The following is a 576,716-nucleotide window of genomic DNA, read 5'->3' as shown; positions in this document are numbered from 1 at the left end:
TCACTATTTACAACATTTATTAACTGTCCCCTCCTAGATATTTAAACTCAATAAACTCATTTTTCTGCCTATTCCATTGATGAAGTACTGCAGGTGTTTAAAATAGTTCTTGACTATAGAATGTACTCAATTAACATTGAAAACACATTCATCAACAAAGCATTATTATTAAACTAAAAATACATTGTTATATAAGATATACTGTACTTTCCATTATGCTATTTATGTTTTTGTAGTATTTGCAATAAAATTTAAAGTAACTTTAGAATTAATACACCTTCATAATGATTATAACCGTGTGAAATTGTAAAAGATACAAATTTGAGACAACTAAATAAATAATAAAATGTCTGATTAGCCTGGCAAGCTCCCCATGGTGTACTTGATATGCCAAAAACAGTAACAGTGATGGGTCTCATTCCCCTGGCCCTGAAAGAGCCTCCATTGCAGCACATTGGGAAGGACGAGTAAGGAGAGGCTGCTAAAATCTCAAGGCTAGGACAGATGGAGACGTTACTGGTGCCTGTTCGAGCAAATCGATGAATAACCAGATGAGAGTGATACAGTGGTGATTAGTAAGTAAAATCTGAATACTAAAAGCAAATGCAAATAAAAATGCATAATTATTTTTCCCTGTTGAAATTAAAGGAAGATATATGCATATATATCCATCTCTTTAAATATCGAGGTAAAACAGCTTCCATCCCTTAGGAACACACTTCAACTAGTGTCTGGATCCACACTTCAGAAATTTTCACTAGAATTATAAAGATGCAATAAATTTATTTCCTCGTATAAACACCAAATGCAGCTGACTATTCCAACTACCAAGCAAATTTAGGAGAAACTGTGGCTGAGAACAATGCTGTGGAATCCTCTTCACTGATTACTAGTCACTGTTTCTCTTGACAGCATGTATGTCTATCTAGCCATATAAAATGCACATTTATTTGTTTTGCCACATCTTAAGCAGATTGCCTGTGATGCAGCTCACATTCTGATGTAATGCTTATGCAACTATTGCTTTTTGGGGGTCACACCCATTGATGCTCAGGGGTTACTCCTGGACATGCACTCAGGAACTATTCCTGGAGGTTCTTGGGGACCATATGGGATGCTTGAGATTGAACCTGGGTCGGCGCATGCAAGGCAAACGCCCTACCCGCTGTACTATTGCTCCAGCCCCACTTATGCAATTATTAAACTATTTTCTTTCTCTTACTTTGTTTGAAAAGTTTTCTGACTGGCAGGAGATTTTTATTAGTTATATTTATTCACCAACTACTCTTGGAGTTTTATTGCTTTCCCATTGCAAGATGATATTTCAGGAGGAGAATCCACAGGTTTGAAAGAATGGCCAGGGTATGGGTATGGTTGTTTGAAAGAAAAATAGACAGAGCTCAGAGAGAAGCTAGGGTAGCTCTCTCGGTGTGGGATAAATCCAGGGATGAAAAAATCAGCAATGAAAAGCAATCCTTGGGAAAAAGAAGATGGGTGGCATCACCTTCCACAACTACAAACTGTACTACAAAGCAGTAGTAATTAAAACAGCACGGTATGGGCTAGAAACAGACCCTCAGACCAATGGAACAGAGTTGAATATTCTGTCACAGACTCTCAAATATATTATCACTTAATCTTTGACAAAGAAAGAAGAAATGTGAAGTGGAACAAGGAAACCTCTTCAGCAGATGGTGCTGGGAAAACTGGACAGCTACCTGAAAAAAAAAAAAAGAACTCTGACCTCTGTCTAATGCCAGGCACAAAAATCAGATCAAAGTGGATTAAAGATCTCAATATCGGACCTGAATCCATAAGGTACCTGGAGGAAAATGTAGGCAGAACCCTTCATGACATTGAAGCTAAAAGCATCTTTAAGGATGAAACACCACTGATCAAGTAAGTGAAAACAAATATAAACAAATGGGACTGCATTGAACTAAGAAGCTTCTGTATCTCAAAAGAAACAAAATACAGAGAGAGCCCACAAAATGGGAAAGAAAATTACTCAATACCCATCTGATAAGGGAGTAATATCCAGGATATACAAGACACTAGTAGAATTGTACAAGAAAAAAACCTCCAACCCCATCAAAAAATGGGGAGAAGAAATGAACAGAAGTTTACTAAAAAGAGAAGTACAAATGGCCAAAAGGCACATGAAAAAATGCTCTACATTGCTAATCGTCAAAGAGAAGATTATAGCAATGAGATATCATCTCACACCACAGAGACTGGCACACATTCAAAAGAACAAAAGCAACCAGTGTTGGTGTGGATGTGGGGAAAAAGGGACGCTCTTTCACTGTTGGTGGGAATGTTGACTGGTCCAGCCTTTTTGGAAAACAATATGGGCATTCTTTCTAAAACTAGAAATTGAGCTTCCATATGAACCTGCAATACCACTTCTGGGAAAATATCCCAAGAGGGCAAAAAAACACAGTAGAAATGACATCTACACCTGTATATTCATTGCAGCACTGTTCACAATAGCCAGAATCTGGAAACAACCTGAGTGCCCGAGAACAGATGACTGGTTAAAGAAACTTAGATACATCTACACAGTGGAATATTATGCAGCTGTTAGAAAAGATGACGTAATGAAACTTGGTTATAAGTGGATGGACATGGAAAGTATCATGCTAAGTGAAATGAGTCAGAAAGAGAGGGACAGACATAGAATGACTGCACTCATTTGTGGAATATGAAATTGTAAGATAACATTTGTTTGTCCTTTCTGCCTTGCCTTGCCACAGGGAGCTTAGGTTTATTGGGTTACTCCCATCACAGTGCTCCCATTCCTTTGTGTTTACTTGTAACCTCTTTCTTTGTGCTCCATTAACTTGTAAATATTGCTCTTCTCTTCTCCTTAAGTCCTTTGCATAGTTAATTCAGAGAAATGTCCATTTTGTATAGTCATAGAAGATTAATGCTATGCTTTTATAACTTGGGAGTTAATTCACTCAATGATATTCACCCCTGGGCATCTGTTCTCTTGACTTAAGCCTCAGTTACCCTTAGTTCCTAGCACCCCAGAAGCAGGGTCCCAACGCGTACTGGATACCCAGGGCAAGGAAGGGTTTTAAAAGTGATAAGAACAAACAAGCTGCACTGTATTAAATCAGCAAAGTTTATGATCACGAACAATAGAGTGCTAGAATGGTCTATCAGTCTGGTTTCAAAAGTGGCTTTTTGCCTCATTGAGGAATGAAAACGATAAGGGTCAAACTCTCTTCCTAAAGCTGGAGTCTGTCCAGCTTCGTGCTGAGTGCTTGAGGGGATGGCACAGGCTCCCTGCGTGGCATCTGATTCAGTTCACTGGACACTCCTAGGTGATATGCATAGCAGGTATCCTTGAGAGACACAGGAATAAACTCAAATGTTCATGATTTAAGAAGATCTTTCATAAAACTATAATTTAGAGTGGTGTCTTCTTCATTCTAGTTTCTTGAGTGAGAACTTTTAGGAAAATGCTACTCCTAGGTCCCAGTTTATATACTTTGAGTTGAGAAATACTGGCAACATTACTGTGCAGACCCTAAGGGTTTCCTTCAACCATGAGGGGTCTGTGCTCTCATCAGATGCCTTAGCTGTTAGTTTATCTGTTTGTGTTTTACCACATTTCCTAATAACATTTGATTGAATTTAGATTGTAGAAAGAGACTAGTACTGTGAGAAAAGAATGCAAAAGCAGGATCTGTTATTTTTATTGCTTTGTACTTTCGATAGCACAGTGGTTGGGCTTTTGCCTTTCATGCGGCCGGCCGACCTGAGTTCGATTCCTCTGCCCCTCTCGGAGAGCCCGGCAAGCTACTGAGAGTATGGAGCCCAAACGGCAGAGCCTGGCAAGCTACTGGTGCGTATTGGATATGCCAAAAACAGTAACAATAAGTCTCTCAATGAGAGACGTTACTGGTGCCGGCTCAAACAAATCAATGAGCAATGGGATGACAGTGACAGTGTACTTTAAAATGTTAAGATTGAATATATGTCGGGGCTGGAGAGATAGCACAGAGGGTAGGGCGTTTGCCTTGCACGCGGCCAACCCAGGTTCGATTCCCAGCATCCCATATGGTCCCCCGAGCACCGCCAGGAGTAATTCCTGAGTGCAAAGCCAGGAGTAACTCCTGAGCATTGCCGGGTGTGACGCCCCCCAAAAAAAGGAAAAAAAAATTTGAATATATGTCTATATTAGCAATAATCCTACAATTGTATTTAAGAAAGAACAAAAATGCAGTCTTGTTCATTTGCTATGACATTTATCAATAGGAGACTGATTTGCTTTCTGCTATTTTGCCATCTGAAGAAAAAAAGTGAGAGAAATGATATCATTAGTAACAGACAAGCAATCCAATAAAAAGTACATCTTGATGGCACCACTTGTGTGTGCTGAGGGATGTGTTCGCTGAATTACTGCTGAGCCCTCAAGGACCCAGGCCTGCCAGCAGAGCACACAGATGAACCGTCAAAATTTTGGTGAGGGGCCCGAGCGATAGTACAGTGGGGAGGGCGGTTGCTTTGCACGCGGTCGACCTGGGTTGGATCCCTGGCATCCCATATAGTCCCCCACTAGGAGTAACTCCTGAGAGCAAAGCCAGGAGGAACCCCTGAGCATCTCCAGTGTGACCCCCCCAAAAAATTATTATGTGAAAAGATTTGTTTCTTCTGAGAAAAAAATGTCTAAATAAACTAAATTTAGTCAATTTGAATAAAATTACTACAATTTTTAACAGTTAGATACCAAAATTCATGCATATATAACTTTCAGGTGATTTAAAAGTTATTATTGTGTACTTTTTCATGTTTGAATAAATAACAAGAAATTTGCAAGCTAGTCAAATTAGTATAGCTGATTCAAAAACTCCCTGTAATAGTGTCATTTACTTTTAAAGGCTAATTTACATTAAAAAATAATTTAAGTTTATGTAAAGTTAAAGACACAAAAAATACTTTATCAAGTACATCAAACATTAGTGTTTAGAATTTTCTCCAAAACTATATGAAATATATTGTACTTAAAAATGGCTATAGAATTTTGCAAAAAGTTGGATATAGGAAACATTCAAGGAAACAGGCCTAAGTTAAAGCAAATAGCAAACAAAGTTAAAAATTAAAGTATTTGCTGGGTCAAATGGGAGCTCAATTTCTAATTTTTTGAGAATCATCCATATGGTTTTCCAAAAGGACTGAACAAATTGGCATTCCCACCAGCAGTGAAGAAGAGTCCCTTTCTCCCCACATCCGTGCCAACACCGGTCACTTTTAATATACCCCGGAGAGGCAAAAAGGTATAGTAGAAATGACATTTGCATTTCTATGTTCATTGCAGCACTGTTTACAATAGCCACAATCTGGAAAAAACCAGAGTGCTCAAAAACAGATGACTGGTTAAAGAAACTTTGGTAAATCTACACAATGAAATACTATGCAGCTGTTAGAAAACATGAAGTCATGAAATTTGCATGTAAGTGGATCAACATGGAAAGTATCATGTTGAGTGAAATGAGTCAGAAAGAAAGAGACAGACATAGAAAGATTGCACTCATATGTGGATTATAAAGTAGCAGAGAGGTACCAGCTAGCAATGATGCAACTTCTGGCAGAAATCCCTCTGGACTTAGTTACTAAAATACTAAAATACAGAAATCCAGAACCTTGCAGCCACTATTGTGGCCACATGACCTCATATCTCTTCATTCTCAGCAATGGAAAACAAATTATCAAATACTTCCTTTCCAGCAGGTCCGACTCGGATTGGGGTGGGGGGAACTCCAAACAATAATAGTGAGTTTTTTGTTTGTATATAATCAAAGTAAAGAGAAAGTAAAGTGAAATTTATCAGCTACACAGGCAGGGTGGGGGGCTGGGGCACTGGGGGGTGGGGGAAGGTATACTGTGATTCTTGGTGGTAGAATATGTGCACTGGTGAGGGATGGGTGTTCGAGCATTATGTAACTGAGACTTAAGCCTGAAAGCTTTGTTACTTCCCACATGGTGATTCAATAGAAAAAAAAGCAGAAAAAAATTAAAGTATTTGCTATGAAGTCTGATAAATTTACAAAAACTGAATTGTGTGTGGTTTCACATAGATATACATGCATGTGCGCTTGACAGGCATGCGTGTATGTGCACAAACACACACACACATACACACACACACACTTTTTTTTTTTTTTTTTTGCTTTTTGGGTCACACCCAGCGATGCTCAGGGGTTACTCCTGGCTCTGCACTCAGGAATTACTCCTGGCGGTGCTTGGGGGACCATATGGGATGCCGGGGATCGAACCCGGGTCGGCCGCGTGCAAGGCAAACGCCCTACCCGCTGTGCTATCGCTCCAGCCCCCCACACACACACACTTTTAACCAAAGGCCAAGAAGTGGTTCACAGACACTGACTACAGATGCATAATATAAAAATATGAATATCATATTTATATCAATTTAAGTTAAAATGTAAAATATTATAATATATTGTCTATATTTAATGTATTTAATGTGCGGGACCTGGGGACGAGATCTCCAAGGCTGCTCGGATCGGGACTGGGCCTCTTCCACCCAGATTCTCCCCTTTTCCAGTAGCTAGGCAGTCACACCCAGAAACTGCCCCCAGTGCCATGTAATCCCATCAACGGCCAACATCCAGGGACTATAAAACCAAGCTCCCGGAAGACATCTAGTAGCCTTGTTCTCCCTCTTGGGGAACCTGACAAGCTACCGAGAGTCTATTGCCTGCTCGGGAGAGACTGGCAAGCTCCCTATAGCATATTCATATCCCAAAAAAACAGTAACAGATCTATACATACCCCTCGGAGAGCCCAGCAAGCTACCGAGGGTATCCCGCCCTCGAGACAGAGTCTGGCAAGCTACCCGTGGCTTATTCTATATGCCAAAAACAGTAACGATAGGTCTCATTCTCCTGGCCCTGAAAGAGCCTCCAATCGTTGGGAAAGATGAGTAAGGAGAGGCTGCTAAAATATCAGGGCTGAGTGTAATAGAGACGTTACTGGCGCCTGCTCGAGTAAATCGACGAACAACAGGATGACAGTGATACAGTGATTTAATGTATTAATTTAACATATTAACATAAACTTAATATAAAATTAAGAAGAAAAATTGTACAAAAACATTTATTTCCAGGTAATTAGCTGGAAAATCCCACCCCAAACTTAGATAAATGATATCAAACATCATCTTCAGATTCTTTTACAACAAATAGAAACACTCCAAAAGTGTGTGAACCTTACCCGGCTTAAACTTAAGCAGTGTTAGATATGAGAAGAATCAGTGGGCGGGAGTGTAGCTCTGCCCAGAAGGCCTCAGCACGAGCACTGCAGGGTCCCACAGCACAGCAGGGCCAACTCCAACCTAGGAGCAATCCCCAAAGGCTACCGAAGGGGCCCCAAACAAACAAAATATATACAATGCTACAAGTCAATTGTTTCTCAAAAAAGCTAGAAGAGAATTGTTTTCCTAAAGCAGGCTTACATTACACCTTTATTCTCAAAGCAAAGATTGATCTCTAAAAATATTTACCTGATCTTCGTCTGAAAAGTTGAGTCTTTCCATCTATTAAAAAAAGTAAAAATAATTAGTGGTTTCACATAGTCCTTTGTAGTATATTTCAAGACAATAAAAATAATGTTTTATTTACAAAAAATAAACATAAGCCTTCAACTTTTATATCTAATAATTATGGTATTTAAATGTCAATTTATCATTTTGGAACATTTCTACATAATAATATTCATCTATATCGTATGTAGATTTAATTCACTTACCTAAAATCAACATTTTATATATCAATTTATTCTTAAAAAATTAAGATAAATTCCAAGGCCAAATATATTCAGCCCACAAATGAATATTAGCCAGTGAGTTGCCTTTTATACATTATACAAATATTTTTTTAATTACCAGTTTTAACTATACTATCTAGTCAAAATTTTGCCTGATTTTATTTTCCCTTAACAATTCCTGCTTTGTGTATTCATTAGCAATTAAATAGTTGAGAAAGAAGAGACAAACAATAGACTTTACTGAGATAGAATATCCTGGGGAAATTAAGAGTTGACTTTAAATACGTACAGCTTGTATCATTGAGTTTTTGTCCATCTAAACAGAGATCTTTCATTCTCTTTCTTTCTGTACAACTAATGGTTAATTAAACAACGCAAAGTTTTAATCCAATTGATTATATAATGCCTTCTCAATAATTATCTTCTCCAACTTCTAGTTTTCTGGTTAGTTTTTAACCTGCTACAAACATGAAGTTTTCTGAGTTTGGGCCAGAAACCTTAATGCTAAGGGCAGTAAAAACTCATTTTAGTGAGTCATCAGGAATTTCTACAAAAAAGATAAAATCCATGCATAGCGATCATTTCCCACTGAAAACTTACTATTGAACATATAAAATGTGTGATTTTGTTAATAAATCATAATTCTATAAAAATTCTATTGAGTACTTATGGATATCTAGGAATTTACTTTGGAAACAATCTCTGATGATCTGAATAGATTTTAACAAACACTCTAACAATGCAATTTTTATGATATGCTACTTAAAAATGCTTTTAAAATAATGTTTTTGTGTTGTACTACTTAAGATATACACAAAGGAAAAATAGAGGTAAGCAATATTTTTCATGCAAAGAATATAACAAAGTGCTACATAGGATGACAAAAGTCACCATAATTTAAAGTAGTAGTTTTCAAATGGTATGTAAGATGTTCTCCAGATGGATGGATTAAGAAAAAATCACTTCTATTACATCTGTGTATTATTGTTTCTCTACCATTTTCAGAAACAGAAACTAAGAATAAGAAATACTGTTTTTTCAAAAGATCATTTTAATTTTGGTTAATATTAATTAACAAATTAATGATATTTTTACCTCTCAATTGATTTCAGGTATAAATTGATTTTCTGAAATATCCAGAAATATTTTTTTTTTGCTTTTTGGGTCACACCTGGCGATGCACAGGGGTTATTCCTGGCTCTGCACTCAAGAATTACTCCTGGCGGTGCTCAGGGGACCATATGGGACGCTGGGAATCAAACCCGGGTTGGCTGCATGCAAGGCAAACGCCCTACCTGCTGTGCTATTGCTCCAGCCCCCAGAACTTTTTTTTTTTTGCTTTTTGGGTCACACCCAGCGATGCTCAGGGGTTACTCCTGGCTTTTGCACTCAGGAATTACTCCTGGCGATGCTTGGGGGACCATATGGGATGCCGGGGATCGAACCCGGGTCGGCCGTGTGCAAGGCAAACGCCCTACCCGCTGTGCTATCGCTCAGGCCCCCCCAGAAATATTTTTAAATGAATGTATTCCCTCCAATTTTTCTTTTGGTGATGAACCAGTTTTTTATTTGGTGATACTGTCATGATTTAAGAAAGCTAAAATTACCACTTTGGGTCTTTAGTCTTAATGTGGATGAAAATTTAAGATAAAGTTGTCAAAGAATAAACTGTGATGAAAGTGAGTAATAAATAATAATATTCTATGCATCTCTAGTACCTTGTTTATCAATACATATGAGAGAAAGATAGGTGACAGACAAGTAAAGAGAGATAGAAAGATGATAGATATCAATATAGGGCTTGTTAAAAATGAAACAATTCCAAATAGGAAAGAAATCTATTAGCTACCCTGCTTTCAATTGTAGAAAACATGTCCCAGAGAGAAAATGCTTAGAGGACACTGAATATTAAATAAGCCATGGTCCATAAGGGTTCTCCTAATGACTCCCTTACCTTTGCAGAAGATGCAAAGAATCACAGCCACGTACAAAAAGCTTAACTTCATGGTGAGGATTTGGGACCTAGATTTAGATACCAGTCATCCTGGAGAATCAGATCCACATAGAGCCTGTGGAGGGGAATTTTTATACTCGCTCACACCACTATCTCCTTTCATGGGTTAGGTGTGGTCAGCTTACTGATGACAGAGCAAAGATAAATATTGCAGTATGCCAAAGATGAAACCCACTTGAGTCAGTTTGGTGTCTTAATTCTATGACATCTTCCATCCTGGACCAGGTCCATCTCACACCAAGTCCAGATCTCTCTTGCCGCCCTGTGCAAATAGCAAGGATGGGAACTAAAAGCCCTAGGATTGAAAAACCAAATATGCAATGATACACATTCATCTATAGCCCATCAATCATCACAAAAGTCTTAATACCTCAAGAAACTCAAACACTGTGATTAAATATTGTAATTGTTTTTCCCTTGGCAACAAATTTTATTTTAAACATTAACCTACCTTGGAACAAAGAACACTTTACACACTGATACATTAATACGCATTTTCTTAGAGAAAGATGCAACTATCACATAGGTATAATTTTAGATTTATGTATAGAAGTCCTGAGACATAGAAATGCACCATGATTCTAGCAATAGCTATACTATCTTAATAATACATATTTTAACCTGAACCCTAAAATCAGTTACATAAATAGAAGACATATAAAAATTGTTTGTACAAAAATGGAATTATGTAGAAAATGTCACATATGCATATACATATGCAACTATAGGGGAATGAAGGGAGAAAGTTCAAGTTAAGGCCTAAGAGAAGAAAGTCTGTTCTGTGCTGATCTGGAGTAAGGAGGGTTAGCAATTCGTGGTATCCTTTGTGCCGATTATACCTAAAAATTTGAAAGCCCAACTCCAGTACTGTTGGTGCCAGGGATTGTATCCAGTGGATTCAAACATGTGAAGTATATGCTGTATTTGCAAACTATGGTTCTGGGCACAAGGTCCAGAATTTTGATGATGCCATCTATTCTTGTCTACTCCTTATTTCAAACCAAGGCCAAAATCTAGTGTCTGTAGGATAACATTGGTTTGTGCTTTCTCCTCTGCCAAAAGGAGCTTAGGCTCACTGAGTAATACCCATCCCAGTGCTCCTGAAGCACTCCCACTCCCTCAGATTACATCTTCAACTACTCCTTTGTGCTTTGCTTCCCCTGTTAATCACTCATTTCCCCTAATCAGACTCTGTGATTTATAAGGTCAGATCCTCCGAAGGATCTGAATTAACAGATCCTGTGATGAGGGGGTTGAAGAACGTGAGCAAACATTCCATGCTTTTCTCCTTAATACAAAATTGCAAGTTTTGTAATTTTGCATTTGTAAGTGAAATATTCCTTTTCCCTTTCCCTTATGGCCTTTCACGTAGTTTACTTAGTTTACTTTAGAGCAGTGTCCTTTTTGTATAGATACAGGAAGACAGTTAATGCTATGCTTTTGTAATGGGAGTTAATTGACTCCAAACAGTATTTACTCCTGGGCATCTCTCATATTTTCTCTACTTAAGCCTCAGTTGCTCTTAGTTCCTAGCACCCCAAAGGCAGGGTCCCAATGACGGGACTGGATGGACCCAGGGCAAGCTGTAAGGTGCCCTGGCATCGAAACGGGACAGGTTAAGTGCCATAAACATAATGAGAGCATGATCATGGATGAATTCTGTCATGACCCAAAGAGAAGTGACCGGACAAGGACCCTTCTGGGGTTAGGAAGGACTAATCTGGCCTGAGTATTGTAGTCTGGGATCTATGCCTCCAGGAGAGCCACCCTCTAAGCTAAATGTATCTCTTACGGTGTCTATGCAAAATGACCAGAAAGATTATTAAGAAGTAAATTTAACGTGGCTGTTTAAGTGGTTATGGACTAAGGAAAGAAGAAGTATGTCCTTAGATGAAATTCTGCCCTTGAGCAGATCTCCTATCAGAATGAGATCTCTGTCTCAGAGAGCTTCCCAGGAAGGAAGGGCTTTCATATGTTCATTGTGCTACCTCAACTATGTGTAATTTCTACCCCAAACTCTCTGTGATAGTTCTCTGTAAGTAGGTTGTGGAGTGGGCTGGAGGAGGAGGAATATGGGCAGAGAGTGAGACTGGAAGGAGGCAGAGGAAGAATAAATGGCAATTGACCACCAAACAGCCTGGCCCCATTTTCTCCTTCTTTCATCCATTGCCATCGACCATCCGAGGTGGGAAAACAGCCTGGCCACTGAACACATGTGGAGAGAGAGCCCACATATTTATTTATTTCATGATTATACAAATATCACTGGATCACTGTCATCTTGCTGTTCATTCATTTGCTTGAGCGGGTGCCAGTAATGTCTTCATTTGTCCCTGTCATGTGCTAGTGTAGCCAAATGGCATCTGCTCACTCCAGGAACATGAAGAGCATGTTGTTGTTACTTTTTTTGGCATATCAAATACGTCACAGGTAGCTTGTCAAGCTCTGCCATGCGGGGGAAAAAATAAATAAATAAAAATAAAAATAAAAATAAAGAGGTCACACGCTCCAGGAAAAAATGTGTCGCTCTCTTCCAGGAGCTTTGTTTTATAGTCTCTGGATCTTGGCCATTGATGAGATTATACAGTGCCAGGGGGAGTTTTTGGGTGTGACCGCCAAGCTACTGGAAGACAGGGGATCTGGGTGGAGGAGGACCAGTCCCAACCTGAGCGGACTTGGAGATCTCAGCCACGGGTCCCACATACCTGGGTTCCTCTGTTGGTTCCTTCATGGGTGAGGCTTGTCCAAGCGTGTAGAGAGTGGCCTTGAGCATGGCTGTGGCTGGGTTCTGGAGGTTTTTAACTGCCAGGCTCTGCCTGGGGTGGGGAGGGAAACTCAACCCAACCCCTCCGAGGGGGCCCTGGTGAAGACAGCCTGGCATGGGGGCAGAAGATTCTGTGTCGCTCTCTTCCGGGAGTTTTGTTTTATAGTTCCTGGATCTTGGCCATTGACGAGATTTCACAGTGTCAGGGGGAGTTTGTGGGTGTGACTGCCAAACTACTGGAAAACAGGGGATCTGGGTAGAAGAGGCCCATTCCTGATCCGAGCAGGCTTGGAGATTACACAAGTGTCAGACATAAATCAGACCTCCAGGAGAGCAGAAGAATTCCAGGGAGGAGGGGGTGAAGAATGTGAGCAGATATCCCTTCCTTTTCCCTTTATCCACTCATTTCTTGATTTTTATAAAGGAAACAATGTGTCTGACTTCTCGCAGGCCTCAGCAGAGGGCTACATCCTGATGGTATGGGTGTAACAACCCTACTAATTCTCCCTCATGTACTTGCTCATTTGAAGAGAAAACAGAATTCAATAGATATAATTTTTTTCTTTTGGTTTTTGGACCACACCCTGCAGTGCTCAGAGATTGCTCCTGGCTGTGTGCTCAGGGATGACTCTTGCCTGTGCTCAGAAGTCCATATGGGATGCCAGGGATTGAACCCAGGCTGGCTGCATGCAAGACAAATGCCCTATCCATTATACTATCTCTCTGGACAGATATAAATATTTAAAGTGCCTTTTCCTAATTGAGGTAATGTGTTGAAGGCCTTGTATTTTTGAAGTTGAGATTTTCTATAGAGGACAAGAATTTGTATAGTGGGCAACAACAGACACAATTTCACAGAGAAAACATTGAATCCTAGTGTGGAGGAGGAGGACATAAACAAGTCATGTTCTAAAACCAAGCTCTGAAAGTTTTGGCAACCTTCTCAAGTGAAGACTGTACCTTGGGGACTTTTCTTCAATATGAAAAATGATATACATCAATATTCCCATTTGAATATTCCCATTTGGGAATTATAACTCACATTAACACTGCCCTACACGACAGTCTCTTTTCTTTTTTGACTTCATTGTGAAGATTTGGTCCTAGAGAGCTCCATTTCTAGCACAGCTATTGCAGCATAAGCTTGAGAGTGGGCTCAGAGATGTGTAGGAGGTCGGAGAGGAGGAGAGTATTTAGGAGCTGATAGGAGTGAGTTTTGGCTCTGGGAGACCGGAACTGTTTCCACACACATGCCCATTGTTTCCTCCCTCAGAGTCGTTTTGGCCCAAGGTTTCCTTGAAACTTTTAGATGGTGGGGGAAAGTAGCACTTTAATATCAAAATTAATTGTATTTTAATTTGTATCTTAGTTATTTTTTTATGTTGATGCCGTTGCTGATTCTCCCACTGGGGCATTTTCTCAGCACGGTAAGGCTTTGCTCCCAGCGGCAGTCACCTCGGCCCCGCTCCATCTCACCAGCAGCACCCTCTCAGAGCCCCCCTTCCTGTTGCCATCGCACTCACAATCTGCAGTTCATTTCCTCTTGAACTTATGCTTTTTCTCTGTCTTCAGTACCATAAGTAGCTTCAATTAAGGCATTGATGTTGTTCATTATTGAGTCTCAGCACATAGAAAAGTGCAACTCAATAAATACTGAATGATTTAATAAATAGTTCTATTTGGCTGTAAAATAAAGTTTACATTACAAAGATCACATTAAATAATAATAGCAACAACAAAAGTCATAAATACATTTTTCTACTGCAGATTGAGATTTAATTCATTGATATTTAATTCAAGATAGATAGAATGGGCATACTCACTAAGGCTAGGAAACACTGGTAGATTAGAGCAGGCAGTCGCCATTTGGATCCTCTAGCCCAGATTCATCAGTTATGATAAGGAACCTGCTTTGCCAGCTGTGCTATTTGGTCTTGTTTTACCAGCTTTCCCATGAGTGAAAAAGTCAATTTTAATGTGTCCTAAAGCCTTTGAGTTTCAATATTAATAATCATAGATAAAATTTGGTTTATAATGGAATTGGGGGATTCTGATAAAATGTGAGTATAATATATTATATTTATGCCTTTTCTTTTTTTCTTTTTGCTTTTTAGTTCACACCCGGCGATGCACAGAGGTCACTCCTGACTCTTCACTCAGGAATTACCCCTGGTGGTGCTCAGGGGACCATATGGGATGCTGGGAATCAAACCCGGGTTGGCTGCATACAAGGCAAACGCCCTACCCACTGTGATATCACTTCAGCCCCTATTTATGCCTTTTCTATAAGTTTTTGGTAACCCTTCTCAGGGACCCAGGAGAGCTCAGTGTCAGTGCCCCTAGATTGGTGTGAGGCTACAGGTACAATCCCCGGTGCAGAATGTAACCCAGACACTTGTAACTATGACCCACAGTGCCACAACCAAGTGTATGCAACCCCTCGTTGTTGCAACAATAACAAATTGAAGGAAAGTAGAAAATAATTTTTAATATTTTTCATGATGAAGTGGCTAAATCAACAATCATGAGTTACAACTGTTGTTTCATTCTGGCATCTCTTAGCCTCTTCAACACTTTGTAGAACATCACTGCACTGCTATTCATTTTCATCTTCTAAAATTTCAAAATATCTGTGAATGGTATTCATGATGAGAGAAAAAACATTTTATAGGAAAATAATTTTAACAATTTAGAAAATATTAGATAGGATTCTCCAAAAGAAAATTGTTGTTTTTTTCCTAAAGATACAGATTCCAGATTCCTTTGCTTTAGAAATTCTTATTTGTGGTCTGGAGTGACAGTACAGTGGATAGGGTACTTGCCTTGCACACAGATGACTGGGGTATGATCCCCTGATGCCCCCAGGAGTAATCCCTGAGCACAGAGCCAGTAGTGATCTGAGCATTGTTGGGTATGATCCAAAACCCAGAAAAGATATTCCTGTTAGCTTTTTCTTTTTCCACAAGGAAATCAAATACTTAACTGTTCTGCCATAGTAAATCAAATGGATAACCCACTTCATAATGCAAAGATATACACTACATAAAAACTGTCCACAGCTAAAAAGCATATCCATCAAAAAGAACAATGTTTCCTTCTTGGTTTAAAGGATGTGGTTTAAGTGTCTGTGCAATTAGTGGTAGGGTGCCGGAGGAAAGGTCAGCAGGTGGAAGAACAATGCCACCACCCTCAATGCTGGCCAGGTGGTTTGTTGTTTTAATAAAGTTCTACCAGAAGGAAGCACAGAAAATCTTAAACAATATCTATTTGGATTGCGAAACAAGAAGTTTTATACACACACACGATACCTAATATATTGGAAATATAATGGAAAGCAGCTACAAATTAAATTTTTATAAGAGTCATGCCAAAGATTTAAGTCCGTTTGGTTTTTTTTTCTTTTTTTTTGCTTTTTGGGTCACACCCGGTGATGCACAGGGGTCACTCCTGGCTCTGCACTCAGGAATTACCCCTGGCGGTGTTCAGGGGACCATATAGGATGCTGGGAATTGAACCCAGGTTGGCCGCGTGCAAGGCAAACACACTACCCACTGTGCTATCACTCCAGTCCAAAAGATTTAAGTCTGAATAAAAGTAAAATTTAAAAATTGGATGAAATTTTATTTCAATTGACATAATTATTTTTAACAACACCCAACATTAGATACATAATCATTTTATACAGTTAATTATACTTCCAGAACTCAGCAACAGCCATGCTCAAGGCCACTCTCCACATGTTCGGATGAGCCTCACGCATGAAGGGACCAGCAGAGGAACCCAGGTGTGTGGGACCAGGGGCTGAGAGCTCCAAGCCTGCTCGGATTGGGACTGAGCCTTCTCCATCCAGACCCATTTCCCAGTAGCTTGGCAGCCACACTCACAAACTGCCCCCGGCACCATGTAATCCCACCAATGGCCAACATCCAGAGACTATAAGGCCAAGCTTCCAGAAGCACACGGCTGCAAAGCGGCCGCGCAACATCTAACAGCCTGTTCTCCTTCTTGGAGAACCTGACAAGCTACCAAGAGTCTATTGCCCACACGGGAGAGCCTTGCAAGCTCCCCATGGCTTATTCATATCCCAAATACAGTAAAAGACATATACATACTTTCCCAACTAAACTCAGCATGATACTCTTCCAACCCATCCATGCTGAAAATTGCATGACTTTTTCTTTTATCATAGTTGAGTAGAATTATACTGTGTATGTATATCACAGTTTCTTTATCTAATAATTTGTTCTTGGACATTTGTGTTATTTCTAGATTTGGGCTATTGTGAATAGTGCTGCAATAAACAAAGGCGAAAAAAATGTGTGTTTGAAATAGAGTTTTTAGGCCTTTGAATAGATACCACAAAGTGATATTATTGGGCCATATGGAAGCTCAATTCCTGGTGTTTTGAGACATGTCGATTGTTTTCAAAGAGACTGGGATGCTCAACATTCCCACCATCAGTGGATGAGGGTTCCATTTTTCCCCATATCCACACCAACACTATATCACCTCCAATTTGACTTCCCCAAATTCTACTAGTGTTTAGTGGGAAGAAACTGATAATGCTGGTGCACACTTTAGGATGGCGATTTTTCAGAGAGAACAAGAATGCTGTCAGGTTCTGAGCAGGATGGGAGAGTGGCAATTACATTGCCATAGTGTGGAGTTCCAACTGAACCTGCAGGCGGAATGGGAATGCTGGCTTCTCTCCACGGAGAGGTGTTAGACAGCTCTGGTCTTTAGGATCACCTTCTACCTCTTTTGTATCACTGAGGGATTTTTAGGTTCAAGCTCAAGTCCTATCTCCGGATATCACACTGTTGTTTTTCCTGAAAGACTACCCAGTTATTTTGTTGTTGTTTGACTTTTTTCAGCTTGAATCAACCTTCCTCTCCACAAACTCATTCTCAAAGGCTCATGCTGGAGACTGTCCAACCACTTTGTCTGCTGCATTCAGCCCAGATACCTGCAGTGAGTTGTGGGGTCTCTGCTATCTCCTCCATTCTGACCCCTCATGTCATCTGTACATACCAGATACAGAGAACTTTTCTGAGACCACCAGCTGCCACGTCCCAAAGGCGAAAACCCATTTCCTCTGGACAAGACTACCTCAGGTAGACATATGCAGATTACCGGAAATTCAGGACAGAGGATACCTAGGGGAGAGCAATCTCTGCATATATTCCCCATGACTAGGAAGAAAATTGATCTCTTGTGTCTGTCTCCCCAAGAAAGTTGAGATGCCAGAAAATTCTATGTGCCTAGAAGTATATGAAGGAACAACGGAGATGGCATCAAATTAAAGCTTCTGAACTCAGGAAGGTGGTATGGTGAGATAACACTGTAGCCCTAAAATACACGAACAATTACATTCTATTCCAATGTTACTCGTTAAATTCTAAACTAAAATAAATAAATAAAATGAAGCAGTTAGTAAGTATCCAGATGCTGAACTACTACTACCAACAATGGTACAGGGCCTGGGAAACTTCCCAGAATGGAGAAAATTTTCTTCAGTTGTATGATAAAATTTTTTTCTGTTAGTTGGCAAATCTTTGTGAAAAGATATTGATGCAGGTGACTGATGTGAAGTGGGACGAAGAGGGAGACGGCAGCCTTCAGAGGGAGTCTACCCCTTTCCTCTTTACCTCTGTTGCCCAAGAAGTGCCTGGAGAATCTGGGACTGATGACAGTCTGTGCCAAGCCCCACACCGTGCAGTTCTCATGTCTCTGCACTCAGCCCAGATACCTGCAGTGAGCTGTGGAGTCTGCCATCTCCTCCACTCTGTCCCCTCACGTCACTTCTGAACACGGATGCTTCCCGGAGCCTTCCGTTTGGTATCTCTTACCACGAGTATCCCTGGTGCAAGCATTTTCCCCACATAACGGATTGGTTGGGAGGTAATTGATCCTTAACAAATAAAACAACTAAAATTCTGGAGAGATAGAATGGTGGATAGGGTCATGCCTTGCACCACTGTGTGTGGCCCCAAAACCAAAATATCAATAAGCTGAGTTTTTGTTAAAATGATTGATCCATACATGGTTGACAGTGATTATTATAGATTTCAGTAGTTTTAAAATTAAAATATTTTCTCAAATAATGTTTTTGTTAAGATAAATCTTTGTTTTTTTTAACTTTTTTATTGAATCATTGCGAGATAGACCCTTCCAAAAGCTGTTCATGATTGGATTTCAGTCATACAGTTTCCAGTACTCATCCCTACACCAGTGCACATTTCCCAGCACCAATGTCCCTGGGTTCCCTCCCATCACCTCCCAACCCCCCCAGCCTGCCTCTGTGGCAGGGGCGCTCTCTCTCTCTCTCTCTCTCTCTCTCTCTCTCTCTCTCTCTCTCTCTCTCTCTCTCTCTCTCTCTTTTGGGCATTGTGGTTTGCAATATTGATGCTGAAAGGTTATCAAGAATACCCCTTACCTACTTTTTACCCTCAGATCTTGACCAGCAGGGTCATTCCCAGCTATTATTGTCATACTGGTTTTTTATCTTACCTACACTCAGCCCCACACCACTTGCGGTTAGTTCCAACCACTGACCAGTCCTCGTAACCCCAGTTTTCCCTAGCCATGGATATGATTCTTCATTATATGTCATAATCACAATATCACAATATCCCGTTAATCACCGATTTCTCGGGCAGGCTCAGTAACATCTCATTTCGTCCTTTCCCTGAGATCTTAGAAGTCTATCTCCACTCGACCCTCCCAATGATGTCGCACTGGGGGCTCTTTCAGGGTCTGGGGAATGAGACCCAACTTGTTACTGAATTTTGCATATGAATACACCATGGGGGGCAGGAAACTCTCAGAAGATTGCCATTTCTCCCAGAGGGAGAAGTAGGCTAAAGATATCGCTTCTGAGAGCTTGCTTTTAAGTCTCTCTCTGGATGTTGGCCGTTGATGGGATTCCACACACCTGGCTTCCTCTGCCGGTACCTTCATGCATGAGGCCTGTCCGAACGTGTAGCGAGGATAATATACACACATATATATTATATACCACAAATGAATGCAGTCATTCTATACCTGTCCCTTTCCTTCTGACTCATTTCACTCAGCATGATACTCTCCAAGTCCATTCATTTATAGCCAAATTTCATGACTTCATTTTTCCTGACAGCTGCATAGTATTCCATTGTGTAAATGTGCCATAGTTTCTTTATCCATTTCTCTGTTCTTGGGCACTCAGGTGGTTTCCAGATTCTGGCTATTGTGAATAGTGCTGCAATGAACATAGGAGTGCAGATGGTGTTTCTGCTGTGTGCTTTTGGGCACACAGGATATATTCCCAGAAATGGTATTGCTGGGTAAAATGGGAGCTCAATTTCTAGTTTTTTGAGAAACGTCTATATTGTTTTTCAGAAAGGCTGGACCAGTTGTCATTCCCACCAAGAATGAAGGAGAGTCCCTTCCTCCCCACATCCACACCAACACTGACTGATTGCTTTTGTTCTTTTGGATGTGTGTCAGTCTCTGTGACATGAGATGATTATCTTGTTGTTTTGATCTGCATCTCTCTGATAATTAGTGATGAAAAGCATTTTTTCATGTGCATTTTGGCCATTTGAATTTCTTCTTTGAGAAAGTTTCTATTCATTTCATCACCCCATTTTCTTATGGGGTTGACTGTTTTTTTCTTGTATAATTCTACTAGTGTCTCATGTATATCTTTGATATTAACCCCTTATCAGAAGGGTATTGGGTGAGTATCTTTTCCCATTCCATAGGCTGACATTGTATCCTGGTCATTGTTTCTTTTGAGGTGCAGAAGCTTCTTAGTTTAATGTAGTCCCATTTGTTTATCTTTGCTTTGACTTGCTTGGTCAGTGGTGTTTCATCTTTGAAGATACCTTTGGCTTCAATATCGTGGAATTTGTTTACCTTCGTTTCCACTTGCTTGGTCAGTGGTGTTTCATCTTTGACAATACCCTTAGCTTCAATATTGTGGAGGGTTATGACAATCTTTTAAGATAACTCTTTGTTTTGATAATAACTAAGCAGTTCAATTTAGGGTTCTAGTGAGAAAAAATTGTCTTTCTTTTATTAGTCAGGTGTTTTAAGTTAATTTGTTTTATTACTTAAGAACAAATAAGTTCACTGAAGTAAACTTTCATGAGGACTTGAAGACAGAACACATAATATCCATCAGGTTTTATACTAAAACCCTGACAACTGCACTCTATACAATTAAATCAACAAAATTCTTTTTCAGTGTTTTTTTAAAATTAAACTTTATTTTTATTAAAACCACCATGAGGGACTGGAGCAATAATACAGCAGGTAGGTGTTTGCCTTGCAAGCAGCCAACATGGGTTCAATTCCCAGCATCCCATATGGTACTACAAGCACCGCCAGGGGTAATTCCTGGGTGCAAAGCCAGGAGCAACCCCTGTGCATCACCGGGTGTGACCCAAAAAGCAAAACCAAAAGCAAAACCTCCATGATTTACAAAGTTTTTCATTATATAGCTGTTTCAGGCATTTAGTGTTCCAACACCACCAGTGTGACCTTCCCGTCACCAATGTTCCCATTCCCCCACCCCCAACCTGCCCCCTTAGGTACCTAACAAATTTACTTTATATTACTTGTTTCACATCCAACCCCATCAGAAAATGGGGTGAAGAAATGAACAGAAACTTTACCAAGGAAGAGATACAAATGGCCAAAAGGCACATGAAAAAGTGCTCTACATAACTAATCATCAGGGAGATGCAGATCAAAACAACCATGAGATACCACCTCACACCACAGAGACTAGCACACATCCAAAAGAACAAAAGCAACCGCTGTTGGAGAGGATGTGGGGAGAAAGGGACCCTTCTACACTGCTGGTGGGAATGCCGACTGGTTCAGCCCTTTTGGAAAACAATATGGACGATTCTCAAAAAATTAGATATTGAGCTCCCATTTGATCCAGCAATACCACTGCTGGGAATATATCCCAGAGAAGCTAAAAAGTATAGTCGAAATGACATCTGCACTTATATGTTCATTGGAGCACTGTTTACAATAGCCAGAATCTGGAAAAAACCCGAGTGCCCTAGAACAGATGACTGGTTGAAGAAACTTTGGTACATCTATACAATGGAATACTATGCAGCTGTTAGAAAAAAGAAGGTCATGAATTTTGTATATAATTGGATCGGCATGGAAAGTATCATGCTAAGTGAAATAAGTCAGAAAGAGAAAGACAGACATAGAAAGATTGCACTCATCTGTGGAATATAGAATAACAGAGTAGGAGACTAACACCCAAGAATAGAAGAATAGTAGAAATAAGTACCAGGAGGTTGACTCCATAGCTTGGAAGCTGGCCTCACATTCTGGGGAGAGGGCAACTCAGAGAAGGCATTACCAAGTATAATGCAGTTGGAGGCCATGCGGGGGAAGGGTGATGCGGGCTGAATGTGTACTAGAGACTGAACACAGTGGCCACTCAACACCTCTATTGCGAACCACAACACCTAATGAGAGAGAGAGAACAAAAAGAAATGTCCTGCCACAGTGGCAGGGTGGGGTGGGGGGAGATGGGATTGGGGAGGGTAGGAGGGATGTTGGGTGTACCGGTGGTGGAGAATGGGCACTGGTGAAGGGATGGGTTCTCAAAATTTGTATGGGGGAAACATGAGCGCGAAAATGTATAAATCTGTAACTGTACCCCCATGGTGATTCACTAATTAAAAATAAATAAATTATATTACTTGTTTCAACATAACTTAAGAAATGGCAATTTGGGGCTGGAGTGATAGCACAGCAGGTAGGGCGTTTGCCCTGCACATTGCCAACCCAATTCCCAGTTCAATCCCCAGCATCCCATATGGTCCCCCGAGCACTGAGCACTGCCAGGAGTAATTCCTGAGTGCAGAGCCACGAGTAACCCCTGAACATCGCCAAAGTGACCCAAAAAGCAAAAAAAAAAAGGTAGAGCATCTGCCTTGTACGTGGCAGACTTGGGTTTGATTCCTCTGCCCCTCTCAGAGAGCCTCGCAAGCTACCGAGAGTATCCCGCCCACATGGCAGAGCCTGGAAAGCTACCTGTGGCATATTCGATATGCCAAAAATAGTAACAAGTCTCACAATGAAGATGTTACTAGTGCCTACTCGAGCAAATTGATGAGCAACAGGATAGCAGTGATACAGTGAAATAAGAAAATAAAACACTTTAATACAATATAATAAAATGCTTTACATTTACATTAGTAACTTTTCAGCTCTGGAATCTAAGCTATACTTAATTAAATTTTATTTTATATTTGGATCTCATTATGGTAATAATCAGGCCTTACCTGGCATCAATAAAATTTTTTAAGAAATTCTGTGTTAATATATTTTGGAGTTTACATAAAATAGATAAAGCCTACTTATGTAAATTTTCCCCTACATTTTCTATAAACACTATGGTTTACAAACTTGTTCATGATTTATTAGAGGCATTCAATATTCAACATCAATCCCACCACCATTGTCATCTTCCCTCCACCATTATCTCTAATTTTCCCAACCACCCTTCAAGACTACCTCTGTAACAGGCCCACAGTAATTTATTTTATATTTCTTATTATCAATAAATTGCTAACAGAATGATCAAAAAATATTTCTTTAGAAGAAAATTAGTGTAAATTATTCTATCTCACACAAAGATAAAACATGGAGGCATTAAGTCCTTGTATGAGGGATTACTAAAAATGTTACAGGTTAAGCCTTCTGTGTTACTATTTGGTAAGATAAGATTGGTTGCTTTCTATGTTATATGCCATCCAACCTGCTGTGCTACCTCTGAATTATCACTGTTGCAGAGTTTGGAGATGTCATGTGGCCGCAAAGGCAGCTGCACACTTCAGGAAATCCAGACTTTTTAACTGGATTATATAGCTGGAATTAAATTTGTAATTGGGTAGAAGCTTTGGGGTATGGAGATGACTGCCTGGGTTTTAGAAATACAGAGAGCTGGGGCAGGTAGCCCATCCCAACCTGGAGAAAGCCTGGAGATTTAAGTCTACAAAGACCTGCATATCCGAATTTTCAACAGGTTAATTTCTGGGTGAGGCTTGGTCCTGAGACAATGGAGTCTGACCAAACGCATGGCAGCAATTTTTCAGGGTGGGAGCAAGCAGTTGGCAGGGGCTCTGGGCAGGCACTGAGCTGAACTGCCCCCTTCCAGGTGCTCCAGATATCTCAGCTTGAGCAGATGTCTGAGAAAATTTTTCACGGCAAGTTGATCTCTTTCAAGATTTATTTATAAGTCTCTGAAGCATAGTTGGTAGGTGAACTTACATGGCACTGGAGGAGGTTCATTGGCATGACTGAAATGAACAAAATTCTTAAGAGGAAAACTTTAATTAACAGATCCTGTAGTGGAAAGCCCAAAGAAATTAATAGGATTTGTTTTTAATGAATTGCAAACCTATATGTGAAAAATGAACCACTGACACACACACACACACACACACACACACACACACAAAAGCAGAAATTTGCAAGCATGTTTTTAAAATGTTTTTTATTCCATTAAAATACCATGTTCGTTTACATATTTACCCATGATTTTCTTTGGTTAAAATATAAATAAATACAAAGTCACAATGATAAATATCACAGGAACACAGATTACACTATTTGACATTCCCCCCAACATTGGGCCCAATATGGGTCCCACCCACCCCAGTTCACCAGGAACCATGGAGCAAAAACTGCTTCTTGAAGGAAAGGAAAGTCAGTCCAAACATCAGCATAGGCATTTCAGATCCACTGCCTTTCCTTGCAAAAAAGAATTTTAGCCTAGGTAAAAGCTAATCTGGGTTTTGTCACAGGGAAACCCTTGCTCTGCTGATCTGCTTCTTGCTCTATTGATCTGTTTGGGTTTTTTGTTTTTGTTTTTGGTTGGTTGGTTGGTTAGTTTTCTTTCTTTCTTTTTTTTTTTGCAAAACATATTAAAACCTAGTTCTCTTTAAGAAGTAGATAATCTTTCAGAGTTAAGAATTTTATTCCTCTTGGGGCTGGAGCGATAGCACAGCGGGTAGGGCGTTTGCCTTGCACGCGGCCGACCCGGGTTCGAATCCCAGCATCCCATATGGTCCCCTGAGCACTGCCAGGAGTAATTCCTGAGTGTAGAACCAGGAGTAACCCCTGTGCATCGCCTGGTGTGACCCAAAAAGCAAAAAAAAAAAAAAAAAAAAAAAAAAAAGAATTTTATTCCTCTTGATATAAAATTTAAAGTCTGGACACAAAGGCTTTTTCCACTTGGGGCGCCCCAGAGGGGGCCAAGTGAGAACCCTCCCCACCCCAAGGACCCAGCCCCGGAAGCCAACCTCCACTACCCAACTGCTGCCACGCTCCAGGCCGCTTTCCACTCGCTAGGGCAAAGCCTCACGCATGAGTGAACATATTCCCAGACACATCATAAGACACTCCCTACCCATTTTCCATAAAATCATAGAGGGAAATATATATGTATGTCTCTCGGAGAGACTGGCAAGCTACCTAGAGTATCCCACCTGCATGGCAGAGCCTGGCAAGCTCCCCGTGGCGTATTCAATATGCCAAAAACAGTAACAATAACAGGTCTCAATCCCTGACTCTGAAAGAGCCTCCAATCATTGGGAAAGACAAATAAGGAGAGGCTGCTAAAATCTCAGGGCTGGGACGATATTACTTGCGCCCGCTCGAGTAAATCGATGAACAACAGGATGACAGTGATACAGTGATACAGTGGATATAAAAAATGTTACTCAGTTCTGAGAATGTTAAATGGACTGATGGATTTGCTGAAAATGTTCCTTAAAACAGAAATTACATTCCAATTGTTACCCAGGTAGTTGTGCCCAATATTCCTGTTATAGGAAGGCATTTAGCAACTTAAGTATAATCCAGGAAACAATGCGCAGGCGCCGACTAGCGATCTGAACTAGTGATCTGCTTCACACGTGGCCCCACGGCCGAGGTAGGAGCTGCAGAAATCTATAATCCCAAAATGAGATTTGTATCCAAAAAATATAGGAATTTCATAGTCACAAATTTTGGGGGAAAGGTGAGTAGCATTGAAATAGACAGATTCAGAAAAAGAAGATAGGGTTCTGGCCTTTAACTAAAAATCCAAATAAAAATTGAAAATTATCTCTGTAAAATTAGACATTGTATTCACAGCAATCATACAAATTTCAAGGTATCTGAATTCAGGGAGAGTTACAAAATAGGCAGAAAAAGTAGGCTGACTTTGCTGCATTGAGGCTTGCTAGCAGCTTCTTTTCCATCAACACTCTTCATGGACTTCCTTTTTAGTTGGTATGAATGCTTGTGATATACATAATTGCACTTGCAACAAAGAAACTCATGTCCAAAAGAAGCCTATTTTCAAGGATGTATAATATCTGCTCCTAAAAGCAATCTATGAAGAATTTTATGACAGGGAAACATTCCTAATATACTAATTCTACTTTACAGAATATCTAGAAAGTAAGCAATTTAGTCTTGTTTTAGCACAACACTTAAAATAGAACATAGTTTTCTTTCATTATGAGTAACAAACTTTTATAAATTTTAGCATAAATACTGCAAGTCATTTTAAAATTTTTTCATTATTTAATCTACAAAATTAGGATATATAGAAAATATAACATTATATTTTAAATTGTTCTTTTAAGATATACTTTCACTGGTAAATTTTATACATTTATATTTAAAATAAAACGTACAAACATTCCTTCATATACAAATGAGTTATTTCAAAGAGTGAAAGTACCTTTTTCATATGTAAGCAAACAATTTTAAATAAATATTTACAAGGGGAGATAGTAATTTTCCAGTCCAAAGTAAAGAATTTCCTCTTCCCTCTTATTCAACAGGTATTCTTTTCATTTTTTCAGCTAATTCTTTTCTCACCTCAATATGTTTTTCTAAATTTTGCACTTCATGTGGAAGATTGATGTCCCAAACAGACAAGCAAGATTGTAACTCTAGAAGAATAAAAAAGGAAAATTATATTCAAAGATCTGCCATAGTGAACTTCAATATTATTAATTTATATTTATTTGTCATATATACAGTCCAAAATGACTGGCATTAAGTAAATTACATTTGAAAATGTTTAAAATACATTTTAGAATCTAAGTATTAAGTTTTTAAAAGTATATGGGGGCTGGAGAGACAGAACAGCAGGGAGGGCGCTTGCCTTTCACACAGCCAACCTGGTTTCAATCAGCACCCCATATGGTCCCCTGAGCACTGCCAAGAGTAATCCCTGAGCACAGAGCCAAGAGTAAGCCCTAAGCACAGCCAGGTGTATCCTCAAGACAAAAACACAGAAAAATTAAAGGAATATGAACCTGTAATAACCTAAGATTCCATCATGGTGAAAGGAATATGCTTTTTCAAACAAAGACAGACCTCACCTGAATGTAGGAAATTTGTGAGAAAAAAATAAGCACATTTAATTAAGACTTGGGATAGTTTTCACTTTATAGTGACTGACATATTCTTTTTCTGAAAAAGACAAATATCACTCCGTTATCACCAAAACTTGATTTTGAAACTTTATGTCCAAACTGTTTTAACTGTAAATATGCTTGAATGTGCTTACAATGCTACCACCTGTGAGATATTTATTATAAACACAAGACAAGTTACAATATGTGGTGTCACTGAATTATGTTTGTAATATCATATCCTATTAAAAATTACCTTTTTTGTAGAGCATACCTTTGGTACTTGTCTGGGTATATCCCAAAACCAGCATGACATTTTTAAGGCTTCCTTTACCCCCAAAATAAAAGGAGTTTTCTGTTAAAACAATACAATAAATTAAACTAAAATAAGTACATATTTTAACACAAGTTTTTTTCAACTTTATACAAATTATACTTTTTGTTATATATATGCAAAGTCATTACTCAATTCACAAAATTAGGATTTATATAGAAAATATAACACTACATCTATTTTTTTAAATGAATCACTGAGAGGTACAGTTACAGACTTACAAACTTTAGTGCTTATGTTTCAGCCATACAATGATCGAGTACCCATCCCTTCACCAGTGCCCATTCTCAACCACCAATGTTTCCAGTATCCCTCCCAACCCCCCCACCCGCCCCCACCCCGCCTCTGTGGCAGGCATTCCCTTTTACTCTCTCTCTCCTTTAGGGTGTTGTGGTCTGTGATGCAAGTATTAAGTGGTCATCATGTTCAGTCTATAGTCAACTTTCAGCATGCATCTCCCATCCCAAGCGGGCCCTCCAAGCACCCTTTACTTGGTTGTCCCTTCTCTATCTGAGCTGCCTTTTCCCCCAGCATGTGAGGCCGGCTTCCAAGCCATGAAGCAGACCTCCTGGTCCTTATCTCTACTATCCTTTGGTGTTAGTCTCCCATTCTGTTACTTTATATGCCACAAATGAGTAGCACTATATCTTAAATTGTTCTTTAAAAATATACTTTCACTGGTAACATTCCTATATTTATATTAAAATAAAAATATAAATATTCCTTCATATGCAAATGAGCTATTTCAAAGAATGCAAGTACCCTTTTCATATATAAACACTGTAAAATAAATAAGCACCATTTATTATTAAAATTTTATTCTTTAAAATTAATAAGACACATGTACCTCCCTGAAGAATTCATCTAGGGGGTCAAAGAGATCGTATAATGGTTAAGGCACCTGCCTTGCTCATGCCAACCCGGGTTTGATCCCAAGCACCCCAGATGGTCTCCTGAGCCCTGTCAGAAGAGATTCCTGAGCACAGAGACAGGTGTAATCCCAGGGTTTGTCCAAGTCAGTTTAATAGAAAAGTAAAAACAAGAAAAGACCTAGAAGATAGAGCTAAATATCCTGATTTGTCACTATTTGTCAGCTGTGCAGTTCTGTGTATACTGTTCTAAGAGAACAGATTTATTTATAGAGTGAAAAACCAAATAGCATTCTTTAACAGGAGTGGGAAACATAGGCTGATCAAAATCAGCATTTGTTTTAATTTCTTTGGTACAAAACTAAAAGTGCCTCAATGTTATGCATTTCTCATTTGGGGAAAAATATTTTAAAAAGTGAGCCCCCACTATTCAGCATCTGGTGGAATAACCTGCTCCCCTAGGGGCTGAGCACCCCTGCATCCACCAGTCTCAACTGAACCCGGATCACTAGACACCTCAGGGCACACTGGAAAGGGAAGAGAAGTAAAAAGTGCAAGGCACAGCCACCTCACCCACAGCTCCCCCCATAAAAAAAGAAAGAAAAAAAGAAAATGAGCAGGAAGATAATGGAGGGAAGCAGACACTCTGGAGGAAATAGGGTTTTAGCACATTTTTGCACAAGAAACCCTGCTGTTGGCGGCAATTGGACAGGACGGAGCACCCGTGGCAATGGAATTCCTAGAAGTAATAAAACCAATAGGGTCAAGGCTACAAACACAGGAACCACGGGCTGATAAGACCCTCATCTGGCACCAGTAAAGACCCACAGAAGGCTGGACCCCCCTCAGACAGAAACCCCAGCAGGAACAAAAGGCCAGGGAAAGAATTTCAAAGAGGACCATTGGCCACTCCCAACTCCACCCCCTGGAACAACCTCCTTAGCAACGGACTTTTATATAGGTAGAAGCCCCACAAGGGGGCAAGTTGGAAAAACCTATAAAAGCCACCTTGAACAAAGGAAGTGCACACCATGCTGCCCAAGTCCATGTGCTGCTTGTACCCACATGTGTCCCCCGCATCCCCCCTCTTGAGATGTGGACTTTCATGCTTCCATATCTAATGCTGGGGTGGTGTAGGGCTCTCTCCGCCCTAGGAGAAGCCTGTGTTCTCCCTTGAGCGTGTTACTCTACTCTCTCCCACTTTTTCTCCCTCTTACCCCTTCCCAAACTCTCCAAATAAAATCTGTTTTTACTTCACTGCTTATCTACTCCTGACATTTTTTTCTGTGAGACAGGACAAAGTAGCTGAACCCCCTGGGTAAGGCTGGGAATAACTTTCCTTCCCTGCAAAGAGCAATTCCTCGCTCCCACTTGAACCTGTGGCCCCCGAGAAACTGGGTGGTAGGGAGCAACCCCTGGGCTCAGAAGACCAAGTGGACATCAGGTGTGGCCACTTCATGGGGCTGGGGGGGGCTCTGGTCCATGCCATGCAGTGGCTCATCACAGACTTTATCAGTCCTGCCTTCCCAGTCGCCCCGGGGTGACAGAGGTGGATGGGGAGGTGACTGTCTCCTCCTCTCCACCTCACATGAGCCACCCGTGGGGGCCACCAACTTCACTACCATTAATGGCATGATACCTCGAACAAAATCCATTTTATAAAAATGCTCGGGTTGAAAACCGCGTACCAAAAGTGGACTATAGACCGGACAGGATGGCCACTCGGTACCTCTATTGCAAACTACAACACCCAACAGGAGAGAGAACAAAAGGGAAGGCCCTGCCCAGAGGCAGGGTGGGGAGGTGGGGGTTGGGGTGGGGGTGGTGGGAGGGACACTGGGATCATTGGTGGAGGAGAATGGGCCCTGGTGGAGGGATGTAAACCAAATACAAACATGAAAGTCATAAGTTTGTAACTGTACCTCATGGTGATTCACTAATAAAATTTTTTAAAGTGAAAAAAAAAAGGTTAGAAAAATGCCCAAATTGAGCTGAGACCATAACAGGATCAAACGGAAAGAAACTTGCCTAACTGTGCCATCGTCATGCCCCGCACAGAGTCACTCAGGCTGTGAACTACGCACAGCACGCGGCGAGTTGCGAGGTCCAGGAGCAAGAGTGCGCCCCCGCCCGTGCCTATCCAGAGCGCCGTGTTCTTCTGCAGGCAGAGACTCTTCACACGCCCGGCGTAGGACAGTCTGGGCGTGGGTTCTGCGTTCACTTTCACCGCCTCCTCCCTAGCACCAGAGCCTCAGTGTTAATGAGTCTTTATCAACTAAGAACGATTAGGCGTGTGCCTCTACACAGGAACACATATAGCTACAGGTCACATTTTAAATTGCAAATACATGACACCATATATTATGTATCATTAAGATTTTATAAAGCTATTTTTGCTACATACAGAATGCTAACGAGCCAATTTTCTACCTGAATCACAAACTTTTATAAAAGATTATACTTAAATTCAAGAAATTATGAAATAGATACAATTTTTAGGAAAATTGCATTCAATCTAGCAACAAAAAATTTTTCCATGTTCAAAGAAAAAAAAAGTTAGTCCAAATAATATCCCACAAAGTCTGAAAGTTGCAAAAACATTAAACTACATGTAAATGAAAGAAAATTAAACTACATTTTACATGCAAAATTTTATCAATAAACAACTAAAAATTTCCCCAAACCAACAATTGATAATAAAAATCAATTAAGATCTCATGTTATATTCTTTCCATAATTAAAAAAATTAAATATGAATTTACTTTAAAAAGTGTACACAGTCTATCAGTTGGCAGAGTTTTTCCGTTTTCTTATCCCACACCTCCACAAATGGACTGTTTTTCTTGGCAACATAGAGAGCCGAGTCCACTGCCACTGCTATGATGTTGGCATCACTGAAGGCTGCGTAGGGAAACCTGGGGACAGTGAAAGAAAGAATTCCACCTTATTCATTCTTTGTTCATGCCAACATGTCATGTAACTCAGCGAATTCTTAACATATGTAAAAGATTAAAATAATTTTGAAAGAGAAAACAACTAGAGTGTTGGCAATTATGTCCTATAGTCCTCTAACCATTCTGAATTGTGTTAACTTCTATAAGAATATCTCTAACTATAAATAAATGTATCTCTAATTTCATAATTTTGAAATGTTTGCTATTGCTAAATTATTGTAAAATTATATCTGTGATAATCAACTGAAATATGTTGTTATGGGGACTGAGACATTTTTACCTAGTAATATAAAACATGAAATGTCAAAATAAATCTTAGTAATGGCTTTAAATATGAAAGAACAGATATTGTTGCATCATACAAGTCATGTAAATTATGAGAAAAAACCCTATGTATTCATCCAAGCATAAAAGAAAGTAAATTGTCATTTTCCCTCTTATCAAATAAAGGAAAATCATACTTTTAATCATCTACATTCTAGCATTTCAAAATTTACACATTTTTCAAGGAAATCAGCTGCCATACATCTACATGGCAAGCTCTGGTTTACTTTTGAAGAACCACTTAAATTTCAGCTACTCTGGAATTCCTTCCTGATATACTGAAATAGTATATTTACTATTATATTTATAGTATATTATGGTATATTTACTATAATAGTATATTCTCTTTCCTCACTGCTATAGTTGGAACACTGTATCCTTAGTGAACATTAAGTTTTAACTATCGGTATGTCCCTGACACTAGGTGGAAACGTCTAGTGTCACGAGCACAAGAACCATGTCTTCTACACAGCCATATTCAGTGAAGAGTCACTATAGTTAATTAGCTGTCTGGGAGACAAGAGAGAGTGTGCATGAATTATAGGGAGATGGTAGATAAAGATAGGTGACAGATGAATGACAGATGAGAGATAGAGAAATTGATGGTTAATGGATGGACGTACCTATCTAGAAACAAGATAATAAAGTAGGTAGCTAGTCAAGTATATGGAGAAAAGGATGGGTGAATGAAGAATTAACAAGAAAAATGGGTATTAGGAAAGAATAAAATAGTTTAAATTAAGATTTAATCATGTAGATGGCGTTTAAACACCACAGGATTTACCACAAGAACTGCAACGCTGTTTAGGACACCTGAGGGCAGGAAAGCTTTGTCCTTATATCTTTTATATTTATGACAAGAGATCATGGTGTAGACTCAGAGCCTCTGTCCTGCAAGTCATTTCTCTCTGGGGCCTCACTGGATTTAACAGAAGGTTGTTAAAGTTTTCCATAAAATATCGTTGCCCATTTTCTTTGATTCTCAGTGGAAATCTTATACTATAAATCTCAATGTTTTTTAAAAAAGAAATTGAAGTTTACAAATTGTTAAATAACTTCCTCAAGGATACAAAACTCAAATGCCTGGACTAGGACTCAAAGCAGAGGCCATGCCTCTTTCACTAAACATTAGGCTCTGAGTATCACATACCAACAAGGAGGTATGAAGCAACCTCTGAAAGGTCACTTTCTGTGCGGTTCAGAGAAATGAGAAGTTTCCCTTCTGTCTGGTGGGACAATTCCGGGGGAAGGTGAGAGCACCTTAAGACTGGTTAGTAGAATCCAGGGAAATAGGAGATCCTTTTTAAGAAGAGCTCAAGTATTTCCAAAGTCAAGAAGGTAGGTCCTAATCTTTTTTGGGACATGAATGATTTTGCCTGGGAATTCTCTCTAGAGAGCATCTCATATTCATATCACATGTAATTTTGGGGGATTTGGGGGATGCCCTATATCTGATGACATGCTCCATAAAAATAAAGAAAGGAAGTCTCCTCCTTAAGTATTTTCAGGGTTAGATGATTTGAGAGTAAAGGTTTCAGAATGAAAATGAATTCATCACATATTTACCACACACTGTCAAATAAACTACAAACACGACAGACACATTATTCTCATCTATCAGAACCTCAGACCCAAAGCAGCGTATCTGAGAATCACCTGAATGATGAAGAAACCATTCTTTCCTGGCCCACTCTGAGTTTAATTCATTTGGCTTACCTGGTCTAAAGTGTGTCCCTGACTTGAGGCCAATGACCTAGGGCTTTCTGATGTGCAGCCAGTTGTAAGAATCAATAGGTCTAGCATCACTAAGAAAATGGTTTTGAAAATACATTTTTTTAAAAAAAGTATGGAAGTCAGAGATGCAAAGAAAAGCAAATTCAAGTTGCCTGATCTACAAATATAGGACAGCATCTGCTCTGGGTCAGGGTCCCAGGATGGAACCAGGCAAAGAGGAGTTTCTACTGAAAATGCTGGGAGAGAGGAGGCAGCCGGTCCTGATAGCTGAGCTGAGTTCTGTTTGGCCTGAGCACAGTGGGAAAGGAGGCTACAAGGATGGACAAAGAGGTTTAAGAAGACTCAACAGGATGGCCTGCTGGACAAGATGCAGAACAGGGCCAGAGCGACAGCCAGCAGGGAGGGCGTTTGCCTTGCACATGGCTGACCTGATTCAATCCCTGGCATCCCTATGGTCCCCCAAGCACCAGGAGTAATTCCTGAGTGCAGAACTAGGGGTAACCCCTGAGCATCGCTGGGTGTGACCCAAAAAAAAAACAAGATGCAGAACAGTGGCATCATTTTATGATCTAGAACAGTCCTCTGTCTGCAGCAGTGGGATTGTAAAGGTGCCAAATAGGCACCAAAGAAACGGACTGTTGTATGACCAAGACGAAGCTCAAGAGTGGGGACAGGGAGCAGTGTCAGGACCACAGTCAGTAGGAGCAGAATCAGTGGGGACAGAAATGGACAGGACCAAGGTTGCTCCCACTTGTTGAGGTTTGGGCAGCTGGATGGAACCCAGTTCCGCCTCTGGAATAAGGATCTATGGCCCCAGCTAACAGCAGTGATGGCAGAGAGAACTGACTGGAGGCCAACCAAGTACAGGCACTATGGCAAGGATTCCTTCTCTCAGGCTCTCGCTCAGTCTTCCCAGCAGCCCTCTGGGAAAGTGCATCACACGCCTAGGAAAGACAAAGACTCGGCAGTGCCTTCCTGAGCTCACAGTGTACAAGCCAAAGCCAGTGTCTAGTTCTTCACCTGCACTACTTCTCTCTGAGGATTGTGAGCAATAACAGCCACTACATGATCTGGTCAAAATATCACTGTCACTGTCACTGTCACCCCATTGCTCATCAATTTGTTCCAGCGGGCACCAGTAACGTCTCTCATTGTGAGACTTATTGTTACTGTGTTTGGCATATCCAATACATCACGGGTAGCTTTCCAGGCTCTCTGAGAGGGGTGGAGGAATCGAACACGGGTCGGCCGCGTGAAAGGCGAATGCCCTACCACTGTGCTACCACTCCAGCCTGGTTGAGCTGGTCAAAATATAACCTTAAAAATTAAAACAGAAAATTGGAACAAATTTTTTACATTTTTTTTACTCTGACTTGACTGTTCTTACTAATTTTGTTGTAGGAAGGGTATGTATATATCTATATACATATATATAGATATATACACACACACACAACTATCAAATTTAGAAAGGAGTTTATTGCTAAGGCCTATTTTTACTATCATCAATACCTAATCATCTAAAAATGTCTATCTAAAACCCATAGACTCACTAAAATACTGAGTGGACTGCCTGTCAAAAGCATGTATAATTTGACACAGAAATTAAAATATTTAAAAATTGTATTGGCAAATACTAGAAATGCTACAAAAGGTTTTCATATTTTACCCCAATGTTATTAGGCCAGATCATTTTTTTAATAATATACCTTCACTTTCTAGAATTTTCTAAAATGTACCTTTAATGCTATAATATAAAAATATATTATCCATTTTAAAAGGTATTAGGGTAATTAATAGCATTATTGACATGAGTATATTAATTGTACAGGAAAAATGGCTCACAGTTGACTTGTTCTCGTCTCGATGAGTTTCTGAATATTGAAATCATTGGAAAGGGAAAAAATCTTGGTGCCACATCCTCCCCACAACACGTCTTTCTCAGAAGAACTCACAGACTCACTCACGCACATCAATGGTGTGTTGGCATCCCCTACATTCACCACCTTCAAAGGGTCAGCTCCTTGACACTTTGGAAAAAGAGAAAACATTTGGCAAACTGAGTTGCTGTAGGATGAAATAGCAAAATATGCATTTTCTAAAAACTAGTTTCCACTTAAATAGTTAAGAGGTACTGGAATAAAATTTAGGATACAGCTTTCAAAGTATTTATAAAAATAAGATTCAACTGAAGTAGAATCCAAAATACTAACCTTATGAACAATCTCTACTTCATGAGAAAATTACAAAGAAACTAACCTACCAATCATGCTCACTTCTCTCCCGCTATCATTCTTTGATAACACTGGGAATGACTAATGACTAATAGGATGTTAAATTAACAGGTGGAATAATAGGTAAAATAATGGAAAGAGAAATAAGAGCTATGATAATAGAAAATCTTCCTTTTCCCAACTTTAAATTATACTATAAAGCTATTATAATCAAGACAGTGTGATATTGGAATAAGAAAAGACTCTCTTATCAAAGGAATAGAATTGAGAGTCCAAAGACAGATCCTCTGGTACATGAGTAACTAAACTTGACACAGGAGGAAAGAATCTGATTGGAGCAAGGAAATCTTCCACAAATGGTGCTGGGAAAACTGGTCAGTCACATGTGAAAAAAAGTTAACATAGACTCCTATCTCACACAATGCACAAAAGCCAACACCAAGTATATTAAAGAGCTCAATATTGGACTGTCACTGTCATCCTGTTGCTCATCAATTTGCTCAAGCAGGTACCAGTAACATCTCCATCGTGAGACTTATTACTGGTTTTGGCATATCAAATATGCACGGGTAGCTTGCCAGGCACTACCATGTGGGTGGGATACTCTTGGTAGCATGGCAGGCTCTCTGAGAGGGATGGAGGAATTGAACCCGGGTCAGTCGTGTGCACAGCACATGCCCTACCCACGTGTGCTATCCCTCTCTCCAGCCCCAATATTGGACCTAAATTTATAAATTATATTGAGGGCTGGAGTAATAGTATGGTGGGTAGTGCCTTTGCCTTATACATAGCTGACCTAGTTTTGATCCTCAGCACCACATATGGTTACCAAAGCCTGCCAAGAGTGATCTCTAGCACAGAGGTAGGAGTATTCCCTGAGCACCACAGGGTTTGTCCCAAGAACAAAACAATAAAAAGAGAGAGAAAGAATTATATTGAGGAAAGCCTAGGCAGAATTCATCATGACAATGAATTTAAAGGTATCTTCAGAGATTGAATGCAATTGGCAAAAAACAAAGATAAAAATAAAAAGAGACTACATCAAATTAAGACTCTTCTGCACTGCAAACAAAACAATGACCAGAATAAAAAGATACCCCACATACTGGGAGAAAATATTTGACCATCACTCAAAAAACAAAGGGTTAATGTCAAAGGTATATAAAGTACTTGTAAAACAAGAAAAAATACCCCATAAAAATCTAGGAAGAGATGAACAGAAACCTCATCAAGATAGCATACAGACATACAGATGGCCAATATATATAAGTAAATATGCTCTGGATATCTGATAATCAAAGAAGTGAAAATTAAAACAATGAGATATAAATTCATATCTGTAGGACTTGAGACATGAGACACCCATGGAAGAGACCAAAACAAACAGTGTTGACATGGATGTGGCCACAAAAAGCACCCTCATCCATTGCTGGCATTAAAGTCAACAGGATCAAATATTTTGGAAAACTCTATGAACACTTCTCAAAAAACTGAGAATTGAGCTGCCATATGACCCAGCAATTCCACTTCTTGGTAGCTAATGCTACTTCAAAAAAAACTCTACTTTGAAGTGATATTTGCACATCTATATTCATTACAACATTATTCACAATAGCCAAAATCTAGTCTCCCAGAACAAATGACAGATTTTTTAAAATGATGGCATATATATATGTATATATATTATGATATATGTATCATATATCTACACACAATGGAATACTACTCAGCTTTATAAAAAGATTAAATCATATCATCCATTCATGTAATGTAATGGATCTGAAGACTATAATGCTGTGTTAAGTTAGCCAGAAGGAGAAGGACAAGTACATAATGAGTTCTCTTATGTGAGTAATGGAATAACAAATAGCCAACAGAAAAAGGCAACAGAATCTTAGGATTGGCCTATAAAGCTGAGCTTACCATTATGAGGCCATGGAGGTCTGGTTGGTTGAGGTGGGGAAACACTCTGGGGTGTTGGAACATTGTATGCAGAAAACCCTATAGTTAACTTATTATAAATTATGGTGCCTAGATTTTTAAAATGTTTTTAATAAGAAAATAAACACTTCAATAATAAACGAGAATCAGAAGAACAGTAAGTTAAATTTGATATTCAAAGATAAATTAAGAATTTGTGGCAAGCCAGACTTAAAACTAGTTTCCTTTTTTTCCCCCAAAAAACAATTTGTAAAAACTTATCTAATTAACTTACATAACTGTCACTGTCACTGTCATCCCATTGTTCAGTGATTTGCTTGAGTGGGCACCAGTAACATCTCCAAGTGAGACTTGTTGTTACCGTTTCTGGCATATCAAATATGCCACGGGTAGCTTGCCCGGCTTTACCGTGCGGGCAGGATACTCTTGGTAGCTTGCCGGGCTCTCAGAGAGCGACAGAGGAATTGAACCCAGGTTGGCTGCGTGCAAGGCAAATGCCCTACCCGCTGTGCTATGGCTCCTGCCTTCACTTATATACCAAGTAATTAATGTTCCAAGTTCTATAACTCAAATCTCACTGATCATTTTGACCTTAGTTAAATCAAATCTCAATGACACAATCAGTATTTGCAGAGTGTATATTATGTACAAGACATGAATCTTACAGAGCAGTGTTTATGACCCTTGCTTTGGGAACCTTACAACCATGTAGGGGAAGAGCAATGAATACAGATGAAACAAATCAAAGACTTTGGTGTAGGTTGCACTGAACACTCACCTTAACCATTATATCTTCAAAAATTGCCAACTTTCCATCAGCAGTCCCCACCAAAAGAAAATTCTGTTGTTTTCTAATAGGAAAAATGTCAAAGCATTTACTAAAAGAATGCATAATTCGACAAAAATGCTTCAATTTCCCCTCTAGCTTGACTAATTGCTTTCTTCCTGACCCACCTTCCTTACACCATTTTCTTTATAAAACCTATTATGGACAACCTTTTCTCTGCCGTTTGAGAGGTGAATTTTCCAGTCTCTTTTCAGTTTTACAAACAGGAATGTCTTCATAATTCCTTTGTCATTCCTTTGTCAAGGACCTGGGTGACACCACTTTGTAATGTTACCATCAAGAAAGAGGGACTCCCAGGGCCAAGGAAATGTTCAGGTGTCAGAGCACACTTCTTAGACCTTGGACCCTAATTTTGATCCCTGGCACAAGGTCCCCAGAGCAATACTAGGCATGACCCAGTGACCCACTAAATTTCACCAGATTGGCCCTGCATAGCCGGGCCCCTTTAACACAGCATCTTCAGGCCCAAGCATTGAACCATCTGGTCTGGTTGGCCAAGAATCACTGGAAGAGCTCCCTCCCTGGGAAGGACCCCTTGAGTATAAGTTGGATGGCCGAAAAAATGGTGGGGGAGAGGAGAGGAGAGGGTAGGAGAGAGGAGAGAGGAGGGTATGAGAGAGTCTGCTGTCTCCTTGTCTAAACGGGAGTCTTCAGTTAGTGAAAACTAGCAAAATCAGATAGCCTGACCACATCAACATTCTCCCTATCCAAAACCCAGGAAAATTTCTCCTGTCAGATCACCAAGCACTTAAACACTTTCCACTGTTAATTCTAGCAGAGTTAGCCAAATCTATCCCCTCTAATGCAACATTTTTTTTTTTGGCCTTTTAGGTCCTACCTTGGCAATGCTCAGGGGTTATCCCTGGTATGCACTCAGAAATTATTCCTGGCATTGGGGTACCATTTGGGGTACTGGGGACTGAACCCAGATCAGCCACATTCGAGACATACCCCCCTACCCACTGGACTCTCGCTGTGGCCCCAAATGCAAAATTTTTTAATTCAGTCTTGTCAACATAATATCATATAAAAAATGACAATACACCAAATAATTTCAACTCCATATCTGCCAGTGAAATTTATATTTCAGCTGCTTGAAACTTGTAATTTCTATTCTCCTATTTATTTCACATTAGCAACTCAAACCAGAGAAGACTACGGTATGTTTTCTTAATAGCTACTGAAAATCACTCTGTCCCAAATAGCAAAGCAACAAACCATAGTTCATACTGGAATTCTTGCATCTAGACAAATTCCTATGCAATAAGAGCCCATTGGCTGTTAGTATTAAAATCTCTTTCATTATTAGCAACTTAATAATTCATATATTGCATGTTTCCTGATTTGGGAGCTTATTGGTATGTTTTAGACTGGCACATAACAGACTATTTATAGACATGAATTCAAGCAAAAGCCTGTGAAATGATTGACCTGTTTCATAACTGCTTCCATTTCATCAATACATAGGAAATCACAAATGTCTGTGACTACTCACAATTCCCAGTAGTATATGCATACAATGAAAATACATGGAAGTGATGTTATATGAGGGGGTAGAATTTGCTCACAGTTTAGTCGTATAAAAGGTATGCCACTTCTCCCTGGGTAAAGGGCATTGCTATACCTTTGCTTGGAAAAGGAGTTGCAATACAAGCAAGTGACAGAATCAGACATCCATTGAAGAGTGTGTCTCTTCTTCCTGTCCTGGTCATTGATGGCCAGGAGCATGCCAGACTGGGTTCCACACACAATCCAAATTTCCTTTTCAGCAGGAAGATGTACCACGGCCAGACACAGTATTCGGCTATCAGTTACTTCCTCAGACAAAGCACACAAGGAACGTGACTCCAGCTTCAGGGACAGAATTTGAACAAAATGGAATATTGCTTATATATAATTAAATCTGTTTTGCTTGCTTGCTTTTCATTTAAAAGTGATGCTTATTTTAAATTTCTTTATTTTAATTAAAGAACCATTATTTACCAAGTTATTGATACTTGAGTTTTAGACATACACTATTTTTACATCAATCCCACCACCATGTCAACTTCCATCCACCAACATTCCCATACTCCATCCACTCTCCCTTCTACCCGGCCTGCCACTTTGGCAGGCACATTACAAAGTTTCGTGGCTGTAACATAGATCTGATGTTTTAAGTGTTGTTGAGTCTGTGCTTTGGATGTATAACTATACTGATCTCCCACATCATCAGCATAACTGAATTTCATGTCCCCTGTGCCCATTACTTCCCTTTCTCATTGTCTTCCTCCACCACCTCTTGATTTCTTTCTCTATCCTCCCTAGGCTCTGGGGTCAAGGGTGGTCTGGGCAACCTCTCTTTTTATATTACATTTGTTCATCCAGTTATTCTTATGCTACCACAGATAAGTGAGATCATCCTGTTTGTCTTTCTACTTTTGGTTTATTTCACTCAACATGTTATCTTCTGGTTCCAATCCAGTTTTAGAAAATTGCATGATTTCATCATTGCTTGCAGTTATATAGTATGCCACTGTGTATATATGCCACACCTTCATTATCCACTCATCTATCATTGAGCACCTAGGTGGATTCCATATCTTAGCTATTGTACTAAGTACAGAAATGAATAAAGATGTGCATAGTCGCATAGTCCTTTTGAAAGACTTTCTCGGGGGCTGGAGCAATAGTACAGCGGGTAGGGAGTTTGCCTTGCATATGGCCAATCCAGGTTTGATCCCTAGCATCCCATATGGTCCCCTGAGCGCTGCCAGGAGTAATTCCTGAGTGTAGATTCAGGACTAAGCCCTGTGCATCACCAGGTGTGACCCAAAAAAGCAAAAAAAAAAGTTTCTCTATACTGGGGGTAGAAAAAAAGTTTCTCTATACTGGCCAAAAGTGGAACTGCTGGGTCATATAGCAGCTCAATTATAAACTTACTAAGGATCCTCCATACTGTCTTCCACAAGAGCTGAACCAGACAGCATTCCCACCAGCAGTGGATGGGAGTTCCTTTTTCACTGCATACCCATCTGTATAGATTGTCCCACTATTTTTGATATATGGCCTTCTCACTGGTGTGAGATGATATCTCACTGTCAACTGGATTTCCCTAATGAAAAGTGATGGTAGAAACTTTTAATGTGCCTTTTGGCCATCTTCCTATCTTCCTCTGCGAAATGTCTGTGGTTTCCTCTCCCCATTTTCTGACCCATTGATCAGAAAGCCTATCTTTATTCCAGAACCATGCATTTTTGATCACTGTAGTATCATAATACAGTGATTTAAAGTTATCATGGAATAGATCTCCCATGTCTTTTGTTGATTCCTAGATACTTGATGTTTCTGGATTTTAAAGGGGATAAACTCCTTGATAGCTTTCTCCTCTGATTCATTCTTTGTATATAAGAATGCTACCAATATTTGTGCATTGACTTGGCAGCCAGCCACTTTGTTGTATTGGTATATTGATTCTAGAAGCTTTTTTTTTTTTGTGGACTCTTTCGGGTCTTGTATATACAATGTGTATCTTATGTCATCTGAAAATAGTGATAATTTGACTTCTTTTCCAGCATTAGCCAAAACTTCTGTGTTGAATAAAAGTGGAGGAAGTGGACATCCTTCCCTGTACCTGTTCTCAGAGGGAATACTTTCAGTTTTTCACCATTAAGAATTATACTGGCTATGGGTTTGTTACAAATGGCCAATACAATCTTGAAGAAGGCTCCTCCCACCCCTATTTTGTTGAGGTTTTTATCATGAATGATGGATACTGTCAGAAGCTTTCTCTGCATCGATTTGATATGATCATATTTCCTTTTATTAATGTAATGTATTATTTTAATTGGCTTTTTTGTGTTTAACCATCCTTGCATCTCTGGGATGAATCCCACTTGATCAGGGTATATGATGTTTTTGATATGTTTTTGGATTCTGTTAGTTAAGATTTTGTTAAGAATTTTTGCATCGATATTCATCAGGAGATTGGTCTGAAATTTTCTTTTCTGAAAGTGTTTCTGTCTGCTTTGGGTACTACAATAATGTTAGCTTCATATACGGTGTTAGGACTTCTGTGTCTTCAATGTTTTGGAAGAGCTTAAGGAGTAAAGACAGTAAATCTCTGAAGGTTTGATAGAATTCACTAGTAAACATATCTGGACTGGGACTTTTGTTCTTGGGGAGATTTTTTAATTAATGTTTTCATTTCCTTACTTGTGACTGGCCTCTTTAGACTTGCTACTTTCTCCTCATTCAGCTTTGGGAGATTACATGACTCTAAGAACCAATCCACTTCTAGGCTCTCCACCTTAAGAGCATAAAGTTGTTCATAGTAACATCTCATTATATTTTTAATTTCTGAAGGATCCATTGTAATTTATCACCTTTTATCTCTTGCCCGCACGCCTGGCTGTCTTCCCCGGGGCCCCTTGGAGCAGATGGGCTCCAGCTTCCCTCCCCACCCGGAGCAGAGCTCCCAGCGGCCGAAGACTACTGGAACCTAGCTACAGCCATGCTCGAGGCCCCTCTCCACATGTTCCGACAGGCCTCATGCCTGAAGGTACCGGCAGAGGAACCCAGGTGTGTGTAATCCCATCAATGGCCAACATCCAGAGAGAGATTTAAAAGCAAGCTCTCAGAAGCACGTGGCCACTTTGCGGCCATGCAATATCTTGCAGCCTACTTCTCCCTCTGGGAGAAACTGGCAAGCTTCTGAAAGTTTCCTGCCCACATGGGACAACCTTGCAAGCTTCCCATGGTGTATTCATATGCTAAATCCAGTAACTAGCTGGATCTCATTCCCCTGACCCTGAAAGAGCCCCCAGTACGACATTGTTGGGAGGGCCAAGTCGAGATAGACTTCTAAGATCTCAGGGAAAGGACAAAATGAGAAGTTACGGAGCCCGCTTGAGAAATCGATGATTAATGGGATTTTGTGATTTCGTGACATCTACTGATTTATTTGAACACCTCTCTTTTTCCCCCTCATGTATCTAACTAAAGGTTTATCTATCCTGTTTATTTTTTTTGAAGAATGAACTGTTAGTCTCATTGGTTCTTTGAATTACTTTCTTAGTTCCTTTTTTGTTGACTTTTGCTCTCTTCTTTTACTATTTCCCTCCTTTTACTAATTTTTGGGTTGACTTACTTTCCTGCTCCAGATTTTAGAGATGTGTTTAGGTTGTTAATATGGGTTTTTAACTCTAAAACTGTATTTATCCTATAAGTTTAAGTGTGTTTCTTGTAGGCAGCATGTGGATACATTTTCTTCCCTGATCCAACCAGCTACTCTATGTCTTTTTATAAGAGAGATTAGTCCTTTGGCATTTAGAGAGATTAATGATATAAAGGGTTGTGTTGCCATTTTTGTGTATGTGTGTGTGTAATCAAGTTGCTTTTGCAAATCTATCTGTTTTTATAGGTGGGCTCTCAGTAATTTTTGCAGTACTGGTTTAGTTGTTGCAAATGCTGCCAGTTGATTTTAATTTTCATCAGTAAGTTAACAGACAACCGTGCCAATCTAAAATGTATCTGAAACTAAATTAAAAATTGAAAATAATGCTGTATCTAGATGTTATTCTTAAGGTTACACAATCAATCCTCGAGTTATTTTGATGGAATGGGAAATAAATACTAACATCTAGACACAACATTTATTTTAGAATGCAACAACCAAAATATGAAGTTACTTTGAAGTCTACACATTTTTTTTTACATTTGCCAGTATGATCTGCTGATTTTTCCATCTGTAGTTCTCCTGTCACATGCCTGCCCACTGCACACAGTTTGGCTGCCCTCCTGCTGGCTGCACCAACAGCTGTGCTCTCTCTTCCCACCACAGGGGCAAGGTGCCCCTAGAAACACACTCTGCAGGGCCTCCTCTGGCGTCCTCCCAGAGAGGATCCTCTCTCCTCAGTCTCTCACACCAGATTCTGCTGGGCTGTTTCTAGGGTTCCTAACACAGAAACTCTAACATTATGATTTAAAACAAAACAGGCTACTTCTTTCCATGGGCAGGCCTTTGTTCTGGTGGAAATTGCGGGCGTGACATTTCTGCAAGCTCTGACGGACTCTTCCTTGGAAACTGTGGAATATGTCCCACCAGTGATTTTTCTGCAGAATCTCTGATTTAGAGTGTCAGGACTTACCTCAGAAGCGTGTCCTTCTCTGTTTAAGTCCAGAAACAAGAGCTGACCTTTGTCACCATGTCCACAGCCCAGCCAAACACTGGGGTGCTTGCTGCTGTGGTTTGTAGCAACCATGCACTCAACAAGAAGGTTGTTAGGGATCACTACATGTTTCATCAGACAGATTAACTCAGCTGAATTCAAGGTGTCAAAGACCTGAAAATATGCAAATAAAAAGCATACATGAAGTAAGCATGAGTCTATAAGTTGGTCACATCAAAATAGCTAATATAGAATTTCACCAAGAAAAATACAAACTGGCTAAGCTGCAGCCCAATTGAGCAGGAGATCAAGAGTATAAAGAGAAGATAAAATTACATTTAAAAATAACACAGAGGGTTTCTGAAGCCACTCCCCGCCCGCCCTGTGCACCCCGTCTCCCGAACCGGGTTTGTAACTGCGCACGTCCTTCAGGTACGAGAACCATCCCTCGGCCATGCCCTCCCGCCCCCCACTTCCCGCTGCCGTCTGCGTCCCCCGAGTTTCTGAAGCCACTCCCCGCCCGCCCTGTGCACCCCGTCTCCCGAACCGGCTTTGTAACTGCGCACGTCCTTCAGGTACGAGAACCATCCCTCGGCCACGCCCTCCCGTCCCCCCCCCTCAACAGGAAGACACTGGGCGTGTGGCCTGTGTCTTAGTGGGCGTGGTCTCAAAGTGGGCGTGGCCTACTGTCGGAGCGGCCGCAGTTATTCTTTGCTACCTCAGCTCAATCGGTACTGTGTATTTCTTTGAAAATTCACTTTTGCGATCTCAAACACTTACGCAAAATAGCCATTAGCTTAGGCTGACGCTATAAAAGCTATCAGTGAATAAGGGAAGTTTCGCACAATCGGAGCCCCTTCTTCCCACAAAAAGGAAGAGGAATAAATAACTACAAGGTTCCAACTCTATACTTCCGTGACAATATGAAGAAGCAGCGAAAATCCCCTCTGCGAAGAGAGGGGGAAGAAAAGATACCAGAAACCTCAACAGGGGCTTCTCACATCTACGACCTCTCAGATAAACAATTCAGAGAGGAAATCTGGAGGAGAGTCGACCTACTCCAAGCAAATATGGAACAGACATCCAATAAATTAAGGGAGGAGATGAATGAAGCGCTGGAACGGTCTACCAAGAAAATCCAGGAAGAAATGAGAGCAGAAATGAGAGCAGAAATTTCAAACCTTCGAACGGAAGTCTCACAAATAAAGGAATCGGTAGATGAAATAAAAATCTCACTAGATGCCCTCAACAGTAGAATGACTAGAGCCGAAGACAGAATCAGTGATCTGGAATATGAGCTGCAGAAAGCTTATAGACAACAACAAATCATGGCCAAAGACCTCAAAATGGCTATAGAGCGAATCAGAGCCCTGGGGGATGACTTCAAGAGGAACAACATAAGAATCATTGGAGTACCAGAACCGCAGGGAAGCAACCCCAATGAAAAAAACACAGTCAAAGATATCATTGCTAAGAAATTCCCAGAGCTGGAGAAGGCAGGCATCCAGATACAAGGAGTCCGAAGAGTACCAGCAAAAAGAGACCCAAATAAAAAGACCCCAAGTCATATCATAGTCAGAATGACGGATACCATGGATAGAGACACAATTCTGCAAGCAGCAAGGTCAAGGAAGGAAATCACATACAAAGGAGCACCCCTCAGATTTACAGCCGATCTGTCAGAAGAAACCCTCCGAGCCCAAAGACAATGGTGGGACATAGTGAAAAAACTCAACGAAATGAATGCCTCACCAAGAATACTTTATCCGGCTAAACTCTCACTCAAACTCAAAGGAACCATACACTATTTCTCGGATAAACAACAGCTCAGGAACTTCATAGACTCAAAACCAATCTTGAAAGAAGGTCTAAAGGGGCTACTGTAAGACAAGGAGGAGCCCCATAAGAACAACAAATCCCACAGAAAGATGACACAAAACCACATCACAATAATCTCTCTCAATGTCAATGGCCTAAATGCACCTATCAAGAGACACAGAGTGGCAAAATGGATCCGGAAATTAAACCCAACATTCTGTTGCCTGCAAGAAACACACCTGAACAAACAGAGTAAACACAGACTCAAAGTCAAAGGATGGAAAACAATCCTGCAAGCAAACAACCCCCTTAAAAAAGCTGGAGTGGCCATCCTGGTATCCGACAACATAGATTTCAGGATGAAAAAGATCAAAAGGGACAGCGAAGGTCATTTTCTGTTTATCAAGGGATATGTACAACAGGAAGAAATCACACTCTTAAACGTATACGCTCCTAACGAACGACCGGTTAAATATTTAAAACAACTCCTAACAGACTTCAAAGAGGACATCACTAACAGCACAATTGTAGTCGGAGACTTCAATTCGGCCTTATCGCCTCTAGATAGATCCACAAGAACAAAACTCAACAAGGAAACACTGACTCTGAAAGAAGAAATTGAAGAGAGAGGCCTAATGGACCTATACAGGGCCTTACACCCCAAAAAGAAAGAATACACATTCTTTTCCAGTGCACACGGAACATTTTCTAAAATAGACCATGTACTGGGCCCCAGAACATACCTCAATAGAATCGGAAAAATAGAAATTGTACCAACCATCTTTTCAGACCACGATGCGCTGAAGATAGAAGCTAACCACTCACAAATACGGAAAATCAAATCAAACACCTGGAAATTAAACAATTCAATGTTGAACAATGAGTGAGTCAGGAAGGAAATCAAGGAAGAAATCAAAAGATACTTAGAAACAAATGAGAATGAAGACACGAGCTACCAAAACCTATGGGACGCAGCTAAAGCCGTGTTAAGGGGAAAATTTATAGCTCTCCAAGCATTTCTCAGGAAGGAAGAAAGGACCCACATAGATAGCTTGACTTCACGACTCAAGACCTTAGAAAAGGACCAGAAAAGGGACTCCAAACCAGACCGAAGGAAAGAAATAATAAAAATTAGAGCAGAAATTAATGACATCGAAACCAAAAAAAACAATCCGAAAGATCAATGAAACAAAGAGTTGGTTCTTTGAGAAAATAAATAAGATTGATAAACCGCTAGCAAGACTCACAAAGAAAGAAAGAGAGAAAACTCTAATAAATCGAATCAGAAATGAAAAGGGGGACATCATAACAGAAACCAGTGAGATTCAAAAGATCATTAGAGACTACTTTGAAGGTCTTTACGCCACAAAAAAGGAGAACCTAAAAGAAATGGATGGATTCCTTGATTCCTACAATCTCCCAACACTGAAGAAAGAAGACCTGGAATACCTGAATAGACCCATCAATGTTAAGAAAATTGAAACTGTAATCAAAAACCTCCCCAAAAACAAAAGCCCAGGCCCAGATGGTTTCACTGGCGAATTCTTCCAAACATTTAAAGAAGACCTATTGCCTGTTTTCCTCAAACTTTTCCAGGAAATTGAAAAAACAGGAACTCTCCCAAACAGTTTCTATGAAGCACATATCTCCCTAATACCAAAAGCAAACAAAGACACCACTAAGAAAGAAAATTACAGACCAATTTCCCTGATGAACACCGATGCGAAAATCCTCAACAAAATACTAGCAAATAGGATTCAACAACTCATCAAAAAGGTCATACATCACGACCAAGTGGGATTCATCCCAGGGATGCAAGGATGGTTTAACATTCGGAAATCAATCAACATAATCCAGCATATCAACAAAAGTAAAGATAAAAACCATATGATCATATCAATAGATGCAGAGAAAGCATTTGACAAGATCCAACATCCTTTCATGATGAAAACCCTCGCCAAAATGGGGTTTGGAGGAACTTTCCTCAAGATAGTCGAAGCCATCTATCACAAGCCTACGGCAAGCATTATCCTCAATGGGGAAAAACTAAGGGCCTTTCCTCTGAGATCAGGCACAAGACAAGGATGCCCACTCTCACCACTCCTCTTCAATATAGTACTGGAAGTACTTGCGATAGCTATTAGACAAGAAAAAGAGATTAAGGGCATCCAGATAGGAAAGGAAGAAATCAAACTCTCACTATTTGCAGACGACATGATACTATATCTAGAGAAGCCTAAAGCCTCTACTAAGAAACTCTTAGAAACAATAGACTTATACAGTAAAGTTGCAGGCTACAAAATCAATACCCAAAAATCCATGGCCTTCATATATGCAAACAATGAGGCAGAGGAAAGGGACATGAAAAAAGCAATCCCATTCACAATCGTGCCCCAGAAAATCAAGTACCTCGGAATCAGCTTAACCAAGGAAGTAAAAGACCTTTACAAAGAAAACTACAAAACGCTACTCCATGAAATCAAAGAGGACGTGAGGAAATGGAAACATATACCCTGCTCGTGGATAGGGAGAATCAATGTTGTCAAAATGGCAATACTCCCTAAAGCATTATACAGATTCAACGCGGTCCCTATAAGTATATCCATGACATTCTTCAAAGAAATGGATCAAGCAATCCTAAAATTCATATGGAATAACAAACGTCCAAGGATAGCTAAAACAATTCTTGGGAAAAAGACAATGGGAGGCATCACCCTCCCCAACCTCAAACTTTACTACAAAGCAGTAACAATTAAAACAGCATGGTACTGGAACAAAGGCAGAGCTGTAGACCAATGGAACAGGGTGGAATATCCCTACACACAACCCCAAATGTATGATCATCTAATCTTTGATAAGGGAGCAAGAGATGTGAAGTGGAGCAAGGAAAGCCTCTTTAACAAATGGTGCTGGCACAACTGGACAACCACATGCAAAAAAATGGGTTTAGACCTAGACCTGACACCATGCACAAAAGTCAGATCAAAATGGATTAAAGACCTCAACATTAGACCACAAACCATAAGGTACATTGAAGACAAGGTCGGCAAAACCCTCCACGATATTGAAGATAAAGGCATCTTCAAAGGTGACACGGAACTAAGCAATCTAGTAAAAACAGAGATCAACAAATGGGACTACATTAAACTAAAAAGCTTCTGCACCGCAAAAGATACAGTGACCATAATACAAAGACTATCCACAGAATGGGAAAGGATATTTATACAATACCCATCAGATAAGGGGTTGATATCAATGGTATATAAAGCACTGGTTGAACTCTACAAGAAGAAAACATCCAACCCCATCAAAAAATGGGGCAAAGAAATGAACAGAAACTTTACCAAGGAAGAAATACAAATGGCCAAAAGGCACATGAAAAAGTGCTCTACATCACTAATCATCAGAGAGATGCAGATCAAAACAACCACGAGATACCACCTCACACCACAGAGACTAGCACACATCCAAAAGAACAAAAGCAACCGCTGTTGGAGAGGATGTGGGGAGAAAGGGACCCTTCTTCACTGCTGGTGGGAATGCCGACTGGTTCAGCCCTTCTGGAAAACAATTTGAACGATTCTCAAAAAATTAGATATTGAATTCCCATTTGACCCAGCAATACCACTGCTGGGAATATATCCCAGAGAGGCAAAAAAGTACAATCGAAACGACATCTGCACATGTATGTTCATCGCAGCACTGTTTACAATAGCCAGAATCTGGAAAAAACCCGAATGCCCCAGAACGGATGACTGGTTGAGGAAACTTTGGTACATCTATACAATGGAATACTATGCAGCTGTTAGAAAAAAGGAGGTCAAGAATTTTGTAGTTAAGTGGATCGGCATGAAAAGTTTCATGCTGAGTGAAATGAGTCAGAAAGAGAGAGACAGACATAGAAAGATTGCACTCATCTATGGTATATAGAATAACAGAGTGGGAGACCAACACCCAAGAACTGTAGAAATAAGTACCAGGACGTTGACTCCATGGCTTCGAGGCCTCACGTTCTGGGGAAAGGGCAACTCAGAGAAGCGATCACCAACTATATTGTAGTCGAAGGCCATGTGGGGGAAGGGAGTTGCGGGCTGAATGAGGGCTAGAGACTGAGCACAGTGGCCACTCAACACCTTTATTGCAAACCACAACAGCTAATTAGAGAGAGAGAACAGAAGGGAATGCCCTGCCACAGTGGCAGGGTGGGGTGGGGGGGAGATGGGATTGGGGAGGGTGGGAGGGATGCTGGGTTTACTGGTGGTGGAGAATGGGCACTGGTGAAGGGATGGGTTCCCGAACTTTGTATGAGGGAAGTATAAGCACAAAAGTGTATAAATCTGTAACTGTACCCTCACGGTGATTCTCTAATTAAAAATAAATAAATTAAAAATAATAACACAGAGACACACAGACGAATGCTGGACCCCAGCAACTTGCAGCAGAGATGGCCCTGGACTTTGCAAAAGGCCTCCTCCGCTGGGCTGCTTCAGACAGGGGTGGGTGCTGTCCCTCCGCCTGCCCCCAAGAGCTCCAGTGGTGGCCATTTTCTAGAAGCCAGGAAGAAGCACCAGGTACGAGTCATGGTGACGGCAAATCCCAAGTCTTTCGGGACAGGGGAGGAGTGGGCCTTTCTTCCCCCCACTCTCATGGGATGCTGAGATGATGTCAATGTGACATCTGCCCACTGTACACTTAAGCTCCCATGTGGCCACGATCCAGAGACACACAGACGAATGCCAGACCCCAGCAACTTGCTTCAGTGATTTCTTCAGACCCTAATTATTAAAATCTTAGAATTCCTAGCTGCAGGGACAGAATTGTAATGAAATTAGATAGTCATGTGGTTGCATGATTTTATGAACATACTAAATGGGAGCTGGAGCGATAGCACAGCGGGTAGGACGTTTGCTTTGTACACCGCCAACCCAGATTCGATTCCTCTGTCCCTCTTGGAGAGCCTGGCAAGCTACCGAGAGTATCCTGCCCACACGGCAGAGCCTGGCAAGCTATTCAATATGCCAAAAACAGTAACAACAAGTCTCACAATGGAGATGTTACTGGTGCCCACTCAAGCACATCAATGAGCAATGGATGACAGTGATACAGTGATAGAATTCCTACAGTGCGCGGCTGCTCTTGCAGCTGCACGACATTATATAGTATCCATAACAAGCAATACAAAACACATTGTCTAGCATTGCATTTTCGGCAGGTATGAGGGATGGTAGGACTAGTCTTGAAATATGGAAGGTAAAAAGAAGAAAGAAAGAAATATCGAAGGTAACTAAAGTAAAGAAAAAATATTTTGTAAATTATCTGCCACACAGGGGAGGGTGGGAGGGATGCTGGGTTTACTGGTGGTGGAGAATGGGCACTGGTGAAGGGATGGGTTCCCGAACTTTGTATGAGGGAAGCATAAGCACAAAAGTGTATAAATCTGTAAATGTGCCCTCCTGGTGATTCACGAATTAAAAATAAATAAATTTAAAAAAAAGTTTAAGCTTGGTTTTGGTGCTTAAATTCTTTTTCAGGAAATAGCACTTCATTTTGTTTTATTTGGTTTTTGGGCCACACCCAGCAATGCACAGGGGTTACTCCTAGTTCTGCACTCAGAAATTACTCCTGGTGGTGCTTGAGGGACACTAATGGAATTCTGAGGGTTGAACCCGGGTCATCTGCATACAAGGCAAGCACTCTCCCTGCTGTATTATCTCTAGCCCCAGGAAATAACATTTTAATCTGGATCCAGTTTTGCTTTTCCAATCAGATAGCATATTTAATCTCATCTATGGAATATTGAGGTGTGGAATGGGGTGGGGGAATCTGCGGATTTTGGTGGTGGAAAGTATGCACTGGTGAAGAGATGGGTGTTTGATGACCATATGATCAAAGTTCAAACATGAGACTTTTGTTACTGTACCCCACGGTGAATTAATAAAAAATAAATAACATAAACTTTGCATGAGCAAAGATGCACGTTTAGTAGATTTTGTAACTTGAAAACAAAGCCTCAAAGGTCATCTCTTAACAGAACTGCAGCAGCTGGAAGCTATGTCCAAGCACTTCCCAAGGCAAGATCACGTGTGACAGGCATGGGGACAGCAGGAAGTAGACCTGTCTTAGCTGAAGGGGATGAAGCTGATCTCTATATATTTTAAAATCTATTTCAAAATCTTGATCCCATTTAAAACAATAAGAATTGTTGTTTTTTGATATGGTAGAAGAAATTTTCAGACAAACCTTCTGGTTTAAAACCAATATAAAATCTACGGAAACTGTTTATCTTAAAGTCTTTGCAAATATCAAAGATTCCATAACATTGTAAGGAATTACTGGGTCAAATGCTTACTGAATGACAGAACCCAAAGGTGTCTGCTGTGCCCTAATACCATGTTTACTCTGAAGGCATCTGTCCCCTTGAAGAAAATGGGTGTTGAAAAAAATTGGCCCATGAGAAAGAAACTAGAATCAGGAGTCTGGCTAAATGAAGCTTTCTGTTCAGTAAAGGGCCTGATGGGAACCGTCAGGCTAGGGAACCCAGAGAGCTGCCAACACAGAGAAAACCAGGCACTGAGACAATACTACTGTCCACACCAAACAGTGCCTTTGACTTTGCAGACAAAAGACACAGGAAACAAAAGACCCTAAACAACGTTGCTTTATAAGCCAACCCTCCAGAAGCTTAGTAGGCCACAAGCCCATCCCATAGGTGATTCCCTAAGCTCGGAATAGAATTTAAAGCAATTTTCAGCAAGTAACAGAAAAAGATATGCAAGACCTATAGGCAGAGCTATAGAACTTCATTTAGAAAGACTGAAGTAAATGCACATTCAAAACTAGAAAACTTAGCAGTAGCACCAGTCCAAAGCACAACAACAAAAACAGAAAAGCTGACAAAGTGATCCTAAAAGTTATGTAAAAAATTAGGCTCAAGAATAGCTAAATCATTCCTAGAGAAGAAAATACATGAGCAGAGACTATTATCAAGTTTTACAAATTTACAGAGTGGAGTCAGAGAAAGAAGAGAGACTATAGCCAGTGGAAGAGAATTGATTCTGGCTTTGTGAGTATGACTTAAACCGGTGATGGGAATGGAAGAAAGGTGAGAGAAAGGAAGAAAATATTCCATAGATGAGATTAAATATGCTATCTGATTGGAAAAGCAAAACTGGATCCAGATTAAAATGTTATTTCCTGGGGCTAGAGATAATACAGCAGGGAGAGTGCTTGCCTTGTATGCAGATGACCCGGGTTCAACCCTCAGAATTCCATTAGTGTCCCTCAAGCACCACCAGGAGTAATTTCTGAGTGCAGAACTAGGAGTAACCCCTGTGCATTGCTGGGTGTGGCCCAAAAACCAAATAAAACAAAATGAAGTGCTATTTCCTGAAAAAGAATTTAAGCACCAAAACCAAGCTTAAACTTTTTTTTTTAATTTATTTATTTTTAATTCGTGAATCACCAGGAGGGCACATTTACAGATTTATACACTTTTGTGCTTATGCTTCCCTCATACAAAGTTCGGGAACCCATCCCTTCACCAGTGCCCATTCTCCACCACCAGTAAACCCAGCATCCCTCCCACCCTCCCCGATCCCATCTCCCCCGACCCCACCCTGCCACTGTGGCAGGGCATTCCCTTCTGTTCTCTCTCTCTAATTAGCTGTTGTGGTTTGCAATAAAGGTGTTGAGTGGCCACTGTGCTCAGTCTCTAGCCCTCATTCAGCCCGCAACTCCCTTCCCCCATATGGCCTTCGACTACATTATAGTTGGTGATCCCTTCTCTGAGTTGCCCTTTCCCCAGAATGTGAGGCCAGCCTCCAAGCCATGGAGTCAACCTCCTAGTACTTATTTCTACAATTCTTGGGTGTTAGTCTCCCACTCTGTTATTCTATATACCATAGATGAGTGCAATCTTTCTATGTCTGTCTCTCTCTTTCTGACTCATTTCACTCAGCATGAAACTTTTCATGCCCATCCACTTAAATACAAAATTCTTGACCTCCTTTTTTCTGACAGCTGCATAGTATTCCATTGTATAGATGTACCAAAGTTTCCTCAGCCAGTCATCCGTTCTAGGGCATTAGGGTTTTTTCCAGATTCTGGCTATTGTAAATAGTGCTGCGATGAACATACATGTGCAGATGTTGTTTCGATTATACTTTTTTGCCTCTCTGGGATATATTCCCAGCAGTGGTATTGCTGGGTCAAATGGGAGCTCAACCTCTAATTTTTTGAGAGTCGTCCATATTGTTTTCCAGAAGGGCTGAACCAGTCAGCATTCCCACCAGCAGTGTAGAAGGGTCCCTTTCTCCCCACATCCTCTCCAACAGCGGTTGCTTTTGTTCTTTTTGGATGTGTGCTAGTCTCTGTGGTGTGAGGTGGTATCTCGTGGTTGTTTTGATCTGCATCTCTCTGATGATTAGTGATGTAGAGCACTTTTTCATGTGCCTTTTGGCCATTCGTATTTCTTCCTTGGTAAAGTTTCTGTTCATTTCTTTGCCCCATTTTTTGATGGGGTTGGATGTTTTCTTCTTGTAGAGTTCAACCAATGCTTTATATACCATTGATATCAACCCCTTATCTGATGGGTATTGTATAAATATCCTTTCCCATTCTGTGGATAGTCTTTGTATTATGGTCACTGTATCTTTTGCGGTGCAGAAGCTTTTTAGTTTAATGTAGTCCCATTTGTTGATCTCTGTTTTTACTAGATTGCTTAGTTCCGTGTCACCTTTGAAGATACCTTTATCTTCAATATCGTGGAGGGTTTTGCCGACCTTGTCTTCAATGTACCTTATGGTTTGTGGTCTAATGTTGAGGTCTTTAATTCATTTTGATCTGACTTTTGTGCATGGTGTCAGGTCAAGGTCTAAGCCCATTTTTTTGCATGTGGTTGTCCAGTTGTTCCAGCACCATTTGTTGAAGAGACTTTCCTTGTTCCACTTCACATCTCTCGCTCCCTTATCAAAGATTAGATGATCATACATTTGGGGTTGTGTGTAGGGATATTCCACCCTGTTCCATTGGTCTACAGCTCTGCCTTTGTTCCAGTACCATGCTGTTTTAATTGTTACTGCTTTGTAGTAGAGTTTGAGGTTGGGGAGGGTGATGCCTCCCATCATCTTTTTCCCAAGAATTGTTTTAAGCTTAAACTTTTTAAAGAAACTATAGGTATATTTTTGTGTGTGTGGCTCTTAAAAAGACTTTAAGAAGCCTTTTTCAAAGTAATAAAAGTAAAAAAAGGACTGCTACATTGATTTGCATTAAAATTAATAACTTTATTTACCATAAGGTACCCTACAGGAAATTAAAAAGCATATCACAAATTGCAAAATAAAAGTTATGGTAAATACAGCCAACAAAAATGACTATATAATATATAAATCATCTTTTTTTCTGATTTCAATTGTATACAAATAACTCAACAGTAAAAAATGGGCAAACAATATTTATTTCCTAGAAAACACTGTAGGACCAACACGCAGAATGACATGCGTCATCCTTTTCAGTAATTAGGGAAGTGCAAATCAATGCACAAAACTAAACTCATATAAAACAATAAAAAAGCAATATTTAGAGAAAAATTTCAGAAAGCCATATGAAATTTCTTTCTTATTTTAAAACTCCACAATTCATCTTGTATATATTCACAAAGCAATTCTCATATAATCTGTACCACAATTACTTGTACAACCAGAATCACAGACACAGTTTATAACAATGAAGAACTGGAAACATACAGATACCCATCCCATATATAAATTTATATATAATCACTTGTATCACTTGTCATCCCGTTGATCTTCGATTTGCTCGATCGGGTGCCAGTATCGTCTCCATTTGTCCCTGTCGCGTGCTAGTGCAGCCCAATGATATTTGCTTGCTCCAGACACATGAAGAGCCTCAAATCGTTCATCCAGGGATTTGATGAAGAAATCTGACCATCTAGTTGATGAGCGGCCATGAGGTCTTCTGACGTCCCGTGGAATCCAGTTGGTAACAGCTCTAGTCCAGCAGTTGTCTGTGAATCACATTACATGACCGCCCCTCTGATTTTTGATGCCTTGGCAAATGAGAAAGTGACTCCGGATTGCTTCTCTCACTTGGGTGAGACATAATACTCCTAGCATAGCTCTTTCAATTCCTCTATGGGATACCCTAGTGGCGTTCTCATCCTGTTTGCATAGGGCCCAGGTCTCTGAGGCATATGTTAGTGCAGGAAAAATGGTGGAATCAAAAAGATGTGCCCAGAGTCAGAGGTTCTTTGTTCTCTTAACCACTTCTTTGACACTCATGAAGGCATTCCACGCTGCTCTCTTCCTCCTGCGCACTTCTGGCACCAAGTCGTTCCTCATGTTAATTTCTCAACCCAGGTATACATAGCTGCTGCATTTAGAGATGTTCGTTCCATTGAGAGCAAATGGAGCTTCAGGGACCAGTTCGTTTTTCATGAACATCGTCTTGTTAAAATTCAGCTGCAATCCGACCTTTCCATACTCATGGTTGAAGTCAGCCAGCATTCGTGCCACTTGGCTAATGTTTGGTGTTATGAGAACGATGTCATCAGCAAAGCGGAGGTGGTGTAGTTGTCGACCGTCTATCTCCACTCCCATTCCTTCCCATGCCAGTCGTCACATGATGTTCTAGAGGATGGCACTGAAGAGTTTCAGTGAAATGGTACTGTCCTGCCTCACCCCTCTATATCAATGATCTTCCATTCTTCCTTGTAGAATGGTGAGATCCTGGTGGTGAATCCACAATAGAGCTCGCAGAGGATGTTGATATACTGAGTTTGAATGCCCTGTTTGGCTAGGGCTTTGATGACCACCTCAGTCTCAACAGAATCGAAGGCCTTCTTTAAGTCGATGAACGTTAGACAGAGCGGCATCTTGAACTCTCGCGAAACTTCAATGAGTTTGGTCACTGTGTGGATATGGTCTATCATGCTGAATCCCCTTCGGAACCCAGCTTGCTCGCATGGTTGTCCTTCATCTAGTGTTCTGCCTATTCTATTCAGGATGACATGAGTGAACAACTTGTAGACGACTGACAGCAGGCAGATTGGGCGATAGTTGCCAATGTCATGGATGTCTCCCTTCTTGTACAACAGAACAGTCCTACTGGTTTTTCCACTGAGACGGAACCTTGCATTCAGACAGGTAGCATGTGATGAGTCGAGCCAGTGTATTGATGAGTACTGGTGGCAGATTCTTCAGGTGTTCGGGTGTGACCTTGTCCGGACCAGGTACTGTACGTGTCTTTACCAACGAAATGGCGTGTCGGATTTCAGAAGGGAGGATGTTGGGAACGACATATCCATCCTGCAGAATTTGGTACGTGGGCAGGTGGACATGGCTGTCAAAGAGATCTGAGTAGAAGTTGTGAATAATCCTCTCCATTGCCTTTCTGGAAGATGTGATAGATCCATCGGGACGTCGGAGGGCAGTCAGCTTGGTCTTGTAGTTGGCGAAGGACAGGCGAGCATTGCGAATACTTTTCCCGGCTTCTGCTGCACTGGCCAACACTGCTGCTCTTCTCTCTTTGAGGTCTTCCTTTATCGCATCTCTGCACAGCTTTGTGAGCTCGGACGTCAGCTTGTGGTTGCCTGAGGCTCGCGCCAAATCATGTTGATGAATGAGCTCGAGAGTTTCCTAAGACTGGTGTCTGTGGCTTTCTCACTCTCGGCATTCTTTGCACAGTCATGGAGGTGCTGAACCAGTTGATCGTATTCCTCATCAATGTTGTCAAGGACAGCATCGCAGATGCGATCCAGAGCAGCCACGCATGACACGGCCGGCCTCTCTGCTCCTTAAAGACTATGATCCAGGAGGTCTATTAACTCATTTTGGCACCCAGAGACTTATAGAAATGCATCTAGACTATGAGCTGAGCTACGACTACAAGCTGCTCGGGGAGGAGGAAGGATTCTCTCTCCCAATGCTTTCTTTCTACGGGCGGGGATGATAGCGGCGACTGGAGCAGCAGTGCCCACGTGGCATATGCCATATTCTAAGACTCACAACCCAGAGGTACTTGCTTGTCGTGACGTGGCACGCAAGAGATCATGGGATGGGCGTGTTACAGGCATGCCCTCGGCCCAGATGAGATCTAGAGCAGCCACACACGACATGGCTGGGCCCTCTGTTCCTTAAAGACTACGATCCAGGAGGTCTACTAACCCATTTTGGCACCCAGAGACTTATAGAAATGCATCTAGACTGTAAACTGAGCTAAAACAAAAGAAATCCAAAACTGCGCGGCCGCTATTGCGGCCACACAAGCTCCTATAATCTTCATTCTCAGCAATGGAAAACAAACTATCAAATGAAGCCTTTTCAGCAGGTTTGATTGTTGGAGGAAAATTCCAAATAATAATAATCAGTTCTCTGTTGAAATATTGAATGTATCCAAAGTATAGAGAGAATAAAGTGAAGATCATTGGACACTCAGGTGCGGGGGTGGTGGGAGGGGGTATATTGGGGTTCTTGGTGGGGAACAGGTGCACTGGTGAAGGGATGGGGGTTTGATTATTATATGACTGAGACTTAAACCTGAAAGCTTTGTAACTTTTGTCATGGTGATTCAATAAAAAAAAAAAGGACGACATCTTCCCACGTTGCTACAATAGTGCCAAAAAGCTTCCAGTTGGTGGTCATTCTGGGAGTTGCCTTCTTAGATTTAAATTTTGAAGTCTTTTCTCCCCGCTCTGTGAAGAAGAATTTTGCACGACAGAGACAGTGGTTCAATCCCGTTTGGAACTTTGGGACAACAGCGATATTGATCAGGCAAAACCGTCAATTGAATATGATGTGGTCAATTTCATTGTGGAACTGTCCACCGGGAGACTCCAATGTCCAGCGTTTAGATTCAGCCTTCTGGAACTGTAAGTTACCATGGATGGTCTTGGTCAACATGAATTCAGACAGTCTCTCACCCTGATTGTTCCATTCTAGGCCATTTGTCCCAATGTGGAGTTCTTCGGGCGACCTTCCTGGAACTATCTTGGCATTAAAATCACCAATAGTGATCTTGTAGAAGGTGTGGTCTTCTTTATGGAACGTCTCCAGTTCCATGTAGAACATCTCAATTTCTTCTTCATCGTAGTTGGAAGTTGGTGCGTAGATGACGAAGATAGAAACTGCAGGCAGTGAGCCACATCTATTCAAGTGTAATCGTCCAATTCGGGTTGTTAGGCATTCGAACGAATCGATGCTCATAACCAAGTTCGTGTTGACAAGGACATCAACGCCACTGATGCCTCTGTTGTCATATGTTCCAAGGAACAATTCTTCTCCAATGTCAAAAATGGCATGATGTGATTGATGTCTTCCTGTTTCAGTCAGACCAATGATGTCGTACTTAATCTTCTGCGCTTGCACCATCAGGTCCTCGATGGATGCTTCTGATGCCAGCATATGTGCGTTCAAAGTACAGACAATCATTTTGGTCTTTCTTCGTTTTGGCAGTCTAGTTCGTCCCCGAGATTTTTTCAGCCTCTCCTTGCTCATCTTTCTTAATGCTGCTGTATTGGGGGCTCTTTCGGTGACAGGTGAATGAGGCCAATTGTTGTTACTGTTGTTGGCATATTGAATACACCATGGGTAGCTTGCTAGGCTCTGCCGTGTGGGCGGGATACTCTCGGTAGCTTGCCAGGCTCTCCGAGAGGGATGAAAGCTTTTAGGGCAGCCTTCAATCGCCCTTAGAGTTGTTCCCATGGTTCACACCAAATTTAAACCTATCAAATATGGTGCGGGAATAATGGGTATTAAGACACTTATATATAATACTTATGTGGATTATGAATACAGGAAAACCAAAACCATAATGAAGAACAAACAGTGATCACTGCAGGTGTCAGGAAAGTGGCTGTCTTTAGAGAAAGGAGGTGTGAGGTGTGGGCTGGAAGCTGCAAGCTCTTTCTTATGCAAGAGCGATAGGGAGGAATTAGGACATTGATTTTTTAACCAGTGTGTGCATGTATTCATCTGTTTAAGCTCAAATACTTGAAAATTATATATGAGTGCATTAGGATGTTGTTCTGTATAAGACGATGATAAATTTTGACTATAAGGACTCCTGTGAATCTGAGGGTGTCTCAGCAGTGCCTCAAGTGTCTGCAACAAGAATGGAGTGATGGAGATGAGAACTCAGTGGTCCCCCAGTATCTGCTATGCAAGAATCTGAGGACAGTGCTGCCCACACAAACTGCTCCACTGCCAAGAACCCAGCACCACAGTGGAGTGTGACCCACACAATGCAAGTCTGTGGGCACCACAGACCAGAGATACCCTAACATCACAAGTACAATCACTGTCTGTAGCACTGCCATCCCATTGCTCATTGATTTTGCTCGAGCACCAATAATGTCTCCATTGTGAGACTTGTTATTACTGTTTTTGGCACATCGAATATGCCATGGGTAGCTTGCCAGGCTCTGCCGTGCGAGTGGGATACTCTCCGTAGCTTGCCAGGCTCTCCAAGAGAGAGACAGAGGAATCAAACCTGGGCCGGCCATTTGCAAGGCAACTATCCTACCTGCTGTGCTATCGCTCCAGCCCAAGTATAATCAAATAAATTAAAAAAATAAGAAAGACAGGGGCTGGAGCAATAGCAAGGGCATTTGCCTTGCACGCGGCCAAACTGGGTTCAATTCCCAGCATTCCATATGGTCCCCAAGCACTGCCAGGAGTGATTCCTGAGTGCATGAACCAGAAGTAACCCCTGTGCATCGCTGAGTGTGACCAAAAAAAGCAAAATAAATAGATAAATAAATAAATAAGAAAAATAGGATGAAAAAGAATACCTGAGCAGAAGTAGGCCTTTCTTGGGGATTTTCCTTCAAACACTTTTTAATTAACTTCTCAACCATAGGCCATGGGGCACAACCATATTCTTTAACTGGATCTAAAACATAAAAAAGAAGCATGCTAGAACATCAAACATACCGAAACAAAGGCTTTACTTCCTTTCCATACATATGAGGTGCAAATACTGCAAAAAACCCCACATTTATCACTACATTTTACATGTGTTATGAATCTACTTACCACAAACTCAAAGCAAATGTTATTAGTTTCATCTCCACTAAAAAACCTTTTTTTATAGTATAAAGGTAGGCACAAAGGGCCAGAGAGATAGTACAGAAGTAGGGCACTGCCTTGCCTGTAGCCATCCTGGTTCTTTTCCTAGAACTGGATATGGTCCCTTGAGCATCACTAGGAGTTATCCCTGAGCACAGAGCAGGGAGTAAGCCCTGAGAACCACGAGGTGTGGATCCCAAACAAAAAGGATAGAGTAATTGTTAATATAGGAGACTTTCATTCCACATCTGCATTTCAATACCCTCTGAAAAAGTTTGTTTACAGATGACTGGATAAAAATAACTATGATACATCTACACAATGGAATACTATGTAGCTGTTAGGAAAAATGAAGTCATGAAATTTGTTTATAAATGGATGGACATGGAGGGTAACATGCTGAGTAAAATGAGTCAGAAGAAGAAGGACAGATATAGAATCACTGCAGTCATTGTGGGATATAAAAAAAGAGTATGAGACTAATTAATGTACAAGGCCAGGGAACCAAGGGCCAGGAAGACTGGTCAATGGTGGAAGCTCACCACAAGTTTGTTGGGGGGGAAGGGCAGTTAAGATAAGGGACAAGTATGACAATAATAGCTGGAAATAACCACTCTAGACAAGAACTAAGTGTTGAAAGTAGGTAAAGGGATATACATGATGACCTTTCAGTATCTGTATTGCACGCCATAATGCCCAGAAGGAGAGAGAGAAGAGAGGAAAGGAGGGGAGGGGAGAGGAGGGGAGGAGAGGGGAGAGGAGGGGAGGGGAGGGGAGGGGAGGGGAGGGGAAAGAGAAGAGTGCCTCCCATAGAGATGGGGGGGCGTGAGGGAAATTTGGGACATTGGTGTGGGAAATGTACACTGGTGAAGGGATAGGTGTTAGAACATTGTATGACTGAAACCCAATCACGAACAACTTTGTACACAGTGAGATACACAGTGAGATAACTGTGTATCTCACTGTGATTCAGTTTAAAAAAATTTTAAAAAACAATAATAATAAAGAAAAAAGAGGAAGTTTGTCCACATAATAATTAGACTTCCATGGAAATAGTTTTCATTACAATATTCAAAATAGGCAGGGCTTATGTATCTTAGCCCAGTTGTTCTGTTGTAAGATTCATGTCATTCTTCTGATTGGTGTAGAGAACTGGAAACATTCATAGGAAACTAACTGACTGGACAAGGAAGATTGTGGGAATTTGATCCCCTAACAAAAATATAAACCCAGGGATGTGAGAGGCCCCTAAATTAGACAAAGACTCGCAAATGTCTGTAAATAATTCTCTTTGTTGATTAAGACAATAAATATGGAATGTGTTCTTTAGTAGGAAGCTTGCCCCAGGTAAGGGGGTGGAGAGGATAAGTCAGGGAAGGGAATACTGTGGTGGAAGAGAAAAGTGCCTGCTCTAGAGGCAGGCTGGAAGGGTGGGAGAAAACTGGGACACTGGTGGAGGGAAGTGGACACTGGTGAAGAAATTAGTGTTGGAACACTGTATGCCTGAAGCTTGTTAATAAATAACTTTGTAAGTCTGTAGTTCACAGTGATTAAAAATTAAATCTTTTTTTCAAGTGTAAGAGAACTGGAGAGGAGCTGAAGCAATATCACAGTTTTTAGGGCATTTGTCTTCCACGCAGCCCACCCAGGTTGGAGTCCCAGCATCTCATATGGTTACCCAAGCACCACCAGGAGTAATTCATGACAATACACAGGGAAACTCATGACAATACAGGTCTATGTAGGAAAGAAGAAAAAGATAAAATCAACAACCTAAATGCACACCTTAAATGTCTGGAGACCCAACAACAAATAAATCCAAAAACTAGACGAAGAAAAGATATAATAAAAATTAGAGAAGAAATCAACAACATAGAAACCAAGAAAGCAATACAAGAATCAACGAAACCAGGAATTCATTTTTTGAAAGAATAAACAAGATAGACAAACCATTGGCTAGACCTATGAGGAAATACACTGTATCAGAAATGTTACTGTTCGAGCGGGCACCAGCAACATCTCTCATTGAGAGACTTATTGTTACTGTATTTGGCATACCCAATACACGCGGGTAGCTTGCCAGGCTCTGCCGCATGGGCTCGATACTCTTGGTAGCTTGCCGGGCTCTCCGAGAGGGGCGGAGGAATCGAACTCGGGTTGGCCGCATGAAAGGCGGGAGGGGGCGGGAGGTATAATGGGGTGGTTGGTGATGGAATATGGGCACGAGTGAAGGGAAGGGTGTTTGAGTATTGTATAACTAATATAATCCTGAGAACTATGTAACCCTCCACATGGTGATTCAATAAAATTTAAATTAAAAAAAAGAATAAAAGTCCTGGCCCAGATGAGATTACAGAAGAGTTTAATCAAACTTTCAGAGAAGATATACTGTCATTAATCCTTAAGCTTTTTCAACATATCAAAAACATAAGAGTTTAATAATCCTTAACACTTTCTATGAAACTAAAGTTACACTGATACAAAAACTGACAGGGTCACTTCACTTCACTTGTCCTCTCGTTGATCTTCAATTTGCTTGAGCGGGTGCCAGTAACGTCTCCAAATCAGGGATGCTGTCTTGTTTGCCAAGGCGTCAAAAATCAGATGGGCTGGACATGTAATGTGATTCTGAGATGACCGCTAGACTAGAGCTGTTACCAACTGGATTCCATGGGACGTCAAATGACCATGTGGCCGCACACGAAGGAGATGGTCAGACTTCTTCGTCAAAACCCTGAATGAACAGCTTGAGGCTCTTCCTGTTCCTGGAGCGAGCAGATATCACTGGGCTACACTAGCATGCAACAGGGACGAATGGAGACGTTACTGGTGCCCACTCGAGCAAATTGAAGATCAACGGGATGACAAGTGATACAAGTGATTAATCCCTTATCAGATGGGTATTGGGTAAATATTCTTTCCCATTCTGTGGGCTCTCTCTGTATTTTGGTCACTGTTTCTTTTGAAATGCAGAATCTTCTTAGTTTGATGTAGTCCTGTCTCTCCCGCCACCCGAGTTCGGTAACCTCCAGCCGCTTCCCCCACCCCGGGGAGCCAAGATGGTTGGTCTCACTTGCAGTTTATTCCAATCTTTCCTCTATACACTCTCCTCTGGAACTCTCCCTCTGCCCCCTCATACAGCTACCTTAAATCTCCCCGTCCCCCAGCAGCCTGGGGCTTATCTAAAGGTGTGGTTACAATCCATAGGGGGTATAGTTCTATCTCTTAGGGGAATGCCTTCACTAGGACAGAATCTCTCTTTCAGCAGGAAGACCCACCCAAGGGCAGAGTCCCATGAATGTGTTTCTCTTCTCCTCAGCCAGCAAACATATAAGAATTCATAATATTAATCATTTTGTATGGACACAATAAGAGATGCATTAAAGCTTATAGAATTGCTCTCCTGGGGCCATCTCAATCTCAGACTACAGTGCTCAGGCCAGATCAGTCTTTCCTATCCCTGGCAGGGTCCCAGTCTCATAATTACTATTGGATCATGACAGCATTTGTCTATGATCAAGCTCTTAACTTATAGTTAAGAATTAGGCACTTTGGCCAGGCCCATCTCGATGCCAGGGTAGCACATAACTCACCGCTTGCCCTGGATCCTTCCCGTCCCACGTCGGGGACCCTACTTTGGGGTGCTAGGAACTGAGGGCAACTGAGGCTTAAGTGGAGAAAGCAGATGCCCAGAAGGGAATAATATTCGAGGCCAATTAAGTCTTAAGTTATAAAAACATAATATTGTCTTCTTGTGTCTATACAAAAAAGACATAGCTTTAAAGTAAATTATTCAAAAGGCATAAAGAGGAGAGAAAGGCAATGTTATAATATTCAGTGTCCTAGAAAGTTCTGACCTTACCAATTAACAGAGTTTGATTAAGGGAAGAGCAGATAAACTGATAGAAATGGTTACAGATAAACAAAGGAATTGGAGTGACTCGGGAGCACTTTGATGGGTGTGACTGATAAACCTAAGCTCCTAGTGGCAAGGGGGAAAGGACAAACCAATGATATCCAACAGTCCTATTTGTTTGTTCCCACTTGCTTGGTCCATGGTGTTTCATCCTTAAGGCTGCTTTTAGCTTCAATATCATCTTAATGATGAAAAGCTTAAAGCATTCCCACTGAGTTAACACAAAACATGAAGACATACGTTATCCCCACTCGTATTCAATACTGTATTAGAAATCCTAGCAACAGCAACCAGGCAAGGAAAAGAAACCAAAGGGGTCCAAACTGGAAAAGAGTTAGTCAAATTATCTCCATTTGCAGATGACATGATGATATACATTGAAGCTCTTAAAAAATAAAAAAATTTAAAAACCCTCCTAGAAACAATAAACCAATACAGCAAAGTCACCAGCTACACAGTCGATACACAAAAATTGGTTACATTCCTATATGCAAGTAAAGAATCATACGGCAAACAGATCAAAGATTCTATCCTTTTAAAAATAGAGTCCAAAAGCAAGAAGTACCTAGGAATTTACTTAACAAACGAGGTGAGAGACCTAAACCACAAAAACCTCAAAACACTCAAGAAAGAAAGTGAAAATCTTAGGAAATGGATAAACATTCCAAGGTCATGGGTTAAAAACATCAATATTATCAAAATGACCATCTTACCTAAACTACTGTACAGATTCAATGCAATCCCTAACCAAATTCAGACAACACTCTACAAGGGCTTAAGTCAGTCAATTATAAAGGTTTCATGGACATTCCTTGAAGCTGAAAACTCTGGGGTACCCTCAGGAGGAGAGTGGGCCAAATACTTCCCCAGTCAAAGCTCTGGCAGCTGCAATCACACCTCACCACAGCAGCCACGAGGTATCAACTCCAACATTTCCTGAATAGTCTCTTCAGAGAATATTGTAACTGATTGCAGGTGCTTGGTGCCCAGGCTGAGAAATCTGGTGGGTTTTGGAATTAGGGTGGGCAGCCTCCCCAGAACTCCCCACACTTCCAGAAGCCCTAGAAGCCACACCCACCTCCCACAGCCACCACCTTGTCAACTCATTGGCCCAGACCAGAGATCCTGAAGTCTCTGGACCAAATGACTGCACACTTGGCCACATAAAACCTCCTAATTCCTCAATACTAAAAATCTAGCAGAAGCATATCAAATTAGATGGGAAAATAACATAGGAGCTGACTAAACTTAACAAACAAAAACAATAATACATGGCTCAACTAGCAACAAACAGCTTAATAAGTTCTTAGACAAGGACCTAATAACCTGCGATCAGAAATAACAATTTTCACATACATTAATTTATATACTTATTGATTTTAATATTGAACCTTTGTTTTGTAATCCATTTTAATTCTAGAATTATATCAACAATTGTGGCTTTTTTCAAATTAAAATAAAAAATAATAAATATAAAATATTTTCCTAAATAAAAATAAAAATAAAGCTTGCATAGAATCACAAAAGACACCACAGAGTCAAACTCATAGTGAAAAACAAGACACTGGAAGGTATCTCACTACCGAACTTGAAATCTATACTATGAAGCCATAATCGAAACAGTGTTGTACTGGAACAAAGACTCTCTAACCAATGGGTCAGAATAGAATATCTTAGAATAAACCCCTATAGGCTCTCTCTTTCAGGTTAGTGGACCGAAACGGGCGCCATCTCCTCTGCGCCTGCACCTCCCCCCTCCCCCCCCCCCGCGCCGTCTCCTTTCAGACCCTGACTGCCACCCTGCCTGAGCACCGCCCATCTAGCCCCTTGCCACCCTCCAGCACTGCCACACAGGTTCGCTCCCTCTTGCCGAGGTGAACTTGAAGGTCCCTCTTCCATACCACTACAACAATATGAAGAAACAGCGCAAATCCCTGCCACAAGGAGAGGACGATGAAAGGAGTCCAGATGCCTCAGTTGACGTTTCCTACAAACTTGAGCTCTCCAATAAAGAATTCAGGGGTGAAATCCTGAAGATGTTCAACGAACTCAAAGGAAAGATTGACAAGTTAAAGGAGGACCTGACAGAAATGATACAACAGACAGCTGAGAAATTATGGGAAGAAATGAGAGTAGAAATAAAAAACCTACAAAAGGAAATGTCACAAATAAAGGATTCGGTGGATGAATCAAAAAACTCAGTGGGTGCCCTCAACAACAGAATGACTACAGCAGAAGACAGAATCAGTGAGCTTGAAGATGAGCTGCAGGCATCCTACAGGCAACAACAATCAATGAGGAGAGACCTTAAAATAGCTCTAGGGAGAATCAGAGTCCTAGGGGATGATTTCAAGAGGAACAACATTAGAATCATCGGAGTACCAGAAGGCCAGGGAACCAACACCAATGAAAAAGCCACAATCAAAAAAAAATCATTGCTGAAAAGTTCCCAGAGTTGGAGAATACAGACATCCAGATTCAAGGAGCCAGAAGGGTGCCAGCTAAAAGAGACCCTAACAGAAAAACTCCAAGACATATCACAGTTAGGGTGATGGACGTAATGGATAAAGACACAATACTGCAAGCAGCAAGGTCGAAGAAGGAAATCACATTCAAAGGAGCACCCTTTAGATTCACAGCAGACCTATCGGAGGAAACCCTCCAAGCCCAAAGGCAGTGATGGGATATAGTGAAAAAACTCAATGAAATGAACGCTTCACCAAGAATACTTTATCCGGCCAAACTCTCATTCAAACTCGAAGGAATGATATACTATTTTGCACATAAACAACAACTCAGGAACTTCATAGACTCTAAACCAAACCTAAAAGGAGGACTAAAGGGGCTACTGTAAGAAAAACCCCTACAAGCACAACAAACCCTTACAGAAAGATGGCACAAAACCCCATGACAATAATCTCTCTCAATGTCAATGGTCTTAATTCACCAATTAAGAGATACAGACTGGCAAAATGGATTCAGAGACTGAACCCAACATTCTGCTGCCTGCAAGAAACACATCTGAATAGCCAGAACAAATACAGACTCAAAGTCAAAGGATGTAAAACAATCCTGCAAGCAACCAACTCCCTCAAAAAAGCTGGGGTGGCTTTACTAGTATCGGACAACATAGACTTCAGGTTGAAAAAGATTAGAAGGGATAGTGAAGGCCATTTTTTTATTAATCAAGGGATATGTACAGCAGGAAGAAATCACACTCCTAAACGTGTACGCATCCAATGAGAGACCAGCTAAATGCCTACAACAGCTGCTAACAGACCTTAAGAAGGACATTGTGAGCAACACAATAGTAGTTGGAGATTTCAACACCGCCCTATCACCTCTGGACCGATCAAGAAGATTAAAACTCACTAAGGAAATAATGGCTTTGAAGGAAGAAATAGAAGAGAGGGGGCTAATAGATCTACACAGGGCTTTATATCCCAAAAAAAAGGAATACATATTCTTTTCCAGTGCACATGGAACATTTTCCAGAATAGATCATGTGCTGGGCCACACAACATACCTCAACAGAATCAACAAGATAGACATTGTACCAGCTATCTTTTCAGACCATGATGCACTGAAGATAGAAGTTAATCATGGACAGATGCAGAAAACCAAATAAAACACCTGGAAATTAAATAATAAACCCCTCTATATATGGTCAGCTAATTTTTAAAAAAGGAGCTGAGAGCATGACATGAAATAAAGATAGAATCTTCAAAAATTATGTTGGGAGAATTGGATAACCACATGCAATTAGCTAAACCTTGATCCATATCTCACACCTTACACAAAAACCAACTCTAAGTGTATAAAAGACTTGGAAATCAGACATGAATCTATAGAGTATATGTAGGGAACTATGGGCAGAACGCTCTAAGGCCTAGCCTTCAAAGGAGTCTGCAGCAATATGATACTTAGGGAACTATGGGCAGAATGCTCTAAGGCCTAGCCTTCAAAGGAGTCTGCAGCAATATGATACTTAGGGAACTATGGGCAGAATGCTCTAAGGCCTAGCCTTCAAAGGAGTCTGCAGCAATATGATACTTAGGGAACTATGGGCAGAATGCTCTAAGGCCTAGCCTTCAAAGGAGTCTGCAGCAATATGATACTTAGGGAACTATGGGCAGAATGCTCTAAGGCCTAGCCTTCAAAGGAGTCTGCAGCAATATGATACCAAAGGCAAAGGCTACAGAATCAAAACTAAACAAATGGGACTAAAAGGTTTCTGTATGGCAAAAGAATCATGAGCTAAATCTAAAAGACAGCTGAGTGCAAGAAAATATTTGCATTAAACACACCAGATAGGGCTGGAGAGATAGCACAGCGGGTAGGGCGTTTGCCTTGCACGCGGCCGACCCGGGTTCAAATCCCAGCATCCCATATGGTCCCCTGAGCATGGCCAGGGGTAATTCCTGAGTGCAGAGCCAGGAGTAACCCCTGTGCATCGCCAGGTGTGACCCAAAAAGAAAAAAAAAACACCAGATACTGGGTTGATGTCCAGGATATATAGAGTACACTCACAAAGATCAACAACAAAAAAACTCTAAAAACCCCATCTAAAAATAGAGAGAGGAAATGAAGAGAAACTTCTCTGAGGAAGACAGCAGATGGACAACAGCACATGAAAAAGTGCTCACCACCACTTATTGTTAGGGAAATCCAAATCAAGATGACAATGAGGCAGCATGTGACACCAGTGAGGGTGGCACAAATCAAAAATACTGGGAACAATCTCTGCTGGCAGGGATGTGGTGAAAAAGGAACTCTTCTCCACTGCTGGTGGGACTGCTGTCTGATCAAAGCCCTGTGGAAAAACAGTACGGTGGGTACTCAGTAAACTCAGAATTGAGTTCCGATTTGATCCAGATTCCTACTTTTACGTGTCTGTCTCTGGGACATAAAAATATTCATTCAAAAGGAAGTATGTGCACCATTTTTAATTGCAGCAGTCAGTACAATAGTTAAGACTTGGAAGCAATCTAGATGTCCAATAACAGATCATGAAGATATGGTATATATACACAATGGAATACTACACAGCTAATAAGAAATGATGATCATACAATTTTTAGCAACAAGGATGCAACTGGAAGACATCATATTAAGTGAAATAAGCCAGAAGAAGAAGAAACACAGAGTGATATCATTGATACGTGGCATTTAGAATAACTAGATGAGGGAATGCAGTATTTTGGGGGGAATGCCCAGATCAACCTTGGCTTCAGAGTATGGGGCAGAGAAGGAAAGAAAGAGTGGAGGGGATGGAGAAAAAAGACATGAGAAGCAATGAAGGCCAGGTCAGAGGACTAAGGTACAAATGTGGAGTTAAGGAAAGAGAGAGCCAAATATCCAAACCACAGAGTCAACAACACTGAAATCAAGAGACCCAAACACTAACAACTAAACTTAGAAAGTTGCTTGAAATAACTGGAGTGTGGAAGTGGATATGGCAGTTGTGGTGGAGGGAAGTTGATACTAGTGGTGGGACTGATGTTGTAATACTGTATGTCTAAAACACAATTATGAATAAGTTTGTAAATCAAAAATTTAAAAATAAAAAACGTATGAAAGTAAAAGTGTAAAACTGGCAGCATTAACACACAAAAAGGAAATGAAACAATGTAGATACTCCCATTATGCTATCACAATAAAGTAATGGATCCAGACAGTAATCATCTACGGTTGGTAAAGTCACGAAAACAGAGACCAACAGACAAGTTGTGCCTTCTGAGGCAAGTATACTCACCCAAAGTTGGCTTCGAACTAGATTTAGCCTCTAATTCTAAATAGCAAGTCACAGCATTCCTTTGGAACAAAGAAACTTAATAACGTCACACACCCACCCCCTTACAGGAATGCAGTCATCACAAGTTTCAAACTACACCATACACCCTATGTGCAGTCCTAGGAGAGACCAGTGCCTAGCTATTAGTGGGCTATCATAAAAGAAGGTGCTTATACTAGAATATCAATCATCTCAATGCTTCTCTCTTCAAGAAAGTTTTATTCTATGGCATGCTCCTGTGAGCACTACAACCAGAATGCTCATGAGCATCACAAAAGAGTGTGGACAGCCCCCACCTCTGGGCCAGGCACGTGTTCAAGCACCACAGTTAAAACAGAGGACAACCCTCAGGGAACACCTTGGCCAAGAAGCAAGAGCCACAGCCGGAGTGAGACCCCTTGTGCACAGGACAGCTGAACCATGAGAGCACCAAAGCTGGTGGTCTGGCATGCAACTCCCAGTTATCACAACAACAACAGGAAGGAGAAAGGGAGGATGAGGGTAAGAAGATATTGGCAACACAAAGGGGGTAGGCACACATCATATCTACATTCAATCACGTGCTACTCATCCATCTCAGCATGGTCTGGCAGCAAGCACCCTACGGACTAGTATTCCGTGGGTTTGGTTTAGGTTTGGGGGCCACGCCTGGCAATGCTCAGGGCTTAGTCCTGGCTCTGTGCTTAGAATGGTCCGGGTGGTGCTCAGAGATCACATGTGAGGTAGGACTGGAACCAGTGTAAGCACACACAAGGCAGATGCCTTACCTCCTGGCCCTGGACGTGCATTTTAAACAGGACTGCTCTACAGGGTGTGGATCAACTTCTTCAATAAATACAAAGGGGGGAAATCAAAAGGCCAAGAGGCATATCTAAAAATGCTTGAGAAACATAACAACCAAATACAAAATATAAATGTTATTTAAATCCTGGACTGGAGCAATAGCACAATGGGTAGGGTGTTTGCCTTGCACACGGCCTACCTGGGTTCGATTCCTCCATCCCTCTCGGAGACCCTGGAAAGCTACCGAGAGTATCCTGCCCGCTCAGCAGAGCCTGGCAAGCTCCCCGTGGCATATTCGATATGCCAAAAACAGTAACAAGTCTCACAATGGACACATTACTGGTGCCCGCTTGAGCAAATAGATGAATAACGGGACAACAGGGCTACAGTGCAGTGCTATTTGAATCCTGATTTAAATAAAGTACAAGTGAATAAACAAAAGTCATAATCTAATTGGGAGGATTTAAATGCTCACTAGGTATTTAATAGCACTAAAATATTAACACTTATTTTAAATACAAACAAGTATAAGGCAACTTTTAAATGATATCTGATTTTACTAAATATTAATTACTCATTCTTATTAACATTTTCTATTAGAAACTGTAAGATTTCAAACTACTATTCTCACATGTAAATTGTCTCAAAAACAATGAACACACTTAAGCTAATGAACACACAGAACAGTTCTAACAGAAATTTGCTTTCCTGGGAATTCATAATATAATGCCAAATATATCCATATTAACTTGAGATAGTTTTTAAAATCCTAAAGCTCTTACAATTTAATGAAATCATTTTTAAAATCCCAAAGTTGTTATATTTCTTTTGTGATTTTTATTAACATGTCCCAGGATTTAGGAATATTCGTGTAGCAGCCACAAAGGTAGTACCGGGCTTGAGGTGCTTGCCGTGCATGCTTCTGGCCTGGGTCAGCCTGACAGCAAGTATTCCTGAGCACTTGCAGGTGGATTCCTCGAGGGCCCCCCAGCACCGTGGCACTTGCCCAGGTATGTAGCACTGGGCCCAAGCAGCATCATACAGTCAGGCCCTCACACAGCAGAATTATTGTTCAATCAAAATAACCACTATTGATATTCCCCCAAAAAACCCAATACTATGTACCAGCTGTGAAATGAACTGAGTGTACAATTGCAACAGATTATTTGGGTGTGTGAAGCTGAGAACATCAAAAGTGGTTTTATTGTTAAACTTTAAAGATAAAGTCAAACTCACCAGGTAATTTTCCTTGTATTGCCAATTCATCAAACTCGTTGGGGAACTTTAGACCCTCTGCTATTCGACTTCCGGTTGTTAAAATGTCATACAATAATAAGCCGAATGAGTAAACATCAGCCTGCTGGTTATAAATGACATTTCCTCTGGCAACCTCTGGTGCGCGAAAACCTGAGAGAGAGCAGATGCATTCCCGGACGTGCCCAGAAGCAGGGCCCCAGCTCCCGGGCACTGCAGAGGACAGGAGGTTCTGCCACCATATTACTTTAAAAATCTTTGGGGTACAGTGGGATGGGGAGACAGCTCAAAAGGCCGGAGTCCATGCAAGGAGCCCTGAGCTCACAGCAGCCTAGTCCACGCCCTCGACCCCACGGCAGCACCAGGTGTCACTCTGCTGGGCCCCAGAACTGACCACCCAGGCACTGACCTATCAGGATCACAGAGTTGGACCAAGTGTCCCCAAGAGCAGTCCCAGGGCCCCATGAGCACTGTTGGGGAGATCCCTCTAAAAATAAAATTAAGTCATAATTTTTGGGTTTTCAAAGCTCTTTGGGAATTCAGTTATGAAAATCGTTTATGAACATTAACCTTAGAGAACACAAGGTTGAAAACCGCAACTGTTTCCACAACGGCTCTCAGTTCCCACATGATAGGTTGGTGAGCTGAGTATCCCATCACCCACCTGGGGTGCCCTCCGAAGTTTTTATGCCCATCCGGCAGCAATACTGAGCAACCCCGTAGTCTGCGATCTTTGCAATGACAGCTGCATTAGGGTACAGGGTGAAGAGCAGGACATTGTGGGGCTTCAGGTCCCGGTATATGATCATGGCTGAGTGGAGGTATCTGTCCGAAAGCAACAGGATTGTTTGTTAGACTGAACCCATATCACGAAATTCTTAGAGTAATCTCCCCAACAGCGTACATGCATTATGAAAAGCACCAAGAAGGTACTCGATCATTGTATGACTGAAACACAAGCGCGAAAGTTTGTAAGTTTGTAATTGTACCTTACTAATAAAAAATTTAAAAAAAAAAAGGCAAAGCACTAAGAAGCTTTCTGCTGAACAGACTCTCCAAGCTAAGGGACGATATAGAAAGAGGCAAACATGCAAGTTCAACCCGGCAAACAGGCTGTTATGGAAACAGCCAGCTGGTGGTGGGGTAAGAACATGCCTCTTCTGACAGGCTAAGACTACAGACCACCTTCCTGAAAACAGGCTTCAGAGGAAGGCTCAGATCCCTCCACAATTACTCAAGTTTTTTAACTAACATATTTTTATTCAATCACTGTGAGATGCACAGTTACAAAGTTACTCACGATTGAGTTTCAGTCATACAATGTTCCAACCCCTGTGCCTTTACCAGAATGCATTTCCCATCAACAGCTCCCACAGCCCGCCTCTGTGGCAGACACCATCTCTCTCTCTCTCTCCCTCTGCCCCCCTCCCTCTCCCCTGCCTTTTTTTGGGGGGCATTATGGTTTGCAATACAAGTACTGAAAGGTTATCATGTGTATCCCTTTGCCTATTTTCAGCACTCATGTCTTGTCCACAGTGATCCAGTGATCATTCCCAACTGTCATTGTCACAACTGTATCCTTACTGCCCTCCACCCCCACACACACTTGTGGCAAGCTTCCAACCACTGACCAGTTCTTCTGAGCTCTATTTATTCAAGTTTTTAGTTTCAAATGTGCATTGAAAATAAAATGGAGAGGATTTTGTTGTAAAATTACATTTGTTAATTTTTATATTCTAAAAGCCATACAGAAGTTTATGTCCATTTTTAAAATTCTCTGTATTCTTTTTTTTTTCTTTTTGGGTCACACCCAGCGATGCACAGACAGGGGTTACTCCTGGCTCATGCACTCAGGAATTACTCCCGGCAGTGCTCGGAGGACCATATGGGATGCTGGGAATCAAACCCGGGTTGGTCACGTACAAGGCAAATGCCCTACCCACTGTACTATTGCTCTAGCCCCTCTCTGTATTCTTTTTATATGTACATTTCTTTTGATGGCAATGATTTTTGTTTTTGTTCTTTTTTGGGGGCCACACAATGGTACTCAGGGCTTACTTTTGGCTCTGTGCTCAGGAATTACTTCTGATGGTGCTCTGAAGACCATGTGTTGTGCGGAGAAGCAAACCAGAGTCAGCAATAAGGAAGGCAAATGCCTTAACTCTAAACTATCTCTTTGGTACATTTTTGGAAAATATTTTGTACTTTTTGAAAAATAATAAATAAAACTATAGCTATTTTTCTAACTTAATAGTGTTCCATGTTTGAAGATGCGATTATTTTAAATTCAATTTTATTATAAGTATGGTTAAGAAAGAATATTTTGTATGGAGAGTTGGAATAAACAAAGCAGCCAGCATTTTGCAAAAGGTATTTTTGAGTGATATTAAAAGCTTTACTTATGGTTGACCTTGTAGATAGAGAATAAAAAACAAGGTAAAATAAGAAACAAGATAAAGTTTTCCTTTCAACCCAGTCTTGTCTGTAGTAGAAACCTACGGCATAGGTGCCTTCACAAATGCCCCCACTGCCTCCTCACGTGCCCACAGAGCCCAGGTTCTGCCCACCCACCCCACAGGCTCTGTGTTCTCCAGGTGGCCTCCCTTGAAAAGAGTCACTGCGGGGTTTGGGGCTTGCGATAGAAACATCTGAATTTGGTGGTCGGAAGGTATGATGGTGGTGGGATTGGTGTCTGAGTATTAAAAGTAATCAAATATTGTGAACTAACTTATAAAATAAAAAATTAAAATAAAATAAAAAGGAGTCACTGAAGGTGAATTTAAATCCATTGTGTACTTTCAGCTTTGAGGTTTGGTTTGTACCATGTCAATATCTGTTCCATTCCCTAGAGGCAAGGACTACCAGAGGGGTGAGGAGCAAAGGGTCAGCCATGCACTAGATTCCTGTCGCCTGAGTGTCAAAGGCAGGAGTCAGTGAACTGCATCGACCCTGACTCCCGTGCCAGGCAGCTGTGTGCTCCACACTAGGCCCATTCATGCCACTATACAAAATTTTGGCTGAAAAATAAGACAAACGTACTAATGAAGTTGACCTTAACAGAAAGTAATGGGCTTGAAAAAGAAATTTGCTAAGGGCTTACTGTGAGTCCATTAGCCACTTTTGCCCTACTGAAGAGAAAAGCTGGGAGATTAAGAAGAAGAACCTCAAAGCCAGGTAAGGCAGCATTGAATCACATCCAATTCCTTCATAATGCATACCTCTTTCATAATGTTTGTAGAAAACTTCTCCTCAAAGGTTAAGCAAAATAGTTAAACTTAATTTGAAATAATGTCAGTGAGAAGGAAAACTGCCTGGGTTAGTTACTGCATTTGATTATACAATTTAATCTGAAAAATGTATTTCAATAGCCTCCAAAAGAATAGAAAATATTTGACAGATTAGCAAGTACCTATCTGGTCTTACTGAGAATGACAGCTATAATTTATATATAAGGTGACAATGAACACTGTCAAATACTCTGAAAATGAACTGATTTTAATAAGTCTCTCTAATTATCGTCACCTTCAGGGTTAATAAGAAACCTTGTTCTTTAAGCTCATAAGAGGGATCCTGCAACAGTGAATCTGTTCACTGAGCAGGTATGGAGGAGCACCAGTGAAGCTGAGAGGAGGGGCGCAGAGCCGGCTGACATCTCTGATCTCGGCCTCCCGTCCCGGGAGAGCCTCGAGGGGGTGCTCAGAGATGGAACAGGTGCTGGACAGCAGCGGGCCATCCAAGGAGCAGTGCGGGTGACAGTGGAAGTCAGGGCGGAAAGGGACTGCCCGTCCACAGGCAGCCTGAAGAGACGGCACTGTAGAGAGAATGCCCATTCTCCTCGCTGCTGCGACGGCTCCCACTGAGGCACATTTGAGAAGACAACCCTTCGGGTGAACTTTGAAATTCCCATGTGCGGGCAGATCAAATGCTGCTCAAATCTACTCAGTGCTTATGGTATAAAATCCACAATATTTCTTAATATGATGCTGAGAAAAAAACATCAGGCAAATCACAGGGGGGAAATACTAACGCTTCATCAGAAAATGCTATATTTGTCCTGAACAGTAAGGTTTCAGAGAACTGAAACAAGTTATTTCAGAGATGATGTCTTTCAAACAGGGGTGAACAACAACAACAACAAAAACAGCAATTTTCATTTCACAGATGAGCAACTTGGGGCCTACACTGGAATAAATAAGAAGCAGGGCCTGGAGTTAATCAAATGAAGGGAAGTGGTCCGAACAGCTTCCCCACTCCCCTTGTTTCCTGGGCCACAGCTGGTGGTGCTTAGGGCTTACTGCTGGCTCTGCACTCAGGGATCCCTCCTGGCTGGGCTCAAGAGATCATAAGTGGTGACAGGGGTCAAACCTGGGTCACCCGTATTCAAGGCAAGCGCCCCACCTACTGAACTATTACTCTGGTCCTAAACAGATTTGAAATAAACAAAACTGTGTTTTTATTTTAGAAGCCACACCCAAAGGTGCTCTGGGCTTACTCCTGACTCTGTGCTCAGGGATTATGCCCGGCAGGGCTCGGGGAAGCATATGTACTGCCAGGGCTGCCAAGTCAGCCATGGGCAAGACAAGAGTCCGGCCTGCTGTATTGCCTCTCCAGCCTGTATGCTTCACGTGAACTAAACTGATGCGATTCCCCCCAATGTTCAAAAGCAGATATGCCAACCCAAATTCAAATCTCTGCCTTTCAGGTTTCATTTAATAAGCTGTATATTTCCAACTGCTTCTGTATTCATTCAGGAAGGAAATCTACTCGCTGGGTAGGCTCCAAACATTGCTAACATGATCTGTGTGAGAAAGGCAACAGAGTCCCTCCAGAAAATGGGCACACAGGCTAAGTGCCCACTGTCCTTCCCTCCTCCAGCAACCTAATTTCACAGGGCAGCTCATGGGGCAGGGTGAAAGGTCTTGCTAGCACATCACCTGGAACCTCTGGTCAACATGTCATTCTTCAAAAGGAAAACAACTCCAGGCAATGGTGAGAGAGCAGGCAGAGCAGGACAGGACCCTTGGCCTGGACCTTTGGGCCAGAGCTAAGCCTCTCCACCACCTCGGTCACATGCGTGGAACCTTACAGAGGCTCAGCAATGCAGGGTCCAGACTGGGGAGAGAAGCCAGGCCTCACTCCATGGGAGGTGTCTTGGGTGAGGGGCAGCACAGCCCAAGGGCTGCTGCCCTGCTGGGAGGGCTCAGCTCGAGCAGGTAGGAGCGGGCACAGGGGTGGGCCACACTGTGGGGCTCTGCAGGGCTGAGTGGAGAGCTCTGTTGAAGTCCCAGAGCAGGGAGGGTGCCCTGAGGAAGAGGACCACCCCCGAGTGGGGCAACAGTCTCCCCAGAGCCCCACCTGCATGCATGACTGCCACGTTGATAGACTGGAGAAAGGACCAGACAGAAGCAACAGAAACAAGGAACAAAGGGGAAATCTTCCCCTCCCATCTCCAGGGACTGAGGTTCTGCAGCTGCTCCCACCGCAGGGGTGAAGCGTAAGGACGCCTGCACCCACACAACCATTTGCCCGTTCGCCTCACAGGAAGATTTCCTTATTGCAACCATCCCCATACCAAGCCTCCCTGCCACTGTGACAGCCCCCACATGTTTAGGGCAGGCAGACCAAAGTGGGGATAAGCTCTGAGGTCTGAGTTCAATCCAGACCTACTCCTACTAGCTATGAGTTCACAGCTCGCAGAGTCTTAGCAGAGCAGGCCACTTGAACAGGAGCTGGTGCTTTTCACCCTGATTGGGGTATGTTCCTGGGACACAATGTTAGTGGGTGGTGCTGTTCCCAGAGCCTGAGATAAGTTCAGAACCACAGCGGTCCTTATACAGCGGCAAGACACTCAGGAGTTACCTCAAGCCATCAGCCACATGCAGGGCAACCCTGTGCTGCAGGGTCCTGGTGAGGCCGGTTGCATCCTGCTGCAGCAGGCGGTCCAGGGAGCCCCTGGAGGCCAATTCCATCACCAGCATGCGTGGACGGATCCCAGCTGCCAGCAGAGATATGAGGCTGGGGTGGTGGAGATGGCACAGCACCACCAGCTCCTGCAAAAATTGAGAGTCGTTTCAGGGAAAGTTGATCCATCCCCAAATTCCCTTCCTAAAGGTACCCACAAAGCCACCACTGCTCTGAGGAGACAGGGTTCAGAAAAATACCTCCTTTCCTTACAGAACTTTTGCATTTCCCATATTTTCAGGAAAAAGCATCAGGTTCTGAAACTCCACTTTGTTTCGGTTTTAAATTCTACTATGCTTTCTTGCACTGCTTTTAGCAGAATTTATAGTGAAAGGTCAGCACACACTGGTTCCACTAATGGGTTAAATCAACTTTGCCACATGACCATAAGGGCCAGCATCTGAACATCCACTGCTCATCCACCACCACTGGCCCTGAGCCTCCACCTTCACTGACTGGATGAAGGCCAGAAGTCTGCTGAGGACCAACCCTTCTCTTCATATTAGCATAGCCATGAAACTTATTCATTATTCAGAGAAGTGATTTACTGGGGCTGGAAATATAGTATAGCAATTAAGCACTTGCCTAGCATATGGCAAACTGAGTTTGATCCCAGGATCCCGTATTGTCCTCCAAGCCCCACCAGGAGTGATTCCTGAGCACAGACCCAGGAGTAAGCTCTGAGCATAACCAGGTATTGGACCAAAAAAGGAAAAAAATTATTGAAACGATGTGACTTTTAACATTTAATTTATTTAGATTAACATTCCAGAACATATTTTTAGTTAAGCCAAAAAAAATTAAGATAAGTGAATTGAAATTTCTGGTTGAATTATGGATTAAGATGACAGAAGTCATACTTTATTTAGATCTCTCCTCTCACCTTGACCTCTCCTCATTCCTGTAGTCAAGAAGGACTAATAGAGATGAATCCATACAAATACTGTAACAGAGCGGGCAATGGGGGACTAATTTGGACGTACTTAAGGGACTTACTTTTCCTGAGATAGTGGACACTGAAATCTCGAGGAGCCCACTGACTTCCCATAACCTTGGTCAGGGCAGGAATATGCAGAGTAGCATATTCTTACTGCAAAAATTATAAGATTTCAACCCTCTGCACCTAAAGACTCTGATTCCAGAGGCCTAACCCATTTTGGCATCCAGAGCAGCTTCTTACAGCAATGCATTGGGACTGTGAACTGGGCTATGCAATTTCTGGCAGAATTTTCCCTGGACTTTATAGAGAAATCCAAAACTTAACATCGCTTAATTGTCAGCAATGTGAAATGATTCCTTTTTAGCAGGTCTGACTTTGGGTGGAAACTCCAAACAATAACTGAGTTTTTTTGTTGAAATATTGAAGGTAATCAAAGTAGCAGCTATTTCCTTAGACTTTTAACTAAGCAATAGCCCCACGCCGGCCGAGAAAGAGAAAATATTCCTCTTTCCTGGTTGTTTCCCATTTTCGAGGAGAAACGAGGCGTGGCATCCACCATACTATGAGATGCGGGAAGGGGAGGAGGAGAAAAAAAAAAGGAAAAGGGAAAAGAAAAAAAGAGTTATGTACTTGGAGCAGTGGGGCTACATATCTCTTCATTCTAAGCAATGGAAAACTAATTATCAAATGCTTCCTTGGTAGTAGGGCTCTCTTTCTTGAGAGGAAACTCCAACAACAATAGTGAGTTTTGTGTTGAAATATGGAATGCAATCAAGGTAAAGAGAAAATGAAGTGAAATTCATCAATTATGCAGTTGGGGGTGGGGCAGGCAGGGGCGGGAGGTATACTGGGGTTTTTGGTGGTGGAATATGTGCACTGGTGAAGGGATGGGTGTTTGAATATTGTATAACTGAGACATAAGCCTGAGAACTTTGTAACTTTCCACATGGTGACTCAATAAAAAAAATTGTAAGATTTCTCAGATATAGATCTAAGAAAATTAGCACACATACTGTCCAGAAGCTTTGTTTGTTGAAAATAACTGGTGAGCTAACTCAGTGTAAGAAAAATCTTTGCTTAGCCAATAAATTGTACCATGCTCTTTTCCCATGGGGCCTGGTATGTAAGAGCTACAGAGAGCAGGCGTCCTTCCAGGTGGTGTAGCAGTTCCTGGCGTGTACAGGCTATTCTGAAGAGCATGGAGACAGTTCTTTAAAGACATTCCTCTATGTCTCGTGCTGGCCCAATCACAGGCTTCACACAGGGAAGCTCCAGGATGCAGTAGCAGGGTACACACTGACCAAGTCTTCATGTCCGTCCACACCAAAGTGCAGAACAGGGAACCTGAGGCTCTGCCCTGGGCCAAATCCAAGTTCCCTGGCTGCCAGAATCCACACCTTTGAGACATGGGGCTTTATTAAGACAATACAGAGGAGTTTGAGGACACGGGGGCTAGAAAGTGGTTCGGCCCAAATGGCTGTAAGGGTCAAACATGTCCAAATCATGGGCCTCTAGGCACTGTACTCCTGAAGCCTCAGAGCTGTCACCCCTCCCCCCCACACACCCCAGTCCTTGTTCCCCACTGCATACCACTATAAATCTTTTCCTTAACCCAAAAAAGAATCAAGAACTGTCTCATGGGATATTATGTGTGAACTCTGGTTCTTTAACAATCTAAGACCACAAAAATGGTAATGTCTCTCTTTCAATACTTCCTATACATAACTCTGACTCCTGAAACAAGAATTTTCAGAACACAGTTTTTCTGAAAATTTTTTCTAGGAGATAAAGACACAAACATTTTATTCTATTAAACATTAAAAAATGTAGATTTCATTATTAAACTCAAGGACACTCTGCATGAAATGTGGCCAATATTTGCAGCATCACAAATACATTCAAAACTAAAGTTCAGGGGACTTAAGATATACAATTTAATGTAATAAAATAATATAGTTCTTACTTGTCTTAACAGTCTAAGTGATGTATGCTTATTAAAAATCTTCACTGCCACTTCTTCTCCTTCATAGGTTGCTCGATAAACTGATCCAAAACTACCATCACCTTTTGTAAAGAAAGCACCACACAGTTAATCTGTACAAGCAGAAATGCTACAGAATCATCCACTGTCCCTGTGCTGTAGACCCAGAAGAAACCTGATGCTTATTCCTGAATCAGTCAGGCTCCTCCTTCTCCAGCCCTCACCCAGAGGCGCATCTCTAGTTGTCCTTGGTCTCTCTGCGTTATGGATATGGCTCTGTCAGTTCGTCTCCTCCGACTGAGGCCACATCTTTCCCTGGATGTGTGATATCTGGTCTTCACTCCAGCGTCTGTTCCCTCCTAGGTTCCATTTTGCAACTCTGACTTGGGGCTTCCAATCTACACTGCCTCAAATCTTAATTACACTTCATCAAAAGTCACTACTTCCACATACATTATTATTCTACCTCCTATTCACCTGATAAAAACAAAGCACAATTCTTTTTGGGGGTCCATCTAGAGCCAAGCCCAAGGGCAGTACACCTGAGAGTATTATGGCAGCTCAGCCCACAGTACTCTAGCAGGCACTCGTCACTCCCATCTGGTGCCCAGACGGAGTCTCCCACTCATCCTGCCACGCCTGACATGGATTTCCTGACAGCTATACAACTGAAGTGCCCTCTCATATTGAAAACAGATTATTCTGTATTGACCACTGTCCTCAAAAATCCCTTTACACAGGTGTTGGAAAATTTGTGACTGAAACACAATCATGAACAACTTTGTAACTGTGTAAAACACAAAAATTAAATTAAAAAAAAATCCCTTTACAGTTCTCTTCCAGATCTCTCCCCATAGGAGTCTGACATCCACTAAAAAACTGCTTAAAACATGTCTGGGTCTGCCTTCAAGGGCTCGAAGCTAAGTCCTGAGAGAAGCTGGCCATGAAAATTTTTTTTCTTTTATTTTCCAGGTAACAGTCGGTAATAAACAACTGAGGGTGAGAGTGACTGTTTCACACACCCAGATTATCCAGCATTTCCCTACACCTTCCATCTCAGGCCCCCAGGCCCTTGTTCCTCCGTTGTCGCTGTTGTGCTAGCCCACCCCTCATGTCCATCCCCACATTGTGCACAGTGAACTGCAGGTACAGGATACACAGAGCCCGAGGACAGCCACGGCCAACCCATGAGCTATTGTTCTCCTCTGACACATAGTGAATCTCTGTACAATATTTGGGTTTCTCATAGAATTTCCCTGAAGATGCTACCTGGTGGATATCTATGAATATAACTTATAGAAAAATCAAAAAGGAAATACAGTGTTAAATTCTGGTATTTCTAAAAAGCAAAAAAGGTGCCTCTAAGGGCTGGAGAGAGAGCGCACACAGTTTAAGGTACTTGTCTTTGCTTATAGCAACCCTGATTTGATCTCTAGCACCAAATGGTCCGCCTCTAGAAGTGCTACCGACTTGGCCCCTAGCATGCGCCAGGAGTAGTGCCTGACACAAAGGAGGGGAGGGGACGGGAGGAGAGGAGGGGAGGGGAGAGGGGAAGGGAAAGGGAGAGGAGGGGGGGTGGGGAGGGGAGGGAAAGGAAGAAACGAGAAATGAAAGAAGGAAAGGAGGGAGGGATATTGGGGATCTAGGCTTCAAAAATAAAAGCCTCTTCAGCCTAGATATTTTGTGTTTGATATTTCTGCATCTGTACTATTATTTTCAAAAGTACTATAATAAGTACATTTAAATATACATTATTTTGTTCAGAGTTGTGTATTAGAGAGACAAAAATGACAGATTTTTATGTCATATTTTTACCAGAGTGTAAACACATTTAAAATTTTATTTGTAAACTATCAGTTTTGTATTCTCTCATCCCTTCCATCCAACACTCAAAAAAATAATTAACCTTTAAAACCAGTCCATGGCAAATACTATTGGTTCTGGGGAAAAAAATGCCATTTACAGAAACCAAGAAGCTCAAGGGTCAGAGCAGGGTATGTGCACGCTGCGGGGAGATTAGGGCAGGGAACAGGGGAGTGGACCTCCACTTGCCTCTGGGCAGTTATCCATAATGACGGAAAAGGGGGGTGTGCAGGAAGAGAAACACACCACTAGGAGACACACACAGTTCCCAGCAGGAGCCGCAGACCTAGACTTTGTTGAAGTCCTTCTGTATCGGAGAGTCACTGCCCATTAGAAGAAAGTGTAGACTGCCACTGTTTCTGTGACAAGGTGGAAACTAAAAGTGGCCCGAAGGTGCCTCCCAGCCCAGCAATTCATGACCAGGAGCACTTTCTACTGAAGCTCTCTGGAAAAGAGTGACCTAGTCCTAAGACACAGACAATCCCATGCAGGTGCCTCTCCAGCAGGCTTAGCATGGATTTATTGCGACATCAGAGCATGCTCTGTTAGTGATACTTACTGCTGTCTGGGAGGGACAGTTCAGAGGCCTGAAACTTATTCCTGCCCAAAGGAAGACCAGACATCCCAGAGGGTCTGGGCCAAGACACAGACCAGGATATGCTGTGTTCCCAGCCCACCCAACCTTTGAACTTTTGCAAATACTTTCAATGGTCACACCTGGAGGGCTGGGGTTGGTGGGAGATGCTAGACTGTTTGGTGGACAGAGACCAGTGCTGTTAAGCACCCTAAATAGCACAGAACATGACTCCCACCCCACCACCAAGAATTATCCACCCATATTGACACTAGATCCCAGGTTTGGAAATTCATTGTCTATATTTTATTTATTTATTATCTATTTATTTTAAAATAAGCGTGGAATCTATGGGCTTATGAAACAAAATTCCTCCAAACTGGAGGAATGGAGAAGTGACATGAACATTTTCCTAAAGACACAATTAGTTTTCCTATATACACAATTAAGATGAAACTCAAGCACTTTAAAATTAACTCTGTAAACACTATTTCTATAGACATTACGCAGCTTGATTTTATAAATCTGAAATCCATCTTGAATGAAATAGGGGTATTTTAGGAGTTGTGTCTGGTGAGACTCCTCTACAGAGAACAGATTCTGAGCCTAGCCTGCACAGACTTGCTAATTAAGCCTGTTGTGAGATTTAGGCTCAGAGATGAAAGTTCAGCTGTTTGCCTAAGGCACTATCACTAACAGCTCTAATTACTTAGAGTGCCAAAACAGTCAGTCATGTTCAAGGTAAATTTCCAACAGGAAAAGAATCAAGGCACAAAGCAATTCATTTGCCTCTTGGTGCCATGGCCCAATTTTGGACATTTTTTTGGCTAATAATGATTTAACAGAATTATTTTAGGCATTTTTGCTGTAGAAACTTAAATTTTATGTAGACACTCATAACAAATGTTCCACAAACTTAAGTTTGTGGATTGTCTGCAAATATTTTACATTAAATGAGCCCAGTGACTCTCAGGACTTTGCGGAACCCAAGAATGTCACCAATAAAAGCCTCTGAGTTTTTGTCCCCAAGTCCATTTTTAAAATAGCTATTTTATGAGAATTCAGAATTGTCTTGAAAACTGCAGTGCAGTTAGTAGGGCACTTGCCTGCCTTGATGCGGCCATCCCAATGCAGCACCACATATGAGTCCACTAAGCACTGCCAGGAGTGATCCCTGAATGCAGGGCCAGAAAAAAGCCTGGGAGTGGCCCCAAGCCAGAAACAACAACACTGCTACTGTGACCACAGAGAGATGGCTCCTCTTTCACCTGTAGTCCTGTTGAGACTAAAATCGTGCATTCTTAGCTGCAAACTTCCTTCTCTGATTCCACTGCCCAGCATTTAGGGCAAATGGGAGACATGTCTCATGGACACGGGTGTGCCCATCGCAGCCCTCTCCTCACATGCGTCAGACTCAAGTACGGTGTGGAAAGGAAATCGCTATCTGTATCAGGGCAGGACATCAAGCTATGTCACTCTGAAGGAGAAGCATTCGCACAAGAATATGGAGACACTAACAGCTATGACAATATAATGACTGCATTTGAATCCTTATAAAGCATAAAGAAATACTTCACCCTAACATTTGTCTTCAACCCAACAAAAATAGTTACCTAAGAGATATTCTGGAGCTTGTTCAAATTCAAGTTCATCATTATTCAACATAATATTTCTTGGCAGGTCAGCCAAAATCAAGTCAGGGGCTATCTGAGATATTGGAATGGTGAGCTTCGGGTGGTCTGGGTTTATGAGAAGGTCTCCTGAGAAGCACATAAATAAACCTTTTTAAAAATAAATGATCAATGATGTACACAAAGTTGTGTTTTTGACTAATAAAATTAATGACAAATTTTCTATATTTCTAATTCACCTTCTAGGTACCTGAACAATAGTATCATCCTCTACAAACACTGAAAACATGTAAAAGTTTCAATTAGTATTTCTCTGGAATTAAAGAAAATTCATTTAGGTTCATCCATCAGAATTAGAATTCGGAACAGCCTCTGCAAGCTGATGTGTGATGGATGATTCTGCTGTCCAGGCACATCCAGGCACATGTCCTGTGTGCAATAAGGACGTGGTTCCCAGGCATCAGCTAGTCAAGTCCTTGTACCATTTCTCTGAGGCAGCCTGGCTGGTCTCCTTTCTCACAGGTGAGGTTAATGCAGCTAAGTCAGTTTCCAAACTCTTAAAGCATGACTTTTCTGAATCTAGAGATTAGTACTGCTAATAAGTATAATTTTTAGTATTTAACTGGTAATATATATAATTATTTTCTGAACTGTTATGATAATTAAAGCAGTTAGCTTCAGACTAGTTCCTTGAAAGGGAGAATACTTTTATGTGGCAGGAGTCACTTAAACCAAATCCAAAGGGCACCACAAAACACCTATAAGTAGTCCCTACACACACCTTGTTCAGCCTTCTTCATCAAGTCATCCAGCAGTATTTTTTGATGCTCTTCACCATCATTAAAACTATATAATGCCCATTTCTTCAACAAAGTTTCTCCTTCACCACAAATATCAATCTCCAGCAACCCAGGAAACCATTCTTCCATAAGGGAGTCAATGTGGTCCACAACTTGACCCAAGAGCACACAGCCTGCACAACCCAAAGGAGAGTCATCAGTACCTTGTTTAAGCAGGTGCTGCTGCAAGCAGGGAAGGAAACCACAAAGCCATGCTGAAGATTTTTCTCATGGCCTTACCTTTTCTACACGAAGGAACAGTGATTTTTAAGAAGCTCTCGGGGTGATTGTCAAAGGCTTCGGAGCCCACGAGGCAATAAGCTTCAGGAGACCAATTCAAGTAGACGCCTTGTCGCCAGTACATTCTGTTTGGGCGAAGAGCTCGCTCTGGGAGAAGGTTAAGTGGATCAAAATATATCATTTATGTGTTCAAAAAAGTGAATAAGGCGCTCTCTCACCACGTGCATTCCGTGGCCAGGAGCCGCGTCCCCACCCCAGCCTGCAGCCACCGCCAACAGACGCATGAAGGAGAGAACAGGGCCACCAGGCTGGCTGGTGATCGGTCGTCGTTTATTCCGATCTTGGCCCCGCAGTTTATTCCATTCTCCTCATGCGCCTGTTCCAGTCTCACTGAGCACCCAGTTCCAGTCTCCCACTGCTCCTCATTCCCGTCTCCTCCTTTCCCCTGCTACTCTCCTCTCGCCCAGTCTCGCTGCCTTCGGCAAGAGCCCAACCTCCAGAGCTGGGGGTCGCAACGACACCTAGGTCAGACTGCACAACCACGTGTGTGTAAAGCCCTTCCTTCTGGGAAAGCTCTTCTAAGACAAAGATCTCTCCTGCCAGGAGACCTGCCCAAGGGCGGAATAGTTCATCTAAGGACATACTCCTCCTTTCCTTAGTCCATAAACAATCATCTTAGATTCGCTTCCTAATAAGCGTCCTAGTCATTTTGTATGTACACAGTAAGAGATACATTAAGCTTATAGGGTGGCTCTCCTGGGGACACCTCGCTATAGACCCCAGACTATAGTCCTCAGGCAAGATTGTTCCTTCCTAACCCCAGAAGGGTCCTTGTCCAGTCACTTCTCTTTGGGTCATGACAGAATTTGTCCACGACCGTGTTCTTAACTTATTACGAGTTTTATGGCAGTCGGCCTGTCCGTTTTGATGCCAGGGTAGCTTATAGCTTGCCCTGAGTCCATCCAGTCCCTTCATGGGGACCCTGCTTTGGGGGTGCTGGGAACTAAGGGCAACTGAGGCTTAAGTTGAGAACTATAACAGATGCCCAGGAGTAAATATTATTTAGAGTCAATTAACTCCCAAGTTACAAAAGCGTAGCATTAACTGTCTTCCTGTGTCTATACGGAATGGGCATTGCTCAAAAGTAAACTGCAAAGGACATAGCATAAAAGAGAAAAGCAATATTTTACTTACAAATATGAACTCCAGAGTCCTTATAAGGATCTGACCTGACCTTGCAAGTCACAGGGTCTGATTTGGGGATATGGGTGATTCACAGATAGGGGAAGTAGAGCACAGAGGAGAGGTTAAAGATAAACAGGGGGGAATGGGAGTGCCTCAGGAGCACTGTGAATGGAGTAAAACAATAAACCTAAGCTCCCGGCAACCAGGGAGAAATGACAAACCAATGTTATCCTACAATCATTGACTAACTATCAATCATACCACTTCTTTCTGATGAAACAACTGCACTCACCCTGAGCACAGGCTCTGAGAGAAACAAAGAAATGCTTGCTTTGATACAATGTATTGGAGTCGTTGGTGAAAAGGGTCCTTACCCTGAGGTACTACTTGCAATATTAACCATTTTACCCATAATTTTCAATAAAAGAAATAAAATGCCCCACCAATAAATTAAGATAGGTTTGGGGTTTATAGTGTTAGGTAATTTAATATGTTTAAGAAAGAAAAAATTATAAATAAATTTTCATAACTTTTAAGAAGAAGTTGGTGAAATGTGTACCTCCTGAGCTGTTTAATGCAATATGTTTACTGATATGTTGATGAATTGCCTCTAAGACAAAGGCTTTTATTCCAGTACTCAGTAACACTTGTAGCACTGTAGCACTGTATCCATTTGTTCACTGATTTGCTCGAGTGGGCACCAGTAATGTCTCCATTGTGAAACTTGTTGTTACTGTTTCTTGCATATCGAATATGCCAACAGGGAGCTTGCCAGGCTCTGCCGTGCGGGTGGGATACTCTCAGTAGCTTGCCGGGCTCTCCAAGAGGGATGGAGGAATCGAATCCGGGTTGGCCATGTGCAAGGCAAACTCCCTACCCGCTGTGCTATCGCTCTAGCCCTTGTGTAACAGTAATTTTTTTAAATGATACTTTCTCTTTAATGCATTAAGGAATCTTTAGAAGGACACACTAACATTATAAATACTTGGTTTTTTACTGTAAATTCTCAGATATCTTACTGCCTGTGCCAAAAGTCAGATGGTCTGAATCTGAGTGAAACACTCCAATTTGCATCGCCATTTACAATTTGTGCTTATTTATTCTTCTGTCTGAGGGTATGCACATGCATGCATGTGTTTAAACCAAGAACTTCTAGTAATATCGCCTTTCAGAAAGCTTACTTTTAGGCTAAAATGGTTGGGAAAGCAAGATACTTTCACTTGTAAATGTGTCTAAGAGAGGGACGAATAGACTTTGAAGAACTGAGAAGTTTCTTCTTGACAACACAGTTTATATGTATATATATATATTAGTTTTTGGCCAATGTGAGGTTTTTAGGGGGTTACCTAAACATTTTAACAGTTTCCTTATCAGTTGCCTTACAACTGATAATATTTTCTGGTTATCATTTTACCAGTAAGGCAAATTCTTGGAATGGACAAATTAATTTTAATATGTATCCCCCACCCCTACAACTTTCCCTGAATACTATCATTAAATACATACCTCTTCCTGAAAGCATGTAAGGTGAAATTTCTAGTAATCGATTGATTAATCTTGACCAAAATCCCATTGGGAAATAAGGCATTTCATAGAGCCGAATGATAATTTCAGAGTTCTCACAATGGGGAAGCTCAATCACTGGTCTGTGATCAGAGAGACTAGACGAAGAAATAGCACAGTCATACATTTCACACCTGCTGACCAAAGAACTTCAACACACGAAATCAGTGAATTCTAGGTAAGTACTTGAAATGCAAATTTTCGTAATGTTCTTTGCTTCTGTCAAAAACTCAATGATTCAAATGCATATTCAGGTGTAGCAGACACGGAATATTTTTAATAATATTATACAAAAATAATATTAATAAGAGTAAGTAAATACAGTTATGCTAAGTAAGTATGAAGATAATAATAAGACTGGAAAAAATACACATCATAGAAAAAACCTACATCTTTTTTTAGAACTGGCTGCCATCATTAATCAACACAGTAAGTCTTTTTCAATGTTCAATTACAATTCCACATTTTCCAAAGCAAAACAAAGTTCTATACTACAGGGTTAGAACTTTGGTCTCTGCTGTGATGCCACCTCTCCTCAGATCACCAAGCACTCCCACAAATTAATGGAGACAGCACCACCATTGTTTACATGCAGCCTTCCCTGCATAACTCTCAGCACTGTAGAGAAGACACACACCCTAAAATTATAAATATTAATCATATACAAATCTTATGTAAATATCAGCACCATGTAAAAATTATATACGCTACATATTTTTATTAAAATAAAATTAATCATTATATATTAATAGTCAATGGCAAACCAGATAGTTATCATACATATAAAACGTAATTTACTGGTTTTAAGCTATCAAATTCAATGTTTATTTTAAAAGTGAACAGTGTGGGACTGGAGCAATAACACAGTGGGTAGGGCATTTGCCTTGCACATGGCTAACCCGGGTCTGATTCCCAGCATCCCATATGCTCCCCTAGGCACCGCCAGGAGTAATTCCTGAGTACAGAGCCAGGAGTAACCCTTGAGCATCGCTGATGTGACCCAAAAAGAAAAAAAAAGTGAACAGTGTATGTTCACTGAAATTTTACACCCAAAATCTTTTAAAAAGTAGTACATCTGCTACAGAACAAAGTTATTTTGACAACCAAAACAACATATAATTATTTTACAGAATTTTCTTAGGGTAAACTTTAAATTTTTATTTACCTGCTTGGAACCAGCAAATTATCCTCTCCTATTGGCAAGGCAATCTGGAATTTCTCTAGGAGTTTAAAGTATTGCGACATGTAGTTCTTCGGAAATCTCTTCTTCTTTGAAAGAAACCTTTCCACATCTCTACGTGAAATAATTCCTTTGGGGTGCTTTGGGCAACCTTCTACCACTTTCACTGTCAAAATCTGTAAGATTTATTAAGCTTATAAATAATCACCCAAATTTCTTTTTCTGTTGTTGTTGGTTTTGGGGTCACACCCAGTAGTGCTCATGAATCACACTCCTAGCAGGGTTTGGAAAACCATATCCAGTGTCAGGGATCAAACCTGAGTTAGAGGTGAGCAAAGAAAATACCTTATCCACTGTTCTCTCTCTCTGGTCCCAAAAACCAGAACCTGTTTCCCAGAAGTCTGTAGTTAAAAGTACTCTAAGTAGTATCGTCACTTAGTGAAATGATCCCAAAAAATGTCAATACTGTTAAATACAATGCATGAGTAATTTTTCTGGCAACCATGCAGCCATAAAACCCAGTGGGGCAACCACATCCTCCCCCCAAAAAAAACATTTATTGAACTAAAGAAATTAATTCAGATCAGAAATTCATGAGACCTGTCATCAATGAACCTCACGTTTTCCCTATCTCCAAAGAACAAACAGATCCAATAGCTCATGTCCCTGTTGCAGCCTCATCAATAATGCATGCCTAGGGGTCAAAGTGATAGTACATCGTGTAAGGTGCTTTCACTGCACGTGGTCAACCTGGGTTTGATCCCTAGCACCCCACCAAGGTCCCCACCAGGAGTGGTCTCTGAATACTGAGCAAGGAGTAAACCCTGAGCACTGCCAGGTGTGACCTCAAAATAAAATAAAATGAAAAAACAAAAATAATATACATGTAGGGAAATCACTTTCCAGACCTCACATTTGCCATGGTCACAAGGAGTGCCCACTTAAGCAAAAGTTCAGACAGCACACTCCTGCGATTCTCAGACACGGCTCTACAAGGCACATATTTGAGTCAAAGTAGAGGCCTGAGATGAGGCTATGGAGACTTATTTCATGAGCCATTCCGAGGATTCAGAGATTTCCTCTGAGCTCTGGTCACTGTCAAAGGAGTTAGAAGTGAGAGCCTGTTCAAACCCAGGCTTCCCTGACTGAGAGACTATCACATGTGAAATTCACTTCCATGAGTGCATCATAGTGTCTGATTCTAAGATTCTCAGGAGCATGGATGAAGAGAGATGTGGGGTCATAAGGGCATGAAAAAACAAAGTTGTGGTGATTTTGTACCCGTGGAACATAGGACAATTTCCTGGTAGACTTTCACGATATAGGTGACAAGATGCTACTGATATGTATAGGTGGAGGTCTAAGATGCTACTCAGCAGTTTACAATGCACCACTCAAAAGCAAACAACCACACTGAGAAAACCAACTCAGTGCTGTCTTGAGACAACGCTGGAAGGCAGTAGTCACAACTAACCAGACTCAACTCAGCAGCACTGGAGTATCATTGGGGGAATAATGCATGTTCCATAATAAACATACATGGAGGAAAGGAGGGCAAGAGCATGTCATGCAAAGCTCTCAGAACCTGTTTGGAGCCCACCAAACAATGGGCTCCCACCAACATTCCCACCAACAGCAAAGCCCCACTAGTGTATAGACACTTTTCAAGCCTCTTTTCTTTGATCTGTATTTTCCCCAAGATTGTCATGCAGCTCTGACTCATTTTATTTAGCAGAGTACAGAAATCTTCAGGACAAAGAATAGATGAGGGACCTCACCTGAATTGCAGAGAGAAACTGTCCAGAGTGAGACTGGTCCATAGTCAACAGACTCCAAGAGCCTCTGGTGAGAGGGGGACACTGATGGTGAACTAGAGGGTTCCACCTCTGTACTACCACAGCAACATGAAGGAACAGTGCAGATCCCCATCAGGAGGAGTGGATGAAGAAAAGATCCCTGAAGTCTCAACAGGGAGTATGTATTTACAATCTTTCAGATAAAGAATTCAGAGATGAAATGTTGAGGATGTTCAATGAACTCAAAGAACCGGTGGAACAGGCATCTAGTAAATTAAAGGAGGACATGAAAGAAACAATGGAACATACAGCCAATAAAATACAGTAATTAATGACAGTAGAAACAAGAAAGCTACAAACAGAAGTGTCACTAATAATTCAGTAGATGAAATAAAAAAATACTCAGTGGGTGCCCTCAACAGTAGAATGACAACAGCCGAAGACAGAATCAGTGAGCTTGACGATAAGCTGCAGAAAGCATACAGGGAACAACAATGGGGAAAGACCTCAAAATAGCTCTAGCAAGAACCAGAGACCTAGAGGATGAACTCAAGAGGAACAACATAAGAATCACTGGAGTACAAGAAGTACAGGGAGGCAACCCCAATGAAGTAGCAACAGTTAAAGATATCATTGCTAAGAAGTTCCCAGAGCTGAAAAATGCAGGCATCCAGATCCAAGGAGCCTTGAAAGGTATCAGCTAAAAGAGACCCTAATAATAAACTCCAAGACATATCATAATCAGAATGATAGATACCACAGATAGAGACAAAATACATCAAGCAGCAAGGTCAAAGAGGAAAATCACATACAAAGGAACACCCGTTAGATTTACAGCAGACTTATCAGAAGAAACTATCTGAGCCCAAAGACAATGGTAATGAAAAACTCAATGAAATGGACACCTCACCAAGAATACTTTATCTGGTTAAACTCTCACTCAAACTTGAAGGAATAATACACCATTTCATGGATAAACAACAGCTCAGGAACTTCATCGATTCAAAACAAACCTTAAAAGAAGGACTAAAGGGGTGACTGTAAGACAAGAAAAACCCATATAACAAACCTCTACAGAAAGATGGAACAAAACCCCATGACAATAATCTCCCTCAATGTCAATGGTCTAAATGCACCAATTAGGAGACACAGAGTGGAAAATGGATTAAAATATTGAATCCAACATTCTGCTGCCTACAAGAAACACATCTAAACAGTCAGAGCAAACACAGACTCAAAGTCAAAGGATGGAAAACAATCCTTCAATACTGCCCCATATTCTCTCTACTTTTGGACATTATGGCTTGCAACACAGACACTGAGAGGTCATCACGTTAGGTCCATTATCTACTTTCAGCATGCATCTCCCATCCCAGCTGGTTCCTCCAGCCATCATTTTCTTAGTGATCCCTTCTCTATTCCATCTGCCTTCTCCCCTCTGCTCATGAAGCAGTATTCCAGCTATGGGGCAATCCCCCTGGCCCTTATATCTACTGTCCTTGGGTGTCAGCCTCATGTGATGCTACTCTACACTCCACAAATGAGTGCAGTCCCTCTATGTCTGCCCCTCTCCTTCTGACTCATTTCACTTAGCATGATACTCTCTATGTCTATCCATTTATAAAGAAATTTCATGACTTCACCTCTCCTAAGAGCTGCATAGTACTCCATTGTATAGATGTACCAAAGTTTCTTTAACCAGTCATCTGTTTTATGTCACTCGGGTTGTTTCCATATTTTGGCTGTTGTGAACAGTGCTGCAATGAATATATAGGTACAGATGTCATTTCTACTGTACTCTTTTGCATCCTCGGGATATATTCCCAGAAGTGGTATTGCAGGGTCATATGGAAGCTCAATTTCTAGTTTTTGAAGGACTGTCTATATTGTTTTCCAGATTGTTCAGAAAGGCTGAACCAGTCGGTATTCCCACCAACAGTGAAGGAGCATTCCTTTTACCCCACATCCACACCAGCACTGGTTGCTTTTGTTCTATTGAATGTGTGCCAGTCTCTGTGGAGTGAGATGATATCTCATTGTTGTTTTGATTTGCATCTCCCTGATGACTAGGGATTTGGAGCATTTTTTCATGTGCCTTTGGGCCATTTGTATTTCTTTTTTGAGGAAACTTCTGTTCATTTCTTCTCCCCATTTTTTGATGGGGTTGGAGGTTTTTTCTTATACAATTCTATAAGTGTCTTGTATATCCTTGATATTAATCCCTTATCAGATGGGTATTGGGTAAATATTCTTTCCCATTCTGTGGGTTCTTTCTGTATTTTGGTCACTGTTTCTTTTGAAGTGCAGAAGCTTCTTAGTTTGATGTAGTCCCATTTGTTTATGTTTGCTTCCACTTGCATGGTCAGTGCTGTTTCATCCTTAAAGATGCTTTTAGCTTCAATGTCATAGAGAGTTCTGCCTACGAACCTTATAGATTCATGTCTGATATTGAGGTCTTTAACCTACTTTGATCTGACTTTTGTGCCTGGCATTAGACAGAGGTCAGAGTTCACTTTTTTGCAGGTAGCTATCCAGTTTTCCCAGCATCACTTGTTGAAGAGGCTTTCCTTGTTCCACTTTGCATTTCTTGCTCCTTTGTGTATGACTGAGACTTAAACCTGAAAGCTTTGTAACTTTTCTCATTGTGATTCAATAAAAAAAATTAATTTAATTTAAAAATTAAAAAAAAAGAGGACATGTGGAAATGGAAACACATGCCCTGCTCATGGGCTGGGAGAATTAACATTATCAAAATGGCAATACTCCCCAAAGCATTATACAGATTAAATGTTATCTCTATAAGAGTATCCATGTCATTCTTCAAAGAAATTGATCAAATACTTCTGAAATTCATATGGAACAACATGCCCCCATGAATAGCTAAAGCAATTCTTGGGGGAAAAAAAAGATGAGAGGCATTACCTTCCCCAACCTCAAACTGTACTACAAAGTGGTAATGATTAAAACAGCATGGTGCTGGAACAAAGACATAGCTGCAGACCAATGGAATAGGGTTGAATATCCTTACACGTGCACGGCAGAGCTTGGCAAGTTCCCTGTGGCATATTCAATATGCCAAAAACAGTAACAATAATGGATCTCATTCCCCTGACCCTGAAAGAGCCTCCAATACAGCACAATTGGGAAGGACGAGTAAGGAGAGGCTACTAAAATTTCAGGGCTAGGAAGAATGGAGAGGTTACTGGTGCCCGCTCGAGCAAATCGATGAACACTGGGATGACAGTGACAGTGATCCTTACACACAACATGAAATATTTGATCACCTAATCTATGATAAGGGAGCAAGAAATATAAAGTGGAGCAAGGAAAGCCTCTTTAACAAGTGGTGTTGGCAAAACTTGACAGCTACATGCAATAAAATGGGGTCAGATGTCTACCTAACACCATGCACAAAAGTCAGATCAAAACGGATTAAAGACCTCAACATCAGACTAGAAGCCATAAGGTACATTGAAGAAAAACTCAGCAAAACCCTCAATGACATGGAAGCTAAAGGTATCTTCAAAGATGAAAAGCCACTGATCAAACAAGTGGAAACAGATAAACAAATGGAACTATCTTAAACTAAGAAGCTTCTGCACCTCCCAAAGAACAGTGACCAGAATACAGACAGTCTACAGAATGGGAAAGGATATTCACCCTACTCTTCTGATAAGGGGTTAATATCAAGGATATGCAAGGCACTGGTTGAACTCTACAAGAAGAAAGCATCTAATCCCATCAGAAAATGGGGCAATGTCATAGTGGCAGGGTGGGGAGGGGGAAGACTGCTGGGGAGGGGGGGAGGGATGTTGGGTTTATTGGTGGTGGAGAATGGGCACTGGTGAAGGGATGGGTTATCGAACTTTGTATGGGGGAAACATGAGCACAAAGATGTATGGATCTGTAACTGTACCCTCACGATGACTCTCTAATTAAAAATAAACTAATAACAAAATAAAAAAATTAAAAAAAAATTTAAAAAAAAGAAAAAGAAAATGGGGCAATGAAATGAACAGAAACTTTCTCAAAGAAGAAATCAGAATGGCCAAAAGGCAAATGAAAAAATGTTCTTCACCACTAATCATCAGGGAGATGCAGATAAAAACAACAATGAGATGTTATCTCATACCCCAAGAGTCTGGTCCACATCCAAAAGAACAAAAGTAGCCAGTGTTGGCATAGATGTCGGGAGAAGAGGACTCTCCTTCACTGCTGGTGGGAATGCCAACTGACTCAGCCTTTTTGGAAAACAATATGGACGTTTCTCAAAAACCTAGAAATTGAGCTCCCATTTGACCCAGCAAAAAAATGCAGTAGAAATGACTTCTGCACTTGTATGTTTATTGTAGCACTATTAACAATAGCCAGAATCTGGAAAACATCAGAGTGCCCAAGAATAGATGACTGGTTAAAGAAACTTTGGCACATCTACACAATGGAATACTTTGCAGCTATTAGAAAAGATGAAATCATAAAATTTTCATATAAGTGAAGTGACATGGAGAGTATCGTGCTAAGTGAAATGAGTCAGAGAGAGAAGGACAAACATCGAATGACTGTACTCATCTGTGGAATATAAAGTAACATAATGAGAGACTACCACCCAAGTATAGTAGAGATAAAGGCCAGGAGGATCGCTCCATGGCTTGAAAGCCAGCCTCACATGCTGGAGGAAAAGGCAGCTGGGATTAGAGAAGGGACCACTCAGTAAATGATGCTTGGAGGACTCACTTGAGATAGGAGATGTGTAGGATAACATGGGGTTTGTCCTTTTAGCCTTGCCTTAGGGAACATAGTTTACCTTAAAGCAATGTCCTTTCTGTATGGACACAGGAAGACAATATTGTGCTTGTAACTTGGGAGTTAACTGACTCCAATAATATTTACTCCTGAGCATCTGCTTTCTCAACTCAGTTGCCTTTAGTTCCTAACATCCCAAAAACAGGGTCCCAACGAGGGACAGGACAGGACGGATCCAGGGCAAGCGGTGAGTTATGTGCTACCCTGGCATTGAAATGGGCCAGGCCAAAGCGCCACAATACTCAACTATAAGTTGAGGGCATGATCATGGACAATGCTGTCATGATCCAAAAGTAACGATGAGATTAGGATCCTGCTGGGGTTAGGAAGATTAACCTGGCTTGAGGACTGTGGTCTGGAGATGTCCTCAGGAAAAACCAAACTTTATACCTCTTACTGTGCTCATACAGAATGACATTGCTAGAAATATTAGAAGTAGATTTACTATAACTATTTAAGTAGATTACTAGCTCACACCCTGACACACCCTTGTTTGGAATCACATCCTTGAGTGGATCTCTTTAGATGAGATTTCCTTAGATGAGATTTTGTTAATCTCCTCAAGAAATGGTCTTACCCTTCTTTGTTGATTTGTTGATGTTAAACCCACCTTTGTGCTACCGCCCTATGTAATTTGCTATATGAACTGAGACTGTGGGGCACTGAGAGAAGACAGAAGAGACAGAAGAAGACAGAAGGAGACAGAAGGAGACAGAGGAAGAAGGAGACAGAGGAAGAAGGAGACAGAGAGACAGAGAGACAGAGACCGGGAGAGAAGCAGAGAGAGAGAACGAAATAAACTGATCAAGCAACCAGTTTGGCCTTCTTCCTTCCTTCGCCTGCCTCATCATCACCATCAACCTCCCCCGGGGTGGGGAAGCAGCGTGAGACTACGGAATGTGGGCAGCGAGAGAGATAGAGCCCCGCTGGTCCCTTTCTCTTTTGTGTTTTTACACAGAGATTTGTGCTTAAAGTGGACTATGGACCAAACATGATGGCCACTTAGTACCTATATTGCAAACCGTAACACCCAAAAGGAGAGAGAATAAAAAAGAACGTGCCTGCCATAGAGGAAGGAGGGGGGATGAGGGTGGGCAGGAGGGATACTGGGAACATTGGTGGTGGAGAATGGGCACTGGTGGAGGGATGGGTACTCGATCACTGTATGACTGAAACACAATCCCCAAAGTATGTAAGTCTGTAATTCTATCTCATGGTGATTCATTAAAAAATAATTAAAAAAAAAAAAAACATCTGAGGGAGCAGTGGCTGTATACCTGCCTTCTGTTAGCTCCCAGGGTACAGAAGCCCTAGCTCAGAGGTCTGGTCAATGTGCTCCAAATAGAATCCCCAAGAACTCCGAGTGTAACCAGCTCCCCTCCTCAAGGGTACCCCAAGCCTCCAGAAAGTAAGTCACCAACCTGGGACATGACTTTGCAAAGCCACCTGGGTTCCACAAAGTATAAGTCACTTAGCTGCAGTGCAGGATCTTGGAAGTGAAGCAGGACCCCTGTAGGAAGAAAACACAGTGAAATATGGAATCAAGACTATACGGTGAGAGCTTAGAGAGATCTTGTACCACCAGCTCATTCTTCATAAGAAGGTCAAAAACCTCAGCACCAAGTTCCCAAGACCTAAAAATCTCAATATCATACAGAAGAGGTTTTGGACTCCGTAAAAGGGTTGTAAGCATTTTGAGATAGTGCTTTGCAGATCATATATTTAGAAATTCATCATCATCTTTTTGATAAATATACACTACAAAAATCACAATTATTTCAAATGCAGCTTAAAAAAAAACAGAATCCCAGGAAACTTCTGGTTTAAAATTAGAGAGGGAAAGAGCAAATCATGATCCACATGACAAATATTTTTCACTTACTGACAGTTAATTAAGTCCTGCTATTCCGCTCACTGGTTGCTGGGGGGTCCTGATCAGAACAGAATTAGCACTGAGGGTGGCTAGGGGGGTTTACCTTGGGATCACACTGGCCATGACTGAGGCCGCAGAGGAGAGCTGCCAGCCCCATCCCTTCAGCCCAGTCAGACCCCAGCAGTCGCCCTCTGATGCAAAGGGGAAGTCAGGGCTGCCCAACCCCACCACCCCCACCCCAGACTGCCAGGCACTGAGTACTGTCCAGTTCTGCAGCCCACTTATGCTCCACCATCAGGACATTTGATTCAACATTCACACACAAAAGGCTCCAAAAGGAAGGCAGGGACCCACGAGAAGCTTTGGCGATGTTTTGTTAACTTCGGGATGGAAATTCTCCACAAAGAGCAGGTACCGTCATACAGATGACTACAGCTGAGCTCTGCAGAAGCAGGGAACATACCTGACTCGTTGAGGAAGTGAACTGCATGTGGGAGCTCCTGCTCATCCAGCTGTAGCTGGTTTTCTCTCACCAGCTGTAACAAGCGCTTCCGGCCAATTACAGGAAATTCAACTGGCACATTTTTACGCTCTGATAATATGATTTTCTCAAGTTCCACATAGCAGTCTGGAATCAGCTGCCCAACCACAGGCTGATCTCGGATCTATGTGATGACATATAACAAGCTGTTAAATACACTTACTTGTGTTTGTCAACTGCATGGTAAATCTGTACTAATTGTGTTTTCAAAAAGAAGTATATTGGGCCAAAGAGATGGCCCAAGGAACTGAGCACATGTCTTGCATTCAGGAGATCTAGGTTTGCTCCTGCGCCACTTGGCCCCAGAGCACTGCCAGGAATGACCCCAAGCACAGAAGCAGGGGCAGGCCCTCCGCGAGCACTGCCATGTACAGTCTAGAAGCAAATACAAAGGGCAGAGGATTCCTGCTTCAGGAGACCCCTCCCAAAATCAGGGGGTCTCCCTGCCATCTTTTCCCTTCCTCTCCCTTCTATTAATTTTTTTTCTGAATTCAGGATAAAAAAGGGATTATACAACTCAGAAGTGTACTTTAATAAAATTAAAATATGATGTAAAGTTGAGTTTTGAGGAATAATTAGAGGTGAAGTTAAAATTAAAATATAGAAACACAGAAGTCAATTAAGCAAGAACTACAAGTAAAGCAGAAGGAAGACATTCACTCTGCTTTTCAGGAAGTCCATGGCAAAGTCCCAGACATGTCTGTCTCTAACTATAAACAATAATTTTTTGAGCCCTAAAATATTACACTGAAATGTAGTGAACATGCTAGTAGAAAAATCACAAAGAATTGCTAGAGATTTGGGATTTATTAGACACAAATCCCCAATCTTTATAATCTTATATTAGTTGCATGTGCCTATCAGCATTAAATACTGGAGACACACATGAAATCTTAGCCAAGCTCTGCTACTTCATGGAAACATAAATATGCGAAAGTAAGTAATCGTCTAAATACCAAAGTTCATAACCTGTAGGATGATTCTGGATCTGTTACACTTAAAATCTAACCAAAACACTATCTGATGGATATATAGAATTTAAAATTTTTAATAGGATCTTAAGATGACAGCTTTTAGAATCCAAATCTTTTTTCCCTTGAAAATTTAATTTTAAACAGAAATATGATTCCAACAACGGCAACTGAAATGCCTTTGAAAACCACCAGGTGGCAAACTTGTCTCATTTTTCAATCTATAAATATGTTGAATTTTCTTTTTACCTAACAATAATTAACAAAATTTGTGCACATATAATTCAACTTGTTCCCTCCCTATTTTCAACTAGAACCAGATTTATCATCATTACCATTGCCTCCAAAATAATCACTAGAATGACACTTCATGCATTCCTTGCCCCAGAAAATCAAGCTGAAACCCCACTAACTCCACTTTTGATTTCTTCTCTATTATTCATACATCAAGATAGGACTTCAGTTGAACTTTATTTTATTTTGTTTTATTTTTATTTTATTTTATTTTATTTTGCTTTTTGGGTCACACCCAGTGATGCTCAGGGGTTACTCCTGGCTTTGCACTCAGGAATTACTCCTGGCAGTGCTTGGGGGACTGCCAGGGGATGCCGGGGATCGAACCCGGGTCGGCCGCGTGCAAGGCAAACGCCCTTCCCGCTGTGCTATCGCTCCGGCCCCTGAACTTTATTTTAAACCCAAAGAGAAACCCCACATATAAAAGTAAATAAGGACTATTTGCTTATCTAAAGACATCAAGCCACAGAACTATGTGACCTATAGTGCAGGGGCACGGGCCAGCACAGCCGCTAGCACACTCCTGGTTGGCACTGAGCCCAGGCTTATTCTGCTCCTCTGTGTAGACTCCTGCCAGGCTACCAGATGCACACATGTATATATGTGCGTGCATCGCACACACACACAGACACACACACACACACACAGACACACACACCACACACACTGTATTCTGTGTTATTAGGGTATGCACAGACACCCATAGTTAAGGGTGAGCCCAAGAAAGAGTGAAAGATGGCAGTGAAAAGGTAGAAAGAGTCCCAAACATGTTAATAAACTCTCTGAATACAGTCTAAGCACTGCTCTCAGCTCACCCAGGAGGTGGGTTCTGCAGAGGACCCACTCAGTGGGTTTGCAAACCGATGTGCCAAAAAAAAAAAAAAAAGTCCCGTCATTAGCAATGTGAACTTTGATTGAAAGAATCCTGGTGTTTCTCAGAGCACTTGTCTTCTTCATTGTGTGCCCATGTCGAAGTGTAGAATGGGGTTCTCACAGGGCAGAGGTGAGCCTGGGGTTGAGGAAAGCAGCGTCTCTCAGCTGGAGGCCAAAGGAGCCAAGGGCCACAGGAGAAAACTGCAGATGGGACGAGCAGCATGAGACTTGGGGACAAGTGACAGGACAGGGGTCAGTGTGAAGCAATGGTCAGAAAAGGACTGAGAAACAGCAATTAAAGTACCAAAGTCCAGTTTGATGAAGCCGCCACTTGATCCATAAACTGCTTCCACAAATTTAAGTAACAAACTCATTCTCAAAAAAGTCTCTTTGAAAACAAGACATAAACTGACAACAGTTATAGAAGGAAAAAGGTTCAGTTACATAGAATATTTCCTGAGATGTAAATTTCAAAATCTATTTCTTAAAAGTTGCATCACACTGTAATCATTTTCAAACTAGGAAAATGTGCAAATAAGTGTTGTCTTATAGAAAAGAATCGCCATAGATCTGCCATCAGTAAAAAACTATTTATTTTTAAAACTATGATGAATGCATGGAAAGACACAAATAAGATTATTTTCTCCTTGAGCACCTCAAAGACTGGTTCATTTGTAAATGCTCTTTAGATTCTGGATAGGAGTGTATCTTAGAAGTGGAATGAAATCAGGCTGATCAGGTACAGTACATCATAGCCAAGGAGACTATATAATTTAATATCCCAAGTGGAATGCTTTTGAAAATGCAGTGGGACTCTATTAATGCTTTGTCTGTCTGGGCAAAACAGGACCGGAGCTACAAGCACAGCCTTGATCATTAGCTAATAAGCTAAGCAAACGGAATGAGGAAGCCATGGATAACTTTGCTGGCCACACTGAACTATTAGGGGCATTCTGTTGTTGTTGTTCCATGAGGTCTATAACGTGTTCTCTGTAAAACTCAGAGAAGATTTATTTATCCTGTAGGAACCATAAATAAGTGTTCTTACTGGTAACCAATTTATGTGTGCTTTATGAACCCTGTAAATTATATTTGCTGTACCAGGAAAGAACTTGCCTAAACTGAAAACCTGTTTACCCACCACTGTAAACAACATTAGCAATCTGGGCAAGAAAAGCATAAGACAGGCACTGCAAAGAAAGAAGCAGACATCAACAAGAACAGAGTGAGCAAACATGGCCACTCTCCACAGGCTCAGACAAGACTCACCCCTGAGTGAATTTGCAGAAAAACTCAGGTCTGAGGGACCTGTGACTGAAACCTCCAAGCTTGCTCTGAGCAGGAATGGGCCTCCTCCCCGCAGCTCCACTCCCACCAACTGTACCCGCATTGCACCTGCCCACCCACTCCCGCGCCATATAATCTCATCAGTGGCCTCTCCCGTGAGCGAACCTGCTGTATAACAGTATTCTAAATTTTAGGGTTCCTGAAGCACAAGGCCACATTTGAGGCCCAGCAGCCTCTCCTACTCTACACCACTGATGTACCAAGAGTAGCACGCAACATTCGTTTGGGCTTAACAACATGCTAGTCATCTCTCATACAAGCGCTTAGTGGCTCCAGGATGAAATACAACCGTCTTCCCACACTTTCCTCTAAGGAAACTTTATTGGGCCATTTGTAGTGGATTATTCATGACAAGCAATTCAAAAGTAATTGTTTCAGGTCTGCTTGGGGGGCACAGTTTGGGATTTGGGGTGGAAACATTCTAAATATTGTGCTGGGAAGGTACAATGGTGGTGGAATTGGTGTTTGAATACTAAATGTAATGAATTATTGTGAACAACTTTATAAAAATAAAATTAAATTTATTAAAAAGAAGTGATCAGAACAGAAGACCCGCAGGTCACCATCATTCTTACCACCAAAGGGCCTGGAGAGTTGGGGATCAACTACCAGAAATATTTCCTTCATTGCTCCTAGGACCCTCTAGCTAATGTATTCCCTTCTTAAGAATTGGACATAAAGCCTGCATAAATGATTTTCAACATATTTTATGTTGAAAATAGCTTAATTGTGCTCTGTTTATTAAAAGCTCTCACTTTTAAGAATTACCTGCTTCTCAGAAGTCTGACAAGCCAGGAACTGCATGTCTAGTTAGCATACTGCACCTCTCCACCCGCCACCAACACAGCACAGTACCTTGAAGTTCAAGCTCTCATTTATGATGGTTTTCCGAAGTTTCACCAAAGCGTCAGATTCCTCAGTGGCATTCACAAAGTGGTAATCCCGTATTGTTGGGAACCCTCGCTTGTTCAGGAGCTCTTTGGTGATTTTACTTATGCACGCTTTGCGCTGCTTCTCATCAGAAACATCCAAATGTGTGCCCACGAGTATTACAGGGGATGACGAGGCTCGAGCCTGTGGGAAAAAACATCTCAGCTTGCTTTGAAACCAAGTGTTTCACTCAGCCCATACCCAGTCTGAGACCCACCCAGCAGAAGTAAAGAAATTAGAAATTTCAGATAGTAGAAAGAAACCATCTTTCCTTCTTAAAATGGAAAAAGTCGAACCCTATGGGATTTTAAAAGTCATTTCGTGCCCCTTTATGACCCCTTGATTACCACTTTTCTGGCAGAGTATCAACTCAAGCAGTGTATTTTTCCCCTTCTCCTAACCCTGAAAAGGGTTCTTGTCAAAGTGTGCCTTAGATTACTAAGTATAATAAGCTTTAGTAGGCTCCCGAACTATATCGGTGACATAATATGTATTACATTTTGCGATCCTTATCTAAAAATTATTCCCTGAATTCATTTCAAACTCATTAACTTAACCCAAAGTCTACAGAGGGGAAAAAACCACACAGGCACACTTCACTACCATAGTGATAAGTACTTGTTGTAGCAAGCTATAATCAAGTAAAAAAAAAATTAGCACCAAGGATGCAGCTCAGTAGAACAGTATCTATAGTATTTCTTACCCTAAAGGCAATATTCCCATTCTTAGGGTAAAACACATTTTTTACTTTTACATGTTTATTTACATGCTCCCCTTATATCTTCCTTAGCTCTCTTCACCCTTACTAAATTTTACATTTGTAGGATTAATCTATATCATGTAACTCTTAAGATGTAATAGCATAGATTTATTCATAATATTAACTTTTAAATCTGTAACAATATATCATTTTGAAAAAATTTTACTTTTTCAACTTATCATTGATTAAGTTTTATTTTATTGAAGGGCAAGGGATTAAGCCCAGGTCCTTACACATGCAATGCAGCCCTAACTCTGCTACAGAACTACTTTAGCATGGTAGAAAGGCAGAGGTAGGATAAATCAGAAAACTGCACAGGTCTTACAATAAAATTAGAATGTTTATTTATTTATTTATTTATTTGCTTTTTGGGTCACACCTGGCAATGTACAGGGTTTACTCCTGGCTCTGCACTCAGGAATCACTCCTGGCGGTGCTCAGGGGACCATATAGGATGCTGGGAATTGAACCTGGGTCAGCCTCGTGCAAGGCAAACGCCCTACCTGCTGTGCTATTGCTCCAGCCCCCAAAATTAGAATTTTTTATTCCAAAACATTATTGAAATTTTATTTCAGATAGAGTAAGTAGTTTTGTTTGTTTGTTTTTTAATAGGAAGATCCAAATAATTGGATTATTTTGGGGGGGTTAAAAAATACAAATAATTGGATTTTATTTGGGGGTTTAAAATACACCAACGGTACCGGATGGTGGGGGGCTGGTGGTAATAATTGTTTTCTTTATTTTAAAATTTGGGGGTCGTCCTTCCCTCTCGGAGAGCCCGACAAGCTACTAAGAGTATCCCGCCCACACGGCAGAGCCTGGCAAGCTACCCATGGCATATTCAATATGCCAAAACCAGTAACAACAAGTCTCACAATGGAGACATTACTGGTGCTGCTCAGCAAACTGATGAACAATGGGACGACAGTGCTACAATAGTGCATTGATTAATAATTTTGTGGAATTACAGGAGATTAGCTCCACTTGCCTGTATGTGTATGTGTCACCACCTCCACAATGAGACACAGAGAGAGAGATCCCATATGTAAGGTTGTTGTTTTTTTTTTTTTTAAGCATAGCAAGGGAACAAAAAATGGTCAAAGTCATTAAAACTAAGGATTTTGTCTACAGAACTGAGATCACCTGGGGGCAGGAAGGCGGGGGAAGGCGTTTGGGATGGAGGAGGAAAGTGGGCACTCTGGTGACAGGGTGGTGTTGGAATGATGTATGCATGAAAAGTATGATGAACAGTTCTGTAAATACTGGTACTTCAATAAAAATGGTTTAAATATCACTGTCACTGTAGCACTGTCATCCCATTGTTCATCTATTTGCTTGAGTGGCCACCAGTAACGCCTCCATTGTGAGACTTGTTACTGTTTTTGGCATATCGAATACACCTCGGGTGGCTTGCCGGGCTCTGCCATGCAGGTGGGATACTCTTGATAGCTTGCCAGGCTCTCCGAGAGGGATGGAAGAATCGAACCCAGGTTGGCTACGTGCAAGGCAAATGCCCTACCCGCTGTGCTACCACTCCAGTCCCTGGCTAATTCTAGTATGAATTATTTTTCAGAAGAGATTTCAATTAAGGGTCAGAGATGTGATCATTTGTCTAGCCATGCTATACCCATGTGAAACCCTGAATTAAATCCTCAGCACACAACACCCCTTGAGAAAAAATAAATAAATAAATAAATAAATTGTCTTTAAACAGCCAGGAGAAACATGAGCCAATTTCCTATCACACCACATGTCTTCTTGATAGTCCCCCTTTACGGCCAAGCACACAGCTGTCATGCATGCACAGGACCCAGTCATCAATCCCAAGCACTGCAGGGCCTTTCATACACACAGGGTACAGCCCTGTTGTACCTAACAGCACTGAGGACCCCCAAAATATAACCCCAAATATATTGCCACCATCAAAGTTCCTGAAGTTTGAACTTCCATCTGTCTCACAACTTGTATCTTTTTTCAATGCTATTAAAGCTCTGGGCCTTCTTGGTATGGAGCCGGGCAGCTCCCTACAAACCCCAGCAGCCACACCCACATCCCTTGGCTGGCAACGGGTAAGCTCAACAGCCCATTCTACAGATCCCGGCGTCCCAGGGACACACAGCCACATGTTCCTCCACATCCCACACTACTGACAACTCGAATTAGATGGAAAAGCAGCACAGAAGGCAGCGAATCTCAATAAACAAAGGTAATAGAGAGAAGGTTCGTCTAGCAATGAGTAAACTCTCGGACAAAAACCCCATGGTAAGATGTAACATTTTTCAAACTTTTCTTTTATCTGAGAAGTATTTCTTTGGTAATTCCATTAGCCACTTAGTTGTAATGAACAATATAACATAAATTATTGTGTGTCTACTATGGAGGCGGCTTGGAGAGTGAATGGAAAACTGGGGACAATGATGGAAGGAAGGTCACCAATGGTGGGAGGAACGTGGTGGGATTGATGCTGGAACACCAATGCTCATAACAACTGTGTTATGATGATCAAATTTTGCTAATGCTCATAAGTGTATCATGCAACAACTTTATAAACCATGATGTTTAAATAAAGTTTAAAAAATGAAAAAATGATTTTAATATTTCATGAAGGGCTGAGGAGATGGTACACTGATCTAAGTGTATGCTTTGCATACAGGAGCTCTGGGTTTGGTCCCAACTAGTATATGGTCCCCTGAGCACTACCAGGAGTGACCTCAGAGCAGAGATGGGAGCAGCCTCTGAGGACTACAGGGTATGGCCAAAAAAACAATCAAACAAGACGCTAAAACTAGTTGCAGGTACTTCTTAAAGCAACTGTACCCCAAATTCACAGTCCATGCACTACTCGACAAGAATGGTTTTCTAGGTTCACTGGGCTAGGACCGGTCACCTTTATATTGAAGAGCCATGGCTTCATGGCATCCACTTCGGCCTGCCCTTTGCTGAGGTCATACACAGCCAGGTACAGGGCCCTCTGCGTCATAAAGTGAGGATGCGTGCTGTAGAACTCCTCTCGACCTACAAAAACAGAGATTTTTCTCACTGTCCTACATAGAAAACAATCCATTCTCCAAAAACAGTTGGGGCAGGGGAGCTGTATGATTGACTATTTAGCATGCAAATAAGAAGCAATGAACTCCTGTTGTTCAGGAGACTCCTAGGGTTTCCACCAGGAACTGAAAACTTCAAGTTTATCATCACAGTGGTGTGTGCACACGTGTGCTTACAGTGTGCAAGACCAGGTCCTCACGCATGTGAGCCACATCCCTGGGCCGGGACTGAAAACCTCTGCAAATGTCAGGCGGTTGGCTTCAGCTGACACCCCTGGTCCCCTCACCACCCTCCATTAGTAACCTGCAGACCAGGACAAAATGGGAAGGTGAAATGGCTTTACATAACTGCACAGGATGCACTGCTGTCTTGCAGTACTGAAACAGAAAACTCAGTTTTAAAAAACTCCATTCTCAATAACATGCAACTGTGAAATAGACTCAAGTGAGAAAGTACCTGCAAAATCCCACACATTTAGAACCAGGTCTTTCTTCCCCTTGCCCCTTATCTGGACAGGCCAGTCCTTCACATCGATGCCAACAGTTGCACCCTGCACCCCAAGGTCAGATTTCTTCATTTTCATTAACTGCTGCAATAAAGTGGTTTTGCCACTGCCAGTATTCCCCACAATCATAAGCTTCATTCTGTTGTAGGGCACAGCCTTTTTTAATCGCTGTTGAAGAAACCTGAGATTTGAAAGTCAGAAACAGAACAAAACTCTTAACAATGAATGTAAGTGAGTTCTGATGCACTGAATTCTATCAAATACCAAACTGTTGTAGCATATAGCACACACAGCTCACATAAACCGAGCTGGTATGAAGTCCCTGTTCAGTACACTGTGCATGCGGGTATCTTGCTAGTGATGTCGGTAGCGTTGATAATGACTGATAACATCATCAACTATAATGACATGCTGCTACCAGAGATAATCAAATTGTGCTTGATACTAATTATAATGATGTATAATTATATTTCTTCAAGTAATACTGCAGAGCCTGGCAAGCTACCAAGAGTATTCCACCCGACAGCAGAGCCTGGCAAGCTACCCGTGGCATATTCAATATGCCAAAAACAGTAACAAGTCTCACAATGGAGACGTTACTGGTACCCACTCGAGCAAATCGATGAACAACTAGAAGACAGTGCTACAGTGCTACAAGTAATACAAATGAAATACAAATACTAATTATTACAAAGTATAAAATTCTACAAGCCCATAATGCATAGTAAGTTGCATACCATTATCTAACTCTTAAAAGTGAGGCCATATTGGAGATGTTACATCGTGTGCATATTTTGAGTGTATTTATATATGGCGTGTATGATGTTTACATTCATATCACACTAAACAACTTATAAATAAGAACAAATAAATAACTGTGCTACCAGATGTTACTGTGTTTCTATTCCAAGCAACTTTAATGTGAACATAACTGAAACTCATTAAAAATGACATAGATAATTACTGAGAACCACCTTGAAAATCGTAGATTTTAAATGTTCTCAAAGTAGAATATTTTTCTCTAAAATTTTAGAGAAACAAACTAAATCCTAAGTGAGTTTTAGGACATACTGAGTGATCCATTTGCCTAACTAATAGGACTGGAACCATCACTCCTAATGAGACAACAAAAGGTACACTTTCTCTTGATCACTTTGAAAACTTTGAAAAGTAAGATCTGACTAATCAGACCTTATATCTATTTTTATTGAAGTCAGTCATTTCTCACATACAAGTTTCCATCACTAATAAAATCAATGGTCCAAATTATACTTGTTAAGAATTTACCACTATTGGGCTGGAGCAAATAGCACAACGGGTAGGGCATTTGCCTTGCACTCGGCCTACCCGAGTTCGATTCCCAGCTTCCCATATGGTCCCCTGAGCACTGCCAGGGGTAATTCCTGAGTGCATGAGCCAGGAGTAACCCCTGTGCAACGCCGGTGTGACCCAAAAAGCAAAAAAATAAATAAATAAATAAAGAATTTACCACTATCTGAAAAAAAATTCTTAAAATAATTGATGTCTATACTCTAACCTATGTTTTCTAAAAAATATTAAGTCCATATTAAATATTTAGTTACATAGTGGTTCGATACATAAAAATTATTTTTTTTAATTATCATATAACTATCTGTAGTTTCAGGAATAAGTCATGGAGGGAAATTAAGTTGGATAAGAGGTAAGCATGCCTATCATCAATGGTGGAAAACATCTGTTTAAATTAAGTAAATGGAAAACAGAAAACCAAATTTTTTACAAAAAGAGACAAAAAAGTAAAATATAAATTTACACAAACAGAGGTTTAAAGGAAAGTAGATGTCTATTATTGCTAATCAATACCTAGTCCCTTTCGGGGGGCACACCTATTAACTGTATTGCCATACTGGACTGGGTGGGGTCAGCATAGGGGACACTCTGGGCAGGGCAGGGTGAGATGCCAGGACCAACACCCAAGGGCCTGCATTGCTAGGTACTATGGTCAAACCAAGGGAACATGGAAAGGTGATGATCAAGATAAAATCAGTATGATCATTACAGACAAAAGCAACTCTGAACAATGGTGAGATGGCCTTGGGCTTCTTACGGGCACTCACCAAGAACAAAGGGTGGAGTAGTCTTATCAAAGACTTATCAAAGACTTCTGGATTTTGTGAAGTGTGACAACCAGACACAATGATACCTGGAAAGTTGTGGTGGTTTCAAAAATGATCTGGGTGGAAGGTTAGTCATCCTAACAGGTAAAATCAAAGCTGGTCATTTTCAATTACTTAAATAACAATAATGCTCTTAGATAATTCAGACATGCTCTCTGCTCTAGAAACATACCTTAAAAATAGTTTGAGATTATATAACGGGTATTGAAAGATTTAATAGATAAGCTTATTCCTTTGCATTTATTTCTACTGCCAGGAACAGTAGACTGAGAAGGCATTCTCACAATCTCAGAGAAAAGTAAAAGGCAATAGTGCATCGTACATTAATGCTAAGTGATTTTCCTAAATTGCATCAATCTATACATCAAAGTCACAGAGAATAAATCTTAAACTCACTTAATAAATACAAATGTAAATAAAATGATCAAACCTTATGATGTCTTTGGCTTTATACCCTATATGTTTAAAATCAAAATTAAGACGGAGTTCATCCAAAGGTAGGTCCCATATCTTGCTTAGTTTCCCCATTTCATTAGGAAATGATCTCAGTTCCACATTGTGACTAACATCGAGAGATGTCAGGTTTTCCAGACAGCCAATCTCAGGAGGAATCTTAATGAGATAAAAGAGAGAAATCCTGCTGGTGAGAAGGAAGAAGCATGTGTGTCTCGGAAGTTGGGCCCAGGATTGAGCACTATGCCCGCGGCATAGTCCCCATGCCAAGGCCAAGTGAAGGTGCAGCAGAGCTCAGGAGCTGGGCTCCATCTCCTCAATGAGGTGCTCACTGGTACCCTCAGCACCAGATCCAATGAGGGATGCACAGCCTGACCTGAGGAGGCCCTGACAGACCTTCTCCTCTCCATACAGCAGAGACAACACTGGTTTGCTGGCCAATATGGGAAATAAAAAATTAAAAAGTTCTCTGAGATAGATAAATGAATAATTTGGGGTTTATAAAAGAAGCAACAGAGTTAAGCAAGGTACGAGGGATTAAACCCACCAGGAGAGACAATGGGGGAGGGGTCTGTAATTTAAGAGTGCAGTCAAGTCAGCAGGAAGCATGGTTCATTCACATGGCACAGACCTAGGTTCTATCCTGGAAACCCCATACGATCCCTCAAGCACCACCAGGAGTAATCCCTGAGCACTGCTGGGTGTGGCCCCAAAACAAAAGCAAAGAAATGCAAAGAATAGAACACAGCAGCAATTTTGTGATCAACACAGTTAAAACATGACACATAGTCCTAATTGAACACTTGAGGGTACTTGAGAGAGGGGTTTGGGCCATTCCCTGGGTTGCTCAGGGGATCTCTGTGGCTCTGTGCTCAGAAGTGAGCCCTGGCAGTGTTTGTGGTGCCAGGAGTTCAGTGAGGGATGCAAGGCAAATGCTTTACCTCCTATACTGTCCCTCTAGAGAACAGATGCTTTTAAAGGAAATCAAGTGAAGTTAATATACTCATTTACCTCTGGATAAGACAGTTTTTCAAAATTGACACATATCAAATAAAGGATTTGGTGGCCATGCTAAGGGGCATACTCCCAGCTCAGAACTTGGACGCCCTCCTGGAGGCACTCAAGGGTGGTGTGGCACCAGGGACTGACTCAAGCCTGCTGTGTCAAGGCATGTGCTCCAGTCCACTGAGCGCTCTCTCTCTCTCTCTCTCTCTCTCCTCTCTTCTCTCTCTCCCTCCCTCCCCCTCTCTCCTCTCTCCTTCTCCCTCTCTCTTTCCCTCTCCCCCTCTCCCTCTTTCTCTCTCCCCCTCTATCCATCTCTCCCTCTCCCTCTCAAATTAAAAAGTGAGGTGATAAAAATTATCAAAACAATATGCTATTTTTGTGGAAAATAATTTTAACCAATAAACAGATGTGGTCTTACCTCTTTCAGCTTATTGTGAGAAAGATGTAGTTTCTCCATTCTTGACCACATGGATGCCTTTTCGCTCAAGTCCAAAATGCTGATCTGATTGTTATTAAACAAGAGCTCCCTTAAATTTAAGGACTTCCAGTGAGCAGGACTGGGGAGGCACTGGATGGCATTGCTGCTCATGTCCAAGCACCGCAAGCTAAAGTAGTGTCAGATCAAGAGAAAAAGCAAATGAGTCTTTCCAAATACAGAGGGAAAGGTTACAAGTGACTTTTGTTGAAGTGAAAGGTGCCTGAGCTATGTGTCATGAACACTGATACTCAGAACCTCTGACCTCAGGAGGCTAGAGAGGGCGTCACAGGCATCAGCCAACCTAACCAGGAGTTGCCACCTCCTGCCAGTACTCTCAGAGGATAATGCTCCGGAGGACAAATGCTCATTGTTACTCTGACGCTTTTGTTGGCAGTCAAGTCTGGAGACATGATTTTGGTGTACATGTTAGGGACACGTCAGTGAGAAATACTATATATCTTTTTAAGAACAATACTTAAAAAACAAAAGTGAGGGCTAATTTCCCTGCTTCAAAAAGTCTGTCTCAAGAGTTTTACAAATGTTCACAGTGCAAGATAAATAAGACTTAACAGAAGCAACAGTGCACCCAGCATCCGGCTTCCCTTCAGGGTACAGACGTGCAGGCCCCACTATGCTCTGGAGTTGGTTGGTACTCTGTGGGCATGTCACTCAGTTGTCCCATACTGAGCGTAAGACCTGCATCTTCACTGCAGGCCTGGGAAGCAGAGAACCACCTGCCACCTGTAAGTGTGCGTGAGAGTTGGAAAATGAAGCCCCCAGAGGCCAAGGTCTACTCTGACTGCACACTGTCTACCAGGAGCACATTCAAAATAGGGGGCGTGCGTCTCAGTTCACCTGCTGCGCCGCCTGCCAGGAAAGATGCAGACCTTTGTAATGACATTTCTGTTCTCATTTAAATGGTTTTACTGTACTTGGGAAATTCATGGAGATAAGAAAGCTAATTTGACTATATACTAAGGTGGCATTTTTTTGACAAACAACATGAGACAACACAGTGAATCACCAAGCTGCTCAAAAGTTGTGCTTCTCTACTGGAAACACCCACATGCCCGTGGACCAAGGTGTGGACAGAGATGTGCTGCCCACAGAATGGGAACCCGCCTACTATGCAGAGGGACCTGCCATTTGACAGGACACAGTGGATGTTGGGAACTGTAAGTCAGGTTAGGGACAAACACCACATGGGCTCATTCCCAGGGAGCAGAGAGAGAAATCAAACAAAGAGATGAAATAAATAAGATGATCAGAAATGTTTGGACCATGAAACCAATTAGTTGTTACAGAAGGGGAAGAAGAACATGGGAAGGAGTGAGGGCAGGGCCGGAGGCTGGGGCACAACTGGGGCGTAGTGGGGGTGTTCAGTGATGCACACATGCAATGTATGTTCTTGTGAGATTTCAATTCAAAGTTTTACTGAGGTAGAAAACAACAATGTTTATAAAACGTGACTGTACGGAGCCAGGGAAACAGCTCGAAGGCTGGAGCCTGTGCTTGGCGTGCAGGGGGCTGCCAGGCACCAGAGTGAGCCCTGAGTACTGGCGGGACAGGGCCCTGAGTGCCTCTGGGTGTGGCCTAAAGACCAAGGAAAATTTTATGATCACATGGAAGTGACACAAAATTGAGTATATCTCTTAGTTTCAACTGCACCCTCACTCCTGAAACAAAAGCCTAAGTTTAGAGGAATGTGCAAAACTGCTGGAAATGGGGCTGGAGCCACAGCACAGTGGGTAGGGCATTTGCCTTGCACGCAGAAGACCCGAGTTCGATTCCCAGCATCCCATATGGTCCCCTGAGCACCACCAGGAGTAATTCCTGAGTGCAGAGCCAGGAGTAACCCCTGAGCATCGCCAGGTGTGACCTGAAAAGAAAGGGAAAAAAACACTGCTGGAAATGCAGGTCTGAAGATGTATCGATAGTACAGTTAAGGGCTGGGTGATATTTTTAGTTCTGATATGCATCTTGTAACCAATTTTCATAAGTATCCATCTGGCTTTCATACTCACTTTCAGGAATAAATTAGGTTAAAACACAGGACCACCTGTAGGCAGCAGTGGTCTGACCTGGAATCACCAGCATTTAATAAGTGTGACTTGAGGAAATCCCTCATCTGCCTGAGGACTACATCTCATGATAAGAGGCCCACACAGCACCCTGCTTCCCTGGGAGCATCAGGGAGAGATCAAGGGACCCCACTTCTGAGCGGGTCTTCCATGCCTGACACTTACTGCCATCAGATGTAGAAGAGCTGATCTGGTCTGGCTGACCAGTCTGTGATTATCACTTTCCTAAAAATGTCTTCATCTGTGCAAAACACTTATAGATTTGGTTTATTACAAATAGAATAGTATTTAAGGTGACAAAAATTTTGAAATCTTAATGAAATTAACCAAACATACTCAAATAGCTACTAACAAATAGTTCTAATCTTTACAAAAATATCATTCAAACATGAGTAATATTTGAGTAAATTCAACAGTATCTGAGCAACAGTATGAGCTTCTGAGAGAAAAAAAATTTTCTAAATGAAAGCAGTAGCAGGTACAAGTACCTACATGGGCCTATCCCCCCACTGGGAGTCAAGCAGGCACAGACCAGTTATCAGGCTGACTGGTCTTACACAAGACTTATCTTGTGCCTAATTCAACCACATTTCTGCATGTTCTGTTCCAACTTGTATTGCTTTTGGTGGGGGAGGAGGGCAGTGGGAGCTTTGTTTGGGGGCCACACCTGGCAATGCTCAGATGTTACTCCCGACTCTGCACTCAGGAATGACTCCTAGCAGTGCTCAGGGGAACATATGTAGTACCGAGGATGGAACCTGGGTCAGCCGCATGCAAAGATAGCACCTACCACCTTACTATCCTTCCAGCCTATCAGCTGGTATGGCTATAAAGCTAAAAATAACAAACTTACTGTGGAAGATTTAAAATTGCTTCTGGAACATGTGTAAATCTGTTTTGAGATAATTTCAGGCTTGTCATGGAAGAAGGTAAAAAGGGCATATCAGCTGAAAGAAAATTAAAATGAGAGAACCATAAATAGTTTTACTATATTTCCATTAGATTCTTAATATTATAGTTAACAATGCCTTATTGTTTATTTTCATTTTCATTCTCATGTGGTTTCTTCAACCGACTTTGAAAATCAGGGCCTAACTAAGTATCCTTAACACTTCCCACCAAATATTAAAATGATGGGGAGCTAAGGACCACCAAGACCTCCAGGGACCCTAAGGGGGCTCCGGGGCTGCACTTGGCAATTCTCCGAGTACCATGTGGTATTGGGGATAGGACCAGGGTTGGGTACACGCAAGACCAGCACCTTAACCCCATGGACCGCATGGTCCTTGACCACACTCAGAGCAGTCCCTGAGCACCCAGCAGGGTGTAGCCCTGAGCACTACAGGAATATACACACATATGGATCATATTCAGTCTAGAAATGTTTCAAGGGCCAAAGTACTCCAGGGCATCTAGAGACTAGCTCCCTAAGAAACAGAAAGGCACGTGTTCTACCTCACCCGTTTCCAAAATAGGTGGAGCAAAATAAGCCAGTCAAAATGACTTGCCACTGAGCCACTAAGAGTCTTGGGGGTCAGATGCGACGTGAGACAGGTGTTGACAGTATCCAACACCTGAGCTTCCTTTTGTAGGGAGCATTTGTGAAGTATGGTGCGCCCCTGATGTCATCACGGAAAAGCCCACCTCAAGACTGCTGAGTTGTGCACTTGGAGCAAAGAGATCTTGAACATGGTTCCACTCAGGCTTCCAGGAGGGGTCGGTTGATTTGCCCCTGAACAGGTGCCCAGCACCTGGGAACCTCAGGTTTCCTGCCTCACTTGAAGGTAGTAAGGGCTGCTGTTTTTCCCTAAGATGAGACCCCAAATTGGGCTCAGCGTCCGTGGGGACGAGCCACACGCATGGTGCAGACCCATCACTATGGACTCTGAAGGACCCTCAGGGCAGCCCAGCCTCCTCCTTCCAACAGGCACTCAGAGTACGGTGTCTGTGCCCCCTCTGACCTCTGGGGCATCTGGTCACCCCTATGGCTAGACGTGTTCTGCAGGGACACTCATCTCTGGTCTCAGCCCCACTCGAGGGAGGAATCTCCCAGAAGGCAGTGTGTGCGGGACACCTGGAGCCCTGGCCAATGTGCAGTGACACAGACCCGCACCCGCACCACCAGGGGTGCCATGCTGCCACAGACCTCCCCTCTGCACCTCAATCCCATCCAGGCCCCCGCCACTATCTCACTGACTCCTTCTAGAATGCCATGTGCTCCGTGACCCATGAGCATGTGTTTCCACCCTGTTTGAGGGATTAACGGTCCATTTATTTTTATCACCAAGATGCCAGCTTTATCTCTGAACTCCAATCTATTTTAAGGAAAATATCACCTTCGGACGAGCCTCACGCATGAAGAAACCGGCAGAGGAACCCAGGTGTGTGGGACCCGGGGCCGAGATCTCCAAGGCTGCTAGCATTGGGACTGGGCCTTTCCACTCAGATCCAGACTACAAAACCCAGACTATAAAATCAAGCTCCCGATGCGGCTCCGTGACATCTAGAAGCCTAGTTCTCCCTCTTGGAGAACCTGACAAGCTACCGAGAGTCTATTGCCCACACGGGAGAGCCTGGGAAAGCTCCCTGTGGCGCATTCATATCCCAAATACAGTAAAAGATATATACATACCTCTCAGAGAGCCCGGCAAGCTATCGAGAGTATCCCGCCCACACGGCAATGCCTGGCAAGCTACCCGTGGTGTGTTCGATATGCCAAAAGCAGTAACGATAGGTCTCATTCCCCTGACCCTGAAAGAGCCTCCAATCATTGAGAAAGACGAGTAAGGAGAGACTGCTAAAATCTCAGGGCTGAGTATAATAGAGACATTACTGGTGCCCACTCGAGTAAATCGATGAACAACGGGATGACAGTGATACAGTGATCACCTTCAAGTCTCCACCTAAAATGTTCATCTCTGTAAACTTGCAAATGCTGTCCAGGAGCAGAGTCCCCGGGCACTTACCAAGGAAATTCATCCGGGCACTAAAGCTCTCCACTTTAGGGCAGGCCTCCAGGAAGTCTTCTGGCAGTGCGGAGATGAAGTTTTTACTAAGGTTCAAGACCTTTAGTTCCTTTAGACTCAAGTGGGAACACAGCCCTGATATTTTATTTCTAGTCAGAGCAGACAAAACAAAGACTAAGTTGTAGACATGAAACTGCTTTAAAGAAATAATGGAAACAATTTGCCTTCAAAGGAGCATATCAGAGCAGATATTCTTAAGTTACTGCCACGATCTGGGAATGGCGTCTGCTCTGCCACCTCACTGACCACCGGCCCTCCTCCCTCAGAAGCAGCCTCGGTGCATTCTGCCCCCGTAACAGCGCCCAGAGCTGGGAGAGGGGATGGCTACTAACCCTTCCACAACCAGCTGCTCCAGGTTCTCAGCAGCAGTGTCCAGGTGCTCAGGGAGAGAAGTCAGCTGGTTGTACGACAGGTTCAGCTGTCTCAGGCTGGGACACTTCCATGCAGGCTCCAGAGCCACCGAGGGGCCGATGTCATTGCGCGAGATGTCAAGAGTGGCCACACACTTCATCTTCAGCAAGTAGGAGGGGAACGAGGCAAACCTGTTACTGTGCAGGTCCAAATGTGTCAGACACTTTAGCATCTGGAAAGATGGGAATTTAAATGTCAGAATGAAGTGGGTAGTTAAGAATATTACATTATCTAGTATTCCTGCCTTCCTTAGTGCTGGTACCGAAACACATGAATAAGTTTTTGGAAAAAAAAAAAAAACAACTAAAAACAGAATCCACAGGAGTACACTCATGTGTACACAGGAGCACAGATCCAGCACACTGACTGACTGGTCAATCTCTGCCACTCAATGGAGTGGCCAGTCTTCGCAGCGTGGCTCAGAGAGCCCAGAGGAGGTGCATACCGGTCTTCCTGAATGCCCTCCTGTGTCTGACCCTGTCAGGCCCTCTCTGGCTCCTCCTGCTTTAGCTGAGCAGCAGGTGTGTCCCAAGGTGTCGGTCTGAGCAGCTAACAGGGAGAGGGAGACAGTTCCTGCCCTCAGGAGTTGGCAACTTCATGAGGACTGTACAGCCAGGACCACCTCTAACTGGGCAAGCAACTGTGGTGGTGTGGACCAGGTGGGACCAGGCCAAGGAGGAGAGCAGAGCTGCACGGAGACATCACACTGCTCGGGTGACACAGAGGCACTGGGGATGTGGTGGGCGGTGGAGTTCCCTCCCCACATATGCAAGTGCAAGGAGAGGACAGCACTGATGCCGACTTAATCATGCTTCTGTCTCAAAATTACTATGAATTTTATAGGTTATAAAAGGAAAAATATATCTGCAATAAAGCTGGATATAATCCTTTATTACATTTTCAGTTCAGTCTGAAATGGAGTTAAATAAACACTTGAGGGGCTGGAGCGATAGCACAGCGGGTAGGGCGTTTGCCTTGCATGCGGCCGACCCGGGTTCTAATCCCAGCATCCCATAGGGTCCCCTGAGCACCGCCAGGGGTAATTCCTAAGTGAAGAGCCAGGAATAACCCCTGTGCATTGTCAGGTGTGACCCAAAAACCAAAATAATAATAATAATAATAATAAATAAATAAACACTTGAATTAAAATCATTTTTCTGGGGCCGGAGCGATAGTACAGTGGACAGGGCATTTGCCTTGCACGCAGCTGACCTGAATTCAATACCTGGCATCCATATGGTCCCCCAAGCATGCCAGGAGTAATTTCTGAGTGCAAAGTTAAGAGTAACCCCTGAGAATCGCTGGGTGTGACCCAAAAAGCAAATAAATAAATAAATAAAGTAAAATTATTTTGTTGTTGGTACATCTTCCTTGACTTCTCACCTAAAGTTCATAAAAGTGATGAATAAAGTTAATATTCAAAGAACTAGTATATCAGCAATCAGCAGACTTATATCTTAACTCTTACGAAGGGAATTTTAAGCAAAAAGAAAGAAAAATTTTAAACTACATTAATTCAAAACTCAAAGGAAAGCTTTTGTGATGATTGAGTCTTCACATTTTGCAGATGAGAGAGTAAAATGTCCTTGTCACAAAGCCGGCAGTTAAGCCAGAGCAGCGCCACCAAATCAGACTGCACATCTTGTTCTCCTCATTCACTTAACCCTAGGGCCAGCCAGAGAAAAGTGTCTAACATCTGTCTAACACAGACAAGCTCTCCACCCTCACTGTCTCCACCACACCAGAGGGATGGGGTTATAACCCAGCAACACAAGAGAGCCCTCTCTGCAAGCATCTCCATGTGCGAGTCGGTGGCACACACAGAGCCTGGCATGCTGTCACCTCGCACAGCTGGGGAGGGAAGCCTGTGAGCGCGTTCTGGTGCAGCTCCAGCCTCTGCAGGTGCTCCAGCTGGCTGAGGAGCCCACACTTCTGGCTGAGGGCGTCGATGTCTCTCAACTCGTTTGCTGAAAGGTCTAGTGATGTGATATACTCTCTCTCCGAAACCAGAGAAGAAGTGCTGTCGGAAGGTCTTGTGTTGGGCTGAAGCTTCGATGACCCTTTTGTCAAAAACAGACATGAAAATGTAAGAACTCCTCTCACCCAGCAAGTGGCTGCCGACCACCCACTCGCACCAAGCTCCCTTCCGGTGGAAACTCAGCAGCAAAGCAAACGGCAGAGGCACATCCCAGGAGCAAAACCACCGAGAAAAGCAACTCGCAATCAGAGAGCAGAGGGACTGGACAGCAGCTGAGGGGGCTGGAGTGGGTGCACACATGCATCAGGGAAGCAAGAGGAAGGAAACAAGTGTCTTCTGCCACACTGTAAAGGGTCAAAGTTCTAGTCTCCAGTTGTATCTCATTATTCTAGAGTGTGGAAATACACTGGGAACATACCATTTGATGGTAATAAAAGAGGAAATAGAAAATTAGACACAAGAAAATCAGACAATGAGAGGAAATGGAACAAAGTGCCACTATACACTACTCAAAACACCATTTACTTAGGTTATTTTGAAATACTTACTGAGTGAATCATCTGAAGATACTATTTTTCTTTTTCGCTTAAGTAAATTTTCATGATTCAAAATGGGTTCCTATTTTAAAAAAAGACATCTATAATAAAATCAATGTCCATTTTATGAATAGAATATTATTTTCTTGGGGTGGAGAAATAGATTTTTTTCTTGGGGTGGAGAAATACATTATTTTCTTGGGGTGAATAAAGAGTACAGCAGGTGTCTGACCCAGATTTGATAGCTAGCACCCCATGTGACATCCTGAGCCCCCCAGGAGTGATCTTTGAGCACAGAGCCAGAAGTAAGCTCTAAACACTAGCTGAATTAACCAAAAAAAAAAAACCAAATTTTTTTAATCATTTTCCCTAGAAATTACTATAAGATCTAGAGTGTCAATTCTCATGGTATTGTAAGGGGCAGGGTGACACCAAGGGTTTCCAAGATTCCAGCTATAATCACAACTTCAGTTCCCCAGAGAAGTTGGTAACACACACACACACACACACACACACACACACACACACACACACAGTGGAAGTTCACTGACCAATGAACTGGAATGCCTTTGTAGGTTTGGTGAGCAACGCTGCAAGGCAGGGTCTCGATAAAATTCTCCCACACTGATTGAATTTGTCTTTTTTTTCATAAGAAATGAGCCTCCACTTCCTATTTTTAAATCATAAAGGCAAATGAGAAATATTAACTCAATCACAAGATGAGGGATCATAAGTTTAATCAAAATTAAACATTTTCATTCATGAATATTGCCCAGTTCCTTTTCTGTGACATCTTTAAATTATGTTGTCTTTTTTATTTTCAAAGTTCAACTGTATTTTCCTTATCCATGAGTTATATCAAATTGCTGTCATGGACTGAGCAAGTGTCTGTGACAAAGATAAGCAGGAAAATAACACATCCATCATTATTTCAAGGTGGAAAAGAGCCAACTCATATGATAAAAACATACCAGATTGGAAACAGCAAAAGTTTATGTACAAATCTTTAATGAGATTCTTTTGCTTCAGTCAAGTTTTCTTACAAAATTTTCAAATCTCAAATTACAGTGGACTCACAATGTATTATTTTGCAGAGGTTCCAGGGATCAAACCAAAGGCCTCAAACCTAGGAGGCAAGAGCTCCTGCACTGAGCCATGTCCTGGGCCCCTGAGTCACACAGCACCTTGACTAAGCCTCCACTTAACTCAGCACCCTAGGGCTTCATTCATGGAATAAATACTAGAGAAAACAGAGTGAGCAGGCCCAAGCTAAAATGGCCCCTATTTAAAAAAAATTAAATTAAATTAAAACTTAGGGCTGGCAAAGTAAGACGGTCAGAAGTAGGTGGAGGGGCTGGAGCAATAGCACAGCGGGTAGGGCATTTGATTTGTACACAGCCGACCTGGGTTCCATCCCCGGCATCCCATATGGTCCCTCGAGCATCGCCAGGAGTAATTCCTGAGTCCAAAAAAGCCAGGAGTAACCCCTGTGCATAGCTGGATGTGACCCAAAAAGAAAAAAAAAAAACAAAAAGAAGTAGGTAGAGGGCCAGGCTTTGGGGACTCTCAGAGCTCCAGTGCCCCGGGCTGCCCACAGGAGGCCCAGCTGCAATGCAGAGGGTGTGTCCAGCTGTGGGGGTTCCCAGAAGCACAGGCCCCACAGTGCAGGGACACACGGAGAGATTCCTGCCTGCAAGCTCAGCAGCTGTTCCCAACCTGAACCCCCATTTCCCTTGAGTTCTCAACAGAGTCCAATCAAGTTTTCACCTCAGTAGCTACCCGTGGGTGCTGGTGTATGTGTTAAAACAGGAGAGTTTTCAAAGCAAGTACCTTCACTATCCAGGTCATCACTTTGACCAAACACACAGTCCACAAAGGGTTCAGGAATGAAGGCCCAGTCATCAAGCTGGTCAAGGGCTTCAGAACCAGGCCCTTCACTGACGGAGCCTGTGCCCTCAGGCCCTGTGCTACGAGCCTGGCACCTGAGCACCAGCTGGGCCAGGGCGGACCCCATACCTACAGCAAGAGACACACCACAGCTTAGAAGTCAAAATTTACTCAAACAAGCACAGATCACACCAAGGTCCATTATACATTCTCATCTTTCCTGAGAATTCTTCATCTTTACTTTCAAACCCCTTTCCTATTGAGATATTAATTATAATTAGCTGGCAAAAATTGCATTTTTGAAAATTATAAAAACTGACACATTTTTGGCATGGTAAATAAAAGAAGTCTTTGTAAAACTAGGTTTGGGCTAAGAGCTGTAAGCAGGCATACACGACAATATCTAAACGCCCTGCGTGAGCTTCTGGGTGGGTGAGTGAGCACACAGGGACTGTGAGGTAGGGAGAGGAAGGAAGGAGAGGAGGTGAGCACACAGGGGGTGTGAGGCGGGCATGGGACAGCTGTCTGCAGGGCTCACAGGCTGGGTCTGCAGTGAAGGTGGAGAAGAAAAGGCCCCACAAAGCACGTGTTTGGGTAGGTTTTCCCTGTCTTTCTCCTATGCGGAGAGTCGGAGGGGTGTGGGTGTGGCGATACAGGCATCAGAGATGCACAGCTGCACCTCCAATGGGGCTGGGGGCCCAGCTCAGAGCTGGCCTTGTGCCTACAGGCCTGTGCTCCCCCTGAGCTCCCGCCCAGCTGAGCAGACACGGTTTTAATGAAAGCTCGATGGCAGAAAGGGATGGGAAAGGATGGGCAGCTAGCAGATGGACAGTTTGGAAAGCTGCTGGGTGCTCGAGACTTCACGGCTCACTCAGAGCGAGGAACGCCAGCCAGCCAGAGGTGTCCATCCAGAGCAAGGGTAGCCGTGCCCTTACTCCTGAGATACACTCATCAGCAGACTACAAAGTCTACTAGCCTTACAGCACAAAGCCAGGGAGAGAATACAGGGATTCGTGTAGCACCTGGATTTGTTCCCAGCACCACGTAGTGAATGCCACTGGGTGTTGCCCTGCTGGTCCCAGCACCAGGCCCCAGCACTGAGCATCCAGCCCAGTGGGCCAAACCCTTCCAGGAACCCCAAGACCCTAAGCACCACCTCAGAGCACACGCCCCCCCCCCACCACCACCACCACAGGAAAAAAAAAGAAAGTGCAGGGCTGGATTTATCCCCTCACCACAGGGCACCCAAGCACGGCCGGCGGCCCCGGTGACCCTCAGCACCCTACACTGAGCACTGAATACCCAGCCCACACTGGCCCTGAAAGAAATGAGCTATGTATAAGCGTGGTCCCTGAGAAAGATTCCAGTTCTCTGCTCTGCCTCTATAAAATATATTTCTCTAAAATATAAAGAATTTAAATATAATACTATGAAATATATCCAATATCTAACGTTTTGGCCACACTTTTTACTTCAGTGTAGCCAAGTGGAGAACACCTTGCTGACAAACCGCGACAGACGGGCAGGCTGTGCTCCTTACGTGTCTCGCGCCTGGCACTGGGCGTCCTGTCTGGGAACAGAGGGCCCAGCCACGCAGGCTCCAGCCGCCCCAGGCAGAAGCCGCCCAGGCAGATGCTGCTGTTGGCCAGGTCCAGCGCAAGCCTCCGCAAGAGCAGGCTGACCACGGGGCTGTCCCCCTTGCCCACGCTGATGGCCAGTGCAGCCCGGACGTCCTGCTCTCGGGAGCCACCATCGAGCAGCAGCTCCACCAGGCGGGGGCTGCCAGTCTTCTCACACACCTGTGACAGAAGAGACGGGGCATTTCCTATGAAATTCTGTGACTCTAAGCTCCTACGACAAATCACAAGCACAAGTGTCAAGATAAGTAAATTAGCAAGTTCTGCAGTGAGAGAAGATGCCGTAAGAGCTATGAACACAGGGCAATAGTAGAGAGAGGGCGTGCAGTCTTGAACACTCACCTGGCAAATTAGAGGAGGGGTCTCCTTCACTCCACTGGTGTCGGCCCCCAGCAAGAGCAAACACTCAGCCATGACACTGTTGTCCTGCTCGCACGCTCTCTCCAGCATCAAGCCCTTCAGCTCATCCTCCACACTCAGTTTTGCGAAGCACTTACAGCAAAGTCTCAGAAACTAAAAAGAGCAGAAATGAGGAGCAGGGCGAGATAAATACATGTAATATTTAGCATGCGGGTGAATAACAACATGGAACCTGCTGGTCCTTTTGCTCCAGGATGCCAGAAGACATCTGATGGAAAATGACTGAATCAAATGAATGATGCAACAGCAGCTTGGAGAAGGACGGCAGCAACTCCAGGACTGTCAGGATGGTCTGGAATCCCTGGGAGTTTGAGAACAGAAACATCAATAATGGGCAAATAAACAGATCGCATAAAACAGAAAGTTTGCCTCTGACAGCTAAAACTTGTGATGTTCACTTAACTAACTAAATCTATAGTCTATGTTCTTGGAAGCAGTAATTTCATACATGACTCTATAAATCCCCCCAATCTCTTATTCTGAGAGCCATCACAGTGTCAAGTCACCATCTGGCCAAGCAGTAAGGGGCCTACCCCGCTAGCTCTTGGCTCTTGAGATCCCTAGGTGAAGCCTATCTGTGGAACAAAAGCCCTTTTTATTACAACTTGTGAGTGAGGTTTTCCAGATAGCCAAAATTTTTCCCAACAGTTTTGTGTTCTGAAATTTTCAACCTCAAGAGACAAACATGCCTCCTAGATTTTATTTGTGAGTCATCTGAGAGCAGCTCTGAAGGGACCCTGAGGGCACTTTGTAAGTTTTCCGTAAACAATTATAAAATGAAGTAGGGAGTAACACTTCACCTCTCAGAACCAGTAGAGCTTCTGACAGGTGGATGCTCACCAGCTGAGTCTGGGAAATGTATGGACTTTGACTCTGTATTAGTTACCTTAGTGTTCAACAAAGGTCAACCGAACTTCTGATTTTTTATTATCATTCAATATAATGATGATACTGTCTACATACTGAAAGCATTTTTTTGAGCTTCAAGGATGAGAAGTTCCTACAGGTACTCACTTCAGTGAGAGCGTTCTGAATGTCTGCAGGTCCAAGGAGGCTGTGTTCCCCACCTCCCCCTGCACACATAAATGAACACTGCTGTGTGCAGAACTACAGATTCAAATATAAAGCTAAAATCCTTGCATGACCATATCAAATATTGGCAGGCCAGATCCAGTCAATTGCCAATCGTTTGTAGACCCTAAAACACATGCCTAGATTGAGCAATAACTTCTAAAAAACAATCCCTTCTCCAACCAGTTCTGAGGTTGAACACTTCATGGAAATCAGGTTTTCAAAAATACACCATAGGCTTCTTTAGTTTGCTTGTTTTGGAGGCCACACCTAGCTGTGCTCAGGGTTTACTCCTGGCTCTGCACTCGGGGTACCAGGCATTGAACCCGGTTGGCGGCGTGCAAGACAAGCGCCATACCCTCTTCTACCTGCACAGCCCCTAGTCGTACCTAAGGAGGCTCTGCGTCAGAGCCGTTTAATTCTATATTATCTCACCAATGAAAATGTTTCCACAAAGATTGGTGCTAGATGTTTTTATTCCCGGTCACTGCTGCCACTTGTGAAAGATCAGCCCAAATTTCCACTATTTATAAATAAAACACTGCAAAATGGCCAGTGATTCTCAATTCACTAGAATGTTCCCATTAATGCAAAGTGGATTTACACCTGCTACCTAGAGTCTGCAGAAGCTCTGACAGCGCCCCCCAGAGGCACCGACCTTCATCTGCACATCAGGGGCATCGGCGAATCTCTGCAGGCTGGACACCAGGATCTTGGCCAGCAGATGCCCTGTGGCTATGCATAGATTCTTCTTTGTAACCAAACAGCCTATGAGACTTAAACCCAGACACTGAATTTCTAGAAGAATCAAAGAAAACAAACAAAATGAAAAATGTAAATTTCAATACAAAAAAACTTGAAGGGCCTCCACGCGCAGCTGAGGTCAGTATAAACCCACCCCGAGTCACGGTCTCACCTTGGCTGTCGGGGAACATCTGCACTGTGTGCATCACCGTGTCAACAGCACCCTCCAGAGCCAGCACCTCCAGGGCCTCCGGAAAACAGGCCATAGAAGAAATTACTTTTAATCCACACTTCTGAATCCCAGGATTTCCAATGAACTGAAATCAAAAGAGCGACGTACAATATTTACAGTTAAAATGAAGTAATACTTAATTTAAATAGTCTTACAATTATTAATTGATAAAAACCACCAGAAAATGGAAACTTTGTTTTTATTTTGTGGGGGGGTCACACTCAGCGATGCTCAGGGGTCACTTCTAGCTCTGCACTCAGGAATTACCCCTGGCCATACTCAGGGGACCATATGGGATGCTGGGAATCGAACTCGGGTAGGCCGCGTGCAAGGCAAATGCCCTACCCGCTGTGCTATCACTCCAGCCCCGAACATGGAAACTTTAAAACAACTTAGAGCACAAGTTTAAAGCTTCTCCTAAAGCACAAGTGCCATTTTGTTGAACATCCGCCATCTTACATCTGCATGTTCAGTGCCAAAGATGTGTCACCATTTCAAACAAAAACATTTGTCACGCCCAACATTCTGATGGGTGGACCAGCCTTGGGGGTGTGCTGTCATCCTATCTGGTCTCCAGACCATCAGCTTCCATACACACTTCCACCATTGCAAAATGCCTGATTTTAATTTTTTTTTAATTTTTTAATTTTATTTTTACAAAATTGGGGTGGAAAAGACTCTTTGGGCGGCTCTCTCCCTGCACGTCCTTCCACTCCTCAGACAAGGACGGCAGAGAAACACGCCCAATGTCATCCATTTCCCCGACACACCTGCTCTGTTCCCAGGTTGCAGATGACAAGTTGATCTTGATTTTTCCCTTTTCCTAGCACATAGAGTAATTCCTGGCTTAGTACTCTGAGTACTCTGAACTTTTTTGTTTGTTTTTCAGGTCACACCCAGTGATGCACTGGGGTTACTCCTGGATCTACACTCAGGAATTACTCCTGGCAGTGGTGGGGGACCATATGGGATGCTGGGAATCGAACCCGGGTCGGCCGCATGCAAGGCAAATGCCCTATGCTCTGCTATCGCTCCATCCCTACTCTGAGCTCTTAGTACTCTGAACTCTAAGGATCTTCTGAACAAACAACAAAAATAACAAACATACAGCTGGAGCGATAGCACATCGGGTAGGGCGTTTGCCTTGCACGAGGCCGACCCGGGTTTGATTCCTCCATCCCTCTCGGAGAGCCCGTCAAGCTACCGAGAGGATCCCGCCTACACAGCAGAGCCTGGCAAGCTACCTGTGGTGTATTTGATATGCCAAAAACAATAACAACAAGTCTTACAATGGAGATGTTATTGGTGCCCGCTCGAGCAAATCTATGAGCAACAGGATGATAGTGACAGTGACAGTTGTCTAAAAATCAGGCATTTTGACACCAGAGAGATGCCTCCATGCCCTGCAATAGGCTGTCTCACCCAGGGCAACCCAGAGGAGGGCTGGTGAGTTCCCCTCCCCGTTCCAAAGGAGCCCCAGAAGCCCAAAATCTCTAGAACCCAATCACCGCTATGCTCATGATCTCTCTCCATGGCTTGGTCTAGCCTCACCCTCAAGTGAATCTGCTGTATAACGTATTTTAAATTGCAGAATTCCTGGAGCATGCAGACACATTTGTGGCTGGGTGGCATCCCATGTAACACAACACATTTGATGGAGTTTAGAGTAGAAGGCAACCAATCTTAGGGGGACTGGCTCAACCTTTAACCTTTAACAATATCTTGGTAATCTGCTCCAAGTTCAAAATGCACCACAGATTTATTTCATGCTAAAAATCAAATCAGATTTGAATTTATCATGTGCTCTTCAAGTCCTTAGGACTCTCACTTCTGACAAGTGCCAGCTTGGCTCTTGCTACCTTGAACTCTCCTGAGACTAACTACATCAAGTGTAGTTCACTGTGACTACTGATGTGTAACAAGAGATCTGTCTTCCTATGCATAAAAGGGAATCCCAGAAAGACCAGAGATCGTATGCAGGTTAAGGCACTTGCCTTGCACCCTGCTGGCTTGGTTCAACCTCAGAGCCACATACAGTCACCCAAGTACTGCCAGGGGTCACTTCTGAGCACGGAGCTGGAAACAGCCCTCAGCCACCACCAGGGGTGACCCAAACCCTCCCTGCAAAATGGATCATAGAATGTAGAGCTACATATCATCACATATGAATGGTTTGAGGCTCTTCCTGTTCCTGGAGCGAGCAGATGTCATTGGGCAACACTAGCACGTGACAGGGACAAATGGAGACGTTACTGGTTCCTGCTCGAGCAAATTGAAGATCAATGGGAAGACCAGTGATACAAGTGATGATGGAGCTCAGGTAAGTTACTTGATAACTTAGAAAAATGGTACTTAATTACTGACAACTTCATAAATTTGAAAATATGTATTAAAAAGTAATGTGTGTCATATTTATAAACCTAAGGACTTTTTTCACTTACCTAAGAGTCTACCTTAAAAATAGCGATACATTGCATTTCCAGTCAAATGGGAACTAAAATCAATCCATTTGTACTCAGCAAGAGCTGTTCAATCAAAAGGTGGAAGTTGGCAATAGAAAGACAGACACCTACAGACAATTAGTCATTGTTAATGAGGTCGCAACCATTAATTAATGAGGTCATAACCATTCTATGACCTCTGCCTCACAATTCTCCAAGATTTTTCAGAGAATTCATAGATAATATTAAATGTGTCTCTAATAAGAAAACTAACCAAATAAGCAGAAAATACAGCAGCCCCTTTACTATCTGCCTGCTGAGTTGATCCAATTCAGAAAAAACTATCCAGAATAAAAATGAGTGGAGAGCTGACATATGCCTGGAAAGAAAGCCCAGACCTCAAGAGAAAGAACCCATTGAGCAATCAGACAAAGCCACAGGTCCGATGCCATGCGGGAGGTGCTGAGGCCAGTGGGATCTGCTCATGTCACCAGGGACAAGGCTGGTGGGGCCACTGCCCTCACCAAGGACACAGAGCCAGAGAGAGACTCCAGAGACACCACCAGACTGGTTCCAGAAAGGACCAACTTAACTTCCACCCAAACTCCAGGTCGAGATTCATCACAAAATGAAACAAAATTATACAAGATTACATTCCAGAATTAATAGAAGGTGGGAAACTAGATGTATTTGATAAACAGACAATTACCCTGTAAGCATTTAGTCTGCTACCACATTTTACTATTAAAATAACATTACAATAAATAGTCTCATCTAAGCTTTGTACATATGTGCACCTATATAATAAATTCTTACAGTGGAACGGGGCTGGAGCGATAGCACAGCGGGTAGGGTGTTCGCCTTGCACGAGGCTGACCCAAGTTTGATTTCTCCGTCCCTCTCGGAGAGCCCGGCAAGCTACCAAGAGTATCCCGCCCACAAGGCAGAGCCTGGCAAGCTCCCCGTGGCGTATTTGAGATGCCAAAAACAGTAACAACAAGTCTCACAATGGAGACATTACTGTCGCCCGATCGAGCAAATGGATGACAATGACAGTGACAGTGAAACTGAAATCAGAAAATGCCCATTTAAATTTTCGTGGAAACTATGAAATTTTTCTTAACAAAATTTTTACATGTTTTTCATAAAGATTTATACTTGAGAATTCTTCCTGTCACTGCAGGCAAAATCCACAGTTAGTTTTAAACATCAGTCATGCCCTTGCAGGGACAGCTGGGTGCCCCGCCCTGATCCCTCACTGGAGAGCGACCATTGCACAAACAGCGGCTCCCGGGCCCAGGACAGGAAGGCTTTTCTGGTGCCTCCTGCACAACTGCTGTAGCGCTGCCAGGCGCCCAGCAATGGAGGGGCCGTCGCACGAGGCATAGGAAGCTCCCTCACCTGACTGCTCGCCTAACACACTCCGGCCACAGAGGCACCCTTCACTGTTTCTGGAATCAAATTCAACTATACTATTAAAGGCTCAACTCTATCACAGACAACTGCAAAATTTCGTTTCAGCTGAATTTTTCAGTTAGGGTTCCCTGCTAGCTATTTTGATCAATTGATATTGCCAACGTACACTAAAAGACACGAACTCATTTCATTTAATTACCTTGACTAATTTTCCTTACACGAGAACACTAATACTAGCCAGTTCTTACATCTTTACTCATATCTCTTGTGAAGACTCGTCACCTTATGCTAAAGGACCGAGGCATTTTAATTCCATCACTACCTTTGAAACATTACTGAAATCTCTCGGCCTTCTCAGAACCAGGATGGACTCTCTCCCCCACCTCCCTTTACTCCGGAGGCCCCAGCAGCCATGCCAACACACCGCCTCTGACACCACGTAAGCACCTCTGCTGGCCTCGCTCCAGAGACTCACAAATAAATCTCAAAACGATCAACTAGCCACAAAAATTTCCCAGACATCAATTCCCAGCTGAGACATCTCAGACAGGGCAGGCCAGCGCCTGTCCAGACAAAACCCTGGCAGCCACTTGCTCCCACAAGTCAGAGTCGCTCCATGTCTGGGCCTCCCAGAGAAATTAGCCAGCCAAACACTCAGGAACACAAGTCCCTGTGACTGAAATCTCCAGGCCCTCTCAGAGTCAGGACTGGCTACCTCCCTATGCTTGCAGAAGCCTGGGCAGTGACGCCCACACCCAGAGCCGGCACCCAGTTAAAAATTTAACTCCAGCTGTACCACCCAGTTAAAAATCTATTACATGATACAGAACCCATGATTCACTAATTCAGGAAATACAAAGACATCAAAGTGTAAGATTCTCTCTAGGTCCTTCTGCAATAAGGCCCTATCTCAGATAAGAAATGTTTGCTATGATCATTAATGAAGACAAATATTAATTATTTTCTATTATTAATAAAAATTGGATTTACTGGAATGACATCTCCAAATTCCAAACTGACAATCCAGTCGTAGCACCCAAGATTGCCAACCAACCCCGAGTATCAGAAGCATTAACACAGAAGGCCTAACTTGTAATCTCATTAACCCCTCACATAAGGACTTACTGTCTCCATGGGGAGATACAACAATTTCCACTAATTCTCTTCTAAGAAAATATTTTTGGTCATTCTGTTGGCAATTTCTTTGTAACAAGCAATATAACATAAATTGCTGTGGGCCTGCTTCAGGGGCAGACTGGAGGTCTGGGAGAGCTGGAGACAGTGGTGGCGGGACGGCTCTGTGACCCTAAAGAGCCCTCAGTGCAACATCGTTAGGAGGGCCAAGTCGAGATAGACTTCTAAGATCTCAGGGAAAGAACAAAATGAGATGTTACTGAGTCCGCCCAAGAAATCGGTGATTAACGGGATATTGTGATTGATTGATTGATTTGATTGATTATATTGTATTAAATGGTTTTAAGGACTCAAGCAGTAGCACAGCAGGTAGGGTGTTTGCCTTGCAAGGGGTCGACCCGGGTTCAAGTCCTCTGTCCCTCTCAGAGAGCCCGGCAAGCTACCGAGAGCATCCCGCCCACACGGCAGAGCCTGGCAAGCTACCCGTGGCGTATTCGATATGCCAAAAACAGTAACTACAAGTCTCACCATGGAGACGTTCCTGTTGCCCGCCCAAGCAAAATAAATCAAATGGTTTAATTTCTCCATTTACACAGCTTATTATCATACAGCAGTCACAAATGGGCTTTTACTGATTTATTTTCTGATCATTTTTCTGCCGTTCTTTAAGTTTCATTGGAGCAAGCATCGTGAAGTAACCTTGTCATGTGCCTACAGGGCAAGCCGGGCTGGGGGCAAACTGGGATCACGGCGGAGAGAAGGCCCCACTGGCAGTGCTGGAACACCACATGCCTGAAGCAACTGCACTATGAACAACCTTATAAGTCACAGGGTTTTAATTTAAAAAATGCTTTTAAATAAAAACAAAGACCTTTGGAATTGCACGATGTAAACATAAGTCCTCCTCCTCCTTATCATATTAAATATGGTGCTATTGACTACAGTAGGTTCCCACAAATGTGCTTAGGTATGTAAAGGCCTAAGAAGAAACACACATGATCATTTACAGTTTATCCCGGTGTGACCTGGGTACACGTGCACAGGATTCAGAGAGACAGAATGTAGTTCCAATGAAAAGACTGGCACCCCAGGGTCTCAGGCAACTCAAGAGGCAAACTGAAGCGGTAGCATCACCCATTCCCTTCTGGCTGAGTAGACAGATGGTGACCTTCTGGCAGCAGAAGGATCTGGGCAAGCCTGCAGCTGATGAAAATCATCTCACTACCGTGGGCTGACACTCTCCTCCCCTCTCCATAGCATCCTGACTCCGTGCACGTAATATCCAACCAGAGCAAACGGAGATAGAAAACTATATTTATCAAAAAAGTCTCATCACCCCAAACCTAACATTCTATGTAACTACATAAAGGCATAAAATCAAAATTATACAAACCCTGTTCAGAGATGCTAAGACCAGCTTGTGGATGTCATTTTTTAAACACTGTTTTCGAATCAAATATAGCTTATGTTGCTCTTCCGTATCTCCCCTGGATTCTTCTGGCATGCCTAGATGCAAAAAAAATGCATAAATATATATACAATATTCATAGATGAGTAAATAAATGCTTTGGTCATGAATATTTAAGCTGGACGGATTAAATTCTTAGTTTCTTATTATCATTACTATGACTGACACAACAATATATAACCTGTACTTTTTTCCTGATAGTTCTTTATAAAAAAAAAATCATTCCTAGCTTCAACAAATTTGTGAAAAATAGTTCAGTGCTGAACACAGAATAAATAAGGTCTTTGTGGATGTAAAAGCAGTTTCAACGGTAGAAGAATTTTCTGTAGCAAACAATCTTCTTTGTGTGTGAGGAGGCAGTACTGGCCACAAGAAGCCAGATTTTTATGCAGTGATGGAAAACTTGAGAAAAACTCAGAGTTATTTGGACAAAAAGGTCAGATATGAAGTGTAGGCAGCAAAAGCAACTGGTATATCAAGAAAATTTAAACTTAGGTTTAAGTATTAAAATGGCAAAAAGCATGCAGTTTTATTTAAAATCCTCAAATTGGTATTTTATTGTTATTTATCTGTTAAGAGTGTTAAAATAACTTAGAGTAAAAAAAGGAAATGACTACAAAATTAGATATATAGGATATATAATAGGACACAAAATTATTTGGAGCAATGTTTCCAAAGCCTGACTATAAAAATAAGTATTACTCTTAAGTATCAATAATTATTTAAAACTATCTCACTTTTATAGTTTGAATTAACATAAGCTATGAGTTGGTTGCATACAGCTTTACATTTATTTTTTATTTATTTATTTATTTATTTTTTGCTTTTTGGGTCACACCCAGCGATGCTCAGGGGTTACTCCTGGCTTTTGCACTCAGGAATCACTCCTGGCAGTGCTTGGGGGACCATATGGGATGCCGGGGATCGAACCCAGGTCGGCCGCTTTGCAAGGCAAACGCCCTACCCGCTGTGCTATCGCTCCGGCCCCAGCTTTACATTTATTTATTACTGAGAATAAAGATACAAGCTCTCGGGATACAGCATAATCTATATTGAAAGGGAAATTCATAGCAATGCAGACCTTTTTCCTCTTTGACAAAGAGGAAAAAGCCCAAATCAACAACCTAAACACACCTCAAAAATCTGGAGAAGTCAGGAATAGCAAATGAGCCCAAAATGTAGTAGAAGAAGAAAAATAGTAAAAACAAGAGCAGAAACCAACAACATAGAAACCAAGAAAGCGGTTCAAAGAATTGATGAAACCAGCGGTTGGTTCTTCAAAAGAATAAACAAGATAAATAAACCTTTTGGAACTGTACCACAAAGCTAGGACAAAGCCAAATATTTATGGGCTGTTAATTTTAAACAACAGTTGAGAGTTAGAGTGGAGTGAAGATAACCTCTTCAACAAATGGTGTGGGTAGACAAGATAATCATGTGTCAAAAATTAAAGCTGGATCTATACTTCACACCTTATACAAACATCAATTCAAAGTGGGTAAGAGACTGAGCTCCAAGCAGAAACTATAAAACACGCTGAGGAAAATGTAGGTAGAACACTTCTAGGTTTGAACCTCAAAGATGTCCTCAATAATATGATGCCACTGGCAAAGGCAAAAGAATCAAAATAAGCAAATGGAATTTATTAAGTTATACAGGTTTTGCATGGCAAAGGAAGCATGAACTAACATTGCACTAAAACACAGCTAAATTAGTGGGAAAGATATTTGCATTCCACACATCAAGTACAGAGTTGATATCCAGGGTATATAAAGTTCTCACAAAAGTCAAACAAAAATTTCAAAAAGCCCATAAAAAATGGGGAGAGGAAATGAACAGACATTTCTCAGAGAAAGGCAGATGGATGGCAAATAGGCACATGAAAAAAGTGCTGACCACCACTTATGAACAGAGAAATCCAAATCAATAAGACAATGAGATATCCATCTCACACCAGTTAAAATAGCACATATCAAAAATAGTATGAACAATCTGTGTTGGCAGGTATGTGGTGAAAAAGGAGCTCATCCACTACCAGTAGTAAGAATGTTATCTGATTCAACCCCTGTGGAACACTCTGGAGCTTTCTCTTCGGGGTGGGAGATGTGTGCTGAAAGGAGATAATGGACCAAACATGATAACCTCTCAGTATCTGCATTGCAAACCATAATGCCCAAAAGTAGAGAGAAAGTATGGGAAACATTGTCAGCCATGGAGGCAGTGGGAGGGTGGGAAAGGGGGGTATACCAGGGATACTGGTGCACTGATGGAGAGATGGGTGTTTGATTATTGTGTGATTGTAATTCAACACAAAAGCTTGTAACTATATCTCATGGTGATTTAATAAAATAAAATAATTTTTTTAATTAAAAAAAACAATATGGAGAGTTCTCTTTGAAATGAGCTGCCATATGGGCTAGCAGTTACTTTGGTTACCTACCCCCAGATGACTAAAATTTTTATTCAAAAGAACATATGCACACCATTATTCGTTGCAGCACTTATGATAATAACTAGGATACAGAATCAACCTAGGTGTCCAATGGCAGATGAACAGATTATGAACATGTGGCATATATGCACAATAAAATACTATGAATGATGAAATCATGCAATTTTCTGCAACCTGACTGGAACTGGAAGATACCATGTTAAGAGAAGTAAACCAGAAAAAAGAAAGACAACACAGGATGATCTCATTTACCTGTGGTATGTAGAATAACTGGATGAAGACTTGCAACGCAGTAAATGGATCACCCCTGATCTCGGAGTATACGGAGGAGTAGGACAGAGAAGGAAGAAATGGAGGGGGGAAGGAAGATGAGGAGGGGAACTAACAGGGGGACGGGGTCAGTGGCCTCAGGTGTGGGAGAGCGGTACAGCTATATATCCGAAGCACAGACTCAACAATACTGGGAACATGAGATCCAAAGTTCAACCACCAATTTTAAAATATGCCTGTCAAGGAGACAGGCTGAGGAAAGAAGGAAACATGGAAAACTGGTAGAAGGAAGTTGATGCTGGCAGTAAGATTGGTGCTGTCACTGTCACTGTCACTGTCATCCCGTTGCTCATCAATTGGCTCAAGTGGGCACCAGTAACATCTCCATTGTGAGACTTTGTTGTTACTGGTTTTTTTTTTTTTTTTTTGCATATCAAATACACCATGGGTAGCTTTCCAGGCTCTGCTGTGCAGGCAAGATACTCTCAGAAGCTTGCTGGGCTCTCTGAGAGGGGTGGAGGAACCAAACCCAGGTCGGCTGCATGCAAGGCAAATGCCTTATCCGCTGTTCTATCGCTCCAGCCCAGGATTGGTGCTAGAACGTTATATCCCTAAAACAACCATTAATCACTTTGTAAGTCATGGTTCTTTAATAAAATTAATTTTAAATAAAAACTTATAATCAGAAAAATAAAATTATAGTACTACCAATAAAGATAATAGTAGATTGAGGAAGATTTTATTTATTAGATAAAAGGCCTTCTCAACACATAATACAATTTGGAGACAACCGCTGGACTAGAGCTGTTACCAACTGGATTCCATGGGATGTCAGAAGAATGCCTAGCTGCCCACTTACGAGATGGCCAGGCTTCTTCGTCAAGACCCTGAATGAACAATTTGAGACTCTTCATGTTCCTAGAGCAAGAAGACACCATTGGACTACACTAGCATGCCTAGCATGTAACAGGAATAAATGAAGACGTTACCGGTGCCCGCTCGAGCAAATCGATGAGCAACAGGATGACAAGTGACAAGTGACAAGATAAAAGGCCAGTCTAGAGATATAGCTCATAGGAATGGAACACGTGCTTTTCTATGTAGTAAGCCCATGTTTGATCACTAGCATCATCTGGTCCCCCAAACATTGCCAGGAGTGCCCCTGAGCATGGCTCTGTGTGACTATATCACCCCCTAAAAAAATACAGATAAAAAAACCCGAGCTTCAAAAGAATTGGGAATTTTACAGAACAATAACAAAAGTCAACATAGACTAGAGTGTGTGTTTTACACGTAGAATGCTAGTATTCAAATCCCCAGAACCACCTGGTACCCCAGCACAGAACCTCTGGGACTGACCCCGAGCACCACCCAGGTGTAACCCCTGAGCATCACCAAATGTTCCCTTCCCAAACAAACTTCCATTGCAGCCCTACTCCATTAAGCAATCAGAAAACTGTGTCAAATATATCTCCTGGCCATCCTCACCCTCTCCTGCCTGCATCCCAGCTTCTCCGCATCACCCCTGCTGGCCAGTGCTCACCCCAAGCTCCATAGCTGGGTGCAGGATATGCGGCCTCCTGCTTGGAGGCCATCCCCATCTCCTAAGTTCCTGAGAAAGCACAGGATGCCCACCATGCCTCAGTCCTCCCGTGCCAACCCCGGCCTGCCCCTCAGCATAACTTCTCCCCGCGCCCAGCCATGTACCCACGCTACTCGCCTTTCCCCACACTGTCTGCCCAAACCTCTGCCTCCATCTCAAACTTCAGGTCTGCTCTTTGAATAGACGGACAGTATTCTCACCACAGTGCGTGCTCTGTGGCGGCTCCTGGCCCACGGCCTGGTGAGCTATTACAGACCCCAAGAGCACCCAGAACAGCCAACAGGCTTCTCATTCCTCCTTCAAAGCTGTGCGGCCATTAACGAGTGGGTTAACTCTGAAGGACACACAAGGTCACAGCAGGCCAAATCAGGAGGCAAAGTCGGTGATGGCAGCTACTGAGACTAATGAGTAAAAGGCACATGGTGGTACCTGAGAAGGATTAACTCACCCACAAGGTAAAGGGAGGTAGGAAAGAGGCAAGAGAGGTAGTATAACCTGAGTCAGACATTGCTGTATTTGAGACAAGGACAAGCTTGGTGGAGTGTAGCAGAAGGAATAGAAAATAATGATGAACTGGACACTGCTGAGAGGTAGACTCTGTTTTTCATACAAGTTATTTCCCCTATAAATAAAAACTGAAATTTCTTATTAATTAACCTGACTCTTCCACATCTGTTTTATTTTAGTGGGGAAATTTGTATTTATTTGGCAGAAACCAGCCCTTTAATTTTTCCTAAAAAGTTGATATTTAATGAAAAGTCAAAGGTCCATTTTACTGGCTCTCCCTCCACTGTCAGTTAAGTAACTTACCGGAAACTATAAAATGTGAAATGGCCCTCAGAGCCTCCAGCTGCACAGACGGTGAGGTCTCGTGATTCTTCATAACAACGATGATTCTGGGGACCACCACTGCCGCTGTGTCCAGGGAAGTGACGCTAGAGGAATGGGAGAGGAAACAGGGAAGTGACGCTAGAGGAATGGGAGAGGAAACTGGAGGGACCCACTGGCACAGCACCAATCTGAAACCAGTGCAGGAAAACAGAGGCAACAATGCAGGAAAAGAACCAAGGGGCACTTATCAGAAAATGGGTACGCAGGGCAAGGTGGCAGAGTGCATGCCTTTCGCCTCGAGGCCCTGGGTCCAAGGGCGCAGAGATTGGCGCCAGTAACAAACCAGGTATGTAAAGTGTGTGGGGTTGGGTTCAGCAATACATACTTGAATGACTAATTTCTCCTTGACCTCAAAGCTGACCTCCCAGTACCCCGGGTTTCTTCTGCTTAGTTTACAGGCTGACACTTCCTTATGACCACACATGGTTCGGGGCAAGCCCGGAGGGCAGGGATGAGTCGGCCATGCTGGTGGTCAGACACAGCACAGCTGCCGCTCCCACTCTCGACTCCGTGGGACTCATACGGCCAGCTCCCTTGTTTCGCCTGGACTGAGGCCACGCTTCTCCGGGGTACTTCAGGTCTTTTTCTCTCTCAGACAAATGAAGGCAGCTCAGACCCCCGTCGGCAGGTGGACAGGCAGTCCTTGCTCTGCACAGCGACTCTCACTGACACCCTCACTCTGCGGGCCTCGAGGTAACTGAGATGCGCACCACCCTAGAACGGCAGTGCTGGTCAGATGCAGCCCCGCTGTACCGCTCTCCTCTGTAAGCCTGCTGGGTCTCAGTGCCGCAGCACACACACTCCTCCACAGCGTCCTCCGACGCTGCCCCAGCTGAGGAAGAGAAGCTCAAGTTCATTCCCACGAGGAAGCATTAACACGAGTTTTGAAAACACAATTAGAAACCAAGTCCTGACTTTATCTTTTGTACCTTTTACACTCCAATAATTTGAAAGCTCTCTAAGGGTATCTCCGTGCAGCTGCCATGTCTAAAGTGGGGCCACCTCTGTGTGCAGAGGACAGCTGACCTTCCACACACTTCCATCTTCTCTACCAACCAACACTCAGATAAAATTGTTCAATGATTTCTGCATCAGGAAACTACATTGTATGTGTTCCTACCATACAATGCCTGTGATTTCCTTCTTCCAGAAATATGCTTGATATATTGATATTCTAGCTAGATATGTTTTACAGATTCTGTATAAGTTTATAAATCTATAGTACCTTCCTTCAAAGAGATGATTTAGCATTTTACAGCCACTTTCAGCCACTTCAGGAGAATGTGCATGTTTCTGCATCAAATCCAGTACATTCAGGAATATTCCTTTGGACAACAGGACTTTTCTGAAATTAACTACAAGAGTGTTTGATGTTATTTATTGAAGCAAATACACAACTTCAAATTTTCTAGTAAGACAGAATATCGAGTGTTCAATTCATAGGAAAGTACACAAAGCACATTTAATTATATTTCAGTGACAACTTAAAGATCATAGATGTTTGTTTAAAATATGTACCATTTCCAATATTTTCACAATAATCTTTGTTAGGTTTTTCTTTTAAAGATTAATCGCAGACCAGACTGGATCCAAAATGTTCACCACACCCTGGTTCACACAAATTAATTTTTTAAGGAAAATGTTTCAAAGGTAATGCCCTGTAGTTACATTTTATTGGAAAATTTAAAATATCTATAAGAATTCTTCATATAGACACTAGTGATAAGGATAAGTTGCAGACGCATGGAAATGTGACAGCTCAGTTCCTGGGGGTCTGGCGAAGCAGTGACGGCAGGGAGCAAGCAGGGCCCAGGGAAGGGACCGAGCACTCTGAGGCGGGCTCAGAGTGGCCTGCCTTCACAAGCCCGTAGAGCACCAGCCTGCAGACTGCAGGGACACGGGCATTTCATGCGTGCCACCAGGTGAAAATGGTGGGAAGCACCGGGGATGATTATTTTAAAAAGCAGTAATTCCTACAAAGGACTGTAAAGATAATTGTTCTTTTTACAAAGTAATGTTAGAGCTTAAGGATAGATACACTTTGCAACTGATTCCTGTCACACGTGGGAAAGTGACTACTCCAGCAATATGAAGATCAGAATAATCTTCACAGTAAACCTCTACTAAATACAAGTCTGTCGTCCTGAGGCATCTTTTCAGTGCCTCCAACAACAGACATTGTAATTTAATTCTCCAAAATGACAGAAAAGAAACCTTCAAAGATTTTAACTTAAGCACCATTTTTAAAAAGAGTTCTCAGTCTCTACTGGGAAAGCAAGTACAGAAAGAAAGAAAGGCAGTATGAAACCCAGGAGTAAGGAGAAATGATACACAGATTCAAAAACACTGTCCGGATCAAAACACTGCCAGAGCCACGCAGAAAGTCAGACACTAAAACACACTCAGAGGCTGTTTCTCTGCTTGTCAGGGAGTTTTCACAGCACCTCCTAAGGCGACTGTTTCCATGCTTGTGCTGGGGGAGGGGCACACCGCGCCCTGCTCCGGGGTCACTCCTGGTGTGCCTGGGGGAGCACTTGCAGTGCCAGGGATGAAACCATGGACCCCGGTACAGGAGCGTCTCCAATGCCGGAGACACTGCACAAGACAGAGGCCACTGCAGCTTGGCGGCGCCCACACCCAGCAGGCCCGAGCCTCAGTGGGCCGTAAGACTCAGATTGTGGGGTCCCAATTTAGCACATCTCCACAGCGCCTGGAGCTGACTTTCTAAACAAGTTCTTGGGCAGGACTGTGGTCCAAAGACCACACCTTAACCCTACTTGTGGCTTGAAAATTGGGAGTAGAGATTTTATCCAATACTAGACACAGGTGGAGAAATTACATCATGGAGTACTCTGAAGTTCACTGGACTTCTCAAATGGGTAGAGGCAAGCCATGTGGGTGCATGGTTTTTCCTGGGGGTGGTCAGAGGCCCATGTGGTGGATCCTGCATACAAACCAGGTGCTCCGACCCACTATCCCCAGCCAGAGTTACAGAATATTTAGCACCTCTTATCTCATTTACCAGCGAGCTACACAGTATTGATAGTAGCTATGTCCACTGTTCACTCTGGCAATAAGCTATCTGCCCACACCTCCTTCCTGCCTTCTCTCCACACACCACCTCCTCCTGCCACATGACATCACTGCCCACCTCTGATTTCTCACACACCCGCCTCCTTAGCTTTTCTGAGCTCCCTCACAAGCATTTAATTTGGTCTCATTGTTCAAGTCTCACAAAATTCATAACCCTGCTTTGCATGTGGTTTCTACTATATACAAGCCACATGACTAAGGGCTGCAGCATCAGCAAAGCTCCAAGGCCCTGGCAAAGACCCGTTTCTTCTCCAAGGGGACCCCACAACAGCAAGCCCAGCTGCAGCCTTGAGATGTGGCCTGAGGCTGGACAGGGGTGTCACCCAGAGCCTCCCTGGCTCCTCCTTCTCTCTGACTCACCCCAGACCATCCCCACAGCCAGCTCCCAGGCCTCCCTGCCCCTGTCCTCCAGAGCCAAGCCTGCACCAGCGCCCTAGGGAGCAGAAGTACCCCAGGAGAGGGACCCTGTTCCTGGGTACATCCTGCTGACTGCACAGAGAGGGGCTTCACCCTCTCCCCCGCCCAGCTCCCCAAGAAGCACTCTGCTGACGGCTGTCTGTGCTTCTATTTTCCTCTTCCAAAAATACCCTGCAAGGACTGCCAAGTTCCAATGCCTCTGGGATGAGTTTTCTCTCCAGATGCCTGGCAGTGCTTCCTGGTGGTGGGGGAGGGATCTGTGCGGCCTGAGTCTCATTCAGACCTTGAAGCCTCCAGAGATATAAGAAATGTTTCTCTTTTACACGATACCAAGACAGTGGTGAGACTTGCACGTAAACTGGATGATAGTGAATAATTTTACCAAAATTTTAAGTGGTGAATCTCTCTACACCCATGACATTTCTAGAAAGTCTTCCTAACAAAATAACAAGAACAATGTATAAAGAAAACTGGGGGCCAGATTAATAGAACAGTGGGTAAAGTACTTGCCTTTCCCATGGCCAACCTAGGTTCTATCCCCAGTACCCCTTATGGCATATGGGCCTTCAATCCCATCAGGAGTGATCCCTGAGAGAAAATTCAGAGTAAGGCCTGAACACTGCGGGGTGTGGTCCCAAAACAAAATAAGAAAGAAAGAAAGAAAGAAAGAAAGAAAGAAAGAAAGAAAGAAAGAAAGAAAGAAAGAAAGAAAGAAAGAAAGAAAGAGAGAGAAAGAGAGAGAGAAAGAGAGAGAAAGAGAGAAAGAAGAAAGAAAAGTAAAAGAGGTAGCCATTTGGTATTTCATAGAGGAGGAAAAAAATATATTGAGTATAAGATACTGTAGGATAATATTGGTTCATCACTTCTCTCTGGCCACAGGGAACTTAGGTTTATGGGGCTACACCGATCACAGTGCTCCCGAGGCACTCCCATTTCCTCAGTATTCATATTTAACTTCTCCCTTGTGCTCTGCTTCCCCTATCTGTTAATCACTCATTTCTCCTAATCAGAACCTGTAACTTCTAAAGTCAGATTGTTCTTCATAGATCTCTGGATTTTGTGTTTGTGAATGAAACATTGCTTTTCTCTTTCCTTTATATCCTTTGAGTAAAGTCCTTCTTATATAGACACAGGAAGACAGTTAATGCTATACTTTCGTAACTTGGGAGATAATTGGCTCCAGATAATATTTAATACTTATGCCTGGGCATCTCTCATAGTTACTCGACTTAAGCCTCAATTGTCCTTAGTTCCAAGCACCCCCAAAGCAGGGTCCCGACAAAGGGACTTAGATGGACTCAGGGAAAGCTGTGAGCTACCCTGGCATCAAAACGGGACATGCCAGGTGCCATAAACCTTACAATAAGAGTACTGTCATGGACAAATTCTGTCATGACCCAAAGAGTAGTGACTGGACAAGGACCCTTCTGGGGCTAGGAAGGCTAATCTGGCCTGAGGACTGTAGTCTGAGATCTATAGCCAGATGTTCCCGGAGAGCCATCCTATAAACTTAACATATCTCTTACTGTGTCATACAACATGACCAGAAAGGTTACTAAGAAGTAGAATTAAGATGACTGTTTAAATGGGTATGAAGTAAGGAAAGGGGAAATACAGCCCTAGATGGTATTCTGCCCTTAAGCGGATCCCCTAGCAGGAGGAGATCTCTGTCTTAGAAGAGCTCCCCCCAACCCCCAAGGGCAGGCTTTACGTGTGTTGATTGTGCTGTCTGACCTGGGTGTGGCTGCTACCCCCAACCTTGGAGGTTGGGCTGGTAACTAAGGCTGTGAGACTGGGAGAGGGAGTGATGGGAGTAGGAGACAGTGAGACTAGGAGATGGAAGTGAGCGGCAGGAGAACTGGAATGGGGCACACGGTGAGACTGGAATAGGCACTCGGGGAGTGGAGTAAACAGCAGGACTGGGGTTGGAATAAAGGGCAACTACCACTACCCAGCTTGGAGGCCCTGTTCCTTCCTTCTTTTATCCACTGCCATGGGCCATCCAGGGTGGGAGAGCGGCCTGACCATGGATCTCATGCAGGAGACCGCACACACATTTTGTGAACACAGACAAGACACAACCCCATTATCAAAAAACTGCTTACAGAATATACTCTAGACATTTGCTGGGAAACTGAAGTCATTAAAAATGCCGAAGTGAGAATTTACATTAACATAAACAGGAAATGTAAGATTTCAGTTCTAAAAGAGTACAAGATAGTCCCATGTATGCAAAAACATAGAGGCAAGAGAAATCATACAGGGGTTGATCACTTACCTTGTACCCTCCCCTAACCTGGTTCAAATCCCCAGCACCACAAATGGGCCCAAGAATCCCTAGAATATCTCTACCCCTGAGCAGAGAACAGGAATAGCCCCTGAGTACTGCCAGGTGTGGCCCAAAATCCCAAAACAAATAAAAATACCATATACAAAGTATATATATCTGAGAGACTTACTCAGAGGCCTCAAATAGCAGACACTGATTGTCTTTTTCCCCTTTACATATCTCTATGTAGGTCACATATCATTATATAACTGAATTCTGTATAGTGCACTACTTTTGTGGGGGGAAATGTGTTTTTTGTTTGTTTTGTTGTGGTAAGTGGTATTCAGCACTCACTCCATCCTGATTCTGGCTTTGTATTCAGGAATCACTCCTGGCAACTCGAGGACTACATGGGGTGTCAGGAAGCGAACCCAGGTCGGTCGTGTGCAAGGCAAACACCCTCCCCACAGCATCATCGCTGCGGTTCCCGTTCCCTTCTCCGACAAAGCGGTGCCTTACCATTCTGTTCCAGCAGAGTCGAGAGTGCGTTGGCGGATGCCTGGAAGACTTCCCTGGATGAGGAGTGCATCAACATGGACAGCATCACCTCCCTGTGGGCTGGGAACCTTCAGGGACAAGCACAAGACCACAGCCGCTGAGTCATGTGCACAGGACTCACCTGGACTGCGTCCGATCTCCGCAGAGACAAAGATCCCAACAAAAGTCATGCCACCTCCACTTATAAGACTGAACTTTACTCATTATTATATTCACAGGGTAGATGAGAATTAGAGTGTGATTCAAGACTAGTTAATTAGTATTCTCTGCCTCTTCAAAGTTGATAAGCAAAAGGGGAAAGAAACCAGCAGGTATAGGAACAGAACAGAGAGAGCAAAGTGATGAATGAGAGCCAGAGACAGGGATGCAAGAGTGAAGGAGACAGTGAGGTGGCAGTGGGTGTGTGCCAGAACAGCACTGCACCTCTCTGCTTCTGTGCTGTTTCTGCATTAAAGCCCTCAATGTTGGGCAGGATGGGAGGCCACTGGCCAGCTGGCCAGCACCGAAGGAGACTGGGTGAGTTCTATCACCTGACCCGAGTGAACACAGCATATAAAACAAGCACCCAGTTGGGGCTGGAGTGATAGCATAGCGGGTGGGGCGTTTGCCTTGCACGAGGCCGACCTGGGTTCAAATCCCAGCATCCCATATGGTTCCCTGAGCACCGCCAGGAGTGATTCCTGAGTGCAGAGCCAGGAGTAACCCCTGCGCATCGCCAGATGTGACCCAAAAACCAAAAAATAAAAAAAATTTAAAACAAGCACCCAGAATCAGCATGTTCTTTCTAACTGGACTTTCCAATTGCCCTTGAATCCAAATCTCTCTCAGTGATTAGGCAAACACAACACCATCCAGGGTCTCTTAAGGCAACAGGTTCAAAGTATTCTGTACTCACAACTGTCCCGAAGCCCCACTTAAAACATCAGGGCTATCTGCCATACAGCAGACCAGGGGTGTGGGGCGGAAGGGAGACTGAATGCACGCTGGTGAAGGGACAGTGTGGGAACACTGTACAACTGAAACACAATCATGAACAACTCTGTAACTGTGTAAATCTGGTGATCCTACTTTCAAAGACTCATGGCTATGTCAAAGTAACACTAACAACAGAAGTTCTAGCTATTGCGCTTTATCAGAATTGAGCGGAGGCATAACTGACAGTTTCTACCCTAGAGAACCTAAATGACTAACTGGCCATCTTCATCGCCGATCTTCTCGTGTAGACTGCGCTGGTACATGAGGAGGTTGTTGAGGGCCCAGCACGCCGCCTCCTAGTTTGGGAAGGAAGATAGAAGCCGTCAGACCTCAGTCAGCAGAGCCACACCCCTGCCTGTGTGGCCCCTGCCGCACCAACCTGCACATGCCTGTTCTTCCTGTGCCACGTCAGGGCCTCATAGCAGGCTCGAAGCCAGAACAGCTGCTCCTCCTCTGCCTCCTCATCCTCCAGGCACTCACTCTTTTCCTCCAAGTCTTGGTTTAAGAAAATGGTCTCAGCTTGGGAAAAAAAGGAGTTTACTTGTGAGCAGCCAGCGCAGAGCTCCTAGCACAGAACACGACTGACAGAGACCAAGGCCTTCTTCAGCCATGGCCTCGCTCCATCCTCGAGGCTGTCACTACGTGCCCTAACAGGCCTTAACACTGGCATCCCAGCTAACCCCAGACAGGGAACTGACAGGGGGCTGCGTCCTGAGCATGCCTGGGGTGGGTGGGGGCTTCCTCCCCACGGGAGACCCTGGGAAAGACAGGAAGCCTGCTGGAGTCCCCTGGCCCGGTGACTCACTGAGGAGCGCCAGACAGCTGAGAGCGGCCATCTGCACCGTGGCATTCCCGGGAAACCGCCGCACAGCTGCCACCACGAACACATGCACCTCATTGAGCACCAGGATGTTGAAGAAGTTCCCTGGGAAGGGGGGCAGAGGGGAGCATGGCTTCGTCAGAATGATTGCATGATGGTTCCTCCACAAAAATTAAATTACATTTCAATTAATAACACCATCTAAATCAATGCCTTTGAGTAGCGACTAATCTTCAGTGACTTCAAAACATGTATTTAATTAGAATAGTCTAGAAGTAGAATGTATGTCTTTGAAACATTATTTCATACAGCCATTCAATTTCTTACCAGGAGGTGATAAGTTCCTGGACAGGACTAATGGCAGGTTTTGGAGGCAAACTCGGAGCCCTGACTTCCTCTCACACCATCATCAAGGAAAACAACAGTCTGTCACACACACCATGACTACATCTGCTGCGCAGAGCAGCTGAGCTTTCCTCGCAGACACCCTCAGAAAGCCTGCTGGCATTCTGTCATTACTGGATCTTCTCTATTATGATCTGAGAAGAAAATTAAGAGCTTTTTACTAGTCTAGCCCACTTCTATAAGGAAAAATTTGTGAGTGGTAAATCAGAAATGCATGCCTTCGTTCAGCTGGTTATTCATGTGTGACTCACTGGGAGCATCACGCATTGAAGGAAGCAAGAAGCTGCGAAGGAGACAACAGTGAGATGGAGTGAACCCGACACAAAGCCAGGACCAGAGAGAATGTGGCCATGAGAACCCAAACGCCACAAAGAGTACTGATGGAAGTCCACAGCTTCCCTTGGTTGCAGCTACTTCCTTTCTGCCTACCCACCACGCACCACCCTCAGTGCTGGGGCAAACTCAGCCAAAGCTGCCTGTTCCCTCCCTGAGCTCTGCAAGAGCCGAGGGCTGTGCCACTGACACACACACCATGAGAATGCACACACCTGCCCCTCAAAGTTTTCGGACAATTCACACAAACAAACGTTCAAATGCTTAAAATTAGATTCCTTAACCCATAACCGGGTTTTAATATTTGACAAAATGGTATAACTTTTATGTTTTAATTTTATTTATCTTATTGGGCTGGAGCGATAGCACAGCGGGTAGGGCGTTCGCCTTACATGCGGCCAACCCGGATTCGATTCCTCTGCCCCTCTCGGAGAGCCCGGCAAGCTACCGAGAGTATCTCAGCCATACGGCAGAGCCTAGCAAGCTCCCCGTGGCGTATTCGATATGCCAAAAACAGTAACAACAAGTCTCACAATGGAGACGTTACTGGTGCCCGCTCGAGCAAATGGATGAGCAACGGGATGACAGTGATAGTGATTTATCTTATTATTTTGACTCATTTATTAAATTTGGATTTTATTTAAAGTATTAAAATGAAGTGCAACATTTATACATTTTTTTAAAAAAATAAGGACAATAAATCCTATAGTTGCAAGATGGAACAAATAACCACCTGCCTCAAGATAAGGCAGACAAAAGAATCCTTATCTGAAGATCAATCTGATGGTTCCTTTTATTTTTCCAGAACCACTATGGGAGAGAGCCCAAAGTGACCAGAACACATGTCTGGTGTGGGGGGAGCCCGAGCCCTGGTCTCAGCACTGCATGACTGCTCCACCACCAAGCACTAGAGCTTGGAACAAACTAAGCACAAACCGGGTGACCTGGTCTGAGTCCTGAGTCAGAGTTCCCACAGCCAGCCAGAGTACTAAGCACGGCTCTCTGGATTCCAAGCAGCACTGGGAAGGCCACCCAGGAAAGAAAGAGAAGTACTCAGAGAGTACAAAGCTTACCAGTGACCTGATGCTTGTGATATTTATCTAACTTCAGTAGGAGAATGCAAGCACATGTGCCATTTTAGAGCTATAGGTAATTACATACCATCCCCCTCATCACAACTGCTAAACCATCCTGACCCTGGTCCATTTCAAGGGAGGCAGGCGAACTCATGCATTAAGTGTAGCCCTGCAAGTTGTAACTTGATGAAGTCCTAGAACAAAAGCAGGGACTTGTACATTCATGTGTTGCTCTAGTTTCTAAACGGAAGACATCAACCCTTGAGTTAAAGTGTTCCCAGATATCTGCTTGTCTGTATAACTATGAAGCCCTTTCTTATTAAATATAAGTAGTAATTTCACTTGGCATAAAATAAACTAGACGGGGCTGGAGCAATAGCACAGCAGGGAGGGTGTTTGCCTTGTACACGGCTGACCTGGGTTCGATTCCCAGCATCTCATATGGTCCCCTGAGCACTGCTAGGGGTAATTCCTGAGTGCAGAGCCAGGAGTAACCCCTGTGCATTGCCGGGTGTGACCCAAAAAGCATAAATAAATAAATACATACATAAATTAAAAAATAGAAAGATAGATAAATAAAGTAGACAATAGCTATAGTATTTTTTTAAATGCTTTGCAAAAAAAAAAAAAAGAGAGATCCTTTGCTTGGTGTGGGGAGGCAGACATTCTGCCCAACCTGAGATTACCTCCCAACTCTGTGATCTTAGATGAGACACTGAGAATTACAAAATGGATCCAAGCCGATGAAGGTGAAGATAATAACAATATTACAACTCCTGGATAATTTCAAGGATCAAAAACATTTTATATGTGAAATTATATTGAAACTATAAAAGAAATATGCAAAGATTGTCAGTATTATTCCCCCACAATTTCAGTCACGTAATAGACATAAAATACATGCTTATGAAGAAAATAAACTGAAATTGTATGTACAAATTAGAATTTATGAAAATTACACTTTGAAAATTTCTCAATGCTACAATCAATTTCTGGATTACACAAAGGATATCGTAGTGATTCTAGAAGTGAAAGAGAAGTTGCTACAATAAAATCACAAAATTGTTCTCAAATGAAAGATAATTTACTTCCAAAATCACGGCAATATACAACAGCTACATTTCTATAATAATCATGATTTCAGGGGCCAAGCAGACCATGCAAGGGCTAGAGCGCGTGTCTGGCGTGCGTGAGGTCATGTGTCCCATCCCTGCACCCCACGTCCACCCCCGAGCATTACCAGGGCTTGACCAGGTGGTCTGTCAGCACTGTCAAACGCGGTCCTGGCAGTCCCCCAAACCACCAGGTTCAGCACTTCACAGCCTACCAGGGATGACTCTGCATGAGCGACTGTACACGGGTCCCACGGCCCAGTCAGCCCCATCACTGCCTTCCCAGCAGCGTTTTATGCGCCGGGCCATGCAGGGTGGGGACATGAGTAACACACGTAAGGAACGGAAGAAAGAACCAGGTTGTCATTGTTTACAAATAAGTAACTGCTCCAAAGACAGCAGAATAGCATTTATAAACTATTGGAATTATTTTAAAAATTTAGAAAGGCAGTTGAAACAAAAACAAACATTTTCAATTCTCTCTGTGTGTATGATGTTCTAACAGAATCCTACACACACAGTGTCATACTGCTAGAAATGGGTGAAATGTAGAATAAAAATGTGTCCCCTTAAAAGAAGTTCAACTACTGCTTCAATGACAAAGAATTCCAGGTGCCAGAGAGGTCGTACGGAGGCTAAGGTGCTTGCCTTGCACACAGTTGACTCAGGCTCAATCCCCAGCACTGCACCTGGGTTCCCTGAGCACTCCCAGGAGGGACCCCTGAGAGCAGAGTGGAGAGTAAGCCCTGAGCACTGCTGGGTGTGTCCCAAAGGCCAAAACAAACAAACAAAATTTACAGATTACTATACTTAAGATGCTTAAAACATTAAAGACATGAGATAAAGCATAAAGTATATTAGGAAATAGCAGCATGTTTTAATAATCACACAAAGAGTAAATCAAAAGCAACTGACTATTGAAATTATATTACAAAAAGCCACCAGAAGATGATCAACTGACATATCACAAGTTAAGGTCAGATATGTTCAGTCCACGTAGCCATCAAACATTATTTTCAGTACTGTGAATCAATGCTAAAGACAGACTAAAGAAAAGTGGATAAAACACAAGCTGGCCCGTGGCAAGGGAGCTCGTGCTGAAAGCAGAGGACACTTGAGAAGACATTTGCCGTCACCCACATTTTCACAGCAACATTCGTGGCAGTAGCCCAGAGCTGGAGAGAAGCCGAATCAGAGGCCGGGGGTGACTCACCAGCAGACACCTGCCTGGGAGCACCAGGGCACCATGCAACCCTCAGCACCAGCCAACGTGCCCAGGTGTGACCCCAAGGCTTGCTGCTGGGGCTCCAGCACCACAAAGTGTTCCATCTCCAGCACACCATGACCAAGTGTGTGTGGACACCACAACTAAGTTGTGTGACCCCCAGCAAGCCAGAGCTGAAGTGTGTGCACCCACCAGTATCCAAAACCACCAAGGAGGGAAGGAAAGGGAAGAGGTAACTCTTTCAAATGTACAGAGGACAATATTCAGCATGATTCTATCACGATTAAGCAAAACCGAGCAAACATAAACATTTACTTAGGACAATAGGACAATGTAGTAAACAAAATTTACTTGGGGCAATAGACCAATGTAGTACAATTAAATTTAGAAATAAAGGGGCTTGTAAATATCACGTTTGGGGGAATCTTCATAGCAAGCAGAGGCAGGAGAAGCCACCACAGCCTGTCATTATTGACAAGTAATGTGGGGAGCAACCACAGCTTGGGAGCACCCAGGACTGCGTTTCCACGGGCAGGGCCCCTGTGTGACAGAACAAGGCAGGCCCCTCACCTAGAGCCACGTGCACTGCTCTGAGTGATGGGGACCCACAGGCCAGTCAGTGGGAATGGCCGGGCGTCACGAAGTAAGGCTGTCAGAGCTCACAGGCCAGTGGGAATGGCCGGGCGTCACGAAGTAAGGCTGTCAGAGCCCACAGGCCAGTGGGAATGGCCGGGCGTCACGAAGTAAGGCTGTCAGAGCCCACAGGCCAGTGGGAATGGCCAGGCGTCACGAAGTAAGGCTGTCAGAGCTCAGCTGAAGCCTGCACTCTCCCAGTTCCCAGAGGACGAGGCGTGTCCACCCCCCACACGTACCACAACCTGGTCACTCACCCAAGGTCAGCCTGTGCAGCAGGCAGCAGCTCACGGCCTGGATGCTCTCGGCGCGGGGAAAGGCCTTCATGGCGTCCACCACGATGTTGTAGCACCGCACGTTTCCGCTCATGAGCACTTCCACGTTGCTGCCTGGATTGAACAGAGTGTTGTCACCCGGGCCGCTGTCGCCTTCCACCCAGCACCAAGACCGCCTTCTCAGGGCTGGACACATGCACCCTGACGGCTACGTCTCCCGTTTAAACTATGTTCTGCCAGAGCTGTGAAAAACGGATTCACAGCTGGGCTGGAGTGATAGCACAGCGGGTAGGGCGTTTGCCTTGCACGCGGCCGACCCGGGTTTGAATCCCAGCATCCCATATGGTCCCCTGAGCACCGCCAGGGGTGATTCCTGAGTGCAGAGCCAGGAGTAACCCCTGTGCATCGCCAGGTGTGACCCAAAAAGCAAAAAAACAAACAAAAAAAAAAACGGATTCACAGCTGACAGAGGGGGACTTGGGCCAGATCTCTAGCACTGAGGAAAAGTTGCTTTTAATCCCGTTTCCTAATCCCTACCCCCACCTCGAATGGGGGAACTCAGAGTGCTTTACTGTGCATCTGACATTGCCATGTCTTGGCCTGATGCTTCCAAATACATCAGTCTGGGGTGTGTTTCCTAACGGACTCTACCCCCATTGTTCCTTCCCCTCAACAGAAGGAAAACCAGCTGCACCAGACACAGAGCAGAGTCTGCACACATGGCTGCTTCCTGCCCCTCAGGAAGGGAGGGGAGGCAGAGGCGGGAGCTGAGAATGCTGGATGGCGGGGCAGGGCCACCGGAGGGGCGTGGGTGGGAAACCACCGACATGTAGGGAAACTAATCATGGTCCAAACAAAATGGTAACGTCTTAAGAACGGTTTGCAACATTGTCCTTCCTGGTTTAGCATAGCCAAGCTGTATTTTCCCAAAAAATTAGATTTTAAATAAATAAGTCATATTCAAAAGCATTATAGAGAAAAACATATAACAATGAAAGGAAATGGCCCTTTAAATAACGACCGCTATTACTTGAACTAGCAAATACAATCTGTTCTCAGACAAAAAAGCAAACACCTTTTTATTACAAGCACCGTGAAAAGAGTTGTTTTCCAAATTTTTTACTTCTATTATCTTCTATCTTCAAGCATCGTGCTTTTTCAATGCAGTTATGTCATATGTAGACAAGTTTCCAAAACATTTCGTCCTGAGAAAGGACAGGGTCCGGGAAGAGCATTCCATTCTCTGTCCTGTTCACCCCCTTCAGTCTTCCATAGGTGAGAGAACTCAGTGGTACAGGCCTTCCCAGGGCCCTACATGCAGCCCCCTATGTCTGAAACCATGTGTGCACCACACAGTGTGCACTCCACACAGCTTGCACCCACGGCACAGAGACCACAGATGGGCACCGGCCTGTACTTATGCATGATTCTACACTGGGCATTATTCTACACTCTTCACCCTAATCCTCACAACTTCAGTGTGTGAAAGGAAAGCTTTCACAGGGAATCCACATCCTGTCCTCTGTGCGCCTCCAACAAGCCGGGCACAACACCCACATGCACTTCACAAGCCCGTTAATAGTCTTTAATCATGCACAGATTCATTTCTCCCTATCCCATTTTGTGATAAAAGTGGATCTCACTGATCACAAACACTTTAACTAAGAATCCACGGCTTGGAAGCTGGCCTCACACACTGGGGGAAAGGCAGCTCAGATAGAGAAGGGACCAGAAAGAAAAGGGTGCTTGGAGGGCCCACCCGGGATGGGAGACATGCTGAAAACAGAGTACAGACCGAACATGATGGCCACTCAATACCTCTATTGCAAACCACAGCACCCAAAATGAGGGCGGGGAAGTGGAGAGAGAGGGGGGGGGGCAGAGAGAGAGAACAAAAGGGTATGCCCTGCTACAGAAGCGGGGCAGGGTGGGGGGGAAGAGGTGGGGGTGGGGGAGGCACACTGGGATCATTGGTGGTGAAGAATGGGCACTGGTGGAGGGATGGGTACTGAGCATTGTATGACTGAAACGCAAGCACAAAAGTCTGTAAATCTGTAACTGTACCTCATGGTGATTCACTAATAAAAAACTTTGGAAAAAAAAAAGAATGACGGCGAAGTCCAGGCCCTTCTGTGTTTCGGGCCTTACGATCTGGGGACAACTCAGCGTCCTCACTGGCCCTTCTCAAGCCATACCTCCCACTCACACACTTGATAATACATAGACAGACATGAGTTTGGCATGAACACATACATACATGTTTGTCCACATACATGCCACCACTCACATATGTACATACTGACGCCCAGGCAGAGCAGCTGCAGGTTCATACCCATGTGCATGTATGTACATGTGTGCATGCATACATGAGGGCATGTGTACATGTGTGCTCATACGTGTGCCCGTGCACAGGCACATGCACCAGTGCACACAGCTGAACTCCGTGACTCCACGTGGTCTCCCTCCTGTGTCTGTACATGGCCATGCCCCACTACACTCTCTCTGCTGCCCCTGTGCCCTCCCCACACTCGTTTCCCACATCACTCAACACCCCACTTGTCCTCACAGTTCTGCTTGCCCAAGTCTCCTCTGAAACATGACCACAGCCTAAGCCCTGCCCTGCATCTCCCCGGGCACGACAAGCTCTCAGAAGGCAAAAGACAGGTTCCTATTTCCAGTACCAAGCCCAGAGCCAGCTGCAGGGGTGCATCAACTAATGAATGAATTAAGAAATGCCTGGTCTTAGCAGTCACAAGATTCTAAATAATAAAAACATTTTAAGCGCATAGAAGAAGACATGTTATATTTCTCAAAGAAAAGCAATCACGTTTGTTGGTCACATACCAGGCACTGCTAGAGAGTGTAAACAGTGTAGCACATGAAACACAATTTCTTCTTCATCCTTGAATGTGTTTAATGCATTTAGCAATATCACATAATCTTTATTCTCCACAAATTCAATCAGTTGTTCCTCTGAAACTAAAAGCAATAGAAGAAAGAATACTTAAAAACTTATGAGATGATATAAAATACTTAAAAACTTATGAGATTATATAAAAGCTTTATTACTTCAAAATGTAACTCATAATAGTTTATGACACAGAACTATAACAGGTTTAAATGATAGTTCAACAACAGCCCCATAATTTCTGATGAGAAAAATTGTGTCAGATTCAAATAATTCTGTCTGACCTATGTTTCTTACATGACATTTTAAAACGACAATGCTTTGGGGAGCAAAAGCTCTCAGAGAACAAACTTCTTTACATTTCTTCAGGAGGGCCTAGAGAAAACTGACAGATGATGAATAAGAAGGGAGGAGAGAGTCTCGGGCTGGGGCCGGGCCGGCTCGAGCTCCGCCGAGATTCGACCCGGGTGGCCATGCCTTTGCACAGCCGCTTTGCTGCTGAACGAGCAGGATCCAGAGCCAGCTTGGGGTTCCAGTGAGTGCTTGCAGCCATGTCTCCAGACTGTGAACTAAGCTTTTGCTCCATGCTGCTCCAGGAAGGGAAATGATCCGATTTCCAACTTAAATCTCCCTGGACTTAATTACTAAAATACAGAAATCCTGAACAGCGTGGCCGCTACTGCGGCCGCGCAACTTTATATCTCTTCATTCTCATCAGTGGAAAACTAATTATCAAATATTTCCCTGTCAATAGGGCCGTATTCTTGGGGGATAAATTCCAACAAGAATAGTGAGTTCTGTGTTGAAACGCCAACAACAATAGTGAGTTTTGTGTTGAAATATGGAATGTAATCAAGGTCAAGAGAAAAGGAAGTGAAATGTATCAGTTATGTAAGGGGGGTGGTTGGGGAGTGGGGGATGGGACGTATACTGTTTGTTTTTTTTTGTTTTTTTTTTTTTTGGTGGTGGAATATGGGCACTGGTGAAAGGACGGGTGTTTGAGCATTGTATAACTGAGACATAAGCCGAGAACTTTGTAACTTTCCACATGGTGATTCAATAAAATAAATTTAAAAAAAAAGAAGGGAAGAGAGGGGAGGGGTACTGCTGAAAACAACTCAGCTGAACATACCAGCTCGAGAGAAAAAATTGTTAGAAAAGAGCAAGCATACTGGTGACCTGGATGCGTGGTACAGCCACATATCCAAAGCACAGACTTAACAGCATGAGATCTAAGCTACGACCACTGGAACTTTGGAATGTGCCTGTCAAACTGAGGGTGGGGGCAGGGCGGGGTTGTGGGTGAAAAGGAAATATGGAAACTGGTGGAGGGAAGTTGATACTGGTGGGAAAATTGCTATTGAAATATTATATGCCTAAAACTCAATTATCAATAACTTTACAAATCACAGTTCTTTAATAAAAAAGAAAGGGGGGAGAAGTAAGAGAAGGAAACAAAAGAGAACAGTGTGAAAACTATGCAAATAATTAATTTTTCTTTCCTGTATTGTGTATTTTTGTTAAAAATCCATAATTAAAGTGTTCCTCTTCTTTAAAAAAAAAGCAACTAAATATAAATATTCTAATGGTCTTCATTTTATCAGAGGTAAAAAATTATCATCAAGACTCTTCATACAGCAACAAGTTCTACGTGGAGTCCCTTCCATGTGGGCGGGGATCTCTACAGTATAGAAAACCGATTTCTGGCTGGACATGTTCTGCCACAGGATGCAGACCTCCCTGGGATGAGGCCCTGGTTTAGGTACCCAGAACCTAACCAAAGTTGCTTAATTTGGTTTAGCTCACCTGAGTAGGGCCCTGACAAAAAACAACAGAAAAACCAGCATGCTCATTTCATGGTTGGCATACTTTCAGGTTTTAATATTTTGTATTATGTGACAGATGTGAAATTGATTGTGTTCTTCTAATAAAGGAAGGTACCAGAGATCCTTCTCATTTTACGGAGCAGTTTTTCGGGACTCTAAAACATGTCGGAACGTCACTTGACAAATGTACAAAGCCTGGGGAACTTGACTCTCACACTCTCAGCCCTGAGAGCCTTTGTGATGAACCAGCTTCTTGATTCCCTGGACCAGGTGGGCCCCGGGGCTGGTGAGAGGAAGAAGCATCTTCCTCCTGGGCCTGTTCCACAAGGAAGGAGGGAAGGAGGGGGAGGGAGGGGAAGAGACAGGAGACATTCAAAGACCAAGAGCTGAAACAAAACCGCTTCAGCGTTTCTCACCCCAAAGGAAGACTCTGCTCCCAGCCTGCTTGTCCAGGGACTGGCCAGGCCCATACTGTGTGGACTACGGGTAGCGTCCCTTTCACTATAATACACTCTGCTCTTTTTCTTATACAAATGTCAAAATTAAGAGTTTGGCTGTTTACATACCTCTCTCAAACAGCACATGTAAAGCTTTGCACCCAAGTTTTTGAACTTCATCATTGGCTGAAAATGTGCGCATGGCATCAAAAATTAATAAGAAAACGTCGCTCTCTTCATCCAGTATCAGCAGCGTGATTTTTCCTGTGTGGAAAAGAGCAGCATTCCTCAAGTGAGCGCTGCTCTGACACTCAGCATGTTAGTGCTGATGAGGACAGAGGCTGGTGGTCTTTCCCCGGCTGAACCACTGGACTCCAGGGTAGGACTGGCAGGTTGTTAGGGTCTCCCTACATGAGAATGTTTTCAGGACACGTTACAACAACCAAGACCTCGGTCCAACCGAGACCTGCAGCTAGACTCCTCGCAGTCTCCTCACACACTCTCACCTGTGGCTCAGCAACCAGGAGAGGCGGCACGTGCTGGCAGGTGCCTGTGAGGCCAAGGGCCCCCCAGCTAGAGCAGAACTGAGACAGGCTGGTCTGCATCCTGCTCTCAGCGCAGCCCCCGCGGGTGCCTCTGCCTGTCTGTGCCACTTCCCTCGCCACTTCTTTCTTGACACGTTTTGTCTCTGCCCGCTCCAGCAGCCACGTGTGACTGCAAACTCACACTAAAATTTATTCAAGAAAGCTTGAATTTTCTCACATCTGAGAGGTGCGGTGCGGCGAGAACCTCCTGCACAGAGCAGACCCCTCCAGGCAGCACGACAGGCAGCCCACCACCACAAGCACAGTAAGAACAAGCTCTAGGCAGCCTCCAGCAAACATCAGAGACCCTCAGAGAAGTTACACCAACTGGTCTTTTCCAAACACGTCAATGATACAAAAACCAGTTCAGATACAAACTCCACTCCAGTTCCCTGCCAGATGGACACTGAACCCCCAGCCTCCCCATAAAAGGTCCCATGGAAACATAAAGTGCATCCATCAACCAGTTTCGCGTGTGAGTATCAGATAGTGGGGGGTGCCAGCGGCTGCCCCTCTGCCCGCCTGCGCCAGCCCAGTGTGCCCAGCGTTGCACTTAGACAGGGCCCACATGTGACATCTCACCCACTCAGCCCCCCCCCGCCCCCGGCTCTGGGCCCTTCACACTGGGCCCTGACCAGCTGACCTCACAGATAGCTCGGGGGCAGCCTGGTCTCGGCAGAGTGAAGGCTGCTCCCCAGGGGGCTGTGCCCTCAGCCTGCAGCCCGACCCTGTCCCCCAGGCACCCAAGCAAGGTGTCCTGAGGCAAAGCTGCAGGGCCCCAGCTAGAGGCCTCACAGGGGCCCCACAGACATGCACTGGAGGCGTGGGGCATACACCGTTTACACAAACCACAGTCCCAGAACCATGGCAGAGAGACCCACGCGGAGACAGTCCGACTACGCTAATGGAATGTGGGGCCAGCTCTGGGGAGCCCAGGGAGAGACAGCGCTGTGGGGGGCACGAGGGCATCATGGCCAAGACACTGGCGGGGTCTCTGAAGGAGAAATGTGAAGAAAAAAGAGCAGGAAATAAAGTAAAGGGACCGGGCTGGAGCGATAGCACAGCGGGTAGGGCGTTTGCCTTGCACGAGGCCAACCCGGGTTCTAATCCCAGCATCCCATATGGTCCCCTGAGCACCGCCAGGGGTAATTCCTGAGTGAAGAGCCAGGAGTAGCCCCTGTGCATCGCCGGGTGTGACCCAAAAACCAAAAAATAAATAAATAAATAAAGTAAAGGGACCTGGGAAACCATCACGTTATGCTTAAAAAATAAAGTAAAACACACTTAGGACATGTCAAAATTTGACCAAATATGTCAATGTTTAACATTAAAACAAATGTTTCCTATTAAGTAAATTAAGACGTGTTTTACTTTGAGTCACATCACCTGAGGTCAGGAGGAGCTCAAGGGCCTTCAGGCCCACCGTGGACAGGCTCACACTGGCTTTGTGAATGGTCAGCATCTTAAGAATCAGTCTGCAGATAAAAATGAAAATCAAAGCAGGACAATATCAGACGTGGGCATTTTCTAGAACTTCACTCACCTATGTTTTTTTCCCCTACTGAGACTTATTTATTTCTCCTCCCTAGAAGCCTCAGCCAGGCTATGAACACAGAGAAATGTTAATAGTCTCAACAGGTAGAAAAGAAAGAAAAAAATTAGTTATTAACTGTTTTCACAACATTGCACCCAAGAAGCCAGTTATAAGTTGAGAGACCAGGGAACTTTTATCATACACTAATGAGTTCCATGTTTCACAGGCAGATATAGACATAGACCTGCAGCAAAGGCCTCGTGCTCCCTTAGCATATCATGAGGTCACATTCCTCATACCCCTCTTTACAGGTTGTGGATTGGACAGAGCCAGGACCCCATATGTTTTAATTAAAAATTCTTTACTGTTACCCTTTCCTTGGAATTCACAGGTGCCTCAGTTCCGAAGGAGGAAGGAATGACTTTTAACAGGAACGCTTTTTCAATTCCTTGTAGGATGCCCATTTGCACTGGAGATTCCCCGTCTCTTTTTCTACCCCCAAGCATGGAGACCAAACCCCAATGGTTAAAGCCTCTGATAACTTTTAAAAAGTATGTTTCCTCAAAAACATAAGCTAGGTTGTACATCTATGACTTCCAGTGAACCTGACCAGAGAATGGCTGCATTCCCCTGCTGAAGGACTCCTGGCAGAAGTTGATGCTCCTGCTCTAGTGCTCCCTGAAGTTTATCAGACTCTTAATAGCTGCTCCACTGGGACTCATTGCTGTGACCACTACTGCTGCTGTTGTAGGAATAACTCTTCAAATTTGATCTGAGGCTTCATTACTTCAAAACATGACTAAATGACTCTCATCACTCCTGGACTGTGCAGGACAACTGGAAACTTTACACCAAGAACTGCTCTGGGTTCAGGGTCGGACTGAAGTTTTAGTACAACAAATCAGACTTTTGTGATTGGAATTGTTCCTCTTCCTATTTCAAATTTTGTGTTTTTGTAAAAAGAAAAAGGGGAGATGTAGGATAACATTGGTTTGTCCTTTCTGCCTTGCCACAGGGAGCTTAGGTTTATTGGGTTACTCTCATCACAGTGCTCCCATTCCCCTGTGTTTACTTGTAAGCTCTTTCTTTGTGCTCTTCTTCCTCAACCAGTCAATCACCTTTATCTCCTAATCAGACTCCGTTAACTTGGGAATATTGCTTTTCTCTTCTCCTTAAGTCCTTTGCATAGTTAATTCAGAGCAATGTCCTTTTTTGTATAGACACAGGAAGACAGTTAATGCTATGCTTTTGTAACTTGGGAGTGAATTGACTCCAAAGAATATTCACGCCAGGGCACCTGTTCTCTCCACTTAAGCCTCAGTTGGCCTTACTTCCCAGCACCCCAAAAGCAGGGTCCCAACGAGGGACTGAATGGACCTAGGGCAAGCAGTGAGCTACCCTGGCATCAAAATGGGCCTGGCCAGAGCACCATAATACTTAACTATAAGTTAAGAGCATGATCACGGACGAATTCTGTCATGATCCAAAAAGTAACAACTAGGTTAGGTCCCTGCTAGGGTTAGGAAAGATTAATCTGGCCTGAGCACTGTAGCCTGAGATCTATAATGAGATGTCCCCAGGAGAGCCACCTACATGCTTAACATATCTCTTACTGTGTCCATATAAAATAACTAATATTAAGTAGAATTAAGATGTTAATTAAGATGTGAACTAAGTGATTGTTGGCCTCAGGAGAGGAGGAACACAGCCTAGTTGGTATTTTGCCTTGTGCGGAGGGCTTTCTTACGCTGACTGTGCAACCAGGCCAGGGTGTGGTGCTATCCCCAATGCTGGAGTTGGTGAGACTAGAGAGAGACCAAGGCAGCGATCTGGAGCACGGAGAAGATGGGAATGGAGGGCTCAGGGAGATGGAACAGGCGCATGGGGAGAATGGAATAAGCGGCAACCAATCACCAACCAGCCTGGCCCTCGCTCCCTCCTTTGTCAGTCCATGGCATCGGCCATCCCGGAATCGGTGTGGGACCACTGAACATAGGCAGCGAGAGAGAGCCACAGGGCTTCCTAGTTGCTCAGTGATTACACAACATACAAACTGCAAAAATAGGGGCCGGGGCAATAGCACAGCGGGTAGGACATTTGCCTTGTATGCAACCGACCTAGGTTCAATCCCTGGCATCCCATTGGGTCCCCCAAGCACCGCCAGAAGTAATTCCTGAGTGCAGAGCCAGGAGTAACCCCTGAGCATTGCTGGGTGTGACCCAAAAAGCAAAAAAGAAAAAAAAAAGAAGAAACTGCAAAAATACAGCAAGAATAAAGGCTGTATTTGTACAAGATTAAGTAAAGTACTAGAGGATGATTTTTTTTCTCATCCTAATTTTGAAAGCTAGTTTTTAAACAAATTAGATACACAGTACAAAAGTTCATGTATTTTTTAAAAATTTAAATGTGCTCTTTGAAGCAGTAAGCCATAAACTTCTAAATTACTATTTATAGAACTTCTCAGTTCCCATATTGTCTCAAAACTAGTGCCTTGTCTCACTTCGACTGTTAAATAATTAAAAACAAAACAAAACAAAAACTTGTTTAAAATAAGTCACCTGCAGCTCAACCAATCATATAATGACTGGTTTAAGGAAGCTATCTCCTTCAGTAGAGATTTACAAACCAGCTGGACGCAAACAGCACCTCCCGGGGAAGCACCCCACTGCGCTCCCTGGCTCCTGTGGCATACTTACTGATGAACCCCGAGGACTTCCCAGTCACGTCCAACATTCCGGGGTCCCATCAAGCTCTGCATTGTATCGGGACATATTTCTATTAATCTGCACAGAAGTGACCAGCCCACCTGCAGTCAAGAAAGGCAAATATTTGAATTTCTTATAGGATTCGAGTAGATCACCTAAAGCCAAGCATGAATCTCTTATTCTTAGAAGAATAAATAATTACATTGATTTTTTAAATTATTTCAAAATGTTTAAGAGAAACAAAAGCAAACCAGATCTATCTTTTTCCAAAAACCAGAGCAGAGGGTATGCAGTGATAGTGTAACATTTCTGAATAATGAAGGAATAAATAGACTGTGGTCTAAACTGAAATAAAACAAAATAGTTAATAGTTTTGGGGAACACCACAAGATCCTGGGGTGAAGAACACCTCTGTCCAGGCCTCGGTACCAAGGCTTCACCACACTTTCCGCTGAGGACTGGGGGAGCAGCTGTGGGCGGGAGGAGCTGAGGGCCTGAGGAGTCCTGGGCTGAAGCAACAGTGGAGAGACGCGGTTTCCTCAGGTGGGGCAGCGTCCTTGCAGGAGGGCCAGGCTCGGCCGGCCGGGCAGAGCAGGTGAGTGCGCAGGGCTGATCTCAGCACACTGAGCTGACAAGGACGAGACATCACGAATGTCCTAGCGCACTCACATTTCCAAAAGAAACGTGTTCTTAGTGGTGCATTCAAGTAGATTTTCACTAAGTTCTTTCACACAGATGGCAATTGGAATAAGTTGTAAAAATCTTTACTTCTGGGAAAAAGGTTGAAATACAAACTTTTTAAATACAATGTTTAAATTCCAAATCAGGGACCAAGTGTACCCTACTCTTACTGCTGTATAGTTGTCTATATTTTTAAAATATTTGATTATTTATAATCACAGAACTCCCTTTTTATTCCTTCTTTCCTTGTTTTTGGGTCACACCCAGTGTTGCTCATGGCTCTGTGCTCAGAGATCACTGCTGGTGGGACTCAGAGATCAAGCCCAAGTCAGCCCACACGCAAGGCAAATGCCCTACCTGCTGTGCTATCCCTCTCTCCTTTGTGTGGCTCTTACCGACATGATCAGAAAAGATAAACCAAAGGAAACAGAAAATGCAGTTCTAGCAAAGTCATGGAAGCCCACTGTGAGTGCACGACGGCACCCACGAGGCCTGGGCGTGGCGGCGATGTCAGCTGGAACATCCTACAGAAGAGGAACAGACAGGCAGAGGGAAGGGCTTCAGGGCAGTAAGAAAGAAGACTGCTTGTCTTCAAACAGTGGCGTGGCCCTTCTAACCTGGCCCTGCGTGAGGGAGTGGGCTGTGTGGTGTGGCGGTCAGGGCAGGCAGGTGAGCTAAGAATTTCAAGGCCTTCAGAAGACTTGAGGGCACAGAAAACGAGCAGGGGAATTCATGACAAAAGATGATTGACATCCCTTTACAATGATTTCTACGCCTTTTCTGCTTTAATCGTGCCTTGCTCTACTCTGTCATTACTTCCTTTGACGTAATCTCAAAATGCTTGAAAAGGCACAATTTATCAGCTATTTTTGCCTTCATTTAAGTGGGACCCTCGGAGCTCCACATAAGTTAAACAGACACTGACTAACCAGCTGTCCTAGAGACTGGTTATTTTTGTGCTTTCATAAAACAAAAACTTTCCCAAGTATTTAAGAAAATGATATTCTGAATCTCCAGGTGTTCGACCATCAATCAATTCCAAGGGAGGCTAACTCCTCCTGACCACGAGAACACCTGTTTCCTGGTGTTTGACTGGTGCTGCCCCAGTAAAGCTCTGCAGAGAGATCCAGGAAGCTGCACATCTATAAGCAAATACGGTGACAGTGAGAAAGAATATAGAACTTAGGGATATTCGAGACACTTTCATTTCCTTTGGTCCCACCTCAAAGGCTGAAACTATATAAACAGAAGTAAAATTGGGGAACACAGAGGGAGTGATCATAGGGTACAATATGGGAATAGTGTAGAACTGACCAGTTCTCCAATGGTAGTCACTTATTAAGGACTGCTAATAAAACATGAAAACACCTTGAAAATAAAGATTCAGAATCTGGAATATCAAGTTGAATGAGTTCTTAAAACAAGTATTTTTTGGCTTACACTCAGTGATGCTCAGGGGTTACTCCTGGTGGTGCTCAGGGGACTATATGGGATGCAGGGGATTGAACCCAGGTTGGCCACGTGCAACCTGCTGTACTATTGCCTTACCTGCTGTACTACTGCTCCAGTCTAAATTCTTAAAACAAATCTTAAAACTTACTTTTGAATAGTAAATTATCTTCTTTCCTAAACCTCACAATTAGAAGTTCAAATTCAGTACTTTCAGCTAAACCGAACTGGAGTTATAGCACAGCCGCAGGGTGTTCGCCTTGCACACAGGCTGATCCAGGTTCGATTCCTCCATCCTTCTCAGAGAGCCTGGCAAGCTACTGAGAGTATCCCACCTGCACGGCAGAGCCTGGCAAGCTACCCATGGCATATTCAACATGCCAAAAACAGTCACAACAAGTCTCACAATGGAGATGTTACTGGTGCCCACTCGAGCAAATCGATGAACAACGGGACGACAGTGCTACAGTGCAGCTAAATCAACATATAAAGCATTTAAAAACATCTGTATAAATTATACTAGTGAAAGAAAGAAATCTAAAAAAAAAGTTTACTCTTCTAAGATTATTTCTAAGAAAGAAATCTGAAAAAAAAGTTTACTCTTCTAAGATTATTAAGGGTAGGAGAATACATCTTCGCAGCTTTTACAGGACTACTGATAATTAAGACTGAGCATGTCTAGCCAGGGGGATGCACCACTGGGAGTGCACATGCTTGCAAGTGGAAGGCCCTGTGTCCAAGCCCCAGCACTACGCCACTCCTCCAGCACTGTAGGTACAGCCAGGCCCCTTTGGGTATTCACCCACACACACACACAAAAAAAAATCAGTCGCTGTGCTGCCACCAAGGCACTGTGTATTGGTACCGTGGCACTGTGCTTTCTTTCTGCACAAAACAGTGAATTCAGTTTGTGGACTGTTTGATAAAAGGAGATTCTGAAGGTGATAGAATGGTCCTGGTTTTGTCAATAGCCCTAGGATGAGACGACACCGTATAACATGCCCTCTGTAGACAAACGCTCGTACAGTGCTGAATCTCCTAGTTCTGTCACATTCAATTGCCAAATCTGAGGACACTGCCTTCTGTTCTTGCACATGATGTACCTGGCACCCACTGGACAAGGGTATTGTCCAGACATTGTAACGAACCAGAGACACGAGCCCCTAGCCCGACTATTCCTTTTAAAAGGATGAACTGGATAATTATTAAATAATATGATTCTAGATTCCAGGGCACCCTGGGGCCCGGCAGGCTCTGTCCACCCACTGTTTCACTGTTCTGAGTGACACTGAAGGGGCAACTGCCAACATAGCACCTGGGGAGCCAGGTCCCAGCTAACCACTCTGAAGACCCCAGGTGGGGCAGGAGGAAGGGAGCAGCAAGCAGTGACCCACAGTCCACAGAACTCAGATTTCAGGAAATAGACTGAAAATCAATGTTCAGATGGAAAACATTTTAGTTGAAGAAAAACAAAAGCAATAATTTATCCTGAATGCAAATCTCCTCACAAAAATAAAAAAGAAAGAAAAAAAGATTTAGACATAAGATTCACTCAGAGTGGGCACAGCTGGACACAGGAGAAAGCATAAAGGTGAAGGTGGTAGAGACCGTAAGGTGAGAGACACTGGTTCTCAAATGCAACTCCACTGAGCACAACTTCAAGCCTCATTCCTTCAGAACCTAAAATGCTGATTCTAGCTCTCTGCACCTCAAAACCTGACAAGGAAACACACACACCAGGCAGTGTCTCTGCTCTGGGTGTGCCCCGCCCTTACTCACCACCCCGGGTTCTCCTTTCTATCTCTAAACAGACTGAGCAGGGTGGGAGATGATGCAGATTCTAAAGGGTCTACATTTCCATTTTTCAAAAGTAGTAAAAAATAAGAACTTAAAGTTAAAGAATCATGAAATACCACTTTTTTAGTTAATGCTTTCTTTAGGTCAAGAAGTCCAGAAACCTGGCTTTAAGTTAATAAAGGCAACCCTCTGGGAGTTTGCCACTTATTTTATGAATGCAGTCATGGTAATATGGACTTTACTTCCCTATTGTGTTCACTAAGTACAAGGGGCCTTTGCTTGTCGACAGGGCACCGGACAGAGTCTTGAGGGGATGAGAATTAATCAAGCGTCACCCACATGAGCGAAGTTGAGCACTGCCCTCCATGGAAGCCAATTTTGAAGATGACCAATTCACTGCACCTCTGGGGGTGGGGCGAGGTCAACCCTCAGAAACACCCAGAACCTAGCACCTCTGCCAAGGAGGGCAGGGTGGCAGCAACTGCTCACCTGCTGCACAGAGGCCACCCCCAGGTACGAGTCCAGGACCACCAGCAGCGGCACGTGCACAGTTTTGCCTTGAAATAATGTAGAAGCTAGAAAACAGGGTGGAGCAAGGGGTTCAGTCAGACCCAGGTAAACTGGCTCCTGCCAAAGGGGGTCAGAGCCCAGAGGTCCAAGTGAGGCCCAAGCTCATGGGGAATGAGGTGAGTAGGGGGGTGAGGTGAGTAGGAGGTGAGGTGAGGAGGTGAGGTGAGTAGGGGGTATAAAGTGAATGGGGTTGGGTGAGTGGGGGTGAGTGATTAGAGATATGAGGTGAATGGGATTGGGGTGAGTGGGGGGTATGAGGTGATTGGGGGTGAGGTGACTGGGGGTAAGTGGGGATATGAGGTGAAAGGGGTTGGGGTGAATGGAAGTGAGGTGGGTAGGGGTGACTGGGGCTGGGGTGAGTGGGGGTGAGGTGAGTGGGGGTGAGTTGAGGTGAGTAGGGGTACAAGGTAAATGGGGTTGGAGTGAGTGGGGTGAGGTGAGTAGGGGTATAGTTAAATGGGGTGACTGGGGTGAGGTGACTAGGGGTATGAGGTGAATGGGGTGAGGTGAGTGGTGGTGTGAGGTGAATGGGGTGAGGTGAGTGGGGGTATAAGTGGAATGGGGTTGGGGTAACTGGGGGTGTGGGATGATTGGGAGTGAGGTGACTGGGGGTGAGCGGAGATATGAGGTGAAAGGGGTTGGGGTGAGTGGGGTTGGGGTGACTGGGGTGAGGTGAGTGGGGGATGAGGAGAGTGGGGTTGAGGTCAGTGGGGGATGAGGTCAGTGGGGTTGAGGTCAGTGGGGGGTGAGGTCGGTGGGGTTGGGGTGAGGGGTGAGGTCGGTGGGGGGCCGGACAGAGCTCACCGTGCGGGGCGAAGGTGAGCAGCAGCACGTCCTCCAGCGTCTGCACCAGCGTGCCCACTTGCTTGCCCTCCTGCACGTTGCTCATCCGGACGATCAACTTCCGCAGGGTCTCCTGGTCCTCCTCGGCGTCCACCTGCCGACCACTGGCCATGGCGCGCGAGCCCCCCGGGCAGGAACCGGTCCGGGACAAGGCTCGGGCCGGAAGGGGACCGGGTCGGGCGGGGCTCGGGCAGGGCGCGGGTCCGGCCAGGCAAGGTCGAGGGTCCCGCTGGACAGGGCACAGGTCCGGCGGGGGAGGGCGCGGGTCCGGCGGGGCAGGGCGCGGGTCCGGCGGGACAGGGTCGAGGGTCCGGCGGGGCAGGGCGCGGGTCCGGCGGGGGAGGGCGCGGGTCCCGGGGAAAGGACGCGGGTCCGGCGGGGGAGGGCGCGGGTCCCGGGGAAAGGACGCAGGTCCGGCGGGGGAGGGCGCGGGTCCGGCGGGGCAGGGCGCGGGTCCGGCGGGGGAGGGCGCGGATCGGGCAGAGCAGGGCCGGGTCCCGAGGGGCAGGGTCGAGGGTCCCGCTGGATAGGACACAGGTTCGGCGGGCAGAGCGCGGGCCCGGCGGGGGAGGGCGCGGGTCCGGCGGGGCAGGGCGCGGGTCCGGCGGGGGAGGGCGCGGGTCGGGCCGAGCAGAGCCGGGTCCCGAGGGCCAGGGCGCGGGCCGGGCCGGACAGGCCGCGGGTCGGACGGTGCAGGCCGCGGGCCGGGCCGGGCAGCGGGCAGGACGCGCCCCGCCCCGTTGTTTATGCTCCGCGCCCCGCCCCGTCCTCCCACGGGCGCCGCCCTGGGCGTGGGGCTGGGGAGGGGCCGGCACCGGCACCGGGACCCGAACCGGGACCCCGGCCCAAGCCCCTCGCGGCGGCCCGGCGGCCGGGCGCACTCCGGGGAAGGGGCGGCCGCGCGGGGGGAGCGACAGGCGCCGCGTCCGGCGGGATCAGCGCGGGGACTGCTGGCCACTCGCGACCGTCTCCGCGGCCAGACCGAGGGCGGCGCGGCTGGGGATCGCGTCCCCACCGGAGAGGGAGACTGGCCTGTCCCCGCGGAGAGGGGAGGGTGGCCTGTCCCCACCGGAGAGGGAGACTGGCCTGTCCCCGCGGAGAGGGGAGACTGGCCTGTCCCCACCGGAGAGGGAGACTGGCCTGTCCCCGCGGAGAGGGGAGACTGGCCTGTCCCCACCGGAGAGGGAGACTGGCCTGTCCCCACCGGAGAGGGAGACTGGCCTGTCCCCGCGGAGAGGGGAGACTGGCCTGTCCCCACCGGAGAGGGAGACTGGCCTGTCCCCGCGGAGAGGGGAGACTGGCCTGTCCCCGCGGAGAGGGAGACTGGCCTGTCCCCACCGGAGAGGGAGACTGACCTGTCCCCGCAGAGAGGGGAGACTGGCCTGTCCCCACCGGAGAGGGAGACTGGCCTGTCCCAACCAGTGAGGGGAGGGTGGCCTGTCCCCCCCCAGAGGGGGGTGGGGGATGGAGCTGAAAGGGGGCACAAGCCTGATCAGAGGGGTCAGCGCGTGTTCCTCGTGTCTCTGAGATGTCTGTGACCCTAACAAATGCAGAGTGCCCCATGCTGAGACCCCTGTGGGGGAAGGCTTGGGCCAGCAGGGTCAGGCCTCCAGCCCGCACTAACTCCTGCGGGGAAGCTCCCAGGCTGAGGTGGGCTGGACGCAGGGGCCAGTTCCTTCACACCCGCACATTCGGCCTTCAGCAGGTCGGACCCCTCGGTGAGGAAACAGCCTCCCCAGGAAAAGCCATAGCAGGGCCAGGCGCCCAGGGGCAGCGCTGGAGGGAGGAGGTAGCCGCGGGGAGAGGGGGGGCGGGAGGCCATGTCCACGGAGGAGAGAGGGTGGGCGGCTAGAGAAGGGCTCACTCCCCCGAGATGCGCAGCCCCCTCTGGCCTCGCTGGTTTCCTGCTGGAGCAGGAGCAGCAGTGCTTGGTGTTGACGCCCAGGATCCTCAGCACAGTCATTGTTGCCGCAGTTACTAGGGACAGAAGTGGACAGTGCAGTGGAGTACCTGACCACGCGCCAGTAGTTTAAGATCAGAAATCAGTGCCTTCCCTTTTTTGCTTTGTACCATTGAGAACTTCAAACTGGAAAAATCAATCACTTCACTTGTATCACTTGTCATCCCGTTGATCTTCGATTTGCTGGAGCGGGCACCAGTAAAGTCTCCATTTGTCCCTGTCGCATGCTAGTGCAGCCCAATGATATTTGCTTGCTCCAGGAAAAATCAATGTAAAAAGAAACACACACGCACAAGAAACTTTGGAAGGAACTTAAACATTATATACCAAAGAATGGTTAAAGTACAAGTGAAGAAAGGAACAATGACAAATAAGAAAACACCTTTGAAAGTCCCAATAAAATGGCAATACTTCATCATCATCACCATCATCATCATCCCGTTAATGGTCGAATTTCTCCAGCGATCTCAATAACATCTACATTCATCCTAGCCCTGAGATTTTAGAAGCCTCTCTTTGCACATCCTTTCCAATGGTGCGGCATTGGAGGCTCTTTCAGGGCCAGGGGAATGAGATCCATATTGTTACTGATTTTGGCATATGAATACACCATGGGGAGTTTTCGAGGCTCTCCCATGTGGGCAGGAAACTCTCAGTAGCTTGCCAGGTTCTCCGAGAGGGAGAACTAGGCTATAAGAGGTGGCTTCTGGGAGCTTGGTTTTATAGTCTCTGGTTGTTGGCTGTTGGTGGGATTACACGGCGCTGGGGGCAGTCCCTGGGTGTGACTACCTAGCTACTGGAAAGTGGGGAATCTGGGCAGAAGAGGCCCAGTCCCTATCCAAGCAGGCTTGGAGGTCTCAGCCCCGGGTCCCACACACCTGGGTTCCCCTGCAGGTTCCTTCATGCATGAGATTTGTCCAAACGTGTGGAGAGGGGCCTTGAGCATGGCTGTGGCTAGGCTCCAGAGGTCTTCAGCCATGGGAGCTCTGCTCGGGGTGGGGTGGGGTGGGAAACTGAAACCCACCACTTTGGAGGGGTCCCAGGGAAGACAGCCAGTGCGGGGACAGGAGACGCTCTGCATGGCAATATTTACTCTCCAATAATTCCCTTAAATATTAATAACCTGGGGCCAGAATGATAGTACAGCAGGTAGGGGATTAGCCTTGCACACAGCCAGCCTGGGTTCCATCCCCTGCACACCACATGGTGCCCTGTGCCCTCCAGGAGTGATCCCTGTAAGCAGGGTGTAGCCAAAAAACAAATAAAAAAATATTAATAGCCTGACTTCACCAACTGAAAGGCATACAAGTGAACTGGAGAGACAGTACAGGCCTGGGGTGCCTGTTTCACACATGGCTAACCCTAGTTTAATTATCAACAGCACATCTGATCCCTGAGCGTGACCAGGAGTGATCTCTGAGCACAGAACCAAGCAATAAGCCCCGAATATCATGGGTGTGGCCCAAACACCCAAACAACAACAGACAAAAGGCATACAGGAGCCAAATGGATCAACAAATATTATCCAACTTTCTACTACATTCAGGAATTGCATCTATGAATTCAAGATAGATACAGGCTCAAAATGGGAGGTTGGTAACAATCCTATAAGCAAATGGTGATTTTAGAAAAAGCAGGTGGCACTGTGTTTGTTTCAGACAATGGGTTTCCGGTTCCAGGAGGTGGATCGAGACAGCCAGGGTGAAGCTCAGTGACAGAACATAAGCCTTCTCCGTGAAGCCCTGGGTCTGCGCCCTGTGACACACACAGAGTGGGTGCACTCAGTGTGCGTAGTAATCATGATTAATGTCAACACAAGATTTTAAATATTTTTACACCAAATGAAAGAACTAAAATACACTAAGAAACAATAGGTGACATAACAGTAATAGGTTAATAGAAGGAGATTTTAATACTTTTCATACAACCATGAGAAGATCAATTAAAACAGAATAAATGAAAATATAACAGTTCTAAGTAATAATTAAAACTTGTATCACTTGTCATCCCATTGATCTTCGATTTGCTTGAGCGGGCACCAGTAACGTCTCCATTCGTCCCTGTCTCGTACTAGTGTAGCCCAATGGTATCTGCTCATTCCAGGAACACAAAGAGCCTCAAACCATTCGTTCATGGTTTTGACGAAGAAAATCTGACCATCTCGTAAGTGGGTGGCCACACAGTCTTTGACGTCCCATGGAATGCAGTCAGTAACAGCTCTAGTCCAGCAGTCATCTCTAAATCACATTACATGTCCGGCCTATCTGATTTTTGATGTCTTGGCAAACGAGACAGCGCGTTCCTGATTCTTGATCCTCCTCGACGGGTGAAATGTGATACTCCAAGCATAGTTCTTTTCATTCCTCTTTGGGATACCTGAATAGCGTTCTCATCTTGTTTGCATAGGGTCCAAGTCTCTGAGGCATATGTTAGTGCAGGAAGAATGGTGGAGTCGAAAACATGTGCCCAGAGCTAGAGGTTCTTCATCCTCTTAACCACTTCTTCAATGCTCTTGAAGATGCTCTCTTCCTGAGCACTGCTCTCTTCCTCCTGCTCAGTTCTGGTGCCAAGTCATTCCTCGTGTCGAGTTCTCAACCCAGGTACACATGGCTGCTGCATTCAGAGATGTTCATTCTGTTGAGAGCAAATGGAATGTCAGGGACTAGTGCATTTTTCATGAACATTATCTTGGTGAGATTTAGCTGTAGTCCGACCTTTCCACACTCGCCGTCGAAGTCAGCCAGCATTTGTGCTGCTTGGCTAATGTTTGGCGTTATGAGAACAATGTCATCAGCAAAGCGGAGGTGGTGTAGTTGCCGACCATCTATCTTCACTCCCATTCCTTCCCATTCCAGCCATCGCATGACGTTCTCGAGGGTGGCACTGAAGAGTTTTGGTGAAATGGTATCACCCTACCGAACTTCTCTCTTTACATCGATGATCACTTCCTTGTAGAATGGTGAGATCCTGGTGGTGAATCCGTAATACAGCTCATGGAGGATCCTGAGGTACTGAGTTTGAATGCCCTGTTTGGCTAGGGCTTCGATGACCGCCTCAGTCTCAACAGAATCAAAGGCCTTCTTTAAGTCGATGAATGTTAGACAGAGCGGCATCTTGAACTCTCGAGAAACTTCAATGAGCTTGATCACTGTGCAGATATGGTCGATCGTGCTGAATCCTTTTCAGACCCAGCTTGCTCTAATGGTTGTCCTTCGTCTAGTGTTCTGCCTATTCTATTCACCTATGACTCAAGTGAACAACTTGTAGACAATTGCCAACAGGCAGATTGGGCAATAGTTGCCAATGTCATGGATGTCTCCCTTCCTGTACAACAGAATGGTCCTGCTGGTTTTCCATTGGTACGAAACCTTTCATTTGGTACATTAGAACAAATGTACTTAATATACATGTTTCAAACATTTTACCCTCAAAATCAGAATTTATATTTTTACCAAGTGCACATTAAATTTTTTTCCAGGGTACACCATAAATCTGGACACAAAACAAATAATAATACACTAACAAATATTACAATCATGCCAAAAATTTTTTCAGATTACAAGGCTACAAAATTAGAAGTAAATTATTTAAAAAAGGAATATTGAATAAGTCTCAAGCAAGTGAAACCAATATGTGCTCCAGTAGACTGCATCAATGAAGAAAGTGAAAGAAATCTAATTCTCTTAGAACTTTAACTTCTGAAGACAAATGAAAATGAAAATACAAACCATCAGAAACTATAGGAGAACCTATAGGAGCACAAGTGGTACTGACATGAAAGTTAATAGTGATGCAGGCCTACAAAATAAGGAAGAGTCACTCACACAGACACAGATACACACACACACACACACACACACACACACACACACACACACACACACCCCACATCACAAACAATTTAGCGTACAGCTAATGCAACAGGGAAATGAACAAAAAAAAAAAAAAAACCCAAAATTTAATAAAAGAAAATAAAATGAGAATGAAAATAAATGGAATAAAACCCCCTCCAATTACATGAAATACAAAAGAACAATGAAATCAAGAACTGACTTTACAAAAATATCAATAAATCTTAAAACTTTGACTAGGCATATAAATAGAGAAAAACTAACAGTCAGAAGTGCAAGAGGGAAACTATGACAGATGCTGTAGGGGTACAAAGAATTATAAAAGGTTACTGCTAACAAGGGTTTGCCAATAAATTCAATAACCTAAAAGAAATGGAATAATTTTAGATAAATACAATCCACCAAGAAAACGAAATGAAAACCATGAAAAGACTGACAGCTAGTATGGAAACTGACACCGGGATCCAAGAGCGTGTCCTGTGGATTTCCTGTGAATTTCACTAAGCTCCCAAGGAGAACTTGAGCCTGCTCTTTTCAGACTGCTCCAAACACCAAAGGGAAATACCTCCAAATACATTTTATGAGGACAACACAACCTGATACAACCAAAACAAGACAAGAAGGTCATGAAAAAGCTCATTGGAAACCAACAACTATAGATAGAGATGCAAAAATCTTAACTTGATACAATAAATTGATTTAATCATGCATCAAAAAGATGGCCAAATTGTGGGGGGTTGTTTATTCCCAGCATGCAAGGATGGTTCAACATGCAGATTAGTATATTACACTAAATTTTAAAATCATATAGCAATATTAATAACTGCAGAAAAGCTTTTGAGAAGAATCAGTACTGTTTTCTTAAAAACTCAATAAAATGGAGGTGGAAGGAATATAGATTAATAAAGGCTATCTACTATAAACTTATAGCTAATGTTAACATCAAATATTCAAAAACTGATTTTTCTTTGAAGTTAAGAGGATGATAAAGGTTTTCCACAACCACTTCTATTAAAATTAGGATTAGAGGTCTTAGCCTGGGCAATTAGACAATAAGAAATAAAAGGAACCCAGATCTCAAAGAGTGAAAGTCCATTAATAACAGTGTCGTGATCATCAAAGAAGCCCCAAAGACTCTGTGTAAAAGCTATGAGAAACAGGTGTGTGGGGGGGAGTGGAGCCACCACCAGGTCAACCTGTTCCTGCGGTCAAGTGCATCTGCCGTCTGATGGGCCTTCAGGCTCCCAGATACCCCCAGAATTGCTGCTGTGCATCTGGCTGGACCTCAACAGCTCAAGACAAAGTTTCCGAGAAATTAAATGGCCAAAAGTTAGGTATATGGGAGCCAGGTATGCAAAACACCTCCTGCTCAGTTGTACAAGCTCATTTATCGCCTTGATTCAGAGACCCATAAATAAATCTAGAAAGAGATCAAAGGCTGTAGTTAATCTCCGACCCACATAAGGCTGAACAGCCTGGAGGAAATAGGTGCCAGGGGTCAGCAGTTTGGGTTGGGGCAGGGGGTGTAGGTGTGGGCAGAGGGTGGGTGTTGGTCAGCCTGGTGCCCACCCAAACAGAGCCCAGGGCAGTTGCTTGCTTCTACAATCCAAAATAGCTACCATGCCCTCGGCTGGAGTTCACTGTCTTGGGACGAACCTCACTGAGAAGCTAAACTGCTGAAAATTCGGGTGTGTGGGTTTTATGACTGAAATCTCCAGGCTTTCTCAGAGTTGGGATTGGCTACCTCCCTCCACTTCTCTGTACTCCTGGAAGCACTGGCAGTCACCCCCACTAACCAATGCCAGCACCACCATGTAAGCTCTTCTACCAGCCTTGCTTCAGAGACCCATAAATAAATCTCAAAAGAGATCAAAAGATGCAGTTAATGTCAGATCCACACAAGGCTGAACAGACAGGTAAATTGGAGGGGGGCAGGTCAGTTTGGTGCCCGCCCAAGCAGAGCCCCTGGTAGCTGCTTGCTTCCACAATCCAAAATCACTGCCATGCCCCTGGTCAAACTTCACCGTCTCAGACGGATCTCACTGAGATATAATCTGCTGAAAATTCGGGTGTGTGGGTTTTGTGACCTCCTCAGGCTTTCTCGGAGTCAGGATAGTCTACCTCCCCACACCTCCCACCCTCCCAGAAGCCTCAGCAGTCACATCCACCCCCAAAGCTGGCACCCAGTTTAAAAAGCGACTCCAGCCTTACCTTACCAATAAAAATACTGAATGCTCTGAACAAACATGATAACCTTTTAGTACCCGTATTGCAAACCATAGTGCACAGAGAGAGAGAAAGAAGGACAGTGCCTGCCATAGAGGCAGACTGGGTGGAAGCGGCGTTGGGGAATGGTGAGAGGGAAATGAGGGACACTGGTGGTGGGAAATATGCACTGATGGAGGGGTGTGTTTTGGATCATTGTATGACTAAAACCCAAACATGAACAGCTTTGTAATGGCCTATCCCATGGATATTCAATAAAAATTTCAAAATAAACCAAAAAGCTATGAGAAACAGCAAGTACAGCAAAGTGTCTGGCTGCAAAATCAATATACAGAAATATACTGCATTCCATTATGCGAATGAGAAAAAATATAGAAAGCAACCTAATTTATAGTCACATCAAAAAATAAAATGCCAGTGGGGGTAAATCTCAGTAGTAGGAGCATTTGGCTTCAAAATAAAAATCAAATGAGGCTCCTGGGCACAGCATATGGTCCCCAAGTCCCTGGAGGAGTTATCCCTAACCTCGGAACCAGTAGTAAGCCCTGAGGACACCAGATGTGACCCAAACCTCTCTCCTCCCAAAATACCCAGGAAACAAATACTTAGGAAACCGTTTAGCAAAGGAGGTGAAAGATTCTTATAAAGAAAACACCAAGACACTATTAAAAGAAAAAGAGCAAGATATCAGGAAAGACATTTAATCAGTGATAGTATGGTGGGAAAGATACCTGCCTTGCATGCAGCTGGCCTGGGTTTGACCCTCACCACCTGATATGGTCCCCTGAACACCACCAAGAATGATCCTTTTGAGCGCAGAGACAGAAGTAAGTCCCAAGCAACACTGTGGCACTAAAACAAAAAACAAACAAAAAATTTGTTTGTCATGCACATTTTAAGTGCATGATAGGAAGAACTGAGAGAGCCAAAATTTTCATTTTACCAAAAGCAAAATATAAATTTCATTCAATCCCAGTCAAAATTTCAATTATATATTTTTAATAGAACAAAAATACCCAGGTTTTTAGGGAATAACAGAAGACCTTAAATAATTAAGGGAGTTCTGTAGAGGAAAAAGAAAAATGGAGACAACATATTATCAACTTCAAAGTAAATTACAAAGTGACAGCAATTAAAACTCTATGGAAGGAAAATGAAAATAGATACCTGGACCAATTAAAAATATTCAAAACCCAGAAACAAATCCACTGAAACATAAATATTCATTGATATTTATTTTATATAAAGAATTCTAAGTCATACAATGGTGAGAAAGTCTCTCTTAAAATGATCAGAAAACTCAACTGCCACATGAGAAGAGAATGAAACTGTGCTACTAACTCCAGATGCAAAAATAAATTCAGAATGGAATAAGGACCCAAAAAGTATTCAGAGGACAAACAGGTGAAACTTTTCATGACATCATCAGTAGAGATGTTTTTGGGTACTCAACTCCAACAGCAAGAAAAGTGGAAGCAAAGATAAACAATTGGCATTATATTAAATGGAAAATCTTCTGTACATTCAAAGGAGGATAATTAAATGTTTAAAGTAGTAAACTAGTGAATAGGAGAAAATATTGGCACACTATACATCAAACAAGGTCTATGCATTTAAGGTGAATAAACAACCCAGGTTTTTTTAATGGGCAAAAAAATTGAATCAACATTTCTTCAAAAGAACATACAAATATTTGGTAGGTATATGAAAAAATTGCTTATCATCAATGATTATCAGAAAAATGCTAATTAAAACCCCATGTGTGCAAAAACAACTTACCCTCAAAGTAGCAATGACAAGTATTGGAGAAGATACGATGGAACAATAGAGAACCACCACATGCTGTTGTGGAAATATTTGCTATCTCTTCAAAGATGAAATTATAATGAAGACTTACATAGCCAGTCTTGCCATCCTAATGTATTGCAGCATTATTTACAGGAGACAAAATAGGAAGCAGTCAAGATGTCCATGGACTGATGATTGGATAAAGGTGAATTTCATTTATGCAATTGAATACTCTTCCCTATTAAAATGACGAACGAAATGTTGCTTATGCACTAAAACAGGGACTTGAGAGTATTAAGTGAAGCAAAAAGAGCTAGAAGGAAAAAGACAAATACGGAATGATTTCATCCATGTCCATGGTATAAGAAAATAAAGTCAGTGAACAGACAAAAGAAAAGTACAAGCCGGGGGCTATTGATAGTGGAACTAAGGTCGCCAGAGGAGAAAGGTCCAGGAAGTAAGATAAGGCAGAAAGGTGTGAAAAATAAAATAAATTACCTTGCATACCTAACAAAGGGACAATTCAGGTCTGGTTTGTGTGAATGCCGTCAGCCAGTCTCAGTGTGACCTGCTGGCTCCTGAGCAGGGACCTGTGGCCAGGCCACGCGCTGGGAGCGGCTCCTGGAGCAGAGCCAGCCTGGCCGCGCCTGCACTCCTCAGCTTCAAGTCCAGCCTCTTTGAAGTTCTCACACCCCCAACAGGCACACAAGGACTAATAGCACTGCATGTGCCACAAATACAGATGAGTTTGGGCCAGTTCCCAACAGAAAGAACAAGGGCAAGTTTTGATGGAAAATGGGATGAAGCTTTGGATGAGCTGACATCACCCATCTACATCTCCAGCAGGCTTCTGCTTGCTCCTGCATGGCCATGGACCCCCAACCCAGCCAGATGGGAGTGGGCACTTGTGGGACGGAGCCTGCTTCTGCATCCTGCCCACATGGACTCTCAGCTGTCTGTGCGCCTCGGTCCAGTTGCTGAGTCAAATGACAGATTAGTAAAGAAATGAATCTACCACATTTACATAGAAAATAATTGTATGGCAACAAAGAGTCCTTTAGGAAATAAACTGTGCTGCTTTTATAATGAGTAAAGAAATGACCACCTTTTATTTACTGACTTTCATTTTTTAAGTCAAGAAACAAACAGAAGGGGCTGGCGTGATAGCACAGCCGGTAAGGCATTTGCCTTGCACACAGCCAACCGGGTTTGATTCCCAGCATCCCATATGGTCCCCCAAGCACCGCCAGGAGTAATTCCTGAGTGCAGAGCCAGGAGTAACCCTGTGCATTGCCGGGTGTGAACCAAAAAGAAAAAAATAAGAAAAAATAAACAAGCAGAAGAAAAAGTTTTGTTTGGTTTTTGTTTAGGGCTATCTCTGGTGATAGAGTTATTCCTGGCTCTACACTCAGGAACTATTCCTGGAGGACCATATGGGATGCTGGGAATCAAATTTGGGTCAACCACATGCAAGACACGTACTCAAACAGCTGTACTATCTCACTGGCCCCAAACCAGGAGAAAATTATGCAGGTTACCATAAATATTTAACTGAAAGATAAGTCTCAATAATAAAACAAAGTAAAAAATTTAATATTGACCCCCCCAAAGGAATTTTATCATCAAAGTGTATTGCATCCTCTAAGAATATAAGATCAAGCTTTCCATGAAACAGGTGAACCAAGAAGAAATGGATAAATTCCTGAATTCATATAACCTCCCAATGCTGAATCAAGAAGATTTGTAATACCTAAATAGACCTATCACTATCGAGAAAATTAAAATGGTAATCAAAAGTCTTCCCTAAAACAAAAGCCCTGACCCAGATGGAGTCACCAGTGAATTATTTCAAACTTTTAAAGAGGACCTACTACCAATACTTTTCAAGCTTTTCCAGGAAGTTTAAGAAACAGAAATACTCCCAAACTGTTTCATTGAGGCCAATATAACCCTGATATATAAAGCAGACAGACACCACAGAAAAAGAGAATTACAGGCCAACATTCCTAATGAACACAGACGCAAAGATCCTCAACAAAATTCTAGCAAATAGAATCCAATAACTCATCAAAAAGATGATACATCACGGCCAAGTAGGATTCATCCTGGGTATGCAATAATGGTTTAACACTTGGAAGTCAATCAAAATAATACACCAGAACAATAAAGAAAAAAATTAAAACCATATGATCATATCAATAGATGCAGAGAAAGCATTTGATAAGATCCAACACCTATTTATGATAAAAGTTCTCAACAAAATGGGAGTTGAAAGAACATTTCTCAATGTAGTCTAAGCCATGTGTCACAAGCCCACAGCAAGCATTATTCTCAATGGAAAAAACTAAAATCCTTCCCTCTAATACCAGGAACAAGACAAGATTGCTCATCTTCACCACTCCTATTCTATGTAGTACTTGAAGTACTTGCCACAGCAGCTAGTCAAGAAAAAGATATCAAAGGCATTCGAACAGGAAAGGAAGAAGTCAAGTTTTCACTATTTGCAGATGACTTGGAAATCCTAAAGACTACCAAAAAAGCTCCTAGAAACAATAGATTTATATAGTAAAGTGGGAAGTTACAAAATCAATACCCAAAGTCCTTGACTTTCCTATATACAAATAATGAAAGAGAAGAAAGAGACATTAAAAATAAAATCCCATTCACAATTATGCCTTGGAAAATCAAGTATCTCAGAATCAGCTTAGCTAAAGAGGTAATGGGCCTATACGAAGAAAACAAAAACACTACTTTAAGAAATAAAAATAGGATATGAATAAATGAAGATTCATCCCCTGCTCATGGATCAGGAGAATTACATTATCAAAATGGCAATACTCCCCAAAGCAATAGACAGATTCAATGCAGTCCCTATAAGGATACCCATGTCATTTTTTCAAATAAATAGATAAAGACACTCATAAAGTTTATATGGAACTATAAAGCCCCATGAATAGCTAAAGCAATCCTTGGGGAAAAGAAGATCACCTTTCCAACTTCAAACTGTACAACAAAGCAGTAGTAATTAAAACAGCATGGTATTGGAATAAAGACAGACCCATAGACCAATGGAATAAAGCTGTATATCCTGTCACAGACCCTCAAATGTGTGATTATTCAATCTTTCATAAAGGACCAAGTGGAGGAGGAAAGCCTCTTCAACAAGTGTTTCTGGGAAAACTGGGAAGCTACATGTAAAAAAAAATGAACTCGGACCACTGTCTAATACCATGCACAGAAGTCAGATCAACATAAATTAAAGACCTCAACAACAGACCTGAGTCCATTAGGTACATGGAGGGAAACGTAGGCAAAAACTTCCATGACATAAAAGCTAACGGCATCGTCAAAGATGAAAGACCACTGAGAAGCAATAGAAGCAAAGATAAACAAATGGGACTACATTAAACTAAGAAGCTTCTGCACCTCAACAGAAATTGTGATCAAATATAAAAACATTCAATGGAATGGGAAAGGATATATAAGGCATTAGTAGAACTTTACAAGAAAAAAGCATCCAGCCCTACAAATAAATATGGGGAGAAGAAATGAACAGGAACTTCCTCAAAGAAAAAATACAAATGGCCAAAAGGCACATGAAAAAAATGCCCAACATCACTAATCATCAGAGAGATGCAAATCAAAACAACTATGAGGTATCTCACACCACAGAGACTGGCACACATCAAAAGGAAGAACAACCAGGGTAGTGTGAATGTGTGTGGGGAGAAATGGACTCTCATTCATTATTGATGGGATATCAACTGGTGTAGCCTTTTTGGAAAATATCACTGTATCACTGCCATCCCGTTGCTCATCAATTTGCTCGAGCAGGCACTAGTAAGGTCTCCATTGTTGTTACTGTTTTTGGCATATCGAATACACCACGGGTAGCTTGCCAGGCTCTGCAGTGCAGGCAGGATACTCTTGTAGCTTGCTGGGCTCTCCAAGAGGGATGGAGGAATTGAACTGGGGTCGACCGCATCAAGGCAAACGCCCTACCCGCTGCGCTAAAACAGTAATGCTTCGCCTAATCACCCCTCAGTGGAAAGAGATTTCTGAGAACAGGAAGAGGCGGGGCAGGGGCAGGAAATAGGAAAGAAAGGGAAAGTGAAGGCCACTTCCACCTCACATCTCAAAGTGCAGGGAAAAGGCAGAGAAAGTGTAGCAGGCACAAGAGTGATTCTGCTGCCTCAAACCACAGCAGGCACAGATTCCTTCGAGCCGGAAGTGGCAGGGCTCTCAACCCCAGGCTCCTGGCACCCACCCGGGGGATAAACACTTGCCGCCTGCACAGAGCAGCCTCTGGGCACTGACCTGAAGGGTCCTCCCGGGAAGGGTATTTTCAGTCCGAGTCTAGAAACGTTCACAGATGCTTTACTCTTTTCAAAACTGAGATTTTTGTGATATAATTCACACAATTAAATCCATCCCTTGAAAGTGTACAACTCCATTGTTTTTAGTATGTTCATGGGATTATATGGCTGCCACTACAATTAAAACTATAAATATTTTCACCTCTTCTACCTTTTAGCAGTGATTTCTCATTCTCCCCTAATAGTTCCACTATTCTAAATGTTTGTGATTTTGGTTTTGGACAATGTGTCTACAAGGATCATACAATATATGATCCTTTATAGATGGCTTTTTCAGTAGAAGAATGTTTTCAAAGTTCATCTATGCTATAGTAGGCATCAGTACTTTATTCCTTTTAATTGACAAATAATATTCCACACACATTCTCCAATTTTTGTTTATCCCTTCGCTGACTGATAGTCACTTCAGCTTTGGGTTATAACTATTATAAGTGCTCTCATATAAATTGTCATGTGGACATATATTCTCATGTGTCTTGAAAGTAGAATTTCTTGGGCTTGGAAAATAATATTGTATTATTTTATGATTATAAAATATAAAAAATATTAAACTATATTTTAAATTCCTAAAAAAGAAAACACCTAGAAATTGAGCTCCATTTGGCCCAGCAATAGCACTTCTGGGAATATACCCTGTGCGCCCAAAAGCACACAGCAGAAACACCGTCTGCACTCATATGTTCACTCTCTTCACCACAGCCAGAATCTGGAAACCACCCAAGTGCCTAAGAACAGACGAATGGATAAAGAGACTATGGCACATCTACACAATGGAATATTCTATGGTAGTTAGGAAAAATGAAGTCATGAAGTTTGCTTGTAAATGGATGGATACGGAGAGTATAATGCTGAATGAAATGAGTCAGAAGGAGAGGGACAGATAGAGAATGACTGCGCTCATTTGTGAGTATAAAAAAATAGTATGAGGCTAATATCCAGGGAAAACAGGAGCCAGGAGGACGGGTGAATGATTGGGATCTACCACAAGTATCTGTGGGGCAGAGGGCAGTTAGGGTAGAGAAGGGACCAGTATGACAATAATAGTTAGGAATGGTCACTCTGGGCAGGAACGGAGTGTTGAAAGTAGGTAAACGGATATACACGACAGCCTTTCAGTATCTGTATTGCAAACCATAAAGCCCAAAAAGGGGGAGGAGAGAGAGAGAGAGAAAGTGCCTCTCACGAGGTGGGGGTTGAGGGAACCTGGCAACATTGTGCACACAGAAGGATGGGTGTTGGAACATTATATAACTGAAACCCGATTGCGAACAACTTTGTAACTGTGTATCTCACTGTGATTCAATAAAGAGAAAAACTAAGAAGAAAAGGAAAAAGGAACAAGCTTTCAAGGCACTTAGCTGAAAGACAGAACCCTGGGAGTGACCATCCCGGGGCTCCATGACTTCTCATGGCTCTCCACATGCACCCACACACGTGTGCAGCTCGCAACCACACTCACACACACACCTCACACACATGTCCGTGCACAGGGTCACGTGTGCACACAGACACAGACTGAGTCTACAGGAGGCCCTAGAGGGTGAAGGCCCCTGGGAGGCCCGACTTCGGGGCCAGGCGGTGGCCGGCAGAAGGGCGCGACCTCAGAGAAGTCCGGTGAGACTCAGCGCGGCCCGCGGCTCCCACCCAGCTCAGTGCTGGCGCCCGACCAGGGCTTCCCACCACAGCCTCAGTGCCCACGGGACATAAAGGGCGCCAGAGTCCCTGCCCACCTCCCGGTCCCCACCGTGCCGGGAGCAGGAGACCGGACCGGGGCCTGCAGTGGTCAGGGGCCCGACGGCGCGAGGGGCAGCGGAGGCCGTGCTCGTCCCGCTGTCTCGGGCGCAGCACAGCAGTGAGGCTCACTGCCACTGTCACTTTCATCAAAATGTGGCTCCACGGGTCAGGCTCACGCAACAGCGCACGGCACGGTTCAGTCAGCAGGGGCAGTGGAGGCATGACCACCAGGATGGTCAGAGTGGGAGACGCCTTCAGTCACCCCTCCCCAGAAGAGCTGGGTCTCTGGTCCTCACTGGAGACGTTTGGGGTCGCAGGTGGAGCCCAGAGGGTGCCTCAAGCCCAGCGCATGCGGCCCCCATGGGCCCCACCCTTGGGGGAGTGGCCAGCGCCTTCTGCAGACTTGGCGGACTGAGGCCTGCCGCAGAGGCTCTGGTCTTTCCTCCTTCCCCGGACCTCCTCTCAGTCTCCCTGTGAAGCCCACCTCTGGGTCAGGGCTCTGCTCCATCCCGGGCTCCTTGACACCGGTGGGGCATTCCACCATCCCCACTCACCCCAGGGCCCGATGATGCCAGGGCACAGAACCCGAGAAAGGCAGACAGGCAGTTCGGGTGAGCGGCCCGAAGCAGAGCTGAGAGTCCCCACGCAACTAGACTTCTCGGGTCCGACCAGTTTCAGGGACAAAGAGGGTCTGTCTTCCGTCTTACACTAACACTGGCCGCAGCCTCTGAGTCCGACAAGCAGCAGCGGGCCCAGCTTGTGTGGAGTCCTCTGGGGTGAGGCTTTGCCATAAGCAGGGGCAGAAGAGCTGCAGACGTTTTTAACCAGAAAAGAGCAGCTTCCAGTCTGGCTACTGCACAGCTTCTTCCCCTCTGTTCTGCTTCCTCTGCTGCAAGTGAAATGCACCCTTGATTACAACAGCCCTGACCACTTCTACATGAAACAAGGAAGGGAAAAATACTTTCAGTTCAGGTTCATGTCATCACCTTCTCCCATTTCTGTTCAGAAAGAGAACCTGCCCACAAGCCAGGAGACGAGTGACTCACTGTTGGAGGCAGAATAGTCCCCAGCAGTCCCCCAGGCCACCAGGGTCAGCACTGAGGGTGGGTCCATGCAGTTGCAAAGCCCTTCCGCAGAGACCTGGACAGCCGCACTCAGAGCTCTCCCAACCGTGCCGTTGGCATTTGGAAAATTAAGGGCCGTTGACATATTAACTCTGTAATCATTTCTTGGGAGCTAGTGAGAGCTACTGTTCCCGTTCCCTAGGGCTGGAAAGATCTCAAAGAATGTTCTAAGTGATCAAGACAGGTGGAAAAGCAAGCCATTACTATTCAGTTTTTATTTGTAGGGTGAAGCACAGACTTGTAACTGGCAACTTAAAGAAAGCTACAAACATCTTAAAACAAGCGAAAGATGCAAGCAGATACAGCAAACCTTTTTTTATTTTTTCACTCCTGAGTGGCATCAGGTACACATCCACGCAACAGTCTCACAACCAACTTGAGAGGAACACGCCTGATAAGACTCTGGTGTTTCTGCTCGCTTGTCCTAATTGCTTCTCCAACACTTGGTTCTAGCTGCTTTTGGTCAGAGAGAGTGATGGGGGGGTGGCCTCTTAGGCCCCCTCCCTGTTACTTACTTACAGCCCTGTGAGAGGCACGGAGGCTGGAGTTCAGCAGTTTAGACCCACGGGACCCCAGCCCCATCTGGCTTTGTTCCAGGATGAGTCAGGAATCTGATGGCTCAAGTAATGCCGCTGAGACAACCCCCTGCCTCACTGCCCCCCGCCCCAGGGCCGGAATCTAGGAACATGTGACCTTGGACCCCATTACATGAAGGAGCAAAGGAAACCAGGGCACATCCCTCCATTCCTATCAAGTCCCAGGCTTCACACCTTGGAAATCAGGGGTCATGGAAAAGTAAGCAAGTGGCCAGCTGCCCACTGGATCACCATGAAGGCAGTCTTTCAGGGAAGGGCATCCTCTGGAAAGCGAACGCATGCAGAGCTCCCCGTCAGACCAAATAGCAAGTCTCTGGAGACTGGCACGAACAGGGCCGAACCTGTTTTCTAGCTGCTCAGCTTCTAGAACAGAGGGTGTGTGCAAAGTCACTCACCCTGAAGGTACCAAGTCCTTCCGAGTTTTCCAAAACCAAACATATCAACATCATTGATTTTAAAAAAGGACCAACTCACTGTTTATCATTTGTCACAGTTCTTTAACAAAGCAGCTAAAATAGCAGGAGGAACCTGTAGAGCCCTCTCTCTCTGAACCGTGCCTGTCCTGGCAGAGGGCGGGCAAGCTGCAGAGGGGAGTTGCCTCAGCCCCCCTCCCCCTGCCCAGGACTCCCTGGGGGGAGGGTGAGTCCTGCTGTAGTTTGTCTTAAAAAGCCCAGACAGACGGGGGCCCTTGAAGCCTCTCCAGATGATGGAGGGCCAGAGGCACAGCGCTGACAGGTGGTCCTGCTGACGCAGGGAGATGGTGCCTGCCAGGTGTTGACCCTGCAGGAGGCTCTGGGAGGCAAGAGGTAGCAAGAACACTGCCACCTCAGCACAGGAAGCTCCAGCCCTCCTATTCCCTCTATGACACACAAGCCTTCAGAGAAGAGGGAAATAGAACCCAAAGAATCTGGTGACTCCCAGCATCCCGGGTGAGTCTCTGATGACCTCCCGCACCCCTAAGTGAGGCTCTGGGTTCCGTCTAAGACAAGCAGCTCTTATACTAGCCCTTGGGCTCCAAACACCTCCGGGAAAACCCTGTTTTCATGAGGAGGTTTGGAATGCATGGAGAGTCCATGTTCTTGATGGAAAAATTTATTTACTTTAATCATTTATATTTAATATAAAAATTAATGTTATTGATTTATTGTATTAACTCACAAGTTTAAAATAATTCCAAAATTAAATTATCTGGTTTTAATCAACATGAAAAAAAGGAAACATGTTTCCACAAGTCCAACTAGAAAAAAATGATTGTGAGAAAAAAGTTTTTTGAAACAAATACTAAAATAAAACATTTCCCCTATTATATATTAAAGTATATTCTTGGGCAAAAATAATAAAAATAATAGACATTTATATAAATATTGCTAGACAATGAGACAGGAATGAAAGACCCCAAACAAATCTGATTGTATATGAATATTGTAATCAAGGAAGAATCCTGTCCCAGTGGAGGAGAAGTAGGTTATTGAACAGCGAATTCTGAATAATCCCAAACTATTTTTTTCTTTTTTTTATTAATTTTATTTTTATAAAGTTGTTGACAATAGTTCATTATAGATAATATTAAAACACCAATCCCACCACCATAATAGGAAAGTGTGTGAAGATTGTTGTATTTCATCCTGGAGCCATTTAAGCCATTGTATAAGAGATTACCCCCTCGATGGTTCACCACCTGATTGTGGTGTGGGGGGGGGGCAACGGTGCCAACCGGCAAAGACCAAACCAATAGGTGCTGCCCATTGATGCAGGCAGGTGCAGGGCTGGATTCCCTGCACTGACTGTGTCGATGTGGCCAGTACTTTCTGTCTGAGAGCAGCACACCCATGCACAAGGTGTGTGGTGTGTTTGTTAGCGTGTAGATCGTTACAACATGCCACCTGCATGGCACAGCCTGGCAAGCTCCCCATGGCATATTCGATATGCCAAAATCAGTAACAAAAATGGGCCTCATTCCCCTGACCCTGGAAGAGCCCCCAATACAGCAGCGTTGAGAAGGACGAGCAAGGAGAGGTTGCTAAAATCTCAGGGCCGAACTAGGCTGCCAAAACAAAGAAGGGCTTGAAATGACTGTCTGCACTTTTAACACATGTATACTGGCATTGGCAGCATCCATCGAAGACCTGATGGTGCAAGCACAGAAGATCAAGTATGTCATTGGATTGACCAAGATGAGAAGGCATCAATCACATCACGTCGTTTTTTGACACCGGAGAAGAACTGCTCCTCAGAACATGCGACAGTAGAGGCATCGGTGGTGTCCTCATCAACACGAACATGGCCGTGAGCATCGATTCATTCGAATGCCTAACAACCCGAATCAGACGCTTATGTTTGAATATATGTAGCTCATTTCCAGCAGTTTCTGTGTTCATTGTCTATGCACCAACATCCAACTACAACAAAGAAGAAATTGAGAAGTTCTACATGGAGCTGGAGAAGTTCTATAAAGAAGACCACACTTTCTACAAGGTCATTGTCAGTGATCTTAACACCCAGATAGGACTGAGAAGGTTGCCTGAAGAACTCCACATTGGGACCCACGGCCTAGAATGGAATGAACATAGTGAGAGACTGAGTTCATCATCTCGACCAAGACCATCCATGGAACTCGCAGTTCCAGAAGGCTGAATCTAAACATTGGATATGGAAGTCTCCCAGTGGACAGTTCCACAATGAAATTGACCACATCATATTCAATTGATGGTTTTGCCTGATCAATGTTGTTATTGTCCCAAAATTTCAAATGGGATCAGACCGCCGTCCCCTTCATGCAAAATTCTACTTCGTGGAGTGGGGAGAAAGGGCTGCAAAGTTTAAGAAGAGAACTCCCAGAATGACCACCAACTGGGAGCTCTTTGACATCCATGACATCTGCAACTATCGCCCAATCTGCCTGTTGTCCGTCGTCTACAAGCTTTCACTCGAGTCATCCTGAATAGGATTGGCAGAACACTAGACAAAGGACAACCATGCGAGCAAGCGGGTTCCGAAAAGAATTCGGCATGATCAACCATATCCACACAGTGACCAAGCTCATTGAGGTTTCTTGAGAGTTCAAGATGCCGCTCTGTCTAACGTTCATTGATTTAAAGGCAGCCTTTGATTCTGTTGAGACTGAAGTGGTCACTGAAGCCCTAGCCAAACAGGACGTTCAAACTTAGTACATCAGAATCCTCCATGAGCTGTATGTACTACGAATTCACCACCAGGATCTCACCATTCTACAAGGAAGTGATCATTGATGTAAAGAGAGGGGTGAGGCAGGACTATACCATTTCACTGAAACTCTTCAGTGCCATCCTCGAGAACATCATGTGATGACTGGAATGGGAAGGAATGGGAGTGAAGATAGACGGTTGGCAACTACACCACCTCCGCTTCGCTGATGACATTGTTCTCATAACACCAAACATTAGCCAAGCGGCACAAATGCTGGCCGACTTCAACCGAGAGTGTGGAAAGGTTGGACTGCAGCTGAATCTCATCAAAACAATGTTCATGAAAAACGAACTAGTCTCTGACATTCCATTTGCTCTCAATAGAACAAACATCTCCAATTGCAGCAGTTATGTGTACCTGGGTCGAGAACTCAACATGACAAACGACCTGGCACCTGAGCAGTGCAGGAGGAAGAGAGCAGTATGGAACGCCTTTCAAGAGTGTTGAAGAAGTGGTTAAGAAGACGAAGAACCTCCAGCTCTGGGCACATCTATCTTTTTGACTCCACCGTTCTTCCTACACTAACATATGCCTCAGAGACCTGTGCCCTAAGAAAACAGGATGAAAATGCTACTCGGGTTTCCCAAAGAGGAATCAAAAGAGCTATGCTTGGAGTATCACGTTTCACTCAAGTGAGGAAAGGAATCTGGAGTTTCAACCTCCATCCCTCCATCGATGATAGAGAATCAGGCACGCTGTCTCATTTGCCAAGACATCGAAAATCAGATGGGCCAGACACGTAATGCGATTTGGAAACGACTGCTGGACTAGAGCTATTATGGACTGGATTCCACAGGATGTCAAAAGAATTCCTGGCCACCCACCTACAATAATGTCAAAACTTCTTCATCAAGACCCTGAGGTTTGGGGCTGGAGTGATAGCACAGCGGGTAGGGCATTTGCCTTGCACGCGGCCGACCCGGGTTCAAATCCCAGCATCCCATATGGTCCCCTGAGCACCGCCAGGGGTGATTCCTGAGTGCATGAGCCAGGAGTGACCCCTGTGCATTGCTGGGTGTGACCCCAAAAAAGCAAAACAAAAACAAAAACAAAAAAAAAAGACCTTGAGGTTTGAGGCTCTTCATATTCCTGAAGGGAGCAGACACCATTGGGCTACACTAGCACTCAACAGGGATGAATGGAGACGTTACTGGTGCCCGCTCGAGCAAATCTGTGAGCAACAGGATGATAAGTGATACAAATGACAAGAGATTACAAGCATGTATGTTAAACCCAAGCAAATGTGTGCTACTTTTGGTACATCAGTGGGCTAGAGTATAAAAAATGCGTCCGCATGCTCCAGGACCTTCTGTGTCGCTCTCTTCTCGAAGCCTTATTTCGTGGTCTCTGGATCTTGAGGTTATATGGTGCCAGGGGCAGTTTGTGGGTGCGACTGTCAAGCTACTGGAAAACTGGGGAGCAGCGGGGAGGAGGCCCAGTCCTGTTCTAAGCAGGCTTGGAGATCTCGGTCGCGGGTCCTGCATACCTGGGTTTATCTGGAGGTTCCCCGTAGGTGAGGCTCGTCTGAGCTGTGGAGAGCAGCCTGGAGCATGGCTGCGGTTGGGTTCTGGAGGTTTTCTGCTGCTGAGGAGGGAGATTCAACCCGCCCCCCTCCGAGTTGCCCCCGTGAAAACAGCGTGGTGCAGATCAGAACGTTCTGTCGAATCTCAAACTACTGAGGAGGATATCGAGAGTCTGTCTCATATATTCCTATATGAGACATAAAAATAGACATATCATCATTCCAAATGGATTATGGTATTAGATTTAAAAGTTCAATGTCGAGGTGCTTTCTGAATATAAATTTTTCAGATCTCCTATTAACTGAGTTTTTAGAAATTTTAATTCTATGTTCTCCATAAGGAAACCATAAAAACTTTCTGTGGCAAAGGGCAGGGGGAATATAGCCACAAGCTCTGAGCAGTGGAGGCTGGCTTCACCCTGCTCTTCCCGGGATTGTGCTGGGTCCCCTACCAGCATCTGTTCCTGGCGGCACCCCCACCCCCACCCCTAGTCTGGGAGCGGCTGGAGTTCAGAGGGTGACCCCCCAAAAGCTGATCCCCACCTCTGGAAATAACAACTAGATCAGACTGGGAAGTTATAATGTTTGAATGTTACAGTTATTGGTTTGTTGGGTTTCTTTTCTGCTTGTTCCCCTTTTTAAATGTGTGTAATATTTCATTCAATCTTCCTGTGTTGAGCCACAGTTGTTTAAAACTCATTTCTCTCCTATTAGACATTCAAAACATATAATTAAAAACTGTTCACATATGACAAACAGCTTTAAAAATTATATTTTCTTCTAAGTTCAACATTTTTTTAAAGGGAGTGGTTCAAGAGTTACTCTGTAACAGTATTTCATTTTTAAATAGGAAAGCAAAGAACCACTAGCAAAATTATTTAAACGGAATTTCTCCTCAACTGTTGTTTCAGGAGCTTAGAAGCAATCATTTCTCAAATCATCTTTTCAAAATGGAAAGAATGTGATTTGGTTGTGTAAATTAAAATAATTTTAGAAATTCATATGTAGGGGTAGAATAACACCTACAGGGAATGGAAACAAGGTATTTCGCCGAGCACAAAAAAAAAAAAAAAATCAGGAAAACTCCTGACAGGACAATGGGCCAAGAGAGTAAGAGAGTGGTTATTCCAGCAGGTTGTGCTGCCGGTGTGCCTCTCTACCACTGTCCTCTGTACCACCTTAAAGAGCACAAGCCACAGTCCGGGGAAACGTGCCCAGGAGACCCCAGCCTGTCTGGGAAGGTTTTATAGTGAACTGCTCTTTGAGTTGGAAGTGAGGGTCAGTGTGCTTACAAAGGCAGGCTGCTCTCTGACTTCTGGCTGCCTGAGCCCTCCTGCAGCACAGTCAATAAATCTGCTTCTCACTTCTCACTTGCCTCAAAAAGAAGTGTTATAAATACAACCTAAGGGACAAGGTTGCTCCATCCCCTAGAGGTCAGGGAAACTTGCAAATCCTAGTTAGCAAATGTATGTCATGAGCAAGCATGCGTGGGCTCACTGCTTGCACACGGAAGACCCACGCTCTGACACCACTGCTATCCTTCGCACCAGAGCACCGCCAGGAGAGCCCCAGGCAGAGCTAGGAGCAGCCTTGACCTAGGAGAAGCTGGGTGTGCCCCATCAACAACCCTCCCCCACCAGAAGAAGCCCAAGTTTATATCCAGGTACAAATCAGAGGTTTTGTGGGACTTGGTATTTATTGTCCAAACAACGTGTGCACCTGCTCCGGGAAGACAATGTCCCAGAGGGGAAGCCGTGCCTGGATCCGGCCCCCCTCCTCCCAGAAGCTTCCCACCCTTTCTGCAGAGAGGCAGTTAGAGACCCTGAGCATCGCATGAGCCCTGGACCCCTCATGCAGCCGGCTGGCAGCAGAGAGACCTGTCACTAGGAGCAGGACCCTGGTGGCAGTCAGACTCAACCTCTGTAGGCCTCTGAAGTGGTGTGTCCATCTCTTGGGTAGATTCCTAGGTGGGTAAATGATAGAGTGCATCTACAGTTGACGGCTTGAGTAACAGCAGCACAGAGGGCCAGGAGCAGAAGCCTGTGAGGCAGGCCTCTCCCTCTCCCTCTCCTTCCTCTCTCCCTCTCTCCCTCTTCCTCTCTCCCTCTCCTCCCTCTCCCTCTCTCTCCCCCTCTCTCTCCCTCTCGCCCTCTCTCCCTCTCCTTTTCCCTCTCTCTCCCTCTTTGTCTCCCTCTCCTTCCTCTCTCCCTCTCTCCCTCTCCCTCTCTCCCTCTCCTCTCTCTCCCTCTCTCTCCCTCTCTCTCCCCCTCTCTCCCTCTCTCCCTCTCCTTTTCCCTCTCTCTCCCTCTTTGTCTCCCTCTCTCCCTCTCCTTTTCCCTCTCTCTCCCTCTTTGTCTCCCTCTCCTTCCTCTCTCCCTCTCTCCCTCTCCCTCCCTCCCTCCCTCCCTCCCTCCCTCCCTCTCTCCCTCTCCTTTTCCCTCTCTCCCTCTCTCTCCCCCTCCCTCTCTTCTCTCTCCCTCTTTCTCCCTCTCTTCCTCTCCCTCTCTTCCCCTCCCTCTCTCTCCCACTCCCTTTCTCTCCCTCTCCTTTTCCCTCTCCCTCCCTCTCCCTCCCTCTCTCCCTCTTCTTTTCCCTCTCCCTCCCTCTCTCCCTCTCCTTTTCCCTCTCTCTCCCTCTCTCTTTCCCTCCCTCTCTTCTCTCTCTCTCTTCTCTCTCTCTCTCTCCCTCTCTCTCCCTCTCTCCCTCTCCCTCTCTGTTAGGCAGTTAGTTACTCAACCTTTCTTTAAACTATCCCAATTTTCCTTTAACTGGAAAGTCAGTAAGTCGTATATACCCCTATATATGCTGCAAGAGAGATATCCACAAAAGGTATTTATAATAACAATGGCACTGTCTCCTTTGCCTGATGATTCCAAGTGTTACAGACCAATACTCATTATTTAAATTTGGATTTTCAATAGCATTGTTCACACACACACACACACACACACACACACACACACACACACAAGCCTTAGACTCAGGACTTTGAATCCTGCTGTGTAAGCTACTCTGACAATGTCGCAGAGGAAAACCTTTGGTTTTTGCTGTGGGTGACCTGCCCCCCACCCCACCCCACTGCAGCCCGTTCCCGGAGACCCTTCCAGTTTGTATCGACCCTCTGTGCTGTCTGACTTATCTTAGATCTAGGGAATAATATCGCAAGATATAAAATATAAATGATGAAGCAACTTTTAATAATCTCTAACAAACATCAGTGTCTCAGGTGAGACAACTGTTTACCCTTCTCTACACCCTCCTTCCCAACCAGTTAATCACCTTTTCCTAATCAGATTTTGTTATCATGTAAGATCAGGTCCTTTTAAGGACTCTGAATTTGTATTGTAAGTTAGTGTCTTTTGTATAGTTTACCTTAGAGCAATGTCCTTTCTGTATGGACACAGGAAGACAGTTAATATTGTGCTTTGTAACTTGGGAGCTGATTGACTCCAATAATATTTACTCCTGGGCATCTGCTTTCTCGGCTCAGTTGCCCTTATTTCCTAGCACCCCAAAAGCAGGGTCCTGACGAGGGATGGAATGGACCCAGGGCAAGCTGTGAGCTACTCTGGCATCAAAATGAGCCAGGCCAAAGCGCCACAGTACTCAACTATAAGTTGAGGGCATGATCATGGACAAATGCTGTCATGATCCAAAGGTAATGGTGAGACTAGGACCCTGCTGGGGTTAGGAAGACTAACCTGACTAATCTGGACTGTGGTCTGGAATATATAGTGAATGTCCTCAGGAAGAACCAAACCAAACTTTAAGTCTGATATATCTCTTACTGTGCTCATACAGAATGACATTGCTAGAAATATTAGAAGTAGATTTACCCTTCTCTGTTGATTTGTTAATGTTCAGACCCACCTTTGTGTTACCTCTGTGATTGCTATATAAACTTAAGACTGTGAGATGGGGGCAGGGCAGGGAGAGAGAGAGAGAGAGAGAGAGAGAGAGAGAGAGAGAGAGAGAGAGAGAGGGAGGGAGGGAGGGAGGGAGGGAGAAGCAGAATGGGAATGGAGATTGGAATAAACTGCAACTGATACCAACCAGCCTGGCACTCGTTTCTTCCTTCACCTGTTCGCCTGCCCATCTCCATCAGCCTCCCCGGGGTTGGGGAAGTGGCTCAAGACTACCGAACACGGGCGGTGGGAGAGATAGAGCCCCGCTGGCCCCCTCTTCTTTTGTGAACACACACCAGGCCCAGAAACAAACAGATGAAAATTCAAGAATATCCCCTTTATTTTTTCCTGAAGGATAGAAGGGCGGAAGCATTCAGCAGAAATCTTCACTTGCAGCTTCATGGGAAGTGTGACTCAGGGGATCAAGCTGAGGAATTTATTGATCACCCTGGTGTCCTCCAGTCTGCAATCCACCCCTCCTAAAAAAGTGCTTGCCTCTTCTCTTTTCCTATAAAACTGGCTTTTTCAGGGCTGTGCACACTATGGTTAGAGAACAAGAGTCCGACTTGTGAGCTTGTTGCCACTAAAGCTCTTTCTCAGTCCGCACTGTCACTGGACTGGTTGGCCTCAGGTGGCAGTGGAACAGAAACTCTTGGATATTCATTCAAGGGAATCTGGGCCATACCTCGTGTTCTCAGCAGAGCCAAGGAATCATCCATTACAGACAAGTTCTTTATTTCAAAGACAGCATCCAAGTTTGATGAACAAAATACCAAGCAATACCTTCACTCCTTTAACCAAGAACTTAGACTATGCCCACAGTCACAACACAAGTCAGCACAGCAGAGGATGCCTTACTTAAACTATCCTGGGGTTTTATCAACAACATTGAGGATCTTTGTGGATTCTCTTGCTCACTGTGGGGTTCATAAATAGAGTTTCATGTTAAAATGATCTCCAAATAACTATTCATACAAGATTTGAAATCTCATGTTAGTCATTTTAACAGAAGCAGACTGACTCCGGTTGCCCGGGATTTCAGTAAACAAATCGACTGGCCCAAGCACATGTGAAGTGCTCAGCTAATATGGGTGAAGTGAATGACCAATGTGTTCCTTATGGTAAGAAAGTGCTACTTGATGATAAGAGAGGAAAATGAAAGTGGGAAAGTACCAGAACTGCAGAAATACCAAACGTTATTGCATTTCAAAATCACGTTATCAAGCACAAGAGTGATGCACTGCTTCTTGCGTGTAATCATCAGCCCTTTCTTGGACTTCCTCACACACCTCCATACAACAAGGCTAACTTCTTGGGACTGGCAGGAAGAGAAAAATCTAGAGTCTGGTTTCTCTCTGTACCTCCATGTGTTGGTAAGAAAACACACACAAACCCTAACATGCAGCAACTCTATTTCATAGTGAGTCTGATGTACACACCATCTGTCTATTGTGCAATTTGTCCGAACTCTTTATGTGCCTTTACTTCTGAAGTACTATTTAGTTAGCAGTTAGTAGCCTTTTAAAGGGATAAATGAAATTAACTTGGGAGGGTTGCACAATCCCTGATTACCACAGAGGAACCAAAGAAGTGCCAGCACCTGAGTCAGGTGCAGGGAAGAAACCAGGAAACCGAGGAGGGTTCACGACGTTCTGGCAGTGGAGAGAGTCCTGCAGACAGAACACCCAATCACAGATCACTCTGCATTCCTATGAACCTAGTGCCACCAATTCATGCTTCCAGGTTTGTACATATGCACATGGTACAAACAGTATTTACCATTTAAAATAGCAATGTGACCCAGGATAGTCACAAGGGGGTGATAAGGAAGACACAGAAGCAGGGAAGGCAGGGAAAGAGACAAGGAAGGGAGACAGGTAAGAAAGGAACGGAGTACAGGGAAGAAGACAAGGAAGGGGCACTGACAGCCTCCCTTCCCTTACAAGCTCTCCGGAGCCCTGCACCCAGGGCCTCCGCTGCTGCCGCGGACGAGAGCGATGATATGGACAGGGGGAACGCAGGTGATGAAGCACTCACACCTCAGAGCAGGTGCTGCAGTCAGGGCCAAAGTACCACTCCCAGCACCGAAGTAACTTCAGGAGCAAAGACAAACTTGAGAGGTTCCTCTGGAAATGAAACTGGGCTTGGTGCCTGGGGAGAGGGATCATAAGTCTTACTTATGCAGCTTGCGGCCGGTGGTTCTCGCTTCTCAGTGCTCCCCATGACTCGGCAGAAACCTGCCCCTGTATTCAGCACAGACGTGGAGTCTCTCAGTGAGACCTGAAGCCCGGTTTGGATTTCTGGCATGAATCTGGCAGAGAAGGTGATGATGCATTTGGGCTTAGAGATTAGCGAAGCAGCCAGGAGGCTGAGTGGGGGGTGGGACAGAAAGACAACACGGGTGAGAGTTCGCTGAAGCCGCGGCTGGACAGAAGGAGACAGTAAACATCCCCACGAGGCCTGGTCCTAGCTAGGCGCCCAGCATGCAAGAAGGGCCAGGAACCCCAGACCGGCTGCCGGAGGACCATGCGAGGGTGCTCCTGCGGGGGTGCTCCAGCGAGGGTGCTCCTGACATGGGGTGTGCCTGCAGGTGCTCCTGCACCGGGGTGCTCCTGTGGGGTGCTCCTGCGAGGGTGCCCTGTGGGGTACTCCTGCGGGGGTCCTCCTGCGAGGTTGCTCCTGTGGGGTTCTCCTGTGGGGTGCTCCTGCAAGGGTGCTCCTGCAAGGGTGCTCTGCGGCGCGGTGCAGCAGGCACAGTGGCCTAAAGGCCATTATGGGAGGCAGCAGAGCAGTGACTGACCAGAAGGGACAGCTGGCGCGGCCCGGGGTGGAAGCACACGTGACCCCACGCCGTGCATCCTGTGTGCAGGTTTGCTGCAGCGTCTCTCATGGATGGGTTCACCTGAAACTCCTCGTCGTCGCCACAGCGCCCCCTTGCGGTCGGCCGCCGCTGTAGCCCCGGGCGGAGCATCAGAAGGTCAGGCCCAGGGAGCACCACAGCGGTGCTCGCGGACCCCAGGGGACACGGGGATCGAACCCGGGGCCCTTCCCCTGCACTACCGCTCCAGCCCCCCGAGATCCCTTTTAAAGGTCTGTCACGGTGCAAGCTCAGTGGCGCTGTGCTCAGCTCGCCGGGTAAGGAGCTGCTTGGCGAAGATGCTGTCCAGGAGGGAAGGCTCGCTCTGCTCGTGACTGGGTTCCATTGCACAGTGCTCAGCACCTGTCCCTTCTCCAGTGTGCCTCCCCACACCCCGTGTCCCCAGTTTCCCTCCTGACCCCCCCCCCCGCACCGGCTTGCAGATAGGGCAGACTCTCCCTCTACTTGCCCTCTCCCTCTCCCCCCTCCCCACTCCCTCTCCCTCTTCCTCACCTGTCCCTCTCCCTCACCCTCACTCACTCCCTCTCCCTCCCCCTCTCCCTGTCTCCCCCTTTCTCTTCCCCACTCCCTCTCCCTCTCCCTCCTTTAAGGTGCTCTGGTTTTCAATACTGTGGCTATCGTGCATATCACTTCACCAGGAGGAAGTATTTTTGATATTCACTCCAGTCCATTCACCATTGCATTCTGTTCTGCTGTCCGCAGAAACACCATTCTGGGTAACTGCCGTTCAACTCAGCTTTTAAGCAGTCAGGTGACTTGTTAGAGCTCTGTTCTGCTGCACTGGTTTCCCACATCGGCCCTAAAAGGGCATGCTCCTAATGAAAAGCCATCTGTGTTGAGTTTTTTTCTTTTCTTTTTCTTTTTTTTTTTGGCTTTTTGGGTTACACCCAGTGATGCACAGGAGTTACTCCTGGCTCTGCACTCAAGGATTACTCCTGGCGGTGCTCAGGGGACCATATAGGATGCAGGGAATTGAACCTGGATCAGCCGTGTGCAAGGCAAATGCCCTCTCTGCTGTGCTATTGCTCCAGATCCAGATTTTTTCATTTTTGACTGGGGGGGGGAAGGGGGGATTACAGGATTTGGTAGAGATTTCTTCAGCATTCATGGGTTCTGAGCACAAACACTCGCAAATAAGTAACTGGAAGAAGGGAAGAGAGAGGTGAACTCCGCAAGCAGCTTTCACCTGAACTTGAATGGTTCACTTTCAGTGGAAATCTCATTTGGGATGTTTTCAGTGAAAAGTCCAAGTTTTGTTTCTGTCTGATCCCGGGCATCTGTGTTCTCTCTTGTGAGGCAGAACCTAAGTTCGTCCTAACTGTGCTCGCACAAGTGCAGCAGCTCTATGCTGTGTAAGCAACTTGTAGTTATTCTTCCTGAGAGTCTGGGGACTGCTGGGACTGTCTGTGATGGCACCACTTGTCTCAGAAGCAGGTTATCAGCCCTTCCAGTTATAATTATGCCTGAGTTTTAACCAGTAGCATTGCACTGTCACTGTAGCACTGTTGTCCCATTGTTCATTGATTTGCTCAAGCGGGCATCAGTAACGTCTCCACTGTGAGACTTGCTGTTATTGTTTTTGGCATATCGAATACGACACAGGTAGCTTGCCAGGCTCTGCCATGCGGGCGGGATACTCTACATAGCTTGCCGGGCTCTCCAAGAGGGACGGAGGAATCAAACCCGGGTCGGCCGCGTGGAAGGCCACTGTGCTATCGCTCCAGTCCTTTTTTTTTTTTTAATTTTATTGAATCACAAGATAGTTACAAGCTTTCACGTTTGGGTTACAATCACACAATGATCAAACACCCATCCCTCCACCAGTGCACATTTCCCACCACCAGCACTTTTTAACCAGTAGTTTTAGGAATTTGAAAGTAATTTTAGGTGGAGAATTTTAGTTTTTAGGTGCAAAGACTATTTCCATATACCCTTCAGCCATTTTCTCTTCCTATTAACATCTGGCATGTATCAAGTATAAATGAAGGTCACACTGTTATCTACTCCCCAATATGCATTCCAACTTCCAGTTTCTTGGGACTGTTCCTGTTCACTCCATGTTCACACTGTTCGGTCGTCATGCCCTGGTCCGCCAGGTTCCCAGGCCTCTTGTGAGGAATCACTGCTGTGCAGAACCTCCTGTGAGTGGGGCTCCCCTTCTGATTAGGCTGGAGCTGGGAGTTTTGTGGAGACTCGTAAGAGCCAGAAGCACCTCCTTACCCTGGAGCTCCTGGTGAGGAGTCAGTATGACTCAGCAGAAGTGGAGACAGTTCTTCTACTGGGCTGAGGCAGAGTGTTAGGATTTGCCCCAAGGAGGTTTTGTGTCTTCTTTTCATTTTCTGATTAGTTGACAATCTCTTTATAACCCAGGGTATGAAACAAACATGAGTCATCTGATGTGATCCAGGACCAAACGATCTTCTAGACCAGATTTCAGCTCAGGTCATCTTTGACATGCCCCATTTGTGGTTTTCTTAAACTCTCTCTCACTTTCCGGGTTGCAAGGGGCTCCGCCACCACCTTAGGATCAACCATTTTTCCAGGAATCTCTGCTTGCTTTCATTGGCAAGCAGTACTCAGAAGTCAGAGTCGGGTGCGAGGTGAGTCAGCAGCTGCTGGCTGTCACAGGCTTTTTGTGAACTAGTAATACTATTGATACAGAGATGATTTTGTGGAGCCAAATTTACAATGTATTTACATTTGCAATTTCCTCTTACAGCCCTTCTCATCCTGATTTCACACAGAAGATAAATTCATTGATATGGCATGAGGCAGTTTGCACATGCCATGTATTCTCTCTTGCTTGTTATTTTCATTCTTTGGGGGGTGGGGGGTGGGGACTCCCCCATAAGGCATAGTCGAATGCTGATGGCATGGGAGCAACTGTGAAGAGACCACATTCTTCCGGAAGGACAGTGATGATGTTTTCCTTTAATGAGGAAGATTATTAATAGCTCTGCCAAAGAGCTGTCATCACATTTTGAGTGAAAACACCTATAATCAGTAACCCATTCACAGTTTCATTGTGGCACCAGCTGCTACTGTCTCTTTCCTGGCAAGGCTTTAAACTCCAGACCTGTCTCCTTAACCATACAAGGCAGGTCAAACACAGCTGAGCTGTTGGACTCAGTGCCTGTCCTTTCGTCCTGGGCTCCTGGTCCTGGCACCTTAGTACCAGTCGCATTCTCTTCCTTTAGACTCTTTTTTTTATTTTTTATTTTATCACCATGTGGAAAGTTACAAAGTTTTCAAGTTCGTGTCCTTTAGATTCTTTAGACTCTGCGCTCTGCATTTTCACACATGGACGAGACTTTGTGACAGTGACTATTCTTGTGTGTGTGTGTGTGTGTGTGTGTGTGTGAAGCAAGAAAAAAATTTTTTTTTCTTTTTTGGTCACACCTGGCAACGCACAGGTTACTCCTGGTTTTGCACTCAGGAATTACTCCTGGCGGTGCTCAAAGCAATAAAATTTTTATTGAAACTTATTTAGAAATATTTGAGGGGAGATAAAGGGAAAAATACATGTTTGAGAGAGAATACAGGATTCTCCAGAGTGGCAATGAGCAAGCAAAGAAACATAGAGACAAACAAGTAAGAGTGTTTGAGGAAGAACATGACTTAAAGAGCAAGACAGGGGCTGGAGCGATAGCAGGTAAGGTGTTTGCCTTGCATGCGGCCAACCCGGGTTTGATTCCCAGCATCCCATATGGTCCCCCAGCACCACCAGAAGTAATTCCCGAGTGCAGAGCCAGGAATAATCCCTGTGCATTGCTGGGTGTGACCCAAAAAAGAAAAAAAAAAGAGCAAGACAAAATTCAGCTGGTTTATAATGAACAATCTCTCTTCGATAGTTATTTATTACTTATTTTGAGCTATTTCTGAACAGATACTGAATTATTGAATCTTTAATAATTACATTAATTCTTAGGTTAGAGTGAGGTTTTCATAAATATAATTCACAGTTATCTAAAATTTGATATTTCAATCAACATTTTATTTGTTTGTGATTTTGGTTTTTGGACCACACTCAATGCTTGGTTCTTTCTCTTGACTGCTTGGGGATCACTCCTGGTGGTGTCTGGGGACCATATGTGGAGCCAGGGAACAAATAAAGTATAATAGATAGTGATATGAGATAGTTTGGAAGGTTGGAACACAGATCTGCCATACAGTGACTATTCTGAGCAGTGCTCCCGGCAGACTGACCTGACATCCCAAAAGGACGGGAATCCCTGCATGAGTTAGAGCAGAAACCTGCGTGTGGCCGCTTCTATCTGGCTCTGACTGAGGCCCCATGGAGCCATGGTGCTTAGATGCTTTTCAGGGAAACGCAGGTGCAATTCCTTCACATTTGTTCGTCCACACACCCCTCTGCTCTGTGGCTCCAGCTGTGAACTCAAGAGGCCACAAGGTGGAGATGCTGTTCTGTTCTTTTTCCAGCTGGATGACAGGTTTTACACATAGACACTCTCCCTGGTCTTCTGCTGCCTGGGTAAGTTGTACAGTAACACGGGAACTTGTGAGCTGCTTTGCGGAAGACAAAAGGAACTGAGCACCTGGAATATTGTTCTGTCAGAGGAGACCCACTTGGGTGCTGCCTTTTCTTGTCAGTAACATGGTGTTATTGACCTGATACTTAAAAAGCAGCAATGTGTATTTTAGTAAAGTGTTTTCTTGTGTGGGGGTATTATTTTTTCCCAGTACCCCTTTAAAAATCATGATTTTAATTGTAGAATCTCTACAGTGTTATGACAACTGAGTCCTACGCTTGCCAATGCTAGTAAAATTAAATGTGCTTGATGTATTTAGTGCTTGCAGTGAAGTAAGGAAAGCTTACTTAATGGAGATACCTAGAGTCCAGTGAATTTCCTTCCAAGACGAAGTGTGGCTCTCCAGAAGCTGCTCTGCTCTCTGCTTGCAGGGGAAGGTGCGTCTGTAAGTAGGCGGGAGCTCAGGACCCCAGGCTGATCAGGACTCTCTTCTCCCTCCCAACAGCCCCACTCTGCACTCAGCTTACTCAGCCAACAGCAGTTATGCAACAGGCAGTGGAGAAAGGAGAAAGGGTTTACAGATTTAGACGGTTAGTCAGGTTAATCAGACTTGGACAGGAGAGGACAGGATCAGCAGAGAGAGAGGGGACCAAGGCCTGGCTCTCTTCTGACCTTGAGGAAACCAGAAAGGAAGCACATCACATACCCATTGTTTTGATGTTGGGGTCTTTGTCTCTTACTGTGTTTGTCAAACAACTGCAAGTATTGATAACTTATACAACTGGAGGGAAAGATAAAAGCCATGTAGACGTCCCTGGAAGACAGAGTGTCTCCTTGAGTTAATCTCCCCAAGAGATTTGCCTCTGCCAAATGTTTATGTATGTAAATTATCAATCACACTATGTCCTTACCTCAAGCCCCCTCAGATGTTCTGTAAGTATGCTAGAAACTCTGTGTGAAATGGGCCATTTTCACCATCTAGCTGTGGTTCTCCATCTCCCTGTCTAGAGAGATGGAGAACCACAAGCCTGGGGATATGGGGAGGCAGCTCTGGGCCACCAAATGCACCCTCACATTTTACTTTGTAGATTCACAATTGACCTTTCAACTGGAGGGGATAAATTGTGAAAAGCTAAAGCATTTAAATTTATTTATTTATTTATTTTTTGCTTTTTGCCATTTTGTTGGTAAAGACTCGTACAGCACCCAGTCCAGACTAGGTCAGACCTGAACACCTGAAGAATCTGCCACCAGTACTCATCAATACACTGGCTCAGCTCTTCCCCAGCTGTCTGAATGCAAGGTTCTGTCCCAGTGGAAAACCAGCAGGACCGTTTTGTTGTACTAGAAGGGAGACATCCACGACATCAGCAACTATCTCCCAGTCTGCCTGCTGTCTGTCGTCTACAAGTTGTTCACTCATGTCATCCTGAATAGAATAGGCAGAACACTAGATGAAGGACAACCATTCGAGCAGGGTTTGGCAGGGTGATACCATTTCGCCGAAATTCTTCAGTGCCATCCTCGAGAACATCATGCAACGACTGGAATGGGAAGGAATGGGAGTGAAGATAGACATTCGGCAACTACACCACCTCCGTATCGCTGATGACATTGTTCTCATAACACCAAACATTAGCCAAGCGGCACAAATGCTGGCTGACTTTGACTGTGAGTGTGGAAAGGTCGGACTGCAGATGAACCTCAATAAGACGATGCGGGGGCTGGAGAGATAGCACAGCGGGTAGGGCATTTGCCTTGCACGCGGCCGACCCGGGTTCAAATCCCAGCATCCCATATGGTCCTCTGAGCACGGCCAGGGGTAATTCCTGAGTGCAGAGCCAGGAGGAACCCCTGTGCATTGCCAGGTGTGACCCAAAAAGCAAAAAAAAAAAAAAAAAAAAAAAAAGACGATGCTCATGAAAAATGAACTTGTCCCTGACGCTCCATTTGCTCTCAATGGAACGAACATCTCCGAATGCAGCAGCTATGTGTACCTGGGTCGAGAACTCAACATGAGGAACAACTTGGCGCCAGCACTGCACAGGAGAAGAGAGCAGCGTGGAAGGCCTTCAAGAGCGTCGAAGAAGTGGTTAAGAGGATGAAAGACCACCAACTCCAGGCACATCTTTTCGATTCCACCATTATTCCTGCACTAACATACACCTCAGAGACCTGGACCCTAAGCAAACAGGATGAGAAGACTATTTGGGTATCCCAAAGAGGATGTAATGCGATTCAGAGACGACCACTGGACTAGAGCTGTTACTGACTGGATTCCACGGGACGTCAAAAGACCGTGTGGCCACCCACCAACAAGATGGTAAGACTTCTTCGTTAAAACCCTGAATGAACGGTTTGAGTCTCTTCCTGTTCCTGGAGCAAGCAGATATCACTGGGCTACACTAGCACATGACAGGGACAAATGGAGACGTTACTGAGCGCCCACTCGAGCAAATCAAAGATCAACGGGGAGACAAGCGATATAAGTGATTGCTTTTTGGGTCACACCTAGTGATGCACAGGAGTTACTCCTGGCTCTGCACTCAGGAATTGCTCAGGGGACCATACGGGATGCTGGGAATCAAACCTGGGTCAGCCACGTGCAAGGTAAATGCCCTACCCGTTGTACTATTGCTCCAGCCCTAGAGCATTTTAATTCTTACAATATTAGTAAATTAAGGCATTACATATGTGAATGTGAAACATTTAATAGTGAACTTTATGTTTAAAAAGAGCTTAATTTTTTTATTTTTTAATCTTTAGATGAAATTAAAGTAGAAGATGAAGTCCTTAAGCTTCAATAGAGTTTGTTTTGGGGTAGCAAGAAAAGACATGAAGAAATCCCAAGGTGAAAGAATAGTGGACATCTTAACTGCACTAGAAGCCTTGGAAGATGCCCCACTTGAATGGCACCAGGGACCCTGAGTTGGCAAGAGGTGAAATTGGTGAAAATAACACTTGCAATAATGACCAAAAGCATCTGCCTTGGGGAATTTTTGAACCTCAGTAAGAGTATGAGGGAGAAATTTCTTTGGGCAAATATCATTTGAGTTGCGGCTAGGGCTGGGCACTCCAGCCCCAGGCCAGCTGGGGACAGAGAACTAATTGTAAAAGTAGAAATTTCGAGGCCAGAGAGACAGTACAGAGGGGAGGGCATTCGCCTTCCACATAGCCAAGCCAGGTTCTATCTCTGGCACCCCTTATGGTTCTCTGAGCCCACCAGGAGTGATCTCTGAGCAAAGAATCAGGAGCAAACCGTAAGCAAGCTGGGTCAAACAAACAAAAAGGGTAGGAACTGCATGTGTTCTCTGGAGCCACGAAAGATGAATTACCATTCCATCCACAGGCAAGTGCTCGCAGGAGCAGGAGGCTCACAGCAATGTGAGGATGAATGAGGTAACATCATCTTGTGGAGCTCAAAGGCGTGGGGAAAGAGGGTGAACATCAAAGAGCGCTGGTCCCCCAGACCCTCAGCTTCTCCCACAAGAGTTGCTCTGTAGGTCTCATTCCAGCTCTTTCTCCATAGCCCTGCCTCCCATCACCGCAGTCTGTACCCCAGCTTCTGCTAGCAGGATTTCATTCACTGGGGAATCACTCCACCGACACTTGAGTCTGTTCAAGTCAAGTCACTCCTCTTCTGTGAGTGATCTCTTTTTCTCCTCTGCTGGACCAGCTCTTTGTGATCTTCTAACTGTGTTAGTCTGGCCCATTAGGGTCCCTGTTGAGGAGAGTTCAGTGGCCCAGGGCTGCCCCTGCACCGACTGCTTTGTTCTCTAAGCGATCCTAATGTTTCTCTGCAGAGAACCTACCAAACCAAGCAGTTATTTTTTCACAGAGGGAGTAGTTTCAGAACTACAATGAAGTTCGATGAAGGAAGGGGCTCTTCCTCCCAGGACTGTGAGTCCATACCGTGATGGCCCTCGATACAGAGAACACAGGAAACAAGTAGCAGGACAAATGAATGGATGGATGAAATTCTAGTCTTTTACAACATATTTCTCAAGCTATTGGACTTTATCCAGGGCCAGCAGAGTGGACAGTGTCTGCAACCATGAAAACAGCATCGTGACTTGATCATGATCCAGCAGAGCTTGTGGCAGACCAGGTGCATTCCCAGCATCCCATATGGTCCCCAGAGCACCACCAGGAGTAGTTCCTCAGTGCAAAGCCAGGAGTAACCCCTGTGCATCGCCGGGTGTGACCCACAAAGCAAATAAAGTAAATAAATAAATAAATTAGCTCCCCCCAATAAAAAGTAAAATAAAAACACTGAGTGTCACCAAATTAATCACTTCTCTATTTAAAAGAGCGAGATTTCTGCTCCTATACAGTGAAAGTATTACTTGAAATTTTAAGGTAAGTTGGCTGGTTTTCACTATTATTTTTACCTCGCTATCTGAATAGCTAGAATATTGACTTTTTTCAGCAAAGAATTTTTTCTTTTCTTTTCTTTTGGGGCCACAGTAGTACTGCTCATTTCTTCTTCTGACTCTACACTCAGGGATCACTCCAGTGGTGCTCAGGGGACCATATGGGTTGCCGGAGATCAAACCTGGGTCAGCCAAGTGCCATGTCTGCTTTTGCTCCCCATCAACAAAAGATATTTTCACTCTGCAACCAAACTTAAGCATGATTGGAGTTTGTCTCTAGCACCAAAGTGGTCTGTTGTATTTCAAGTTTTTCAAGTATTTTTAGGCAAAGTTCTCTGGGTGATTATACCTGAGACGTGATACAGATGAGTGTAGAGAAGAGGGCGAGGCCTTCTTGTGTGCACTGAAAGGTCAAGAATCCTACTACTTTGGGGGCAGCCAGTAGGCACAAACTTGCCATACAAGTAGAAGGGTGAAGAATGGATAAAGTCTGCAGCGTAGGCCCATTTTTTCCTTTTCTGAGAGGGGACTGCTGGGCTCAGGGGACCAAAAGTGGAGCAGGCTATTAAGTCACAGCTGCGTTTAAGACCGGAGCCTCCCTCACTGAACAATCCCTCCAGGCCATTAGATTCATTATTCAAAGGCTGATCTCGTCATTCCCCATGCTGCCACCGCTGGGTATTCAGATGTAAGCAGTACTACCCTGCATGAATACAGATTTTCTGTGACTCAGAATACTAACACAGCAATGTTACTTCATTTCAACAGAGGAGAAAAACAAAGCGTAGGGAAAGTAGCATTCGAGATCTTCCTCTGTGCCCCCTCACCCTGTATTCGACCTCCAGCAGAACTCCTCCCCACTCGAGGTACTGATATGCTCCTCCCTGCCTTTCTCAAAGGAAACTGTACCGTCTCCTCTTCATCTAGAATAATCTCCCCTACCTTCTCTACTTCTTGGTAACATTCACTTAGCTATTCAGACTCCTGAATTATCTAATTATTCTTTCACTTTCATGAACAATAAATTCCATCTCTACTCCCTCCATCCTGATTTATCTTTGACTCCTGTATGACATCTACCAAGAGACTAGAAATTACTGTCACCAACTTTCTCTGAGGAGAGGAGGGGTTGAAACTCCTCACTGAGGGAGGCAAGGTGAGTCTGAGCTCCAGACTGAGGGCTGTTCCTCAGGTAATGTCCCTTAGGACATCCCAGAACCTGGTGAACCTGAATGTCCTTATAGTGAATAGGTCACAGGGCCTTTCTGCCAAGCTGATCACCAATTTTCTTTCCTATTCCATTCCTTTTCATTTCCTTCCTCTCTCTCAGAAAAGTAGGAAATAGAAGACAAGATTTAGGAGGAAGTACCAGTGCCTCTTTATGCTGCATAGTAAGCCAGGAGATTCACACATCACCCAGGCATGTCACGGTGTGAGATTCTTCCAAGAAATCTCAGACAGACGTGTCTGCTGAATTGAAGGGGCTTCATTCATCTGCAGAGTTTCCTGGCCTGAGGTCTCAGGGTATTGAACAGTCCTGAATCTGAGTCCAGGCAAAGTGTGAAACATTCTTTATCACATTCCACTTGGCTACATCAATCAACTTTCTCATGAGGAAAAGCAAGCAAGCAAGCACAGTTTCAGTACAGAAGCCAGATGTTAAGCAGTTAGCTTTGATCGGTTAATTGGGGTATAAATTTTCCTCTTTCTGGAATCTGGAAAGAGCAATGGATGTTTCCAGGGCATCCTGCCTCAAAGTGCCTCCCCCTGTTTCCCAGCTATCCTAGCAGCCTCCTGCTTTTCTGCTAACTTTGTGTCACCTCAGTACAGGCGCTTATAATGTCCTGCTTTGCTGATGATGATATTGTCTTCAGAGGAGAGGAATGGTCAGTAATGCAGAATCCTGGTTCCCTAAAGATAACAGCATCCTGATTCTCAACCATCACCATTGAGTTGCCCCCCACCCACTCTTTCCCTCTAGCTTTACAGTAATTGTGACTGAATATAGATTTAAGGTATCACTGTCACCACTCATGTAAGTTATGAATGGCTACCACAATCAAACTAATGATCAGATCATCAACTCAAATCAGTGCCTCTGTGTGTGTGTGGGGGGGGGGGTGATGGTGAAAGTATCTTTGGGTCTACTCAGCAAATTTCAAGCACATGCGCTTTTACTGCTAACTCTGAGCCATAGTCACCATGCCCATCAGCTCTTCACCACTCGCAGCAGAGCCAGTGGAGGCTAGGAATGTTCATTCACCTTGCTCTTCAGGCAATATAGCTGAATCTCTTAGTCCCTCTTTCTTGAAATACTAGTACTCACACCGTTTTAGAAAAATAGCATGCTGGCCATCTTAAGGGCCCCCTAATCACAGCCTACAAGGGTCACTCCTGATGGGCCCTAACTGAATTACCAAACTAGTCTCTTCCTGAAAAATGTGATGAAACTGGAAACCATGGATGAACACAGAGGATGAAAATATTGAGAAATAAAGATGTTCAGACTCAGAATTAGAAAATAGAAGTCTATTAGAAAGTGGAAGAGAAGGGAAAAGAAACTCCCATGCATGGAGGAACTTAGTTTAGGACTAACTTAAATGTGGCTTCTTTTGTGGGGGTTACATAAGAAATCTAGGTCTTTTTGTTACTTGTCAAGTGACAAAGAACAATGGAACATGCAGGGTTCATACAGAGTGGTTTGCTAGTTTAGGTCTTTTGGGTTCTCTATTTGATCATTTGCTGTAGGGATTGCCATTTCGCTTAGTCTCTGGTGAGCCTAAACTTTAGGGCAGAATTTATGGCACTGAGAAGTTTCTGACTTCCCTTCCTCAGGAAAAGCCCAAGATTTTTTTTGCTTGTTATTCATTTATTTATTTTTAATTTTTTAAAACCTATTTTATTGAATGACCATGAGGTAGAGCATCACAAAGCTGTTTTGGTTGGGTTCCAGTCATACAATGTCCCAGCACCCATTCTTCCACCAGTGTCATTTCCTAGCACCAGTGTCCCCAGTTTCTCTCCCACCCTCCAAGTCACCCCTCACCCCTGCCTGCCTCTATGACAGGCACCTCTCTTCTCTCTCTCTGTCTCTTTCTCTCTCTTATTTTAGGCACTATGGTTTGCAATAGAGGTGCTGAAAGGTTATCATATATATCCCTTTACCTACTTCCAACACTCAGCTCGTGTCCAGAGTGATCATTTCCAACTCGAATTGTCATAATGGACCCTCTTCTCTTTTAACTACCCTCCATCCCCCACAGCCCTGTGGTAATTTTCAACCGTTGACCAGTCAGCCTGACCTATTTTCCTTGGCCTTGGATATTAGTTTCATACTTTTAAAAAAATATCCCACCAATAAATGCAGTCAATCTACATATGTCCCTCTCCTTCTGATTCATTTCACTCATCCAGGTCTATCCATTTATATGCAAATTTTATGACATCATTTCCCCCTCACAGCTGCATAGTGTTCCATTGTGTAGATATACCATAGTTTCTTTATCCATTCGTCTGCTCTTGGGCACTCAGGTTGTTTCCAGATTCTGGCTATGGTGAATAGTGCTACAATGAACATAGGAGTGCAGATGGTGTCTTTGCTGTGCATTTTTGGGTCCCCAGGGTATAGTCCCAGAAGTGGTATTGCTGGGTCAAATGGGAGCTCAATTTCTAGGTTCTTGAGGAATGTCCATATTGTTTTCCAAAGTGGCTGAATCAGTGGGCATTCCCAACAGCAATGAATGAGAGTCCCTTTCTCACCACATTCGCACCAGCACTGGTTGTTCTTGTTCATTTGGATGTGTGCCAGTCTCTGTGGTGTGAGATGATATCTCATTGTTGTTTAATTTGCATCTCCCTGACGATTAGTGATTTGGAGCATTTCTTTCATGTGCCGTATGGCCATTCCAGTTTCCTTTTTTTTTTTTTAAGTTTCCAGTATTTTTATTTTTAATTTAATTTTATTATATTGAATCACCGCGAAAAAAATACAAAGCTTTTAGGTATAAGTCTCAGTCATACAGTGATTGAAACCCCATCCCTTCACCTGAGCACATGTTCCACCACCAAGAACCCCAATATACCCCCTTCCCACCCACCTAAGTAGCTAATGATCTTCATTTTATTCTCTATATTTTGAATCCATTCAATATTTCAATAGAGAACTCACTATTATTGTTTGGAAATTTCCCCCAACAATCAGGCCTGCTGAAAAGGCATCATTAAATAATTTCTTTCCGTTGCTGAGAATGAAGATTCTATGAGCTGTCGCGGCCGCGTGGTTTTGGATTTCTGATATTTTAGTTCAGTTCACAGTCTAGATGCATTTCTGTAAGAAGCCGCTCTGGGTGCCAAAATGGGTTAGAGGACTTCTTGGATCATAGTCTTTAGGAGCAGAGGGTCTGTTTCGCGAGCAGCAGCTCCGGATCTCATCTGGGCCGAGGGCGTGCCGGTAACGGCCCCATCCCATGATCGGCTATGAGCCACAACATTGCAAAGTTCCCACCTCTGGGTGGAAGTCTTAGGGGGTGGCTCTCGCCACGTGGATGATGCCACCACCACCATTTCCCACACAGAAAAACAGGGTGGAGAGGGAAAATCCCTCCCCGGGTGGCACATAGTCGTAGTACAGCTCACAGACAGATGCATTTCTGTAAGAAGCCGCTCTTATTCCAGTTTCTTCTTTGAGGAAGTGTCTGTTCATTTCTTCCCCCTCTCTTTTTTTTTTTTTTTGGGTAAGGTTAGATGTTTTTTTCTTGTAAAATTCTACCAGTGGCTTGTATATTTTTTATTTCAACCCCTTATCAGATGGGTGTTGGGTGAATCACTTGCATCACTTGTAGTTCTGTTGATCTTCGATTTGCTCGAGCGGGCGCCAGTAACATCTCCATTTGTCCTTGTTACATGCTAGTGCAGCCCAATGATATCTGCTTGCTCCAGGAACAGGAAGAGCCTCAAATTGTTCATTCAGGGATTTGACGAAGAAATCTGACCATCTAGTTGGGTGAATAGTTTTTCCAATTCCATGAAGCTCAAGATTTTGCAGGAATGGAGTTTAAAACTTAAAGTATGGATTCAGCTGCAACGGGGCTACTCACAGCAGCTCACAAGGGGAAATTGAGGCTTCTTCCGAAGTCACTGACTTGATTTAAGAAGGTAGACGCTACTTATGGGCTGCTCTGCCCAGGGTCTGCTGGTGGGAGGGCCAGGCATGGTATGATGTGACAGGACTCAGGTATGTAGTTTTCAGGGCTGTGTTATACTTGCCAGACTCCTGGTGATGCTGATTGAACTGACTCCCTTCTGGAGAGAGAAGACTCTAACTCTCTGCTGCCTTTTCTCTGGCCCAGTTTCTTCTCTGAGGTGGCCTGTCTGTAGCTGTGCGAACCCTGAGGAGGTGGAGCAAACAGGTTAAAGTCCTTTAGGTAAGGTCTCAGGCCAGGGTGCTGACCACCTGGGCAGGAGGGCAGGGCTGGTCATCACCTCTCTGGGCAGCATTGCGACTGTCCATCACAGAAGGTACCCAGAGCAGGCCTCTTTGAAATTCTTGAGCCTATATGGTCAAACATTCATTTTTGCCGCGCTGAACATTGTCTATTTGGTAGTTCCCGGTGAATGGGGAGACTTTCAAAGTACCCACAAAATGAAACTATCTCAGGCCTTAAATTCTAGAGCTTATTTTCTTTCTTGTTGGATAGTGCTGTATTTTCCAAATGAAAGCAATTTTGACAAATGCTAATACAACTTTGTATCGTAGTGGGAATAAAAATCTTTTACTTTAAAAGGAAAAAGTGTAGGGGTGTGAGGGACAGCACCGCGTTGACCTGGATCACATCCCTGGCAACCCAAAGGTCCCCTGGACGTGCCAGGAGTGCAACACCGGTCAGGTGTGGTCCAAAACACCAAACCAGGGAGAAAATCCAGTTTGCAGGTAAAGCAGGCGTCAGAGGAAGAAGCCTCTTCCCAGAGGAGGCAGAGCGTGGCACTGGGACAGGGAAGCCGGGAGGCGCAGGGTTCAACGGCCCGGGAAGCCTCCCGGGGCCGGGAGAGATCCGAACCCGGTTCTGGCTGCCCTGGGCCCCCCCAGGCAGGTGCTGTCGGGGGCTCACCTGGGGACCCTCCGGCCCCTGGGAGAGGGGGCGCGGGGCGGGGCGACAGCGGCGCCAGGGGGCTGAGGCCCGCGGGACGTTCGGGACGCAGCGCCGGTGCCGGAGCCTCCCCGCCGTCCTCAGGGCCGGCCCCGGGCAGCAGCGGGTCCCACCAGGGCGGAAGCTCGAGGGTCCCCAAGCGTCGTGTCTGGGGTCACCCGCAAGGGGCGGGGCCGCTCGGCTCGCTCGGACCGCCCTAAGGGGCGGGGTGAGGTTGTTGGCTCCGCCTGGAGGGGCGGAGTCCGGGCCGCAAGCTCGGCTCGGGGAGGAGCCGGGTCTCGGGCCCCGCCCATAGGGCGGAGTCTGCAGCCCTCCGCTCCCGCCCCGTGGGGGGCTGGTCCCAATGTGCGTAGTCCAGGACGGCGGCGGGCGGACTCTGGGCCTGCCATCCTCGCCGATGGAGGGGCCGGGTCTCAGGGCCCGCCCAAAGGAGCGGAACCTCTAGCCCTCTGGTCCTGCCTGGAGGGGAGCCGTGTCTCTGGACCCCGCCCACAGGGACGAAGTCTCAAGTCCTGTGGCCCCGCCCGGAGAGTGGCCGGCCTCGGGCCCCGCCCATAGGAGGCGGAGTCTCAAGCCCTCTGGTTGGGCCCGGGAGAGAACGCCTGTCTTGAGGCCCCGCCCACAGGGGGGTGGAGCCCCTAGCCCTCTGGTCCTGCACGGAAAGGGGCCGGCCTCGGGTCCCGCCCACGGGGGCGGAGCCTCTAGCCCTCCGGCCCTCCCGAAGAGGGGCCGGGCTCGACCCCGCCCACGGGGCGGAGTCCCAAGCCCTCCGGCCCCGCCCGGAGAGGCGTGCCGCGGAGCCATTGGCCGCCCGCGCGCACGTGACGCCCGGCGCATCCCGTCCGGGTCCGGCGGGCGGGCGGCGGCGCGGCGGCGAGGCGGCGGGCTCGGTGGCGGCGTGGCCGGCGCGGCCGTCCGGCCTCCCGATGTCGCGCGCGGGCGCCGAGTACTCGCTGCGCAGCCTGGGCGGCGCCATGGGCGAGGCGGGCGAGCGCAGCCTGCTGGCGGGGCCCGCGCTGGAGCGCGCGGCGCGGCGGCGCTTCCAGCAGGGCGAGACCCCCGGCGTGGTGTACGCGGCGGCCGCCTGCTCGGCGCTCGGCGGCTTCCTGCTGGGCTACGACACGGGCGTGGTGTCGGGCGCGCTGCTGCCGCTGCGCCGCCGCCTGCGCCTGTCGCCGCTCTGGCAGGAGCTGCTGGTGTCCGGCGCGGCGGGCGCGGCCGCGGGCTCGGCGCTGGCCGGCGGCGCCCTCAACGGCGCGCTGGGCCGCCGCGCCGCCGTGCTGCTGGCCAGCGCGCTCTGCGCGGCCGGCTCGGCGCTGCTGGCCGCGGCCGGCGACAAGGAGACGCTGCTGGCCGGACGCCTGGTCGTGGGGCTGGGCATCGGTGAGTGGGCGCCGCGACCCTCCATGGGTGGCCGCCGGGCCCTCCCCGGACGCACGACCGGGGCCGCGCAGCGCGTCTCGGGGCTGGATGCGGCGCGCAGTGTGGACGGGGCGCGGAGGTTGGCGCGGCGCGGAGGGTGGACAGGGCGCGGAGGGTGGACGCGGCGCGGAGGGTGGACGCGGCGCGCAGGGTGGACGGGGCGCGCAGGGTGGACGGGGCGCGCAGGGCTGGACGGGGCGCGGAGGGTGGATGCGGCGCGCAGGGTGGACGGGGCGCGCAGGGCTGGACGGGGCGCGGAGGGTGGACGCGGCGCGGAGGGTGGACGCGGCGCGCAGGGTGGACGGGGCGCGCAGGGTGGACGGGGCGCGGAGGGTGGACGCGGCGCGGAGGGTGGACGAGGCGCGCAGGGCTGGACAACGCGCGGAGGGTGAACGGGGCGCGCAGGGTGGACGCGGCGCGCAGAGTGGACGGGGTTCGCAGACTGGACATGGCGCCCAGCGTGGACGCGGCGCGTGCTCCTTTCCCGGGGTCTGCCCTTTCTCGTTGCCCCTCTTCCTTTACCAGGGGTGTCACTGTTTCTGCTCTTGCTATTACTTTTCACATTGCCCTTTGCTTTTATCATTTTCCCAGATGTGTTCCTTGTTTCTTTCTCCTAACTTTCCTCCTTGGTTCTGAATTTATCCATTTGCCTCTGTTTCGCTTCTCCTGCTTACCCTTGGGGAACCAAATTATCCACTAAATTCACTTTCTAAATTCATTTAGGAGCTGCTCCGCCTATGGAAAGTGCCCAGTCTGCAATTTGTAAAAAAAAAAAAAAGAGGGGGGGAGAGAGAGAGAAAGAGAGAAAGGAGAGAGAGAGGAGAGAGAGAGAGAGAGAAAGAAAGAAGAGAAGGGAAGGGAAGGGATTAAGGCTTTCCTGGCATTGTTTCCCGCCCCCCCTTCCCCGTTGAGCAGAGGGCAGTTGGGGGTTCTCGGCAGATGGTAGTTGTTTGGAATGTACTCCGTGTTATTAGAAAGTTATCTTGAGGGCAGTTGGGGTGCGTGGGGGGGGCAGGCTTAAATCCTTTCCCAACTTACTGGACCCAGTGCTTTCTGTATGTTTCTCTGACCGCTGGCCATCCAGGGTTGTGCCTTCCCAGGCACTGGACGTGTTTTCCAGACGCCCTCTGGGCTTGACAGAGTGGCCCTTCCGTGTGTCTGGGGGCTGAAGCCCAGGGCACCGCCCTGGAGAGCCACCCTGCCATTACTGACCGCCCGCACCTGGTTTTCCCGGGTCAGGTCCCAGGGAATGTTGAGTTGGCACACTGCATCCAAGCACAAAATGACCAGAACATTCTGCCGAGGTGGAGCCCCCGTTCCTGCAGACCACACTGGCCGCCTCTAAAAGCCTGGCCACCAGCAACCCTCTTTCTCTGTCCAGACACTGCACCTTCTGTTTTTCCCTTCAGCCACAGATTTGAGTAGCAAGCTTTGCTCAGTAAACCCAAATTTTATTTGCGAATCAGAAGTTAAATACTGTCTTCTAAGGCTCTAACTACAGGGCCAGGTTTTAGCCAGTGCAGCTGTTCGGCCTGACTCTCACTCCTCTCCCTGGTTGGGACCTCACCGGTGAGGCAGGCTGGGTGTACCCAGCGGCCAGAGGGAGGCAGGACTGCCCGACACGTGTCCGAGATAGGAGAGCAGCGAAGGCCCTGACTGGGGGTGGGCCTGAAGGTGGGCCCTGCAGCGGGAAGCAGGTGGTCAGCAGCAGTCACAGCCCTGGAGGACAGTGGCTGGGCAGGACTCCGGCCTGTCTCCTCTGGCCTGCCGTCTGCAGCAGCACCTGGGCTTGCTTCAGGCCTGCTGGTGCCCACCTCAGCCCTGCAGAGTGCCCAGAGTAGGAGGGTGCAAGATCTCTTCGTAAGGTGAGGAATTGTGTAAGGAGCTCAGCAGGCTTGAAGGAGGCATCTCCCCAGTTCAGTCTGGGTCTGTGCAACGCTGACGGTTAGTACATGGCCTTCAGAACACACCAGCATCTCCCTCGCCCAGATCACTAGTCTTCTGTTTAAGCTGCAGGAAATTTTCGGGCCTAACCAGAATGATTTGTCCTGAATGATTCAGGACACTTAATTGGTTTGCTTGCTTAATACAATAAACTTGTGATAATTTCATGCTACTGTTTTTTCAAGTGCTTAGATTTTGTATAGTTAGGAGTTGGGGTGTGTGTGTATGTGAGAGAGAGAGAGAGAGAGAGAGAGAGAGAGAGAGAGAGAGAGAGAGAGAGACATTGTATTGTTGATGAATGATGAAGAGTGGCTTCTGGAGGCTTTTGGACACTGGCTGGGGTGGCTCTGGGGCAGGGGCTGATCGTGCTCAGTGTGGCGGTATTCCAGCCTGTGGAAGGCTCTGGCAACCAGCGGACAGTGAACAGAGACCCAGGAAGAGACTTGCCAGAGGGAACCTCATCTAAGTTAGAACTGTTCTCTAAAAAAAGACAGATGGCATGTTAAAATAGTTCAAAGGTCGTGAGGGTTGAGTTTATAATGGTTTAATTAATTAAATCATCCACTTGTCTGTTTAACAGATGCCAATGAGGGTTCCCTTATTGATTCTGTCAGATTTGAAGCACACAGTTGTTAAATAGTTAAAACCCTACCTCGGGGACTGGGGAAGTGGCTCAGTGCCTACTTGCCTTGCGTGTGTGAGGCTTTGGGTTCAGTTCCCAGCAATGTTTGATCCGCTGTGTGGCGACAGGAGTGATGCCAGTGCCCTGAGCTGGGAGTCCCTGACACAGCTGGGGGAGGCCCAGAAGCAAAGGAAAATGAAGATGGAACCATGAGCTGCGCTTCCTGGTGGGCACAGAGCTGAGCAGGACTGCTGGGGTCCACTGCGCGGCTGGGCAGGGCAGGGGAGGGCCTGCAGCCATCTGGCAGGACTTTGAGGGGTGGGCGTAGGTTGTGCAGACACAGAGTGGCCGAAAGGGGCTGAGGCGTGCTCAGTGCATGCACGTCTGCGTTCCTGAACCCTTGCCACAGACCGTGAAGCCGCAGAGAAACATCCCTGTTTTCTGGCTGCAGACGCAGCTGACAGCCCATAAAAGACGGGGCTTTGGCACGAGGTGGGTTTTTAGAAGGCAAAGCCTCAGCTGTTGCTTGTCCTGCCAGCAAGCTGCCTTTTGTGGTTGCGGGAACCGTGGGCAGGAGCTCCGAGAATGAGAGCAGTGCTGGACGTCAGGACAGTGGGGGGAGGCAGGGGCACAGCAGGTGGTGGGGAGCGCGGGTGTCGGTGGGGGACAGCAGAACAGCATGTGGCCACAAATCGGGACAGTAGGGGTGAGCGGGGCCCTGGTGAGCAGCCTCTCGTGGCGAGGCAGAGGGTGTGTGTGGGGGGGATGTCTGTGCTGTGCCCTCAGCCTCCCGCACCACTGACCGGGCACAGCCGCTGGTGTCCGCCTCTGCTCCTTGCTCTTGGGCTTGCCGTGGATGCTGGGCTGTTCCCGCTGAGCCTGTCCTGACAGCCACAGTCCATGTTTATTTTCTGCTTGTTTGTGTTTGGGTCACACCTAGCGATGCTCAGGGTTACTCCTGGCGGTGCTCGGGGCACCGTATGGGACACTGGGGTAGAGCCTGGGTCAGCCACATGCAAGGCAAGCACCCGCCCCGCTGTGCCATCGCTCCAGCCCATGCCCTTTATTGATGGGGGCTGGAGCAGTGTGTTCCTGGTCTTGCCCAGGGCTTACTCCTGGCTCTGCACTCTTGGGCTTGGGCTACCGTATGGGTTACGGGGGATCGGACCTGGGAAGGCCGATGCCAGGCAAACACTGTACCACCTGTACTGTCATTCCAGGAAATTCTTAATTTTTTTTTCTGTTTTGAGACCACACTCAGTGATGCTCAGGGTTACTCCTGGCTCTGTGCCCAGGGATCACCCCTGTTGCAGCTCCGGGATATACCTGGGGTACCAGGGTTCCACCTGGATTGGCTGCATCCAAGGCAGCTGTCTTACTGGCTGTACTGTACCCTGGCCCTGCTCCCTTTGGACGTGTTGCCACCTGCAGAACTGCTGCTGTCCGAGCCGTCACAGGCACGTGTCAGACTGAAGGCAGAAGCAGCAGTGCTCAGAGACGACAGCTGTTCGTGCTTTTGTGTGACCCTGTGCACACAGCTGTGTAGAAGGGGTCCAGGTGGTAGCGATCCCCCTCGTAACTTCCCAGCCACAGCTCACAGGTACTTGGTGCTTTCTCAGCAGGGACATTAGCTGTGATGGTCAGTATAAGCCTAATCCAGTGCTTAAATTAGGAATATGGAGGCTTTGGATTCAGGTGTTCCTCAAAGTTTAGAACTTCTCTGGAAGCTGAGCTGTTGGCTCAGCACTGTGTGTTGGTTAGCCTTCAGATCTGTGCCTGCACACCCTCCGCCTCTGTCTGTGCTCCGGTGCCGGAAACCAGCTCATCACCGCTCTGTGTCATCCTGGTGGGTTGGGGCCAGTTGAGTAATGCTCTTAAAAGTGTCATCCCTCTCCCCAGCGGCATTCTTCATTCTTATTAAAGCAAATAAAAATATCCTTGATCCAAAAGGCCTGTGATGCTGAGTAATGTTAATGAATAGTTTCACTTTCTAAGTGTGGGTAGCCAGAGTCAGCCAGAATTCTAAGGGCGAGCAGCTCCTGCGGGTTTTCCATTTACAGTGGAGCCTGTTCGTCTCCGAGCAGGTTTCTGTGCTGGGTTCCTGCTCTGCGGGCAGGACTGCTCCCTGCTTCCGACACGTGGGCGACCTCTGTCCCACGCTCACACAGACACACTCAGCTTGTACCCGGAGACCCTGTCCTGGTGCTGTTGCACCGGGCAGGGCCTGAGCCCTCCCCCGGGCCCGTGTCCCTCCTGTCCTCCGCTGGGTTCAGACGTGTGCCCCGTGCTGGGCTGTGGTGCTCTTCGGACAGAGCTTGTTGGGACAGTGCAGCCGATCCCTTTCCTGGTAGAGCTGGCTCCCTTGGCACCGCCTGCCAACCGTGCCTTCGTTTCTCTGCCTTTGCTTTCCCTTGGCCTTCATAGTTGACAGTACACACATAGTAATCAACGACAGTTCCCATTGTCGGGCAGAAATGTGGACTCATCAGAAACCCCCCAAGCTTTCTCATACCTAAGATTTGATTCCTGGCTGCAGAGAAGAAGGGGCCACGTTGGAGTGGGCAGCCCCCCCACAGGCCCGTCTCCTTCAGCTCTCCACGGAGGTCAGCAGGCTGCTGGGTGGAGCCCGGGAGGGTCTGGCCCCCTGGCAGCTCGTCCTCTTGACGCTGTCCCCTTCTCTGAATGGTGGCTCTTGGCTCCCTCTTCCTGAGCAGTGGGGCCGCGCGCTGTCCCTGCCCGGGAGTGCTGGCTGCACTCTGCCGGAAGCAGCCCTGTGCCGATGCTGCCCCCGTCCCGTCTGCACGGTAACCCAGAGGGCACCCAAGCCCCGGCCCGGAGGGAGATGCCGGCGCAGGGGTGAGGCCATTTTGTCACGGTCTCAGCGCTGCTGCGGCCCAGCCTCCTCGCGCAGGGTCCGTGTGGTGCCCTAGGACTGTTATCCCTGTTCTCTGTCCTGTGTCTCTGCTGACTCAGGGGCATGGCTGTGACTTGGGGTCTCTGGACTTGAGCTTCTTTGGAATCAAGTCATGGCCTCTCAGGGGAGGTGCTGGGTGTTGTGCTCACCCTGCTGTAGGGTTTGAGCACCCTACAAGGCTGGGCGCACCCCTGAGAGCTGGGAGCACACAGAGGCCAGGGCAGGGCAGAGCACTGCCCAGAGGTCTAGTCTCCAAGGCATGTGTGCACACCACAGTGAGCACGCACGGTGTCGGCAGCACGTAGGAAAAGCACCTCTGGGTCTCTGGTGTCTGCTCTGCTTGGGACGTGCTTTCCCAAGCTGCCCCGTTGTTCCTCTTTCATCGAGAGGGCCTGTTGGTGGGGTGGGGGTCAGCCCCACTGTGAGTGAGACCTGGCTCAGGGTCAGTAACCCTCACTGACCCTGGGGCCCGAGGCAGGGGCTGGTGTCAGTCTGACTACGACAGTCCCCAGTAGGAAAGACTGGGCCGGGGACGTCCCTTCTCCTTTTCAAGGCCCGCAGGCCGTGTGCTCTCAGATGGCCTTCACCAAAGTGTCCCTTCTCTGGACTGATGTCCTCCTGGGGTGTCTCTCTGGACGGGACTCCTGGAAGCCACAGGCCAGGTCCTGGGGTTGACAGACTCCGACCTCTCACTCCTCTGTTCACCACTTCCGATGAGACAAACGGAGCCACTGCAGCCTGGGCAGGCCAGGTCTGAACCCATTACCAGGTGGTGTGGGCTGGTGCGGAGCCCCCAGTAAGTCTGTGGTGTCTCTTAGGTAGTACATAGGATTGACGGGCTAATGGTTTCAGTCTCATAAGATGCTTCAGAGAACTTCGTGTTGAAGGAGCCGTAGAGCAAGAAGACACTCCGGAATTATTCCAATAAATGCTGTGTATTATGTGTGTTGCAGTAATAAATGCAGAAAACAGGTGATCAAGACAAAATCAACATTCCAGCAGTAGAATCAATCATCAGTTAAATATTGAGCAAATCACATGAAATAAGGAAAAGAATCATTGAAAGATAACCAGGAAGAAGAGGGATAAGTGAGATTTAGATCTCATCTCACTAATAGTATACTGGTGTAATAATTCCTAAAGTTAAAATAGTAACAGGATGATTTGCCTTTCTGTTTGCGGTACGGTTCAGCAGGTAGAGTTTGGAGGTGGGGACGGTGGTGGGTGCTCAGGAGACTGCCTGGAACTGCAGAGCACTCCGTCCTTGGAGCCATTTTCCTCGTCCCTGTCGTAGAATTAAAAAAAACAAAAACAAAAACAAAACAACCTAATCAGGAGTCTTAAAAGCAAGAGACAGTGGAAAAATACTGTGGTATTTTTGTCTAAAAAATATATTTAAAAAATATTTTTACTCAAAACATACTATTTACAGCAGAATAAAATGCAATTAGCAAATAAACTCTTGGGAATTGTCAGACTTTGCTAATAATCAGGAGTGAAAATAAAGATGACACCATACTTATAAAAGGAGCATATGAGAAGAACCCACAGTTGGGGTTCCCTAAGAAAAAGATCATCTTGTTCTAAAATTAATTGGAATAATTTTCTTTAGAGTACATTCTAAATACATACATAAATATACACATACCTCTCGGAAAGCTCGGCAAGCTACTGAGAGTATTCCACCCATACGGCAGAGCCTGGCAAACTGCCCGTGATATATTTGATATGCCAAAAACAGTAATAATATGGTCTCACTCTCTTGACCCTGAAAGAGCCTCCAGTCGTTGGGAAAGACGAGTAAGGAGAGGTTGCTAAAATCTCAGGGCTGAGTGTAATAGAGATGTTACTGGTGCCCGCTTGAGTAAATCAATGAACAACAGGATGACAGTGATACAGGGAGAGAACAGTCTAGATTATAGCCAGCTATATTTAACATGCTTCTTTATTTGTTATTTTCTGTATTCAAAACTATTTTGAATGACTTATTTATTGCTATCAAGGTAGATTAATACAGTGAGGTCTGTATTCTTGGAGTTCATTTCTAAAACTATAGTATTTTCTCCTCAGGAAATTTCACACTCAAGGTTATCAGTAAGTCAAGGAAACCCTGTTTTCACGGATATTTATAGGTACACAGCATTAGCTGCGTGGGGACCTCCCGTGTCTGGCAGTGGAAGAAGCTGGGTGCACGTCCCAGGCTCGGCTCTGGCCGACTGGAGGTGTGAGCCGGGGCCAGTAACAGGAGCTCCAAGAACAGCACCTCAGTGTCGGGCGCAGGGTGACAGGGTGACCCAGAGGAGTACAGCTGCATGGAGAACTTAGAGGGGGCACCGGATGTGAGCGCCCGAGGGCCCACACCCTGAGGAGTGTGGTTGTCAGGGTTACGGGAGTTCAGGGTTTTGTCATGGTTTTCAGACACAACAGGGTTCTAACTAGCATTTCCATTTTTTTTTTATAGTCAATTGCCAACCCTTCCGAAGTATTTATTCTATCATCTACATAAACTAATCGGAGACAAATGAGAAATTATTTTAGATGCACAGATGATAGATGACATAAGGCACAAAGAACCAGAACGGTTTACTATTATCCAATTTACCCTTCTTCCTCTTCCTCCTATTCCTCTTCCTCTTCCCTTTTGTAGCACTTTAATTTTTTAAATGAAATTTTCTCCTTACCCTGGGTAGTAAGTAGGAAGGAATGACACTAAATCGTGTCTAAGTAGATCTTACAAGTATATACAAATATGAGTAAATCTTAAGGATCTAAGGGCCCTTAGAGGAGTAGATGAGTCCTGCCGCCTTGGCGGTGGGTGCAGGTGCTGCTGTGTTGCGGGACCCCGTGCATCCCTACAGAGCCCCTCACTGGGGTAGCAGACCCTGCTCCTCTGGAACACAAGCAGGGGATTTATTAGAGACAACAGGCCTTGAGGCTCACTTTGTAAAAGTGCTCTGCGCTGATTAAGAAAAACATGAATGCTGGAAACTACAGTTTTATGGTACTTGTTTAGTAATCACTGTGCTTTGGAGCATTAAAAACTGCATTTGGAGTAACAATTAAAACAGCATGGTACTGGAACAAAGGCAGAGCCGTAGACCAATGGAACAGGGTGGAATATCCCTACACACAACCCCAAATGTATGACCATCTAATCTTTGATAAGGGAGCAAGAGATGTGAAGTGGAGCAAGGAAAGCCTCTTTAACAAATGGTGCTGGCACAACTGGACAACCACATGCAAAAAAATGGGTTTAGACCTTGACCTGACACCATGCACAAAAGTCAGATCAAAATGGATTAAAGACCTCAACATTAGACCACAAACCATAAGGTACATTGAAGACAAGGTTGGCGAAACCCTCCACGATATTGAAGATAAAGGTATCTTCAAAGGTGACACGGAACTAAGCAATCTAGTAAAAACAGAGATCAACAAATGGGACTACATTAAACTAAAAAGCTTCTGCACCGCAAGAGATACAGTGACCAGAATACAAAGACTATCCACAGAATGGGAAAGGATATTTACACAATACCCATCAGATAAGGGGTTGATATCAATGGTATATAAAGCACTGGTTGAACTCTACAAGAAGAAAACATCCAACCCCATCAAAAAATGGGGCGAAGAAATGAACAGAAACTTTACCAAGGAAGAAATACGAATGGCCAAAAGGCACATGAAAAAGTGCTCTGCATCACTAATCATCAGAGAGATGCAGATCAAAACAACTTTGAGATACCACCTCACACCACAGAGACTAGCACACATCCAAAAGAACAAAAGCAACCGCTGTTGGAGAGGATGTGGGGAGAAAGGGACCCTTCTTCACTGCTGGTGGGAATGCCGACTGGTTCAGCCCTTCTGGAAAACAATTTGGACGACTCTCAAAAAATTAGATATTGAATTCCCATTTGACCCAGCAATACCACTGCTGGGAATATATCCCAGAGAGGCAAAAAAGTACAATCGAAACAACATCTGCACATGTATGTTCATCGCAGCACTGTTTACAATAGCCAGAATCTGGAAAAAACCCGAATGCCCCAGAACGGATGACTGGTTGAGGAAACTTTGGTACATCTATACAATGGAATACTATGCAGCTGTTAGAAAAAAGGAGGTCAAGAATTTTGTAGTTAAGTGGATGGGCATGAAAAGTTTCATGCTGAGTGAAATGAGTCAGAAAGAGAGAGACAGACATAGAAAGATTGCACTCATCTATGGTATTTAGAATAACAGAGTGGGAGACTAACACCCAAGAACTGTAGAAATAAGTACCAGGAGGTTGACTCCATGGCTTCGAGGCTGCCCTCACGTTCCGGGGAAAGGTCAACACAGAGAATCGATCACCAACTACATTGTAGTCGAAGGCCATGTGGGGGAAGGGAGTTGCGGGCTGAATGAGGGCTAGAGACTGAGCACAGCGGCCACTCAACACCTTTATTGCAAACCACAACAGCTAATTAGAGAGAGAAAACAGAAGGGAATGCCTTGCCACAGTGGCAGGGTGGGGTGGGGGGGAGATGGGATTGGGGAGGGTGGGAGGGACACTGGGTTTACGGGTGGTGGAGAATGGGCACTGGTGAAGGGATGGGTTCCCAAACTTTGTATGAGGGAAGTATAAGCACAAAAGTGTATAAATCTGTAACTGTACCCTCACGGTGATTCTCTAATTAAAAATAAATAAATTTAAAATTAAAAAAAAAAAACAAAACAAAACAAACAAAAAAAAAAACTGCATTTGGGAGTAAGGAAGACAGCTCAAGGGGCAGAGCACGGCTGATACGCATGAGGCCAGTTCAGCCTATCACTGTGGGCCTGAACGCCAGCTGGACTGGCCCCTAGATTAAATTTTTCTCCTAGATATAACACCTATTTGAAAATATAAATGTCCATATATTAAGCATACAGAATGATATGGGGCAAAATGGTGCATCTTGGTGACTACTGCTGTGCCCAATTTAATCTTTATTTGTTTATTTTTCTTTTGGGATCACACCTAGTGATACTCAGGGGTTACTCCTGGCTCTGCACTCAGGAATTACTCCTGGAGGTGCTCGGAGGACCATATGGGATGCCAGGAATTGAACCCAGGGCAGCCATATGCAAGGCAAACACCCTCCCCCTTGCGCTATCGCTCTGGAACCCCAAAATTTAAACTTTAAATAAAAGTTAACCATAAAAAAAAAAGTTAGCCATCACTTGCTTTAGTGAACAGCTGAATTCAACCAGCTTTAAAGGGGAGAGTCTAGTGGAAATGCAGTGCTCTTCCGTGTGGGTCCCGAGTCAGGGCACTGAGGTCTGGGGGCGGGAGGCAGTCCTCCCTCTGGTGTCTGGATGGGAAGGATGACAGAGCATAACATGAGTTTCTAGAAAAACTGAAAGCACGCGGAGAAGACTTGATTACTGGGAGCTAGATTTGTGACTTTGCTTAGAAAATGCTCATTAGACAAACTCAGTTTTTCTTGCTTTGTTCTGGGGGTTGCAGATCATCCCATTTGGTACACACGTTAAAAGCCGACAAGGGTTAGGCTTAGGGTTTGAGGTGGACCATTTGGATGCTCCCTGTCTTCATTTCACACGTGTGGAACATCTTTGTGCCAGCTGGTGAGCAAGGGTCACATGCCTTCCCTGGAGGTCAGTCCCTCTTCATCTTCCTCACCGGCCATGTGTCACTCAGGGTGCTTACCCTTTATCTGGATGGAGTCCATGTGTTCTGCAACTTGAATGTCAGTGTATCACTTGTCTTCCCGTTGATCTTTGATTTGCTCGGGCGGGCGCCAGTAACGTCTCCATTTGTCCCTGTTGTGTGCTAGTGTAGCCCAATGGTATCTACTTGCTCCAGGAACAGGAAGAGCCTCAAACCATTCATTTAGGGTTTTGACAAAGAAGTCTGACCATCCCGTTGATGGGCGGCCACACAGTCCTTTGATATCCCGTGGAATCCAGTCGGTAACAGCTTTAGTCCAGCGATCGTTTCTGAATTGCATTGCATGTCCAACCCATCTGATTTTTGATGTCTTGGTAAACGAGACAGCGTCCCTGATTCTTGACCGTCAACGGAGGTCGGAACCCCAGATTCCTTCTCTCACTTAAGTGAGACGTGATACTCCTAGCATAGCTCTTTTGATTTCAGTAACTTAGACCTACTGAACGTCATTAAATCATAGAAATCACTCCAGGTGTGTTCTCAGACCACAAAGCCACACAAGTAGAAATGAATCATAAACAGAAAGTTGGAAAAGATTCAATACTTGGAAATTGAACAATACTCTGTTAAGTATCAATTAAAGAATAAAACTGAAATAAAAGGATTCCTCAAAACAAATGAGAATGGGGCTGTAGAGATATTGCAGCTGATAGAGTTTGCCTTGCTTACATCTTACCTGGGTTCAATCTGCAGCATCATAAATGGTTCCCTAGACCCCAGCCAGAGTGATCCAGAAGTGATACTGAACACAGAGCCAGGAGTAACTGGGTATACTCCCTCAATAAAATGAGAATGAAGATATAAACTATCCAAACCTTTGGGACACATCAAAAGTAGTTACTAAAGGGAAAGTTTATAGCTATTCAGGCTCATACCAGGATAGAGAAGAAGCTCAAACCAACAACATGACCTTAGAGTTAGAGAAACTAGGAAAAGAAAAACAGATGGACATCAAAATAAGTAGAAGGCAGGAGATAATAAAATTTAGAATGGAAATTGCACTGTCTGTAGTACTGTCATCCAGTTTTCATCGATTTGCTCGAGCGGGTACCAGTAATATCTCTATTGTGAGATTTGTTACTGTTTTTGGCATATCGAATACACCACAGGTATCTTGCCAGGCTCTGCCGTGCGGGTGGGATACTCTTGGTAGCTTGCTGGGCTCTCCGAGAGGGTTGGAGGAATCGAACCCGGGTCGGCCGAAAGCAAGGCAAACGCCCTACCCACTGTGCTGTCGCTCCAGTCCCAGAATGGAAATTAATGATATAAAAAACACAAAAGGTCAGTGAAATTAGGAGCTGGTTCTTTGAAAGAATGAAGAAGATTGTCAAACCATTAGCTCCACTCAAGACAAAAAAGAAAAAACCTTAATTAATAGGATCAGAGGTTACATGGGAGAAATTACAACAGATACTGTAGAAATAGCGATGATCATAAGAGCTTGCTACAAACAACTCTATACCACTAAACAAAAGGGTGCATTCTTAGAATTATATGTACTCTGAAGACTGAACCATGAGAAAATAGAAAACTTGAATAGACCAGTCAAAAGTGAGGAAACTTAAACAGTAACTGAAAACCTCCCCAAGAGCAAAAACCCTGGCCCAGATGGGTTCACTGTTGATTCCTATCGCAAACTAAGACTGTACACATGCTGCTCAGGCTTTTCCAAAATATCAGGAGAAATGGGAATTCTCCCAGTAGCTTTTATGAGGCCTTTTTGAACCTGATACCCAAAGTAGACAGACATTGTTAAGAGAATTTCCCAATTTTGAATTATTCTACAAAGATGTAAAATCTAAATTGCACAGTACTGGAATAATCATAGGCCCCCAGACCAACGGAATAGAATTGAGAGTGTGGGATTAAATTCCCATATTTATGGGTAATCTGTGACAAGAAGCTAAGTACAAGAAGCAGAGAAAATAATTTATCTTCAACAAATGGGAAAACTGGTTAGCTACATGTATAAAAGTGAAGTTGGGACTGTGTCTCACACCATTCCCCAAAATAAAATCAAAGTGCATTAAAGACCCTGATTAGACCAGAATCCATAAGGTACATTGAAGGTACTCCCGGAAATGGACCTCTGGGGTCTCTTTCAACAAGGTGACCACAGATGCAAGGACAACAAAAGCTAAATGGGACTAGATCATATTTAAAAAATGCACAGCTGAAGAAACTCAACTAAAATAAAAAGATACCTATTGGATGGGAGAAAATATTTGCAAATAATGTACAGATAAAAGGCTAAAGTCTAAGATCAGTGAAACTTTCACAAAGTTCACCAACAAAAATGCTCAACAACCCTACCCCAAAATGGGTTAGGAGTTGAACAGACACTTCCCCCAAGAAGATATGTGGGGAGCTAATGGGTATACGGTAAAGTGCTCATTGTTACTCGTAATTAAGAAAATGAAAATCAAAACAACAGTGAGCTCATCTCACACAAGAGGAAATGGTATATGTAGGAAGTCTGGAAAGGTGTTGATGGAGATGTGAAGAGAAAGGAATCCTCACCCACTGCTGTTCAGGGTGTTTGCTTCAACTTCTGTGGGGTGCAACATGGGAATCTCTTAAAAAATAAATAGAACTTCCGTATGCCTAGTAATACTACACCTCTTGGTATATATCCTCCAAGCACATAAGCATCTCTGTTTATTGTAGTGTTTAGTACAATGGCCAGATAGGGAAGCAGCTGAAATGCCCAACTCTGATGAAGGGGTCCAGAAGTTGTGGGATGCACAGTGGAAGACTGGCAGTTGTAAGAAAGGACACAGTCATGCAGCTCGCTGCTACGTGGATGAACTGGAGGGTCTGTATCGTGCCGAGTGATGTGAGTCAGAAGGAAAGCGATGGCTATAGAATGATTCTCCCATATGTGGGATTTTAAGAAGCACGGTTAGAGCAACAAATGGCCAAAGGCAGCAGAACCTGAGAGTGGGTCCACAGGACTCAGCTTCTGGAGGGGGTCGGGCACGAAGCAGAAGCAGCCTTTAGCGCCTTGGTTGTGGGAAGTGAGCACTCTGGTAACGGGTGCGGTGCTGAAGCGATGTGTGTGAAGCCACCCTAACAGTATGTGAGGCACAGCGTCTCCGTGCCGGTTTAAGGACGGAAGCTTTGCCGTGCAGTTCACGTGTCTCCAAGCTGCAGCATTTGCCCCCAGCCTCCCTGCTTCCCAGCGGGCTGCCCTGGACGCCCCCCCCCCGCCAGGAGCAGGACTGGGAGGTGCTGGGGCAGCCTTCCCGGTGACTGCAGGGTGACAGTCCCTCTCCCCAGCCGAGTGAGAGACCAGCCGCGTCTTGCTGTCGCCTCCCCTCCCATATGTGATGTTGCTTAGGGAGAACTACGGTGACTTTAAACATTGGCACAGCAGAGCCGATGTTTAAATATCACCTTCCGCAGTGTCCCCCTGGGGGAATGTTCTGGGCCCCTGGGTGAGAGATGCCATTACTTCACACTCAGGCCTTTTCCTTTTGAGCTTCAGAGTCCAACGATAATGTTTTATCACGGACCCTGGTGTCTTTTCCCCTTTTCCCTTTTTTCTTTTTGTTTTTGGGCCATGCTCATCTGTGTTCGGATCACTCGTGGAGAGCCTGGGAGACCATCTGGGGTGCCAGGGATTGAGCCGTGGGTCGCTGCAAGCGAGACAGGTGCCCTACCCGCTGTACGTTCTCTCTGGCCCTGATTCTGGTTTCTGAATCATACTCGGGCCTTTAAGATGCCTTCTTCCTCACCACCCCTTCCTCTCCCTTTTTTCCTTTCTAGGAAGGTCTAGGGAGCACGAGACCATGGTTCATGGTCTGCCTTCTGGTGGCTCTTTGCTGTGAAAAAATCCCTCATGAGACAGAGCCAGTCAGTCTGTGTCCGAAGGGCCTGTGGCCCGGCCAGCTGCACAGGTACCTGCAGGCGTGCTGGCCCACCCAGGAACGTGCCTCCTGGAGGTGAGACCAGGTCCATCATTTTACCTCAGCCTGGTCTTGCCTGTCTGCCTCTGCTGCTGTGGGCAGCCATGGCAGGAAGGGGGCATGGTGACAGGAGTGAGAGTGACATGACAGTGACAGGCGCCAGACAGGAGGGGGCAGGGAGGTGATGATAGGCAGATGGAGGGTGATGTGACAGGAGGGTTATGGAAGATGTTAGGAAAGTACCAGAAAGAACAGGTTGGCAGAAAGGGGAGAGGCAGTGACGTAGTGAATGAGGGGGACTGTGTCAGGACAGTGACACAGTGATGGGAGGGTGACACAGCAACACGAGAGCCATGGCAGCGAGCGGTTGATGCAGATGGTGCTCTCTCCTGGCACAGGTGAATGCCTGGTCGTTGTTGGACTCCCTTCCCTATACCAGCGTACCTGCTGGCGGTCACGTGAGCTGGTCCCTGAGTCCCAAAGCCTGTGTGTCCCAGTCTCCTTGACAGAGCAAGGACGAAAGTGGACGTTTCTGTTGGAATCGCTTTCTTCAGGTCACATGGTCCTGAAATCATTGCTTGTTTTTCCTTTAAAGATTGAGCTGTTCTGACATTGAGCTCTAAATGTTGGTGTTTGGGAACTTGTATGGCCAGAAGGGCTGCAGAGTGTGGGTGAGGGGCGGAGTCAGCACTGCAGCGAGCCAATAGAGTTTTATCCATGATCTCTCCCAGTGCATTTTGTGGAACACTCCCACAAGAAGTTAGGAGCTCCCCCAAATTCAGAAGGTTAGACATTCTGAAAACTAGATACTTATTCATCGTAATAGTTTCCTAGAAGTAACCAGTGTATGAGCTGAATAGTGAGGATTGGGAAAGAAGAGTGAAAAATTAATGGAGAATGCTAGCCAGTACAAGTTATTTAAGTAAGCAATACAAAGGCTGGGAAAGGAAGCATAGTTCCCTCAATGGCCGTCGATTCTCCAGTTCTACTTTCAGCCAGAAACCTTTCTACTACCTGACTGGGTAGGGTAAGCACTAGTGAGTCGTAGCGCAGAAGAAAAGAATGCAATGTTATACATTTAGAGAGATGTGGAATATTAGAAATATTAACTGACACATAAAGTGAATACTTCTGTACAAATAAAACAACTGGTCATGACTTTCAAAGTAGTACTGTTTATTTAAGGAACAAACTGAATCATTATGAAACTTCCTTTTAAAAAGTTTTTAGAGAAAACCTATGATTCTTGATTTAGATGAAAGTTTTGATTTTAAAATACTTATATAGTAAAGATAACTTGTATACTCTCCCCCATAAATTTTTTTTTGCTTTTTGGGTCACTCCCAGCAATGCACAGGGGTCACTCCTGGCTCTGCACTCAGGAATTACCCCTGGCGGTGCTAGGGGACCATATGGGATGCTGGGAATTGAACCCGGGTCAGCTGCATGCAAGGCAAACGCCCTACCCGCTGTGCTATCGCTCCAGCTCCTCCTCTGACTTTCTTATTGAAGTGTGATTCCAGTATAGATCGCCAGGCTCAGGATTCCATCTGTCAGTCCGTGGCTGTGTAATTGCAGCCAAGAGTTCTGGGCAGACACATACCAGGTATTTGACACCCGACTTGGACCATTAGAATAAAACTGTTTACAGCAGCCATGTGACTGGAGGGAGTCATTAACTTTCACGGATTGTTGGCAGGAATGTCTCCCTGTTCTGTCAAAAAGAAAACAGTAGGTTTTAAGTCACTGTTGAGACAAGTTGTGAAATTTTCATAAAGAAAGTGTAGGGGACAGAGCTATAGCACAGTGGGGAGGTTGTTTGCCTTGCATGCGGCTGACCCGGGTTCCATCCTTGGCATCCCACATGGTCCCCTGGGCACCACGAGGAGTAGTTCCTAAGTGCAGAGTCAGAGTAGCCCCTGAGCATCGCTAGGTGTGACCCAAAAAGCTAAAAAGAAATCCTAAATCTGAATTTTTGTTTTGCTCTTTAAAACTGAAGTACCATCAATAGTAGAGCAATCAACAACTGAGAAAAGTTTTCTAGAAGCTGTTTGGTTATTGAAATATGTAAATATGTATGTATTTGTCGTGGGGATCAAGTACAGAATTGTCAGAGGGAAATATGGAAATATAGCTAATAAAGTAACTTGTAAACTGGATGCAGGAAAATGGCAGGTGTATTTGCATGGATAATTGTTACTTAAAATGGTGGGATTTGGAATGAATTGCTCTTCTGTTACCAAGTCCTCATAAAGTAGACAGAACAAGACAAATAAGTCAAGTGTCAAAAGTCCTTTGAGTCATGTGTGGGTGTCTCTCGGTGTCTCACCATAGTATCCGCAGGTATGTCCTCTGGACCAGTGTGTTGGATTTTTATTGAAATTTTACTGAACCGTAGTGCAGTTGGGAAACAGCATTTTTGCAATTTTGAGTTTTCTAACCCATGAAAATAGTTTATACTCCAGTATTGGGACATCCTTTAATCTTGGGGGGAAAATACCTCTTATACATTTTCCCTTGACTTAAAAAAAATAGCTTGGGAAACAGCTGGAAGATGGTAGACTCATAAACTCAAAGTGGCCGCTGCGCTGTCCCAGGAAGCATTTTTATAGAGAAAGAGCACGGGGAGGGCATCAGCTTGGGAAGGAGTGATTGCATTCTGACGGGCACCAGGGCATCGGTGAGCCCCTCCTGGGCTGTTCAAACCAAAATAAGGTTTTGGCTCTGTGGGTGGCAAGGTAGGGGTAAAGGGCCTGGGGCAGGTGTCCTCGTGTGCCTGGTTTCCAGTCCTATCTGCCAGTCTTCCTTCCATTTCTGTGGAACTTGGGACTTACGCAGGTATGTCTGTTACCACCATCCTCTGCACACCCAATCTTTTCAGCCTGGATGCCCACCGCCACGTTTAGTTCCTTTTGCTTTCTGTCCCTGGAAGTTCCTTTGTTCATGTACCATGCTGGGTTCTGCCCCCGTCACTGGTTTGCTCTGTCATCACCAGCGTTCTCTTTCTGAGTACACAGCGGTTCTGCGGCCCTTGCGTGACCATCTCCCTCTTTGTCTCTGCTGTCTTTGCTGAAGGGGTCTCCCTCATGGCCCTGCTGTTGCTTTGCAGGCACCAGACCTTGTGTTGGAGAGCAGCTAAAACATGAGGAGGATGCTCAGGCATTATTTTGGTGCTTTAATATCTTGCGTTCCTGTTACTCCCTGGGCCACCGTCTAATACAGGATTGTTTCTGCAGCCACATTCTGGCCCTGGCTGCTCCATCCTCTGCACAGATTCCCGAGTGCTCGCCAGTACTGTGCCCTGGTAGTCTCTGTTTAGGTGATTCAAAGTCTTCAGACCCATGTTGCTTGTTGTCCCTGAAATGTCCCCTCCCCTGCTACACAAGCCCTGCTCCCCGTGCCCCCTATCTTGGGGTTCACTGCCTTGAACATGGCATTGCTCTCCTTGATTCTGCCAGGCCGTGTCACCCACTCTCCCTGGGCTGGGAGGAGGGGGATTCCTAAGCTCCTGTCCATTGGAGCCGCTGACTCTGGGGAACTTTCTTAGCCTTCTGTTTCTTCATCTGCTCTCTCTCCCGTCAGGAGCATCTCCCCTGCTCAGACCCCTCTGTGCCTGTCCCTGTGCTGTCCTGGACACAGTTCTCTGGGTTGGCGCTGGGGTGTTACACACCCTGATGAGTGGGGACTCGGGTGTGTGGGGATGTGGGCCTGCAGCGCGCGCGATGGAGTGTGTCGGGTGCTCAGAGCAGAGTGAATAGGGAACTGGTTCCACCGCGCCCCATTGTCAGAAGACTTTCCCACTGCAAACGAGTGTCTCGCATCTGCTCTGCTCTTCCTCACAGGACTGGGGGCAGAGTCCCAGGACAGCAGCGGGTCAGGTCCTGGCGGTGGGTTTGTGTGGTCAGTTAATGAGCAGACTTAGAGGGTCCTGACACGGCGAAGGGCGAACTGGTCCCAGCGTCCGGTGGAAGTCAGACCTGAGGGGAGGCCAGCTCTGGGAGGGACATCCTGGGAGAGGCCTTGCTACTGGAGTGTCTCTGGTCTCCTGTGCTGGTGTGGGTCACCGCCCTGTGGGCATGGGAACCTCTGGACAGGGGTCTCTACAGCAGGAGTGGGGAGAACCGCATTCCACCTCCCCACACCCAGTCTGGGGTTCACCCACATGTCGCCTTCGTGGAACTGCAGAGCCCTGGGTCACCTCAGCCCAGCACTGGCAGCATTTGGAGGGTATAGCCAGAATAGTGGGGCGCTTAGGCACCGAAGTCTGCCTTAGTCTCTCCATGGCCTCCCTCGCTGCCCACAGCCCTGTGCCAGCACTGTCCCTCTCTCACCTCAGCAGGCCATGCTTCCCGTGTGCTGGCACGGGAGGGTTCCTGCCCATCCACGTGGTGCTTCACCAACTCAGAGACCTTTCGGACAGAGGGAGTACAGACAGCCTCAGGTCCTCAGTTCTGGGGTTAAGATCTCCCCTTTCCGAGGCACTGTAGCTCCCTGGAGAGCCCTAGGGCACCCCTGGGGTATGGTACTGCCCACCACAGGAATCGCTGTCCCAAGGCCATTGGGTGAGGCATTCCTGACAGGCTGTCCAGTAAGCAGGAAAAGTTGTGGTGTCTTCCCTCGATACAACACCTTGGCAGTGTCAGTGAGCATCCCAGGGCGATTCTTCAGACTCCCCACAGCATCTCTGCCCTAGTGTGATCCAGAAACACGTCGCTGACGCTCAGGCAGAGGAGGGCATACACGCCTCAGACAGCAGGGTCTCCCCTCAGCATTCAGCCCCAGTCTAGGTCCCTCAGAGAGAGGGCCCCCCCCTCAGCATCTCGGCCCCTCAGACAGCGGGGTCCCCCCTCCACGTCTCTGTCCCAGTCTGGGCCCCTCAGACAGCGGGGTCCCCCCCTCTGCATCTCCTCACAAGCGTCCACCCCCAGACACTGGGTCACCCCACAGCATTTCCCGAAGCATGTGTCCCCTCAGCAACTCTCCTCGGCAGCACAGCCCCTGCCCTCTCTGCCCCACGTACCCACACACTGTGCTCTCTCCCCGCAGGTATCGCCTCCATGACGGTGCCCGTGTACATCGCCGAGGTCTCCCCGCCCAACCTGCGCGGTCGCTTCGTCACCGTCAACACCCTGTTCATCACGGGCGGGCAGTTCTTCGCCAGCGTGGTGGACGGCGCCTTCAGCTCTCTCCCCGACAACGGCTGGAGGTGAGTATGTGCGGGCGGGGCACAGGTAGGGACCCCGGGAGCTGCCCACCACTGTATGTGGTTCTGGGCACCCGCTGCCCGGGGGTCGCACTGACCGGAGCTCCTCGCCCTGCAGGGAGGGCGTCTTCGCAGAGGTCACGAGGCCACAGGGCTTTGATTGAATTTTCTGAGTGACAGGCTGTGCAGAAGCGGCGCCTTGAGCTCCCTTGAGAAGCTGCTTCCTGGCCTGAGACGTAGCTGCTGCTCTCTCTGTGTGCTAACTGTTCAGTATCTGAAGGAGATCATCAGATTATTCCTCCGTCACAGGGTTTGTTTCAGCAGAAGACACGAGGAAACATTTTCTTTCTTTTTTTTTTTTTTTTTTTTGCTTTTTGGGTCACACCTGGCGATGCACAGGGGTTATTCCTGGCTCTGCACTCAGGAATTACCCCTGGCCGTGCTCAGGGGACCATATGGGATGCTGGGATTCGAACCTGGGTCGGTCGCGTGCAAGGCAAACGCCCTACCCGCTGTGCTATCCCTCCAGCCCCATGAGGAAACATTTTCAAACCTGCCTGCCTTAAAATTAAAGCAAGCTGGGTTGGAGAAAGTTCAGGACACCACCAGTCCCGTCTCCTGCACCACACCTGTTCCCCAAGCACTGCCAGGAGAGACTCCTGAGCACCCAGATAGGAGTAATTCTTGAGCACTGCTGGGTGTACCATTCCCCTCAACATCCCCGACACCCTCCACGCTAAAAATCAGAGCAAGATATTTATTTCTATGTTAAGGCTTGAAGTTGTCCGGACCTTTGAGGTCATGCTCTGCAATAGTATTCAGAGCACCGACTTGGGAGCGAGCCCGAGCAGCGTGTGTGAGTGTCAGGATGTGTTTCTGGAGCTCCACAGAACCAGACCTTTAGGTCGCTTGCTTCCAGAACCTGCCATCTAAATGGTATTATACTATCAGTGTTACACGATTTCTACTGTTCAGTGTGAGTGAAGCGCAGCCTCCTCACTGGAGCAGCAAGAGGCATGCAGGCCACGGAACTGGGTGGGTAGCAGGTGCCCCTCAGAAACGGCACGAGCTCAGAAACCTTGGTCTGCAGAGGGGTGTGGTCCACCGTAGTCATTCTGAGTATGGCGGGGAGCAAAGCCCTGCAGACCCCGTTCTTTCTGTCTGTGGCCAGGCCACAGCTCGAGCTGCCTGGTCAGGAGGCTGGAGGGAAGTGGCCTCTCCGTGTGTCGGGCGAGGGTCACAGGCGGCAGGCAGAGGCCGGCAGATAGCTCCATGTGCCAGCGCTGGGAGGCCTAGGAAGGCTGGGAGAAAGACTCAAGGACGGCCCCTGCACTGACCCCTGTGCAGAGGCCCAGGTGAGAATAGAATCGGGAGCATATCCTGGGCGTCCGTGTCTGACCAGTGCGCCCACACCACCTCTGACCTCTGGTGGCTCGGGGTCCTGGGCTCTGAATGGAAACAGTAGTGTTGCCCTGTCAGCCGGTGTAAGGAGGCCCCTGGTGTGTCGGCCCCAGCTCAGACCACCCGAGGGAAGCAGGGTCTGGGATTTCCTGTGATGTTTCTTCCTCACACACCTGTTCTCTCGGGTTTTACCTCCCAGTGTTTTCCATTATTAGTATCTTTTTCTTCTGACTCCTTTTGGCTCTGTTGTGTTCCAACTGTGTCATCCCCTACTGCCTGCTGGACACTCACATGGTTGCTGAGAGTGCCCTTTGCCCAGCCCAAACCAGAAGAGGCCGCTTCTCGGCTCCATTTACAGATTTAAAATGTTCAGAAAAGTTCAATACTTACCAGACAGGTGAGAATAGGTTTTCCTTGGAAATACAACCACCTTCCTTCTCTCCTGTTTGCCAGAGTTTTTAGTCTGAGCTGTGAGGTGACTTGCTGTGGAGACTGTCGGGTGCTGAGTTATAAGAACAGGGCTTCCTCGGCTCAGCCAGCTTTCTCCCTTGCTCTGTGGAGCCACAGAAACAAGTTCTTTTCCTTGAACAACTGGAGGGTGTTATCCCTGGAGAAGGAAGTGGAGCAGCCACTGGGGGCTGGTGCCTTCTGAACTCCCCAGTGCTGTTTTGTTCTGTCCTGGTCACTGGATTCCTGGGGGTTTGGAAGACGTGAAAGAAGATGGAAATGTTAAGTAGAATGTCACTGAGTCGAGCTTGTGTTCCTTTGAGCAGCCCCCTGAAAGTGGCCAGTGTCTTGCTCTCGTGTGGCCTTCACCAAGACCAGGTAAAGGTGTCCATGCCCCTCCCCTGCCAGAAGGGCACGTAATGCTATTGTCATGCAGCTTCTCAATGCTTATCTGTGTGTGTGCCTCTGAGATCGTTCCCATGTCACCCGGGGCTGTTCCCCGAGTGTGTTTCCACAGTTCACTTGTTGTGGCACGTGTGGTATGTAGCTGTGTCCATGTAGAAGGACATGGAACCACTTCCACTCAAGCTGCTTTCCTGCTGATGTGTGTGACCTCTGTTTGGGGGGGGGGCAGGGATGGAGACGTTGTTCTCCCTTGTCCTAGGTGGTCCTGGTGTGGAGCTGGGGCAGAGCAGTGACGGCTTCTCCCAGAGTGGCTGCACCTGCTTGCTCTCAGCGGCACCTTTGGGTTGCTCCCTTTACCCCCGTAACGGCGTTCATTGCCTGGCACGTGATGGGCAACTTGGATTTTACTCCGTGAGGAGCAACGATGCTCAGAGATCAGGTTTCCTCCTAAAATCGTCACAGTGCTTGGAAAGGTGCAGATTTGCTTATTAACTAACCTTCAGAGTATGAAATTCCTCCCTGCTTTTGTGCTTTTGTCCGTGCTCTTATTTGCTCACCACACCTCAAGCGAACAAAGGTTATATTTGAAATTGCTGCGCATGTGGCCACACCTCAGTAAACTGACAATAGAAGGCACAGTCACCACAGCAATTCACCGAGGCATTGTTGACATCTTCCGTCCCCACTGTGATCCCGTTACCTCCGGGGAAGTGTCGGGTCTCGAGGGAGGATGTGGCTCCTGCCCTCCTGCGTCTCTCCGCTCTGTGCCCCTCCCCCCCTGTTGGGCAGAACTCTCCCTTTGCCCGAGCTCCCGCACACCCAGCTGCTGCGTGTGCCGTGTTTCTCCCACGGGGCTGTGCTGTCCTCCCGTGGGGGGCTGCTGTCTCGCCAGCCTCTTCTCCTGGCCCCATTCTTGCTTCTCCAGAACCCACTTTTGGTGTCTGGAGAAGCTTTGCACTGCACTCTGTGTTTCAAACCAGTTAGATGTCTTTTGTCTCCGATTCAGCCAGGGCGGAGGGAGAGACTCCCTTGGCTCGCCGAGAGATTCTGGAAGGTCTGAGGAGTGGTCACTGGGGACAGGAGAGGCAGAATCTTCTGTGAATGGCAGAGCTGTGGGGAGGGAGATGTGATCCCGGGTGAAGCAGTTTTCAGAAGGGCACTGCGGGGGACGGCAGTAGGGTCTGGGCACTGAGGGAGGCGGGTCGGCCGAGGCGGGGCTGATTGCGTCCTGGCTTGGAGGTGAGGGGACGCACTTTCCGTGAAGGCAACATCAACTCTCTTGCTCTCTCCTTGGCAGAATAGGAGTTTGACTTATTTATAAATAAACCAAACTTCTAGAGCTGTGTAGATAACTTTTTAAAAAACAAAGAGATCAAGTGTTAGCCTTGCATGCCAGCCGTCTGACCTCACGGTGAGACCCCGCAGTGTTTGTGCCCTCCCGAGCAGTCAGCGATAAGCCCTGGCACCAAATCTAAAAAAAAAAAAAAAGATATTTACAATTTGTCTTTTAATTTATTTATGACTAGATCTGTTTACCATCAAGCTGCCTTGGACTAGTGGAGAGAGTAGGTGGAAGACTTGCTTTGCCAGCCTTGAATTATTCATCTGCATGCTAATGCCCCTAGGTGCCAGTGCTCAGCCAGGCTGCCTGTTGCCCAGACAAAGGTTTGTGGGAACATACAGACGCTGAAATCCTGCTCAGTGCTGCTTTGGTGTTAGCTCCAGAAGCTCTTCGATGGAGTCTCTCTCTGCAGCCTGCATCCAAAGTGGCTATAAACATGGTCCCCACCTTAGACGGAAGACTATAAGCAGATGAGACTGTTTGCACAGGTCCTGTCTCTCCTGCAGACAAACCCTATGATTATCTCAGGCTCTGAGAGCTTTGGACCCGAGAGCAGCTGGAATTGAAGGCACTAGATCTGGCCGTCCAGGCCCCGTCCTATGTTCAGGGCACTGGCGGCTGTAGCTTTGGCAGGATGCTGTGCTGTGGTGTCACTAGCTTGTATCATCAGTAGGATGGTTTGTGAGCAGGAAGCTTCCAGATGGAAGTCGTTAGTGAAGGTCCTTGGACATTTGCCTGGAGACTCTCTCTGCCATTTCACCATCTTAAGATGGAATACTCAGGCTCTTTTCCTCCTCCTCTTCTTTCTTTTCTTTTCTTCCTTTTCCTTCTTCTCCTGCCGCCCTGACCCCTCTCTTTCCTTTAGATTCAGTCTTGAAATGCATTTTTCTAATAACATCCATTCCTTCTAGATTTTTCCACTGTACTGGTATGTTTCATAATATTCTTTCATGATCCATGGTATTTCTGTGTTCTGTGCTGTAAATTCTCTTTTGTTTTTCATTTTATTCATCAGAATTTTTTCCTCTGTGAATCTTGCTAGTTACTTTTCAAATAACCTGTTCTTTTATCTTCTGATTTGCATTTTTACCTTAGTTCTCCTCTCTCCAGTTTGTATGCCCTCTCTTAGCTCTTCTCTCTCCAGTTTGTATGCCCTCTCTTCCATTACCTTGGTGTTAAGTTTTTCTTCTATTTCTGTTCCATTAGGTGCAAGTGTAGTTTTATTTTTGTGATTCTTATTCCCAGAGGTCTCTCTGCTCTGCTCTGAGTTTCCTTATGTAACTGCGTTGCTGCCTCCCTCAGGTTCTTAATGCTTCTTCATTTCATTTATTTCCAGGCTTTTAAAAATGTCTTCTTTGACTTTTACATTATATTCAGCATCACGTTGTTTAGTCTCCATGTATTGTAGTTTCCCCCTCTTTCTTCTTTTGGTTGATTTCTAATTTCATGCAGTGGTGTTTCCAAAATCTGGAGTAATTTTGTTGAGTTGTTCCGAGTTCCAACACACAGCCTGTCCTTTGTGCTGGGTGCCCAGGAGTGTATGAGAGAATGAGGTCTTGCTCTTTGGGGCGGGAGGCTCGGGGACCGTGCAGCTTCTGTTTGTCACTTCAGGACTCTGTCCTTGTTGGCTTTGTCTAAATGATCTCCCTGTTGCTGTGGGTGGGTGCTAAGGCCACCTGTTGCTGCACTGTCTCTCTTTCGCCTGTTAATAGCCACTTTATATATGTACTACTCCCATATTGAGTGTGTATATTAATAAATGTTTCATTTTTTGCGTCATTATTTTTGTCTGTCTCTGCCGGTTCCTTCATGCGTGAGGCTCGTCCGAGTGTGTGGAGAGGAACCCAGGTGTGCAGGACCCGGGGCTGAGATCTCCAAGCCTGCTCAGATTGGGACTGGCCTCCTCCACCCAGCTCCCCCACTTTCCAGTAGCTTCGCAGTCATACCCACAAACTGCCCTCGGTGCCATGTAATCCCATCAACAGCCAAGATCTAGAGACTGAAAAACAAAGCTCCTAGAAGCAAATGCAGCCCAGAGACCCCTTATAGTCTAGCCCACTGATATACCTAAAGCAACACACATGTGTTTCGTTTTAACTTGCTTGTATTCTTTTATATACATTCTCCAAACCTCTGAGAGAGCCCAGCAGCTACCGAGAGTATCCCACCCACATGACAGAGCCTGGCAAGCTCCCCGTGGTGTATTCGATATGCCAAATACAGTAACAATAACGGGCCTCATTTCCCTGACCCTGAAAGAGCCTCCAATATGGCACTGTTTGGAAGGACGAGTAAGGAGAGGCTGCTAAAATCTCAGGGCTGTGACGAATGGAGACGTTACTGGCACCCACTCAAACAAATCGATGAACAGTGGGATGACAGTGACAGTGATACAGTGATTGTTTTTGTCATTTTTGTTTTGTTAAATTTTGGAAGGAGTGAGAGACTTATATAACCCTATCGGTTCCTGATTTTTTAAAATTCTCAGTGACTTGAATTACCATCGTTTCCCTTTAGTCTGTGTTGGCTTTTATAAATTGAATGAGTCTCTTGAGAAGAGTCTCAGCAGAGTGGTGTTGCCAGTGAGAGATGTGGCTCCCTCCAGGGAAGGAGAGGGCGGAGGCAGCCTTGAGAAGGGCATCTCCGATTCCCTCTCCACCCACCCACATCAGCCGGGAAGCACTGGGAAGGCCCGGTGATGAGCCTCTGCACAGCACAGTCCCTACATCTCAGCAGCTCCATGAGGCGGTCGTTGCGTGGTGCCGGGCTTCCATTTGTCTGCCTTGTGGGAATTAGTCTCTGCCACCTGATTTCTCAGGGACCCGTGGAACCAAGCAATGGCTCTTGGCAGGAAAGGAAAATCAGTTCTCCATCTAAGTCAGACCTCAATCTTTCCAGGCCCAAGGCTTTTCCCTCTCAGAAAAGAATAGTGAAGTAAGATAAGTTTATTCAGAAAATGGAAGGATGGAGGGAGGGAGAAAGGAGAGAGGGAAGAAGAGGGGAGAGAGGGAGGGAGAGAGAGAGGGAGGGGGAGGGAGGGAAGGGGAGAGAGAGAGAGAAAGAGAGCGCTTCTTCGGAATGGAAGTAGCAAATAAACATCCCAAGCAGAATTCTGCGGATCATCTCCCCGAAATGTACGTTTCCATAAAGTAAGAAAATCCACATCTCAGGGAAGATGTGGGTAAACGCACACCTCTTCCTCTGCCTGCCAAATTAGTTGATGTGTGGTTTTCCCAGACTGTCACCCAAGGTCGTTCCTAGGGTGGCTGCCGGGGGTGAGTGGCCGGGAGTCTGTCAGTGCTCTGAGAGCCCTTTGTTCCCATGGTGAAGCCTTGTTCTGGGCCTGGAATTCCTCATCTCAGCGGTTTCCAGGTTGGGTGTCTGAAATGGGTCTTGTCTCAAATATCTTCCTGATTTAGGTTCTAGACGATGTTTTCTTCAATATACATCCCCGTCTCTGTCTGCCACACTTGGGTTCTTTTTTTTTTCAGTTCGTCCAGTCAGTCTGTCGTTGACATTTAGGATAATTACTGATAAAGAGGGCTTGCTCATTACCGTTTCACAATTTGTTTCCTGATTCTATTTATTGCCTCAACGAGTTTCTTAAGATTTTCTAAATTATTTTTCCAAACGGAAGAGATCCTCTTAGCAGTTCTTGCTCTGGAGGTCTTGCCGTTATGTTGGGGAAATTTTCATTTCTTCCCAGAGGTGAAAAGAATATTCCAGGATAGCGTGTTGTTGGCTGGCAGTTTTTGCGTTAGAGTATTTTGAATGAATCATTCATGTCTTTCTTGGTCTGTAGAGGTTCTACCGAGAGGTCTAACCTGGGAAGTGAGCCTTGTAATCATCAGCTCTGTGAAAGACACAGTTACACTCTTCCATTGTTTTGTATTTGAAAGTTTCATCGATAAGATGCAGACCACATGGCATTTGTATAACCATTTGGCTTTGTGGGCTCACCTCTCAGTCTCTTTCAGGTATGGGAAATTTAAAGCATTATTTTTTTAATTATAGTTAGATCTTTATTAAAAATAATGATCTGTCAGCTTAGCATTTCCCACCAGTTCAGGGAGCAGAAAGCTTCACAGACTCCATGGTATTTTGCTTTCGTGAGAGCATTAGCAGCAGCCGTTGCTGCCTCTCTAGATGCTCGCCGAGCTTCCCTTGCTCCGTGGCAGTCCTGGTAGCTTGTTTCTGTTGAGCCTTTCTAAGTTAAGGTTTCTGATGCCGCTTGGCCACTATATCAGCAAGAGATGCACCAGTGATGGCCCTGTGGAACTTGAACGCATGAAGTTATTTTTTTGCCCCAGACCCCCTCCCCCATTTTATTTCAACACTGTGGGTTACAAAGTTGTTTTTGATGTACTTGTTACGGGCATTCAGTCTCCCGACCCCAGTCCCACCACCGCTATCACCTTCCTTCCACGATTGTGATTGTCTCCATTTTCCCAACTGCACTTCAAGCCTGACCCATAGCAGGCCCAAATAGTTTATTTTATATTGTTTTTACCACTGAACAAATAATGGAATGATCAGAAAATACTTAGTAAAAGAAAACTTGTGAAAATTGTTGTATGTCACTAAGGGAACATGAGGTCCTGTCTGAGGGTTTGCTGAGCTGTTGGTTGTTGCTACTTGAGCCTTCTGTGTTGAAATTTTTGTTAGTCGAGGTTGGTTGGCTTCTGTGTTACATTCCCATCCCATCTGGCGTGGTCCTGCTGGGATGTTAGTATCGTAGAGTTTGGAGATGTTCACAGAATTTAGAACATGTAACTGGGTAGTGAGCTTACCTGGCAGCAGGGGTGGAGCATGCGTGTGGCGCCACGTGTACCAGCAGTACGGGGAGGGCACCCGCTCCAGATCCAAGAATGCCAGAGCGTTCAGCCAACAGAGATCCAGTGTACCTGAAATTTTCAGCACATCTCTGTCTCAGTTGATGAGTTCTTTTGAATTTCTCCTGGTTGGCCGTGGTGCTTTCTTCTGTAGAGAACAGTCCGGAGTATTTGCTGCAGATTTCTCTTGGAAAGAATGCACACTAGCGTTTTGCGTGAAGAAACTGGAAACCTGTCCTGTTGGTTCTGCACAGAGCCTCCCATGTGCAGGTTGATCTTGTGCCAGTGAAACTCTACGGCTCCACATTTATGCTCTCGGGGAAAATGGAAGATGATGAAGAGAGGAAAGGTCTGTTTCTTAATACAAGGACTTTGCTTCCTGCTGTCCCCTTGCTCTCTCCCTGGGCACCCTTTATCTTCCTTACATGGCTGTTCCTGGGGTGATTGGATCACTCCCTGTGTTTCTTTATTTTAAAAGATCCTATTTCTCCCTTTTCCTCAGTGAGGGTCATATCAAGGTTTCTGTCTTTGAGCCCATTGATTAGTTCCTCAAGGGTGCAGGAAATGCAACCCAGCAAGCCCTGATATACCTTGAATTCACAACACATTTGATTTTGAGTTGGTTTTTGGTCATTGAGAAGCAGCAGGCCTGGCTTAAGACGTCTCCCTGGGGAGAGGGTGCACCTCTGGATTAAGGCCAGGGGAACAGCAAAGGAAGACCTTGGCAGCCCTCTAGCAGCTCTGTGGGCGGTTTGGGAAGGTGGGTGTAAAGTGAACGGACGGAGGAAGGGGCACGTGTGTGTTGCACACATGTGGCAACTCGCTTGCTGTCAGTGCCCGCATTGCTGGTTCCCGTGCTGCCGGAGCGTTTGCTGCCTGTGTTCATGCTGCCCATTCTCCCCCTTGAGATATGCCCTCTTACCCTTCCATGCGTTGGGGGTGGGGTTCACACCCGGCGTGTTCAGGGATTGCTCCTGGGGGTCTCCACTTAGGAATCACGCTGGTGGTGCTCGGGGGACCGTTTGGGATGCTGAGGGTCCAACCTGTGCTGGCCTCCGGGGGGCAGATTGCCCTGCCCGCTGTGCTGCTGTCTCTCCTCCCCACTTGCCTCCTTGAGTGTCTGTCTGTCTCCCTCCACTCTGAGGAAAGTCTGTGTCTCTCTCCTGAGTACTTTCGTCACCCATCTCTGCTTTTTAATCCCACAGTGAAACCCTGCTAGGCGTCACTCTTTCTCTCTCTCTGAAAGGGAAGGCAGCTGCTCGCAAGGCCTGGGGAAGACGGGGGCTGGCGCTCCTTTCCTGCAAGGAGCAGTTCCTTGCTCCAGCTCACGTCCACGGCTCCCTGAGAATGGAGTGGCGGGGGTCATCTCCCATGTTGTGCTGGACAAGCGGACTGCAGGTGCGGCGTGGCCGCTACCCCGTGGGCTGGCGGGATGTAGGTCTGTGCCGTGCATGGCTCACGGCAGACGTCCATCAGCCCCAGATCTCCCAGGCACTTCCCCGGTGCAGACAAAAGCGGTAGAGTTCTCTCTTGAGCTGCTGCCTCTCCCCTCCCCACTTCACATACACCACCTGGGGACCGGCACCGGAAACACTGGGTTCTAGGACATTCTACCTTCACACCCTGGCCCTTTCTGTTTCTTACTAAAGCTTCAGACTGCTAGTTCCCTCTAGTTAATTTTCCTCCTGCAGGGATACTGTTGCTTTTCTGAGTTTCTTCATGAGGAGGATTTTGTTTTCTCTGTAGGAAGTGAGTTTGGTGTCTGCGTTCTCTCCTTCGATGTCATATTCATGTCACCCGCAGGCCTCACGGTGCTCAGCCTCCTTTAGAGCAGGCTCTTGTCCTCGTGCAGCCAGGACTGAGTGAAAGCAGGGGGCCAGAATCCAGTGACTGAGTTCAGAAAAGACTTGATTTAAGTGAAGGGAAAGGAATGCAAGGAATCCCCCAGATTATGGCATGGTCTCCTAAAGGAGGTTCTGGAGAAAGGCAGTCTTTCCCCTCAGATATTTTTAAACAAAGGGGTGGGAGTGGTGGATAAGCACTTTATTTTCTTCCAAGAATATGGATCATTGAGGCAGGGGAAGATGATTGTCTCCTGATTGCTTAGTCATCCTGCTATCAGCACAGTCCAGGCCGTCTGGGCCGGACTCATCCTCTGACATTCCACACGGGATTTCCTGGGATCACGTTCCTGATTTCACTCTGCCTGTTCCCCTTTCGTCCTTATCATGCCCACTTTGAAGGTGAATGTGATCGTGTGCACCTCTGTTCATTGAAAGGGGCAGAAATGATAGCCTTTCTGCATAGTTTACAATAAAATTTCTATACTGAACTACAGGAAGAAAGTCAATGCAGGGCTGTATTTGGAGAACTTTTTGCTCTTGGTCTTTTTGTTTTGTTTTGTTTTGTTTTTTGGTGAAACAAAATAGTTTTTATTGAAACTTATTTGCAAAGATGTGATAAGAGAGAAGTATGTGTTCAAGAAAGAACACTGGCTTCTCCAGAGGAAAAATTGGCAAGCAAAGGAAAGAGACAAGCAAGCGAGATATAGTTCTCTGGAGAACACAGGCGTGAAAAGTAAGTGTTAACTCTCTTAGCAACTGAAAGGACAACTAACACAAAAAGAAGGCTGTCTGAAGCCAGTCATTCTGTCAGATTGGACAGCTTAGTGATCACCAGCAGACATCCTGTTTAAACTCCTGCATTCACCGAGAGTGACCACATCCTCGACCAAAAATGAGTCTTAGAAAATGAAATCTCATAGACTCTGTCACCTGAACAGAATCAAAACAGAGCAGTAAGATCGAAAAGCTTCAGGTATTTAAAAATCAGAACATTGTGTTCTCAATAACAAATACATCCACGGAGAAAGCAGAAGGAAAATTAGAAATTAGTTTTGATGAATAGCCACATGTAAAAAAAAATGAAGTTAGACCCATACTTCACACCATTCATAAATGTAAGCTTCAAGTGGATTAAAAATCTCAGGTTTAAACCGTAAACTGAATTGAAGAAAACATCGACATAACTCTCCAGGAAGTTGACTGCAGGAGTCTTCAGCCAGATGACTGCAGTGGCAAAGGCAACAAAGAAACTTTTAGAATGGGACTATATCACATTAAAAAGCTTCTGCATAGTGAAAGAATACTGTAGTGAAAGAAACTCAAACTGTAATGAAAAGAAACCCACTGAACAGGAGAAAATATTTGTATACAATATATCTGATAAGAAATTGATGTCCAAGATCTATAAGCACTCATAAAACTCAACAACAAAAATATAAAATGATCCCATCCACAGAAGAAGCCAGGAGATGAACAGACACTTTCCCGAAGAAGACATGTGGTTGACCATCAGCTGTAGAAGAAGCGTTCACTGTCACTCATGATTAGGGCAATGCAAATCATCTCACCTCTGTGAGGACACATACCTAAAAGTTTGAGGAAAGCTGGTATTGGAGGGTTGTGATGAGAAAGGACCCTCATGTCCTGTTGCTGGGGGTGTCATCTGATTTAGCTTCTATGGAAGCAATATAGAGTTCTAACCAGGAAAAAAATGGAAGAGAAGTATCAGACAGTGATACCTCTTCTTGGCATCTATCCCCCAAATACAAAAGCATTAATTTGAAAGGCTATAAGCACACCTATACTCATTGCCTCGTTTAGTACAATAGCCAAGATATGGAAACAACCCAAAAGCCCAATTATAGATGAATGGATCAAGAAGTTGTGAGATACACACACACACACACACACACACACACACACACAGTGGAATACTGTGCAGCTCTAAGAAAGAAAGAATCATGCAATTTGCAGCAGCATGGAAGGGACTGGAAGATACCCTGAGTGAGGCCAGAAGAGCAGTGACAGACCCAGAGTGATCTCTCTCACGGGTAGGGTCACTGTAACTGGGATCTCTCTCACGGTTAGGGTCACTGTAACTGGAATCTCTCTCACGGGTAGGGTCACTGTAACTGGAATCTCTCTCACGGTTAGGGTCATTGTAACTGGAATTGGTGGCTAAACATAGTGTTAATTTTTGGCATCTGAATTTTGACATTAAGTAGAAATATAGAATAAGAATCATAGCTTGTTTGTTGACTATCAAAACAATGTTTTGTTTTTGATGGTATCACCATTTTTCTGTAGACCGGGGTAGAAGTCTCACGGTAATTAAGGTGTTCACAGAGAATGGCCGGAGTGTGCAGGAGTGCAGACCAGTGCGGCTGCTTGGCTCCAGCTGGGGCTGAAGCTACAGTGTTCTCGGATGTGGTGTGAAGAGCAGGGCTTCTGCCTTTTTAAGAGAGTGTTTCCCTGCCCTAACCAGGGAAATAATAATAAATGTCACAGGCAGTTTCTGGGGCGGGTATCTGGGATTATTTATTCAGTACTATCTGCGTTCATTCCTGATCTTCAGTGGTTGGCTCAGAGCTTTAATACACTCTCAGGAGATGTTGTTGGTAGTGTTCAGTAGATCTCAGAGAGATCACAAGAATTTCAGTCTTAGCTTTCCAGACATAGTCAAAATGCTTTCAGTGACTTATTAAAGACTTTATTAGATATAGGATAAACTGCTAATCATTTTGATTTCAGAGAAAATTATCTTATAGTTATATGTGAGAGGATGTCGGTTTGGAACTGGAGTTTCGAAAAGAAAGCATAGCATTACTGTGTGTGATGGTCTGACTTAATCTAACACAGACACGATCTGTAACTCGACAGCAGTGGGCGTGAACAGAATGCAAACCAGAAGACCAAGGCTGGATCTTATATCAGAGCTTCAATTTTATCTTGATTCTTTTCTGTTTATTATAAGACGGTGTTTAGGTATTAGTAGACAATATTGGTAAAAACCCAGTTGTACCCAGTCCAAAGCTTCAGAGATGGTTATCCAGCTAATATTAGTGTTTTAAGGAAAAAAATTGTGTTTGATTTCTTAGCAAGGATGCTGTTGTTAATAAGTATACATTAGTGTATATTCAAGATAGTAATTAGGAAATGGAGTAGAGGTTTTATTTAAAAATTATTCCTTTTGACTATGTGAGTTTGGGAGAGAATAGGAAATTATAGTGTATGAAACAACTAGGAGGACATCAGCTCGGTGATGGTGGTGTATAAGCACCTGTGTGCTTACTGGGGGTTCCACAGAGCTGAGCTGAGGCGCCCTGCATAGCTCTGCAGTTTTGTAATGGGCCATTTTGGAGCAGAGCCTGGCTCCGAGGGCTTCCTGCAACGCCCTACTGCAATTAAAACCATCCATCACAGAGCTCTGCACCGTCTGCAAGGCGTGTTCATCTGGTTTGGGATTCTGAGGCAGAAGAACTAGAGGGGAATAGAAATAAGAAATGAACACAGAGGACGTGATGCCCTCCCTCACCTGGGTACAGTTCCTGGTGGGGGCAGGAGGAGGCAGAGATTGGGGAAAAAAAATGAGGATCGCATCTTTAGTTCACTGGGGCCTCTCGGAGAGCGTCTTAAAGTCACCGCATCTTGAAACAGACAGTTTTGCTCCTATTTTTGTTCCCCCCGCCCCCCACTTAAACACCGCCTGGTTTACAAAGATTTGTTACAGGCTTTCTGTATTCTAACACAAGTCCCACCACCACTGCCACCTTCCATCGCCATTGTCTCCACTTTCCCAGCCACCCCCCAAGTGCCCCCCAGGCAAGCCCACAATAATTACTTTATATTGCTTGTTACCATTAAATGGCTAATGGGATCATTAAAATATATTTCCATAGAAGAAAATTGTTGTATCTCACCATGGAGAGATTAAGTCCTTGTCTGGGTTTATTAAGCTGTTGTTGAAAGCTAAGCCTTCAGTGCTAAGGGTTTTGTTAATCGAGATTGGTTGGCTGCAATGTTACAGGTCAGTGTTACTACTACCGGGATGTCGGTGTTGTAGATTGTGGAGAGGTCGCTCCGAAAATCAGAATAAAAGCTGGGCAGTCTGACCAGAGGCTTGGCGTGGCTTTGGGGCATGGGGCAGCTGCTGGGCCTGGCGGGGTGGTCACTGGCCTGCCTCTCTCTGGGAGCACCCTGAGGCCTCAGCCGGGAGCAGTATCCAGGAGACCTTGTGGTAGGCGATCTCTTTCATTTACCGACAAGTCTAGAGCAAGGCTGGTAAGTGAGTGGAGAGAGAGTGTGGTGAGAGCGGGTGTGGACATGGCTGCCTGGTCTCCCCGAGGCAGGGCTGGGCTAGGGGACGGCCACCCGTCCAGACTCTGAGGAAGCTGGCGCCTTCAGCCACCACGACCTGCGTGCCTGAAGTTTCCGGCAGGGTTGGTTGGTTCTCTGTGGAACTCAGTCCTGAGGTGGCGGATCTGGCCAGAGGCCTGGCGGTGGCTGTGGGGTGTGGGAGCCGCTGCCGGGGCTTTGTTTGGGAGGAGCTGACGCCCCCACCCCCAGAGCACCTGGAGGTCTGAGGTGGAACAGGTGTCCGAGGAAACCTTGCGGCGAGGTGCCTTCTTTTGAGACTTGTTTTTGAGTCTCTGGAATAGTGTCAGTGGATGGGCTTACATGGTAGGCGCTTGGGCATGGGCGTTTTTGCTCCCGTTTATAAACTGTCTTCTTTCTTATCTCCTGTGTCCTTCCTCTCTGTCAAAGAAATAAAACTTAGCTTGACAGTGTTCAGTGCAAACAAGATATTTCTCTTAGCTAACGCTTTCCTATTTTTTGGTGTAAAGGGTGCCGCCTGCTCCCTCTGGCACATAGGAACTGTGCACCCTGTGGCAGGGGACGCTTGGTTGGGGTGACGGGTGCAAGGTTGGGTTGATGGGTGTAAGCCCCTGGCCCAGATGCCTTTACATGACGTCCATAACATGAGGCGGTGGTGGTTATATCCCCTTTGTAAACCCCGCCAGATTAGCAGTAAACATTTGCTGATGCTCCGTGTGGACTGTTTCGGGAGCCAGGGTGCCACCTATGCGCCCCTCTGTGTTTGCAGTCGGAGAATGAGGGCTGGAGAGACAGGACAGTAGGAAGGTGCTTGCCTACACGTGGCCATCCCAGTTCAACCCCAGCATCCCATGTGGTCGCCGGAGCCTGCCAGGAGTGACCCCCGAGTGCAGAGCCCTGGGCCCTGATTCCTAAGCTCCGAGCACTCTGAGTTGGCACAATAATAAGAAGAATAAAGTAAGTGGGAGAAAGAGGGGCTGCTTGAGCTCAGAGATGCACGGCTTAGGTGTCTCAGGCCTCTCAAGAGCATGTGGCACCTGGGCCTTGAACACTTGGCAGACAGGACCAGTGTCTGTCACGTGAGAGCTCAGACAGCAGGGCAGGTGGGTTTGAACAGGGCTGGGCACACTGAAGGTTGGACAGCCCGTGGCGTGGAGCAGGTGCCTCTCGCCTGCTCCTCTCGCTGCTTCTCTGAGGGATTCTGAGTCCAGCTGAATATGTCCTGCAGGTGGACTTCCCTGCCTGTCACCAGTGCAGTACCAGAGAATAACCTGCTTGTTGACTCTGGCACCCCACCTCTGTGTTAGCAAGTAGGGAAGGCAGTGACCAGCTGTGCTATGTCCTGCCTGGCCTCCAAGTTTCTCTGTGTCCAGCTTAGAGAGGGCTGTTCCGGTTCTCAGCCTGGGAGCACAGCCCGGGGGATGCAGGGTCTCGTGACGGTTCTAGTATCTGGCACAGGAAGGAGGATGAGCGGAGGAAGGGGCCAGCTAGTGAGTGGGGAATGTGCACTGGTGGAGGGATGGGTGTTTGATCATTGTGAGATTGTAACCCAAACATGAAAGCTTGTAACTATCTCACGGTGATTCAATAAAATTTAAAAAATTAAAAACAAAACAAAACAAAACAAAACCCCAAACATTTGCACTTTTTCTTTTTCCTTTTTTTCACTTTCTTCCTGTATTCTTTTAATTAAAATGTTTTGTTTTCTGGGGCCTCCTCAGGAGGGGGTGGACTGAGTTCCTGCCCTGCTGAAGCCCCCGCAGTGCACCTGTGTCCCCTCCCCCCACAGTTCACTGTGCCCCCCCCAGTGCACCTGTGTCCCCTCCCCCCACAGTTCACTGTGCCCCCCCAGTGCACCTGTGCCCCCTCCCCACCGCAGTGCTCCTGTGCCCCCTCCCCCCGCAGTGCACCTGTACCTCCCCCCCAGCAGTGCACCTGTGCCCCCTCCCCCCCAGTGCACCTGTGCTCCCCCGCAGTGCACCTGTGCCCCCCCACAGTGCACCTGTGCCCCCCCAGTGCACCTGTGCCCCCCCACAGTGCACCCAGGCCCTGCAGCCACCCCCAGGCAAACGCCCAACTTCGCTGCTTCACAGCTGATCCTTACAGATGCCAAGCTGATGTAACTTCCAGGTACACCGACTTGGGGGCTGAAAACTCTGGGGTCTTCTTGGAGACCGTCTCCCTGTGTCCCCTACTGCCAGAGGCCCCAGCCCCACGCCCACCACCCACAGCCTCTGCCCTGTGAACAGTGTCCCAGCCTCACGACTCAGAGAGGATGCACGCCAAGGCCAGCTGCGGAAACTCAGGGTAACTGGTCTTCGGGTTGGAAATGCTGCGGCACCCTCGGGAGGCCGGGGGGTGAGGCCTGCCCTGTCAAAGCCCCGGCATCCACTCACACCCAGCAGTTCTGCCGTGCAAATGCCCAGCGCCTCTGCTTCACGGCTTGTCTCTGCAGAGATGCCAAGCTGACGAAACTTCCAGGTCCATGGTTTTCAGGCTGAAGAGTGGGGTGGGCAGCCTTCCCCTGCCCCCCAGACTGCCGGAAGCCCCAGCGGCCACCGTGTAAACTGCAGCCCATCCTCACAAGCCTCTCCACTAACGTCAGAAGAGATTCAAGCCCAGCCAAGCCCCTGAAACTCACCCACCAAGTCTGTAGGCCCTGGAGCATGTAGCTACAGGTGTGGCCGTGTGAACCCTCCGAATTCCACGGTACCGACAGCCCAGCAAAACACACCAAATTAGACGGGAAAGTGGCCCAGAAGCCAACTCAGCTCGGCACACAGACCAGTAGCCCAGAAGGCCCGGCTAGCAACACACGGCCTAGGAACCCTCAGACTGTGGCTTTAATAGCACCATTGTGAGACTAACAGTGTTCACATGTTTGCTTTTATTGAAGTATCTTTTGATAATTCCATTAGCCATTTTGTTGTGACAAGCAATATAAAATGTTATTTTGTGTCTGCTAAAGGGGCAAGCTTGGGGGACTGGAGGCGGGTGGGAGAAGGCCACACTGGTGTAGGGGCTGGAACACTGAATGCCTGAAACAACTATATTATGAACAGATTTGTAAATCACAGTGTCTAAATAAAGTCTTTTAAAAAATGTGTTTTGGAAATTAAAGTGGACCTCGAGGGGCCTGCCAGTGAGACTGTCTCCACATTTATTTCAAGTGCGCCCTTGAAGTTTTCTCGTCCCCTGGGCTATAGGGCCGGAGGAGAGAAGGAAGGTGGGAGGAGTGAGAAGGCTCATCCTTTCCCAGTCCTGCTTTTACCTCTAATTCTTTTTTTATAAGTAATTACAATACAGGTTAAACTTTAAGTGTCTTAACTTTAAGAGGAGATATTGTGATAAAACTTTCATGCATTTCAGTAAAAGAATGTACATTTTCAGGAAGATTTTGTGAGGCAGGAGGTCATTTTGTGTGTGTGTGTGTGTGTGTGTGTGTGTGTGTGTGAGAGAGAGAGAGAGAGAGAGACAGACAGACAGACAGACAGAGAAAAAGAGAGAGAGAGAGAGAGAGAGAGAGAGAGAGAGAGAGATCTGGTGAATTGGGATCAGATGTGCCCTCTTCAGGAGAGGCCTGGTCCTGTGTGGAATGACAAAGGTTTGAACACTGCAAGGTGCTTCTGTGAGATGTTTGCAGAATTGCAGTGAAGCATGTTTCAGAAACAACAAGTCTCAAATTGGAGATGTTACTGGTGCCCGCTAGAGCAAACCGATGAGCAATGGGATGACAGTGACAGTATAGTTTTAGCTACTCTTCGGAGTAGGAGGTGCAATCCCCATGTTGCATTATTATGTTTTGGCCTTTTTAGAAATGGAGTTGTCTGGTAAATGGTGACCATATTTCACGAATTGTATCCCTGAACTCTTCAGGCCTGTGCTTTGGTCTGGCAGTTCTTAGGACAGCATCTGTGAGAGGTGTGTGGGTAGTGTGTTTGCACCCTGGTTCATGAGGACGGGTCCGCATGGTTGTTAGGTACGGGATTGGCTTTCCGACTCTGCTATAGACCATACCCAGGAATTTGGAGCAACAGGAAATGCTAGGATATGTTATATTCATAAAAGTTCTCATTGAAGGAAAAAAAACTGGTGGTTTTTTAAACTGTCAGTTTAAAAATATGGAGACAGACCAGGGATATGACTTAGGGACAAGCACATGCGTCACTTGAGAGGCCCTTGGTTCAATCCCCTGTGCCATAAAAATAAATACAGATGTGTATGTGCAAGTTTATATTTACGTATATGTGTGCTCACACATGCGTGCACACACACATATGCATATATATATATATATATATGTATATCCAAATGTTGACCTGGAGACGTCTGTAGGAGTCAGAATGTCCCGGAGTGCCTGAGACAGAGTCACTTTGCCATCTGTTAAGAATAGGCATTCAGAGGAGGTGGCTAATAACTTGAAGGAGCCTGAGCAGCTTTTCCCAGTTTTTGGTTATTTTAAGGATGATAAGTTGCTTTCCAGGATGTCTTTGGGCTTGCCCCTCGGGATGTGGTCCCGAATAGCAGGGTGAGGTGCTGGCCCCCACCTAGGAGCAGAGGTTCAGTAAGAAACAAGGCAGGGCTCTGTTTCCATGGAAACTGGGTCTGTTCTTGGTGGGCCCACCCAGGCTGGGCTGAGACCCAGAGCATCACTGCTGTAGGGTATCTCTGGCCAGGAGATGTGTTCAAGCAGAGGACAGGGGTTTGGCCCAGCTGCGTTTCAAACTGGGGGCTGTGGAATCTAATAGGTATCGTCTACCACGTCGGATTCAGCATCCGTATGATTATTGTGATTTTTATGCTGTTTCACTATAGTTTTATATGAGAGAACAATCAAATCTCTCAGTTTCAACAATATAAAAATGTCCTTTCCCTCGGCCATATACAGTAAAAAGGAAATTATTTTGACAGAGTCAGCATTAAGTATTGTTCCCAAAGTGTTTGGCACAAAATTGTTTCCAAACTCATGCTTCTGAGACGAGCTTGACAACACTCCTGGGTTTCTCTGCAGGTACATGTTGGGGCTTGCAGCCATTCCTGCTGTGATACAGTTCTTTGGCTTCCTCTTTTTACCTGAAAGTCCTCGGTGGCTCATTCAGAAAGGACAGACTCAAAAGGCCCGCCGGATTCTGTCTCAGATGCGTGGAAATCAGACCATAGATGAGGAATATGACAGCATCAAAAACAACATTGAAGAGGAGGAGAAGGAGGTCGGCTCAGGTAGGCCATGGGTTAGCTGCCGAAGGGGTTCAGGCTTCCTGGTGGGTTGAGGGAGACGCCACAGGCCCACAGTCCTGTTGGGTCTCTACACAGCACGTGGTCTTGTTTTCTTTTGTTTGCTTTTTGGGTCACACCTGGCAATGCACAGGGGTTACTCCTGGCTCATGCACTCAGGAATTACCCCTGGCGGTGCTCAGGAGACCATATGGGATGCTGGGAATAGAACCTGGGTTGGCTGTGTGCAAGGCAAACGCCCTACCCGCTGTGCTATCCCTCCAGCCCCAAGCACGAGGTTTTATATGTGCCACCAACCAGGCTAAACATGTTTTACTTTTGAAAGCAGCATAATGATGTTCTAAAAAATGAAGAAAAACAGCTGCCATGGCTCTGCCACCACAGGATCACTGCCTGTTTGTGTGATTGTCTTACTCTGGATCAGACAGACTCAGTGCCACCGTTTGATGTGCAGGGCTATTTTAGAAGTCTGTTTACATGTGGAAACCTGAGGAAGCCCAGGCATTTTACTCAGGAGAGCCTCTTTGCCCCTGGATCGGGATTGAGCGCCCCCCATCCCCCGCGAAGTGGATGGGGTGGGAGGGCTGCTAAGCCACCGCACAGCCCTGGCCCAGGAAGCCGAGGAAGCTCAGGAGTCAGGGTCCCGCATTACTCAGGACTGCCTTTGCCCCTCCCCAGGTCAGGATTGCACCCCACAGGAGAAGTGTTACGGAAGGGGAGGGCTGTAAACAAAGACATCTAACTGTCACTGTCGGCACCCAGCAACACAACAGCCACACACACAAACTGCAGACTGCAAAGTCACGATGCTAAAGCAATTCAGAAACCCACCAGACTCCGTGAAGGTGCTGGCCTGAGAGACTCAACCCGTAATAATGAGCTCTGTAGCCTCTCTGGTAAGGAACTTAGAGAGGAAGTGTTGAGGCTGTAAAAAGAGCTCGAAGAAACAATGAACACATCACCAATAAAACACAAGCGATATGATGCAGAAGTGGGGAAACTATAAGCAGCAGTGGCAGATCTGAAAACCGTGGTGAGTGAAATGAAAGCTGCGGAGGGAGGGCCTCAGCAGCAGAGTGGCAGCTTCTGCCTGCAGAGTCAGTGACCCGCGACAAGGTGTATGAAATCTCCAGACAGCAGGAGGTGGAAGAAAGCCTCTGAAGACACCAGCAGATGACAAGAAAACTCTAGGGAGAATTGAAGAGGAACAGCCTCCTGGTCGCTGGTGCCCAGATGAAGCAGCGGCGAAGGCTGCTCTGAGCTGCTGGAGGTGTGTGCGCCCAAGGGGGCCCAGGAGGAACCAGCTAAAGACACCCAGATGGAAATACTCCGAGACACTTCCTGATCAGAATGGCGAAAACCGTAGAGCTAGAATGCTGAGAGCAGCAGGAGCAGGGAAGGAAATTGCACACAAAGGAGCATCCTCAAGAGCCACAGCAGATGTATCCAGGGAAACCCTCCAGGCCCAAAGGCGGTGGTGGGATACAGTGAAAAACTCAATGAGAAAATCTCTTGGAAGAGAGCAACATGCTGAATTGATGCCTCCTGACCCCGTGCGAGGCTGTCTCATCAGGGGCAACCAGAGGGTGACAGGGGAGCACCCCTCAATGTGCCCCAACAGAGCCCTGGCAGCCAAGAAACCTCCAGGGCTCAGTTGCCACCATGCACACGGCCAATCTCCACAGGCAGACGAGCCTCAATCATGAGTGAGTCTGCTGAAAAACCCAAGTATGCAGGTTTGTGACCAAAATCTCCAGGCTTGCACGAAGTCCAGAATGGGCAACCTCCCCCCATCTCCCTGTGCTTCTGGTAGCCTGGCAGTGCTACCAGGCTACCACGAATTGCCTGTGGCACGAATTGCCTGTGGCACCATATAATCTCATTAACAGCTGTGATCCAGAATGCACAAATAAATCTCTTGGGAAAGAGCAACATGCAGCAGAGATGCTTCTGGACCCCAAAGTCATCATCCAGTTTTAAAAAAATTAAATTAATCTCAGATGTATCACCATATTTAAAATTTTCGAATTCCTGGAGTGCGCAGCCACAAATACTGCCATGTGACATCTCATACTCTACACCATTGATGTACCAGAAGTAGCACATCATATTTGATCTCTGGGGGGGAAATATTATAATAATATAAACAATAAAATATTAAAATAACAAGAAATAATAAAAATAAATAATATAAAATATTATATATAAAATACATACAAGCACACAAGACTCAACCTTTAACAACATGTTAGTAATCTCTTAAACAAGGGCTTAATGGCTCCAGGTAAAATACGACAATCTTCACACACTTTCCTCTAAGGGATGTTTTTTTGGATCATTTTTAGTGGATTATTCATAACAAGCAATACAAATTAAATTATTTAGATCCTGCTTTGGGGACAGGCTTTGGTGTTGGAGTGGAAACATTCAAAATATGGTGGTGGGAAGGTGTAATGGTGGTGCAGTTGGTGTTCAAATATTAAATGTAATAAATTATTGTGGACAACTTTATAAAAATTAAATTAAAAATAAAAACATAGAAATAAACTCAAGGAAGTGAATGCCTGACCAAGAATATTTTACCCAGCCAGACTCTCATACAGAGTTGAAGGAAGAGTACACAACTTCCTGGGTAAACAACTGAGGAACTTCATAGACTCAAACCACTTAAGAGACACAGTGGCAGGATAAGAAAATTGAATCTGATACTATGCCGATGCAAGAAACACATCTGAACTGTCAGAGCAAATTCACAGGTTGAAAGACAATTCTTCCAGCAAACACCCCCTCATAAGGCCAACGTGAGCATATGGCATCAGATGACATAGACTTCAGGCTGAAAAAACATAAGAAGCAGTGAAGGTCATTTCTTAATAATCAAGGGGTATGTCACTGTCACTGTCATCCCGTTGCTCATCAATTTGCTCTACCGGGCACCAGTAACGTCTCCATTGTGAGACTTGTTACTGTTTTTGGCATATTGAATACACCATGGGTAGTTTGCCAGGCTCTACCATGCAGGCGAGATACTCTTGGTAGCTTGCCGGGCTCTCTGAGAGGGGCAGAGGAATTAAACCCAGGTCGACCACGTGCAAGGCGAACGCCTTACCCGCTGCGCTATAGCTCCAGCCCCAAAGGGTACGTACATCAGGAAAAACTAACACTTCTAAGTGTATATGCACCTATAGAAGGACCAGCAAAATACTTACAACAGGGGCTGGAGAGATAGCACAGCGGGTAACACAATAGCAGTTGGAGACTTCAGCACTCGTCTCTCACCTCTTGACAGATCAGTTGACTAAAGCTCAATAAGGAATACTTGGTTTGGAGGAAGAAATAAAAGAGGAATGTAGTTGATATACATAGGGCTCTTCCTCCCCCAGAACTGAATATACAACCTTCTCCAGTGCACATGGACGTTCTCCAAGGTAGACCACACGCAGGGACACAAAACAGCTCCACAAAGCTAAGTGCATGAAAATCATATCAACTGTTTCTTAGACCACGATGTGCTGAAAGTTAGAAATCACAAACTGAAATGGAGAAATAGCTCAAACACCTGGAAATTAAATAGTTTTTAACTGAACAACAGTGGGTGAGAGAGGAAATCAGAGAGGAAATGAAGATTCATGGAAACAAATGAGGACATTGCCTACTGAGGAAGACGTCTTCAGTGGTGCGGGGAAAATTGGTCAGCTCCAGGCAACGAAATAAATTCAGACTTCTTTCTAACACCATGCACAAAAATCAAGTCCAAATGGATTCAAGATTTTAATATCAGACGTCAATCCACAAGATACATAGAGGAAAACGGTAGACAGAGGTCTTCGAGACTTGCCTCTAAAGGCATCTTCAAGGATGAAACACCACTGACCAAGCATTTGGAAGCAAAGATAAACAAACGGGACTGCATTAAACTGAGAAGCTCCTACACATTAAAACAAACAATGACCAGAATACAAAGATAGCCCACGGATTTAAAAAATTATTTACCCAACACTCATCTGATAAGGGGTTAATGTCCAATATGTAATATATATATGCATATATATGTATATCACCAGTAATATATATGGCACTAGTAGAACTTTACAAGAAAAAAACATCCAACCCCATCAAAAATTGGGAGAAGAGATGAACAGAAATTTCCTCAAAGAAGAAATGCAAATGGCCCAAAGACACATGAAAAAGTGCTCTGCATCACTGCTTACTCAGGGAGATGCAAATCAACACAACGATATGCTGCCTTCTCGTGTCACAAAGACTGGCACACATTAAAGGTGCAAGAACAACCAGAGCTGCTGTCATGGATGCGGAAAGAAAGGGACTCACATTTTCTGCCGGTGGGAATGCTGATTGGTCTAGCCTTTCTGGAAAAGATTCCTCAAAAAACTAGAAACTGAGCAATACTGATCCTGGGAATGTGCTCTGAGGGCCCAAAACTGAAATGCAGAAAAGCCATCTGCACTCCTTTGTTCAAGGAGCACTGTTCACGAGAGCCAGAGTCTGGAACCCACCCGGTGGCCAGGAACAGACGGCTGGATAAAGAAAGTATGGCACATAATCATGCCACCAGACCCCGCGTGGGGCTGTTCACTCAGGGCACCCCGGAGGGGGGTGGTGAGACCCTTCCCCACCCCAAGGGCCCAGCCCCGGCAGCTGAAAACCTCCAGAACCCAACAGCCGCCGTGCTCACTGCCACTCCTCACATGCTCAGGCCGAGCCTCACCCAGGAGTGACCCTGTTCCTGGACACTCCATAGTACACACTCTCCCACACTCCAGAAGTACTGCACCACATTGATGGGGTTCGAAGTAGGAGGCAACCAATCTTGGAAATTTTTTTTTACAGATATATATAAAAGCACACAGGGCTTTAACATGTTAAGAGTCATCTCTTATAGAAGTGCTTGATAGCCTCTGGGTGAAATGCAACAATCTTCACACTCTTTCCTCTAAGGATATTTTTTTGTAGCATCTTCAATGGTTTTTCTTAACAAACAATACAAAATATACTATTTTGGTTCTGCTTTGGGACAGGGATTGGGGTTCAGGATGGAAATACCTGAAATATGGTGGCGGGAAGGTGTCATGGTGGTGGGATTAGTGTTTGAATATTAAATGTGATCAAATATTGTGAACTACTTTGTAAAATAAAATTTAAAAAAGAAGAAAGTATGGTACATCTACACAGTGGAACACTACTATTAGGAAAAATGAAGTCATGAAATTTGCTTATGCGTGGATGGGAATGGAGAGTATTGTGCTGAGGGAAGAAGGAGAGGGACAGGACAGAATGATTGCACTCATTGAAAAAATAGAATGTAAGTAATACCCAAAGGCAGCAGAAGCAAGGCCGGGAGGACTGATCCCTGGTAGGAAACTTGCCACAAACAGGAAGGGGTAGTGCAGTTATGACAGAGAAGGGACCACTGTGACCTGGTAGTTGGAAATGACCACTCTGGACCAAAATGGAGTGCTGAAAGGAAGTCAGGTGATACACAAACCCTGTCGGTAGCAGTATTGCAAACTGCAATGGAGAGAAAGAGAGAGAGAGAGAGAGAGAGAGAGAGAGAGAGAGAGAGGGAGAGAGAGAGAGGACAGAGAGAGGGGGGGAGGGAGGGAGGGAGGGGAAGAGGAGTAGAGAGGTGGTTGGCACAGGGTGGGCTCCTCGGGGAGTGGGACGGGGCAGGGGTCAGCAGAGGGGTGGGCAGAAGACCTGGTACGTTGGTGGCAGGAAATGTGCACTGGTGAAAGGATGGGTGTCGGACTGTTGTATGAACAACTTTAACAATATCTCATGGTGATTCAGTAATAATATTTTTAAAAGTCTATTTACACGTATATGTCTTATAAAGATATGAATTATTGACCGTCATGTTAGCTGAAAATATATCTTGAACTTTTGTCAAAATAAATGTTTATTCTAAGCAGATGCCTTGTTTACAAGTATTTCATTAATTTCCATACTCAATTTTATAAGAACAGGAATACTTCCATATGTTACTGAGTTCAACACTGTGTTAATTTTTAATTCCTATTTTAAACTGTCTATCACAAATAATTTCCTTAATGTGCCTGCCAGATTCCTCCTGACAGCTTGAATGCAGGATGACAATCTTGTTAATCAATTCCCCTGAGACCCACATACACTAATAATGTGTGACTGGGGAAACTGTTAGGGGTATTCTTTAAGTTAGATGCTACTTAGAGCTTAAAGGGTAAGACAGCAGCGTAATTATCAGATCCCTCCTGCTGGGGCTGAAGAAGAAAGACAGGGTTTCCAGTGCATTCCTTACATGCCGCTGGCCCTTGTTCTATCCCCAGCCACACATGGTCCCCTTAGCTGCCCTGGGGTAGCCCTGAGGCCCCTGAGCCTCGCAGGGGAGCACCACAGGGTGTGATTCTTGAGCACTGCTGCAGTGCTAGTGGCTGTCCCTGGCATTGCAGCACCCTTTGCATCACTTTAGCCCCAGGTTGGGAACCTCTGAGGGGGGCCTGGGACCTCCTGAGCACTGCTTGGGAGAGGAGAACCTTCTCCCCAAAATAAGATAAAGACCTCCGGCTTAGGAATGTGATTACATTGATTCACTCCAAAATTCCATTTCTGGGGATGGAGCGACAGCACAGCAGGTAAGGCGTTTGCCTTGCACGCGGCCGACCCAGGTTCGATCCCCGGCATCCCATATGGTCCCCCAAGCACCGCCAGGAATAATTCCTGAGTGCAGAGCCAGGAGTAACCCCTGAGCATCGCTGGGTGTGACCCAAAAAGAAAAAAAAATTCAATTTCTGACTCCTTGGGACTTTGCTGCCTCGTCTGTCGCACACTGTGTTTGGGTTTGCGACTCTGAACTGTATGGCCAAAGGTATGTTCTTCATTTTTCCCTCTCTCTTTTTAAATTAAGACAGTGACTTACAAAGCTGTTGATAACAGGATTGTCTCAGGTTTATAGGCCTGCAGCACCAGTCCCACCAGCAGTGTCCCTGGGCCCCTGCCACCAGCTCCCTGCCCCCGGCAGACATGTCACACGTTTCATATTGCTTACTCCAGCAAGATTAAAGAAATGGCACATGGAATTATCAGGAGATAAATCAACAAAAGCCAATTTGTAATGATTAATTGCTCTATGATTTTAACCTATGTAAATAAGGAAATTTAAATCAATTAATATAATGTAGTATACTGCCTATTCTCATTTACATAACTAAGTTTTCAACTCTGGCATCTGAAACATATGACATTGTTTTATTTTGTACTTGACCCTTACTGTGGTTGTTTCATTTATAAACGAGGCTTCCCTTTCCCCTCCCCCCTTGGCAGGCACATAGCTAATTTATTTCATATTACTTGGTCTAAAAATCTTAAAAGAATGGCACGTATAATTATTAGAAAATAAATCAATAGAAGTCAATTTGTGATGACTGTAATATGTTTTTAACCTTTCTTAATCTACTAGAGGACAGCCCTGTACAACACGTCTTCGATGCCACATGATGGGAGGTTTCTCCCGTCCTTCAGAGGAGTTCTTTTACTGCTTCTTGCAAAACTGGTCTGAGTGAATTCCCTGAGCTGTTGCCTGCCATGAAGCTCTGTGTAGTTCCTTCAAACCTGAATAATAATCTAGCTGCTAGAGTATTCCTGGTGAGGTGTTCGGTTTGTTGGGTTTTCCATATATCTTTCCATATTCTCGCAGTCTCATTTGATAGACCTGCGGTACATCTTGGGGGCTTTCCTTTGTAAGTATTTTTGATCTTGCTGCTTTCAACATTGTGTCTTTACATTTTGTCATTTTGCAATTTTCCTAATAGTCTGTTTTCACTGGGCCCTTCGGGCTGCTTGGATCTTGGTGCCTGTAATTCTCAACTCTGGGAAGCTCTTATTGAGGATTCAACTGTTGTTTCTCACAGTTGCCCTCCTGTCCTTCAGGGATGCCAGTGACTCCCACGTTGTCTCCGTCACGTCCTGCGGCTCTCTGGGAGGCCGTTCATTACCTTCCAGACTGTTTTTCACTTTCTGCTGTTTCCTAATAAACGTTTCCTCGTTTTCAACCTGGAGCTCATCAATCTTTTGCTCAGCTTCTGTTATTCTCCTATTCAGAGCTTCTCTTGACTTTTATTTTTTTTTTAATATCCCCTACCATGTTCTTCATTTCTGTCTGTAATGGCTTTTCAGTTCAACTCTGGTGCTTTCTTGTGCTTTGCTAATTGCCTCTGCTGTCTTTTCTTTGGACTCAATAAACACTCTCATCTAGTGTCCTTTAAGACCCTGTTTGAGATTTCCAGGTGCTGCTTATGTGTTCGGTATTGACTTCACTCCTTGGTCTGCGTGGGTTTCTACATGCTTCCCCATTGGTTCCTTAATGTTGTGCTGGGGTGGAGTTTCTGTACTTAATTCCCCGGAAAGGTGGGAAGAGATCAGCTAGAGGTTGCTCCCTGTCTGTTCTGCCTGCCTTCACAGAATGACAGGAAGAACCTGAGCAGCATGGAATTTGTTGAGTATATTTATCATATGGCCTATTTTTAGTTAGAATTAATTATTTTTTATTAGACAAACTTTATTGATTGAAATTCTGTGTTTTACAATACTGTTAATTGTGATATATACGTATACACATACATATATGTACAAAAGAATACTATCAGTATATTTATAGATAGATATGCACAAGGGATTCTGTGCAGTTCTAAGAAAGAACAAAGTCACGCCATCATGGATGGAACTAGAGTGTATTTGCAGAATAAAGTCATTGAAAAGGGAACGGGTCGGTACCAAATAGATTTTCCTATAAACTTGGGTAGATAAAGTTGCAGTCTCTGGCATCAGCTTTAGTACTGAGGGACCACGTGGCACTGAACCAGGGGGCTCCTGCTGCAGAGTGTATGTCCTGACCACTGAGCCATCTCACTGGCCCCAGAGGGTCTAGTCACTTAGATAATTCCCAGAGCCACCTAGTGCACATTTGGCACTGTTTTTAAGAGCCTAACGGTGTCCAGTGAATCCTTGTAGCATCTTGGGTCCGTCTCAGAAATGTTGTCAGTGAAGGAGTTGAAACTTACCCTGTGTGGGTAGCACTCCTGGGTAGGGTACTGTACCTGTACTGTAAAGTACCTGCTTGGAGTACAGCTGACCTGTTCTGTGCAGAGAGGCTGGTATGGGCTGGAGGCTGAGGCACGGGTGCAGGCCAGTGGCTCATCCCTTTGGTTTTGGGACGGAGAAGTTGGGCCGTGGCAGGGGCTGTTCTCTTTAGGGCGAATCCCTTCACTTTGAGTGTCTTTGGCGGCTGGGAAGGAGAGACCAGCGCTGCCTCGGCCCTGGTGTCACTTTTCCTCGGGGACAAGGGCTGGTGGCCACCTGTGCGCAGGGCAGAGCTGCTGCGAGAGGGTGTCCTGCCCAGGGCAGGTGTGTCAGTGCTGTGCCACCCTGTGTGTGCGAGTGCACTCCTCTAAGTTAATCAGTAGCTTGTAGAGAGCAGCAGAGCAGCTGTGAACGGCGGAAACAGAAGCATCTCATCTCAGCGAGTCCTGCCTTCCTCCGCCCAGCAGGGCGGGGAGTGGAGAAAGGGTCTGGACTGTGCTTGCTCACCGCATGTCCTCTCCGGTGCAGTTGTGTGCACGTGTATAGGTTATCATATACACGGTGTACTTTGCTCTGTGTGTATATGTTTAACCGCCTAGAGAGGAAAGCGGGTTATGTTTGTTCAGTCTGCAGGAAGCTCTGTCTCCTGAAGGTGTTATTCTTGGTTGCAAATCATTCATGCGCAAAGTATTTTTAAAACCTACGTACCAAGGGATATAACATGCCAAAATTCATAAAATAGTATTGATTTCTCCTGAATGTTCTTGGGTAGTTTACTTTCTCTTTGCTTTCCTTTTGATGTAGTAGTTGTTTAATGAACTTTATTCAGTGGTGAATTGTGTTCTAGGTGTAATGTGTGATCTCTAGGGTTGGAATGCTTTGTGGGCAGGCGCCCTGGCTTCAACCCCCACCACCACATGATTCATGAGCACTGTTGGTCTGGCCACCAACAAAGAAAAGTGTCACTGTATCACTGTCACTGTCATCCCATTGTTCATTGATTTGCTCAAGCGGGCACCAGTGACGTCTCCATTGTGAGACTTGTTGTTACTGTTTTTGGCATATTGAATACACCACGGGTAGCTTGCCAGGCTCTGCCGTGTGGGCGGGATACTCTCGGTAGCTTGCCAGGCTCTCCGAGAGGGGCAGAAGAATCGAACCCAGGTCAGCTGCGTGCAAGGCGAACGCCCTACCTGCTGCGCTATCGCGCCATCCCAAAGAAAAGTAATAGTAAATAAAATAGTGAAATAGTGGCCCCAAGAAGGACCTGCTCCTAGGCTAAGAGCTCTGAGACTGCCCTCAGCATCTGAAGGGTGAGAGGGCCTCAGCTGACCTTCCCTGCCAGTGCAGTCTTACACACACACACACACACACACAGCTGAGACTTGGACTGACACTGCGCTAGGATGTGTCCTAGGACTTGTGAAAAAAATTCTGTATGTGCTTTTAATTTTGTTTCTTGCAGAGGTAGAAGACTGATCCATTCTAATCCAGAGTCTAGTTTTAGAAGTAATCTTGGATTTTTTAGTTTGGCACCTTTTCCTTCTTCTCTTTTTATTCTTTTCAGCTTTGCTAAAAGTAGCAGGCCGGCATCTGTAAAGAAGAGCATCAAGCTGTGTCTGCGGTGAAGGGATCCCTTCCTTACGGAAGCCCGCTAGCTCTTTAGGGTTGAGGCCAGCCTCCTGGCACGTCCGGAGTGCCAGCTGCCTTCCCTGTGCTGTGTGCTGTACGGCCCCCTTGTGAGGAGGGACTCAGCAGCCCGGGATCTGGGGCCTGAGGGACTGCACGGCTCCTGGTGGCTCTCTGTTTACTTGGTAAAGTTGTCCGTGGTTCTTTACATTCACCGTTGCTGCGTCAGTCCCCCCAGCAGTGCACCTTCCCATCTGCGTGGCTCTGGAGTGTCTGTGCGGGTTGCTGCCCGCTGACTTTTGATTCAGGAAGTAGGACGTGAAGCAGAGGCCCAGCTGGCAGCACTCAGCCACCGCCCAGGGCAGGAGGGACCGGCTCTCTACCTACCCCCTGGGTCATGTCAGCCAGCGTGATTGTGGAGGGCATCCAACTGATGTTTGCTCAGACCCGGACACCCTCGGGTCCTCGAGAGGAGGTGAAATACGTGCTTCTTGGCGAGACACAGGCCAGCCAGGCTCTGGGAAGCACGTGCTGGAGAGGGAGTTAGGGGAGGAGCTTGGAGACTGGAGAGTAGTGGGTGTCTGTGGGAAGCACGCCTGAGGGCCAGCTGGGGAAGGGCTTCTTGGGGGTGGCGTGGGAGGGGTCCCTGGGGCCCAGGGGCCACTCACAGTGCTACTTGGCCAAGAGGGTGAGAGTCCAGCGCTCCAGCCTAGCGGTTCTGGGGGCCGTGTGACGCTGGGGAGGGGGTGCAGGAGGTGCTAGGATCGGATCAACAGTAAAGCCCAGAGGGACGTAGGGGTGGCCTGGAGCAGGGCATCTGGAGGGGTCCTGGGGTCACCACAGGCCTGGTCGAGCAGCTTGGCTCTCGCTGGTCCCGTACTGGATGGGGGGCCCCGGCCTGGAGCAGCTTTCCCGCCCCCCTTCCTGCTTTACGGCCTCAGCCCCCGGGACTCCCTCCGGAGCTCTGTCTGCAGCGCTGTGGAAGGCGGGTGGACCAGTGCGAAGGCCATGGACATGTCCCTTGCCCCCGGAGCCCTCCCGCGCCCGCCCTTCTCCTGACTCCGGCTCTGCAGTCTGTCAACAGGCTTGGCATTTGCAGCGCCCGTCTGGCTGTGTTTGTGCTGAGTCTTGCTGCAGCCGAGGGGAGTCTGTGGGGAAACAGACTTCCTCCTCTGGCAGATTTAACGAAGATTCCCTGGCTCTCCACTCGTACCTTCCTGAGCTGCACGCTGGTGTTGAATCCAGTCCCATTCGTCACCAGAGCTTTGTCGTTCCTTTTCCTTCAGATCAGTCTGTAGCTGAGCTTCTGCGGCTGCCATAATTCCCACAGGCCCAGTAGCTTGCACAGTGAAAACGAGTTCCACTGTCCGGTGCCCGTCCGCTGCAGGTGGCTCCCCAGGGTGGCAAGGGTCTGGGCAGAAGTGGCACACTCTGAGCACCGTCTCCCCAGGCCGCTCCTCTCAGGATGACAGTGCTTAGGGTCACCGTGGCGGGCACGTTTGACATTGAGAGGGCACCTGAGTCCTTGACCTCTATTACTGTATGTGTTGTACCTCGTTTCCAGCCTATGTGGTTGCTTTGGTTTATATTGTATGCAATTTGTTTTTTAAAGAAAGAGGCTTAAATAATAAGTGAATATTTTATGAACCGTTATTTACAAAAAAGTTCTTAAATGTAATACAATTTTGACATCTTAAAATTTTCACTTAACTTTCAACCCATTCATGCAATTGATAGATTTTTTTTGCCTCTAAGTTCTGTGATACTAGATTAATGTTGGTTTGCATTTTCATAGTCATCTTTACTGCCTGATCAAGCTAAGTTTATGATTTCACTGAAAGGAAATTCTTTAATGTTGTTTTGCAGAATCAGATATGCAGCTGCTGTGACCAAAACTTACTTGTAAAGAGGAAAAAAAATCTCATAAAGGAACTGCCAGTGCCCTTATTTTGATGGGAAATCTAAACCAAAAGTATTCGTGGTTTATGTTTTTTAAAAACTAGTAAAATAAGCATCATGCTTCTGTCATTGTTCTTAGCTTAATATTTGGACAAGTTAGACTTCGTCCTGATCTGTCATAATTTTCCCAGTTTCTCTGACCCCACAGTCAGGCTTCCTGCACATGTTGAATCTTGGGCCCTTTAGAAGAATTGCCGCAGAGGGCCCAGGTTCTCCGTGAAGGTGATAACAGTTGAGAAAGGGTTCGTATATTTGTGATTGTGTTTTAAGTCATCCCTGGTCCACAGGTAAATGATAAGTTTTGTTGTTAAAAGGCCTTGCGTGCTTATTTCATGTCTGGTCTATCCCACATTGTAGCATGTTCTTAGGTTCCCAGGCGTGAGGAGACCCCGGGCACACAGACTGGCTGCTGCTGTCCACTCCTGGACGCGCAGATGGTCTGAGCCTGCCGCAGCCTGCGGCCTCTCTGCACAAGTCCCCTGCTCTGCTGCGTCTGGGCTGGACCCTGTGTGCACGGCTCCTGCAGGGATGCTGTCCCGTCTCCCCTGACCCAGACCCCTGTGTATGGCGACCTTGCCGTGCTCTGTCGAGTCCTGCCTGCTTGGCACCAACATCACCGTGGCTGGGAGACGGCAGTTCATTCTGCCCCCGGCTTTGAGCTGGAGTGTCAGAACTCCGAGAGATCCCTCAAGCTGGGCTTATTTCCGGGACTTCACTGACTTGGCTAGGGGTCACTAATGGGATGGCCAGGGGCAGGCATGGCGGCTGCTGGGAATGATCCTGGCCTTTGAGGACACCCGAGGCATCCTGGGAAGAGTGGGCAGCTGTGCTTCCGGACTGGGTGGGTGCCCTTGGCGATCAGGCTAACAGCAGGCCTGCGGGAGTTATATTGAGAACCTCATTTTTTAAATTTTATTTTATTTTTATAAAGTTGTCACAATAATTGATTACATTTAATATTCAAACACCAATCTCAACACCATTACACCTTCTCACCATCATCTCTAATAGGTCCGTCCTGAGCCCCAACCCCTGCCCCTGAGGCAGAACCAAAATAATTTCTTTCGTATTGCTTGTTATGAGTAACCTGCTAAGAGTGATCCAGAAAAGTTTTCTTAGAGGAAAGTGAGGATTGTTGCATTTCACCCAGGAGCCATTAAGCCCTTCTCTAAGAGATTAGTAACATGTTGTTAAAGGTCGAGCCTTGTGTGTGCAACCTTTAACATATCTGTATATGTGTGTGTGTGTGTGTGTATACACGTGTATAATTCAGTTCTCCCTAAGGTTGGTTGCCTTCTACTTTAAACCTCATCAATGTGGTGTGCTACTCTTGATATCTCAGAGGTATAAAGTATGAGATGTTGTGCAGCTGCGTGGTCCGGAAATAGATTCACTCCTGGGCGAGGCTTGGCCCGAGCGTGTGGAGAGCGGCCGTGAGCTTTCTCGGGAGGTTTTCGGCTGCCAGGGCTGGCTCCATTGGGGCGGGGGAGGGGCTCTGGGTTGCCCCGATGAAACAGCCTGGCGTGGTGTGAGCCTCACATTCTTAGCTTTACAGGAATGTTCTAGCCTCCTGACTCCAGGATACGTGCTTCAGAACTCTGTTCTGTTCTGATCACCAGATGGCCCATAGAGAGCTGTCCGTGGCCTGAAATATACATGTCGAGACCACCACGTAGGAAACTGCCCGCAGCTGAGAACACGTTTCCCAACAGGCACTTCGTAGCCCCGAAGCCCCTGGGTATCCCAGGGGTGTCACAGAAAGCAAACAGGGCCAGAAGGGGTTGTTTTTAGTAAGATTGAAACACAGGTGTAGAACTCAGAACTGCTGGCCTCGACGGGAGCTGTCCATGGTCCTTCACGGGTTACTGTCTACCTCTTAGGGAACTGTTGACAGCCCAGAACAGAGTCACTGCACGTATTCTGGGGACTTGCTAATGGTACACAAGTCCAGTATCATAGCCCAATGCCTTCAGTTCAGTTGAGTGGCTTGGAATAGATTTTATTATTTTAGTCAAATACATTGAAATTGGTTCTGCTCTTTAACTGTTTTTATGAGTGCTGTTCTTTTGATTTAAGCAATTTTTCCACTTACTTATACATAGTCCCATATCAGATAGAATCTAATAACTAATCTTGAATATAGATGAAGAATAAATACACAACTCTTGGTATTTAAGGAAGAGTGAGTTCTAACACTTTTGTAGGTTTCTACTGTCAAAAACTGTTTTGAGTTCAGTTCTTTTGTGGGTTTTGTGTTTTACAATTTAAACTGAAATGCATACAAATTTTGTTTTAAAAATAAGCATCACATATGCCCATATTTCTGTAAAAATGTATGTTCTACTCAAAAATGCCTAGTCATGTTGATTTTATGAAATTTGGGGAATTTATCCTAATGGGAATAATTGCTGTGAGAGCTAAACAATAATAGCTGTGTCCTCTTTTTCTTTCTTTTTTTAATAAAAGCTGGACCTGTGATCTGCAGAATGCTGAGTTACCCCCCAACTCGCCGGGCTTTGATTGTGGGGTGTGGCCTGCAAATGTTCCAGCAGCTCTCGGGCATTAACACCATCATGTACGTATGTCTTTCTGACTCTTACTGAATCAATCGTAAGGAATTGTTTTACCTGCGAACATGATAAGTCTCTTGGTGACTTGTAGTAAATATGTAGACCTCTCCTTTTGGACGATGCCTAATGACTTTCCCGCCAGCGTGATTGCTTGCTTGGTGTAGTGATCACTGGCTGGAACCTCAGGCCGTTTCCCCCAGTGCCAGTGCTGTACAGACGTGCATCCTGAGCTGAGTGTGCCCTTGCAAGCTGCTTCTTCATGCGCACTGCAGGAGTGGCTGGCTGTGACGTCCAAGTTTGCTTTCAGGGAGTCAGTTGCATGCATGCTGGCACATACGGACCCTTTGAGAATCTGACGTACTCAGCATCTGACGGGGTGTCGCCTTGTGGACTGCGTTCAGGGTGAGTGTCCTTTGCTCTCGCCTGGGTCAGTCTTGCAGCGCCTGGTGTAGGGGAGTTTGGATCTGCAGGACCTCGTGTCCCTGAGGGTTAGCGAGGCAGTTGTTTTCTGTGCACAGTCGGTGGAGTCATGAGGAGTCAGTGTGTGAGCTGCTCACAGGCTCTTCACACCCTTTGCGGTCAGCGTGGCAGGCACTCGGATGCATCTCTCTCTCTCTCTCTCTCTCTCTCTCTCTCTCTCTCTCTCTCTCTCTCTCTCTCTCTCTCTCTCTCTCTCTCCTCTGTGAGGTCAGGGCGTGTGCATGATGAGGTTGGGTCCTGAGTGCTGGGAGAGGGACTGGGTGTTGGTAAGGCCACAGGTTCAGGTGTTTGGGAGGTAAAGAGAGTGTGAATGTTGGTGAGATCCAGGGCGCCAACCCTGGTGAGACTGGGGTGCAGCGTGAGGCTTCTGGCACCCTGATCTGTGAGTTGCCCCCCGCCGTCCTCGTACACGGTGCAAGTGAAGTGGTCAGATAGCGGGGCTGAGTGTGAATCCAGACGGTGAGGACAAAGGACCCAGTGTTTTGTGACAGTGTTGAGATGGTGTCCAAATGGTGCCATGTGCAAGGGGCTCCCTAGGAGTTTACGGGCCATTATACCCTAGATGAGGGGTTGACCCCTGAGTTACCCATGTACAGGGCTCAGACACTTCCCCTGGGCAGGAAGCCAGGCAAACCCTGTTTCCTTGACGTGAGCAGCGCCAGCTCCCGGGCCGGAGGGAGCGTATGGAAGCTACACGCAAGATGCGTTTAGCTGCCGCTGCCTGTGTGCAGGGCTCTTCCTCTCGTCGTGCAGGTCTCGGTGAATAATCACGGGTTTGTCTCCTCCAGCTTACAGTAGGTCTTGGCTGGGGAAAACATTAATCATTTTGTTTTGTTTTTAAAATGTTACTCTGGGGCATAGTGATAGCACAGTGGGTAGGGCGTTTGCCTTGCATGCGGCTGACCCGGGTTCGATTCCCCACATCCCATATGGTCCCCTGAGCACTGCCAGGGGTAATTCCTGAGTGCAGAGCAAGGAGTGACCCCAGTGCATCGCTGGGTGTGACCTAAAAAGCAAAAAATAAACAAACAAACAAATAAATAAAAATAAAATGTTACTCTGTGAGTCCAGAGTTCAGAGTTTATGGGTTTTTTTTCCTTGCTGTACATTTCAGTGTGTTTAAGCTCCTTCCCTTCTAAGTGGGAATGGTACGTGAGCACCCTTGATCCATAGCCCAAACCTAATCTTCTGAAGAAATTTTTTTTGAACTCCATCTTTTTCTCCTGAATTTGTGTAAACTTGAAATACGAAGCATTTTTAATTTCTCAAAAAGTTTACTGAAAGATCATTTGGAAAATTTTTGAAAGATAATCTTCCAATTACATTTTGAAATATTATATTTATTTTTCTTTTTTCTCCCTTCTTGGCCTATTTACTATCCTGTTTTTGAGAAGGAAAGATTTCTTTTTTGGAAAATATAGTTTTCTCATTTTCTCCCATGAAAAACTACTGAGTATATGTAAGTATTTTATATTTGTATAATAACTAATTTTGTGCCCCAGTCATCACCTTTTATCTTATCTGTCAGTGGTGTTTTGAGTTCTTAAAATCATCAAATCCTTCAGACACATCTTTCACTTTATTAACTTCAAATGAGCAACTAAATAGATTTTTCTCTATTCACAAGAGAGAGAAAAAAGCAAAACTCAGAGTGTGAGTTTTCCTGGTAGACAGTTGCCGTTATTGCTCTGGCCCTTACAGATCTGTAGTTGATTTCCGCAGGTGTCAGGAGAAAGGGACGTGATAGACGGAGATGAAAGGTGGGGCTGTGAGAAGACTCCCAGAGTCTCACTGTCATCTGTCCTACACCCAGCCTGACGACTGGCTCACACCCTGGTGTGTGCATGTGAGCGAGGTCGGCCAGGTGGGCGGGAGAGAGTGGGCAGTGCGTGCCTGGTGCTTGCTCTCGGGGTTCACAGTGTTCTCTTCCTTGGAGAAGCACAGTCAGCTGTAGTGACACACTGGCGAGCGCCTCGTCCTTCTAGACGGAGGTGGGGCGGGAGGTGTCCGATTTTTCCCTGGAGGAGCATTTGCAGAAGACGGCTCGGCTCGTTCTAAGGCTGCGCAGAACGTCAGTAAGCAATAGAGAAAGGGAATCTTGAATTTCAGATTTTGTGTGGAAAAATTGGAGGCCTGGGGGCTGGAGAGATAGCACAGCGGGTAGGGCGTTTGCCTTGCACGCGGCCGACCCGGGTTCAAATCCCAGCATCCCATATGGTCCCCTGAGCACGGCCAGGGGTGATTCCTGAGTGCAGAGCCAGGAGTGACCCCTGTGCATCGCCAGGTGTGACCCAAAAAGAAAAAAAAAAATTGGAGGCCTGAACCCTGTTCCAGACCTCTACTCTTAATCAGTCTTCTACCAGATGAGTTTTCCAGATTACCTTTTCCTGTCTCTTTCCTATCAACTAGAGCAGGTGAAAAATAACCAGTTATAGCAAATGGGCAGATCATGTTCCAGGGTATTTATGAGATAGCAAATACCTGTGGGAAAACTTGGCAAGTTAGGTTACCTGCGGCTTTATTGAACACCGAGTACCAGACATTACTGACTTTATGTAATAGTAACAGGAAAAGAAAGAAGTGTGACAAAGTGGTTAGCTTCCTGCTGGTGCCAGCTTGCACCTTCCTGCTTCTCTGCATACTGTCACTCGGCCGCATTGTTACCCCAAGACTCTGATCTTACAGGATTCCACCTAATTCTGTGACGTGCTAGTGGGTCACGGCAGTGGCAGCAGGGCTGATGCTGAATTCCCAGCCCACGACTCACCCTTCACGCTGGAGACCCAGAGCTGGCGCCATCGTCCTCTTTTGGGGGAGCTATATGTAATCACAGCTAGTGGGGTGTAGTAGCATCTAAGGATGAAAAGGCTGGGGTGCTAGCAAGATTGTATCCTTCTCAGTCAAGATACAGAAAAACTTACCCAGTTCTTAAATTTCCTGGTATTTGGTTAGTTTTGGCTGTGTTCCCAGGGAAGCCAGCATTTGTTCATTGTACATAATTAATTTAATTTTGTGAGGATAGTATTTTGAATCTGCTCCATGCTTATATTTTAGCCTCAATGAGATCTTCTCCCATAAAAATTACCGTGCAGTCAGGAAATATGGCCGAGCTAGTAAACATGGCCAGCACTGTAGCACTGTCATCCCGTTGCTCACCGATTTGCTCGAGCGGGCACCAGTAACGTCTCCATTGTGAGATTGTTGTTACTGTTTTTGGCATATCAGCTACACCTGGTAGCTTGCCAGGCCCTGCCCTGTGGGCAAGATACTCTTGGTAGCTTGCCGGGCTCTCTGAGAGGGACGGGGGAATCAAACCTGGGTCAGCTGCATGCAAGGCACATGCCCTGGAGTACCCAGAAGGAAAAAAAAAACAGCAACACAAAGGTGGCCAGAAGCAGGGTGAAGGGACACAGAAGCAGTGAGAACTCAGGCACTGAGGCTGGAGCCCAGCCAGATTTGTGGTCATAATTCTCGAAACCCCGAGCTTTAGTGGGTCACAGACTGGCTCTGCAGGGCTTTCCGCAGCAGCTGGGCCAGCTGTTACAGTTGGGATGGTGCCAGATGCATCTCTGCCTCAGGCCCTTTGGGTGTGTTAAACCGGGCCGAGATCTCCCCAGACGAATCACACAAAGACAAGTTGAGATGCAATAAGCAAAGGGTCTTTATTGGCTACTCGAGCTGGGGCCCTTGATTGGCTCCAACACTTTGGCAGCCTTCTCAAAATGAGCGGCCCCGAGTCTCAGAAGTATAAAAGGCTTTTATACCATAGCATATATATATATGTAACAGGGGCCTTCTGCAGACCACCCTTTGGGCCGAAGTCTGAGGGCCTTTCCACTACTTGTACTTAGCTGATTGGTTATAAGTTGCAGTTACGTAAGGGTTTCAGAGGAGTTACATAGGGGGGCTTCCCTACCTGCACCTTAGTTGACCTCACCGTGGCTATCTCACTTTGGGGAAATCATGACTCAGTTCCCGGTATCTGTGCTCAATTCCAGGAATTCTGGAACCAAAACCTAGGCCGGGCTTCTTCTGGCTGCCTTATGAGCCTGTCATGGAGCTTCTCTATCTCTCAGGTGGAAGTCTAGTAGGAGAGAAAAGAAGGTGGGTCTAGTGTGGAACGCCCCCTCAGGGGCCAGGGGCTGGTCTCGAGCCATCTCCACTGAGGACACTAGCATGCCTACCAGTAGCCTTCATTCTAACTGCCTTTCAAGTAAAGAAAATGGATCTTAGGCACATTTGAAGGAAAAATGGACTTTCTAGTTAACGTGGGAGCTGAAACGTGTTTCCTGCATGCTCCACCCTTCGTCAGAGGGACAGGCTGCTGCCTCTGTGCTCAGGCCTGCGCCTGCCACAGCACTGGAGAGACCCTTCTGCTCCTGGTCTCAGACCCCCGTCACACGGGAGTCTCCTGCTACTCGAGCTCCGGGTGTAGCCAGGAAGTCGTTCTCCCTGAGGGGTAGGAGCAGCTGTTCTCCCCGCCTGTGTTCTGACCGAGGTCTCAGCTCAGGCTGGCTGGAGCTCTGGGATCCTTCCTTCCGGGGCCACTGAACCGTGACTCCGCCCAGGTTTGTGGCTGTGCTTCCTCGGCCTGGTGGAGTTGCAGGATTTCGAATGCCGTTAAGCTGCTCAGTAGGAGACAACCAGTCTGGTGACGTTCCTTCATGGCGGAGAGAGGCTGCGTGTGGCTCTGTGTGAGCAGACTCACTGCCTCCATGGGGTTATTTCTGCTGGGCGGACTGAAATAGGCTGAACTGGATGGAGCGCAGTACCAGAAAAGAGAAAGTGCAAAAGCAGGTTGAATATGCAGTTTCAGCCTTAATTTATTGTAGGGAAGGTGTGACCACCACCTCCTGCGTCTTCCGGTGACCCTCTCCCAGCCCACCTCCTTCCTTCGAGGGTCTCTCAGCAGCTGCTCCTCACGTGTATGTGAGATACTTAATCCTGCACATAACCAAGTTCAGTGGCTGTATCAGTGCCCACACATAGTTTCTTCGGAATTTTGGTTTTTGTTTTATTTTAGGGGCGATGCTCAGTGCTGCTCAGGGCTACTCCTGGCTCTGCACTCAGGGACCACTCTTGGCAGGGTTTAGGGGACCCTACACAGTGCCAGGAAACCTGGCCACACTCAAGGAAAGTAAGTGCCCTGCTGTGCGTTCAAAGGTGAGTGCATTCGCTGGCCGAGAACCTCCTCCCCAGGCCAGCTGACAGCAGTGGACAGCAGTGGGTGAACGGAGGCCGGGCCACAGGCTGGTTGGTAATCAGTGACCAGCTGATTGGTAATTCAAGTCTCACAGTGTGATTATATAGAAATCCTAAGGCGGGGGGGATACACATGGGGGGGTGAACATTATCATAACAATCAACAGATGTAAAGCCCATCCTTGGGGGAAATTCTTCTAGAAGATTAACTCAAAGACAAAATCTCGTCTGGGCTTCAGCACCCTGGAGTACTAAACCAAGCTCCCAAGAGTGGGATTCCGGGCTGGAGTGATAGCACAGTGGGGAGGGCGTTTGCCTTGCATGCAGCTGACTCGGATTTGATCCCCAGCATCCCATATGGTTCCTTGAGAAATGCCAGGAGTAATTCCTGAGTGCAGAGCCAGGAGTAACCCCTGAGCATTGCTGGGTGTGACCCAAAAGCAAATAATAATAATAATAATAATAATAATAATTAAGGGCGGATTCCATCTAAGGGCATATTGCTTTCTCCTTCCGTAGCTAGTATTCCGTTTATTTCTAGTCATTTTGTATGAACACAGTAAGTGATCCGTTAAGCCTACAGATTGGCTCTTCCTGGGGACACCTTGCTATATATCCCAGACCGCAGTGCTCAGGCAGGTCAGTCGTACCTAATCCCAGCAGGGTCCTTATTCAGATATTTCTTTTTGGGTCATGACAGAATTTGTTCCATGACAGTGCTCTTAATTTATTATACTTTTTATGGTGCTTAGCCTGTCCCTTTCCAATGCCAGGGTAGTTTACAGCCTGCCCTGGGTCCATCCAATCCCTTGCCAGGACCCTCCTTTGGGGGATGTTAGGAACTAAGGGCATCTGAGGCTTATATCAAGAAAATATGTATGAAGGATGCCCAGGAGTAAATATTATTCAGAGTCAGTTAACTCCCACGTTACAGAAGACAGTGTTAGCTGTCTTCCTGTGTCTATACTAAAAGGACATTGCTCTAAAGCAAACTGCAAAAAATGTAAAGGAAAGAGAAAAGCAGTATTTCCTTTACATATACAAAATTCAGAGTCCTCAGAAGAACATGACTTTACAAGTCCCAGGGTCTGGTTTGGGGATAAAAGTGATTAACAGATGGGGGAAGAAGATCACAAAGGAAAGGCTAAAGATAAACACAGATTGGGAGCACCTGATGGAATTAGATGTGCCTTGGGAGCACTGTGATGGGAGTAACTCAGTAAACTTAAGCTCCCTGCATGGAGAGAAAGGAGAAATCAGTGTTATCCCACACCCTATGTGCTGTTCTCTTGTTCCCTCTCCCTCTCCCTCTCCCTCCCTCTCTCTCTCTCTCTCTCCCTCTCCCTCCCTCTCTCTCTCTCCCTCTCCCTCTCTCTCTCCTTTCCTCTCTCCCTCTCCCTCTCCCGTCCCCTCTCCCTCTCCCTCTCTCTCTCTTCTCTCTCCTTTTGGGCTGCACACAGTTCTTATCCAGAGTGGGTGTTTCCAACTGTCTTTGCCATAGTGGCCCCTTCTCTGTCCCAACTGCCGTCTCCCCCCAGCACCCGAAGCCGGCTTCTAACCATGGTCCAGTCCTCCTGGCCCTTGTTTCTACTGTCCTTGGGTATTAGTCTCAGATATATTTTTATATCCCACAAATGAGTGCAAACACTTTATGTCTTTCCTCTCCTTCTGACTCATTTCAATCAGCATGATACTCTCCAAGTCCATCCGTTTATAAGAGAATTTCATAACTGCATTTTTCCTAACAGCTTGTCCTTGGCATTAGTCCCGTCTATGCTTATTTTTTGATATCCCACAAATGAATGCAGTGATTCTATATCTGTCCTCTCCTTCTGACTCATTTCACTCAGCTTGATACTCCTCATGTCCATCTATTTGTAAGTGAATTTCATGACTTCATTGTTCGTGGTGGCTGCATAGTATTCTACTGTGTAGATGTACCATAGTTTCTTTTTCCAATTGTCTGTTCTTGGATACTCAGGTTGTTTCCAGATTCTGGACATTGTGAATAGTGCTGCAATGAACATAGGAATATAGATGACTTTTCTGCTGTGTTTTTACACCTCTGGGGTATATGCCCAGAAGTGGTATTGCTGGGTCGTATAGAAGCTCAAGTTCTAGTTTTTTGAGGAATTGTTTTCCCATATTGTTTTCCAAAAAGGCTGGACCAGTTGGCATTCCCACCAGCAGTGAATGAGTGCCTTTGTCTCTGCCTCTGTGCCAGCACTGCTTGTTCTTGCTCCTTTTGGTGTGGGCCAATCTCTGTGGTGTGAGATGATATCTCATGGTTTTGATTTGCATCCCCTTGATGATTACTGAATACTTTTTGCATTCTGGATGTTTATCCAGTTAGGGGTTTCTCTCATCTGCCTGTTATTTTGCTGTTGTTGTTCTCTTGATTCTGTCTTTTGATGCACAGGTTTTCACATTTTTCATGAAGCTCAGTTTGTCTTCTTTTGTTGCCTCTGTGAATGTCTCACATCAGAAGACGCATTGTCAGATCCCGTGCCACAAGCTGTTGCCCTGTGTTTTCCCCTCAGAGTGCCTCACTTCAGGTTTAACATGTGCTGGGTCCATTTGAGTTAATCTTTGTGTACTGTATTAAGTAAGGATCTGCTTATTTGCATTTGGGTATCACATTGCCGTTCTTCTTTTTGTGGAAAAGGTTGTCGAGATTCCATAAGTGTAGGATGTGTTTTCAATTATTTTGAAAGGGAAAAAATTGTGATTTTGGTAGTGATTGCAACTGAATCTGTAGATCACATAGTATTCACTGTGTCACTGTCATCCCGTTGCTCATCGATTTGCTCGAGTGGGCACCAGTAACGTCTCCATTGTGAGACTTGTTGTTACTGTTTTTGGCATATCGAATATGCCACAGGAGCTTGCCAGGCTCTGCCGTGTGGGCGGGATACTCTCGGTAGCTTGTCGGGCTCTCCGAGAGGGATGGAGGAATTGAACCTGGGTCGACCTAGTTCGAAAGTAATGAATATCAAATCTTATAATTTATGAATATAGCATATGTTTTCACATATATTTTTTTTTCTTTAAGAAAAAAATCACTTCTCATAATTCAGATTTTTAACTCCTAATTTAATTCCTAAGTATCTTTATGGTATCTTACATGGAATCATTTTTATAATTTTATTTTTATTCTATTGTTACTTTGTAAAAATGCATCTGACTTTTGTGCATTGTCTTAATGTCCTCTTTACTAAACTCATTTCTTCTAACAAACTTTCGGAAAATCTCCAGGATTTTCTACATTAAAAAGATTACGTCATTTGTGAACAGAGATCATTTTACTTCTTCCTGTCCGATTTGTCACCCTTTACTTTCTTTTTATGCTTAATTTCTCTGGCTCTACGTTGGCAGCACTGTGCTAAATAGAAGCGTGAAATGGGCATTCTTTTTTCTTTTTAAATTTTCTTAGTCACTGTGAACTTACAAAGTTCTTCGTGAATGGGTTTCAGGCACCCAGTGTTTCCACACCATTTCCCTCACCATCGTCCACCCCCTCGTTTGCTTCCTACCCACCAGTCTGCCTGGAGGAAAGGCATTTAAAAAATAAACAAACACATTTCGCCATGTGAATTCCAGCTCTGTTGTTCTCAGGATTTAATCCTTGACACTTTACCACGTTTCAGCACCACCTCCTCCCCCAGGTGGACAGTTCCCTCTGCCATAGATGTGGCTCCCTCCTGTTCTTCTCCCAGCACCCCAAAAGGCATATTCCCTACTGAGTACTGGTCCTCGTGTCCTTTGTTTTCCTTGTTTTTGAGTGTTGGCTATTGCAGTTGTGTTTCTTTACATGCTGTGTAAGAGAGAGATCGCTCTGTCTTCTGGCTAACTTCGCTCAACATGATACTCACCAGGTCACTCCACATATCAGCAAGTTCCATAACCTTATTTTTTCTTATGGCTGAGTAATATTTCATTGTATATGTGTACCATAGTTTTTTTTGTTCTGTTTTTTGCTTTTTTGGGTCACACCCAGCGTTGAACAGGTGTTACTCCTAGCTCTTCACTCAGGAATTACTCCTGGCGGTGCTCAGAGGACCATATGGGATGCTGGGAATCGAACCCGGGTCAGCCATGTGCAAGGCAAATGCCCTACCTGCTGTGCTATCGCTCCAGCCCCACCATAGTTTTTTTTTTTTATCCAACCATCTATTTTTGGACAACTTAGATTTGCTTCCCACCCATAATTTTGGCAGTTATGGATAGTACTGCAAGGAACACCCAACTTCTAATTGTCCTACAAAGCAGTAGAGATTAAAATAGCATGGTGGCGGAGTAGAGACAGATCCTCAGATCAGTGGAATAGAGTCGAGTACGCTGAGACACAGATCCTTAGATGTGTAAGTTAATCTTCAGTAAAGAAGCCAAAATATGAAGTGCAACACAGAAAGCCTTTTCTACAAGTAGTGCAGGGAAAACTGGTCAGCTACACGCAAAAGCAGAAAAAAAAAGTGAACTCAGATCAGATCTCTTTCTAATGCCAGGTACAAAAGTCAAATCAAATGGATTAAGGACCTTTATGTCAGACCTGAATCCATAAGGTACATAGAGGAAAATGTAGGCAGAACACTCCATGATATTGAAGCTAAAGGCATCTTCAAGGATGAAAAGCCACAGACTAAGCAAGTAGAAGCAAAGAACAAATGGGACTATATTAAACTAAGAGGCTTCTCAAAGGAAATGACAAGGATACAGAGACAGCTCACGGAATGGGAGAAATTATTTACTCAACACCCATCAGATAAGGGGTTACTATCCAAGATATATAAGGCACTGGTAGAACTTTACAAGGAAAAAAGCACTAAACCCTACTCAAAAATGGGGAGAAGAGATGAACAGAAACTTCCTCAAAGAAGAAATACAGATGCCCAAAAGGTACATGAAAAACTGCTCTACCTCACTAATTGTCAGAGTGATGCAGATTAAAACAGAAATGAAATAGCTCACACCACAGAGAAGATCAGGTGATGTCTGTTTTTAGATCGGTTGGGATTGGTCATGGTCTGGCTTGGTAAAGTCCCGTGTCAGCTTCGGAAGAGGGTCTGTTGCTGTGGTTTCTGTCTGTTAGGTCCGGCTGATTGCGTATTGTCCTGTTTCCTTACCTGCCATCTGGCTGTGCCCTTAAGAGGGTGATGAAGTTTCCCAACTGGAATATAATAACACTTCTGAAAGTCTTCTTAAAGAGGAAAGTAATCTTTTTTTTTTTGATGAGTATCATATGTGGTTTTACATGATCAAGAATGAACATGAGGCGGGGCTGGAGAGATAGCACAGCGGGTAGGGCGTTTGCCTTGCACGTGGCCGACCCGGGTTCAAATCCCAGCATCCCATATGGTCCCCTGAGCACGGCCAGGGGTAATTCCTGAGTGCAGAGCCAGGAGTAACCCCTGTGCATCGCCAGGTGTGACCCAAAAAGCAAAAAAAAAAAAAAAAAAAAAAAAAAAGAATGAACATGAGGCTGAAATAATGGTAAGGAGAAACTAGCAGCCACCAGATCTTTCCAGAGGTGGGTGAGGGTGACCGTGTGAGGAAGGGGCAGTGAGCATCGTACAGTGTGAGGCTGCCTGTGGCTTTGGTCCCTTTTGAGTAGTCGAAAAGATTGACTATGAGCATAACTAAGTAGGTCATGATTATTTTGTGAGGCTAGGAGAATAAGCAAGTACCTGAATACTTACCTTTAAATGTATTTTCTTATGGGGCCAGGGGTCACATTTAGCCCGATACAGCATTGCTTGGGAACAGATCCACCTAGCAGATGCGTTACCTCTGAGACACACCCTCAGCCCCTGAGTCTTATGCTTTAAAGGGGGGCAATTGATAGGAATTTCTGAAATCTTCCTAAGAAAAAGCATCCACATATAAACAAGTGAAGAAGTAACTCCAGTGAGCGTAAAACAGCAGAGACTAAGAAACAGGTTAGAAGGAAAACAGAGTATCATACTTAGTACTCATTTTTTTTTCATGGTGAAGCCTAAATGATTTTTAAAAAGTAATTGAGCCAGGGCTGGATCGGTAGTGGAGTGGGCAGGGCATTTGCCTTGTGTGTGGCCGCCCAGGTTTGATCCCTGGTGCCTCGTATGGGCCCCAGTCCCCACCAGGAATCAGCCCTGAGCGCTGCTGGGTGTGGCCCAAAAACCAGAAAAAAAACCAAAACGGTGAGCTATGAAAAATCATATTTTTTAACCTTAGTATGTGCTATTTTAAAAATATTTCCTTACCCTCATTTAAATACTTAATTCTTTTTTTTTATAGTATTTGAAAGGCATACTGGGTTCATTGGTGGTGGAGAATGGACGCTGGTGGAGGGATGGGTTCTCGAACATTGTATGAGGAAAACACAAGCATGAAGATGGGTAAATTTGTAACTGTACCCTCACGGTGACTCACTAATTAAAAAAATAAATAAAATTTTTAAAAAATAGTATTTGAAAGGCATGCAGAGTACTGATAGGCTATTGTGTGCTCAGCAGATACAGGAAATGCAGTCACTGAACTGTTACTATGGTTACATTTTAAGGAGGAATTGATGCTCACTGGTGAAAAAAATTACCAGGAGTTAAGAGATTCAAGTGCATCCATCCGGCTGCTGTGGATCCCAGACTGGCTCCAGGGAGGGAGAAGGCACCCGAGGGAGCGCCCCTGTGTGGAGCAGGTGCTGGAGAGCGGTTTCCGGGCCCGGCCCCGGGCAGGCTCTGCTGCACGAATGCAGGTGGACAAAGCTAAGCTGTTCATACTGGACGTCGGGTGACTGCAGAGCAAGGCGGGCACCTCTTCACCTGGCAGTGACTAACCGCTTCCCACACATCTTTCTGACGTGGAAAATAGCCAGAGGTGCCTCATGCTGGAACTGGCAAAATGAATCTTCCTAGAAAATTAGGGATTTTTCAGTGAGGAAGGTTTTAGGTTATAGACCACTAAACGTTATAGGTTATTGTGTGGAAAACATCTTTTTTATTTAAGTTTCCACGTTACTGATATATTCCAGTGAAATATGAATTATTTTGGTGTCCTCCTTTTAATTCTGTTTGTTTTTACTGTTTACCTTGATAAAGTATATGCAGTACAAGTAACATTACAAGCCTTCCATGAAAATAGAAATTACAATAGTTATAATGAACAAATGCAAATCAGTAACATATTTGGGTCTTTAATTTTTCTTCATGTGTAAAGTAGCTTACCTGTTTATGGGAGGGTTTTTTCTAACTTTATTTAAACACCGTGGTATGCAGAGTTATTCATAATACAGTTATTTTGGTAATTCAGTTTTCCAGCTCTAACCCCAATGTGGCCTTCTCCCCACCATTGTGGTTTCTCACTCACCCCCAGGATTCTCCCTTTAGCAGGACGAAATGATTTATTCTGCATTGTTTGTTACACTAAAATGGTAGGTGGAATTGTCCAAAGACAGTAGAAACACTTTGTGAAACTTGTATCTCACGTGTTGCTGTCAAAGTCAGTGCGGATTCGGGGAGCGTTTGCCACTGGTCGCGCCTCTGGGTTCGTTTCACTTACTGAGCTGCGTTGGCTTCTCGCCCTTCCCGTCTGAGTTGGTGTGCTCCCGCTGGGCTGATTCTTGGTCTGAGTCTCTTGAGATCAGCTGTGAAGCAGTGCCAGAGGCTGTGGTGGGGGTGGACTCCCCTCCAAGTCGTAGCCCCAGGCCTGGCGCACCTGTGAGTTTCAGCCCCTTGTGTCTCTGATCAGTCATGAAGCTGGCCCCTACCTGGCAGAGACTCCGGGGCTCCTGGTGAGCCGGGCAGCAGGGGGCTGCCGTCCCCAAGCTCTCGCCCGGAGCAGAGCCCACCTGCCGCCTCATCACCGTGGCTTCTCTCCCGGGATAGTCATGAAGCCGAGAATCGTTTCCTGTGGTGGATGCTGGGGGTGGGGGTGCAGTGTGGGGGCTTCAGCAGGGTGGAGCTCGGCCCACCCCTCTGTCAGGAGCCTGCAGACCAGCGCGCCTGTGAGTTTCACGGCCGGAGGGCTGTGAAGCTCCGTCCCATGGCAGAGGCTGGGGGTCTGTCGGCTCGGCGTCTCTCCCGAGACCCGCTGTGGGGCCGTGGAGCTGCTTGTATGCGGAGGGTGTGGCGGGTAGGGGCCAGTTCGGGGGCTTCGGCAGCCTGGAGACCCGTGTTCCTCTGTGTTGTCAGCGTGGCTCTCTCACTTCAGGCCCCGGCGTGGCCGGGAACAGTCCTTAGCATGGAGCGAGGAATGGCCCCGAGCACTGCCAGGCGTGGCCCCCGACAGAGAGTCTTCACTGTCTGCTCTAGAAACTGGCTCCCGTGGAGCTGGCGAGGTCAGGGTCAGAGCCCGGGGAGGCTTCCTCTGGGCTCTGCTTCCGTAGTGTCCAGCTTCCTTGGACCCTGGTCCCTCACCTGTGACCTTCCTCTTCCCATCCGTGCTTTTAAGCGAGGAGGGAGAGGTGCTAAAGTCCCCAGTTACCACAGTGCAGAGTGGAGTGGAGGAGCTAACACTTTGAAGTTTTTTGGATGTTGTTTTTCTGGTTTGTTACTTTTATAATTTATAATTTGAGTGGGTTTTGGCTTTTTTTTCTGTAATAACATATTTGTTGTTTCCTTAAGTTACCATTTCTACCATTTTTAAGTGTATGATTTAATGGCATTATTGCTTAACAGCAGAGTCTCTTGCCCACACGCCTGGCTGTCTTCCCCAGGGCCCCTCAGAGGAGATGGGCTCCAGCTTCCCTCCCCGCCCCTAGCAGAGCTCCCGGCAGCCGAAGACCACCGGAACCTAGCCACAGACATTCTCAAGGCCCCTCTCCATATGTTTGGACAGGCCTCACGCATGAAGGTACCGGCAGAGGAAACCAGGTGTGTGTAATCCCATCAACGGTCAACATCCAGAGACTTAAAAACAAGCTCCCAGAAGCTATATCTTATAGCCTACTTCTTCCTCTGGGAGAAACTAGCAAGCTACTGAGTTTCCTGCCCACATGGGACAGCCTCGCAAGCTTCCCATGGTGTATCCATATGCTAAAGCCAGTAACCAGCTGGATCTCATTCCCCTGACCCTGAAAGAGTCTCCAAGGCAGCATTGTTGGGAAGGAGTGGAGAGAGGCTTCTAAAATCTCAGGGATAGGACAAATGGAGAAGTTACTGAGACCACTCGAGAAATTCGACGATCAATGGGATTTTGTGATTCATGATCATGATTGCTTAACAGTGGATCACTTCCTGTACCCTCTTCCTCTCCAGAACTTTTCATCACATTTGAGCAAAAGCTCCCTAGTCCCTGCTTTGAGCCCCTGTGAAATGTTTCATGCACCGTATGGATTTGCTATTGTAGAAGTCCCACAAAAGTGGCCAACTCACTTGGTTTGGTTTCCTGCTTCTACGGTTTCTCCCTGTGGCATCAGAATCACGCTGGTTTGGGTGGTTGAACAGTACTTCACGGCATACACAGAAGTGAGACATCATCAGCCACGGTGGGCACTGACTTACCTCCACTTTCAGGTTGGGAATAATGAGGAGTGGACTTGGGCATGCGAGCGTCTGTCTGTCTGAGCACCTCTGTTCAGTTCTGCCTGTCCTTTTGAGGACAGTGACGAGACCAGTCTCTAGGGTGGACCATGACTTGGGCATGCGAGCGTCTGTCTGTCTGAGCACCTCTGTTCAGCTCTGCCTGTCCTTTTGAGGACAGTGATGAGACCAGTCTCTAGGGTAGACCATGACGCAGGGCTGGAGCTAAGTTCAGCCTGTCTGACTCAGTTTTGCACGGCAGGAAGCTCATTCAAAACAGAGGACGGAAACAATGCCTTGTGCTGGAAGTCACGGTCTGTTGCTCAGGGCTCAGAAAATGCCCCGTTTCTTTAGAGGTGGGCCACACGCAGGGGTGCTTGGGGCCGACCCCTGGCTCTGCACTCGGGGATCACTCCTGGAGGGCTCAGGGGACCATCAGGGGTGCTGGAGATCAAACCCAGGTCACTATGGCTGCAGCCCCAGATACAGTCTTTCTTCTGAGCTGCCTTTGTTCCTGCAGCCTCTCTGCCAGGGAGGGCAGTAACACCTAGTAGTGAGAGCGCTGCAGCCCAGGCCCGGCAAACACACCCTCATGGGTCCGCCCCCGTGCACCCACAGGACAAGCAGGCGCCAGCGGCTCAGTCAGATCAGGAAAGAGTTTCCGCGTCGGAATCCAGAGGCTCGGAGGTGCTGCCAGATACGGGGTCTGGAGGGACCGAGGCTGCAGGGTGCAGCTCCCGGCAGGATGCCGGGACGCTGGGTGCAGTGAGGCGCCTTCTGGGTGAGTTGTGGGAAAGGTTGCGAGGAGGCTGCTCAGCCTACCGCGGCCGTCTGGGGGCAGACCCGGGAGTTGTCCCCTCTGGTTCTGAAGGATGGCAGTGCTGCTGGGCGCTTCCTGCTGGACGTGCCTGCCCCTGCAGAGGGCCTCAGGCTCGCCCCTCTGCCTCGATGACTCTGCATGTGGACTCAGCACCTCCTGTGCTGGACTCTGGGCCCAGGTGGGGCCTTCGTGTGGGTGCTGTCCGTCACTTGGCTGTTGTAAGAGGGAGTATCTGGAGATGGGAGGAGTGGGAAGGATCTGATAGATGGGCGTAATGATTGATTCCAGCAGTTGCTTCATGTGTGTGAAGAAAACCCACTTAAGTGGAGGCCTGAAAAGAGGGTGAGCCTTGGACCCGCATCTGCCAGAGGCGGCGTCCTCAGCCCGCACTGTGCTCCCACTGCTGGTCTCTGCAGGAGGAGGAGAGCCGACAGGGTGCGAGGCCCTCAAGGCCGTGACCACCCTGCTGGAGGGGCGGGAGCACCCAGCTACGCCCGCTGCCCCACAGGGGCTGCCCTGGCCCAGTCTCGGTCGAGCAGAGCCGCCCAGGCCAACCACGTGGTCTCGGGCCCCCGGGTGGAACCAGGACACAGGACGGGCCTCCTCTTCCCGCCCGGGGACCTTGGCTGCCGGGTTCACTCCTGGAACCAAGACCCCGAGACTGCTCTCACCGTGTCTAACGCTGGATGATCTCTGGACTGAGGTGCCCGCCGAGGGCTCTTTGCTTGTTCCCAGAGGGAGTTTGTGGAAATGAGGTGAGCCTCCAAGTGCTCGTCTCCATAGGAGGGAACGAACCCTCAGCCTTTGCTGCCAGCCCTGTTTAGCCTGCCATTGTGTGGTGGCAGCTGACGTTTCCATTCAGAACTGAGATTCTGAGAGCACTACAGCAAGGTCGTGTTTGCCACTCTGGGCCCTCCCAGCAGTGTGGAAGGAAGACTGCCTGCACGGTGCTTATGTTTTGGAGAAGGACCTCTCTTCCGAGGCGCCTAACCTAGAGCAGAGGGAGCAGACGGGGCATGAGCATGGCGATGCTCACCAGCACCTGTGCTGGCCTCATGCCCAGTTGCTCTCGGCTGTCAGCACCGGCACTGACCTTTGCAAAGGCCAGAGACAGTTCCGCTGCGGCTTCTTCCCCGTGTTCGTGTTTTCTCTGCATAGTTGTGTCAGGAAGTTGCAGAACACGTCAGAAAGTGAGTTTTTACTGAGCTCCTTTTTCATTTGCTTCTCAACTCCTGAGGCAAGATGCTTTGAATGTTCTCAGTGGATCATCAGATTTTGGGGAGCATGCAGGAGTGGGAGGCAGGTGTTCTGTGACTGACGACATAATCAAATCTCATTGCTTCTCACCGGCAGCAGCTGTGACTCACAGCCAGTTGCTGAGCTCAGGTCACACGCACCCTGACTCCCGGTGTCTCTGACGCTGGCCCTGCGGAGCTGGAATTCGTCAGGGGGTTATTTTAATCCATGACTCCAGGTCCCTCAGATGAGCCAGCATGGTTTTGGTATTTTTAACCCTGAATTCTGTGCTTCTTCCTGTGTGACAACTCACATCAGTCCTGGTTACTCACTGGCTATTTTTAAGTTCCCTGAGAGATCACAATGAATGTCATGTCTGTTACTGAAAATTGATGGCAGCATTTTTTCCCTGTCCTTTGCGGGGGGGCGGGGGGGCACACCAAACTGTGCTCAAGCCTTACTTCTGGGGCCGGGGGACCAAAAAGGCTGCTGGGGATTGGACTCTGGCCTCTGTGCACAAGGCAGCTGCCCTGTTATTCCATCCCATGGTGGGAAATCCTTTACTACATGGACTCCGTGTTACAGATCCTGCTCTGATCTTAGCTATTCGTGGGGGCTTGTTGTTCCATATGAATTTCAGGAGTGTTGGATCCATTTCTTTGAAGAATGTCATGAGTATCCTTATAGGGATCGCATTGAATCTGTATAATGCTTTGGGGAGTAGTGCCATTTTGACAATGTTAATTCTCCCAGTCCTTGAGCAGGGGATGTGTTTCCATTTCCTCGTGTCCTCTTTTATCTCTTGACTAGCATTTTGTAGTTTTCTTTGTACCCATCCTTGACCTTCTTAGTTAAGCTGATTCTGAGGTACTTGATTTTTCTGGGGCATGATTGTGAACGGTACTGCTTTTTTCATATCACTTTCTTCTCTCATTATTTGTGTATAGGAAGGCCAAGGACTTTTGGGTATTGATTTTATAGCCTGTGACTTTACCATACAAGTCTATTGTTTCTAGGAGCTTCTTGGTAGAGGTTTTAGGATTCTCTAAATATAGTATCATATCATCTGCAAATAGTGAGAGCTTGATTTCTTCCTTTCCTATCTGGATACCCTTAATGTCTTTTTCTTGCCTAACTGCTATTGCAAGTACTTCCAGTACTATATTGAAGAGTGGTGCGAGTGGGCATTCTTGTCTTGCCCCAGATCTTAGAGGGAAGGCTCTTAGTTTTTCCCCATTGAGAATAATGCTTGCCAGAGGCTTATGGTAGATTGTTTTGAGGAAAGTTCCTTAAATTCCCATTTTGCTGAGAGTTTTCATCCTAAATAGGTGCTGGATCTTGTCAAATGCTTTCTCTCTGTCTATTTATATGGTCATATGGTTTTTTATCTTTTATTGATATGATGTATTATGTTGATTGGCTTGTGAATGTTAAACCATCCTTGCATCCCCGGGACGAATTCCACTTGGTCATGGTGTATGATCTTTTTTTACGAATTGTTGGATTCTATTTGCTAATATTTTGTTGAGGATCTTCACATCCATGTTCATTAGGGATATCTGCTTGTAATTTTCTTTTTTGTCATATCTCCGTTTGCTGCCAAAAACAGTAACAATAAGTCTCTTAATGAGAGACGTTACTGGTGCCTGCTCGAACAAATCGATGAGCAACGGAATGACAGTGACAGTGATAGTGCCTCATACAAACTGTTTGGGAGAGCTTCTGTTTCTTCAATTTCCTGAAAAATCTAGAAAAGAACTGGTAATAAGTCCTCTTTAAATGTTTGAAAGAATTCACAAGTGAATCCATCTGGACCTGGTCTTTTGTTTTGGGTAAGACTTTTGATTACTGTTTCAATTATCTTGATATTGATAGGTCTACTCAGGTATTTCAAATCTTCTTGACTCAGCCTTGGGAGATTATAGGAATCCAGGAATTTATCCATTTCTTCTAGGTTCTCTTGTTTCATAGCATACAGACTTTCAAATTAATCTCTAATGATCTCTTGAATTTCTTTGGTTTCTGTTATGTTGTCCCCCTTTTCATTTCTGATTCGGTTTATTAGGGTTCTGTCTCTCTCTTTCCTTGTGAGTTTTACTAGTGGTTTATCAATCTTGTTTATTTTCTCAAAGAACCAGCTTCGTTTTCATTGATCTTTCAGATTGTTTTTTGGGTTTCCATGTCATTAATTTCTGCTCTAAGTTTTATTATTTCTTTCCTCCTGCCTGGTTTGGGCTCCTTTTGTTGGTCCTTTTCTAAGATCTTGAGCTGTGAAGTCAAGTTATTTATGTGGGCCCTTTCTTCCTTCCTGAGAAATGCTTGCAGAGTTATAAAATTTCCCCTTAATACTGCTTTTAGCTGTGTCCCACAAGTTCAGGTAGCTCGTGTCTTCATTCTCATTTGTTTCCAGGTATGTTTTGATTTCTTCCTTGATTTCCTCTCTGACTCACTCGTTCAACATTGAGTTGTTTAATTTCCAAGTGTTTGATTTGATTTTCTGCATCTGCATTTGTGTGTGATTAACCTCTATCTTCAGTGCATTATGGTCTGATAAGAATTGGTATAATTTCTTCCTGACTTTATTGAGGTATGTTTTGTGGCCCAGCACATGGTCTATCTTGGAAAATGTTCCATGTGCACTTAACATGATGTCTTCCAGTTCCATCCATGTTGCCGCAAATTCCATGATTTCATCATTCCTTACAGCTAGCTGTGTAATATTCCATTGTGTTTATATACATGATGCATGATCCACTTATCTGTGATTGAATATCTAGATTGCTCTCAAATCTTAGCTTTTATACTGAGTACTGCAATGAATAGTAGTGTGCAATCAAGAATCAGGGACACTGTCTCGTTTGCTGAGGCATCGAAAATCAGATGGGCCGGACATGTAATACGATTCAGAGATGACCGCTGGACTAGAGCTGTTACTGACTGGATTCCACGGGACGTCAAAAGACCGCGTGGCTGCCCACCTACAGGATTGTCAGACTTCTTTGTCAAAACCCTGAATGAACAGTTTGAGACTCTTCCTGTTTCTGGAGCCCTGTTTGGCTAGGGCTTCGATGACCGCTTCAGTCTCAACAGAAGCAGAGGCCTTCTTTAAATCTATGAATGTTCGACAGAGCAGCATCTTGAACTCTCACGAAACTTCAATGAGCTTGGTCACTATGTGGATATGGTTGATCCTGCTGAATCCTTTTTTGGAACCCAGCTTGCTCGCATGGCTGTCCTTCGTCTAGTGTTCTGCCTGTTCTATTTAGGATGACTCAAGTGAATAACTTGTAGATGACGGGCAACAGGCAGATTGGGCGATAGTTGCCGATGTTGTGGCTGTCTTCCTTCTTGTACAACAGAACAGTCCTACTGGTTTTCCACTAGGACGGAACCTTGCATTCAGACAGGTAGCGTGTGAAGAGTCGAGCCAGTGTATTGACAAGTACTGGCAGCAGATTCTTCAGGTATTTGGGTCTGACCTAGTCTGGACCGGGTGTTGTACGCATCTTTACTGACGAAATGGTATGTCAAATTTCGGAAGGGAGGATGTTGGGAATTACATATCCATTCTGCAGAATTTGGTATGTGGGCAGGTGGACGTGGATGTCAGAGAGATCCGAATAGAAGTCATGAATAATCCTCTCCATTGCCCTTCTGGAAGATGTGATAGATCCATCAGGACGTCACAGGGCAGTCAGCTTGGTCCTGTAGTTGGCGAAAGACAGGGCGGGCTGGTACAGAATCCTTTTGCATGTTCTTAAAACAGCATGGTATTGGAATAGAGACAGACTGCAGACCAGTGGAATAGAGTTCAGTACCCTGACACAGACCCTCAAATATATGATCACTTAATCATTGATAAAGGAGCAACAATGTGGAGTGGATCAAAGACAGCTTTTTCGACAAGTGGTGCTGGGAAAACTGGGCAGCTACATGCACAAAATGGTACTCAAATTTCTCCTAATGCCAGGCACAAAAGTCAGGTCAAAATGGATTAAAGACCTCAGGCCTAAATCTATAAGGTACATAGAGGAAAATCTAGGCAGAACCCTCCATGACATTGAAGCTAGAGGAATCTTCAAAGATGAAACACCACTGAGGATGCAAGTGGAAGCAAAGATAAACCAATGGGACTACATTAAACTAGGAAGCTTCTGTACCTCAAAATAAATAGTGACTAAGATACACAGAGAGCCCACAGAATTGGAAAAATTATTTACGCGATGCCCATCAGACAAGGGGTTAATATAAAAGATATGTAAGGCGCTGGTAGAACTTTACAAAGAGAAAAAATAACATCCAGCTCCATCAAAAAAAAGTTGGGAGGGGCTGGAGCCATAGCACAGTGGGTAGTGCGTTTGCCTTGCACGTGGCCGACCTGCATTCGATTCCCTGCATTCATATGGTCCCCCAAGCTCTGCCAGGAGTAATTCCTGAGTACATGAGCCAGGAGTAACGCCTGTGCATCACTGGGTGAGACCCAAAAAGCAAAAAAAACAAAAATTGGGTGAAGAACAGAAACTTCCTCAAAGAAGAAATACAAATGGCCAAAAGGCATGTGAAAAAATGCTCTACAGCACTAATCATCAAGGAGATACAAATCAAAACAATGCAATATCATCTCACACTACAGAGACTGGCATGCATCAACAAAAGCAACCAGTCTCCTTCACTGTTGGTGGGAATGCTGAGTGGTCCAGCCTTTTTGGAAAACAGTATGGGCATTCCTCAAAAACTAGAAATTGAGCTCCCATGTAACCTAGCATACACTTCTGGGAATATACCCTGGGTATGTGAAAAAACACACAGCAGAAATGCCATCTGCACTTCTGTGTTCATTGCAGCACTATCCACAATAGCCAGAATTTGGAAACAACCTGAGTGCTTGAGAATAGACAGCTGGTTAAAGAAACATCTACACTAATGGAATACTACACGTCTGTTAGGAACAATGAAGTCATGAAATTCACTTACAAATGGATGGACATGGAGAATATCCATGTGAAATGAGTCAGAAGGAGAGGGTCAGGCATAGAATAATTGCGTTCATTTGTGGGATATAAAGAGAACATAGTATGAGACCAATACCCAAAGACAGTAGAATCAAGGGCCAGAGGATTGGTTCATGGTCAGAAGCCTGCCTCAAGAGTCGGGGAGAAGGCAATTGAGATTGAGAAGGAACCACTATGGCAATAATAGTTGGCAAAGATCACTCTGGATAAGAACTGTCACTGTCACTGTCACTGTCATCCCATTGCTCATCGACTTGCTCGAGTGGGCACCAGCACCAGTAACATCTCCATCTTGAGACTTGTTACTGTTTTTGGCATATCGAATACGCCATGGGTAGCTTGCCAGGCTCTGCCGCGCAGGCGAGACACTCTTGGTAGCTTGCCGGGCTCTCCGAGAGGGGCGAAAGAATTGAACTCCAGTCAGCTGCAGGCAAAGCAAACACCCTACGGCTGTGCTATTGCTCCAGCCCAGGAGCGATATGCTGAATTTTCGCTACATGCTGAAAATAAGTAAAAGAACGAATGTGTTAACCTCTCAGTATCTATTGCAAATCATAATGCCCAAAAGGAGGTGTGTGTTGACTGAAACCTGATCATGAACAGCTTTGTGACTGTGTATCTCACGGTGATTTAATAAAAAATAATAATAGTTATTTTTAAAAGGGGAGTGATTGTGGAATTCCCCATTACGCCTTTGTTCTCGGTACCTTCAGTTCTGTGGATGCATCCTCTGTGCATTCACCTTACATATTTGGAAGCTCCCGTAGCGGCTAAATATTTACATCTAATATAGATGTACATATTTACCCTTTGTCCATTGTTAATGACCTTGTTAAGTTTTTGGTTTGTCTGCCTGTGGTATAAATAGTGCTATCCCCGATTTCTTTGACAAGGGCTGTACCTGATGGTGCTCGGGACCGTGTACAGTGCTCCCCGGCATCTGCTTCACCTCACTGTACTCCCCTCCCCCATTCCCTGTGTCGGCAATGAATTCTTCCAAGTTCTGTCTGTTAGAATTCTCTTTCCTCCTTAACTGAAGAACAGCTGACTTTGGCTGGTAGAGTTTTACTGGCTGCCAGCCTTTCCCTTCGAGCCCTCGACTCCACCCCATTCCCTCTGCCCTGCAAAGCTCTTGCTGAAATGTGCTAGTCTTAAGAAACTCTCGGTCTCACAGGCGGAGGGGGACCACAGTTTATATCAGGTGTTGTTTCTCTCTGTCCCGCACGGTCTGCCTTTTCCTTTTACGGATTCATCACCGTGAATCTGTGAGTCTCTTTTGAGTCGTGTTATTGGTGCTTCCTGAATCTGGATCTGTTTCTTCAGCAGGTTGAAAGGTTTCCAGCCATCGTTTCTTCCCGCCGTCTTGGCCTCTTCCTGCATCTCCACCCTCCCCTGGCAGTCCAGTGAAGCGTCTAGGAGTTCCCTTGGGGTGAACCACCAGGCCCTTAAGCTTTTGTCATTTTTGTCGTCTCCTCCTCCTCCTCCTTCTCCACCTCCTCCTCCTCCTCCTCCTCCTTCTCCTCCTCTTAGTCCTCCTCCCCTTCCTCTCCAGCCCCTCCTTCCCCTTCCCCCTTCCCCTCTGCCACAAAGCTGGCTCTGCTGATCCTTCTTTCTTGCATAGCCTACCTGGGGCGCAGAGCCCCCTACTGAGTAGTCTCAGCTGTTTCCTTCGGCTGTTTGCTTTCCGGTTTGTACTTACTCTTTTCGGTTGGGTCACTGTGAGATGCAGCTACAGAGCTGTTCACAGTCAGGTTTCGTACAGTATTCCAGCACCCATCTCTCCACCAGTGCACGTTTCTGCACCCTGTCCCCAGCTTCCCTCCCACCCCTCCCGCCCAGCAGTTCATTAATCTGTTCTCTAGTTTGGAATATTGTTTTCTACATCTTTGTCTTTCTTGATTCTCTCTCTTTTAAGAGTTGCTATATATATTGGTGTTTTTATGCATATATGTTATTGAGTGCATATATGTTATTAATCTTATGTCTTTTTTTGTTTCCTATTTTATTACTTAAGGTCTAGGTGTCTGTCAAATATTTTGGCCGAAAGTCTGTCTTATATGAACTCAATATAGCTTTTCCTAATTTAAATTTTTCTCTACAGGAGACTGTGGTACGGTGGCCAGAGCAGTTAAACACACGTCCAGACCCTGAGTTTGACCCACGGCCCCACGTGGCCACCTGGCTGCTTCCTCTTTCCGGTTGTACTGGAGAGCTCTTTGGGACAGAGTGTCTCGTAAGACCGGTGGTGGTGAGCTCCAGCTCCTTTGTCTCGAGAAGCCTGTATTTCCCCTCACGTCTGAAGGCACGTCCTGAGGAGAGAGGGTGCCTGTGGCTGGCCGTCTGTCGCTGGATGTGTCGCTGTGTGGTCGCTTGCCCCTCGCCAGTGGGATCTGTGCTGAGATGCGGGCGAGGGCAGCCTCCAGGCCTCCATCCCTGCCCCAAGGTCTCTCCCTTGGCTTCCGCCTGATGGTTCCTCGCAGTGTCTGGGCGTCTGTTTCCGCACAGAGGATGTCAGTGTCAGTGTGTTAGATGTGCAGTTCCTGCTTCAAGTTTTGAGGTTCTCTGCAATAATTGTTCAAAAAATGATTTCTTTTCTGAACAGTCCTTTTCTTTCCCCCTTCCAGAATGCCCACTTTCTCCACGTTGCTTTTCCTTCTGAAGCAGAATGACTCTTGTCACGTTTCTTCTTCTTTGTATCTGTTTCTCTCTGTTCTCTTGTTCTCTGTGGTGGTTTACTGACTTGCTTCCCCACTAGGTCTGCTCTGTTCCAGAGCTTTCCAGAGCCTCTTCATCTGGCTGAGTTCTTAACATCTTGAGTCTGTTAGTTTCCTTTTCAACTTTAATTCCTCCACTCCTTAGTTCTGTTAAACCAGGACATGACTCCGCCCTGCCCCCCCCCCGCCCCCAGCTGCTCTGTTGGGTTCCTTTGTGTGCCCCATGTTTTGTTCTGACCACTGTTACATGTGTTAGAGGGCCTTGTTAGAGTTTGGTGCTTTGAGAGTCTCATTCTCTCATGTCATCCCGCCTTGAAGTCCAGGTGAGCCGGTGCTATATTTTTCTGCCGACTTGTTGGAAATTTGGAGCAGCTACTTTAAAATGAACGTGTTAAAACTACCAGGCGATAGTCGAGCGGGGACTGGGTTTGCCTTGCACACAGCTGGCGAGGGTTCAAACCCCGGCATCCTGTATGGTCCCTCGAGGGGTGATTCCTGAGTGCGGAGCCAGGAGTAACCCCTGAGCATCACCAGGGGTGACCCAAAACAAGCCAACAGAAACCACCAGAAAGGGAACTGCTTTGCTTTATTTCATGTTTCGGCACTGCTGGTGCTCTATGGCCACCCTGGCCTTGCATGTATTTAGCAGCATCACTGAGGTAAAATAAAGCTATACACATTCTCCTGAAATACCCCTGGTAAAGCATTTGAGATCATATCCCAAACCTCCCTCATCATGGACAGACGCGAGCTGTTCGTAGCTTGTTGTTGGGTAACCTGTGCTCCTTCTACCGGTGCTCTTCTGCTGTATGAATGGAACTCCGGAGAGGAGAAATCCAGTGAAGTAGAATCTAGTAACGCCTTGTGCCAGGGCTGCTGGCCTGGGAGCAGTTGGCATGGGGACCTTGGGGTAGTGTGGGGTGGGACGGGCGTGGTGGGAAACTCTTTACTTGAAAGCTGATAGTCACTGGTTTTATGGTGCTTCTTGTCTCTGCCCTGGAGGTGTCTGGACACGGAGCCTGTCCCCGCTCAGCCTGGGACCTGTCCCGGGTGAATCCCTCTCTTCTTCCGGTCTCACCAGGTCAGATACCTCTTAGCCGCTCATGTTCTTCCACAGAAGACTGAGAGTTCCCTCAGCTCCTCCCTGCCCCTCCTCACTCACACCCTCTGCACTTTGTCTCCGGGTGGGCAGACCTGCTCTCCACCCGCACCCGGGGCCTGCAGGCCTGCTGGGTGCTTGCCGGGAGGGTCCAGGACGAGCAGGCCTCCTCTGGTCCTGGGAACAGGAGCCGGCTGTCAGGGTGAGCCCCGCCATCTCCACTGAGCTGAGCCCCCTTGGAATGAGGCCAGAGACAGGCTCCCCGATAGGCAGCAGCCCTCGGTCTGTCAGGGGCTCTCTGGGGGACGTGTCTGTTTCTGTCTCCGTGAGGGTTTAGGGGGTGTCATCTCAGACGCACAACTGGGTTGTTTACTGTAGAGCATGAAACAGGAAGGCATCACCGCTGATACAGAGTTCCGAGGCCTGCTCGTACAGACAGACACAGCACAGAGGCTCTGTGAGAACCCTGGCCTCCAGCTTCCTTTTTTTTTTTAAAGCTTCCCCAGTGTTTTATTTTTTTTTATGTTTTTATTTTATTATTATTTTTTAAATTTTTATTAGTGAATCACTGTGAATATATCCCGAAGAGGCACAAAGGGATAGTAGAAATGACATCTGCACTTGTGTGTTCATTGCAGCACTGTTTACAATAGCCAAAATCCAGCTTCCATTTTTGAGGAGAGAACTTACCTAGAGAGTACTGCACTAATAAATATTTTTGAATCCTCTAGATCAGAAATTGCTAGGGAACAAATATTTTCTGTTTCTCAATTAAGAAAGTTACCTAGGAAGTCAGAATAAGCTGCTCACTAGATCTGTAAATGGTCTATAACTGTTATCTGTATGTTCTCTTTCATCACTTTATTCCTTATGGATGTTTGCGAATGTGTGCATATATATGTACACATACATACCTTCAATGCTGACTCATGTCTGTGAGAGCATCTAAACAGAACGGCTATCCTGTGTACCAGGTTTGAGAGTTTGTGGAACTGGGAGGGCAGTCACAAAGGATTAGTGGAATGCAATATCTGCTGCTGATGAAATATTAACATAATAGCATTTAAGCATAATAAAACTTTTGGTTTTTTATTTGCTTTGAGGTTCTGGGTACCTCTTCCAATTCCCTCTTTAAAAATAGTTCACTGTAGCAATAGAAGAAATCTAAATGAGAAGCACAAAGCAGTAGCTTTTTCATCTATAAAACAGTCCAGTGCATCCGCATTTTTATTCCCCAATGGAAAAAACAGGCTTATCTCACTTTCTTTGTCTTGAGTCTTTGGCCCATCCTTTGCTTATAGCAGAGGTGAAACAGCCATCTCCTCTGTATGCGCCTCTCATTAAAATAGCCTCAGCAGACACACCACCCCCTTTGTTTAAGTAGCTCTTTCATAAGAATTTTTATAATTGGTTTAATATTTACTTGGCTTGAGTCAACGCAACTGGGATTCTTAGCTTCCACCCAGCCTCAGCCTCTTGGTTGCCTGGCAACGCAGGACAGAGCAGAGACCCAGAGAACAAAAAAATAGGCCAAACTGTCTCAGAAACCAGTGAAATGAAGCAGTTGCTTCCAGAGTAAACACACTGGCTGTCACCTGGCAGATCGCACACTGCCGTGTGTGAGTGTGCGGGGGTGTCACAGCGTCCATGCCTCCTAAGAGGAGGGGGAGAGAGATGGTCATTGCTGATGGGATTGAACCATCAAGCTTACCTGCTTGGTGGAACTGAAACCCTCTGGAAACTCAGCTTGTTTCTGCCCGGGGCTGGAGAAGGCCGAGGCTTGCTTATGTAACAAGTGTGTCTGCGGTGACAAAAATGAGGCATCTTTAGAATTTAAGATGCTTTTTGGATTATAAGAATCTTCTTAATCAGCTGCTTGATTTCACTTGAAAAATAAAATCATAAGTATACTGTTGGTGCCAGATATAATTTTGCCGACATTATTACTCATCACAGCCAAAGAGATTTTGATTAAAACTCTCAAGGGATCGTTCATCTCTGAGAGGCAGTGGGAGGGGTTGCCTGTGGAAGCATGGAGATTTTACTGAAAGTTTTCTAAAAAGCCTAGTGCCGTATCAACAGGATTTTTTTCTTTAGACTGAAAAGCTATACATGATTGCTCCTGAAATATATCTGGTTCTGTGGCTCTGTGTTTCTGCAGTGTTTAAGAATATTAATATTTATAGGTTTCGGTGACATAAAAGATAGCATTCATCATAAAAATCAGTAATTTCGGCAAAGCACCCCTGGGAAAGTCACGACACGCGTGGTCCTTCGACCTACACGCCGTAGAGAGTTGGCGTTCTGGAGCCTTGCGTGTCGGTATGAGAGGGCATGGGGCAGTAGACGCTGCTCTTCTCAAACTGAGCTTGAGACCAGATGACTCATGCACTCAGACTGCTTCTGCTCAGTCTTCCTCCTGCAGAGGAGCCGCCGGTGCCCGTATCACACCCCACGGCGCAAGTCTGGAAGTTCTCCTTGAACAGAAGGAGTAAGACAAATTTCACCATTTTTGTTAATGCTGTGTTGAAAGTCCCAGCAACAGCAGTTAGACAAAAAGAAAAACAAACGGTAAGGGAGAGGGGCCAGGAGGACAGCCCAGAGGGCTGGGGTGTGCACTTCGCACACGGGGGTCCCGGGGCTGGTCCGCAACCCCGAGATCCTCAGGGGCGGCTTCCTGGCACCGTCAAATCTACACTGAAGAAAAACAAAGAATCAAGACCAGAAAAAATTAACAGTTTAATTATTTCTGTCTGTAGATGATATCATACTACATCTAAAAATGTCTATATCTAATCTGCCAGATAGAATAATCTCTTATTATGCCAGTAAAATGGCAGGATCCAAAATGAACTTGCAAAACTCAGTTTTGTTTCTAGACACCATTGAAAAATACTCATTCTCTGAAAATGAAACAGAGCACTGTAGCACTGTCGTCCTGTTGTTCATCGATTTGCCTGAGCGGGTCACATTTATAATGGTATCAAAAGGAGTAAAATACCTCTGGGTAAATTTAAGGAGATAAAATATATATCAGTACATGTAAAAGGTAAAAAAACATTGAAGACACAGGTAAATGGGAAGATACACATGCTATGGATTGGAAGAACCAACGTTAAAATAAATGTCATTTTCCTCATTTATCTATGGATTTGTTGCAGTGACTGGGTAAGGGGGCACGGAGGCAGCCTCAAGAGAAGAGTGCTTCCGCCTTTCTGCCTGAACCACATCGCCCCCAGCAGAGGCCTGATGTCGTTCAGGTAAAGTCCACTCAGGCACCTCCACAGCACAGATGCCCGTGTCCCGCCAACCCCGAGAGACAGCCCTCCCGCTCACCAGATGCTCACGTGTGCTCACCCCAGGACTCCAGACTCGGTCCCTAGCACCTGAACTCGCAGGATGCTGTGGACTCAGTTTGGAGTGAGGAAAATGCAGGGAAGTAAAGTCAGACCTAACCTCAGCACAAGCAACCCAGGTCCATCACCTTCCCTCACAGAAAATAATTCCAGGAGAAAGCAAAGTAGCAAAGCAGTTTATCTTTTATTGGAAGAAATTTAGAGGTGAGGGGAGAGAGAGCGCATGCACGCAAGAAAGAGAGCGACAGAGGGAGACGTATGTTCAAGGGAGAACACATTCTTCCCCAGAGTGAAAAGGCAGAGAATTACTTTTGGGAGAAGAGTGTAGATGGTTTCTCTGAATTGTCTGGGTCTGGAGTGCTCGTCCACAGAATCGTTAATTTGTGTGTTGTCACTGAGGAAGCCTCGTACTGCCGCGGCACTTTTATAACCTTCGCCCAACCTTTAGATTCTCCTGTAACCTTATTTTCTGAGGGGCCCGCTCTTCTGGGTGGGCCCTCAGTTTGCCCATCTCAGGGAACCCAGGGTTGTGTCTCAGAGGGATGTGATCTTCGTGTCTTAGGGCTCCTTTGGGGCTGGGCAATTTCTTCTGGTTTTATTTCCCACGCATATATGGCCAACTGACAATTCACAAGGAGGCATGAATGCCCAATGGGAAAATGAATTATTAATAAAACTAATAACACCTCCCTTTGGGGGAGGCAGGTGCTAGAACCTGGGTTGGCCACGTGCAAGGCAAGCACCTTGTGTGCTGTACTATGGCTCTGGCACCAAACTAATGACATTCCACAGAATGAAAGGATCTGAATGTTAACCATTCATGAAAATTAGCTCAAAATAGGTTGAAGACTCAAATTCTGAACTTAAAACCATACAGCTATTTGAAGAAAAAGCCACAGCAGCAGAAATCAACAAGTAGGTTGACATCAAGCTAAAAATCTTCTGCTGAGCAATAAGAAACATCAACAAAATGAAAACACAACATGTAGAAGAGGAAAATTTCTGCAAACTACACATCTGCTAAGAGGTTAAGAACCCAAATTATAAGGAATAGAACATTTTTTAAAATTTATTCTTTTATTGAGTCACCATGTGGAAAGTTACAAAGCTTTCAGGTTTAAGTCTCAGTTATACAATGCTCGAACACCCATCCCTTCACCAGTGTACATGTTCCACCACCAAGAATCACTATACCTCCCCCCTCCCCCCACCTCCCCAAGGAATAGAACATCTTAATAGCAAAGATGAACTGTCTGATCATGAAAATGGTTGAGAGGCCTGAATAGACATCTTTCCAAAGAGGAGCTGTAAAGTGGCCAGTACCATCATTAATCACCAGGAGAAGGCAAATCAGAATCACAGGGAGCTATTCCCTCGCACCTGTGGGGTCGGCTGCTGTCAAAAGGACTGAGAGCATACGTGTTGGAGAGGAATGGAGAGATGTGCGTGAGGGTGAGATTGTGGACTGGTGCACTCCCCGTGTAGACCACAAGGAGCTTCATCAAAGGACGAAAACAGAACTTGCACAAGTCCAGTCACTCCACTTGCGGGCTTAGAGACCAGAGGACTCCGGATGGTGGGATACCTGTCCCCTCGTTCATTCCTGCTCTGGGCATGGCAGCTGACGTGTGGAATCGGCATGCATGCACTGTGGGAAGGACGTGATTGGATAAAGGAAACATGGTTGATGCAGATATGTATATTTCCTAACTATATTGTTGAGTAGTATGCATCCTTAAAAAGGAAGAAAATTCTGTCATTTGCAAGAAAGGGGGTCTTGATGGCATTATATTCAGTGAAGTCAAGTCCAAGAAGACAAATACTGTGTGATATCACCTATGTGGAATCTGAATTTGTAAACTCGTAGAGACACAGCAGATTGGTGGTTCCACAGAAGGGCTTTGTGTGTCGGGGAGATGATAGTCAGCAGTCCTGTGTTCTGTGTGTAAATGTTTCTAAGGGACTAGATCTTAAAACATCTGCTCCATCCCAGGAGGAAAAAATGGAACCATGTAAATTGCTGACTGTGTTAATAACCTTATTTCACAACATGTACATGTACCAAATAAAAAAAATCAGTGGCACACCTGATAAATTTATTACTATCTTCATTATTTATGTGCTTTTTTGGAAAACTTCTTTAAGTCTGCAACTGAACTAATAACAGTGGTGCCATGCTTAGATTCTGAATATCATTTGGATTTTGTAAGCAACTGGTCTACACCTGTCAGACCAATTTATTATTTTTTTTGCTTGCATATTTTTTTAATTGAATCACTGTGAGCTACAGTTACAAAGTTTTCATGTTTGAGTTTCAGTCATACAGTGATGGAACACACCCATTCCTCCACCAGTGTACATTCCGTTTTCCACCAATAATGGCCATCATGTTTGGCCTCCTTTGTCTACTTTCAGCACACATCTCCCATCCCGAGTGATCCCTCCAACCATCATTGGCTTAGTGATCCCTTCTCTATCCCCAGTAGCCTTCTTCCCAACTCATAAGGCAGGCCTCCCACCCTGCAGTAGTCTTCCTGGCTTTAGTCTCTGCTGCCCTTGGGTGTTAGTATCGACCAATTTAGACATAAGCTATAGCTTCCATATAGAGTTGCTGGTCGGACTCAAGGCCATAGTCCGTTTCCATATGGTCTTTATTTCTGCCTCTTTCCCTCTTATTTCCTCAGAGCATGTCTTAATTCTCCTTAATTTCCCCTCCTGAAACAAAGGGACGGACCATCTCCTGGAGCCATAGCTCAACAAAAATCAGACTTAAAACTATTGGGAAGTATTCACATCCCATTCCCGTTGCTAGGTTCTTTTGAGTGTGAACATGGAGCTGTCTGCTGTCTGCTTGTTAAAGGAGACAGCTAAGGTCATGTAAATGATGGGGGACTGAATCAGCCTGCAGGTAAGTGGAGTAGACTGATGCGTCAGGAGCACAGAATACTGAGCTCTCCCAAGGTGGCAAACCTCAGTTAGCCATCCTTCCCTCCTGAGTTCACTTTGGTAATAAAAAACTGTTCCATCTCATTTGTTCGCTTAACTGGGGGGAAGAGGGGCTTGAGTCATACCCAGCAGTGCCCCAGGAGCTACTTCTGGTGATGCATAGGGGAGCACTTGGTGCCAAGGATCAGCAGGGGCAGCTGCACGCATGGCGGCGGCTTGCCTCCCCCGCTCTCAGGCCTTTATTTTTATTTACTTACTTATCTTACTGTAGCTTGGGTAGTGTAGTTATAACAGCATTATTACACATGGTTTTGGTGTGTAAATTTATTGCACCTTCACCACTGCCAAAGCGCCTGAGACCCTCCGCCACAGCCCTTGTCTCCTTTACGCTGCCTCTTCCTTCCCCCAGGCCCCCACTACTGGTAGCCTCGTTTTTATCCAAGTCTAAGGTTTTAGATCTGGTGCGCGGCACTGCCTGTTCCCTTGTTCGGCTTCTCTCTGTTCCGTGGGCTAACTTAATTTTAGAGCATTCAGGGGGCAAAGCCGAAAGCCTGTGGCCGCTGCATGTCCAGGGCTGGAGGGTCAGGGGTGCGCACTGCAGACTTGTTACAGCCAACAGCTTGTCGAAACACCCTCGGTCAGAGGGGCGAGGAGAAGACAGATGGATAAGATTGGCTCTTCTATGCACAGATGCTTTCACACTCTTAGTTTTGGAGCCACACTTAGCCGTCTGTAGGTGCTGGTCTCTGCTCAGGGATCACTCCTAGCAGTGCTCACGTGTGTGTCTGGGTTGGACAGGATTCGTCACATGCAGGGCAGGTGCTTAGCTCCAGCACTCTCTGCTTTTACTCTATTCCCTTTCCATTTTCTCCTGCTACGTGACAAAGATGAACAGTGTGTTCAGTAGCCTGTGCATCTGGACGCTTGACCACTGATTCACGAGAGAGGATGGGCACCACACAGCAGAGCCCTGGCCGTGCCAGCTGCCCTCCGTCCCCTGCGCTCAGGTGTGGCGTGACTTAAACTCTGAACATTCTCAGGCCCTGAGCCAAGCCTGCCTGTTTGACTGGAGAGATGGAGCACGTTTGAGTTTGGGGGGCTTGTGGGAGGGGGGTAGAGACCAGACTGCTGTGGAGAGGGTGCCTTGAACATCGAGACAGCAGGGGTGGAAACAAACGATGGGGGTTGTGAATGTAGTGTAGACAGAGCAGACACGGGGAGGGATTCTGATGCGATTGGGACCATGGTGACGACCCGCCAGCACCCAGAGGCACTGGCCCCTTGCTGGCAGTGATAAACTCTGGGCCCTGTGACTCGGTGCCAAGACCCAGACTCCACTGGCTGCTGCTGTGGACCCCTGTTCTCAGCATCTCAGCCGACCTGGAACTCACCGTTGCCTGTTTCAGCAGCACTGGGCCCTCTGGGGGTGAGTGCCCTCTCGGAACACAGTTCTCAGTGCTTTGTTATTTTTCCTTTGACACTGAGCTAAAAACAAATCCTGGGGCCGGGGCGACGACCCAAGGGAAGGTGCACAAGCTCTGCGGGCCCGAGACCTGGGTCTGATCCCTAGCACCAGATTGTCCCCAAACACTGCCAGGGTGACATGAACATAGAGCAGGGAAATAAAAGTTCCAGAAAAGAAAAGAGTAAGTTTGGCATGAAATTCCCTTAAGTTGTGATCTTCAGCCTGCGGCGTGAAGTGAGTGGTTTCAGGGCTTCCTGTCTCTGGCCACTGACGCCCGCCTCTCTCAGTCGTGTGGGAACTCAGCCGTGCCTCTCCCGCAGGTACTACAGCGCCACCATCCTGCAGATGTCCGGCGTCGGGGACGACAGACTCGCCATCTGGCTGGCCTCCGTCACTGCCCTCACCAACTTCCTCTTCACGCTGCTGGGCGTCTGGCTGGTGGAGCGGCTGGGCCGCAGGAAGCTGACCTTTGGGAGCCTGGCAGGTGGGCAGAGGGTGGGGGTCGTCCTGACAGTCCGCACTAGAGCACCTGCCAGGATGGGTGGGAAGAACTGGCTCTGTCCTAGGAATGAAAATAGAAAATGGAACGTGAGACGCTGAAATTGTTAGAACAGTTTGAATCTGTGAAGGATATTTTGTGACATGGTCACAGAAGTGACCAGAGTAAATGTTCTGTTTTGTCCTTCCATGGCTGAAACACTTCGTATTCATAAGTCACACTTCAACCTGTTTTATTTTTAATTTTAGGATAATATAAAAGCAAACTTGGGAGCATTTTTCCAAAACATTCAGCAGTGGAATAATGAAACAAAACAATTTCTACATCTAGAAATGTAAAATCACAAATCAGGCACAAATCGCTTTAATTTGAACCTGATTTAGGGTAAATTAAGATTAGACTAAATGTGTTTTCTATAGTAGTAAACAAGAAAATGTTTCTCATTTTTTCAAGTCTCTCTTGTCCTTACGTTCTGCCCAGTTGCCCTGTTTTCTCCCTAAAGCCAGGGCTTTGTCACTGGCTGTGATGAGGCCTGTCTCTGTCGTCTTCATGTGGCCGCATCAGAGAACTTTCTGACATATTCAAATGTACAAGCAGACTCCTTCCTCTACACATTTATTTTAGAGTTAGAATAACATTTTTCCATAAAAGTACCAAGTTTGGGGACTGAAGAGATGGCATGTGAGTTAAGGCACTTGCTTGCACGTACATCGCCAGTTCTGGCTTTACCCCTGGCACCCCATATAGCCCTGAGCGTGACCCGAGCACAGAGCCAGCAGTGAGCTCTGAGCTCTCCTGGGTGGCCCCCAGTCTCCAGGGCAGATTTTACAAGTTCTGTTTTAACCAGTAATACTTCGGTCTTCCCCTGTGGTCCAGGAACCCTCTCTCACCCATCGTGATGCCGGGATCGTCTCTGACCGAGGAATCTCTCCACCCCACCGCAACCCACCCAGAGCCATGCACCCTCTTTCCCACAGAGATCACAAGTGCCCTCTCCCACCACGTTCTAGAATCCCTGTTCCCCTCCTGATCCAGGGCTCCGCCTCCCACTGAGACCCATGAACCCTGAACCCTCTCCTCCCCACCACGCTCCGTGAACCCTCTCTCCCTCTCCCCCTCTCTCCCTCTCTGTGTCTCTGTATGTCTCTCCTCTCTCTCTCTCCTTTCTCTCTCTCTCTGTCTCTTTCTCTCTCCCTTTCTCTTCTCTCTCTGTCTCTGTCTCACACCCCCCTGCCCCCGTCTCTCACTCAGCTGTAAGCCAGGATCCTCTCTGTCCACTGTCTTTAAGATACATCTGATTGTACCTTAACACCTCCCAGGATAAGGAATAAAAACTTCACTCTGTGAAATTCATATTTTAAACATGAAATAACCCACTCAGCATGAGTGTTAATGCTGACGTGTGTTTTCCTTTCTCCTGGCTGGAACAGTAATCCGAGCTCTGAAATTTGATTTCCTGTCAGAATGTCCATCAGGGATCCAAGCAGAACTTTCTGTGTGATAGACATAATCACTGTTCTTGTTTGTTAAAATTGAAGACACATCTTCTTTATTCGGGTACCACCAGGATGGATTGATCCGTTTCATTTCTGGGGCCCAAAAGTCTTGGACGAAAGCAATAGCTCCTTAATAAGAAGCGTTCTAGCCCCCTCTGAAATGCCATATTTGTTCCTCCTTGGTCCAAATTGGGTCTTTCCGGACCCGTTGTTGGGCTGCTCCTGGTAACGAAAGAAGCCTGCCCTGCAGGCCCAGCCTGGGTCCTGGCCCAGCCGACAGAGGTGACCACTCGAGCCCGCTCGTCCCCCCGGTGGTGCAGCAGGGCCCACCCAGAGTCAGGGGCATCGTTCAATCCAGGGAAAGTGCGTTGCGACCTGGCTTGCCACACTGCCCACTTCGGATGAAGGCTCAGCTGACCCGAGGGCTGGGCAGACCTTGTGCTTCTGTTTCCAGGGACCACCGTAGCTCTCGTCGTCCTGGCTCTGGGGTTTCTGCTGTCGGCCCAGGTGTCTCCACACATCACTCTCCAGCCGGGGGCTCCCTCGGGCCAGAACACTACTTGTACGAGATACAGGTGAGAGTTCCTCCTCTTCACCCTCCCCCAGGAAGCGGTCAAGTCTCTGAGATGTGACACTGGGGCAGCAGGCATCCCGGCTTAGAAGGAAAGGGAGAGAACCAGAGCCGTCAGAGAGCGAAGAAGGGGAGAAACCCCGGGATGGGGGTGGGGAGAGACCCAGGGAAAGGGCCCTAGGCAGGTGAGGAGGAGCCCAGGGGCAGGAAGTGGGGAGGGACCCAGAGGGAGGAGGAAGAGCCAGGGTCAAGGGAAGGTGCCCAGGGGGGCAATTGTGAGGCCAGCTGTGGTGTCCCCTGGAAGCAGCAGCATTGACTGGAGTTCAGGTGTGCTGTGTGACTCAGTGGCCTCGTGGTCCAGCTGCAGTCAGGAGCTTCTTCAGTCGTGGGGCTCCCGGTGCTGGTGGCTCCAGCACTGTTGCCAGGAAGCCCCAGCAAGAGTTCTCTGACTCACGGAGTCCCGCAGAGAGGACGGCCCCTCCCGTGGGTCTTACCCCGGGAGACAGAGACACTCGGTGGGAGAGAGAGGCCCAGGACACAGAGCAGTGGGACAAGACGGAGTCGTTGCGTGGGGCGAGAGTCAGTGATCAAGTGACTCGATGAGTGCCCGGGAGAGTGGGGGAACCGAGACACGTGTGTCAGAGCAGTGGCCAGACGTGGGGTCCGGCACGACACGGCAGCTTTCTCACCGTGTGCTCTGATGTTTTCTAGAAATTGCCGGGTTTTTTCAGTAGTTCTTTCTGTAGGCACAAGCAACTCACTCCCCAGATGGGCACCAGTTAAGGCCTGGGAGTGAACAGGATCGCAGCTTCACCTCCCGAGTCCGAGTGAATAAGTAGATCCAAGCAGGAACGGTTTCCCTCCCAACAGCTGCTGGTCTTGGCCGAGCAGCCACACAGCAGCCTCGTGCCCAGTGCTCCACGGCACTCACGCCTCCCAGCAGGCTCCGAGAGGCCTCGCGTGGAGTGGGCTGGGCTGGAGAGAGAGCTGTGGTGAGCTGAATGGGTTTGGTTCCCGGTGCCCCACACGGTCCCCAGCAGCACTGGAAGGGAACCCTCAGCACAGGGCCAGGAGTAAGCCCTGAGCACTGCTGGGCGTGTCCTCAGAAATAAAACAGAGGCGCTGTTTGCAGAGAAGGGTTTACACCAAGGTGAAGTCGTAACGGCCTGACTTGAAACACTGAGCAAGAGGCACCCAAGGGTGTATTCCAGGCCTGCGTCTCAGGGCTGCCTGAAGCCTGCTGCCACCCCATCCTCCGCCCCACCCCGCTTGCGGGTGCACATCAGGACACCCACTCAGGGGGTGCAGGTCCCCATAGCGCAGGGAGTGTCCTCTGCCCCTTCAGTGACCCCCTGCCTTTCCCCCTGACGTGGCCGGAACTCTTCTCTTCCAGTTTCTGTGACGAGTGCATGCTGGACCCCGAGTGTGGCTTCTGCTACAAGATGAACAGATCCACCATCACTGAGTCGTCCTGCGACCCCATTAACAAGGCGTCCATGAGCGAGGCAGCCTGGGGCCGGTGAGTCGCTGCCGCATGCACACACCCAGTGGCCCGGTCAGGGTGCCCTCACATTTGGCTGCACTGCCCTCTCCCTGGACTTCCCTGCAGCGTGCCCTGCGCCAAGGGGCTGCACCTTCAAGCAGGAAACGCCCAAGGGCCCGGACTGTGGGCCCCCGTGTGGCTAGTGAGGATGGGGGCTTGCACTTGTAGGGAGGAGGATTTGGGCCGTGTGTTAAGTACCAGTGTCTTTGAGCGCTGACTTCAGAGAAGAAAGGAAAGTGTCAGGTTAAAAGGAATTCAGTGGCTGTAGAGCCTCGTGGCCTGCTGTTCTCAGAGCACCTTCCTGGGTTGGTAGTCACGGAAGCTGGCGGGAAGCTGGCGGGAAGCTGGCCTGAGGCGGCGGGTTTGCGTCCCCAGGTGAGCTGCCCCTGGGGGCTCCAGTGGCTCAGACACAGGAGGCGCTGCCGGGGCGACACGCTAGAACCCTGGAAGCTGCAGTTTAACTTCAGTCAGGAGCAGCTGCCAGCCGCTGATCTGAAGCACGGGGCACGCCGGCGCAGGTGCCTGGTACATCTCCGGAGGGAAGAGAGGGTGACTCTCGAGGGACAGTCACATACTCGGACATAGACTATCCGAAAGCTCCTGGAGGTGGCTAGACGCTCCGTGTTGAGAGTCTCATGTGAAGAACACGGTAGGGGTGGAGCTGCTGGGGAGGGACGTCGAGGGTGAGTGCAGGAGGCCTGAATCCAGTCAGCACACGGCGTCTTCCCTGAGGACCTCCAGAAGCAGCCCCCGAGCACTGACTGGTGTGACCCCCAGACACAACCAAACAGGGAAGTGTGGGCTGTCATCTGCCTGGAGGAGTGTGGCGAGAAGTGTCTGCTCCTTGATAGGAGACTCGCGTACCACAGTCAGAGATCGTTGTGTGTTGTATGTCCGCGGTCCTGTGAACACCCTGTGGGTCGAGCATGGTTCCCTCACTTCCTGGGGGGCTGCCAAATAGCTGCACTTTCGGATGCCTTGTTCTACAAAGGAGCTGCACCGGCGAACAGAGGGCTAGCAGACAGTCAAGTCCACTGGCATATGTACGCTCCAGGGTTTGGAGACGAGTGTCCTCATTGTGAGGGGTGACAGAAAAGATGCTCATTCCACACAGCAAAGGGGACGGATAGAGTGGTGTCACGTAGCTGCCTGGGACCCAGTCACCTGCTGGTCTTAGGGGGATGGGGTCAAGATTAGGAGTTTGAAACTGAGCTGGATGCTCCCATGTCCGAGACAGTCAGTGGTTTTGCTGCCACCTCTAGTGTCCTCCTTGGTCCCCTTCTACACACTGGCTGTTGGGAGTCTCTCCTAGCTGTCCTCTGGTAAGATCACTTAATCTGACTGTCCGACCCAACATTCTTTATCACGGAGGACAGCCACACACCCGGTGACCCTTTCCACACTGCTGGCAGGGCTTGGTGGGGCTTCTCCTTGTTTGGGCACTTCCCTCCTTCCTGGTGGCAGCACCTGGGTACGCCTTCCCATTGAGGTGGCACAGGGAAGCCCAGAGGCAGCTGGGGCAGTTCCCAGGAGGTTAATCTCCTTTTGTCCCTCTTGAGAATCCTTCAGTCCTCCTGTTTTGGGTTGTGAGAGACAAAAACAGACAACTTTAAGAGTTGTCCTTGAACCTGGGGACCCAAAGCTTATTTCTGAAGACCCTCCCTAATAACTTGGGCAGGTCTTGCATTATGATTTATAAACACATAAGCAGAAGAGGCGTCTCTGTTCAAGGCGTCGTATCTGTCACCAAACCCAAGACTTCTTGTGGCCAGGTGGGTAGGAATCCATGAATGAGGGGACCCTACTTCCAGGGGTCGTCAGGAAACCACTGAGTAGGTGAAAGTCCATAACCCCGTGAACCACAGAACCAGTGTCTCATGGGTAGCAAGCCATGACTGTTCTGCATAGAACCACCAGCAGGAGATAAAAACCTCAAGCATGGTGGAAACCCACGGATGTGTCCCCATCTCGAGAAAACCCCCAGAGTAGCCTTGGGGGCTGAGGCCAGAGACTGGAGGAGGCATCTCCCCCCAGAGCTGGGAGGTCTGCTGAGCCCACTTCACTGCGTTTGCTGGTGCAGACTCAGAAGCAGTAGCAGCAGTCTGGTGCCAGGAGCCCCACGAAGTGTTTTTTACCCAGGGGCCTGGAAAGTGAAAGGGGACGCACAGTCTTTGCCTGGTGAGCGAGCACCTGGGGCCGAGATCAGGCACTCTTCGTGGGGACACTGCACCTCTGTGACAGGGAGGAGGTGGAGCCAGTTTCCTCAGGATCAGGGGAGGAGACCGAGATATTCTCTCTGCCTCCCCACACCTCCCATGAGGCCGAGCTGACAACCAGGGCCTCCTGGGTGACACCAGGGGCAGAGGCCAGAACGACTGCCCTGTGGGCATGAGCCTGAGGGTGGGCGGAGAGCCACTGCTTCTGGGAATACAGGTAGCAGGGCAGGGGGTCGCAGCCTTCTGGGGCAGGGCTGAGTGCGAGTATGCACCCAGGTAAGGCCAAGAGCTGTTGCTCAGGTAACCCCTAGTGATGGAGGAGGTGGAATCACTGCCTTTCATAAGCATGTACAAGGAAGGGACACAAAACCTGTGCTGAGTACACCAGAATATACAGCAGCGTAAAACAGGTGCCAGCCCAGACCTGCTGAGGAGGGAGTACAGAAACCCTAATATTGCTGTGAATTTTACAGGGCTTGCATTTGGCCTGACCCATGTGGGCAACACTTGGACTAGTTTTGCTGTGTAGACCAGTAGCCTGGTTCCATCCCCTGCGGCTGCCTGCTCAGGAGGGTCCCTCGGGCAGTGTGGAGAGAAGTACACAGAGGGGACGTGCATTTAGGAAGGAAATGTATAACGATGAGGAAGCCCTCAGTCCTGTTGGCCTCATTTGAATGTTAGCTGAACTCCAAGGACTTCATTAGTCTTGTGTCAGGCATAGCCCCTGTGTTTCACCCTAGAAATTCAGTGGCTGCCTTGAAGAGGCAGATCCCACAGGGCCATCAGTACAGCCTTGAGAGAAGAACTTCCATTCTGGTTACCTTCAGTCTGTAATCTTGATGTCTGTTGTCCCAAAACTTTGTATTTCAGTAGAGCTCTCCATATGGCTGCGAAGGTACTGAACTAACCACTCTGGGGTCTTGTGGACAGTGGTTCTTATGAACCAGAGGTTTTCTGTGTAACAACTCTCTTACTAAATAGCTCCTTTGATAACAGCTTGTCTTGGTGTATCTCTACGAACTGCACCAGCCTCAGAAACAGGAACCTCAGCATCCTGGGTTCAGTTACTCTTCTCCTTGCCTCTCAGTTCTGTGTTCATCAGGGACTGCTCACTGCTTTTCTCTCTGCTTCTCATTCTTCTGAGGTATGCCCAAGAGTGACCTGTGTGTATCCCCACCCCTTAGTTGTTCCTGCTGTGGGTTACACCCTGTGAGGTATTCCAATTGGAAAGACCAATCAGATCGTGCATGTAATTAGGGGCGACCTGAGGATCATATACCGCCTTACAGGTTTGTAGGACAGTCAGCTGGATTTCTGCCAAGCCCCCCCAGAGGTCTACCCCCTCCTTCCTCCTCCTGGCCTCTTGCTCTGCAAACAGTGCAGGCTAGAGGGACCATGTGAGTCAGGTCTGAGGAGTGTCGTGCTGCAGTCGGTCAGTGTGAATCGTGTGTCAGGACCTGATTGTCCCAGTCTGGCCAGAGGGATCATTGTTTCATTCACACACCATTTGTTGAAGACGTTTTCCTTGTGTCATCCATGTCTCTGGCAAGCCATAAATTAGTTGCCATGTCCATGTATGTGTGGGTCTGTTCTTGGTACTATTCCACTGACCTCTGTCATCTTCTTTTATTTCAGTGCCATGTTGTTTTAATTACTGTCATTTTGTGTTATTGCCAGAAGTCAGGCAGTATGACATCTCCATTTTTGTTCTTCTTAGAAGTGTATTTTGCTATTTGAGATATTTTGTTTTAAAGTATTTTTTGTGGGAGTTTCTCCGTTCTGTTCCTGTAAGAATGCTTTGGGATTCTGATAGGATTTCATTGAGTCATTATATTGCTTTGGGTAGTATGGCCATTTTAGCAATGTTAATTCTTTCAATATATGCACATGGAATATTTTCTCTTTTGTGAGTGTTTTCTTCAAATTGTCTTAATATTTTTTTGTTGACTTCTTTAGCTCTTTTGGTTAAATTTATGGCAATGCATGTAATTTGGGGCATCAATTATGAGTGGGATTATTTTCTGGCTTTCTTTCTGCCGTGTGTATAGCTATGCAGCTGATTTGGGGATGATAATTTTATAAACTGCCAGTACTTTACTGTAGACATCTGTTATTTTCAAATAGTGTTTTTAGATCGTCTTTGATAGTCTTTTGGAATTTTCTGACTGCACACAGTAAGAGTTTTGCTTTATGTTTGGGTACCTTTTGTATTTTTTTCGTTGTCTAATTATTCTAGCTACTGATTTGCAACACTGTTGAGTAGTAGTGATAAGAGTGGATATCCTTGTCTTAGAGTAAAATCCTTCCATTTTTCAAAATTGGATATAATGCTGACTGGATTTGTCATGGCTGGAGCGATAGCATAGTGGTTGGGCTTTCGCCTTTCATGCAGCCAACCCATGTTTGATTCCTCCACCCCTCTCAGAGAGCCCGGCAAGCTACCTCGAGTATGGAGCCTGCACGGCAGAGCCTGGCAAGCTACCCGTGCGTACAGGATATGCCAAAAACAGTAACAATAAGTCTCTCAATGAGAGATGTTACTGGTGCCCGCTCGAACAAATCGATGAGCACCGGGATGACAGTGACAGTGGATTTGTCACATATGGTCTCCTTATTATGTTGATATATTTTCCATCTATCATTTTGTTGTGTAATCATCAAAGAATGTTGAATCTTGTCAAGTGCTATTGCTGTATCTGTTGAGATGATCATATGACTTTTGTCCATCTGTTGGATCAAGCTTATTGAATTGGGTATGTTGACCTCCTACTTGTATATCTCGAATAATACAACTTGATTTTTTTTTTGCTTTTTTTGGGTCACACCCGGCGATGCCGAGGGGTTAGTCCTGGCTCTGAACTCAGGAATTACCCCTGGCGGTGCTCAGGGGACCATATGGGATGCTGGGAATCAAACCCGGGTTGGCCGCATGCAAGGCAAACACGCCCTACCCACTGTGCTATCGCTCCAGCCCCTACAACTTGATTTTGGAATATGAATCTTTTGCAGACTTTTGCATCTGTATTCATCAGAATACTGACTGATCTTTGTTTTTTTCTTTGATGTCTTTGCTTAGTGCTGGAGTTGGGATTATAATTGGCTTTATGGAATGCGTTGGGAAATTTCACAGCCTTTTCAGCTTTTCAGAAGGCTTCTAGAAGAATAGGCATTACTAATTCTTATTTGACAGTGTGTAACAATTACCCTGTTCAGCCACCTGACCCTAGGCTTCTGTTTTTTGTGAGGGTTTTGATTGGTTTCAGGCTTTTAAAGCCATTTTTATTGAAGTTCTGGAGCTCACAATACTGTCAGTCACACTTTTCCTACATTATTCCAGCACCAGACCCATCGCCAGAGTGTCCCGAGGACCCCTTCCTGCCCCCCACCCCACATAAGATTTTATCCCCATTTTTTGATAGGGTTGGGTATTTTTTGTAAAGTTGTACCAGTGATACAGCTTTATATATCTGTGATCCCATTCCATGGGCTGTCTTTGTCCCCTCTTCATCATTTCCTTTGAGGTGCAGAAGCTTCTTAATTTAATGTCTTCTCATTTGTTTATCTTTGCTTCCACTTGATTTTAGGATTTTATAAGTATAGTATCATGTAATCCGCAAATAGAGCTTGAGTTCTTCCTTTTCTATCTGGATTCCCTTGATAACTTTTATTACCAATTGCTATGGCAAGTACTTTAGCACTATATAGAATAGAAGTGACGAGAGTGGGCAACCTTGTCCTGTGCCTGATCTTAGAGGGAAGGCTTCCCCCCCAGCCCCCATTGAGTATAATGTTTGCTGTGGGCTTGTAAATGGCTTTGACTATATTGAGAAAAATTTCTTCAATTTCCATTTTGTTAAGAGGTTTCTTTTTTTTTATCATGAGTGCATGCTGTATCTTGCCAAATGTTTTCTCTGCATCTGTTGATGTGATCATATGATTTTTATTTCTTTCATTGACATGATGTAGTATGTTGGTTGACTTATGTTTGCTTTCCTGAGATGACTCCTACTTGGTAATGATCTTTTTGATGGACTACCGGATCCTGTCTTGTTGAAGGTCTGTCATCTGTGTTCAGCAAGGATATTGGCCTGTAGTTGTCTTTTTTGGTGGTATCTCTGTCTGCTTTTGGTATCAGGGTGATATTTGCCTGATAGAAACTGTTTGGGAGTGTTTCCATTTCTTAAATTTCCTGAAAAAGCTTGAGAAGGATTGGCATAAGGTTTTAAAGAACTCAGTAGTAAATCCATCTGGGCTTGGGCTTTTATTTTAGGAGAGACTTCTGATTACCATTTCAATTTCCTGGATAGTAATACTGGAATACTGATTTCTCTAAATGTTTTCACCCAGTGACACCTAAGTATAACCGTGAGCATTGTGAAATTTACTGAGTCGATCTGTTGCATTGCTGCTTCAGGAGATGTGGCTTAGGCCCACTGATATGGTGGAGTTTGGGTGTGGAGGCTGCTGGGACCCTGCCAGACTGAAGTTCTGAGGAGGGCCAGTGATGTCAGCCAGAGATTAATCTCACCTGCAAAGGTAGAGCCACAGGCAGAGGTTCCTTTTTGAGCTTCTGATTTCTGGTGGGCCTGATCAGTTTTTTCTTTTTCTTCTTGATTCAATCTTAGAATATCAAGTTTCAAAGAATTTGTCAATTTAGCCTACATCGTGTGACTTGTTACCATGTAATTGTTCGTGAAGCACTCATATTTTGTATTTATATACTGTATTAAAACCTTTTTTCAAAGTACCAACCCTTGGGGCTAGATAGTACAGTGAGTAAGGCTATTGCCTTGCCTGGGTCTGATCTGCGTTTGACCCTCAGTACCCCATAAGATTCCCTGGGTTTGCAGGGACTGACTGACTACAGAGCCTAGAGTAAGCCCTGAGTACTGCCAGCCCAAAACAAGCAGAAAAAAACACATGCAAAAAGTACCAACCCTTGGTTTTGTTGATCTTTGGAATTGACTTTTCTATGTATTTCATTAGGTGTTGCTCCAATTGTTATCATTTTCTTCCTTGTACTGACTTTTTGCTTTACTTTCCTTTTTCTCGTTCATCGGTGTATGACTCAGATACTTAACTTGTGGTATTTTTTATTCCCTGAAGTTGATGTGTATTACTACACTACACTGCCCTCTTTGTACTTGTCTTTGCTGCCCTCCCTTAGATTCTGATAAGGTGTCTCTGTTTCCATCCATTTCCTAGTTTTTATTCTCACACTCAACTTCTTCATTGACCCAATGGCTGCTCAATAGCATATAGTTAATTCTCCAGAAAATATTGGTTTTCTTCCCTTCTTTGGTTTTAACTTCCATACAACTATGAAATGTCTGATATAATTTCAGACTTCACACATTGTTTGAGGCATGTTGGTCTCCAGCCTGTGTCCTGCCCTGGCGATGGCCACGTATGCACGTGAGAGGAATGTCTTCTGGATTACTTGGGTGCAGTAAGGCCTTTAGTTGGAAGTGGTTTTCCTGTCTGGACAATCTGTTCATTCCAAGGTCGGTGTGGGAGTCTGTGTTGCTGTCATGACCCCCTTTAGTCAGTTTGTCTTTGCTGTGTATGCTGTAGCACTTCCTTGTTGAATGCGTACACAGTGGTGATCGTTACATGCCCCAGCTTCATCTTGAACCTCTTTTGGCTGGAAGTCTATTGCCAGCTCCATTTCTTTTTTATTTTTTTAAATTTTTTTATTAGTGAAACACTATGAGGTACAGTTGTAGACTTACAAACTTTTGTGCTTGCATTTCATTTGTACAATGATCAAGTACCTATCCCTCCACCACTGCCCATTCCTGCCCATTCTCCACCACCAATGATCCCAGTATCCCTCCCATCACCCACCCCATCCCTCCTACCCCACCTCTGTGGCAGGGTATTCCCTTTTGCGCTCTCTCTCTCTCCTTTTGGGTGTTGTGGTTTGTAATAGAGGTATTGAGTGGCCATCATGTTCAGTCTATAGTCTACTTTCAGCCTGCATCTCCCATCCCAAGTGGATCCGCCAGACCCCCTTTACTTGGGGTCTCTAAGTTGCCCTTTCCCCAAGCATGTGCGGCCGGCTTCCCAGCCATGGAACAAACCTTCTGGTACTTATTTCTACTATTCTTGGGTGTTAGTCTCCCATTCTGTTGCTTTATATTCCAAAGATGAGTGCAATCTTTCTGTGTCTGTCCCTCTCTTTCTAAACTTACTTCACCTAGCATGATCCGTTCCATGTTGATCCACTTGTATGCAAATTTCATGACTTCATCTTTTCTAGCCACTGCATAGTATTTCATTGTATAGATGTACCAAAGTTTCTTTAACCAGTCATCTCTTCTAGGGCACTTGAGTATTTTCCAGATTCTGGCTATTGTAAACAGTGCCAGCTCCATTTCTTGACAGAGATTTTCTTTTACAATTTAAATTTTAACATCTTCAAGAGCAAAATTGCTGTGCTAAATGTTTGGAATTCTGAGCCCTGTGGCTGCAGACTGGAATTAAACTTGTCGGAATGAAACCTGTGACATCAGACCAGTGACAGGTCTTACGGCCGTAAGAGTGTGAAGCGCAAGCCTGTGTTCACGATGCTGGAGCGTCATCCCTGAGGCCGGGCGCCAACCTTCAGGACACCCTTAATTGCGTATCATTTGCTTTGGTTACCTGTTAAAGTCACCAGAGGAACCTTCTTTCTGTTCACTAGTGAGCTCTTTCCACTTCCTACGATGTGACTTTGTGGCGCTCCCCCACCTGTGGTCCATCATGCCCCGAGAGTGACAGAATGCTTGATGGCAAGTGCCCGACAGGCGGCTGCAGGGTATAACCGGCATCTTCCTCGCCGGCTCAGAGATGGCACTGTGACCCCTGCCTGTCTGCCGGTGCTGGAGCGCCTCCCGTGCAAGCAGCTCGGCCTCCTGAGCATTCCTCTGTCTGTGCACAGACTAAATCCCGACACTCGGGGATGCAGAGCAACTCCCAAAGCAACTCACTAAATTAGGCTGGGCTGGGGCGGGAAATGTCAGCCGACTCCTGTCAAATCCTCTCTGTTCCCCGCGCTCTCGTCAGCTGCCTGCCTTTGAGATTAGTCCAGAGCAGGAACGATGCCAGTTTTGTACCCAAGGTGTACCCAAGGTGGCAGCAGAGACAAGGACATTCCCTCCAGCAGCCGTCCTGCCTCAGTGCCTCTGTGTCCCTCTGCGGGCGTCCCCACTGTGCCTCCGGTCTGTGTCTGCCCTGACCCAGTGGCCCTGGGATATACCGCAGGCCAGCCGTGCTCACAGAAGTGCTTCCTGCTCGCCTCTCAGGCTCCGCACACATTACTCCCTCTGCCTTGGTTCTCCTTTTCCTTTGTTTTTGGGCCACACCAGGGGATGCTCACGGCTGACCCCGGCTCTGCACCCAGGAATCACTCCTGGCGGAGACCAGGGAAACCGTGTTTAGTTCTGGGGATTCATCCAGGTCAGCCACATGCAAGGCAACCACCTTGTTCCCTGTCATCTTTCTCCAGTCCTGTCTGCGCTTTTCAAACAAGTCCGAGCGATCCCCCTTCTGGGGACTCAATGCAGAGCTGGACTCACCCCATGCTCCCCACAGAACTGGTGGCGATGTTCCAGTAAGTGCCCCGCAGGGCTCTGGGCCATGGATGTGTGCAAGTGGGCATCCGTCTCCCTGTGCGGTGAGCACCTCTGCCCAGGCAGGAACAGGCCCCTGGGCTCTGCAGTGCTGCTGAGTGGCTGTGTGGACAGTGAGCTGCAGGGCAGCCCCATGCCCTGCCTTGCCCCTGGGTCTGCCCACATGACTCACCTCTCTGAAGCGTGGGGCTCACTGGGCGGCCCTCAGAGTCAGCCAGCTGAGACTGCCTTTCCAGGGGTAAGACTGGGCCTGCGTAAGGGCAACTGGGAGCTGGCAGCACTGCACCTCCGCATGGGGACCATCACCTGGCATCTGCGTGCTGGCACTAGTTTGCATGGGGCCTCCTGGAAAGGGCCTGGCCCTCGGGGACAGAGGGCTGGCAGGGAACGTCCTGATGCAGCTTCACTCTGAGTGCCTTCCAGAGGGGCACACGGGCTGTCAGAGGCAGGAGCCACACATGACGGGAAATCCTACGCTCTTTCCCTGGGGACAGCCCGGATCTCTTGCTGCGGCCTCAGCCTCCCTCTGTAGTGCCCGAGGGGAAGTACGGCCCACTGTGCTTCGGAGGTGGAGTGGAGGGTGAGGGTGGGAGTCACCGGGGATCTTGGTGGAAGGGTGCAGGTACTGGTTGTGGGTTTGGAGTTGGGACATTATAAACTGAAACTATTACCAGGATTGTAAATCACGTGCTTAAACTATTTTTTCCTCTTAATTCTGATTCCTGAAGTATTTCCATCTGAACCTGCTCTCAGGGGGCTTGTGTAACCTGGTCTTCAGGAAACTAGGAATCATCTGACTTCTGGGATAACTTACAGGAATACATCCTGTATTTCTTGGCGTTGCTCTTGAATTGTATCATTCCAAAAAGCTGTGTGAGGGGCTTGAGAAATAACATAGGGTTGATGCATTTTCCTTGCACCTGGCTGACCCCAGTTCAATCCCTGGCACTCACTCATATGGTCCCCGAACACTGCCAGGGGCGGTCCTTGAGCACAGAGCCAGGAGTAAGCCCTGAGCACTGCTGGATGTGACCCAAAAGCAGAAACAAAACAGTTGCTTTCTAATACTATATGATTTTCTTGTGGTTTCAGGGTCACACCTAGATCTTCCAGAAGCCAAGCACTTTATACCACTGAGCTACATTCCTGTGTGTGTGAGAGAGAGAATCTGACTTTAATATGTTGTATCCTGGGACTGGAGTGATAGCCAGCCCTACAGTCGATAGGGTGTTTGCCTTGCAAGCGGCCGACCCGGGTTCAATTCCCAGCATCCCATATGGTCCCCCAAGCACCACCAGGAGTGATTCCTGAGTGCGAGAGCCAGGAGTAACCCTGAACATCACCAGGTGTGACCCAAGAAGCAAAAAAAAAAAAAGTTGGACTCTATTCATTAGTGATGTAAAGGAATTTTCAAATTCTACCAAAATGATCACATTGAGTTTATTTAACTACATGAAACACTAACTTGATACTTACATTGCATTTTTTCCAGGTGTGCAAATGAAACCAAGTTCAAAACAGAAGATGTATTTTGGGCTTACAATTTCTGCCCCACCCCTTACTCCTGGACTGCTCTCGTGGGCCTCATTTTATATCTTGTTTTCTTCGCACCTGGTAAACAAAGAATTTGTTATTACTGTGAATTAAGTACTCTCTTTTTAGATGAGGAAAACTATTATTTCTCAAATTACCTGCTGCTTTACTCGATATTATTCTGTATTTCAGGAATGGGACCAATGCCTTGGACTGTGAATTCTGAAATCTACCCCCTCTGGGCAAGAAGCACAGGAAATGCATGTTCATCTGGAGTGAACTGGATTTTTAACGTCCTGGTTTCGCTGACGTTTTTACACACAGCAGAATACCTGACATACTACGGTAAGAGGAAATCTTTCCACACGTTGCTTCTGCTCTGGTGTAACAAGCGTCTCAGGCAGCATTTCCCGGCCCGGGGCCATGTGGCCATGCATGCAGTCCCTGGATATTCCAAGGGGGCCACGGGTGAAACCATGTACCTGGAGGCCCAGCCAGAAGGACGGAGGACCACAGGAGAGAACGAGGTTGGAAGGGAGGTCCGGGGGGAAGAAGGCCGCACTGGCTCAGAGCAGTGTTCCTAGAGCGGGTGGCACCGCACCCTCCCCAGGGAGGAGGGGCTGGATGGCCCAGGGGGCGGGCAGAGTGTTCATCTAAAGGAAGTAGATTTCCCAGTGGAAGGGAGATGGTGAGTGATTTCTCTGAAAGGGGCAGGAGGTCACGTCATAAGCGTGGGCACCGCTGGGCTAGAGGGAGTGCAGCGAGCTGGGTGCCTGCCCTGCACATGCCAGCCTGGGTGTGTCCCGAGCAATCCACATGTTCCCCAAAGCTCTCGGGGAGTGATCCCTGAGCAGAGCCGGGTGTGGGGACCTCTGGTTTTGCTGTTACAGGAACACACACACCCCCGAATATTCAAGGGTTTGCCTTCTGCTTCAGCCACATTGTGCCACCAAGTATTACAGACCTTTGAGAAGCCAGTCACAGAATCATTCTAGAGCACTGTCATAACTGTAGGTGATCTGACTGTACCTGATGCGTGAATTAAGTTCATCACAAGTGTATGTGCATGGGGGAACGGGCCAGTCTGTGGAGGGGGTCTGGAGGGGTCTGGTACTGTCTGTGGTTTCAGGCACCCACGGGGGGGCGGGGAGATTAGATTCTGTCCCCAGGGAATAGGGATGGGACAGCTGTATAAAATTTTTCTTGGGTGTTTTGTTCCCGAGGGCCTTGGAACTGGCAGGGGAACCGTCATTTCTGAGCAGCACTGCCGCTCACCCCCCCCTCAGTGGCTGCAGACCACTGCTCTGACTTCCCCTCCCCCCTCCTCACCACCCTCTCCCCAGCTGCTTCCCGTGGTTTAATCAGAGTCAGGAGAACAATGTGGGCACGATGTTGGGCTGAGGCACTGCGTGGGGAGGGGTCTCACAGGGCCCACGGTACAGGGGAAGAGCCCCCGCTGTGCTGTCTGCACGGTGGGCTGCTGAGTGGTCGTACCCAGTGTCAGGAGGGGCTCGGGAAGGGAAGGAGCAGCTGCTTCGCCTGTCAGCACTGGACGAAGACAATGTTCGATACTTGGGACTGAGTTCTACCCCACTGCTTCAGCCCCCGCCCTCTTAGGCCCTAATGATTCCCTTCCTTGGCACCCTACTTCTCCCCCTACTTTGGGCATTGTACTGGTCAGCACCCAGGACCGGACCGTAGAGTGAGCTCCGGCCAACACTGTTTCACATGACAGTCCTGGTGTTCCAAGGGGAACCTGTTCATCTGTTAACAGTGAGATGACGTTAAATGAATAAATGAACAAATGAATTTTGTAGACAAATGATAAATCTAAGGATACATTAGGAAAATCTGTTCTTCCTCCCTCTGCGCATGTCGAATTGGTCTTTATTTCCTTATTTATCTGATCCTTTGCTATGAAGTTATAAACTGCTGTTGAGCACCACAGCCCCGTGTGGGTTTCTCTGGAGCGCCTGCATCCTGATTAGACAGATTCAGGTGTGCATCGCTTGTTCAGGGTGACCACAACCGCCATTCTTCCCTCTGATCACACTCGTTGGTCTTAGGCCCAGATGTTTATTTTCAGTGTTTGTTTCTTCCTCGGGGAAATCGGTGTTTGTCTTTCTCCTTAGGAGTCGTCTCACTGAGCCTCTTTTTCAGTCCACCCTTGCTGGGAGTGGCCGAGTCTGTATGAGCCCAGGGCGTGTACATGTGTAAAAACACAAAGAAGAAAGGAAAGAGAGGAGAGGGGGCCACGCGGGGTACTACCCTGCGGGCACTGGGCAGCTGCGCTGTCTCTCCCGCCACCCGCATTCAGTAGTCTCCAGCCACTTTCCCCACCCCGGGGAGGTTGATGGCGATGATGAGGAAGGTGAAGGAAGGAACGGAGGCAGGCTGGTTGGTCTCAGTTGCAGTTTATTCCATTCCCATCTCCATTCTCCTCCGATTCTCCTCCTGCTTCTTCCTCCCCCATGCTACTTCATTCTCCTTCTCGCTCTGGATCTGGATCTGGATCTAGCTTCTCCAGATCTGGCTCTGGGACTGGACCCGGGACTGGCCCCCAGCCCACTCTCACAGCCTAGTTAAATCCCCCAGCATGAGGGGTTGGGGCTTACACATAGGTGTGGTCACCATCAATGGGGGTAAAGTTCTTTCCCTCAGGGGATGCTTCTTCTAGGACAGATTCTTTTTCAGCAGGACACCCACCCAAGAGCGGAATCCCATGGATATGTTTCTCCTCTCCTTGTCCAACTAACATATAAACATTCATAATATTAATCATTTTGTATGGACATAGCAAGAGATGCATTAAGCTTACAGAATTGCTCTCTTGGGGTCATCTCGATCTCAGACTACAATGCTCAGGCCAGATTAGTCTTTCCTATCCCAGTAGGGCCTTAGTCTCGTCATTGCTTTTGGATTATGACATGACATGCCCATGACCAAGTTCTTAACATATAGTTAAGCATTAGGCAATTTGGCCAGGCCATCTCGATGCCAGGGTAGCACATAACTCACCGCTTGCCCTGGGTCCGTCCCGTCCCTCATTGGGACCCTGCTTTTGGGGGTGCTAGGAAGTAAGGGCAGCTGAGGCTTAAGTCAAGAAAGCAGATGCCCGGGAGTGAATAATATTCGAAGCCAATAAAATCCCATGTTACCAAAGCATATTCACAACTGTCTTTCTTTGTCCATACAAAAAGGATATTGCTCTAAAGTAAACTATTCAAAAGACATGAGGAGAGGAGCAAGGCAATATTAACTTACAATACAAGTTCAGTGTCCTAGCAAGGCCTGACCTTACAAATTAACAGAGTCTGATTAGGGGAACCAATGTTGTCTAGAATTGTTTAGAGATTATTACCAGATAAGTCCAAACTCTGTGGCAAGGGAGAAAGGACAAACCAATGATATCCTACAGTACATACCTCCTCTCTGTCCGCACAGACACTCAGGTTGTTAGGAATATTTTTATGAAAAGGTATTTGAAACTAGGTATTTGGGATGCTCATATTTTTTTACCAGTTGGGGCCAGAGCAATAGTACCTCAGGTAGGGTGTTTGCCTTGCATGTGGCCGACCTGGGTTCAATCCCCAGGATCCCAGGTGGTCCCCTGAGCAAGACCAGGAATTATTCCTGAGTACAGAGCCAGGAGTAACCCCTTTTGGGTCACATCTGACCCAAAAGGGGCTTTTATGAGCCTTATCTTTGTGATATACTTACAATAAGATAACATTTAAAAGTATTTAGTCACTTCTGAATACTAAATATAAACTAACATCCCAAGGAAGCTCTTTTTATAGAAAGCCTTAGGCCAAGTAATGAAAATTCGCATGGTCAGATTTTGATAGTGAAGCTCCTCTCTCTCAAACTGATGCCGAACCACATGCTAAAATTTTAAGAGGGACAGCGAGGTTTCTCTCAGAAGCGTGCAGTGAGAAGTAGGCTTTTGCTTCTGTAATAAGGTAAACTGCCTGTACCTGGCCCCTGACGTTACTGCTGGCTGGAAGAACAGTTTCAGCTTAGTGGTTTTTTATGGGCTTGTGAGTTTCTTTGTGACATTTTTTATCTACATGTTGATTTATAGATAGTTTATGTTTAAAATCCTGATTTCATAAATATACACCCCAGCATTTTGTTTTTTGATTACACCTACTTTTTTTGTTTTGTTATTGTTTCAAGATTTTTATTTCTTCCTAAACTCTGCTGAGGCCTCCTCATTCGTGTTTTCACTGAGACTCATCCTGAAAGTGTCCTCATGATTCCACTTAATGCTGGCGTGATGGCAAATGGCCTGTGTTGAGTTACTGGAATCAGCTCAGACAAGGTCTTGGGTGCTCCCACATTCTGCAAAGGACTTTTCTGTGGAACTCAGCAGAGACGTGGTCGTGCTGAAAGACACAACTCTGTAAGCCTAGGCCTTCCTCCCCCAAGCCCTGACAGGGGAGTGCCAGCCCCCTCTGCCTCACCAACAGAACCCAAGACAAGGCCACAGTGCCACCTGCTGGGAAGAGAAGGCAGTCCGTGCCCAGAGGAAAGCGGCACAGGGTGCCAGCTCAGTGTTTAAAGGGCTGAGGAGTCACACCTGGCGATGATCAGGAGTTACTCCTGGCACTGTTCAGGGACCCTGTGGCTGCTGGGGATCAAACCCAGCCCACACTGTGCAAGACAAGTGCCCTCAGGACCGTCTCCCGGCCCAGGACGCCAATTTAGAAATCACAACAAAATGGAGATGCTGAACAAGAATAATAATTACCTAGAAATCCAACTAAAGATGTGGCACTGGGGGCCAGAGAGGGAGTACAAGGGTCGGGGCACTTGGTCTGGAGCCGCAACCATGGTTCTGATCTCCTGCACCACGTATGTTCCCCCGAGCACTGTCAAGGATTGCGTCTGAGCAGAGCCAGAATTAGTTCCGAGGCACCACCGGGCCTCACCACCCCACCCTCGGACTTGTAGGATCTAAGAGACAGTGAAACTAAAAACCTGCCCTGAGGGAACCCGGTCACGTGCACAGTCTGCACAAGCACAGAATGGAAAGTCAGGAATCTCAGGAAGCAAAGAACCGTGTGCTCGGCACCAGACTCCTTTCTTTATCGTGCTCGGTAAAGGGTCATTGGAACTGTAGAAATGGCTGAACTGGAAGAAGAGGAAAAACAAGAGTTAGGAAAAGTGAAGAAACTCCAAGATGGTTCCTCTTCTGAGAGAGTGTGAGACAGTGGGCGACCCGGAGCGCGATGCAGAATAAGCCCCTGGGACTGAAGAGCGCGGTCAGGCCCTCCCCTCGAGCCCCAGCCAGAGGAGATGAGGGAAGGCAGACGCCCCTCAGGAGTACTCTGCCTCGACAGACTATCCAACCTGTTGGAGAAACAGTCTTCCCCAGGTGAACGGGGACTGCTGACAGACCTGCTCCAAAGCGTTGACCTCAGAGGCCCTCGGCCAATTCGGCCTTCTCAGGGGGAAAATCCACTCAGTGCCCCTTTGGGGAGTGGTACTGCCTCCTTTCCAAAGTACTGTCCACATAAAAAGAAAAGACACTGAGAAATATGTTTACCTGGAGTAAGAAGCTTTAAAGTAGAATGAGACAGCAGAAAGCACTAACCATAAGGGAGGGAGCAGACGCCATGGGCAGGCGACAGCGAGTGATGGCACATAACGCGCTTCCAGCCCCGCTGCTGAGCATAAAGCAAAAGTCGGAGCTAAATGGATGAATCTGGAGGAAAATGCTAAGCAAAAAGTCAGAAAAAGAAAGATACCAGGTGACTTTACTCATATGCATAGTATAAACAAAACATACGAACCAACTAAATATAAGAAAAATACCATTTAAGCCCTGGTAACAGAAGATGATTTCAGGAAGGAAGGGCAGGTTGAAGGAGTGGGTCGAGAGGGATTTACCCCAGAGTGGTGGACGGTGCTAACATTAGTGGTTTGTGGCATATACTTCTACCAAGGCATGAAGCTGAATTCCTGAAACAAAACAGTATTGTAAACTAATAGTAAGATCAATAAAATATTTTAAAATAAAATTGCACTCCCTACCTTTCATTCGCCCAATTTCTGTGTATATATACTGTCACTGTCATCCTGCTGCTCATCGATTTACTCAAGTGGGCACCAATAATGTCTCCATTGTGAGACTTGTTGTTACTGTTTTTGGCATATCTAATATGCCACGGGTAGCTTGCCACGCTCTGCCATGTGGACGAGATACTCTTCATAGCTTGCTGGGCTCTCTGAGCAGGGGGGAGGAATCGAACCTGGGTCGGCTGCATGCAAGGCAAACGCCCTACCCGCTGTGCTATCACTCCAGCCCCTGTATATATACAATACTAACAAATTATCAAAAGGAGAAATCAAGAAAATAATCCCATTGAGATGCATCCACCTGATTTCCCTGTGTGGTACACACACACACACACACACACACACACACACACACACACACATCTTCCAGAAACACAAAATATCCTAATAACCAAAGTAACCCTGAGTAAATAATAACAAAGCTATAAATACCACACTACCAGATTTCAAATACTGCCAAGCTATCATGTTCTGTCTTCATTTTACAGTATGGTATTAGACTAAACATGTACACGCAAAGTAAACACACAGAACCATGGAAGAGAACGGAGAGCCCAGAGCACACCTACACACGCATGAACAACTGAAACAGGGGCCAAGGACATCAGTGGGGCTAGTGACTGCTGCTCTAGTCAGTGGGGCAATGTCAGCTGGAGGCCACGTGCAGGACGAAGCTAGACCACAACCCGCGGGGAGGCCCACCAGAGAGTCTCACCCAACCACAGGCAGGGTCTGAAGGGCCGCCAGGTTATCACACCAGGGGCCTCACCAACAGCTACGGGAAAGCACAAGGGGAGAATTCTCCTGCCAGAATAGTGAGGAAAAAACCTTCAAAGCAGAGGTGACCCTTGAGTCCATTTACCATTCCTGGCCTTGAATCTGGGCAGCTAACGTGAAGTCTATTCTCGGGGTTAGACTGTTACGGCTAACCACGCCAGCAGTGATGTCTCAGTTAGGTCCTGTGTCAGAACCCTCAGAACACGGCGTGGTTGACCAGAGAGTAAAGCCTCAAGCCTTCTCCCGAAAGCGAGTGGCTGTGCAACCCTGCATCTCTAACGTGAGTTTGTCCAATTGCAGGCGCCTTCTTCCTTTACGCTGGGTTTGCTGCTCTGGGACTCCTCTTCGTCTACGGCTGTCTTCCAGAGACCAAAGGGAAGAAGTTAGAGGAAATTGAATCTCTCTTTGACCACAGGCTTTGTACATGTGGTGCTTCGGATTCCGAAGAAGGGAGGTACATTGAATACATCCGGGTGAAGGGGAGTAACTACCATCTTTCTGACAACGATGCTTCTGACGTGGAGTAGCTGTCCCTGTGCCGTCCTTCACTGTCAGAGGGGCCTGGGGTAAGAGCAGCAAATGTGGCCTCACTGCCCTGCTTCTCATCCGGCTCTTTCCAACCCGCCGGAGTGACTTCAGGAGGAGACAACTGCCCACACAGAAGACACAGAAATAATATCTGCAAAGACTTCAAACTACATAATCTAGAACAAATGTGTGATTCCTTCCTGAGTTCAGTGAGTATCATATCCAGTGACTTCAGTGATACCCCATGTCTCTCTCAGTGCCCAGTCAGTGCTGATCTAAGTCCTGTACGGTGTGGCGCGGAGTGCGTCACGTCACGCTCACCTCCTGACCCTGCGGTTCCCTGAGGACAGTAGCTGGGCTGTGACCAGCTGTGAGAAGTGCCATTCCACCTGTCATCAGCAGATCCCGAGCACCTTTTATAAGGGTACCATCGTCCGTTTCTCCTTTGACTTACACATTTGGGTTTCTTTCTCCAGTTCAGATCTGAGTGTTCTTCAGAAACTTCATGGACTCTTTCGAACACTGTAAAAAGCAGGTATTTGAAGGATTATTTTCTTACATATTTTTTGCATCAGTGATAAGTGTACATTTGCACAGAGAAGCTTAGCAAGCTACAGCAAGTATTTTTATTGCTAGATTTTTATGGATTTCTGATTGAAGTGATCACATAATTGTAAACACAAAATAGTGCCAGATCTTTACCTGTACTTCAGGGTCAGTGTGTGTCCATGCCCAAATCAGCGACGGTCAGCATGCCTTCATCCGTGACTCTAGAGTCCTACTCTCTGTGCCTTCGCTGTGTTACAGGAATAGCATCAAGCAGTCCTGTAGTTCTCTTCTTTTAGCTGTATTCATGGAAGTAAAAAGCAAGAAGTAAACCTGATATTACTGATCTTCAGTCAGATAGTGGGGCTTCCTTCTTAGCTTTTTTCATGCTCATCCTAAAAGAATCATCACATTTATGATTTAGTAGTACTGGTTTTTATTTTGTTCACTCTCACTTTCCCGAACAAAATGGGAGCGGGGGTCAAAGTTCACAAATATGTTGGTCTGTTTCTTTCTCATATACTTGATTTGGATTATTATCAATATTGAGATTTTTTTGTTGAAGCCAATAATTCTTACGTAGCACATCTCATAAAATGCCAACTTCCCCACCATTCTACAAAGTAATGCTCATTCATCAGTGAACCCTCATTTCTGCTCTTACATTAGAAATTGCATAATATGTGTAAAAATTCCATAAAGCTTATGTCAGTTACAGTGGAAATACAAATGAGTTTTCTGTGGTAGGTTAGAAATGCCTGTTTGGTGCATTTAACATGGGGTCAGGGAGCTAATGAGGTACTCCTTGGAATTAAAAGGTGGGTCTCTCTACATTCAACATTTCTGCCTGTGTTCAAGATGTCTTGTTTCACTTTGGGGGAGCAGGTGGGGGAAGAGAGAACCACATTTGGCTGTGCTCAGAGTTTACCCAGCCTTGTGCTCAGGAATCATTCCTGGGATTGTTCACGGGACGACAGGTGGTGCTTGAGCTAGAACCCAGCTTGCCTGTGTGCAAGGCAAGTGCCCTGCCTGCTGTACTATCTCTCCAGCCCTTGTTTTTAAATCTGGCTTGTTCCTTTCATAGTAATCAAAGCTGAGAATACTACTAAGGAAGTTCATTCTCTTAACCTGTGCTGGGGTGTATTATGTGCTTAAATGGGCAATTAACTGGCCAAAAAAAAAATCCTTTAACAACCAAAAAAAATTTTCTCCTTTTAATCATTTAATAGAGTAGGGGCTGGAGAGATGGTGTGGGGGCCCAATGCTTGCCTTGAATGCTGCCCTTCCCAGCAGACCCCAGCACTACATTTGTTACCCCGATACTACGAGGAGTTATTCCGTAGAACAGCCAGGAATATTCCCTCAGCACATCTGGGTGGAGCCCAAATAATTATTTCATATAATAAATTCATTATTTTTAATATTTTATTTCTTGAATTAGCTGCTTTAATGATTCCCAAGGGAATCCCTAGAAAAGATGTGATTTAATAATGATTATTTCCTTGATACTTGTACTCCACAAAAAAATTTTTAACTCTGCAATAGGTAAAAGGCAAAAAATAACTGTAATGGAGGAAAATCAAAACATGATGAGGGGAACTATTCTAGTTCAGTATCATCTTCAAAGATCCTCTTCAAAGATGCTTTTCCATTCACCCAGACGGCTGCCTCAGTTCTGTTTATTATATATACAGCCTTAACTTTACACTTGCTTATATGACCAGCTAGGCTGGATGCACAGGAACTTGACTATTTCCTAAATCAGGACATGGCTAATGTAGCAAAGGGTATTTTTAACTTTATATCCACAGATACACATGATTCCAGGGAAAATTAACCAGTTTCTCCTCCCTGAGTCTCCTTGATCTTGATCTTTCTTTAAAGAACTATTTGTTACTTAATAAGAAAGATAATATTCCATATATCTTTGAAGTATGACAGAGCACAATGTAACATAATTTTTAGTAAAAATCAAATTACTACTTGAAGAAAAGGAACCTAATAAAATTGGGTGTTATTTTTAGGTAAAAGTATTTATAGAATATTAGAAGCTCCATGTCATAGTTTTTCAGTTTCCAAATGCCACACACCTTTTAGGGTCACAGCACCTCTGGTTACTGTTTCAGTGTGAAAATAACCCCATCATCTGTGTAGTGGGTAGAACAATTGATATATGTATTTGACCTTTATCTTGAAATCCATTAGACCTGATGCTTTTAACTGAAATTGTGTGTTTCTTTCCACGTACGCTCCCCATGCGCTGAGTGTCCCTGTTCAGGGCAGTGCTGGGGAGGGAGGGTCCAGGCCCTGGCACTCGGCTGGCTGGACCACCCGGCCAGACTCACAGGAGTCCAGTGTCTCGCCCGCAGCCCGAGCACACACGGCAAGATGGATTGCCAAAGGGTTTTAAAGATGAAATACTAATTTGACTTTACATTTAATTCTCCTACCTTCATCACTGATTACCCACAGTGTGATTTTTAGTGTACACATGGACGACATAAGTCAGTCTAGGTTCCATTCCCTAGGGGTTCCTCCCCAGAGGTGTTTCCTTGGAAATTCTGTCCTGAGCCACAAGTAGAAACCGCTTCCTTGCTTGGAAAGTTCTATGGGGGTACTTGCTAACCAACGGCTTTTTTATAATTTTTAAAAATATTTGTTTTGGGGGGGTCACACCTGGGGGTGCTCAAGGGTTACTCCTGGCTTTGCACTCAGGAATTGGTCCTTGCAATGTTTGGGGGATCATATGAGATGCCAAGGATTGAACCTGGGTTGGCTGCGTGCAAGACAGATGCCCTACCTCTGTACTGTCACTCCAGCCCTTCATAATTTTTTTTTAATCACTAAACACATTTCAGTAGAAAAAGAGTGAAAATACTAGTTTAAATTATTGACTTTAAAATAGGGTATCCATTAAAGCAGATGACTTAAATATTCTTACTGTAATTTCAAACAGAATTTGTATTATCTGAAAGAAAAATAGGAAAATTTACAACTTTGTCCTTTTGCTTTCTATTAGAAAGAAAAACTGAATTATTGTTAATAATACATAGATTCTGAAGGACGCCATGCTAGAAAAATACTGTCCCTAGGTTATCTGAGAGAGTCGCCCAGAGCCATAACATTAGTGGACAGCACCTCTAGACAGCAGGTGGGCACTCACTGTGACTTGTCCTCATCAGCATATCGGATGAGTAAATTTGGTGTTTTATTATAATCTGGGTCCTGGTTGTAAGACCTAAAATTATGGGCAGGGTGATAGTTCAGCAGGTTGGGCTCTAGCCTTGCACACAGCTGACCCAGTTCAATCCCTGAGACCCCACGTGGTTCCCCAAACCCACCAGGAGATTTCTGAGTTCAGAGCCAGGAGTAAGCCCTGAGCACTGCCAGGCGTAGCACCCCCAACCCCCCCACCTGCCAAGTCTAAGATTATGTAAAGAACTAACAACCTCCCTTCGTTTATGTACATTTTCAGTTACCTAATTTAGACCTTTTTGCTTAATGAAATGTTAGCTGACATACCAGGCCAGGAGCAGAAAAAAGGCTATGTGCTTTGTATCAAAATGTATTGCATTGTAGGTACCCTACAAAGAAAACGTGTAGCTGCTCCCTCCAAAGGCCCAGAATTATTCTCTGAAAATGTAAAATTTTCAAAATGTATTTAACTGAAGATAAACTGCAAAGAGAAGATGTAGCTGTTTCCTTCAGAGGCCCCAGAATTGTTCTCTGAATTAACTTTAGTGGTCTGTTTTCTGTTACTTTCTGTTCAGTTTTCTTAGCCTCCTGTACAGTACTGTCCAGCTAATTTGATGAATTGATTTAGCTCTATTGCCCTATCTATTAGCTGTCTATTCAGAGTGAACTCTATTGCTATTTCCTGGAAACAGCACTCATTTTTAAATGTGAGACCAGCTACCTGCTACCAACTCTGTAGGGTCTCTCATAAAGGAAATGTTTTAAGTGCCAGTGTTCATTACATGTTTTCTAAGAGTGTTAACGACGTTCAGAATGCAGCACATAAGATCACTTTAGCCTCTTTTTACTTTTTTATATAAAACAATATTCTCATAAATGTTCATGTGTATAAGAGTGTTATACTTGAGTGATTTGATTTAAGGAATAATACATACCCATCTTTCATGAGTGCTATTTAGACATCTTTATTTCAGTGTATGAATAGATTTGTCCTTTTTTATTTTAATTTAGAAAGAAAAATAGACCATGCCGCTTGCAAGTACCTAAATTTTATTTTTTATTTATTTATTTTTGCTTTTTGGATCACACCCAGCGATGCACAAGGGTTACTCCTGGCTCATGCACTCAGGAATAACTCCTGGTGGTGCTCAGGGGACCATATAGGATGCTGGGAATCGAACCCGGGTCAACCACATGCAAGGCAAACACCCTACCCACTGTGCTATCGCTCCAGCCCCCAAGTACCTAAGTTTTAAAGTAAACAATTTGTAGTCATTTCATTTGAAGATTTTTAAAAAATGAGAACAAATGCTAACCCAAGTAGAGAATTCTGTCTTTTGAACTATATCTTAATTGATGTCATGATACCTTTTATTTATAATGTTCCAGTTTCTATTTAGAACAATGTACATCTAGACTTTTTTAAGTTTTATGCTTTAACTGTTATTTCAAAATGTGTATTTTCATTTCTGATTGCATGTTATATATTATAGTGTTTAATATTTCATATGTCAAAGTATTTATTACTATAATGACAAATAGAATATCTCTTAAATATGATTATCCATTTCTTCAAAATTGTTCTATCTTACAGCTGTATCTAAAGCATTATATATTTTATGGAGTGATGTATATGTAAATGTTTTTTATTTTATTGAATTTTAGCCTTTACATTAAATATAAATCTTTTTTAAAAAAGTGTCAGTGCCAGAATTGTAAGTGAAAATAATAAAAGTTGAAACAATTTATTACTCATTTATCTTCCTTGTAATTTCTTCTCTCTCTCCCCCCCTCGAGTAGTAGGGTCTAAGTTACTTCTAAACAAAAACCGAGTGGTTCCCCCCACCCCATGCAGGGGCTTCCTGGCGCTTGCCCCTCAGAGCCTGCCCCATCACCACCTGGCCTCAGCACCACAGCCCCCTTGCTGCTGTCCAGGACTTGGAGCTCACCATCAACCTCCAAGGCCAACCTGGGGCTCTTTGCCGCCTGTGTCCGCCTGACGGTGTCTTACAACTGCCACCAGGTGGCTTTGGGGAACTATGTCAGATATTTACCAATCTTGTGAGGAGAGAGAACATGCTGAGAAGCTGCAGAGCCAGCAAGGTGGTCGGACTGTCCTTCCAGATTAAACCAACCAAACCATGATGACGGAGAACGGGCTAGTGCAATGAAGTGTGTGTTACACTTCAAGAAAAGCTCGGAAAATCTGTACTGGAGCTAAACTGACCACAGACAACAGTGACCCAAGCTGTGTGGTTTCCTGGAGACTCACCTGGATGAGCAGGAGAAGGCCTTAGAGAATCGGGCTTGGCAGAGAATCCCTGCCACGATAAGCTCTGGGATGAGTGACAGGGGCACGACTCATGCTCACGCCCCACAGCTAGGGAGGACCCCAGGGCAGAGCGTCCATGTTGGGGTTACCTTTAGCTTTTCTATCAGTTCCAGAACATCTACTTCAGTCTTTGATTTTTATCAATCCTTCAAATAATGTGCAACTCTCCCACCCCCCAAAAAGAGCATCAACAGAGACTGCCCATCTTGGTATTTTCCGGTGTTCCTCTTCTCATACTACTTTACCTCCTTCGATCATAGCTGACATATTTTAAAACATTTCTGATGCCTAAAACTTGCTCCAAGGAGGGGCTGAAGAGGCAGTACAGCAGATAGGGTGTTTGTCTTTCACATGGCCAAGCCCCAACTTCCATCCCCAGCTTCCATCAAGTGTGACCCCAAGGACAGAGCCAGGAGTAAGTCCTAACACTGCTGGGTGTGGCAAAAATAAACGTCCCAAAGAATGTTCTGAATGGTAAATATTAAGCTTTGGAATACAGCTCCTAGGAACCGTTGACCTATGAACCACTGAGTGAGCTGGACTTCACAGCAGGATGTGCGTCCTGAACACATCACCATCCTGCCTGAGGCCACATACCCCCACCCCAAATGGAACCAAGGACCCTGACACCAGCAGGCAGAGAGACCCAGTCACCAGACCACCTTTGTCAGTCCCACTGCCTGTACCCCAGACGCTCACCTGACAGCTGAGTGCAGCCTGTGTGTCTGTGGCCAGCCCAGTGCTGGGGGACACTGTCCTTTGTAGACACCAAGACTTGAGTTCGGAACGTTTGGACCAGCCTGAAATCAAGCACTTTTCTCTGCAGACTGTCCAGCAGTTTTCCTCTCCTGGCTCTCCTTTAGGCTCTTCTCACAGGCCTCGGCAGGAAGAACGGCGAGTCCAAGCAGGGTGCCACCTGCCGTAACAGAGAAAGCAGCATCTGGCCACACTCAGGCCTGAACATTCTCGTCAGACTGAAGGCAAGATGTGAGGAGGACCCAGCCTCACTCTTCCACTCACTGCATGTCAGCTGCATGGTCCATTCTTTGCCTTGTTTCATGGTCTGTGCAAGTAGATGTCAGTATGATCCACTTCCTCTGCATGCCACGGGGTGATGTCCCTGAATCATGTGAACTATTAGTGCAGCATCCCTGGAAGGTGTCATGTGCCTGCAGCAAACAGGCCCTGGGACAGGCGTGGCCTGAATTCATCCCACCTGGCCTCATGAATCCCTCCATTCTCTGCTCTGTTCTGTGGGGGCATGTTGGGCACCCAGGAAAGTTAAAAAAAAAAAAAGTGTGTTCAGGATACCACTTCTGTTCAAGTAGGAAGTGAATTTGAATACAGTGAGATTATGAAGGGGTAATGCCATTTTTCTCTGGAGAGGGTTTTTTAAATTATGTTGTAAATGCTGATAGGAGTAAGAAACTCCTTGCATTCCTCCAATTTAGACTGCAGAAACTACCTATTCAAACCGAGATTCCTGCCCCCACTCCCAGCACTAGTTATGTGCCCTTAACAGGTCACTGGATCACTCTGACTAAGCAGTGAGAGAATTTCCCTGCATCAAATGCCAGGGAGTTAGTTGGATTCTGACTCGCCAACTCATATCAGCACTAGGAAACCATCAGGAAAGGGGCTTGAGAGCTGGCAGCTGGAGACCAGGTTGGTATGAAGAGATGACGAAGTGTCAAGGAAACATCAGCACAACACAACAGCACTAATACTGCTCACAGATGGTGTCACGGGAAACCAGGTGTCCCAGAAGTGCCATAAATGAAATGCTGTTACAAGTGCCATGGATGCTGTTACAAGTGCCAGCCGCTACGTGAGACTGTCTAAGGATGGCCTCAGAATATTACGGGTGGCAACTTACTGGAGTACTTGGTGCTGATGAAAGTAACACACTCTCCCACAAGTCCTTCATACTCCCGGATCATCACTGCAGACGCCAGCCAGTACTGGATGGACACTCTTGTTTGGTGCCACTGTGACAGGCTGTTTACATTACAAATATTTGCAGACTCTTCACTGAGTTTTGCATCTCGTTTCCTTAGTTGGATTTACATTGTTTCATAACCTTAAACTGCAACTGAAAAAAAGAAGCCGTTATTTTCTTTCATTAGAATGGTTTGGTATGACAAGCCTGAACTAGAAGTATACAAGTACACACTTGCTTGCCTTTTCAAACCAGTTTACTTGATATACTGAAACCAACTCAAGATTCCCAGCTCAATATTACTCTACCAACACCAGTACTGAGTCCTCTTTTTCCATTTACAGATTTTTGTTTATAAGAAAGGCATGTTTTATAGTTACTGATGAAATACCTTTCATTCAAAAGCATTTAAAATCTGGCATTTTAGAAAACTATCAATGGACAATAAATATTTCTTTTCAATGCAATGATTTAAGAAAATTATTTAGGAGTTCACTATGCTCTAAAGTAGCAAAACAGAACTTCCCAGAACTAGCTGAAACCTGGAGGTGGCCCCTGCTTCTGCACTACGGCTGATGTTTCTGAGTCGTCCCGCATCAGCCCAGGGGCACAGAGCACACAGCCGAGTGGCCTGCTGTGTGCTGGAATCCGCCCTCTGAGCCACTGCTTTCCAGGCTCAGAACTTCTGGGGCCGGAGAGACCGTGAGGGGGATAAGGAGCCTACCTTGCCTGTAGCCGGCCTGGGTTCCATTCCAGTCCTCTGAGCACTGCCAAGAGTGACCCCTTCACTAAGTCAATGACAGCTGGAGGGATCGCTTGGCATGGGAGATGTGTGCTGAAAGCAGATAAAGGACCAAACGTGACGGCCTCTCAGTGTCTGCACCGAAAACCACATTGTCCAAAAGGAGAGAGAAAGTATGGGGGAACTGCCACGGGGGGAGGAGGAGGACTGGGAAGGGGGGGTACACTGGGGATATTGGTGGTGGGGAACGTGCACTGGTGGAGGGATGGGTGTTTGATCACTGTATGACCGAAACTCAAACATGAAAGCTTTGTAACTGTAGCCCACGATGATTCAATTTGAAAAAAAAAGAGTGATCCATGAGCATGGCCGGGTGTGGACCAAAATTTTTTTTAAAAACCTACAATTTTATTATTCAAATTTCAGAATGTTACTGCTATGCCATTGTAATACATCTGTAAAGTGTCAGGTTTAGAGCAAACATTATGCCATGTAATACATCTGTAAAATGTCAGGTTTAAAACAAAACATTTCTACACACCCAAAAATTGCTCATTTGTAAATAGTCATTACCCTACAAATAAATTCTAACATATTTATTAGAATATCTAGAATTAAAAGTATCTAGAATAATGAAAATAACTCAAATTAGAATTATAAAAACTACTCAAAATAAATTACTTCTCCAAAGCTGAACTATTATTTTTGGTTTTGGACCACACCCTGTGCTACTCCCCTCTCCCTCCTGACTCTGTGCGCTGGTATCACTCTTGTCACTGCTGGTGGTACTCAGGGACCCACATGCAGTGCCAGGGGGTCTGTAGGATAACATTGGTTTACCCTTCCTTCCTGGCCACTGGGAGCTTGTGTTTGTTGATTGCCCCTCAATCTTTCAATTACCTTTGTCTCCTGATCAGACTCTGACTTGTAAATATTGTCTTTCTCTTCTCCCTAATGTCCTTTGCATGGTTAGCTATTTCACAGCAATTGCTTTTGTATGGATACAGGAAGATCGTTAAAAAGACAAGCCTGTGGCTTGGGAATTGACTGACTCCAGATAACATTACCTCCTGGACATCTGCTCTCTAACTTAAGCCTCAGTTGCCCTTACTTCCTAGACCCCCAAAAGCAGGGTCCCAATGAGGGACTGGATGGACCTACGTCAAGCGGTGAGCTATAAGCTACCCTGGCATCGAAATGGGCCTGGCCAAAGTGCCCTATTGCTTAATTGTAAGTTAAGAGCTTGGTCATGGACAAATTCTATCATGATCCAAAAGTAGTAATTAGATTTGGACCTTGCTGGGGTTAGGAATGATTAATCTGGCCTGAGCATTGTAGTCTGAATCTGTGGTGAGATGTTCCCAGGAGAGTCATCCTAAAAGTGTCTGTTACTATGTCCATACAGAATGGCACATAATAGGAAGGAGAATTAAAGATGCTAATTAAGTTACTGGTCTAAGGAGAGGAGAAACACACCACAAGGGCAGTTATGCCCTAGTGGCCTGCAGATGGCATTCTGATTGCGCTTCCCGTGGAGAGAGCACTGAATGTGGCGGCAACAGAGAGCCGCTGGAGAGCCCTCGAATAGCCTTTCCTGTGTCATCCTCCTCATTTACCCGGGCAAAATGAGGAGGATGACCATCCTCATTACCAGAGTACACAGCTCTGGCCCAGGCGGGCCAGGGGGCAAAAAGGGGATTTTTCCAGGGGTCAAACGGGTTGGCTAGTGCAAGGCCATACTCCCTGTACTATCTCCAGCCCCTGCTCAATTATCCTTCTAAAAAAGCATCAAAATGTATCTAGTCTTGAAGAGAAAATACCTTCCTTTGAATACAAGCACTAAGGAAAATTTTGGTGAAAGTAGAAGATACCTTTTGTATAAAAATCAGTGCCAGAAACTGTGATACCTAAATAAAATATAGTAATAAAGAAAATGACAATGTTTAATGGGAATAAAGTATTTATATAACAAAACTCTTATCATAAGGCTATGAAACATTTTGTCCTTTGGTGGATGAGAAGGTACAGTAACTTTGTACAGCAAAATCATAAATGTTAACAATATTGTAACTATGTTGTCTAAATTTAAATTAAAAAACATATCTAATATTTTGTAATATTTTAAAATCTTGGATGAAAACATTTCTCAAGGATAGATCTTACTAAATTTTAAGATAGGCATAAAAGGGAAGAAGCGGCGAGGCATTTTAATTCATATATACTGTATCATAATATAATCATATTAAGAATGACAACACTAACATTTTCATTTTCAAGAAATCTGAAGATATATAAAAGCGATTAAAGAAATACCTGCGTAAACTTAAATGCAAAATACTAACATGTCTTCAGACAAGCCGGCTATAAATAAACACTTAGCTCTATTTCTCATTATGATGCTAGTGGGATTCTGAGCCCTAATTGCAGGGTTACATCTCAGGCTGAGATTTCAGAGTCCCGGCAGTCCCTCAGGGCACCCTGCCCTCCAGGGGCACCTGACGATGCCTGTCCACCTCTCAGTGGCCCCTCGCAGGGACCCGGAGACAGTCCCCCACACTGCACACCCACATCTGCCTTCGCAGCACCCTCAGGCCAGCTCTCTGTCTGCACCCCTGCATCACAGGGACCCAGAGAGAGTCCCCCACACTGCACGGCCACGTCCACCTTCTCGGGCCCCCCAGGCCAGCTCTCTGTCTGTGCCCCCGCATTGCGCCTTGCTCCCTGTGGAGGGAGCTCCCTCGTGCCATCACTCTGCAGTACCTGTGCTGAGTTACTCTGGGACTGTGAAAAATGGGTAGAATTATTTTTCACTGATAACTGGTGAAAACAATCATTTTGTTGATGAATTCCAGGGCTGCCTCCAGTTTCCTTCTCCCCTGGAAGTCTGGTCTCCCTCTCCAGATAAACATTAGGTGTCTCCTTGGTGCTGATGGATCTCTCAGGCTCTTCCATCTGCTGCAATACTGAATCTTCATCTTCAGATGGCTAAAAGTAGTAATTTTTGTGTAAACAATACTGAATCTTTTTTAAAAAACTTAGTAACTTTAAGGCATTCTTAAAATCCACACTATAGAAAAATTTCAAAATACATGAAACTGGCAGGTCACAAATCAAAGATCGTGTAACAATCTTCAAACAGACATCAGGGAGTTTTCAAAAACTGAGAACCCGAATGACACAAAGGACAAAGCAAACCCAGGAGCGTGTTTCTTGGGAACAGCCTGGCATGTCCACACGCCAGGCGCACGGGAGTGGTACTGGACATCAGGAAGAGCAGACAGTGCTCTGATGGGTCCGGCCTCTGGGAAGGCCTTCAGGGGCGACTTACTGACGCTGAAGAATGAGAAAAGGGCAGTGGAAGGTTCCTGTCCTGCACAAGCCAACCACTGGTCCTCTGTACTCCACAGTGATTCCTGAGCACAGAGCTATGAGTAAGCTCGGAGCACTGCTAGGGTGCTCCAAAAACCAGAAAGTGAAAGGGAAGAGGGTAACTGGAAACAGGATGCATAAGCGCCTGGAGAAGAGACGGCCAGCGAGGGCAGATATAGTCTGAGGAACTTCAGGAGGCTGCAGTCCCTCTGGGCAGTCTCGAGCAGAGTGGAGATGGGGGGCCTGCAGGTGCAGGCATCCGAGGGCAGGAGAAGGGCGCGTGCGTGGGAGAGCCATTGGGAAACCAGGCAGCTCAGACAGGATGATGGCTTCGAAGGTTCGGGGGCCGATGCCAGAGATAAGGAGTGAGTAAGCATGCAGGTTAGTCTGGACTGGAACAAAGGGCCGAGAAAGGGGTGAGGAGAAAGTGGCCAAGGAAAGCAGACACTGGACAAGCAAGAGGACAGAGCCAGGGTGTGGCCCTGGCAGCCCAGGTCCCCAAGCATAACCAGGGGTGACCTCTGAGCTCAGTGTGGAGTAACCCTGGGCACCACCAGGTGTGGCCCCCAGAAAACAACCCAACAGAAAGGCAGAGGGGCCAAGAAGCAGCAGCATCTTAACTGCTGGGTTTCTGCTATGGGCTACTGGAGAGAAGGCTCGAGACTGAGACAGTAACATGGACCATGTGAAAGACTGACGTGGGAGGGAACCAGGGCCCCTCAGCCCCAGGGAGAGACGGTGCTGGGACTGTCCAAGAACAGAGCTAAGAGGGCGGCGTGGGACTGTCCGCCGAGTCTAGAGTCAACTAGATATAAGTGGAACAAGGGACATCATTTAGTTTGTATTCTAGAAGATAGGAAGGGGTCCCCACAGGGCACACTGAGGAAAATAAGGACAGCAAACCCCGCAGGACACAGACAGGAGAGTGAGGGACAGCAAACCCCACAGGACACTCACAGGAGAGTGAGGGACAGCAAACCCCACAGGACACTCACAGAGGAGTGAGGGACAGCAAACCCCACAGGACACTCACAGGGGAGTGAGGGACAGCAAACCCCACAGGACACTCACAGGAGAGTGAGGGACAGCAAACCCCGCAGGACACTCACAGGGGAGTGAGGGACATCAACCTACAGGTGACCACACTTGATAGCAATGGGGAGAGATGGGAAATAGCCAAAGCAGAAGAACCAGCATTCAGAGAATAAGGAAGGAAACTATTTAATAAGTTAATTGTGAGAAAAATTTCACCAAAAAGGAAAGTGATAATTTCTGCCCAAATTACTAGAAATTTAAAGAACTGTCTAACAGATGTCTCAAAGGGTTGGAGTCACGCCTTCATGAGGTTCGATCCCTGAGCACCTCAGGAGTGACCTAAAAGCCACAATGAGAGAAGAGGTGTTTAAAGTGCCAGTGAATTTGGCAACACGTAAGTCATTTGTGTCCTTCCTCAGCAAAAGCAATTTTCACAGAAAAAGATAAAAGACTGATGAATGGAGAATCAACACAAGAAAATTCCTTTCAAAATTATGATGAAAGAAGTGCCACATTCCCTCTCAGAAGAGCAGAAATCAATTTCATTATTCACTTTTCAGCCTTCAAAAACATGTTATAGGTTTTCTTCATGTAAACATTAAAACTTTTCGTTTATCTATGTGGTTCCAGAATTTTTTTATCATTGTGTCTTCTTATAAAATAAATACAATATCTACAGGCAGAACTTCATTTTGATAATAACATACATTATCTTTTAAAATGTGAATTATCATAATATGTTTGTATTTGTTCTTAGTTTAACTGCATTTTACACAATTTTAGCTACATCACATTTATTTCCACTATTTATTGGTCAAGCTATTTTTCAGAATGCAAATTACAAAAATGGAAATAATTATAAAGTGGCAGGTCATACATAATCAAAAATTAAGATGCAAAGCATAACTTACCATCTCTGAACTAGAACTGAAGCTGCTGTCTGTCTGCCTTGGAGAGTAACTGGCAGACTGACTGCTCTCCGGAGAGCTAGGATCTGTAAATAAATGTTCCACACAGAGAAAATCACGATTCACTGAAACTATGGTAGCCAAAAGGCCCCTGCTGACACACCCGCCCAGTGACGTATCTCTGAGGCACCAGAAACCTGTGTTTGGGTGCAGACAACCTGCATTCCCAACTGCTTGCATTTTTGGTACAGTCAATGCTTAAAAGCCTCCAGCTGAGGAGTGAAGAACCCTGTCCAGCGGGCACCACACACCGGAGAATGCTCTGGATCCCAGACCGGGCCGATAACACCGGGGTACCCCAGATGGAGCAGGTGCAGTCTCCCCGCCTTCTCCAGATGGAATCCTGGCGACACTGAGCTTCTACTAACATGGCTCTGGTATGTGGGGACCAGGACTATTTCTCCAAACTCTGCGGCTGCAGCAACCTTTCCTGATACACAAAAAAACGTTCAGGAATGGCTCCTTCGTCCCTGAACAGCCATGATCCCAGAGACACACAAACCAATCTCGGAACGCAGCGGCTGCTGGCAGAAATGCTCCTGGACTGTGAACTAAGCTACAGCCCTGTGCCACCCCGGGAGGGGAAGGGTTTTTGTCCCTCAGCCTTTTCCCCTTTGTGGCAGCATGGCGACCACCACCTTTCAGAGCCAATTGGACAGAGAGGTAGGAGCTTGCAGTGATAGGGCACGCAGGAAATCTCGCGATGAGGCGGGTGGAACTGGCCCTGCTCCCCGCCCAAACTGGACCCCGAGTGGCCACCCACAAATGGCTCCTCCGCTCCTAACAACCATAATCCCAGAGGCACACAAACCAATCTCAGAACACAGCAGCTGCTTGCAGAGATAACCCTGTACTTAATTACTAAAATACCAGAATTCCAAAACTGCACAGCTGCTGTCGCAGCCACGCAGCATCATATGCTCTTCATTATCAGTAATAGAAAACAAATGATCTAATGATGCCTTTTCAGCAGGTCTGATTGTTCGGAGAAAATTCCAAATAATATTGGGTTTTCTGTTGAAAAGTGAAAGTAATCAAAGTAAAGAGAGAGTAAAGTGAAAATCATCTGCTACACAGGCAGGGTGGGGGGTGAAATGGGGGGCATACTGGGGTTCTTGGTGGTGGAACATGTGCACTGGTGAAGGGATGGGTGTTTGATCATTGTATGACTGAGACTTAAATCTGAAAGCTTTGTAACTGTTCTCACGGTGATTCAAGAGGAAAAAAAAAGACTCCAACTGACAAATTAAATAAGGAACACAATATAAAGGGTAATGAGGATTGAGTTAGACCCATTTCTTCCCTATGTGAAACACTTTTTAATGCATAAATAATAAAGTGTCAGGTTGCAGGAAAAGGGAAAAGCGGCTTTATTAATAAGGAATTGATTACTAAATTAGAAATAAATTTTCAGTGTGCAGTAAAGGCACGAGAAAGAAATATTTTAAAAGTCCCATATGAGATTCTTTTTTCATCTCCTTAGTAGATTCTCTCTTTTTTGTTATTTTTTCTTTTAGTGTCACACCTGGCGATACCCGGGGGTTACTCCTGGCTCTGCACTCAGGAATTACTCCTAGCAGCACTTGGAGGACCATGTGGGATGTTGGGAAATGAATCCGGGTCGGTCCCTTGCAAGACAGATGCCCCACCCAGCCCCTAGGTTCTCCTGAGGTGCCAGGAAAGCTTACAGGAGAGTGCCCTGGAAAGGACCTCATGACTCACCCACATGGACAATTGCTACCAACGAGCATCCGCAATTCTCCCTCTTGTCTGTGAAAATGAGTAAGGAAATGTGAAGCAATCACCCATGCAGGTCAGACTACCACCAAAGTACGTGCACCAGGACTCCGGCTACCTCACGCCAGAGGGCAGGACTGAGGCCCTGAATCAGATCGAACCCATGAGGCACATACACCACACGGTCCCTCTTGTCCCTCCTGAGGCAGGACTGACGCTCTGAATCAGACCTAACCTCCTCAGGTGCAATGCTTCTTAGGGCAGGTGTGGTGCTCTCTGCAAGATTCGCTGTTATGGAAGGGTGTAAGACATTTCCTGAAAACAATCGAAAAACCAACTGCCATGTGATTTAGTGATCCCTTATTGGGTCAACAGGGCAAGAGCAGAGAGCAGAGTCTAAGATCCTGCCTGCACGCTGCGACCACTGAAGTATCCCCTACAGACGGCAACAAGGTGGGAGCAAACGCAGTGTCTCCCGGCTGAGTGGAGACTGCACAGGCTGGCGAGGCCAACCATGACAACAGTTACCCTTACAGAGAAGGAAACACTGTCCCGTGCTACAACAATATGGGTAAGCCTTGGTGACACTGCTGTTAGAGAAACTGACCGCAGAGTAGACGAGTACTAGGTGCTTCCTCACATGCACTATCTAGATGTCTGAACCCATAAAAAGAGAAAGTGGGTTGTGCTGTGGGTGGCTGGGGCCAGGGTCTACAGAGGTCCCAACTCTCAGGAAGGTGGATTTTACCCTTTTCCACTATAAAAAAGATAACAAGTTATAAATCATTTCTTACCTATGGCAAGAATCAATATTCCCCCAAATTATTGTTCCCCCAATCACTTTTATTTTAAAAAACTAGTGTATCTAAGCTCAAAATCCAAATTACCTACACACTAATGTAGGTACAGAAACAGCTAAGGGTGCCTACAGAAAATCCAACAAAGCCATACAGGTCGACAGGAGCCCTTTAAAATGCTTCAGTTGTTTTTCTAAATAATTACAGAAAAAATCAGATTGCATTTACAGAAAGATACCCCCTGTCCTTAGGTAAGTCTACCCTTAGGATGGAAATTTCTATATAGTAAAAATCACACATAAAATTTCCATTTTCCTGCTTATAGTACTACTTTGTGGGTCAGGGAAGGGGCTCAAAGAAAGCGTGAAAGCACAGCTCCAGGGACCCCCACGCACCACTGGGTCCCTGGAAGCCTAGGGCCAGGTGCTGGTTCTCAAATAAAACAAAAACAACTAAGCTCCCCAAAAGACCTTCTCTGAACTTAAACTTCCATAATGATGAAAGAAGCACCAACTACCATCATGGAGAAATACATAGTGTATTTCACGTTCTTTGGGGGGCTTCGGTCACACCTGAGGGTACTCAGGACTCCCAGCTCTTCACTCAGGGTCTTTCCTGGCAGAGCTAGAGGGACCACATGGGGTGCTCTCTGCCCTGCTGAACTACCTCTCCAGCCCCAAGTGTATCTTCAAAATGAAAGGATTCATTTTCAATTCCTTTTTGAAATATTTTACACCAAATAAAATATCTTAAACTAAGAAAGGCAAGGAGCTAACACTCATGTTTATGAGAAGATAGACAGGCTCTATGATAAATTACACTGGAATGAAAAACTAACAAAAATAATTCTTATGAAGCAGAAGAAAATTGAACAGATGTGAGGGCCCCGCCCTGTCCAGCAGGTAGGACCCTTTGTGGGGCTGAGGAGGGGACGCAGCCGAATGAACAGACGCAGAGACAGAGGGAGGAGGAGAAAAGGAGAGAGAGAGCTTTATTCACTGGCAGCTACAGCATTTTATACTTGCCTGCTGGGAGGCAGGTAGTGGTATGCGTGCCCGGACCCCGTACAAACAGTAGTCAATCACAGATTGTGACATGTTCATCTATCATGTCAGGCACGGGTATCGGCTAATGGAATGGTAAGGTCAGTAAGGTCAGTAACGGCGACCTTGTTAGAGAAGTTTTAATTAGGCCCCTGTTTGAGAAGTGCCAGGCTCCGTCTTACTTGAAGATAAGAGCCAGGATTGAAATATGGCTTCCTACAAACAGAATTGGAGGGAGAATAATATTTTACATGTTAAAAATTAAACCAAAAGGGAAAAGGTCCTTTAAAATTTCTAGATATCCTGGGGCTGGAGTGATAGCACAGCGGGTAGGGCATTTGCCTTGCACGAGGCCAACCCGGGTTCAAATCCCAGCATCCCATATGGTCCCCTGAGCACCGCCAGGGGTGATTCCTGAGTGCAGAGCCAGGAGTGACCCCTGTGCATTACTGGGTGTGACCCAAAAAGCAAAAAAAAAAAAATTCTAGATATCCTACTACACTAGATATCCAGGAAACTCGTTCTATCACAGAACAAAAGTGTGAGAACCTTTTGTACACAAGGATACAGTAAAGAATGAAAACACTGTTCATATATTAAGTATTTGCTACAGACAAGTACATGGGTAATTGTTATTTAGGATTTATAAAATACATACAGAATAGATACACATACATGTAAGACATTTCCCACAAATAAAGTCAAAATTTCTGTGAGTAACACGGGCAACACCATGAAAGGCACTTCACAGATGAGACAGATGATCAGTCAACCTAACTACTCATCAGGGAAGTATAAAATTACAGTGTGATACCAGATTTCAAACAGGCAGAAAGCTGCCCAGTGTTACTAAGAGCAGAATAGGTAACTAAGATGCTACCATCTTGCTAATGAGAGTCTTAAACTGGCACAACTTCCTTGGCAATAATTTTACAATGCCCTGCAGAACTGAAGATATGCATGTCATAAGAGCTTGCCAGTTCCACTGCTGGGGCAGCATCTTACACCTGTTATAAAATGTAAAACTGTAAGGAAAACTTTCAGGAATTGCCAGAATAACATCATTTATCATCACAGAACATTCAAAATAACCTAGACAAATTATTGCCAGAAGATGCTAGATAAATTGTGGCAAAGGATACAAGAAAAGGCTGATAGTTACATGGAGTACTAGACGAAATCCAAGAATTAAAGTGATTAACTCAAAATATATTACTTGGTGAACAAAACCATAGCAAGCTGCAGAAAAATACATAGTCTTCCTCAATTTGTAGAGATTCAGAACCAATCAACAGAGAATTAAATTTAAATAACAGCAGAGAGTGTAAAGGGACAGAATAGGAAAAGGCAGCTGGGAGGGTCTCTACCGGCTCCACACTGTTTCTGAGTGTTTCTGCAAAGTGGATGAAGAGAGCTCTTACACTGTTAGTGAACTGACATATACATTTATAAACAGTTAGTTGTTAAATTAATTGTTAATTAATTGTTAACAAACAATTGATTGTTAAAATGTAAACAATCGATTGCATTACTAGTATATATACTAAGATATAGATGAAACATCTCTGCTAAAGGTATGTTGCAAATCGTTAAAATTTTAGCTTATTTCTATTTTAACGTACTGGAGCAATAGCACAGCAGGTAGGGTGTTTGCCTTGCATGGGTTCCATTCCTCCGTCCCTCTCAGAGAGCCCGGCAAGCTACCGAGAGTATCCCGCCCGCACGACAGAGCCTGGCAAGCTACCCGTGGTGTGTTCGATATGCCAAAAACAGTAACAACAAGTCTCACAATGGAGATGTTACTGGTGCCCGCTCAAGCAAATCGATGAACAACGGGAAGACAGTGCTACGGTGCTATTTGAATATAGAATTCTGAGAGAATAAAATCCGCTGATACGGTCCCCTACCTTTCAAAGAGCATGAGCGTCCTCCTCCCATCAGAGTCTGGAAGAAAAACAACATTTTGACTGCTAACTCTGAAAACATCTACTTCCTATCACCCCAGACCCCAGCTCCTTTGACAGTTTTCAGCAACAGACAATAGGACAAAATTTAGACTGACTTAGACGCAAGAAGCAATAAACGCTTGCTAAGAAATGGATTACTAACCTGCTAACATAGTAAGGCCAGTGATTATTTGTTCATTTCTTTTTGTTTCTGTCCATCTGTGGGGTGCAAGCCAGGTGTAGTGGGGGCTGGGGGCCACCAGAACACACCCAGCAGGACAGGGGATGTGCAAGGACGGGCTCAGGCTCTGCATGTGCTCAGTGTGCAATCTGCCAGCTGAGCTATCTCCCCAGCCCCTGTTCTGCTTTTAAAATAATACAAGTTCTTAAAGTACTAATATTCAATAGAGCACATTAATTTTTAAATTACTTTTAAAAATTAATTGAATTACCATGAGATACAGTTATAAAGTTTTTCATGTACAATCACTTATTAATGGAGAAGGCAAAACGATTAACTGGAAGCATCAAAAAAAATAAAACAGTATACTGAAAACTTTTTTCAATTTAAGACAGTTATAAATATAAATTTATACAGAAGTTGCTTTATGTAGGCCTAACATCCAAAGCAAAACCCTATAGTAGATAAGCAAAGGAGAAAGAAATTAGACACCAATAAAAAATCAAATCAAAAAATGAATAAAAGAATAGAATACAGGAGTTACAGAACTCCAGAAAACAATGAACTAAGTAATGAAAGTTCATCCCACAGAATTACTGCAAATAAAAATGGACCAAATGCCCCACAAGAGAGGCCAGCTGAATGGACTAGAAGGACATCTGCATGCTGCTTAATATGCAGCTCACAAAGATTTAAAGACACAGACTGAAATGAAGATGGGTAATGATACTCCTTGCAAGCTGAGTATTAGCTGATATAAACCATATGTATAACAGATAAAATGGCAAAGAGACTATGATGAGACCAAAAGAAGGCAACTGTACAATGAAAGTGGATCCGACATCATAATGGACATCTGTAGCTTCTACGCACTCCATACAGTACCACCTAAAAACAAAGCAAACGGTGACAGAAACTGGCAGTAAGGACTGACTGGGCATCCAGATGGAAAGCCCCAGCCACAAAGGGCACACTGGACCAGCCAGACTGAACAGGCTGACATACACTGCCTCTATTCACCCACATTGCCAGTGCACACTGAGCATTCTCAGGGACAACACACACTATTGTTCCACTTTTTAAAACTGTTCCCTGTTAGTGATCAGACTCAGGGCCTCAAGCAGCATGGCCCTGTTCTACTGCTGACGACATTCTGACCCAAACGGGGAGCACAGAGGTCACAAAAATCTTAATCGATTTTAAAATATTGAAACCAGAGAGCAACATACCGCAAAGATGCCTCCGGACCCCATGCCAGGCTGTCTCATGAGGGGCAACCTGAGGGTGCAGGGTTGAGTCCCTCCAACTGCCCTAACACAGCCCTGGCAGCCAAAACCTGAATCACTCAGTCGCCGCCATGCTCACGGCCGATCTCCTCAGGCTCGGGTGAGCCTCATCCATGAGTGACTCTGCTGAAAAGCTCAGGTATGTGGGACCTGTGACTGCAATCTCCAGGCTTGCAGAGTCGGGAATGGATGGCCTCCCCCATCTCCCTGTGCTCCTAGGAGCCTGGAAGTCACACCCACAAACTGCCTCTGGCATCACATAAGCTCATTAATGGCCATGATCCAGGGACTCACAAATCTTAGAAGAGAGCAACAAGAGAACAACATGCCACAGAGATGCCTCTGAACCCCAAGGTCACACCATCCAGTTAAAAAAAAATTATTAACTCAGCTGTCTCATCGTATTTAAAATTTTAGAATTCTTAAAGCCCACAGCCACATTTGCAGCCATGCGACATCTCATACTCTATGCCACTGATGTACCAAGAGTAGCATGCCACATTTGAATAATATATATATATATTAGCACACAAGACAACCTTTAACAGCATGTTAGTAATCTGGTATACAAGGGCTTAATGACTCTAGGATGAAATACAACGATCTTCACACACTTTCCTCTAAGGAACTTCTTTTGATCATTTTTAGTGGATTGTTCATAACAAGCAATACAAAATAAATTAGATCCTGCTTTGGGTGCATGCTTTGGGGATCATGGTAGAAAAATTTGAAATATGGTGGTGGAAAGGTATAAGGTATAATGAAGAGATTGGTGCTGGAACAACATATTGTAAACAAGTTTACAAAAATAAAATTAAGAAAATACAGAAACCACACCAAACATCTTTTCCAAACACATAATCTGTGCTCAATGCATACTTCAGTTAAAGATAAAAAGAGGAAACAATTGCCATAGTTAAAAGGAAATAAACATGATACTTTTCTATATGATAGTCAGGTTGCTCAACAGCCTTACAATTGTGACTATAGTTCTTAAGCTTATGCTTTAAAATACATTATACACATCTGTTTTACTTTGTGATACTATTGCAGATTCTGAGATATAAATATGAGACAAATAAGAAGGGTGTTCCATGTATTCCTTTTCAGAGCTATACTGTTCTCTGAAGTAACCATCATGGGACTTGTTATTTATGAAATAAAAATTAAAAATTTTTTTTAATTAAAAAAATAATTTAGAGAAGTAAACTGGAAGATCAAAATAGGCAACAACTTAAGTGATGGGGTCTGTTCAGAGACAGCGCTGGGCTTCCTCTGGCTGGAGACAGGTACAGCACAGCAGCTCCAGCACCCAGGAGCACCGTCTTCTGGGGCAAGCAAGGCTCTCCCGACTCAGCCCGCTGCTCTGCTTCTCAGGATGAAAGCAGCCTACCCATCTGGTGAATTTACTAATACTCAGACCGGACCCCCCTCAAAACTCTCACGGTCTTACATGAAGCTCCCACTGTCCTCTATGCAGACTTCAGTTTTCTTAACACATTAGATATTTTTTGCTTTGAGACCAGAATGTAGCTTCTTAAAAGCACGCTTCCTGTCCTCGTGTCTCTGTAGCTTGCAGAATCTCAACAGAGAATAGCAGCTTCATTGCAACCAAGACCTTGGTGGTGGTTTTTGCTGTTTATCATTAATTATATGCAAGTGTGTTTGTAGGGATAGTCAATCAGCATCTATTAAATCAGTTCATAATCTGTACTCAATGCATACTTCAGTTAAAGATAAAAAGAGGAAACAATTGCCACAGTTAAAATATAGTCAGAAGAAGTGAATCCTCATTCAAGTTTGTGATCCTGGAAGACTCAACTCAGTCTCCCTTCTCGAAAGTGTTCTCAGGGTCAGGCTCTTGTGACCTGGCGAGGAAGCCAGCATAGCCCCAACTACATGCTGTACTATGCGAACAAGAACCCTCGCGGGAAGAGGTTGTGGCAAGCACCCTCGCGGAAAGGGGTTATGACAAGCCCCCTCACGGAAAGGGGTTGTGACAAGCCCCCTCACAGAAAGAGGTTGTGACAAGCCCCCTCACAGAAAGAGGTTGTGACAAGCCCCCTCACAGAAAGGGATTAGGACAAGCCCCCTCACGAAAAGGGTTGTGACAAGCCCCCTCACAGAAAGGGATTAGGACAAGCCCCCTCACAGAAAAGGGTTGTGACAAGCACCCTCACCTCACAGAAAGGGGTTGTGACAAGCACCCTCACAGAAAGGGGTTGTGACAAGCACCCTCGTGGAAAGGGGTTGGGACAAGCCCCCTCAAGGAAAGTGGTTGTGACTTACATAGGGGACCTTTAAAGACATTTCAGAAGTGTTAAATATGTAACTATTTTCTATCTGTAGCCCACTGAAACCTAAAAAATTGTCATCTTGAAGATAATTTTATAGGGCTTAAGGGATTTTAAACTGGGGCCGGAGAGACAGCACAGGGGTGAGCGTGCTGTGCATGCGGCTCTTCCTGCTTGGCTCATGGTGCCATATGGTCCCCAGAGCACTGCCATGCTCACTCCTGGGACCAATGCCAGGAGTGGCACTGAACACTGCGATGTGGCCCAGCACACCCCCGCCCAAGGAAATTAAATACAGAGAAATCAGTCTTCCCAAATTAGGCATATTATGGTATCTGAAAATTTAATTCTAGATCTAAACTTTCATTTCCCCAAGGGAAAATGTAGGAAAGAAATACAATTGACTTAACTGGAAAGATAATGTAAGCTGTACTTTACCTCGCCAAGTCCAAAGTCCCATGGAAGCTTAGGACGCACTTCTTCCAAAGGGCCACTCCCCCTAGGGTCACAAGGAAGACAGTGGTAAAGTGTCTAAATTCCCTCTGAAAACTGCTTCTAAACTAAGGCTCCCAGAGTTGGCTGAATATCAGATTTATGCGGGGATCTTCCATAATACAGATTCCTACGCTCCATCCTAAGGAACCAATTAATTACATGAGTGTCAAACTTGACTACTAGGAGCCAGAGAGATAGCACAGAGATTGAAGTGTTGCATGTGGCTGACCCCTGTTCAAACCTGCTCACCATAGAGGGTTCTCTGAGCACTTGCAGGGGTCACTCCCAGGCACAGAGCTAGGAGTAGCCCCTAAGCACTGCTGGGTGTGGTCCCAAAACAAAACAACAGCAACAAAATTAAATTTTATGTTTAATTTTAAATTCGACCCCTTAAATTTCAGTATAATGTTCTAAATCACATTCATAAAATACATGACTTTAAAATTTAAATATTTAAAACTTGAAAGGTCTAATATGAAATTTTTCATTCTTAAATTTCTGACATTTGGAGAATATTCAACAAAGAAGCTAATTTGCTGGTTTTACCAAGTAAGCTATGAATCTACTTTTAAATCCTGTCTATCTGTGGTGGGAAAGAGAACGCTGGGTAAAGGCGGAAGGGCCATGCCACCTGTGGCGGGAGAATAAAACAGTAATGTCAGTACTATACTATGAGAGTTTTTTGTTTTTTTTTTTAAATCTCTGTAACAAAGTACTTCCAGGGGCAAGCGTTATAGTTCAGTGGTGAAATGAGGGTGCATGTGTGAGGCCCTGGGTTCCATCCATGGCATTACAAATAAAGTTCTTTCAGAGTGAAAGTGTGTTCTAGCCCAGGATTTTCAACCAGATTTGATTAATTCACTCTGATGAAAGGATGCAGTTTCAAGACTACTCTGAAACTACAGGTTTCCTTAGCCTAGGAAGTGCAGCCACACAGACGGGGGGTCTGACTCTGCTGCTGACCCCTGAGCTCATTCTCTCTGGCTCTCTACCAACAAGCAGCCTGCGCACGTAAGGTCGATGAGTCAGGACACAGCTGTGTAGGTGCGTCTGCTGGCATGTCACGTAGGAAGAACACCTTCATATTTCTTAGTGTAAACTGACGAGGAGGGTGGGCATATGAAGTTTCTTGAACATATCAGTCAATTTCCGCAAATCTAATTCCACCGAGACTCAGATAAGTAAGTTCCACTGGAATCTGAGCTGCGAGACCCTCCCGAGCGGAGGTCTCCTCTGGGGCCAGCTGTGCAAGCTCACACATCACTGTCCCTACCGCACTCTGAGTAGCTACATCTCTAACACACCTTACCTGGCTGTACAGAGAACTTACATGCAGTGCAGTGGATATTTCAGGGGGGGATTCTGAGGCATTTTTTCATGGCAATCATTCCCAAACATCCCTTTAAAAGTAAAAGTGTGCATTAGATTAAAAAGTGAACATAGGCTTTAAAAATATATATATCTGCACCCTATTCCCATGATCCTTATATAAGGAATCACTAATCCACAAGTCACACACCAGAAGATCATACTATTTCTATATTCCTCCAGACACATACGACTACATGCATGCACACATGAACACGATATGCCCAGTAGGGTGCAGCCTTTTCAACATAACAAACCGTTTTCAGAGCTGGCTGGGTAAGAGTCTTTCTGAAGAAATGTGCCACGCTGATTTCCTTTGTGACTACTGTACTCTTTCTGATAGGTCCTGTCTGACCACTTTTCTGGATAACTTTTCTTCTTAGGAGTAGAAGTGCTAACAGTCAACTCTGGTTCAGTAAACAATTGACTAACGGAACTGTCAGTAAAATGATTATCAAAACCACCACCAGCTGCATGAACACCCCTCATACAATCAAAGGGTTTCTTGACCGTCTGTTGGTCTATATTTAATAAATTGATCAAATTTGGACTAATGAAAGAGTCACAATTTTTTGACGGGAGGCTGGTAGTTGGCTGGTTCACATATTCAAGAAAATTTGGAGCATCTGAGTTCTCTGCCCAAATGCTTTGTGCAAGTTTCTTGTCAGTAAGAAGGTCTGACTGTCTTTGCTCCGTCGAGCTTCCATCATCTTCACTAGTAACCTCTGGTCTTCCAAAAAGGAGACTCCTGTTTCCTGAACTGTGAGATAAAACATATTTAGCAAGAACTGCTTTTAATTCAGAAGCACTTAAATTACTCAAAAATACTTTAAGTAGTAACTAACACTTATATAGTCTTAGCCAGATAAAGAGAATAAACACCATGTAACTTCACTCATAAAGAAACTAATAAGTGAACTAAATGAACCAAGTGAACTTTAAGACACAGCTCGTGATAACCAGAAGGACAGGGGATAGAGAAAGGGGGCAGGAAAGGGGCAAAAGGGATTATTTATACAATGAAGATTGAAAACTGAGCTTTTAGAACAAAGTACGAGGACAGTATCCACCAAGGATGCTCAAAAATAATGCTCTACACCTGAATCTTACATACTAGAAACCACAGCCCCCTCAACGCTTACTTTCAAAGACATGACTTAGGGCCAGAGAGATAGTACAGGGTTTACGGTGCCTGCCTTGCATGCAACTGAACCCAATTCAACCCCCGCACTGCATATGGTTCCATGATCACTACCAGGAGTGACCCCTGAACACTGAGCCAGGAATAGATCTGAGTACCACTAGAGTGCCCCTCCCCCCACCCGCACAATAAAACTAGTAAGACACAGCTCAGAGCCAGAGGGAGCTAGTACAGGTGGCAAGGTGCTTGCGGCTGTGGTGGCCGGACCCTGAGGCAAATCCCCAGTCCCATACATGAGCCCCTGAATCCCACCAGGGTCATCCCTGAGTGCCATGGAGTGTGGCTCCAAAATAAACAAAAGATTTAGTTAAGAAAAGCACAATAAAGATTTTAAAAGGTAATAAGGAAAAACTGTCATTAACAGATTCACTGTAGAAAAAACTGTTAGTAGAAGTCTTTCCACCCAAAGGGAAAGAAATGTCACCAGATGGAAACCTACACCTACACAAAATGATGGAGAGAACAATAAAAGATAAGCTTGCGCTTAAAAATAAAAACCATGCTATTCACGGCAACGTTGACAGAATTAGATACCGTGTTAATTGAAGTAAGCCAGCACAAACCCCCGATGACGTCCCTGGTAACGTGGTATTTAGGGTAATTAGGTGAGGGAATGTCTTTTTTTTTTTTTTTTTTTTTTTATTCATTAATCCAGTGATGATTTTTCTGAGACATACTGCAGTGTTCATAAAATTACTATATTCTTTACTCCTTAGAAATTCTTGCATTTAAAGTATTTTTTTTTGAGGGTACAGTTACAGATTTATACACTTTTGTGCTTATACTTCCCTCATACAAAGTTTGGAACCCATCCCTTCACCAGTGCCCATTCTCCACCACCCGTAAACCCAGTGTCCCTCCCACCCTCCCCAATCCCATCTCCCCCCCACCCCACCCTGCCACTGTGGCAAGGCATTAGGTGAGGGAATGTCTTAAAGAGGGGATGCCCAGATCAACCTTGGCCCCCGAGGACAGGGAGCAGAGAGAAGAAAGAGTGGAGGGGAGGAGGAGAGAGAGATGAAAGCGACCGGGGCCAGGTCAGGGGATGAAGGTAAAGGTGGAATTTAGGAATGATAGAGCCACAAATCCAGACCCAGAGTCAACAGCACGGAAATCAGGAGACCCAAACTCTACCAAGCCAACCTGGAGAAAGGTGCCCCAAGAGGGCAGGCTTGGGGATGGGTGGGGGTGGAGCGAGCCTGGGGACGCTGATGAAGGGAGGCTAATGGTGGTGATGGCTGCCGTGATACTGTATGTCCAAAACTCAACCATGAATAACTCTGTAAACCATGGTGCTTCAATTAAAAAAATTTAAAAATTAAAACAATGTTTTTTGATTTTTTCTTTAGAGCAAAAAAAGGTATGTTATATACGAGTACATGTATATACATATGCATGCATAAACATATGTGTGTAAAATATCTGAATACAATGCCACAAAGGCCAGAGAAGAGAAATGGAAACATACAGCTGAGGGGGGTGGTGAGGGAGAGGAGTCCCTGACAACCAGTTCTGGGAAGTAACAGAACCATGACATGATGTGAAAAAAGTCATTGCCACCAGTTCTTCTCCAGTCCCAAATCACAAAACGGACCTCCTTTGCAGATGCAGGAACTGGGGTCGGCTATAAATCAGAATGAGCAAGTGGCAGTCAGAGAAAGGTGGACCCTTCGGCAGAGAAGAAACTCCAGCCCTAAACAAGAATGTGAAAGAAGACCCCCAAAGGCTGAAGTCCCTGAAACACCCAGGGACTTATCTGCTTATCTGCAGAGACATGGAGGCTGTGTGAGGCTTCCAGACCCTTCAGTCTCCACCCCTCTCTCAGGAAGTCTGTTCTCTCTCAGACGTGTGACCTTCTCTGTTTATTTCCTGATTTCTTTAGGGGCCACACCCAGAGGTACTCAGGGCTGACACTCAGGGGCCACAACTAGCAGGGCTCTGGGGACTGCACAGTGGCGGGGCTGGGACCTAGGCTCACACTCTCTCCTTGCCACTGGGTCTCCTCCTAACGTTCTTTTCTGGCGAGTAGGGCGTGGTCTGGAAAAGCGGCTTAGGGTCAGTATGACTTCTTTCACATGGTGGGGGTGAGTTCCATACCACGGTGTGCTGTGACCGTTGCCCAGTGGGCCTGGTGAAACTCGAGCATCCACACTTCCACCCAGGTCCTCACGCCCCCAGGCCTGGCACCCCCCGAGTCACGTGAAGTAGGAGGGCACTTTAGGGTACTGCCTCCTCCCTGGCTCTCCACACCTCACAATAGCAGCACATGAAAATCAAACATGTTACGGTAAAGAAAAAGTCAAGGAGATTATGGAAAAGGTACAAAATACCTTAACATCTTAACAAAACACTTTTTTTTTTTTGCTTTTTGGGTCACACCTGGCGATGCACAGGGGTTACTCCTGGCTCTGCACTCAGGAATTACCCCTGGCCGTGCTCAGGGGACCATATGGGATGCTGGGATTTGAACCCGGGTCGGCCGCGTGCAAGGCAAACGCCCTACCCGCTGTGCTATCTCTCCAGCCCAACAAAACACTTTTAAATGCAGAAAGATGTACATTTGGGGTCTGAGTGACAGCACAGTGAATAGTCTGCATTACATGTGGATAACCCCGGTTTGATTCCAGCATCCCATATGGTCCCTCAAGCTCTGCCAGCATATGTAATACCTGATCACAGAGCCAGGAGTAGTAACCCCTGAGCACTGTCACATGTGGCCCGAAAACCAAAAACAAAGGAAAAGTAGGCATACACATTAGAAAGTAATTACTTAAAGTGACTTTAAGTAATTATACTACATTTTATTTTATTTCCCCCAGAAGAGTTCTTTATATCATATCCTGTTTCTAACTGAAATTACTTTTGTCCAATAAATCAAATTAATAACCTTAATAAATGTTACAGCTTCTTTATTTCCTTCAACAACTTTGCTTACCTGTTTAATCTTTCAAATGATGTTCCAGATTGCACAGTTTTGTAAGATGAACTGGGAATATCTCTATTGTGATATAATTTGGAAGCCAAGGAATTAGAATAATTAACATTACTAAGCTGGAAACAGAAAGAAAGGAAAATGCCAAAATGGTTAATGCATAGTTTATATGTTTTGCCATGAGATCTATTTAAGAGAACACATCCATTCAAAACATGTAATTTTTACTCTAAAATTGAATGCCCTTATTGAAAACAAAATACTATTCTAACAATGAACATAATATCAATATGTGAATGATTTTTAAAAAAAAGAGTTGATAGTGTGTTGAGCTAACCGCTTTCTCTAAAATAAAAGAAAAGCAAAGATTGGGGCTGGAGCAATAGCACAGCAGGTAGGGTATTTGCCTTGCACACAGCCAACCCGGGTTTGATTCCCAGCATCCCATATGGTCCCCCAAGCACTGCCAGGAGGAATTCCTGAGTGCAGAGCCAGGAGTAACCCCTGAACCCCTGAACATCACTGGGTATGACCCAAAAATTAAAAAAAAAAGAAATAAAAGTAAAGAATATGCAAAATACCAAGGACACCAAGATATCTAGTAAATTAAAGATGCATTCTCTGACAGAAAATAATGGTTTCTCCCAAGGAAATGGCTTTACTTGCTCAGTTCTCCTAACTAGCAATTTTTACTGCTATCAAAATTTTCCTGAATAAGAATATGCAAAATGGATATAGAATATGAAGATGCATAAAATAATGTGATAATTAACTTTTTAATGTGGAAGGTACTATTTAAATATAAGGTATATATAAGGCTATCTCTGATCCGACAATGACATATTTATATATATATATATATATATATATAGCACATTTATAAACCACAAAACAGAAATGAGAAGCCCAAAGACAATCAATGACAAATATAAAAAAGCCAAAGCCATACTGCAAGCATTTATCATACAGGATAAGCCATAAACCTGGGGAACCTGGAAATCACGTCTCCCAACACGCCCGACCCTCAGAGACACTGGCAGCAGTGCCAAGACACAGCCAAACTTCGAACTGAGAGGCACACAAACCAGGCATGCCATCACCTAACTGGCTCAGAGTATGTCTCGGGGGCCTTGAGAGTCACAAACAACTTTCTTTCTTTATAGTTTACTTGAGTTTAATTTTTCTTGTTTTTCTGAAACCCTCCTGAAGCGGCAGAGCGTGGCTGCACAATGACGCCATGCCAGGACCCGGCCGTCACCAGCCGAGGCTTTCCTCTTCTGCAGCGTAAAGGAGAGCAGCCCTCAGTTGGGCTCCCGGGAGGGAGTAAGTCGAGACTATTCCTACCCTACAGACAGAACCAGGACACGTTCTAAGTGACAGGAAATACAAGCCTTAGTCTTCCAGACACCACGCCTGAGTCATCACAGGGCCTCAGCTGCTGGAGCGTGCAGCCACACAGACGGACAGCCAAGGAGGAACACAGAAAATTAGATGCAAAAGAAGCCCACTAAGCTCAATGAGAGAAAACAAGAGCACAAGAGGCTCACCTAGTACCTCACAGCTCAGCAAGTCTCGACAATGAGGTAAGTAACTCCATTTAAGACAGAGGTTGTAACAAGCAATATAAATTGTTTCATGCCTGCCAATGGGGCTGGCTGGCCGGGGTGGAGGGGGACTCACTTGAGACACTGGTGAAGGGAATGTCACGCTGGAAGTGGGATTAGTGTTGGGATATTGAATATCTTAAGTGACTGCACTGTGAACAACTTTGTAAATCATGTTTAAATAAAGTTTCAAACAGAAAAATAAATAAAACAATTCTTCTTTAAAAATATGACCTGCAAAAAAAAAATATGACCTGCAGGGCTAGAGCGATAGCACAGCAGATACGGCATTTCCCTTGCACGCGGCTGACCCAGGTTCAATCCCCGGCATCCCATATGGTCCCCAAAGCACTGCCAGGAGTAATTCCTGAGTGCAGAGTCAGGACTAACCCCTGAGCATTGTCGGGTATGACCCAAAGAGCAAAAAACAAAACAAAACAAAAAAACTTACCTGCACTGGGCCATGTTCTTCCTTGCTGCCTTGTATTTGATAATGTATGCTTATGAAAAAAAATTTTAAGGTTAAAAATCAGCACTAAAATTGACTGTTTATGTATACTTAAAAATCATGCTGTTCTGCACAAATATACAAAAATATCCAGAACTAAATTGTGAATCATTCCCAGATCATAATATTATTATTTTATAGAAGTTACATTATTAGAGATGGAAAACTTTATAAGGAAAGTCAAACTATACATGTAACAGTATAGATATGATCATTTGACACAAGTCGTAATAATTTAATTATACTGATAACAACCAAACAAAAACTGAAGGTTATGTAGAACTTATCCTTGGAATAACAGTGTCAATGATGACCCACTTAAATATTTATTGTGAAATTCATCTAAACCTACTTGTTTTCTAGATCATCAATGCGCAGTCCTGAGGGTCTACGGGGAGGCGACATTGGAAGTTCTAAATCCTGTTTTCTGAAGGGCATTTTTATGTCTTTATTCATATTCACATGAATTGGTTTTCTCACAGTTTCTACAATGAAAAATTGTAAAAATATGAAATGATAACTCTCTCAATGACATTTTATATACCATGCTCATTAGAATTGTTAGAAATTATGTTTACTAGAGCCAGTTATATTCTTTGCTTGCTAGAAGAAATCACCAGAGTACTAACAAACAGAAATTATATACTCCTCACAGAAGAGGCTCTGAAACCCCATTTTCCTTCTCCCCCTCTGGGAAGCCTGACCTCTAGGCCTTCAGAGGTCTCACATTGCTGCCCCTTCCACGCATGCTGCCACAGCACTTAGCCCAGTGCCACCACCTTGGAAAGCGGGAGGCAGACTGCTCAGAATATAAATATTGAGTTGGTGTTTGATCTGGCAATCTCACTCCGGGGTTTATTGCCAAGGAAACAGAAAGGGTCTCGGAGGAGCATCTGCACCCCTCTGTTCCGTGCAGTGATTCACAGTGGGCCAGCGAGGACAGTCGTGCGCCCCAATAGAGGAATGCAGAGAGGAGACGTACAATGCAAGGCCTTGGAACCTGAAGCCAGAAGGAAGAAGAAACCCATCTATGTGGAACAGCACGGTGGAGCCTGCAGGCATCAGGCTAAGGGGGCAGTAATTCCTGCCCAGGGGCTGGCACCAGCGCCACCAGACCCACACCCAGAAATATTCAAGGGTGTATGCAGTGCTAGGAACTGAACTTAGGATCTCACATATGCAAGGGATCTGCTCGACTACTTAAGCCAAACCCCCCAAATCCTGGGCCTCTGGTATGTCTCAAAAAGTAAACAGCAGGGCCTAGAGAGAGTGCAGGAGAGAAGGCACTTACTTGCCTTAAAGCAGCCGAGCCAGGGTCACTCCCCAGCACTGGCTCCTGGCATGCTTCTAGGGATCACACCCAGAGCACAGAGCCAGCAATAACCACACACACATTGTGGCTCAAAAACAATAAAAGCCAATTCCCTACCCCAAAAAAAAAAGAATTTATGGGCCAGAGAGATAGCAGAGGGGTTAAGGCACTTGCCTTGCATATAGTAGACCCTATTTGATCCTTGGTGCCATATACAGTCTTCCAAGCACCACTGGGAATGATCCCTAAGCACAGAGCCAGGAGCAAGCCCTGAGCACCAACCCTGCCCTCCCCACTCCAAATAAAAGTAAACAGCAGGCACAGTTTCCTTTGAGGGAGAGAAAAATACTGATTAAACTTATTCACCTGAAGAATCAAAGTACAGATCAAAAGGAATGTATTTTGAAATATTGAATTGCTCAAGTTAACATTCAGGGGATAACTAAGAAATTATTCACATTATTTACCTTTTTCTTTCAAATTCTGTAAACAGTGTAAGATGGTAAAGATGGTAAAAAAAAAATACTCCCTCAATTAAATTCTGGTAAATATCTGCCTAGGTAGAATAATGTGGAAACTGTAAGGAAGTAAATCATGAGACATTTAACCATAGCTTATAAAATCAGTTGCATACACCACAAAACTTATAAAGTTAAATTAAACACATTAAGCAAAAAATGATTTTAGGCTACAATTAGGCTTCTCGTTTAAGAGAGCAACCAAAGTAGTGTACTTTCCACGTCCTTTGAGCTCTTACATCATGGAATGAGACACCTAAATGTTAGGCTCCCATCAGAGTTAGACAAATAATACCAGAATGACTACTTACCAGGCATCTTCCTCTGGCAAGATATCTGATTTACCATGTACAGGTTAAGGAGGTCCAAACTAACCACAGATTTTTTAACAGGAGACAAGACTCCCAGCAATTTCATTTTTGATTTTAATCTTTTCTTTTCAAAGTATTCCTAAAATAACATTGGAAAAATTATAACAACTGTGTCAGAATCATAGTCTGAATCATGAATAATTTAAAATGCAGTTGTACTGTTAAATATTTGACCTAAATTTTTTTTCTGGTTTTTGGGCCACACCTGGCAGTGCACAGGGGTTATATCTGGTTCTGCACTCAGGAATCACTCCTGGTGGTACTCAGGGGACCCTATGGGATGCCAGGAATCGAACCTGAATCAGCTGTATGCAAGGCAAATGCCCTCCCCCACTGTACTATTGCTACAGCCCCTTAACTTTTAAAATATTTTGGAGCTCTTGTAAGTTCACATATACTAAATTAAACCACGATTTAGCTCATCTGAAGTGTCACAATTTCATAGTCTTTGAATCACCCTTTTGTCAAAACATTATGTCTTTAACAAAAGTCATGCAATTTGCTGCAATGTGGACAGATCTGGAGAGTATCATGCTGAGCAGAATTAGGCAGAGGGCAAGGAAAATACTCAGAATAATCTCTCTGATATGTGGGATATAAAGAAGCTTTCCAGGAGAATATCAAATGCTCAATGGCAATAGAAGTGAAGAGCAGGAGAACTGGTCTTCGGGAGGAAGCTTGGAAGTGCGGCAGGGTGGGGGGTAAGTCAGGGAAGGAACTCTAGGGTGAGGGGGAGGGGAAGAGCCTGCCCCAGAGGTAGGCTGTGGGGCAGGAGGGAAACTGAGGACACTGGTGCATGGCAGTGGGCACTGGTGAAGGGATTGGTGTTGGAATAATATACTCCTGAAACTCCATCATAAATATCGTTATAACTTTGTAATTCACAGTGATTTTAAAAAATTAAATAAATTTTAAAAAACATAATGCCTTTAAAATACAACTTTAAAAAATCATCCTAAGTATCAAAAGATTAAAACTTATGTGCAGATAGTTTAAAAATATGAAAATAAATCTGACAGGTTAGAAATATTTTTCTATAAAGTGTGCTAAGGCAGCCTGGCCTGTGCTCTCTTGAACACGTACCTTTCTGTCTCAAGTGTTTTCTTAGTTGAGCTTTCAAGCTTGTGCTCTCTCTTCAACACTCCTTTCCTTTCACCTCCTCACATCTTTCTAAGTATGTTTTCATTCAAAAAAGCCATCTAGGGGGCTGGAGCGATAGCACAGCGAGTAGGGCGTTTGCCTTGCACGTGGCCGACCTGGGTTCTAATCCCAGCATCCCATATGGTCCCCTGAGCACCGCCAGGGGTAATTCCTGAGTGAAGAGCCAGGAGTAACCCCTCTGCATCGCCGGGTGTGACCCAAAAAAACAAACAAAAAAGCCATCTCACTTCACACGCACACACGCGCGCGCGCGCGCACACACACACACACAAAGCAAGCTAAGGCTACAGCCGTAAAACACCGCAGAGATCAGACAACTGAGTGTTCTTTTTTTTTTTTTTTAATTTTATTGAATCACCGTGAGACAGTTCAAGCTTTCGTGTTTGGGTTACAATCTCACAATGATCAACATCCATCCCTCCACCAGTGCACATTCCCCACCACCAATATCCCGGGTGTACCCCCCCTTTCCCACCCTCCCCCTGCCTCTAAGGCAGACAATATTCCCCATACTCTCTCTCTACTTTTGGGCATTATGGCTTGCAACACAGACACTGAGAGGTCACCATGTTTGGTCCATTATCTACTTTCGGCATGCAACAACTGAGTGTTCTTTAAAGACCAACTGAGATGAGAGGGTTAGTGAGAGAAGGAAAATGAACTCCCTTTGTTAGAGCTTCGGAACTATTTCTAAAACCAGACTTAGACACAGCCATCATTTTAAATCTAGGACTCATGTCATCTTTATCTTTAGATTAAGCTCAAAGTCTCCTACTGGGTTGACTTGCGGGGGACACACTGCAGGCTCAGGAACTGCTCCCTACTGTACCTATCACACACTGCAAGCCTGACGGTTTGGTTCTCGAGCCTAGGAATGCAGCACTGGGGCCACCCAGCTAGTGCTGAGGGTCCATGCAGGCTACCCCGAACAATGCCTGGAGGGCCAAAGGATGCTGAGGTTGAGGTCAACGCATGTGCTCAAACCCTTTGAGCACCAGGTGCTACAAAGTTTATTGAGAAACTATGTGTGAAAACATGTTCTGCTCTATTAAATAACTTGTAATGGACTGCCATCGGCATGACTATTAACTGTGAGATATCAAAAGTGAAAAAAACCGGGGCTGGAGCGATAGCACAGTGGGTAGGGCGTTTGCCTTGCACGCGGCTGACCCGGGTTCGATTCCCAGCATCCCATATGGTCCCCTGAGCACCGCCAGGGGTTATTCCTGAGTGCAGAGCCAGGAGTAAACCCTGTGCATCGCCAGGTGTGACCCAAAAAGCAAAAAATAAATAAATAAATAAATAAATAAAGTGAAAAAAACCCAAGGTGGCAAAACAGTGAAATGCAAGAGTAAGCATCATCTTCAAAGCTGTTACGACTCTTTCACCTGAGTGTTTCAGAATGGTACTAATAATAAACACTCCTGGGGCAGAGAGTTTGTACAGCAGGCAAGGCAATTGCCATGGATTTGAGTTCAATCCCTGGTACCGCATATGGTCCCTGGAGCACCACGAGGAGTGACCCCCAAGTCAGGAAAAAGCCCTGGTAATAGTCAAGTGATCCCAAAATCAAAATAAAATGACAAATTTTACAGACTTTACAAAATTGGGAGAACTCAAAGAGATGAGCAGAGCCTCTGACCGTCTAGATGAAGCGTGCTCCCACATAGAGCAAAGGTTGGGAACTGGTTTGCCTGAGAGGGTGACTCAAGCTTTCTTTCAATTCTCAATCAAAAGACACTTGCAGAGAGCGCTTTGGAAGAGCCATGCACAGAGGGGTCTCAGAAAGTATGGCCATGCTTGTTTCGAGTTCACATGAGAAGACCCCCTTCCCTATAGTCCAGTGACAGGAGATGAAGGGGCAGAAGAACCAAGAGGGTGAGGTGACCTCCAACAGGAGAAAACAAACATCTCAGACTCACAATAAGAAACCCAGGGGCTGGAAGAGGCTGAAGACACCTATGCAGGGTCAAGGAGGCATTTCCACAGTGAACACAACGTGGTTCTTCCACGAAGGGTCACTTCATGTGGAAATGAAGGTCAATCGAGGATCTGGCACAGGAAAGCAGATGGGGACTCCAGAGACAGAGAAGAGCTCTCCTGCCCCCACCCCGTCCCTTCCTGTACCTACATTCCCTCATGTAGAAGAATGCGGTTAGGGGTCATCACCCAGGTCTGAGTTTCTCATGAACATATGCCCCTGTGCTGAGAAACTCATCTCCTTACAGAGGGAAGATGAAGCTACCCTCTCACGTCATGCAGTCCCCACTTCGCTCCGGATATATACCCCTGGTCTTCCCCATTTTACTTCAGAGGTGTCAGCCACCTCAATCCTTGTAGTTCATTACTAAACTGGTTTTCCCTTTGCTAAAGTATTCAATGTCATTTTGACCACTTATCCAAAAGAACCCAGAGGGATACGTGATTTTCCCTGGATTCCAACAGGAGAATAGGAAGGAATGGATGCAGTGAGATTCCTGAGAAAGCAGCAGACAGCATCTATATCACAGACAGATCTTCCTTAGACAGGAGAAAACCACTCGTACAGGGTTCAAGGAACTGGTGAGAGACGCCTGAGGTAAGTCTTATGTGATTGCTTCTATTCACCTGAAATGAAGGTTTGAAATGACAGGACACAAAAAGCACTTTGAGAAGAGAGATATAGGGAGAAAGAAGAGTACAATTGGAAAGTGATGTGACCAGGGTCCCACGTTTTGGGGAAAGGGCTTTCTTTACACGTCTCTATTATATATACATATATATACACATATATATTATGTTAACTTTTATTGAATCACTGATATAGACCATTACAAAGCTGTTCATGATTGGATCTCAGTCACACAGTGTTCCAACATCCATCCCTCCACCAGTGCACATTTACCAACACCAGTGTCCCCAGGTTCCTTCCCATCACCCCACATAAATGAATGCAGTCATTCTATACCTGTCCCTTTCCTTCTGACTCATTTCACTCAGCATGATACTCTCCAAGTCCATCCATTTATAAGCAAATCTCATGACTTCATTTTTCCTGACAGCTGCATAGTATTCCATTGTATAGATGTGCCATAATTTCTTTGTCCATTTGTCTGTTCTTGGGCACTCAGGCTGTTTCCAGATTATGGCTATGGTGAATAGTGCTGCAATGAACATAGGAGTGCAGATGGTGTTTCTGCTGTGTTTTTGGGCCCCCAGGTTATATTCCCAGAAGTGGTATCGCTGGGTCAAATGGGAGCTCAATTTCTAGTTTTTTGAGAAACGTTCAGATTGTTTTTCAAAAAGACTATACTAGTCAGCATTCCCACCAACAATGAAGGAGAGTCCCTTTCTCCCCACATCTACGCCAACACCGGTTGCCCTTTGTTCTTTTAGATGTGTGCCAATCTCTGTGGTATGAGATGATAGCTATTGTTGTTTTGATCTGCATCTCTCTGATTAGTGATGAAGAGCATTTTTTTTTTTTGCTTTTTGGATCACACCAACAATGCACAGGGATTACTCCTGGATTTGCATTCAGGAATTATTCCTGGCAGTGCTCAGAGGACCATATGGGATGCTGGGAATCAAACCTGGGTCGGCCGTGTACAAGGCAAACACCCTAACCGCTGTGCTATTGCTCCAGCCCTGAAGAGGATTTTTTTCATGTGCTTTTTGGCCATTCGAATTTCTTCTTTGAGAAAGTTTCTGCTCATTTCATCGCCCCATTTTCTGATAAATTGGATGTTTTTTTCTTGTAGAGTTCAACCAGTGCCTTGGATACGTTTGGTATTAACCCCTTATCAGAAGGGCTTTGGGTGAATATCCTTTCCCATTCCAGAGGCTGTCTATGTACCCTGGTCACTGTTTCCTTTGAGGTGCAGAAGCTTCTTCGTTTAATGTTTTCCCATTTTTTAATCTCTGCTTCCACTTGCTTGGTCAGTGGCATTTCATCTTTGAAGATGCCTTTACTTCAATATTGTGGAGGGTTTCACCAACATTTTCTTCAATATTATGGATTCTGATCTGATGTTGAGTTCCTTAATCCATTTTGATCTGACTTTTGTGCATGGTGTTAGGTAGAGGTCTGAGCCTATTTTTTTGCATGTAGCTGTCCGGTTTTGCCAGCACCATTTGTTAAAGAGGCTGTCCTTGCTCTATTTTATATTTCTTGCTCCCTAATCAAAGGTTAGATAGATGATCATATATTTGAGGGTGTGTGTAAGGATATTCAACCCTATTCTTTGGTGTGTGGATTTGTCTTTGTTCCAATACCATGCTGTTTTAATTATTACTGCTTTGTAGTACAGTTTGAGGTTAGGGAAGGTAATGCCTCCCCTCTTTTTTTCCCCCAAAGAACTGCTTCGGGTCAGAGTGATAGCACAATAGCTAAGGCCCTTGCCTTGCATATGGCTGACCTGGGTTCAATACCTAGTATCTCCCATATATTCCCCCCAAGCACCACCTGGAGTGATTTCTGAATGCAGAGCCAAGAGTATATATACTTTTTTTTTTTTTTTTTTTTTTGCTTTTTGGGTCACACCCGGTGATGCACAGGGGTCACTCCTGGCTCATGCACTCAGGAATCACCCCTGGCGGTGCTCAGGGGACCATATGGGGTGCTGGGATTCGAACCCGGGTCGGCCGCGTGCAAGGCAAACGCCCTACCCGCTGTGCTATCACTCCAGCCCCAAGAGTATATATACTTTTAAAAAATGATCTAAAAATCCTGTTGCTCATCGATTTGTTAGAGCGGGCACCAGTAACGTCTCTCATTGAGAGACTTATTGTTACTGTTTTTGGCATGTCCAATACGCACAGGTAGCTTGCCAAGCTCTGCTGTGCGGGCTCCATACTCTCAGTAGCTTGCCGGGCTCTCTGAGAGGAGCGGAGGAATCGAACACAGGTTAGCCGCATGAAAGGCGAAAGCCCAACCGCTGTGCTATCGCTCCAAAAATAGTTAAAACAAATCTTGGAACAGAATACATCTAGTTTGTCTTTTACTAAGTGCTAAGTCACTACTAGATGTAATTCTAGGCATAAGATATACAAAATGAATAAAATTAAAGGTGCAAATATATCCCTTTTCTCATGAATATATTTTAGTGGAAAGGAGAACAGAATAAATAAAAGCACAGGAAAATTATTAAGAGAACGGAGAAGATACTTTTACCTGAGGCCCAAATGAATAATCCCAAGTCCAGATAAAGCGCAGAATGAAGCTTAAAGGAAACAGATGTGGCTGGAATACAACGACCAACAGTGAGTGGTAGGGAGGTGTGAGAAGCAAGTTGAGCAGACTGTTCAAGATCTCATAGGCTAGACTTTATTATAAATGGGGCAAAGGAAACTTTTAAACATGAAGATAATAAACTTGTGCTTTTAAAATGCCATGCCAACTGCTATATGGCGATTAAAAGAGTCAAGACAAAATATATAAAATGATCAATTACACTAAAATTAAGAACTTTTCAGAAGACAGCATTAGGTAAAAATGAGAATCACTGAGCACACATGTAGCTGAGAAATACTTGAAAAGTAAACAGACCCAGTGAGAAAAAGCCAAGCCAACTAAAGCACTGGGCAGCGTGTGGAAGAACAGTGCAGCAGGAGGAGCCAGGAGAGAGCCAGCCAGTGCCACTGGCAGAACCAAGAAAGGTGCGTACTCAGCCCCTGGATAATCTCTGCTTCCATACGACCACGCTTTGCTCTGCCCTCACTCTGGCTACCTTGAAGCATGGGCTTCTGCCCTGGAACTTGTGAATGGACTTGTTGCAGGTGACTTCTGTGAAATGGGGAGGAAGTGTGACAACCTCGAGGGGGACTTGACCTCTCCTGCTTGATCCATCTCCAGGACGTGCCTAGGAGGGTCAGCTGTAAAAGTCTGCTTTGACAGAGACCTCGTATCTCCCCCAACTCTGCCTGACAGTTGGCAAACTGCCCCTGAGTTCCCCTTGATCTACATGGCCTGGGCATGCATCCCTGCCGGCCGGTTGCTCGGGATGCTCTGGGATTCAAACTGAAGCAAAGAGCTGCTCTTCCCAGGAAAAGTCTGAGCCTCTCCAGTTCCTTCTCCTCTGCTCTGGTGCCTCCTCTCACAGAAAGGAACCAAGACAGAGAGAAACAAATTTACCTGGGAAATATAAGAGGAGATAAAGTGAGAACATGGGCTTGTCAAGAGTGGAGAGAGTCAAATACACATCGCAAGCAAAGCTGCTGGCCTATCCCCAGAAGGAGAATGTGCCAGGAGTATACCTTCTACGCAGAGATGTGGGCAACCACCCCCGGCCCCAAACAGGGAAAGGAATGATTTTGTCCCTGCGGAGTTGTACTTTTTACACAGTTTTCCCAAACTGCCATCCAAAGTCTGTGGATGTTGGGGTTGTGACAGAGGGAGCTTTGACAATTGATGACAATCTTGGATCCCCTCAGCACGGCCTTTGTTCCAGTGTGGGAGTCTCCTGGGGGCCCAGGAGTTGTATTCCAGGGGTTGTCTCGGTGCTGTCCGAGCTGCTTCCCTCCCGTGTCTCTGATGTTCGTCTGCGTACCGTAGGTTCACACCGTAGGTTCCATGTGCTGCCGTGCTGGGCGGGACAGGCCACTGTTCGGCAATACTCACTCGTGCAGCCCTGTGAATCGCCTCCATCTCACCTCTCTTTACAACGATCCAAGAAAGCCTACTACGTCTCGAAGGACCAGGGAAGAGCTGCCAGGGGATACAGGCCATTCCCCTATGAGGTGTGTGTGTACCGAGCTCTGCCTTGTGACAAAATAAAACTGAGAGAGAGGAAGTTACAGACCTGTAACTAACGAGGTCTGTGTCACACAGCCATGACAATGTTTCTTACACTTTTTTTCCTTAAGACCTCCTTTCATTTAAGAAATGCATCAAGGTGGAGTGCCGACAGGTATCTGGATTCATTACACAGTGGATTCTGAATGAATTTTTGGCCACTGAGTGTTCAGAAACCTTTTACATTGCCCAATTCTTCAGAACCACCACATTCAACTGCACATCCCCATACGGTACTGTGACCCAGTATAAGAAGCAAGGGTGATCAGATGATAATGAGATGATTTGAACAAGACACTAACACTACAGCCAGTGAGTCATGATCAGACTTGAAATGTATTTGAAAGTACAGAAACAACACAATAACCATGATCCTAAGCTCCTGGCTGAGAAATGTGACTAACCAAACTATTACAAGGACCAAGAGAAAAGGGAAACTGGCCCCATTCTCACTCGGGAGTGTACTCTCCTCAGACAAGACTTCAGAAGGGCACAATCCAAGTTGGCTCACACTCAGCTATTTTTTTTCTTTACCTTCTGTTTTCTCCTCTCCTGTTTGATGAGAATCCTGGTCCTAAAAAGAAAAGCAGAATAAAAAAATTAATGATTAAACTAAGAAATGGTCTTTTTCTAACACCCGAGGACAGTAAACAAGGACCAGGATAAGAGGCCCACAGCTGGAAGCCTGCCTCAAGGGCTGGAGGAGAGGGAGCTGGGACAGAGAAGAGACTGCCATGACAATAATGGTTGCAAAGGGCTGCTCTGAGTGGCAGATGTGTGCTGGAAGTGGGCAAAGGGCCACACATGACGGCGTCTCAGTATCTGTGTTGCAAATCTTAATGCTCAAAAACATAGAAAGGGGGGGTGCCTGCCAAAGAGGTAGCTAGGGGGGGTAGCAGGAGGGACACTGGATATATTAGTAGTGGGAAATATTCACTGGTGGAGGGATGCGTGTTCGAACATTTTATGACTGAAACCCAATCACTAAAGTTTTGTAACTGTACCTCATTGTGATTCAAAACAAAAATTTTTTTTTAAAAAAGAAGAAAGAAAAACAACAGAAAGAAATGTTCTTGTTTCATTTAAAATTGCCACTTGAGGGGAAAGGGTGATGCGGGGCCGAATACAGACTAGAGACTGAACACAATGGCCACTCAACACCTTTATTGCAAACCACAACACCTAATCGGAGAGAGAGAACAAAAGGGAATTCCCTGCCATAGTGGCAGGGTGGGGTGGGGGGAGACGAGACTGGGGAGGGGGGGAGGGATGTTGGGTTTACTGGTGGTGGAGAATGGGCACTGGTGAAGGGATGGGTTATCGAACTTTGTATGGGGGAAACATGAGCACAAAGATGTATGGAACTGTAACTGTACCCTCACGATGACTCTCTAATTAAAAATAAACTAATAAATAAATAAATAAATAAATAAATAAATAAATAAAATTGCCACTTGAGCTGAGCTAAAGACTTGGAGTTAAATTCTTAAAATGTAGCAATAATTATATTATCGTCTGAAAACAGAACTAATAATATTCTTTATGAGGGGGGCACACCTGGCTGTGCTCAAGGCTAGTCCTGGCTCTGCATTCGGGAATCAGGGTACCATATGGAGTTCAGGGTAAAGAACCTGGGTTGGCCGCATACAAGGCAAGCGCCCTACCCTCTGGTTCTTGATAATGTTCTTAAAAGTACTTGTTGTACATAAATTTTTTACAAAACTTCCTTAGAAAATCCAGTAACAAAAAAGACTGCCTATAATAAATAAGCATCAGATACATAACATAAACAGACAACTACAGAAATACCCCAAATTTCTAAGAGCCATGGTTCTCATTATGCCTTCATAAGAAAAGGGAAAACTGACCCTCTTCCTGGGGTCCAGGTCTTACCTTTTTGTCATATGATAGATTTTCAGGAGACAGTGAAGCTAAATGGTTTGGCTATGGAATTGTTTGAGAGGAGAGAGAACCCCGTAAAGACGAGATTAAAGAGCCCAGGTTGAAAAGCATGGCCCACTCAGGCAGGAGTGCACAGAGACGCCGATGACCCCAGGAAAGAGTGCCAGAGAATGAGAAGCCATACAGGAATCTCCGTGCCTACGTTTCATCCCACTAAAGCTCTCAAATTCCTTCATCTCCAATAAATGCTCTAGGGTTTCCCATTTTACTGATCACTAAAGTTTCAGTTCAAAGTACAAGGCAAGGGTGTCAAAAGTCTGAACAGAACATGTTCCCACTCCCTAGCTAGAGTTCAAATACATCACCTCAGAAATCTGACCAGATGCATCAAGGCTGCATCCTTCTAGAAGCACAAAGGACAATGCAGGGTCTTCACTGTCAGAAAGAAGGTAGGACAGTGATTAGCAAAAAAAAAAGGGGGGGGCGGGATAATTTCAGGCAGAAACACATATTTACTCAAGGAAAAGGGTGGTTTTATAAGTAAGCACATGGCTGGTGCCAAGCAGGAAGTGGCACAGAACGGGCTTGGGTTCCACTCTAGGGAGATGTGGAAGGTGCAACGAGGTTAGGCATTGCATCTGGGCGGGGTCACTGCATGAACATCCCATGTGGGTCTTCCCACACACGTCTACGTTTAGTGCTATAAAATAAATCAAGTACATGGGATCCCCCCCCCCTCCAGCTTCTACAGATGGAGATGGCTGTGCCTACCCCAAAGCCCGTCAACTGGAAAATACTCCAAACTCAGAGGCTGCATATGCTAGGCTGCCAAAACGTGCACATGTCCACATTATAGGGGTCATGCCAATGAACTTGGCTGATGAAACAAAGCTGACTTCCTCAGTTCCATGAGACAGTGAGGTCTAATACACACTCCTGAATTGCTCTGCAAACTGATGGAGCGACGCTGTGGGGAGTGAAGCGTGGACTCAGTAGAGAGTGCCACGCCCCCAGGTGCCCTTAATAGTCAAGTCAGCTACAAGCACCTGACCATCAGGGATCAGAGGGGCAGACATCAAACTGCACCTATGGTCTACCTGATCTATGCAACAGGGGAAGTGCTATAGACCACCTGAGTGTTCAGGAGCCTGTGGCTTCACTATCCTTTGCCAGTAAAGGAAAAGCAGTTCTGACCTTTGGCCCAGGTTCCCTGGTTCCAGGATGAGACAAGTAGCGATGTAAAATAGTTTTACTTAGGAAATTAGGGAAGAGAGAAAAGGTAATGCATTCAACAGAGCACTTTGGCTTCTCCTAGAGGGAGAGAGTGCCTGAATGACTTCTGGTAAGGGGGTGGGGGATGTACATGAAGAGTCTCCGTATAGCAAAGGCTGGAGTACTCTGCATAAGGAAGACTTGGCAGAGGAGAGCTCTGGACCCATGGTAGTCTTCTTTTCTGTTCTTGCAGCTTCCACTGCTACTGAGGGGTCTCCTCTCCTGAGGTGTCAGCCTGCTCTGAGCAGATGCTGGTGCCATTCAGAATCTCACAAACCTCACTCCAGCTTCTCCAAAGCAGGGGACCAGTCTCTCGGTGTTGGTCTGATAACAGTCTCTGATAACAGTCTCTCGGTCTTGGTCTTCCCCTTGGGTCATATCTTGGGTTTACTGCTTAAAACTCACTGCCATGGGTTTTACCTGCCAGAATTCTTCACAAATATGGAAGTTAGGTAGAATTGTTCTTTTTCTCCAAGGATAGACCAAGACTGCAAAAGAAGCAAATGCCTGACTCCCCACTTTCCTGACACACCAAATATACAGCTAAACTTGAACAAAATATGGCATATGAATAAAGCACCTAGCCAAATTCTCCCAAAAGCAACGGAAGCATGGGTGTGCATAAGAATTCAAACTTGGGGGCTGGAGCGATAGCACAAGCAGGTAGGGCATTTGCCTTGCACATAGCCAACCAGGTTTGATTCCCAGCATCCCATATAGTCCCCCGAGGACTGCCAGGAGTAATTCCTGAGTGCAGAGCCAAGAGTAACCCCCTGTGTATCCCCGGGTGTGACCCAAAAAGAAAAAAAAAAGTTCAAACTTTTCTAGCTAAGAAGTACCTGGGTCCCTAACATGCTAGCTTACACACTGCTCTAGTCTCCAGCAAGGCTTCAGCCTGTCCTGGTAGCTAGTTAAGTCAGATCCGAACACACTGGCTTCTAGGGTGCACCAGAACACCGAGCTCCCTCGTGCCCAGGTTCCCTGAAGCACTCTCCACCTTACCTACAGGCCTAGAAGAGTAAAGGTTAGGCCTCTGAGGGAAGGGGAAACTGGGGCCCACTGCCCTACCTTTAGGCTTTGAAGCAAGGACGCTGCCCTCCCTAACATTGATCTATGGCCTAGCTCTAATCAACGCCGTTCATCTACTTAAAACAGTTCCGTCAAAACTGGGACGAGCGATTTGTTTTTGTTGTTGTTTCACCTAATGAAACCTATACAAAAAGTCAAGAAACATAAGAAACAGAGGCACATTTCCCAAGCAAAAGAACAAGGTATATTTCCGGAAACACATCTTAATGAAATAGATATAAATAACTTCAATGTAGAGTTCAAAAGAAATCATATAGATACTCATCAAGATTGGCAGAGAAAATCATGAACAAAGCAAGAATTTTAATAAAAATAGAATATTTTAAAAGTACCAACAGAAATCAGAGCTGAGCAATACAATATTTAAACTAAAACAAATCAATAGTAAAGTTCAACAATAGACCAGATCAATTGGAAGAATCAATGAACTCAAAAAAAGAGTAGTACAATTCATCCAGAGGACAAAAATAATGAAAAACAAAAGAACTTCAGGTGTGCAAGGGATAGTCACAAGCATCTCTCTCCATATAACACAGGATCCCTGAGGAGGAGAGAAAGGGGCAGAGCACAAAGGCACAGAAATGTTAAAAAAAAAAACTGAAAAAAATAGCCCTTAGGTCCAAAATGCCCATCGAGTACCAATATCAGAGGAACCCAGAAACTAACATCTATATGCATAATTAAACTAGTAAAATTTAGGCCTCCAGACATGGTTCCATGGCTGGAATACATGCTCTGCAAAACACAGGCCTGGGTTCATCCCTAGCACTATAACCGGAGGCCCAAGCCTGGACTAGACCCCAAACACTGCTGGCTGTGAAACAAAAACAACCAACAAAAATGTTTAGAATGTTTTGGGGCTGGAGCGACAGCACAGCGGGTAGGGCGTTTGCCTTGCATGCGCCCAACCCGGGATCGATCCCCGGCATCCCATGTGGTCCCTTAAGCACAGCCAGGAGTTATTCCTGAGTGTAGAGCCAGGAGTAATCCCTGAGCATCGCTGGATGTGACTCAAAAAGAAAAAAAAATGTTTAGAATGTTTTTTATTTAAAAAAAAGAAGTAGCACTGTAGCACTGTCGTAGCATTGTCATTCTGTCCCCTTGTTCATCGATTTGCTCGAGTGGGCACCAGTAATGTCTCCATTTTGAGACTTGTTACTGGGTTTTTTTTGTTTGTTTTTTTTTTTATTGAGTCACCATGTGGAAAGTTACAAAGTTTTCAGGTTTAAATCTCAGTTATACAATGCTCAAAAACCCATCCCTTCACCAGTGCTCATATTCCACCACCAAGAATCCCAGTATAGCTCCACCCCACCCCCCCCACACCCCTAACCCTCCCACGCCCCTAGTCCCCCCACCCTTAGCCCCCCCTGCCTGTGTAACTAATAAATTTCACTTTACTTTCACTTTGATTGCATACAATATTTCAACAAAACTCACTATTATTGTTTGGAGAGTCTCTCCCCTAAAGTCAGACCTACTGAAAAGGAAGCATTAGATAATTTGTTTTCCAAGACTTGTTACTGTTTTTGGCATATCGAATACACCACGGGTAGCTTGCCAGGTCCGGCCGTGTGCGCGAGATAGTCTCGGTAGCTTGCTGGGCTTTCCAAGAGGGATGGAGGAATCGAACCTGGGTCGGCCGAATGCAAGGCAAATGCCCTACCCGCTGTGCTATAGGTAACCTAAAATCAGCCAAAGGGATCAGATAGATAGAACAATGGGTAGGGCGTTTGCCTTGCACATAGCCACCTGGGTTTGATCCCTAGTATAAGGTCCCCAGCTGACAATAAAACCGTATGTCATACAAGGGACTCCACATAAAATTTAAACACACTTTTCAGTAAAAACTTACAGACCTGAAGTGAGTGATAAGGTATATTCAAAGGGATGAAAGAAAAAAAAGTCTAATAAAAACCCACCCACCAAAGTTATCTTTCAAATATGAATGATAGTTTTCTGACAAACTAAACTTGGACAACTTTACCATCACTAGAATAGCTTTCCCAGAAACATTAAAACAGCTCTTCAAACTGAAATAAAGGACACAATTAGTAACATAAGAAACGTAAGAAAAGTGAAAAACTCACTGGTGAAAGTAAACATATAGTTGAATTCTTAAGGGATTAAGAATTAAGAATGATTAAAAGAAATACATAAGTGAAGAATTAATTGGTAAAAATAAAGATATAGTTAAAATTATAGCTTTCTAATGCAATCTTTCCCAAAGTTTGTAGGTGAAAACATAAGTGAAGAATTAATTGGTAAAAATAAAGATATAGTTAAAATTATAGCTTTCTAATGCAATCTTTCCCAAAGTGTGATGGGCCACTGCCCACAGGGGTGCGCTGGGTGTCACTGGGAGGGTGCTCTCTGTTCACTTCCAAAAGTCGGATTTCCAGGGGACATTGAGTAAATCCTTTTCTGAAAAGGAGCAGCAGGCCAAGGTAAGTTTAGGTTAGAAATCTCTGGATGTAATAGTGGCATGTAAATGACCAGCACCTCTGATAAAATGTTTAAAAGATTAGTAAAAGTAACAACAATATTTGGATAATAGATTCAAAATGAAAGCTATGCAAAGGATTTAAAAGGCAAAATGGAGAGCTCTAGTACTGAATTTGAAGTTATTATCAGATTCAAACAAACCTGAATATACATTTATGTACAAGATGTTTTATGGTAACCATGAAGTACAAGCCTGCAATAGATACAAAAAAAGAGGAAGAGAAAGAAATCGAATAAGTAACCCACTACAGAAAATCATCAAGCCAAGGAGAAGAAGAAAGTTAATACCAGAAAAACAAAACTAGAAAGTAAGTTTTAAAAATTAGCTAAAAAGGGGCTGGAGAGATAGCACAGCGGGTAGGGCGTTTGCCTTGCACTCGGCTGACCCAAGTTCGATTCCCAGCATCCCATATGGTCCCCTGAGCACCGCCAGGGGTAATTCCTGAGTGCAGACCCAGGAGTGACCCCTGTGCATTGCCAGGTGTGACCCAAAAAAGCAAAAAAAAAATTAACTAAAAATAATTCAAAAAAATGTTGCCTATGAAAAACTCACAACATGTATAAGGACATTCAGGTTGAAAGAGAAGTCAAAAATGGAATCACATCACACTTTTACCACATGAAAAGACTAAACCCAAGACTGTAACAAAAGATAAAGGAGGATATTACATTATAATGAAGAGGTAATTTATCAAGTCTACAACAAGCAAAATATATACATACCTCTCAGGATAGCCCGGCAAGCTACCAAGAGTATCCCGCCCACACAGCAGAGCCTGGCAAGCTACCCATGGCATATGCAACATGCCAACAACAGTAATGATAGATCTTATTCCCCTGACCCTGAAAGAGCCTCCAATCGTTGGGAAAGACGAGTAAGGGAGGCTGCTAAAATCTCAGGGCTGAGTGTAATAGAGATGTTACTAGTGCCCACTCAAATAAATCAACAAACAACGGGATGACAGTGATTCAGTGATACAACAAGCAAAAATATCTGTATTTACCCAAAGTAGCACCTAAGTACAGAAAGCAAACATAAAAGGCTGACTGAACAGTGATAAAGTAACAGCAGGGAAGTTCAGTACTATACTTTCAGAAAGATAATTGTGTGATGTTCCAATATATAATAGAAGATACATATCTGGCATTTGTCCTCAATCCTGACACTGTATATTTAAAACCATCGACATTTCCTAATTATTTAAATAGGGTTTTTGTTAGGTGAATGCCATCACTTTTGGAACACACCTAAAATTAGAGGTTGGTCATGGAGAGAAGTAATCCCGTGATCAGGTTCTGGGTTAGGGAGGACATGGCCACTTGGGAACAGAAGTCATCAGAGAGAATAAGGAAGTCCCATCTTTTCCCTGTGCAGCTCTTACTCTGTGCTGTGCAATTCTTTTATCTGGGTGTTCACAAACTATTTTCTCTTATTAGTAACTAGTGATCTAGTATGTAACACATTTCTTTGAGTTTTGCGAATTGCTATAGCAAATTCTTCAAACCCAAGATGGACATCACCAAAATCTCCAATATAGAGCCAGTTTGTCAGAGGCAAAGATAGGCGATCTAGACTTATAACTGGCCACTGGAGTAGTGGCCAAGTCTTGTAAGACTGTGTCCTTAACCAGAGAGAGTCCAGCGGACTGGAGCACATGCTGTGCGAGCAGAAGGCTCAGGTCTAATCTCCCCGTACTGAATAGCTCGCCACACATTGCTGGAAGTGACCCCCTCGGCACAGAACCAAGAGTCTGCTCCCCACCTACAAATGTGATACTATCCCCAGATATGTCACCACAGGATATGAGTATGCTGTGTGTCCTAGACCTTATCTCTCCAAGACAAAACCAAGGCAAGACAATGACACATTTTATTAAGAAAAGGAAGATAGGAGAGACATTCCAATCTGGATTTGTCAACACCTCACCTTGGGGAGTTTAATTCCTTTCTTTTTCTGTATTATTTTATAGGACTCTCTCTCCTCCCTCTAGATAAGCCTACGTTCTCTCAAACATTTAACCATTTCTTATTTTCCTTTTAATAAAATTTCTTTACTTAGAGAAGGAGAGGGAGAGCTCCAGAGAAACAGCAGTAAAGGTGTCAGTGCGAGCATGTATGTGGTGGACTCTGGTTCAATCCCTGGTACCACATATGGTCCCAGGAGCACCATCAGGAGTGATCCTTCGGCACAGAATCAAGAGTAAACCCTGAGCATGGCTGAGTGTAACCCAAACAACAAAAAGGGGGGAAGGACAGGAAAACAATACCTTCCTGGAGATCTCTGGGTTGGGATAGACCAAGAAGTGGACAACCCTCCTGAACACGTGGGAACACCGAGGGGCTTTCTCTGGCCATTTTCCTTGGCTCCCAATTCTGGGCATTCCCATCAGTTATTCCCTCTGCATTGCTTCTAGGCAGGAAAGTCCTGGTGCCAGGTGGCTTTATTGCTTAGGATGAAAGCCTCCAACAAGAAGGTCCCGCCCTTGGACCTACCTGTAAGAATCCTGTTAGGGAAAGTATTCTCAGACTCTGAGTTCCACTCCCAGCATACTTGAGTTCTGGGCAGTTTCCACACTGGTGTCAGCACTCCCAAGAGCCCCAGGCTCTCAGTTTGGGGAGGGAGGTGGGGAAAGCTCTTCAAACTATTAAACGGAGTCTGGGAAGACATCTCGAGGCTTTCAGTCTGGCACAAGCAAGGCTCAGATCTGACCCAGTGACACATGTATGTGTTCTGAAAACTACTCAGACTAGTGCTCCTGCCCCCACCCCACCCCATCCCATCATCACTGGGGAAGGCACAAAGTCAAGGAACAAATAACAATTTTAATGAAGTTTCAGGATGAAAAATCAACATACAAAATCTAAAATTTCTGAAATCAACAATTATCAATCAGAAAGAGAAATGAAGGCCAGGTGTGTAGCTCAGTAACAGAGAAAAAGCATCACACAACTGAATCCCTGGCATGCCCATACTCAACAACAGGAAATTAAGAAAACAGCTTCTTGAGAATCCGAGAGACAAAATAACATTGAGTGAGATAGCAGGATGCTTCAAATTTCATGAAAGACATAAATCTAATACCTTAAATATCACAGAAAAACCGCTGAGATGAAGGAGTCAGATCTTAGTAGCAACAGGAGAAGAGACACTGCTGAGTAGCAGAATGAGGCTCTCACAGTTTACAAGTTGGGGTGGACCCCAAAACCAAAACCAAACAAATAAATACCCAGAGGTAAAAAGATAAGATTCGATACTTTGCACAGCAAACTTTAAATTAGCATACTACCATGGTGATTCAATAAAAGAATAAAATTTTTTTAAAAAAGATAAAAAAAAAAAATAAAAAGATAGGGGCTGGAGAGATAGCACAGCGGGTAGGGTGTTTGCCTTGCACGCGGCCGACCCGGGTTCAAATCCCAGCATCCCATATGGTCCCCTGAGCACCGCCAGGGGTAATTCCTGAGTGCAGAGCCAGGAGCAACCCCTGTGCATCACCAGGTGTGACACAAAAAGCAAAAAAAAAAAAAAAAAAAGATAAATTAGCATACTCCATCAATAAATCTTAGAAAAAAGGGACCTAACGAGTAACAAAGGGGCACATGTTATGGCGAGAACGGCTGCTCCATATCAAAGAAGAACTATGTATTGCCAAATATTTAGATCATACATTCAAAAATGATCTAAAGGGGCCGGAGCGATAGCACAGCGGGTAGGGCGTTTGCCTTGCACGCGGCTGACCCGGGTTCAATCCCCGGCATCCCATATGGTCCCCCAAGCACCGCCAGGGGTAACTCCTGAGTGCAAAGCCAGGAGTAACCCCTGAGCATCGCTGGGTGTGACCCAAAGAGCAAAAAAAAAAAAAGTGTGCAAAAATGATCTAAAAATAAATTATTAAATATATACTGAGAATCTGATATATAGTTGAATGATGTGCATTTTTAAACAAATTTCAGTATGGTATCTGTTAGATTAGGCTTAAATATTGACAAAGCACAAACATGTGATTGAAAGAAAAGATATATTAGCTATATTAGAGAAGGCATATTCTCCCTGTATGAGGACGATTAATAGCAATACTCTATCAGGAAACCAAGAGTAATCATGGATAAAACTACTTTGAAAAAAATTAATTTTAAGTTCTAGAGCAAGCTAAAAAAAGAACTCAAATGTGAAATTTATTAACTGAACAATACATAAAGCATATCAATACTAAGTTGAGTACTAAGTTCACAAGATGGTAGGGTATCATCAATAGTTAATTATAGATAGGGTTTTTTAAATAATCTTTATAATACCCAAGGACAGCAGAAACAAGGTCTAGAAGGATTGGTCTAGGGTTGGAAGCCCGCTTCAAGTCCTAGGGGGAGAAGGCAGTTGGGATAGAGAAGGGGCCATTATGGCAAAGACAGTTGGAAATGCCCACTGTGGATAAGAACTATTTGCTGAAAGTAGGTAAAGGAACAAACATGATAACCTGTCAGTATCTGTATTGCAAATCATAATGCCTGAGAGAGAGAGAGAGAGAGAGAGAAAGAAAGTGTCTGCCATCTGCCATAGAGACAGGTGGGGGTGTGGGGAGAGGGAAACTGGGGACACTGGTGGTGGGGAATGTACACTGGTGGAAGGGTGGTTGTTGGAACATAGTATGACTGAAGCCTGATCATGAGCAGGTTGGAACTGTATATCTCACGGTGATTCAATTAAAAAAAAGACGTTGAGGTAGAATTCAATGTAAAAAAATTCATTACACTAAAATATTTGTTAGAAAAAATAGTCTTTGTAATGTTATATAATAAATGTGGGCTTGCCATTAAAATATTATGTTGGAGACCAGAGTGATAGTATAGCAGGTAGGGCATTTGCCTTGCACAAGGTCGACCTGGATTGGATTCCTGGCATCCTACATAATCCCCTGAGCAACACCAAGAGTAATTTCTCAGTTCGAAGCCAGGAGTAACCCCTGAGCATCTCCAGGTGTGACCCAAAAAGCCAAAAAATAAAATAAAATAAAGTATTAGGTACCACACAGCAATTCATGGAAAATTTACTCTATGGGAAGTCAGACCGACTTCATTGAGAAAGATTCCTGATTGAATATTTTCTGTGGAGAACAGCTGTTTCCTTGACATTAAATGCTTTGCTAGAAAGCATACAAAACAGAAAAAAAAGTGGGCTGGAGCAGGTATACTTGCCTTGCACATGGCCCACCCAGGTTTGTTCCCTGGCACTCAACAGTTTCCTAATCCTCACCAGGAGTGATTCCTGAGTACAGAACCAGGAGTAAGCCTTGAGTGTCACCATGTGTGGTTCCAAAACAAGGGGAAATAAAAAGAAAAAAAAACCCATTCCTGTTTGTATTACAACCAAAGATACTTAAAATTAACTGAGAAGATGAAGCAACTTCATCTACTTACAAAAAACTATTAAAAACAAAAAACTGGAGACAAACTAAATGGCAAGATATATGGTACCAGTGGATTGGAAAAATTAGTGCTGTCAAAATGTTATTACTCATGGGCTGGAGCAATAGCACCAGTAGGTAGGGCTTTTGCCTTGCACGCGGCCGACCCGGGTTAATTCCCAGCATCCCATACGGTCCCCTAAGCACTGCCAGGGGTAATTCCTGAGTGCAGAGCCAGGAGTGACCCCTGTGCATCGCCAGGTGTGACCCAAAAAGAAAAAGAAAAAGTTATTACTCAAAGCCACCTACACATTCACTGTAATACCCACAAAAATTTTAATGGCACTTTTCTTTTTCTTTTTCTTTTTTTTTTGCCCTTTGGGTCACATCTAGCGATGCTCAGGGTTTACTCCTGGGTCTGCACTCAGGAATTACGCCTGATGGCGCTTGGGGGACCATATGGGATGCTAGGAATCGAATCCGGGGGGCCGCATGCAAGGCAAACGCCCTACCCACTGTGCTATCGCCCCAGCCCCTGGCATTTTTCACAGAAGAAAAATATCTAAAATTTTATGGTACTGCAAAAGACCTCAAATATCTGAAGAAATCATGAAAATAAAACTGAAAGTATCACACTTTGAGACTTCAAGCCATTAAACAGCTGGGGCCAAAGCAATAGCATAGTGGGTAGGGCACTTCCCTTGCACACCGCCAACCCAGGTTTGATCCCTGGCATCCCACAGGATCCCCAGAGCCTGACGGGAGTGATTCCTGAGTACAGAGCCAAGAGTAACCCCTGAAAAATGCTGAGTGTTGCCCAAAACACAGAAATAAAGAAAAAAGTACTGTTAAAAAGCTGTAGTGATGGAAACAATACTGGCATGAAAACAAACACAAAGATCAATAGAACAGAAAAGCCAGCCCAGAAAGAAGCTTAGGAATAAATGGTCACCCGAGCCAAGAACTCAGTGGAAGTCTTCTTCCATAAGTACTGCTGGAGAATCTGCAAATAAATAAATTAGAATAGAGCCAGGTCACTACCATACACAAAAAAGTAATGCAAAGTGCATTTAAGATTCAAACACCTAAAAGTACATAACTGCTATAAGAACACAATGGTACTGACATCAATTTTTTTCGCTCTGACATGAAATGAAAAAGAAAATTAAAGCGAAAGGAACCAAGTAGGGCTACAGTGAACAAAATATTTCTGTACATAAAGGAAACCATTGTCCAGACCCTAGATGTCTTTAATGGGCCACACTCAGATGTGCTCAGGGGTCACTCCTGGTTCTGTGTTAAAGGGTCACTCCTCATTGTGCTCGACAGACCACCTGGGGTTCTGGGGACTGAACCATGGGCAGCTGCATGAAATCAAAGCATCTTACACACGTTATGATTTCTCTATCCCAAAATGTTAGCTGCTTAAACTGTGGCATGGTAACTGAAAGTGGTGGAGTAACTAAAATTTTATATATTAAATAAATCTAGAATTTACTATCAGTAAAGCATTTTATATGGCAATACTGTGTAAAATTTCTATGTAGTACCAAGTACCAAAAGGACAGAAAAAGTTTAAGATGCCCTGATCAAAATGAAAAGACAATCTATGGTGTACACAGAAACATTCAGGTGGAAATATATGAAGTTTTTGTTTGTTTTTTTGGGCCACACCCATCTGTGCTCAGGACTTACACGTGGTTCTGTGCTCAGGGGTCAATCCTGGTAGGGCTCAGTGGACCACGTGTGTTGTTAGAGATCAAACCCAGGTTGGCCATGTGCAAAGCAAACACCCTACCCACTGTACTACCTCTCTGGCCCCTACCTGCAATCCTTTTATCTACTAAGGAATTAATATTCAAAATATGTAAGAAAAGCATTAAGCTCCACATCAACAAACAACCCAGTTTAAAATGGGAAAAGACCTAAATATTTTTCCAAAGATAACATGCAAATTGCCAAAAGGTACATGAAAATTATTCATAATCATTAACCAGGAAAATGCCCATCAAAGCTACAGGGAGTTATGATTCACCTTTTAGGATCAATTTTATCAGAAAGACAGGAGGAAAGGTGAGGATGTGGGAAAAGGGAACCCTTGTACACAGCTGGAGGAAAGGTGAACTGATATAGTCAGTATGGAAAAAAAGTACTGAAGCTCCTCACAAAAATTAAAACAGAATAACTTATGAACCAGGAATAATACTCTGGTATTATCTATCCACTGAGAAATCAGGGTTACAAATGAGATATCTACTTTCCCATCATAATAGCAGACCTATTCACAATAGCTAAGAACTGAAATAACCTAGATATTCTCCCACAAATGAACAGACCAAAATAATATGGTGTTTAGATACATAACGGGAATACTTCAACCTTTAAAACAGAAACTCCAGGACCAAGGAAATAGCTCTGTGGTCAAAGGCAGAGGTCTGGCATGTACCAGAAGCCAAGTTTGAATCTTGGTACTACACGGCCACCTTGGTACCATGAGGCAGAGCAGCACAGAATCATTGCAGCCAACTATCTGACCTGTGTCAGAGTAGTCCCCAGGCTCTCCCAAGCACTGTTTGGTTGCAACATCCCCCGCCAAACAAAAAATGAATCCTGTGGTTTTTTTTTCCTTTTTTTTCTTTTTTTTAAATTTATAATAAATTTATTTATTTTTAATTAATGAATCACCATGAGGGTACAGTTACGGATTTATACACATTTGTGCTTATGCTTCCCTCATACAAAGTTCGGGAACCCATCCCTTCACCAGTGCCCATACTCCACCACCAGTAACCCAGCATCCCTCCCATCCTCCCCAAAATGAATCCTGTTTTAACAGCAATACAAATTGTAGATTATGCTAAACGTAGCAAGTTAAGCAGAAACAATTTAGCTTAGAAGGACAATGTAAATTAGATCCTACTCATGTAGAATCAGAAACACATAGAAAATAAAAGTGATTTCAAGAGACACAGAAAATCTGCCTGTAAAAGAATACAAAGTTTCAGCTACAAAATAAAAAATATCTGAGGAGCTAACTCTTAACTATAAATGGTTGATAACAAGTATATTTCCTGAGCCTGCCAAAAGTGATCCTAGAGCACAGAGCCAGGAGTAAGCCCTGAGCACATCCAGGTGTGGACCAAACACCAAAAAGAAAAAAAGTTCTCACCATGGGTGAGAGAGATCAGGTGAAAGTGGTGCTCATGACTCTATGTGCTCTTCCCCTGACAATGTATCTGTGTATCAAGTGTCAAGTGTCAAATCATCATGTACGCTTTCACATTACTAACTCACCATTGTTCAGAAATCCTTTAGAAATTCAAGGGTGTGACTTTACGTGTGTTTCCAACACTGTATTCTCGGTAACTGTTATGGACCAGTTGTGTAGTTTCATTCTTTTCCACTTGGCTATGGAGTTTTCCCAGCACCACTTGCTGATGTGGCTTTCCTTTCTCGTTGTGTGGACCTGACTCCCTTGCCATGGACTCTATCCATACATATGTGATGACTATCTGAGGCCTATACTTCACTGGTCAGGATGTCTGTTTCTGTACCAATACCACAATTTTAAACATTATTGCTTTTATGGCATAGTTTGAAGTTAGGGCATGTGCTATCTCACTTTCTTCTTTCCACTCCCAACCCCTAATAATTCCAAAGTCTCTTCAGTTCTGTCTCTGGATCACATCGTAATCACTGTGCTGTTTCCTAAGTGGAGGCAGGGGAAGAAGACTATGAACCCAGCCAATACAGCTGCTGCTCCCCCAAACAACAGAACTGGGAGGTGGGGGATGTCCCAAAATTTATTTCTACCAACAGAGACTGGCTGCACTTTTCTCCCATCTGGAGAGCCCCTGACTTCCACAATCTTGGGACCCTCCCAGCTGGGTCAGGCCAGGTAATGGTACATTCGTGCTATACCATAGATCCATCCACCAATCAATCCCCCCTCCTGCAAGCCAATGCTGCAGTCACCCACCTTAAGAAAGATGAAAACTAGCTACGATCAGAGCCATTTTATTGAAAATAAAATCAATATATACAAACTACTCATAGAGCATACTCTACCCAATTCTGGAACTAGGTGTTTGTCACATACTTGTTAGTAAGAAAGCAGTGAGGTATAAAGAGGTGAAGGGAGGGAATTAAGAGACAAAGTACTAGGAGATAATGAGAAGAAAAGAGAGGCAGACACTTGGTACTAAAGACTCAAGGTACTAAACTACGCTAACTACAGAAACTCACCAGAGCACTATGCCCTTTGCTCCCCTTTCTAGTAAGGAGAGACTTCAAAAAACATGCTAGCAATATAAAGGCACAAAGACGAGGCTGTCAACTAGCAAACAATACTAACTAGATTTCACATGGTATATGTAAGAGCTGTTCATATTACATTAGGGGTTAAATACCATGGGTGTCATATGCCTTACACTGTCAGTCTAGAAGCATTCTGTTTTGTTTCCTGATTTGGCTTCTATGGTTTGGCTTACTTTTTCCTTTATTTTCTTAGTAGAATTACACCAATAAAAAAGTATTTCCAGAATGTTATGATCTCTTACGTGTTAATATCTTAAATGTGATTAAAAGTATAAAATGTGAAAAACAGTTACAGAGCAGTAACAACTAAAAGACATTTTATGCCTAGGGTTATAAGAGAAATTAATAGTAACCTAAAACATAATCTCACAATGTTAGCTAGCAGCCTTATTGAGATTCAGGACAGTAACTATCCTAGAAAAAGTACTTTCATTGGCTTTCCACAAAACTAAAGTAGATTTCCCTTATGTGTCAGGAATAGTAATGATATCTATTAGGATGTTATATCTTTTTCATAAACCTTTCTTAGAATACAACGGCAAAAGATTTTTTAAAATGTAATAATTACAAAAGATCAGGCACTAAGAAAAAAATCATCAAATCAAGGAATTAGAAACCTAATTCCTAATTTAGAACAACGAATCTAAAGTTCTGAGAGGCTAGATTCTTTTAGTATACATTTACCCAGAAAACTGCTCCACAATTTTAAGATACAATGACAAACATGAGCAGCCACTTCCTGAGTCACACAGTGGATGAGTTTTTAGCATGTGACCAATATCCCAACAGAAATCGGTTTTTGAGGTAATTCACAATGAATCTTAGAAACTTGGCTTTCACAATTATAATTTATTAGAGTTGAAGTTTTGGGTAATTACAGTCACATAGTACTTTAAGTAAAAATGTTTTTTACTAAAATAACTATTCAATAATTAGTTGAATGCACAGATTCATTTATAATGGCATTCTTCAAATGCTTTGATGTGTTAAATCCCACTAATGAAATACCGCTTACATGTTTTTATTTAGATACCGTGATTTACAAAGTTGCTTAGTGTTTCAGCCATGTAATGTTCCAATATCGTACCTACCACCAGTGTCAGAATCCCTCCACTAATGCCCCCAGATCCTCTCCCATTTCTCCCACCCGACCCTTTTGGCAAACTCAGTTCTGTGGTCCAACTCTCAAGGACTATTACTCATTTTTAATTCCCTTACTATGTCTCTTTATATTCCACATGTGGATATAAAGAATATCCCTCCACCAGTGCCCATTTTCATTTGTTCCTCATCCTCTGACATCCTTTATTTGTCCTTCTCCAACTCAACATATCCTCTAATTTCATCCACATATCAGAAAACTACAGGATTTTATTTTTTTCTCACAGCTTAGCCCATTTTACATGCGTATACACACACACACACACACACACACACACATATCACAGTTTCTTTATCCACTGATCTGTTCTTGAGCACCTGGGTTGTTTCCAGATCTTGGCTATTGTTAACAGCACTGCAATAAACATAGGAGAGCAAACACCTTCAAAATACTGTTTCTGGGTTCCTGGGGTAAATGCCAAGAAGCAGAATCTCTGTGTAATGTAGAAGCTCAATTCTGAATCTTTTGATAAGTCTCCATTCTACTTTCCATAGAGGCTGAGCCACAGCACATTTCTACAAACAGCAGATGAGGGTTTTTTTTCCCTACATCCCAGCAGGCACTGGTAGCTACTCCTTTAGAAATCTTTCAGTGTCACTGGTGTGAGATTTATAGTTACAATTTACAGATCCCTAAGTGATGAACACTTTTTCAAATACCTATGGGCCATCTGTATGTTTTCCTTTTTTCTGCTTGGCTCTTTTGCCTTTTCTTTTTCTTTCTTTCTTTTTTTTTTTTTTTTTTTTTTTTTGCTTTTTTGGTCACACCTGGCGATGCACAGGGGACACTCCTGGCTCTGCACTCAGGAATTACCTCTGGCAGTGCTGAGGGAACCATATGGGATGCTGGGAATCGAACCCGGGTCGGACGCATGCAAAGCAAACACCCTACCTGCTGTGCTATCGCTCCAGCCCCTCTTTTGCCCATTTTTAATGAGATTTTTAAAAATTTTTTATTAGTCAATCACCATGAGGTACAGTTACAGACTTACAGCTTTTGTGCTTGTGTTTCAGTCATACAATGGTGAAGTACCTATCCCTCCACCAGTGCCCATTTTCCACCACCAATGGTCCCAGCATCCCTCCCACCACTCTCACCCCATCCCCTCCACCCCACCCCACCTCTGTGGCAGGGCATTCCCTTTTGCTCTCTCTCTCTCTCTCTCCTTTTGGGTGTTGTGGTTTGCAATAGAGGCATTAAGTGGCCATCATGTTCGGTCTATAGTCTACTTTCAGCCCACATCTCCCATCCCAAGTGGGCCCTCCTACTACCCTTTACTTGGTGGTCCCTTCTCTATCTGAACTGCCTTTTCCCCCAGCGTGTGAGGCTGACTTCTAAGCTGTGCAGTAATTCTCCTGGTACTTATCTCTACTATTCTTGGGTATTAACCTCCCATTCTTTTTCTTTATATTCCCTCTCTTTCTGACTCATTTCACTTAACATGATATTAATCCACCTATATGCAAATTTCATGACTTCATCTTTTCTAACAGCTGCATAGTATTCCATTGTGCAGATGTACCAAAGTTTCTTTAACAAGTCATCTGTTCTCAGGCACTTGGGTTTTTTCCAGATTCTGGCTATTGTAAACAGTGCTGCTATGAATGTATAAGTGCAGATGTCATTTCAACTATGCTTTTTACAATGAGATTTTTTTTAAGTTTGCTTTGGGGAGAAGTACTAAGGGATTTCTTTAGGCCTTGGGCTCAGGGATCACTCTGGCAATATTTGGCAGACTACATGCAATGCTGGGGCTGGAGCTGGAGAGTGCAAGGCAAGCAACTGAATGCTGCACCATTTCCCAGTCCCTTCATGTTGATTTTTACTAATGCTTTAGAGATCTTGAATCTTATCCCTCTGTGATATGTTTGATGATCAAATATTTTCTCCCAGCCAATAGAATGTCTCTTTATTCACATAATTGTTTCTTTGGATGCGCAAAAGCTTTTAGCTTGGTGTAGTCCCTTTTGGTTTTTTGCATTTGTCTGCTTGGCCAATGGCACAGTCATTGAGGATAGGTCTGCAGAAACTATCACTGAGATTTCTGCTTACTTTCCTCAATGTATGTGATAGATTCGTGTCCAGTATCCAGGTATTCAATCCATTTTATATTAACTTTAATGTATGGTGTAAGACAGAGATCCAGATTCACATTTTTGCACATGACTAACCGGTTTTCTCAGCACCATCTGCTGAAGAGGCTTTTCTTGCTCCACTTCAAACACATAGTGGTTTTAACAAAAGTATCTATCCCTGTACTTGAAGGTTTGTTTCTGGGTTTTCAATTCTACTCCATTGGCTTGAGTTTTTACTCCAGTATTATAGTCTTGATTACTGTAGCTTTACAGTGTAGTATAAAGCTGAGGAAAGAAATGTCTTCCAACTTCATATTTTTCCCAACATTGCTCTGGCTATTCAGGTAGGTTTTTTTACCCTACATTCTGCAGTGTTGCTGCTCCTTTTGAAACCAAATTTTAATATTTTATCTATGTCCTTTTAAAATGGCATTGTAATTTGCTGCTCCTTTTAAACCAAATTTTAATATTTTGTCCATATCCTTTAAAAATGGCATTCTAGGGGCTGGAGTGATAGCACAGTGGGTACGGCATTTGCCTTGCACGCGGCCGACCCAGGTTCAATTCCCAGCATCCCATATGGTCTCCTGAGCACCGCCAGGGGTAATTCCTGAGTGCAGAGCCAGGAGTGACCCCTGTGCATTGCCGGGTGTGGCCCAGAAAGAAAAAAAAATGGCATTCTAGTATGTGTAAAACTAAAAAATAAAAAGAAAGGCACGGGCGAGGGAAGGGACGCCTCACCACACCGAGCCAGGCACAGGGCCTAGGGCAGCAGCGCTGTCTCTCTGGCCACCCGAGTTCGGCAGTCTCCGGCCGCTTCCCCCACCCCAGGGAGGTTGCCAGCGATGACGAGGCAGGTGAAGGAAGGAACGGAGCCAAGATGGTTGGTCTCACTTGCAGTTTATTCCGACCTTCCCTCTATACACTCTCTCTCCGCCCTCCTTCTCTCCGAACCCCTTTTATCGATCATGGCACTTCCAAAGGGTGCAATACATTGACGTCACCAAAGGCACCAAAAGATGTTACAGGAAGAACATTGAAGCAACATTATTCTCTTGTATCTGAAGGCTATTAATCTAAGCCCCCAGAAAGAAGATACAAAACCAAAACCGAAGCCTTCCTTGGGCTGAAAGCACTCGGATTTACATCCCAAAGACCAGGCTGGGCTGCCACAAGAAATCTACATGTCAATTACAAACTAGACAGCACCTGAAATCTACATCCCAAAGACTAGGCTGGGCCAGAGCCTGGAATCTGCAATGTCAAGTCAGGCCTGGCTAGCACCTAAGATCTGCATATCAAAGACCAGCTAGGCTTCTTGTAAGAAAAGGGAAACTGCCTCTGAAATTATCTCTAGAAGGCAGCTGAAAAAGGGAAAATATTCCAACACTAGTATTTGGAAATGATCACTCTGAACAAGAACTAAGTGTTGAAAGGAAGGATAGGGATATACATAACCTTTCAGTACCTGTATTGCAAACCATAATGCCCAAAATGAGAGAGTGAGAGAGACAGAGAGTAAGGAGAAGAAAAGTACCTGTCATAGAGGCAGACTAGGAGTGGAGGGTAGAAGAAGGGAAACAGGAGACATTGGTGGTGGGAAATGTACACTGGTTAAGGATGGGTGTTGGAACATTTCATGACTAAAACCCAATCATGAACAACTTTAAAACTGTGTATCTTACAATGATTTAATAAAATTAATTTTAAGCGGCATTGTGGAGCCAGAGCAATAGTAGAGCATGTAAGGCATTTTTGCCTTGCTTGTGGCTGAACTGGGTTCAATCCCCAGCACACCATATGGTCCCCCCCGGCCTACCAGGAGTGATCCCTGAGCCCATTGTGTGTGGCCTCAAATCCAAAATAATAATAAAATGTAAATGCCATCAGAATTTTTATGGGGACTGCTTTGAATTTATTTTATAATTTAATTTTCTTAAAAATTCCGCTTTTTTCTGACACGCCACTGGCTAAGCTAGTGAAAACAAAGATAAATAAATGGGACTATCTCAAACTAAGAAGCTTCTGCAACTCAAAAGAAACAGTGACCAAAATACAAAGACAGTCTACAGAATGGGAAAGGATATTTATGCAGTACCCATCCGATAAAGGGTTGATAACAAGGATATACAATGCACTGGTTGAACTCCACAAGAAGAAAACTGCCAACCCGATCAAAAAATGGGCTGATGAAATGAACAGAAACTTTTCCAAAGAAGAAATCCGAATGGCTAAGAGGCACATGAGAAAATGTTCAACATCACTAATCATCAGGGAGATGCAGATCAAAACAACAATGAGATATCATCTCACACCACAGAGACTGGCCCACATCCCCAAAAACAAAAGCAACCAGTGTTGGCGTGGATGTGGGGAGAAAGGGACTCTCCTTCACTGCTGGTGGGAATGCCGACTGGTTCAGCCCTTTTGGAAAACAATATGGACGATTCTCAAAAAGTTAGAAATTGAGCTCCCATTTGACCCAGCAATACCACTCCTGGGAATATATCCCGGAGAGGCAAAAAGGTATAGTAGAGATGACATCTGCATTTCCATGTTCATTGCCGCTCTGTTCACAATAGCCACAATATGGAAAAAACCAGAGTGCCCAAAAACAGATGATTGGCTAAAGAAACTCTGGTATATTTACACAATGGAATACTATGTAGCTGTCAGGAAACATGAAGTCATGAAATTTGCATACAAGTGGATCAACATGGAAAGTATCATGTTGAGTGAAATGAGTCAGAAAGAAAGAGACAGACATAGAAAGATTGCACTCATATGTGGAATATAATGTAACTGAGAAGTACAAGTTGGCAACGATGCAACTTCTGGCAGATATCTCTCTGGACTTAGTTACTAAAATACTAAATTACAGAAACCCAAAACTGAGAGGCCGCTAAGTGTGGTCACTCGACCTCATACCTCTTCATCCTCAGCAATGGAAAACAAATTATCTAATGCTTCCTTTTCAGCAGGTCTGACTTTAGGGGAGAGACTCTCCAAACAATAATAGTGAGTTTTGTTGAAATATTGTATGCAATCAAAGTGAAAGTAAAGTGAAATTTATTAGTTACACAGGCGGGGGGGGGGGGGCTTAGGGTGCGGGGGGGGCTAGGGGCATGGGGGGGTTTGGGGTGTGAGGGGGCGGGGTGGAGCTATACTGGGATTCTTGGTGGTGGAATATAAGCACTGGTGAAGGGATGGGTATTCAAGCATTGTATAACTGAGATTTAAACCTGAAAACTTTGTAACTTTCCACATGCTGACTCAATAAAAAATTAAAAAAAAAAATTCAGCTTTTTTAATGTTTGAGGTTGGAGCGATAGCACAGCAGGTAGGGTGTTTGCCTGGCACAAGACTGACCTGAGTTCGATTCCTGTGCCCCTCTCAGAGAGCCCAACAAGCTACCGAGAGTATCTCACCTGCATGGCAGAGCCTGGCAAGCTACCCGTGGTGTATTTGATATGCCAAAAACAGTAACAAGTCTCACAATGGAGACATACTGGTGCCCGCTTGAGCAAATTGATGAGCAATGGAATGACAGTGACAGTGCATTGAATTTGTACAATGGTTTGGGTAGTCATCATTTTCACAACATTGACCCTTCCAATATATAGAGATGGGGTATATTTCCATTTTCTTGTATCTTCTATTTATTTTAACAGTGACATAGTTTTCTTTGTATACTTCTTTCACTTCTTTGTTATTGATTTCCAGGTACTTGACTGGGGAGTGGGAGGGGGGCACACAATTGTGACTGGAAGTGTTGTGTTTTTTCCTGTCTTCTTCATTATTTTTACATAGCAATGTCTCCGATTATTGCATATTGATGCTATAGTCTGCTACCTTACAAATGGTTTCACTGTTTCTGGAAAGTTTTTGGTAGTCTTTAAGATTTTCTAGGGCCTAGAGTGATAGCACAGGGGGTAGGGCGTTTGCTTTGCATGCAGCCAACCCAGGTTCAATTCCCAGCATCCCATAAGGTCCCCCGAGCACCGCCAGGAGTGATTCCTGAGTGCAGAGCCAGGAGTGTCTCCTGTGCATCGCCGGGTGTGACCCAAAAAGAAAAAAAAAAAAGATTTTCTAAACATTACAACATATCATTTGCAAATGGTGATAGCTTGATTTCCTTTCCAATATGGGTTCCCTTAAGATCTATTTCTTGCCAAATTGCTAAGGCAAGGACTTCCAGTACTACACTGAGTAAAAGAGGTGACAGCGGACATCCTGGTCTTATGCCTGAACTTAGTGCAGACATAAGAACTTTTCTCTACCAAAGGGCATTGGAAGTTTACAACATCACTCACTGGCCAAATGATACAGGTAGAGAAAAAAACTAACAAAAAGTACACATCTGTTCTGTCATGTATTGAGGCCAGACCACATGATTTCATGGGTCTTATACAATCCACAAATTGTACATTCCTCAATCATCTTAGAAAAAAGGTTTTCAGTTCTCATGTTTTCAGTACTCACTGGTGTAAACAATTTTTTTAAATTTTATTTTCATAAGGTTTTTCACATTAATTGATTGCATTCAATATCTCAACACCAATCTCACCACCATTACACCTTCCCACCACCATTATATCAAATTTTCTCACCCCCATTCAAGCCTGCCTGCCAGAGGCTAGACAATTTTCTATTGCTTATTATGAATATCATGAGAGGTCGCGTGGCTGCAAAAACAGTCACATGCTTCTGGAATTCTAAAATTGTAAATTGTTGGGATCCAGAGACATCTCCATAGGGAGCTAATCCATTTTGAGATTCATTTAGGAGACTCTAGATCAAGGCCTTTGGTGCACTGAGATGGTGCCCAGAGACATATCATGGGCGTGACAGCCAGGACCCCAAGCTGGGGAGGAGACAGGAAGGGCCGGCTCATCTCCGCTGCCACCATTGTGCTCTCTTCTGTCTGTCTATCTCTATCTCTGTCTCTGTAGTCTCTCCTCTGGTCTCTTCCGACCTCTATCTCTGTATCTTCTCCCCTGCTTCAGTGTCTTCTCTCCCGCTTCTGTGTCTTCTGCCTTCTTCTGTGTCTTCCCTCTTGCTTCTGTGTCTTCTCTCCACTTCTGTGTCTTCTCCCCCACTTTTGTTTCTTCTCCCGCTTCTGTGTCTTCTTCAGCTTCTGTGTCTTCTTCCTTGCTTCTGTGTCTTCCCCCACAGTCTAAGTTTATTAAATAGCAATCACATAGGGTGGTGACACAAAGGTGGGTTGAACATTAACAAATCAACAAAGAGGAGTAAGACCACTCCTCCGGGAGATTAACAAAATCTCACCTAAGGAGATTACTCCAGATTACTAGGAGATCCACTCAAGGGTGGGATCCAAACAAGGGTGTGTTGCTTTCTTCTTTCCTCAGCTAGTAATCCACTTAAATAGTTATAGTACTACTTCTGGTACTTCTAGCAATGTCATTCTGTATGAGCACAGTAAGAGATATATCAAACTTAAATTTTGGTTCTTCCTGAGGACATCTCACTATATTTTCTAGACCACAGTCCTCAGGTCAGGTTAGTCTTCCTAACCCCAGCAGGGTCCTAGTCTCGTCGTTACTTTTGGATAATGACAACATTTGTCTATGATTGTGCTCTCAACTTAGATGAGTATTGCGGCACTTTGGCCTGGCCCATTTCGATGCCAGGGTAGCACACAGCTTGCCCATTCTATCCCTTGTCAGGACTCTGCTTTTGGGGTGCTAGGAACTAAAGGCAACTGAGTGGAGAAACCAGATGCCCAGGAGTAAATATTATTAGAGTCAATCAGCTCCCAAATTACAAAGCTTAATATTAACTGTCTTCCTGTGTCCATACAGAAAGGACATTGCTTTAAAGTAAACTAGGTTCCCTGTGGCAAGGCTGACCCATGTTATCCTACAGCCACAGATGCACTGAGATGGTGCCCAGAGGCAGATTGTGGGCGTGACAGTCAGGACCCCAAGCTGATGAGGAGACAGGAAGGGCCAGCTCATCTCCACTGCTACCATGTAGCCTGGAATCTTAGTCCTTGAACCCGCATACCTGGATTTTGCTTCTGGGAGCTCGTGGCCATCAAGGTTTCATATGGAGTGGGCAGAGAGGGCATACCTGCTTCATCTGAGGTGCCCCAGTGAAATTATCTCTGTACAGGGTCCAGAGAAATCTCTGGGGAGCTGCTGTCTTCTGGGATTCTCTGCTGTGTCTCTGATGTACACAATTTTGTATAATTTTCTCACATAAAGCATACCTCAACCTTAGATCACCTTATGTCTAGAGGTTTAGTAGTTAACCCAAATTCACAGAGCCCCTAACACCTACAGAGTGAATTGAGTGGTGTTGATTTTATTTGAAGAATGTATAAAGTCATACCAGAACGTGAAAAACCAGTGTTAAATCTTCCATTAAAAAAATTCTAACTGGTATCAACCCCACCTTGGAGTCATTCTCTGTTATATTTCAGCCTATACACACCACTAATGCCACAAATACTGCTTCCATTGTGTGATTTCCATTTTTAACAAACCTTAGAAACAGATCTAATTTCTATTTCTCAGTCTAGCTTCAAGCAGATACACTTATATATTTAAATATTTAAATATATTATCTTATTTTCAACAACTGTCAGGGAATGAAGGACAATACCCACCCCCACCCCCACACACACACTCCTCTGGGATCTTCTCAGGCTGATGAGTAATCTAACGAAACACATCTGCAAAGATGTCCAAAACCCGTCACAGTAAGGCAGACCAAGTAATTAAAAAAAGTAAACCGTGGGGCATCTCTTCTTCCCTAGAACCAGGCCCTTTTCTCACAAACAAAAGACATGAGATGGATGAGTCCCAAACTGATAGGTATAAAACACATAAGGACAAGTTTCTTTTAATCAAGTTGTAAATATTTTTGTGATTATAAAAATATTCTTATTAAATGATCCTGTAATCAAACTTCAAGTATTTCAGGTTTCTATACTATATGACAAGACAGCACTGCTAGTGTTTAAATACAAAATTAGGTTGTTAAGAACAAAACACAAACTGGCCTACATCCTGTTTCATTCATTTTGTTGACAAAAGAGAAGTACAGAGCCCTTTACTAAGTACTATCATCACCGTTTTTGTGCTTTCTTTCCCAGCCCACCTCTCTTAGGAAGCCTCATTAAAAGCTAAACCTCCCATTTGATCAATTATTTTCCTCACCCTCTCAGTTTTCAAGAACCTGTATTTAACTGCTTCTCTGTGGTGTTTGTTCTGAACTGATATTGCTAATCTTTGAGACTTCGGGAAATTCCTATCTCTCCAATTTCTGAATATCCATACACTCCTTTATTTGTGCCCCTTCTAGCTCATCTTTCTAGATAGCATAGCAATTAAGTATAGGATTGGGCTTAAATCCTAACAGAGGCTAGAGGGTCTTAAGCAAATCACATAAAATTGTGCCAACACAATGGTAACATTTTAACATAATTCACAGAGCCATTAAGACTGAATGCTGGGGCTGGAGCGATAGCACAGCGGGTAGGGCGTTTGCCTTGCACACGGCCGACCCGGGTTCAAATCCCAGCATCCCATATGGTCCCCTGAGCACGGCCAGGGGTAATTCCTGAGTGCAGAGCTAGGAGTAACCCCTGTGCATCGCCAGGTGTGACCCAAAAAAGCAAAAAAAAAAAAAAAAAGACTGAATGCAGCATTATATACAAAGAGCACTTTTAACAGAGTTTTGCTGTATCTTAACCATTCACTGTCACTGTATCATGGTCATCCCAGTTGCTCATAGATTTGCTTGAGCGGGCCCCAGTAACGTCTCCATTGTGAGACTTGTTACTGTTTTCGGCATATCGAACATACCACCCAGGCTCTGCTGTGCAGGCAAGATACTCTCAGTAGCTTGCCGGGCTCTCCAAGAGGGGTGGAGAAATTGAACCCAGATCGGCTGCATGCAAGGCAAACACCCTACCCGCTGTGCTATCACTCCAGCCCATCTTAACTATTACATGTGTAAAAAAAAAAACTATTACATGTGTATCTAGCATTATAGACATTTGCCTAATTCTGATTTCATTCTCTAACAGTCTTTTTGTGGACTAAATTATGTTTCTCTTAATGAATCGCCCACCCCCATTCTATAGTTTAACAATGCCATGAGAACAGGTAGTCAGTAAAAATATGTATATAACTGTTAAATGAACAATGAATGCTCTGAGGGAGCAGTTATATTAAGGGAGTTTTAGAATTACTCTCCATTTACTTCACTTATTTACACAGTTGACCTCTGAATACAGGTCTGAATTTTGTGGGCTTATCTACAGCCAGATTTAACCACCAAGAGTATAAGATGAAGGTCATTACATGGGCGTTGCTGGATCCTAATGGTTTTGATAGTGATGGGGCAGTTCTAAAATCAATCCTACCAACTTACACAGGGATTTTTATGATTATTATTCATGGGGTTTGGCATTCTAACTCCCATAGCGGTTTAAGAATAAACCATATTTTAGGTTCCTAACGATTCTCAAAATTGCCAATTAAAAAACAACCTTAACAGAGAATGAACAGTACTCCAAGGTGTTCTCAATTTTAAAATTGCTATTCTTTGATGGTAAAGTCTTATGTAGGAAACTCTATTAGCAACAGTACTGTAAACCATAGTGTGTGTGTGTGTGTATGAGTGTGTGTACTGAGTGTGTTTATACATATACACACACATAAAACACTTCTTATAGAAGCAAACTAGTGGTGTAAATGGGGGACTGAAGAAATCTGTGCTGAAACTTTGTATATGCCTGAAACGAAATCATGAATAACTGATTTCACAGTAACTAAATTTAAAAACATATACAAAATGGTTGATAGCAGAATACATCTGATTGAAGAACTGCATAAAATGGTATGATCTATAATCAGGGCTTGTAGATCTTGTAGAATCTGATACTGAAAGGAAAAAAACTGCTTTTCTGGGGCCGGAGCGATAGCACAGCGGGTAGGGCGTTTGCCTTGCACGTGGCCGACCTGGGTTCGATCCCCGGCATCCCATATGGTCCCCCAAGCACTGCCAGGAGCAATTCCTGAGTGCAAAGCCAGGAGTAACCCCTGAGCATCGCTGGGTGTGACCCCCCCCAAAAAAAGAAAAAAACTGCTTTTCTTTGATGACTGGAGTTGCTTGATGAGAGTGGGCTTCGGGTACTAAGGCCCGAGAGCATGTGACCGTCAGAGCACGACAAGGAGCTGATCTTGCCCACCTAGATGTACGTACAATGCAGGGAGACACAATTTTCTCCTCACCAGCGGGTCTGGCCCTACAAGTCCAGCCCCCATAGAAATTTCAAGAGTTTTACACTTTGTTCTATAATTTATCCATGCCTTTGTGCCATTCTTGTTCTTTGGCTCCCTGTACTTAAAACCAGGTGAAGCACAGATTAAAATATCCCTGCATTCTAATTAGCGCTTTTGCCTCCTCCAACAGCGACTAGGATATTCCGCCTTTAAGAGCCACTCGAGTCCGCACCAGAGTGACGGCACCGACACATCCCGCTGGCGCTCAGGCCACCGCCGGGCGATTCCGTCTCACTAGCACGCACATTCGAAAAACTCGAAAAACGCTCCAGTGGAAAACGTCTGGCCGCCGAGCGTCCCAGCGAGCCTGGTAGAGATACCAGTGAAATTCCACTTTCGCCCTAAGATAAAGCAGGGGCGGCCACGGCCGGTCACGGCCGGTCACGGGAGGGGCACAGGCGGCCACGGCCGGTCACGGCCGGTCACGGGAGGGGCACAGGCGGCCACGGCCGGTCACGGCCGGTCACGGGAGGGGCACAGGCGGCCACGGACGGTCACGGCCGGTCACGGGAGGGGCACAGGCGGCCACGGACGGTCACGGCCGGTCACGGGAGGGGCACAGGCGGCCACGGCCGGTCACGGCAGGTCAGGGATGGTCACGGGAGGGGCACAGGCGGTCATGGACGGTCACGGACAGTCACGGGAGGGGCACAGGCGGCCACGGCCGGTCACGGACAGTCACGGGAGGGGCACGGGCGGTCATGGACGGTCACGGACAGTCACGGGAGGGGCACAGGCGGCCACGGCCGGTCACGGACAGTCACGGGAGGGGCACGGGCGGTCATGGACGGTCACGGACAGTCACGGGAGGGGCACAGGCGGCCACGGCCGGTCACGGACAGTCACGGGATGGGCACAGGCGGTCACGGCCGGTCACGGACAGTCACGGGAGGGGCACAGGCGGCCACGGCCGGTCACGGACAGTCACGGGAGGGGCACAGGCGGCCACGGCCGGTCACGGCCGGTCACGGGAGGGGCGCAGGCGGTCATGGCCGGTCACAGGAGGTCACGGCCGGTCAGGGACGGTCAGGTACGGTCAGGCCACACGCACACACTCCCCTCGCCCACCGGCCCACCCACTCGGGGACCGCCCAGTGTACTCTGGACGGCGCGGGAACGTCGGACCGACCGCGCCTCCCGGTTCCGGCACCCACTCACCGCGAGCCCCCGACCCAGTTCATGGCCGCGAGGCCCCGGAGCAACGGTTCCCCGCTGGCCTCGCCGCTGGCTTCTGGCTCCCAGGACCCTCAGGCTTCCCGTCAGCCCCCGCGGCCCTGCTGCTGATAGGCCAGCGGGCTCCCGACAGGCCCCGCGGCCCTGCTGCTGATAGGCCAGCGGGCTCCCGACAGGCCCCGGGCCCGCCGTGTCCAGGGGGCGCTAGAGGCCTTGGGAGGGCGCCGAGGCCGCGAGGCCGGTGAGTGGCCGCTGACGGTCGCCGAGCTGCGCCCGGCTTCCCCTGTGGCAGGACCTGCGGGAGGGCCGAGATGCCGGAAGGCCCCGCTGCCGGGCCCAGAGCCGGAGCCTGAGACACGGTGAGCGCCCGGCCGCCCTGAGGGAGCCCAGCCCCGCCGCGCCCGCCCGCGTGCCGAGACCCCACGAGGGCTGACCTCGGTCTGCCCGCCCTCCTCTCCGGACACCGCGGTACGTGCGGGCACACACACGCGCACGCACGCACAGGTGGCATTCCAGGCAAATTCACACACACACACCTATAGGTTAGCATTCCAGACAAATGCACACACACACACACACAACTTACAGGTTAATATTTCAGGTAAATGTGTGCACACACAGGTTAGCATTACAGGTAAATATACACACACACAATTGATCAGGTTAGCAGTCCAAATAAATGCCCCCCCCACACACACACACACTTACAGGTTAGCATTCCAGATAAATCACACACACACACACACACACACATACACACAGGTTAGCATTCCAGATAAATGCCCTTAAATACACACACATACACAATTACCGTGATTATTTCCCTACATGCGCACACACACACACACACACACACACACACACACACACACAATTGGCATGATTATTTCCCTGATTTAATCTGAGGAATGACCTATAGCTTCAAAAGTCATTTATTTCTATTAAATTACTGGGGAATCATACTTGAAATGGGATCCTACTCCAGAGTAGATATCTTGTTTAATCATAGAAATCAGTCCTGGGTTTTTTTTTTTTTTTTTTGGTTTTTGGGTCACACCCGGTGATGGACAGGGGTTACTGCTGGCTCTTCACTCGGGAATTACCCCTGGCAGTGCTCAGGGGACCATATGGGATGCTGGGATTAGAACCCGGGGTCGGCCGCGTGCAAGGCAAACGCCCTACCCGCTGTGCTATCGCTCCAGCCCCCGGTCCTGGTTTGTTTTTAATTCACTGAATTGCATCTTATTTTGTATTAGACCAGCTGAATTCAGCATTCCAGAAAACGATTACTCTCTGGCATAGAGCAGTTAGTATCTCAGTGGGTACACCGCGCAGCCAAAGCAGAAGCAGTGACCCTCTGTTGCCCTTTCCTACTCTCAAATCTTCAAATGGGTAAAATTACGTATAAGGGAAAGTTGTGAGAGTCTTATGTAATTTCCTGGAAGGGGAAATTCTGTCTTCCTTGTATGTAAGGGCACCTAGAGGAAGGCAAGCAGCTTGCTGAGAAGAATGGAGAACCAGGACTCTCCCCCCACTGGGAGTCCCAGGCCGGCATTGGGAGGAGCCTACGGCTGCAGAGACATTAATACTGGACTGTCCTTCCCAGTCATGAACCCTGCGCTTTGAATACTTAGCCAGTAGTTATTTCTGTCAGCTGAAATATTGACCCGAGATCTTCAGTGTGGTTTATGCATCCCATGAATAAGGAGAGCAGGATTGATAGATAGTAAGAACCAGCTGCAAGATGATTACTCTACTGGCTATTATTTCAGAGCCAGTAGAGTAATTATCTCTTAAATCATAAATAGGTGAAGAAAGGAAGCTATATGACAGATGAAATATTATTGGGAATTTGTTGATAAGAAAAAAAATTTGTTGTTGTTTTTGTGCTTGGGGGCCACACGCAGCAATGCTCAGAGTTTACTCCTTGTTCTGTGCTCAGGGATCACTCCTGATGGCACTGGGTTTCAGGGCATATGTGGTTTGGGGATCAAACCAAGTAGACCACAGGCATGGTAAGCACCTTACCCGCTATACTGTCATTCAGACCCAGATTAGGAAAAACTCTAAAACCATAATTTATCTTTGTTGTTAAAAACTATTTTCTAGTGACTTACTGTGGAAACAGGATACACACAATCAACATACAAGTATATTTTTTACTTAAATACTTGTACATGTAATAGCGATTTCTTTTAAATATAAATATAGTAAATCAGTGCTACTTTTTCTAACCTTTGATCATTTCCTGATACATGAAACATCTTTTTCAGTAGATGTGCTGCTGAAGCGAGCACATGAAACATCTTTTTTATAATATGAAATTATGGTACTGCTCTTTTATGGACATTAGTAGTGTCTACTTTGACAGTGTCAATAAGTAGCACAATTAAAAATAGGAATTTGAAGGACTAGAGAGATATAATAGTGAATAAGATGCTTGCCTTGCACACAGTCCATGAGGGTTCTGTCCCCAGAATCCCATATGGTCCCCAGAGCCCCGCCAGGAGTGATTTCTGGAGAGCCAAGAGTAAGCCCTGAACACTGCTGAGTGTGCCATTCCACTGAAAAAAGAAAGTAGAAATTTTATTATTATCTTATTTTTATCACTCATTTTTAAGATGCAAAGCTATTTCTCCCCTTTGGGAAAAAAATATTAATTTCTTACGTAAACATAGATGAGAAATTTGAACAGAGTAAGCTGAATTGTGTTTGCAATAGTAATGGGGATTTTTTTCAACTCTTTTTCCCACCCTAGTTTGAAATTCAACCTAATGTAACATTTTATTTGCTTTAATTGCATCTTAGCAGTACGAAAACAATGAAAAATCCCTCGACCTCTTTAGTTTCTGTTGAAGTTGCATGCTTGCCACTCTTAGTGCCCACCTGCTGCCCTGACATCTTGGATTCTCCTGTGGCCTTCGCTGGAGGCCTGGCCTGTTTGTGTGTGCTGAGGGGAACCTGGGCCCTTGGAGGAGGGCGTGGAACAGTAGCCATGCCTCATGGTTCTACTTCGCTCTAGACTAAGGAGACTCCAAGTCAATTCAGAACACACTGACCTCCCCATTCCACCAACTGCCCTTCAACTTTGGTGACCACAATTCTGGTAACCACAGGGCATCCCAGTGATCCGCTGTCTCCTCCTTTCCTGATAGGGCTGCCCAGCCCAGTGATCCGCTGTCTCCTCCTTTCCTGATAGGGCTGCCCAGCCCAGTGATCCCGTCTCCTCCTTTCCTGATAGGGCTGCCCAGCCCAGTGATCCCCTGTCTCCTCCTTTCCCCGATAGGGCTGCCCAGCCCAGTGATCCACTGTCTCCTCCTTTCCTGATAGGGCTGCCCAGCCCAGTGATCCCCTGTCTCCTCCTTTCCTGATAGGGCTGCCCAGCCCAGTGATCCCCTGTCTCCTCCTTTCCTGATAGGGCTGCCCAGCCCAGTGATCCATTCTCTCCTTCCCCTGACAGTGGTGTTCCAGGCCAGTGATCCACTGCTTCCTTCCCCTCCTGTGAGAACTGCCCTAGGCCAGTGATTTCTCCCTCTGATAGTGCTATCTTGGGCCAGTCACCTATTCCTCCTTAAAGCATTGCTCAGCATCCCATATGGTTCCCTGAGTACCACCAAGAGTGATCCCTGAGCACAGAGCCAAAATAAGCCCTAAGCACCACGGGTTGTGTCCCAAACTCCCACAGAAATTGTTCAGAGGAGTGAGAATAATTTTTTACACTGAATGAATGAATAATGAAGTTTCTTTGCTGCAGAGATAGGTTTTACCTTCTAGCACAAGGGGGCTGGCAAACATTTTTGGAAGAGGGTCTGATGATGAAGATTTTTAGGCTCCTTTACCCACCCTTCTCTGCCACTGTGGTTTGAAAGCCTTCAACCATAGAACAGGAATGACTGTGACTGTGTTTCACTAAAACTTCATGAACACTGAAATAAACATCACAATGTTGGGAACAGAGCAGTAGTACAGAGGGCAGATCACAAATCTATGATCACCTGAGCACGGTCAGGAGTGATTCTTGAGTGCAAGGCCAGGAGTAACGTCTGAGAAACTCCAGGTGTAACCCAAAAAGCCAAAAAAAAAAGGAAGTCACAATGTTCACATACCACAGGATATTCTTCTTTTTTTTTTTTTCTTTTTGGGTCACACCCGGCAATGTACAGGGGTTACTCCTGGCTCTGCACTCAGGAATTACTCCCGGTGGTGCTCTGGGGACCATCTGGGATGCTGGGAATTGAACCCGGGTGGGCCGTGTGCAAGGCAAAAGTCCTACCCGCTGTGCTATGGCTCCAGCCCCCGATATTCTTTTGATCTACCTTCGACCAGTTTAGAATGTAAAAGCTACACATACGTAGCTCAAGACCATACTAAGACAGATGGTCTGTAGACTTGACCTACAGTTAATGCTTTGCCAGTCTGTTTATTAAAGTGTCTCTCTAGGCTTTCCTCTGACTAGAAATATGTTGTGTGTTGCTTCCTTGTCCTACCCACACACAACCCAAAAAAAAAAAAAAAAAAAAACCAGTTTATTCTGGAATACTCACATCCCTGCCTTTAAGAGAGCCCTTGCATTGTTCAAAGATAATGCAGGTTCCTTGAGGTCCTCCTGGAGGGATGTGGCAGTTGCCTAACACTCCTGTTGTTATTGTTGCGGTCCTTCCAACGCTAGTAGCCACAGCGGACCTGGGAAGTGCCCGGCTAGCGAGTCTAAGCAAACCGGCGAAAATTCGCAAACGAGAAAGCAGGGTCCCGCCGGGCTGGCCGGGCTGGCCCGGCTGCGGGGTGGCGGGGCCCGCGGGAGGCCCTCCCGCCGCTGGCCACTCCCCCGCGGCCTCCCGAGGCCCCGAGCCCGGCGCCCGCGGCCGAGCATGCTCAGAGGCGGCCGCGCAGCCCCGCGCTCACCGGCTCTCGCTCGCCCGCAGGTGCCATGCGGGCCCGGGGCGGCCCCGGGGCGCCGTGAGCGGGATGCGGCGCCTGCTGGGCGCGGGCCGGGCCCGGAGGGTCGCCTGCCTGCTGGCCGCCGCCTACGCGCTCCGGCGCCTGCAGCCCGTGCTGCGCCGGCGCCTGCAGCCCGGCCGGGCCGCGGGGAGCGCGGGGAGCCCGGGGGACGCGCGCCCGCCCGTGCCCGCGCCGGACGCGGGCTTCCTCCGGCAGCTGCTGCAACTTCGGAAGATCCTCTTCCCGCGCCTGCTGACCACGGAGACGGGCTGGCTGTGCCTGCACTCGCTGGCCCTGGTCTCCAGGACCTTCCTGTCCATCTACGTGGCCAGCCTGGACGGTAAGATCGTGAAGAGCATCGTGGAGAAACGGCCCCGCGCCTTCGTCCTCAAGCTGGTCAAGTGGCTCCTGATCGCCATCCCCGCCACCTTCGTCAATAGCGCCATCCGCTACCTGGAGTGCAAGCTGGCCCTGGCCTTCCGGACCCGCCTGGTGGCCCATGCCTACCAGACCTACTTCGCCGACCAGACCTACTACAAGGTGGTGAACATGGACACGAGGCTGGCCAACCCCGACCAGTCCCTCACCGAGGACATCCTCATGTTCTCCCAGTCGGTGGCCCACCTCTACTCCAACCTGACCAAGCCCATCCTGGACGTCATCCTGACCTCCTACACGCTCATCCGGACGGCCACGTCCAGGGGCGCCAGCCCCGTTGGGCCCACCCTGCTCGCCGGCCTGGTGGTGTACGCCACGGCCAAGGTGCTCCGGGCTTGCTCGCCACGGTTCGGGACACTGGTGGCCGAGGAGGCACACCGCAAAGGCTACCTGCGCTACGTGCACTCGAGGATCATCGCCAACGTGGAGGAGATCGCCTTCTACCGCGGACACAAGGTAAGGGGCCTGGGGCCCCAACACAGGCCTCCTGGCCCTGAGGTCACAGCTGCTTGGGGACAGGAGTGCAGACCTCACTGGGGTCTTAGGGGCCCTCTCAGAACCAGCCGCCGCAACGTCAGTTACCCAGATACGTACAGATTATCTCCAGGCGTTTTCTTAAAAAGTGCTTCCTAAATTAGTAGCTGGTCCTAGAGCAATAGAAGAAAACACGTTTGGAGACCAAGGGAGCATGTTTCCACCCAGAAGCACTTTCTCGGTGGGATTTTCTTGTGTGTGTCTTTTCCTAGACACGAGACACCCGTGCTTCCACGTGTAGGACAGTTTGGACAGCTTTGCAGCTCTGGCCACTGAAGGTGCACTCTCCACCCTGAGAAGTCCAGGCACTTCTAGGTAACATTCAGCACCACTGACCCAAACAGGCAATGAACAAAATGCCCTCTATGAGAGAAAAAATAAGATTAGAAAAGAAAGGAGGAGTAAAGAAGTTCTTAAATATTCTTTTGGGGGGGGCTGGAGGGCCACACCCAGTGGTGCTTGGAGGTCATGCCTGGCTAAAATGTTATTTTTAACTATTAATATTTTTAACACTTAAACAGTTTCCTAAAATAGTTAACCTAATTATAGACACCTGCAGTGCATAAATGTCATATCAGGCTGTGAGATGGATGGAAATTTGAAAGTGACGCATCTGAAGTCTTCATAAAAATGACTTGGCAAATGAAATATTAATGTGTTCTAATGTTGGAGATGGTGTTTTAATTACCAGGTAGTTTTATTCAATTGTTAAAGCATCAGTAATTATTAAAAATGTATAGTAGTGCCAATCTGAAGAAGAAAATTTAGAGTCTATTTAGGACTTTAGGAGTCCTAGTAGGACTTCTGATTGGTCTCATATTTTGTTTTAATCACATTGATTTGTCATCCTTCTTGAACTCATGACTCAGTGGTGGAATCCTGTAGTAGGCTGTATGTTGGCTTCTTACTCCATGGCAAAATCTAATCCGTTGAGTTTATCTAAAGTGGAGTCTAATGGCGTCTAAAAATCCCATGTGTTTATGCTGAGATGTCTTACAAAATACAGTTAGTTTTAACATACTAAAGACAGAACTTTGAGATCATAATCATAAATCATCAATATGTATTTTATATTTCACATACTCATTGAGTAGCTTTCATTTAATAATACAGCTATGAGAAAAACTAATGACTTAGTTTGATATTAATTCATGCTCATTTGCCCTATATTAAATGCAACTGTATATATGTGTATCTATAAATATATACTATAAAAGAAAGCCCTCATATGAACACATTATTTATTTTATAGTTCTTGCTAGATTTGATCCCTTTTTCCTCCTCCCCAGGTGGAAATGAAGCAACTCCAAAAAAGTTACAAAGCTTTAGCAGATCAGATGAACCTCATTTTGTACAAGCGTTTGTGGTATATCATGATAGAGCAGTTCTTGATGAAGTATGTTTGGAGCAGCAGTGGACTAATCATGGTGGCTGTGCCTATCATCACCGCGACTGGCTTTGCAGATGGGGGTAATGACGTTTATGCTCAAGTTTAAATGTATGTTTAAGATTATGTCTCTTGAAGGTATTATTGCATGTTATTCATGAGTGGAACTATGTAGTTATTCTTGTGTAACAGCTAGAGGTCAGAAGCAATGGCAGACTTGAATCATGTCTTGTAACGAGAACAGTTATACAAAAGAAGGTGTCGTGGAGGTCCGAAGACCTTTCCAGTAAGGTAGTCCAGAGATCTCTGATGCAAGTGTTTCTGGAAGCAGACATTGAACAGCTTTAATTATATCAACTAATATCGAGTGATTCTGTGATTTAAACTGAACACACATTAAACCTTCAAAAAGAGAATGTATGAGCCAGAGCAGTAATATTACTGGCCGGGCGCTTGCCTTGTACCCAGCTTGGCCTGGGTTTGATCCCTAGCGTCCCATATGGTCTCTCAAGCACCACCTGTAGTTATTCCTGAGTGCAGAGCCAGGAGTAACCCATGAGCATCACCAGGTGTAGCCACAAAACCAGAGAGAGTTAAAGTGTTTGCTGGCCCTGATTTGATCCCTGGCCTCAGAGTCTTAGCCTTACCAGGTATGTCCCTGGAGGCCCCTGAGCAGCACTGGGTGTGGCCCTGGGGGCCCCTGAGCATCATCAAGGTAGCTTAGATAACCCTCAGCACTCAGGTCCTCACGTGGAACCCCCATTCCAGTTGTCCAAGAATCACTGGGAGGTGCCTCAGGCCTTCTGAGTGCTCTGGGAAGCACCCCCATACGCACACCGAGAGTGTGATACGTGCGCTCCCCTCATGCTGTGAGATGCAGTCTTTCATCCTCTATCGGGGTGCTCACAGACCTGCCCAGGTTTGTACTCAGTACTACAGAACAATGGGAACATGGTTTCCCCTGTGTAGGACCTGGGAGGAACACTGGGCTCAGAGGTAGAGATAGAGTGGTCAGCTTGAAGGTGTCTAGTTGTATTGTGTCACTGTCTCAATGCCTTTGCCACCACTTTTCATCTACTGGGATAAACAGTCACAGGTGAGTGGGACATTGTTAAAATGTTGTATAAAAACTGAGCTGGGAATTTGGGTCTTCATTGGCAGGGATGGAGGAATTCGGTGAATTCCTGCCGTATTTCCTGCCCTCCTTCTAAACTTAAACACCCACTCTGAAGCCTGCCATGCTCTTTAAGATGTACTGACCAAAGCTGCTCTGGTGCTGAGGAGCTAAGCGAATGCACAGACTGTGGAAGGTGAACGGTTCTCTGCAGTTCTCAATTCTCCTCTTCCTGCCCTCTCCACTCGTCACATTAGACCAGCCTCTGCTTCCCAGTCTGTAACCTGAGCAGTGGTGAGGCTCTGGAGGGCTGTGGCAGAGATTTACTAGAGGGATTATGACGTGTAGAGGTATATGCTAGGTGTTGCTGATGCGTGCTACAAAACAGGGCAACCGATGCACCGAGATCCACAGATCTCACTTTTTGTGTATAGAACTAGCATTAAGGTTACTTTTTGAGGTTATCTAATAAAAATAAGTGGCAGATATTATACATAGTAATATTTTGAAAGTTTTAATGCTTTACCCAATCCTGACAAACACCTGTCAAATTCGTCATTCTTAACCTAAAGCTTCTCATTTTAGAAAAGTAAGATTGGTGAATGCTTTGTAATAAGTTCTTCACCAAATGTACCCCACAACTGTTTTTGTAGTGTGATTAGGCCACTAGGAAACAGATTTTTTTTTTTTGGTGTTTTTGGTGAGGGGCAACCCCCAGCAATTCCGAGCTCTGCACTCAGATTATTTCTGGTGCTACTTGGGGGACCGTATAGGGGGTAGGGGGAGATTGAACTTGGGTCAGTGGTGCTCAAGGCAGCCCCACTGTACTATCACTCTGGCCCCGGAATTTTATCTTTTATATTTATAATTTAAAGCATTATTTTAAAAAGTTTACATTGTGAGGCTGGGGAGATGACTCAAAGGGCTGGAGTACATGTTGTACATAGGGACGGCCTGGGTTTGAACTCCAGGACCACAGGGTCCCCTGAGCACTGCTGGGATCCAGCCATGAGCAACACTAGCTGCCCTGAGCACAGAAGGCTGTTTTAGATAAGCCAAACAAAGTCTATGTTGAAAAATGTATTATTAGTAGTTTTAGACTCAGTCCTTCCGTGATGAGACAAAATAAGCTGCTTTTCAAAAGGATATTGGGGGAGGGGTAAACACAAACCCCTGAACTTCAGATTCATTTTACTGAAAAAAAATTGACAGGATTACCGGGTATTCATAATAAAGTTAAGTATTCATGATCAAGTATATGAATCCTTAAAAAATTATTACAAAGAGTACTAGATACAACCCCAATGACCAGATTATGGTATACTTATCTTCCTGCTTGAAAGCTCTGATCTTATTACAAAACCCTGGAGTACTCAGCACAGAGCAGAGAAAACGTAGCTATTATTGGTGGCAGATTAACCCCAGAGGGACCAGAAAGAAGTAAACAATGCATGCAAAGACTCTAACTAGCTTCTGCTGTAGCTGATGTAATAACACACTTAAAAATAACTTTTTTAAATCCTAAAAAGACCGTGTTGAATTAAGGAAACCACATTAAAATTTTAGATTGAATGATTGATAAATAATCATGTTGGTACAAATGAATCAAAGTATTTTTTAAAAGAAAATTTGTGTTTGGAAAGGCAAATAGGAATTTCACAGAAGAAGAAAATGAATTTATGTGACATCCTCACTGCAAGTCAATTTCAACATCTGTGATTTCTAAGGTTGCTATCTATGTTTACAATGTTTGTGTGTACCTACTCATATTTTACCTATCATGACTTTACACATGAAAATATTATTTTGCTCAAGCAAGATAATTTAGTTTTTGTAATAATGTTAGATTAAGGCTAAGACTTTGGCCCTTGGGCCGACATTTTGTTTAGTCTAGACTTTGATCTTAACTTACGCTCGTGTCTGAGTTGTCCCTTGTGTTAGAAGTGAATTGAAAGTGTGATGCTGTATATTTTAAAGCAAAATAGATGGGGAAATGGAGAAAGGGAGAGTGGCACACAGAAGTGGTAGGAGAAGGGAAAGAAACGGGTCCTGGTTCACCACAAGCCCTGCACCTGGCTGCTTTTCTGCACTCTGGATGCGCTATAAACACCTTAGCACCTGCACGGCTCCCTGTCACTGCATCAGAGAGGCCTGCATCCTCCCCGACAGCTCTCTGACAGTGCAGCCCCGGGCAGAGAAGCAGCCCTTCACACTGAGGTAGAGCAAAGAGAAACAAATACCAGAGCGGGTCTGTGGCCGTCTGTCAGTTATAATTTCCTCATTAATTTCCATCATATTTTAGAACTTTGGAGATAAACTATATTAGGACAGACCATCATGTTTGTGGAAACAGTAACAGAGAGAGGATTGTTTTTCAAAAAACCAGACTGTTTGTTGTAAGAAAATAACCAGAACTGACACTGGGAGCACGTCTGCGGGGAGGACCAGGCAAGCATGCATTGGTCTTTGGCCCACAGTGCTTATAACTCTGTAAGGCAGACTTCTGGGGCAGCACATTGTTCTTCACTTGAACATACCCTGGTCAGAGTAGATAGGCGGTAGCTTCCCCAGCTAACCTTTCTACAGGCCAGTAAATAGCCATCCCTGGTGCAAGCCTCGTCTCATCTACACGCTTACCCTTGCTCTGCACCCAGTTACTGGGAACGTTGTTGGCCGTCCTTCCTCTATATCCCCTGAACCATGCAGTGTGCACCCCTGTGGAAGACCTGGAATAAAGAACAAAGCTTCCTCAGTCTTATTCCTAGGGAACTTGTGGTCCCTGGGACAAACAAGGGTTTCCAGGGAAGCCTGTTTGAAAGAGTGAGTGACTGAGGAAGAAAGAGTTTGGCACAAAGGGAATGAAATCACTAAGGTCAGCAGAAAGCGAGTGTACAGAGACACATAGCTAAATGGCACTGTGTGTCTGGGCAAGGGACAGGCACAAGAAGCTCTGTGTGTGAGGTTAGGGGTACTGTGTACGTGGTGCTGCTAGGGGAATCAGGGATAGTACTGCATGTTTGGTGCTGCTGGGAAGTGAGGGACGGGGTACTGCGTGTTTGGTTCTGGGAGATCTGGCACTGGGGGAGGTGAGGAACAGGCCGGCAGAGGCAGCTCTGTGGTTCTGCATGCTTCCAGGGAGCCAGAAGTGTTTCCGCCTGTCCTGGCACAGTGCTGTCCGCCTGAACCAGGAGTATTTGTCGCTTGGTTGTGTGAGCAGATGGCAGTAACTGGAGTGGGCTGAAGGAATGCAAAGGAAACAATCTTGATCTTAGAGAAATAAACCAATGGTGTAGGAAACAATCTACAGGTGTAATTATGCAAACTGTCTTGGAAAATAAGAAAGGCCGACTTTAAGTAAAGTCTGGTTACACGGAGTGGGGAGTATCAAGGGCCACCAGGTCTGGGCCCTGGTACTGCATGGCCTCCCTCGCACTGTTGGGTGTAGCCCTGGTGGGTGGCCCCAGCACCGAAGGAGAACCCCTAAAATTAGTTATTCAGTACAAGTTCATGTTTCTAGGAAATTATTGCTACTGACAAAACTCAAGGCTTTATTTTATCCATAATTTATATAAAATTGTTTCATTACTTGAAAAAACTCAGTGGTCTCATGCTTTACTTTCAGACTCAGAGGACGGCCCCAAACAAGGTAAGGTCAGCGAGCGAACAGAAGCCTTCACCACTGCACGCAACCTGCTGGCCTCAGGAGCGGATGCGATTGAGCGAATCATGTCTTCATACAAAGAGGTGCTTGTGTCTCAGTGTCACATATAGATAACAGTCGAGAAAACCCCCAGGCCTCTGACTGCCATGCACACCTTGTCTCTGAAAAGCATCTCTTTCCTCCACCCAAGCTTTCTGAGGGCGTGACGTGAGGGTCTGTTCCACCACTGCGCGGTAGCCAGTCAGCAGAGATGCCGTGATGGGCTGACAAGGGGCTTTATTGGCAGCAGCCGGCAGGTTGGAATACAGTGATCTCAGGTCCTTGAAGCAACCGTCTTGTCCCCCTGGTTGGAAGCAGGGGTTTTTCTAGAGAAAGAACAAGGAGGACAGGGTAGCTGCATACCAGTGGGTGCCTGAATGAAAATAAAGTTCCCTCTGAGGCACACTTCACCTTATCTCCAAGCCCCAGAATACCAAAGGTCAGGCAATCGGGAGGTTAGGCTGAGACAAGCTGTCCTTTCCTTAGGCTTTGGGGCAGGGTGGCTTTCCTTGTCTAATGCTGACCTGTGGCCTGTTTTCGACCCCCGGGTCCCCATCAGCTCTTCTTTATGGCTATTTTCCTTTGATTTGGAATACCTTAGTGCCCATGGTCAGTTGTCCAAAAGAATCAGGCGACTGAATTTTATCTGGCCATTTCCTGTTGAAAGGGGTCTTCGTGGGCAGGCAGGTGTGAGACAGAACAAACTGACCTGGTGGGGAAATTTCCTACAAGGAATTCTTGTACACTCTACCTTCAGATCCCCTCCCATGAAAGAAAACGACCCAAGATGCATTTGGGGTCACAACAGTTACTTCTTCCCAGTCCTGCCTTTGGAATGTCTTGTGCTATTCTGTGACTGGAAAATTGTTTTTTCTGGGGCTAAAGATTTTAGGACATCGAGTCCAGTGCTTGCCCTGCACGCAGCTGACCCAGGTTCATTTCCCAGCATCTCACATGGTCCTCCAGGTCCCACGAGGAATAATTACCGAGTGGAGATCCAGGAGTTACCCTCAGCATCACTAGGTGTGGCCCCCTCAAAAGATCAAACAAACAGAAAAAGAAGTGGTTTTGTCCAGTTATTACATAGAACCAGTCTCTCAGTTCTGAGAAGTCCAGGCAAGGAATTGTGACTGGAGAAAAAAAATGGTTTAAAAGGAAGGTCACTGGAAACCCCAGCAAGACCGCCAAGAACGTCGTATTCTACATCTCAAAGCATATCCAGGCGGCAGGTGTGCTGGTGGGTTTGAGGTTTCTGACTCCCTTGGGTCTGCAGAGAAGCAGCAGATCTTGGGGCAAGCTCTGCAGTCTCTCGAGAGTTCCCTCCACTTGCAGAGTCTTCAGAAGAGTGTCCAAACTGTTTGTCACTGCAGGCCAACTGGGGAAAAACTTGAAGCACTAGTTCAGAAATCCCCCACCAGATATTAGAAAATTTCAAGATTCCTTCCAGTTCATAGAAACTTCAAAAAATAAGTGATTAAGAGGATCAGAATCTGATCTCCAACAGGCATGTTACTGAAACACATTTTTCCACCTTCACTGCAAGTCTAAATAGTTACAGCAACCAATTGTTTTCTTCTAATGAATGTGGCCAGTTATTTTTTCACAAGCACAATTAGAACAGATAGTATTAGGCCAGAGAGATAGCAGAGGGAGCAAGGCTCTTGTCTTGCACCCAGCCTGAGCACTGCCAGGTGTGGCTCCCCTGCCCCCCACGAAAGAACAGATATGATTCCAGAGACCCCTTCAGCCTGCCGCCTTAGGCTGAGCTTAAACAGCCTCTCTGGGGCCAGGAGTCCTACTGCTTTTCTTTCTCAGGCTCTGCCTCCACTAATCAGTATTACCCAGACAGGAGTCAGAAGTCCTTACTAGCATGTCGTAGCAAACTAAAGCAAGGTGACTTCTCTGAGGGAGAGTGTCATATTTTGCAATTGACTGGCCTCAGGACAGTCTGTTTTAGTTTGCTCAACTCCAGAGTCCTTCAGATTTTGGATGAGTGGGGAGGAGCATCAGATTTCTCCTGCCTGGTTAAGACCATGTGCCCAACTGGACTCTGTAGTCAGGCTCTCTGTGTTGTCACCTGAGTGCCTGACAGCTGGCTGCAAATCCCTCTAGGCCTGTGTGAGGTTCAGATTTGTGCAAGGCAAAGGCGAAAGTTTTAGGGCAACTGAGAGCTCAAGTTAAGCTAATATGATCAACATGCAGGATTTTGTTTATTTTCCATTGAGATTCATCTGCAACACTTTTATTTTGGGATCACTCAGTTCTTGAGTTTCCTATTTGGGGATTAATACTCAATTCTTGAGGTTCCTAAGGGCCTGTGGAGCTACTTTGTTATACTTTTAGTGGCCTTGCTTTGAACCACTCTTAGCCTGTTTCTGTTTATTGACATATACAAATTTCTAAAGTAACATTGTCTTTGATATTCCAAAGTCTCAATAAGATAATCAATTTCTCTTATTTAGACAAATAAGACATTTGTCTAATATTTCACGTTGCTGTGAAATATTAAAAACAAGAACAAAGAAAAATCACTAAGGGTGTCAAGAGGATAGAAAATTATGTTTCAGTTCTACTTATAGTATGTCTTACTTATTGGTAAGACATAATTTCCCAGTTCGGAGAGAGAGTTCAAAGGACTGAGCAGTACACTTTGTGTGTGGGAGACCCAGATTCAGTCCCCGGTCCCCAGGCACCTCCAGGAGTGAACCCTGAGCACAGAGCGGGGAAAAGCTCCCTTTCCTGCCGGGGGTGGGGGTGGGGGCTCAGGAATCTAAAAGAGATGCAGCTCACCAAGTTCCTGTGAGTCAGAACACTTTTGTGCTCGTGGTCCACTTAGCTCCATGTGGAAGGCTCAGTCTCCCGCAGTTCTGAGTGTCCCATTTGTCTGTGGCTGTGCAGTCTATGTCGGTTCTGCAGCAGCTCAGTACTCTGACCTGATCTGATCGGTCAGCGTCACATCCCTCCATAGATCTCTCTGCACAAGGCATTAGAACAATTTGGCAAATAGTGAAAGAACGTAGAGTGCTCATAATTCAAGATTTGTTTTTGGTTTTGAGCCTTTCCCCATGAAGATCCTATTATAACACAAAGGGCAAGGAAGTTTGCTCAGTTTTGTGACATACAGTTTATACAATTTTCTAAAATACCAGAATTAACCAGAGCAAATCAGAGTCTTCAGGATTGCCAAACAATTTCATATGCCCACATTATTATTACTCTTATTTATGATAAGAAGGCTAAGTATTTCTTAGACAGCAATGCTTCCTGGGAGACTTAACCACACCAAATAGGTCTGATTCATATTTTTCTCCTTTTTTCTATAAGCAGAGAAAGGAATTGTTCTAGATGACTTTGCTCTTCTGAGACCTTCATTATATGCTTTGCCTTTAACCAATCAAAGAAATCAGTTTCCAGGGGCTGGAGCAATAACAGTGGGCAAGGGTTTGCCTTGCACACAGCCAACCCGGGTTCGATTCCCAGCATCCCATATGGTCCCCTGAGCACCACCAGGAGTAATTCCTGAGTGCATGAGCCAGGAGTGACCCCTGTGCATCGCTGGGTGTGACCCAAAAAGCCAAAAGAATAAAATAAAATAAAGTCAAGGCATAGAATATCTCCATAAAAAAAAAAAGAAAGAAATCGGTTTCCCTTTAATTTTGGTTTCTGGAAAGTTTTATCTCACATATATTAAAATGTCTAAACATCTCTGCAGAATACCACGAAACAATGCCCATCCACATTAAAGCAAAGTAGCAGAGATACCAAAACTGCCACTAAAGCTTAGCTTTCATAAAATCAAGTCAACTTAAATACCTAGAAGTAAAATTGACTTGAAAAAAGTTATTTTGGGGCTGGAGCGATAGCACAGCGAGTAGGGCGTTTGCCTTGCACGCGGCCGATCCGGGTTCGAATCCCAGCATCCCATATGGTCCCCTGAGCACCGCCAGGAGTGATTCCTGAGTGCATGAGCCAGGAGTGACCCCTGTGCATCGCCGGGTGTGACCCAAAAAAAGCAAAAAAAAAAAAAAAAAGTTATTTTAATAACATTTACTAGGCAGACAGTTAAAAAATTTACAGTCTTAAAATTTTTGCCATAGTTTAAAAGAATACTTTTTTGTTGTTTTAACAAAGGAAAGTTAAATTATAATTTTACTTATATACTTGAGATATTAAAAGTTAAATTTTATATCATTATAACAATTCAGCCTGATTATACAAAGTTTCTTTCTTAAAATCCAATCTTCAACTTTCTTTGCAAACTATCAATTTCATCTCAAGACCCAGTTCCTACTTTTTCCCTAAGGGAAGTATCTCCATCCATTAACTTTCTTTTTTTTTTTTTTTTTTTTTGCTTTTTGGGTCACACCTGGCAATGCACAGGGGTCACTCCTAGCTCTGCACTCAGGAATTACCCCTGGCGGTGCTTAGGGGACTATATGGGATGCTGGGAATTGAACCCGGGTCAGCCGAGTGCAAGGCAAATGCCCTACCCGCTGTGCTATCGCTCCAGCCCCCCATTAACTTTATTACTTGAAACAACATGTATATTCTTTATAGGGTTAGACCCCTAGTTTTAAGCCTTTACAAACTTGGTACAATTTGAATCTCACAGGAAATTCGGACAATACTTTAAGATGCACCCTTCAAAATAGACCTCTGAACTTGGCTGAGTCTTTGCTTTCCTGACTTCAGCTTTCTCGGGGTCACAGTCTTAGTACAGTCCATCTGGGCTCATTACCTTGCTGAAATCTCCCTTTCTTGGACCAGAGAGACATACACAGGGGTTAAGGACTTGCGTGGAACACAGCTGACTTAGTTCCCTGCCAGGCACCACATTTGCTTCCCTGGAGCTTGTCAGGAGTAAGCCCTGTGCACCTCAAACAAAATAACCCTTCTTTTCTCTTCTTAAATAGTTCTAAGAATTTAAGTTAGGATCTGGAGAGATCCTAACATTGGTACTTTCACAAATGACTGCATTTCATCTCCATCATAGTTAGAAACTTGTAAGACCTAGTCAGTTACTGCCCGTTTGCTATTTCTGATTTATAAACACAAATAGTGTAACAGTTTCGTATTACTGTAGAGACCTGATTCTCATAAACCAAACTGCAATATTTGCTGTATTTTGAAGCAGATTTCAGTCATCAAATGATATCAGACCCTAAGCTTTTGGGACCAAATACCTGACAATTCCATCTGGAAGCAGTCTGGAGGAGGAAAGACACCCAAGCATGCATACATTCAGATTTAAATTCAGATTTAAAAAAATTTCCTTGCCTTTATATGTCTGATGCAGTAAAAATATATATTTGTGTGTGTATATATATGTTTGTATATATGTGTGTGTGTGTATATATATATATATATATATATATATATATATATATATATTTGAACTGCTCCTGTATTTAAAAGCACAAGAAACTTTATTCAATTTCAGTGGTTCTGCATCACTGCTAGATGTTTCTCCTTAACATTGCTGGGAATCGTACCTCATGTAAAGTAGAGGTGTTCTCATTCCTGGATGATCCATGGCATGTCAAAGAAAACCTACAACTTCAGTCATTTTAAAAATATATATTGTGAGATCAAGTCTTTGTCAAACAAGATAGAAAGGACTGAATCTTATTTCATGATTCTCCCTTCTTAAGGCTGGGCCACAGCTAAGTCTCAGACAGAATCAGGCACAGAAGACAGACTGGTGTTTCTTTGTTTTATATATCACTGTCCTGTTGTTCATCATTTTGTTCGAGCGGGTGCCAGTAACATCTCCATTCGTCCTAGGCCTCTCTTAACTCGTTCTTCACATTTTCCAATAGCTTGGCAGCCACACCCATGAACTATTTTATATATAGCAATATAAATTCATTGTATTTTTTTATTGATTTTGTGCCATTGCTGCTTTATAAGAAAAGAAGTACTTTTATGTTTTAGGGGTACAGTTTTTGCCCACCATATCTGCTGCTCTGTGCCAATAACTTCCCACCACTATTCACAGGCCCATTCATGTAATGAATATAGTTTTGTTGTTGTTTTAAATACTGTGGTTTACAAAGTTGTTCGTGATGGCTTGTTGCAAGCATTCACTATTCCGTCACCAATCCCACCACCACGGTCACCTTCTCTCCATCACTGTCTCCATTTTCCCAGCCACCTGTCAACGCCTGCCCAAACTGGGGTTTCTTATCTCACTCTGAAGTTCCTTCTCAGATGCTAGTCAGCCCATCCTGTCCACAGTTTGTGTGTGTGTGTGTGTGTGTGTGTGTGTGTGTGTGTTTTGTTTGGGGACAAATGTAGGAGTGTCCTGGGTCTGTGCTCAGGGATCACTCCTGGTGGGCTCAGGGGACCATATGGGGTGCGAGAGATGGAACCTGGGTGGCCAAGTGCAAACGCCTTATGCACTGTAAGATCACTGAGACCCCAAATGGCTGAGGCCCCAGGTCCACGGTTTTTGTTTTCAGTCCCCAGGAAACTACAAAGTTATTCATGTTTAGGTTTCAGGCATACGCTATTTGGACACCAAACCCCTCACCAGTGCCTCTTCCCATCCTCGCCCCAGCCCCTCCCCTGTCTGCCCCCCACCCACCAGTCTGCTTCAGGAGGGGTGCTTTAGAATACACACAGAAAGCTTTTGCACTGTGGCCTCTAGTACTGCTGCTGTCCCCTCCTGCTGTTGGGCCTCCCTCCACCATAGCCGTCCTGCCTGACAGCCCCGCAGGTGGCCTGCGTTTCTGCTGAATTCCAGCTCTCTTGTTCTTCGTTTCCATTGTCTTTGGGTATTTGTTATTCCACCATTATGGGACCAACACAGAATAATCACTCTCACGTGCAGGATATCACAGTCCACAGTTTCACACTTACTCAGGGTTTCAGAGCTCGGTCCTTGGCGCCACAGAGACCTTAGTGTTGTTTTGGTGTCACTAAGAGACCGTGATCTCTAGCACTGGGACCCGGTTTGGTCCCTGGCACCACACCTGGGTCCTGGCGCACCAGGAGGACAGCCAGCTGGGCCTCCCCTCCAAAACTTTTAGATTGAAAGCATTCAGGTTTTTTTTTTAACCCAATAGCCAATCTAAAAACCTAATTTAATTGTGATCCCAGAAAATGATTAAATATTTTTTGTTTATCCAAGGGATCCAAGGTTCACCCACCATGTGAGAGAGAACAAAAAGGAAGAATCAGAATTTTTAGAGTTTGGGGGAAGCCCTGGATCTCTTGGGGCCTGGAGCAGCTACCAGATCATCAGCATTTGCTCCTCTGAGCTTTCTTTCTGATTAACCAAAGAGGCCACCTGGATTCCAACACAGAGCAAAGAGATTTAAAAAAGCTTTTCCAAACCCTCAGATTCACTGACAACCATCTACAGCACAGGACACATAAAGCAAAGGACACATGCACCTAAATAAAGCTCCCAGCTGATCCGGGGCGAGTGAGAACTGAGACTTTCCCCGCAGAGCTGGTCTTCACTCGGCTCCGGTCACCAGCAGGGCTCCAGCCTAACCTCTGGTTAACTAGTTCAACCACACACACCTCCGAACTCCACAGTTTCTGCTGGGCTAACCTGACTTCAGTCTTCCCGAGTTCTTTAAAATCAGAACTTCCCCTTCTCCATGCTCATTTATTCTGGGAAATAACAAGTGTTCAAAAGTTAGTGGCCGCACATGGACACCAGTGAATTGACTCACAGATCTGGGTAAAAATCCACAGCTAGTCCCATTCCTAGAAAGCACTGGAAGAATTATTCCTAGTCCACAGGGAAATTGGCCCAGACAGAGGGAAAGGGAGTCTCGTGAGATACACCCCCAGAAGTCTCCCCAGCTGCACACGGCGGGCTGTGGACTCCCCCAGCTCTGCCCTCTGAGCTATCCAGAGTGCCCACGGGTCAGCAGCTCGGGCGAGTCAGCACGGGAGTAGAGAGAGGCCTGTTAGCAAGGGGCTTGTCTCGTCCCCAAGTCGAGGTTGGCTTGCCAGGGTGGACTCCAGACATGGCCCAGTTGTCACCGAAGAGCCCATTCAACTCTGCTTTGCAGTCAAGCCCACGGCACACACTTGCAGGGAACCTGCAGCCTATTCCTGAGGAAAAGCCTGTCCAAGCCCCTGCCCCGTCCTGCCTGCTGTCCACCCCTGGCCTGCTAGCCCGTAGAAGGTGAAGGTGTGTCGTGGACATATTAACTACTTTCTCTCTGTGTTGGTTTTAGATCACGGAACTAGCAGGCTACACTGCCCGAGTGTACAATATGTTTTGGGTCTTTGATGAGGTAAAAAGAGGCATTTATAAGAGATCTGTCACACAAGAGTCCAAAACCCAGAGCAAGAATGGAGCTAACACAGAACTTCTCAGTGATGCTCTAGCAATCAAAGGTATAAGCTCAAATGTTTTTTTGTCTTTTCTCTACTTACTGTATTTTCTCAGGAGAACCAAAGATTTCTTTTTAAGATAGTCTTTAACAGTTACAAGGAAGCAACATTTAGTTAAATAGTTATTCCTAAAGTTAGTGTTGCAGTTGGAAGGATAGTGAATGCTACAGGAAAAGAAAAGTGTGTTACTTTTGCTTAGGACAAAATTTCGAGAATTATTTCTATAAGTGGCACATATGGCAGAATTGTTTGCTTTTAAATTTTAAATAAATTAGAACCAACATCATGTCGTTCTTTATCATCCTATGTTTTTAAGCTTTAATTTGTTCAGAATTTAAAATTGCATTGCTGGGGCTGGAGCGATATAGCACAGCAGGTAGGGCATTTGCCTTGCATGCAGCCGACCCGGGTTCGATTCCCAGCATCCCATATGGTCCCCTGAGCACCACCAGGAGTAATTCCTGAGCGCAGAGCCAGGAGTAACCCCTGTGCATTGCCAGGTGTGACCCAAAAAGAAAAAAAAAATTGCATTGCCCAGTGACTTGTCTACCTTTTGCAATACTGATTTTTCTGCAGGAAGTTTAATTTAAGGAAATAAGTAGCTGTAAATTGTAAGACTAGACTTCACGTTACTCTTGTGATACAGGCACTATTGCAATGCTTCAGGGAAAGACTTTTCACATAGATGTGTCAGCATGTTTAAATTTGAAATATACTTTGACTTAAATATAGGAAACAATATTGCCGTTTGTTTCTATGACTTAACTGCTGTGAATTTTCTTCAGAATGAGTTTATGTGTTACTCTGCACAGTGCCTTCACTTAATTACAATGTTATGATAGCTTTTTAAAACTTAAATTATTCCTTAACTTACAGGAAAAGTTATTGATGTGGATCACGGGATTATTTGTGAAAATGTCCCCATCATTACGCCAACAGGAGAGGTTGTGGCTTCCAGGCTGAACTTCAAGGTGAGCTGAGGACCGGGGTTTCTGCTCCTATTTGAGCAAAGACTGTCTGAGCCCTTACGTGGTTGAGCACTGGAGCAGGGACTCACAGACTCTCAGGGTCAGTGTTCCGTCTGTAGGATGCCAGGGCACAGGCGGGATGAGAGGAGGGAGAGCGAAAAAAGTCTGCGTGGAAGCAGATTGTTCTCAAAAGGCACTAGGAAACGGTATTCTGCTTTGTAGCCAAGCTGAAAATCACGGTGCATGAAAGCCTGCACAGAGTAACGTGGGGAGCAACAGGACATCTCCCGAGAAACCGGAACAAGATTTTAGGTCTTTTCATCAAAGGAATGGCTTTTAAAAAAAAAACTTACATTGTAATATATCTACTAAGAAGCAAGATAAAATTTATTAACACATTTCCTTCTGTTAGTATTCATTCTCTAACTTTATATTTTTGATTCTCATATACTTTCAGGAAGGGGTTATCAGAAGATTAGAATCAAGCTTGTAATTCTGTTGAGAATGAGTCACTTTAATTCTGTCTTGATTATCAAAAAATGATATAAAAACATCTGAGGCCATGATATAAGCGTTATAAAACTCAAACTTACATTTTGGAATTCAAAAAAATAATTTTTCTGATAAACCTAAGACTGTAATGAAGGTCTGAGAGCTTTGCTCAAAAGAAGACGTGATTGCACTTGGTAACGATCTCGCTTGGGTCATGGTTTTAGCATGGTTTTACTCTAAGCCCCATTATTAAACATGCATTTACATACGAATAAGGTCTGGACAAGAATGAAAAGCACAGAATGGGAAATTCTACAGTACTTACTACTAGAGAAAGTGTTTCCATTCCAGTTTGTTTGGGCTTTGTTTTTCTCTCCATAGACCCAGAGAGTGGCTAAACCACCCCAATCTGCCCAATCTGTGTTAATGACACACCACATTTTTAAGCAAACTTGATACAAGACATTTCAAGAGACAATCCTGAAATATTTCTTTTCTTTATTCTTTATATGTATAGCAAGCAAATTTGAAACAAAACATTTGAAGAGGTCAGCCAAAATATCTCAGTCTTTATGTCTAATCTCAAGTATAACTATTTGTAATTTATGTGGAGTTTTTGGCCAGTTTGGGCATTATAACATCAATCTTATTGCCTTATTTATTAGCCAATTTATGACTCTAGAATTATCCTACCTACTCACTGAAATATTAGAGACATACCATACTCTTTCTGTGAATGAATTCACAAGTAGCTCAGTTTGTTTTTATAAAAGGAATTTTATTCACTGTATCACTGTCATCCCGTTGCTCATCGATGTGCTCGAGCGGGCACCAGTAACGTCTCCATTGTGAGACTTGTTACTGTTTTGTGGCATATCGAATATGACACGGGTAGCTTGCCAGGCTTTGTTGTGCGGGCAGGATACTCTCAGTAGCTTGCCGGGCTCTCCGAGAGGGACAGAGGAATCAATTCCAGGTCGGCCATGTGCAAGGCAAGAGCGCTACCCACTGTGCTATCGCTCCAGGTCTTTTATTATTTCTATAATTGAAATTAAGCTAATTTTAAGAATTAACATGGTTCCTGATCACACCACAGTATATAATGCACACTTTGTATAAATACGAAAAAATACATGTGTCAGTGCAGTTAAAGAAATACAGTTTTCCTGCTGAAAACCCAGGTATGCAGGACTTGTGATTGAAATTTCCAGGCTTGCATGGAGTGTAGAATGGTTGACCTCCCCGTGTCCCTGTGCTAGTGCCTGTCGGTCACGCCCAGGAACTGCCTCTCGCGCCATGTAAGCTCATTAACGGCCATGATCCAGAGACTCAGAAATAAATTTCTTGAAAGAGAGTAACACACTACAAAGATGCCTCCAGACCCTGTGCCAGGCTGTCTCATCCCCCAAAACCTCCCGCCTAAGCAGGACCTAATTTCTTTTGTATTGCTTGTTATGAATAATCTGCTAAAAGGGATTCAAAGAGTTTCCTTAGGGGAAAGTGTGTGAAGAGTGTTGTATTTTATCCTGGAGCCACTCAGCCTTTGTTTTGGTATATCAGTAGTAGTTCGGAGCATTCATGGAGTGCTCTACAGGAATTTGGCTGTGAGCATGGTGGATTTTTTTTTTTTTTTTTTGCTTTTTGGGTCACACCTAGCGGTGCTCAGGAGTTGCTCCTGGTTTTGCACTCAGGAACTACCCCTGGCGGTGCTAGGGTAACCATATGGGATGCTGAGAATCGAACCTGGGTCAGCCGCATGCAAGGCAAACACCCTACCCGCTGTGCTATTGCTCCAGCCCCGAGCATGGTGGAATTTTATTACTTTTTAAATTTATTTTTTTATTTACCGCGCCATAGTTGACATAGTTATTCTAGCATGGAAATCACTTTACAGTCGTATTGCTGCTGCTTCAGCACCTCCCAGTGCATTGGGACCCTTCCACCACAGTCCTTCTCCCCCCACGCCCAGAAATGAATTTTAAAATAATCCAATAAAAGTACCAAATAAATTGAAGTTTTACAAAATCACATTAATATAATATAATAACATATTTCTAAGCATATTCTAGAGGGAAATGTTCTCTTGACTTGGACTTTTAGAACTTTTAGAATCATTTGGAGAAGAAAATGAATAAAATTGGTAACTCTTTTTTATTTCCCCTCAATGCTTACTAAGCATCAGAAAACTTATGCTGAAAAAAATTATATGACTGTAGTAAAGTCTTCTATCACAGACTCAGAATCAATGCTAAATTTGAGAGAAATTCTAATAGAGAAAAATTCTACTGAGATATTTTGTGATAGTCTTTTGTTATCGCATATACTTGTTTTAAAAAAAATCAGTTAGGGAGCTGGAGCGATAGTACAGTGGGTAGGATGGCACGGGAGACGCTGATACAGCAAGTGTCTGGTGCCTTCTCATCTTTGGGTTTTCAGCATCACTGATTTGGAGTATACAAAGCCATACATGCCTGTCCTTAATTGCAGCCCCTCATGCCTTCCAGTCGTACCTGTTTTTGATCACTTGCCATAAATAGTGTTTGATCTAGCAGATAGCCTTTTGGGGTGAGGAATGGTACAACCAGCAGTGCCTGAGGCCGCTCCCCCTGCTCTGTGCTCAGGGGTTACTCCACCAGATGGTGCTCAGGGGACCATATGGTCCGGGGTTCTGTCCCAAGCTCCTGCGTGCTTGGTGGGCCTGTAGGCAGCATTTTAGAATGATGTTTCTTTTCCTTGTCCATCATGAGAAAGACCCTCTTTCTTTCAAATTATTTCAACATGATTTCTTGATGTTGAAAGTCTAAGATGACTTTCCAGTCCTACTGTTAGTGTGACCTGATGTAACTATTTAAATGTAAATTATCAAATTAATTAGTTAAATGTACATTACAGATAAGATAGAGGGTTCTAAATAGAAACAGTCAATAGGTGCCATAAATGGCTTGTTTTATTGATTATATGTACTTTTATTTTAAAAATTGATCTGTAGACATTCCCTTGTTTTCCTAACTTACTTTGGTAAACAAAATTTTAACCATCTGTGACTACAGTACAATTGGAATCAGTTTATCCCTGTGATTATGAGCTTTCGTGATTTCTGTGACATTCGAGACAGCTGGAATATAAAATGACATGACCTAGCTGGCTCTTAGATAACTTTGTTTTGTAGCCAGAGATTCTGAGAAACAAACCAAGCTGTATTCAAATTCAGTATGTGTCAGTCAATGTAAGTGTCAATCAAATATTAATATGAATAAAATTGAATAGATTTTAAATACAGCTCTTTATTTCACACATGACTGTGTTTCTTCCTCTGATTACCATACCTCAGTTAAAATTCTGAGAAGCAATTGCCAGCTCCAAAAAGAGCTTGTGGGTCTGGAGTGATGGTACAGCAAGGAGGGCATTTGTCTTGCACACAGCAGACCCAGGTTTGATCTCTGGCACCCTGGCAATGGTCCCCTGAGCTCACCAGGAGTGATTCCCCCAGTGCAGAGCCAGGAGCAAGCCCTGAGCACTGCTGGGTCTGCTGGGTGTGCCCCCTCCCCACCCCCATCCCCAAAGAAGGTCCTGTTCCTTTGGAACTAGACTATTGTGTGATGTTTCTGCCTTAGAGCTAAAATCCAAAAACTAGATTTAACAGTCTCAAGCTTTTTATGTCTTCACTTGATGCACTGCCCACCCTAGGTTACTATGCTTTTGAAAACTTTTCACATATACATCATAACATTTAAAATCCTTTCCTCGGGCTAGAAAGATAGCACAGTGGGTAAGGCATTGCTTTTTATGTGGCTGACCCGGGTTCAATCCCCGCGTCCCTTATGTCCCCTGACCAATCCTGAGCACAGAGCCAGGAGGAACCCCTGAGCATTGCCAGATTTGCTCCAGAAACCAAAAAATAATTTTGTAATTTAAAAAATAATAATAAAACGCTCTCCCAAGAAATCGCATTATGGTATATAACCTATTTCTTACTGTATGTAGGTAGAAGAAGGGATGCACCTTTTGATAACTGGACCCAATGGCTGTGGGAAAAGCTCTCTCTTCCGAATTCTGAGTGGACTCTGGCCTGTATATGAAGGAGTCCTCTACAAGCCACCTCCTCAGCACATGTTCTATATTCCACAAAGGTAGGTAACTTTTCATGTCACAGAAAGTCACATCTTAGTAGTAGTAGCTGGGGGAAAAAAACGAAATGCAGTTATCTTGAGAGTTTTTATTACTGCTTTGATTATAACTGGCCGAACAGAGTCCCACTTCTGCTCTTTTCCACATCTGTCTCCACGGAAGGAATGCTCCAGACTGCAGGTGGTATTTCAGGGACCTACGTCTAGCCCAGAGGACAATTAGAAGCAGATGATCTCTTCTATAGGAAAAACAATTCTTGGATTTTATCCTATTCCCTCCACCAAGATGTATAGAATCATATGTTCTAAAATTGTTCCCTGGGTTTTAGGAGTTTCCATATAATAGTCTTTATTATCAAATTTCAGTTATAGTTATACAGATGGAACCTTAAGGATATATACATATTTATTTGTTAAAACCTACAGTGGTAGAAAGAACATACCTGAAGTAGAGGAGGTAAAAACAGTTTGGGTAGTAACAAAACGTTGGACAACAGATATCTCACAGACAGTTGTGTTTATCACAAAATAAATTGCATATTGTGACACTAGAGTAATTGTTTCTGTCTGTATCTCAGAATCCATTGGGAAACATGAATATGATTCTAAATCACACTGTCAGCATATAATTTTCAGATATCGACACATTAATAGATCAATTTTAACTTAAGTCATTTTTGATTTAAAGTCAAAATTGATGTAAGTCATAGGACCTAGAATCAGGAGGTAAAAGTCTATTTTAGAATTCTAATCTCATCTCTAAATGCAAATGAAAGTACATACATAAATATAATTTTATATATGATTTCAGCTAGCTCAGATTTCTTGCAGTTCTTAAACATAACTGCTCAAGATCGAGCAAGCCAGTCATTTCCGAAGTATAGAAAGAATGTACCCAGCAGAATCATCCTTCAGGCAAGGAGAAAGATTTTGTCAGACACACAAAAACAGAAAGAATTCACCCCCACTGTTTCGATGCCCCTGGCGTATAAGAATAGCCACCCCCGGGTATGGCTCTGTAGCCAGTGCCTGCCTCAAACTGCACCCCTAACTCTGCCCGACATCGTCACGTGCTCTCTGCCTGTCTGTCCCTGGCACTGTCCCATGTGTGAGCACTGCAGCCAGTTGGGCAATAACTCCACCCGCCCCAGTAAGATCAGCAACAGAAAGGGGAAATAAGTGAAAGTTGAAGTTTCTTCAAATTGAATTTAAAAGCATACTAATTGATAATATGAAACATGAGAATGTATGACATACTCACAGAGGCAAAATATATAGGCAAGACCATAATATCCCAATACTGGCATGCGGTATTGTGTTAATCATTTAGTTATCAGTGTAAGTTAAAGAAAATATACTTAAAATAATGCTATCGCTTGCATAATTTATTAACAAGTACACAGTACAAAAAGAGGTGAATTCTAGCATAGAGACAAAACAAGAGTGTAAGGGCGAGAATTTTCATAGACAGTCAAAGTTCAGTTTATTAGCATAATGAAGACTATTATATCTATGATACTTTTATGTAAGTTTCATAGGACCCACAAAGCAAAGACCCAAAGTAGATTCACAGTAGATTAAAGAAGGGGATCAGAGTAAACCACCGCAGGAAACCGCCAGTTCACAAAGGTGAACATGAAGAGAAGGCAGGAACCAGAGAACTACAAAAGAAACAGGACAAGATGACAAGAGACCATGTGTCTCAGTAATTAGTCTAAATGCAAAGGCACAGACATCTATTAAAAGGCATATAATAGACATTTTAAAAAAGAAAACGACTCTCAACTCCAAGCTGCCTATCAGAGATACACTTTAGCTTTGAGGAAACAAGAACCAAAATAAGAGACAAAAATACATACTTCATGCAAATGGAAACTAGAAGATGGTTCTATTTATATCAAACAAAATAGAGTTTAAGCCACCAGATGGCAACAGTGGGGGAAAATTTACATGCAATGATAATGGGATGAATTAACAATGACATGTAACTCATTCATATGCACCCTATATATAGTGCGTGCGTGTGTGTGTGTGTTTGTGTGTGTGTGTGGACACACACACACATTAATCCAACATTAACAGACACAAAGATAAACAACACAATAGTAGTAGGACACCATTGTTTATATCAACATAAACGATGCACAGATCACCTAAACAGAAAATTAGAAGACATTAGATTTGAACTATATCTTTTTTTTTTAATCCATACCTGGTAGTACTCAGGATTAATTCCTGGTTTTGCATTCAGGAATCACTCCTGAGAGTGCTCAGGGATCAAACCCAAGTCAGCTGCATTCAAGCTAAACATCCTACCCACTGTACTATCTCTCCAATCCCCTGAGCCATACTTTAGACCAAATGGACCTAATGGACATCTGCAGAATATTCCACCCAACAGCAGCAGAATGCACATTCTTCACAAACATTCACAACGTATTTCTAGAAATACTATATGTAGACCACAAAAATCATCCTAGCAAATTTAAAAACATTGAAATCATTCCAGATACTATTGCATATTATAACACTATGAAACTAGAAAACAGTAGCAAGAAGACAAGGGGAAATCATTCAGTCATGTTGAAGTTAAATAATATACTCCCAAGTGACCAGTGCAAAAAAAGTTAAAAAAAAATCTTGGAGCAAATGAAAAATGGAAACACAGTATACCAAGACTATGGCGTGTTGCAATAGATCTGAGTTTATAACAACAAACACCTATATCAAGAGAGAAAAAATACATCTCAGATAAACTTGACACTCAAGGAACTCTTCAGGCAGAGAAGCCTGAAGAGATAAGGAAGGAAATCATGAAGAATAAAGGAGAAAAGGGATATGGAGACCAAAGACCAGTACAATTAAGAGCTGGTTGTTTGTAAAGGTGGAAAATGTTGATAAGCCTTTAGTTAGACTAAGGGGGGAGGAGGTTAACTTATGCAAGTCTGAGAGTTTGTCTCTGGGTTCTCTTCTGTTCCATTGGTTTGAGAATCTATCTTTAGTACCATACAGTTTTGATTACTATAGCTTTATTGTGCTGTTTATAATTTAAAGCAAAGATACAATACCTCCTATCTTTTTATTTATTTGGAGGCTTCACCTGCCAGGGGCTCTTCCTGCTCTGCGCTCAGGAGTGACCCTGGTACTCAGTGGACTGTGGTGCTAGGGATCGAACCTGGGTCAGCTGCATGCAGGCAAGCACCTTCTCCCTTACGATCTCTCCAGCCCCGATACTTCCCATCTTTTTTCTCAAACGTGCTTTGCATATTCTTGAAGTTTTCTGATTCAGTGTAATTTTGAGTAGAGTTTGTTCTGAGTCCTTTAGGAAGATCACTGGAATTTTGTTTGGAATTGCACTGAATCTGTCTCATGCTTGAGTTGGTTGGTCATGTTGGTGACGTTGATTCTTCCTGTCCCTAGACAGAGACTTCTCCATTTCCTGGGGTCCTCTTCCAGTCTTTCAATAGTGAGTTAGACTTTTCAGTGTATTAAAGTGTTTGACATCTTGGGGCTGGAGCAAATAGCACAGTGGGTAGGGCGTTTGCCTTGTACGTGGCCAACCCAGGTTCGATTCCCAGCATCTCATATGGTCCCCGGAGCACCGCCAGGAGTAATTCCTGAGTGCAGAGCCAGGAGTAACCCCTATGCATCTCCGGGTGTGACCCAAAAAAGCAAAAAAATAAGTCTTTCACGTCTTTTGTTAATTTGATTCCTGGGTATTTGGTATTTTGGGACACTTTTGTTCTTTGGACACAATTTATTTTAAATAAGATAGTTGTTTTATTTCTTCTAGATCATGATTTGGTATATGTAGCCAATGTAATGTTTTTCAGTCACATCCTGCCACCAATCATCACATGGACAGAGCAGGAGGACCTTGTGCCGAGAGAGATAAACGAGAGAAAGACAGCACTGTTTGCACTTAGAGGGTAGTTCCAGCACCTGCTCATTTAGTTCAATATCACTTCATTAAAACACTTTTTTTTTTGCTTTTTTGGGTCATACCCAGCCATACCCAGGGGTTACTCTTGGCTCTGCACTCAGGAATTACTCCTGGCGGTGCATGGGGGCAATATGGGATGCTGGGGTTCAAACCCAGGTTGGCGCATACAAGGCAAATGCCCGACCTGCTGTACCATCACTCCAGCCCAAAACACTTTTAAAGGGGAAACAAGCCTAACCCACAATGAACAAATCAATGCTACTCAGAACCTGCTTTCATTCTACGTTATTTTGCTTAAAGTTGAAGTTTCTAAGAACCTATCAATGATGTTCAGTGAGGACTTGCTATATGTGGAATCTGTAAGAGCCAAATAGAAGAGAATGGTGTTTTTCAGGGTGCAGGAGAAATGGGAGACACGGTCAGAGTACAGACTTGCATCAGGAGGGGAGGAAGACGGGCCCAGCGTCCACGTGGCATTCTAGTTAACAGGAAGGTGCTGTGCCCTTCACAGTTGTCAAGAGAGTACATCTCTAACATTTGCTCCTTCTGGGAGGTGGTGGTGAGCTTAGCTAATGCCAGGGGGTCTTCATTTGGCCTAGCATCAGTGGACAGGTCAGCACCCTGTGCACCTTAAACTCTCTCTTAGTTTTAGTAGTAGAGTTGGGGCAAGAAAAGTCCGCTGATGGCTGCTATGAGAGTGCCTTAGAGGGAAATGTTCGTTATGTGTTTTTACCATATTTTTTTTAAATGGGGGGAAAGACAAAGCGTGCTTGTCCTCAAAAAGGCCTGTGATTTTGAAACAAACATAAATCAGTAGGAAATGCTTTCTAAGTTATGAAACTATTGCCTAAGAAAAGATTCAGCTGCAACTTGCTTAAGGGTAGAAATTAAAATTAGAAGTCTCAGTGGGTGGGGTGGTGCTGGGGCAGCACTTGGTGGTACTCAGGGCCTATTCCTGGCTCTGCTCTTGGGAGTGAGCCTTGGCAGCCCTCAGGGGCTTGTCTGCAGTGCCAGGGATCAGGTTGGGGTCAGTTGCATGCAATCAAGCACCTGACCTTCTGTGCTAGCTCTTGGCCTAGAAGTCAGTTTTGAAGAACTAAAAGTGTTTTTAAATAATTGCTGTTAAAAGCCGTTGCTTCTAAAAAGCATGGATATTTGTTTAAAATCTTATAGGACAATATCTGTATTACCAAAAAGAATATAGTTTATGTAAATATATACGCAAAGTAAGAGACTAAGTATTTACCGCCCTCATTATGTAGTTTTTCTCAGATCTTTTCAAGGAAAATTTTACATACTGTTACAGGTTTTCTGATTTAAAGGAAAGCAACTTGAACTTAATTCAGCGTATGATGAAATATAAACACTTCTTGGAATAACTTCTTCAATATTATCCGATATTTTGTTATACTAGTTTATAGCAAAAGTATTAGTTAAGGGACTGGAGAGATGGTACAGTGGGTAGGGTGCTTGCCTTGCACATGGCTGACCCGGGTTCGATTCCTGGCATCCCATATGATCCCCCAAGCCCTCCAGGAGTGATTCCTGGGTGCAGAGCCAGGAGTAAGTCCTGAGCACCACTGGGCGTTGTCCAAAAACAAAACAGAAAGACTCTACTAGTTAAGTACTTACATCACAGAGAAAGAAGCCTGCGTATTCAGTCTAGAGTCAAGTCTTGTGTACCTAGAGAATAAAGACACAAACAGACCAACAGACCTTTTTAATAGTGCGCCTGTTTTTCAGTTTTGTGACTGAAACACTTCTCGGTGGAAAAGTGGGCCTGTTAGCCTTTGTGTCCTTCTGATAGAGCGGTTGTCTAGGGAACCAGGGAGCGGCCTGTCTTTTGTGCCGCCCACCCGCATCCCATCCCCAGGTCCCGTGTGGTCCTTAGGCACCACGAGGAGTGACTTCTGAGTGCAGAGCCAGGAGGGGGTCCCCGAATATTACCAGTGTGGCCTAAAAAAACAAAGATCAAAAAACAAAGAAAAGAAAAAGGGAGTATCTGGTAACACCATAAGGTTGGAAAGGAAAAAGTAGTATGTTCTAACTAAGTTACTCATTTTTAAATCAGTTTTGCTGAGAATGCTTCTAGGGCTCAGTTTTGAAGTTGGGAAATCTGAATTCCTAGGAAATTAAGAAATAGTGTTAAGATTTCCCCAGGTAATATCTTGTAATATTTCAACAGTGCTAGTAATGAGAAGCAGATAAAAGAAAAATCTAGATCTTAGTCTGAGACGATGCATAAAAATTGTGCTGGATAAATCTATTTCAAACAGCTCCCGCATACTCCATTTTCATTAGTGACTGGAAGTGGCAACTGCAGGAACAATTGATCAGTTTTAGTAAAGTGTTTCTCCAAAATATACACCAGCTGATTTAAGCCTATAGCTGGGCCGGGGAAGGGCAGGCGTAAAATGATGATTTCTGCTCAGATTTTGAGAAATTCTTTGACTGTTTTAGTTCATTTTGGTTGTTGAATTCCTGAACAGCATGCCCACACTTTTTAAATTCTGCTGGAAACTCCAGATTCTACCTCATGACAGCTGTCCCTCAGAATTCATCTGCCCCTGGGACAGGGACTTGTTTCCACGGCACCCATAAGTGCTGCTTCATCAGAAGGATATGTGAGTCAGACTTCAAAATCAAGGGCAAGACATTAAAAAAGAAAGTTCCTTCCATATAATAATAGTTTCCGATGTATGACTAAGTTGTGGAGGAAATTAATATAGATAGCTTTACTTATGATCTTTTTATGAACAGTGTGTTGGTTGTGTTCCACCTACTTACCTTAGTGGGAGCTGGAGGGGTAGTGCAGGGCTAAGGCTCTCCCCGTGCATGCGGGCAACCCAAGTGCCACCCTCTGAGAACACCAGGACTAACTCCTGGAATTTGCATTAAAAGAGTGCATGACATGGAATCTCTTTTAGGAAAGAATTCCTTGAATCTGTGCTTGCTTGCTTTTGTAGCATTTCCACTTTTGCCATCTATGTTGGAGTCCATGTGCTTTGAAAACCGTGTTGCTCTAAATGGGTTTTCACAGTGAGAGTGTTTTCTCCAGATATAACTGACGGTCCCTGGAGCATTTGGCCCCAGCTGAGATCCTGTGAGTTTTCCTTTGGGGTAGGGAGAGGGTCACAGTGAAAGTGTCTGTGGCAGTTACTATCCCCTCTGGGTTTTCCACACATAGTGTGATGGCATGTTTCTCCTTTCTGTGTGGCAGCCCATCACGCCCCTAGTTTAACAGATGAGAAAACTTAGCAAGTTCGGAGTCATGGACTAGTAGGTGTGGGACTAACATGCGACCTCAAGAGTGTCCAACTCTAAAGTGACCCTGTGTTCCCTCCTGCAGGAGTCTGTGTGTGAGTGTGTGTGAGAGAGAGAGAGACAGACAGACAGACAGACAGACAGACAGACAGACAGACAGACAGATGTGAAACGGCACCCCATCTAATCTCACCCCACTGGGAGTCTGGGCAGCTGAGGCGGTTGGCTGGCGTGTGTGAGTCTCCACTTCTTCAGCCTTTGTTTGGGACAGTCGTGATGCTTTGGGGAGGGAGCATCGAACCATTTTCTGCATCATCTAGCACCAGGTTGGCTGACCACCACTTACATTCATGTGAAGGAGTCTTTGCTCTTACTGAGAGCATAATGCCTTTAAACCAGAGCATGTTCAAATGACTTTTGAATTAGTTTGTTCTCTGTTCTTTCTGTTCTGAAACCCCATTTTCTGCGATTTTTTTTTCTAAGACACTCCTTTCATTTTAGATCAGACTTCTTACTGTGATATAATCAGATTTCTGTTTCTTTCTGGGCCACACCCAGCACTGCTCAGGGCTTCCTCCTGGCTCTGCTCAGGGATCACTCCCGGCTGGCTTAGGGGACCATCTGGTGTGCCAGGGACTGAGCCCGAATTGGCTGAGTGCAAGGCGGATGCTACCTGCTGTACTGTTGCTCTGACCCTGTAATCAGATCTTTCTGCAATGCAGAAGTGATTGTCCTTTGCATCTGAGAAGAGACGGTTTTGTTTTCTTTTCGGGAGCTCAGCAGAAAGGCCAGGACTGTCAGTGAGATCAGTGCTGAGACTGATGCCCTGCAACCCCCAGGCATGGGTGTGTCTGAGGACTTTCATCCATGTTTTAAAATCTGAACATGCATTGAAGTCTCCGGTGTGCACCTCCCAGTGCAGGCCTTCCTTTCAGAGGGAGAGCGCTCTCACACCACAGTGCTCAGCCCAGGAGCAGAACCGCTGACAAGCAGCTCCACGGTCTGCTCCGTGAGAGGGTCCCTGCACGGACAGAGCGGTGCTGGCTCTGAGGACAAGGATTTCTTCTCTGGGCATCATATGTCATGTGAAAACATAGGTGATGGCCTCAGAAGGGATGAAGAAAGAAGCTGGGGAAGGTACTTTAAATTAGCCCTCATTGTCTCTCCAAAACTCTACCTTTTGGGCTTTCCGGTTCTTCATGTTTATTTAAGTATGCTAGTATATATAATATTTACTTCAGGCATACAGCGTAATAATTTGAATTTGTGTACACTGGCCTTCTGAGTGAGTGTTTTTTCAGATCGGCATTTCATTTGCCCATTGGGCATCACAGCCATCCCTTGGCTCACTGACTCGGGCTGGAAATCCACACCCCCAGTCCTGCCCAGTCCACCCAGGGTGTTTGTTTTTCTGTCTTTAGAGAAGCCCCTGGGCCACGTGCACAGCACTAACACGCCATTTTCGAGGGGACGGTGGGCCAGAAACCCCTGGAAGGAAGGGGCAGGCCTCGGCAGAAAGTCCCACTCCCCGAAGGTCACTCCTGCGCCTGCTGCCTGCAGACCAGGGAACTGGGGGAGGCGACTGTTCCTGGACAGACCCCACTGAGCCCACTTGGCACTGAGCATGCCCCTGGTGTGAGCTCACAGGGCTGTGTGTCTGCACACGCTGGGATGCAGGGCCCATGCGCCGTCCCACAGAGAACTGGCGGCCGGGAGCCCCGGGCAGCGCTGCAGGCCTGGGCTCTGCTCCCTCGCCCTAGCCAGGACACTGACTTGCACACGCTGCTCATCACCTGTTTGAGGGACACAGGCTCGTCACCTAACCAGCAGTTCGGAACGAAACATGGCCCTCGCCGAGAAGTCACTTCTGTCCCCTTGCTTCCTGAGTAGTCCAGTCGCAGCAAGTGAATTTTGTGTAAATATTCAGGCAACTCTCTTATAAGAGTAAGTTGCACATTTTGTAAACTGCATAGTTTTGTGCATGCTTTGTAGCAATCCATCATCTTCTAAAATCTCCTAAAGGAATGCAAATGTAAACGTGGTTTCTCCTAAGTTCTCGTTGTTTGGGAAAACATTACTGATATATTTTTTCATGTTTAACTTCCAAATGGGCTAACCTGTACAATGATGAGAAAATAATCTTCATTTCCTCAGTGAATTGCAGAAGGCCAGCATTGGAGCTCCCGTGCAGTCTCATAAACGGTACAGACTCTCTGGGGGAGGGGCCACCAGCCATTCTCCCCTTACCTGCAGCAGCTTAACACGGGAGCCCTGCAGTGCTGGGGACCCCAGGCCATCGCAGTGGCGTGTGGGGCCTCGGGGCTGCCCCTGGTGGTGCTCAGGGAACCGCCTGGTGCCATGACTAGAGCCTGGCTGAGTCTAGTCCAGCTTATACCCTGACCACCATACTGTCTCCAGGCCCCAGTGAGCAGTGCTCCTAACAGAGCAGAATTTTTGAGACCATTTTTGTTTTTATTGAGTTCCTGGAATGTGCAGCGCTGTTAACCACACCTTCATGCATGCGCTCACACCATTCGCCGTGGAGGGCCTGCCTCCCTGCACAGCAAATCCAGCTCTCAGAAAGAGTCTCCAGTTCCAGTGACTTCGGCCATTTGTCGTTCCCTTACTGTTTTCTGCTCTGTTTTATTTTTTTAAATCCCGGATATGGGAGAGATCCTTTTCTCAAAGCTTTATCGTGGAGGTGAACATATAGATGAACAGAACTAAGCTATTGAAATTTCATAAGATTATAAATCAGTGATAAACTGATGAAATTATTTTTTAAAACTATATCTTTTTACAGTTATCTAAATTTTTAGTTAATATTATGAACAATGGACTGGAGCGATAGCACAGCAGGTAGGGCGTTTGCCTTGCACACAGCCAACTCAGGTTCGATTCCTCCGCCCCTCTCAGAGACCCCTGCAAGCTACCGAGAGTATTCCGCCCACACAGCAGAGCCTGGCAAGCTGCCCGTGGCGTATTCGATATGCCAAAAACAGTAACAAGTCTCACAATGGAGACGTTCCTGGTGCCCATTCGAGCAAATCAATGAGCAACAGGACGACAGTGCTATAGTGCTACATTCTGAACAGTTCTGTTCCCATGCGTGGAATAGATAAATCCTAGGAAATGTAAAATTTAGTAAGAGTGATATGAATTGAAGAAAATGTTAAGGGGAGGTGCTGGCCATAGTACAGCAGTTAGGTGTTTGCCTTGCACACAGCCAGCCCGGGTTGGGTACCCAGAATCCCATGTGGTCAGTTGAGCATAAAACCAGGACTAAGCCCTGAGCACCACTGGGTATGGCCCAAAAAGGGAAAAAAAAAAAGTTAAACAAAAATTTTAAGGGGAAAATCCTGGTTTTTTTTTTTAATTTTTTAAATTTTATTGAATCACCATGAGATAGTTACAAGCTTTCATGTTTGGGTTACAATCTCACAATGATCAAACACCCATCCCTCCACCAGTGCACATTCCCCACCACCGATATCCTGGGTATACCCCCCCCCGCCCCACCCTCCCCCAACCTCTATGGCAGACAGTATTCCTTAAGAGGAAAATCTGAATAGGCCTATATACTCAAAAAAGTGTGTTTTATTTTAAGAAAGGGAATATTGGTTCTATGTTAGAAAATATGTTACAGATACTGCTTAAGTATCTGCGTTAGTAAGTAAACAATTACAATAAAAATCTCTACAGTGTAAAAATTAAGTTATCTTAATGTACACAAAACATTTAATATAAATGGAACATTAATTCATTATTTAAAAAGTGTAAAATCCTTTGGGCTGGAGCAGTAGCACAGAGGTTGGGCTTTTGCCTTTCACGCAGCCAACCCAACCCGTGTTTGATTCCTCCACCCCTCTCGGAGAGCCCAGCAAGCTACTGAGAGTATAGAGCCTGCACGGCAGAGCCTGGCAAGCTACCCATGCATATTGGATATGCCAAAAACAGTAACAATAAGTCTCTCAATGAGAGACGTTACTGGTGCCCACTCGAACAAATTGATGAGCAATGGGATGACAGTGACAGTGAAAATCCTTTAGCAAACTAGGAATAAACAAACCGTTCCTAATCTAATAGTGTGCAATAAGCAGCACCTTGAGTGAATCTCAAGATTGATACTAAATGCTGAGAAGTTTGTTTTGCTTTTTTTGTTTGTTTGTTTTGGGGCCACACCTGACAGTGCTTAGGGATCACTCCTGGCTGTGCACTCAGGGATCCCCCTGGCAGGCTCAGGGGACTGTTTGGGGTACCAGAGATCTAACCTAGGTCGGCTGTGGGCGAGGCAAATGCCCTACTGCTATACTATCACTCAGGCCCCTTGTCTTGTCTTTAAGAAGCTCCTTTAATGCTTCTTGCAAAACTGTTTCAGGGTATAAATTCCCAAAGCTGTTGCCTGTCCATGAAGCTCTGAATTGTTCCTTCAAACCTGATTGACAGTCTAACTGGATAGAGGATTCTTGATGTTGCGTTGATTTCATCAAGTCTCAGTACTAGGTCCCTCCATTCCCTTCTGGCTTAAGGAGTCTCATTTGCTAGGCCTGCTGTGAATTTTAAGAGATTTCCTTTTTATGTAAGTTTTTCTGATGTTACTGATTTCAAAGATCTGTCTCTGTCTTGGGCTCTTGTTCCTCTGAATGCAGCATATCTTGGGGTTTTCCTAGTTGAGTCTGTTTTCACCGGGACTCTTTGGGCCTCTTGGTTTGGGTGCCTGTATTCTTCAGCTCTGTGAAATTCTTCTGTATGATTTCTATAACTATTAGTTCCTCATTGGATTGGCCTTCCTGTTCTTCAGGGCCCTGAACGCTTCATTGTTCTTGAACTCTGCTCTAGTTCCCTGTATGCCGTTCATTCCCCGTCTGCTGTTGTTTCCTGGAGGTGTCCTTTGCCTCCTCTTGGAGCTCCTCGCTCTTTTTCTCAGCTGTGTTGTTATTCTGCTGCTTACAGCGTCTGTCGAGTTTTGTGTATCCCATCATGTGCTGTTCATTTCTGATCATAGTTTTCTCATCCGGCTCTCATATTTTCTTGTATTCTGCTGACTCCCTGTGTCATCATTCCTTTGCATTCATTAAACATCCTCCACATGGTGTCAGTGAAGTCATTCTCTGAGAATTACAGATGTGGGTGGTGATAGTTGAGCCTTCCACGTACTGTTCTCACTCGGTAAACTTGGAGAGCGTCTACAGTCTTTCTTGCTGTGCTCAGGGTGAATCTTTGTCATTCAGCCTCCTGGGATTCTCTGAGAAAGCAGGCTGGGGCTTGGTCTTTTCCTTCCCTGCCTGCCTTCATCAGGAGCTCGCACTGTAACTGTGAGCAGTCCTGCTGGCCTGCCTGTGTGCTGCACAGCTCGGAAGATGTGAAGCTGGGCCTGTGGGTACAGCAGAGGTCTGCCGGGGAGGGCAGAAGGTTCTCAGCACCATGCAGTGACAGGAATCAAAGATATGGCAGAGGTCTGCCGGGAGGGGGAAGGATTCTCAGGACCATGCAGTGACAGGAATCAGACCTGGGCTGTGGGTCAAGTACGTGCCAAGAGTGTGTCCTGACCACCACCCTCCCTCCTGGACTCTGTGATAAGTACCCTACAGAAGAAGTTTGCATGCCTTCCAGAGTAGCAATACCTTGTTGACGCCACCGAATTTCTCTTCCCATGTGGAGCAGGCTGGGTGGTTCCCGCTCGTAGGAGAGTAAGTGTATTTCTAACATGTTTAGTTATCTAGAAATACCTGGTCCTAAAAAATGTAATCTCAGTAAGCATGAATATGGCTCTTCATTTGGGGCATTTCTTGTTGCTACGTCTGTTTTTGTTTGGGGCTATACCTGGCAGTGCTCGGGGGGACCATGTGATCAAACTCAGTGCTCCCACATGAAACTCGTGCTCCAGATCTTTGATCGTCTTCCCAGCGTGCTACACATGTAAGCTAAGCGTCTCGATGGGGCCGGAGGGGTAGTCCAGTGGGTAAAGGCTTGCCTTGCATGCCACCAACCCGGGTTCGATGTCCAACATTCCGTATGCTCCCCCAAGCACCGCCAGGATTGACTTCTGAATGCAGAACCAGGAGTGACCCCTGAGCATCCCCACAATAAAGAGTTTCAGGATGACTTATTATATATGACCTGACTCTCAAGTGTAGTGTTTGCTGTTTATGGAAAGGACGATGACGTACTAATCCCGGTATGTATTTTTACAGGAAGTGTGTTTACAGCAGAATTTCTGGCTTTCAGACCGCTCACTTCTTATTCGCTGCCTACACAGGAATTACTTAGCTTTCATTATTCTTACACACTTACTTATACCTTAAATACAATTAATATTTCTGTGATATATTTATCAATACTCACCTATTAAATTCTGATGACTATAAACTGTTCTATTTTGAATTACATCTTCCCACAGACTCCAGGCAAAAAGACAGAACTGCCATTTCTCAATGTTTTATCCCTTATTCTCTCCCTGTTAAAGAAAAATAAATAATTTTCTCGAAGTAAGTTTTAACCATAGTGTTAACACCTTAACCAGAATAATCAATTGTTGATAATTTAAATGTTAACAAGAAAAGTGGGATAGGTAATAAAATTTATCAACATGACCCGAGATATTTGTAACTATAAAAGTATAATCACTGGGGTTGGGCCTGATTTCATACCTCTTATAATCTTTATAATCTTATATTTAAAATCTTATTATAAAAACATTTAAAACATATTATATTTAAAAACATTTAAAACTTATTATAAAAACATATAAAAACTTCTTTATAATCTTATTATAAAAACATTTAAAAATATTTGGACCCAAAAAGCAAAAATAAATAATTTCTTTTTTTTTTTTTTGCTTTTTGGGTCACACCCAGCATTGCACAGGGATACTCCTGGCTCTGCACTCAGTAATTACTCCTGGCAGTGCTGGGGGACCATATGGGATGCTGGGAATCGAACCCAGGTCTGCCACATGCAAGGCAAACACCCTACAGCTGTGCTGTCACTCCAGCCCAATAAATTAAAATTTTAAAAAAATAAAAATATTTGGAGCCAGAGAGATATTGCGAGGGTTAAGGTGCTTCTGTTGTGTGCAGCCAATCCCACGTCAGCAGCTGGCCCACAGGTCCCCCTGAGCACCGCTGGGTGTGGCCTCTCACGCAAGTAAATAAATATAGATGCACTTGAAGAAATTCCACATTTGAACATTTTTTTAAATATTGGTGATCCCTGGACTGGAGCAATAGCACAGTGGGTAGGGCGTTTGCCTTGCATGCAGCCGACCCGGGTTCAATTCCCCCGTCCCTCTCGGAGAGCCCAGCAAGCTACCAAGAGTATCCCACCCCAATGGCAGAGACTTGCAAGCTCCTTGTGGCGTATTGGATATGCCAAAAACAGCAACAACAAGCCTCACAGTGGAGCCGTTACTGGTGCCCGCTCGAGCAGATCGATGTGCAACAGGACGGCAGTGCTACCGTGCAACAGTGGTGATCCTGGTCTGAGAGGCAGCTCGAAGGGCCGAGCACAGGCTTGGCATGTGGAGCCCAGGGCCAACCCATACACACGCTCTCCTGAGTGCCACCAGGGTGACCGCGACCGGCCCTTCCGACCGATAAGCTCCTGTGGGCTTATCCCGGTGCTGTTTCTCAAGAGACTCGGTGGTTCCAGAGGAAGGTCAGATGAGCTGACTTCTTTGGCAGTTCCTGCTGCCGGCTCTTGGCTTCTGGGCTGGCTGTAGAGACTGTGCGCCTGCCGCCGCCTCGTAAGCTGACTCTGCAGTGAGCGGGGCCATCTGAGAAGGCGGGTGGCCAGCAAAGAGAGCAGTGGAAAGGCGACTCCCGGGGCTCGTGTGTCACGCAGGGCAGAGTGGGACTGACCACCGCGAGTGGCCGCTCCCTGCTGGCTCCGCGCTTCACTTGAGGGGGCTGTACCCTTCCTTTGCAGGAAGGCAGAGGGCGTAAGCCCAGGCAGAGACCGGCCCTCCGTGGGATGAGTTCTGGCCTGTGTCCAGCTCAGAAGCCCCTGCCGCCGGGGTCAGAAATGCTCTATGGGTTCCTTATCCGGCTTGTAACACTGCTCTGTGGCCATGTGGTATTACTAGGTATAATCCAAGGCAGCGTCACACAGCCGCGTTGCAGTGACACAAGCAAAGCATGCGAGAGCCGGTGTCATCTTGGAAAGGGAGGTCAGGGTGGAGGGGAGGTGGGGGCAAGGTGGCCTGTCCGTGTGTCTAGAGTTGGATTTGGGGTGGCCTTGTGCCCTGCGGCCCCTCCTTCATGCCCTGGCCTGAGACGCCCGCTTCAGGGCCACGGCCTGTGATGGGTAACAGGCATGGCCCCTCCCTGCCCAGAAGGTGTTTCCAGAGCACCCCGGAGGGTGGTCGGGCCCTGGCTTCGAGGCTCTCCCCTGGCTGCCTTTGGCGGTAGCTGTCCCTCAGTGTTTCTTGGTTCCACCTCACAAGCGGCGTGTTCGACTCCTGTGATTCTTCTCTCCTGAGGGAATCTCAGCTTTTCCGTTTTCCTCACTGACATTGAGAGTTGGGGAGAGGTTGCAGTGTTTCTGAGAAGGTTCTCATGATACGATTCAGGTTACAAATTCGTTGCAGAAGTATGACTATTATGACTTATGTTGATCGCTAAGCACTATATAACTAAAATGTTGTGAATTCTTGAGGCCAAGGGCCCAAACCACACTGGTGGGTGGGCAGCCACTGTAGAAATCTCCCGGGGTGCTTCCCTTCCTCCTGCCCCGGCCTGTCTCTGCCTTCACACACCCAGCTGTCCAACCTGGGTCCCGCCCTTCCAAGGGCTCCCAAGTTTCACTGGAGCTCACCTGTCCAGCTCACCCAGGGCCTCCCCACTGACACCTGACTCACTTGAAGGCCAGTGACAGTCATAGCCCGGGGGTCAGCTCCTGGACAGGTCTGTGGGGCCAGGCTTCAGCCCAGTGGCCCACGTGCTGTTCTCCAAGGACACTTTCAAAATGACAGTGCCAGAGCGAGGAAAGAGACTTTGTTAACAGACGCGAATCCCTACTGAGACCCCAGTTCCCAGGAAGCATCCCTGTCTCTGGTTTCCCGGATCACTGCCGTGCCGTGAGGACCCAGGTTACGGATGTTAGCCAAGGGGCCTGGCCTGCCCTGCCCTGCCACATGCAGCACGAGCTCCGGGGCCCTGCCTCCCCCAGCGCCGCCTGGCGTGTCTGCGGGTGCCCTGGCTCATTTGCTGGTGGTCTTCTCTGCTTCTGGCCTTCCTTAGCCCCCCGCTTAGCCCCACGTGGCCCCGACGGGGACGCTCAGGGGGGTCCCTGCTCTGTCCTGGGACCCCAGACCATGTGCTCCTCCCTGTGATTCCGTTCTGAAGTAGACGCCTTCGTGGGTGCAGGAGGGCCCTACCTGGGAGGGCTCACTCGGGGCTCTGAGCTTGGGAGTCCCTGTGGTGCGGGGGCCCTGCCCGGCAGGGACCAGCCCAGGTCCCCGGCTGCAAGGCACGTGCTCCCTGGTCTCCTCCCTGGCCCAAGGCTAAAGTTCTCACCCACGTGTTTCGTTTCTCCATCGTCTGGCCCTAGGCTATGTCCCGTGTCAGTGGTTTTGTGGTTTTTCAGGTGGGGTGTTTCTGCTCTCCAGGGACACTTCCTGCCACTCATGGAAGGAATTCACAGAAGCATGTTGTTATTCCTGAAAGTGATGCAGCAGCTGGTTCCTGGAACCCTGCGCATACCTGCTGGGCAGCCCCCCCCCCCGCCCCCCGGCTGCTCAGCCTCCGCCAGCACAGGCAGCCCCCAGCTACCAGCAGCCTTCGTGGACACCCCCCACCGTGTCCTGACCTTCCAGCTCTCCTGGACAGCTCTCCCCCACAGCCCTTCTCTGGGCCGCCCACCCAGGCAGGCCCCACTCCCAGGCTAGCCCTTCCCACAGCCTGGCCCTCCCCCGAGGTGGCCTGCCTCAGTGTACCCACAGCACTGTGTCCACAGACCTTCACGGGCAGTGCCCCTACACGATCCGAGGTCAGGGCCCAGCTTTGCAGGCTGGAGCGGGGCAGTGCCCGAGTGTAGCCCTGTACTGGCAGGGAGGTGGCTCGGAGCCTGTGCTGAGGGACTGCCCAGGAGGCCTCACACACCACAGGGAGCAGCCCCTGAGTACCAGAGAGGAGGGGAGGGGGAAAGGAGGAGGAAGTGGAGGGGGAAGGGGGGCAGGAGCAGGGGACTCAGTGGGGTCTTACTTTGCATTTCTTTTGTTACAAATGGCATTTCTAAGTAGCTGGGGGGGTGGGGGGAGTTGTCCTTGTCATATTGCTGGGTCAAAACCACAGCTTTGGGGCCAGGAATGAAGCTCACTGGAAAGCATTTGCCGTGCGTGTGTGAGGCACTGGCTTGGGTTCCCAGCACCGCGAAGACAAACAGCCTCAAATTCTAAGTCACATCACCCAAATAATCTTTGCAAATGCACTGAGATCAGTATGCATGTGGGCAGGAGGTCACCAGCTCGTCCTCATGGGAACTTGGGTTCGAGAAGAGTGGTTGCTCACGCGTGCGTTCAGTGGCCGCGAGCTGCCTCCCCACCCGCTCAGCCGCCACCGGCAGACGCATGAAGGAGGGAACAGGGTCGTCGAGCTGGTTGGTGGTCGGTCCGTCCGGCGTACTGCAGCCACGCCCGAGGAGGCAGCACTGCGGGTGACGCCCGCTGTGCACTGGAGTGCTGTGTGCTCGTGTCTTTCAGGCCCTACATGTCTCTGGGGAGTCTCCGGGACCAAGTCATCTACCCCGACTCTCAGGACGACATGCGGGAAAAGGGCTTCACAGACCAGGACCTGGAGCACATCCTGCGGCGCGTGCACCTCTTCCACATCGTGCAGCGAGAAGGAGGTACGGCCTCCCCTCCCCAGCACACCGAGGCCGGTCCTTCCCCACGTGCCCGCGCCTCCCGGGAAGACCTGGCCCGGCGTCTGGCTCTGGCCCTGGGGAGTCATGGTCAGCAGGGGTTCGGGTTCATGCTGGGGAGTTTGCAAGAGCAGGTCATGTGAGTGACAGGGTTCTGTGGTGTAAGACCTTCTGGCCACGTGAGGACAGTTGGCTCCTGCTGTGGTCACCCTCCCACTGCAGGTGCCTGGTCTCGTAGCCCTGAGGACACGCCAAGGTTCTCCGTCCCCAGACCCAAGCCTGCAGCTCCGAGCCGCATTGCCGCCCGGGTCTCCCTCCCGGAGCAGCTGGAGCGAGTCTCCTGCCCTGGACTCGCCTCCCAGGAGCCTCCCGACACCCTCTTCAGACCAGTCGACGTTCTGCTTAGGAAATGCTCTGACTTGACGCCCTCTTCCATTCCAGCTTACAAGCAGGGAGGGGTCGAGTGTGGGCGCATGGACGGACAGACGGCCACCCTGGCACGCAGGAAAGCCTTTCTCCCTGCCGGCCTGGCCGCTCTGACCCGGAGTGAGGCCATGCAGACTCGCCCCCACTTGACTGCTGGGAGCAGGCGGTGCTGCCCACAAAAGTTCGGGGTTTACTGGAACAAAGGACATGGTTTATTCAGATTTGTAAAGCTAACGTTTCCTCTGACCCAAATACTTTTCCTTATTCCTTGTTCTCAATTGGCAAGGGAAATTTTGTTTGAAGCCCAGAATATTTCCCCCACTGTGGGGCAATCTGAACTTAGGTTCCAAATGGTCACTTATGCTTAATAAATCTAGTCATACGGGGCCAGAGCAATAGTACAGCAGGTAGGGCATTGGCCTTGCACACAGCCTGCCCAGGTTCAATCCCCGGCATCCTCTGGGGTCCCCCAAGCACCACCAGAATAATTTCTGAGTGCAGAGCCAGGAGTAAGTCCTGCGCATCGCTGGGTGTGACCCAAAAAGAAAAAAAAAAAAAGCCCACAGACAATGTTCTCCAGCATCAAGGTTGTGGAAATGGGTTTCTGTGTCAGGTTTAGAATTTGTAGTTGTTGTGAATTATTACCATTAGAATGATATCAAATCTAGGACAAAATTCATGTCCGCGGGGCTGGAGCAATAGCATAGCGGGGAGGGTGTTTGCCTTGGCACGGGCCGACCCAGGTTCGATTCCCAGCATCCCATATGGTCCCCTGAGCACCAGGAGTAATTTCTGAGTGCAGAGCCAGGAGTAACCCCTGTGCATCACCGGGTATGACCCAAAAAGCAAAAAAAAAAAAAAAAAATCATATCCATGAGCATGCCCGGTGTATTTCAGCACACATTCTGTAAACTGACACATTCTTTGTGTTATAAATTTATAGTTTATCAGCAAGTACTTGTCCCAGGTACAAAGAGCAACAAGCAGGCTCCTATAAAGATTTTCTTTGCTCTTCTAAATGCAAGTGTATATTTTTACTGAAGTAACAAGGTGTAAATGTTTATGTTTGGGGGGTGCAATGTGACCATACACACCATCCACACTCACCACCAAAGAGCCTGGAACCCTTTACCACTGTCCACTGGACACTCTCAACCCCTCCTCGCCTCAGTTACCTGAGTGCTGTGGTCAGGGACTACAGCTAACTTTTGCTGGAATCAGTCTGTTCCCTGTGGTTTCTTTGTGTAACTATCACAGATGTGTGAAAGGATCTCTTAAAAATGCATCCTTCTCTTTTGAAGGGTGGGATGCTGTAATGGACTGGAAAGACGTCTTGTCTGGAGGAGAAAAGCAAAGGATGGGGATGGCACGCATGTTCTATCACAGGTAGGCCAATGCCACTCTTGTTCTACCACAAGTAAGGCACTGATACGCATGTTCTGTCACAGGTAAGACCCTGTCACTCATGTTCTACTACAGGCAGGACACTGCCACTCATTTTCTACCGCAGGCAGAACATTGCCACACATGTTCTACCACAGGTAGGCCACTGTCATTCGTGTTCTATCACAGGACATTGCCACTCACATTCTGTCACAGGCAGAGCACTACCACAGATGTTCGACACAGGTAGAAAACTGCCACTCATCTTTTACCACAGGTGAAAAGTACCACAGGTGTTCTTCCATAGGTTGGACCCTGTCACACATAGTGTGTGTGACATGACAGAAACTGCTACATGGGTTCTACCACAGGCAGAACCCTGCCACACATGTTCTTCCACAGATAGACAGGCTACACATGTTCCATCACAGGTGGAACTCTGCTTTACATGTTCTACCAGAGGTGGGGCACTGATGCATGTGTTCTGCCACAAGTGAAACAATGCCACACAGGTTCTGCCATAGGCAGGACACTGCCACACATGTTCTGCCACAGATAGACAGGCTACACGTGTTCTATCACAGGTGGAACTCTGCTTCACATGTTCTACCAGAGGTGGGGCACTGATGCATGTGTTCTGCCACAAGTGAAACAATGCCACACAGGTTCTGCCATAGGCAGGACACTGCCACACGTGTTCTGCCACAAGTGGGGCACTGTTTCTCATTTTGTACCACCGGCAGACACCACAGCAAGTAACCCATTCTGTCAGAGATGGGTTACTGTCACATGTGGTCTCCCACAGGTGGGACACTGCCTCTTATTATCTACCACAGATCAGTCACTGTCATCCCGTTGCTCATTGATTTGCTGGAGCGGGCACCAGTAACATCTCCATTGTGAGACTTGTTACTGTTTTTGGCTTATCAAATACGCCACAGGGAGCTTGCCAGGCTCTGCTGTGTGGGCGAGATACTCTCAGTGGCTTTCCAGGCTCTCCGAGAGGGGTGGAGGAATCAAACCCGGGTCGACCGTGTGCAAGGCAAACGCCCTACTCGCTGTGCTATCGCTCCAGCCCCTGCCATAGATAGGGCCCTGATATACATGTTCTCCCACAGGTAAGACCCTGTCACTCTTGTTCTACCATAGGCGGGACACTGCTGCATGTGTTCTACCATACCCGGGACACTACCTCATATGTCCTACCACAGGACATTTGTGCCACACACTTTCTGTCACAGGTTGCGCACTGCTACTCATCTTCTACCCCAGGCAGACACCAGCAACCAGCACACGTATCCTCCCACGAGTAAGGCACTGCCTCGTGTTTTACACTGCTACACGTGTTCTGCCATCAGTAGGACCTGCCACATATGTTCTCCTGTAGGTGGGGAACCACTACACGAGTTCTCCCACAGGTGGGAGACTGCCACGTGTGTTTTACCCACAGGTCAGACACTGCCACTCATCTACCACAGCTGGAACACTGCCACATGTGTCCTACCACAGACGGGACACTGACACCTTAGTACCTGCTTGGTGGTTGCTGCCGCCAAAATCACTTGCACATGTCCTGTCAAGTAACTTTATCATATACTAATACATAGAACTTATATTTCAGTACTTGCTATTTTTTCACATATTTTGCTTTTTCTCTTTTAAATCAAGGCATATGAGGTGAGAAAGTGTTCAGAGCCCCAGGTTAAGTTTCTGTGTGCCTTCAGCGGAAGGCAGGAAGAGTTCATAGCCAGTGTGGTACTGGAGAGCACTGTGCACATCAGGGCAGCTCCGGGCCTGGCTGTATCTGTTGACAGCCAAAGCCTGCCACCCAGTCCACAGCCCACACAGGCTGTGGCTTACCTTGGGAATAAGAGGCAAACCAGGGAGAAGGACATGCCAGCACAGTATTAGCTGACTGGGAGATACAGGAAACATCTTCTCTTGATAAGCTTTTCTCTTGGTCACCAGCTTGTAGCACCTGAACTTAATACTGCTACTCAAGACACTGAGAGAAGTATTTGGGCTTCGGGTTTGTTGCTCCAACGTTTCCTGGTTTTCTTTGGAAAAGAACCTCTTTTTGTAAGACTAATACCCAGGGACAGTGTGAGGGCCCGGAGGACTGGTCCATGGTTGGAAGCCTGCCACAAGTCAGGAGGAAGGGCAGTAGGACAGGGGAAGGTCCACTCTGACATGGGTAGTTGCAAGTGATCACGCTGGACTAGAGGCGAGTGCTAAAAGGAGGGAAAGGGATGTATGTGGTAACCTTCCAGTGCCTGTATTGCAGACCCTAATGCCCAAAAAGAGAGAGGGGGGGAGAGAGAGAGAGAGAGAGCGAGAGAGAGAGAGAGAGAGAGAGAGAGAGAGAGAGAGAGAGAGCAAGAGCGCAAGAGGGGGCTCGAGAGAGAGAAGCATCTGCCATAGAGGCAGGCTGGGGGTGGGGGTGGCGGGAGGGAAACTGGGGACCCTGCTGCTGGGAAATGTGCACTGGTGAAGGGAACGTATTGGAACATTGACTGAAACTCAATCATGAACAACTTTGTAACTGTGTATCTCATGGTGACTCGATTTTTTTAAAAAAACGAGGCAAAAAGGAATTTTTCTGCATGTGCGCTGTGCCTGGGAACAGGGCAGGAACTCGTGGGGCGCGCAGGACTTGGCCGCCGTGCTGAGCAAGGCGCGCAGGAGTTGCCATGGAAACAGTGATTCTGATCAGACTGAAAAAGCCAAGGAAAGAGCAAAATAAACGTCAAGCGAGCCATATAAACTCTTAGTATCAAGTTGACTACCAGTTTTGAAAAATAATCTATAGAAAAAAACGCAGAGCTTCAAAGACGAAGAAATGGTGGGTGAACCCACATTCCTGCCACACAACTCAGTAAACTTTGCCACTCTAATCTCTTTTTTGTTATTTTTAAAGCATTTAAAATTCTTATTTTAGGGGCTGGAGCAATAGCACAGCAGGTAGGGTGTTTGCTTTGCACACGACCAACCCGGGTTCAATTCCCAGCATCCCATATGGTCCCCTGAGCACTGCCAGGAGTGATTCCTGAGTGCAGAGCCAGGAGTAACCCCTGTGCATCGCCAGGTGTGACCCAAAAAAGAGGAAAAGATTCTTATTTTAGAATTCGTGATTGACAGTGTCATTACCGACAGCTTCATGCACTGCTCCCACTGTGGGCCTACCAGCAGTGTCAGCCTCCCTCCTGCAGTGAGTTTTGATGCATTTGAACCAAACCCCAAATATCATGACAGTTTCCTCAATAGCTTGGCCTCAACCTCGGAAATATTAGGACATTTCTTATATAAATGCATTCCGAAAGAGAAGGGAATGGACATCCAAGGAGCAGTGGGGACAGCTTCGGATTCCAGCACACTCTCCCCTGCCAAGCAGGCAGAAGCCTGGCCTCCAGCTCGCAGCTGCTAGCCAGGGGTTGCCATGACGACAGAACAGAAGCTGTGTGCTCTTTCCCCTCTGAAGTGGCCCCTTTTCTGCCTGCACACGTCACTCTGAAGACGAGACACAGAGCTTTACACAGAAAAGGAAATCTTACCCCATCCGGCTCGTGTCCACTCCCTTTTCTTCTCCCTCTTTTTCACTTAAAAATATCCACAAAACGGCAGTTACCTTGGAGGCAAAGCCGCAAGGACCTCCCAGTAGCTGGCACCATGTGGCACCAGCTCTGCCAGCCCCACGTGCACTGATGGGACTGCGCAAGGGTTTGCACCCTGGCCTCTGGCTCTGCCCTCTGCCCGGACTGCTCCGCAGTGGCTCTGGTCCCCTGTAAGCAAGTGTGTCCGAGGCCAAGGCTCAGGCTGGGTAAGAAGCCGCTCCTCGTGCTTCTTTGCACTGTCGATTATCATGAAGGCCATTGTCTGGGCCAAGACCCGGCCTCGTCTCAGCCTGTCGGTCAGTGCCTGCCTCTGGTGCCGTGAGCAAGGCGTGGCGTGTCGCTGGGCGGCAGACACTGCCCACGGGGACGGCACGGGAATGGGCGACAAGCAGAGGACAGTGGCGGCAGGATGGCCTGGAAGGGGCTGCATGAGTGGGAGAAGGGTTGAGTCCAGGCGTGAAAGGTGGGCAGGCTTTGCCCTGAGCTGACCTGGCGACTGCACTCCCCGCCGCCCGGCCCGGTGGAACCCATACCCTGTGCTGTCCAGCTGGACCTTGTCCGAGAGGGCACCAGTGCTGCCACCTGCCACCTCCTTCTCCTGCCTGGAGACGCGGTGCCAGCCTGTCCGTCCTTCCCGTCCTTGTTTCTGCAGACCCAAGTATGCGCTGCTGGACGAGTGCACCAGTGCGGTGAGCATCGACGTGGAAGGCACCATCTTCCAGGCCGCCAAGGCCGCTGGCATCTCCCTGCTGTCCATCACTCACCGGCCGTCGCTCTGGTGAGTGCCTGGCGCCTGGGGGAGTCTGCCCCAGGGGCCTCCCCGAGCAGAGTGGGGAGCCAGTGGCCCATCTGGACAGCCAGTGGTGGCTCGTGTGGGTCCTGTTCAGTGGCCACAGGATGCCCCTGACGCACACTTAGCTGTTTCACCCGGTTGGAAGAACAGAAAGCTGAGTTTTGTTGTTTTCTAAAACTTTATTTTTTAGAGCAGTTCAAAGCTCACTGCAAAACTGAATGGAAGGTCCAGTGATACCCCCCTCACACACACACACACACACACACACACACACACACACACACACACACACACACACACACAACACACACACGGCTTCTCCCTAACTCCACGTCCCCCAGAGCTGTTCTGTTGGCTTGTTTGGGGGTCACACCCACTGGTGCTCCAGAGACCATGCAGAGCTGGGGTCAAACCTGGGTCTCCTGAGTGCAAAGCGCTTGCGTGGCCCCTTAAGCTCTCCTGGTCCTCATGGCACATTTGCTCAAAGATGAACCTGCGTTGACACAGCACCACAATGCAAGTCCCTCCTGCCTGCGGCCGTCTCCTGGTGAGGTGGCTCTGTTTGGATGAACCTGGGTTCACCCAGGGCCCTGGAAAGCAGGGCAGGGGCCCGCAGCCCTACTTGTTACCCTTCGCTCCAGCCAGGGGCCTGATGGTTCTGTTGCCTCCACGGCCACAGCCAGAGGCCCTTTGAGATGGAGCCCCCACCACAGGGGCTTTAGAGGGAATCCTCAGATGGACTCCCCCCAGCGTCCTCAGGTGGGCCCTACCTCTGGGTCCTCAGATGGGCCCCACCTCAGGGTCCTCAGATAGGCCCCACCTCAGGGTCCTCAGATGGGTCCCACCTCAGGCTCCTCAGATGGGTCCCACCTCTTCGTCCTCAGATAGGCCCCACCTCAGGGTCCTCAGATGGGTCCCACCTCAGGGTCCTCATTTGGGGCCCCTACCACAGGGTCCTCAGATGGGGCCCAAACCACAGGGTACTCAGAATGGGACCTAAACCATGGGGTACTTAGGTAGGGCCCCCACCACAGGGTCCTCAAATGGGCCCTACCTCAGAATCCTCAAATGGGCCCCATCATAGGATCCTCAGATGGGACCCAAACCACAGGGTACTTAGCTAGCGCCACCACCACAGGATCCTCAGATGGGCCCCATCTCAGGATCTCCAGACAGGGACCCCACCATAGGGCCCTCAGATGGGGCCCAAACCACAGGGTCCTCAGATGGGCCCCACCTCAGGATCCTCAGACGGGGCTCCCACCTTAGGGCCCTCAGATGGGGCCCTCCACAATAGGGTCCTCAGATGGGCCCCACCTCAGAGACCTCATATGGGACCCCCACCACGGTGTTCTCAGATTGGGCGCCCACCATGGGTTCCTCAGTTGGTGATCCTACCATGGGGTCCTCAGAGGAGTTTCCCACCATGGGGTCCCTGGGCTCCCTCACTGCTCTCATTCCCTGAGGCTGGGGGTGCTCGATGTTCTCTCTGGGTGTGTAGCTCCCCTGCGCATGTTTGGACAGTGACAGGAGCTGGAGAGGGGCTGGACTGGGCAGAGGGCTCCTGCCCTCAGCTCCCTCCTCGTCACAGCTCTGAGGCGGGAGAGGCCCAGAAAGCTGAGGGGTGAGGTAGTAAAATGTGCTTGAACTGTGAGAAGTTCCTTCGTCCCATACCTCAGCAGGGCTTCCACAGCTCACAGTGCCCTGGGCCTAGAAACCTCCTCCTCTTGGCTCAGCTCAGGGGAGGCAGAACAGCCTCCCCTGAGACTGTCAGCAGATGGATTCGGGCACTGACCCTCAGGCTTTCTCTACCTCCTCTCCGTCCCACATCCCTGAGAGAGTGAATGGGGCGGCGTCCTGCGGAGAATCGGGGGCATGCATGGGCTCCTCTCAGTGGCCTAGAAACAGGCTCTCATGGGCTCCACGCAGCTCCGTGTGCAGGAGTATCCGGCACACACCGGCCGGGTCCGAGGGGTTGGGACAGAGAAGGAGCCATGACAGCTTTGCCGATGTGGGGCCTCTGCAGGGTGGAGGAGGCGCCTGGAACTGGCATCAGTGCCGGTGAGTTCTCCAGACTCCTTGGCTGTGGCATCATGCCTGGACTCGTGGCAGGTGCAGCCCGTCTCGTTCTGAGAAGGAAGTGGAAGTTGTTCTAACAGGAAAGGTTCTGGAAGGTTCTACAGATTCAAAGCACTTCAGAAGTCCTGAAAGAGAGAGCTCGGCCTCCTCAGCTGTGGGAGAGCTTCAGCCAGAACGTGCAGGGAAAAAGGCTGCGGGCAGAATCCTGGTCTCTGGGCAGCGGGCTCCACACGGGACCCAGCAGGCCCCTTCCCTCCCTTTCCCTTCCCTCCTGGGAGGGTGACTGGTGGCACCGTTGTCCCAGTGCTCACCAGGTGACCAGAGCCACCAGAGGAGTGAAGCCAGGGAGGGGCTACCTGCTCTCCACCTCAGACCCCTGAAGTGCTTCAGACCTGCCGCACACCTTCCCTGTCAGAGCAACTCCTTCCCGCGGGTGCCAGCTCTGGGCACTCTGTTCCCTTGTCCTTGGAGTTCCCCTCTGCAGAGAGAACCTTTGCACCTTAGCCTCATTTTCACTTCTCTCGGCATCCTTGTCTTATACCCGAGCTGAGTATGCGCCACTGTTTATCCGGGAGCCAGACTAGGTCATCCGGCGGTCAGATACATGTGGGTCCTTCTTCACATTCACAGGCACTGAGAATAGGAACGAAATGCCGCAGGAGGAACCGAACCTCCTAGAGATGAATGCCGTTTGTGTCAAAAACCAGTTTTATGTGTGTATTCTGCCCCCAAACCACAGCCCTAGCCCTTAAAAGCCCATAATCCTGGCCTGGGAATGGCTCAGAAGACTGAAGCAACTTTGCCCATGAGTGTCCCTGGTCCCCACCCAGCACTCGTGGTCCCAGCACTGCGGGAATGCCTGCCCCAGTACTATCTAGGAGTGGCCCTTAGCACCGCTGGGTGTGACCTAAAAAACAAACAGAAATGTTAATACTTGACCTTCGTGGAGATCCTTGTAGATTCTGGTAAAATCGCACGTGAAACAGGTGTAGTTTTCAACTCTGCCTTGGCTGCCAGTTTAAACGCGAGGCCTGTGGCCCTGCCAGCTCTGCACAGCTGCTGACATCACCCTGTGTTTGCAGGAAGTACCACACTCACCTCCTGCAGTTTGATGGTGAAGGAGGTTGGCGCTTTGAACAGCTGGACGCTGCCATCCGCTTAACCCTGAGTGAAGAAAAACAAAAGCTAGAATCTCAGCTCGCGGGAATTCCAAAGATGCAGCAGAGACTGAATGAACTATGCAGAATTCTGGGAGAAGACTCGGTGCTGAAAACAGTGAGGCACGGCGAGGAGGTGCCCTAGGTGGCCAGCATGCGTGGGACCTTCCCTTCAGGTACGTGCTCAGAGCACCAGGGTCACCCGCAGGGGCCAGCGGAGGACTCGGCCTAAGGAAGCCTAGCGCCGGCCTCTCCCGGCACAGTCAGCAGCATGTTTAGCACCACTCCCGCCTTCCATCCCATCCTCAGCGCCCCGGGTCACCCCTGGCGCCCCACAGTCCTCCCGGAGGTGTCATCGGATGGAGCAGCTGCCCGTGGCACCTGGTGGAACGCAGGTGTGTGAGGTGGAGTGTGAGCTGGAGATCTGCCTCGGTGGTCCCTCCTCACAAGAACTGTCCTCACCTCTCAGGCAGGGGCTCAGCCTGTGTGCACGGCGATCACCGTGGGCTTGGTGACAGGAGCACAGGTGCCACTTCATCTTTTTTTTTTTGTGTGGGGGTGCCCATACACCGAGATACTGCAGGGTTACTCCTGGCTCCACACTCGGGAATTACTCCTGGTGGTGCTCAGGGGACCATATGGGACGCCGGGATTAAACCCGGGTCAGCCACGTTCAAGAAGGAGAGACCCTCCCTATGGCCCCCCTGCCTGCCCCACACACACACACTTATTTTTAACTCTAGGCATTGACATCTTGATGTGGACCTGAAACAAATTAGTGTTAGTGTGAATGTTGGTGTTTGTTACTGAGCTCCGTTTCCTACAGAGAATTGCGACTCAGAAAAGGCATCGAGCATTGCTGGTCGCAGCTTGTCCTCTGCTGGCAGCTGTGCCCACTGCAGCTTCTTCCAGAAAGGGGCCCTTTTGGCAGTGTAGCACCAGAAGAGATGCCACGGGGCGGGCCAGAGGTTTCTGGGATGGGCGCTGTCATTCACAGCTCCTGTTCTCGCTCCCCTCAGCCTGGGGCGGTGTTGGGAGCAGCCGCTTACCCGGCTTGCCGACAGACTGGCCTGCCGTGGTTGCTTAGGACCCTGGGCTCCTGGTCCGAGTCAGGGCAGCTCCACCCGCGGTCTGGACTCGAGTCGTAAGCAGCCACGTCCAGACAAGTCAGGAGAGGTGGGGAGCAACGCCAGTCTGGCCACATTGGTCATGGCGTGCTGGAGGTGCGAGCCAGGGACAGAGAAGAGGTCACAGCAGGTGGCTTACAGGGAGCCACGAGGGCCCGCAGAGCCTCTGCAGCTCCACGCACATGCACACGAACAGACACGCACACATACAGGCACAGGCACAGGCACACACGTACAGGTACACAGGCACATGCACACGTACAGGCACACACACAGGCACCCGCATGCACACACTCACATGTACAGACACGCACACGTACAGGCACACACAGGCACGCACACACTCACATGTACAGACACGCACACGTACAGGCACATACAGGCATGCACATGCTCACATGTATAGACACACACACGTACAGGCACACACAGGAACACGCACGTGACACAAGCATCACGTGAGTCCCCAACACCGCGCTCCGTCCAGACTGGGTTGGTCTAACAGTTACTGTCTGATGAGAGAGGCTCTGTGTGGAGAGAAATTCCCAGGAAACCACGCCCTGGGCTGGAGGTACAAAGTCCAGCCCTGGCCCTGGGACCTCCCGCTGCCTTGCCCCTGTGTGAGCAGTCACCGGTCAGAGCAGTTGTGCCTGTGTCTGTGCCGTTGGGGTCAGTGGGCAGCGTCAGTCCCTCCCCAGGCATGCAGCCCACAGGCCTCCTGGGCTCACTGCTGGCCCGGCCCTCTCAGAGGAAGGGGCACAGCGCCCACGAGACCTCCAGGACCCCGTGATCCTGTGAGGGCCTGTAAGCACTAGGTGAGACCCCCAAGCACTCCAGGAGACCCCATGACACCCCGTAAGCACCCTGGGAGACCCTAGGAGCACCCCCAGGAGACCCTAGGAGCACCCCTGTAAGCACCCCGGGAGGCCCCATGGCACCCTGGAAGCACCCCAGGAGGCCCCAAGAGCCCCCGCTGGTCCTGCGCCACTGTCAGGCAGGGCCTCTCCCTCCTGCTGAAGTAAGGCCACCCTGGGTGGGAAATGCCCAGTGGGAACTGGTTAGGGATTCTCCAGACAGGAGCCTCCAGGTGGGCATCCCCCAGGCCTGACACTGAGGGCAGAGTCAGACGCAAGAGTTGGGTTTGGGTTTGGGTTTGGGTTTTGGAGCCATAGCCGGCGGTGCTCAGGTCTGACTCCTGGGTCTGTGCTCAGGGCTCATTCCTGGCAGGGCTCAGGACCGTATGGGGTACTGGGGATCAACTCTAGGTAGACGGCACCAAGGCCAGCACCTGACCTGCCGTACTGTCTCGGGGCCTGGAAGCCAGTGTCGTAAGAGTCAGAGGCACGGGAAGAAAATGAGAAATCCTCACTTAAACGTGTGAAATGTTCATGTCTTGGTTTCCATGACTTAAAAATAAGGTGCTGGCAACCCTGTGCTGGGTCTGAAGCTCTGAACATGCCCAGAGCAGGGTTGTGCTTTGTCTGCCGTGTGAGGCGAGGTCTTCAGAGCTGCACCCGCGGCAGGAGTGGGGCTGGCCGGGCACAGCTGCCCGACGCAGCAGGGCCCGTTTGTTTTCTGAGCTTTCTTCCAGAAGCAATGTCCTCCAGCCTGGGGGAATCTGTGATTAAACTTGCGTTTATGTACCACGTAACTGTTTCCAGAGTGGCCCAGTGACCCACACCGACTTTCCTCACAGCCACGGAAACTGTGGAAAAGGCTGTGAGACTGCATAGCCGTCTTCACACAGAGCCGGGGCAAAGGAGGCACGGAACCCCCGTCCCACACTGCGTCTGCCGTGTTCGTTCATCGCCCCACACTTGAGCTTTTTCTCTTTTGTCAGAGAAGCCATGAGCTTGTGAACTTAAAATGTGTGTGTTGGGGGGGGTGAGTACTGTATAAATTTGGAAAGTAAGTTTCGCTCCACAGACTGTCGCATTATGTCCCTGCAGGTAGCATGACGCCCAGCATGCGTGGAAAGTAGTGCGCTCTCCTGAGAGGATGGCTCGGGCGGCCTCCGCAGACACGCCGCACTGCAGCACGAGCCACCCCACCGGCCTTGCTTTATGATGGGAACAGTTTTCCGTGGCAGTTCATGGGTTTTTGTGTCAAATTTTGGGCCGCTACTACAGGTACCAATGAACATGTTAGTTTTCACTGAGACGTTCATTCTGAGTCTGGTTTCGTCCTTGGAACAGGCCCCTCCTGTCAGAATCCGGCATCTTACTATCATTCGTGAGCCTGGAAAAACGTGCTCACATCTTGGATCCAGACCCAGGGGAGCCGCACGCTCCTGAGCTGTGCGGGAAACGGAAGTGCTAGGGGGGCGTGGCCTGCCCGAGGTCTGAGCTCAGGCCGCACTTGGCCCCGGGCGAGCTGCTGCAGGAGCGGGTCCCTCCTCATGGTGCTGCCTCTCCTCACCACCAAGCGCGGGGTGCCCGGGCGGCCTTCCTTCCGGAATGTTCCGTCAGAGAGCCTGCCTCACAGCAGAGGCTGCCGATGGAAACCCTCGAAGTCCATTGACCTGTCCCCCTCTCCTCATGTCCTCCCCACTCCCCCACACACGCCCCTCCTCTCTCTCCCGAAACAAATCACTTGTTACAGAAGTGGGTGCTCACAGCGTGCCGTGGGGAACAGGCCTCCGGCGGGAAACTGTCCGGGTGCGTGGGGCCAGGAGCTCTACACACCCTGTGTGTCTCCGGGATCTGGTTTTAATGCTGTCATGTGGTCATGAGCTATGACGTATTCGAACTATGGTGGTATCAGTATAAATATACGAAATACAACCCAATCCATATAAAGTGGGAGTCACCCTTATGAAATATAAACATATGTTTATATGTTAAACTATTGGACACACCACGCTTAATCAGAATGTCCCAGACGTAGCCGTCTTGCAGACACGCAGAAAGACGCTTGGGTGGCCTCTGTCGCAGTGGGGCCCAGACCAGACAAGCTCATTGCCGTCACCATTGTGGGGCCAGTCACACTGCGCTGTAGCAGAGGCCCAGAATTTCCATCTTCCAAAATTATATCCTGTTTCCCTTTTATGTAGGGTTAGATATACTTTCAGTATAGGAATGAAAATACATCAGGAGATAGAGTAAGCACAAAGAATTGGGTATCTAAAAGTGACACTTTAGATAAGAGAAAGTTGATTACAAAGGCATTTCTCGAGGTCGAGTGAATCCATTCTGCCTGAATTCCTAGGAAATAATTTCCTCCTTTGCCTGTTCTGTTTTTCAAATTAATGTTTTATTATAAAAACAACATATTTTCAAATCGGAACTGTAGAGAAATGCCAGAAAACATTAGGCAAAAGTATTAGGAGACGAAGCTCACCAAAATAAATGTGTATAATTTTCCTTTATACCTTTAGTTTCATTTGTGCAGGTTTTCAAGTGTAGTAATAAGTCAGCGTGCACCTACACGGAAGCCTGCGCCCTCGCTAGGGTGAGGTGACTGCTAATGTCTCGCCGCGCTTGGGTTCCGTGGCTGCCGACACCAGGGCCTGTGCACACTGACTTCTCCTTTGCTAGCTTGTAACTTTCAGTTGCTTCCCGATTTTTCTGTGAAACAGGAATCGAGGGGAGTTTCAGGTATTTCCTTAGGTTCAGCCCCCAGACGTGGGCTCTGCAGTGCCTCAGCTGCGGCCCCCAGCCTGTGGTCAGCGGAACAGGAGTCTCTGCAGAGGTGGACATCTCGAGGGGCTCCACCTCAGAACATGTTGCAGTGGAGTGTGTGCGTGTGTGTGTGTGTGTGTGTGTGTGTGTGAAATGTGCTTGATAACAGCATGAGGGCGCCTGGGGAGGGAAACGGGGACGGCCTCAAGGCCGCTGACATGGCATTGGTAGGCGCCTCGAGCCACGTGGCCACTGTGGGCAGCATCCCGGGTGTGGGCTGGGGAGAGTCGGTGGGCTAGAGCACATGGTTTGACTCCTGGTGCCCCAGGACCGGGGGAGGGGGGCACCCCCCAGCTCTTCTCTCTGTGCCTCTCCTTCCCTTTCCTCTCCTCGATGAGGCCGGTCTTACCGCTTCAGTAAAACAGGCAGCCACTCAGGCCATGGCTCAGCGGACGGTCAGTGCCCCCGGAACCTCACCCCTGATGTGCAGGCCGGCTGGCGAGGTCTGACTGCCGGGCTGACCCACACCAGCCCTTCCATCGGCCGAGGCCGGACCTTCTCAGATAAGGATTCTTTGGGGCTGGAGGTGAAGAAAGGAATTGTAAGTGGAGCAGCAGAAACGTCCACTTGCAGCTCCTGTACGGCGGAATAACATTCGTAGACAGATCACACGTTGGTCATAAATCAAATTTACTTTAAAACAAACATTTTCACAGTTCCTACATTCAGATATGTGAACCCTGATGGGGGCATGGCCCGTCCTTCAAGAAGGCAGTAGTGGCCTGGAAGGAGAACCCTTGCCCGGCGTACGCACGGAAAGCCCCTGCAGCATGGCAGTGGCCATCCCAGTGGCACCCGCCACCTGGGTGGGTACACAGGCACCCGCTGTTAGTCACAGGGAAGCCGATGGCCTCGTCACTGTCCCACGGGACGCAGCCCCTTGCTGGGCACACAAGGGGAGAGAACGTCTCCAGGGAAAGGCAGGTCGGCTCAGGCATCAGGGCCGCTGGGGAGCCCAGCCTTGCTGCCGCGGTGCCCTCACACACGCCCCAGCCTGCTCCTGACACACGGTGGGGCCACACAGACACCCAGCTCCTGCCGTGGAGAGCTGAGAGCAGATCCTCAGCCAGAGGGAACTGGACAGACAGGCTGACACGGGGGCAACAGGCAGATACCCGGCGGTGTGGCCCCAACAGTCTCCAGAGCAGAGTTTGAGTCCCTGTGGCCCCATCGGCCCTCCAGGGACACGAAGTCCAGCTCTCGAGGGCCTGGGAGAGCCCATGGGGACAAAGGTGTGATGACCTGTGTGCTCACCTCTTCCTTGGGGCCACACCTGGCAGTGCTCAGGGACCCCTGTGGTGCTGGGATCAATCCCCTTTTTATACTCCAGGCCTCGGAGCCTCCCCCTGCCCCGTGTGGTTATTCTGTGGATATGATTAACTGAATAAGAAACAATTGCAGAGGGCTCTGAGGGCACAGGCTTTGCACGCAGGGACTCTGCCTTGATCACCTGGCCCGGAACAAACCTCAGTGCAGCTCTGAGCTGGGCGTAGCCCCTGAGCACAACCAGGTGTGGCCAGAAATGGGGAGAAAGAAGGAAGGAGAGAAAGGGAGAGAGGGAAGGAGGGAGAAGGAAGTAAGGTGGGAGGGAAAAGGGAGGGGAGGAGAAGAAAGAGGGAGAAGGAAGAATGGGAGGAGAGAGGGAGGGAGGGAGGAAGCGAGAGAGGGTGGGATTTCGTGGAGGAGAACAGGCCAGAAGCCAGGATCAAGTTACTCACTTGCCCAGCCAGCAGGGTTCTGGGGATGTGGACCCACCTCGACCTTCAGTGTCCCTCACTTTTTCTGTAGTTTTTTCTTTTTTCTTCTTTTTTTTTTCTTTTTGGGTCACACCCGGCGATGCACAAGGGTTACTCCTGGCTCTGCACTCAGGAATCACCCCAGCGGTGCTCAGGGGACCATATGGGATGCTGGGAATCGAACTCGGGTCAGCCGCATGCAAGGCAAACGCCCTCCCCGCTGTGCTGTCGCTCCAGCCCCTCTGTAGGTTTTTCAGTGGGGCATGTCGGGCCGGTGGGGTTACAGCGCAGGAACTGACCCAGGGCTCACACATGCTGGCAAGTGGTCGGCCACTCTACCTGTCCCCAGGCCCCTCAGCCTCAAGCCCCAGCTGCTCCCTGGCGCCACCACACGTGTGTGCACCTGCGTGTACACTAAGTGATCCCGATGCGATGTGCACGTGTGTGCACGAGTGACTGTGCATGGTGGATACACGTGTGTAGATGGAGAACTGGCCTGGTGACGCGTCTATGTGTATAAAAACGTGTAATAAAAACGTGTATATTACCATGCGTGCACATGTGAGTGCTCAGGGGCAGTCTTGGCGACATACGTGTGTGCACGTGTTGCATGCAGTGTGTGTACATAGAGCGGCGGTCCCGAGCTGTGCAGCTGAGACTTCACGAGGACCGAGAGGCTGGTCTTGCGGGAGCCAGCGGGTGGCGGCCCCTCATCACACACAGCAGCTGTTCCCGTTCCCTCCCGTACCGCACTGGGCTCAGGAAAACCCTAGAATGTCCCTTCCCAGCCACGCTGCCTGGTGCTGGGTGCGAGTGAGCCCTGTGCCCTGCTTCCCGCAGCTCTCGCTGACAAAGCCTCTGCTCTGGGGACAGGCAAGAACAACACCGCTGTGTCTTCTCTCCCTTCAAGGTCACTGAGCAGGGGGTGGGTGCACGGCCACGGGGCGGCGCCAGGAGACCCTCGGACAGGCCTGCGGGGCCTGAGCTGGAAGGACCTGGGCGTGGCCTGTTCTTGCTGACCGGGTCGTGGTCTCGCAGCTGGACACTAAAGCGAGCCTGCTGTGAGCAGACCATGGCAGTGAAGAGGTGGCACACGGAAGCTTCCAGAAATAAACAGCTTTTAAAATGGCTCCTAACACTTGGTTTTATAATGACCCTCCGTGCAAGGGACCGTTTCTCCACTTAAGACAAAATAAACCCATTCTACCTGAGTCTGCTGTGTTAGTCTCTGTGCTGGGACAGTGGCTCATGTCACATCTTTGGTTGGTGTTTGCCGTTTTCATTGCCTTTCCTTTGGCTGTGCCTGGGAGGCACTTCGCACAAGCCGCTGAGGTGTGTAGAGCGTACATTTCACAAGAAGGGCTCCTGGCTCAAAGGGCACCAAAGCTTTCACGTGACAGTATGTTGCGGCTTGGCTTGGCCTCACACTAGGTCCTCCAGCTGCTCGGCTGACTCCATGAAGGGGGTCTCCTTCCAGCTGCTGGCTGACTGGGGTGAAGCGGGTCTCTCCAGCTGCTGCCCCCGTCCTGTCAGACTAGCGGCAGGAACTGCAGCTTTCCGAGTCCCCTCATGACCTGGCTTTCCCGGGAGGCATCTTTGATTCGCTTTCGTAGTTTCTACCTTTCCCCCCAGTTTTCCTGAGTGCTGTGGCTGCAGTGCCGTCAGTAATAGTCTCACGAAAATGATGTTCCAGGCCACGCCCCACCAAGTCTGGCTTCCCTCTGCGGTGTCTCCGGGCCCTGGCCCCACCGCTGCCCGGGGACGCCCAGACCTGCTGCCGTAGGCCGCCTGCTACTCCCCAGATAGGTTCTCCCTACTACTGAGACTATTCTGTCTCTCCCAGCTGACCTCACGGCGTGGCCCTCTCCAGGCCCAGCAGCAAATCACAGGGCTTCTTCTTCCCTTACAGCCAAGTACTGCTTCATTTTTTTTAAATTGTATTTACTGGGGCCACATCAGCAGTGCTCAGGGCTTACTGCTGGCTCTAGAGGTGCTCAGGGGTGAGTCCTGGGGGGGTCGGGGGACCATGTGGTTCCGGGAACGGGATGCATGCAAGGCAGTGAGCTGCAGTACGGCTCCAGCCCTCCGTCGAGTTTCTGCCGAGTAGCTGTTCTGTCCAGTCACCTGTTCTTGTAGCTGGGTTGTTTCCAGAGGTCAGTGGTCACGAACAATGCCACAGTGGACGTAGGAGCCCAGCTATCTTTTGGAAATACCGTCTTTTTCACTCTTTATTTTTAAAGACTTTTTAATTGAGGTGTCACAGTTGGCGTGATGATAGAGTTGTTACTCCATAGTTTAGGAGCACCGGGCCGGCCCCTCCCCGCCCCCCTCCCCATTCCAGCCCCCGGGGCTCATGTCTCAGGATTTGTTTTCGCTGGGGATTAGCCACACACTTCGTTTTTTGATAATCCACAAAGGAACAAGACCATCATTTTCTTTCTGACTCACTGCACTCAGCATGACAATATTCAGGCAGTATTTTTTAAAACAATATTTTATGCGCTTCATTACTTTTAAAATATCAGTTTCGGGGCTGGAGCAATAGCACAGCGGGTAGGGCGTTTGCTTTGCACGCGGCCGACCCGGGTTCAATTCCCACCATCCCATATGGTCCCCGCCGCCAGGGGTGATTCCTGAGTGCAGAGCCAGAAGTGACCCCTGTGCATTGCCGGGTGTGACCCAAAAAGCAAAAAATAAACATTTAAAAATGTAAAAATAAAAATAAAATATCAGTTTCAAGCTGGAGAGATAGTACAGTGGGGAAGGCATTTGTCTTGCATGCAGCCAACCTGGGTTCGATCCCCAGCATTACATATGGTCCCCTGAGCACAGAACTGGGAGTCAGCCCTGAGTGCTGCCAAACATGACCCTAAATAAATGAATAAAGAAATAAAAATAAGGGGCTGGAGCAATAGCACAGCGGGTAGGGCGTTTGCCTTGCACGCGGCTGACTCGGGTTCAATTCCCAGCATCCCATAGAGCACGGCCAGGGGTAATTTATGAGTGCAGAGCCAGGAGTGACCCCTGTGCATCGCCGGGTGTGACCCAAAAAGCAAAAATAAATAAAAAGAAGTAAGTGTTTCTAGTCTGCAGTGTGAAATGTTGAACCGTCACGCCCCAGTTTCCATGGCAGCAAGATGGGGCTCGAGCCTCGTGGAAGACTCCCCAGAGACACCGTCTCAGAAGCGGCTGTGGGGGCTCAGTGCACAGCACGGGCCCAGGGCGACGTCTGCAGGTGTGCTCCCTGTCCCCTCGGCAAGCCGCCGACTCTCCCCTTCCTGGGCACGAGTGGGGCTGGGGGCTGGAGGAGGAGGGGCAGCAGCAGGGCAAGGGTCACCGCCCAGAGTGGGCAGTGCTCCTGGGTCAGTGCTCTCTGAGTCAATGCCCTGCACACATCCCAGCACTAGCTAGGAAAGTACACAGCTCCAGAGGGCAGATGCGGGCGGCACGCGGGTGCCACATGCTTGGCTACGCAGCATATGGGCTCAGGGGCATGTACACGCCCTCCTTTGTTCAAGGTGGCCCTTATAGGGTCTTTCCAAGCTGCCCTAGGGAAGAGCCCGTTGCTAGGGAGATTGCCAAGGGGTTGAGTGGGGAGTGCTCAGTGGTCTTTGAGATTCCTCTCCTGGCCTTTTGTTCCTGCTGGAGCTTCCCTCGAGGGGGTCCGCCCTTCCCTGGGTCTGTTGCTGGTGCAGGTGAAAGTCTGACTGGCCTTAGTTCAGATTTTCTGCAAAGCTGGCACTTTGCAACTTCAGGGCTATTGAGACTATTTCCCAGGAAATTCATTGCCACTGCCTGGGGGTGGGGGCCTTCCTGTCCTCCTGCCCACCTCGGTTCCACTCTTCCCGCCCCCACCCCCTGCCTCAGAACTTTCAAATAAAACCTGTTTTTACTTCACTGCTCCTCTGAAATTCTCTCCTGTGAGGGACAGACCCAAAGGACCTGGGTAAGGTCTGGGGCTGACTTCCCCGCACCCCTCCACCCCCTGCAAAGAGCAAGGCTCACAGCTGCCTTGTCCGTCCTGGGCTCTCCTGGGCAGCAGAGATGGGTGAGAGGAAGAGGGCATCTCCTCTAGCTGCTCTCACTTCACATCAGTCACCCGGGACCCCCACGGGCATCACTGAGTGGCCACCAGGAAGGGACGGGGCAGCGGAGACCTCCATGGGGAAGGAGGTCTGGGAAAATGGGGGCGGGGGGGCACTATACTGTCCAGCCCTGTGTGTGGTGGGTCTCAAGCGGCACCTTCTCCCTTGTACGACTCCTGGGCACCGACCACAGTGGGAGGCACCCAAGGAAAACCCACAAGATTCTCGGGGCCTCGGCATGGAGCCCACCGCAGGCAGGCCCCTTCCCTGCCTCATTACAAGAGACGGGGGGTCATCCAGAGGGAGGGAGGGGGGGCGTTAACTCGGCCAGCACACTGGCGACAGAAGGAAAGAAGGAGCACTGCTAGGGTGAGCAGAGCATGGCTGTTCCACCTCCCCAGGCAGAAAGTCTTCTAAAGCCACGGCCCTGGGCGAGGCTCCGCGCTCTGCCTGAGGCCAGGTGTGACCCCCAGGGATGCAGGGACTGGAGCCCGAGTACAGCCTGCAGGGGGCTTACCTTGCACACAGAAAACCGGCTTCAATCCTCGGCAGTGAGCACTGCCGGGGTGATCCCTGAGTGCAGAGCCAAGAGTCAGCCCAAGTGTGGCCCAAAAAATGTTTTTAATTTTTTTTTAATTTAAAAAGGTGGATGTGAAGATTAGGTTTCTGCTGTTTGTTTACTTTGGGCCACACCCGACAATGCCTAGAGGTCACTCCTGGCTCTGTACTCAGGACAGCTCCTGGCAGGCTCGGGAGAGGGCCGGGGACCAGCTGGGACGCTGGAACTGAACCCAGGTCAGCGGCGTGTAAGGCCAACGCCCTCCCGCCCTGCCCTTGCTCAGGCCCTCCGTGTGAAGATCAGTTCAGTGTGGGTAGGGGACCGCTCGAGCAGGTATGGGGGTCAGGAAAGGAGACACTAGGGCAGTCCGAGCACTGGTCAAGGGTAGGCGTGAGGACTAGCTAGGGAGGATGCAGCTGAGGAGGAAACGCACGTACAACCCAGGGAAGACGAGGAGGCACTGCCCTGGGTGCTGGGAGTGGCCGGGACCGTGCCCGGGCTGGCGTGTCCCCTGAACAGCCCGAAGGGGAGCGGGCCAGGTGGGGGCCTGGGCTGCTGGGAGGGACGTGTGTGCCCGGGTGGGGCTGAGGCACCTGCCCTGATACCGGGGAGCGATTGGGTCAGAACCTCTGATTCTATCTGGGTTTCAGCCTCAAGGCTCTGGGTAACCGCGCTTCCTGCCAGCCCCGCGCCCGCACCTCACATGCCCGCAGCAGCTTCTGGTTGGCGCTCCCGAGGCAGTGCTCAGCTGCTCGCCCCAGCTGCCTCAGCTGGCCCGAGAGTGAGGACACAGCTCGTGGGCTGGGCCTGTCCTTCCAGGCCGGCCTTCCCCGAGCCCCGGGCACACAGCTCCGTCTTCAGTGCAGGCTCCCGCCCCCCGTGGCACTCTCCCCCATGGCCTGGCACGTGTTGGTGCCACGCAGAGCTTCTAGACTGCCTGCCACACACTCCCACGCAGTAGCCAAAGCAAGACGGGGAACAGCTTAGCATGAAGCTCAGCGTTGAGATTCAAGCTCTGGGGGGCTGGAGCCATAGCACAGCGGGGAGGGCGCCGGCCTTGCACGCGGCTGACCCAAGTTTGGTTCCCAGCATCCCATGTGGCCCCTTGAGCAAGGAGTAGCCCTGTGCACCGCCGGGTGTGACCCAAAAAGGAAAAAAAAGAATCAAGCTCTGCATCTTTGTGAGAGAGTACATCCAGGGCAGAGACAGGCAGGGCAGGTGATTGCCGGGCACTCAGAGGGCCTGGGCTTGACCCTCTCAACCACCGAGCGACCCCCGAGGGCAGAGCCAGGAGTAAGCCCCGCACACAGCTGAATGTGGCTCCCAAGCAAACAACCCTCCAGACCAGACGAAAGCCAAGACTCTGGGTCTGTCTCGGGGAGCCAGCACCCCCGAGCCGTGGCCCCTGCAGGACCTCGGGGCTTCTGGGCTGGAAGGAGGACACTGCCCAGGCGTCCCTGAGGTCTGGGAACCCGCAGTGGGCCAGGGGCTGACCGCTGAAGCTGGAACAGGCCGGCACAGCTGCCCCTGGGAGAAGCCCAGGCCCGCTGGCGAGCCCTGGGGAACCCTGGTCTGCACTGCCTTCCCCACCAGGGAGATGGGCCAACCTAATTCTGGCTTGAAGTTTTAAGTTACAAAAAGAGATTGAGGACACCTCAAACGGAAAGCATAAAGTTTGAATACAGAGTCGCAAGTATAAGTGGGCAACAGTTTACTAGTCTAGGCAAGCCATGTAATTATATTTTCAGAGAATTGTGTCTTGACTTTTATTTAAATTTTTTAAAGAATAGCCAGTAGCATCTGTCTCTTTACAATCTGAAGTATATTCCTATGCTTTTTCTCTGAATATGCTCAGAGAAAAAGCATAGGAAATGGGGCTGGAGCAATAGCACAGCGGGCAGGGCATTTGCCGTACATGTGGCCTCCCCCGGTCCGATTCCCAGCATCCCACATGGTCCCCCAGCACTGCCAGGACCAATTGTTGAGTGCAGAGCCAGGAGTAACCCCTGTGCATCGATGGGTGTGACCCAAAAAGCAAAAAAAAAAAAAAAAAAAAGAAAGAAAAAAGAAAAAGAAAAAAAGATTTTCCAAAATTTGTAAGAAAAACAAAGTGATCAATTTAACTACCTGCCCCCCCCCCTTGGTCCCAGTCATATGTGGAACGTGAATAACTAAAGCAACTCAGTGGCAAACAACCAACAAAACTAACCCTCAGACTCGATGAGCTAGTGGAGGGTCCGGAGAGCATGGGGGAGAGTGGGGAGTGGGGGGGGTAGCACTGGAACTTTGGTGGCTGAATCTAAACCCCTGAAGTTCCGTGATTTTGCAAAGCGCTGAGAAACGAACGAGAAAGCGGCGTCGGGTGCTGTCCTCCCGTCTGCCCGCTGGCTGGGCACGGGGCGCCCGGCGGGAGCGCGTGCAGAGCCGCCGGTGGCTCCTGCCTTCCTGGGCGCAGGGAGAGGCAGCGGACGGAGGGGCAGTGGAGGGGTGTGGGCGGGCAGGAGAGAGGCGGGCGTGAGAGTGGGAGACTGGCAGGGGAACAGCGGTGCCACGCCCGACACCCAGGGCCGACCCGCAGGGCACAGCGGTGAGGCCCAGGGAGCGGCCCGGGGCCACGGAGGGGCCAGGCGAGGAGTGTGCAGCGCGGGCAGCATGGGAGGCGGGTTAGGGTCGGCGGCGCCCGGGCGGGAACCCACGGCCCCAGGAGGGGTTGGTGCCCCCCGCCCTGGGAGGCCTCCGGGTCCCTCTCACGCCCCCAGCTGCCCCGCAGCCCCTAGCCACGCCCCCCCCAGCAACCCGGCCGGCGCCCACCCAGAGTCGGTGCGTGGGTGGAGGTGGTTCCCACGGCCGAGCCCCGGGCGGTCCTGCCGCCCCTCCAGGCCCAGACCACAGCCGCAGCAGGGCAGGGCCTTGGCCCGAAGCCCTGAGGGCCCCAGGGTGCGGTCACTGCTCTGGCGTCCGACCAGCCTCGTACGTGCTTGCCGGGGACGTGTGTGTCCCTCCCCATTCCCGGCCCACCCCCAGCAGATGCCCCGCACACCCCTGCGAGCTTTCAAACACAAGCTGGCAGCGTGGTTTGGGGACCGTCCCCGTGGGCCCTCGGTGCATGTGCGGATGCCCCCTGCCCAGTCTGCGTGTCCTGTGACGGGGCTGGCCCCAGCTTCCTCTTTGGTGAGATGTCCCACAGGGTCCTTGTCTATTTTTGTTTGGGGGAGTTGTTAGGCCACACCCCGTGGTGCTCAGGACTTACTGCTGGCTCCGCACTCAGGGATGACCTCTGTAGGACATTGGTTTGTCCTTTCTCCCTTGTTGCCGCGAGCTTAGGTTTATTGGGTTACTCCATTCACAGTGCTCCTGAGGCACTCCCATTCCCCCTATTTATCTTTAACCTCTCCTCTGTGCTCTACTTCCCCTATCTGTGAATCACCCATATCCCCAAATCAGACGCTGTGACTTGCAAGGTCAGATCAGATCCTTATAAGGACTCTGGAGTTCATATTTGTAAGTAAAATATTGCTTTTCTCTTTTATGCTATGTCCTTTGCAGTTTACTTTTGAGCAATGCCCATTCCGTATAGACACAGGAAGACACTCCTGGGCATCTGTTATAGTTCTCAACTTAAGCCTCAGTTGCCCTTAGTTCCCAGCACCCCCAAAGCAGGGTCCCCATGAAGGGACTGGATGGACTCAGGGCAAGCTATAAACTACCCTGGCATCAAAACGGACAGGCCGACTGCCATAAAACTCATAATAAGTTAAGAACACAGTTGTGGACAAATTCTGTCATGACCCAAAGAGAAGTGACTGGACAAGGACCCTTCTGGGGTTAGGAAGGAACAGTCTTGCCTGAGGACTATAGTCTGGGGTCTATAGCGAGGTGTCCCCAGGAGAGTCACCCTATAAGCTTAATGTATCTCTTACTGTGTCCATACAAAATGACTAGGACGCTTATTAGGAAGCGAATCTAAGATGATTGTTTATTCATTAGCTACTTAGATGGGGGTGGGGTGGGAGGGGGGTTTATTGGGGTTCTTGGTGGTGGAACGGGTGCACTGGTGAAGGGATGGTGGTTTAATCAGTATTTGACTGTGACTTAAACCTGAAAGCTTTGTATTTTTTTTCTTGTTTTCACGGTGGTTCAATAAAATATTTCTTTAAAATAAAAAAAAAAAAAGATGATTGTTTATGGACTAAGGAAAGGAGGAGTATGTCCTTAGATGAACTATTCCGCCCTTGGGCAGTTCTCCTGGCAGGAGAGATCTTTGTCTTAGAAGAGCTTTCCCAGAAGGAAGGGCTTTACACACACGTGGTTGTGCAGTCTGACCTAGGTGTCGTTGCGACCCCCAGCTCTGGAGGTTGGGCTCTTGCCGAAGGCAGCGAGACTGGGCGAGAGGAGAGTAGCAGGGGAAAGGAGACGGGAATGAGGAGCAGTGGGAGACTGGAACTGGGTGCTCAGTGAGACTGGAACAGGCGCACGAGGAGAATGGAATAAACTGTGGGGCTGAGATCGGAATAGACGACGACCGATCACCAGCCAGCCTGGTGGCCCTGTTCCCTCCTTCGTGCATCTGTTGGCGGTGGCTGCAGGCTGGGGTGGGGACGCGGCTCCTGGCCACCGAATGCACGTGGTGAGAGAGAACGCACATGCATCTTTTGTGAACACACAACTCCTGGCAGTGCTCGGGACACCCTGTGAGGCACTGGAGACTGACCTGGTGTTGGCTACGTGCAAGGCCAGCACCTTGGCCAGTGCCGCCTCTCCCGCCCTGGCCATTGGTCACTGGACTGTTTGGCCTCACCATTGAGTGTTCAGACAACAGCCCCTGTCCACTCTGCCTTGGCACACAGCTCCGCTCTGGGCCCTGTCCCCACTCTCCGCATCTTACTCGCAGACATGCCGGGACGGAGCCCACCCCACGGCTCCTGGCTCCAGGCCAGCCCTGGCTGGAGTGGCCTGTCTCCATGGAAGTGCTGCCCTGGACGTCCACTGCAGCTGCCGTATCCCACACACCCAGAGCCCAGGACCCCATGCGCCTCTGCAGGTGGGCATCACGCCTTTGGCTCTACCCCCTCCCCCCAGACCTCGGTCCTGAGCACACGCTAGCCTGTCCTTGACCCCAGACGGGCAGGGCAGGTGGCGGGAGGAGGGCCGCGGTCCCTGTGGGCCCCCTTGTCCTTGAGGATGCTCCCAGCTGCGCTTCTCTGGCCCATGGTGAGGGGATGTCTGCCCGGGAAAGACGTCCCGCCCGCCACAGAGCCCACTCGCGCCCTGACCCCGCACAGCTCACTGCCCAGCAAGCACAAACGGCGGGTCTGCCCACGCTCCTGTGCGAGATACTGGAATGACACAGTGTGTCTATCCTGCATTCACCTTGAGTCCACCACGCCTCGGGACCCTGCATCTTCATGGAGTGTGTGCACCACGCACCTACCTGTGTACCTACACTGTGCACGTACACCATGCACATACACTGTTCACCTACACCGTGCACCTATACCATGTACCTACACCGTGCACCTACACCATGCACCTACCAATGCACCTACACCGTGCACGTACACCATGCACGTACACCACGCATGTACACCATGCATCCACACCATGCATCCACACCATGCACTTTCACCGTGCATCTACATCATCTGCACTGTGCATCCACACCATGCACCTACACTGTACACCTACAGCGTACATCTACACTGTGCACCTACATGCACCTACACAGTGCACCTACACTGTGCATCTATACTGTGCGTCTACACCATGCAGCTACATCATCTACCACCTGCATCTAATCATGCATCTACACTCTGCAGCTACACTGTGTACTTGCACTGTGTGTCTAACTGTGCATCTACCCATAATCTATACTGTCCGTCTGCACTGTTCATCTGCATCAGCTACACAGAGCATCTACACCATGCATCTACACTTGTCTATACTCTGCAGCTACACTGTGCCTCTATACTGGGTATTTACACCGTGTATCCCACCGTACATCTATGCTGTGTATCTACACCCTGCATTTACACTGTGCACCCACACCATTCATCTACACCATATGTCTACACTGTGTATCTACACCATGCATTCACACTGCATCTACACCTACACCATGCATCTGTATCATACACCTACACTGTGCATTTCACTGTGTGTACACCTACATCTACAATGTGTACCTACACCATCTGTCTACACCATACACCATACATCTATACTGAGCATCTATATTATGCATTTATACTGTGTACATGCACACCATGCGTCTACACTGTACCTGCTCACCATGTGTCTACACCATGCATCTATAGTGTGCTTCTATACACTGCTGCACACTATATACTGCACCTGCATCTATACACTGTACCTGCATACCACATACCCACACCATGCGTCTACACCATGCTCACACACCATATACCCGAGCCGTGTGTCTACACCGTGCTCGCACGCCATATATCCACATTGTGTATCTACACTGTGCCTGCACACCATATACCCGGGCTGTGTGTCTACACCATGCTCGCAAGCCATATATCCACACCGTGTGTCTACACTGTGCCTGCACACCATATATCTACACCGTGCATCATCTCTGCACATCTATATTGTGCCTCTACACTGTACGTCAAACATTTACACTGTGCATTGACATGATGTATCTACACTCTACATCAACACAATGTGTCTACACTGCATGTCTGCATATGTTCATATCACACATCGCCCCTCATGGACACCCTGCATGTACATTGTTCACCTGCACCGTGCATTTATCGATGCATCTACACTGACTTTCCCGGGTGTGTGCGTGCCTCGACATGGCACACGGCTGACTTCTGGGAGGACAGAAACAGGCGCGTGACTCTGGGATTTGGAAGCCCACATTTGTGGAAAGAAGTGTTTCCTTCCTAGTGTTTCCTGTGGTTCTTTTTTTCCTTTCTTGCCATGAGCATATTTAAAATCCGCTGTTTAAAATGTCTTGAAAAAATACTAGGTTGCTAAAAATGCTAGATGGCAAAGAGAGGGGTCCATGTGAGGGTTGTGGCGGGCAGAGGCAAAGGGAGGTCTTGGTACTGCCAAGCTCGGTCGGCAGGTGCTCTGTGAGCCCGGGAAACGCGAGGGTAAACGAAGCTCCAAGGACAACCTCTGCGGCAGGGCATTCCCTTTTGTTCTCTCTCTCCTTTTGGGTGTTGTAGTTTGCCACAGAAATACTGAGTGGTGGGGGACGGGGCGGGGGTGGTGGGAGGGAATGGTGGAGGAGAATGGGCACTGGTGGAGGGATGGGAAAAAGTTCACTGTATGACTGAAATGCAAGCACAAAAGTTCTTAAGTTTGTAACTGTACCGCACAGTGATTCACTAATAAAAAATTAAAAAAAAAAAAAAAGACAAGACAACCTTAAAAAAAATAAACCAATAAAGACAACCTCTGATCTAGCAAGGGGAGTTCACTGACATAAATACCTCAAGGGCGTCAGCACTGAAGGTGGAGCAACGTGGGCGTGTGTCCGAGATTCTTCGTGAGAAACTCGAACCCTGCTGTGTATCTGTGGTGTGGTCTCCTGCAAACTGACCATGCCCGGAGGTGTGTAGGGACAGCCTCTCCGCCAGACCCACTGACCTGCGACAGAGTGAAGCTGTCGCCCTTCCCCGGCCAGCTCTGCTCTGCCCTGCGCTCCGTGTTGCCGGCCCTCATCAGCCGCACTCCGTGGCGCTGAGACACTTGTTACTCAGGGGACATCTCCCAGCTCTCTGCTGCTCAGAGCTGCCCGCAGAGGTCTGTCGAGAACTGAGTCTCAAAATATCTGGCCTGCAGTTATTTTGCTGTAAAAAGGGAATGTTTACAACTCCTTTCTGGAGTTGCCCTCACCCCAGACAGGGAGGTACAGTTTCTCTTCTCTGGCTCCCTCTATCTCTCTGTTTCTCTGTCTCTCAAAGCAGTCTCCACCAAGGGAGGGTTGACAATCTGCTTTCATGTGTATCTGACCATAACGTCCATCTTCGTATTTTTTTTTTTTTTTTTTTTTTTTTTTGCTTTTTGGGTCACACCCAGCGATGCTCAGGGCTTGCTCCTGGCTTTGCACTCAGGAACTACTCCTGGCGGTGCTTGGGGGACCATATGGGATGCCGGGGATCGAACCCGGGTCGGCCGCGTGCAAGGCAAACGCCCTACCCGCTGTGCTATCGCTCCGGCCCCCATCTTCGTATTTTAACAGCAATGACCACAATACTATGACTGTTTAGTTGTAAAAGTGTGAGTGGGTTTCATGTCTTGGTTGAGATTCTGACCTGCTTCTGAGCAGTGTGCCCTTGCGATACTGATCAAGGGACTCCAACATAATGGAGACCAACCTGCCCAGAGATCTCCTGGGGAGGTCAGTCCTCCTTCTCACACCCTGGCTCCATCCCCGCTGCCACGCCCCGCTTTCTGCTCTTCTTGACAGCTCATAACCCAGAGCGTGAAGCACATCACAGTGAACCTTTCTGGTACAAGGAAAGAGGAAGATGAGGGAGGAGCTGTTCCTCAGTGACCCTTTTACCAAGGGTCCCAGAGAGTGTCCTGTAAGGGACCAGAGAGCGTGTCCTATAAGGGACCTAGAGACTGGGTGATACAAGGGACCCAAAGAACCTGTTCTTCTACCAAGGGACCCAGAGAGCCTGTCCTACAAGGGACCACACTTGTACCACCTGAAGAACAGCCAGGAACCGCCCTCGGCGAGGTGGCACCCTCACAGGAACCAGCCCACAGGCCTGTGTGGGGCCAGCCAGCTGGCCTGAGAGGAAGGGTCCCTCCTCGTGGTCAGGAGGGCCGAGTGGCAGAGGCCCTGTGCGAGGGCCAGTAGCAGCACGGCCTGTCATTCTGGAGCTGGGAACACCAAGGCATGTCCAAAGGAGGAAGGGTCAGGCCGGTGCCCCCAGGCTGCAAGTCTGGAGAGACAAAGGAACAGTGGCTGACTCGAGCTGGTGAGCTCAGGTGAGCGGGGGACGTGGCAGCACAGGGCATGCGGGAGCCCTGCCATCCGGCACACCTAGGGAGAGGGGCTGAGAGCGGCATGGAGTCTGGCTCTAGTTCTGCAAACTTTGGCAGGTCCCAAAGTATTTCAAAGACAAAAAACATCCATGCATGTGTGTGGTGTGTGAAAGATGAGATCAGGCTGCACACACGGGCTGGCCCCGGAGGTGACTGCCTCATCTGAAAACCAGACAAGCAAGGGATTGGCTTCCGTCAGTCAAGGACAAGAACGAGGACGGGCCTGGCTGGACAGCACCTGCTCTCGGTCCTCTGGGCGGCCCTCCCGGCCTCCCAGTGGGCTCTGTGAGTTGAGATGCTGAGGGGCCACAGATGTGGCTCATGCTATAGCACTTGCCTTGTACATGTGAGACTGGGTCTATCTCCCAGTACACAAGCACGCACACACACATGCACACATGCACATATACACAGCACATGCATGCATATTCATGCTCACTTATATAACACACCTGCACACATACATGTTCACACTCATGTGTGTAACACGCATGCACATGTAGTGATGCAAACAGTACATTTGCATAATGCACATAGGCATACTCATGCATAGCACATTCACATAAGCACATATGTGATACACACGTATCAATTAATATGGCTGGTAGAGCTCTCACAAGTCAAAACAAAATTGTCCTAAGTGTGTGAATGTGTCACAAATTGTTTGAAACTGACACACGAATTTCCACCCTGTGTTTGTGTTCTCACCTGGGGCGCTGGGAGTGCAGTTGCTAGAAAGACTCTGGAGCACGGAAGAATTTGTTAGCCTTTTCGTTTTCCAGCAGGAATGAACTTAGGTTGTGGAGATGCCGGCGTTTGTCACTGGGCGGCTGGGGTGGGGGGTAGGTGCTAGGGGCTGCTCCTGGCTCTGTGTCCCGGGAACACCTTGGGAACCAGCTGGGGTGTCAGGGATTGATCCCGGCTTGGCTGCCCGAAAGGCCAGTACCTCCCCCTGTGCATCTTTCTAGGCCCTGTGCCTTTTGCTGGTGGTGATTCGGGGGGCGTCATCCAGCAGTGCTCAGGGCTTACTCCTGGCTCTGGGCTCAGGCTTCACTCCTGGGGAGGTGTTGGATCATATGCAGCACTGGGGATCGAACATGTGTCAGGACAAATCAGGCTGGGGTGCATGCAAGGCAAACACCCCACTACATTATTGCTCTCACCTTTATCTTTTTTTTTTTTTTGGTTTTTGGGTCACACCTGGCGATGCACAGGGGTTACTCCTGGCTCTGCACTCAGGAATAACTCCAGGCGGTGCTCAGGGGACCATATGGGATGCTGGGATTTGAACCCAGGTCGGCCGCGTGCAAGGCAAACGCCCTACCCGCTGTGCTATCACTCCAGCCCCTATCTTTTTTTTTTTTTTTAATATAAGAGGCATTTGCCATGCACACAGCCGACCTGGGTTCGATTCCTCCATCCCTCTCAGAGAGCACGGCAAGCTACCGAGAGTATCCCACCCACACAGCCTGGCAAGCTACCTGTGGAGTATTCGATATGCCAAAAACAGTAACAACAAGTCTCACAATGAAGACGTTACTGGTGCCTGCTTGACCAAATCGATGAACAACGGGATGACAGTGACAGTGACAGTGTGAATGTGTCATGTTTGAGATCATCAACACCTCACAGTCCACTCAAATCACAAATCTCTCAGGCTGCTCGCCTCACACTCACCTCAAACTCAATTCAGCCTCACCTCACAGGCTATTTACCTCATCTACCTCATAGGTTGCTTACTTGAAACTCATCTCATAGGCTGTTCACCTCACGCTCACCTCACAGGCCACTCACCTCACAGACTGCTGACTTCACATTCACCTCACAGGCTGCTCATCTCACATTCATCTCACAGCAGGCTCACCTCACACTCAACTCACACTCACCTCATTCTCACCTCACATCTCGCCCATCTTACACTTCACACTCACCTCACACTCATCTCATACTCACCTCACAGGTCACTACCCTTACAGAGTGCTGACTTCACATATACCTCATAGGCTGCTCACCTCATATTCACCTCACAGGAAGATCACCTCACAGCAAGCTCACCTCACACTCAACTCACACCTCACAGCAAGCTCACCTCACACTCACAAGCCACTCACCTCACAGACTGCTGACTTCATGTTCACTTCACAGGCTGCTCAGCTCACTATCATCTCACAGGCACCCATCTCACACTTCACACTTATCTCAGACTCACCGCCAAGCTGCTCACATCACATTCACTTCATACTTGCCCCACACTAACCTTACAAGCTCATAGAGTGGGTTGAGCCGAATCGTGCACTCCTACTCTGCCCACAGGTCCAGGGCCTTGTGTGTCTCAACCTTCGTTGCAGATGTTTGCATCAAGGAAGTGGGACTGAGAACATCCAGTCCCCTCTGATCTGCATTTGTCACTGTCCAGTACATTGATTTTTTTTCTTTTTGGGTCACACTCAGCGATGCACAGGGGTTACTCCTGACTCTGCAGTCAGGAATTACTCCTGGCAGTGCTCGGGGGACCCTATGGGATGCTGGAGATCAAACCCAGGTCAGCTGCGTGCAAGGGAAAGCCCTACCCACTATACTATACTAATGCTCCAGCCCATGTACTTTGATTTTTTTAATGTCTCATTGTATAACTAGAAAATAAAATGTAACTATGTACACAAGTTGCCCTTTGTGCTTGTATTTAATAATGGTGCAGCTCTTTCTAGGTGACAAAAATTAAGGATGTATAATTAAAAAAATTATAAATGCTTGAATTAATTCTTTAAAATCCTATCTTTTAAAATCTTTTTTAAAATCTTTTTAAAAAAATATTTGTCTTGCCCGTGGCTGACCCAGGTTCGATTCCTCCGTTCCTCTCAGAGAGCCCGGCTAGATACTGAGAGTATCCCGCCGGAGACTGGCAAGCTACCCATGGCATATTTGATATGCCAAAAATAGTAACAAGTCTCACAATGGAAACGTTACTGGTGCCCGCTCAAGCAAATCTAGGAGCAATGGGAGGACAGTGACAGTGAGAGAAAAAAATCCTAAATCACTTTTGCACAGTGAGGTTATTCTTCTGAGGAGAAGCATGAGAAGTAGCCATCTTTGTTCTCTGCTGAGGTAAATTAAGCGTCTTTGTTAGATTGGGAACAGAACCGGGAATCTAAGCTGCAAGAAGGTCCCGGGGGCCTGAGTTCCACATCTGAGAAATTCAAAGCAGAAATCCCTCCGGACTAGCTGGGGCTTAGCCGCAGAAGCACCAGGCTCACAGCCCACCTCCCGGAGCCCTGGCCCAGTTAATTGCATTCAAATGCAAATTATAGCTATTAAATCATGCTGGGCCCCAGCCAGCTTCTGGAGCCAAGTTCCTTCCAGCCTGTTTTTTCAAACCGTGCAGGACCCGACTTGATAAGCACTTGGGAGAGTCATTCATTAGAGCCTTGTTTGTTCTTGGCATGTTTTTTTTTTTAATTTTGGAATATTATAAAACTGAGTCACCCAAAGATAACTCTATTATTAAATTTCATTGAGAACATCCATTCTATGTTTCTTCCTTTTTCAGTTTATTCCCATTCCTTTTTTTTCCATCTCCATAGCCTGAAGCTCTTGTCTCTGTTTTCTTCTCTTGTTATCTCCATTAGCATGTTTTCAAATTCTTTTGACTGGGTGCTCTGAAACAAAAGGACAATAGAGGTCTGAATTTTTAAAATCTGAAGAATTCTTTCAGAAAACTTCAAAAAATTGGGGCTGGAGTGATAGCACAGCGGGTAGGGCGGTTGCCTTGCAGGCGGCCGACCCGGGTTCGATTCCCAGCATCCCATATGGTCCCCTGAGCAGCGCCAGGGGTAATTCCTGAGTGTAGAGCCAGGAGTGACCCCTGTGCATCGGCGGGTGTGACCCAAAAAGTAAAAAAAAGGAAAAAAAGAAAAGAAAACTTCAAAAAATTGAAATACCGAAGGAAGCCAATGATAACTATGATATGCGTTTCTTCAACTTGTTCAGTGAACAGGACTTAGGCATTCGCCCCCCAAAATCGCCCCCCAAAACCAACACACAAATAGCCCAGTTCCCGCAAACCTCCCGTGGCCAGGCCAGGGGCCCAGAGGCACCCTGTTTGTTGGGTTTGTCACTGAAATCAGGACGCGTCTCTGCTCTCATTTCTCCATCTGATCTGAGAACAGGACTGTCCAAGCAGAGCAGAGCGGGGCGAGAAAGTGTGGTGGCCAGAAGCAGGGTGACTGCAGGCACGCCTCTGGTATTTGCAGAGTTCAGAGAAAAGGCCATTTCTTCCCAAAATGACTATGTAAAAGGCTTCTTTCTCCTCTGCCTCCCATGGTGAGGATGAAAGCAGGGCCCCCAGCTCAGTAGGAGGTGACTGGGCAGAAAACCAGCTGCAAGACTTGCAGGAGCTCCTGCACGGGACTTGCTGAGCAGGAGAGGCCGCAGGCTGGTTGTGGAGAAAGTCCGGCATCCCCTTAAGCTCTTGGGAGGAAAAGGGGTGGGGCATGAGAAAGGCAGAACCGAAAACAGTAAAGTTAGGTGTAATTCTAGCAGGGTGCACCCTGGTCCCAGCTGTTGACGATGGGGAGGACAGCCAGAGCAGGGACAATCCCAGATGTGGGATAGCCCACCACCCAAGACGTCTTGTGAAGTTTGTGGGCTGGGCGGTGTGCAGTCTGTGAGGGGAGTGTGAGGGGAGTGTGAAGTGTGTCATCTGTGAGGGGAGTGTGAAGTGTGTCATCTGTGAGGGGAGTGTTAGATGACTGGATGTGAGGGGACAGACTGAAATGAGAGTGTGAGGTGAGCTGAGTGTGAGGTGAGTGGCCTCTGAGCTAAGTGTGAGGTGAGTGGCCTCTGAGGTCAGTGTCAGATGAGTGGCCTGTGAGGTGAGTGTGAGGTGAGTGGCCTCTGAGGTCAGTGTCAGATGAGTGGCCTCTGAGGTGAGTGTCAGATGAGTGGCCTCTGAGGTGAGTGTGAGGTGAGTGGCCTCTGAGCTGAGTGTGAGGTGAGTGGCCTCTAAGGTGAGTGTGAGGTGAGTGGCCTCTGAGGTGAGTGTGAGGTGTGTGTTCTGTGAGGTGTGGGCCCGCCAACTTGCTAACTATACACAATGTGTTGCTGTTCCTTGATCCACAAACTCAGGAACCTCGCTGCCATTGCTGGCCCCACAGATCCTGACTGTCGGGCTTCTTTCCAAAAAGTGTGAGGCCACTTCCCGTAGACTCTCGTCTGGGCAGCCGCTCGTCCACACGAAGCAGAACGCTCTCTGCCCTTCTGAGGGCAACCGTCATCAACAAGCATTCTGCCCTTTTGGAATTTGCCATCTGGTCACAAAGTTAAAATCATCCCTGCAACAATAGAGGCACAAAACGCAATGAATATTTGCCACAGGGAGGAAGTAACCGTGGTTCAGAGGAGCAGAGTCAGGAGAAAGAAGTGACTTTTAAGGCGAACCTGAGGGGTTGGAGCGAAAGTACAGCAGGTAGGGCATTTGCCTTGCATGCAGCCTACCCGGGTTCGATCCCCAGCATCCCACATAGTCCCCTGAGCACCGCCAAGAGTAATTCCTGAGTGCAGAGCCAGGAGTAACCCCTGAGCATTGCTGGGTGAGACCTAAAAAGAAAAAAAATTCTAAGGTGAGCCTGAAATAGATGCTGGGTGCTAAGGAGTCTGTTTCCTCACGTGAACTCGGTGCAGCACAAGAAACTGAGGCAGGCCATGAAGGGGGTCATGAGCACACAGATTTGTGTGTGTGTGTGTGTGGGGGGGGGTGATGGCCAGGGTTCTCAGAGTCATCAATGAGGGGGAAATGAGATTCGCAGAGGGAACTGTGGCACTCTCCTTGTGATAGTAAGAATCAGCCTCCTGAAGACGGTTTTTGAAAAGGTTTCCAAGAGGGTCATTGTCTAGCCTGAGGCTCAAAGGCTGTTACTTGCACACACAGCTGTGATCAGTTTTTGTTTTGTGATATACTGCGGGGGGGGGGGGGGGGTGGCAGGTGGAATCATACCCAGCAGTGCTCAGGGGACCATATGGTGCTAGGGATCAGCCAGGATTCTTGCATAAATCCTTCTGCAAACAGCACAAAGGAAGAGGCACAGCACTCTGATCAGAAGGGGGAGCGGGTGTGGTGGTGGTGGGGGGGATTGGGGGGGGTGTGCTTGGCTGGGAGATCCTCACTCTGCCGCTGCTTTCCCTGGAATACTGCCCCAGGGCAGCTGACAGGCCTCTCCAGAGACTGAAGCAGAGGCTGCCCGGGCTGGACTGAGAGAGCTCAGCCCCCTCACCCAGGTAACCAGGGGATGGGGGAGGGGGAGGGGGAGGGGACGGCTCTGAGTCAGCACAGTCCTGAGGCTGCCCTGGGCTGCGTGGTAGGAGGTAGCCAGGGCCCTGCTGCCCTGCAGCTCAGCTACAAGGAGGCGCTTCCATACTGAAGCGAGATCAGCTGGGACAGGGTCCCCAGGACTGGCAGAGGTGACGGCCAGAGCCAGCCCAGCCCGAGGGTCAGAGCCAGCTGGGGCTGGGTTGCTAGATGGTTAGGCCTGTCCTTGCTCTCTGGAGTTCTCCCTGCCGCACTGAAGTGGGTCTGATGAGAGGCTGGATGGTGGGATGGGAGGAACGTGGATCTCCAGCTCCGGCCTGTCCCGGGAGCTGTGAGTTTGTGAGCACGGAGGAGAGGGCTGGGCGGGACAGAGGCTGGTGAGGGTCACAGGGCGCAGGGGAGAGGCGTGCTGCTCAGGGTGCACATGGCGAAGCGCGGCGAGGGGGGCTCTCCTTCCGGGCCACTCACAGCGGGGAAAGCTGCCGGCCTGCACCCCCAAACAGGACCCCGCTTCCCACGCGGCTTCCCGTATGGGCGTCAGTGCCACGCGAGGGTCCCAGGGAGCACGCAGCTCAGGCCCGGGCCTCGCACGCGTCCGGAGTCTGTCCTCGGCACATGCACAACCGAGAGTGAGGAAGGGCCCCTCCTGGGTGTGGCCCCGGAACAGGACACCCAGAGGCTCTTGTGTACATTAAGCTTCGGGTGCTTGGCCACGCCAGCCGCGGGCAGAGGCTGGTCGGGCAGTGCCCAGCGCCTCCCGCGTGGTGCCGGGTGGAACTGGCTGTGCGCGCGGGGCGGCCCAAGGCCCCGCAGGATTCTTCCCAGGCGCCTCTGCACCGAGGAGGGGCCCAGGGAGAGGGACCCCACCCGGGGGGTGTGGACGCCCGCGGACTCCCGCAGGACCCCGGGGTTGGGGCCGGGCGGGTCTGGGGTCCCGCTGCCCCGGGGTGGGGGCGCGGCCGGGAGCGCGGGCTGCCCGGGACCCCCTGGCGGACCTGCGGGAGCCCGGGAGGCGCAGGCTGGGGCCGGGGACCCCCCTTTCCCCAGCGCCCCTGCCCCGGGCGCGCGTGGGGGCGCGGTGCGGACTGTGACCTCAGCAGGGCCCGGCCCGGCCCAGTCCCCGCCCCACGAGAGGCGGGCCGAGCGGCGCCGACATGGCGCGGAGCTGACCGGGCCGGGATGTGGGGCTCCGCGGACGAGAGCTCGGTGCGGGTGGCCGTCAGGTGAGCGGGGGGCGCGGGCGCGGGGCGCGCGGGCTTTGTGTCTGGGGCTGCGCACGCGCCCCGGGTCGGGGGCCGGGGGCCGGGGGCCGAGGGCCGGGGGGATCCGGGGGATCCGGGGAATCCGGGGGGCTCCGGGCGGGTCCGGCGGGGTCCGGCGGGGTCGGGGCAGCAGCGCGGACCACCCCCTCCTCAACCCCCGCGCGGCGCAGTGCCAGGCCGCTCCCCGCACCCGCCTGAGCGCGCCGGGCCGGGCCAGGTGCGCGGGGAGCTCCCTGCTGGCTCCCCTCCTCTCCCTCTCCCTCCCTCCCTGTCTCCGTCTCTTGCACGCGCATGCACCTATTTGCACGCTCGCCCGCCGCGCCCAGCCGGGTCGTGCCGGGACCCCCGCCCGACCGCACCCGGCTGCACCCGGGCCTCGCCCACACGGAGGGGAAAATCGCCTCATCATCCCGCACCCTCCCGCAGCTCCTGACTGCGGGGCGACCGGGAAGTGTCCTCCCAGAAATCAGAAAGGGTTTGAATTATCCTTCGCCCTTTAGTCCTTCTGGAAGGTTCTTTAGAAACCCGAGCTGTCACCGTCTCTAGCGATCCTGGTGACACATCACGGTGGCACAGGGGGGCAGAGTCACACCCGTCCTTTCCTCAGTGGACCGAGCCGAAGTCGAGGTGTTCTGAGGCCCCGGGGCCAGTTTCCAACCCACAGGGGCCAGCCGTGGGGCCCTGAGGCCTCCCGGGCGGCCTCTCCGGATGCAGCAACCTTGCAGCCACCGGAGAACCTGCCTGCCCGGGGCCAGCTATTGGGCCGGTGGTGGCCGGGCCTCCTTGGGCTGTGCACTTAAGGCCGGCCTGGGCCCGGGCAGCCGCAGATGGGTCAGGCAGGGGAGGAGAAGCGTCAGCCCATCGCCACCAGAGACTGGGCCGCGACACACCCATCCGCGGAGAAGCAGGCGCTTGTCTGTACAGGGGGAAGATGCAGGGGAGACAGCGGGCAGGAGGGGGCTCCCCTCCCTCAGGCCTCCGGGCTGGAGGGGGCAGGTTCTGACCCCTGAGTCAGACGCGGAGTGATGCAGCCCCAGGCCCGCGCTGTCCACGGGCCGAGATGCAGACTGCGGGTCTGGTGGGGACAGCCTGGCGGCCCTCAGCGTGGGGCCGGAGGTGGCCACTGTCCATGGGGGCAGGCTTTGCAGTGCTGGACGAGGGGTCCCATGTCTCCCGCATGTTTGTGGGGCCCGGGCCCTGGTCTCGGAGCTGAGTGGTGTTTGAGAGGGATGCAGTGTGCAGTGATGGGCAGTGGGCCTGCAACAGCACCCGGGCCTGAGACCACCTTTGATGTCGGTTCTGTTATTACGTGGCCATTTCACAGAGGAGATGCGGGAAGATGAAATAACCCCAGTCGGGCAGGCGGCAAGTGGCAGAACCGGAACCCACCGCCCGGCTCTGTCCGGGAGCCTGGGTGGGACTGCCCGCGGGCAAGACGGAGCTTGCCCGCCACACGCTCCTCTTCCTCTTCCTGGTTCTGCGCGAGTTCAGCTACAGACCGAGGCAAGGGTGGCGGCAGACGGTGGGAGCCCACCTGTGCAGCCCTGGGCCTCTGTGCTGGGCGGGCGGCCGGGGCGGGCTGCCTGCGGGTGACGGGGCCTGTGCCCAGGTGGGGACTCTGCAGCCCCATTGCACGGCCAAGGAGAGCTTTGAGGAGAGCACTTAGACAAAGGGTCTCATTGAGGCAGAATATTCAAATTCAGACTATTTAATTCAGCTGGAGTGTGGAGTGTGGTCGTGGGGGGGGCATCTGAGCAATGGCCTTACTAACCGGGACCTGCGTTCATACCAGACTTTAATTTTGATTCGCTTATTACCGTTTTTTGTTTGTTTTTGGAGAGGGTTGCACCTGGCAGAGCCCACTCCTGGTTCTGTGCTCAGGCTCAGGGCACTGGAACCTGGGTCTGCTGCATGCGGGGGACCTGCCTGCTCTGCGTCCTCTGGTCCCAGTTTTGATTCGTTCAGGTTTCAGGTAAAGAGTTCTTTGATTCTGGTCCCTGTGGGGGTTGGGAAATGTTTATGTATCAGTGGAACAGTTTGTTGTATGAATTACTGTTCTGTGAGATCTGACGATCACTTGGAATCCAAGTGACAGGTACTGATGCATTTGCACTAATATGTTACATTTCAGAGAACGTACGCCAAATAATGTAATCAGAACAGTATATAATTATGACATAAAATGACGCATGAAAGAAAATTACTTAATTTCGCCTGTTAAGTTTTTCTTTAAAAAATGTGACTACCCGCAATTTTAAAATGAAATGTAATTTTGCTCATATTATCTTTGATCCACAGTGCAACTGTGTAATTGTTAAGTTTGAGGAAAAGGGTCAAGGATAAGTCCAGTAGAGCCCCCGGTGACCTGAGGGCAGCTGCCCTGGGTTTGCTCCCGGCATCATACACAGAACTATGAGGAAGAAGCTCAGGGCAAAGTCGCCATGTTATTCATCAGAAGGATAAAAAATCACAGAAACAGGTCAAGCCGCAAACAGGTCAGGGACTGACCACACCCTTGATCAAGAAGATACTGGAATTTCAAGTGACTATGAACACAAATCACACACATAAGTAGCAGGTGCACATCACACATGTAATATAGGCATGCACATCACACATAACAAACATATCTTGCATGTATAATATGGACATGCCACATGCGGTTTGATATAGACACATCACACATATGTGACATAGGCACACACAAGTACAATACAGACAAATCACTCATGAATAATACAGACATGACTAGTGTGTGTAATACAGGAATACACATTACACATGTGTAATATAGACACAGACCACAGGCCACTGTGATACAGACTTGTGTTATAGACACACACTACACATATGTACAGTACAGTTGCACAGCACACATGCATAATGCAGGTATCACATGCATATGTAGTACAGACACACACCTCTCATGTGTGGTAGAGACAACACACACTAGTATGGTACAGGCCTGTGCATTGTGTGTAATATAAGCACGTTACACACATGTGTTGCAGGCACACACACATGTAGTATAGACACATCACAGATGTGTGCAATAGGACGCACACCACACACGTGTGATAAGACACACCACGCATGTGTGCAGTAAAGACATGCTATCACACGTGTGTGCCACACAGGGCACGGCAGGTGATGCAGCACTCCTGGCCCAGTGTGCAGCTGCCCAGGAGCAGGGCGGGGCCCTGGGCAGCTGCAGAGGCCGTGTGTGGCGTGCACGCCTCTCTCCTCGAACTGGTGCACTGAGGGGAGAGCTTCCTCTCCGGAGTCTCTGACGTGGAGCCGGACGAAGCGAGACACGGAAGCCCATTGTGTGTCGTCTCATTGTGCACTCGGGAGCCAGACTGTTTGCACGACCTTGCCAGTGCCCTTGGGTGGTGCCAAGCGTGCTGTGGTCTCACTGCGTCTGCAGGGGCACCTTTCGCGGCCCCGCCCTCCTCCCGGGCAGGTAGCATGAAGGTGTTTACTGCACTTCTCACGGGCTGCGTGGCTGAGCTGTTGGCATAAGCAGCCGGGTAGGAGGAGAAACAATGTAACGTTTCAGACTTGCTTGCTCTGTTGGCCTCGGCCGCCTGGTTGCTAGGGAGGATCCCCACCTCTTTCTCTGGCCCGGCTCTGCGCTGTCCCTGCCCCCGCCAGCCTCCCCAGGCCCGCCTGCCCACAGGAGGACGCACCTGCATCTCTGGGTGCCCCGGTGGCTTCTGAGCCCAGGCACTGCACCAAGAATGAGTTCTGAGTCCCCAGGCCCGCGGTGTGTGAAGCTGAGCTCCACCACGCGTGCCAGCTGGCGGGGTCGGGTGGGAGGACCAGCCTTTGCAGGTGCCTTTGGTGAAGGTGGTTTTCGGATGCAGTCTGTTTTGTCTGTTCCTTCCATCCTTGCTGCGGTGGGCGTGCACACCCCCTCCCCGGGACTGGCCCCAGCTGACCCCCGCCTGCAGGGGAGCAGGGGCAGAAGCCCCAGAGACTCGGGTGCCCTGGGAGGGTCATGGAGCACAGTCCTGCCTTCTGGACAGTGACTCAGGCTGGCACCCGTGCTGGGGAGGAGCTTCCTGTGTCCTTGTTTGGGCTGGAACCTGGGGGTGGGGGCGCCCAGCCCAGCCCAGAGCCAGAGGGATGCTCTTCCGAGGGGGGGGCGTTCTGCCGTCTGTGTCCCAGGCCACGCCACGCAGCTTCTGTGCGTGTGTGCCCCGAGTGTGTCCCTGCTACTGGGGAGTTTCAGGCCTAATTACGGGGTGTGAAGGACACACCAGAAGTTCCAGTTCAGTGAGGCCCGGCACGAGCGGAGTTCTCCTGGCTGCTGTCACCACGATCTGCCCGGACCGCCAGTTCTTTCCCCCTTCTCAAGAACTGCTCTGTGAAACTCCGGCTGGGTGCCGGCCTGTGGCTCTGCATCCCCGTGGGGACGGGAAGTGCTGGTGTCTGCAGGGCCCGCCTGGCCGGGTCCCTCTGGGTGTGCCTCGGCTGCTCTCTGTTCCCTCCCTGGGCCCTTCCCTTCAGGTGCCTGGGCCCTGCGGGGGCTGGTGGGGAGTGAGCAGCCTCCTGCCGTCCATCTGAAGGAGGGCAGCGCGGCCTTTCCAGAGGGTACGGGTGGGTCCTCCCGAGCGCAGCTTCCCGGTGCGACTCCTTTATCTGTAGCTTCGGAAAGCAGTCCACTGTCTGTCCGCCGTCTGCCCGTCCGTCCCAGCACCTCCCCCACGGGCAGCCTGCCCACATGGCGGGGAGGTGGGGCTCAGGGCAGCTCTCCCAGACCCCCACCCTTCAGCATTCCGGGGTCTCTGCTTCCCCGTCCCTGGCTGCAGGCGCTGCTGGCAGACCCCCAGAAACCACCTTAGAGCCCTCCAGGGCTGGTACGGAGGTTGAACCTGACAGTCACTAGAGAGGCAAGGTCTACAGTTTCAGTGATGCTATCTCAGTGCGGGGACCCTGGGAGGGAGAGCGAGGCTGCCCGGAGGGCTCTGGGGTGCCCAGCGTGAGGCCTGCCAGGAGTGTGTTCCACTGGCATGAGGGCATTGGTTGTGGCAGCTACAGCACCACCCAGGCCTGTGCTGGTCTGTGCCCTGTGCTGGTCCCTTCCCACCAGGCAGGCCCAGCGCTGTTCTCTCCCCACCCAGGGCTGGCCCCACCCTGGCTATTGTGGGCCCGGTCTGTTCCTAGGCATGGCGTGGGCTCCCGTGGCCTCCCTGGCTCCCGTGCTGCTGACGAGACTGAGGCAAGCCTTCCCGTATGTTCCTCCTCACCTGGAGAACTTGTTCTGCCCCGGGCTGTCAGTGCCCAGCACGGCGGAGATGGCTGGGTCACAGGAAGGGGCAGAGGCACTTGGGCTCAGGGCCACCGCCCCCTGCTGCCTCGTGTGCTGCGAATGGATCCCCAGGCAGCCTGACGCCAGCGCCAGTATCACGGGGCTGTTTGCTGGTCACGTTCAGGTGGGGGTGAGTCACCCTTGAACCTTCTCACGTGGCGTGTGGGCCCTCAGCGCTGCCGCGCCAACTCCTTCTCTTCCTGCAGGCTTCTGCCGTAGTGGTCCTTCCTGCTGTGTGGACGCGCATCCACGTGCTCCCTGGGGTCAACGAGAGTATTCGGTCATCTTTCCCACTGGCTGGTTTACCTGGTGGAAGAGGCTGGGGACCAGCTTTTATACACAGCCCACATCCTGCCTCTCCCCTCGTCAACCTGGACATAATCCGCTGAGCTTGGATTATGGCACCCTGGAAGGATTAAATGGACTAGGAAGACCAGAATTGGAACGCATAGAATTTTCAAAATAAACTTTGGTTTTCTGCCCCTTGGTTAGCGGCTGGAGCTCAGGAGGTGGGAGGATAGTTCACTGAGGTGGGCTCACCCCAGCAGACGCTGCTGAGACGTGGCTGATGGCGCATTGTCCTCTGCCTGGCTCAAGTCCTGCCCTTAATTTTATAAGCTCCTTGAATTTGATTTTCTTCTGCTACTGAAATAGCATAATTACATTAGAAAAGTATCCTGGAGACAGCCAGAGGAACAACGATCCCTTAGTCACTGTCTGAATCCGCTTAATCCTGAATTTGACACTTTTCTTTCTAGTCTGAGCATTTGACACTTTCTTTCTAGTCTGAGTGTTCGATACATTTTATGATACATTTCATTCTCTGTCCGATACATTTCTTTCTCGTCTGTTCTGAGTCTGTTTTACCAGCCCCCGAAGGTGTGTACTTCACTCAGAAGGACCTGTAGTTGCATGTGAGAAGTTCTGTGTGCTCTGAAGAAGGGCATTTGACGCCTCTCGGTTTCAATAATTCAGCCCGGTGTGTGTTTCAGCGCAGATGGAACAGGAGTCCCTTGTCCGAGAAACGTCATCTCGCTTCTGGGAGCTGTGCTGGTGTGGTTCTTGGTGATGTTTTGTTTCCAGTGAACGGCTGTTTCCCGGCATTGGAGTGGGGAGGGGCCGCAGCTCGCCGGAATACGTGATAAATGCCATGAAATCGAGTTTGCTTTCAGAAAGATGCGCCGATGTGTCCACCCGTTCAGCTGTCCATCCGTGCCTGTAGCTAGATTGGCTTCCTTGCACGGCAAGTGAGCGGGCAGCTCTGTCTCACGGCATCCGACCTTTGGGTTCTGTGCACCTTGGTCCAACGCAGAGCAGGTGGGCCCGGTGCCGTAGCTGTGGACACAGGGTGCTGCCAGCTGCCAGGAGGCCCCCGGGGCGCGGCTCCTCCCCAGCCGCAGTGGGCAGTGCTGTGGCCTGTCTTCGGGGCGTCCTGCCGGCTCACAGGCATGTCTGCCTGCTCTGGGGGCCGCAGCCATTCCCGAGGGCCCTCACCAGGTGTTGGCTGAGAGTCCGAGCATCCCCAGCCAGTGCCTGCCCACTGCGTCTCCGACAGGCCTGATCAGGACTTGGTGTGATGGTCACGCTGGTGTTGGGGCTGGCTGGCTGTCCCCGCTCAGTCCTGCCCGCTCTGCGTGGCAGCCCCAGGAGGCCAGCGCTGAGTGTGCCGTGAGCGTCTGCAGTGTGTGCCGTGGTCCTGTGGGCTGCCACAGGCGGGCACACCAGTGCATCGTGGGGACCGGGCGCCAGTCCAGTCAGCACAGCTGGTCAGCACCATGAGAAAAACCTCCATGTTCTGGAATTTTCCTCCCTTTATTATCCTTCTGATAATTTTCCTCTTTGTTCAGACTCTGGTTCCCGTGCACAGAGGCTTGGTGGGAGACCGCCCCCTCCCAGCTGGGGACCAGATCTCGTGACGCGGGGACCCGCCCAGCGGCTCTTGGCCAGGGTTTACGGCAGGGTCGCCGCTGTGTCCTGTCACCCGCTTTCCCCGTGCAGCTCAAGTCAGGTCTCGGGAGACTGCCCCGGACAGGGCTGACGCGCTGGGCCTGGCTCTGATGTCCTGCCTGTCCCCCGCCCCGGCCCAGGTGTAGGGCGGGAGCAGCCCCTTCCCCGCACGGCTGGGCCAGCAGGTGGGCCTGGAGGACCACGTGGGCTGCTGGGGGCCCACAGAGTCAGCCAGATGCAGGGCAAGCCCCTGTGGTGCTGCACTATTGCTCCTGCCCCAGACATGGACAGTTACACGCCACAGACACATACATATCACCCTCACGATAAACACTGAGACCACACACGCACACACACACCTGCAGGGACACTGTGTGGCCAGTGTGGGTCCTTCCACCACACACCCCAGTGTTCACTTCCGGTGTCCGTGCCTCTGTCAGCTGTACTTGGACACAGGGGAGACCGGATGGACACAAATGCTTGAACCTGCTGTGACTCGAGGGCCTGGTGCTCCCTCACCAGGCAGGGCTGAGCCACGAGGTTGAGGCTGAGATCACGGGGGTGGAGCATCCCTGGTCTTTGTCCTCAGCGTGTTTGCTAGAGAGGGACACTCTCCCATTTGAGCTGTGGAAACACGTGCTGACCTCTCGCCGCTCACCTGGCCAGGCGAGGTGCTGGCTTGTTGGCCTTCAGCCCTGGTCAGGCAGGGGCCTGGGTCCAGCCCCAGACACAGTCTCAGATGCCCAGATGACAGAGTCTCACACAGGAGCATCTAAGGGTGCGTGCACACACACGCACACACACACACACACACACACACACTCTCACACCCCACACTGGTCTGCACACTTGCAGATACACCCACACCCATGCTGAACACCAAGGGTGCATGTGCGTGTGCGTGCACACACACACACACACACACACATACACACACACACACACACACACATTTTATTGAGTAGACCGAGCGAGAACATGTCACAGTTCCCATTTCTTGGAGTCGCGGGGTTGAAGCTCCGTTGCTGCCTCAGCCACGATCGCTTGCCTCGTCCTTTGGTGCTTCCCACTTGAGTTCCGGTGAGTAAGGAGCTGAGACAAGGCCCGTGACCTGGCTGAGCTCCGGCAGCCTCGCAGCCTGCTCCCCTGTTTGCACTCACTCGGAGCCGTTTCTGGGGGCAGCTTCTGTGGACAGAGCTGGATTGTGCATCCCGGAGGAGCCAGTGGGAGGACTCCCTGCCCACGATGGATTCGTGCAGGGGCCCTCGCTGGCTGGGACCCGAGTCTCCCAAGGAAAGGGCAGCTCCGAAGCCCTCCTCCCTGGCCTCTGAGAGCCGCACATGTGTCTGTGTGGGAACTGCTGTTCTCCGCTTCCTGGGTGGGCGGGGCCTGTCCCTTGAGGTGTCCATCCTGTGACCCCCGTGATCAGGTGCCCACCTTGGAGCCCCATGACCGGCCGTAACTGTGGAATTGGCAGCAGGTGGTGGACTTTGAGCTCAGCTGTTTGGCCGCCGTGTCCCTCTTAGCTGGTGGCGGTGAATGTGGCAGCTGGTGTGACGGTGGCTGCCCGGCACCACGGCTGGGTGGGGCTGTGTCTGCGTGGTGGGGTGGGGGGCTCCGACAGCGTCCTGATCTGAAACAGGGTAGAACATGGCTGTGGGCACCCTGGGGCTCACCCCAGCCCCTGTGGCCGGCCCTTCACTGCCCTCGGTGCTGGGCCGGGCGGACAGGAGGGAGCCCGGGCCCACCCGCACCCCCTGGGGGCAGTCAGCACTGCAGGGCTCGTGGGGGCCAGCGTCCTGCCTGCTGTGCTGTCACATGCCCCTGAAGGCTTCGTTTCTTTTTTTTTTTTTTTTTTGCTTTTTGGATCACACCTGACAATACACATGGGTTACTCCTAGCTCTGTGCTCAGGAATTACTCCTGACAGTGCTCGGGGAACCATATGGGAATCGAACCTGGATCGGCCGCGTGCAGGGCAAAAGCCCTCCCCGCTGTGCTATCGCTCCGGCCCCCCCACCCCTGCCCAGGCTCTGTTTCTAAGAGCGGTTTCATCTCCCGGGCTGTGAGCCCAGCCTGCTCCCAGGCACTGCCGCTGCCTCAGCCTTCACCGGAGGCCTGGGTGCCGTCTGTGCCGAGCTGACCCCTCCTGACCTTGCCCGGTGCCCGGCTCTGTCCGTAGGCAGCAAGTCCCCTGGAGGGACTGGCAACCGGACTCGTGTTTGAGCCTGGCCTGTCCCTGTTTCAGCTGTGGGGGGCCCTGGAGTCCCCTCTGTGGATGGCCGTGGGCCCTGGGAGAGAGCACCCCCAGGGAGGACACCACCACACGAGCAGGGCACGGCCGGCTCTGACCAGGGGGCCCTGACCTGCGGGAGCACACGCAGGTTCCTTCTGTGAAGTGCTCCTTCCCGCAGAGGCTCTGCCCAGCTGGTCCTCGGCCAGGAGGGAAATGGGCGGGCCAGGGCGTGGCCCACGGGGCTGAGCGTGGGCTTCACACGTGGAAAGCCCAGGCTTGACCCCTGGACCACATGGTTCTGGGGTGACCCTGAGCACTGACCCACGTGGGTGAGGCCCAACATCAAGAAACAGAGGGAGGGGGAGAGAAAAGCCCGAGTGAGCCAGGCCAGTCCTTCCGGTGCTGTGGCTGCACAGGGTGGTGTTGTGGCGGAGGGTGGGAGCCGGGGCGGGGGCAGAGACGGAACCAAACGCTAGTGCAGGGGAGGCAGCAGGGCTGAGCTTCCGGGCCTGGCGGGTGGGAAGGGGCTGAGACAGGAGCGAGAACACGGGAGGGAAGAGCTGCAGGAAAGGCCACAGTCCCTGTGGGCCCGTCTGTCTGCGTGGCCTGGGGTGGCAGGGCCCGTGGGTCTGTCTGTCTGTGTGGCCTGGGGTGGCAGGGCCCGTGGGTCCATCTGTCTGCGTGGCACGGGGTGGCAGGGCCCGTGGGTCTATCTGTCTGTGTGGCACGGGGTGGCGGGGCCTGTGGGTCTGTCTGTCTGCGTGGCCTGGGGTGGCAGGGCCCGTGGGTCTGTCTGTCTGTGTGGCACGGGGTGGCAGGGCCCGAGGGCCCGTCTGTCTGCGTGGCACGGGGTGGCAGGGCCCGTGTGAGCAAGCTGCGTGCCCAGGGCTTTCATGCAGTGGCGTGTTTGGGTCTGATCGGTGGGGAGGCTTGCGGAGCCTCACACACGTGCTCTGTGGGAGCGTGTGAGGGTGCAGGCGCCCAGGAGTGACCCCAGACCTCACTGCCCACTGCAGCCACAGGTCGGGCCTTCGGGGTGGAGCTGGAGGAGAGTGGGCACAGTGCCCCTCTTTGGCTGGCCTGGATGCACCCCCGTGACCTCTGACACGCCCACAAACCAGCCCCCAGAGGCTGGACCCCAGGACCCGGCTGCAGCCGTGGTGGCGGGTCCTGCACGAGTGACCAGGACAAGGACATTCCGGCAGACCCGGGCAAAACCCTGGCCTCAGTCTGGAGACGCGTGAGAGGAAGAGGCAGCGGAGGTGGCGGGTGGGGGCAGGACCCGGAGTCCAGTGCCCTGGGCTGGGGCGAGAGGCCGGGGAGGGAGGGTCAGTGCCAGCTCGGGAGCTGCTCTTTCTCTCCTGAACACGGCCAAGTAAAGCTGCCCGTCACGCGGTCATCTGTCTCGCAGAGTGGACAGCTGACGTGGCCGCCCCTAAGGTGTCTGATGCTTGCCACGAGCTTCCCTGGGGGCTGAGCCCCACAGGAGCTGCAGGACCATGTGGGTGACCTGGTGACGGTGGTTCGCGCACATGCCCGCTGCTTTCTCTCCTGGGACGGTCTTGTTTTCTGGAGACACGCGCCAGCCTGAGGAGGGAGGGGGTGAGGGGCTGCCTCGTCTCCCTTCAGCTCCCGGGAGGCCCAGGCCACCTCTTTCTCTCTGCCGAGTCTCGGAATGTTCCAGCACTGCCTTCCTTCCAGTGGCCTCTGACCCTGCACTCGGCGCTGCCCTGCAGACCTGCCTCAGCTGTCCCTTGTCAGCCGCTGCCTATCCACGGTGCTGAGCACTGCATGTCTGTGCTGGTCAGATGGCAGGGCAGGCTCATCCATGCTAGTCAGATGGTAGGGTTAGGCTTATCCATGCTGGTCCATCTATGTTGGTCATATGGTGGGGGCAGTCATATCTTTGCTGGTCAGATGGGGGGGGCAGTCATGTCTGTGCTGGTCCAGTGGTGGGGTAGTCATGTCTGTGCTGGTCAGATGGCAGGTCAGGCTCATCTGTGCTGGTCAGATGGTGGGGTAGTCACATCTGTGCTAGTCAAATGGTGGGGCAGTCCTGTCTGTGCAGGTCAGATGGCAGGGTGAGACTCATTCATGCTGGTCAGATGGCAAGGGTGAGCCTGCTGCTCCAGTTCTTGGCCTCTCCTCTTCTTCATGCTCAGTCTTTAGAAGACTCTAGATGTCTCTAGAAATACCCGGACCCACTCCTCTCCTCTCTGGTGGACATTTTGGTTGAACTCTGGTTCTGCGGGCATGAACTGCCGTGGTCCCCTGACCCATCGGTGTCTGAAGTTGCCCTCTGTGCCCCTCACCCCTCCCGGGAGAGACTGGCCACTCCCTGCCTGAGAGCTCAGAGTAGCTGGTGCCCCGGGGACCCAGCTGGCCGCAGCCTGAAGAGGGGGGCCAGGACTGTGTCCAAAGGCCAGGCTGACCATGCCTGGGGCGGCCTCTAGAGCCTCCCTAAGTGAGGTTACGAGGCAGCGAGAAAGCCGCCGTCCTCCTCCTGCCCCCACGCTGGCTCTCCGTGCCGTGAAGGGGTCGCCGGAGGTTGCTGGTTCCCTGTCCGGCTCCCAGCCCGGCTCCCGCCGGCCGGATGGGGAGAGAAAGCCCTCCCGGCAGGGCAGCTCGCCAGGGCCCTCGGCAACACGCCTTCCTCTGGCGTTCAGGCCACACCCGGAGAATTCAGGGCTTACTCCTGTCTCTGTGCTCAGAGGTCACTCCTGGGGGCTCGGGAGACCACAGGGGATTGAACCCGGTCCCGGGTGCGTGCGAGGCCAGTGCCCTCCCGGCTGTACTATGCTCCGGGCCCCTGAGCCTTATCTCTGAAACAAGAAAGTCGGACTAGAGAAGCTCCTGTGAGCGTGCCTCTGGCTCCCACAGTGCCCGCCCGCCCAGGCCAGCGGGGCTTTGGAGTAGCGTCCGTGTCACCCATCGCCCTCCTGGGCCCCTCCGTCTCCCTCCGAGCTCCCCTCCTGCCTGCTCCTCTTCACTGTTCATTCTTTTCTGTAGTAAATACTGCTCCGCGGGGCTGGAGCAGTCGCACAGCGGGTGGGCCCTTGCCTTGTGTGCGGCTGACCCTGGTTCCGTCCCCGGCACCCCACATGTTTGGAGCCCCGAGCACCACCAGGAGTGACTCCTGAATGCAGAGCCAGGTGAGCCCTGAGCACCGCCGGGTGGGGCCCGGACCCCTAAGTAAATGAATAAATACACACTACCCTGGGTGATCATGAGCATCGCACCAGCTTCAGAGCGGGCGATCAGAGAGGGGCAGCGAGAGAGTGGCCGGCAGGTCGCAGTGAGGAGGAGACGGGGACGTAAGTATAGTCCCTGGTACCTGGAGTCTGCCTGATAAGTATTAAGGGCAATTACACCAGGTGAACGTATCCTGGGGGTTCCACTAATTGTGCCAGTCGTTGCTAAATCCCTGTGATTTGTGGGTACTTAGTGCTTTATTAACGTGGCGTAATCACAGCATGTGACATCATCACAGGCGTTTTGCAACTTGTTCTCATTGCAAAACCCGGCCTTCCTTTTACTTGCCGTGCTGGTTCTCACAGGGGCCAGAGCAGACGCCTGGAGTGAAGCCGCCAGCACCCGCTTCCTTGGTGTCCCGGGGTCAGGTTCCACACCTCTGAGCCCCTGGCGGGGCACCCAGTGGAGAGGGCACGTGGGTCCCGACTGTCCGCCTCACCCTTTGCAGGCGGGGGCGGGGGGGCCGCCGGTCCATGCCAGTGGCAGGCCAGGTCCTGAGCCCATGCTGTGGCCGCTGGGCTCCTGGACGCAGGAGTGCTTGGCTGGGTCCCGGGACTCACTCCCGCCTCTGCCCACTCCCGCGCCACCACCCCGGTCAGAGTTAGGCCATCGGGGGCCGGGTGGTGCGGTGGGTCTGACTTGTTGGTCAGTGTTGGCGTGTGCTGCGCCGTGGACGGGCCGTGTGGGAGTAGACAGGTTGTGTGGGCATGGACGGGCCATGAGGTCGTGTGCTGGGCGTGGGCAGGCCGTGGGCTGTGTGCACGTGTGCGTGCACGGCAAGCTCCCAAACCCCTGCACTCTCTCTTCAGCCATTTTCACCTTGATTTTGACTTTCTCGTTTTCTGTCAGTCTGCCCCAGGCTTCTCCGGCCTGTCCGTCTCTGCTCCGCTAGATTCACACTCGGTCCCCTGACCTCCACTCTGCAGGTTTCCGCCACTCTTGGTGTGGCATCTTCCGGGCCCTCGCTTGCTGTTCCCTGTCCTCCCCAAGTCCCTGGGGTGCCAGTGTCGTGTCTCGTCTGTGGGTGCTGCTCCCGGTGGCCTCAGCATCTCTTCCTCCTGACCGTGACAGGCGCGTGCTGGCCTGACTGGACGGCCTGACTCAGCAGCAGCCACACTCACCCGTGGCCCTTCTGCCGTGGCCTCGAGAGGGCAACAGTTTCCTCTGCCTCTGCCACAGGAGCTGCTGTGCCTCTACACTTCTGTGGCCGGCTGTCCCCACACCTGCTGCCCCTGCACGCTCTCACTCTCTCTTAGACCCGCCTCTCAGACCCGCACTCTCCCTCAGGCCCAGTGGCACCCACACTCTCCCTCAGGCCCAGTGACACCCGCACTCTCTCTCTCAGACCCAGTGTCACCCACACTCTCTCAGACCCAGTGGCACCCGCATTCTCTCCCTCAGACCCAGTGGCACCCACACTCTCTCTCTCAGACCCAGTGGCACCCGCACTCTCTCCCTCAGACCCAGTGGCACCCGCACTCTCTCTCTCAGACCCAGTGGCACCCGCACTCTCTCTCTCAGACCCAGTGGCACCCGCACTCTCTCTCTCAGACCCAGTGGCACCCGCACTCTCTCTCTCAGACCCAGTGGCACCCGCACTCTCTCTCTCAGACCCAGTGACACCCGCACTCTCTCTCAGACCCAGTGGCACCCGCACTCTCTCTCTCAGACCCAGTGGCACCCGCACTCTCTCTCTCAGACCCAGTGGCACCCGCACTCTCTCTCTCAGGCCCAGTGGCACCCGCACTCTCTCTCTCAGACCCAGTGGCACCCGCACTCTCTCTCAGACCCAGTGGCACCCGCACTCTCTCTCAGACCCAGTGGCACCCGCACTCTCTCTCAGACCCAGTGGCACCCGCACTCTCTCTCAGACCCAGTGGCACCCGCACTCTCTCTCAGACCCAGTGGCACCCGCACTCTCTCTCAGACCCAGTGGCACCCGCACTCTCTCTCTCAGACCCAGTGGCACCCGCACTCTCTCTCAGACCCAGTGGCACCCACTCTCTCTCTCAGACCCAGTGGCACCTGCACTCTCTCTCAGACCCAGTGGCACCCGCACTCTCTCTCTCAGACCCAGTGGCACCCGCACTCTCTCTCTCAGACCCAGTGGCACCCGCACTCTCTCTCTCAGGCCCAGTGGCACCCGCACTCTCTCTCTCAGACCCAGTGGCACCCGCACTCTCTCTCAGACCCAGTGGTACCTGCACTCTCTCTCAGACCCAGTGGCACCCGCACTCTCTCTCAGACCCAGTGGTACCCGCACTCTCTCTCAGACCCAGTGGCACCCGCACTCTCTCTCAGACCAGTGGTACCAGGTGCTCTGTGCCCTCCCCTGCCCGCCCTTCCTGCCCCGTGAGCTGGCCGGGTTCTGATCTGTTTCCTGCCCGTGTTTCCCCAGAGGCTGCCCGCACTGACACGCAGCCCAGCTGAGCTCTGCGTGTGTGGCTGTCGTTTGTCTTTGTTTCGACGATGTCCACAGCAGACACTTCTTTGCCGTGTGAATGAAATCTTTGTGGCAGGTGCCTGTAGCGCCTGTCCCCCAGCGGGGCCTGTTCCCTGCCACCCTGTGGGCCGCAGTGACGCCTTGTCTCCCGGCCGCTCCGTCTCCGAGCCGTGCTGCATGGGCCTCCACCACAGCCCAGCTGTGTCTGCCCGCGGGCAGCCTGCCATCCTGTTCGGCCTGGCTGGGTCCCGCCTGGGGCAGCCGTGCTCAGCGGCGCCCTCCGTTCTGCATGTCGCTTTAGCTGAGCCTCACCCAGCAGCTGCTGGCCAGCTACCGCCTGTCCCAGGCTGCCGGCCCCCTAGTGGACCTGCCCTCGTGAGGGTGTTGCTCCCATCCCTGGGGTCTCCAGGCCTCACTTTAGGCCGGGCGGATGCCCGCCTGCCCGTGTGGACCCCTTCAGGGCCGCGGCAGAGCTGGGTTTCTGACTGCAGTGGCCACGGCTAGCAGATAAGTCAGGCTGGGCCCTTGCCCTCCGAGCAGGGCAGGGCGATGAGGGGGCACGGCTGGGCAGAGAGCAGGGAGAGGGCATTCCTGGGGCACACCGGGGCATGCCTTAGTGGCTTCTGCGGGGGCGGCAAGAACCAGGGTCACTTGTGGGGCCCCCATGGCTGCCCAGAGCGCAGCTCAGGGTGGCCAGGACCAAGCAGACCAGGAGGGAAAGAGCTGGCACGTCCATCCTGTGTGACGCCCACCCCTTTACCCCGCCCTGGGCTGGCTTCTCCCCGCCCGGCCTCCTCCCTGCCTCTTCCTGTCCTGCGCCCGCACAGCTGCGTGCCCTGACCCCACTCAGGGGCTCAGGGGCTGGGGCCCTCATGGAGATGTGAAGGCCCCGAGGACCCCCACACCTCCCGGTGGGGTCCAGGTGGGTCCCGGGCCAGACTGAGCAGGCACAGCCCCAGGGACCTCAGCCTGCAGGGTCACAGGGCCCAGCTCTGTGGGGTGGGGTCTGGGGGGGCCTCCGCCAGCTCAGGCTCCTCCAGACCCGGGCGCCCCGTCTAAGAGCATCCTTGGTGCCCAGCACGGGCCTGGGGGCAGGGGGCGAGGCAGTGCGGGGCTCACAGGTGCCCCGGGGTCTGGGCTCTTCCTGCCCTTTGCCGTGGGGCTGGACAGTGCTTGTGGGTCACAGACCAGAGCTGCCAGGATCTCAGTGCATGTGGGGATACCAGCGGTGGGTCTCATGACCGAAGCTTGCCCGGCAACACTATAGCCCTCTGAACTGTCCCCCGGACGCCAAAGTCCATCTCTTTCATCATGCACCATGCAGGCACGCACACACATGCACACACACACACACACACACACACATACACTTGCTGATATACACACACATGTACACACAGACACCCAGATATACATACAGACATGCACATACAAACAGAGACACACACACACATGCAGATATACACACACATGCACACACAGACACCCAGATATACATACAGACATGCACATACACATACAGAGACACACACACACACATGCAGATATACACACACATGCACACACAGACACCCAGATATACATACAGACATGCACATACACACACACATACGGAGATACGCACACACACACACACACACACACACACACACACACACAGAACTGGGCAGCTGTATGAGTGGGACGGGCCCTGCAGGCACCCAGGACAAGCCCTGAGCCGGGGGAGTGGCCCTCCTCAGAGCGTCCCTGTGTTGGGCTCAGGTGCCGCCTTCAGGGAGGGTGCCCTGAAGGGTCCCACAGCCCAGGTGCCTCCATGCCAGCGGGAAGCAGAGACCCCAGGGCCCCCCATGCCACTACTGCAGAGTTCCACCCAAAGCCAGCAAAACCCGAGCAGCCCCCTCGAGAGGCGGGAGAGCTGTTTCATTATGCGCGGACCCAGCGGGGCCCCCGCCCCAGAGCTGGCCGGGCCAAGGGCAGGTACCCGCTTCCCCACACGGCCTGCGGGCTGGGCGTTTGCAGGCGGCTGGCGCAGGACAGGGACTCCCGCCGTGCTCTGCAGAGCAGGCTCTGGACACCTCAAGCACTCAGCTCGCTGGGGGTGTTCCCAGGTTCCCGAGGTTCCCGAGCCAGACTGGGACCTTCCCCACTGCACTCCGTGTGCCGTCTGTCACCCAGACTCAGCTGCCCGCCTGCCGAGTGTGTGTGTGCGTGTGTGTGTGTGCATGTGTATGTGTGCGTGTGTGTGCGTGTGTATGTGTGCGTGTGTGTATGTGTGCGTATGCATGTGTGTTGCCTGTGTGCATATGTGTGCACATGTGTGCACGTGTGTGGGTGCATTGTATGCGTGTGTGTGCGCGCGTGCGGGGGTCTGTGATCCTGGTCAGGAAGTGGGTGTGCAGGCATCGCCCCTTGGGACGGTGGCATGTTGGGGGTCTGGTGCGAAGTGGCTGCCCCTCTGCCCGCCTGTTGCTCTCCAGCGCCTGTCACCACCCAGGCTTGGTGCCCCGGGCTGTGGTCCAAGGGTGTGTCACGATGGGGCCTTGTCCCTCCCTTTCTCGCGTCCGTGGCCTGTATGTGAGGACACGGCCTGTGTTTGACCCGCTTCCCCTGTCCTGGTGTCCCGGCCCACCCCCCTGCAGTGAGCTGCGGGTTTTCCCTTGTGGCCGGGCCGTGTGCCGGGCTGTGCGCTGCCAGGCCTCCTGCGTGTGGGTCTGGGCCGCCGTCCTCAGTGCTGGGCGTGCGTGTGGGGCTGGGCTTCCCACTGCCCAGGAAAGGAGCTCGGGCCGTGTGCTCCTGGGCATAGGCCTGAGAAAGCGCCGGAGTTTCCCATGGCGCAACCCAGCCCGGAGACCCGCGTACAGAGGGGCCTCTCGCACCCCCGGCCGTCTGTCTCCCCGCACCCCGCCCCGGCTGGTGCCCTCCGGCCTTGCTCTGTGACCGCTCACTGTCCTTTGGGCTTGCTCCTGGTGGCAGTGGTGAGACCCTGTCCGTGGGGCTGCTGGCCATCCGTGTGTCCTGTCCGTGGGCCTGCTGGCCGTCCGTGTGTCCTGTCCGTGGGGCTGCTGGCCGTCCATGTGTCCTGTCCATGGGGCTGCTGGCCGTCCGTGTGTCCTGTCCGTGGGGCTGCTGGCCGTCCGTGTGTCCTGTCCGTGGGGCTGCTGGCCGTCCGTGTGTCCTGTCCGTGGGCCTGCTGGCCGTCCGTGTGTCCTGTCCGTGGGGCTGCTGGCCGTCCGTGTGTCCTGTCCGTGGGGCTGCTGGCCGTCCGTGTGTCCTGTCCGTGGGGCTGCTGGCCGTCTGTGTGTCCTGTCCGTGGGGCTGCTGGCCGTCCGTGTGTCCTGTCCGTGGGCCTGCTGGCCGTCCGTGTGTCCTGTCCGTGGGCCTGCTGGCCGTCTGTGTGTCTTCTGGTTTTTTTTGTTTTTGCTTTTTGGGTCACACCTGGCGATGCTCAGGGGTTCCTCCTGGCTCTACACTCAGGAATTACCCCTGGCGGTGCTCAGGGGACCTTATGGGATGCTGGGAATCGAACCCGGGTCAGCCGCGTGCAAGGCAAACGCCCTGCCCGCTGGGCTATCGCTCCAGCCTCCCGTGTGTCTTCTGAGAGGAAGGCGGATGCTAGCAGAGAAGCGTGCTCTCAAGCGTCTTGGGCACTCCCCCGCTGTCACGGCCGTGCCTGGGGTTTGCAGCAACCTGGTGGCAGGTTGGGACTGATCCAGGGAATCCCAGGGGCCCGAGGGCACCCTCGGCAGTGCCAGGCGGTGAGAGGTGCTGCCCGTGGAGTGCCCGCTGCTGCCCCACCTCCATGGCCTTTGAGGCGTGTCCCACCGGTGCCGGCTGTCGTCTGGGGCTGCCTGTGGCCTGCAGAGGTGCCCGGCCCAGGGCCCGGGGGGTTTGTTCCCGTCCCCAGTTTTCCTGGCACAAGCTGGGAAGGGGGCACGGCACTGTTCCCGCTGACCTTCAGCTCTGGTCAGGGTCTTTGTCCTCAGCCCGCCCTGGCTCCGCCCGTAGACGGGGCAGGGTGGGCTCTCCTGCCCAGAGACTGACCAGAGGGACTCAGCTTGGGCTGCAGGCGGCTCACGGGCCCCGTCCAGCCCCACCTGGCCCTGCCCAGAGGACACTAGGACGATGGCCGCAGGGCGGTCCAGGGACGCGGTGATTTCGCCCGTAGTAAAGTGTGGGGTCCCGGTGGGGCTGCTCCAGGTCTGCCCTGGCCACCAGCCAGCGGCCCAGTGAGAGGCCGGGGGGGCGACTCCACCCCTGGGCCGGCCCGGCTCTCCCGCCTGACCCCCCGAGCTGGGCCTCTCACACTCCCACTGGGCCGCACGTATCTTGTCAGATAGTACAGCCTTCAGGGTCAGCGCACGCCAGACAGGCTCCCCCGGGCCCAGCCCGGAACTGGGAAGGCGCCTCAGGCAGAGTGCAGGGCCTGAGGGGGCCCCCACACCCCACCCGCCTGTGGGGGCTGCAGAGAGCGGCCCCCAGGGCACCACGACTGACGGACGCCCAGGTGGGAATGGTGGCCCTGTCCTGTCGTGAGTGCGTGTGTGTGAGTGTGTGTGTATGCGTGTGAGCGCATGTGTGTGTGTGAGTTTGTATGTGTGTGAGTGCATGTGTGCGTGGATCTGTGAGTGTGTATGTGTGTGTGAGTGAATGTGTGTGGATCCATGAGTTTGTGTGTGAGTGTATGTGTATGTGCGTGTGGATCATGAGAGTGTATATGTGTGAGTGCGTGTGTGGATCCACGTGTATATGAGTACATGTATGTGTGTGGATCACGAGCGTGTATGTCTGTGTGAATACATGAGTGTGTGTGAATGTGTATGTATGTGCGTGATTTTGTGAGTGTGCTTGTGAGTGCAGAGTGTGTGCACGTGCTCCTGCCCCCTGGGGAGAGGCCCACCAGGAAATGCTCCTCACAGCAGGGGTCAGGGACCCTCAGCGCCCCCAGGTGTGTCTGTGTCCTGAGCTCGTTGCCCCGCTTGGAAGCCCTAAGGTGCTGGGGAGGGCCTGGGGCAAGAGCAGGAGCCCCAAGAAGATCTCGAGGTTCGGGCAGTGTCCCGGGGCCCCTGACCTGCGTCCGGAGCTGCTGTGGGCACTGCCCACTGGGGCCGTGTCCCTGTGGCTGGACTGGTGGGAAGCTCCTTCCTCGTCTGCTGGATGCGATGAACCCTGGCCGTCAGCTGCTCAGACCCAGCCCCTCTCCCCCCCGCCCGCAGAATCCGACCCCAGCTCGCCAAGGAGAGGATCGAAGGATGTCACATCTGCACGTCGGTGACGCCCGGGGAGCCGCAGGTCTTCCTGGGCAAGGACAAGGCCTTCACCTTCGACTTCGTCTTCGACCTCGAGGCCCCGCAGGAGCACGTGTACTCGCAGTGCGTGGAGAAGCTCGTCGAGGGCTGCTTCGAGGGCTACAATGCCACCGTCTTTGCCTACGGCCAGGTGCGTGCCGCGGGCAGCGGGCGGCCGGCCCCCCCCCCCCGCCCTCCCGCCCTGCTGACCGCCCCGTCCACAGACGGGGGCCGGCAAGACATACACCATGGGGACGGGCTTCGACGTCAACAGCTCGGAGGGCGAGCAGGGCATCATCCCGAGGGCCGTGCGCCACCTCTTCCGGACCATCGAGGAGAGGAAGAGCAGCGCCCTGCAGAGCGGGCTCCCTGCGCCCGACTTCAAGGTCAACGCGCAGTTCCTGGAGGTGAGCGCCCCCTCCTGGCCGGGCCCCTCCCGACACCACTCCTGTCCCGCTCCGGGGCCTGCTCTGTCCTTCCCCTCAGGCCCTCCAGGGCTGGCTCCAGGACGCCCCGAGCAGAACCGCACTGGGTTCTGCGTGGGCTCCCACTGGTTCTAATCGGGCCATTTCCAACCTGATGGTATTTTATTCGCCCAGAATAGAGAACTCGCTTCACAATCATGTGAGACGCACCTGCAGGTGTTAACTGACCTCCCGGCTTGCTGCTGGCCCAGGGTGGGCCCAGGGTGGGCTGCGTCTCCTGCCCCTCCCCAGAGAAGGTTCCCGGTGGTGCGGAACGAGAGACCTGTGTTCCGTCCCCCTCCGCCCTCCCGTGGGGGCCACTCTGGGTCCGCAGCCTACAGCGCCCAGTCTGGGAGAGCAGGGCAGGGCGTGCCCAGGTGTGGACAGGCTGCCGGCTCCGGCTGGTGTGAGGCCGCGGTCACTCTGTGATGGTCCTTCGTTTCTCTCTCCTTAGAAGAAACGCTTATTTCTGTGCCTGTCATGGTCGTCCCACCGGTTAGTGTGGGCTGCAGGTGTGTGTCTTACACACACACACACACACACACACACACACACACACACGTGCACATGCGCTGGGGAGGTGCCTGCGGGCGCCTGGCGGGTGCGTGGGCGCGAGCCGGGCCCTGAGCTCGGCTCTGAGCTCGGCTGTGCTCCTTGCCGGCAGCTGTACAACGAGGAGGTCCTCGACCTGTTTGACACCACCCGAGACATGGACTCCAAGAACAAGAAATCCAACATCAGAATCCACGAGGACTCGGCCGGGGGCATCTACACGGTGGGCGTCACCACGCGCACCGTGAGCACCCAGGCGGAGGTGAGCTTCCCGCCCCGGCACTTGGCCCGCTGAGATCCGACTCCAGACCCTCGGCGTTTCGGGCTGGGCGTTGGCGCCCGAGAGGCTGGAGGGGGTCCTGGGGGGCCCGAGACATGCCCGGGGTCCGCAGCGAGGGGGAGAGTGGGCCACGCTGCAGCGCCCGCGGGACTCAGGCGTTCCACCGGAAGACGCAGGGGGCTCAGGGGTTCGGGCCTGTCCCACGCGTCCATCCTGTCTAGGGACAGGCCGCAGCCGTGCAGGGGGCAGCCACCTTCCCACCGCCCTCCCCGTGGGCGCAGCTCAGGGAGCCGGGGGCTCGGGCAGCACGGACTGCCCCCACCAACGGCGGCCGTGTGTCCCCGTGTGCCCCGTGTCCCCCGTCCCCGTGAGTCCCCATGTGTCCCCGTGTGTCCCCGTGTCCCTGTGTGTCCCCGTGTCCCCCGTATTCCCCTGTCCCCGTGTGTCCCCATGTGTCCTTGTGTCCTCGTGTCCCTGTGTGTCCCTGTGTCCCCGTGAGTCCCCATGTGTCCCCGTGAGTCCCCATGAGTCCCCATGTGTCCCCGTGAGTTCCCATGTGTCCCCGTGTGTCCCCATGTGTCCCTGTGTGTCCCCATGAGTCCCCATGTGTCCCCGTGTCCCTGTGAGTCCCCGTGTGTCCCCATGTGTCCCTGTGTCCTCGTGTCCCTGTGTGTCCCCGTGTCCCTATGTGTTCCCGTGAGTCCCCATGTGTCCCGTGTCCCCTCATGATGGGGTGGCTTGGGCCTCCTCCCAGCAGGGTGCCCCATATGTTCCCTGACTGATGGGGTGCCCTGTGGGTCCCCTCAGCACCAGCACTCCGTGGGTCCCCTCGGAGTGGCTTTCCCATGTCCCCCCTCTGCATGGGACGCCCTGTGTGTTCTTCTGGCACTGCACATGACACCCCCTTTGTCCACCTCTCAATCACTGCCTCTTGTGTCTGGCTCTCACATGGCGCCCCCTTGTATCCAGCTGAGTCACTGCATCCCCTTGTCTCTCTCTCTCTCTCTCTCTCTCTCTCTCTCTCTCTCTCTCTCTCTCACACACACACACACACACACACACACACACACACACACACGGCGCCCCCTTGTGTCCAGCTCAGTCACTGCATCCCCTTGTGTCCGGCTCACACATGGTGCCCCCTTGTGTCTGGCTCAGTCACTGCACCCCCTTGTGTCCGGTTCACACATGGCATCCCCTTGTGTCTGGCTCAGTCGCTGCACATGGTGCCTCTATGCCCCTGGCACTGCCACGAGCTTGCACACGAGCCCCACGTGCCCTTGCAGATGATGCAGTGCCTGAAGCTGGGCGCACTGTCCCGGACCACGGCCAGCACCCAGATGAACGTGCAGAGCTCCCGCTCCCATGCCATCTTCACCATCCATCTGTGCCAGACCAGGATGTGTCCCCCGACGGAGGGGGTGAGTGCCCGCTGTGCCCCTGGGGAAGCAGCTGTGGGGTGCCGGGCCGTCCCCGCGGGCGAGGTGCTGGGGGCGCGGCTCCTGCCGAGGCTGTGCGTGGCAGGATGCAGTGAGACGTGGTGTCTGGGTCGCAGGAAAACATGCCCGATAACAAGGAGGCGTCCGAGCCATCGCAGATGAACGAGTTTGAGACTCTGACAGCCAAGTTCCACTTTGTGGACCTGGCGGGGTCGGAGAGGCTGAAGCGGACGGGGGCCACGGGGGAACGGGCCCGAGAAGGCATCTCCATCAACTGCGGGCTGGTAAGGCGGTGCTTGCTTCCCGGGTGTCCTCTGCGGGCTGCCCCGGGCCTGGGGTCCCACACCCTCTCCCCATCTCCCCTTTAGCCGAACACCTGAGCAAACAGTGATACTAGTTTTTTTTTCCTTTTTGGGTCACACCTGGCGATGCTCAGGGGTTACTCCTGGCTCTGCACTCAGGAATTACTCCTGGCAGTGCTCGGGGACCACATGGGATGCTGGGGATCGAACCTGGGTCGGCTGAGTGCAAGGCAAACGTCCTCCGAGCTGTGCTATCACTCTGGCCCCTAAAAATTCCTTAAGATAAATTTCCTTGTGGTTTGTGATCAGCAGCTGTTTGGTTTGTAAGCCCATTTGTGTACCTGTAGGCCTGGGCACACGGACACTTCTCCGGTGGAAAGAGGCCACAACTGAGAGCACTTATGAAGCCTGGGTCTAGCTGGCACATGGGGTGGGGGCCAGCAGAAGCCGGTGTGTGGAGAGGGCACGGCATGGCCGGGCGGAATGTGGCGGAAGTGCCGGCCACATGTTTGCTGGGGCGAGTCAGAACTTGCTTTCCAAGGGCCGCACCTTGGGCTGTGTCCCTCCGCTCCCGGCCTCAGAAGACTCACGTGTCTTCTCGCCCAGCGGACTTCCCTCGGGAAGCCAGCGGCTGCCCTCCCCCACCACGCTTGCTTCTCGTGCTCCGAATCTGGGAGCACTTGTCGCTTCTCTGCAGCTGGCTCTGGGCAACGTGATCAGCGCCTTGGGGGACAAGAGCAAGCGGGCGACCCACGTGCCCTACAGGGACTCCAAGCTGACGCGGCTGCTGCAGGACTCACTTGGCGGCAACAGGTGGGTCCGCTGTCGGGTGTGAGCTCGGCTGTCCGCCTGTGCTGTCGGGTGTGAGCTCGGCCATCCGCCTGTGTTGTCGGGTGTGAGCTCAGGTGTCTGCCTGTCGGGTGTGAGCTCAGCCGTCCGCCTGTGCTGTCGGGTGTAAGCTCAGGTGTCCGCCTGTTGGGTGTGAGCTCGGCCGTCTGCCTGTGTTGTTAGGCGTGAGCTTGGGTGTCTGCCTGTGTTGTCAGATGTGAGCTTGTCTGTCCAGCTGTGCTGTCTGGTGTGAACTCATCTGTCTGCTTGTGTTGTTGGGTGTGAGCTCGGCCATCCGCCTATGCTGTTGGGCGTGAGCTCGCGTGTCCGCCTGTCATGTTGGGTGTGAGCTCGTCTGTCTGCCTGTGTTGTTGGATATGAGCTCGGCCATCCGCCTGTGCTGTTGGGCGTGAGCTCGGGTGTCCGCCTGTGTTGTTGGGTGTGAGCTTGTCTGTCTGTTTGCTGTTGGGTGTGAGCTCGTCTGTCTGGCTGTGCTCTCGGGTGAGCTCGAGTGTCCGCCTGTGTTGTCGGGTGTGAGCTCGGCCATCCGCCTGTGCTGTTGGGCGTGAGCTCGGGTGTCCGCCTGTGTTGTTGGGTGTGAGCTTGTCTGTCTGTCTGCTGTTGGGTGTGAGCTCGTCTGTCTGCCTGTGCTGTCGGGTGAGCTCGAGTGTCCGCCTGTGTTGTTGGGTGTGAGCTTGTCTGTCTGTCTGCCGTTGGGTGTGAGCTCGTCTGTCTGGCTGTGCTGTCGGGTTAGCTCGAGTGTCCGCCTGTGTTGTCGGGTGTGAGCTCGGCCATCCGCCTGTGCTGTCTGAGAGTGCGTGTCACTCTGAGGGCTGGTTGTGCTGTTCCCACCCTGTGGAGCCTCTGCTGATGCTGCGTGTCCCTGACTTCCAGCCAGACCGTCATGATCGCCTGTGTCAGCCCGTCGGACAGAGACTTCATGGAGACCCTGAACACCCTCAAGTACGCCAACCGGGCCAGAAACATCAAGAATAAGGTGGTGATCAACCAGGACCGCGCCAGCCAGCAGATCAGCGCGCTGCGGGGCGAGATTGCGCGGCTGCAAGTGGAGCTTATGGAGTACAAGACCGTAAGCGGCGGGCGGGCGCGGGCAGGCGCGGGCGGGCGGGGCAGCGCCACCTCCAGGCTCGTCTGGGCGGGCCTCCGGGTCACGGACACTCTGCCGGCCTAGGGGAAGCGCATCATCGACGAGCAGGGCGTGGAGAGCATCAACGACATGTTCCACGAGAACGCCATGCTGCAGACCGAGAACAGCAACCTGCGCGTGCGCATCAAGGCCATGCAGGAGACCATGGACGCACTGCGGGCCCGCGTCACGCAGCTGGCCAGCGAGCAGGCCGGCCAGGTTCTGGCCAGGGCGGGTGAGAGCCCGCGGGCGGCTGGGGCTCCGGGACCCTCTGGGCTTTCGTTTCTGTTGACGCTTTGCTTTCAAGGAATCCTGGGCTGATTTCAGCTTCGGGCCACACTGTGCCTGGGGCCGGGTGGTGCTGGGGTCTGCAGCCCCTCCACAGTCCAGCCCTGCAGGATCCTCACGTCACCCTCTGCCTGCAGGTGAAGGGAACGAGGAGATCAGCAACATGATCCACAGCTACATCAAGGAGATCGAAGACCTGAGGTACGGCTGAGTGTGGGGCACCTCCAGCCCGAGGGGTCCCCTGACCTCCGGGTGCTCCAGCCCGAGGGGTCCCCTGACCTCTGGGTGCTCCAGCCCAAGGGGGTGTCCCCTGACCTCCGGGTGCTCCAGCCCGAGGGGTCCCCTGACCTCTGGGTGCTCCAGCCTGAGGGGGTGTCCCCTGACCTGGGTGCTCCAGCCCGAGGGGTCCCCTGACCTCTGGGTGCTCCAGCCCGAGGGGTCCCCTGACCTCTGGGTGCTCCAGCCTGAGGGGGTGTCCCCTGACCTGGGTGCTCCAGCAATGAGGGCCCTGGGGATGTGACTGTCCATGATGTCCCCTTATAACATCCTGTGCTCCGGCCCCCGCTGTGCCCTGAGGGCCAAGGCAGGGTGTTCAGAGCACCCCAGGTTCCTCGGCTGCCCCCAGTGACCGGGCCAGCAGCTTGCTCTCCTCCCTGTGTTGGAAGACCCCCCTGCCTCCCCAGGGCCTGTTCTCACGCCCCCCACACTCCCTCCCCACTGGGGCCTGGAGGTGCCAGAGACCGAATGTCCCCTCTCTGCCCCGTGGCACTGTGCTGGGCTTCTGCTCTGACCACTGAGCTCTCCCCTCCTGCCAGGGTCAGTGGGCTTCTGGTCACTGCCTGCCGGGCCCCCTGTCCATCTCCTCGCACGCCCTTTGCTCTCCCTGTAAGCTGACTCCCGGTCACTGGGGCCGTGGTAGTCTTCCCTGCTGTCCATGTCCTAGCTCCGGGTCTGGGCGAACTCCTGGACTCTCTGGGGTGGGGCCACTCAGAGCCCCTCTCCCTCCCTCCTCTTCCAGACAGGTGCCTCTGGCCCTCCCTGTGGTGGTCCTGGGCCCTGAGAGGGTGACCGTGAGCTGTTCCGCCAGCTCCTGTGCCCACTGGGCAGAGCCAGAGCCTCCCCTTTGGGGCTTGTGATGAGCTGGGGGATGCCTTGAGCTCCCTGGCGGGGGAGGGGAGGGAGGGGGCTCGTGGCCTGCCTCTGAGTGAGACGTTTCTCACATCGTTTCTGGTGACCCCGCGGGCCGTCCCGCCTGCGAGACGCTCCCTGGGCCATGCCCGTCCTGGCGTGGGTCAGACTCACTCCGTCCCCGTGTTCCCCGGCCGGTGCCCCGCGGTCCCAGCTGAGTGCTCTGTGCCCAGGGCCAAGCTGCTGGAAAGCGAAGCCGTGAACGAGAACCTGCGAAAGAGCCTGACGCGGGCGACCGCCAGGTCCCCTTACTTCAGCGCCTCCTCCGCCTTCTCCCCGGTCCTGTCCTCTGACAAGGAGACCCTCGAGGTCATCGACCTCGCCAAGAAGGACCTGGAGAAGCTGAAGAGGAAAGAGCGGAAGAAGAAGAAAAGGTAGAGTCTGGAAGCCCTGTGTTTCCTGGGATATCTGGCGTGCACTCCCGCGGTGCCGTCTCGTGAGTGTGTCGGTGAAAGGTTACCTGAGCGGGTCAGAGGTCTCAGCCACGTGCTCGAGTGGCCTCTCTCTGGTAACTGGAGTACTGGTGCTCCTGTGGCAGTGAGTTTCGCCCCCACAGTGCAGTGCCGTTACAGGTGATCTCATTTCTCAGCGAGCCGCTTCCGCACTCAGCGTCTTTCCCGGGCGCTCCCCCCGGAGTCTGTCTCGTCCCCGTGCGTGGATGTGCGCGTGCGTCTCCCAAACCCGCTGTCACCCAGCGCGTTGCTCTTGCTACAGGCGCACCCCACCCTTCCGGCTGCCTGCTCCCCACAGATCCTGCTTGCATGAGAGGCGTCTGCCAAGAGTGCAGCCAAAGCTGACTCTCCTCCCGCCTCCTTCCCCGCCGCACTCCCGGCTCCGTCCTGGCTCCTTTTCCTCGAGTCCCAAACAGGAGGAGAAAGTGGGCAGTGTGGTTCAGTGTAGGGAATTCTGGGCCCAGCGTTGACTGCCATTGCTGGGGTGTTTCCTCAGTATGTCAGAGCAAGACACGTTAAGCCTTTCGGGCTAGATATTCGACAGGAGGCCGAGTGTTCGCTTGGTCAGGGGTTTCTGACTGCGGATGCACCTGGGAAACGGTCTGTGGTCTGCGGCCTTTCCTCTACTTGCTGAAGCCCCCGGGAAACTTGCTCAGGCAGCCGGGAGTTCTTCCCGCATCAGGAGCTTCTCCAAGAGTTGGGCGGCCTACGTTCTTCAGGGCAGGTTGCAGAGGGCTGACTGCTCTGTGCCCAGGAGGGTGGGGCTGAAGCCGCTCTCTCGGACACCACCTCTTTCTAAGTGCTTCCGGAGTGGCCAGCCCTGGTCGTGCAGAGAAACATCTGGGCGTGTAGCTCGTGGGGGAGCACGTACCTGGCCCCTGTGTGGGCCTGGCTTGATCCCGGCAATAAAGAAATACTGCCAAGGGAAAGGAAAGACGCGGCACCTGTGTCGGTCTGCCTGGCGCAGCACCCCCAGTGGCCGGGGCAAAGAAAGGTGTGCCTGGAGAGAGCACTGTCAGGCGGGTTTCCGTGGGGGCAGTCAGTACTGAAGTGACAGGGAGGGTCACTGGGGCTCAGCTCAGCCCCGTACGCTGCCCGGTGAGAACCCGCTGCAGGTGACCTGCTGTCCCGGGGACCCGAGTCTCTACACGCAGCAAACGTGGAACCCAGGCAGCGTCACGCCGAGGGGCTGTCCTGATGCATCAGCCAGAGTGGCTGCTTGTGCGAGGTCCAGGGCTGTCCATCCCCGAAGAGCAGTGAAGGAGCAGCCGGTCACCGTTCGGATGGAAGTCCTAGCAGCTTACTTCTGGGTGAAAATCCACGGCTGTCTCGGTGTTTTGGCCACTGTGACGGTGAGGGGGATGGACAGTAGGGGTGTTCGTGCAGGAAGACTTCAGTGGAGTCAGATGTCCAAGGGCAGGAAGGAGGCCAGCAGGGGGCAGCTCAGGGGCCCGCACAGGCCCCAGCCTGTTGTCCGCCAGCAGTGCTGAGTGACCCGTGTAAACCTGCAGGTAAGGGAACATTCCCTGGCCCGAGGGTGGCAGAGCAGAGAGGGGCTTGCTGGTACCTGCACACGACTGACCCACCCTCAGTCCTGGCGTCCTAGATGGTCCCCAGGCCAGGAGTAAGGCCTGAGCACTGCTGGGTGTGGCCCCAAGACAAAACAAAGGAAAAAGGAGACTTCCCCTAACATTGGCTCTGGGGTGGGCGAGGGGCGCTCTGAGGGCCAGGGCCTCTGCCACTGAGAGGAGGGGACGGGAGCTGCACTAGGCGAAGCAGTGACTGTCCCCAAAGAAGCACTTGGGCCGGGAGGCGTGCCAGGGCATACCCCAACTGTCCCTCGTGACCTCGTGGTGGAGCAGAGCTGAGGAAGGTGCCGTGAAGCCTCCAGCCAGCATGTTCCTGCTGGCCTTTACGGGCAGGACTTTTCTTACCACAAGCGTCAGTCACACAGAAAACCGTTAGTATTTCCTCAGCCTGGCAGCTGGCTGGGCTGGTGTGCCATGGTGCGGCTCCTCTGAGGATGTGGCTGAAGTCCCTCTTAGCCTGAGGCTTGTGGCAGGGGAGCGGGTGACAGTGCAGAGCCCAGGGGGTCTGGAGCAGGTCTAGAGCAAGCCCGGGTGGGGGGTCTAGAGCAGGGCTAGAGGGGGTTCTAGAGGAAGTTTAGAGGGATCTAGAGGTGGGGGGGTCTAGAGCGGGTCTGGAGAGATCTGGATGGGGTCTAGAGCAGCTATAGGGGGGAGTCTAAAGGGGGTCTTGAGTGGGACTAGAGAAGGGTCTAGAAGAGATCCAAGGGGGTCTAGAGGGATCTAGAGGGGTTCTGGAGCAGGTCTAGAGGGGGAGCTAGAGGGGTTTAGAGCGTCTTCTAGAGTATCTAGAGGGTTCTAGAGCAGGTCTAGGGGGCATCTAGAGGGGGTCTAGAGGGGGTCTTGAGCGGGATTAGAAGAGGGCCTAGTGGCGGTCTAGAGGGGGCTGGAGGGGTGTCCAGAGGGGCGTGGCTTCTCCAGGCAGTGCAGTCCCTGACTCGGGAGGGTTGGTTCTAGGGCCCCGTCCCCAGTGAGGCTGCGGCCGAGTCCTCAGGCTGGCAGGAGGGCTGGAGCCGCACTGGGTTCCTCGGGCGTACCAGGGTGCAGCTTCCCCGGCCCCACAGACAGGGTGAGCGCAGAGCAGACGGAGCTGAAGAGGGCCCTGCTCGGTGCCCCTGGCCTCTCCCGATACTCCCCACTTTCTCCTCATCGCTCCTCGTCCCCGCTGCCCCAGCGAGCTGCCTCCCTGCCGGCGGCCGTCCCCTCCTGCGTGTTCACCTCGCGCTTTCCCGCGCCCCCGCCTGCCCTGCTGCGGCTCTGGAGGGGAAGGTGCTCGGTGCCCAGGGACCCAGCCCCAGGCCCAGATGCTCAGCTCAGAGTGACGCGTGTCCTACGCACAGGCTGGGCAGGGGCTGGGGGGCCGCTCCCGGCCGCGGCCCTGCTGGTGTCCGTGGGGCTCTCGGATGGAGAAGTCACAGCCAGGGAGGAGCCCGGGGGGTGGAACTGACCGGGTGCCGGGCACCGGCGTGCTGCCCGTGTGCCCTCCGCCAGGGGCAGCCTGCAGCTCACCCGCCTTCCCCCCTGCGCCTTCCCCTCCTGGGGAGTAACCTCGCTCACCCCGGCCTCCGGCAGCCCCTCTAACCACAGCCCCGAGGCAGTGCCCCGGGCGGGAGTTTCGGCCTCACAGCCACGCTCGCTGCACTGAGACGGGTGATTCTGACTCGGGAGTTCTCAACACGGGGAGATGCTCCTCCGGGGTCTGTTCCGGTGGGAAGCCGGCCGTAAGGCGGGTCCTCCTGTGCAGGAGAAATGGTACTTTGTTGTGCGGTATAAAGGCATTACTTTTTGAAGTGCTTTGAAGAGGTGGTGCTGTGACCACCTCTCCTGGATGTCTTGGAAGGAAGAGGGCATGAAAAGGGGGGGCTGGGGGCAGGGAAATTGGTCCACGTCAAATTGGAGAGGGCCGGTCCTCGCTCCCTGCCTGCTCGCCCGCGGGCCGGCGGGGGCAGCTTCGCACCTGCATCTCTGGCTCCGTAGGGGAGAGCTGCTTGCGCCTCTGTGGCTTGTTGCGCGTACAAAACGTACTGCCTTTCTACTCTGCGTGTCTGATGCACTTGCCGTGTGAGCTCACTGTCACTTTTCCCTCCCGCCCCGTGTGCCTGCTCCGTTGCTTCCCAACTCTGGGCGCGCGAAGGCTCCAGCAGCTGGAGGAGAGCAGTCGAGAAGAAAGAAGGTTGGAAAGCCTCGGGTTCTCCTTCACCCCCCACCCCGCCCCCCTGCCGTTCCCCACGTTAGGGCCGGGCCAGAGCAGGCGTGCGGGACTGACGGAAGCACGGGGCGTGCGGAAACGCATCTTAAGAAGAGAGCCCTTGCTGGACACTGAATTAAGATTCAGCCAGTTTCTCGTGATGTAGAGTAAATGGCTGTAACGGGAAGGTGACAGGCCCTTTCAGACGGAAAATGCAGTTAGCATCCAAATGGGAGTGTCTCTTTAGAGACTGGAGAAAAATTTAGACGCTGAACTCTCTTGATAATTAAAATTCTGAACTCACTTTGTAATGAAAATTGGCGCTTTTACTCACTCAAAAATAATTTAAAAAAAACACACACAGAATAAGTAGGTTTTTGTTAGATTTTTGTTTGCTTGGGGCCACACCTGGCAGTGCTCAGGACCTATCCTGGCTCTGTGCCCAGCGATCATGCCTGGCCCAGCTCAGTGACCATATGTGGTGCTGGGGACTGAGCCCAGGTCAGCTGTGAGCCGGCCAGCGCCCACTGTGCCACCTCTCTATAAACTACCCTCCGGACTGAACAATCAGAACGATTAAGGAAATAACGTAATTTCAGAATAATAGTTAAGTACTTGGGAAACGAAGCATGCTCTTTAAGAGACCTCTCTGGGCTTTGCTTGGACCCTGACTGCGGTGTGCTTTGGGGCAGGCAGCTCCACGCTCAGTGCCAACCTTCGCTGGGGTTCAGGGTCTCGGCTCACAGCCCCCTCCCCTTGGAGAGCGCTGTCTCCCCTCTGCCTGACCAGGGCCGAACGCTCAGCAGAGTTCTAGTGGTCAGTGGGTCGCCCATCTCTCTGTAGGACATTAGGCTGTTTGCACGGGGTAAAATCTGGGCATTGTGAAGTTGCCTCTTTTGGAAGGGGCCAGAAAAGGTGGCTTCCCGCCATCCCGTGTGCCCGTCCTCGGCACGATCTCTGGGGACAGAGTTGGCCTCCGGCTCTGATGCCCCCCAGAAGGCAGGAAGAGGCCCTGGCCTTCCAGAACTGGCCTCTTCTTGGGCTGGGCCCTGGATTCTGGATGTGGGGTGGTGGGCGCTCTGCCCCAGGCTCCTGGCACCTGGACCCCACGTGGCACCTTATTCTCTGCCATGGTCACAGTCTGGTGCTGGGTCAGAGGTTGGGCTGAGCTGCCCCATCACCAGGCCTGGCCCACGGGGGCCGACTGCCGTCCCCTGGCCTTTGTTTCGGGAGGGAAAAGAGAATAACAGGTGCAGGCGGGTTCAGATCGAGTGGCTGACAGCAGTTTTGTTGGACAGCCCTGATTTAAATAGGATTGGCTTGTGTTTACGGGAGTCTGATCAGCTTTCTGATTTTTTTTTTTTTTTTTTGCTTTTTGGGTCACACCCGGCGATGCACAGGGTTTACTCCTGACTCTGCACTCAGGAATCACCCCTGGAAGTGCTCAGGGGACCATATGGGATGCTGGGAATCGAACCTGGGTCAGCCGCGTGCAAGGCAAATGCCCTACCCGCTGTGCTATTGCTCCAGCCCCAGCTTTTTAATTTTTTGATAATAATTCCAGGCCAGCAGGTGCAGTCACTTTTGTCCCCTTCTAGGGATACGGTTGAAGCTGATGTATCACATTCACCTTTCCAGGAGATGGGGTTGCCCTCTGACCCCCACGGAGAACAGTTTCTCCTGGGCTCTCTCAGTCTCTCCCCGGGTTGAGAAGTCACTCTCCTGCTCAGAGGAAGACTCCCCTGGGCTTAGGGTGTGTCCATTGGTCTGGGAAAGGCAGAAGCTGGCAGTGGCCCCCCCTTTTTTTTGTCCTTAATTATGCCAGTTTAGTTAAAAGATTTCTGTATCTACAGAACAGAGGTGCAATCCTTAGGTGGAGTACACATGCACATACTCCCACACGCCTACACGCGTGTGCACATGCATGACCCTCCTCTCATGAGTTTATTGTCCTGGGTGATGACAGAAAAGAAGGAATTTATTAAGGGCCCTGAGAGGTGCTCAGAAGGGGCCAAACATGGATGGAGATTTGGGTCTAGCACCGAGCACTTGAACTCATCAAAAACATTTAAATAGCATTAAGCTGATGCCTGCTGATGCCCTGGAATTTTTAGCTGGTAAGAGCCTTGGTACTTGGGAGCCTGGAAACTGCACCCAAAACTCAGGGCCATTGGTGGGAAGATGAGGCGTGTGCAGGAGTAGCCGTGAGCCTGCTGGAGTGTCCCGGGGCAGGGAGGGCAGGCACCCAGGGCCAGCTGCTGCGTGTCGGGAACACGTGTTCTGCTGTGCGCCCAGGGCCCACGTGCGTGTGGCTGCTGGGGCCAGCGGGGGTGACCCGTGCAGGTGCATGACTGGCTGCTGCCTGGAGCTGAGTCCAGGAGTGTGGTTGCTCCGGAGGCTGAGCTGAGTGTGTTCACAGCAGAGGGGTAGTGGGCAGGAGGCCTTGGGGCAGGGGCTTGGCTCTGCTGACCCAGCCAGTATACACAGCCTGCTGCAGGTCAGTGAAGTCTGCTGGATCTGCTAGTGTAGACTGTCTGCTGGTCCATCGGTGCTGACGGCTCGATCTCTCCACTGTTGAGTGTCTGCTGGATCCTCCAGTGTATAGACTCTTGGATCCGGCCAGTGTGGTTCAACCAGCATGTTTGTTGGATAAGGGCAGTGTAGACAGCCTTACAGATGACCAGCATAGCCAGCTTGGTGAATCTGGCCAGTGTAGACGGTCTGACGGGTATTGCTCACGTATGCAGCTTGACGGGAGACAGGCAGGAGAGCAGCCTGCAGGAGCAGGAGTGCAGCTACTCGGATGTGCAGCCAGTGGAGCAGCCCTGAGGGACACACCCAGCGCAGACATTGCCAGTGCAGTCTCCGGGAAAGCCGATATCGACACCTTCGGTGGCTACAGCCAGTGTAGACTGCAGGCAGATCTGCCCAAACCTTCCAGTGTGTTAGATATCAGTAAAAGGCACTGTCTCCATTTCACATGTTGAAGGGGGATTTGTCACGCTGAGGAGCCGGTGTGTTCTGTGTGCTTAGCATGCTGTGTGGACCCTTGGGGTGCTAGCGTGGGGGCACAGTGGGTGCAGGGGTCTGTGGCCTAGGGTCCTGTCCTGCTCAGGGCGGCTGGCTCGCTTTCCCCCATGCCCGAGTCTGGGGTGGTCAGTCAGGGGGGTCTTCACCGAGCGCCTGCAGTGCTGACTGCCCAGCACGTGACCTGCTGTCAGAGCACTCATGATGGTCCTAGAATCAGGGAGGAGGAGCAGAGGAGGTGTCACTCCCCCCTCACCTGAACCCTCCCCTTCTTAAAGCGTGGCTGGGAAGGAGGAAACTGCAGACACCGATTCAGAGAAGAAAGAAGAAAAGGGCGCGGTCGAGCGTGAGAGCCACGAGCTGGACGTGGTAGGTTTGGCACGGGGGCGGCTGTACCTGCAGGGTCGCATCCAGAGACACGGGGTCACGTCACCTGACCCCAGGCTCCCCGGGCCCCTTCCCGTCAGAAACAGCTCAGACACAGACACACTCAGCGGGGACGTGGCGGGGGGCCGGGCACCACGGGGCCGTGGCGTGAGCAGGACTGGGAAGAAGCGTGTCACACTCTCGTGGCCTCACGCTTGCGTGGCGGTGGCGCAGCCTTGGTGACAGCTCACGTTGCAGGAGGAGAACCAGGATGTGAGTGACCGTGAGGAGGAGGAGGACGAGGACGAGGAGGACGAGGAGGAGGATGTGGAGGTGGTGGACAGCTCCGATGACTCCGACTCGGACTCCGATGACAAAGGTGCCTCAGTGCTGGGAGTGCCGGGGAAATGTCCTTCCCCCAGACCAGGGTGGCCCCGGGCTCCCCCCGCCGTCTCCTCCTGGCTCTGTCCCGCGCCCTTTCCCTGGCCTGGCCTGTCGGGCCTGCAGAGGCACCCGTGGGGACGCCGTGCTCTTCGCCTTGGCACCTGGCTTTGCCCGGCCAGGGAGTCGGAACTCACCCTGCGTGTTCTTGTCCTCCGTGTAGCGGATTACCAAGCAGACCTGGCAAACATCACCTGTGAGATTGCCATCAAGCAAAAGCTGATCGATGAACTAGAAAACAGCCAGAAGCGACTGCAGACGCTGAAGAAGCAGTACGAGGAGAAACTGGTGATGCTGCAGCACAAGATCCGCGACACCCAGCTGGAGCGGGACCAGGTGCTGCAGAACCTAGGTGAGCTGGCGCCCGGCGGGAGAGGCGGGTGTGCTGCCGCCCAGGGCCCCTCCAGCACCACAGACTCTACTCTCTCTTTCGGGGAGTCACCGTGAATCACAGTCACAGTCACTCACGACTGAGTTTCAGTCGCACAGTATTCCAACCTGGATCTCCTCGCCAGTGCCCACTTCCACAGTGCCCCCGCCCCCGACTGCCCCCACCTGCCTCAAGGACAGTCACTATTTTCTTGTTCCTTTTTCCTTTTTTTTTTTGTTTTTTTTTCTTTTTGGGTCACACCTGGCGATGCACAGGGGTTACTCCTGGCTCTGCACTCAGGAATTACTCCTGGCGGTGCTCAAGGGACCATATGGGATGCTGGGATTTGAACCCGGGTCGGCCGCGTGCAAGGCAAATGCCCTACCTGCTATGCTATCACTCCAGCCCCTCTTTTTCCTTTTTTTCTTTTTCTTTTTTTGCTTTTTGGGTCACACCCGGTGATGCTCAGGAGTTACTTCTGGTGGTGCTTGGGGGACCATATGGGATGCCGGGATTGAACTTGGGTCTGCCGCATGCAAGGCAAACGCCCTACCCGCTGTGCTATCACTCCGGCCCTCTTTTTCCCTTTGTCGGGCACTAAGGTCTGTCTACTACCCTATAAGGCAGCGTGCTTGTCACTTGACTTCCTTTCAGTGTCTGGTTCTGGTCCCAGTGGTCCCTCCCCCTGTCATTTTCGAGGTTCTCTTCCCTGACCTGTCCCCCTCTCCAGGGGCTCCCTACCAAGGACCAGTTCTGCTCTTTGCTTCCATTGCCTTCGGCCATTAGTTATTCCCCTGCTGTGCTTCTTTATACCCGCATAGGAGTGAGGTCCTTCTGTGTCTCTCCCTCCCCCTCTGACTGGTTCACTCAGCACGCTGCTCTCCTGACCCGTCCAGGCGTCAGCATACTGCGTGCACTTTTCACTCCTTGTGCTCGGGTAGTGCTCCGCTAGCTTCATGGCTTCCTTATCCAGTCATCCTCTCTTGGTGCCCCTCTTACTGGAAGGAACAAGATCACAGAGGGAGTCACAGTATTTAGGATTCTGCCTTCACTTGTGCCTCGTTGGTTTGTATCCTGATTTATGCTGGGAATGTTTTGAAAATCAACCATAGTCACCCGTCTTCACAGCTCGGCCAGCAGGCCGTCGGCAGATAGTGGGCCTGTGGCTCAGTTCCCTACTCGGAGGCGCTCTTCTCTCTCGGTCTGTGCGTCACACCACCCTTGCCCTTGGCTCCCGCAGGCTCTGTGGAGTCTTACTCTGAAGAAAAGGCCAAGAAGGTGAAGTCGGAATACGAGAAGAAGCTGCAAGCCATGAACAAGGAGCTGCAGAGGCTGCAGACAGCCCAGAAGGAGCACGCCAGGCTGCTGAAGAACCAGTCTCAGTACGAGAAGCAGCTCAAGAAGCTGCAGCAGGACGTGATGGAGATGAAGAAAACCAAGGTGTGGCGTGTGGCGGGCTGTGCCGGGCACTAGCCAGTGGGGATGGAGTGGCGCGTTCCAGTCAGGTGGGGGTCTGGCGCATGGGTGCGGTGTGGTTGGGTCAGGGTATTCTGGTCAGTACAGTCAGGCTGGGTGCTGGTGGGTGGTACAGTGTGGCAGGGTTGGGGTGTTCTGGTCAGTACAGTCAGGCTGGGTATTGGTAGGTGGGTACAGTGTGGCTGGGTTGGGGTGTTCTGGCAGTACAGTCAGGCTGGGTGTTGGTAGGTGGTACAGTGTGGCTGGGTTGGGGTGTTCTGACAGTACAGTCAGGCTGGGTGTTGGTAGGTGGTACAGTGTGGCTGGGTTGGGGTGTTCTGTCAGTACAGTCAGGCTGGGTGTTGGTGGGTGGTACAGTGTGGCTGGGTTGGGGTGTTCTGTCAGTACAGTCAGGCTGGGTGTTGGTGGGTGGTACAGTGTGGCTGGGTCGGGGTATTCTGGTCGGTACAGTCAGGCTGGGGTGTTGGTGGGTGGTACAGTGTGGCTGGGTTGGGGTATTCTGGTCGGTACAGTCAGGCTGGGGTGTTGGTGGGTGGTACAGTGTGGCTGGTCCGGGTGTTCTGGTCGGTACAGTCAGGCTGGGTGTTGGTGGGTGGTACAGTGTGGCTGGGTCGGGGTGTTCTGGTCTGTACAGTCAGGCTGGGTGTTTGGTGGTGGGTGGTACAGTGTGGCTGGGTTGGGGTGTTCTGGTCGGTACAGTCAGGCTGGGTGTTGGTGGGTGGGTACAGTGTGGCTGGGTTGGGGTGTTCTGGCAGTACAGTCAGGCTGGGTGTTGGTGGGTGGTACAGTGTGGCTGGTCCAGGTGTTCTGGTCGGTACAGTCAGGCTGGGTGTTGGTGGGTGGTACAGTGTGGCTGGTCCGGGTGTTCTGGTCGGTACAGTCAGGCTGGGTGTTGGTGGGTGGTACAGTGTGGCTGGGTTGGGGTATTCTGGCAGTACAGTCAGGCTGGGTGTTGGTGGGTGGTACAATGTGGCTGGGTTGGGGTGTTCTGACAGTACAGTCAGGCTGGGTGTTGGTGGGTGGTACAGTGTGGCTGGTCCGGGTGTTCTGGTCGGTACAGTCAGGCTGGGTGTTGGTGGGTGGTACAGTGTGGCTGGTCCGGGTGTTCTGGCAGTACAGTCAGGCTGGGTGTTGGTGGGTGGTACAGTGTGGTCCATCTTAGTGACCAGGTCTGTCCCCACAGGCGTCTTTCCTATTGCTCCCCATCACTGAATTGGGCTCCGAGTCACACAGGGTTGCCCGGGGTGACTGTTCCTAGGGGTGAGGTGTGGGGGTGTGCAGACACTCAGGTACACCCAAATTACACCGCCCAGATGCAGCCCTGTTCAGCCTCCCAGAAGTTCCTTCTGCCCTGAGCTCCTCTCTTGGGGGTCGTCTCTCTGACCTGGGGCCTCCTCACCCCACGTGTGGAGAGTCTGGTTTCTCTTCTCTGCCCCCGGGGAGGTTCTGAGTGCTGGCTCGCCGCCCACTCTGCCGCTGCTCATTGTCCTTCGCATTTGGCATGGAGGACACCCTTGGAGCACCCTTGGAGCACCCTTGGAGCACCCTTGGCTTCAGGGCAGAGGGGGGGCTGGAGTGACCAGTGCCCAGGGCCAACCTGTGCTCTCGAGTCCTTCCCGGAGAGCATCTGAGACAGGGGACCACTGGGTGAGGGGCCTGGTCCACCTCCACAGACCACCTGAACTCACGCAGCTCTGAGCGGAAGCGGCCGGCAGGGTGCTGGTGCAGGGGAACTGCATCAGGGATGCATCGGAATCGCACCGGCCCCTCCTGCCTCGCAGACGTGTTCCTGAGAGGCCAGAGCCGTGGGCTGTGCCACGGTTCCGAACACGTGACCGCCTCCCCAACCACCGTGTCCGGGTATCGTAGGTCCGACTGATGAAGCAGATGAAGGAGGAACAAGAGAAGGCTAGACTGACAGAGTCCAGGAGGAACCGAGAGATCGCGCAGCTGAAGAAAGACCAGCGGAAAAGAGACGTGAGCAACGACCCCGGTGTGACTGGGACGGGCTGCGCCCCGGGGCTCCTGGGGTCCCCACGAGGCTGGGACCCGAGGGATGCTGACCACGGAGCAGGACGGTTCCTCTCCTGGAGGGCTGTTGGCTCAGCCATGCCTCGGGAAAGACAGTGTTGCACTGTCCTGCACTTCCCAGAGGCTGCTCTCTGGGCAGGAGATGGCAGGAAGTGGCAGGGAGGGAGGAGGCGGTGGGGGCCCCGAGCTGCTTCTCCGCCTGAGAGTCAGGTGCAGCCGCAGTGCCACGGGCCCTCTGACCCAAGGCTTCTCTTCCTGAGAACGTGGACTGAGTAACTAACCTAAATCAGAGATTCTACCCCGTGCTAAAATCTATTAGCACGTACGTCAGAGTTACTTGGAACCAGAGCGTCTCCAGTTGAGGGGGCAGTTGAGTCATTCAGGGTCCTTCCACAAATGGTTGTCAATTGTCTATTAAAAGCTGGGACACGGGGGTCAGGAGAGAGCACGGTAGGTAGCATACTTGCCGTGCCCGAGGCCCACCTGGGCTCCATCTCCAGTCCAGCGCTGACGGGAGTGAGAGCTGAGCACAGAGCCAGGAGTCAGCCATGGACATGGCTCTAACGCCTCCAGCACAAACAACCTCAGAGACAGTGACCACAGCTGGCGCTGGCAGAGACCCAGCACAGCGACGAGCAGGCCTGTCCGAGTGGCCGGAACACGCCATGCAGGTCCCCAGAGGCCTCAAGCCGTGTCCTGGGGTCAGGGTTAGACTCAGCTCGGTAGATTTTCCCTTGTAGTTTTTTGGCGACATGGATCTTTCTACAAAGAAAGTTTATCTGTGATTCTTCTCCTCCCTGCTGTAGGCTGGGTTTTGTGCTGCCTCCTTGCCCCAGCCTGTCTAAATCCTCTCCACAGAAAACACAAGTGCAGTTTCTAGATGAGCGCCACAGGGGAAATCGAGGGGGCTGAGGGGCGCCCTGGGGGGCGGGGAGCAACCTGCCAGTCGTGCCACCGGCCCGCAGGCCTCCCCTCCCCCCACCCCAGCACTGCCACAGCCAGTGTGGCCCCTGCCTGCCCCTCGTCCCACAGTCCCTCCTGCTGAAGGACAGTCTTTCAGTGGCTCTTTCAGTGCCCGAAGACTCACCTTCGGCCCCCCTCAGAGCTGTGCCCTGAGCCAGCTGCCGGGGTGCTGACTGCCATGCCCACACGAGTCCCAGCCCTCTGCAGCCCCGCCCTTTCCTGCGGCCCCCTGCCGTGCGCAGGGACCCACGTGCCAGGCCTGCAGAGCTCGCGCCCCCCTCCCCCTCCCTCTTCAGAGCTCCGCAGATGGACGGGCCGTGTGTGCTCACTGCTCTTCAGTGGACACGCACTGTGGTTTTTCCTGGGAACTTACAGCTGTGCGGGGTGGTTTCCTGGCACCCTGGTTCCCTCGGGGTAGAGGCCCTCCCTGGGAGGGGCCTGTCTAGTCTTGTCCACCAGCAGACAGTCTGGGCTTGCACAGAGCCCCCGACTGTCCCAGGGCTCGGTGCCTCTCCCTCACCCACCGAGCCGCTTCTTAGCCTGCTCGTCCCCACACACTCGGAGCACTGGGGCTCTGCATGCAGGGGTGAGGTGAGGCTGTGTTTCTGAGGGGGAAAAGGCGTGACAAGGCGCAGACAGAGCTGTCACAGAGAGCACGCGTGACCCTGCTCCTCTGCCTGTGGCAGGCAACGAAGAGACTCCACCAGGGTACAGTCCTCCCTCGAGCCCCCACCCTTGGGAGGCGAGCTCTCAGCCCCCGTGTCCACACCCGCACCCACCCTTAGCTCAGTGGTCAGAGAACCTCAGCGAGGCTCCAGGCTCTCTTCCAGCCCCGATTCGTCCTGACTTTGGTCCCTCTGAAGCTCGCAGGAGTCCGTGGCCTGGAGCATCACTGCCGGCCGGCCGCGGGGACACAGGTCCCTGACCTGCGGGTCAGTGCAGCGGCTCCTGCCTCCCGGTGGCCGCTGCCTCCACTGTGGGCTGCCTGCCCTGCTTGGAGGCTCCGGCCACTGTCCACCACTGAGTGCGAGCAGGGCAGTTGCGGTTGGTCCTGTGTGGACATCCAGCTGCGGAGGCCGAGTGCGTGTGCTCACGCGTGGGCCCTGGGCAGTGCTGCTCTGCCTGGCCGGGAGGGCAGAAGGGGTGGCTCACACCCTCCTGTGTCTCACAGCACCAGCTGAGGCTGCTGGAAGCTCAGAAGAGGAACCAGGAGGTCGTACTTCGCCGGAAAACTGAGGAGGTCAGAGGTTGGCAAGGAGGGCGCGGGCAGGCACGGTGTGGAGAGGAGCGGACCCCGATGACCCCCTGTCCTGCCGTTGCAGGTGACGGCACTCCGCCGGCAGGTGCGACCCATGTCAGACAAAGTGGCCGGCAAAGTCCCGCGCAAACCCAGCTCGTCAGACGCCCCCGCGCAAGGCCCTGGCGCGGGTGCCGGGGACACAGATGCCACGAAGGCCGGGACCCCTGCGTGGTCCCGCGTCCCGGTGGCCAGGGTGCAGGCCCTGCCCTCGCCCGCCACCAACGGAGCCAGGTCAGTGCTGGGGCCTGGCCCTGCGAGGTCCTGGCTGTGGGTGGCGCCTGGCCCGCGGGCTCCCCGCCTGCTGGTCAGCACCGTGTCCTCGGGTGTGCCCACAGGGCCAGGGACCCGCGCAAGGGGCAGCCCGGCCGAGTGTTCACCTCCAAGGCAGCGCGCATGAAGTGGCAGCTGCTGGAGCGCAGGGTGACCGACATCGTGATGCAGAAGATGACCATCTCCAGCATGGAGGCCGACATGGACCGGCTGCTGCAGGTGCACCGCCAGCCCCGCCCCAGTGCCCAGCCGCCCCAGTGAGGCCCCGCCCAGCCGGTGCAGCCCCGCCCCAGCCCAGTGTAGGCTCCACCCCCAGCCCAGTGAGGCCCCGCCCCAGCCCTGTGCAGGCTCCGCCCCAGCCCAGTGCAGGCCCCGCCCCAGCCCAGTGCAGGCCCCGGCCTAGCCCAGTACAGGCCTCGTCCTAACCCAGTACAGGCCCCGCCCTAGCCCAGTGCAGGCTCCACCCCAGCCCAGTGCAGGCCCCGCCCCAGCCCAGTGTAGGCTCCACCTCCAGCCCAGTGAGGCCCCGCCCCAGCCCTTTGTAGGCTCCGCCCCAGCCCAGTGCAGGCCCCGCCCCCAGCCTAGTGCCGGCACATCTCCCCTTATGGCTCCCCCAGTGCTGTCTCTGCCCTCAGCGCAGGGACCTGAAGCCCCTTTAGCTAATGGATGTGCAGCTTGTGCTTCCCCAGCTCCTTCCCAGGCACAGTGTGTCGCTGGGTGCTGGGTAAGTTCACAGTGCTGTGTGTGGTCAGGCCACTGTCACTGTCACTGGTGGCAGCAGAGAACAGCAGCCCTGCCACACAGCCCTCAAGCCCGCATGGACCCTGTGGCCTGCACAGATTCTCCATCGCTGAGCTGAGCCCAGGGTTTCTGCCAGTGTTTCCTCACCCCTTGGAAGTGCCATCCCCGGCCCCACCCGGCTGCTCCTGTGGCCTGCACCTCGTTGCGTCTCTCCCTTCAGCCCGTCCTTTCCCCTCAGCATGTCCTCACAACCCTCAGCACATCCTATCTCAGCTTGTGGCTCCCTCCCATCAGTGTGCTCTTCCCTCCCCCACAGCACATTGGTCCCTCCGCTCGGCACATCCTTCCCTCCGCTCAGCACATCCTTCCCTCCCTCAGCATGTCCTTCCCTCCCTCAGCATGTACTCCCTCCCCTCAGCACGCCCTTCCCTCCCTCAGCACGTCCTTCCCTCCCTCAGCACGTCCTTCCCTCCCCTCAGCACGTCCATCCCTCCCTTCAGCACGTCCTTCCCTCCCCTCAGCACGTCCATCCCTCCCTTCAGCACTTCCTTCCCTCCCCTCAGCACGTCCATCCCTCCCCTCAGCACATCCTTCCCTCCCCTCAGCACGTCCTTCCCTCCCCTCAGCATGTCCTTCCCTCCCTCAGCACTTCCTTCCCTCCCTCAGCACATCCATCCCTCCCCTCAGCACGTCCTTCCCTCCCTCAGCACATCCATCCCTCCCCTCAGCACGTCCTTCCTTCCCCTCAGCATGTCCTTCCCTCCCTCAGCATGTCCATCCCTCCCACCTGCTGCGTTGCCCCAACCCTGCAGCAGCCCATTCACAAAGTGCCCTGTTCTCCAGCCTTCGAATTCCTGAGTCCCACCTGTTTTCTCCACAGCAACGGGAGGAACTGACTCGGAGGCGCGAGAAGCTCTGGAAAAGAAGGGAGAAGCTGGCCCAGGAGAGCAGCGAGCCAGACCGTGGTGGGAGCAGCCTGAGCGAGGAGGTGGAGGCCCTGACCGCCAACATCGACTACATCAACGACAGCATCGCCGACTGCCAGGCCAACATCATGCAGATGGAGGAGACCAAGGTGGGTGCTCGGAGCGGCCTGGGGTTCCTGTTCCCGGGATCAGGCCTGGAGCAGTGAGGTCAGGCCCAGAGGCGTGTGCACAGCCCATCTGCCTCGGCAACCCTCATCTCCTGTGACTCAGCACCCTAGGGTCTCTTCAGTGACGCCCCATGTCAGGGGCTATGTGGGGAACATGGACACGGGGGTGCTTTCCCACGGCTCAGAGCCTGCCCCGTGCTCTCTGCAGGAGGAAGGGGACGCTCTGGACGTGGCTGCCATCATCCACGCCTGCACGCTCACGGAAGCCCGGTACCTGCTTGAGCACTTCCTGTCCATGGGCATCAACAAGGTGGGTGCAGGTGGGTGCGCGACGGGGCACACTCGGACCTGGGCTTTCTTCTGCCCCTGACTTGCCCGGGGCTCTGGTTGCAGGGTCTTCAGGCTGCCCAGAAAGAGGCCCAGATCAAAGTCCTCGAGGGCCGCCTGAAGCAAACGGAGATAACCAGCGCCACCCAGAACCAGCTCTTGTTCCACATGCTCAAGGAGAAGGCGGAGCTGAACCCCGAGCTGGACGCCCTGCTGGCCCCCGCCCTGCAAGGTAACGGAGACGCGTGCCCACTGGGGTCCTGGCGCTGCACCGGATAGGTGCCCCAGGGCTGGGCTGGTTTGTTAATCTGCATGCTTGGATTGTAGATTGGTGGTGGGGGGGCGGGGAATCCTGTTCCGGGAAGCGGTTCCCGACCCAAATAGGCCGGCTTAGACCCTTTCACAACCAGTTCGATAGATAAACCAGAGGCACCGAGTTTCTAAGTGAGCTGTTTAAAAGATTTTGAAATTTATTTCATTCCGTGTCACCTCCCCACCTCACTAGTGGTTTTTGCGAGTGGCGCTGTTCTCGAGCTCTTACCGCACTGCATGCTCGTGGTTGATGTGGGAGCCCTCACTCGGCCCTGTGTTGACGGAATATCGCTTTTGTTTCCCTTTGCTGTTATTTACACAGATCTAGATAGCGTACCCGTAGGTAAGTACGGCCAGCTTTCTGTGTACCCCACGGCTGCATGGATTACTAATTGTTCATGAACACTAATTGTGGTACATTGTGTTTATAGCACTTTTATTGGCAGCCACCTGATCTTCGCATGGTCTTCTTAAAATGTATTCATGACCACACATACTAAATTTGTGTTCTTCTTGCACATTCCTGATCTAAAAGTTCTCAGTGTCCAGAGGTTCCAGCTTACCTCCGTGTTCTCTTTCATTTTCTGCGCTCTGGATTCATGAATTCTTCTCTTATTTCTTGTAAGAAAACATGGAGCGAAGATGCCTTCTTAACGCTGAAATCGCCATTTGCATCACAGAAATTCTTGGCTGCGTATTTGCATGGTTCTTAGCCGTTACTAGTGTTTGATATGATTAAGCTGTAGAATTTTGCGAGGAGTCGGGTTCGTGGCTGCCATCGTGCCGGGTCATAACAGACGTGGCTCTAGGTTGGCACCTCTCACGTGGGAGTCGGGCCGTGGTCCTGGGGCTTCAGAGGATGTTAGTCCTCGAGGGAGGACTTTTCTGAGTGAGGGGGAGCAGTGTCGTTTCATCACTATGCCCTGACCAGCTCTTTCCTGCCGGGTCTGACACGGCTCAGTTTTTTACATGCTTGTGCTTGGGGGAGGCTGGGGCGTTCCCTCCGAGCGGGAGGAACCGCCATGGCCCTGGACGTGCCTGAGAAGCCTTGGATGGCCGATGCCTGGGGATTTGTGCTGTGTGTTAACAGACACCTGCAAACAGCGCTTTCCTGAGGTGCTGGGGCTCCCTTCTCAAACCTTCCCCGTACCCCGAGTCTCCTCCTGCCTCAGGCTCAGCCTGTGCAAATCACCATTCTCTTCTCACCCAGGGCTTTCACTGGGGAGCAAACAGGGCCTCACTGGGGAGCACTCAGCCTTCACTGGAGAGCACTCAGAGCATCACTGGGGAGCAAACAGGACCATCACTGGGGAGCACTCAGGGACTTCACTGAAGAACAGTTGACTTTCACCTGGGAATACTCAGGGCTTTCATCCGGGAGCACTCATGGCCTTCACTGGGGAGCACTTAGAGCCTTCACCGGGGAGCACCCAGAGCCTTATTGAGGAGCACTCAGATTTCACTGGGAAGCACTCAATGCCTTGCTGGGGACACTCAGAGTCTTACTGGGGAGCACTCAGAGCCTTACTGAGGAGCACACCGGGATTTCACTGGGGAGCACTCAGGACTGTCTGTACTTTCTTAGTTTTCCCTTATTGTTCCTCCCTGCGTGGGGCTCCCTGTGGTTGGCCCAGTCTTTCGACATTTGAAGGCCCGAGTTTGGTGTGTGTGCATTAAGGGGAAGCATCCTGGAGACAGTGTTGGTCTTCTCAGGAGAACACAGGTGACTGGGCGACCTCCAGCCCCTTCCTGGGAGCTCACAAACTCTTCCTGGGATGGAACATGGTCCTGGCCTGGGAACTGTCCAGCCTCAGCTGGGTTTTCTCTGGTAGACTTGGTCACACGTGTGTCATGCAGGAGGAGATCCCCACGTGTGCGTTAGGTACAGAGTCTGGCGCTGTGAGCTGCCACGCCTGCCCGTAGGACACGCTGGGGACACACTGGGACACATGGGCACGGGACGTATGAGGGACCGGACACATGGGACACAGAACACACACGGGGTGTATGAGGGACAGCGGCCTCTGAGCACCTCGGGCTTCGTGGCGTGGGCTTGTCTCTGGCAGTCGTGTAGACACCAACTCAGCGCTTGGAGTAGATGTTTTTCTTGACACTCTGTGTAGACACCACTCGACACTGTAGATCCAGGAAACTGTCCTGTGGCCTGTGCCATTCAGGGAGCCCTGACAGCTGTGCTGGGTGCGGGGGACTGTGGAAGAGCCGCAGATGTGGGGAGGGGGAGCAGGGAGGGTCACCGGGCAAGGGCTGGCCAGCAGGAATGGGGTAGTTAGCGGTGTCTGGAGGGCTGCCCCGCCACGTGCATGCCAGACCTCTGTGTGTGATAAGGAACTGTCCCCGTCCAAACACGGACCTGGTCCCGACACTGTCCTAGTCGGACACTGTCCAAGTTATAGATTGTTCCCAGACACTGTCCTAGACAACCCTGGTCCTCAGCCCAGCACTGTTCTTGGGCCGTACTGTTCTAATCGACGCCATCCCTGTCAGACACTGTCCCGGTCAGCCGCTCTCCCAGTCAGACACTGTCCCGGTCAGCCGCTCTCCTAGTCGGACGCTGTCCCGGTCAGCCGCTCTCCTAGAAGCTGTGTGGAGAGGTGACCCCCGTGTGTGCTCTCCTAGTCAGACGCTGTCCCGGTCAGCCGCCCTCCTAGTCGGACGCTGTTCCGGTCAGTCGCTCTCTTAGTCGGACACTGTCCCGGTCAGCCGCTCTCCTAGTCGGACGCTGTCCCGGTCAGTCAAGGTCCTCGTCCCATCACTGCCCTCATCCCGGCACTGTCTCCCACTCTGGGCTGCGTTGGTTCCTGCACACTGTCTCCTCAGTCCTGCTCAGGACCCCGGGTCTCTGCTCTCCTCCCTCACACGCCTCCCCGGGTGGGGCAGCTCAGGGAGGCTGGGCGCCTGTGGGGTGACAGTGTCTGAGGGGTGCCGGGGTCCCAGTGAGGTTTCTCATCAGTTGCCTTTGTGTACTGCCTGAGTTGTGTGTGTGTGTGTGCGCGTGCGCATGTGTGTGTGTGTGTTGGCTGAGACAGCGGCTGTTTTCAGAAGGACCCTGTGAGCTTGCTGCCCCCAGCCCTGTCCATGCGGCCATGACCCACGGCCGGGCTGGGTATGCACGTCCTCTCCCCCTCTCTCCTCCCAGCCTCCGCATCTGCCTGCCTTCCCCATGTCCTGCCTCATCTCCCCTCCCCACCCTCACTCCCCTTCCTCCTCCCCACCCCTCCCCCTCTCCCCTCTCCCATGCCCCCATCTCCCCTTTCATTCCCCACAGTCATCTCCCTCTCCACCCTCCCCCACCTCCCCATCTCCCCTCACTCTCCCCCATCTCCCTGACCTCCCCATCTCCTTGTACCCCTCTCCTCCCCTCCCCCACCTCCCCTTCCCCTCCCCCACCTCCCCTTCCCCTCCTCTTCCCCCCCTCCCCCTCTCTTCCCCGCCACCCCTGCTGGCCGGAGGCCCTTTGCTCTGGGCGCTGCTGCATGCCCTGTCCTGCCCTGCGTGTGCTGCATGCTGCTTGTAGCCTCACTAGACTGCGGGGTGCAGGCGCTGCCCCCCAGCTTCCCTGGTAGGCCCGGAAGCTTCAGGCTCGGCACGGCTGCAGGTGTGACACCGCGGGCTCAGTCTCGTCTCGGCTCGCCGTCACTCCGCCTCAGCTTCTCCTACTCCGAACATTTCGTTTTCCCTCCACTAGGACACATTGCAGGGCGTCTCCCTCCTGCCTCGGTGTCCAGCCAGGGGCGTGCGGAGACGCTGGGCGGGGTGTGTCGCTCTGTGCCCCGTCCCCCTCCTGCCGAGCCGGGCCTGTGGCTCAGGGGCCGTTCTGCACATTTCTTCCAGAGAATGCCGAGGACAGCACAGACGAGGACGCGCCTCTGCACAGCCCGGGGTCCGACGGGAGGTAGGGGCAGGAGGGGGCGGACGGGGCGGGGCGGGAGCCGGGGGAGCGGCCAGGAGCGAGGGTCGGGCTCCCTCTGTCTGACATCAGCCCCTGGGCAGTGCTCGGCTGGGTGCTCCGAGCAGGGCAGGGAGCCCGCCCCCACCGGCTTGTTTGCCTGTAGCTCGCTGTCGTCAGACCTGAGGAAGCTGTGTGGAGAGGTGACCCCCAAGAACAAGGTGAGGCCCGCCGACTCCCGTCCCACTCCCTCGCCCCTCCCTCCAGTCCTGGGGGTTCCAGCCTGCACGGCCTCCAGACTCTGCAGACACATGGGTGAGGCGGGCAATGAGCCGAGTCCCGGGCGGGGAGGGAGCCAGGCCCGCAGGCTGGCAGTGCCCACAGCTAACACTGCCACAGGCTGGCAGTGCCCGCAGGCTAACAGTGCCGCAGGCTGGCAGTGCCACAGGCTGGCAGTGCCCGCAGCTAACAGTGCTGCAGGCTAACAGTGCCATAGGCTGGCAGTGCCACAGGCTGACAGTGCCACAGGCTGGCAGTGCCCGCAGGCTGGCTGCCCGGCTCTGTGCTGTGGAGAAGGGCGGAGCTCAGCTGGGCCCGAAACCACGCACCCACGCACCCAGGGTGATGCCTGGGGCAGAGCCGAGGGCAGGACGGCAGGAGGCAGGGCTGTGGTCACCAGGTCCCGGGGCACGGCAGTGTCCGTCCCAGACCGTGAGGAGTCTGAGAGTGGCCCCCCTCCTGGACTCAGGCCCCAGCTGGCAACTCGCTCTCTGGCCAGTGGTGCAGGGTCACCGGCTGCCCCCGGCACCCAGGCTGGGCTCAGCTGCCGCTGTGCTGGGTCCAGGGCGCCAGGCCTGTGCATGGGGTGAGGCCTCGGAGGGCCCGCGGGGCTGAGGGTGGGCTGGTGCGGGACCGGGGCTGCCTGACCTGGGCTCATTCCCTCCCCCTTTGCGGCATGAACCGCGGGGGGCCGTCCGCCGTGGCCCGAGGGCCCGCCCGGCCACCTGCCACACTGGGACACACTCCTCGGTGGGTCCCCATCTCCCCACGCCTCAGTTTCTCCATTTGCGTGTTGGGGGACTGAGTGCACGGACAGCTCTCAGGACTCCGCCCCTCCCTCCGCGTCCTGATGCTCGTCTGTCCGTCTGTCCTTGCTCCCGCAGGCGCGACGCAGGACCACCACGCAGATGGAGCTGCTCTACGCGGACAGCGAGGGGGCGGGCGACTCGGGCGCGGGGGAGGCCGGCCCCCCCAGCCCCCTGGCGTCCGTGGCTGAGGAGCAGGACTCGAGCCTGAGGGCCGAGAGCAGGGGCCTGTCCTCGCGGGAGAAGGAGCTGCCCTCCCCCACCGGCCCCTCGAAGGCAGGCCTGTGAGTCCAGCCCTGCTGGCCTGCCGCTCTCCAGGGGGGCCGCTGGCCTGCTCCCCTCCAGGCTCTGCCTCTCAGGGTGAGGCCGGCGTGCGGGGCTGCCGGCCAGCTTCCCACAGCCTGGGGGGGCACAGGCTGCGGCCCTGAGGGGTGGGGTCAGGGGCAGGCAGTGTGGACGGGGAAGACACTCGAGCCAGGCTCTGCTCTGTGTGTACTCTGTGTGTGTGCGTGTGTGCTCTGCTGTGTGTGTGTGTGTTTGTGCTCTGCTGTGTGTCTGTGTGTGCTCTGCTGTGTGTGTGTGTGTATGCATGTGTGTGCTCTGCTCTGTGTGTACTCTGTGTGTGTGCGTGTGTGCTCTGCTGTGTGTGTCTGTGTGTGCTCTGCTGTGTGTGTACTCTGTGTGTGTGCACGTGTGCTCTGCTGTGTGTGTCTGTGTGTGCTCTGCTGTGTGTGTGTACTCTGCTCTGTGTGTGTGTATGCATGTATGTGCTCTGCTCTGTGTGTACTCTGTGTGTGTGTGTGCTCTGCTGTGTATGTGTGTGTGTGTGTGTGCGCGCGCGCGCGCGCGCTGTGTGTGCAGTTCACTCCCTGGCACTCCCAGTTGTAGAACTAACTGACTCTTCTTCCGTTTCAGCTCCCGGCAATCATCACTGTCAGAAAAGAGGATTCCGGAACCTTCCCCCATTGCCAAGAGGAAGGCAGCCGAGAAAGCAGAGGTGGTCAAGGCCAAGGAGCAGAAGCAGTGAGTGTCGCCCCCACACAGGTCTGAGGGCTGTTCAGCTGGGGGGACACTGGTCAGCGTGAGGGACACTGGCCAGCTGGGGGGGAGACACTGATCAGCTGGGGGGACACTGGCCAGCTGGGGGACACTGGTCATCTGGGGGGACACTGGTCATCTGAGGGGACACTGGTCAGCTGGGGGACACTGACTAGTAAGGGATACTGGTAGCTAGGTGACACTGGTCACTGGGGGACACTGGTCAGTTTGAGGACGCTGGTCAGTTTGGGGGACACTGGTCAGTGGGGGGCCCAACCTGGCCAGCCGGCCTCCTTGGGACATCGGCGCAGCCTTCTTCCTGGCCGTGCCCGTGCTTGGCCCCGGTGTGCTGTGGTGAGGGAGAGGTGTGCGAGTCTTTCCTTGGCATCCCCTAGGACGCCTGTCCTGAGCTTGTGACCTGCGAGGGGCCAGTCCGGGCTCCGTGAGGCCTGTGGTTCTCTGGCTCACCCTGCTCCTCTGTGGCTGTTGCCGTGGTTCCAGGCCACGCAGAGTGAGGGGCCTCAGATGGCCGGGGCTGTGCGTGGACGGTGGGGGCCGCCCGCCCGTGCGCTTGTGCCAGCTCGTTGCCCGGTGCCCATGTGGAGGTGCCCCTGGGTCCCGGTGTTGGTCAGGGCGCTGGCACCCACTCAGCTCTCCTGCCGCTGCTGCTCTGGCTGGTCCTCGTCACGCGTGTCCCGGGAGCCGCGGGGCCCTGGGGTGACCCTACCTCACACCTCTGGCTGCGGGCGTCGCCCCAGACTTCCGGGGGAGCTGCCGCTGCTTTGCCACCCTTACGTGGCGGGTGTGTTGGGGGACACGTTCGGAGTAGCCCGTGCGGGGGGACCTCCTGGAACCACGTGTGATCTTCTCTTCTCCCGCAGCTCAGAGGCGAGCCTCTCGCCCCCTCCCTCCCCGCCCAGCCGGCCCTGTAACGAGTTGAATGTCTTTAAGCGCCTCGCTGGGTCTCAGGGCAGCGCCACGGCTCCGCAGGATAAGTAAGTGGGCGGGGAGAGGCCCCCGTGCGCAGTGGAACCCAGCCTCCCGCTGACCTCTGCCTCCCACGCCCGTCCGCCCTGTCTCCCCCCTGAGCGTGGCCTCACGTGGGGTTCACCGTCCTGGGGGTCTCCGCTGCCGTGAGAGCGTCTGGCCCCCGCCCGCATGGAGCATGTTCACAGCCGTGGCCGTGGCGGTGTGGCTCGGTCCTGGCCGACCCGCCACCAGCACCTCAGCAGTCCAGTTCAGGGAAGGAGCGTCTGGGCGAGGGCAGGACGGGGAGCCGCTGGGGTCCGTGGCACGAAGCCTGAGGTGAGAGTGTTTCTCCCCAGCGCGCCGGGACCCCCTGCAGGAGGCTCGTGGGTGCTATGTGTCTGGGCCTCACACGAGCGCTCCTGGGCCCCCGTCCCCCACAGCTGGGCCTGGCCGCGTCGTGCTCAGAGCCTCGTGCACAGCAACTTGCCGTCAGTGTCAAAGGATTCTGGTTTTCTGATCTTTGGGTGGGATTCTTGCTTAGCTGTCACATAGCGGGGCCGGCGTGTGGCCTGGGATGTGGATGCGTGTGTCCTTGGGCAGGACGTCCACTGGCAGAGCAGGGGAGTGTCTGCGAGGCCGGCCACACCCCTCGCCCACCCGCTCCCGCTCCCGGAGCTGCGTGCTGGGTGGCCGTGCTCCTCCCTCTCTCCCGTGTTCCTTGGCAGGGTCTCCCTGTGCCCGCCAACGCCCCAGCTGTCAGGGACCCCCTAGTGGAACTGCTTCCTGCGTCTGAGGTAGGTCAGGCGCGAAGGTCATTGACGCCCGTCAAGGCGCAGTGGCGTCTGCAGCCAAGGCAGGCCCGTGTGGCCGCAGCCCTTGGGAGCGAGTGGACCCCAGAGAACGGTGTCTGGGGCGAGAGCGGAGGGGACGGCGTCTGCTCCTGTCCCCCGAGGACGTGCCTGTTTCCCGCTCGTCGTGTGGCTCCGGGCCTGCCCCGCCCTGTGCTGGGCTCTGCCTCTCACGGCCGTCAGACCTGCCTGGTGCAGCCCCGTGTCCCGCTGTGCCCAGACCCCGGCCTGGGCTGCCCTCAGCGCGCTCTCCGGCAGGTTCTCCCGTCCACCGGGGGCGCGGAGTGGGCCGAGCGTCTGTGTGCTGCGGGGGCTGGCATTGCCTCCCGCCGAGCACTTTGCTCTGTGCACTCTGGCCCCAAGGAGGTCTGCTCCTTCCTGAGGGCTTCCCAGGCCTCGGCCTGCCCTTCCCACAAGGGCTGTTCCTTGGGGAGCACGTGGGGCGTTGGCAGTGAGGAGCGGCCCCTGGGGGCAGCACCCAGACCTCCTGCTGCCCGGGCCCCTCACCCTGTTAGCGGGACCTTCTCCCAGGGGTGCCCCAGAGTGGGTCCTGCCACGGCCAGGCTGCACAGGGGACCTTCCTCTGCAGCCCGTGCCGGAGCGTGTGTGCATGTCAGCATACGTGTGCATGCGTGCTGGGGAATTGTGTGGGTGTTCGTGGTGGGTGCAGCGTGACTGTGTGGGCATGTTAGCGCGTGCACGTGTGTGGGGGAGGACCTGCCTCTGCTCACGGTGTGGCTCTCAGGAGTCGTGGCTCCGGGCCGCCGGGCTGTTCTCGGGCCTGTTCCCAGCAGCCTCTGCAGCAGATCTCTGGCTGCTTGCGGTGGACGCTCGCCTGGCCCTGCCCGCTGGGGTCTGCATGCAGACGCGGAGCCTGCCACGGCCCCGTCTCCGCGTTTGCCGCCTCCCCCTGAGCGGGAGAGGCGAGCCCTCCCGGGGGCGTGGCCCCGACCGCTGCCTGCCCCGCCACACGCCTGGGCTTTGCTCTGGCCGCCTCTGCCGTCTGTGACGGCTCTGGTAGGACGGCCGTGTCCACGCCAGGCTCCCCACTGGCTTCCCCCGCGTGGCCTCTGGGGCAGCAGGGCCGGGTGGCCACTCTGCCCGGGGCCGTGCAGGCGAGAGGCTCTGTCCTGTGTGAGTCAGACGTGACTCACAGGCGTTGTGGGCCCGTCCCACACCACTGCGGTGCACACAGGCACCCCGGGCGGGGCAGTGGGGGCTGAGGAAGAGGTTGTGGCGCCTGTCCCCGGCCCGCGGGACATTTTCCGAAATACCCTAGGGAGGAGATAAGACTTGCCGACCCTGCGGCTAGTGGCTGGACAGAGCGCCGGGCATGGCGAGGGGGTCTCGGCGAGCACGCCCCTTTAGGACTAAACCCTCCCTCTGTCAGCAGCGAGAGGCTCCCCTCCCCCTCCCCTTCCTCAAACCCTCCTCCTTGCCTGCCTTGTGGGGAGGGGTCCACGTGAGGCAGCCGGGCGGAGTCCCTCCCTGGGCGCCTGCTCTGTGGGGTCTTCTCTGCTGCTGTAGTTTGAGGGTCTCCTTGCCCGGGAAGGTGGAAACAGCGGTTCTGAGTGACCGGGACCCCGTCCTACATCTTGCTTCAAACCCTGTTTTCTCTTTGTTCTCAGAAGCTTCTGACGGGTGAGGCCAGCAGGGTCCAGCCTCTCCCATGGACGGTCTCGGGGCCAGTGCTGTCCTGCAGGATGGCCCCTGACCGCCAGGCCTGGTGCCTTTCCCCGGGGCAGCGCCCCCCTGCAGACCCTCATTCCTTGTGATTGTTGGTGCTTTCCTTGGGTTTTGCGGCTCCCTGCACCATCTGGCGTGGCTGTGGGTCCTTCCTGGTGTGGGAGCAGGCGGGGGCAGGGCGTCTTCCCCCCTGATCCTGCAGGCCAGGTCAGGACTCGCCCATCCTGTGGCTCCTGAGCTGACTTCAGGTTCTCTCTGGCGTCCCGACACCTCTGGGCTTTGCCGGTCACTCGGCTCATTGTGAGCCGCTGTGGCCCGTGCCTGAGCACGTGACGGCTGCAGAGTGGACGTCGCACTGACAGCCAGTCACGGGTGGCCCTGGGAGTGCTCTGACCCCTGTGTTCCCCCAGGGGCATCATCAACCCGTTTCCCGCCGCCAGAGGCTCCCGAGGGGCCCCGCTGCAGTGCGTGCAGGTGGCCGAGGGCCACACGAAGGCCGTGCTCTGCGTGGACAGCACCGACGACCTGCTCTTCACCGGCTCCAAAGGTGTGTGGGCTGCGGGTGCGTGGCAGAGCCCAGCAGGTGGCGCCTTGTCCTCCAGCACTTGGGCTCGGGCGTGAGACAGGCTGGAGTAAGTGGGCTGAGAGGGGCACTCGGGCCCTCAGGGAAGGGCCCCCGTCCCGGGTGGGGGTGCGGGGCTGATGCCAGGCCGCTAGCCCGGCTGCAGGGCTGTGGCGTGCTGGGCAGGCAGGCCCGGGCCAGTGGGAGCCGGGCACGTCTGCTGGGCTGGGGACTAGTTGGTCTGTGGGGAGGCGGAGTAGCAGGACCGGGACAGACGGTGAAATGGCCCAGGAGCCTGCGCAGGGCGGGCCGGCACGCGGGGCTGTGGCGGGATTTGGCTCCGGAAGGAAAGTCTGGGTGCCCAGGGTCACGGGAGTGCCAGGCGGAGCCCCGTCAGCGTAACCCGCTCTGAGGAAGCCCCGAGGCCTCCAGGGAAATCCTCCCCTCAGGACCTTAGACGGACGCCTAGCCCGGGGCTGAGTGTTTGGGCTCAAGGCAGTGACCACAGTGCCCACTGACCAGGAAGGGTGGGGAGAGGGAGGTGGTCTAGGCAGAACCTTCCAGAAGGCCAGTCCGGGACAGACCTGGACTTGGGGCAGCTGGACGCCAGGTTCCCTGGATGTGCCTCTGGTTTTGCCCCGTCTGCTCACTGCTGCCCTCGGAGCCATCTCTGTTCCTGGGGTACCTGCTTCTCAGGGGGAGGGGGGCGTTCGTGCCCCACACATAGTGCCTGATGCGTCGTCTCGTGTTTCAGATCGCACCTGCAAGGTGTGGAACCTGGTGACAGGCCAGGAGATCATGTCGCTGGGCGGCCACCCCAGCAGCGTGGTGTCCGTGAAGTTCTGCACCTACACCAGCCTGGTCTTCACCGTGTCCACGTCCCACGTGAAGGTGTGGGACATCAGGGACTCGGCCAAGTGTCTCCGCACGCTGATGTGAGTGCTGGGCCCCACGCTGGGCGCCAGGCAGCTACTGGGCACCCCGGGCACCCGGTGTCCAGCTGACCTGTGCCTGTGCCCCTCTGCCCAGGTCTTCCGGTCAGGTCACGCTCGGGGACACCTGTGCCTCCAGCACCAGCCGGACGGCCGCTCTCCCCTCAGGAGAAAACCAGATCAACCAGATCGCCCTGAACCCCACGGGCACCTTCCTCTACGCGGCGTCGGGCAACACCGTCCGCATGTGGGACCTGAAGAGGTAGAGCCAGCACACTTCACTGCACACGCATGGGCACATGGGAGCCAGGACACACGTGGGCACACGGGAGCCAGGACATGCGTGGGCACATGGGAGCCAGGACACATGGGCACATGGGAGCCAGGACATGCGTAGGCACACAGGAGCCAGGACACATGGGCACATGGGATCCAGGACACGTGTGGACACATGAGTCAGAACACATACATGAACACATAGGAGTCAGGACACGTGGGCACATGAGTTGGGTCACTTGTTGGCACACTAGAGGCAAGACATGGATGAGCACATGAAATGGACCACTGTTTCCTGTTTGCACATGGACACATGGGTACATAGGTGTGTGCATTGTTACATGTATGCATGTGTGCACAAACATTGTGCATTGTACACATGCCTTGTGTGCATATGTTTACACACATTTACATATGTGCTTGCATAAGGACATTTGCATTTACACATATACATGGGTATATGTGTATGTCCTTATGTGGACGTATGTGTGTATTCATGAGTGCAGGCAATGTGTGAGATATGTCCACAAATGGTTATGAACACAGGTATATTCATGGTTGTATGTGTGATATGTTCATATATTGTGTATAAACCTATGTGTGCATCTGTGCATACATGTAACAGCAGACATATATAGGCCATATGTATTCATGTGTCTTTGTGTGATGTGTATGCATGTGTGTGCATATGAGATGTGTTTTTGGTGTGTACAGGTATATATGTGAGGTTTTACACACATGTATTTGTGAAGTGGTGTGTGCTTGCCTATGTATGGTGTATATGTGTGACATGTGTATACTGCATACTGGTGGAATGAGACATGTGCCTGGCATGTCCCTATGTGATGTGTGTTCACGTATGTGAGATGATATGTGTGCATAATAAGACGATCTTGCTCTTGGTGTTGTGTCTGGTCTTTTACGGAGTGAATGCCATGCTTGCCACGTTGGGGGCTCAGCAGAGGGACAGTCCATGGGCTTGAGCCCCGTAGGGTGAGCTGGCCATGGGCTGACTGGCCCCTAGGCAGTGCCCACATAGCACTAGTGGGTTTGGGATGTGCCTGGAGCCTCTCTGCTCCCCGTCTCAAGTCAGGCAGTGAGGCCCTCAGTCGGAATTGAAGAGTTGGGTGGAGGTGGGGCAGAGGGAATGGAGACCAGTGAGCACTGTTGGCAGAGTGCCAGTGGGCATGGAGACAAGTGAGCACTGTTTGCAAAGTGCCAGTGGGCATAGAGACAGGTGAGCACTGTTGGCAGAGTGCCAGTGGGCATGGAGACAGGTGAGCACTGTTTGCAAAGTGCCAGTGGGCATGGAGACAGGTGAGCACTGTTGGCAGAGTGCCAGTGGGCATGGAGACAGGTGAGCACTGTTGGCAGAGTGCCAGTGGGCATGGAGACAGATGAGCACTGTTGGCAGAGTGCCAGTGGACATGGAGACAGGTGAGCACTGTTGGCGCGGAGTGTCTGGGTGAGGCTGAGCTTGCGTGCTAAGGCCGTGTCCGGCTTTCCTTCCTCCCGAAGGTTCCAGTCTACCGGAAAGCTGATGGGACACTTGGGCCCTGTGATGTGCCTTACCGTCGACCAGATCTCCAGCGGCCAGGACCTGATCGTCACTGGCTCCAAGGACCACTACATCAAAGTGCGTATGGCAGCGGGCGCGCGGTGGCACGGGGCGGGGAAGGGCACACCGCGGGCACGTCTCACTCCCGTCTCCGGCTTGCTGGTCTTTCCGTCCCTGGGTTCCTGGTGTCCACTTAGTTGGAGGTCCCACCCAGGTGTGCTCCGGGGCGGCTGTGCGGCTTGGCGGTCGTGCGGGGTTCGGGCGTGGCCTGGGCTTCTGCGTGCAGAGCTGTCGGTCTCCACACCCAGCCTCTGCCTTTTGCCCTCCTGTTCACTTGGGTGTTTTCTGTTTCCTGGACCAGAGGTTTGAGGGTTTCAAAGAAATCTCGTTTCTGGTAACTTCCCGAGAAAGCAGTACCCTCAGCTTGGGAGCACTGAGGGGTGAGCAGAGAGAAGATGGGCAGGTGTGACCGGAGAGGACGGTGGGTGTGAGGAGTGAGAGGACAGGCAAGTGTGATAGTGAGAGAAAAGGATGTGATGGTGAGAGGACAGGCGGGTGTGACAGGGAGAGAAAAGGATGTGACAGTGAGAGGACGGGCGGGTGTGACAGGGAGAGGACAGGTGGGTTGACAGTGAGAGGACAGGCGGGTGTGACAGGGAGAGGACAGGCGGGTGTGACAGTGAGAGGACAGGCGGGTGTGACAGGGAGAGGACAGGCGGGTGTGACAGGGAGAGGACAGGTGGGTTGACAGTGAGAGGACAGGCGGGTGTGACAGGGAGAGGACAGGTGGGTTGACAGTGAGAGGACAGGCGGGTGTGACAGGGAGAGGACAGGCGGGTGTGACAGTGAGAGGACAGGCGGGTGTGACAGGGAGAGGACAGGCGGGTGTGACAGGGAGAGGACAGGTGGGTTGACAGTGAGAGGACAGGCGGGTGTGACAGTGAGAGGACAGGCGGGTGTGACAGTGAGAGGACAGGCGGGTGTGACAGGGAGAGGACAGGCAGGTGTGACAGGGAGAGGACAGGCAGGTGTGACAGTGAGAGGATGGGTGGGTGTGAGCAATACCTTGGGAACCTGACATGCCCGAGGTGCCTTGAGTTGCAGCAGGGTAGAGACAGCGCGTGAACTTCCTGGCTGACTTGTGTGTTGCTGGTCTGGAAATGCCACGTGTGCTCTTGCATGGAGACCTGTGCCCTCCAAGCTGCTGTTCAGATATTGGGACTCAGCACCCAGTGTTTCAGTGAGCTTAGCAGAGTGTGAGAAAGAAACCCAGTGAGAGTAACACGTGTGCATGTGTGTGCATGTGCACACACTGTATACACATGTGTGCGCACTGCTCACTGATATGCGCGTGTGTGCCTGCACAGTGTACATGTGTGTATACCCCACACTCATGTGCATGCGTGTGTATACTGCACACTCGTGTGCATGCGTGTGTATACTGCACACTCGTGTACATGCGTGTGTATACTGCACACTCGTGTACATGCGTGTGTATACTGCACACTCGTGTACATGCGTGTGTATACTGCACACTCGTGTACATGCGTGTGTATACTGCACACTCATGTACATGCGTGTGTGCACGCTGCACACTGAAGTGCATGTGTTGTCGGAGAGGCCGTCGTTTCTGCTATCTGACCTGTGCGGGTGCTGCTCTCTGCTTGGATCAGATGTTCGATGTCACTGAAGGGGCGCTCGGGACCGTGAGTCCCACCCACAACTTCGAGCCCCCCCACTACGACGGCATCGAGGCGCTCACCATCCACGGGGACCACCTGTTCAGTGGCTCCCGCGATACCGGCATCAAGAAATGGGACTTAGCCCAGAAGAGCCTTCTCCAGGTAGGCAGGTCCTGGGCTGGGGGCTCCGGCCTGCCCCCGGGGCCTGCTCTGCTCCCTTGGAAGCCCCTCGGGGGAGCTGTGGGGGATGGGGGAGCAGCCACACTGCGCCCGCATGGTCTCCAAGGGCAGCGGCACGAGCCCTTCAGCTCCTGGACCAGCCCGGCTCCCTCCCCAGTCTCTCCCGGGGTCTCTCCCAGGGTCTCTCCCAGGGTCTCTCCCAGTCTGTCATGGGGTCTCTCTCAGTCTCTCCCGGGGTCTCTCCCAGTCTCTCCCGGGGTCTCTCGGTCTCTCCCAGTCTGTCACGGGCCTCTCCCAGGGTCTCTCCCGGGTCTCTCTGTTGTCTCTCCCGGTCTCTCCCAGTCTCCCAGTCTCTCCCGGGGTCTCTCCCGGTCTCTCCCAGTCTGTCACGGGGCCTCTCCCAGGTCTCTCCCGGTCTCTCCCAGGGTCTCTCCCGGTCTCTCCCGGGGCCTCCCGGGGACCCCTAGTGGGGCTCGCCCTCTCCACGGGAGTCGGGTGGCAGCAGGGCAGGGCTCTCCAAGGCCCTGGAGCGCCCCAGGGTTGCAGGCTCTGGGGGCGCCCGTCTCTGCTGGTGCAGGTGGGTTCTCCTTCCTGCTCGAGTGCCGGCAGCTGCAGCCCCTCCCACGGCCACCTTCCAGCACGTTCTGTGGGTGTCAGAGAAGGGCCCGCTGTGTGTGCGAGGTGGTGGCAGCTGAGGCCTGCGCTCTGTCTCCTTGCCCAGCCCGCGTGGCCATGCTCCCCATCTCCGGCCCGCGTTCCCATCAGAGTGGGAAGACGCGGACTCACTCCTGTTCCCGGGGTCCACACGCACCCGGTCTGACATCTCCCAGCCCAGCAGCATTCCACAGTCCTGCGAGCACTGTGTGGGTGCTGGTCGGACGGGGGACTGTGGCCCCGGGGCCCTCCAGCTGCCTCCCTCCCTTTTTCTCTCTCAGCAAGTCCCAAACGCCCATAAGGACTGGGTGTGCGCCCTGGGCGTGCTGCCCGGGACCCCGGCCCTGCTCAGCGGCTGCAGGGGAGGCCTGCTGAAGCTGTGGGACGTGGACACCTTCGCGCCCATCGGGGAGGTGAAGGCTCACGACAGCCCCATCAACGCCATCTGCGTGAACGCTACCCACGTCTTCACTGCTGCTGAGTACGTCTCGGGGGGAGTGGGGCAGGGCGGGCTGAGGTACTGGCGTGTGGGCGCTGCCCACTGGCCCTGAGTGCATGTGTGTGTGTGGACGCTGCCCCTGAGTGCATGTGTGTGTGGACGCTGCCCCTCTGGCCCTGTGTGCATGGGTCTCACGTGTGGACGCTGCCCCTCTGGCCCCGTGTGAGTGCGTCTGGTGTGTGGACGCTGCCCACTGGCCCTGAGTGCATGTGTGTGTGGACGCTGCCCCTCTGGCCCCATGTGCGTGCGTCTGGCATGTGGACGCTGCCCCCTCTGGCCCCATGTGCGTGCGTCTGGCGTGTGGACGCTGCCCCTCTGGTCCCGTGTGCGTGCGTCTGGCCTGTGGACGTTGCCCCTCTGGCCCTGAGTGCGTGCGTCTGGCATGTGGACGTTGCCCCTCTGGTCCCGTGTGCGTGCGTCTGGCGTGTGGATGCTGCCCCCTCTGGCCCCGTGTGCGTGCGTCTGGCGTGTGGACGCTGCCCCTCTGGTCCCGTGTGCGTGCGTCTGGCCTGTGGACGCTGCCCCTCTGGCCCTGTGTGCATGTCTCCTGGGAGCCTTGTCTCAGAGACTGCCCAGGCCTGCTGTCCACTCCCTGCCTCCTTGCCCCCGGGTCCTACAGGGGGGTCACCAGATCCTGCTCAGGGCCTCCTGCCTCCTGGCTGGCTCCCACTCGGCCCTGCAGCGTGTGTCCTGGCGGGGAAGGGGGCGGTGGTGGCACAGGAGCGTGACAGGGTGTGCTGCAGGGTCCGCGGCCGTGTGTCCTCTGGGGTGCGTCAGCAAGATTGCGGCTCCCAGCGCCCTCTCTGCCTGCCTCCGCTCTCATGGCCTCTCCTTTGCCGTTTGCAGCGACCGGACGGTGAGGATCTGGAAGGCCCGCGGGGTCCAGGACGCGCAGATGTCTGACTCCGGGGACCCAGGGGAGGACGGGGCCTGCACCTGACGGTGACTGCGGGGTCAGCCCTCCTGTCACGGGAGTCTCCCGCCAGCCCCACCCAGCAGGGCCCAGCTGCGTCCACGATCCTAGTACAGCTGTGTGTCCGCGCTTGCCTGCTCCAGCACGCGTCCGTCTGTCCAGCGAGGGCAGCCCCAGTGCCTGCCTGTCGCCCAGCGGGCCCGGCCGGGCCTGCGTGAGGCCCCCTCAGCTAGGGCACCCGAGCTCGGCCGGGGGCGGGAGGCGGCTTTGGTCTCAGTGCCCCGGCCTGCCGGGCCCTGCTTCCTGCACCGCCACGCCCGCCTGTGCTCACGCAGGAGCCCCGTGTGCCACCCCGTCTGACACGAGGACGTCTCCAGGGCTCTCGCAGGCAGCTTGGGCTATTTTCCCATGGAGTTGTTTCTACTTCTACCTTTTAATTTCATTTTTATTTGATGGTAGCATTTCCTGGCCCTCTCTCTTTTTTTATATGCTGCTAAGTCTATTTTAAATACACAACCTGAGTAGCGCTGTGTCGTCTGAGGGGAAAGCTGTGTAAATAGTCTGTAAAGAGAACAACATCTCTCAGTAAAACTGGATGAAGTTTTAAAATACTGTAGACTGGACTTTCCATAAGGATGTATAATTTATCTGTCTTCTCTATTAATTTGTAAATTCTGCAAATTTAATTTTATGTAGATGATTTAACATTTGGAAATATTGTCATATGATTTTTTTATCCCTGAAAATATTTGCTTGTAAATCAGTGCTTAGCTCAGGCTTAAATAAACATGTTGGTCCGAACCCTTTTTATCCGCTCGCTCTTTCTTCTAATCGTGTGAATGGGTCAGTGGCCCTGAGCCTGGCTTCTCTGCACCCATTTCTTTTATTCGTTAGTTCGTATTTTGTTTTTGATTATTTAGTCACCTTGAAGTTACAAGTTATTCATGACTGGGCTCCAGGCACACAAAGTTTCAGCACCGACCCCTCGCCAGTGCCCGCTTCCCTCCACCACTGCCCCCCCACTGCCTCCCACCCACGTTTATTTCATACGTAAGGTTTTACTGCCGTCTGCACCCCCTCCTCCTCCAAGGGGGCTGCTTCCCCCCACCAGAGGCGCGCTCCCCTCTCCCCTGTCTTGTCCCTTAGAGCCCTAGAGACTGCAGATACTCCTGCCCTGTCTTTCTTGGCTTCCTGGACATGAAATACTCTTGTGAATTTTAAAGGATGACCTCATCTTGGTGAGCCAGAGAGGAAAGGACTTGAAGGGAAAAAAATCAGACAGAATTTAAGGATTTGAACAAAGATGGTAAAGGTGAAAAAATCCCATCAGTACCATCCTTGTTAACCGACCTGAGATGAAGGTGTGTGTGTGTGTGTGTGTGTGTGTAACTGTGCATGTATGTGCCTGCATGTGTGTGTGTGCATGTATGCACCTGTGTGAGTACGTGTGTGCTTGTGTGTGCATATGCACCTGTGTGTGCATACTTACCTGTAAATGCGTGTGTACCTATGTACATGTGTACCATGTGTGCATGTGTAGGTGTGTGTACCCATATGGGCAAGTGTACCTGTGTATACCTGTTTGTGCATGTGTACGTGTGCATGTATGCTGTGTGTGTATGTGTGTGTGCTTGTGCTTCTGCACACATGGTGGTGGTGGGGTGGGGCTGGGGTAGCCAGCCTGCTGGGCTGTGTTCAGGCCTGACCTCAGGTGTTTGCTTATATCTGTGGATTCTCACCAGTCATGTCCCCTCTTTGGGTGAATAACTGATAATTTGCTGCTCGGAGCCCTCGAGGGTGTCTCTGAAGTGGGGGGTGAGCCACGGGGCGCTGGGTTCTGAGCCCTTGACCTCAGAGAGCTGCCCTGAGCGGGTGCAGCTGGGTCCAGGAACTAGAGATCCAGGCCAAGCTGCCGGCTGTGGAATCTGGGCCAGTGTGGCCGCAGGCTGTGGCTGTGGAGGTGTCACAGCCCTCCTGGGAATGTCGGCAGATGTGGTTGCAGAGACGTGGAAGGCCACGTCTCAGGCCCCCTCCAGGCTGCACTCCCAGCCTCTGGCCAGACACCAGTGGAAGCAGGCGGTCTGTGCTGCAGTGCCAGCCTCGGGGCAGAGCCGTCCACGTCCTTCCCGCTAGGCCACCCGCCCTGGTCTCCGTACAGGCTGAGCGACTCCCATTTGTCCTCTCCCCACTGGCCAGCATGTCCTTTCCCTCCCGGCCCCGGGCCAGCTCCTGGAAGCAGTGCCCTGACATTCGGACATGTATATGGCTTGTGGGGACACACAGGGTCCAGGTCCAGCGCTTCCCATACGGGAGCCACCAGACCTGTCCTAGAGTGGTGCCCCTTACTCACCTTGAGGGGGGGTGGGGTCTAGCCTCTAGCTGTGAGCTGGAGAGAGGGCTCTCCTTGTGTGTAGAGCCAGGACACGAGGCCACCAAGGACAGGGCAGAGGTCACACTCCTACATCCCCTCACACCCCGCCCTCACCGTCATTCACACTCACCGGTCACTCACACTCACCCAGCCCCGCTCCCATCACTCACACCAGCCCTCACCCATCATTTACCTCACCCAGTCCTCACTTGTCACTCACACTCACCCAGCCCCCCGCCCATCACTCACACCAGCCCTCACCCATCATTTACCTCACCCAGTCCTCAGTTGTCACTCACACTCAGCCCCGCTCCCATCACTCACACCAGCCCTCACCCATCATTTACCTCACCCTGTCCTTACTTGTCACTCACACTCACCCAGCCCCCCGCCCATCACTCACACCAGCCCTCGCCCATCATTTACCTCACCCAGTCCTCAGTTGTCACTCACACTCAGCCCCGCTCCCATCACTCACACCAGCCCTCACCCATTATTTATCTCACCCAGTCTTCACTTGTCACTCACACTCACCCAGCCCCATGCCCATCACTCACACCAGCCCTCACCCATTATTTACCTCACCCAGTCCTCACTTGTCACTCACACTCACCCAGCCCCATGCCCATCACTCACACCAGCCCTCGCCCATCATTATCCTCACCCAGTCCTCAGTTGTCACTCACACTCAGCCCCGCTCCCATCACTCACACCAGCCTTCACCCATCATTTACCTCACCCAGTCCTCACTTGTCACTCACACTCAGCCCCGTTCACATCACTCACACCAGCCCTCGCCCATCATTAACCTCACCCAGTCCTCAGTTGTCACTCACACTCAGCCCCGCTCCCATCACTCACACCAGCCCTCGCCCATTATTTACCTCACCCAGTCCTCACTTGTCACTCACACTCACCCAGCCCCGCACCCATCACTCACACCAGTCCTCACTCATCATTTACCTCACCCCATCCTTACTTGTCACTCACACTCACCCAGCCCCACGCCCATCAGTCACACCAGCCCTCACCCATCATTTACCTCACCCAGTCCTCACTTGTCACTCACACTCACCCAGCCCGGCACCCATCACTCACACCGCCCTCGCCCATCATTTACCTCACCCAGTCCTCAGTTGTCACTCACACTCAGCCCCGCTCCCATCACTCACACCAGCCCTCACCCATCATTTACCTCACCCTGTCCTTACTTGTCACTCACACTCACCCAGCCCCCCGCCCATCACTCACACCAGCCCTCACCCATCATTTACCTCACCCAGTCCTCACTTGTCACTCACACTCACCCAGCCCCCCACCCATCACTCACACCAGCCTTCGCCCATCATTTACCTCACCCAGTCCTCACTTGTCACTCACACTCACCCAGCCCCGCACCCATCACTCACACCAGCCCTCACCCATCATTTACCTCAGCCAGTCCTCACTTGTCACTCACACTCAGCCCCACGCCCATCACTCACACCAGCCCTCACTCATCATTTACCTCACCGAGTCCTCACTTGTCACTCACACTCAGCCCCGCACCCATCACTCACACCAGCCCTCGCCCATCATTTACCTCACCCAGTCCTTGCTTTTCACTCACACTCAGCCCCGCTCCCATCACTCACCACTCACTCGCTTGCTGAGTCCTACTTTGCTCCTGAGAGTGGCATGGCTGACCTCAATCAACCTTTGTACAGAGACTCAGAGAGTGGTTGTGGAAGACCTGGGGAGGTTTTCTCACCCTGGTCAGGCCCGCAAGAGGGGAGCAGCCGGGTGAGTGCAAGGCAGCGGCCTGCACCAGCTCTCCTTGGGAGACCCTCTCCAGGATGGCCGGACCATCTCAGCTCACTCACTAGAGGGGACCGTCACAAAGAGTGTGGCTGTGACAGCAGTGTCAGGGTGATGTGGGCACAGCCCTGACCCCGCAGGCTTCTTTCTGGGAAGGCTTTCCTGTGGAGAACAGGTCTTTCTGGAACATTCTCAAAAAGAGTATCATTGGTTTCCAGCAGGGGGCGGCAGTGCCCTGTGCCTGGGCCACCAGCTGGTGGAACCCCCTTTGGCCAGCTGAAGGAAGGTTCCAGGGAAGAACAGGGGCTCTGACCGCCCCACCTGGGATGCCTGGCCCCCTGGTGGGAGTTTGGCCGGGGACAGCCCTGGGGACGGGCGGGGCTGAATTCCGACAGAAGCCCCTGGTCATCTGGGCTGTCCGTGGAGCTGACTGGCTCTAGTGACAAGGGTCCTGGATGTGGCAGGGCTGGGTTTGGATTGCATTTGGCCAGAGGGAGGCTCAGTGATGGAGGCTGAGCAGGAGGTGCGAGGTGGGGGGTGAGAGGTGAGAGGTGAGAGGTGGTGGGGGAAGAGGTGGGAGCAGCAGCTGGGGCCTTCTGGCCTGGGGGCTCCTGTGGGGTGTCTTGTGCTATCCAGGCCACCATTCCTCGCTCCCAGCTTGGGTTTCTGGAATTTCTGCTCAGCTGCTGGCTGAGTCCACAGTGGTCTGCTCACTGACCGCTGCCCCATGTCAACCCAGTCTCCCCAGGCCCTTGGTTCCCACTTAGGCATCTCACCCTGTAGGATAACACAGCCTCAGGTAGTTTAGGTTTATTGGGAACTTGCCTCTGTGTTTATTTGTAACTACTCTCTTTGTATTCTGTTGACTTGTAAATATTGTTTTTCTCTTCTCCTTGAGTCCTGTACATAGTTTATTCACAGCCACGTCCTTTTGTATGGACACAGGAAGACTGCAGCAAATGCTATGCTTTTGTGAACTGGGAGTCATTTGATTCTACATGGGAGTCTACATTTTGTAACCTGGGAGTCATTTGACTATTTTCCTCCTGGGAATCTGTTCTCTTGACCTAAGCCTCAGATGCCCTTACTTCCTAACACCCCCAAAGGCAGGGTCCCGACGAGGGATGGGATGGACCCAGGGCAAGTGGTGAGTTATGTGCTACCCTGGCATTGATATGGGTCTGGCCAAAGTGCCTAGTGCTTAACTATGAGTTAAGAGCTTGGTCATGGACAGATGCTGTCATGATCCAAAAAGTAATAACTAGATTCGGACCCTGCCAGGGTGAGGAATGATTAATCTGGCCTGAGCCCTGTAGTCTGAGTCTCTGGCAAGATGTTGCCTGGAAAGCTGCCATGCAAGCCTCAATGTATCTCTTACTGTGTCCATAGAAAATAACTAGTATTAAGATGTTGATGGAGTTTTTGGACTGAGGAAAGGAGAAAAAAACCTTAAGAGGTCTTTTGCCTGGGCCCTCAGGAAGGACTTTGGAATGCCCCTAGGTGGTGCTTCCTTTGAACCTGACAGCCCTCAGGAAGGGTTTCTTATGTTGATTTTGCTACCAGACTGTGTGTGTCCTAGAGGGCAAGGTGGAGAGAGACAAGCAGGGGAGAGAGTGAAGGAAGAGAATCCAGAGAGCGGGGATGAGGAATGAGGAGCTAGGAAGGAAGAGTGCGTGAGATGAGAGAGAAGAAAGATTGAATAAACGGTAACTAATCAGCAACCAGCTTGGTCCTCATTCTTCCTTTGCCTATCTTTGGCTAACAGCCGTCCCAATCCAGCCCATACACAGCGACTCCAGAGCACCCAACGCGGGCAATGAGACAGAGCCGCCCGGAGAGCCCGCGAACACACACCCTTCCGAGTGCGTAGTATTTTACATCACCCCACGTTCCTGACTGAGCTGAAGGACTGTCCTTGGGTTGGTGCAGAACCGCCACTGGGAGGTCACACCTGGTGGTGCTGGGCTGGGCTGGAGCTTGTACGGTGGCCTGGAGGCATGTCCTCTCCTGCCCCAAACCCAAACCCTCACTTCCTGCCGTGCTGGGCTCACTCACTTCTCAGACCCTGGTCCCCTCAGGGCTGGGGACTCACAGGGAGTGTCATTCTAGGGTTGCCCCATGGTTGTGAGTCGAAGCATGCCTGTGACTCTGCAGGTGGCAGAGACCCCCTCACCCCAGGGGACTCAGGCTTAGCAGTCAGTGCACAGTTTCCCAAATAAAGAGAAGGGGGGGGGCTATTTGGCTCCCCTGGGCTGCACCAACCAACCATGTGAGAGAAGTGTGTCAGAAATTCTCTTCCAAGTGAAAGGGACACTCACCTCTTCACTCTTGAATTTCTCCGAGTGGCAGTAAGTGAGGCTTATTTTCACATCCACCACTTGCTAGTTCAGGAAATGGTGCTTCTAACCATTGCTAGAAATCAGCAGGAAACTTTGAGAAATTACCATTGAAATGCAAGGTTCTGTCATCCTGCCTGGAACACTGAACTCTTAAAAGCAATTTTACTCTTGGTTTGCTCTTTTTATTTCCTCAATGCATTTCCATTTTCTTTTCTCCTTTTGACTGATTTCATATTCTTCAAATTTAATTCCCTAGAGAATGAAAAGCAATGGAGCCTTGTTTGCTACTTCCTGTTCTCTCAACACACACTGACTGAGCGGCAAAGGCCAGATACTGTCCTTCCCATCTCTATGCCTGTCTCTGTGACCTAGAAAACACGAATCTCTCCCTGTCCTTACGTACCTGTGGATCTAAAACCGCTCGTGGACGCTGTCAGACAGTGGGGCTGAGGGTCTACCCCCTATCCCCGCCCTCTCCAGTAGGCCTCCGTGGTCAGGTTTCCCATTTAGCCCCTTTTCCACGCACCTCTTTGGTCCCTCGCATCTGGCCCGGTGTGTTGATGCTGCAACATCACAACATCACTGGAGTGTGAGATTCTTCTCTGCCCATCTTACTTAGCTGAGTCTCTATGCTCTTTCAGGAATTTCTCTCGGTGTCTGAGTTAGTGAAACCTTTTCCTAGTCAGAAGCCACACCCTCAGCTTTGCCCACAGGTCCATTGTGGTGCTAGAATGTGACACTGCAAATGGCACCTTGTGTAACGACAATAAAAATCCTCTGGGAGAGGCCCAAGGGAGTGCAGTGGGCAGGGCACTTGCCTTGCATGAAGCCGACCCTGCTTGGATCCCTGGCACTGCCTGGTGTCCTCTGCCAGAAGCAATTCCTGAGCACAGAACCAGGAGTCAGTCCTGAGCACTGGTAGGCGTGGCAAAAGAGAAAGTCCATTTAGACCTTGGTGTGGAACCCCCTTGGCTTCTGACACTTGCCCAGCGCTGCCTGGAGTCTGCAGTGTGCTTTTGCTCACGCTGCTGCTCTCCTGTGCTACTATTTTTCCTGCACCAGCATCTCCCAAGTGACCCTCCGCAGGCCCTGTATCTGTCTTTGTACACGTCTCTCTGGCATCCCACCCTGTCTTGCATGTCCCTTCATACTCCTGTCTGTACACTGTGGACAGAAAGTACTCTCTACTGGTCACTGACTAGGTTTGGAGACTCTTTGAATAAAGATCATCTGATTTCTATCCTGTTTCTTGGCCAACAGTGAGCATCACAACCACCTCGTTCTTATCACTGGAAATAACTTGGATTTTCTTTGAAATGCTTATTTCATCCTAGCACTCTGAAATATCTTCAAATGTTCCTTTTCCTTCCCGTTGAGAGATCGGCGACAGGAGGAGACCTACCTCCCTCTGCTGGGACATTTCTCCTTCCTCCTCCATGACGTCCTTCCTGGTCATTTCTGTTTCTGCCACTTTCCTCTTTCAGGGGAACTCTCAAAGCTTGTCTTCCAAAGACTCCTTCAACAGAGCAATTGGCAAAGCAATTTCTCACTTCTGAGAGCTCTTTCTTGGTCTGGTTATCACTTTCCGAAGAAGCCGTCTCCTTTTCACATGTCTTCCCCTCACAGACTTTCCCAGCAACACTTTTCTCTTTTGTTCCCTATATTTTTCTGGAGGCTGATCTCTGTCTTGCTGTGTCTTTTCTCCTGCAGACCCTTCTCTTGTGTCTCTGCTCTGAAATGATGTGGATTACTTGCTCTGAGAAGATGCTGGTGGCAGCAGAATTGCTAAGAGTGGTGAATTATCCCTGCCAGTGGAGGAGAGCTTCTGCATAAGGATTGATTCTATTTGCTAATAATTTGTTTAGGATCTTCCCATCAGTGTTCATCAGGGATATTGGTCTATAATTTTCTTTGTTAGTGGTGACTTTGTTTGCTTTTGGAATTAGGGAGATATGTGCCTCATAGAAACTGTTTGGGAGAGTTCCTGTTTCTTCAATTTCCTGGAAAAGCTTGAGAAAAACTGGCAACAGGTCCTCTGAATTCGCTAGTGAATCCATCTGGACCTGGGCTTTTGTGTTTAGGAAGACTTGATTACAGATTCAATTTCCTTGATATTAATGGATCTATTTAGCTATTCCAAGTCTTCTTGGTTCAGTCTTTGGAGATTGTAGGAATCAAGGAATTTATCCATTTCTTTTAGGTTCTCTTGTTTCGTGGCAGACTTTCAAAGTAGTCTGGTGATCTTTTGGATTTCATTGCTTCCTGTTGTGATGTCCCCCTTTTCATTTCTGATTTAGTTTACTAGGGTTCTCTCTCTCTTTCTTTGTGAGTCTTGCTAGTGGTTTATCAATCTTGTTTATTTTCTCAAAGAACCAGCTCTTTGTTTCATTAATCTTTTGGATTATTTTTTGGGTCTCCATGTCGTTAATTTCTGCTCTAAGTTTGATTATTTCTTTCCTTCGGTCTGGTTTGGGTTCCTTTTGCTGGTCCTTTTCTAAGATCTTGAGCTGTGAAGTCAAGCTATCTATGTAGGCCCTTTCTTCCTTCCTGATGAATGCTTGTAGAGCTATAAATTTTCCCCTAACACAGCTTTAGCTGCGTCCCATAGGTTCTGGTAGCTCGTGTCTTCATTCTCATTTGTTTCGAGGTATTTTTTGATTTCTTCCTTGATTTCATTCCTGACCCATTCATTGTTCAACACTGAATTGTTTGATTTTCAGGTGTTCAATTTGGTGCTCCGCGTCTGTGTGTGATTAGCTTCTATCTTCAGCGCATTGTGGTCTGAAAAGATAGTTGATACAATTGCTATCTTCCCAATTCTATTGAGGTATATTTTGTGACCCAGCACGTGGTCTATTTTCGAAAATGTTCCATGTGCACTGGAAAAGAATGTGTATTCTTTCTTTGGGGATTTAAAGCCCTGTCCAGGTCTGTTAGCCCTCTTTCTTCCATTTCTTTCCTTCAGAGCCATTGTTTCCTTGCTTAGTTTTGTTCTTGTTGGTCTATCCAGAGGTTATAAGGCAGTGATGAAGTCTCCGACTACTATTGTGGTGCTAGTGATGTCCTCCTTAAATTCTGTTGGGAGTTGTTTTAAGTATTTAGCTGGTTCCTCATTAGCTGTGTATACGTTTAAGAGTGTGATTTCTTCCTGTTGTACATATCCCTTGATAAATAGAAAATGACCTTTGCTCTCCCTTCTAATCTTTTCAACCTGAAATCTATATTGTCGGATATTACTATGGCCATCCCAGCTTTTTTGAGGGAGTTGTTTGCTTGCAGGATTGTTTCCCATCCTTTGACTTTGAGCCTGTTTGCTCTGATTGTTCAGGTGTTTCTTGTAGGCGGCAGAAAATTGGGTTTAGTTTCTGAATCCATTTTGCCACTCTGTGTCTGTTGGTTGGTGCATTTAGACCATTGACATTGAGAGAAATTATTGTCATGGGATTTTGTGCCATCTTTCTGTAGGGTTTGTTATTCTTGTAGGGTTTTTCCTTGTCTTACAGTAGTCCCTTTAGTACTTCTTTTAAGTTTGGTTTTGAGTCTATGAAGTTCCTGAGCTGTTCTTTATCCATGAAATAGTGTATGGTTCCTTCGAGTTTGAGGCTAAACTCTCATTTAGCCAGATAAAATATTCTTGGCGAGGTGTTCATTTCCTTGAGTTTTTTCACTATATCCTACCATTGTCTTCGGGCTTGGAGGGTTTCCTCTGATAGGTCAGCTCTAAATCTAAGGGGTGCTCCTTTGTATATGATTTTCTTCTTTGACCTTGCTGCTTATAGTATTGTGTCTCTATCCATGGCATCCATCATTCTATGATATGCCTTGGAGTCTTTTTATTAGGGTCCCTTTTAGCTGGCACCCTTCGGGTTCCTTGGATCTGGATGCCTGCATTCTCCAGCTCTGGAAATTTCTTAGCAATAATGTCTTTAACTGTGGTTTTTTCACTGGGATTAGTTCCCTGTGCTTCTGGTACTCCAATGATTCTTATGTTGTCCCTCTTGAGGTCATCCCCTAGGACTCTGATTTGCCCTAGAGTCATTTTGAGGTCTTTTACCATTATTTGTTGTTACCTATAAGCTTTCTGTAGTTCATCTTCAAGCTCACTGATTCTGTCTTCGGTTGTAATCATTCTATTGTTGGGGGCACCTACTGAGTATTTTATTTCATCTATCGATTCCTTTATTTGTGTCACTTCTGTTCGTAGATTTGAAATTTCTGCTCTCATTTCTTCCTGTATTTTCTTGGTGGACCGTTCCAATACTGCATTCATATCCTTCCTTAATTTATTAGAGGTCTGTTCCATGGTTGCTTTGAGTTCATTGACCATCTTCAAGATTTCCTCTCTGAATATTTATCTGAGAGGTCGTATTTGTGGGTAACCCCTATTGAGGCTTCTGAAATCTTTTCTTCATCCTCTCCTCATGGTGGGGATTTTCGCTGTTTCTTCATGTTGTTATGGGACTATAGAGGTGGAACCTTCCAGTTCTCTATTCCTATTCCCTCTTGCTGCAAGAGGGGATTCTGGATAAGCTAAGTCGATGATGGTAGCCTTTTTCCCCTTCTAGAATACTTCCTTATTCTCAGGAGCTCTTCCTGGTTTATGTAGGGCCTCTAGTGAAGACTTGAGGCTATGATATCTTTATGAAGGGCTTTGTGCAGCTTCTTGTGTTCACTGACAGTTTTTATGAAATTAGGATAGGCTAATGGACTATTGGCATATAGTTATTGAGATGGCCAAGGTGTTCTTCAAAGAAATAGGTTATACAGATTGTGACTTAAGTCCACAGAGCAGGGAAGGGGAAAAATTACTGCGGCCACCTTAGTGGCTGCCTGCCCCACAGGAGGCCATGGCCCTTTTGAGGTCATGCCCCTGATGTAGAGGACATGCCCCCACCAACCTACCTATTGGGAAAGCAGGGCAGAAACGGGGGCGGGGGCCTGTGCAGGGTGGGGCCTGAAGGACAGCTCCTGTGGGGGCCGGGTGGGCGGGGCTGAGGGGAGTCCCAGGTACCTGACTGGGGAAGGGCGGCGTTAGACAGTGAGCAGGGAAGTCTGGCCACAGGAAACCAGGGTGCTGGGGGGCTTCAGGAATGCTGGCTGGGCTGGGCAGGGCCGCTGGGACTGGGCTGGGCAGGCGAGGCTTAGGGGGTCCTGTATGAGAATTGAATGTATTTAAAAAGTGTGAATGGTTCATGGTTTGGTGATCTTTAGACACTGTGTGTGTTACAGGCAGTCTTCGTCATCATGGCTTTCATTGCTGGAGTACCACATGCTAAGTGAAGTTCAAGCCTCTCATTGCACTCAACAGCAAATTGCAAGTTGTCATGTTAAAAGGTTCATACACCTTGCTGCTTTTAGGTTGATATCTTTATCATCAATGACTGGCATTCATTTACGATTTCCCTTCACTGCAGCTGCTGCCTTGGCAATGACTAAGGACGATGTTAGCGTTCTCTTTATTCCTCCTTCTCTTTCACCTTTGCCTCACTCACGGTCTTTCTAATTTGGTTCTGGGGCACAGCATATGTGTGGAGATGCATGCTGGCAGAAAGACAGAACTTCTCCAGCTAGATGAGTGCAGCCTCGCATTGGGAAGTTTGACGCTGCAGGCAGTGAGACTAGCACACAAATTAAGATGGTACGTTAATGTTCTTATTTCTATTTCAGGCACTTCTATGGATATTTTACCCCATAATGCTAAATGTGTTACAACCCAAAGGAGATTTAATAGTGGTATCGCTAATAAAATAAAATGGCTGGATGGAGATTTTTCATTCTGTGGTATTTTTTGATTCGGTTCCTTTGTTCATTTTCATCCATTTGTACCTCTTTTATTATTTTCACACCTTGTCATTGATAAAGAAAATCTTTTTTATGAGTTAGTATAATTCCCATTAATCCTCGGTTAGCTAGATAGGATGGAAGATGGCCATTTACATTTGAATTTTAGATACTCCCTTTGTTAAAAAAAAAATAGTAGCTATGGTTCCATGAAATATTTAGGAACTTTATCGAAAACTTACTGTTGTCTGAAATTTGAATTTAGTATAATGTTGTGTATTTTACTGGCGAGTTCTAGCAACCATGGTGGCCCAGTGTCTGAGGGGATGCCCTCCCCTCAGGGAAGGACATAGCTGAGGTGGGACAATACAGGGCTGTAGAGTCTGGGTGAAGTTGGATTCGATTCCCTCCAGACTTGGAACTTGAGGGTTGTTTTGCCTGGAGAGACTCACTTTCCTCACAGACCACACGGAGGTGAGGCTGCTTTCATGGGGTTGCTGTGATGGAGGCGAGGACACGTGATCTCGGCGGCGTCCTTCCTCAGGGAGGTTGGCTGTGAGGGTTCGAATGCCCTGAAACACCGAGGGGCAGAGGCAGGGTCGAGGCAGAACCTGATCATCGTGCCCGCGGCCTTCCAGGGCTCCTCTGCGTCTCCTGGCCTCCTCTCCCGCCCATGGTCCTGCGGCAGCTGCGAGGACGCAGGGCCGACGGCCATGGCCCTTGTCCAGGAAGCGTCCTTCAGGGAAGCTCAGCGCGTCAGGGGCGCGGGCCTAGGCCGGAGCGCAGAGAGCAGGGCCACGCGCGTCCCCTGGGCGCGTCCCCTGGGGCCACGGGCCTGGATCCGGGCTGGGTCGGGCTAAGCTTTTCGGGGGGGTCCAGCGGGCGCTCCCGGGCCTCGGCCTCGCCTCACACGCCAGTGGGACAGCGCTGGAAGCAGAAATGGCGGTCGACCGGAAGTGGTGGCCGACCGGAAGTGGCTGCCAACCGGAAGTGGCGGCGGCCGGATGTGGACTCACGCAGAGGCTCGTCCCGCAGGGCTGAGGTTGCTACTAAGCGGTCAGTGCTGGGTCTGCCGCCTTGGCCTGTAGGACGCCATGTCCATGAGGGCTGGGGCTACCCAACGGGTCCAGGGCGGGCCTGTGGGGGTGCCTGTGGGCACTCAGGACGGGAACCACTGTGGCGAGGGGAGGGAGCCTGGGGGAGATCTGAGGGGTCTGGGGGAAAACTGAGGGGTTACTTGAGTGGGGGACCTGATGGGGGGTACCTGAAGGGCTTGGGGGAGACCTGAGGGGAGACCTGATGGGGGGCCTGAAGGGGGACTTGAAGAGGAGACCTGAGGGGGAGGCCTGAGGGGGGACCTGAGGGGCCTGGGGGAAACCTGAGGGGGGACCTGATGGGGGGGACTGAGGGGCCTAGGGTAGACCTGAGGGAGAGGCCTGAGGGGGGACCTGAGGGGCCTGGGGGAAACCTGAGGGGGGAACCTGAGGGGACTGGGGAAGACCTGAGGTGGAGACCTGAGGGGCCTGAGGGGGCTCAGGAGAAGGTGTGGGGGGCCCAGGAGTGTTGTTGGGGTGGGTGGGAGTTATTGTGGGAGGACCCAGTTGTGTCTGGGACTAGGAACAGGATCTTTGGGGGTGGGTGACTTGTGGGGGACCTGCAGGTGTGTGCCAGGCAAGACCAGCACAGCCATTTCCCTGCCCTCTGCGGTAGATTGCTTGGCCCCATGCTTCAGGGGCAGCCCCCAGGACCAGAGCACCCCTAGTGGCCACCTGGTGCTCTGTCAGCCCGCTGTGTTGGTTCCTCTGCTCTACTGGTTTCAGTGAAAGCCGACTGGTTGCTCTTTATTCTCCTCGTCTGCGCACACTCCCAGCATCCTTCCATGTAGTGTCACCGTGGGCATGAGACAGCCGCATGGTGCATGGGTTAAACCTGGGCCCCCATACATGGGCGTGCACCCTGTACACCTCAGGCTCAGTGTTCTGTGGTGTGTACCAACCACACATTAGTGATGCTCATCTGTCACAGGCATCGAGGTCTTCCCCACCTGTACATTATTGTAAGTGATGCTAATGTACAGGACAGGGGTGCAGCACTCCCATATTGTTCTGATATTCACCATGGGATGAAATTATGGAGTTATTTGGTATGCTTATTTATAGCCTCTTAAGCCTCAATACTACTTTCTATAGCCATTGTATCAATGTACAGTCCTGCTAACAGTGTATAAGCAATCCCTCCAGGTCCTCCCAAGTACAAATTACATTGGTAATAATTGCCATTCTGAGAACCGTGGAAAGAAATGATAAGCAAATGTCCTCTGTGTCTTAAGTGGGGTCTAATCAGAGCCCATGCCAATTTCTCATAACGCAACTTTGCTGTTGTGGTTGAGTTTCATTCTTATCTAGTTTGGATATTAAACCTTTGTGGGATATGTGATTTGCAAACCTCTTTAGTAGATTGACTCCACTTTTTAAAAAATTTTTATTAGTGAATCTCTGTGGGGCACAGTTACAAACTTGTGAACTTTCATGTTTGTATTTAGTTTACATCCCTCCACCAGTGCCCATTCTCCTCCACCAATGATCCCAGTGTCCCTCCCACCACCTCCCCATCCCAACCCTCACCACCCCATCCTGCCTCTGCGGCAGGACATTCCCTTTTGTTCTCTCTCCTATTGGATGTTGTAGTTTGCAATAGAGGTATTGAGTGGCCATCCTGTTCGGTCTATAGTCTACTTTGGTATGCAGCTTTCAACCCGAGTGGGTCCTTCCAACATTCTCTACTAAGTGTTTCCTTCTCTATCTCTGCTGCCTTTTCTCCCAGCATGTGAGGCCAGTTTCCAAGCTGTGGGGCAGACCTCCTTGTTCTTATCTCTACTACTCTTGGGTGTTAGTGTCCCATTCTGCTACTTTATAATCCACATATGAGTGCAATCTTTCTATGTCTGTCTCTTTTTTTTTCTTTTTGGGTCACACCCGGCATGCACAGGAGTTACTGCTGGCTCTGCACTCAGGAATTACCCTTGGCGGTGCTCAGGGGACCTTATGGGATACTGGGAATTGAACCCGGGTCGGCCGCGTGCAAGGCAAACACCCTACCTGCTGTGCTATCACTCCAGCCCCAAATGTCTGTCTCTTTCTTGCTGACTCATTTTACTCAACATGATACTTTCCATGTTGATCCATTTATATGAAAATTTCATGACTTCATCTTTTCTAACAGCTTCATAGTATTCCATTGTGTAGATGTACCAAAGTTTCTTTAACAGTCATCTGTTTTTGGGCACTCTGTTTTTTTCCAGATTTTGGCTATTGTAAATAGTGCTGCAATGAACATAGAAATGCAAATGTCATTTCTACTATATCTTTTTGCCTCTCTGGGATATATTCCCAGGAGTGGTATTGCTGGGTCAAATGGGAGCTCAATTTCTAACTTTTTGAGGATCGTCCATATTGTTTTCCAAAAGGGCTGAACCAGTCGGCATTCCCACCAGCAGTGAAGGAGAGTTCCTTTGTCCCCACAACCACGCCAACACTGGTTGCTTTTGTTTTTTTGGATGTGGGCCAGTCTCTGTAGTGTGAGATGATATCTCATTGCTGTTTTGATCTGCATTTCCCTGATGATTAGTGATATTGAACATTTTCTCCTGTGCCTCTCAGCCATTTGGATTTCTTCTGTGGGAAAGTTTCTGTTCATTTCATCACCCCATTTTTTGATCAGGTTGGCAGTGTTCTTCTTGTGGAGTTCAACCAGTGCCTTGCATATCCTTGATATCAACTCCTTATTGGATGGGTGTTGGTAAATATCCTTTCCCATTCTGTAGACTGTCTTTGTACTTTGGAGATTGACTTCATTTTGAAGAGTGTTTCTTTCATTGTTCTTCCTTTCTGCTTGATGTAGTTTCGTTTGTTCTCTTTTGATTTTCTTCTCATCCACAAACACAAAAGTTAATATCAAGGAATTTATCATAGTTGCTTTCTTCAATGAATCCTATGTTTTCTGGTGTTACTTTTTTTTTATTAGTTTATTTTTAATTAGAGAGTCATCGTGAGTGGTGTTACTTTTTAATCCATTTTGAATGAACTTTTGTGCATGTTGTGAGAAAGTGATCTTGCTTTCTTCTTGTATCTATGACTGTCCATTTTTCCCAGCACCACTTCTGAGGAGGCTTTCCTTGCTCCATTGTCTGCTCTTGGCTACATTAATGCAAAGAAGTTGGCTATATATGTGTGTTTATTTCTAGGCTCTCGGTTCTATCCCATAGAGCTATATTTCTTTTCTATTTCCAATACTTTGCTTTGTAAGTAGCACTGTAGCACTGTTGTCCCATTGTTCATCGGTTTGCTTGAGTGGGCACAGTAACGTCTCCATTGTGAGACTTGTTGTTACTGTTTTTGGCATATTGAATACACCATGGGTAGCTTGCCAGGCTCTGCTGTGCTTTGTGAGTATATTTTGAAAATGAATGTGGTAATTTTATTTTGTTTATTTTGGAGGGCCACACCTGGTTGTGCTTTGGGCTGATTCCTGGTTCTGTACTCAGGGGTCACTCCTAGTGAATTTGGGGGGGGCATATGGGGTGCTGGGAATCAAGCTCAGGTAGGCAAACATCCTACCTGCTGTACTATTGCTTTGGCCCCTGAAAATGAATATGGTCATTTTAAAGATGCTAACTCTTCTGATCCATGACCATGAAATGCCTTTCCATTTTCTTGTGACTTCTGTTTCAACTATGTCTTAGAGTTGCCAGCATACAGGTATTTCACCTCATGATCAAGCTTATTCCTCAGTGTTTTATTCTTTTCACTCTATTAATAGCTGATTGTGTTTTTTTTTAAACTTTTATTATTTATTTATTTATTTATTTATTTTGGGTCACACCTGGCGATGCACAGGGGTTACTCCTGGCTCTGCACTCAGGAATTACCCCTGGCCGTGCTCAGGGGACCATATGGGATGCTGGGATTTGAACCTGAGTCGGCCGCGTGCAAGGCAAACGCCCTACCCGCTGTGCTGTCTCTCCAGCCCCAAGATTGTTTTCTATTTTAGCTATATTTCATAGGACCCTTACTTAACACATTTAGAAATTTTTATAGATGATAAAAATAATCTGGGTTAATATAGGAGGTTTTCATGGGCCCAGGTGTAGGTGGCTGCTGCCCTCCCACCCATAAATCTCTGTGTCAGTGCCCGAGCTGGAGTGATAGCACAGCGGGTAGGGCATTTGCCTTGCATGTGACCTACCCAGGTTCAATTCCGCCGTCCCTCTCAGAGAGCCCGGCAAGCTACCTGTGGGGTATTCGAAATGCCAAAAACAGTAACAGCAAGTCTCACAATGGAGATGTTACTGGTGCATGCTTGAGCAAATCCATGAACAACGGGACGACAGGTGCTACAGTGTGACAGTGCTAATATAGGTGGTTAACAAGTCATGCTTTATGTTATTTACTGCATGTTTTTCCAAACCCTCCTTATAGGAATCTGAATGAAGGTGCTTCATTTCTGACAGCTCTCGGAGCTCCCGATGTCACTGGTTCATAGAGTACACTGTGAGGCAATTTGAGACTACCAACTTGAGAGAAAAGTGTGAAGCCATTAGAGGAGTGAGGTCAAAAGTGGGACAATGTGAGGAGAATTCCTGAGAGTAAGGCACATAACAAGTGCTCCTGAGAAGAACAGGAGGGCCTGCACTCACATCTAACTTAACATCCAATTTCTTTTAACCAGGAATTGTGAGAAATACAGACAGTGTAAATGAACGAGCAGGGCATCTTAAACTTGTTCCATTCATGACCCTTTTTGCCCAAGTAGCACAGCATGGATGAGCACTGCCAGAAACACCTCATTATGTGTTTGATTTTGAATTGAATTTTGGTCAGAGTGTGTTCAGAAACCTTTTACAGTTCCATGATCCGACATTCATTTGTGACCCATAGTTTAAGAACTCAGTTAAGAGAACACAAGTTCCCAACTATAAAAGGATTGGTTGCATCACATTTGCTTCAAATCTCTTTTATTTGATCATTTGTCTTGTTAATGATATTGTTTTTAATCCCTTTTGATCCCTATTTCTAGAGATAATAGTGTACTAAGTTTGATATATTTTCCTATTCACATTTTTATAGGTTCTTTGTACAGGAAACAATGTATATATTGTTTTTTAATTGTTTTGAATAAAATAGGCCATTATATTTATATGTTAGTGAATTCATATTTTTTAAAAGTGCAGCAAAGTAATCAGCACCCAAATTGATCACTGTCTGTCCAACTGTATCAGACAGGCAGCAGAAGGTTACAGGTTCACTTGCCTTCTCTTAGCCACTGTGACACTGGGCATAAGATGTGCTGGTCACATCTGAGTAGTTGAGACCCCGGGGGAATCCCAGCACTCTTGTCTCCGTTGTCTAACTTGTCCCCTCAGCACTTTCTTTGGGTACGATACTAATGTGGGCTTTTCCAGTCTTACTTTAGGAGCAGATGGTGGAGGCTCCAACTTACTTAGATTCTGGAATGGGACCAGTGCTGTGAATGCAGCTTTTGCTCTATGGGAAGACTTGATTTCCAGGATAGACATTTCGGTCAGGTGACAGAAAAGAGTGGACAAAGGTGGGTTATGGATTTTGGGAAAATGCCTTCCTCCTCCTCTCTTTGCTGGTCCTCATGGAGGGCTCTTAGTACGCTCTGACACCGTCCAGTCATGCTGTGGAGCTCTTGACCCTTGGCATGTTGTTCCATCACTGCAGTGCTGTGACTCAGGTGCACTCTGGGAGGGGGGCATGATAAAGTCTGAGAGATGAACAGACCCTTATTGCTAGTATTCTGTTGAAAGGGGTAACTTGGGCTTATAACAGGAAGGGGAATCCACGCAGAGCAAAGGAGTGTTTCCGAGGGCACTTTGTGCAGTTGAAAGGATGGGTGATATTTACTTCCATTCCAAATGCAGAACTCAGAGTAAATGATGTCTAGGTGTTTGCAGCAGCATCTTTCAGAACTACATCTTCCAGAAAGGAGTAGGAAGATGTAGGCCTCCATTCAGAAGTGAAAGGTGAGGGGCCAGAGAGATAGCCCAGCAGGTAAGGCACTTGCTTTGCATTCTGCTGACCTGAGCTTAATTGATGGCACCACAAGGTTCCCTAAGAAGTGCCAGGAGGATCTCTGGGCTGGAAGGAGAATCCATTTTCATGTGTGTGGCCCAACTCGCGACCCCATACCACCACTACCAAAAATAAAATAAAAAACCCCAAACAACAAAAAACAAAAGGGGAAAGAGGAGGTTTACCAGCTTGCTACTGACTATTCATCATGGTTAAAATGTGTCTACAAGATTAGGCCACCTTGAAAGTCAACTCAACTTGCATCCTTCCTGCCAGCCATGATTGGATATAAAAAAAAAAATAAGGAGACTGTTGTATTTTTGTCAGGAAACAAATCACCTTGTCCCTATCCCTATGAAGGTAAGTCGACCTTCAGCTGGATGCAGGTCTGAGAGTAGGTGTCTGTGGGAGGCACAGCCTTCCAACTAAGGAGCCAGTCAGATTTTGGAGCTGAGGGTGGAGCAGGAGGTGACACTGCCAGTGTTCACCACGGTCACTTGAGATGTCAGGTCACTGAGATTCCTTCCCATTATGAGGAAGAGAATTGGGAATTTTCATGCAAATATAATTTTCTCTTTGAGAAGTTGGTTTTCATCCCTTTGTGGAGGAATAACTCTCTGCATACATTTCTAAACAATTATAGCCACTTGTAAGGCTAGAAATTTGCAGGAGAAGAAAAGCAGAGCCTACAGGACTGGGTATGGTGTCCACCTGACAGGTCACTCCCCTGACACCCGAAACTGCCCCTTTCCTGCAGGAATCCTGCTGGAGAGGAGCTGGGGAAGGGAGGTCCTGTGAGTTATGTGCCTGCACCCCCTCCCATGATGCTCCCTCAGGGATCAGCACGCTCAGCTCCTATATTTGCTGGGAGTTTGGGTGGAAGAGGCTTCTGTTGGTTCTAAGGGGGGCCACCTCACATGGGAAAGCCCTGTCATGGTTGGTGTTGGGACAGCGCTGGGCTGTCCTGGGCTATGTTCCCATCTCCTTCCCTGCCCAGAGAAGTCAGGGCCAGAAGAAGAAATTGCGGCCTTCCCTCGCTCGTCCCCCATGGGAAGGTGGAGTCTCTAGTTCTAGTGCAGTAGCTTCGACTGAAGAGAGATGTAAGGACTTATACCATGCTTTGGCCCATGGAACAACCTTACTTTGAATGCAGATTTATTTGATTAACAATTAGATCATTATACCAGAAAGTGACACTTATTGTGATTCTACATTTTTAGCCACTTGTCCTCAATTCTTGCTGAGGTGAGTGCGGGAACAGTCAGTATCAGAATAGTTAACAGTATGTTCACAGATAAAGTAGCTGACCCAAATCACGATTTCTCATACTTGAAGTGACATCTATTTCAGAACCCCAGCATCAGGGAACCGAGTCCTCAGGGGAGAGCATGCTGGCTTCATGGGCGCAGTGCCATCATTTTCTGGCAGAAGGCTTAGTCTGGGGTTTCTTTACGCTTGTTTCTATATTGCATTTGCAGCAAACCCAGGCATATTATGGCTGAATTTGTTTTTTAATTTTTTTAAACTTTTGGATGGGTAGTTTTCTTTTCCCCTTTGGTGCCAGGGGTCAAACCCAGGAACTTACACGTTGCCCTAACACTTTGCTGGGCAAGTACTCTACCGTTAAGCTACATCTCAGCCCTGATTTTTTTTTTAATCCTTCTGATAAATTTGAAGAGATCTTTCTATAAATATATTTAAGTGAGTTAAATATCCCTGTTCAACCTCAGATCATTGGAGAAGATGATATGTTTTAAAATATCCACAAAAAAAATTTAAAGGAACCACTTTTGAATTAATAAATACAAACCTCTAGGCGATTTACAGTTATCTTAAAGACAGAAATGCCATCTTTGCATGTGTTCTGATCTTTTGTTTGACTCTTCTGAGGTGGGGAATAGTTACACTTTGAGCCAGGCTGTGGCCTGTGAGGGAGTGGGTGGTGGGCCTGTGCCTCTCACTGTGGGAGGGATTACCCTGTGGTGGGGGCCTGGGAGTGGCCTGGGCAGGAAGCGGGCCGAGTGTGGGATGGGTCCTGCCCCAGGGTGAGCATGAAGTGGGCCTTCTCCTCTGCTGTGGACCTGGAGCCAGGGCTGTGGCCTGACAGTGGGCATCAGAAGGAGGGCAGCACTGTCATGCAGGACCCCACTGCGCTGAATGCCCTAGTCTCTGGGGGTGCTGGGGAGATGCTCCAGAAACCTGGGAGATGGTGTTATCACTCACACGAGACCAGGACTCTGGCCTTAGGGCCTTGAGGACCGGGAGTGGGTGGACAGCAGGAAAGCAAGCCAGACCGTGGGTGCCAGAGTGTGTTGGGAAAGAGGAGTTCCGGGGAGCACCTTCGTTAAGCCCCTGACAGTGCAATGACTATCTCCTCTGACTGGGAGGCAGGAAGTATCTGCTTTCACTCTCACCTTGGGTGTTAATTATTTTTCTGGAGAGCTCATTGACATTCTCTGAATGGTTTCCTGATTTGCCCTTTGTGGAAAAGCGTGATGAACTTTCTTAAAATGAATGACTAATTATTTAATTTCCTAACGAGTGTTGCTATTAGAAATAGAATTGGAATCTGGTGATGAAAGTGTTCGGGCAAGCGTGGGTCCAGGCAGTGTGGAAAGTTCTTTCTGTGCTCCGGTCCATGTTCTGCTTCCCAGACCTGCTTGGCCTGGCACATCCATGGCTGTGGTGCCTTTGTCCAGGGGATGTGGGGTGCAGGTGGTGAGTTGATCCCGTCACAGGTAAGAGGAGTTAAACTAGAGGCTGTTCCTTAGAGTCCTCTGGAGTGACCCTCACCACCGTGTGGTCTCAGGGTCCACAAGGAGGCTAGGAAGGACTGTGCACAGGCCTGTTAGAGTCCAGGAATGCAGGTTTTTGGGTTTCCTAAGGTGTGGTTGGTCATTTAGGGTTATGGTTTAATTTTTCATGTGGATGTCCAGTTTTTCCAACACAATTTATTGAAGGACTTTTTTTTTCTTCATTCTAGTAGTTATCAGTTCATGTATATGTGGGTCTATTTCTGGAAGCTCCGTTTCATTCCATGTTAGGCTGTCTCAGTTACTATCACTTTGTGGAATAGTTTTGTATTATAGGAGTGGAATACATTTTCTGTTAGGAATGATCATGATATCTGGGGTCTTTTGTAATTCCAAATACATTTTGTGTTTTCCATTTCTGTGAAGAATGCTGTTGGAATTTTGCTAGAGACTGCATTGAATCTGCATTTTTTCGGCTATTTGACCATTTTAACTCTTAATTTTTATGTTATTTTGTTTTTTGGGCCACACTCGGCTGTGCTCAGTGGTTACTCCTGACTCTGCCCTCCAGAATCACTCCTGGTGGGCTTGGGGGACCATATAGGATGCTGGGGATTAAACTAGGTTGTCTGCATGCAAAGCAAGTGCGCTCCCTGCAGTGCCGTTGCTCTGGCCCCAATTTTTCTGCTCTATGAACACAAATTTTGTTTTGTTTCTTTGTCTCTTCTATTTTCTGTATTGCTTTCGCTTCTTGTTTATGTTTATTTCAAGGTCTTTAGATATTTTTGGTGGGATTGTTGGGATATTTTCCTGTTTCTTCTAGTTCATTATTTGCTGCCCACTGTTAATTCGTTTATCTATCAGAAGTATGTTGAGAGTACACTATGTAACATGAAGTTTTCCAACCTGGAGATCAATAAGAAAACAAAGCTTTGCTCTGAAGTTGCTACCATAGGAGGTTGAATTGTTATGTTTGTGGAGAAAAACAGTCAGGTGTCGGGAGTTTCAAAGAGTCCAACTTGGCTCCATTTTGTGTCTTTCCTCACTGCTGTGAGCAGCTCACTGTGGGGGTGTCCCTCACAGTAGAGCTCTATCAGCATTTTCTCACCACTGTGAGATGAGCACTCCCTCAGCACAGGTGTGCACAGGCCTCTTCTCACCTGACGAGAAGCTGACAGTAATACCCCTCAGTGTAGAGACTGCGCTACCCTTTCCTCACCATAATGGAGTCTCTTTGGCAGTGTCCCTGGCATGTCATAGAGCCTGGCAGTATTCCGGCTTGTGGTGCTGGCTCATGGGACATGGGTGGTCAGCACCGATAACCCCCCTGGTACCAGAGGAGGAGAAGCCAATGTCTGTAGCCATAGTCCAGACACCAGCACTGAGGCCTGAGTCCAGGGAGTGCCAGTGTCTGTGTCTGACCTGGTGCCAGTTATGCCATTGTCCTAGGTGCTGTGTGCGGTGGCAGTAGATTTTTCTCTGCTCTAGTCTTTCCCTCTTGGGTTCTCCCCTGCTTGATTTTCTCTGCAGCCTTCCTCCACTGAATGTGCTGTTGTCATGTGCTAGTATCTCTCAAGCCTCTGAGGTGGCACCCAAGGTTGTGACGTCAGGTGGGGACCTTTGGGAGGACCCTCAGCTGGGATTGCTATCTTCTCAGCATGGCCCCTGCTTTCCCAAATGTGGGCACAGTATGTATCTGCTGTCAGCCAGGACATGATTCTGGGCAGATGTGGGATCCTGGGCTCCCAGCCTCGGGATGGAGGCCATGGTGACAGATTCAGGCCCAGCCCCCATTAAGATGCTTCATTTGGGAAGCAGAAAGATAACTGTGAGCCCCAAGCTGGTGGTCCTCTTCAGGTACAGGAGCTGAACCTGAACACGAGCCCAGGCTGGGCACGAGCCCAGGCTGCCCTCTCTTGCTTTGTTCCCTGTCACCACAGCTCTCTCCTCCCCTCTCCCTGCCTCTAGTGCACAGGACACTCTCAGTCCTTTGCAGTGAGATCTAGAGCAGCCTCATGTGGAAGAACTGAGGCAGGCCCAGGAAGTGAAGAGGGTCGTCTGTGAAGGGGCCCTTTCAATAAGCTGGTTGGAGTCCATTTCAAGAGCAAAAGTGAGAGGAGCATGAGCCTTTGAGTGTTTTTCATTTTTACCAGCTGCAGTGACCTTGAGTATTAGTGTTGGAAAGAATCAGATGACCTATTCCCAGACTATTTAAATGACAAGATTAATTATACCAATCATCCAGGCCGGAGTGATAGTACAGCGGGTAGGGCGTTTGCCTTGCACACAGCCGGCCTGGGTTCGATTCCTGACATCCCATATGGTCCCTCCAGCACTGCCAGGAGTAACTCCTGAGTGCAGAGCCAAGACTTAACCCCTGAGCATTGCTGGGTATGACCCAAAAGAAAAATTATGTCAGTCATTCAGATACATTACACAAAGGTGCTTATTTGAAAAAAAATTGGGTTTTGATACTTTAAACTATAGATAAAACAGTCCTACATTGCCAAGATACTAACCTGTTGGATCACCTACTGCTTCTTAATATCATCAACATAATTTATTTTTTCTAAATTTGAAAATCAGAATGTGTGATGTAAATATGGATTCCTCAAATGTAAGAAACTAGGGAAAGGCTGCTTTCCGTGTGCATCCTGTTGGAGCCCAGGCATCATCATGGACCGAGCATGCAGCTGTGCTATGGGTGAGCCTGTTTACCTGGTGTGAGGCAGAGACGGAGCTGCTTGTGGTGGGGTTGGGCATTTGAAAGTTGTGGTGTGCATGGGGGCGCAGGAACTGCAGACCTGAGGAAGAAACTAAAAGATGCAGTGAGCCCCCAGTTCCAGGAAACTGAAAGCAGAATTTCCCATCTTGGATCTTGACCCTGGCAGAAACATTCCCCGAGAATGCATAGTCTTGGGGCCGGAGAGATGGTACAGAGAGTAAGGCACTTGCCATGCACAAAGCTGCATTAGCTGTGATCACTCTGGTTTGAATCGCTGCTGCCCTATATGGTCCCTTGAGTCACACCAGTCACTCTTGAGAACTGAACCAGGAACAGCCCCTGAGCACTCCAGGTATGGCCCAGCACCCCTCTCCCTGCCGGGGGAAACAAACACAGAAAACAAACCAATCCTCAGGTTTCAATGGTTAAAAAACAAGGTTCCCGAGCCATGACAGGAGTGATCTCTGAACACAGAGCCAGGAGAGGGCCCTAACACTACCGATGTGGCCCCCAAACAAGCAAAAAATCCATATGAAACATCTAAAACTGGTTTGTAGTTGGAAGAGCTATCAGATACCTTGCAAAAACATACATGTCTGAAGAACCGACTTCAAGCCAGGACTCAGGGGAGTCTTAGAAAAAAAGAACTTCAAGAAATAGGAGACTTTACATGAGTAGAACTTGACAAGAAACAATCAACCAATCCCATAAAAAAATGGCTGCGCGGAGAGATGAACAGATACTTCCTCAAAGAAGACATACAGATGGACAAAAGGTATATGAAAAATCTTCTGTATCACTTATCATCAGGGAAATACAAATAAAAACAATGAGGGAGCATCTCATGCCAGTGAGACTGGCACAGGTCCCAAAGAATGAAACAGTTCTGGCTATATGGATGAATCTGAAGAGTATCACTCTGAGTGAAGTTAGAAGCAGAGGGACAGACACAGAATGATGCTTCTCATATGTGGAAGATAAAGAAACATAGTAGGTGTCCAACAGTTAATGCCTAAAGGCAACAGAAACTTAAAACTGGTCTTTAGTAGGAAGTTTACCATGGTGGGGTACAGATGTATCCCCACCCTACAGGATTCCTGTATAACTGTGCTCTAAGTTTTCAATAACAGAAGGAAAACGGTGGGCCCTAACAGGCTGGACACACAGGACTGAAGCGTTCGGTGCCTGAGAGCTGCCTCCCCAGGCCTGATGATGGACGAAGGATAGGGGGAAATGGTGGAGGAAAAGGAACTGGGCCCCAGGCTGGCAGGCAGTCGGTTTATTTCTCTCCTCCCCAGCGTTGTCCTATCTCTCCCTTTACAGCACAGCTGTAGTCGTTTTGGCCACAGTCCTGGTCATCAGAATTCCATCATCCTAGTCTCCTCGCCGACTTCAAAGTCTCCAGAGTTTCAGTTCTCCTCGTCTTCACTTCAATGTCTCGTCGTTGACCTTCTCGTCTTCAACATCTAGTCCTCAAGGTCTAGTCTTCAGCGTATAGTCTTCATCTCCCTCTCAGCATCTCCTCAGCTTCGCCTTCCCAGAGTCCAGTCTACTTCCTACAAGTCTCTCTGCCAGCCTATAAGTCTCTCTGCCAGCCACAAGTCTTCTGCCTGCCACAAGTCTCTCTGCCAGCCTAGTTCTGCTTCTTACCCCTTACCCCTCACCATTCCCAAGGAAGTGATCATTGACGTAAAGAGGGGTTCGGCAGGGTGTCTCCAGTGCTTCAAACTCTTCAGTGCCACCCTCAAGAACATCATGCGACGACTAGAATGGGAAGGAATGGGAGTGAAGATAGACGGTCAGCAACTACACTTCCGCTTCGCTGATTACATCGTTCTCATAATGCCAAACATTAGCCAAGCGGCACGAATGCTGGACCACTTCGACTGTGAGTGTGGAAAGGTCAGGCTGCAGCTGAATCGCAACAAAACGATGTTTATGAAAAACGAACTAGTCCCTGACGTTCCATTTGCTCTCAATGGAATGAACATCTTCGAATGCAGCAGCTATGTGTATCTCAGTCGAGAACTCAACATGAGGAACAACTTGGCACCAGAACTGTGCAGGAGGAAGAGAGCAGCGTGGAACGCCTTCAAGAGCATCGAAGAAGTGGTTAAGAGGATGAAGAACCTCCGGCTCCGGGCACATCTTTTCGACTCCACCATTCTTCCTGCACTAACATACACCTCAGACCTGGGCCCTATGAAAACAGGATGAGAACGCTGTTCAGGTATCCCAAAGAGGAATCGAAAGAGCCATGCTAGGAGCATCACATTTCACTCAAGTGAAAGAAGGAATTCAACCTCTGTCGATGATCAGACTTCTGATCATCGGGACTCAGGGACGCTGCCTCGTTTGACAAGGCGTTGAAAATCAGATGGGCTAGACATGTAATGCGATTCAGAGAAGACCACTGTACAAGAGCTATTAGTGACTGGATTCCATGGGACGTCACAAGACTGCATGGCTGCCCACCAACGAGATGGTCAGACTTCTTCATCAAAATCCTGAATGAAAGATTTGAGGCTCTTCCTGTTCCTGGAGCAAGCAAATATCATTGGGCTACACTCACACGTGATAGGGACAAATGGAGACATTACTGGCACCCGCTTGAGCAAATTGAAGATCAACGGGATGACATGTGATACAAGTGATACCCCTTACAGCATAGTTATATAGGAATCATATAGGGTGGGGATAAAAAAGGTGGGGTTGAACATTATAACAACAAAGAGAGGTAAAGGCCACTCCCTCAGGAGATTAACTCAAGGACAAAATCTCATCTAAGGAGATTACTCAGGATTACCAAGAGATCCACCCAAGGGCGGGATTCCATCCGGGGTGTATTGCTTTCTCCTTTCCTTAGCTGACAATCTATTTAAACAGTTATAGCAAATTTACTTCTTATAATACTTCTAGCAATGTGATTTTGTATGAGCACAGAAAGAGATATATTAAGCTTAAAATTTGGATCTTCCTGGGGACATCTCACTACATATTCCAGACCACAGTCCTCAGGCCAGGTTAGTCTTTCCTAACCCCAGCCGGGTCCTGATTAAGTTACTTCTTTTTGGGTCATGACAAAGTTTGTCCATGACCAAGCTCTTATAATTAAATATTATGGTACTTTGCCTGGCCCATTTTGATGCCAGGGTATTGTACAGCTTGCCCTGGGTCCATAAGTCCCTCATCAGGACCCTAGGGAGAGGAGTGCTAGGAACTCATGGAAACTGAGGCTTAAGTCAAGTAAATATAGATTCCCAGGATTAAATATTATTTTGGAGTCAATTAACTCCCGTGTTACATAGCATAGCATTAACTGTCTTCCTGTGTCTATACAAAAAGGACATTGCTAAATAAACCATGCAAATGACATAAAGGAAAGAGAAAAGCAATTTAGGATTATTAATGCCTGGTGGAATTGGGCGTGCCTCAGTTGCACTGTTGTAGGAGTGGCTTCATAAACCTTAACTCCCTGCGGGAGCAGCAAGGACAACCCAGTGTTATCCAACAGTAGTGGGGGGGGGGCAGTAGGTGTGGGGGCATAGGCCTAGGGAGGGGACACTGGGAAATTGCATACCAGTTAACACACTAGAAATAACAATAAACAGAAAAGGCCAAAGAATCAAATTGCCCAAGATCCAGGCCTGGGAATAATTTCATGTATTTGAAGAAATAAAGTGAATTAAAAATGAACAAAGCAATAATTTTTATTAAATAAAAGCAAAAGGTTATTTTTAGAAAAAGAAGCTCTAGACAAGAAGATGTATTTAACTGACTCGGATAGCAGAGGCTCCCTGGGCCTTTGCACAGAGGCCCCAGAGTGGACGTGCAAGGCTCCCCTCACAACTGTGACGGGTGTCAGAAGAAGAGAGGTGATGGGAGGACACGTTTCATTCAGGACACTTTGGAATTCATGAACCACAGGGACCCATAGGTGAAGGCCACTCGGTGGCAGGGTAAGTGCCAGAGCCACACCCAAACACTAGTGAATCTGGAGAACGCCACGGACAAACAGGTCAAGGTAACAGGCAGAAGAAGCGTCTTGTCTCCAGAGCCCCAGGACTGCGGCGGCCGTGTGGAGCCACTTGGCTTGTGCAGCAGCATGGTCCTGTTTCCAGGGAAATGAGTCAACTTCAGGTGCGGCATCCCGAAAGTCCCACCGGGGTCTGCTCTGACTGAAGGGACTCATCAACGTTTGCTTCAGACAGGAGGGTGAGCCCTGAGGGATAGAGCGAAGGGCTGCTGTCAGAGAAAAGTCCAGTGGCCTGAGAGAGTGGCCTGAACCAATGTAAGTGCTAAGCTCCTTTCCGTGTTTGAATCCTGAGCTGAGCCAGAAGGTGCTTGTCTAAGTGTATCATGGTCTGCATTCGCCTTGTCCAGCTGGGATTTTTGTCTTCTGAAGGAAGGCACTGGCCAGGCAGTGCTCAGGGGCTACTCCTGGCTCTGTGCTCAGGGGATGACGTGTGGTGTTGGGGATTGAGCCTGGGCTGGTGGTGTGCACGGCCTGTGTCTTTTGGCTAGCATGCCATTTTTATCTTTTTGGGTCACACCCGGCCATGCACAGGGGTTACTCCTGGCTCTGCATTACTCCTGGCAGTGCTTGGGGAACCATATGGGATGCTGGGAATCGAAACAAACCCGGGTCGGCTGTGTACTAGGCAAACACCCTACCTGCTGTGCTATTGCTCCAGCCCCTAGCATGCCAGTTTTAAGGCAGGGCTGATGGACATATATGATCTTGCATGGAATGTCACTGTGTCGAGGAACAGTGGCCCTGCCAGTGAAGGGGACTGTTTGATGGAAGAGAGAGAGCACACAGCCTCCAAGGACACACATCCATTCTTTTAGCTCCCGTGGGAGTGGAGTTGGTGCTTCCCAGCACTCTGAAGCACACAAAGTAGGATTGATTAGTGCTGAGCTTTCTGGAACAGGCCTCTTTAGTGCCCATAGTAGTGCTGGCAAAGACCTTTGCATCGTTAGTGATTTCTTCATGCTCCTGTTTTGCCTTGTAATAAAATTCATAGATGCTTGCCCTAGAACAACACTCAGTGCGTGTCACAAGCACCTCATTGTTTTCTAGCACTTTACTGGGAAAATGGATCCACTTTTCCCGGAGAGACTCTCAGGAGGTGTGTCCTATCTTTGACAGGGCCCAGTCCAGGTCCCGTGACTGGTGACTGCTGGTGTCCCTCTAACCATTCTGGCCCCTGCTGGAAAACAGCCTGTGCTCATGGAAGGACACGGGAACGCTTGGGGAAAGTTTATGTTTGCTTCTGTATGCCTCAGATTCCAGATGCAAAGGACAGATTTGATATACCCCTGTAGCAAAAAAATAAAAAATCAAAATAAAAAATCAATCTTTTCATAGCCTCTTAAACAACTTTTAAATAAATATATTTCATTTCAATTTCCAGAGCCTGACGTTAGGCTTGGTGTTGTTAGATTGTGTGCATGGTGAACACATGACTAAAGGTTTTACCTAGTAGTTGATGGAAAAACTGTAACTGAAATACAGTTTTGAGATTAGGGTTCATTCAAAACGATGCTCCTACCTTTGATTTACTTTCTCCTCTTCCTTACGGATCAGTCACAGAAACCCTGTAGACCTTTGCCCCTGTTTCTCAGAAGCTGGTCAGGTCACTCAAAAACAGTTGCTGGAAAACCCACTGGGGCAGCACTTCCTGGCTGTACGGGGGAGTGCACAGAGCCTCCACACTCCTCCGCGTGTTCCCGTGTTGCTCTCACTTCCTGGTTTCCCTGGGAGTCAGCTGGTGGGCAAGGGCCCTGCCCGGGCAGTGAGGGGCGGAACTGCGCTTCGTATAGCCAGTCTGCAGGTCTGCCTGTGGGTGTTGGGCCTGGAGGCCAACCCGGAGGGTAAATCCAGCCAAAACACAGTGGACAGCATCCGAATAGTGGTCAAGCTGGAAAGAACCGCAGATCTAAACGTGAGATGCTGGGGCTGCAGACAGAGCACAGCGGGAAAGGTGCGTGCCTGACCCGGATTCAATACCTGGAACCACACCTGGTCTCTCCACCTCTGCCAGGAGTGATTGCTGTGTCCTCCACACCCCCACTGAAAAGCAAAGCGAAGATGTTGAAAATCAGATCCTTTGGACGCCTTTAGGCCATCCGTTCTTAACTGTCCCCTGGCCGTGCTGGTGTGCACTCCCACCCAGCCTCAGGCTCCACTAGCTGCTGCCTCCCTTCCTTGGAGCTTAGGTCCTGGCACCCAGCCTCTCCTCCTGTCTGCCCCATGGGGTCAACAGTTCATGTGTTCCGACTTACATAGGTTCCCGGGGCAGCTTCTCACAGACAGTGGGGTGCTGGGCCTCAGCCACTTGGTAGGGAGTGGACCTTGGGTAGCACTTTCCTTTTTCTGAGAGAACATTTTCCCAGAAGAGGGAATGTCTCCAACCAGCCCGGCTTGGTGGCTCACTCCACCTTGGCTCTGGCCCTGTCCTCAGACCAGCCTCTCCTACCCCTTCTGATCCTGGTCCCATCCCATATTGTTACTGTCTCCATCCTTGTCCCTGTGCCTGTAAAATTCAGGACTCTTGAGGTGGAGTGTCCCTCCCTTTAAGTGACCCTCTCTGACAAGTGTCTTTTTCCTTCTTCCGTAATGTGTATTTAAAAACCTTTGATGATGTTAGGGTTTTTGGACAGACACTTTGTTTTTGTTGATGTTGTTGTTGTTTTGGACAGACACTTTGGAAAGGAAGTGCGTTGTGATCACTGGCCGGGGTGTGGTTGCTGTCTGGGCTCAGGAGAGGTGTCCAGTGTGTGCCCACGTCTGGAAGTCATGCGTCCCCATTTCCAGTGAAGTTAACGCAAAGTGGAGCTTCAGCAGAGAGACGGTAGCCCGAGTGGAGCTCCTGCTGCTGGCGGCTTCATCGCTCTCTCTGAGACCCTGTCAGGGCCCAGTTCCTTTCCTCCCTGTGGCCTCTTCCTGCTACCCGCAGAGCAGTGTGGGGTCATGGACCCCAGGAGCAGTGGCACGTCGGTGGCAGAGCGCAGATCAGACCCAAGTTTGAGGTGCTCTCTAACGTGAGCAGAGCTGCTCTTCCCGGAGCGGCTTACTGGGAGGGTGACAGAGGTGGCGGTGGCCTGGCATGAGGCTTGTGGGTGACTCCTGGGGCTTACCCCAACACACACATGTTTTTAAAGCAGTGTTTTTGTGTTATTGGATACATAATTAAAAGTAGAAATGTGGGCTCTCCTGGGAGTTTATTTTTAATTTTATACTTTTGGAGAAATTGATACATTGTTTTCCGTAGAGGCTGAGTCAGCGCACACTGCCACCAACTGTGAATGAAGATTCCTTCTTCTTCACGGCCCGACAGCTCTTGTTGATCTTGGACACTCTCATGGGTATGAAGTGCTATCTTGTTTTCTTTTTGGTTTATATGTCGCTGATAAGGATGCACATGTGCCTCTGGGCAGTCTCTGTCTTCTTTGGGGTGTGTCTGCTCGGCTCTTACCCCATTTCTGATGGGGTTGTTTTCTTGTTGAGTTTTATGAGTATTTTATACATCGTAGGTATTAGCCCTTTTTTCCAAAGTACGGTGAGTGACTATTTTATCTATTTGCTGGGATGTGCTTTTGTTTTACTGGTTGTTTCTTTCTCATTGCAACGTCTTTTTCATTTGTTGTGATCCCATTTATTTACTTTTGCTTTTGTTTCCCTGGCCAGTAAGGCACTGAAACAGGGTCATGGAGTATTTGGCCTGTTTTCTCTAGTCTATTTTATGGTCTTGGGTCCAACATCTAGTCAATTTTGAGTTGGCCTTTGTGAATGGTTTGCGGTAGTGGCTTAATTTGAATCTTTTACCTGTGAGTATCTTTTCTCGGCTTTATTTTAAAGATCTGCTGGATCCCGCTGCCGTTCGCCGTTCCTCCTGTGAGGACGTACCAGCCTGTCTCCCACAGCAGGACTTGGGGGCTGGGCTCCTCCCTCCCCCTCTCACACGTGTCCTCACAAGCATGTATCTGTTCTCCTGGCTGTTGTTGCACTGCTGTGGAGGCTGCCCACTCTGGAGTGCGGAGGTCAGCGGTGGCAGTGGAGGCCGGGTTGGACTCGGCCTCAGACAGGCAGGGGTGAGCTCCGCCGGCTGCTGGGTCCCGCCTGGCCCTGTCTGAGCTGATCGCAGGTGGGAAGGGAAGGGACACACCCACCCAGAGAGGGCTGTGGGCCACCTAGAGTCCCCTTTGGGGAGGCTGCCCTTGGCTCCGCTCGCTGCCACGGGCTCCTGCATGCAGATGCTGTCTTCTCAGGGGGATGCTGTTGCAGGGTCCTCCCACGGCAGGCTGCCGCCCACGTTTCCTGGGCCTGCGCCTCAGTGGGACGTCAGCTGAGTCTGTGATCTTTGCATCAAAGCCAAGAAATCAGTGTGAAACCAGTTTCCTCCCACAAGTCTTGGTTTCAGGTCCCATTTTAGGCCTCTGCTTTTTCTAAATGTGAGCGCAGAGAGTTGGAGGAGCGCAGACATTCGTTCCTGCTCACATCACCGTGTCACCGTGTACTGGTGGAAGCCGCTTTCTCCTGCTCTGGTGTGTGCAGAGAGGAGCACAGGGCACAGGCCATCGCTGCACAGCTCCCGGGGAACCGGCCAGCATGTCCCATGCTCAGTGAGGGCTGTCAGGTCGGAGCCAGCCATGCTCTCTGTCCTGAGTGCGTGCGCAGGGGTGGCCTGTCCATGTCTCAGTGGTCAGTGAGGGCTGTCAGGTCTGCTGGGGGAGGTGACCTGAAGTCCTCCTGGCGAGCCCTCTCATCCTGCAGCGGCCCCCACACATTGAGGCTGTGTCCAGGTGGTGCGGCATAGTCCTCTGACCCCTCGTAATGGGACTCTTTCCTTCCATGCCTGAGTCTGGCCCTGCTGCAGTGCCAGGTCAGACAGTGGGGGCCCGTGTAAGCAGTGATGGCCCAGCAGCTGCCCTGTCCACTCAGGACTGGAGGACAAACAGGCTGTTTCCGTTCACGAGCTCTGTTTGTGCTGAGAATGCTTTCCTGGATGGAATGTGGCAGTCGCCAAGGCTGTGACACTCACGGGTGGCAGTGGGCCGCAAGGCCAGGGGGCGTGTGTGCTGGCCTGGCTGGCTGTTGGCCTGCCGTGAAGACCCCTCGCTGGCGTCTCCTGAGAGCTGTGCTCCTCACAGGCCCCTCGGCAGGAGGCTGAGGAGAGACGCCTTGGCCTCGGTCGTGCTGCGGCGAAGCTGCGGGAGAGGCCGTCTCCTGCTCCTGCCGGAAGGACGCAGGAAGCTTCTGGGCACTGGCTGCCTGGGGAGGGCACCCAGGGCTCACAGGACCGGGGCACAGAGGCCTCAGCGGGGCTTGAGGAGGGCTGCGGGGAAGAAGCGATTTTGCTGCAGGAAGGGTCGAAAGACAGCCGGTTTCTCCAGGAGGGGAGGGGCTGAGGGCCTCCCCCTCAGGCTTTGCCCGATGCTCTGCAGAGGCCCCTGCCGGTGTCCTCCCACCCGAGGGCCCTGCAGGAGGCGCTGAAAGGTCCTTCACAGGAGCGGAGGGCAGGAGACCAAGCCCCAAGGGTGGCCTCAGTGGTGATGCGGAGACAGTGGCAGGGCACCGAGGCGGAGGACGAGGGCGAGTTGGTGGCAGAGACTGACCGTCCCAGCAGCCCCGGAGACACAGTGCAGCAGAGAAGAGTCGTCTGAGAGGTGGGGGATTGGCAGGGAAGCTGTGCAAACTGGCAGGTGGAGGCGTGGTGACCAGACACCGACACTCGGCGGCACGGAGGAGGCTTGTCTCATTCCGACTGTGGGGCTGCGGGAGAAGTCACGTGCTGAGAGAGGCTGGGGGAGGGGAGGGAGAGCTCTTGGTGGGCAGATGTGGGTGCCCAGGGGAGCACAGCTCAGGGCCAGGGGGAACGGAGCAGGAGGCATGGAGTAAAGTGGGCCAGGAAGAACAAGGCAGATCCCCGGGGTCTCGAGGGAGTCGGGGATAATTTGGGCCAACACATTGGGAAAATAACACAGAACTAACTCAGCGATGGCGGGAGTTCTGGGGAGGGCCGGCCCTGGTGCTGGCACCCGGGTCCCTGGCACTGTCGGGTGGGAGGAAGCAAAGCTGGATGGGAAGAGAGAGAGGCCGGAAATTTCAGCTCGAACGTCCGTGACCGTCTGCGTTGGCTGTTGGGGCTGTGGAGCGGGATTAGGTCAGCCACCATGTAGGTGAGAGCAAATATTGGCCTGGGCTGGCAGGTGCTACCTCCCGCTGAGATAAATACGAGCAAATATGCCGAAAGAGTCAGTAAATATCTCCAGCCCACTTGCACACAAGCACCCGGAGGGCTGGGCGAGTGGCCAGTGGGGCGAGGAACCGGCCAAACACGGGTTTCCTCCACGCCTCCTGCCCCTGGGCCCTCCCCGCCCAGAGTCAGCGCACATGCCCCGGGGCACGCTGAAGGCCACTGCTCTGGGGAGACGTCAGCCCCCACGGCCCAGGGCACCTCTCGCATCGCCCCAGAGTCGGGCCACCTCAGGCGCCTGGTGCCCCTCCTGGCAGTGCTCAGCACGGGCGGGGAGGGAGGCTGTACGCAGACTCGGGGGGCCGTGCCGCGCCAGGCCCCACAGGCTGAGAGCCCCACCCTGGCCCTACCACCTTGGCCCCTACTTCTTGTGTTTGGAACTTAGTGACTGTCTACCCATAGTACCATATTTACGTGTGTATAAGCTGCATTACACGAGTCACATTGCAGACCGGGTAGCATTCCTAGCGTGTTTCTGAGTTCCAGCCAACAACGTCGATTTCAAACGTTCTTTCGAGAACATACTCAGTCCGGCAGTGAAGGTTCTGAGAGGGCGCGGGCTGTGAGGAAGTGGGGGGCCCCCACCAGGTCCGGCTTTCTCACACCGGGGGCACGTCATGTCTCCCATGCTTGCTGGCCCGCAGGGTTTAAGGGTCCGTAGCCGTGTGTTTCCCTGGGCTGGGGGTGGCAGGGTGGGGAGTCGCTCTGTGTTGGTGTTTAAGCTAAGCCGCCAGCCGTGACAGCGGGGACCTGGTGCTGGGTGAGCAGGCCCTTCCCTCGTGGTTCCGTCCCGTCCGTCTCCAGGGAGCAGTGAGCTGCGTGGTGATGGGGAGGGGGGGCAAGGACTCGGCAGCCTGGGGAGGTTGGCGGGGTCGGGGGGAGCGTGGGGTGTCCCTGCCCGAGGCTGCTGTTAGCACGGGGAAAGTCCCAGCGCAGGGCCGGCCCCCGTCTTTCTCTGAGAATCAGCGAGCCCCCTGGTACCGCACCCTGAGGGGCCTGCTGTGACACCAGCATTGCGGGAGATGGAGACGCAGGCCCTGGGTCCCTGCTGGTCCTGACTTGGACCCTGTCCCGGACAGACGGCCCACGGTGAGAAGAGAAACAGTCGGGGAAGTTTCCAGAAACCCACGTGCCCTGACACCGTCTGCGTCCCGCCCTCTGCTCTGGGTCAGCTGCTTGGGCTTTCCCCGCCGAGGCCCTTTGCACCCGAGAGACCAGCAGGGAGGACACTGATCCGGAACGTGTCTTTCTTGATGCCCATCTAGAAACCCTCCACTTTGCAGCGTCCCCGAGTCCCCACGTGCAGGAGAGCAGCCCCAGGTCTCAGAAGCGAGGCTGGACCTGAGCCTCTCCAGGTCCAGCGGGGCCAGGACGGAGCTGAGCTTTGAAGGAAGGTGTGTCCCAGCGTGGTCCTTGGCTGCACTCGCCTGGTTTCCCGCCCAGCGCCCCCTCCCTGTGGCGCGGGACGTGCCCACTGTGCCCAGCCGAGCTTTCCCGCATCACGGAGGCGGTTCTCGGCCTCCTGGGCCTGTGACCGGGACAAAGCCCCCGGGTGTGGGAACCCCCTCCTTCCTCCCTCTGAGCCAGGGGCCCGCCCCCCTGCTGATGCTGAGCTCGGAACTCCTGGGCTCCCTCCTGAGTTCCGCTGTTCCCAGGCGGGATTGTCCCGGGAGAGGCTCTCGGCGACCCGGCAGCTGCACTGGCCGGCAGGTGGGCTGCCCTCGGGCTTCTGGCCTGGGAGGCCCTGGCCCAGCTCGGGGCCCTGTTGGGAGGTGCCGGTTCCCCCCCTCAGTGCCAGCCTCTTTGCACTTGGGGGAGTCTCCTGCCGGGAGGAGGGGGTCCCTTTCCTGTTCCTGCGCTGGGTGTCCCTTTTGGCACTGAGGGGAAGAAAGCCCAGGGGGGCCCCCTCGTGGCTGTGCTCTCTCTCTAGGCCTCTAGGGAGAGGCCTCCGGGGTCAGCGGGACGGCCAGGCGTGCAGGAGGGGCGTTTCTGAGGCGGGCCTCTCCCCGCAGCCTCTCCCAGCCCCCGCCCGCTGTGCCGGGTGGGAAGGCTGCTGTCCCTCTTGCCTGGGAAGTGGGGGCACAGCCCAGCGTTGCCCGTCTCCCTGCAGGGCCTCAGACCCACGGACGGCCTGACCTGACCCCGCCACTCTCGGACCTGCCCTGTGAGCCCAGCCCGGCCATGCGCAGAGGCCTCGGCTGTGGGCCTGAGGAGGCAGTCTTGCTCTGGGTCTGCTTCGCACTGCTCGCACGTAAGTGCTCTCCGCCGGAAGCCCGCGCGTGGCACCGAAATGCAGCCCCCAGAGAAACCCTGTGAATCACCCTCTCGTCCTGAGCGTCAACACCCCTGTGTGGGTGGATTTCCTACTTGCCAATAAGAACAAAGCGCCTTTGGCAAGCCTGGCCCGCCTCTGGCTCAGGTGGCTGCCCTGGGCTTGCTGGCGGGAGTGGCTTTGGCTCGGGACTGCCCCCGCCCCCGCAGGGGAGACCCTTCCGGGTCTCGGCTGCAGTGGGGCTCCTGCACGGGCGCCCAGGAGCCCACGCAACTGTGGCCCACCCCCAGTGTCCCTGCCGCACTCGGGGAAGCCGGCCCTGGAGAGCAGCTCTGCACCACAGAAACTGCCCCTCCGAGGGCCGGGAGGCACCTTGTCTTGGGGACAGAGTGTGGGTGTTTGGTCCCAGAGGAGAGCCCAGGCCGTGGCCCTCACTGGAGCTCGGTCTGTCTGCCTGTCCCCGGGCCCCTGCCCCTGGGGGGAGCTCCAGGGGCTCTAAGGCCCTGGATGGGGAAGACTGGGCGCTAGTCCACTCGAGCACGGCTGCCCTGTGGGTGGGGGTGGAGGGGGCGTGGCATGTGCCCTCAGGTGCCCCCAGGGGCTCAGGCTGGGCACTCGGGCTTGCGGGTGCGGGTGGCTCTGGAGGCTGACCCAC

General features: G+C 48.0%; 5 protein-coding genes and 1 long non-coding RNA gene across 11 annotated transcripts; 3 read left to right on the top strand and 3 right to left on the bottom strand.

Annotated features, from left to right (window-relative positions):
- Positions 1-24,791: 24,791 nt before the first annotated feature.
- LRRK2 (leucine rich repeat kinase 2) lies at positions 24,792-167,898 on the bottom strand. The gene is made up of 51 exons (XM_055118275.1): positions 167,022-167,898; positions 166,137-166,222; positions 161,712-161,821; positions 158,868-158,956; positions 157,027-157,161; positions 154,571-154,705; positions 151,709-151,840; positions 146,653-146,772; positions 146,227-146,366; positions 146,064-146,143; positions 144,834-144,940; positions 139,761-139,890; positions 138,455-138,579; positions 133,245-133,357; positions 126,801-126,945; positions 126,543-126,682; positions 124,986-125,114; positions 124,736-124,906; positions 124,297-124,555; positions 122,700-122,885; positions 121,421-121,539; positions 120,882-120,951; positions 120,198-120,415; positions 118,277-118,527; positions 117,885-118,033; positions 115,772-115,865; positions 112,778-112,964; positions 111,332-111,513; positions 108,697-108,926; positions 108,080-108,207; positions 104,358-104,576; positions 99,940-100,141; positions 99,025-99,113; positions 90,990-91,180; positions 89,768-89,922; positions 87,077-87,223; positions 86,779-86,970; positions 85,980-86,126; positions 81,912-82,012; positions 78,907-79,097; positions 73,712-73,872; positions 73,030-73,200; positions 61,024-61,124; positions 44,379-44,573; positions 39,875-40,101; positions 38,182-38,254; positions 35,074-35,258; positions 30,979-31,131; positions 30,245-30,453; positions 27,288-27,368; positions 24,792-26,545 (listed from the first exon to the last, which is right to left on the bottom strand). Exons 1-51 carry the CDS (start codon positions 167,170-167,172, stop codon positions 26,424-26,426), a joined length of 7,623 nt encoding a protein of 2,540 aa, XP_054974250.1. The 5' UTR covers positions 167,173-167,898; the 3' UTR covers positions 24,792-26,423.
- Positions 167,899-212,126: 44,228 nt separating this feature from the next.
- Positions 212,127-330,226, top strand: SLC2A13 (solute carrier family 2 member 13). Of its 2 annotated transcripts, none has more exons than XM_055118107.1 (10): positions 212,127-212,637; positions 232,827-232,986; positions 252,601-252,809; positions 267,954-268,062; positions 302,202-302,365; positions 304,331-304,451; positions 305,841-305,966; positions 317,312-317,433; positions 317,545-317,697; positions 324,514-330,226. In XM_055118107.1, the coding sequence occupies exons 1-10, from the start codon at positions 212,181-212,183 to the stop codon at positions 324,738-324,740; spliced, it is 1,848 nt and encodes a 615-aa protein (XP_054974082.1). In that variant the 5' UTR covers positions 212,127-212,180; the 3' UTR covers positions 324,741-330,226. The 2 variants fall into 2 exon arrangements, with proteins under 2 accessions (XP_054974082.1, XP_054974083.1); XM_055118108.1 differs by lacking the exon at positions 324,514-330,226 and adding an exon at positions 321,532-323,608.
- A 5,292-nt stretch (positions 330,227-335,518) lies between these two features.
- On the bottom strand, positions 335,519-401,368 carry C10H12orf40 (chromosome 10 C12orf40 homolog). Its single transcript, XM_055118113.1, has 12 exons — positions 401,155-401,368; positions 366,928-366,967; positions 358,401-358,539; positions 356,612-356,744; positions 356,203-356,251; positions 354,151-354,266; positions 350,272-350,774; positions 349,977-350,046; positions 348,590-348,650; positions 344,352-344,388; positions 338,811-338,893; positions 335,519-336,480 (listed from the first exon to the last, which is right to left on the bottom strand). Coding segments are annotated over exons 1-12 (1,782 nt in total). The 5' UTR covers positions 401,157-401,368; the 3' UTR covers positions 335,519-335,931.
- Positions 401,369-401,475: 107 nt separating this feature from the next.
- ABCD2 (ATP binding cassette subfamily D member 2) lies at positions 401,476-454,676 on the top strand. Its single transcript, XM_055118112.1, has 11 exons — positions 401,476-402,442; positions 403,810-403,990; positions 408,644-408,765; positions 416,920-417,082; positions 417,956-418,050; positions 422,524-422,669; positions 440,573-440,718; positions 442,461-442,545; positions 446,806-446,931; positions 450,108-450,358; positions 453,259-454,676. Exons 1-10 carry the CDS (start codon positions 401,576-401,578, stop codon positions 450,325-450,327), a joined length of 2,151 nt encoding a protein of 716 aa, XP_054974087.1. The 5' UTR covers positions 401,476-401,575; the 3' UTR covers positions 450,328-450,358; positions 453,259-454,676.
- A 19,204-nt stretch (positions 454,677-473,880) lies between these two features.
- LOC129399111 (uncharacterized) lies at positions 473,881-476,001 on the bottom strand. The gene is made up of 3 exons (XR_008626939.1): positions 475,899-476,001; positions 475,490-475,735; positions 473,881-474,061 (listed from the first exon to the last, which is right to left on the bottom strand). It is a non-coding gene; the product is annotated as an uncharacterized LOC129399111 (long non-coding RNA).
- Positions 476,002-477,771: 1,770 nt separating this feature from the next.
- KIF21A (kinesin family member 21A) lies at positions 477,772-539,473 on the top strand. 5 transcript variants are annotated; one of them, XM_055118032.1, is made up of 36 exons: positions 477,772-477,932; positions 498,376-498,598; positions 498,672-498,854; positions 499,576-499,725; positions 501,030-501,164; positions 501,299-501,466; positions 502,182-502,297; positions 503,207-503,402; positions 503,505-503,694; positions 503,885-503,948; positions 505,109-505,309; positions 509,108-509,146; positions 512,467-512,557; positions 512,813-512,933; positions 513,159-513,347; positions 514,606-514,805; positions 516,711-516,818; positions 519,007-519,075; positions 519,158-519,366; positions 519,471-519,624; positions 521,027-521,221; positions 521,448-521,549; positions 521,633-521,798; positions 522,201-522,221; positions 525,731-525,791; positions 525,952-526,006; positions 526,949-527,154; positions 527,786-527,893; positions 528,790-528,903; positions 531,822-531,958; positions 532,728-532,908; positions 533,003-533,167; positions 534,700-534,817; positions 536,413-536,583; positions 537,537-537,736; positions 538,601-539,473. In XM_055118032.1, exons 1-36 carry the CDS (start codon positions 477,889-477,891, stop codon positions 538,692-538,694), a joined length of 4,944 nt encoding a protein of 1,647 aa, XP_054974007.1. In that variant the 5' UTR covers positions 477,772-477,888; the 3' UTR covers positions 538,695-539,473. The 5 variants fall into 5 exon arrangements, with proteins under 5 accessions (XP_054974007.1, XP_054974009.1, XP_054974008.1 ...); XM_055118034.1 differs by lacking the exon at positions 509,108-509,146; XM_055118033.1 differs by lacking the exon at positions 522,201-522,221.
- Positions 539,474-576,716: the final 37,243 nt, after the last annotated feature.

The sequence above is a fragment of the Sorex araneus genome, chromosome 10 (genome assembly GCF_027595985.1).
Source record: "Sorex araneus isolate mSorAra2 chromosome 10, mSorAra2.pri, whole genome shotgun sequence".
Taxonomy (NCBI): domain Eukaryota; kingdom Metazoa; phylum Chordata; class Mammalia; order Eulipotyphla; family Soricidae; genus Sorex; species Sorex araneus.
This window is presented reverse-complemented; position numbering and strand designations above follow the sequence as displayed.

Coding starts and splice junctions, on each gene's coding strand:
- LRRK2 (XM_055118275.1), bottom strand. CDS start 167,172: ATGGCCAGTGGTCGGCAGGTGGACGCCGAGGAGGACCAGGAGACCCTG. Junction 108,927..111,331: donor AAAGCCAAAGACATCATAAG/GTTTGATCATTT, acceptor TTCAAATCTCAG/GTTTCTTCAACAGCGATTAA. Junction 104,577..108,079: donor CATGGCTCTTCAATATAAAG/GTGACCGGTCCT, acceptor TTTTTCCCACAG/GCTCGAGCCTCGTCATCCCC.
- ABCD2 (XM_055118112.1), top strand. CDS start 401,576: ATGCGGCGCCTGCTGGGCGCGGGCCGGGCCCGGAGGGTCGCCTGCCTG. Junction 402,443..403,809: donor CCTTCTACCGCGGACACAAG/GTAAGGGGCCTG, acceptor CCTCCTCCCCAG/GTGGAAATGAAGCAACTCCA. Junction 403,991..408,643: donor GACTGGCTTTGCAGATGGGG/GTAATGACGTTT, acceptor CTTTACTTTCAG/ACTCAGAGGACGGCCCCAAA.
- C10H12orf40 (XM_055118113.1), bottom strand. Junction 350,047..350,271: donor CCCAGCCAGCTCTGAAAACG/GTTTGTTATGTT, acceptor TTACTTTTAAAG/GGATGTTTGGGAATGATTGC. Junction 348,651..349,976: donor AAATATCCACTGCACTGCAT/GTAAGTTCTCTG, acceptor TTGTGACCCTAG/GGGGAGTGGCCCTTTGGAAG.
- SLC2A13 (XM_055118107.1), top strand. CDS start 212,181: ATGTCGCGCGCGGGCGCCGAGTACTCGCTGCGCAGCCTGGGCGGCGCC. Junction 268,063..302,201: donor TCGGGCATTAACACCATCAT/GTACGTATGTCT, acceptor CCTCTCCCGCAG/GTACTACAGCGCCACCATCC. Junction 317,434..317,544: donor TCTTGTTTTCTTCGCACCTG/GTAAACAAAGAA, acceptor TCTGTATTTCAG/GAATGGGACCAATGCCTTGG.
- KIF21A (XM_055118032.1), top strand. CDS start 477,889: ATGTGGGGCTCCGCGGACGAGAGCTCGGTGCGGGTGGCCGTCAG. Junction 501,165..501,298: donor TGTGTCCCCCGACGGAGGGG/GTGAGTGCCCGC, acceptor TCTGGGTCGCAG/GAAAACATGCCCGATAACAA. Junction 528,904..531,821: donor GCCACGGCTCCGCAGGATAA/GTAAGTGGGCGG, acceptor GTGTTCCCCCAG/GGGCATCATCAACCCGTTTC.